Here is a 576,716-nt window from a genome sequence, read left to right as displayed (position 1 = left end):
AGGATATAACTACTAGAATACTGCCCCCACATGTACAAGAATATAACTACTATAAAACTGCCCCTATGTACAAGAATATAACTACTATAATACTGCTCCCTATGTACAAGAATATAACTACTATAATATTTCCCCTATGTACAAGAATATAACTACTATAATACTGCTCCTATGTACAAGAATATAACTACTATAAAACTGCCCCTATGTACAAGAATATAACTACTATAATACTGCTCCCTATGTACAAGAATATAACTACTATAATACTGCCCCCTATGTACAAGAATATAACTACTATAATACTGCTCCCTATGTACAAGAATATAGCTACTATAATACTGCCCACTATGTACAAGAATATAACTACTATAATACTGCCCCCTATGTACAAGAATATAACTACTATAATACTGCCCCCTATGTACAAGAATATAACTACTATAATACTGCTACCATGTACAAGAATATAACTACTATAATACTGTTCCTATGAACTGTAAAAGAATATAACTACTATAATACTGCCCCCTATGTACGAGAATATATATATATATATATATATAATCGTCTTATCCCGTCTGTCTGTCTGTCTGTCTTTCTGTCTGTCCTGGAAATCCCACGTCGCCCATTGGTCCGGCAGCGCTCAATCAGCGCCGCGGGATTTCTGAAAAAAGATGGCGGCCGTCAGCGGCTCATCTGGCGGACGGAGTTCAGCGGCGATGCAGCGGGGAGATTAGCGGCGCTAGCAGCACAACTACCCCGACCGGCGCCGCTGGCCTCCATGCGGCTAACGTCGGAAGATCAGATACTGCTACCATGTACAAGAATATAACTACTATAATACTGCCCCCTATGTCCAGGAATATAACTACTATAATACTGCCCCCTATGTACAAGAATATAACTACTATAATACTGCTGCTATGTACAAGAATATAACTATTATAATACTGCCCCCTATGTAAAAGAATATCATTACTATAATACTTTCCCCCATATACAAGAATATAAATACTATAATTCTGCTCCTATGTACAAGACTATAACTACTATAATACTGCACCCTATGTACAAGAATATAACTACTATAATACTGCCCCCTATGTACAAGAATATAACTACTATAATACTGCTCTCTATGTACAAGAATATAACTACTATAATACTGATCCTATGTACAAGAATATAACTACAATAATACTGCCCCCTATGTACAAGAATATAACTACTATAATACTGCTCTCTATGTACAAGAATATAACTACTATAATACTGATCCTATGTACAAGAATATAACTACTATAATACTGCCACTATGTACAAGAATATAACTACTATAATACTGCTCTTATGTACAAGAATATAACTACTATAATACTGCTCCTATGTACAAGAATATAACTACTATAATACTGCCCCCTATGTACAAGAATATAACTACTATAATACTGCCCCCTATGTAAAAGAATATGACTACTATAATACTGCCTCCTATGTACAAGAATATAACTATTACAATACTGCTCCTATGTTCAAGAATAAAATTACTATAATACTGCCCCTATGTACAAGAATATAACTACTATAATACTGCCCCTATGTACAAGAATATAGCTGCTATAATAGTGCCCTCTATGTCCAAGAATATAACTATTATAATACTGCCCCCTATGTACAAGAATATCAGTACTATAATACTGCCCCCTATGTACAAGAATATAACTACTATAATACGGATCCTATGTACAAGAATATAACTGCTATAATACTGCCCCCTATGTGCTGTACAAGAATATAACTACTATAATACTGCCCCCTATGTAAAAGAATATCAGTACTATAATACTGCCCCCTATGTACAAGAATATAACTACTATAATATGGCTCCTATTTACAAGAATATAACTACTATAATACTGCTCCTATGTACTGTACAAGAATATAACTACTATAATACTGCCCCCTATGTACAAGAATATAACTACTATAATACTGCTCCTATGTACTGTACAAGAATATAACTACTATAATACTGCCCCCTATGTACAAGAATATAACTACAATAATACTGCTACCATGTACAAGAATATAACTACTAGAATACTGCCCCCACTTTTCAAGAATAAAACTACTATAATACTGCCCCCTCTGTACAAGAATATAAATACTATAATACTGCCCCCTATGTACAAGAATATAACTACTAGAATACTGCCCCCACATGTACAAGAATATAACTATTATAATACTGCCCCCTATGTATAAGAATATCAGTAGTATAATACTGCCCCCTATGTACAAGAATATAACTACTATAATACAGCTCAAATGTACAAGAATATAACTGTTATAATACTGCTCCCTATGCACAATAATATAAATACTATAATATTGCCCCTATGTACAATAATATAAATACTATAATACTACCCCTATGAACAAGAATACAACTACTATAATACTGCCCCCTATGTACAAGAATATAACTACTATAATACTGCCCACTATGTACAAGAATATAACTACTATAATACTGCTCCTATGTACAAGAATATAACTACTATAATACTGCCCCTATGTACTGTACAAGAATATAACTACTATAATACTGCCCCCTTTGTACAAGAATATCAGTAGTATAATACTGCCCCCATACACAAGAATATAAATACTATAATACTGCTCCTATGTACAAGAATATAACTACTATAATACTGCCCCTATGTACAAGAACATAACGACTGTAATACTGTTCCTGTGTACAAGAATATAACTACTATAATACTGCTCCCTATGTACACGAATATAACTACTATAATACTGCTCCTATGTACTGTACAAGAATATAACTACTATAATACTGCCCCCTATGTACAAGAATATAACTACTATAATACTGCTCCTATGTACTGTACAAGAATATAACTACTATAATACTGCCCCCTATGTACAAGAATATAACTACAATAATACTGCTACCATGTACAAGAATATAACTACTATAATGCTGCCCTATATACAAGAATATAACTACTATAATACTGCCCCCACATGTACAAGAATATAACTACTAGAATACTGCCTCCACTTTTCAAGAATAAAACTACTATAATACTGCCCCCTATGTACAAGAATATAAATAATATAATACTGCCCCCTATGAACAAGAATATAACTACTAGAATACTGCCCCCACATGTACAAGAATATAACTATTATAATACTGCCCCCTATGTATAAGAATATCAGTACTATAATACTGCCCCCCTATGTACAAGAATATAACTACTATAATACAGCTCAAATGTACAAGAATATAACTGTTATAATACTGCCCCCTATGCACAATAATATAAATACCATAATATTCCCCTACGTACAATAATATAAATACTATAATACTACCCCTATGTACAAGAATACAACCACTATAATACTGCCCCCTATGTACAAGAATATAACTACTATAATACTGCCCACTATGTACAACAATATAACTACTATAATACTGCTACGATGTACAAGAATATAACTACTATAATACTGCCCCTATGTACTGTACAAGAATATAACTACTATAATACTGCCCCCTTTGTACAAGAATATCAGTAGTATAATACTGCCCCCATACACAAGAATATAAATACTATAATACTGCTCCTATGTACAATAATATAACTACTATAATACTACCCCTATGTACAAGAATATAACTACTATAATACTGCTCCTGTGTACAAGAATATAACTACTATAATACTGTTCCTGTGTACAAGAATATAACTACTATAATACTGCCCCCTATGTACAAGAACATAACTACTATAATACTGTTCCTGTGTACAAAAATATAACTACTATAATACTGCTCCCTATGTACACGAATATAACTACTATAATACTGCCCCCTATGTACAAGAATATAACTACTATAATTCTGCTCCTATGTACTAGAATATAACTACTATAATACTACCCCCACATGTACAAGACTATAACTACTAGAATACTGCCCCCACATGTACAAGAATATAACTACTATAAAACTGCCCCTATGTACAAGAATATAACTACTATAATACTGCCCCCTATGTACAAGAATATAACTACTATAATACTGCCCCCTATGTACAAGAATATAACTACTATAATACTGCCCCCTATGTACAAGAATATAACTACTATAATACTGCTACCATGTACAAGAATATAACTACTATAATACTGTTCCTATGAACTGTACAAGAATATAACTACTATAATACTGCCCCCTATGTACAAGAATATATATATATATAATCGTCTTATCCCGTCTGTCTGTCTGTCTTTCTGTCTGTCCTGGAAATCCCACGTCGCCCATTGGTCCGGCAGCGGCCAATCAGCGCCGCGGGATTTTTGAAAAAAGATGGCGGCCGTTAGCGGCTCATCTGGCGGACGGAGGTCAGCGGCGATGCAGCGGGGAGATTAGCGGCGCTAGCAGCACAACTACCCCGACCGGCGCCGCTGACCTCCATGCGGCTAACGTCGGAAGATCAGATACTGCTACCATGTACAAGAATATAACTACTATAATACTGCCCCCTATGTCCAGGAATATAACTACTATAATACTGCCCCCTATGTACAAGAATATAACTATTATAATACTGCTGCTATGTACAAGAATATAACTATTATAATACTGCTCCTATGTACAAGAATATAACTACTATAATACTGCCCCCTATGTACAAGAATATAACTACTATAATACTGTCCCCATGTACAAGAATATAACTACTATAATACTGCCCCCTATGTACAAGAATATAACTACTATAATACTGCTCCCTATGTACAAGAATATAACTACTATAATACTGCTCCCTATGTACAAGAATATAACTACTATAATACTGCTCCCATGTACAAGAATATAACTACTATAATACTGCTCCCTATGTACAAGAATATAACTACTATAATAATGCCCCCTATGTACAAGAATATAACTACTATAATACTGATCCTATGTACAAGAATATAACTACTATAATACTGCCCCTATGTACAAGAATATAACTACTATAATACTGCTCCTATGTACAAGAATATAACTACTATAATACTGCTCCTATGTACAAGAATATAACTACTATAATACTGCCCCCTATGTACAAGAATATAACTACTATAATACTGCCCCCTATGTAAAAGAATATGACTACTATAATACTGCCTCCTTTGTACAAGAATATAACTATTATAATACTGCTCCTATGTTCAAGAATATAATTACTATAATACTGCCCCCTATGTACAAGAATATAACTACTATAATACTGCTCCTATGTACAAGAATATAACTACTATAATACTGCTCCTACGTACAAGAATATAACTATTATAATACTGCTCCTATGTACAAGAATATAACTACTATAATACTGCTCCTATGTACAAGAATATAACTATTATAAAACTGCCCCCTATGTACATGGATATAACTACTATAATACTGCCCCCTATGTACAAGAATATAACTACTATAATACTGCCCCCTATGTAAAAGAATATGACTACTATAATACTGCCTCCTTTGTACAAGAATATAACTATTATAATACTGCTCCTATGTTCAAGAATATAATTACTATAATACTGCCCCCTATGTACAAGAATATAACTACTATAATACTGCTCCTATGTACAAGAATATAACTACTATAATACTGCTCCTACGTAGAAGAATATAACTATTATAATACTGCTCCTATGTACAAGAATATAACTACTATAATACTGCCCCCTATAATCAAGAATATAACTACAATAATACTGCCCCTATGTACAATAATATAACTACAATAATACTGCTCCTATGTACAAGAATATAACTACTATAATACTGCCCCCTATGTCCAAGAATATAACTATTATAATACTGCCCCCTTTGTACAGGAATATCAGTAGTATAATACTGCCCCCATACACAAGAATATAAATACTATAATACTGCTCCTATGTACAAGAATATATATACTATAATACGGCTCCTATGTACAAAAATATAACTGCTATAATACTGCCCCCTATGTACAAGAATATAACTACTATAATACTGCCCCCTATGTCCAAGAATATAACTATTATAATACTGCCCCCTTTGTACAGGAATATCAGTAGTATAATACTGCCCCCATACACAAGAATATAAATACTATAATACTGCTCCTATGTACAAGAATATATATACTATAATACGGCTCCTATGTACAAAAATATAACTTCTATAATACTGCCCCCTATGTACAGGAATATAACTACTATAATACTGCCCCCTATGTACAAGAATATAACTACTTTAATACTGCCCCTATGTACAAGAATATAACTACTATAATACTGCTCCTATGTACAAGAATATTACTACTATACTACTGCCCCCAATGCAATAGAATATAAATACTATAATACTGCACCTATGTACAATAATATAGCTACTGTAATACTGCCCCTTTGTAAAAGAATATAACTACTATAATACTGCCCCCACATGTGCAAGAATAAAACTACTATAATACTGCTCCCATGAACAAGAATATAACTACTATAAAACTGCCCCTATCTACAAGAATATAACTAGTATAATACTGACCCCTATGTACAAGAATATAACTACTATAATACTGCCCCCTATGTCCAAGAATATAACTACTTTAATATTGCCCCCTATGTACAAGAATATAACTACTATAATACTGCTCCTATGTACAAGAATATAACTGCTATAATACTGCTCCTATGTACAAAAATATAACTGCTATAATATTGTTCCTATGTACAACAATAAAACTACTATAATACTGCCCCTATGTACAAGAATAAAACTGCTATAATACTGCCCCTATGTACAAGTATATAACTATTAAAATACTGCCCCCTATGTTCAAGAATATAACTACTATAATACTGCCCTATGTACAAGAATATAACTACTATAATACTGCCCCCACATGTCCAAGAATAAAACTAGTATAATACTGCCCCTATGTAATAGAATATAAATACTATAATACTGCCCCTATGTACAATAATATAACTACTATAATACTGGCCCCTAAATACAAGAATATAACTACTATAATACTGCGCCTATGTACAAGAATATAACTACTATAATACTGCTCCTATGTACAAGAATAAAACAACTATAATGCTGCCCCTATGTACAAGAATATAACTACTATAATACTGCCCCTATCTACAAGAATATAACTCCTATAATACTGTACCCTATGTCCAAGAATATAACTACTATAATACTGCCCCCTATGTATAAGAATATAACTACTATACTACTGCTCCCTATGTACAAGAATATCACTACTATAATATTGCCCCTATGTACAAGCATATAACTATTATATTACTGCCCCTATGTACAAGAATATAACTACTATAATACTGCTCCTATGTACAAGAATATAACTACTATAATACTGCTCCTATGTACAAGAATATCACTATTATAATACTGCCCCCTATGTACAAGAATATAACTACTATAATACTGCCCCTATGTACAAAAATATAACTACTATAATACTGCTCCTATGTATAAGAATGAAACTACTATAATACTGCCCCTATGTACAAGTATATAACTACTATAATACTGCTCCTATGTACTGTACAAGAATATAACTACTATAATACTGACCCTATGTAAAAGAATATTACTACTATATTACTACACGCTATGTACAAGAATATACCTACTATAATACTGCTCCTATGTACAAGAATATAACTATTATAATACTGCCCCCTATGTACAAGAATATCACTACTATAAAAGTGCCCCCATATACAAGTATATAAATACTATAATACGGCTCCTATGTAGAAGAATATAACTGCTATAATACTGCTCCTATGTTCAAGAATATAACTGCTATAATACTGCTCCTATGTACAAGAATAAAACTACTATAACACTGCCCCTATGTCTAAGAATATAATTACTATAATACTGCCCTCTATGTACCAGAATATAAATACTATAATACTGCCCCTATGTACAATAATATTACTGCTATAATACTGCTCCTATGTACAAGAATAAAACTACTATAACACTGCCCCTATGTATAACAATATAATTACTATAATACTGCCCTCTATATACAAGAATATAACTACTATAATACTGCCCCTATGTATAAGAATATAATTACTATAATACTGCCCCTATGTACAAGAATATAACTACTATAATACTGTCCCCTATGTACAAGAATATAACTACTATAATACTGCCCCCTATGTACACGAATATAACTACTATAATACTGCCCCTATGTACAAGAATATAACTACTATAATACTGCCCCTATGTACAAGAATATAACTACTATAATACTGCTCCTATGTACAATAATATAACTACTATAATACTGCTACCATGTACAAGAATATAACTACTATAATACTGCTCCTATGTACAAGAATATAACTACTATAATACTGCTCCTATGTACAAGAATATAACTACTATAATACTGCCCCCTATGTACAAGAATATAACTACTATAATACTGCTCCTATGTACAAGAATATAACTACTATAATACTGCTCCTATGTACAAGAATATAACTACTATAATACTGCCCCTATGTACAAGAATATAACTACTATAATACTATCCCCTATGTACAAGAATATAACTACTATAATGCTGTTCCTATGTACAAGAATATAACTGCTATAATACTGTTCCTATGTACAAGAATCTAACTTTTATAATACTGCCCCCTCTGTACAAGAATATCACTACTATAACACTGCCCACATATACAAGAATATAAACACTATAATTCTGCTACTATGTACAAGAATATAACTGCTATAATATTGTTCCTATGTACAACAATAAAACTACTATAATACTGCCCCTATGTACAAGAATAAAACTGCTATAATACTGCCCCTATGTACAAGAATATAACTATTAAAATACTGCCCCCTATGTTCAAGAATATAACTACTATAATACTGCCCTATGTACAAGAATATAACTACTATAATACTGCCCCCACATGTACAAGAATAAAACTAGTATAATACTGCCCCTATGTAATAGAATATAAATACTATAATACTGCCCCTATGTACAATAATATAACTGCTATAATACTGGCCCCTAAATACAAGAATATAACTACTATAATACTGCTCCTATGTACAAGAATATAACTACTATAATACTGCTCCTATGTACAAGAATAAAACAACTATAATGCTGCCCCTATGTACAAGAATATAACTACTATAATACTGCCCCTATCTACAAGAATATAACTACTATAAAACTGTACCCTATGTCCAAGAATATAACTACTATACTACTGCCCCTATGTACAAGAATATAACTACTATAATACTGCCCCTATCTACAAGAATATAACTACTATAAAACTGTACCCTATGTACAAGAATATCACTACTATAATATTGCCCCTATGTACAAGCATATAACTATTATATTACTGCCCCCTATGTACAAGAATATAACTACTATAATACTGCTCCTATGTACAAGAATATAACTACTATAATACTGCTCCTATGTACAAGAATATCACTATTATAATACTGCCCCCTATGTACAAGAATATCACTACTATAATACTGCCCCCATATACAAGAGTATAAATAATATATTACTGCTCCTCTGTAAAGGAATAAAACTGCGATAATACTGCTCCTATGAACAAGAATATAACTCCTGTAATACTGCTCCTATGTAGTGTACAAGAATATAACTATTATAATACTGCCCCCTATGTACAAGAATATAACTACTATAATACTGCCCCTATGTACAAAAATATAACTACTATAATACTGCTCCTTTGTATAAGAATGAAACTACTATAATACTGCCCCTATGTACAAGTATATAACTACTATAATACTGCTCCTATGTACTGTACAAGAATATAACTACTATAATACTGTACCCTATGTACAAGAATATTACTACTATAATACTGACCCTATGTAAAAGAATATTACTACTATATTACTACCCGCTATGTACAAGAATATACCTACTATAATACTGCCCCCTATGTACAAGAATATCACTACTATAAAAGTGCCCCCATATACAAGTATATAAATACTATAATACGGCTCCTATGTAGAAGAATATAACTGCTATTATACTGCTCCTATGTACAAGAATATAACTGCTATAATACTGCTCCTATGTACAAGAATAAAACTACTATAACACTGCCCCTATGTATAACAATTTAATTACTATAATACTGCCCTGTATATACAAGAATATAACTACTATAATACTGCCCCTATGTATAAGAATATAATTACTATAATACTGCCCCTATGTACAAGAATATAACTACTATAATACTGTCCCCTATGTACAAGAATATAACTACTATAATACTGTCCCCTATGTACAAGAATATAACTACTATAATACTTCCCCCTATGTACAAGAATATAACTACTATAATACTGCCCCCTATGTACAAGAATATATCTACTATAATACTGCCCCTATGTACAATAATATAACTACTATAATACTGCTCCTATGTACAAGAAAATAACTACTATAATACTGCTCCTATGTACAAGAATAAAACTACTATAATACTGCCCCTATGTACAAGAATATAACTATTAAAATACTGTCCCTATGTACAATAATATAACTACTATAATACTGCCCCTATGTACAATAATATAACTACTATAATACTGCCCATATGTACAAGAATATAACTACTATAATACTGCCCCTATGTACAAGAATATAACTACTATAATACTGCCCCCTATGTACAAGAATATAACTACTATAATACTGCCCATATGTACAAGAATATAACTACTATAATACTGCCCCCTATGTACAAGAATATAACTACTATAATACTGCCCCCTATGTACAAGAATATAACTACTATAATACTGCCCATATGTACAAGAATATAACTACTATAATACTGCCCCCTATGTACAAGAATATAACTACTATAATACTGCCCCCTATGTACAAAAATATAACTACTATAATACTGCCCCTATATACAAGAATATAACTACTATAATACTGCCCCTATGTATAAGAATATAACTACTATAATACTGCCCCTATGTACAAGAATATAACTACTATAATACTGCCCCTATGTACAAGAATATAACTACTATAATACTGCCCCTATGTACAAGAATATAACTACTATAATACTGCCCCCTATATACAAGAATATAACTACTATAATACTGCCCCCTATATACAAGAATATAACTACTATAATACTGCCCCCTATGTACAAGAATATAACTACTATAATACTGCCCCCTATGTATAAGAATATAACTACTATAATACTGCCCCCTATGTACAAGAATATAACTACTATAATACTGCCCCCTATATACAAGAATATAACTACTATAATACTGCCCCCTATATACAAGAATATAACTACTATAATACTGCCCCCTATGTACAAGAATATAACTACTATAATACTGCCCATATGTGTATGCTGTGAGGGCCTCTTGTGGAGGAACCCGTCCATGCACCCCTCTAGGATCTGTGGCACCAATGCGCAGCAGGGGCCCCATTAGCACCTGCCCGTTACCTGCCGTGCCTGCCAGCCAGCCTACCTGGAGGCTCCTGCCTGTTATTATTATTATTGTTATTATTTTTTATTATTATAGTTCCATTTATTCCATGGCGCTTTACATGTGATAGGGATATACATAGCTGTTACCTGCCGTGCCTGCCAGTCCGTCTGCCCGGATCACCCGTCAGCCTGCCAGCCATGCTCATCTGCTGTACCGGTCAGTTCCTGCTTTCTGACCCGTGGGAGTCACCTGCTCTCATACAACGTCGGTCCCCAGAGTAGCACCTGGTCCTTCTGCTCGGTCCCTCCCTGGTCACGGAGTCGATTGAGCCGCCGTACGACCTTGGTCGGTCCGAGTTGATACCTAGTTACGCCCCTATGGTCCTTCCTTGCACCGCAGCACAGAGGTTTCACCACCTCGATCTATAACAATAACTACTATAATACTGCCCCCTATGTACAAGAATATACCTACTATAATACTGCTCCTATATACAAGAATATATCAACTATAATACTGCCCCTATGTATAAGAATGTAGCTAATATAATAATGCTCCTGTGTACAAGAATATAACTACTATAATACTGCTCCTATATGCAAGAATATAACTACTATAATACTGCTACTGTGTACAAGAATATAACTACTATAATACTGCCTCTATGTACAAGAATATAACTATTATAATGCTCCTGTGTACAAGAATATAACTACTATAATACTGATCCTATATGCAAGAATATAACTATTATAATACTGCTACTGTGTACAAGAATATAACTACTATAATACTGCCTCTATGTACAAGAATATAACTATTATAATGCTCCTGTGTACAAGAATATAACTACTATAATACTGCCCACTATGTACAAGAATATAACTACTATAATACTGCTCCTATGTACAAGAATATAACTACTATAATACTGCCCCCTATGTACAAGAATATAACTACTATAATACTGCCCCCTATGTACAAGAATATAACTACTATAATACTGCCCCTATGTAGAAGAATATAACTACTATAATACTGCCCCTATATACAAGAATATAACTGTTATAATGCTCCTGTGTACAAGAATATAACTATTATAATAATGCTCCTATGTACAAGAATATAACTACTATAAAACTGCCCCCTATGTACAAGAATATAAGTACTATAACACTGTCTCCTATTTAGAATAAAATAACTACTATAATACTGCCCCCTATGTACAAGAATATAACTGCTATAATACTGCCCCCTATGTACAAGAATATAACTACTATAATACTGCTCCCTATGTACAAGAATATAACTACTATCATACTGCCCCTATGTATAAGAATATAACTACTATAATACTACCCCTATGTACAAGAATATAGCTACTATAATACTGCTCCGATGTACAGGAATAGAACTACTATAATACTACCCTTATGTACAGGAATATAACTACTATAATACTACCCCTATGTACAAGAATATAGCTACTATAATACTGCCCCATATGTACAAGAATATAACTACTATAATACTGCCCCTATGTACAAGAATATAACTACTATAATACTGCCCCCTATGTAAAAGAATATAACTACTATAATACTGCTCCTATGTACAAGAATATAACTATTATAATACTGCTCCTATGTTCAAGAATATAATTACTATAATACTGTCCCTATGTACAAAAATATAACTACTATAATACTGCTCCTACGTACAAGAATATAGCTATTATAATACTGCTCCTATGTACAAGAATATAACTACTATAATACTGCTCCTATGTACAAGAATATAACTATTATAAAACTGCCCCCTATGTACAAGAATATAACTACTATAATACTGCCCCCTATGTAAAAGAATATGACTACTATAATACTGCTCCTATGTTCAAGAATATATCTACTATAATACTGCCTCTATGTACAAGAATATAACTACTATAATACTGCCCCTATGTACAAGAATATAACTGCTATAATACTGCCCCCTATGTACAAGAATATAACTACTATAATACTGCCCCCTATTTATAAGAATATGACTACTATAATACTGCTTCTAAGTACAACAATATAACTACTATAATACTGCCCCCTATGTACAAGAATATAACTACTATAATACTGCTCCCTATGTACAAGAATATAAATACTATCATACTGCCCCTATGTATAAGAATATAACTACTATAATACTACCCCTATGTACAAGAATATAACTACTATAATACTGCTCCTATGTACAGCAATAGAACTACTATAATACTACCCCTATGTACAGGAATATAACTACTATAATACTACCCCTATGTACAAGAATATAGCTACTATAATACTGCCCCATATGTACAAGAATATAACTACTATAATACTGCTCCTATGTACAAGAATATAACTGCTATAATAGTGCCCCCTATGTACAAGAATATAACTACTATAATACTGCCCCCTATGTACAAGAATATAACTACTATAATACTGCTCCTATGTACAAGAATATAACTACTATAATACTGCCCCCTATGTACAAGAATATAACTACTATAATACTGCTCCCTATGTACAAGAATATAAATACTATCATACTGCCCCTATGTATAAGAATATAACTACTATAATACTACCCCTATGTACAAGAATATAACTACTATAATACTGCTCCTATGTACAGCAGTAAAACTACTATAATACTACCCCTATGTACAGGAATATAACTACTATAATACTACCCCTATGTACAAGAATATAGCTACTATAATACTGCCCCATATGTACAAGAATATAACTACGATAATACTGCTCCTATGTACAAGAATATAACTGCTATAATAGTGCCCCCTATGTACAAGAATATAACTACTATAATACTGCCCCCTATGTACAAGAATATAACTACTATAATACTGCTCCTATGTACAAGAATATAACTACTATAATACTGCCCCCTATGTACAAGAATATAACTACTATAATACTGCTCCTATGTACAAGAATATAACTACTATAATACTGCCCCCTATGTTCAAGAATATAATTACTATAATACTGACCCTATGTACAAGAATATAACTACTCTAATACTGCCCCTATGTACAAGAATATAACTACTATAATACTGCTCCCCTATGTACCACAATATAACTACTATAATACTGCTCCTATGTACAAGAATATAACTACTATAATACTGCTCCTATGTACAAGAATATAACTACTATAATACTGCTCCAATGTACAAGAATATAACTACTATAATACTGCCCCCTATGTACAAGAATATAACTACTGTAATACTGCTCCCTGTGTGCAAGAATATAATACTATAATACTGCTCCTATGTACAAGAATATAACTACTATTATACTGCTCCTATGTACAAGAATATAACTACCATAATACTGCCTCCTATGTACAAGAATATAATTACTATAATACTGACCCTATGTACAAGAATATAACTGCTATAATACTGCTCCTATGTACAAGAATATAACTACTATAATACTGCTACTATGTACAAGAATATAACTGCTATAATACTGCTCCTATGTACAAGAATATAACTACTATAATACTGCTACTATGTACAAGAATATAACTACTATAATACTGCCCCCTATATACAAGAATATAACTACTATAATACTGCCTCCTGTGTACAGGAATATAACTACTATAATACTGCCCCCTATGTACAAGAATATAACTACTATAATACTGCCCCCTATGTACAAGAATATAACTACTATAATACTGCTCCTATGTACAAGAATATAACTACTATAATACTGCCCCTATGTACAAGAATATAACTACTATAATACTGCTCCTATGTACAAGAATATATCTACTATAATACCGCTCCTATGTACAAGAATATAAGTACCATAATACTGCCCCCTATGTACATGAATATAACTACTATTATACTGCTCCTATGTACAAGAATATAACTACTATAATACTGCCTCCTATGTACAAGAATATAATTACTATAATACTGACCCTATGTACAAGAATATAACTACTATAATACTGCCCCTATGTACAAGAATATAACTGCTATAATACTGCCCCTATGTACAAGAATATAACTACTATAATACTGCTCCTATGTACAGGAATATAACTACTATAATACTGCCCGTATGTACAAGAATATAACTACTATAACACTGCCTCCTATGTACAAGAATATAATTACTATAATACTGCCCCTATGTACCACAATATAACTACTATAATACTGCTCCTATGTATAAGAATTTAACTACTATAATACTGCCCCCTATGTACAAGAATATAACTACTATAATACTGCTCCCTATATACAAGAATATAACTACTATCATACTGCCCCTATGTATAAGAATATAACTACTATAATACTACCCCTATGTACAAGAATATAGCTACTATAATACTGCTCCTATGTACAGGAATAGAACTACTATAATACTACCCCTATGTACAGGAATATAACTACTATAATACTACCCCTATGTACAAGAATATAGCTACTATAATACTGCCCCATATGTACAAGAATATAACTACTATAATACTGCCCCCTATGTACAAGAATATAACTACTAAAATACTGCCCCCTATGTAAAAGAATATAACTACTATAATACTGCCCCTATGTACAAGAATATAACTACTATAATACTGCCCCCTATGTAAAAGAATATAACTACTATAATACTGCTCCTACGTACAAGAATATAACTATTATAATACTGCTCCTATGTACAAGAATAAAACTACTATAATACTGCTCCTATGTACAAGAATATAACTATTATAAAACTGCCCCCTATGTACAAGAATATAACTACTATAACACTGCTCCCTATGTAAAAGAATATGACTACTATAATACTGCTCCTATGTTCAAGAATATAACTACTATAATACTGCCTCTATGTACAAGAATATAACTGCTATAATACTGCACCTATGTATAAGAATATAACTACTATGATACTGCCCCTATGTACAAGAATATAACTACTATAATACTGCCCCTATGTACAAGAATATAACTACTATAAAACTGCCCCTATATACAGGAATATAACTACTATAATACTGCTCCTATGTACAAGAACATAACAACTATAATACTACCGCTATGTACAAGAATATAACTACTATAATACTGCCCCTATGTACAAGAATATAACTGCTATAATACTGCCCCCTATGTACAAGAATATAACTACTATAATAATGCCCCCTATTTATAAGAATATGACTACTATAATACTGCTTCTAAGTACAACAATATAACTACTATAATACTGCCCCCTATGTACAAGAATATAACTACTATAATACTGCTCCCTATGTACAAGAATATAACTACTATCATACTGCCCCTATGTATAAGAATATAACTACTATAATACTACCCCTATGTACAAGAATATAACTACTATAATACTGCTCCTATGTACAGGAATAGAACTACTATAATACTACCCCTATGTACAGGAATATAACTACTATAATACTACCCCTATGTACAAGAATATAGCTACTATAATACTGCCCCATATGTACAAGAATATAACTACTATAATACTGCTCCTATGTACAAGAATATAACTGCTATAATAGTGCCCCCTATGTACAAGAATATAACTACTATAATACTGCCCCCTATGTACAAGAATATAACTACTATAATACTGCTCCTATGTACAAGAATATAACTACTATAATACTGCCCCCTATGTACAAGAATATAATTACTATAATACTGACCCTATGTAGAAGAATATAACTACTATAATACTGCCCCTATAAACAAGAATATAACTATTATAATGCTCCTGTGTACAAGAATATAACTATTATAATAATGCTCCTATATACAAGAATATAACTACTATAAAACTGCCCCCTATGTACAAGAATATAAGTACTATAATACTGCTCCTATTTAGAATAATATAACTACTATAATACTGCCCCCTATGTACAAGAATATAACTGCTATAATACTGCCCCCTATGTACAAGAATATAACTACTATAATACTGCCCCCTATTTATAAGAATATGACTACTATAATACTGCTCCTAAGTACAACAATATAACTACTATAATACTGCCCCCTATGTACAAGAATATAACTACTATAATACTGCTCCCTATGTACAAGAATATAACTACTATCATACTGCCCCTATGTATAAGAATATAACTACTATAATACTACCCCTATGTACAAGAATATAGCTACTATAATACTGCTCCTATGTACAGGAATAGAACTACTATAATACTACCCCTATGTACAGGAATATAACTACTATAATACTACCCCTATGTACAAGAATATAGCTACTATAATACTGCCCCATATGTACAAGAATATAACTACTATAATACTGCCCCCTATGTACAAGAATATAACTACTAAAATACTGCCCCCTATGTAAAAGAATATAGCTACTATAATACTGCCCCTATGTACAAGAATATAACTACTATAATACTGCCCCCTATGTACAAGAATATAACTACTATAATACTGCCCCCTATGTACAAGAATATAACTACTATAATACTGCTCCCTAAGTACAAGAATATAACTACTATCATACTGCCCCTATGTATAAGAATATAACTACTATAATACTACCCCTATGTACAAGAATATAGCTACTATAATACTGCTCCTATGTACAGGAATAGAACTACTATAATACTACCCCTATGTACAGGAATATAACTACTATAATACTACCCCTATGTACAAGAATATAGCTACTATAATACTGCCCCATATGTACAAGAATATAACTACTATAATACTGCCCCCTATGTACAAGAATATAACTACTAAAATACTGCCCCCTATGTAAAAGAATATAGCTACTATAATACTGCCCCTATGTAAAAGAATATAACTACTATAATACTGCTCCTATGTACAAGAATATAACTATTATAATACTGCTCCTATGTTCAAGAATATAATTACTATAATACTGCCCCTATGTACAAGAATATAACTACTATAATACTGCTCCTACGTACAAGAATATAACTATTATAATACTGCTCCTATGTACAAGAATATAACTACTATAATACTGCTCCTATGTACAAGAATATAACTATTATAAAACTGCCCCCTATGTACAAGAATATAACTACTATAATACTGCCCCCTATGTAAAAGAATATGACTACTATAATACTGCTCCTATGTTCAAGAATATAACTTCTATAATACTGCCTCTATGTACAAGAATATAACTGCTATAATACTGCACCTATGTATAAGAATATAACTACTATGATACTGCCCCTATGTACAAGAATATAACTACTATAATACTGCCCCTATGTACAAGAATATAACTACTATAAAACTGCCTCTATGTATAAGAATATAACTACTATAATACTGTCCCCTATGTACAAGAACATAACAACTATAATACTACCACTATGTACAAGAATATAACTACTATAATACTGCCCCTATGTACAAGAATATAACTGCTATAATACTGCCCCCTATGTACAAGAATATAACTACTATAATACTGCCCCCTATTTATAAGAATATGACTACTATAATACTGCTTCTAAGTACAACAATATAACTACTATAATACTGCCCCCTATGTACAAGAATATAACTACTATAATACTGCTCCCTATGTACAAGAATATAACTACTATCATACTGCCCCTATGTATAAGAATATAACTACTATAATACTACCCCTATGTACAAGAATATAACTACTATAATACTGCTCCTATGTACAGGAATAGAACTACTTTAATACTACCCCTATGTACAAGAATATAGCTACTATAATACTGCCCCATATGTACAAGAATATAACTACTATAATACTGCTCCTATGTACAAGAATATAACTGCTATAATAGTGCCCCCTATGTACAAGAATATAACTACTATAATACTGCCCCCTATGTACAAGAATATAACTACTATAATACTGCTCCTATGTACAAGAATATAACTACTATAATACTGCCCCCTATGTATAAGAATATAATTACTATAATACTGACCCTATGTACAAGAATATAACTACTCTAATACTGCCCCTATGTACAAGAATATAACTACTATAATACTGCTCCCCTATGTACCACAATATAACTACTATAATACTGCTCCTATGTATAAGAATATAACTACTATAATACTGCTCCCCTATGTACCAGAATATAACTACTATAATACTGCTCCTATGTACAAGAATATAACTACTATAATACTGCTCCTATGTACAAGAATATAACTACTATAATACTGCTCCAATGTACAAGAATATAACTACTATAATACTGCCCCCTATGTACAAGAATATAACTACTGTAATACTGCTCCCTGTGCGCAAGAATATAATACTATAATACTGCTCCTATGTACAAGAATATAACTACTATTATACTGCTCCTATGTACAAGAATATAACTACCATAATACTGCCTCCTATGTACAAGAATATAATTACTATAATACTGACCCTATGTACAAGAATATAACTGCTATAATACTGCTCCTATGTACAAGAATATAACTACTATAATACTGCTCCTATGTACAAGAATATAACTACTATAATACTGCCCCCTATATACAAGAATATAACTACTATAATACTGCCTCCTGTGTACAGGAATATAACTACTATAATACTGCCCCCTATGTACAAGAATATAACTACTATAATACTGCCCCCTATGTACAAGAATATAACTACTATAATACTGCTCCTATGTACAAGAATATAACTACTATAATACTGCCCCTATGTACAAGAATATAACTACTATAATACTGCTCCTATGTACAAGAATATATCTACTATAATACCGCTCCTATGTACAAGAATATAAGTACCATAATACTGCCCCCTATGTACATGAATATAACTACTATTATACTGCTCCTATGTACAAGAATATAACTACTATAATACTGCCTCCTATGTACAAGAATATAATTACTATAATACTGACCCTATGTACAAGAATATAACTACTATAATACTGCCCCTATGTACAAGAATATAACTGCTATAATACTGCCCCTATGTACAAGAATATAACTACTATAATACTGCTCCTATGTACAAGAATATAACTACTATAATACCGCTCCTATGTACAAGAATATAAGTACCATAATACTGCTCCTATGTACAAGAATATAACTACTATTATACTGATCCTATGTACAAGAATATAACTACTATAATACTGCCTCCTATGTACAAGAATATAATTACTATAATTCTGCCCCTATGTACAAGAATATAGCTACTATAATACTGCTCCCCTATGTACCACAATATAACTACTATAATACTGCTCCTATGTACAGGAATGTAACTACTATAATACTGCCCCGTATGTACAAGAATCTAACTACTATAATACTGCTCCTATGTACAAGAATATAACTACTATAATACTGCTCCTATGTACAAGAATATAACTACTATAATACTGCCTCCTATGTACAGGAATATAACTACTATAATACTGCTCCTATGTACAAGAATATAAGTACCATAATACTGCCCATATGTACAAGAATATAACTCCTATAATACTGCTCCTATGTACAAGAATATAACTGCTATAATACTGCTTCTATGTACAAGAATATAACTATTATAATACTGCTGCTATGTACAAGAATATAACTACTATAATACTGCCCCCTATATACAAGAATATAACTACTATAATACTGCCTCCTATGTACAGGAATATAACTACTATAATAGTGCCCCCTATGTACAAGAATATAACTACTATAATACTGCCCCCTATGTACAAGAATATAACTACTATAATACTGTCCGTATGTACAAGAATATAACTCCTATAATACTGCTCCTATGTAGAAGAATATAACTACTATAATACTGCTCCAATGTACAAGAATATAACTACTATAATACTGCCCGTATGTACAAGAATATAACTCCTATAATACTGCTCCTATGTACAAGAATATAACTACTATAATACTGCCCCCTATGTACAAGAATATAACTACTATAATACTGCTCCCTATGTACAAGAATATAACTACTATAATACTGCTCCTATGTACAAGAATATAACTACTATAATACTGCTCCCTATGTACAAGAATATAACTACTATAATACTGCCCCCTATGTACAAGAATATAACTCCTATAATACTGCTCCTATGTACAAGAATATAACTACTATAATACTGCCTCCTATGTACAAGAATATAATTACTATAATACTGCCCCTATGTACCACAATATAACTACTATAATACTGCTCCTATGTATAAGAATTTAACTACTATAATACTGCCCCCTATGTACAAGAATATAACTACTATAATACTGCTCCTATGTTGAAGAATATAGCTACTATAATACCGCTCCTATGTACAAGAATATAACTACTATAATACTGCTCCTATGTACAGGAATGCAACTACTATAATACTGCCCCGTATGTACAACAATATAACTACTATAATACTGCTCCTATGTACAAGAATATAACTACTATAATACTGCTCCTATGTACAAGAATATAACTACTATAATACTGCCTCCTATGTACAGGAATATAACTACTATAATACTGCTCCTATGTACAAGAATATAAGTACCATAATACTGCCCATATGTACAAGAATATAACTCCTATAATACTGCTCCTATGTACAAGAATATAACTGCTATAATACTGCTCCTATGTACAAGAATATAACTACTATAATACTGCTCCTATGTACAAGAATATAACTACTATAATACTGCCCCCTATATACAAGAATATAACTACTATAATACTGCCTCCTATGTACAGGAATATAACTACTATAATAGTGCCCCCTATGTACAACAATATAACTACTATAATACTGCCCCCTATGTACAAGAATATAACTACTATAATACTGCTCCTATGTACAAGAATATAACTACTATAATACTGCCCGTATGTACAAGAATATAACTCCTATAATACTGCTCCTATGTACAAGAATATAACTACTATAATACTGCCCCCTATGTACAAGAATATAACTACTATAATACTGCTCCCTATGTACAAGAATATAACTACTATAATACTGCTCCTATGTACAAGAATATAACTACTATAATACTGCTCCCTATGTACAAGAATATAACTACTATAATACTGCCCCCTATGTACAAGAATATAACTACTATAATACTGCCCGTATGTACAAGAATATAACTCCTATAATACTGCTCCTATGTACAAGAATATAACTACTATAATACTGCTCCTATGTACAAGAATATAACTACTATAATACTGCCCGTATGTACAAGAATATAACTACTATAATACTGCTCCTATGTACAAGAATATAACTACTATAATACTGCTCCTATGTACAAGAATATAACTACTATAATACTGCTCCTATGTACAAGAATATAACTACTATAATACTGCTCCCTATGTACAAGAATATAACTACTATAATACTGCCCCTATGTATAAGAATATAACTACTATAATACTGCTCCTATGTACAAGAATATAACTACTATAATACTGCTCCTATGTACAAGAATATAACTACTATAATACTGCCCCCTATGTACAAGAATATAACTACTATAATACTGCTCCTATGTACAAGAATATAACTACTATAATACTATCCCCTATGTACAAGAATATAACTACTATAATACTGCTCCTATGTACAAGAATATAACTAACATAATACTGCCCCCTATGTACAAGAATATAACTACTATAATACTGCTCCTATGTACAAGAATATAACTACTATAATACTATCCCCTATGTACAAGAATATAACTACTATAATACTGCTCCTATGTATAAGAATATAGCTACTATAATACTGCTCCTATGTACAAGAATATAACTACTATAATACTGCCCCCTATGTACAGGAATATAACTACTATAATACTGCCCCCTATGTACAAGAATATAACTACTATAATACTGCTCCTATGTACAAGAATATAACTACTATAATACTATCCCCTATGTACAAGAATTCTACTATGATAACATACAGTCGAGAAAATAAGTATTTGATACACTGCCTACAAAGAATGGAGAGGTCTGTATTTTTTGTTATGGGTCACTTCACCTGTGAGAGACAGAATCTAAAAATAAAAAAAACAGAAAGTCACATTGTATGATATTTGCATAATTAAATTGCATTTTATTGCATGAAATAAGTATTTGATCACCGGCCAACCAGCAAGAATTCACAGACCTGTTAGTTTTTCTTTAAGAAGCCCTCCTACTCTGCACTCATTACCTGTATTAATCGCACCTGTGTGAACTCGTTACCTGTATAATAGACACCTGTCCACACACTCAATCAATCACACTCCAACCTCTCCACCATGGCTAAGACCAAACAGCTGTCTAAGGACACTAGGGACAGAACTGTAGACCTGCACAAGGCTAGGATGGGCTACAGGACAACAGGCAGCAGCTTGGTGAGAAGACAACAACTGTTGGCACAATTATTAGAAAATGGAAGAAACACAAGATGACTGTCAGTCTTCCTCGGTCTGGGGCTCCATGCAAGATCTCGCATCGTTGGGTAAGGAATAATGATGATTCTGAGAAAGGTCAGGAATCAGCCCAGAACTACACGGGAGGACCTGGTCAATGACCTGAAGAGAGCTGGGACCACAGTCTCAATCATTACCATTAGTAACACACTACGCCATCATGGATTAAAATCCTGCAGGGCACACAAGGTCCCCCTGCTCAGACCAGCACATATCCAGGCCCGTTTGAAGTTTATCAGTGACCATCTAGATGATCCAGAGGAGGCGTGGGAGAAGATCATGTGGTTAGATGAGACCAAAATAGAACTTTTTGGTATCAACTCCAATCACCGTGTTTGGAGAAAGAAGAAGGATGAGTATAATCCCAAGGACACCGTCCCAACCATGAAGCATGGTGGAGGAAACATCATACTTTGGTGATGCTTTTCTGTAAAGGGGACAGGCCGACTGCACCGTATTGAAGGGAGGATGGATGGGGTCATGTATCGAGAGATTTTGACCAACAACCTCTTTCCCTCAGTAACAGCATTGAAGATGGGTTGTGGCTGAGTCTTGCAGCATGACAATGACCCGAAACATACAGCCAGGACAACTAAGGAGCTGCTCCGTAAGAAGCATTTCGAGGTCCTGGAGTGGCCTAGCCAGTCTCCAGATCTGAACCCAATAGAAAATCTTTGGAGGGAGCTGAAACTCAATGTTTCCCAGTGACAGCCCCAAAACCTAAAAGATCTGGAGAAGATCTGTATGGAGGAGGGGGCCAAAATCCCTGCTGCAGTGCGTGCAAACCTGGTCAAGAACTGCAGGAAACGTCCGACCTCTGTGATTGTAACAAAGGTTTCTGGACCAAATATTAAGTTCTGATCCTGTATTGTATCAAATACTTATTTCATGCAGTAAAATGCAAATTAATTAATTAATGCAAAATCCTACAATGTGATTTTCTGGATTATTTTTAGATTCTGTCTCTCACAGGTGAAGTGACCTACGATAAAAAATACAGATCTCTCCATTTTTTGTAGGTGGGAAAACTTGGAAAGTCGGCAGAGAATCAAATACTTATTGTCCCCACTGTATGTGCATATGTGAGTACTGCAGCTATTCTCTGACCCTTTGTGACCTTTGCTCTCTCCGGTGTTTGGTCGTCTCTTCGGTCGTTGTTTGTTCGTTTGAGATTTTAATTTGAAGTTTTATTAAAGCGACATTAATGTTAAACAATAAAATCTGCTCGGATCCTTTTGGCTCCTTTGTTGATAGTCTCTGGGCGCGGTAATCCTCAGCTCTATTACGTGTTGGGACTGAATTGCTAATTTCTTGAGCTGAGATTTGCTGTAATTATTCCCAGGATGCAGCGAAGCAATAATTGCATTAACTTATGCTGCAGAGCTGCGATCGTTCTGTACAGGGACCCAACATCCCCAGCCAGTAATATGCAGGTGATGGTGACGCTTCATAATGAAATAGTAATTTGGTAATTCTGGATTTTGCTCAACTCAGCAGAGAATTATTTAGGGTTCATTCAGAGGTAAATGGAACTTGTTTTCATGTTCTTCTTCAGTACAATAATCTATGATTCCTCTATCATTAGGACATTGCATTGCCCACGTTCAGCCTGTTACAAGTTCCATTCTCAGGACAGTGTTGCAAACCTGGACTGTTGGGAAATATAGAATGGTCGAAGAAATGAACAAGATAGAAGTGCAGGCAGTGAATCGGTGGCAACCAATCTAGGACTAGGTCATTTCCAATGTATCTATTATTGCTGGTCCCACAGGGGTTACGACCCAACTTTCCGGACCCACGAATTGTATATCCCCTGAATACAGATGTATAACTGGAAAGGTTTGTGGCGCCCTCTGTGATGGGGGTCATTTTACTGCCATTACATCCTTTGAACAATCCTCAAAGTAAAACTAAAAGGAAATGTTACTTTGGTCAAACTTTTATCATGTTGTTAAGAGCCTCTTTAAAGATGATCCCACTGCCGAGAAATCCATGGATCAAGGAGGTTTAAGAGAGACATATAGTGTAATGCCCCAAGGAACCAAAAAGGGATCAATGATGTTTAAGAGAGACATATAGTGTAATGCCCCGAGGAACCTAAAAGGGATCATTTGCCCCAAGAAGATAGGATGGCAAAGGGTAGGTGTAGTTCGCATATAGTCAGAGGCAATGATCCTTGTGAAAAATGGTGCTGGCTACATAGACATGAATAGTGGACGTAAGAAATTATTAAATCATGTTTGAAGCATTTTCCTGTGCCGTTTGGTCAGCCCATTAAGCACTAGCACCCACCAGATCCCACACAACAATTTACGAGAAGTGCTGCTTACCCTGATTTTTTTTTGATGCACGTTATTTGTGTGACTAGTGACAACTGTGAATATTTCCAGCCCTGGGGGGTCTTCTTGTGCTCCTTTAATCTTCTCATCTCATAGCAACCCATTAATGGGGGAGATAAGTTCAGGGAGAAGAAAGTAGCATTTCTCTCTTGATTATATGGGTGAAACTTGCCCTTCTCATCTTTAATCCATTGTCAATTCATGATCTCTAAACTTATCCAAAGATCCTTCGTTCATACAAAGTGGTGCACGGCTGACAGTAGGGAATTTCAGTAGGCTGAGGCTGGATGGGTGGCAGTTGTTGGATGGTTGGGGTCTTTAGGAAAACTCTGGAGGTCTAAATAGACCATTTGGTTGATTGGGGTTCATCGGCATCAGCTGTGGAAAAAAAAAGCTTGGTCCGGACTTGACAAAGTTGTTTAGAGTTCTCTTTGTCTGTGAAAGGTTTAAAACAAGAATATGGATCACTCGGTTCCATCACATTGGCCGTGCTCCACAATGATTTGTCATGCTTGTCTTCTGGGTGTTTGACTATGAATCCAAAATGTTTCCTACACACTTTTCTTTTGGGTCTTCTCTGGGACATTTCAGGTGCCATTAAACTGAATTCTGTAGTATAAAGGTACAAGAAAGTGTTCTGAGAGTTCAAACAACTCCTCGAATGGCTAAGATTTCTAATCGGATCAGTGGTCTCGGTGGAATCATCCAAAACCAGAAAGTCAGCCGATTGCGCAGTAGTAACTTACATTTTTACTTTGGACTGATGAGGTCCAATGTTTCTTCTTAGTGGTGGGTCTCCCCCCACCATTCGTTTAAGGTCCAGCATTTATAAGAATTATTATATAGGTGGGCGCAGTGTGAGCTCTTAAGTCTAGTAAATTGTAGAAAGAATTGTGGCAGAATGTGTAAGGTTTCTCTTCTGTCTCTTGTCCATTTCATTCCACCCACCCCCCCTCCAAGAGGTGGCTTGGATCATACGCTACTTACATCATTTGTACACATTATTGCATAGTCTTAGTGAGGAGGGATTTCGATTACTTTGGCTACTCCAAAGAAGAAATATATATACCTTCTCCTAGGCTGCCATTACTGAAATCCTCAGAAATCCTTCTTCTAGGACTTAAATAGTAACTAAACTTTCTCTATTTTTTTTTAGAATTCTGTCCAGCATGTAAAGTTATAAAACTTTGCAAATCACTTTATTAAAGTATTTGTCTTCATGTCTATAAACAAAATTGCATGTAAGCGGATTCCAAACCTCTGCTGTTCTCCAGTCTATTTGCCTGAATTCTGCTGCATTGATATCAGAACATTCTCATTTGGAGTACAGATGCTGGCAGTGATGGGTCAGCACCGGTCTCCTCCTCATCAGAACAATCTCCTGCAGAAGCTTATCCTCAGAGTTAGACACAAGTGCTGAGCTGTCACTGCCATCATGTGTACTCCAAGTGAGGATGCTCTCATATCAATGCAGCTAAACAAAGAGAAGAATTCATCGCACACTCTTGTTTCAGTAATACAAAGAATTTAAAGATGCAGGCAAAGGCAGACATTAAAGGTGCAGGGACATGTGCAATATACAGTACAGACCAAAAGTTTGGACACACCTTCTCATTTAAAGATTTTTCTGTATTTTCATGACTATGAAAATTGTACATTCACACTGAAGGCATCAAAACTATGAATTACCACATGTGGAATTATATACTTAACAAAAAAGTGTGAAACTACTGAAAATATGTCTTATATTCTAGGTTCTTCACAGTAGCCACCTTTTGCTTTGATGACTGCTTTGCACACTCTTGGCATTCTCTTGATGAGCTTCAAGAGGTAGTCACCGGAAATGGTCTTCACTTCACAGGTGTGCCCTGTCAGGTTTAATAAGTGGGATTTCTTGCCTTATAAATGGGGTTGGGACCATCAGTTGTGTTGTGCAGAAGTCTGGTGGATACACAGCTGATAGTCCTACTGAATAGACTGTTAGAATTTGTATTATGGCAAGAAAAAAGCAGCTAAGTAAAGAAAAACGAGCGGCCATCATTACTTTAAGAAATGAAGGTCAGTCAGTCCGAAAGATTGGGAAAACTTTGAAAGTGTCCCCAAGTGCAGTTGCAAAAACCATCAAGTGCTGCAAAGAAACTGGCTCACATGAGGACCGCCCCAGGAAAGAAAGACCAAGAGTCACCTCTGCTTCTGAGGATAAGTTTATCCGAGTCACCAGCCTCAGAAATCGCAGGTTAACAGCAGCTCAGATTAGAGACCAGGTCAATGCCACACAGAGTTCTAGCAGCAGACACATCTCTACAACAACTGTTAAGAGGAGACTTTGTGCAGCAGGCCTTCATGGTAAAATAGCTGCTAGGAAACCACTGCTAAGGACAGGCAACAAGCAGAAGAGACTTGTTTGGGCTCAAGAACACAAGGAATGGACATTAGACCAGTGGAAATCTGTGCTTTGGTCTGATGAGTCCAAATTTGAGATCTTTGGTTCCAACCACCGTGTCTTTGTGCGACGCAGAAAAGGTGAACGGATGGACTCTACATGCCTGGTTCCCACCGTAAAGCATGGAGGAGGAGGTGTGATGGTGTGGGGGGGCTTTGCTGGTGACACTGTTGGGGATTTATTCAAAATTGAAGGTATACTGAACCAGCATGGCTACCACAGCATCTTGCAGCGGCATGCTATTCCATCCGGTTTGCATTTAGTTGGACCATCATTTATTTTTCAACAGGACAATGACCCCAAACACCTCCAGGCTGTGTAAGGGCTATTTGACCAAGAAGGAGAGTGATGGGGGGCTACGCCAGATGACCTGGCCTCCACAGTCACCAGACCTGAACCCAATCGAGATGGTTTGGGGTGAGCTGGACCGCAGAGTGAAGGCAAAAGGCCAACAAGTGCTAAGCATCTCTGGGAACTCCTTCAAGATTGTTGGAAGACCATTTCCGGTGACTACCTCTTGAAGCTCATCAAGAGAATGCCGAAAGTGTGCAAAGCAGTCATCAAAGCAAAAGGTGGCTACTTTGAAGAACCTAGAATATAAGACATATTTTCAGCTGTTTCACACTTTTTTGTTAAGTATATAATTCCACATGTGTTAATTTATAGTTTTGATGCTTTCAGTGTGAATGTACAATTTTCATAGTCAAGAAAATACAGAAAAATCTTTAAATGAGAAGGTGTGTCCAAACTTTTGGTCTGTACTGTAGATGAGAACTCAATCAACATTTTGTCTCTTCCCGGGTCTTTGCTATTAAGTCACTGAGTCCAGTATAAGGGAAGAGAGATACCCCGACATAGAGGGGCCAGAAGATTGCAGCGTCTGGTCACACAAATTCCTGCACTGATTAGAACTAATTCACCATCATACTAAACAGTATCGGTTTCCTTGCTGTCATGTCAACTGTTCAGTTGATCTGTTGGAGCTCTCCACCTTGAATTATCTCAGCTGTTCAGTGTTGGCCACTCCCCTCTGGTATATATGCTAGCCTCTGGCACTTGGGATCTGCCAGTGATAGTTCTTACTGTATGGTTAGGTGTTAGAGGAGAAATTCAGTGTTCGGAGTAGGCGGTTGGAGATTTGTTCAGGAGATTTATGCGTGGAGTTGGTTTGCATGCTTACCCTCATCCTCTCCTATTTGGTTTCTCCTACCTATCCCTCCTCTGTTTTCCACTCTGTAGTTTTGTGAGTATATTTGTATGATTGTATTTTTCATTTATCCCTGTCTGTCTTCTCTTGTCTGTCTGGTTAGTATAATCCTATACACTTCATTTTCCAATGATTTTATTAATTTTTAGGCAGAAATAAGGAAAGGAAGGAATAGGGAATATTGTTGGGAACAGGGGAAGGAAAGGAAAGGAATGAGGGGAAGGAGAATAGAGGTACTCAATAATATCATATGATACAATCAAATGTAACATATGAACAAAAAAATTACATAACGAAGTAACCAATACAATTTATTGCAATAACATTTCATTGAAAAAAATATTATATTAAATCAATTAGAACTTGAATTGAACAAATAACCAGATATATGTTTCACCTATGACGTGGTTAAGTGATGAACTAGTTTATCAGGGAAACAATTCAGACCATCTTAGCCATTTTTTGGAAAATTTATGAAATTGATTATTTGTAATGGCAAATTTATGTTCATAGATTTTATGGAGTTTGATTCTTTCTAGTATGTCTGGAAAGATAGGAGGATCTGTTTTCTTCCAATGAAAAGCAATGGCGTTTTTTATAACAAGGAATATGTGTATAATAATAGGTCTAATTGAGCCATTGAAATTTTCCATGCTAATAGACAATAATGCCATTTGAGGGGTTATAATTATTTTACTTTTAGAGATCTTATAAATGAGTTCAAAAGTTTGTGACCATAAAGATTTAATTTTTGGACAATTCCAAAAAATATATGAAACAAATCCCCTTTGGAACCACAATTCCTCCAACATAGCGGTTGATTATTAGGATTTATATATGATAATCTTGTAGGAGTATAATACCACCTAGTAAGTAATTTATAATGTGCCTCATGGAGGGGCATTGAAATATTCGACGTATAAGAGTAGCTTAAAGCATTTTCCCAATTTTCTGGAGGAAGAGAGAAATTTTGAATTGATTCCCATTTAGACATATAGGAATTCTTAACCAATTCCGTGTCCTTGTATAAATGTTTTTAAGGTTCCAAAAAATTTTATGATTAAAATTGCTAAACAAGGTTGAAGTGGCTTCAGAACATAAAGGTTTGTTACTAATAAATTTTTGGATAAGATCCTTTGCTATTAAGTAATGTAAGAAATCTGTTGAGGGTAAATTAAATTTATTTTTGAGATCTATAAATGAAAGAAAATTTTCTCCCTCATAAAAATCTTTTAATTTCTTTATTCCACAGGGGGTATATAAGAGTTTTCTAAAGAAGCAATGAATGTTAGTGGAAGGAATTTTACATAGTGAAATTTATCTGAACCTCTTATTGGTTTAGATCATTTTTCCCAAGCGTATATAATGGCTTGAAAAATAGGATGGGAGGGAGGACTAGAAGGTTTTGGAAATATGTGTTTAAAAAGTAGAACACGAGGATGTGTGTTATTATTTAGTGTAATCTCTAAGTCCAGCCAGGCCGGGGCATCTAAATTTTGTAGCCAACATGAGCTTTGCTTGACTAGGCATGCTAGTGTTTTGGAGACCCTTTTTGGTTTAAGGAGAACTTTAGTTTAGACAGCAAAGAGTCTTCACATTGCCAATGAGATTCAAATTAAGATACTTCATCGATGAAGGGAGAGAGACAGAATACATGTGACATTCATTGTCAGCAAGTAGAGTCTTCTGGTGTGGCAACATAGACTCACCAATTTATTAGCTAGACAAAAAAGCGGAACTTCATTGTTACATACAACTGAACAGACAGCTGAAATAGCTTATCAGTAACAAAGACATTTCCCTTTGCCCAACGTAAAAACTTTCTCAGACTTCACAGGAAACCAGTATCTTAGGTCAGACATTTCACAATGTATGTCTTAAAACACTCAAGCAGACTTCAGACGTAGTAAAAATATAAATTGATTTTCTAATTAATAATGATATTTAGGTATTAAAAATTAACCATACCACTAGATAATATGCCATAACATTTGGAAGACCAAGTCCCCCATGTAGTTTTTTTTGTCTTATAAAGGATATCTTTAGCAATTCTAGCTTTTTTGTTTCCCCAAATAAATGAATTAAGAAGGGATTGGAGGATAGTTAAATAAGTTGTTGATATTTTCAATGGAAGTGATCTAAAAATATAAAACATTTTTGGGAGAATAAAAGTCTTTATTGTTAAATTTTTATCCTGGTTACGATATATTACTAAGTCTTTTGATATTGTATTAATTAGTTGATCGAGATTAGAAGATATTGTAGATTTAACATCTTTTGTTATTATAATACCTAAATAAATAAGTTTCTTTTCCGCCCAACCAAAAGAAGAGAGCTTTTTAATGTTATTAATTAAATCATTTTTTTAAATTGAAGGAGAGTATTTTTGATTTGTCATTATTTATTTTAAATGAGATGAGCGTTGTTCTACTCGAACTGTTCGCCAATCTCAAATTCGAGCTGTTTTGGGCGGTGTTCGAGCCGTTCGGCGAACACGAACAATTTGAGAAAAATTTGGCTGTTCGAGGTTATGTTCGATAACTGTTCGTGCACCAAAATCATAACTGGATTTTTTCTCAGTAATGATGAAAATTAATGTTAATCCGCAGTTTGAGTGTACAGCGGGGCGGGGGGAGGGGCAGGGGATGGATCTCTGCAGGAACAATGAAGATCTCCATTTTTTTTTCTCTTTCCCGCATTTGCAGTGGGGAGGTGCAATCTGTCAGCCTATCAGCAGCGCACACACGGAGCGAAGTGCTTTTTTTCACACAAGCAAGGGCATGTGTGATTGGCAGTGTATGTCACATGTCCTTGCCCTATAAGACCAAGCCATTTTCCCCGTCGCCACCATTTTCTCACTGCTGCAGCTGCGTGTTAGACGGCACCGCTGTTGCTGTGTGCGCTATACCTTGTTAATTTCAAGCCAATTTTCGCACAAATATACAGATAGCTTGGGAGTAGGGAATAGTTGTGATTGCAGTCCTTTTAAGGACTAGGTTACAGCATTTCCTACGACTTTTATCAGGGAGGTCTGTGCTCTTAAATAGATAGGTTGTGGGAGTAAAGACTAATTGTAATTGGAGTCCTTTTCAGGACTAGGTTACATCAGTTCCTATCAGTTTTTGCCAGGCAGGTCTGTGCCAGTGCTGTGCAAGTTTTTTTCACAGCATTTGGCTGAATCTAGCAAAGCTAATCCTTTTTGGCCTATTGCAGAGTGTGTTAGTCAGTGGAGTAGCCTATCTGTGTTGCAAGATATACCACCTGTGTATAGAATACCAATTTTTTTACTGCACCTAGTGAAGTAAAATCTTTTGGGCATAGCATCATTCTATTAGTCCATCTATACTGACCTCCATCAGGTTGCAAATTAAAACTAATTTTTATCTGCATCTACAGTACCTCTGAAAAAATATTTGGGCTTCTAGCAGTGTGTGGGACTTGTTCTATTAGTCCATCTATACTGACCTCCATCAGGTTGCAAACTGAATATAATTTTTTTCTGCATCTAGCTCTGAAAAAATATTGGGCTTCTAGCTGTGTGTGGGTCTTGTTCTATTAATCCATCTATACTGACCTCCATCAGGTTGCAAACTGAATATAATTTTTTTCTGCATCTAGCTCTGAAAAAATATTTGGCCTTCTAGTAGTGTGTCGGACTTTCTCTATTAGTCCATCTATACTGACCTCCATCAGGTTGCAAATTAAAACTAATTTTTATCTGCATCTACAGTACCTCTGAAAAAATATTTGGGCTTCTAGCAGTGTGTGGGACTTGTTCTATTAGTCCATCTATACTGACCTCCATCAGGTTGCAAATTAAAACTAATTTTTATCTGCATCTACAGTACCTCTGAAAAAATATTTGGGCTTCTAGTAGTGTGTCGGACTTTCTCTATTAGTCCATCTATACTGACCTCCATCAGGTTGCAAACTGAATATAATTTTTTTCTGCATCTAGCTCTGAAAAAATATTTGGCCTTCTAGTAGTGTGTCGGACTTTCTCTATTAGTCCATCTATACTGACCTCCATCAGGTTGCAAATTAAAACTAATTTTTATCTGCATCTACAGTACCTCTGAAAAAATATTTGGGCTTCTAGCAGTGTGTGGGACTTGTTCTATTAGTCCATCTATACTGACCTCCATCAGGTTGCAAACTGAATATAGTTTTTTCTGCATCTACCTCTGAAAAAATATTTGGGCTTCTAGCTGTGTGCGGGACTTGTTGTATTAGTCCATCTATACTGACCTCCATCAGGTTGCAAACTGAATATATTTTTTTCTGCATCTACCTCTGAAAAAATATTTGGCCTTCTAGTAGTGTGTCGGACTTTCTCTATTAGTCCATCTATACTGACCTCCATCAGGTTGCAAATTCAAAATAATTTTTTTCTGCATCTAACCCAGCCAATAGTTTTGGCCTAATACCACAGTTTGGCCACTCAGCTCTGCTCGGTTACCATCCATTGTTTTTTTGTGCAAACAACTCCAGAGTTGTGAATTAGTTAACCACCAAAATGAGTGGAAAAAGGCCTGCTGCTGGTGGAAAGGGGAATAGGCGTGTTGGGAAGGGGAAAAAAGGTTGTGTCCGTGGGGTAGGTGTTAAAGCAACAGTAACATCTGCAGAAGAAAGACCATCTTCCAGCCAAACTAAAATGTCTACTTCTTTTAGCGGACAATGTGATAAGATCCCTTTCTTACGGCCACGCCAATCGCTACAAATTCCAGATGAGGCACAAAAACAGCAGGTGCTTCAACGGATATCAAGTGCTCCTTTAAGTGGGCTCTCCTCCACATCAACTTCAACATCACAAATACTCCAGTCCTCAAAGGTGTCACCCAAATCGCACTTGCTTCCTCACAGCTCCCAAATCTCCAGCTGCCCGTCTGAGTATGAGGTAGAACAGATGGTTGAGTCTGCAGAGCTGTTTACTCATACTATAGCCTGGGAATCAGAGGTCGACTCCAGCGCTTCTGTGAATCCAGACGAGGAAATGATCTGCACTGATGCCCAGAATCTTTATGAGTCGGATCCAGGACCAGACGCAGAAGGTTCTGACCATAATGTAGACCCTCATTCCCAAACTGTAACTCCTGTTGGTGGAGACAATGAGGAAGACGATGATAAGACTCAAATACCTGATTGGAGCGACAACTTTAGTTTTTTGTCAGGGCAGGAACAGGTTGGCTCTGAGGACGACGGGTGTGATAACGCACAGGGTGATGATGATGAGGTCGGAGATCCCACTTACTGTCAACCCACAGTCAGCCAAGAGATGAGGTCAGCAGAGGAGGTGGAGGAAGATGCTAGTGACGACGAGGTCAGGTTGCGCCTTCCTGGACAGAGACGTAGTACTGGAAGCACGTCAACAACTGCATCCTCAAACACAACTCTGCCTCTCACCACAAGTCGTGGTGGCTCTTCAGGTCGCATGGGTGCTAAGCCTTGCATAGCCTGGGCATTTTTTCAGATCGATAAAGATGACCCAACTCGTGTTATCTGTAACATTTGTCAGCAAAAGCTAAGTAGAGGCCAAAAAATACATAGTTTGAGTACTTCATGCATGAACCGGCACATGGACATGAAGCATAAGTTGCAGTGGGAAGCTCAGTGTGCTACAATGCGGCCTAGCCGGCCGGGCCAACCACCGTCTGCCATATCTTGTGCATCCGCGGCCTCTTCATCCTCTGTGACTGGGGGGACAGCAGTCACACCTGTTTTGGGGCGCAGACCTGCCACCTCTTTACCCGCAACAGCCAGCGTGATTGGCAGGTCATCATTTTCTTTGGAGTTGGTAACACCAGCTGGTGTTGAGCGCTGTCCGACATCGATAGCACCACCTTTGGATGAAGGCAACCTAACATGTCCGCCTGCATCTTCCTCACAGACCGGCAGTTTGCCGGGGACACCCTTATCAACCCCGTCTAAGCACAATAGCCAGCCCTCGGTCCCTCAGATGTGGACAAGTAAAAGACCATTTCCTCCTAGCCATGAGAAAGCTAAGAGGTTGAATTTCACCATCTGCAAGCTCTTGGCTACAGAAATGCTGCCTTTCCGCCTGGTGGACACAGAGGATTTTCGAGACCTTATGTCCGTCGCAGTGCCCCAGTACCAGATGCCCAGTCGGCACTACTTCTCAAAGAAAGGTGTGCCTGCGCTCCACCAGCATGTCGCACACAACATCACCGCTTCTTTGAGAAACTCTGTGTGTGACAGGGTGCATTTCACCACAGACACTTGGACGAGTAGGCATGGACAGGGGCGTTACATGTCGCTGACTGGGCACTGGGTAACTATGGTGACAGCAGGACAAGGGGCTGCTGTCCAAGTCTTGCCGTCCCCACGAGTTGTGCGTCAATCCTCTTTATGTCAAAGTTCCTCCACTGCTTCTGCCTCCTCAACCTCCTCTCGGGCCTCCACCTGCACCCAAAGCCTGTCTGGTCATGCCACAAGCTTTCTAACTGCGCAGAAGGGATCCTGCACACCTCCTTACTATGCTGGCAGTAGGGCTCAACGTCATCAGGCGGTTTTTACATTGAAATGTCTGGGAAATGTGAGTCACACAGCTGAGGAGTTGTGGTCAGCTCTGGAGAACCAATTTCATGAATGGTTGTCTCCACTGGACCTGAAACCAGGGAAGGCCGTGTGCGACAATGCTGCAAACCTGGGTGCGGCCCTTCGCCGGGGCAATGTCACACACGTGCCTTGTATGGCTCACGTGTTGAACCTGGTTGTCCAGCAATTTTTAGCCCACTATCCCAGACTAGATGGCCTTCTGCAGAGGGCACGGTCACTGTGTGCTCACTTCCGCCGTTCGCATCCCGCAGCTCAGCGACTTACATCTCTACAGAAGTCGTTGGGCCTGCCACTTCACCGGCTAAAATGCGATGTGCCTACCCGGTGGAATTCAACTCTGCACATGTTGCAGCGACTGTGGCAGCACCGACAAGCCCTGGTGCAATACGTTCTGACGTATAGCCTGGGCCAACGAGATTCAGAGGTGGGGCAAATCACGCTGGAGGAGTGGTCTCAGATCAGGGACCTATGCACCCTTCTGCACAGTTTTGAAATGGCGACGAAGATGTTTAGTGCTGACGATGCCATTATCAGCATGACTATTCCGGTGATTTACATGCTGGAGCACATGTTAAACAGAATTCGGAGTCAGGTGGTGGCACAAGAGGAGGTGGAGGAAGTAGAGGAGGAGGAGTTGTATGCGGAAGGGCTAACATCTGCAAGGTCCAGAAGGTCGGCAGCACCAAGGCGGCAGGCATGTGAGGGTGGGGGAGATGGTTTTACCAGGGCGCATGGTAGCAGCCAAACTAGTGAGGAAGGTGCAGGAGCCCAGGAAGAAGTGGAGGACGAACTGATGGAAGACTCATCAGATGAGGGAGACCTTGATCACATTTCTGTTGTGCGAGGTTGGGGGGAGAGGGCAGAGGAAGGAAGCATGATTGTTACCTCGCCACCAACACAACAGGGACTTGGTGCTCCTGGATGCGCAACACACATGAGTGCCTTCTTGCTGCACTACCTGCAACATGACCCTCGAATTGTGAGAATTAGAAATAATCCTGACTACTGGGTTGCCACACTGTTAGATCCCCGGTACAAAAGTAAATTTGCAGAAATTATTCCTGCCATAGAAAGGGATGCACGCATGCAGGAGTATCAGCAGAGACTGTTGCAGAATCTTACATGTGCTTTTCCACAAAATACCAGTGGTGCACGTAGTGAATCTCACAGTTCCAACTTGCCAACCGTGGGACCGTCAAGTGTTCAGCACTCAAACCGTAACAGAACCACAGTATCTGCTGGTAACATCAATTTTGCGGAATCATTTCACCACTTTTTTAGCCCATCCTTTGCAAGGCCACAGAAGACAAGAAGTCTGACACATAGTCAACGCCTAGAGACGATGGTACAGGAGTATCTCCAAGTAAACATTGAAGCCACGACTGTGTCACTGGACCCTTGGTCTTTTTGGGCTTCCAATCTGGATAAATGGCCGGAGCTAGCCACTTACGCCTTGGAGATCTTGTCATGCCCCGCAGCCAGCGTTCTGTCTGAACGTGTGTTCAGCGCTGCTGGTGGTGTGCTGACAGATAAGCGCACGCGGCTCTCCACTGATAATGTAGACAGACTCACGTTCATAAAGATGAACAAATCATGGATCCGAAACGACTTTTCTACCCCTGTGTCATCCTGGGGAGAGTAAAAGCTTGATGATTGGTTAAAATCACCCTACCAAACGTTTTAAGCTTTCAAATTACTAATCATGTTTATCTGTATCTTGACTGGAAAATAATTTGGGCTTTGTAGCAGTGTGCAGCACTGATCCTATTAGGCCATCTATAATAAGCTCCACCAGATTTAAAATTAAAAATAATTTTTAGCTGCATCTAGCCCGGAAAATAATTTTGGGGCTCCGAGATGCGCAAGACACATAAGTGCCTTCTTGCTGCACTACCTGCAGCATGACCCTCATATTGTCAGAATTCGAAGTAATCATGACTACTGGGTTGCCACACTCTTAGATCCCCCAAACTTTTCGATCAACCTTTTCATTTTAATAAAGACCAAAAAAATGGTCATATTTGAAATTATAAGCATTAGCAGGTTGTTAGAAACTGAAATCAAACAGTTTTCAACTCAAAACTTTATTCTAGGTGATGTTACATTTTCACATAGGACCCCTTGTTCGAAAGGAGCTTCTGAACTCTCTCGTCCATTGAATTTGTCAGGTTTTGGATGGTTTCTGCTTCAATTGTTTTGCATGAGGACAGAATACCCTCCCAGAGCTGTTGCTTAGATGTGAACTGCCTCCCGCCATCATAGACACTCCTTTTAATGATGCTCCAAAGGTTCTGAATGGGGTAGAGGTCAGGGGAGCATGGGGGTCACACCATAAGTTTTTCCCCTTTTATGCCCATATCAGCCAGAGATGCAGATGTTTTATGTGCAGCATGAGATGGTGCATTATCATGCAGAAAAATGATCTTGCTGTGAAATACACGGTTCTTCTTCTTGAACCATGGCAGGAAGTGCTGTTTGAGAAAATCCACATACATTATGGAGTTCATCTTTAGCGCCTTCAGGGATCCTAAAGGGGCCGACAATCTCTCTCCCCATGATTCCAGCCCAAAACATTACTCCACCTCCTCCTTGTTGGCGCTGTAGCCGTGTTTGCGTGGGGTGTCCATCAACCAGCCATCCTCCACTCCATCCATCTGGACCATCGAGCGCTGCACGGCACTCATCCGTGAACAAAACAGTTTTGAAATCAGTCTTCATGTAATGTTTGGCCCACTGGAGCCGTTTCTGCTTGTGTGAAGTGGATAGAGGAGGTCGACAGGATGGCGTATGCACAGCTGCAAACCTCTGAAGGACCCTGCATCTTGTTGTTCGGGGGACGTTGGAGGCACAAGCAGCTTCAAAAACTTGTCTGCTGCTATGACAAGGCTTTTTTGCCGCTGCTCTTTCAACCTGACGTAATTGCCTGTAGGAAAGAGTCCTCAATTTGCCCTTATCAGCACGCACACGTGTGTACTGTGAATCAGCTACATACTTCTTGATTGCCAAGACACTTCATCCTGATCATCGCACAATGTTGATTGTAGTCATGCCTTGACCTAAACACTCCACAATTTGTTGCTTCTCAGCAGCCGACACATCCTTTTTCTTTCCCATTTTGGCAGAAAATGTAGGCTGCTTAATAATGTGAGAGAGCCTTCTTAAGTAGTCTTGCCTTTCATTGGACACACCTGCCAAACTAATTAGCACAGGTGTCTGCAATTGCTTACAGTGATATAAAGAGCCCTGACACACATCACCATCAATGAGTTTAACTGACAAACAAACAAATTCTTCCCTTATCACTCCTAAACACTTTTTGCATAATAATTTGGAACGCGGTGTACATGTGCTTTTCCACAAAACACCAGCGGTTCACGTAGTGAATCTTACAGTTCTAACTTGCCAACCGTGGTCTGTATGGAATTGTTCAATAAAGGGCCCAAAATTAAGATAACATAGATGGGAGAGGTCTCTATGAATAGGAATTCCTAAGAATTTGATACCCTGTGAGGGCCAGGCAAAGGGAAAGTTGGACTGGATGGAATCCTATATGGATTTGGGGAGGGAGACATCGAGGGCCTCAGACTTCGCTGCATTGATTTTAAAATTTTACCATGTAACAAAGTGATCTATTTCAGCCATAACAGCAGGGATGGATATATGTGATTGAGTGATATATACTAGGACATCATCAGCAAATAGAGAGCACTTGTACTCGGTGCCTCCCACCTCAATCCACCTAATATTGGGGTTATGGCGAATTGATGAGAGCAGGTGCTCCGTCACTAGGATGTATAAGAGAGGGGACAGAGGACATCCCTGCCTTGTCCCATTGGTGATTGTGAAAGGTGATGAAAATGTTCTGACGCACCCCCTGGGCCTTGGGACACCCGGAGCCGGACCCTTTTTGGTGGATGCTGGTGGTTGTAGTCTTCGTGGCGGCGACCCGGTTCCGTGGCTCAGGGCGGTCAAACCAGTGGCGGAACTATTTATGTGGTTTTGATGTTTAAATGTCCGACTACGCCACCCGTGGATTGCGGTCAGAGTGAACCGCCGCTACAGGGCAGACCGCTGAGGCTGGTGTTGTGGGTGCAGCAGAGCGTAGCATAACTCCCCACGGGAGGAGTATAGCCTCAGGGCAGTGTATGCGGAGGATGGGGGTGATGGTGCAGGGCAGCAGCAGTAACGACACGGAGTCAGTGATGCAGTCCAGGGCCTTTACTCACAGTTCTTATTATCCAGACCACGTCTGCAGGTAACGGCTGCCCACGTCGTACTGTGCTCACCAGGTGAGGGGCTCAGACAACTCTCAGATAACTTTGGAGCACTTCACAGGACCCCCTTTGTGTGTCCTTTGTCTGGCCTTTCTTACCAACACTTCTGTCCGGCTGCCTCGGGCCTCCTCTTGGTAAACTTGGCGCCAGTTTCCCTGACCCTATGTGGTGCCTTCCTAGCGGGTGTAGCGAGGGGCTGCGCCACATAAAATGTCAGAGCCTCCGGTTTCTAGCTGAGGGTCGTTTCCTGCCTCCACTAGTTCGGGGACCGGTCTCCCCCTTTGGCCTGACCCCTCCACGCAGGTGGATTCGGGCGTGCGGTGGCGACTCGCCCGTCCGCACCCCTGGGATCCCTTCATTCCTCGTTCCTGGAGCCTTCTCCGCTCCTCTTCCTTCCTTCTCCCTCTTCCAGGCCTGGGCCTCTGTTACTAGGCCCGCCTCCGGAGCAGAGCTCATGCAGAGCCCCTGCTCCCTGCCACTTCTGCTCAGACTTCTCTGCACTGAACTAAGATGGTGCCCACCTTTTATACTCCCTTCTCAATGCACCCAGGAACTGCTTCCTCCCTGCTCCTGCACTACAGGGTTCCCCTTCCTCAGTGTTCCCTCCCCCCACTCCAGCCAGGGACAGGGACTGTCGTGCCCATCTCAGGGGCATATTGGTCGCCCTGCCCCACGGCAATGTGGTGTAATGCATGCAGGTGTCGGGTCCTGATCCACACTCCATCCTTACCTGAGAGTGAGATATCACACCTCTGGGTGAGGTGCAATACGTCTGTAGCAACCGAGCCCTCAGGGTGCTACAGTTCCATTTATCTTCAGCCTAGGTGACGTATTGCGATACAGGGCTGTGATTTTGGCTATAAAAGGGTCCCCTAGACCCCTACCCCAAGCTTTTTAAGAGAATCATATATGGCGTGCCAGGAGACTCTATGGAATGCTTTCTCAGCATCCAACGAGAGTATCTAATTACAAATTTTTAACTGCATCTAGCCCAGGAAATACTTTGTGCCTAGTAGCAGTGTCTGCTAGTCAGCGGATTATCCCGGCTGTTAAGCAAGCTACACCACCTGTAGTTTAGACACTTAATTTTTTTAAAGGAAATGCTTCGGGACCATGGGATACTCAGTGAAGAGCATCAGGAGGCACCCCAAGGCATAGGGGCTGGGACTGGCAGTAGGATGCCTTGCGGTGGACAGCCGAGCTCGATCCTTATAAAAGCTTTTTAACTGCAGCAGCTTTAGTGGACGCTACTGGAGCTGGAATTACGCGGCTGCTGGCATGAGACTTGCCCTCCAATAGATCCTTGTAAATGGATTTAAAGTGTATTCATTCAAATTAGAGAGACAATTTAAATTAAAAAGCTTAGAGCTGCCTCCACCACAGGGGGGCTCGCTCGACCCACCAACGGACAGGCACCAGTATCGGGAGAGGGGGGCTGGCCGTCAGGGTTCACCGCGGCTCTGGCACAAACCCGGCGACACGGAGGTGGCACGGGCAGGAGCGGACTGGCCGTGTCGGCTTCTCACTTTTTGGATTTTAGAAGGGCATGACATGCCTATATCTGTGTCTCCCCCTCCTTTTACTCCTCCACCTCTTTTATTTTCGCATGACTATATGTACTTGTCACTTTTCCATGTGTTAGTTGTGTCTTCTGAGCAGTTTGTCAGCTTTTGGACACCTTTGAAGGTGTTTTCTATGTGTTTCTATGTGTTTTTGTTTGCCTGCCATTGGTTTTAACGGTGTTCGAAGGTGTTCGACGAACAGTTCGACGAACAGTTCGGCGAACACACGGGTGTTCGACGAACCGAACCGAACTCGAACACTACGGGGGTGGCTCAACACTAGTAGGATATTTCTGAAAATTTTAAGGAGATCAATTAACTCCTTTATTGAGTTTAAAGGCTTCGAAAGGGTTAAAAAATATGTCGTCTGCATATAAACTAATCTTAAAGTGGCGCGAAGGAGTATGTATGCCGACTATATTTTGGTTTTCTCTAATCTCTTGAGCCAGCGGTTCCATGGCTATTGCGAACAACAAAGGGGAGAGGGAACATCCTTGCCTGGAGCCGTTAGAAATTAAAAAGGAATTAGAAAGGTGATTATTTACATAAATTTTTGCACTCGGATTTGAATATAATGCCATGACATTAGTCAAGAATTGGTTATTGAAGTCGAATTTCAGTAAGGCATGTTTTAAAAATTTCCAGTTCAGTCTGTCAAACGCTTTTTCAGCGTCCAAAGCAACTAAAACAGATGGAATTTTAGAGGAATTAATTAATTTAATGGTATTAATTAGCCTTCTTGTGCCATCTATAGATTGCCTACCTTTAATAAATCCGATTTGGTCATTATTGATTAAATTGGGCATTATCTTGTTCAATCTATTTGCTAAAATTTTTGAATATATTTTTATATCTACATTTATTAAAGAAATAGGCCTATAATTTTTGACTTCCTCTAAATCACTATTTGGTTTGGGATTAAAACGATCGTTGCTTCCAACATCTCAATCGGAAAGGAACCTTGAGAAGATACTACGTTAAATGTTTGGGTTAGGTGTGGTGTTAAAATTTCGCTAAAATTTTTTGAAATATTCACCACAAAAACCATCTGGACCGGGGGATTTTGCATTTTTAAGATTTTGAATTATTTCAGCTGTTTCTTTAAGTGTGAAAGGGGCATTTAATAGGGCTAACTCATTACTTAAGTTTAGGTAATTCAATAGAAGAAAGGAATGATTCAATGCTACTCTCCTTTGGTTGCAGGGTATGAGACTGGAGGTTGATATTATATCAATTTTGATAAAAGTTAGCAAATATTTCTGCAATATCTTTGGGATGTGATTTAAAGGAGCCATCGGCCGATTTAATTCTGTCGATCCTATTATGAATTATTTTTTTTTTTATGCGATTCATCATGAATCTAGTTGGCTTATTAAGAGACGAGTAAGATTTGAATTTTAATGTTTTAATCATGGAGTCATATGAAGAAAAATTTTTTTGCCTTTAACTCCTGTCTAAGTTTTCGCTTTGCAATACGGATGAGGGAGATGAAAGGTTAGTTTGTTGAGATTCTTTATCCCTGATTAGGAATTGGAGTTTCGAAATTTTGACTCTATTGATTTTTTTATGTCTCGAAGAAATTTGCATTAATATTCCTCTTACGAATGCTTTATGGGCATTCCATCGTACAATAGGATTTATAGAGTCTGAATTATTGTCTATGAAAATTTTTTTAAGGGCTGATTCTATTTCAGATTTATAGTTAGGATGTGAGATTAGATATGAATTACACTTCCATAAAAAAAATCATTTTTAATTGGAGTACCTAAATTAATTGTTCCAATAACAGGGGAATGGTCTGATATAGTCTTTGCATTAATAGTGACTTTTTTTAAACTTGGAAAGAGCAAAGATCTCAGTGACAATTAAATCTATACACGAGGCGGACTGATGGACATCTGAAAAAATGTGTAAATTCTTTGGAAGAAGTATTTATACATCTAAAAACGTCGAATAATTCGTTTTTGAATAACCAACTATTGAGAGAAGAGGAAAGGTGACGTGTTGATGATGAAGAATCCATAACACCATCTGGTACGATATTAAAATCACCCAACATGAGCAAAAATTCCTTTTTTTATTAGTGATATTTTTTCCAATAGCTTGTTGAGGAAATCAATATGACCTCTGTTGGGGGCATATAAGTTGACAATGGTGCAAGGTTGGTCGTTTAGGTAACATACTAGTATATGAAATCTACCTTTGCTATCTTCTATATTCTTCAATAAATTTGAAAGGGGTGGAATTTTTTATTATAGTAATTACGCCTGCTTTTTTCTTAATATTTAGAGATTCGAAAATATGTGGGAAATTTTTGTGGTAAAATCTAGGATGATTGTTTATTGAGAATTTTGCTTCTTGGATACAAATTATATCCGCTTGATGATTAGTAATTTCTTTCCAGAATAAAAACCTTTTATTAGGACTATTCAATCCCCTAACATTATATGTCAGGAGATTGAAACTCATCCTAGGGAATCACAAGATACAATTAAGGGTCGTTATGTATTTTACTGACCCAAAGACAAGACTCCAATGACACTCAGGTGAAAAATGTATGTAACAATTCGAGTTCAAATTATAACAATCTGCACAAGATAATAATATAACCAAAGTAATATAAAATAATAGAGTAAATAAAAAAGAAGAAAAAAAAACCAAAAAACTTGAAACTTCAAAACAGAGTCCTCTTGAAGGAATCCAACTATCTGATGGATTTTGCTTCTTCTTTCGGGGACTGTTCGTGAAGAGCCCGTAGAGACTATTCCAATTTGATAAAGGATATTATAAAAATTCAATAGATCATCTGAGGATACTTGAAAGGGTAAAATCAGCTTAAGAGTAAAAAAAAACTTTTGAAATGTAAAATTCACCACTATACCCATCAACGGGCATCTTTGAGCGGAGACCTAGACTTAGCGGGAGAGTTATTTTTAATTTTGTCTATAAAGTTTCTACCTTCTAGCGGGGAATAGATAGGTACAGATTTCCCTTTGTAAAAAACGATTAGTTTCAAAGGAAAACCCCATTTATAGGGAATTCCTTTGTCCCGAAGAGAAGTTGTTATTTCATTGAAACTTTTCCTGCCATCCATTGTGGCTTTTGATAGATCTGAAAATATTTTAAGTTGATTAAATGGGGCTGGAAAATACTTTTTTTCTTTGATAAAACCAAAAAATTCTCTCTTTTGTATTATAATAATGAATAAGAAGCAATACATCTCTGGGTATGTCTGATGAGATGAAACTAGGACGAGGAAGCCTATGGATTCTGTCAATGGTCAAGTCTATATTGGACAATGAAGGAATAGCCTTTTTGAAAATTGGTTTAACAAATTCAGGTAACTCTCCTGAAGGAACATTTTCCGAGATCCCCCTTATTTTAATATTATTCCTTCTATTTCTTTCCTCTATATCGGCAACTTTTATTTTAAGTTTTTCGATTTCTTGAACTAGATTTTGATTGGTTTTAGTAAGTTGAATGTTTTTTCGCTCAACATTTGTTATTCTTTTTTCTTGTTCTTCCATCTTTTTATTGAAAAGATCAAATGTCGATTGGAAAATCCCTGCTTGCTCTTCAAAGGAAATCTTCATATTAAGATTAATTTTTTTTCGGCCAGGTCCGTCATAAATAATTCTAATTCATTCCTCATAGGTAAAGATAGATCATCTTTATTAACAGGAATTTTACCCATAATGTTTGAGGAAGGAGAATCCGGATGTTTCCTAAAACCTGTTTCTTTCTGGGCTTAAGCTAGGGGAAGTATTGTCAAAATCATTTTCTAGATCCTCATGTGAGGATCTATAACCCCAGCTACCGGGACCCTTCCTTTTTGATGATATCGAAAGATCCTTATTGTCTATTTGTGTAGAGTCAGAATTCAGAAGTATAGGATCGTCTTTTCCCAATATTTTTTCTGACGGATCTTTGGATTTTGACAGATTTTTATTATTCCCCTCATGTCTAACGGCTTTAATGTATGATAAAGATGTGTTAGATTTGTTTGATTCAAATTTATCCGTAACCCTTTTTAATGGGGATCTGGATTTAGTGGGGCTTAGGAGGTTAGTAGTAGCAACTGCAGGATCAATACAAGAATGGAGCTGTTTGGGTATACCCTTTTGTAATTTGGGGGGACTTCTTGGAAGTCGGGACATTAGATTTGGGGATAGCCCCTAATTTACACATTTTATATAAAAGAGATCGGATTAATTAATTTATTTTATAAGAAATCCAATAAGTCACTACTTATAATTTTAGATAAGTGTACTATTTTAAATATCTTAAAAACTACATAGAATAATCCTATATTGGAGTAAGAGAGAAATAATAGGATTTCAATGAAATCAGTGGGGTTTAAAAATAAAAAAACAATATTTTACAAGACTATATTTATCTGTGTAAACTATCTTCTTTTGTCATCAGTATTTCAATGGGTTAAATAACAAATCCTTACAGATATAAGCTACAGTATATCATATCTGGAATTAGAGCATAAAACGAAATCTTACTTAATAGGGTTCTAATATATAGGAATAAATTAATTTCCTTATCACTATAAATTCAATCAAAAACTGAACCCAGAGTTGTATATACTCACTATACAATAAAATTATAACAATTAAAACATTTAGATAAATAGATTTCAGAGAGGGGAGAGGTAAAGCATAGAATAATCACCACTCTTCACCTCTTCACCTCTTACAAATACTCAAGGACAGTAAATTAGATGTAAAATCAGAGAAATGTATGTTCTTGGTCCAGGAGATCTCTTTCCTGGGTTATTAATTATCATATACTGGTTTTCGCATAAATCCAGCAAAAGTCTGGGCGGTACTGGATTGGGATCGTCCTGAAGACTTAAAAGCTTTACAAAGATTTTTGGGATTTGCCAATTACTACTGTAAGTTCACCAAGAACTTTTCAGCAGTGGCCAAACCTCTGACGGATATGACCAGGAAAGGGACGGACTTTTCCAAATGGTCCAGTCCGGCCAGTAAGGGAGATGCTTTGCTTCTGCGTCGATTCTTATACAGCCTGACGTCACTCAACCATTCATTGTAGATGTTGACTCGTCTGAAGTGGGGGCTGTGTAGTCACAGGGTTCATCTCCAAATAAATGTCATCTGTGTGCATACTTTTCCAAGAAACTGTTGTCCACTGAGAGAAACTATGACTTTGGTAATAAGGAACTCTTGGCAATAAAGTGGGCCTTTGAGGAGTGCGTCATTTTCTGGAGGGGGCAGTTCATCCGGTCATGGTAATCATAAAAATCTTTTGTGTTTGGAATCTGCTAAGAGTCTGATGCCTAGACAGGCAAGATGGTCAATGTTCTTCACCAACTTCAACTTTTTTTGTGACATAGGCCGGGGAATAATAAAATTAAGTTGGATGCCTTATCTCGTTGTTTTCCGGGGGAAAGAAGTAATTGTGAGTCGGTTCCCATATTACAGAAGTTATTGCTACTATATGTTCTGATCTGGAGAAGGAGGTTATAGAGGCTCAGGGGGACGCCCCTGCTGCCTGTCCTTTAAGTAAACTGTTCGTACCTGTGAATCTCCTTCTTAAAATTTTGAGTGGTGAACATCATGGTTCGGTCTTGGCCATCCTGGTAGTAAAGCCACCACAGCTCTTCTCACTCGTTGTTTTTGGTGATCTGGGGCGCATCAGGATGTTCAGTATCATGTAGCTGCCTGCTGTGTGTGTGCACTTTCTAAGATCTCTCATACTCGTCCGTCCGGGGCTTTTCAATCATTGGTGATTCCCTGTAGACCATGGACTCACATGGACTCATTTGTCTGTAGATTTCATCACTGATCTACCCGTGTCAGCAGGTAATACTGTAATATTGGCAAATTTTTATTAAAGAAATCGTCAGATTACATGGGATTCCATCTGATATTGTTTCTGACCGGGGGGTGTAATTTATTTACAAATTGTGGAAAGCATTTTGTGCTCGCTTGGGGGTTCATCTTTCATTTTCATCCCCTTTCATCCACAGTCCAATGGGCAAACTAAACGTGTGAACCAGAATCTTGAGACATACAGTATCTTAGGTGTTTTGTTTCTGAGAATCAGGAGGATTGGGTTTCTTATTTACCTCTAGCTGAGTTTGCTGTGAATAACCATTGTCATGAGTCTACTGGTAAGTCCCCGCTCTTCGGGGCATATGGTTTTCATCCTCAATTCTGCTCCTTCAATCTTAATTGTTCTTCAGGAGTACCTGAGGAGGAACATTTTTTTTCGTATATTACATCAGTGTGGCAAGAGGTTCTTAATAATTTGAAGAAAATGGGGTCAAAATATGAGTGTGGCTGATCTGAGACGCTTGGTGGGTCCGGACCTGTGCGTTGGTGATTTGGTGTGGTTGTCCTCGAAGAACATTAAGTTGAAGGTTCCTTCTTGGAAACTGTGTCCCAGGTTCATTGGCCCCTATAAGATAGTTGCTGTCGTTAATCCTGTAGCGTTTCGCCTTGCTTTGCCGCCCACCATTAGGATTCATAATGTGTTTCACCGGTCCCTACTCAAAAAATATATTCCTTCCTTTGAACCATCTTCACCACGTACACCCCGGCCATTGTTAATGGGAATCTGGCATTCCAGATAGCCAAGATCATCAATTCTCACTTGGTACGCCGGTCTCTTCAATATTTGGTACATTGGAAGGGTAGAGAATATGTGTACCAGCGTCTAATGTTCATGCGATTAGGTTGATCCGGTCTTTTCAGGCTTCACATCCAGATGAACCTGGTTCTGAGATTCCGGAGGTCCCTCTTAGGAGGGGGTTACTGTCATGGGGATACTTTGATGGAGAGGAACCAAAAGATCGCAACGTCTGGTCCCACAGACTCCTGCACTAATTATAACTTCGTCACCATCCTATTAAACAGTGCAGGTTTTCCTTACTCTGTCATGGCTTTCCAACCTAGATTATCTCATCTGTTTAGTGTTAGACACTCCTCTCTGGTATATATGCTCGTCACTGGCACTTGGGAGTTGCCAGTGATAGTTCTACCTGCCTGGTTAGGTGTTGGAGGAGTAGTTTGTGTTCGGAGTAGGCGGTTGGAGAGTTGTTCAGGAGATTTCTGCTTGGAGTAGGTTTCCATGTTTATCCTCATCCTCTCCTATGTTACGGATCCGGATGGTGGAACCTCTGTGCTGCGATGCAAGGAGGGACCAGAGGGGCGTAACTAAGTGCCAACCCGGACCGACCCTGGCCACACGGCGGCTTAGTCGACTCCGTGAACCAAGGAGGACCGGGCAGGTGAACCAGGTGCCACTCTGGGACCGACCTTGTGTGAGAGCAGGTGACTCCCATGGGTCAGGTGGCTGAGGCTGACAGGTACAGCGGATAAGCACGACAGGTATCCTGACGGGTGATCTGGGTAGGCAAGCAGGCGGGCATGACAGGTAGCCAGACAGGTGATCCGGGTAGGCAAGCCGGCGGGCACGGCAGGTAGACAGGCTGGTGGGCACGGCAGGTAGACTGGCAGGCGGGCACGGCTGATAGACAGGCTGGCGGGCATGGCTGATAGACAGGCTGGCGGGCACGGCTGATAGACAGGCAGGCGGGCACGGCTGATAGACAGACTGGCGGGCGTAGCTGATAGACAGGCAGGCAGGCATGGCTGATAGACAGACTTGCGGGCACTGGAACCTGAGGGCTGAGGAGAGTGTTAGCACACAAACAACAACCTTGCACAGGCACCTCCATTTTGTAGGAGGTGCTTTAAATAGGCAGGAGGCAGAGACGCCGACGCTACATCCTATTTGGTTTCCCCTACCTTACCCTCCCCTGTGTTCCACTCTGTTGTTTTGTGAGTATGTAGCGCCCCGAGGGTTCGGTCGCTACAGAGGTATTGCATCTCACCCAAAGGTGTGATATCTCACTCTCAGGTAAGGATGGAGTGTGGCTCAGGACCCTAACACCCACATGCACTACACCACATTTCCAGGGGACAGGGCGACAATGCTCACAAGAGTGAGCACAACTGTCCCTGTCCCTGGCTGGAGTGGGGGGAGGGAACACCTAGAAAGGGGGAACCCGGTAGTGTGTGGGTGGAGAGAGTAAATCCAGGGTGCACTGAAAAGTAGGAGTATATAAGGTGGGCACCATCTTAGAGTCAGGGAGAAGTAGAGGGAGCAGAGTGAGAGAAGGAGAGTGGGAGCAGGGGCTCTGTGCGAGCTCTGCTCCGCGGGCAGGCCGAGTCACAAGGCCTGGGCCTGGAAGAGAAGAAAGGAGAGGAGCAGAGGAGGCTCCAGGAGTGGAGTGAAGGGACCCCAGGGGTGCGGACCGGCCAGTCGCCACCGTACGCCCGCCGCTACCAGAGTAGGGGGGTCAGGCCAAGAAAAGGAACCGGATCCCTCATCTAGTAGAGGAGAGCAACTACCCTCAGCTAGTAACCGGAGGCCGTGGCATTGCGCGTGTTATGGCCCCTCACTACACCCGTTAGGAAGGCACCATATAGAGCCCAGGGAAACGGAACATACGTTTGCCCGCCAAGGCCCGAGGCAGCTAGACAGAAACGTGGTCAATTGTGGGGTACGACAGGCCAGAGAAATGACACACGAAGGGGGTCCTGAAAAGCATTCCAAAGGTACCTGGAAGTTGGCCGAGCCCCTCACCTGGTGAGCACAGTATGATGTGGGCAGCCAGTACCTGCAGAAGTGGCTTGGAGTGTAAAACTGTGGGTAAAGACCCTGGACTGCATCACTGGACTCTGAGTCATTACTGTTGCTCCCGCGCACCATCACCCCCACCATCTGCACTCACTGCCCTGAGGCTATACTCCTCCCGTGGGGAGTTATACTACCCTCTGCTGCGCACACAACATCAGCCTCAGCGGTCTGCCCCGCAGCGGTGGTTGTCAGTGACCGCAATCCACGGGTGGCGTAGTCGGACATTTAAACATTAAAAAGGAAATAAACAGATCCGCCACTGGTTTGACCACCCTGAGCCACGGGACCGGGTCGCCGCCACGGAGACTACAACCCCCAGCATTACACAGAGACCTGGCCCCGGGTATTCCCCACACACGGCCCAGGGGGCGCGTCAACTTTGGCGTAGTCGGCAGGATCGGAACCAACCCGTTATCATCGGGTATTGTGTGCCTAGAGACTGTTTTACTGTATTGAATGTGGCGCCCGCCCCAGAAGAACGGACGCCATTATGTGCGCGCCAAAAGACAACAAGAAGCCACCTCCCATCGTGGGCCAGGTCCCAGAATGGCGCCAAAGACGCCCACCCCCAACGGCCATGAGTGCGGCTGTAGAGATGTCCATCAACGTGGGGGGGTTGCCCCGGGACCACCCCCAACAGGGGCGGAAGGGAAAGAAAACCGAAGGGCAGGGTGTGGTTTGGATCAGTCTTGGCGGACCACACCCAGAGATGGTGAGGAGCGCCAGCCCCGGTACCCTCACGAGTGGCCTGCTGCAGGAAGAAGCGGCTCCGTCCAGCCTCGTGGAGCTGATGGCCCAGCTCCCCGGAGAGGACCCTGAATTCCTCCAGGCTGGACTGGAGGATTTAGACCAGAGGATGGTCCAGGTGCAGCGGGAGGCCATCGCGAGTGTCGTTGCCAGCACTCGACAGCGTGCCTGCCCCTGAGGACAGAGAAGGACCACCGGAGGCAGAGAGCAGCGCTGCAGCGGGAGCAGGTAAGGGGGACACCCCTGCTACAAGCCCAGACGCCACTAGCCTGCCCCTGGACCCCGTCGCGGAGTCGATCGCACCGGGAGTCGCTGCACCTCCTCCGCTCCCGCTGCCTACACCTAGGCCCCAAGCCCCGAGCGCAGCCACCGGACCATGCCCCACGCCGTGCCCCTTGATCCAGGGTGCGGCCGGAAGCGGCCCGCTCCAAGCCTGGTCGCAAGGTCTGATGCCCCCGGGCGCCTTCCACCAACTAGCGCCCCCTGTCCCAACATTACCACCCCTGGGCACGGACTTATATAGTCAGCTCACCGGTCCTGATGGGGAGCCGGTTCTCCTGCTACGCGGATGGGTTCGCCGTTGCCACCGGAGGGACCCGTCCGCGGAGGCCAAAGCCCCGCTTTCTCCGCTCCTGCCCGCTCCACAGCCAGTCACCATTCCCCAGCTCCAGGAAAAAGAGGTCCAAATCGAGTGGGACCAGACCAGGGAGGACCTGATGGGGTTCTCGCAAGAGACGCCGGCGGACGCAGCACGCAGGCGAGAATTCTGCCGCCGGGAGATAGCGCAGCTGGAGAGGGAGAAGCAGGCGCGGTGCCAAAAGCAGGAGCAGCTACAGGCCCGGAGCGTGGAGGAAAAGACCCGAACCCGCCGAGACCCCAAGGCTGCACGCGGTCCCAAAGTCACCGGGATCGTGGTCAGGTTCCACCAGGAGAAGGGGTGAGGGTTCATTCGGGACCTGACGACAAACACAGACCTCTTTGTTAATCGGAGAGATGTGGAGAGTCGCCTGCCCGCTGGTCACCCGAAACGGGATCTGTTCCCGGGAGATCAGGTGTCGTATACCCGACATCGAGGCCTGCGAGGGTGGTACGCTCTCAACGTCCAGCGGGAGGAAGAGGAGTGCTACCCTGGATCCTGCTACATGGAGGACCCGGACGGGTCTGAAGAGTACGAGGAGCAGGAACGCTACTAGATGGCGGCAGCATGCACTGTAAATAGTTACCCGTCGGGGTAGAAGAAAAAGAGTTTCAAGTTATGCCCATTTGGGGATTATAAAAAAGTTCACCCGCTTCGGGATTGTTGTCCGTTTATTTGTTAAAGTTACCCGAAAAGGGTCCGTGAACTATCCGGCTGAGGACTGGGAGCAGCCAACCCTTTCTATCCGGCTGAGGACTGGGAGCAGCCAACCCTTGTAAATAGTTGTACTTATTAAAGTGCCCCCCATTGGTTTTATATTAATACAACCTATGACCTCAGAACAAAAACCCGTTGGAGGTGGCCGAAGACGTGGCCCGACACCTGGATCATCGATGCCCTGCAGCCACCCCAGGGCCTACGTTGAGGGTTTGGGACGGGTCCCTCAAGTTCGCAAATCTGCTCTTTATGGAAAGATGAACACCTGGTTGAAAAGTGCACTGTGACTGGTTGATAAAAGTGTTATATGAAGAATGCTTATGAAGGAAAATGTTTTATATGTGACAAATGTGTTTATGTAAGTGAAAAGAGTTTTATAATGTCTTGTGTATGTGAAGAAAGTATTATAATATTTTTGAAAAGAGAAAAGTTTTATGACAAGTAACGTTAAAAAAACAAACAAAAAAAAAACAACCTTTCATTCTGCATGTCTTGAAATCAATTGTCTTTTGCTCTGTTCCAGCCCGCGGATGTGCTGTGATTTACCAGGGGGGAATGTAGCGCCCCGAGGGTTCGGTCGCTACAGAGGTATTGCATCTCACCCTGCCCGCAGCGGCGGTTCTCAGTGACCGCAATCCACGGTTGGCGTAGTCGGACATTTAAACATTAAAAACCAAAAAAACAGATCCGCCACTGGTTTGACCACCCTGAGCCACGGGACCGGGTCGCCGCCATGGAGACTACAAACCCCCAGCATTACACAGAGACCCGGCCCCAGGTATTCCCCCACACACGGCCCAGGGGGCACGTCAAGTATATTTACATGATTGTAGTTTTCTTTAATCCCTGTCTGTCTTCTCTTGTCTGTCTGTTTAGTATAATCCAATACATTTCATCCCCTCACCTCCCTGGGTGGGGGAGGGAACAGATAAGATAGAAGCATATGAAGGTATGTGACCCTAGTGTCTCCACCTTCCGGGGTAATCTGGGGGACAGGGATAGACTAGGGCGTCCCCTAGTTCGAGGGATCAGGTAGGCACCCATAGTCCCTAGTCACTACGTGAAATCAGTCATGTTTGTCTGATGACTTTGGCTACACATGACATAGGCACAGGAGCGCTCTTCCCTCATACTGGACTCAGCGACTTAATGACAAAGATCCAGGAAGGATCGAAACGTCAATCTAATTCTGATCTAAGTCGCACATGTTCTTGCACCTTAATGTCTGCCACATTGAATGAATTCTTTGCATCATTGAAGCAAGAGTGTACGATTGTGATATGCCGAATTAGTGCTGTTGCAGAGTGTGACATGCAGAAGTAGTGCTGTTGCTTTAAAAGCATTCAGCAACTATTATAAGTTACAGAAGCACAGGAAGTGTTGTGCTCCAGAAGCATCCAGCAACTAGAGGGGTTAACACAGTCACAGGAGAAGGGGAGTGTTTTAGCAGAGTATCAGGGGGATTTGTGGGGAAGTTGTTTACTGTCTGGCTGGAGCCGAAGAGAAAGGTGGTGTGTGTGTTCTGTATCTCACAGAAGCGCCCCTGCAAGTGAAAAGGATTCAAGTCAGGAGTGAAGCTAAGCATAGGTCAGGTAGAGTTCCTGAACAAGCAGTGCAGAGTATTGTCAGGCAGAAAGATAAGGACTGGAGGAAATGGTGTCACAGGGATCATCTCCCTCAGCAAGCCCTCCTCCCCCCACCTCACTGTGCTGTAAAGAATGCTGTGTTCATTAATGTGCCTTTGCATTAGAACTGTGCTGTCCTGTACTACTGGGAAGACTGTGAACTGCTGTGCTGCTAAGGAAACTGTACTGTTTGTCACTGGAGCCTGTTGCTCATAAGACTTAACTTGCACTGGCTGTGTGACTTTTTATTAAATGCTACTGTTCTACCATTTATGAGGACTCTTGTCAAGTGTGTCTGGTCAGCAATTGAAACAACCTACGTGTCTGTGCCTGAGGGTCAATACCCCTGTGTGCCTGAGAGAAGCTGAAGCCCAGGGTCTATGGTCACCCTGAGTAACAGTTCCCCCTGGATTCCAAAGAATTCATGTAACCTGTCTCGCCCCTATCTGATCCTAGTGGCGTGCGTGTAACACGGTGAATTACGTTCTTCGCTTAGCATCCCATTCTGCCAGCACCTCAAAAAGTCCTACTGTGTGAAAGAAAGAAAAAAAAAGAAGCCTACTGTGTGAACACCAATTTTCTCTATGTATCAATGCAGATAAAGGCAGCAAATAGATGGGGGAAAAGTCAGTGTTTGAAAGCTACTTACAAGCAATGTATTTCCAGGAGTGAAAATAAATCACTTACTAAAGTGGTTTACAAAGTCTCATAACTTTCCATGCTGGGCAAAATTCTAACAAAAAAAATAAAAGTTTAGTTACTCTTTAAGTAGAGATGGATGGATTGGTTCATGGATCTCTGGTCCTTCTCAAATTTCTATCCAAAAATTACTTCTGTTGTTCTTGATGGCAGCCAGGATTTATAATTGCCTTGAGTTTTAGACCAGACAAACAAAAATCATCATCTACAAGAAAATAGAAGCAATTAGAAATGTTAGGAGAAGTTTATGGACTCCTTAGATGGACCTTACTGGAATCTCCACCGTATCGTACTATATTATGTGCTTTGTGTTACATGTGTATATTCAATATATATATATATAATCGTCTTATCCCGTCTGTCTGTCTGTCTGTGTGTCTGTCTGTCCAGGAAATCCCACGTCGCTCATTGGTCCGGCAGCGGCCAATCAGCGCCGTGGGATTTCTGAAAAAAGATGGCGGCCGTTAGTGGCTCATCTGCGGGACGGAGCTGAGCGGCGATGCAGCCGGGAGATGAGCGCCGCGAGGCCAATCACTGATCTTAGCGCAAAAGTTAAACACCGCTGTGCTGATTGGTCGCCGACGCTGCCCGCGACCAATCACCGATTTGGGCGCCACATTTAAATATCGGCCGCGACCAATCAGCACAGCGTTGTTTAAATCTGGAGCCAAGATTGGTGATTGGTCGCGGCCGATATTTAAATTTGGCGCCCAAATCGGTGATTGGTCGCGGGCACCGTCCGCGACCAATCAGCACAGTAGTGGTTAACTTTAGCCGCAAGATCAGTGATTGGTCGCAGGCCAAGACCGCGACCAATCACCGATTTGTGCGGCACATTTAAATAGCGGCCGCGACCAATTGGATGTCAGCGCCGCTCCCCGGTCCTCCCTTCACGCCCTAGCCGCATGGATGTCAGCGGCGCTGCCTGTGCGGATACTTCCGCTGCGAGAACCCGGGACATGAGCGGGCGCTCGCAGCAGAAGTATCCCGACCCGCAGCGCTGCTCCCCGGTCCTCCCTTCACACCCTAGCCGCTGATGTCCCCACAGTATCCGCATGGTGTTACAAAGATCCGGACATTTGTGTTAAAAATCGCTGATTGGTCGCTGGCGGTGCCCGCAACCAATCACCGATCTTGGCTCCACATTTAAACACCGCTGTACTGATTGGTCGCGGCCGATATTTAAATTTGGCGCCCAAATCGGTGATTGGTCGCGGGCAGCGGCCGCGACCAATCAGCAGAGCGGTGTTTAACTTTAGCGCCAAGATCACTGATTGGTCGCGTGTGGAGAGCGCGACCAATCAGCGAATCGTATTGGTGAGGAGCGGGGAGCGGCGCTGCCTGTGCGGCTACTTCCGCTGCGAGAACCCGGGAGATGAGCGACTGCTCGCAGCAGAAGTATCCCGACCCGCAGAGCCGCTCCCCGGTCCTCCCTTCACACCCTAGCCGCTGATGTCCCCACAGTATCCGCATGGTGTTACAAAGATCCGGACATTTGTGTTAAAAATCGCTGATTGGTCGCTGGCGCTGCCCGTGACCAATCACCAATTTGGGCGCCAAATTTAAATATCGGCCGCGACCAATCACCGATCTTGGCTCCACATTTAAACACCGCTGTACTGATTGGTCGCGGACGCTATTTAAATGTGACGCCAAAATCGGTGATTGGTCGCGCCCAGCGTCGGCGACCAATCAGCACAGCGGTGTTTAAATGTGGAGCCAAGATCGGTGATTGGTCGCGGCCGATATTTAAATTTGACGCCCAAATCGGTGATTGGTCGCGGGCTGCGCCAGCGACCAATCAGCGATTTTTAACACAAATGTCCGGACCTTTGTAACACCATGCGGATACTGTGGGGACATCAGCGGCTAGGGTGTGAAGGGAGGACCGGGGAGCGGCACTGCGGGTCGGGATACTTCTGCTCCGAGCAGTCGCTCATCTCCCGGGTTCTCGCAGTGGAAGTAGCCGCACAGGCAGCGGCGCTCCCCGGTCCTCACTAATACGATTCCGCTCCCCGCTCCTCACCAATACGATTCGCTGATTGGTCGCGCTCTCCGCACGCGACCAATCAGTGATCTTGGCGCTAAAGTTAAACACCGCTCTGCTTATTGGTCGCGGCCGCTGCCCGCGACCAATCACCGATTTGGGCGCCACATTTAAATAGCGGCCGAGACCAATCACCGATCTTGCCGGCACATTTAAACACTGTTGTGCTAATTGGTCGCGGACGCCAGCCGCGACCAATCAGCGAGCTTGGCGCCGAATTTAAACAACGCTCTGCTGATTGGTCGCGGACGCCAGACGCGTCCAATCAGCGACATTGGCGCCAAATTTAAACAACGCTCTGCTGATTGATCGTGGTCGCTGGCCGAGATCAATCAGTGATTTTGGCGCCAAATTTAAACACCGCTCTGCTGATTGGTCGTGGCCGGCGACCAATCAGCGATTTTGGCGCCAAATTTAAACCCCGTTCTGCATCGCTCTGCTGATTGGTCGGGGTCGCCGGCCGCGACCAATCATCAGTATTGTCGCCAAATTGAAACACCTCTTTGCTGATTGGTCGTGGTCGCGACTAATCAGCGATTTTGGTGCCAAATTTAAACACCGCTCTGCTGATTGGTCGTGGCCACCATCCGCGACCAATCAGCGAGATTGGCGCCAAATTTAAACAATGCTCTGCTGATTGGTCGAGGCCGGCGACCGCGACCAATCAGCAGAGCGATGCAGAGCGGGCTTTAAATTTGGCCCCAAAGTCGCTGATTAGTCACGTCTGACGGCCGCGATCAATCAACAGAGCGTTGTTTAAATTTTGCGCCAAAATCGCTGATTGGTCGCGGCCGTCAGACGCAACTAATCAGCGACTTTGGGGCCAAATTTAAACCCCGCTCTGCATCGCTCTGCTGATTGGTCGCGGTCGGCGGCCGCAACCAATCAGCAGTATTGGCGCCAAATTTAAACACCGCTCTGCTGATTGGTCGCGGCCGTCGACCAATCAGCGATTTTGGTGCCAAATTTAAACCCTGCTCTGTATCGCTCTGCTGATTGGTCACGGCCGCCGACCGCGACCAATCAGCAGAGCGATGCAGAGCGGGGTTTAAATTTGGCCCCAAAGTCGCTGATTAGTCGCGTCTGACGGCCGCGATCAATCAACAGAGCGTTGTTTAAATTTTGCACCAAAATCGCTGATTGGTCGCGGCCGTCAGACGCGACTAATCAGCGACTTTGGGGCCAAATTTAAACCCCGCTCTGCATCGCTCTGCTGATTGGTCGCGGTCGGCGGCCGCGACCAATCAGCAGTATTGGCGCCAAATTTAAACACCGCTCTGCTGATTGGTCGCTACTAATCAGCGATTTTGGTGCCAAATTTAAACACGCTCTCCAGTCCTCACTAACACGGTTCGCAGATTGGTCGCGGCCGCCGCCCGCGACCAGTCACCGATATTGCCGCCAAATTTAAACACCGCTTTGCTGATTGGTCGCGGTTGCCGAACGCGACCAATCAGTGATTTGGGCGCCAAATTTAAACGCCGCTCTGCTAATTGCGCCCCGTCGGCCGCATACATATTCTAGAATACCCGATGCGTTCGAATCGGGCCACCATCTAGTATATATATATATATATATATATATATATATATATATATATACAAGACAATGATCCCAAACATAAAGCAAAATCTACAATGGAATGGTTCAGAAATAAACGTATCCAGGTGTTAGAATGGCCAAGTCAAAGTCCAGACCTGAATCCAATCGAGAATCTGTGGAAAGAGCTGAAAACTGCTGTTCACAAACGCCTCCATCCAACCTCACTGAGCTCGAGCTGCAAGGAAGAATGGGCAAGAATTTCAGCCTCTCGATGTGCACAACTGATAGTATGCATACTCCCGGCCACATTTCGACTAGACTGTTTCTGGACTCGCTCAACACTCTTGCACTGAGCGAGGTCGCATCCATCTAGTCGTAATGTGGCCAAGAGTATGCATATCGTATACTTGCAGTCACATGACCACCGCTCCTGCCGCTAACACCGGAGAATCCTCACAACGCGCAGTGCGTGCGATGAGAGGATTCACAAGTCTGCAGTCACAGAGAGTGACTGGAGACATGTAGTTTAAGACCGGACCACCCTTTTAACCTCCATAAGTTAGCAACAACTTCTTGCAGTATACAACAACTTCAGGCTTATGCTGTAAAAGGACTATCTTTATAAGATATTACTGTGTTCTACACTATATAGTATGACTTGTTTTGTCTTTTTCTTCCTGTGATCCTTCAAGGTATGATGATGCAGCTATTATTTGCATGTGTATCCCAACTAAAACAGTTAATTCTCATGTGATGCTTGATTCTGCTGAAATTTCTGCAACATAAATGCCACTTACTAGTGCAAGAAACACTAAGGCTCCGATTCATCATTGCTGTTTCTCAAGTTTTCCGGAGTAAATTGTTCCTTTTTAGTGGCTTCTGAGGATAAGTTTATCCGAGTCATCAGCCTCAGAAATCGCAGGTTAACAGCAGCTCAGATTAGAGACCAGGTCAATGCCACACAGAGTTCTAGCAGCAGACATATCTCTACAACAACTATTAAGAGGAGACTTTGTGCAGCAGGCCTTCATGGTAAAATAGCTGCTAGGAAACCACTGCTAAGGACAGGCAACAAGCAGAAGAGACTTGTTTGGGCTAAAGAACCCAAGGAATGGACATTAGACCAGTGGAAATCTGTGCTTTGGTCTGATGAGTCCAAATTTGAGATCTTTGGTTCCAACCACCGTGTCTTTGTGCGTCGCAGAAAAGGTGAACGGATGGACTCTACATGCCTGGTTCCCACCGTGAAGCATGGAGGAGGAGGTGTGATGGTGTGGGGGTGCTCTGCTGGTGACACTGTTGGGGATTTATTCAAAATTGAAGGCATACTGAACCAGCATGGCTACCACAGCATCTTGCAGCGGCATGCTATTCCATCCGGTTTGCGTTTAGTTGGACCATCATTTATTTTTCAACAGGACAATGACCCCAAACACCTCCAGGCTGTGTAAGGGCTATTTGACCAAGAAGGAGAGTGATGGGGGGCTACGCCAGATGACCTGGCCTCCACAGTCACCAGACCTGAACCCAATCGAGATGGTTTGGGGTGAGCTGGACCGCAGAGTGAAGGCAAAAGGGCCAACAAGTGCTAAGCTTCTCTGGGAACTCCTTCAAGATTGTTGGAAGACCATTTCCGGTGACTACCTCTTGCAGCTCATCAAGAGAATGCCAAGAGTGTGCAAAGCAGTCATCAAAGCAAAAGGTGGCTACTGTGAAGAACCTAGAATATAAGACATATTTTCAGTTGTTTCACACTTTTTTGTTAAGTATATAATTCCACATGTGGTAATTCATAGTTTTGATGCCTTCAGTGTGAATGTACAATTTTCATAGTCATGAAAATACAGAAAAATCTTTAAATGAGAAGGTGTGTCCAAACTTTTGGTCTGTACTGTATATATATATATATATGTGTGTGTATATATATATATATATATATATATATATATATATATATATTCATTCATAGTATATTGATATATACACTTTATATTTCCGGATTCTGGTGCTGCACTCAGGACTGTATGTTTTTAGGTTTTTTCCATTTCCTATCTGTGATATTCCGTTATTCCCTGCTGGGATTCTTTTGTTAGTTTCGCTCCTTTCTATTCTCTGTTGCACATGAAACTATCCGCCTGTTGTACAAGATGTAATTTGGAAATTTAAATTACACTGCAAAATTCTGTCCTATAAACAAGCGCGACAATGAGCGTCCTGAGACCCTATTACATTATTTATGGATGTGCAGAGCTGAGGTTTGGGGTTCTGGGACTTCTTCTCCTGGGAGAACGGATGAGCTTTAAAATGAAGAAGTCCGTTAGCTGTTACTATCAGCAATTATATATATTCGCCAAGATGTTCACCTTCTAGGTTCATACATTCCATAAAATTGTGCCATCATTTCATTTTGCCATTCGTTTTACTAATTTGGAAATCTTTTTGAGGAATCACACCAGAGAGATGAGGAACCAAACCTCGATCACCAACGTTCTTCTCGTGAGTCTGTCAGATAATCAGAGGACCATCCATGTCCTCTTCACCGTCTTTCTTCTCGTCTACCTGATGACCGTCTTCACCAATGTTCTCATCATCCTCCTAGTAGTTACTTGCTCTTCTCTTCACACACCCATGTATTTCTTTCTTGGAAACTTGGCATTCTTGGACATGTCCTACTCATCGGTGACTGCTCCGAGGATGCTCCTTGGCCTCACCACCCGTCATTGGTCCATCTCCCTCCCAGACTGCATAGCACAAGTGTTCTTTGTCATCTATTTTGGGACATCTGAGATTTTCTTGTTGTCCTCCATGTCTTACGACCGATATGTTGCCATCTGCCACCCCCTCCATTACTCTCAGGTCATGTCCTGGAGCAAGTGCTCTCAGATAGTGTCTTTGGTTTGGTCTTCATCTCTCCTAGCCCCCATTATTTGTACCTTATGTTTAATAAGGTTGACGTTCTGTGGTCCCAACTTCATCCAGAATTTCTTTTGTGATTTGCCCCATTTGTTCCAGATCTCTTGTACTGATTTTTCCATGAATGTCCTAGTCCTAATAATTGTTGGCTTTTTTCATGGCGCCATAGCTTTTGTTACCACATTTTACCCCTACGTTAGAATTTTTAGCACAGTGTTCAGAATTCGCACCAGTGATGGAAAACGTAAAGCTTTCTCCACCTGTACGTCTCATCTGACTGTGGTTTTTATTTATTACACGTCAGTAACTTTTATCTATCTTGTTCCTAACACGAGTAATCTTCTTACACTAAACCGAGTTTTCACTGTGATATATATGACGCGCCCCTGGGCCTGAGTCGCGCAGCGTTGCGCACGCGGGAGCCTACCCGGAGCCGGATCAGATGGGGGTAGTAGTCGCGTGGCGGTGACCCGGTCCGTGCCCAGGGAGTCAGACTAAGTGGCAGTCTATTAGCAGTAGATGGTGGATGACTACGCCACCCGTTGAATGCAGCTATGGAGCTGCCGCTGCAGGGCAGACCGCTGAGGCCGGTGGAAGGATGGTGCAGCGTGGATGGTATAACCCCCAACGGGAGGGGTATGGCCTCAGGGCAGCCGACGTGGATGATGGGGGTAGCAGGAACCACTCAGAGACGATGCGGTGTAGTTCAGGGTCTTTACTGGTGACAAAGATAGACCCTCCCGGAGTACTTGCTAGCAATCGGGGCCTGGTCAGTCCTTGAGCAGATGGGATCTCCCCTGGCCAGGCGGAGTTGTAGGCCTTCCCAACTAACTGTACTCTTCTGGCTACCTTGCTAGAGGCGGGTAAAAGTAGCCCACGTCCCTGAGTGTACCGTGTGGTGCTCACCCGTATGGCCGGTGACTCGGGGCCTTCTAATGGCTTCTGCTCCACGATGGCGGTGCTGGTCCCACGCGTGTGACCGTGCCTTCGGGTTTCTGGGCCAGAGGACCTGCAATCCCCTGCCGGTCGGTTTCTGCTGCTGGGTAGAGATTAGTCCCCACAGCCTCGGACTCCGGGTCCGGTGATACTTCTCAGTCAGGGCGAGCTCTGCAGCTGCCAGCCCCTGACTCCTTGTAGCACTGTTCCCACAGAGTTCCTGATGTTCTTTTCCTATATCTGCTTCTCTGTCTCTACTTCTTCTCTACTCACTCACCCTGCCTCAGCCCTAGGTTTATATAGGGGAAGTTCTTCCCCTCCCAGGACTGGGCAGGAGGTGTGGCATGCATAGGATCCCTGACCAAGAGACCTCCCACCTGCTCTCAGACGTAATATCTCTATCACTGTGGCAACCAGACCCCTGGGGTGTCACATATACACTAATCACCCCCTTACTGAACCCCCTAATCTACAGCCTACGTTGCAGAGACCTGAAGGCGGCACTGCAGAGAGCGATCCATGTGCACTGATTCCAGGCAGCGGCACGGGGCCATCTAACATCATATCCAGTTGCCAATCAAAATCTGCAGCACAATTCGGCTTATCCACCTCTTCCCTTAACCTTTGCTCTGCTGACACTTTGTGGCTTCAGGTGAAGTGATATCATTACATGGCGACTTGTTGTTCTGCTGACATGTGCCTGCTGGGAGCATTTTCATGTTGATTTCCTCAAGCTTTTCATAATCTTCTTCCGGATGACTGCAGCAATGTCGGGTGTCCTAACACGTAGTGTCTATTTTTTGGTCTCCAGCCACGGATTCTATGTTCCACACTAAACCATGTAAACTGTTTGGAATGCAAGCTCGGACTGGCCCACCGGGAAGCTGGGGAGTCTCCTGGTGGGCTCCTAAACCGAGAAGATTTCCGTGTGCTCTGTCAGTAAACTCCATCCCCGAGGGGCACAGAAACAATTGCCATGCTGACTCTGTCCTAGAATCAGCACTGAGGGGCCACTCTTCCTCCTTCCATGGGCCCAACACCTTTTATTAAAGGGAAAATGAATGCCTCAATGCTCTAACATGCAGTAGCTGCCCTTGCTGCTTGGGGTCATTAACAATTAGAAGAGCTGATTCATTGGAGGATGACCTTTCAGTACTTTTGACTGAGAAGTGTTTCTCAAATCCACACTTCTGGTCAGTAAGGCTGTGGCTACATGTTCTAATTTTTCAAAGAATCGCTGCAAAAACACCGCATTTTGCTGCAGTTTTTGAGAAAATTAGAACATGTAGACTTATATTCACAGTGGAGCTCTGCAAGCAACGGGTGGAGGAGTCTGTCTCATTATCTGGGCACCACCAACATGAAGACTATGTAGCCCGCACAGCTTACCATAAACCTGTCGGAGGGTCAGAATATAAAGCAGGTAGGGCAAAAAGATATATTTGTGTGTGTTGTAATGAGCAGAAAACAATAAAAACTTAAATTATTAGTGGAATGTTAATAAATAGTAAAATACAAAAGTGTTCACTGTTGCAAGCACTTTCCAGCAAAACTTATCAGTGAAGATGGGACTAACCATTTAATGCAAGGTATAAATGCTTTCTTTTGAAGTTGTTTTTTTTTGCATCTATACTGCCACAATTTATATTAGCACATCTTACTACTGAGCTTAACTCGACTAGCACATCTTAGTCTTCAGATTGCTTCTGTTACCATATCTTAGTCCTCAGATTGGTAATGTTACCATACCTTAGTACTGAGCTTGGTTATGTTACTGTATCTTAGTACTGAGCTTGGTTATGTTACTGTATCCTAGTCCTGAGCTTGTTTTTGTATCTTAGTAGCAAAACAGAAGAAGGATCCAGCATCCGCAGGAAAAAGTAAGTTAAAACATGACTTTATTTATGACCATAAAAAAGGGGAAGAGGAAAACACAAATAAAATCACAAGGGAAATATAACAGACAACATGGGTCTATGCTTTTCGAGCTGCAAAGAGCCCTTAGTCCTGACAAAGTGAGTGTCTCAAGTCCAAGAGTTTATAGGGGAACAATTAAGGAAAAAACAATAAGGAAAGACGCAATATTGGGAACAACCCACAGAGACTAACGTCACTGGTGAAGGTGTAGAAAAACATAAACAATAAAAGACAAAGTGTCACATACACATAAATTATTCAAATGAAAAAGAAACGGCCCAATACATAATAACACTCGAAGGTGCCAGATGCCCAGTCCTAAGTAGGCCGGGCGCCTACACATAGAAACGCAAACTCAAAAAATATGAGAAAAAGGGAGAACAAGAGTATAACTGGTGTATGAATACAATTTTATTAATAATTAGAATAACATTCACAAATCTTTAAATAACATCATAAATACAGACAAAGGAAATGAAAAGACCAGGGTCTGCGGGGCCACAGGACACATGGGCCAGAAATTTTGTACGCCAGAAATTTTGTACGTCATAATGGCAATCAGCGCATATGGAATATAAACACAGGGGTCACATGCTAGACACCAAAGTATAAGAATGCATCCAAGTGGAATAAAAAATATTAAGATTTGCGAGTCCTCAGTGGTTGATACCTTTTAATGGCTAACTGAAAAGATGGTAACAAGTTGCAAGCTTTTGAGACTACTGTAGCGTCAGCATCTCTGCCTCCTGCCGGGCAGAGACGCCGTTCCCCTCACCGTGGCGGTCCAGGTCCGGGGTCCTCCAGCTCCCCTTTCCATATGGATCAAGGATGAACTAGCCGGCCACCTCCCTCCCTGGACGACCAGGTGTCATTAGCTACGCGGATTGAAATCCGTTTTCTGGAACACGCTAAGGAGATGATCCGTGAGAGGAAACCTCTGCATCTTGCTCCCATCCTCCAAAGTCCAGTCTCGCAACTTGCACTCCCCCGGGTGTTTTCTCCAGAGCCTATGCATATTGATCAAGTTAAGATGGTCAAGTCTCGCCAGGAGACCCGTCGTGCCGAGGGGAGTTGCTTCTATTGTGGCAATATAGAGCATCAGATCTGCCCGGTGTGACCGGGAAACTCCAGTGTCTAGGATCGCTCGGAGAGGACGTCCTAGGCAAGAGTTCTTCCTCTTCGCCCTTGACTCTGTCCGTTTCCGTTACCAGTGGTGAGACCCGCTTCTTTGAGACTGCCCATCTGGATTCCGGAGCCGCTGGGAATCTCATCAAACAGGCCGTTGTGGAGCGTTTTCAGATTCCTGCCATACGTCTGGAGGATCATTTAGCGGTTTCCTCTGTGGATGGAAAGCTTCTCCCTAAGACCATCTTGTTGGTCACTGAACCGGTAACTCTTCAGATGGGAATGCTGCACTCGGAGAAGATCTCCTTTTACGTAGCGTCCGGTCTCTCTCATCCCCTCTTGCTTGGCCTGCCTTGGTTACAGAGACATGAGCCCGTCCTGAATTGGAGCTCGGGTGAGGTGCTCCGTTGTGGTCAGGAATACCATAAGACCTGTCTGGTTCCAGTTCGTCCTATTCGACCCCCGTCTACTACGGCTAACCTACCTGGCCTGACAGCACCCTACTGGTCCTATGCGGACGTCTTCGATAAAAAGGAGACAGAGACACTACCACCTCATAGGCCTTATGATTGCCCCATCGACCTAATACCTGGTGCTTCACCTCCTCGCGGGCGAATCTACCCCTTGTCGCTGGCCGAGACCCGTGCCATGTCTGAATACATTGAAGAAAATCTTGCTAGACGATTTAACCAGAAATCCACCTCTCCGGTCGGAGCAGGATTCTTCTTCGTCAAAAAGAAAGACGGCTCTCTTCGTCCTTGTATCGACTATAGGGGCCTAAACCAGATTACCATCAAGAATAAGTACCCCCCCTGCCTCTCATATCGGAGCTGTTTGACTACCTAAAAGGCGCAAAGATCTTCACTTAGCTCGACCTGCATAGGGCGTACAATCTGGTCCGGATTCGCAAGGGAGACGAGTGGAAGATGGCATTCAACACTCGGGATGGTCACTACGAGTAAAGCGTGATGCCCGTCGGTCTCTGTAATGCTCCAGCCGTCTTCCAGGAGTTAGTAAACTATATCTTTCGAGATCTCCTGTATTCCTGCGTGGTGGTGTACCTGGACGATATCTTGGGGTTCTCCCCTGATCTGCCTTCTCACCAGAGGGATGTTCGTCAGGTACTGCTGAGGCTCCGGAAGAATCGCCTGTATGCTAAGTTCGAGAAATGCCTCTTTGAGCAGACCTCCCTGCCATTTTGGGGGTATATCATCTCTGAGACCGGACTGCGGATGGATCCCGAGAAGGTGTCTGCCCTCTTAAAGTGGCCCTGACAGGAGGGCTTGAAGGCTATTCAGCGGTTTCTGGGATTCGCAAACTATTACGGCCTCTTCATTCCTCATTTCTCCTCCCGGACAGCTCCCATCTCTGCTCTTACCCGTAAGGGAGCAAATCCCAGGGAGTGGTCTTCCGAGGCAGAGAATGCCTTTATCTCTCTTAAACAAGCCATCTCCTCCGCTCTTGTGCTACACCGTCCAGATTGCAATAGACAGTTCTTCCTGGAGGTTGATGCCACTTCCTCCGGAGCCGGAGCAGTGCTTATCCAGAAATCCTCGTCCGGGCGAATGGTGTGTTCTTTTCCAAACTCTTCTCACCGTCCGAGTGCAATTACTCCATAGGAGATCAAGAACTGCTGGCCATCAAATTAGCGCTGGAGGAGTGGCGCTACTTGCTTGAGGGGGCTCTGCACCCGGTGGTCATCTACACTGACCATAAAAACCTTGCTTATTTGCAGACCGCCCAAAGACTAAACCTGCGTCAGGCCAGATGGTCTTTGTTCTTTGCTCGATTCTGCTTCACTCTCCATTACCGCCCGGCAGACAAGAACATTAAAGCCGACGCTCTATCCCGCTCTTTTCTGTCTTACGACCTAGAGGAGGAGCCTCTACACATCATTGACCCCTTCAGAATTATGACTGTTGCTCCATTTGACCTGTTTCATCTACCTCCTTGTAAGACATTTGTAGCGGCTCAGGATCGGAAGAGAGTCTTACTCTGGGGCCATTCGTCCAAACTGGCTGGCCATGCCGGCCAAAGGAAGACGCTTCTGCTCATTGCCCAGCATTATTGGTGGCCCACCCTGCGCAAGGATGTTGCGGATTTTGTCGCGGCTTGTTCCTCTTGTGCCCATAACAAGATACCTAGACGCCTTCCAGCAGGTCTTCTCCTTCCTCTTCCCGTGCCTTCCGCTCCATGGCAACATATTGCAATGGATTTTATCACGGATCTTCCTGTATCGGCTGGTTGTACTGTCATTTGGGTGGTCGCCGATTGCTTCTCCAAGATGGCTCACTTCATCCCTCTGCCTGGTCTTCCGTCTGCACCTGTGCTGGCTAAGGACTTCATCCGTCACATCTTCCATCTCCACGGCTTACCCCTCCACATTGTCTCGGACCGAGGAGTTCAGTTCACTTCTCGCTTTTGGAGAGCCACGTGCAAGCTGCTGGATGTCTCTTTGGATTTTTCTTCGGCCTATCATCCTCAGTCCAATGGTCAAGTGAAACGCATCAATCAGATCCTTACCAGTTTTCTTCGGCACTTTGTCAAAGCTCACCATAGCGATTGGGTTGAGCTCCTGCCCTGGGCCGAGTTTTCCTATAACAACCATGTGACTGAGTCTTCTGCTAAGTCTCCGTTTTTTGTGGTCTACGGTCGACACCCCTGGATTCCGTTTCCTGTCTCCTCTTCAGTGGACAATCCTGCCGCGGAGTCTCTCGTCAGTGAATTTTCTGCGATTTGGGAAGACACTAGATCTGCGCTTCTTTAGTCCTCCGAGCCAATGAAGAAGCATGCTGATAAGAGACTTCTGGATCCGCCTCAATTCCGTCTGGGAGACCAGGTCTGGCTTTCCTCCAAATATGTCCGTTTCAAGATACCATCATACGAGTTGGGTCCGCAGTTCATCGGTCCATTCGAGATTCTGAACCAAATAAATCCAGTGGCTTACAAGCTGAAACTCCCGGCCTCCTTACGGATCCCTAACTCCTTTCACGTGTCTCTCCTCAAACCAGTTGTCCTTAATTCTTTCTCTGATGATCCAGGTGGCAGGTACCACTCCAGCTCCCGTCTCCACTGAGGATGTCTTTGAGGCAGAAAACATTTTGGCCATCAAGAGGGTAAGAGGAAAGACTTTCTTTCTTGTGGATTGGAAGGGGTTTGGCCCGGAGGAGAGGTCTTGGGAGCCCAGGGAGAACATTCATGCCCCTCGTCTTCTAGAAAAATTTCTTGCGGGCCTAAAGAAGAGGGGGCGTAAAGGGGGGGTACTGTAGCGTCGGCATCTCTGCCTCCTGCCGGGCAGAGATGCTGTTCTCCTCACCGCCGCGGTCCCGGTCCGGCGTCCTCCTGTTCCCCTGCCGCTGTTGCGCACACTGCGCGCAGATTCCCGGGCACTGTGCTTAGGGTGCGCACACGCTCCCTCCATCTTAAAGGGGCCGCGCGCGCCGTCGTAAAGAGTACCCGACCACTCCTATTTAAAGCACCTCCTCCGGTGCCTGTGCAAGGTTGTTGTTTGTGTGCTAACACTCTCCTCAGCCCTCAGGTTCCAGTGCCTGCCAGTCTGTCTGTCAGTGGTGCCCGCCTGCCTGCCTTTCATCCATGCCCGCCTGCCTGTCTATCAGCCGTGCCCGCCAGCCTGTCTGTCAGCCGTGCCCACCAGCCTGTCTACCTGCCATGCCCGCCGGCTTGCCTTCCCTTTTATTCACTCCTGCCCTAGCAGGTGGTGCGAACCTATAATGGGTACTGCTGTCTTGGGTGCAGCTCCAGGCTCTAGTTATACCGCTGTGCTGCCGGGCTTCTGCTTGTGGCCAGAAAACTTGCAGTCTCCTGTCCCCCAGATTCGATTGCCGGGACGTGCAATGCCCGTACAACCCAGGACTCTGGCGTCCTCTGCTCCGCTGACTGGGGTGATCTCCTCACTTGCTCTACACCGCAGAACTTTCTCCTTCTCTCTCTGCTACTTTCTCCCCCTCTCCCTTCTCTCTCACTCACTGACTAACTCCTCCCCCAGCCAGAAAAATCAGCTCCCCAAAATAGGGTGTAGAGCTCCCCCTTCAGGTCAGGGATCAAAACCTGTGTGTGCATGTGGCGTTTACCTGACGTGGGGAGCTCTTCCTGCTTCCAAGTGTAATATCACCTCTGGTGAAGCAGGCAACACTACTGTGGCAACCGGCCCACGGGGCGCCACTTTCCCCACTAATGAAGCACAGTACGTCCTGGACTGTAAAGACATAAGGGTACAAGTTAACAATGTACAATTTCTTCCCTTATGGGGAGGCGCATTTCCTAAACGATACATTATTATCAAAAATGCAAAAAGTACAAAAACATGAGTACTGATGCAAAATATAAACCATTCAACAAGGTGCCCGTGATAACGCCTATCCGTGGTGTCACCTCACAGGTTTGTAGTGCAGCTCGGTGGGAACTGCCGCAAACCACCTCAAACTTCGTCCCTGGGCGTGGCTACAGGGCACAAAGACCATGGTTTGACCTGGTTCTTCGGCTACGCTGAGGCTGCGTGCACACGATGCATTTTTCATGCGTTTATGCTGCGGAATTTCCGCAGCAGAAACACATAAAAAACCGCATGGTAATCCGCACCCCATGGTCCCCAATGGCATTCCGCAATGTCAATGCACATGCTGCGGATTTTTCCGCAGCGTTTCTGCAGCGCTCATAAATCCGCAGCATGTTCATTCATTTTGTGGAAGCGCAGCGGAACTCCCGCCATTGACTTGCATTGAGACTCATAGAATGCGCGACTGTACATTTTTACAAGCGGCTTCTATGCGTCTCTATGTGCTGATGGTACCCAGTTCTGGAGGAGAGAAGACTCTCATCCAGACCTGGGTACCATTGTACCTGTAAGAAAAAGAATAAAAGAATAAATAAAGTTTATATTCACCTGTCCGGCGGCTTCTCTCTGCATGCCGGCAGCGCTGAAGGACCTTCGGTGACGTCACAGTCATGTGACCGCAGGCCCTTCACCGCTCTGTCTCGCGATATGCCGGCAGCCGGGAACCAGACAGGAACGAGCGCTGCAGCACACGCCGGGGCATCGGCGGTGAGTATAGCTTTATTTGAAGCATTGTTTTACGGTCACACTATATAAATCCATGCTGTTTGCTGTTTGCATGGATTTATATAGTGTGACCTAGTTGTCAAGCACTTTCCAAGTGATGCTATCGCCTGGAAAGCGCTTGCCAATCTGCATACGGAAACGCATGTGGATCCGCATGTATTCTGCAGGAAAAACGCATGTGCAATCCGCATGTACAATCCGCATGTACAATCTGCATGTACAATCTGCATGCGTTTTTCCTACCAGGGAGATGCAGAAATGCTGCAGAAATTTTCTGCTTCATATCTGCAGCGTGGGCACAGAGCCTGACGGTTTTTGAGGTCAGGGTTGGATGCGAACCACCCTTTTGTTTTTTCATTGTCCTGGCCACACCTAGTCCTTTGCCCCAATTGTCCATTAACAGTTTAGTATGTACACTTATTCAATTTAGCTTAGAAGTTTATACAGTAGTCTCTGTAGGTAGTTTACGAGTAGTGATTACTGGGCACAAGCTTTTTCAACATTTTAACCTGGTCATATGTACATTTGCTAACTCTTATAATACTCTATAAACCATGCTTGTAATGAACTGGGGACTGACCTAGTGTACTACGCTGCGATCTACGTAACACTGGTGTTTCTGTTGACCTTTCTTACTCTGAGGTGTCTACTGCAGGGGTGGTAGGCTCACTGTGGACTACACTACGGTTAGCATGACGTAGCACAGGTAGGCTTGGTAGTCTTCTACGACCTCTTTGACTCACCATGGGCACGACAGATTCACCGCTAGCAGGGGGTAGATTCTCCTGGTTCGCTGTTGATGAGGCATCTGTTTCTGGGGCCAACTGGTCTTCACGAGGACCCAAGGTCTCTGCTGTTTCTCGTGTAGTCATCGGTGGAAATGTCAAAACTGGTACCACCACTGCCTGGTTTACCTGAGTCCAAGACTGAGGAAATTCTCCTAATATGGTGCGGATTCTATCTGTTGAGGATTGTCTTGACCTCTACCTCTTTCACGCAGTTGATCTGGGCACACCTTCAGGTGGTTTCTAGATACAGTCGCAGAAGTTCTCCGTCCATCTTTAGTAATGAGGCAAACCTTACTGTTGTCAAAGTGAGAGGGCAAGATGGTATACTGCTCAGCCTCCCACTGGTCTTCCAGCTTATGAGTTCTCCGCTTTCTTTTCAGCACCTGTTCTCCTGGTGACAAGGGAGCAGCAGGGGCTTGCTGATTGTAATCTTTCTCTTGTTTCTGTCTGGCTCGCAATAGACTCTATTCCATGCACTGTTGTACTTTACGGTACTGTAGCTGTCTTTCAGTGTCCCAGTCTGTGTCTGGCTGTACTGCTGCTGGTGTTAGGACACCCATGTCCAGATCGATGGGAAGTTTACTTGGTCTTGCCCGCATCAGGTAGGCTGGGGTACAGTTGGTCGAATTCACCAGAATGTGATTGTACAGGTCCACCAAGTCTGGTAACTTCTCGGGCCACCGGTTGCACTCTTCCAGAGGTACAGTTTTAACAAGTCAATCACCACCTCGTTCATCTTTTCGCACAGACCGTTGGTTTGCGGGTGATAGGGTGTTGTCCGAATTTTCTTACTGCCGTACAGGTTGCAGAATTCTCTAAATATCTCCGCTTCAAAAGCTAAACCTTGGTCTGTTAGGACTTGCTCAGGATAGCCATGAGGTCGACAGTAGTGCTCTTGAAAGGCTTTAGCAGCTGTCCTCGCCGTCTGGTCCTTGACTGGTACAACCACTAGGAAACGGGAGTAGAGGTCCACAATCGTTAAGGCGTAGGTGTATCCCGACCGACTCAGGGACGCCTTCACATGGTCCAGGGCCACGATTTCAAGTGATTGTCTTGTGATGATGGGTTGTAAGGGGGCTCTCTGGCTACCACGATCTCTTCGTCTTAGATTGCATGGGCCACACTCTCGACACCACCTCTCGATGGAACTTCTCATGTTCATCTAGAAGAAACGCTCACAGATCAGGACCTCAAACTTCTTCCACCTGAAGTGTCCTGCCCCGTCGTGGTAAGCTTCCAGGACCATTAGCGCATCCTTCATTGGAGCCACTATCTGCCATACCAGCTCGTGCGTGCGGGAGTTGATGGTTCTTCTGCACAATTTACCTTCATAAAACAACAACTTGGCTCTCTCCTTCCACAGCTGCAAGGCTTCTGGGGGTGCATCCGGGCCTTGGGACGAATTGGCTTGGCTCAGCGGTTCTTTCACCATGTGGACGGCCGGGTCACTGTCCTGCGCTTCTGCCCATCCATGGTGGGGCAATGGGTTGAAAGTGACTTCTTGAACAGCCGACTGCTTGTTTTTCACACAATGGGAGCATTGGGAAGCACCCTGGCGGTGGAAGGCCGGCATCTCAATTTCTTCGAGGTCTTCCAAATCTTCTCCTGAGTCTGGTAAGTTCGGCATGCGGGACAAAGCATTGTCATTGGCGTTCTTGTTTCCTGCTTGATATTTGATCACAAACTTGTAGTTAGACAGCCGAGCCATCCATCGTTGTTCTAGGGCACCAAGCTTCGCAGTCTCCAGGTGTGTCAGCGGGTTGTTATCGGTGAAGACTGTAAATCTGGAGGATGTGAGGTAGTGTTTGAACCTCTCAGTCACTGCCTAGACTATGGCCAGGAACTCCAGCTTGAAGGAGCTGTAGTCGGTGGGGTTCCTTTCGGTAGGGCAAAGCTTCCTACTGGCATAGGCGAAGACCCTCTCTTTGCCTTTCTGCATTTGAGACAACTCGGCTACTAACCCAACGTTGCTGGCATCTGTGTACAGGATAAACGGCTGACCATAGTCGAGGTAAGCCAGGATTTTGTCTCCCGTGAGAGCTAGCTTCAAGCGGTTGAAGGATTCTTCCACCCTGGCATCCCACTCAATCGGAGAGCTCTTGGTCTTCGCCTTTTTGAAGTGGCCCACAAAGAGGTCCTGAAGGGGAGCTGCTATCTTGGTAAAGCCCTTGATGAATTGTCGGTAATAGCCAACCAATCCTAGAAATTGTCGTACCTCACGAATGGTAGTTGGCTTCTGCCAGTCCTTGATGACGGTGACCTTATCCGGGTCTGGTGACACGCCTTCTGCGCTCACAACATGGCCTAGGTATTGTACCTTGGGTTTCAGGAGATGACATTTGGACGGCTTCACCTTGAGACCAAAGTTGAATAAGGCTTCGAAAACCTCAGCTAGGTGTTTCAAATGGTCTTCGTAGGTTCTGGAATAGACAATGACATTGTCCAGGTATAACAGTAGCGTTTCGAAGTTATTATGCCCAAGGCAACACTCCATTAATCTCTGGAACATTCCAGGGGCGTTGCATAGCCCGAATGGCATACAGTTGAACTCACATAAGCCCATTGTGTTACGCTCGCGCCCGGACTAACTGGCGTGAGCGTGATTAGTGATCCCACTGTACCACGAACCAAGGAGTGCTTGGAGGGGCGTAAATAAGTATCAACCCGATCCGACCAAGGTCGCACGGCGGCTCAGTCGACTCCGTGAACCAGGGAGGAACCGAGCAGAGGGACCAGGTGCTACTCCAGGTCAGACCCCTCTCACAGCTGTTGACCCACACCGGGGAATGCAGGAACAGGCAGGTTAGGCTGGCATACAGACAGGTGGGTACTGGCAGGCATGGCTGGTATGCAGACAGGTGGGTACTGGCAGGCACGGCTGGTATGACCGCAGGTGGGTACATAGCAGGCACGGCTGGTATGAAGGCAGGTGGGTACTGGCAGGCACGGCTGGTATGCAGACAGGCGGGTGCTGACAGGCACGGCTGGAATGCAGACAGGCAGATACTGGCAGGTATGAATGCAGGCTGGATAGGGACCAGTACAGACTGGGATACAGGAACAGAGCCGCAGGTGCAGTGGACTAGCAGAGCAAAACCGCAAGAGCGGTGAACAAGCAGAGCGGAGCAAAACCGCAGGTGCGGTGAACAAGCAGAGCGGATCAAAACCGCAGGTGCGGTGAGCAAGCAGAGCGGAGCAAAACCGCAGGTGCGGTGAGCAAGCAGAGCGGAGCAAAACCGAAGGTGCAGTGAACAAGCAGAGCGGAGCAAAACCGCAGGTGCGGTGAACAAGCAGAGCGGAGCAAAACCGCAGGTGCGGTGAACAAGCAGAGCAGAGCAAAACCGCAGGAGCGGTGAACAAGCAGAGCGGAGCAAAACCACAGGTGCGGTGAACAAGCAGGGCGGAGCAAAACCGCAGGTGCGGTGAACAAGCAGAGCGGAGAAAAACCGCAGGTGCGGTGAACAAGCAGAGTGGAGCAAAACCGCAGGTGCGGTGAACAAGCAGAGCGGAGCAAAACCACAGGTGCGGTGAGCAAACAGAGCGGAGCAAAACCGCAGGTGCGGTAAACAAGCGGAGCAGAGCGGAACCGCAGGAGCGGTGAACAAGCAGAGCAGAACAGAACCGCAGGTGCGGTAAACAAGCGGAGCAGAGCGGAACCGCCGAAGCGGTGAACAAGCAGAGCAGAACAGATCAGAAGGTGAAGGCAGACAGGACAGGGCTCTGTTCACATGGAACAGATTGGAAAATACAGGAAGATGGTTAGAACACAGGAGGTACATACGGAGACAGGGAAAGGGGACAATCAGAACCAGATACACACAAGGTACTTACAATGAAGTAGCGAGTGGACACAAAACTCACAAACAGAAGTACAGAGACAACGAGTTGGAGTTAGGTGCAGGTTCAGACACTGCAGGAAAAGGGAAGGTACGGACATAGAGAGAAACAAGTTCAGACAGGAACTGAACCGGGAACAAGATACAGGAACGAGCCTGGGAACTCAGCCCCCAGGGTGGTGGAAACAGACTAGAAGTCAGAGATACAGGTAGCGGCCCTGGGTACTCAGCCCCCAGGGTGGCAGAACAGACTAGATACAGGACAGGACCTGGCAACTCAGTTCCAAAGGCAAACTGAGTGAAAGTGTTGCTCAGGCACCTTCTACTGGGTGGAGGGGGTTTAAGTATCCAGTGACTCACAGCAATAGGCTGGGGACGCATTAGGACTGTGCACACAGTAGCTATAAGAAACAAGCAGAAGGCCACGCCGACGCCCTAAGCAATCAGACAAGAGACATGGACAGAGCAGGTACTGGAGCAAAGAGTGCAGCATGGACTGACAGGTAAGATTGCGGTCTTGCATGGTGGGAGGTGGTGCACCATGCAAGCACGCCGCCAGGGATGTTACACATTGGTGTAGTGAATGCGGTCTTCTCTTTGTCTGCCTCTGCAATGGGAACCTGACAGTACCCACTGGTGAGATCCAGTATTGAGAAGCATTTAGCTGATTTCAGGGCAGCTAGCGACTCCTCGATACGCAGCAAGGGATAGGCGTCTTTATGGGTGATTGATTGATCTGCCTATAGTCGACGCATATACGCCTGATACCATCCTTCTTTTTGACTAGTACCAAGGGGGCTGCCCAGGGGCTACAACTATCCCTTATTATTCCTGCCTCTTTCATTTCTCGCAACATGCTCTTGGCACATTGATAGTGAGCCGGAGGGACAGGACGGTATCTCTCTTTAATAGGGGGGTGGTCTCCCGTAGGGATATGGTGCTGGATCCCTTTTACTTGCCCAGAATCCAGGGGGTTCTTACTGAATACCCTTTCGTATTCCTGGACTACCCGGTGGACCCCATCTTTCTGATGTGAAGGGGTGGAATCAGTACCAATGCGCAGTTTCTGACACCAGTCCTCCAACTGTCCCAAAGAGCCGTTGTCCTTCGTAGTTTCAGACGGGTCCAAGGGTTCTACTGCCTGGATTGCGTTATTACTAACAGTAAAGAGCTTGGCTACTGTAGCGTACCTGGGTAAGCTGGCCTCTTTTTCCCCACAATTTAAAACTCGTATGGGTACCCTCCCCTTTCTGACATCCACCACCTCTCGGGCTGTCAGGATAGTGGGTCTGCTGTCAGAGTAAACGGGCTCTACCAAGGCCTGGTAGTCTTGGCCTCTGATGCCCATGGCTGCACTACACCATATCATCATTTCATTCTTGGGGGGTAGCACAATGGGGTACGGGTCACTCACCCTTACTCTGCCAATCTCTCCACCTGACAACTCTACCTGTTGTCTTTGCATGAGTGCTCTAATCTCTTTGTGCTGGGCTCGTTGTTGTCCTGCTTTGGCAGTTTCAACTACCTGCTGTAGCAACACAATTATCTCTCCAGTTTTCAATAATGTTTGTACCTAGGGTGATCATGGGATGGCATTCACGTTTATCAATGTCCACAATTATCAAACCCTGCGATTTAAATTCCACTCTCCCCACCTCTTTATACCCCACCTTAGGCAAGGGCTGACCGTTTCTTGCTACTATAGTCAAGTCATCATCAGGGCGATGGGTAAGGTCAGTGTCAGCCCAATAGCGTTTGTAAAGGATATGAGACATCGTGGTCACTTGGGAACCAGTGTCCACGAGAGCGTTCAATGGAATGCCATCAATCACGACGGGAAGGATCGGCCGTCCCTCTATGTACTTGTCCCTCCAGTTGTGTGGACCAGGTTGCTTTACTCCTGGGGGTTCGTCCTTTGCCCCAGGGGTCGTTCGTTTAACGGACACCACCTTACGATGTGACCCACCTTGACGCAGCGTCAGCAGATGGGCCGCCCGGTCGGGTCGTAGCAGTCGGTGCCTCTTCCTTTGGTGCGGGTGGATGGGATCCTCTTCTGTCGTCATTCGGACTCGAGGCCAGCTGGATCTTCTCTGTAGGGGAAGACACTTTCAGAGACTGAACTGTTTTTGCCAATGCAGCCATACTTCTGGTTAGCTCTTGTACCTGTAGACGTAAGTCTGCAGAGGGTTCGTTACTCAGTGTCAGGGCATCAGCCTCAACAGGTTCCTGGGGCAAAGACACTGCCTCCTGGTGGTAGAGTATTGCTGGGCATTTAGTGGGCGCGGTGTCGCTAGGGGTCGTCTCTCGTAGCACACGGATTGCCCTGTCCTTAAATTGAGCAAATTTCATGTCAGGGTTTTGTAAGGACATTATACGCAATTGGGTCTTATGCATGGTAGACAGCAGTCCTTCTATAAATTGCTCTGTTAATAGCTTGTCCTCTTCCTGCACGCTGTCAGGATCAATCTGCTTAATAGCTCGCAGCGCCTCCTGGAGGTTGAGGGCATAGTCTCTCACACTGTCCTGCACCCTTTGTTTGCAGCTAAACAACCGCATTTTTATTTCTGCCGCGGTGCGGGTATCAAAAGTGTCTTGCAGCTTTGTTAAGATGTGCTTGACTGTCCGTTTATCAGTGTCCGGCCAGGACCTGACTTCCCTCTGCGCGGCACCAGTTACCTGACCGATTAGAATGCTGACCGATTAGAATGCTGACCGATTAGAATGCTGACCTTCTGCCCTACGGCCAAGGGGTAAACGTCAAACAGGCTGCGCAGTCTCTCTTTGAAATCTCTAAGGGTATGCGACTCCCCTGAGTATTGTGGTAACCAGGCCGCTCCTGGGATGTATGGCATAGACAGTGGCAACATGGGGGCTGCGGCAGCACCTGCTGTTGGAGCTTCGCCTAAGTTGGGCATCTCCCCCCCCCCCCCTAGTTCACCCTTGCCGGGGTAGGACTCACTGCTCCGGATGCTTATATCGTCGCTCCTTGCACAGCCGGTCACCGAGACTGCTCTGCTGGTCACTGTACAGCCACACTCTTGCTGCACAGCTTCTCACACTTGTATTGTATTCACAGAGCTGCAGCGATTTTTAGATGCCACCGTACTTCCTGCTGGGTTAAGCAAGTGACATTTAATGGAGAATTTTTGTCATCACTGATCATGTTTTCTGTCATGCGATTTTCTTGTGTAAATACTGTTGAAAAAAAATAATTTAGCATATTGGCTTTTTCCTCATCCTCATCCACCATTTCATCCAGACTATTTTTAAGGGGGCCTACACTATCATTTTTTAGTTTCTTACTATTTGTGGAGTTAAAGAATATTTTGGGGTTATTTTTACTTTCTCTGGCAATGATTCTCTCTGTCTCAATCTTTGCTGCCTTGATTTGGTTTTTACAGAATTTATTTCATTTTCTGTATTTATTTAATGCCTCATCACTACCTACTTGCTTTAGTTCTCTAAATGCTTTCTTTTTGTCACTTATTGCGCCCCTTACAGCTCTATTTAGCCATAGTGGTTTCCTCCTATTTCTAGCATGTTTATTCCCATAGGGTATATATTGTGCACAGGTCCTATTCAGGATATTAATAAATGTCTCCCATTTGCTTTGTGTAGTTTTATGTCTCAGAATATCATCCTAGTGGGGCGTGGCCTTAGACACTCGCCTTGTTACTCTCTCAAATTCCCGTCAGACTCCGTCTTGTGTATTTTCAGTTCCTGACACTTAGTAAAGTATCTACATTTTTGTCAATAAGATCACTTTTTGAATCTAAATTTACTATTGGTGTACAGGAAAACCACGGAAGGATTTGCCCTTGCACCAAAATCCATGTCAATATGAATGAGCCGTGAGTTTTTTTTAAAAATAATACTTTAAAACTGCTTGGAAAATAATTAATAATCTCAAGCGACAAACACAAAACTGCAAAATATAATTACTGCTCTGAGGATCTGTTGGAATAATCCAAGCCTGACATCTCTTGGGAAGGTAAATATTTCTCTATATCTTTCAGGCAACAATGACTCCACTTGAACAATATGAACCTTTCAGGTGACGTCTGTGCCGACCTCTTGTGTCCTCGAGTTTTTTCTAATTACCCAATGTCTCTTTGACCCACACCATTCAGGTTTCTAAATACCGCAAGGACTTTGATCAAAGCGATGAAGAATTTAACCAAGATCTCTGCGTTTCTCCTCATCGGCCTCTCAGATCATCCGCACAACTTACATCTTCTCTTCGTTGTCTTCTTCTTCATCTATATCTTGACTGTCATTACAAACTTTCTGATCATCATTTTTGTCTTCACCGACTCCCAGCTTCACACTCCAATGTACTTCTTTCTCGGAAATTTGGCCTTCATAGACGTCTCCTACTCTTCGGTCACGGCTCCTAAAATGCTCCTTGACATGGTCACAGAGAACCACTCAATATCTTTTCCAGCCTGCAGTACCCAAGTCTTCTTCTTCATCTACTTGGCCAGTGGGGGGGTCATCTTGCTCTCTGCTATGTCCTATGACAGATACATTGCCATCTGCCACCCCCTACACTACACGCAGATCATGTCCTGGACGGCTTGTACCTACATGGCCTCTGGAGTTTGGGTGCTTGGGTTCCTCTACTCCTTGGTCCACACTTTATTCACACTCAGGTTGACCTTCTGTGGTCCAAACACCATCCATAACTTCTTCTGTGACCTTCCTCATCTGTTCCAGATCTCTTGTACTGATATTTTCCTAAACATCTTGGTCTTATTATTGGTAGGAGGAAGCTTCGGAATTGGGGCTTTTTCCGTCACATTTGTCCCCTACTTTCGCATCTTACGCACCGTTCTCAGGATCCGGAGCAGTCACGGAAAGCTTAAAGCCTTCTCCACCTGCACCTCTCATCTGACGGTGGTGTTTATCTTCTATGGGTCCATTATCTTTATCTATTTTGTGCCGACCACCAGTAATCTCTTTACTCTTAACAAGGTGGTTTCTGTGACATATGCCCTCATTAACCCTTTACTTAATCCCCTGATCTACAGTATCAGAAACAAAGACTTGAAAGATGCCGTCAAGAGAGTCATCTATCCATGTAAGCAAAAAATTGACCATCTGTTATATTATCAGATTGGGGTTTAGTGGCGCTGAGGCGGCATCACGACCTTCTTACGGTAGAATCCCGGGTTGTAATCCAACCTATGGTTTTTTAGAGGTCAAGAAAAGGTCATTTTTTCCTTTTCTTGTCTTATCGTATTTCTTATTGTAATATTGGCCTGAGGAAGGTGCTGGTCCAGTGCCGAAATGAGTCGCTTATTTTATCCTGAATAAATCTGTTACTTCCATTTCTGCGTATCTTCTTAAATCAGTAGCACCGTTCGTCACCTTTTTTTATTTTTAACCTTTTTACCCCTGGTAGCGGCGGTCCATTGCCAAATTATCGGCATCATAGCTCCCATCGCTGAGTGCGTACAAACAATGACAGGTAGGACCATCGGAGCTTCCGTTATACTGTAAATGGTCACAGGAAAGAATTGTGATAGTTTATTATCTAATCCTGTTACATTTTTAACAGGTTATTTTGCTGCATAGGAAGTAGAGAAGACATTATTAGTATTAGTATAGTCACGATATGTCCATGCATTGTACCAGGGCACTTGTAGATAGACCACATAGGAGGGTCTGTGGAGACATTGTGAGCCCCGGCTTATAAAGGGCCTATAAGATGTGGGCAGTAGGATCCTGCTCAGGGCCCTGGACCTGCAAAAACAAAGGTGAGGAACAATTACCAAATCTTATGACGCGCCCCCTGGGCCTGTGCTGTGGTGCAGCGTTGCGCACGCGGGGAATACCCGGAGCCGGATCTGGTGGGGGTAGTAGTCCTCGTGGCGGTGACCCGGTCCGTGCCCAGGGTGTCAAACTAAATGGCAGTATTTAGCAGTAGATGTTAGAATGTTCGACTACGCCACCCGTGGATTGCGGTCACGGAACCGCCGCTGCACGGCAGTCCGCTGAGGCCGGTGTTGTTTGTGCAGCTGAGAATGAGATGACTCCCCACGGGAGGAGTATGGCCTCAGGGCAGATCTGTTAGAGATGATGATGGGAGTGATGGTGCGGGTGTCCCAGTGCTGAGGGTGCAGGTGTGACGGCAGGAACACAGAGGCGGGAAGTGCAGTTTCAAAAGCTTTACTCACACTTTACTCAGATCCTTGTGCACAGTAGGACCACCCGAGCCGTGCTGCGTCCACCAGGTCAGGGACTCGGCCAACTCCCAGGCGATTCCAGAGCGTGGTCCAGAGCTCCCCTCTCTTCCTTCCTACTGGCCGTCCTCACCAGGGACCCACCTATGTCCGGCTTCCTCGGGCCTTATGGGGCAAAACCTCTCTCCGGCTTTCCTGACCCTATGTGGCGTGCCTTCCTGGTGGATGTGGCGAGGGGTCACGCCAAAGCTTGACCACGACCTCCGGTTCCTGGCTAAGGATGATTGACCTCCACCAGTTTGGGATCCGGTACCCTTCTCTGCCAACCCTTCACCCGTTTTAGTTCACTCATGGGATCTCAGGGTTCCTTCTGCTTGCGTCTCTGGGCCTTTCCTAGTGTTCCTCTTCTTCCTTCCCTCTCTTTGCTTCAGGCCTGGCTCTGGAGCTGGGCCCAGACGGAGCCACAGCTCCCCCTCAGCCCTCTCTGGCTGAGCTCCCCTCTCCACTCCTCCAGGCTGAACAGACCTCTGTCTTAAGATGGTGCCCACCTTATATACTCCCTCTGACACCCGAGCCCAGGTGACTAGCACCCAATGGGCTCCTACCTATGCCCAGAGTCCCTCCCCTATCTGCTCCTACACTACTGGGATGTCCCCCCCCCCCCCCACTCCAGCCAGGGACAGACGCTGTCGTACCTGCACATCTATATGGTGGGAGTACCGTTGTTCTGTCCCCCGGAAATGGGGTGAGTGTAGTGCATGCAGCTATCTGAGCTCTGTCCCACACTCCATCCTTACCCGGGAGTGGAATACCACACCTCTGGTTTGAGGTGCAATACTCCTGTAGCAGCCGAGTCCTCGGGGTGCTACACTTACCTAGATGTGGGTGAGAAGACACAAGTGATGGGCAAAGGAGGAAGTCAACCACTGAGTCTTTGTTCTGCGCAAGAGAACCAGCAGACACCAACAAGAGATGAGAGAAATTCCCAAAATTTGTTTCATCTTCAAGTCGGCTGAAAAATTCAAATAGATCCGACGCGAAAAGTGTGCTGCAAAGAATCCAACTGTCCGGAAAAGGCGTGTGTAACACTCTGAGGTCTCCTAGGACTGATTCCAAACTCTTTCAAGCTTTTTATTAGAAATACAACCTTAGTGACCTCAGCATATACAGTGGGGGAAATACGGATTTAATCCCTTGCTGTTTTTGTAAGTTTGCCCACTGACAAAGACATGAACAGTCTAAAATTTTAAGGGTAGGTTAATTTTTAACATTGAGAGATAGAATATCCAATAAAAAAAGGAAGAAAATCACATTGTATGAATTAGATAATTTTTTTTGAATTTTGCAGTGAGAAATAAGTATTTGATCCCTCTGGCAAATAACACTTAATAGTTGGTGGCAAAACGCTTGTTGGCAAGCACAGCAGTCAGACACTGTTTGTAGTTGATGATGAGGGTTGCGCACATGTCAGGAGGAGTTTTGGTCCACTCCTCTTTACAGATCATCTCTAAATCATTCAGATTTTGAGGCTGTCACTTGGCAACTCGGAGCTTCAACTCCCTCCATAAGTTTTCTATGAGATTAAGGTCCGGAGACTGGCTAAGCCACTCGATGACCTTAATGTGCTTATTTTTGAGCCACTCCTTAGTTGTCCTGGCTGTGTGTTTTGGGTCATTGTCTTCCTGTAAGACACAGCCACGACCCATCTTCAATGCTCTTACTGAGGGAAGGAGGTTGTTGGCCAAAATCTCGCGATACATGACCCCATCCATCTTCCCTTCAGTACGGTGCAGTCGTCATGTCTTCTTTTCAGAAAAGCACCCCCAACATATAATATTTCCCCCACCATGCTTCATGGTTGGGATGATGTTCTTAGGGTTGTTCTCATCCTTCTTCTTCCTCTAAACACGGCGAGATGAGTTAATGCCAAAGAGTTCAATTTTTGTCTCATCTGATCACAGCACCTTGTTCCACTAACTCACAGAATCATCCAGGTGTTCATTGGCAAACTTCAGACGGGCCTGCACATGTGCCTTCTTGAGCAGGGGGACCTTGCGGGCACTGCAGGATTTTAAACCTTTAAGGCGTAATGTGTTACCAATGGTTTTCTTGGTGACTGTGGTCCCAGCTGCCTGGAGATCATTAACAAGTCCCCCCCGTGTAGTTTTAGGCTCACCTTCCTCATGATCAAGGATACCCCACGAGGTGAGATTTTGCATGGTGCCCCAGATCGATGTCGATTGACAGTCATTTTGTATTTCTCCTATTTTCTTACTATTGCACCAACAGTTGTCTCCTTCTCACCTCAGCGTCTTACTTATGGTTTTGTAGCCCATTCCAGCATTGTGCAGGTCTATGATCTTGTCCCTGACATCCTTAGAAAGCTCTTTGGTCTTGCCCATGTTGTAGAGGTCAGAGTCTGACTGATTAATTGAGTCTGTTGACAGGAGTCTTTTATACAGGTGACTATGTCAGACAGCTGTCTTTGATGCAGGTAACGAGTTGATTAGGAGCGTCTAACTGGTCTGTAGGAGCCAGAACTCATAATGGTTTGTAGGGGATCAAATACTTATTTCTCACTGCAAAATGCAAAAAAAATGATCTAATTTATATAATGTGATTTTTTTGATTTTTTTGGGATATTCTATCTCTCAATGTTAAAATTAACCTACCCTTAAAATTATAGACTGTTCATGTCTTTGTCAGTGGGCAAACTTACAAAAACAACAAGGGATCAAATACTTATTTCCCCCACTGTATGGCAATGGGTAGACGGATCGTAGCCAGAGGGAAAAGCCTGTTCAATAACACACAGCAGTGACAGAGTTTTATTGAGTTTCAAAATTAAAAATATAACATTTTTATTAATGACAACTGTCCGGACCGCCGGTGAGGATTGTGGCCGCTGCTGATGACCTGGCGCGGGGTCTTTCCTTTTACATCATCTTGTTCATTGTTTCTTTTACCAAACATTTTGAAATGAGGAACTTCTGAGCGCAGTGACGTGGAGTGACGTGGAGTGACGTGGAGTGACGTGGAGTGGCGTGGAGTGGCGTGGAGTGGCGTGGAGTGGCGTGGAGTGGCGTGGGTTGCCAGCGCCTGGGGCAAGTGTTTTGCGCCCCCTATCCCGTGCACCGTTAGCACCCACGAGTCCCCTCCACCCTTCCAGCATTGCAGCCCTTATCCCCCAGTTTGCTCTTTGACCCTCTATTTATTTTCTGCTGTTTGCTGAATTTTGACATCAAAATAAAAAGTTATACGTTCTTATGTCTTTTTTAACTTATTGTAACTATTTTATTACCCCAGTCCTGAGCTTTGTCCTAATCCATGTAAAGGTTCGAAAAATATCTAAAAGTTTAAATGTTTATCATAGGGCAGCACGGTGGCTCAGTGGTTAGCACTGCACGGTGGCTCAGTGGTTAGCACTGTACGATGGCTCAGTGGTTAGCACTGTACGATGGCTCAGTGGTTAGCACTGCAGTCTTGCAGCACTGGGGTCCTGGGTTCAAATCCCACCAAGGACAACATCTGCAAGGAGTTTGTGTGTTATCCCCGTGGTTGTGTGGGTTTCCTCCGGGTTCTCCAGTTTCCTCCCACACTCCATAGGGAATGTAGATTGTGAGCCCCAATGGGGACAGTGCCCATAATGTCAGTATATTGTCTGAATTGTAAAGCGCCGCAGAATATGTTGGCGCTATATAAATAAAAAGATTATAATGTTAGCGGGTTTGTTTTACACAATGCCCTATATTATATTTGTGACCAGTTCCTCAGCAGTGAGAGGAGGGGCGGAGCGCTGCGGGAGAGCACAATGCGGCCTTTGTCACCTCAGTTGCTGCCTATGCAGAGTGCAGCAGTGAAGATCAATTTGATTTCAGCTGCTGTGCTCTGTATAGGCATTGACAGAGACGACAAAGCTAATGGTATCATATTAAGAACTGCATCATCTCAGTCGCTGCCTATGAAGAGTGCAGCAGTCCATGGCAAACTCATCTTCAATGCTGCGCTCTGCATAGGAAGCTGCGTTACAACTGATAGTGGGGCCGTGGCATAATTGTACTCATCTAGCTGGCCAGCTGCTGGGTGAGAACTTACTGCACCCCAAAAAGAAGCAGCAGTAGGGGAAGGGTTAAGTTTTGTGCTTCATGCAATACCTCTGGGTGAGACTGCACTGATTATTGAGAATTATTCAGATTCGAAAACTTTGACAAATTTAGAATAATTTGTGCCAAACTCAATTTGTACAAAATCAACTCGATCATCTGTATCACCAAGACTTGTCTATTATTATTATTATAAGGCTCGGACTGGCCTGCCGGGAAATCGGGGAATCCCCTGATGGGCCTCACTGCTGGGCCAGCACTGATAAGAGATGCAAAGCTCCTCCCCCTCCTAGACTAGCACAGTGATGCATTGCTTGGCTAATCCCCATCCATAGCAGCACACTCCCTCCTTCTCCTGCTGTGCTGGCTCTAGGTGTTGGAGTCAGACTGACACCTGTGCAGGAGAGGTGCCACTGACAGTAACACCTCTCCAGCACAGGTGTCAGTCTGACTCCAACACCTAGTGCGAGTACAGCAGGCGAAGGAGGGAGTGTGTGTGACATGCAGAAGAAGTGCTGTTGCAGAGTGTGACAAGCACAAGTAGTGCTGTTTCTTTAAAACCATTCAGCAACTATTAGAAGTAACACAAGCACAGGAGACTGGGAGTGTTGCGCTCCAGAAGCATCCAGCAACTAGAGGGGTTAACACAGTCACAGGAGAAGGGAAGTGTTTTAGCAGAGCCCCAGGGGGATTGTGGGGAAGTCGTTTCCTGTCTAGATGGAGCCGAAGAGAAAGGTGGCTTATGATCTGTATCTCACAGAAGGCAAGGGAACAGAATTCAGGTCAGGAGGGAAGCTAAACACAGGTCAGATAGACTCCTTGACCTAACATTGTGGAGTATAGTCGGCCAGGAAGATCAGGACTGGAAGGAATCATCGCCCTCATCAAACCCTCCCCTCCCTCTATCTCCATGCAGGATAAAGAATGCTGTGTATGTAATGCAGGTGCCGGAATGCAACGCACAGAGACACAAGGCGAGAACAGTCAGAGATGATTATAAACAGTTTTATACAACAGGTATTCTGAAACAAGGGATTAGCAACAAGGGTAATGAACAGTGGTTTGAAATATCAGCAAAATACGAAATTTCTCAAAGTAAGGCGCAGTCTCTTAAAGTAAGGCGCAGTCTCTTAAAGTAAGATGATGCCCTCAATCATGGGAGACACCACGCAAGTTCTTTAACTGTGCATTTGGCCCTAGCGGGGGTCACCGGTTATTCCCGCTAGGCCGTGAGTCTCTTCTGGACAAATTCAATTAGATCACGTTGTGCTACTTTAGCCCCAACCGTTCCCCTCCCAACCTGAGTACATTAATCCAATTGTCCCCGGTACCGTGGGTGAACAGTGGAAGTTACGGCCCTGCTCACGTATGCAGCGTCTCTGATTCCGCTGGCGTGACTTTCCTGGGGCAACCGTCTCTCAACTCCTCTCTGCTTGGCCGTTGGAGGCAGTCTCTTGAGCCTTGGATAGGGGGGTCCAGGCCTCGTCTGTCGGCGGGCGACGTCGGGTTCCGCGAACTCACTCAGCACTGCGATCAGGTTCCTAGTCGCCTCAGCAGGCACAGCACTCGGGTCACAACTGTGAGGGATCCGGAGCTCTTTTACCGGTGCCCGGCTGGAGCACCTCTCAGGCCTCTGGATTTGGCCTGTCATGTGGGGTTTCTCAGGACGCAGGTAGCACGTCTGCTCCTTTCTGCTGCTTGGCGCCAAAGACCCCTCAGGTTTGGCGCGCTGGCCTCTTATCTCCTGGAACTCCTTCCTGGAAGTCACCTGATTGGGTCCAGCGTCTGAACCTGCCCTCCCTGCAACTTCCCTTGCATATTTTGGTTCCGCTTGACTGTATCTGGCCAGTAGATGGCAGTCTCGCTCCATCCTTGAAACGTCATGTTGAAGTCCTTTTACAAGCTTTCTTGCCTGTTCTACATTCCTCCCTCCTTTTTGCTCGCCAGTCCTCGCACGAGTGGACTTCTCGCAGAATTGATGTCTCCTTCCAGGCAGTGCAAGCTCAGACAGGAGTTGGGCACACTCCTGCGTTTTCTGTTGGATTCGAGACCAGATAAACTCTTCCTGAGCATACCGGTTAGGAGGAATTCCGGCATTAGCCCGCTCAGTTCTGCGGGGCTCTTCTTGCGGAGGAGACTCCGGGAGATCCGAGGAATCAACTACTGGGGATTGCAAATCATTTCCCGATTCATTCTGAGTTCCACTCGGGAGTGGCACCAGCGGTTCTGACGGGCCCAACTGCATTGTGGCCCATCCTTCTTCATCCCCCAAGGTTCCTGTATGTGGCACTTCAGCCAACACGTCTGAGGGCCCAACTCCGTTACAGACTTCTGCTTCAGAGGAGCAAGGTCGCAACATATTACGGTGCAACACCCTGGATGTCGCGGCGTCATCCCCTTCGGGCCTAACCTCGTAGACGGGGTTGTCTGGGTGAACCTTCCTCACCACCCGATATGGTATTGCCTCCCAACGATGGTCCAGCTTACTCCCAAATCGTTTAGCAGTCACCAGCACTCGTTCTCCTGGCTGAAGCGATCCACCTGTGGTCGGGGGCCGAACTGCATGCTCTTCTTCCTGAAACTTCTGAGCAACCAGTCTTCTCACGGTATGGAGTCGACGCTGGTATTCTCGAATCCAGGTACTTGGGCTACTGCCCGGGCCGGGGTCTTCTGAGTCTAGCTCCAGTTCGGTGATTTCTCGGCCACTTCTTCCAAACAGCAACATGTAGGGGGTGTAGCCGGTGGTTGCATGAACTCGATTATTATACACCCACACCAGCTCGGACACAAATTCGGGCCACTTCATCTTTTTGTCCGCTTCCAGTGTTCGCAACATATGCAACAGGGTTTGGTTAAAGCGCTCGCATGCACCGTTCCCTTGCGGGTGGTAGGGCGTTGTCCGGGAACGGTCGATCCCATAGATGCGGTATAGCTCATCCATCACTCGTCCTTGGAAGCAGGCTCCCTGGTCAGAATGTATTCGCTTCGGGCACCCATAAATCCGGATGAAATCTTGACAGATGGCCTTGGCTGCGGCTTCTGCTGTCTGGTCTTTAGTGGGCGTCACTACTGCGAACTTGGTGAAGTGATCAGTCATGACTAAACAGTGTCCATAACCGTTGTATGAAGTTCCTACCATCAGGTAGTCAATCATCAAGACTTCCAAGGGGGCAGAAGTTCGGATCGTCTGAATGGGAGCTCTTTGCTCAGGGGGCTTGTTCAACTCACACTGGCGACATGTTCGGCAGACCCCCTCGACTTCTTGTCGCAGTTGAGGCCAATACACCAGCCGTTGCAACCACCGGAAGGTCTTTTCTACTCCGAAGTGAGCACCTCTTCTATGAGCTTCTTGGGCTAGCTGTGTTGCTAGCGCTCCTGGAACTACCACTTGCCAGGTAGCATCAAACTCTCGAGGCAGCTGGATTCTTCGGCATAGCAAGCTGTCCTTCAGGAGGAGCCTCTCCCACTGGCCTAGGATTTGTAGGGTAGTTGGAAGTGAAGCGGCTCTGGTTTCCTGGTCGGGTCTCTGATTAAGGGCGACCCATTCTCACAACTTTGCTAGCTCCGGGTCAGATTGCTGCAGATGTATCCATTCGTCTCTTGAACGGCCCAGAATCTGAGTGGGCCTCGGGTCCTATCTGGTCTCTTGGGCGTCGACCACAGCAGCGGCGAACTGGCTGAAATCCGGGATCTCGTTGCCTTCGAGCTCCTCATCTCTGTCCTTCTTCGGCTCCGCCTGAGTGACCCGGGACAGGGCATCTGCATGTGTGTTCAGGGCCTTGGACTGATAGGCGATTTTATACTGGAATTTGGACATCCTTGCGCCCCACCGCTGTTTTAATGCGCCCAGTTTGGCATTCTCCAAGTGGGCCAAAGGGTTGTTATCTGTCAGCACTTGCACTTCTGACCCTGACAAGTACTCAGCAAATTTCTCGGTCATGGCCCACACCAGTGCCAGTAGCTTCAGCTTAAACGAATTGTAGTTGTCCGGATTCTTCTCCGTATCTCGGAGTGACCTGCTGGCATACGCGATCACTCGCTCTTTCCCTCCTTGTACTTGAGCCAGCACTGCTCCCAGTCCATACAAGCTTCCATCAGTGTACAACATGAAAGGCTGCGAAAAGTCAGCGTAGGCCAGAATTGGGGCATTTGTTAGCGCCATTTTCAATGCTCGGAATGCCTCTTCTTGTCGTGGGCCTCACTGAATGGGCTGCCGCTTGGCTGCCCCGGCCGTTCCTCTCAGCAATTCATTGAGCGGGATCGCAATCTTAGCGAAGTCTTTAATGAATCTGCGGTAGTATCCAGCAAGCCCCAGGAACGCCCTTAGTTCCCTTAGATTGGCGGGCGTGGGCCACTTCTGCACGGCAGCTACTTTCTGCGCAGTGGGGTGCACCCCTGCACAGGACACAGTGTGCCCCAGATATTAAATTTCTCGCTTGAAGAGACGACACTTACGAGGCTTAATTTTCAGGCCGTGCCTTTGTAGCCGTTCTAACACTTGTTCCAATCGGCGGAGATGATCCTCAAACGTAGCGGAATAGATAATTATATCGTCCAGATATATTAAAGTGGCTTCAAAGTTGAGGTCCCCCAAGCATCTCTCCATTAGCCGTTGGAAGGTTCCTGGCGCATTTGTTAGTCCGAACGGCATTCGATTGCACTCAAACAGGCCCATAGGGAGAACAAAAGCTGTCTTCGGACGATCCTTCTCAGCTACTGGGACCTGCCAATAGCCACTGGCCAGGTCGAGGGAGGAGAAGAATTTGGCGCTCCCTAGTGCAGATAGAGACTCTTCGATTCGGGGGAGTGGATAGGAGTCCCGTACTGTACAGGCATTCAGCTTTCGATAGTCTACGCAGAATCTCAGGGTACCATCCTTCTTTCGGACCAGCACGATCGGAGCCGCCCAGGGGCTCTGGCTTTCACGGATCACACCGTTCCGCAACATGTGGGCCAACAGCTCTTTCACCTCCTGGTACATTTGAGGTGGGATCTGCCAATATCTCTCTCGGATGGGAGCAGTATTTCCGGTGGGTATTTCATGCTGAATGTCCTGAGTGCACCCGAAATCATCTTCATGCTGTGCAAACACTCCCTGATATCGCTGTAGAAGTTGTTCGATCTGCCTTACTTGTCCAGCAGAAAACTCAGTCAGGTTAGCCTCCATTTCTTCCAGGAGGTGGCGTCCAGCCAACGGTTCTCTTCCATGCTCCTGGCTATTGAGGGACACCTCTAGGGTCCATGGCTTTCCTTCCACAGGTGCCAGCCCTATAGCGTCAGCTCTAGTAAGGGCTTCTGGCATTATGCACACTCGCGCCACCTCTTGTCGGGGCAACAACTGTAAACTGGTGCCACTTAAATTAATGCAGCGCACGGGTACTCGACCGTGCCGCACGGTGGCCAGAGTTCGAGCAATCAGGAGTCCTGAGGGCGCTTCCTCTCCCTCCACTTGTTCAATTTGAATGTCCACGCCCTCTAAGGACACATGTGCCAGCACCGGTAGAGTGAGTACAGTCTGTCCCACTGGCAGTGTCATTGTGGCTTTGGGTGGTATCGATACCTTACCAAGGTACTGAGAGGTAGTAGGCAACTTTTGAATCTGACTGACCCGCACGAGGTGCTGGAACACTCTCTTGCTAGCTGGGTCTCGAGTGGCGCGGGTCCAGTTGTTTCTGCTACAGCCCTCAGCCAGGAACTGTCCGACTTCTTTCAGCACATTCATGCCCAGGGTTACAATGGGCCCATCGCCTCCGGACCCTGTGGTCAGTACGATCCCTTTTCGACCTAGGTCCTTTCCACATGCCCGCACGGACATCCATACTACTCCCGCTACTGGGATAGGTAGTTGATTAGCCGCCACCTGTTTGACAGTGGATTCCCGGCAGGAACGAGCGACTTCAGGAAAGTGACTTTGGAAGTACGTCTCAGGCATAGTGGTCACTTGAGACCCGGTGTCCATCAAACAGCGGATCCGCTGTCCATTGAATTCAGCCCAGATGATGGGCCTCTCGGAGACAATGTCTTCAGAGCTCCCTCTTCTACTCTCTGAAGCTCGAGACCCCACGGTATGCTCCAGAACCGTGGGGCATTTTAGTTTAACGGCTGTCCCCTCCTCCTCCTTTCTCGGTTGGGACAGTCTTTGGAGATATGCCCCCTACCTCCGCAGGTCCAGCACTCCGGTCCTCGTTCTGCCGATAGATCGGGTACATGTCATGCTGGGGCCGGATAGGAACGTCTTTCTCGTTCTGGTCTCCGTCTGCGTTGAGCAGTACGGTCCGTCGGCAAGGGGGCAGTAGGAGTCTTCCTAATAGCATTCAGCTCACCCCGAATGTCTCGAATTTCCTGACGTATTTCCCGTACCCAATCAGGCTCTTGGTTGGTGAATCCAGGAGCAATTGCCTCATGACTTCTAACTGTGGCTTTGAGAACAGAAACCTCTCTCTCCAGGACTCTAGCTTCAGCCCCTACCTCCAGGAAGCCCATATCAGGGCTCAATCGCAGCCGATCCTTCAGGATCTGCCTCAGGGAAGGGTCTTTCAAGCCAGCAATCAGTTGGTCACGCAACACCTCATCCAATGGTCCCAGTCCTCGGTTCCCATCTCGAGTTTTCTTAGTGATATGGGCCGTCACTTCCTGTAATGCATTAACATACTGATTTACTGTCTCATTTTCCCCTTGGACCCGCTGAAACAACCGTAAGCGCAAGTGTCCCAAATCTGTAGTGTCACCGTGCATGTCCTCTAGCATTTTTATCACTTTATCCACGGTGTCACGGTCCCCAGGTGGGCGGTACATCACAGTCTGCCGGGCCTCTCCATCAAGGGTTAGGAGGGCCAGCTCCGCCTGGGCTAGAGGGTCAAGGGGATACATACGTAGCATACTTCTCAGTCTTTCTGCCCAGTCCCACAGTGACATGCCATCCCCGGTGAACTTGGGAAGATGGCTGAGCATAGCCCCTAGGGGTATATGGCTCCGGCCGGACCCAGCCACAGACTGATCCGCCATCTCTGCGTCTGAATGTTGCATCCTGCCGACTACGCCAAATGTAATGCAGGTGCCGGAATGCAACGCACAGAGACACAAGGCGAGAACAGTCAGAGATGATTGTAAACAGTTTTATACAACAGGTATCCTGAAACAAGGGATTAGCAACAAGGGTAATGAACAGTGGTTTGAAATATCAGAAAAATACGAAATTTCTCAAAGTAAGGCACAGTCTCTTAAAGTAAGGCACAGTCTCTTAAAATAAGGCGCAGTCTCTTAAAGTAAGGCACAGTCTCTTAAAGTAAGGCGCAGTCTCTTAAAGTAAGGTGATGCCCTCAATCATGGGAGACACCACGCAAGTTCTTTAACTGTGCATTTGGCCCTAGCGGGGGTCACCGGTTATTCCCGGTAGGCCGTGAGTCTCTTCCGGACAAATTCAATTAGATCACGTTGTGCTACTTTAGCCCCAACCGTTCCCCTCCCAACCTGAGTACATAAACCCAATTGTCCCCAGTACCGTGGGTGAACAGTGGAAGTGACGGCCCTGCTCACGTATGCAGCTCCTCTGCTTCCGCTGGCGTGATTTTCCTAGGGCAACCGTCTCTCAACTCCTCTCTGCTTGGCCGTTGGAGGCAATCTCTCGAGCCTTGGATAGGGGGGTCCAGGCCTCGTCTGTCGGCGGGCGAAGTCGGGTTCCGCGAACTCACTCAGCACTGCGATCAGGTTCCTAGTCTCCTCAGCAGGCACAGCACTCGGGTCACAACTGTGAGGGATCCGGAGCTCTTTTACCGGTGCCCGGCTGGAGCACCTCTCAGGCCTCTGGATTTGGCCTGTCATGCGGGGTTTCTCAGGACGCAGGGAGCACGTCTGCTCCTTTCTGCTGCTTGGCGCCAAAGACCCCTCAGGTTTAGCGCGCTGGCCTCTTATCTCCTGGAACTCCTTCCTGGAAGTCACCTGATCGGGTCCAGCGTCTGAACCTGCCCTCCCTGCAACTTCCCTTGCATATTTTGGTTCCGCTTGACTGTATCTGGCCAGTAGATGGCAGTCTCGCTCCATCCTTGAAACGTCATGTTGAAGTCCTTTTACAAGCTTTCTTGCCTGTTCTACATTTACAATTGAGTCCTTGTGAAGGAAAAGTCTGTGGTTGTGTATGCATTAAAACTATGCTGTACTGTGCTACAGGATAATAGACTGTGTACTGCTGTGCTACAAAGGAGATTGCACTGTTATTACTGGAGCCTGTTGCTCAAAGAGACATTTACATTGCACTGGCCGTGCCTCATTAAATGTTACTGTTCTACCATTTATGGGGATTCTTTCAAATGTGTCTGGTCAGCAATTGAATCTGTCCTGTGCCTGAGAGAAGCTGCAGCCTATGGTGGCCCGGAATAATGGTTCCCCCAGGATTCCAACGAATTCCTGTACCCGGTCTCACCCCTATCTGAACTTAGGCGGCATGTATGTAACATTGGTGGCCCGTACGGGGATCATCATGGAGACCCTCCAGTGCCACCTCTGAGAGGGAACCTTAAATCACCAACAAAAGAGAGGACCGTCAGAGCTGACTGGGAGGAAGTAATAGGATAACTGCGAGCCGAGTTGATTGAGGTGAAAAAGTTGATTCGTTCCAGGCCAGAACCGGTATCCCTCAGACCCAGGAGTGGGTTCCAAAACAGAAGATACCCGGCTTGTGAAGCGTGCCGTTCATCAAATCAGAGTACGGTGTGTGTCCACTGTCTAAGATGTGGTGAGGAGGGATATTATGCCAAGGAATGCCAATGGTCACGGTCGTTTGGGTTAAAAGACAGGAGGTTACCAGTGCGGGGCGACTGGTAACCGTGACACGGAGGAGGCCCCAGAAGAAAATCCAAATCTCACCAAACCCCAGAACGGCGCATGAGGTAAAACGGCTGCATCAGTACTATCCCCAAGTGTGTTCCCGTCTACAACAGCAGCAAGAGAGACAGGGGCATCAGTTACTTAATGCCCAGTGCGAAGGTCAAACGATGTACTCCTGGGAGGAGGATTCCTCGGTCAGTAAAGATCATCAGCCTAATCGGTGAAAGGTGCTTTATACAGTGCCAGCTAGATGGACTCCTAGTAAAAGCACTGTGGGACACAGGAGCCCAAGCGAGCCTATTAAATGAAGAATGGAGAAGGCGCTACCTGCCACATACTTGTCTTCGGTCATACTCGGCACTCGGTATAGCTCTTTTGAACTTCAAGATTTTAATATCATAATGTAAGTGCAGTCCAGGAAAACAACAAACGTTTTGGCCTACATGGCCTTCATCAGTGCAATCTGCACAAAACAAAACACATATCAAAATAAAACAAATAAAGTATATACAAAATAAAGTGTCAGAAGATGGTGGTAACCTGTAATGAATGCATCAGAGATCACAAATATACTAGTCGTCAACAAGTGAAAGAGACCTACCCGACCGCTTATGGAGACCAGTGAAACCGGACATGCCCCCTTCATTCCGGCCATTACGCCGGCGGTGATTCGCTCCACAGTGACTCCACACATGTCTCATAAGCCAGGATTGGCCAGTCAATTGTTTTACCACCTCTCCCACTCTAGCTAGTCGCGACCTACACTACCATTGGCCTCCTTAGTCCTTAGGTCCCACCCTACTTATATTTAAATCTATTTCTCTTACCACTTCACCCAGGGCAGACACTGGAACCAGCAGTGGACACTGTGTTCGAGCCCCACACGGTATTGGCAGGTGACACAGGTATAGTACTTCCCCTTTATCTCCACTGCTATGGGAATCAGGGTTTTTACTAAGGATTTACTCCATTATGCTTTCCTTAGGTCCTACTAAACTTCCACCTTTGAGACATAGAGTCCAGCCCATCCACCGGTTTCACTGATCTCCATAAGCGATCAGGTAAGTCTCTGTCACTTGTTGACGACTAGTATATTTGTGATCTCTGATGCATTCATTACAGGTTACCACCATCTTCTGACACTTTATTTTGTATATACTTTATTTATTTTATTATATTTATTTTGATATGTGTTTTGTTTTGTTTTGTGCAGATTACACTGATGAAGGCCATGTAGGCCGAAACATTTGTTGTTTTCCTGGACTGCACTTACATTATGATATTAAAATGTTGAAGTTCAAAAGAGCTATACCGAGTGCCGAGGTTTTTCTCAGACTGCATTTGGGTTTGGACCCTACTCAAGCACCTTTCCGATAGTGCTGCTGTTTTCTTTAATTACATACTTGTCTTAGGTCACTAAAAGAACTCTTGGGACCAGTGGAACTCCACGGCAAAGCCGTCAACCAGACCGACATCCCTTTCATAGGCTGGGTGGAAGTGACCACCTGAGGGCCATGAAGAACAGCAACACCATGGAGCTTTTGGTACCTTTTCTCATGACCAGTGATCAGAACGTGGCAGAGGATCGTATCCTGGGTTGTAATGTAATCAGTGAGGTCATCACAAAACACAAGCCAGGGACACTGGTGGTGGATGCAATTGCCACATCGCTCGCCATACCCAACGCCGTGACGGAAAATGTGATTCATAGAGTAAAGAAAGCACAGAATATAATGGACCTAAAAGAAATCAATCTAGGCTGGCGCCCAACCATCGTCCCTGCAAACCAAATGGTGGGGATGAGGTGTGGAGTCCGGGTAGAACCGGGAAGAAAAGTCCAGAAAGGAGTGTCATGCATTCTCCAAAGATGACTCTGATATAGGCTGTATACTGTTGTTGCAGTTGAAAATCAATTTGAAAGATACAACCCCAGTAACCAGAAGTTACATGTTTGTGCCAAAACCATTACACCGTGAAGTGAAAGAGTATTTACAAGACCTAATCAACAGAGGTTGAGTCCAAAAGTCGAAGTCATCTTATTCCCCTCCTATTGTCTGTGTTAGGAAAAAGGATGGTACGTTGAGACTCTGCTGTGATTACCAGGAACTAAACCAAAAGTCAGTGCCTGATCGACACCCGATACCAAAGATCCAAGATATGCTGTATAGCCTATCAGGAAGTACCTGGTTCTCTGTCCTTGATCAGGGTAAGGCATGCCATCAAGGGTTTGTCGAAGAGTCCAGTAGACCCTTGACAGCATTCATCACACCGTGGGGATTATATGAGTGGATCCGCATACCCTTTGGGCTCAGTTCAGCTCCAGCAGAATTCCAGAGGAGCGTGGAGACATATTTAGAAGGATTGAGGGATGATATCTGCCAGCCGTGCTTGGATGACAATGTGGTACACAGCAAAACCTTCCGGGAGCATGTTGAACACGGGAGGACCGTATTACAACGGTATTAACAACACGGAGTTAAGTTGACCCCAAAGAAGTGTGAACTGTTAAAAAGGCAAGTCCGATTTCTAGGGAAAATTGTGGCTGGAGAAGGATATACCATGGACCCAGCAGAAATCGCTCCGGTACTGGCCTTAAAAGACAAGCGGAACCTCTACCGCCTGGGAGTTGAGGCAGATATTAGGATTCCTCTCCTACTATCGTACTTAGGTTCGGTACTTCTCCAGGATTGCTGCCCCACTATACCTCCTCTTGGGGGGAACGACAGAGACGACAACACCCATGGAGAAAAAGAAGAACATGGGTAGGGCCGGGCTTAAAAGAAACAATGCCATTTCGTCCCAATAGCCCATTCTCTAGACAGCAGACCACCAGGAGGTATTGGAAGAACTAGTAGACTACCTGGTAAAACCACCCATCTTGGGATATCCTGATTTCAACTTACCATTTGTTCTTCATTGTGACGCTTCTCAAGTTGGCCTGTGAGCTGCTCTGTATCAGCGTCAAGATGGAAAATTGAGAGTCATCGGTTACGGTTCTAGAACTTTGACAGACACCGAGAAGAATTACCATCTACATTCCGGAAAATTGGAAATCCTGGCACTGAAATGGGCTATCTGTGAACGATTTAGAGATTAACTCTACTACAGCAAAGAGTTTGAGGTATACACTGACAACAACCCTTTGACCTATGTCCTTGCTACAGCCAAATTGAATACAATAGGTCAGAGATGGGTCGCTGAACTAGCTAACTTCAATTTCAGCACATACTGTAGAATTCAGAGATCCCACACAACACCCTATCACTCAGAGGGTAATGGACAAGTGGAACTTTTTAACCGGACATTATTGTCGAGGTTGCATACTTTAAACACCTGACGAGAAGAAAGACTGGAAAAGTTCTCTGTCAAATGTGGTAAATGCCTATAACTGTTCAAAGAGTGAGGCAACAGGTTACTCACCTTTCTTCCTATTGTATGGACAATCGCCAAGACTGCCAATTGACCTCATGTTCGATACTCCGGTGTCAGAGACTTACAGAACGAATCAGGAGTATGTTCGGAAAGGGAAGTGTGACACCCCAGGGGTCTGGTTGCCACAGTAATAGAGATATTATGTCTGAGAGCAAGTGGGAGGTTTCTCTGGTCAGGAGCCCTAAACATGCAACACGGCCCACCCAGACCTGGGAGGGGAGGAATCTGCCCTTATAAACTGGATCTGGGGCGGGATTAGTGAGTGAAGCTGCAGACAGAGTCAGAGTCTGGAGAGGGAAAGTGAGATCAGGAGCTCTGGAGGAGCAGTAGCTGAAGTCCAGGGGCTGGAGCTGAGCAGAGCTCGCCCTGGACGAAGACACTAAAACCGGACACAGGAGTCCGAGGCTGTGGGGACTGATATACACCCAGCAGCAGAAACCAGCCGGCAGGGGATTCCAGGTCCTCTGGCCATAGAAGCCCGGAGGCTCAGTCACAAAGAAGGGACCAGCGCCGCCATCCAGGAGCGGAGGCTAACAGAAGGCCCCAAGTCACCAGCTATACGGGTGAGCACCACACGGTATACTCAGGGACGTGGGCTACTTGTAACCGCTGACAGCAAGGTAGCCAGGAAGAGTGCAGATTAACGGGAAGGCCTACAACTCCACCTGGCCAGGGGAACTCCTGTTTGCTCGCAGACTGGCCAGGCCCCTTATACTAGCCAGTACTCCCGGGAGGGTCTGCCTTGTACCATCAGTAAAGACCCTGAACTGCACCACACGTCTCTGTGATTCCTTGCCGCACCAGCACCATTAGTACTGGGACGCTCACACCATCACTCCCATCATCTCTCACATTAGCTGCCCTGAGGCAATACTCCTCCCGTGGGGAGTTATCCCATACTCGGCTGCGCAACCAACATCAGCCTCAGCGGTCGGCAGCGCAGCGGCGGTCCCCACTGACCGCAATCCACGGGTGGCGTAGTCGGACACTTATTACAACATTTAGACTGCCACTGGTTTGACCACCCTGGGCACGGACCGGGTCACCGCCACGGAGAACTACAACCCCCAGCGATCTGGCTCCGGGTATTCCCCCTGCACAGCAGCAGCAGCACAGGCCCAGGGGGCGCGTCAACTTTGGCGTAGTCGGCAGGATTTCGTGCCCGCAACCACCGGGTACTGCGTGCCTGAAAAAGAGACTTTTATACTTACCTGTGGTGAAGTTTCCCGCCGTCCGGAGTCGTTTCCCGCCATCCGGAGCCGATTCCCGCCATCAGACGCCATCTTGGACCGTTTCCCGCCGTCTTCTGCCTTCTTCCCGCCATCCGCAGCTGTTTCCCGCCTTCGGACGCCATCTTCGGGAAGAAGAGGGGCGTGGACGCCGAAAGCGCGCGAGATCCGAAGCTCCGCCCCACGCTCCGCCCCACGCTCTGACGCTGCGCAAGGTCCTGGAAGGGAGGAAGAGCGACGCTGACGTCATCGGAGCGCGACGCCAGGTCCTCAACCCCGACGATCGACTGCGGAGCCGCGGCCTACGGAAGAAGAGCATCGCAAGGTAGGCCACGGTCCACTAGGGGTGAGGAGGATGCCGGACACCGAGGGGAGCTCCACTGCCACAGCCACCGCCAGCGCAACCGCTGCAACAGTCATGCCATTCACCATGCCCTATATCCCGGGGGCAGCCTGGCTACCCCAGTACTCAGGGGAGTCACATACCCTAAATGACTTTAGGGAAAGACTGGATAGCCTCTTCCAGGTGTACCCCCTCACAGAAGAGCAAAAAGTGAGCATCCTGGTGGCCCAATTAATCGGGGCAGCCCAAAGGGAGGTAAAGTCCTGGCCACCTGGGAGGAAGAGGACTGTCAGAGAAATACTAGCCCGGCTGAAAGACACATTTGATACCCGCACCTCAGCCGAAATAAAGCTCAGATTTTACGGGTGTAAACAGCGGGCACATGAGAGTATAAGAGACTATGCTCTAAACCTACAAGAGGCCCTGAGAGCCATTAAGCAGGCAGACCCTGACAGCGTGGGAAATGAAGATAAGCTGTTGACTGAACAATTTATTGAGGGTCTACTGTGCAATGCCCACCGAACCTAGTTGCGGGCAATGGCCTTACAGAACCCTGACCTGGACTTTGCACAGTTCAAGGACAGAGCCATCCGGGTGCTCCGAGAACCGGCACCAGGTGGCGCTGTGACCCACAGGCGCCCTGCTATCACTTACCACCAGGAGACGGCGCCCTTGTCTGCAGGACCTGTGGGAGCTGATGCGCAGGCTTTAAACAGTGACCCGGCTACAGCCTGCACCATCAGGTCCAAGAGCTGACTAAGAGCGTTGCCGCGCTAACCAGAACTGTGCAGTCTTTACAGGTCTCTTCTCCAGGAAAGATCCAGCTGGCATCCGGACCGGAGGACGTCCCGTGGCGCCAACTGAGGAGGACCCCACCGGCCAGAGGAAGACCCAGCGACAGATACAACGAGGACGGACGACCCATCTGCCACCGCTGCAATCAACCCGGACATGTGGCAAGGTACTGTCATTTAAACAGGCACAACCTGGGGTAGAGGGCCAACCCCCAGGCATAAGACCATCAGGCCCATCAAACTGGCGTGATAAATACGTAGGGGGACGTCCAATCTTGCCTGTGGTACTGGATGGCATTCCTATGAGTGCCCTACTAGACACTGGGTCACAGGTCACCACCATCCCGTACGTGCTCTTCAAGCAGTACTGGAATGACTCGGACATAACCCGCTACCCAGATGACGACCTGAGTATCATCGCCAGCAATGGTCAGCCCGTGCCGCAGGTGGGATTCAAAGAGGTGACCATTAAGATCAGTAAAGTCGAACTGGCGGCACAAGGACTGATTATAGTGGACATAGACCGTCATGATAGTCACCCTAGAATAACCTTGGGAACTAATGTGATTGAAAATTGTCTTGCAGAGGTGATTCTCATTTTACAGCAGGTTGCCAAGAACGCCAGTTCCAGCCAGCAGCGTGTGCTCCAAAAAGAGATCCGGGCACTGATGAAGCGGCAACAGGTGGAACTATCTGGTGGTGAGATAGGTAGCGTGAGAATGTGTGACCCGTTCCCTATTGCCATGCCCCCAAAAAGTGAGATGATGATTTGGTGCCGGGCAGCTATTGGTCTAAGAGGTAGAGACTACCAAGCAATGGTAGAACCCGTCTACTCAGACAGTAGGCCCACCATTTTGACAGCACGGGGGGTGGTCGATGTACGCCATGGGAGGGTGCCCGTTCGCATCATAAATATCGGGGAGAGAGAAGTACACCTGCCCCGGTATGCCACACTAGCCAAATTGTTCACCGTCAACCAGAACTCTGTACAGACCGTGGAACCCTTGCCTCTATCTCAACCAGAGGAAGGTAACGGCTCTAAGAAACCAATGGAGGACTGGTGTCAGCAACTGCATTTGGGTACTGACTCCACTCCCTCACACCAGAAACAGGGAGATTATCGGGTGGTTCGAGAGTACGAGAGAGTGTTTAGTAAACACCCGCTAGACTTTGGGCTAGTAAAGGGGGTAGAACACCACATCCCCACGGGAGACCATCCTCCCATAAAGGAGAGATACCGACCCGTACCCCCGGCACACTACCAACACGCCAAGGGGATGCTTAGAGACATGAAGGAGGCTGGGGTAATCAGGGACAGCTGTAGCCCCTGGGCAGCTCCACTAGTCTTAGTGAAAAAGAAAGACAACACCATGAGAATGTGTGTAGACTACAGGAAGGTCAACCGTATCACACACAAAGATGCGTACCCGTTACCAAGCCTAACCTACAAAAGACAAAAATATCTCATACCCTACCATCATTATATATAAATGTAAAGCAAAGTTGCATAATAAATATAGGGTACTTAGTGAACTATTTTTGATCAAAAAAAGTATACAAGCCGTCCCACCAGCGGCAAGGTGACCCTAAATTGGGACGGTACCTATACTGTCTATATTAAAAACCTTACTGTATATCAAAGTTGAAGCAATGCATATAAAAGGGTAGACAAATAGGACCGGGTCCCAACTCCAGACCACCTAGGCCCGTGGTAAGCTACATATATACTAATCAGCTCAACAAAGGGGATCCACACCCTTAAATTGCACAGAATGCAAACAAGACAAAAAACCAAGCAATGTGAACTGAGGTCTAAGATGGTAGACATGCAAGAAATAGGAGCATGTTCACACTAGCAAAAAGAAGCAAAACCTACAAAAGACAAAAATATCTCATACCCTACCATCATTATATATAAATGTAAAGCAAAGTTGCATAATAAATATAGGGTACTTAGTGAACTATTTTTGATCAAAAAAAGTATACAAGCCGTCCCACCAGCGGCAAGGTGACCCTAAATTGGGACGGTACCTATACTGTCTATATTAAAAACCTTACTGTATATCAAAGTTGAAGCAATGCATATAAAAGGGTAGACAAATAGGACCGGGTCCCAACTCCAGACCACCTAGGCCCGTGGTAAGCTACATATATACTAATCAGCTCAACAAAGGGGATGCCACACCCTTAAATTGCACAGAATGCAAACAAGACAAAAAACCAAGCAATGTGAACTGAGGTCTAAGATGGTAGACATGCAAGAAATAGGAGCATGTTCACACTAGCAAAAAGAAGCAAAACCTACAAAAGACAAAAATATCTCATACCCTACCATCATTATATATAAATGTAAAGCAAAGTTGCATAATAAATATAGGGTACTTAGTGAACTATTTTTGATCAAAAAAAGTATACAAGCCGTCCCACCAGCGGCAAGGTGACCCTAAATTGGGACGGTACCTATACTGTCTATATTAAAAACCTTACTGTATATCAAAGTTGAAGCAATGCATATAAAAGGGTAGACAAATAGGACCGGGTCCCAACTCCAGACCACCTAGGCCCGTGGTAAGCTACATATATACTAATCAGCTCAACAAAGGGGATGCCACACCCTTAAATTGCACAGAATGCAAACAAGACAAAAAACCAAGCAATGTGAACTGAGGTCTAAGATGGTAGACATGCAAGAAATAGGAGCATGTTCACACTAGCAAAAAGAAGCAAAACCTACAAAAGACAAAAATATCTCATACCCTACCATCATTATATATAAATGTAAAGCAAAGTTGCATAATAAATATAGGGTACTTAGTGAACTATTTTTGATCAAAAAAAGTATACAAGCCGTCCCACCAGCGGCAAGGTGACCCTAAATTGGGACGGTACCTATACTGTCTATATTAAAAACCTTACTGTATATCAAAGTTGAAGCAATGCATATAAAAGGGTAGACAAATAGGACCGGGTCCCAACTCCAGACCACCTAGGCCCGTGGTAAGCTACATATATACTAATCAGCTCAACAAAGGGGATGCCACACCCTTAAATTGCACAGAATGCAAACAAGACAAAAAACCAAGCAATGTGAACTGAGGTCTAAGATGGTAGACATGCAAGAAATAGGAGCATGTTCACACTAGCAAAAAGAAGCAAAACCTACAAAAGACAAAAATATCTCGTGGAACCCTTGCCTCCATCTCCTCAGGCGGAGGGTAATGGCTCCCAGAAACAAAAGGAGGACTGGTGCCAGAAACTCCACGTGGGTGCTGACTCCACTCCCCTGCACCAAAAACAAGGAGTCTACCGGGTGGTGCAGGAGTACGAGAGAGTCTTTAGTAAGCACCCGCTAGACTTCGGCAGAGTAAAAGGGATAGAACACCACATCCCCACAGGGAGCCACCCACCGATAAAAGAGAGGCACAGACCTGTACCCCCTGCACATTATCAGAACGCAAAGGGCATGCTAAGAGAGATGAAGGAAGCTGGGGTCATTAGAGATAGCTGTAGCCCCTGGGCAGCCCCCTTGGTTCTGGTGAAAAAGAAAGACGGCACCATGAGAATGTGCGTGGACTATAGACAACTCAACCGTATCACCCACAAAGACGCATATCCGCTGCCTAGAATAGAAGAGTCTTTAGCCGCACTAAAATCAGCTAACTTCTTTTCTACTTTGGACCTTACTAGCGGGTACTGGCAGGTTCCTGTGGCAGAGGCTGACAAGGAGAAGACCGCCTTCACCACCCCGAAGGGACTGAGTGAGTTCAACTGTATGCCTTTCGGGCTCTGCAACGCACCAGGGACCTTCCAGCGGCTGATGGAATGCTGTCTAGGGCACCGAAACTTCGAGACGGTCCTCCTTTACCTGGACGACGTGATCGTCTATTCGAAGACCTACGAGGACCACCTAAAGCACCTGGCGTTCGAAGCCCTGGCAGGCTATGGCCTGAAAGTGAAACCATCGAAGTGCCACCTGCTGAAACCAAAGGTCCAGTACCTAGGGCACGTGGTAAGCGCGGAAGGAGTGGCCCCCGACCCTGACAAGGTCACGGCAATCAAGAGCTGGCCAAGCCCCTTGAACATCAAAGAGGTGAGACAGTTTCTCGGGTTGGTAGGCTACTACCGAAGGTTCATCCCCGGGTTCACTAAGATGGCAGCTCCTATGCAGGACCTCCTGATCGGACAGTCTAAGTCCAGGAGTCAAAAGCCACCCTTCAAGTGGGATAAACCGGAAGAGGAGGAGTCCTTCCGCCAGCTAAAGATGGCCCTCACGGGGGATGAGATCCTGGCCTACCCTGATTATGGCCAGCCTTTTATTCTCCACACGGACGCCAGTAATGTGGGACTGGGAGCCGTACTGTCCCAAAACCAACTGGGCAGAGAACGGGTGATCGCGTACGCCAGCCTGAAGCTGAGGCCCACCGAGAGGAACCCGGAGAATTACAGCTCCTTCAAGCTAGAATTCTTGGCGGTGGTGTGGGCCGTGACGGAACGCTTCAAGCATTACCTGGCCTCCGCAAAGTTCACCGTGTACACGGACAACAACCCGTTGACACACCTGGACAATGCAAGACTGGGTGCCCTAGAACAGAGGTGGATGGCCCGTCTCTCCAACTATGACTTCGTGATCAAGTACCGGGCCGGCAAAACCAATGCTAACGCTGACGCCCTATCAAGAATGCCTCACTTACCTGAAGGTGACGAAGACCCAGAAGAGCTGGAGGAGGTAGAACTCCCCGCGTTTCACCGGTATGGAGCCGCTCAATACTCCCACCGCGTGAAGGAGGAGGATCTAACAACCGTGATGATCAATCCCCTACCTCACCACAGCTGGGCCGAGACCCAAGATAGTGACCCTGCCATCCGCCTGGTGAAAGATCTGCTGACCCAGGAAGATGCCCGCAGAGATCCAGATGCCCCAGAGGAAGCCAGGCAGCTATGGAAAGAGAAGAGCAAGCTGTTCCTCTACTAAGGCAAGTTGTGCAGAAGGATTGTCAACCACCGGACGCACGAGCTGACCTGGCAAGTCGTGGTCCCAAGGCGAGATGCAGCTATGGTCCTGGGGGCTTACCAAGACAGAGCGGGACACTTCGGTTGGAAGAAACTGGAGTTCCTACTAAGAGGAAGGTTCTTTTGGGTCGGCATGAGAGGAGCTGTAGAAAAGTGGTGCAGAGTAGTGTTGAGCCACCCCCGTAGTGTTCGGGTTCGGTTCGGTTCGTCGAACACCGTCGAACACCATTAAAACCAATGGCAGGCAAACAAAAACACATAGAAACACATAGAAAACACCTTCAAAGGTGTCCAAAAGCTGACAAACTGCTCAGAAGACGCTCTCTTTAAAAAAGCCGGCCGGCAATTCATCAGCGGCATACACCGGTACCCGACAATTTAGACAAGAAGGAATAGAGCATCACACATAGATTAGATAGATAGAAACATGTCAGTCACACATATAAGAAGCACAGTGACAGTGTTGCTTACTGTACTTGTCATTTAGTGTAAAGCATTTATTTAAAAAAATAATAGTGTTTTCATGCACCGTCTCTTTAAGAAAGCCGGCCGGCAATTCAGCAGCGATACCTGACAATTTATAACAGACAGAATAGAGCTTCACACATAGATTAGATAGATAGAAACATGTCAGTCACATATATATGAAGTACAGTGACAGTGTTGGTTACTGTACTTGTCATTTAGTGTTAAAATAAAGGATTTATTAAAAAAAAAATTGGCGTGGGGTTCCCCGTAATTTTAGTCTCTAGCGGAGGTTAAGCAGACAGCTGGGGCAGATGTTTGAAGCCTGGGAAGGGGGTAATACTCATGGAGCTTCCCAGGCTACTAATATCAGCCCCCAGCTGAATACCTAGCCTTTACTAGCTATATAAATGGGGGACCCCCCCAAAAAAATGACGTGGGGTCCCCCCTATTTTAATAGCTAGCAAAGGCTAGGCAGACAGCTGGGGGCTGATATTAATAGCCCAGGAAGGGTGCCATGAATATTGGCCCCCTCCCAGGCTAGAAACACCAGCCGTCAGCCGCCCCAGAAATGGCGCATCCATAGGATGCGCCAATTCTGGCACTTAGCCTCGCTCTTCCACGCTGCCCTGATGCGGTGGCAGGGGGTAATAGGGCTGGGGTTGATGTCAGCTTATAATGCCAGCTGACATCAAGTCCAGGTTAGTAATGGAGAGGCGTCTATAAGACACCCCCATTACTAACCCCATAGTCAAAGTTAAAAAAAAAACCACAAACACCCAGAATAAAGTCCTTTAATTGAAATAAAGACACAATTCTTTATTGTTCTAAATTAATCCATACTTACCATCACGCCCATTCCAGCTGAAGCCAACGATCTCCTGCAATAAAAGAAAAATAATAAAGCAACCTCATCCTTACCTTTCCATGGTTCCCACGATGGCTCCAGCTCTGCTACATAGAGATGACAGGCTGGACCGCAGCAGAAAGCTGCCATCCAGCCTGTCATCCCGCAGACACTGAGAAGCGCAGGCATGCTTGCGCTCCTCAGTGTCTCTCTGTGACGGCATAAAGATGAGCCGAGGTCATGTCCAATGAACTCAGCTCACCTCATGTACGTCACTGACAGCGTGGGAGAATTCTCACACTAAAGCGCTGAGTGCAGGAGAATTTTCCCACGCTGTCAGTGACGTGCATGAGGCTGATATTTAAATTTGGCGCACAAATCGGTGATTGGTCGCGGGCAGCGTCCGCGACCAATCAGCACGGTAGTGTTTAACTTTGGCGGCAAGATCAGTGATTGGTCGCGCGCCAAGACCGCGACCAATCACCGATTTGGGCGCCACATTTAAATATCGGCCGCGACCAATCAGCACAGCGTTGTTTAAATGTGGATCCAAGATCGGTGATTGGTCGCGGCCTATATTTAAATTTGGCGCACAAATCTGTGATTGGTCGCGGGCAGCGTCCGCGACCAATCAGCACAGTAGTGTTTAACTTTGGCGGCAAGATCAGTGATTGGTCGCGGTCAAGACGGCGACCAATCACCGATTTGTGCGGCACATTTAAATAGCGGCCGCGACCAATTGGATGTCAGCGCCGCTCCCCGGTCCTCCCTTCACATCCTAGCCGCTGATGTCCCCACAGTACCCGCATGGTGTTACAAAGGTCCGGACATTTGTGTTAAAAATCGCTGATTGGTCGCTGGCGCTGCCCGCGACCAATCACCGATTTGGGCGCCAAATTTAAATATCCTCCGCGACCAATCACCCATCTTGGCTCCACATTTAAACACCGCTGTACTGATTGGTCGCGGACGCTATTTAAATGTGGCACAGCACAGCGGTGTTTAAATGTGGAGCCAAGATTGGTGATTGGTTGCGGCCGATATTTAAATTTGGCGCCCAAATCGGTGATTGGTCGCGGGCAGCGCCCGTGACCAATCAGCGATTTTTAACACAAATGTCCAGATCTTTGTAACACCATGCGGATACTGTGGGGACATCAGCGGCTAGGGTGTCAAGGGAGGACCGGGGAGCGGCGCTGCAGGTCGAGATACTTCTGCTGCGAGCAGTCGCTCATCTCCCAGCTTCTCGCAACGGAAGTATCCGACCAGGCAGCGGCGCTCCCCGGTCCTCACCAATACGATTAGCTGATTGGTCGCGCTCTCCGCACGCGACCAATCACTGATCTTGGCGCTAAAGTTAAACACCGCCCTGCTGATTGGTCGCGGACGCTGCCTGCGACCAATCACCAATTTGGGCGCCACATTTAAATAGCGGCCGCGACCAATCAGCGAGCTTGGCGCCAAATTTAAACAACGCTCTGCTGATTGATCGCGGTCGCCGTCCGCGACCAATCAGTAGTATTGGCGCCAAATTTAAACCCTGCTCGGCTGATTGGTCACGGTTGCCGGCCGCGACCAATCAGCAGTATTGGCGCCAAATTTAAACCCCGCTCTGCTGATTGGTCGCGATGCCGGCCGCGACTAATCAACATTGTTGCCGCCAAATTTAAACACCGCTCTGCTGAATGGTCGAGGTCGTGACCAATCACCATTATTGGCGCCAAATTTAAACACTGCTTTGCTGATTGGTCGCGACCACAACCTATCAGCATTATTGGTGCAAAATTGAAACCCTGCTCTGCTGATTAGTCGCGACCGCCGGCCGTGACCAATCAGTGATATAGTTGCCAAATTTCAACACCGCTTTGCTGATTGGTCGCGGTTGCTGGCCGCGACCAGTCAGCGATTTTGGCGCCAAATTTAAACACCGCTCTGCTAATTGCGCCGGGTCTGCCGCATACATATTCTAGAATACCCGATGCGTTAGAATCGGGCCACCATCTAGGTTCATGAAATAATTAAAAAAAAAATTGACGTGGGGCTTCGCACTATATTTGTGTCCAGCCAGGTACAGCAGGCAGGAACGGGCTGCCCCCAACCACCAGCTGCCTATTTGTACCTGGCCGGACACAACAATATAGGGAAGCCCTTTTTTTCTTAATTATTTCATGAATTTCATGAAATAATTAAAAAAAAAAATACGTGGGGCTTCGCCCTATTTTTGTGTCCAGCCAGGTACAACTAGGCAGCTGGGGGCTGGAATCTGCAGCGCAGGGAGGCCCAAGCTTTCTGGGTCCCCCCAGCTGCAAAATTGCAGTCCGCAGCCACCCCGGAAAATGGCGCATTCATAGAAGCGCCATCTTCTGGTGCTGTACCCAACTCATCCAGGGCCCTGGTGTGGTGGCTCACTGGGTAATAAAGGGGTTAAGGCCAGCTTGGCATTATCAGCTGGCCCTAAGCCCGAAATTCATGGGGTCACGCTAATATTAGACATGACCACTATGAATTTCTAGTAAAGTATTTAAAAAAAACACAACACCCAAAAAAAGTCCTTTAATTGAAATAAACACACAATTCTTTATTGTTCTAAATTAAACCATACTTACCGCCACGCCCATTCCAGCTGAAGCCAACGATCTCCTGCAATAAAAGTAAAATAATAAAGCAACCTCATCCTTACCTTTCCAGGGTTCCCAGGACAGCTTCAGCTCTGCTACATCGAGATGACAGGCTGGACCGCAGCAGAACGCTGCCATCCAGCCTGTCATCCCGCAGACACTGAGAAGAGCAGGCATGCTTGCGCTCCTCAGTGTCTGGCTGTGACGGCATCCAGATGAGCCGAGGTCATGTCCAATGAACTCAGCTCACCTCATGCACGTCACTGACAGCGTGGAAGAATTCTCCTGCACTCAGCGCTTCAGCGTGAGAATTCTCCCACGCTGTCAGTGACGTACATGAGGTCAGCTGAGTTCAATGTATATGAATGAGCTCACCTCATGCACGTCACTGACAGCGTGGGAAAATTCTCCTGCACTCAGCGCTTCAGCATGAGAATTTTCCCACGCTGTCAGTGACGTGCATGAGGTGAGCTCATTCATGTTCAATGAACTCGGCTCACCTCATGCACGTCACTGACAGCGTGGGAAAATTCTCACGCTGAAGCGCTGAGTGCAGGAGAATTCTCCCACGCTGTCAGTGACGTACATGAGGTGAGCTGAGTTCATTGGACATGACCTCGGCTCATCTGGATGCCGTCACAGCGAGACACTGAGGAGCGCAAGCATGCCTGCGCTTCTCAGTGTCTGCGGGATGACAGGCTGGATGGCGGCGTTCTGCTGCGGTCCAGCCTGTCATCTCGATGTAGCAGAGCTGAAGCTGTCCTGGGAACCATGGAAAGGTAAGGATGAGGTTGCTTTATTATTTTACTTTTATTGCAGGAGATCGTTGGCTTCAGCTGGAATGGGCGTGATGGTAAGTATGGCTTAATTTAGAACAATAAAGAATTGTGTCTTTATTTCAATTAAAGGACTTTATTCTGGGTGTTTGTGTTTTTTTTAACTTTGACTATGGGGTTAGTAATGGGGGTGTCTGATAGACGCCTCTCCATTACTAACCTGGGCTTGATGTCAGGTGGCATTATAAGCTGACATCAACCCCAGCCCTATTACCCCACTGCCACCGCTACAGGGCAGTGGGAAGAGCGAGGCTAAGTGCCAGAATTGGCGCATCCTATGGATGCGCCATTTCTGGGGCGGCTGACGGCTGGTGTTTCTAGCCTGGGAGGGGGCCAATATTCATGGCACCCTTCCTGGGCTATTAATATCAGCCCCCAGCTGTCTGCCTAGCCTTTGCTAGCTATTAAAATAGGGGGGACCCCACGTCATTTTTTTTTGGGGGGGGGTCCCTCATTTTAATAGCTAGTAAAGGCTAAGTATTCCGCTGGGGGCTGATATTAGTAGCCTGGGAAGCTCCGTGGGTATTACCCCCTTCCCAGGCTTCAAACATCTGCCCCAGCCGTCTGCTTAACCTCCGCTAGAGACTAAAATTATAGGGGAACCCCACGCCAATTTTTTTTTAATAAATCCTTTATTTTAACACTAAATGACAAGTACAGTAATCAACACTGTCACTGTACTTCATATATATGTGACTGACATGTTTCTATCTATCTAATCTATGTGTGATTCTCTATTCTTTCTATTCCAAATTGTCGGGTACCGCTGCTGAATTCCCGGCCGGCTTTTTTAAAGAGACGGTGCATGAAAACACTATTATTTTTTTTGATAAATCCTTTACACTAAATGACAAGTACAGTAAGCAACACCGTCACTGTACTTCATATATATGTGGCTGACATGTTTCTATCTATCTAATCTATGTGTGAAGCTCTATTCTTTCGGTTCTAAATTGTGGGGTACCGGTGTATGCCGCTGCTGAATTGCCGGCTTTTCATGTTTCACTGTGAGCACTGTTCCCATCGATTTGGGCAATCACTCTAATGCCACAACCACCATGGCTGTGGCATTACAGTGAGTGGCAGACAATCCCTGCATGATTGGTGCTCTAAATAGCGCCAGACATGCAGGACACGCTTTTGGTGCACGAACAGTTATTGAACATAACCTCGAACAGCCGAATTTTTTGCAAATCGTTCGGGTTCGTCGAACAACTCGAACACCGCCCAAAACAGCTCGAATTTGAGATTGGCGAACAGTTCTAGTCGAACACCGCTCATCTCTAGTGCAGAGACTGTGGCCCTTGTCACCTGAGGAGGAAGGACCGCACCAGCCAGAAGACACCCTTGAGGCCCATCGTCACCACGCAGCCTCTTGAGCTGGTAGCTCTGGACCACGTCAAATTGGCTCCAAGCCGGTCTGGATACATCTATGCCCTGACAATCGTGGACCACTATTCCCGTTTTCTAGTGGTGGTCCCGGTAAAGGACTTGACAGCCCAAACAGCGGCCAGAGCCTTCCAGCAATACTTCTGCCGTCCACACGGGTATCCGGAACAGGTCCTGACAGACCAGGGTCCAGCGTTCGAGGCTGAAATCTTCCAGGAGTTCTGCAACCTCTATGGCTGTAAGAAGATTCGGACAACGCCTTACCGCCCCCAAACCAACGGGATGTGTGAGAAGATGAACAATATAGTCATTGATCTCCTGAAGACGTTGCCCCTGGAGGAACGCAGCCTGTGGCCAGAAAAACTGCCGGACCTAATAGACTTATACAACAATATCCCGGTGAATGCTACAAACTGCATCCCTGCTTACCTGATGCGAGCTAGACCAGGTAAGCTGCCCGTAGACCTGGAGATGGGAGTCCTAATACCTGAGGACACCTCCCCGGATGCGGACTGGGATAAGGAAAGGCAACTGCAGTACAAGAAGGTACAGGAGAGTGTGGAGAAGAGCCTGGCCCAGGTGAGAGAGAGGCAAGAAAAACTCTTCAATCAACACGCCCCTGCTGGTCCCCTAGAACCTGGTGAGCAAGTCCTAAAGCGAAAAAGAAGGCTACATAAGTTGGACGACCAGTGGGAAAGGGAACCCTACACCGTACTGCAGTCTGACCACGACAACCCAAAGGTGTGCGTGATCACCAAGGCCGGAGGAGAAACCACTAGCACCGTCTCCAGAGACCACCTCAAAAGATGCCCCGAGCAACTCCGTAGTTGATTGATGATCTGCAATTGATCAGAGCTCTGGCTCAAAACCTGTTTCTCTTCCTGTACGTCCTGGTGGCCATGGTCCTTGCAGAGTTCAGACTTGTTTTTTTGCTGCCGTTGCTTGCGTTTTCCCTGTCTCGTCCGCCGTCGGTGTCGCTCGTTTCTGAGCTTAAAAAATCATCACTACGCCCTACACTTGATGAGGATCCCCCTTCTATAAACTTTGTAGAGGAAAATCTGCGCAGGTTACCCCTGTGCTTCCATTTATAAGCTTGACCCCTGTCATAATCAGCCTTATCACGATTAAGTTTGGCTCTTTTTCTCTCCATGGTGTCCTTATCAAGACGATCAATGGTGTCCCTCAAATTAATTTGGAAAGGCATTACTAATTTATTAAGATCAAATTTAGACATCTGTGTTTCCAATGATTTTATTCGGATTTTCAGTGTCTGAAATAATTCCCTGTCATGCTGAATTAACATGTTGATGAGGATATTAGAGCACTGTGATAGACCCGACTCCCATGTGGACTTGAATTCCGGGGAAGGTTCCCAGGCCGGAAAAATCTGGACTCTCAGTCCACGAGGAAAAATGGAGAGTCTTGGGGCCAAAGGGGGGTAGCGTTGTCCTTTGGCCCCGGGACATGTATACTACTGAAGTACATAGGCAGTTGAATAATAGCAGATTTTATCTGAGGTTAACCCTCGGATCTGACTCAGATTTTCTTGGCTAAATTTGAACGATTGATCCTTAAGGCCTTTTCCATGGGGATTATCAATAAACAGGAGAAGGACTTCATGATGGTGAGGAAACCAACTATTCCTACTTTCTACATATTGCCTAAAGTGCATAAAGACCTGGTTTGTCCGCCCGGACGACCCATTGTGTCAGGCATAGGAAGTATCTGTGAAAAAGCATGCATTTATGTAGATTTTTTCTTGCAGCCACTTGCCACCAGCCTTCCTTCTTATCTCAGAGACTCTTCCCATCTAATACAGTCTCTCAACTCCCTAAGTTTACCTGACCAGTTCCTGCTCATTACTGTTGATGTTGAATCGCTGTATTCCAATATAGCTCACCAGGATGGCATAGCAGCGGTCTTGCACTTTCTTCAATTCCATTCCAGCAGCACTAATAAATTGCGAGTTACAGGCCTCCAAAAAATGAAGCCTAACCCACGCAATTCAGATCATACTAGGGACCTTTTGAGGACAGAATCCAGGTGGATCTTTACACTTGACACAGTGGCCCCAAAGGGCATAAATGAGGATCTCTCATTTACTGGTTACTTGGCTTAAATTTCCATGGTGTCCTTATAAGCAGTACTCTGTTTATTTTGGGGGTGCATGTGCACCTCCTTTAAATTCCATTCCAGCAGCTTTAATATCAATATTTTTTAGATTCTACCCAGTTCCCCAGGGTTAGTTTCTTATTGGACCCTAATGTTTGATGTAGTGGCTATGAGGGGCACGAATGAGTATTTTCCACTTCTGACTTTTCCAGACTCCCATGGTGTTCTTATATGTGGAATCTTGCCCACTATTGGGGTTTTGATTCACCTTTTTCTTTTTTCCCTCCCATGGGGCCAACTTGTGCAGTTCCATTAGTTTATTGCTTATTTCTTGTATTTGTGATTGTTTAGCTGTGTGCATCTTTTCACATACTTGCACACAGTCTCATATGCATTTATATGTCTTGTCTTTTATCTTAGTAAAGGAAGGGGAGGGAAGGAGAGGGGAGGATGGAAAGGGGAAGGAAAAGAAGGGGAAGGGGAAGGAGAAGGAAGGGAAGGGAGAAAGAAAGGAAGAGAAAAAAGGAAAAAGAGGGAAAGGAGAGAGTTTTATTTTAAATGGGATTTTTTTTTTTTGTTGTTGTTGTTTTATGTCTGTCTGGTCAGTGAGTCTTATATGTCCAGGTCTGTATTCTGTTATGTGATGCATCTTTGTATCTATCTTTGTATCTATGCATGTTTGGTGATTGTCCTCAGATCATATACTGACTTCTTAGTATTCCTGGTTTGGACTGCAATTCTTTCTTTCCTTTTTTTTTTGATTAATGCTAGCACTTTCTTGTGTGATCACTATTATTCTCTGCAGCGGACGCGCTGCTCCTGGGGTTTTTGCGTTCCATCGTGGAACGCAAGCCTCTTCTTTATTATGACTACGTGCATAGTTCATTGCTCTGCGTGTTTACCCTTCTGACTGGATATGACGTTTACTTTACTTCCACCCCCGTTCCACCGTATGGTACGGGTGGGACGCACCTTTGACAATAATAGCTTCAGGGCTGTATTTGGCGCCCTCTGCTTTGGACCGGATATGACGTTTAACCCATTTCCGTTTGCGTTCCACGTGGACTGGGTGGAACACATTCTGATGAGAACAGGCCTGTCTACACACCATAGGGAGACAAACACTCACCTGAAACTAGTCACACCATTTGGGATCAACTATATAACACACACATGTGCTCTTAGACAACATACCCCTGACGAAGCTGCGTCTGAGCAGCGTAACGCGTAGGGTCTCTGGTGCCAGCAGGTCATTATTCTTCCATAGATTTTTTATTTCCTTATTTTCTTGACTTGACCCCTCAGGAATGCCTGGCTTGTTATTTATATGTGGATCAACTGTGCCACGTCATATATGACTTTGGTGACACAATCTGGCCAATACCTCTAAAATCTGGGCCCCCATTGCCAATAGACCATCTCTCCTACTCATTCCTTGATTCGCTTATATTATTTAGGGGGGTTTGGTTTGTCATAAACACATGGTTTCCAGGACAGCTTCAGCTCTGCTACATCGAGATGACAGGCTGGATCGCAGCAGAACGCTGCCATCCAGCCTGTCATCCCGCAGACACTGAGAAGCGCAGGCATGCTTGCGCTCCAAGGTGTCAGGCTGTGACAGCATAAAGATGAGCCGAGTTCATGTCCAATGAACTCAGCTCACCTCATGCACGTCACTGACAGCGTGGGAAAATTCTCCTGCACTCAGCGCTTCAGCGTGAGAATTTTCCCACGCTGTCAGTGACGTGCATGAGGTGAGCTCATGTCCAATGAACTCAGCTCACCTCATGTACGTCATTGACAGCGTGGGAGAATTCTGACGCTGAAGCGCTGAGTGCAGGAGAATTTTCCCACGCTGTCAGTGACGTGCCTGAGGTGAGCCGAGTTCATTGGACATGAGCTCGGCTCATCTTTATGCCGTCACAGCGAGACACTGAGGAGTGCAAGCATGCCTGCGCTTCTCAGTGTGTGCGACATGGCAAGCTGGATGGCAGCGTTCTCCTGCTATCCAGCCTGTCATGTGAATGTAGCAGAGCTGAAGCTGTCCTGGGAACCATGGAAAGGTAAGGATGAGGTTGCTTTATTATTTTACTTTTATTGCAGGAGATCGTTGGCTTCAGCTGGAATGGGCGTGATGGTAAGTATGGTTTAATTTAGAACAATAAAGAATTGTGTCTTTATTTCAATTAAAGGACTTTATTCTGGGTGTTTGTGTTTTTTTTTAACTTTGACTATGGGGTTAGTAATGGGGGTGTCTTATAGACATCTCTCCATTACTCACCTGGGCTTGATGTCAGCTGGCATTATAAGCTGACATCAACCCCAACCCTATTACCCCCTGCCACCGCTACAGGGCAGTGGGAAGAGCGAGGCTAAGTATTTGATTTGGGCAATCACTGTAATGCCACAACCACCATGGCTGAAGCATTACAGTGAGTGGCAGACAATCCCTGCATGATTGGTGCTCTAAATAGCGCCAGACATGCAGGACACGCTTTTGGTGCACGAACAGTTATCGAACATAACCTCGAACAGCTGAATTTTTTGCAAATCGTTCGGGTTCGTCGAACAACTCGAACACCGCCCAAAACAGCTCGAATTTGAGATTGGCGAACAGTTCTAGTCGAACACCGCTCATCTCTAGAAGTGACTGCTGCACGCAATGTTGATGGAAAACAGATCAAGCAACTGACAGAATCTATGGATGGAGGCTGCTGAGTGTCATCATAAAGAAAGGTGACTATATTCATCACTCATTTTTTTGGTTTTTGTTTTTGCATGTCAAAAATGTTTGTTTCTAAATTTTGTGCACTGATATTGGTTTATCTGGTGAAAATAAACAAGTGAGATGGGATTATATTTGGTTTTTATTAAGTTGCCTAATAATTCTGCACAGTAATAGTTACCTGCACAAACAGATATCCTCCTAAGATAGCCAAATCTAAAAAAAAAACACTCCAACTTCCAAAAATATTAAGCTTGGATATTTATGAGTCTTTTGGGTTGATTGAGAACATAGTTGTTGATCAATAATAAAAATAATCCTCTAAAATGCAACTTGCCTAATAATTCTGTACACAGTGTATATGTATACTATGTATGGGATGGGTTATGTTACGCACACACCCGGACTGACTGACGTGAGCATGATTAGTGATCCCACTGGACCATGAACCGAGGAGTGCCTGGAGGGGTGTAACTAAGTATCAACTCAGTCCGACCAAGGTCACACGGCGGCTCAGTCGACTCCGTGAACCAGGGAGGAACTGAGCAGAGGGACCAGGTGCTACTCTAGGTCAGACCCCTGTCACAGCTGTTGACCCACACCGGGGAATGCAGGAACAGGCAGGTTAGGCTGGCATACAGACTGGTGGGTACTGGCAGGCACCGCTGGTATGCAGACAGGTGGGTATTGGCAGGCACGGCTAGTATGCAGACAGGTGGACACTGGCAGGCACGGCTGGCATGCAAACAGGTGGGAACTGGCAGGCACGGCTGGCATGCAGACAGGCGGGTACTGGCAGGTAGGAACACAGGCAGGACAGGGACCAGTACAGACTGGGACACAGGAACAGAGCCGCAGGTGCGGTAGACGAGCAGAGCAAAACCCGCAGATGCGGTAGACAAGCAGAGCAGAGCAAAACCCGCAGATGCAGTAAACAAGCAGAGCAGAGCAAAACCCGCAGGTGCGGTGAACAAGCTGAGCAGAGCGAATAAGCTGAGCAGAGCGAAACCGCAGGTGCGGTGAACAAGCAGAGCAGAGTGAAACCGCTGGTGCGGTGAACAAGCAGAGTGGAGCAGAACTAAACCGCCGGTGCGGTGGACAAGCAGAGCGGAGCGAAACCGCAGGTGCGGTGGACAAGCAGAACGGAGCAAAACCGCAGGTGCGGTGAGCAAGCAGAGCGAAACCGCCGGTGCGTTGAACAAGCAGAGCAGAGCGAAACCCAAGGTGCGGTGAACAAGCAGGTTAGAGAAAAAACGCAGGTGCGGTGAACATGACGCACCCCCTGGGCCATATTCTTTAGGGGAATACCCGGAGCCGGATCAGATGGGGGTTGTAGTCTCCGAGTGGCTGTGACCCGGTCCGTGCCCAGGGTGTCAAGCTCAGAGTATGTGGCAGTCCTACAGATGTTACAAAGTTCGTTATGTCGACTACGCCACCCGTTGGATTGCGGTCACTACGGCCGCCGCTGCAGCAGGGTCCGCTGAGGCTGATGGTGTTGGTGCAGCTTTAGATAGTATAACCCCCAACGGGAGGGGTATGGCCTCAGGGGGTCAGGTGCAGAGGATGGGGGTTGTGGTGGTGCAGCGTAGATGATAATTAAAGACAGAGTCGGGTTGTGCAGTTCAGGGTGTTTACTTACTGCAGATATTCCGGTCACTCCGGCCTTGAGTGACCACCCGAGCCGTGCTGCGTCCACCAGGTCCTGGATTCAGCCAACCCCCAAGCAAGTCCGGAGCGTGTCCCTGAGCCCTCCTTCTTGTCCTTTCTTCTGGCCGTCCCCACCAGGGATCCACCTAGGTCCAGCTCCCTCGGGCCTTCTGTTGGGAGACCCTTGGCCTTGGGTTCCCTGACCCTACACGTGGTTTGCCTTAAGGGTGGATGTGGTGGGTGGCCGTGGCAGATCCTGCCCACGGCCTCCGGTCTCTGGCTGAGGTATGCTTTAGCCCCCACCAGTTTGGGATCCGGTACCCTGTTGCCAACTCTTCACCCTAGGGTTGTACTTGGGTTCTCAGAGTTCCTTCTGTCTCCCCCTCTGGGTCTTTCTTGCTCTCCTCTCTCACTCTCTCTGGGCCTGGGGCTGCTCTTCTCCTCTGCTCTGCTCTTCAGGTTATACTCTGACAGACTGACCTCACTCTGCAAAAGACTGACTGACCCTGATCTTAGATGGTGCCCACCTTAAATACTCCCTCTATGTGTGAGCTCAGGTGACCAGCACCCAATGAGCTCCTATCTTTACCCAGGCTGCTCCCCCTATCTGCCCCTACACTACTGGGATGTACCACCCCCCTCCCACTCCAGCCAGGAACAGACTCGGTCGTACCTGCACATTTCTAAGTGGGAGTACCGTTGGTCTGTTCCTCGGAAATGGGATGTGTGTAGTGCATGCAGCTAACCGAGCTCAGTCCCACACTCCATCCTTACCCGGGAGTGGAATATCACACCTCTGGGTTGAGGTGCAATACCCCTGTAGCAGCCGAATCCTCAGGGTGCTACAAACAAGCAGAACAAGATACACACAAGGTACTTACAATGAAGTAGCGAGTGTACACAAAACTCACAAACAGAAGTTCAGAGACAACGAGTTGGAGTTAGGTGCTGGTTCAGACACTGCCGGAAAAGGGAAGGTTCGGACATAGAGAGAAACAGGTAACGGGCTAGGACACAGTTCAGACAGGAACTGAACCAGGAACAAGATACAGGAAGAAGCCTGGGAACTCAGCCCCCAGGGTGGCGAAAACAGACTAGAAGTCACAGATACAGGCAACAGGCCTGGGTATACAGCCCCCAGGGTGGCGGAACAGACGAGAAGTCACAGATACAGCTAACAGGCCTGGCTATACAGCCCCCAGGGTGGCGGAAACAGACAAGATACAGGACAGGACCTGGCAACTCAGTTGCACAGAACACACTGAATGAAAGTGTTGCTCAGGCACCCCCTACAGGGTGGAGGGGGTCTAAATATCCAGTGACTCACAGCAATAGGCTGGGGAGGCACCAGGAGTGCGCACACAGTAACTATAAGAATTAGGCAGTAGCTGCGCCGCCGCCCTAAGCAATCAGACAAGAGACACAGTATGTACTGGAGCAAAGTGGGCCACCTGGATTGATAGGTAAGATGGCAGTCTTGCATGGTGGGAGGTGGTAAGCCATGCCAGCACGCCGCCTGGGATGTTACAGGTTACTTAGCTATATACGCTATATGTGCTCCCAAGCAGCGGGTGCTGAAGGCATCTGTCATCATTGTTCCCTGCTGGATTATCACCTGCAGGGGAGAATGTTGACAGTTGTGTTCTGCCCCTCCTGTGTCCTGTATGTGTAAAAATAAGAATAAAATGAAAAACACTTATACTCACCTGTCCGATATACTGTCCCACGCTGTAATTAATTTAACCAACAATTCTGCATCAGTGAGTGGTGTCCTGTCACTCAGTGAGCTCAGCACAGGTCAGGGACCCGCTGGCTGCAGCGAGTCATTCTCCTCAGCGTATGACGTCGCTTCAAGCCACTGCAGACGCTGATGCAGAATTGTCGGACAGGTGAGTATAATGTGTTTTTTATTTTATTCTTATTTTTACACTTTCTGGACACAGCAGGGGCACAATATAACTGTCCACATTGTTCCCTGCTGGTGCTGAGCTCAGCACCTGCAGGGGACAATGATGAGAGTTGCCTTCAACACCCAGTGCCTAGGAGCAGCGCAAACTGTACCGCTGATTCCCAGGCACCGGTATGGGTGATTTGGTTGCAACTCGTATGCCACACAGGTAGACACAGATATCTCCGCTACTGTTTTTTTCCAGTACCGGAAATATCAGGACATGTGAAAGAGGCCTTATATTCATATTGTTGATAGACAGAATATGCACCCTTTTTCATCTATGGGGCAGTTCACATATCCATTTTTTTTTTTTGCATATAGTAACAAACATTGATAAAATTCTGATCCATCCCTTTGATAAAGTTTATTTTGTTTTTTAATGTTCCAGAAAAGTACAGATGTCTGAATGAGGCCTAAGGATCTGTTCAAACATTGCAGATTTTTTTGTGGAGGATTTCCATAGAAAATCGGAGCAGATTAGCAAAAATCCGCAAGAAAATCCTCAACAGCAAATTTGCATTGTGTGATTTTGGTGCTGATCTTTCTGGTAATTCACTGTGGAAAATAAAAAGAAATAAACTTGCTGACAGTTGTAGTCTCTCTGATATTGCACTCCTATTATGATGATTTAGTTACCCGACCGGTGTCTGCACTGTCACTTGCTGGTGCTTTGCCCTCAGATACCACAGTCAGTCTTGGCCGTGGCACCTTGATATAATAAAGATACGGTGAATGCACAGGCATCAAAAAATGGTTATGGATTCACTATTTTTTTTCCCATCATCCGGTTTCTCCCTATAAAAATGGAACAAGAGTAAATCTTTACATTCCATGAGACACAGAAGTGGTTCTAACACAGAATGACATCAATGTGATGGTGCAGATACTGCCATTATGTTCACAGCATCACCAGCAGGAGGAGGAGGATGGTGGTGATAACAGCTGCACTCCTGCAACTGCCGAGATTGGAGGAAAGTCGGATCCAGAGATGTCTTGTAGACATGATGGGACTCGCTTCACTATACAGGTAGCATGAGATCAAATAAAAGGATCTGGCCTGTCTCTGGAAAAAGTGTTTTCAACATTATTTGCAGTAGAGGCAAGAGAGCCTTTAAGAGAATTCTTACAGGATGCTTCAAAGATGGAGAGAGATTGCCATCTGCTGGTCTGGAACAGTCAAGAGGAACCAAGATGTGCAAGGGAAGTTGAAGGGGGAGCAGATTTAGATGCTGGACCCAATCAGGTGACTTCCAGGAAGGAGTTCCTGGGTATAAGAGGACAGCGCGCCAAGGCTGAGCTGGTTTTGGCGCCAAGCAACAGAGAGGTGCAGACGTGCTCCCTCCGTGCTGAGAAGCCCCGCGTGGCAGGCCTAAGCCAGAGGCCTTCGAGGTGCCACAGCCGGACACCGCTGGATGAGCTCCGGATCCCTCACAGATGTGCCCCGAGTGCTGTGCCTACTGAGGAGAGTCGGAACCTGCTTGTGGTGCTGAGTGAGTTTGCGAAACCTGACGTCGCCCACCGACAGAGAAGGTCTGGACCCCCTTATCCACGGCTTGAGAGACTGCCTCCAACGGCCAGGAAGAGAGGAGACGGCTGGCCAGGAAAGTCACGCCAGTGAAAGCAGAGGAGCTGCATACGTGAACAGGGCCGTCCCTTCTACTGTTCACTCACTGTGCCGGGGCCAGTTGGGTTTAGGTACTCAGGTTGGGAGGGGAACGGTTGGGGCGGAAGAAGCTAAACGTGATTTGATTGACTTTGTCCGGAAAAGACTTTCAGCCTAGCGGGAATAACCGGTGACCCCCGCTATGGCCATATGCAGAGTTAAAGTACTGACGTGGTGACTCCCATGATTGGGTGCACCACACGACCTTGAGAGACTTCGCATTTTATTAATATTTCAAATTACCGTTCATTACCCCTGTTGCCATTCCCTTGTTCAGCGTACCTGTTATATATATATATAAACGGTTTATATTCATCTCTGACTGTCCGCGCCTTGTGTCTCTGTGTGTTGCATCCCGGCACCTGCATTACATATTTACTCCACAAAATGTCAGTGAGTCCCTGACTGTAGCGCATTTCTTGTGGTGGCGCATACAAGCTGAAAAATATCCCAAATTCATTAGGAGGCACAGGCTGTATTGTGTGTTGTACATGTGCATGAGGCTGGAATTTGAACCTGTAAAATGTCTGGAATGGAATTGATTTCCCCTGTAGACCCTAGGCACTACAGTCTGACCCTGATCAGAACATTCGCATTTGGAGTACAGATGTTGGCAGTGATGGGTCAGCACCGGTCTCCTCCTCATCAGAACAATCTCCTGCAGAAGCTTATCCTCAGAGTTAGACACAAGTGCTGAGCTGTCACTGCCATCATGTGTACTCCAAGTGAGGATGCTCTCATATCAATGCAGCTAAACAAAGAGAAGAATTCATCGCACACTCTTGTTTCAGTAATACAAAGAATTTATTACTCCTGTTGTTATTCCCTTGTTTAGAATACCTGTTATATATACAGTACAGACCAAAAGTTTGGACACACCTTCTCATTTAAAGGACAGGCCGGAGTACAGCCACCCCCTCCCCCGCAGGCTTGGACGCAGGCCTGCATGACGATGGGTTGGAGGGACTGGCTAAGACTATTAGCATTGGGAGGGGTTTAACACCCCATTTTCCCCTCTCACAAGGGTGGTGAGTTGTCTCCCCCACATTGTGCTGCGTACCTCATGGCATCCACGGCGCAGCTGTTTGAATCCCTGAGGGCGGCTGCAGAGACCCACCCTGCGGGCTGGCTGGAAGAGCAGGTAGCGGCGATCGTCGGAAGGGGAGCGGGGATGGTGGCGGTGTCAGCACAGCTGGAGCGGCGTTCCCGTCGGGCGCGGCCTCCTGCCAGGCTGTCGCCTGATGTAGCTCCACAGACACAGCGCAGGCGCAGGAGCCCCTCCGGGACCCTCCAGGCCGTGTGCCGGTCAGGAAGCTCAGCAGCAGGCCCCAGTCTGGGAGGAATCCACTCGCCAGCACGTGTCACACGGCGGTTAGTAGGCCGCAGCCTGCGTTCGGGCAGGGGCCTACACGCGCCAGTCCTCTCAACACCAGTGACGTCACGGGGGGTCGCTTCGGCGATGCTCCAGTTGGGCGGCCCGCCTCCTCAGACACAGTGGACAGCAGGATTATCCACGATGGGCAGCAATCGGGCGGTGATAACAGGCAAGTGTTGTTACCGGCCCTTACAGATGGTCTCTGGGCAGCGTTAAATGCAGGATCGGATGCCGATACACAGACCTTGCGGGCAGGGAGCAGGGCGGGCAGGGGGTCGGGTGATATTAATATGTCCCCACATACACAACCCCTTGGTCCTTCTTCAACTCCAGTGCATGTCAGTAACTTTCGGCCTTACAGGGCTGCGTCGGCGGGATCCAGTGCATCGGCGGTGCTCGGGCCTCAAGAGATAGAGGGCCCAACGGGAGGAGTCGGAAGTCGGGATGAACGGCTGGAGTCGGGAATATCGGCTGGGGGGACCACAGCTCCTCCGCAGCCCGGTGAGTTGGGTTCTATGTCTTGTTCGTTATCCCAGAATTTTTTATCCCCAGGTTTAAGTGCTAATTGGGGGTCAGTGGCTGGGGGTACAAGTCAGGAACAGGTTGGGGAGACTGTGAGTGAGGTTTTAGCAAATGTGAGGGAGTTATTGTTGCGTTTGGAAAGGGGTAGTAGTGCTGTTTCGGGCCATTTAGCCGCATGGGTGAGCCCGCAATGGGGCGGGCTGAACAGTTTAGGTAATAGAATTGGGGGCTCGAGCCAATTGCCCGAGCCTGTTTCGGTGTCAGTGCAGACAGAAAAAGAAAAAGAGTGTAGAATTCATTTGGATGATAGGTCTCACGGCGAGGTGTACGTGTGTTTTGCGGGTCCGTTAGGTGCACACCTCAAGAAAGAGGTGAGGGAAAAGATTTGGAAAGATGAGTACGTCAAAAAATTTTCCCTTTTGCCTCTGGTGAAATTTAACTTGGAAAAAAGTAAGAAGGATGAGGAGGAAAAGAAAAGGTGGCGCTTAATCCCACAGACTTTTACGAATTGACTGCAGGCATTCACCATTTTGGCGAGTGTAATAGGTGAAAAAGCACCGGAGAATTGCTCTCCCTTGTTTTGCTATATGGATGCTATTGGGGAAGCTCACAGAACTTATGGGGGTCAAGCATGGCTTCGTTATGACGAACAGTTTCGTCAGAGGAAAGCTATTCGTCCTGCCATAAGATGGGATCAGAAGGGCATTCGCCTTTGGTTACGGGTGATGGCTCCTTCTAGATTAGGGCATTCCTTTCATGGTGGGGCCTGTTTTGCCGGCCATTCCGGGGGTCAATCAAGTGCGCAGGGGAGCGGAGGCACGTCAGGACAAGCGGGTACGCAGAAACCGGGCTTATGCTGGCAGTTCAACGACGGCCAGTGTAAATTTGGGGCCAGCTGCAGGTTCAAGCATCTTTGCTCGCACTGCAGTGGATCATCACACGGTGCTGCCAGATGTTTTAAAAAGAAGGCTAAGCCAGGGGCCAACAATTCTCAAGGGGGAGACACCGGTGAAACTAACCGCGATGCTCCCTTATCTAAGTAGGTTTCCCGATAGGGAAAAAGCTGCAGTGTTAGTTTCAGGTTTTGCTGACGGTTTTAAAATTCCTCCTCCTCCATTCGAGATTGCCCGGGTGTTGAAAAATCTTAGATCAGCAGATCAATATGCCGAGGTGGTTTCTGCTAAGTTACAAAAGGAGGTAGCTTTGGGGCGTATGGCCGGTCCGTTTGCCGATCCTCCTTTTTCGAATTTAGTAGTATCACCATTGGGGGTGGTGCCCAAAAAGGAGCCTAATAAGTTTAGGCTCATTCACCATCTTTCCTATCCGCGGGGTAAGTCAGTGAATGATGGGATTGATCCGGAACTATGTTCCGTGGTTTATATATCATTTGATGAGGCGGCTCGGTGGGTCAGACAGTGTGGTAAAGGGGCATTGCTGGCTAAGACGGATGTGGAATCAGCGTTTTGGTTATTGCCTGTTCATCCTGAAAGTGTTAGGTTGTTGGGTTGTTATTGGGAGGTCAAGTTTTTCGTAGATAGATATTTGCCCATGGGATGTTCTTTATCCTGCTCCTTGTTTGAGGCTTTCAGCACATTTTTGGAAAGGGTCGTACAGGATGTGACAGGGCTCGAATCCATTATACATTACCTGGATGATTTTCTGTGCATCGGTTCGGGCGACTCTTCATGTTTTGAAATTTTGCTGAGAGCGACTCAGTGGGTGGCAGAGCGTTTCGGAGTGCCTTTGGCTCCAGCGAAGACCGAAGGTCCAACTACCACCATTTGTTTTTCAGGAATTGTAATCGATTCAGTGAATTGGGAATTTAGACTGCCTGAGGAGAAAGTGAAGGCGTTGAAGGAAGAGGTCGCACGGGCTAGGAAGTTAAAGAAGATGACTTTGAGAGAAATGCAGTCTCTTCTTGGGAAACTCAATTTTGCATGTCGCATTATTCCTATGGGGAGAATTTTTTTTCGCCGTATAGCCAGCGCTACAGCGGGTCTAAAATTGCCGCATCATTACTTGCGTTTGTCAGCTGAACACAGAGACGATTTGGTAGTGTGGGAGAAATTTTTGGAGCAATATAACGGATGCTCATTGCTCATGGAGGAAGTACAGGACAATTGCGCTTTGGAGTTGTACACGGATGCGGCGGGAAGTTCAGGTTTTGGGGTGTACTTTAGAGGTCGATGGTGCGCATCCAGTTGGCCTAAGGAGTGGATAACATCAGGATTGGTAAAGAACATAGCCCTATTAGAGATTTTTCCCATTTTGGTGGCAATATATTTGTGGAAAGGGGGAACTGCAAAATAAGAGGGTGAGGTTTAATTGCGACAATATGGGGGTCGTGTGTGCAATTAATAACATTACAGTAGCCTCACCTCCAGTGATTAGGGTTCTACAACAGTTAGTGTTGACTTATCTTTCCATGAATGCTTATGTGACAGCGTCTCACGTACCGGGAGTCCAGAATGCCATTGCTGACTCACTTTCTCGTTTTCAGTGGGAGCGCTTCCGGCAGTTGGCACCAGAGGTGGCAGACAATGGGCTGGAATGCCCTCCGGAGCTTTGGAAGGTGGTATGCGGGCCGCTGAGTCGCTGATTAGGTCATCGTTGGCTGTGGGAACTTGGGAGGCTTATCATTCTATTTGGCATTTATGGGAAGATCGGTTGCTTAATACAGTCGGGCTTATGGCTCAGGATGACGGTCAGTTAGGTGCACTATTGTCATGGATTAGTCAAGGGGCTGAGGAGGGTTGGTCTGTAGCAAAAATCTCTCGGACTATGGCAGCATTGGCTTTTGGTTTTAAGTTTCATGGTCAGAGAGATTTGACAAAAAGTTTTTTGATCAAACAGGCTTTGAAGGGGTTTCGGAAGGGGAAGGGGCAAGAGGACTCCAGGAGGCCGGTTTCATTTGGCATTTTGGAAACTATTGGGGGGGTGTTACCTTCTGTGTGTTGCTCCGGGTTTGAAATCTGTCTTTTTAGATTAGCCTTCTCCCTGGCCTTCTTTGGAGCGTTGAGGTTGGGTGAGATCGTGTCACTCAGCAGGTCGGTGGGCGGGGGGCTTTTGTCAGCAGATGTAATTGGTACCTCAGGAGGTGTGGAATTTTGGATCAAGAAATCTAAAACAGACCAGTTGGGTAAAGGGAGGCGTGTAGTTTTGAGAGCAATTGGGCATTCCATTATGTGTCCGCTAAGATGCCTGCAACTGTTTAGGGAGTCCGAACCAAAGCAGTGTGGTCCATTATTGTGTCACGAGGATGGGTCCTTCCTGTCCAGATATCAGTTCATAGCGGTATTTAGGAAGTGTTTAAATTCATTAGCGTTAGATGCATCCCGTTTTGGGTCGCACTCGTTTCGGATTGGAGCAGCAACTGAAGCGGCTGTGGGTGGTCTTAGTGGGGAGACTATACAGCGCATTGGGCGTTGGGAATCGAGGCGTTATCTGACTTATATCAGGCCTCAGGCTCAGGGTAAAAAACAACTTTAATGTTTGATTTACGGCAGGTGTTGTTATTGCGAGAGTTGTTCAAGTTTGTTTGTATTTTCTGCAGGTTCCAACTCCGCGTTGGTATGGATTCTGGAACACTCCTACGTGCACTGGGGAGCACTGTGGGCGGATGTAAGGCCTGCAGGAAGGCAGCTCGGTTTTGAAAGAGAAACAGCTGTGATTAGGTGGTTGGGCTTTAGAGGCATGAGTTGGTGCAGAGTGCTGCAGGAGGTACATCACAGTGCGCGTTTAGATAGGTCACCTGACATTTTGGTGTTGCACGTGGGGGGGAACGATCTAGGTTCACGCCCTTTTAGAGAGTTGATAAGGGATGTTAAGCATGATTTGTTGCGTTTGTGGGTGGCATTTCCAGGCTTGTTTATTGTTTGGTCAGAGATTGTTCCTCGGAGATGTTGGCGCAGGGCTAGGTCAGTGGTGAAGATCAATAAGGCCAGGATTAAAGTTAATAGGGCAGTCTCTAGTTTTGTCACTAGGAATGGGGGGATCGCTGTACGGCACTTTGAGCTAGAGAGAGGAGAGGGTGAATTTTGGTTGGCGGATGGGGTGCATTTGAACGCAGTAGGTATTGACATGTGGGCTTTGGGCTTACAAGAGGGCATTGAGAGGGCCATAGCTTTTCGTTCAGGGGGGGTCTCAGGCATTTGAGATATTCAAAGTGCCCTCGTGGTGGCGGTTGGGGGTCCTTGAAGTTGGTTTTAAATTGGTATAAGAGGTCCATTTGGGTATGGATTCCTTAATTGGAAAATGTTGATTGCTGATCTGGTTTTGGGGGTCTCACGGCAGGCAATGTCGGAGACCGGGAAGTGGAAGTAATTATTGGAACCCATGTTGGGTTGTGGTGCTCTCGAGCCAGTGGGTATCGGCTGGGGGCAAGTTTGGTGTTAATTGTTGGTTATGTTAATCACCAGATCTTTGGAGCTTCAAGGACCCTCCTACCATTGGGTGTTAATTAATTACTTATCTATGTAATTTTGTTCAAATAAAGGCTGCTGTGGCCAGTTTTTCCCCAAATATATGGTGTTTTGGTCTTATTTTAGTTAAGTAAAGGAATTTCACGGGAGGATGGGCATTAATATTGGATGGTTTGGTTAAACGGACCATCGACAATACCAGTGTCAAGATTTTTCTGTATTTTCATGACTATGAAAATTGTACATTCACACTGAAGGCATCAAAACTATGAATTAACACATGTGGAATTCTGAAAATATGTCTTATATTCTAGGTTCTTCAAAGTAGCCACCTTTTGCTTTGATGACTGCTTTGCACACTCTTGGCATTCTCTTGATGAGCTTCAAGAGGTAGTCACCGGAAATGGTCTTCCAACAATCTTGAAGGAGTTCCCAGAGATGCTTAGCACTTGTTGGCCCTTTTGCCTTCACTCTACGGTCCAGCTCACCCCAAACCATCTCGATTGGGTTCAGGTCTGGTGACTGTGGAGGCCAGGTCATCTGGTGTAGCCCCCCATCACTCACCTTCTTGGTCAAAAAGCCCTTACACAGCCTGGAGGTGTGTTTGGGGTCATTGTCCTGTTGAAAAATAAATGATGGTCCAACTAAACGCAAACCGGATGGAATAGCATGCCGCTGCAAGATGCTGTGGTAGCCATGCTGGTTTAGTATGCCTTCAATTTGGAATAAATCCCCAACAGTGTCACCAGCAAAGCACCCCGACACCATCACACCTCCTCCTCCATGCTTCACGGTGGGAACCAGGCATGTAGAGTCCATCCGTTCACCTTTTCTGCGTCGCACAAAGATACAGTGGTTGGAACCAAAGATCTTAAATTTGGACTCTCAGACCAAAGCACAGATTTCCACTGGTCTAATGTCCATTCCTTGTGTTCTTAAGCCCAAAGAAGTCTCTTCTGCTTGTTGCCTGTCCTTAGCAGTGGTTTCCTAGCAGCTATTTTACCATGAAGGCCTGCTGCACAAAGTCTCCTCTTAATAGTTGTTGTAGAGATGTGTCTGCTGCTAGAACTCTGTGCGGCATTGACCTGGTCTCTAATCTGAGCTGCTGTTAACCTGCGATTTCTGAGGCTGGTGACTCGGATAAACTTATCCTCAGAAGCAGAGGTGACTCTTGGTCTTCCTTTCCTGGGGCGGTCCTCATGTGAGCCAGTTTCTTTGTAGCGCTTGATGGTTTTTGCAACTGCACTTGGGGACACTTTCAAAGTTTGCCCAATTTTTCGGACTGACTGACCTTCATTTCTTAAAGTAATGATGGCCACTCGTTTTTCTTTACTTAGCTGCTTTTTTCTTGCCATAATACAAATTCTAGCAGTCTATTCAGTAGGACTACCAGCGTGTATCCACCAGACTTCTGCACAACACAACTGATGGTCCCAACCCCATTTATAAGGCAAGAAATCCCACTTATTAAACCTGACAGGGCACACCTGTGAAGTGAAGACCATTTCCGGTGACTACCTCTTGAAGCTCATCAAGAGAATGCCAAGAGTGTGCAAAGCAGTCATCAAAGCAAAAGGTGGCTACGTTGAAGAACCTAGAATATAAGACATATGTTCAGTTGTTTCACACTTTTTTGTATATAATACTTTTTTTTTAAGTATATAATTCCACACATGTTAATTCATAGTTTTGATGCCTTCAGTGTGAATGTACAATTTTCATAGTCATGAAAATACAGAAAAATCTTTAAATGAGGTGTGTCCAAACTTTTGGTCTGTACTGTATATATATATATATATATATATATATATATATATATATATATATATATATATATATATATATAAACTGTTTAATTTCTTCTCTGACTGTCATCGCCTTGTGTCTCTGTGTGTTGCATTCTAACACTGGCATTACATTTGGCGTAGTCGGCAGGATGCAACATTCAGACCCAGAGATGGCGGATCAGTCTGTGGCTGGGTCCGGCCACAGCCATATACCCCTGGGGGCTATGCTCAGCCATCTTCCCAAGTTCACCGGGGATGGCATGTCACTGTGGGACTGGGTAGAAAGATTGAGAAGTATGCTACATATGTATCCCCTTGATCCCCTAGCCCGGGCGGAACTGGCCCTCCTAACCTTTGATGGAGAGGCCCGGCAGACTGTGATGTACCTGGTAAAAGGCTCGGATGCCGCACACAGCACGCAGACAGTATGGCAGAGGTTTAATTCAAGATTTGGTTTCTAAACGATTGTGGTTTAACTATAACACGGAAAGGATGAACAATACGGCGCAGTCCCAAAAGTTCAGGCTGAATAAGAGAAGGTAGATTACTGGAGGCTTGCACTTATCTGTCCTTTAGCGATAACTACGTCCGTCTTCAGACACTCACTCCGGAGGGTGTCCGTCTTCTGGCGGCAGTGGGCGGTCTCGGGTCTCACCCACTGGGCCCCCAGTTCTTTTGACAGCAGTCACGACTCCTTTAAGAGCCGTAGCAAGCTCCTCCGGCGTACAACAAACTGCATTAGGATCACTAATCCCAGGTGCGTCCTCACCCGTAGGTCACCGTCATATGTCTGGAAAACTGTGGTGATGCAGGTAACTGAACGATCACTTTCTGTAGGCCCGGTACAGACCGCACGTCCCTTGTTTTGCGGCAAGCTGTGTCACCCGTTCGTCCGTCGCCGCAGACAGGTCAGCACGTCTCTATTTCACCGAGGACAGGGCAGCACGTCTCTCTCTCGTTGTCGGCAGCTCAGACCTTTTCTCCCCAACTGCCGGTCTGCTCTCCACAACCAACTGTCACTTTCGCATGAGCCCAGACACCTGACTTCCTCTCATCCGTCCCTCTCCTCGGTCCCCCAGCACTGTCCAGGAAGTCCCCCGTGCACTCTTAATCCCATCCCCTGGCAACACTGGGCAGGACCCTGGCAGTTCTGGCGCCAGAGCTCCGCACCTGTCCCTAGGCAAGTCTTCCTTCTTACATACCGCCCACCTGGGGACCATGACACTGTGGACAAAGTGCTAAAAATTCTAGAGGACATGCACGGTGACACCACGGATCTGGGACACTTGCGCCTACTTTTTTTTCAGCGGGTCCAAAGGGAAAATGAGACCATAAATCAGTATGTTAATGCATTACAGGAAGTGACAGCCCATATCGTTAAGAAGGTTCGAGATGAGAACCGAGGACTGGGACCATTGGATGAAGTGTTGCGTGACCAACTGATTGTTGGCTTGAAATACCCTTCCCTGAGGCAGATCTTGAAGGAGCGGCTGTGTTTGAGCCCCGATCTGGGCTTCCTGGAGGTTGGGGCTGAAGCTAGAGTCCTGGAGAAAGAAGTTCCTGTTCTGAAGGCCACAGTTAGAAGTCATGAGACAATTGCCCCTGGATTCATGCACAAAGAGCCTGAATGGGTACGGGAGATACGTCAGGAAATTCGAGATATTCCGGGTGAGCTCAACACTATTAGAAAGACCCCTGCTGCCCCCTTGCCGATGGACCGTACTGTCCCACGTGGACAGAGACCAGAGCGAGAAAGACGTTCCTACCAGGCCCCCGCACGTCATGTACACGACCTATCGGTAGAACGAGTACCAGAGTGTTCAACCTGCGGCGGTAGGGGGCATATCTCCAAAGACTGTCCAAACCGAGAAAAGAGGAGGCGGGGGCAGCCGTTAAACTGAGATGCCCCACGGTTGTGGAGCATACCGTGGGGTCTTGAGCTTCAGAGAGTGGAAGAGGGTGCTCTGAAGACATTGTCTCCGAGAGGCCCATCATCTGGGCTGAATTTAATGGGCAGCGGATCCGCTGTCTAATGGACACTGGGTCTCAGGTGACCATTATGCCTGAGACGTATTTCCAAAGTCCCTTTCCTGAAGTTGCTCATTCCTGGTGGGAACCCACTGTTAAACTGGTGGCGGCTAATCAACTACCTATCCCAGTAGCGGGAGTAGTATGGATGTCTGTCTGGACATGCAAAAAGGACCTCGGTCAGAAAGGGATAGTACTGACCACAGGGCCCGGATGCGCTGGGCCCATTGTAACCCTGGGCATGAATGTGCTGAAGGAGGTTGGACAGTTCCTGGCTGAAGGCTCTAACAAAAAGGACTGGACCCGTGCCACCCGTGACCCAGCTAACAAAGGAGTATTCCAGCATCTCTTGCGAGTCAATCAAATTCAAAAATTGCCCGCTACCTCTCAGTACCTTGGTAAGGTATCGATACCAGCCGAAGCCACAATGACACTGCCAGTGGGACAGACTGTACTCACTTTACCGATGCTGGCACATGTGTCCTTAGAGGGCGTGGACATTCAGATTGAATCAATGGAGGGAGAGGAAGCGCCCCCTGGACTCCTGGTTGCTTGGACCCTGGCCACCGTGCGGCAGGGCCGAGTGCTCGTGCGTTGCATCAATCTAAGTGGCACAAGTTTACAGTTGTTGCCCCAACAAGAGGTGGCGCGAGTTTGCATAATGCCAGAGACCCTTACCAGAGCTGACGCTATAGGGCTGGCACCTGAGGTAGGAGAGCCATGGACGCTGGAGGTGTCCCTCAACAGCCAACAGAATGGAAGAGAACCGTTGGCTGGGGCCATCTCTTGGAGAAAATGGAGGCTAATCTTACTGAGTTTTCTGCTGGACAAGTCAGACAGATCGAACAACTTCCACAGCGGTATCATGGAGTGTTTGCACAACATGAAGACGATTTCAGGTGCACTCGGGACATTCAGCACAAAATACCCACCGGAAATACTGCTCCCATTCGAGAGAGATATCGGCAGATCCCACCTCAAATGTACGAGGAGGTGAAAGAACTGTTGGCCCACATGTTGCGGAACGGCATGATCCGTGAAAGTCAGAGTCCTTGGGCAGCTCCTCTCGTGCTGGTCCGGAAGAAGGATGGTACCCTGAAATTTTGTGTAGACTATCGGAAGCTGAATGCATGTACAGTGCGGGACTCGTATCCACTCCCCCGAATTGAAGAGTCTCTATCTGCACTACGAAGCGCCAAGTTCTTCTCTTCCCTCGACCTGGCCAGTGGCTATTGGCAGGTCCCAGTAGCTGAAAAGGATCGTCCGAAGACAGCTTTTGTCCTCCCTATGGGCTTGTTTGAGTTCAATCGGATGCCGTTCGGGCTAACAAATGCACCGGGGACCTTCCAAAGACTGATGGAGAGATGCTTGGGGGACCTCAACTTTGAAGCCACTTTAATATATCTAGACAATATAATTATCTATTCCGCTACGTTTGAAGATCATCTCCGCCGACTGGAATAAGTGTTAGAACGGCTTCAGAGGCACGGCCTGAAAATTAAGCCTCATACATTAAGTGTCATCTCTTCAAGCGAGAAATTGAATATTTGGGGCACATTGTGTCCAGTGCGGGAGTGCACCCCACTGCGGAGTAAGAAGCTGCCGTGCAGAAGTGGCCCACACCCGCCAATCTAAGAGAACTGATGGCATTCTTGGGGCTTGCTGGATACTACCGCAGATTCATTAAAGACTTCGCTAAGATTGTGATCCCGCTCAATGAATTGCTGAGAGGAACGGCTGGGGAAGCCAAGCGGCAGCCCATTCAGTGGGATCCATGACAAGAAGAGGCATTCCGAGCATTGAAAATGGTGCTAACGGATGCCCCAATTCTGGCTTACGCTGACTTTGCGCAGCCTTTCGTGTTGTACACTGACGGAAGCTTGCATGGACTGGGAGCAGTGCTGGCTCAAGTGCAAAGAGGAAAAGAACCGGTGATCGCGTATGCCAGCAGGTCGCTCCAAGATACGGAGAAGAATCCGGACAACTACAGTTCGTTCAAGCTGGAGCTACTGGCACTGGTGTGGGCAATGACTGAGAAATTTGCTGAGTACCTGTCGGGGCCAGAAGTGCAAGTGCGGACAGATAACAACCCTTTGTCCCACATAGAGAACGCCAAGCTGGGCGCGTTAGAGCAGTGGTGGGTTTCAAGGATGTCCAAATACCAATATAAAATTGCCTATCGGTCCAAGGCCCTGAACACCCATGCAGCTGCCCTGTCCCGGGTCACTCAGGCAGGGCCGAAGAGGGACAGAGATGAGGAGCTTGAAGGCGACGAGATTCCAGATTTCAGCCAGTTTGCCGCTGCCGTGATCGACGCCCAGTAGACTAGAGAGGAGCCGAGGCCCACTCAAATCCTTTTGGTGGTTTCAACGGCTGGTGTATTGGCCTCCACTACGGCAAGAAGTCGAAGGGGTCTACCGAACATGTCGCCAGTGTGAGTTGAATAAGCCCCCGGAACAAAGATCTCCCATTCAGACCATCCGAACTTCTGCTACCCTTGGAAGTCCTGATGATTGACTACCTGATGATCGGAACTTCATACAATGGTTACGGACAGTGTTTGGTGAAGACTAATCACTTTACCAAGTTCCCAGTGGTGACGCCTTCCCAAGACCAGACAGCAGAAGCCGCAGCTAAGGCCATCTGTCAGGATTTCATCTGGATTTATGGGTGCCCGAAGCGAATACATTCTGACCAGGGGGCCTGCTTCCAAGGACGAGTGATGGATGAACTATACCGTATCTATGGGATCAACGGATCCCGAACAACGTCCTACCACTCTCAAGGGAACAACGCATGCGAGCGCTTCAAACGAACCCTGTTGCAAATGTTGCAAACGCTGGAAATTTACAAAAAGATGAAGTGGCCCGAATTTGTGTCCGAGCTGGTGTGGGTGTATAATAATCGAGTTCATGCAACTACTGGCTACACCCCTTACATGTTGCTGTTTGGAAGGAGTGGGCGAGAAATTACTGAACTAGAGCTAAACTCAGAAGACTCCGGCCCGGGCAGTAGCCCAAGTACCTGGATTCGAGAACACAAGCACTGGCTTCATACAGTGAAAAGATTGGTTGTGCAGAAGTTTCAGGAAGTAAACCATGCAGATCGGACCCCAACCACGGGTGGATCACTCCAGCCAGGAGACCGTGGGCTGGTAAGGGTCAAACGATTTGGGAGTAAACTGGACCATCATTGGGAGGCGATACCATATCAGGTGGTGAAGAAGATTCACCCAGACAACCCAGTCTACGAAGTTAGGCCCGAAGGGGGTGACGCCGCAACACCCAGGGTTAATGCGGAATTCCTCCTAGCCGGTATGCTCAAGAAGAGTTTATCTGGTCTCAGATCCAACAGAAAATGGACGAGTGTGCCCAACTCCTGTCTGAACTTGCACTGCCTGGAAAGAGACATCAATCCCGCAAGAAATCCACTCGCCCGAGGACTGGCAAACAAAAAAGGAGGGAGGAATGTAGTAGAGGCAAGAGAGCCTTTAAGAGAATTCTTACAGAATGCTTCAAATATGGAGAGAGATTGCCATCTGCTGGTCTGGCACAGTCAAGCGGAACCAAGATGTGCAAGGGAAGTTGAAGAGGGAGCAGATTTAGACGCTGGACCCAGTCAGGTGACTTCCAGGAAGGAGTTCCTGGGTATAAGAGGCCATCACGCCAAGCCTGAGCTGGTTTTGGCGCCAAGCAGCAGAGAGGAGCAGACGTGCTCCCTCCGTGCTGAGAAGCCCCGCGTGGCAGGCCTAAACCAGAGGCCTGCAAGGTGCCACAGCCAGACACCGGTGGATGAGCTCTTGATCCCTCACAGATGTGACCCGAGTGCTGTGCCTACAGAGGAGAGTCGGAACCTGCTGGCAGTGCTGAGTGAGTTCACGGAACCTGACGTTGCCCACCGACAGACGAGGTCTCAACCCCCCTATCCAAGGATCTTAAATTTCTGAATAATATGTGCAACTGTAGTCACAGGAACATCAAGCTGCTTGGAGATGGTCTTATAACCTTTACCTTTAACATGCTTGGGTATAATTTTCTTTCTAATCTCCTGAGACAACTCTTTCCTTTGCTTCCTCTGGTCCATGTTGATTGTGGTACACACAATGTCACCATCATTTCTGTCCAGGCCTATTTCATGAGTTTAATTTTTTTTTTAATTCTGTGGAAGCAGAAAAGCAATGTCTGACCTTCATTTGTTCATTTTCATGGATTTTTAATTTATTATTACTTTTGTCACATTCAAGTTATTTCTGTGACCATTGTGGGTTTTTCTTTCATTAAACAAGGGGTACCAACAATTTTGACCACGTGTGTATATAATGTGCTTTGTGTTACATGTGCATATTCAGTATATATACATATTTCCGGATCCCGGTGCTGCACTCAGGACTGTATGTTTTTAGGTTTTTTCCATTTCCTATCTGTGATATTCCGTTATTCCCTGCTGGGATTCTTATGTTAGTTTCGCTCCTTTCTTTTCTCTGTTGTACATGAAACTATCCGCCTGTTGTACAAGATGTAAATTGGAAATTTAAATTACACTGCAAAATTCTGTCCTATAAACAAGCGCGACAATGAGCGTCCTGAGACCCTATTACATTATTTATGGATGTGCAGAGCTGAGGTTTGGGGTTCTGGGACTTCTTCTCCTGGGAGAACAGATGAGCTTTAAAATGAAGAACTCCGTTAGCTGTTACTATCAGCAATTATATATATTCGCCAAGATGTTCACCTTCTAGGTTCATACATTCCATAAAATTGTGCCATCATTTCATTTTGCCATTCGTTTTACTAATTTGGAAATCTTTTTGAGGAATCACACCAGAGAGATGAGGAACCAAACCTCGATCACCAACGTTCTTCTCGTGAGTCTGTCAGATAATCAGAGGACCATCCATGTCCTCTTCACCGTCTTTCTTCTCGTCTACCTGATGACCGTCTTCACCAATGTTCTCATCATCCTCCTAGTAGTTACTTGCTCTTCTCTTCACACACCCATGTATTTCTTTCTTGGAAACTTGGCATTCTTGGACATGTCCTACTCATCGGTGACTGCTCCGAGGATGCTCCTTGGCCTCACCACCCGACATTGGTCCATCTCCCTCCCAGACTGCATAGCACAAGTGTTCTTTGTCATCTATTTTGGGACCTCTGAGGTTTTCTTGTTGTCCTCCATGTCTTACGACCGATATGTTGCCATCTGCCACCCCCTCCATTACTCTCAGGTCATGTCCTGGAGCAAGTGCTCTCAGATAGTGTCTTTGGTTTGGTCTTCATCTCTCCTAGCCCCCATTATTTGTACCTTATGTTTAATAAGGTTGACGTTCTGTGGTCCCAACTTCATCCAGAATTTCTTTTGTGATTTGCCCCATTTGTTCCAGATCTCTTGTACTGATTTTTCCATGAATGTCCTAGTCCTAATAATTGTTGGCTTTTTTCATGGCGCCATAGCTTTTGTTACCACATTTTACCCCTACGTTAGAATTTTTAGCACAGTGTTCAGAATTCGCACCAGTGATGGAAAACGTAAAGCTTTCTCCACCTGTACGTCTCATCTGACTGTGGTTTTTATTTATTACACGTCAGTAACTTTTATCTATCTTGTTCCTAACACGAGTAATCTTCTTACACTAAACCAAGTTTTCACTGTGATATATACACTAATCACCCCCTTACTGAACCCCCTAATCTACAGCCTACGAAGCAGAGACCTGAAGGCGGCACTGCAGAGAGCGATCCATGTGCACTGATTCCAGGCAGCGGCACGGGGCCATCTAACATCATATCCAGTTGCCAATCAAAATCTGCAGCACAATTCGGCTTATCCACCTCTTCCCTTAACCTTTGCTCTGCTGACACTTTGTGGCTTCAGGTGAAGTGATATCATTACATGGCGACTTGTTGTTCTGCTGACATGTGCCTGCTGGGAGCATTTTCATGTTGATTTCCTCAAGCTTTTCATAATCTTCTTCCGGATGACTGCAGCAATGTCGGGTGTCCTAACACGTAGTGTCTATTTTTTGGTCTCCAGCCACGGATTCTATGTTCCACACTAAACCATGTAAACTATTTGGAATGCAAGCTCGGACTGGCCCACCGGGAAGCTGGGGAGTCTCCAGGTGGGCTCCTAAACCGAGAAGCTTTTCGTATGCTTTACCAGTAAACTCCACCCCTGAGGGGCACAGAAACAATTGCCATGCTGACTCTGTCCTAGAATCAGCACTGAGGAGCCACTCTCCCTCCTTCCATGGGCCCAACACCTTTTATTAAAGGGAAAATGAATGCCTCAATGCTCGTTAGAGGGACCCTAAGCTGCCCTTGCTGCTTGGGGTCATTAACGATTAGAAGAGCTGATTCATTGGACGATGGCCTTTTACTATTTTCGACTGAGAAGTGTTCCTTAGATCAGCACTTCTGGTCAGTAAGTCTGTGGCTACATGTTCTAATTTTTCAAAGAATCGCTGCAAAAACACAGCGTTTTGCTGCAGTTTTTGAGAAAATTAGAACATGTAGACTTATATTCACAGTGGAGCTCTGCAAGCAACGGGTGGAGGAGTCTGTCTCATTATCTGGGCACCACCAACATGAAGACTCTGCAGCCCCTACAGCTTACCATAAACCTGTCGGAGGGTCAGAATATAAAGCAGGTAGGGCAAAAACATATGTTTATTAGTGGAATGTTAAGAAATAGTAAATTACAAAAGTGTTCACTTTTGCAAGCACTTTCCAACAAAACTTATCAATGAAGATGGGACTAACCTTTTAATGCTAGGTATAAAGCATTTACTTTTGTTAGAATCTCTATGACTTTCTTGTCGCTGAACTTCTTTTTTATCTATTTATTCTGCCACAGATTATATTAGCACATGAGCTTAGTTCAGCTAGCACATCTTAGTCTGCAGATTGGTAATGTTAGCATACCTTAGTACTGAGCTTGGTTATGTTACTGTATCCTAGTCCTGAGCTTGGTTCTGTTACCGTATCTTAGTGCAGAGCTTAGTTTCGTTTTTGCATCTTAGTAGCAAAACTGTAGAAGGATCCAGCATCCGCAGGAAAAAAGTAAGTTAAAACATGACTTTATTTACGACCATAAAAAAGGGAAGAGGAAAACACAAATAAAATCACAAGGGAAACAAAAATGGTCTATGCGTTTCAACCTGCAAAGAGCCCTTAGTCCTGACAAAGTGAGTGTCTCAAGTCCAAGAGCTTATAGGGGAACAATTAAGGAAAAAACAATAAGGAAGGAAGCAATATTGGGAACAACCCACAGAGACTGGTGTAGGTGTAGAAAAACATATTCAACAAAAGACATGTTGGAGGGCACAAATTTGACTCTCCGCTAAATAAATAACGTGGGAGGTGTTGCAATTGATGAATGAATTTATGGTGCATGTAACAGGAGGACTATGAAAGGAAAATTGAGTTTGCATACAATGCATTTGGACAAAGCACATTTGTAATTTCTCGTTGTGGCAAGCCATGTACGCATAGTGTGTCTATGTTCAAGAAATAGACTGGGAGATAAAGTGTCTCCCAGGAATTTCCATTTCTGAGCCTAATGTCTAACACCATAGTGATTTACATCCTCATATACTAATGGAAGATTTTTGTTGAATATAGGAAGGACTAGATGGTGGCCCGATTCGAACGCATCGGGTATTCTAGAATATGTATGCGGCCGACGGGGCGCAATCAGCAGAGCGTTGTTTAAATTTTGCGCCAATACTGCTGATTGATCTCGGCCAGCGACCACGATCAATCAGCAGAGCGTTGTTTAAATTTGGCGCCAATCTCGCTGATTGGACGCGTCTGGCGTCCGCGACCAATCAGCAGAGCGTTGTTTAAACTTGGCGCCAAGCTCGCTGATTGGTCGCGGCTGGCGTCCGCGACCAATTAGCACAGCAGTGTTTAAATGTGGCGGCAAGATCGGTGATTGGTCGCGGCCGCTATTTAAATGTGGTGCCCAAATCGGTGATTGGTCGCGGGCAGCGGCCGCGACCAATCAGCAGAGCGGTGTTTAACTTTAGCGCCAAGATCACTGATTGGTCGCGTGCGGAGAGCGCGACCAATCAGCGAATCGTATTGGTGAGGAGCGGGGAGCGGAATCGTATTAGTGAGGACCGGGGAGCGCCGCTGCCTGTGCGGCTACTTCCGCTGCGAGAACCCGGTACATGAGCGACTGCTCGCAGCAGAAGTATCCCGACCCGCAGCGACCAGTGTTAATTGGCCGCGGCCGATATTTAAATTTGGCGCCCAAATCGGTGATTGGTCGCGGGCAGCGCCCGCGACCAATCAGCGATTTTTAACACAAATGTCCGGACCTTTGTAACACCATGCGGATACTGTGGGAACATCAGAGGCTAGGGTGTGAAGGGAGGACCGGGGAGCGGCGCTGCGGGTCGGGACACTTCTGCATCTCCGTCCCGCAGATGGGTCGGGCGGTCGGGTTCCTTCTGCTGTTGCCGGCCGGGAGATGAGCGCCTCGCGCCGGTCATCTCCCCGCTGCATCGCCGCTCAGCTCCGTCCCGCAGATGAGCCACTAACGGCCGCCATCTTTTTTCAGAAATCCAGCGGCGCTGATTGGCCGCTGGCGGACCAATGAGCGACGCGGGATTTCCTGGACAGACAGACATACAGACAGACAGAAAGACAGACTGACTGACAGACAGACAGACGGGATAAGACGATTATATATATAGATGGCCGCATAGTCTGAACTAAAAAAGGTAACAAAAGTGATTTTATCTGATGTATTGTTATGTTTAATCTGTGCAGATTTACCTAAAAGTTGTGTCCGTGATTTAGATGCGGCTATTGTCTGGGCTCGTGTCAGGGAAGCATTTTTATAACCCCTAGACTTTAGTCTATCGCTAATAATGCGACATTCCTTGTCAAAGGAGAGATCATCAGAGCGAGCATGGTGAGCTCTGATGGACTCACCTACTGGGAGAGTTTGTATCTTATGTAAGGTAGCGCTATTCATCATGTTGAGGGGCACTCACTTCACCGGGTCAATTATAGCACACAAGCAGCGTTTTCCGGTAATTCACAGTCCAGCAGTTTATTAAACATCATAAACGGCCTATAACATAGTCCATCTCAGCGGCTCGCAGGCATGTTACACATGTAATATCCTAGAGCCTTTTCAGTGGCAGATATGCTCACTTGGCTCCAGATACAGCCTTCAGCAAGGTAATAATATCAATGTCCATATCAAGCAGCGTTTTTACCTTTGCCGGGTCTAGCGGCTTCCATCAGCTCTGTTCTGCCAAAACTGTGGCTTAAGGCTCACCAGGTATGGCCCCCCCAGGCCACGTGCCTTCCAGGGCTAATGGTGTCCCAGACACAGGGACCAGGCCTCTTACCTTCCAGGGCTAACGGTGTCCCAGACACAGGGATCAGGCCTCTTGCCTTCCACCTGTTTCAAACCACCAGGATTTATAGATCCTTCTGTGCGCACAGGACCTGTGATGATGTCACAGTCATGTGATCACTCACCTGAAGGGGAGGTACGTGGTCAGCCAGAACACACCCCCTGGACATTTTATTAATGCAGCAAGCCGATGCATTACACTTAGTACTGATCCTGATTCTATTACTGTATCTTAGTGCTAAGCTTGGTTCTATTATCCTATCTTTGAGCTTGGTTCTGTTATCGTATCTTAAGAATGAGCTTCATTCTGTTACCGTATGTTAGTACTGAGCTTGGTTCTGTTACCATATCTTAGTGCCGAGCTTGCTTCTGCTATTGTATCTTAGTACTAAGCTTGGTTCTGTTATCGTATATTAGTACTGAGCTTGGTTCTGTTACTGTATCTTAGTCCTGAGCTTTGATCTGATACCGAATCTTAGTGTTGAGGTTGGTTCTCCTACCATATCTTTGTACTGAACTTGGTTCTGTTATCCTTTGTTAGTACTAAGCTCGATTCTGTTATAATATCTTAGCAGTGAGCTTGGTTCTGTTACCGTATCTTAGTGCTGAGCTTGTTTCTGTTACTGTATTTTAGTCCTGTTACCATATATTAGTGCTGGGGTTGGTTCTCTTACCATATCTTAGTGCTGATTATATTGCCTTATTTTAATCCTTAGATTGGTTCTGTTACTGTTTCTTAGTCCTCAGATTGGTACTGTTACCCCATTTTAGTGCTCAGCTTACCGCATCTTCGTATTGAGCTTTTTTCTGTTACCATATCTTAGTCTTAAGCTTGGATCTGTTACCATATCTTAGTGCTGAATTTGGTTCTTTTACCGAATTTTAGTACTGAACTTGGTTCTGTTACCGTGTCTTAGTCCTATGCAATGCATGACATTAAAAAGAATATTCTCATTCTTCTTGAAAACTTAAATTAAAATATACATTTTATATATTCCAAAATGGTGCTAATAAAACTACAAACCATCGTATAAGTATGTTAATAGGGCAAGCGTAGCTCTGAGAATTCTATGTCATGTAGACAATAGTTGCATATAACGATACGGTGGGCCCAGAAAATGCAGTTACCACTAATAATAATGATAATCAACGACCTAGTGCAGTAAACACAATGATATCTGACATCCTGTGCTTTGTCCTGTCATATAAGCCACAGGCCTGCCTGAGGACACAGTTATAAGGGTGCCCCTAAAGGTTGGGGGACCTGTGTAGTTATCCATTTTTTGTAATTACTAACAAAACAAAGCCATTTCAATGGGAGGAACTTATAATTTAAGAGTTGCATCCCCTTCCTAACAGAGTTTTTACACAAAAAACACATAATGCTTAAAAGAAACAAGATTATTCCTCTTACAGATTCCCCGATGCTTATCATCCCCTGGATCCTCTCTTTACTGATCCCCTGATGCTCTGCTTGCCTTGGATCCTCTACTTAGCGATCCCTCGATACTTATCTTCTCCCAGATCCTCTCCTTACTGATCCCCTGTTGCTCATCTTCCCCTGGATCCTCTCTTTACTGATCCCCCCATGTTCATCTTCCCCCAGATCCTCTCCTTACTGATCCCCCGATGTTCATCTTTCCCTGGATCTTTTCCTTATTGATCCCCCGATGCTTATCCTCTCCCAGATCCTCTCCTTACGGATCCCCTGATGCTCACCATCCCTCGGATACTCTCCTTACTGATCCCCTGATGCTCATTTTCTCCCGGATCTTCTCCTTACTGATCACCTGATGCTCATCTTCCCAGGATCCTCTCCTTATTGAGCCGCTGATGCTCATCTTCTCCCAGATCTTCTCCTTACTGATCACCTGATACTCATCTTCCCCGGATCTTCTCCTTACTGATCACCTGATGCTCACCTTCACATGGATCTTCTCCTTACTGATCCCCTGATGGTCATCTTCCTGGGATCCTCTCTCCTGATGCTCATCTTTGCCCATATCTTCTCCTTCCTAATCTTCTGATGCTCAACTTCCCTTGGATCCTCTCCTTATTGATCGCCTGATGCTCATCTTCCCCTGGGTCTTCACCTTACTGATCTCCTAATGGTCACCTTTGACCGGATCTTCTCCTTACAGATCCTATGATGCTCAACCTCCCCCGGATCCTCTTCTTGCTGATTCCCTGATGCTCATCTTTCCCCGAATCCTCTCCTTACTGATCACTTGATGCTCATCTTCTCCCGGATCCTCTCCTTTCTGATTCTCTGATGCTCATCTTCCCCCGATCTTCTCCTTACTGACTCCCTGATGCTCATCTTCCCCTGAATCCTCTCCTTATTGATCCTCCGATGCTCATCTTCCCCTGGATCTCCTCCTTCCTTACTGATCCTCCGATGATCAGCTTTCCCCGGATCTTCTCCTTATTGATCCTCCGATGCTCATCTTCTCCAGGATCCTCTCCTTACAGATCCTTTAATGCTCATCTTCCCCCGATCTTCTCCTTACTGATTCCCTGATGCTCATCTTCCCCTGAATCCTCTCCTTATTGATCCTCCGATGCTCATCTTCCCCCGATCTTCTCCTTACTGATTCCCTGATGCTCATCTTCCCCTGAATCCTCTCCTTATTGATCCTCCGATGCTCATCTTCTCCAGGATCCTCTCCTTACAGATCCTCTTATGCTCAACTGGGCCTTCTGGTGTACGGTGCTGATGGGGTAGTAGTGGCAACCCGATCCCGTGGCTCAGGGTGGTGAGACCAAATTGTCTATTTATCAGTGTTTTGAATGTCCGACTACGCCACCCGTGGATTGCGGTCAGAGATAACCGCCGCCGCAAGGCAGACCGCTGAGGCTGGTGTTGGTGTGCAGCACAGGGGTAGGATAACTCCCCACGGGAAGACTGTAGCCTCAGGGCAGTGTAGGTGGATGCTGGGGGTGATGGTGCAGGTGCAGCAAAGATCACACTGAGTTCAATGGTGCAGTCCAGGGTTTTTACTCACAGTTGTTATCCAAGTCACTTCTGTCAGCAATGACTGCCCAAGCCGTGCTGCGTCCACCAGGTGAGGAGCTCGGTCAACCCCCAGGCAATTCAGGAGTATGGCACAGGACCCCCTTCTGTCCTTTCTTTGGCCTCTCGTGCCCCACCAGTGACGAAACTTCTGTCCAGCTACCGCGGACCTTGTCGGGTAAGCGTTGGCTTCCGCTTCCCGCTATCCTATATGGTGACTTCCTAGCAGGTTTGGTGGGGGGTCGCACAAATAAATGATCACGACCTCCGGTTCTTGGTTGAGGGATGATTTACCTCCACCAACTTGGGAATCCGGTACCCTTCCACAGCCTGACCCTTCACCCGATATAACGTGGGTTTGCAACGGTTGCTGTCCGTTCTGCTCTCTTAGGGTCCCTTCTGCCTTCTTGTTTTTGGTGCCCTTCCACTCCTCTGTCTCTTCTCCTTCCTTCCTTCTCCTTCTCCTCTTCTCCTCTCTGGCCCCGGCCTTCTCTCTAGGCCTGCCTCGTGGAGCTGAGCTCAGGCTGAGCCTCGGCTCCCTGTCAGCTCTCTACTCCTTTACTCTGCTCTGCTTCTCAACTGAACTTCTAAGATGGCTCCCACCTTTTATTTGCTTCTCTGTCTCTGAGCTCAGGTGACCTGCACCCAATGAGCTCCTTCCTGTGCTCCAGAAACCGTCCCCTTTCTGCTCCTACACCACTGGGTTCTCTCCCTCCTCCCCACTCCAGCCAGGGACATGGTCAGTTGTGCCTGCATAAATGGGAGCACCGTCGAGCTGTCCCCCGTAAATGGGGTGAGTGTGTGCATGCAGCTAACTGAGCCCTGGTCCATACTCCATCCTTACCTGGGAGTGGAATATCGCACCTCTGGGCTGAGGTGCAATACCCCTGTAGCAACCGAACCCTCGGGGTGCTACATTCCCCCCTGGTAAACACAGCACGTCCTCGGGCTGGAAAATAACAAAAACATTTGATTTACAAGACATGATGAATTAAAGTTGTTTTTTTTTTGTTTGTTTTTTTTTTACGTTAGAAAACGGCTGACATTATTCAATTCCCTTTATGGGAAACACTTTCATCATGCAGAACATTTTCAATATCATGCAACTCTCCTAGCAGCATATATAACAATTCTATATATAAAACTTTTTCAGGTAAAACATTTTTTAAAGTAAATTCTCTTCTTCACATTTTTCAATAAAGTGCAAACTTGGCAAACTTTTAACAGGAGGGACCCATTCGTAAACCCTCAACGTAGGCCCTGGGGTGGCTGCAGGGCATAGCTGATCCAGCTCCTGGACCTCATCTTCGGCCACCTCTAACGGGTTTTTGTTCTGAGGTCAGTTGTAGTACTTTTATAAAACCAATAGGGGGCGCTTTAAGAAGCGCAACTATTTACAGGGGTTGGCCGCTCCCAGTCCTCGGCCGGATAAAACAGAGGGGAATGGCTGCTCTCAGTCCTCAGCCAGGTTTTAACTGACCCGATGCCGGGTAACTCTATGCAACAGTTTCTTTTACCCTGACGGGTAACTATATACACTGGTACGCTGCTGTTCCTTAGTAGCGGTGTCCTCCTTGCGCACCTTCTTCCTCCTCATAATATTCTTCAGACCCATCCGGGTCCTCTGGGCAGCAATGCTCTTGATACTGCTCTTCCTCCACCCTCTGGACATTGAGGGCATACCACCCTTTCAGGCCTCGGTGTCGGGTGTAGGACACCAAGTCTCCTGGGAACAGATCCCGTTCCGGGTGGCCTTCTGGCAGGTGGCTCTCCACATCTCTCCGGGTAACGAACACATCCGTGTCTGTGGTCGGGTCTCGGATGAAACCCCATCCCTGCTCCTGCTGGAACTTGACTACGGTCCCGATGATTCTGGGACCTCGCGCAGTGTGGGGGTCTCGCCGGACGCGCATCTTCTGCTCCGCGCTCCGGGCCTGCAGCTGTACCTGCCTGTGTCGCCGCGTCCGCCTCTCCCACTCGAACTGCGCCACCTGTCGGTGACAGAACTCCCGTCTGCGGGCTGTGGCCGCCCGCGTCTCCTGCGAGAACCCCATGAGGTCCTCTCCTGTCGGGTCCCACTCACATAGAACCTCCTCGACCGGGAGCTGGGGAACTTCAACAGGCCGTGTGTCAGGCGGGAGTGAAAGCAGAGGAGCTCTGGCCTCCGCGGGCAGGCTTTTTCGCAGACTGGGGTGAACCCATCCCTCTGGTACGGGGACTGGCTCTCCATCTGGACCGGACAGTTGGGCATACAGGTCCGCACCCAGAGGTGGTGGTTTCGAGACCGGGGGCGCACGCGGTTAGGGGGCGCCTGGGGTGGTCAGGCCTTGCGACCGGGCCTGGAGCGGGCTGCTTCCTACTGCGCCCGGGGTCAGGGGGCACAACGGGGGGCGTGGTTCAGCGGTGGTCCTCGCGGCTTGCGGCCACGGTGTTTGCGGAGGGAGCGTGGAAGCTGCAGCGGCTCCCAGGACTTCTGGCTCCGCGGCAGGATCTAGGGGTAAGGCTACGGCGTCAGGACCCGGGGCAGGGGCGTCCGCCTTACTTGCCTCCTCTGCAGCGTCGTCCTCGGCCTCCGGTCTCCTCTCTCCGTCATCGGGGGCAGGCGCACTGCCGGGTGCTGGCAGCGTCTCTTGCTGCCGGGTCGCGATCCGCCGGGCCATCTCCTCTCTCCACCCGGCGATGACGTCCCTCTGCGCTCGGACCATCCTCCGGTCCAGCTCCTCCAGCGCAGTCCGCAGGAACTCAGGGTCTTCTGCGGGGAGCTGAGCCATCAGCTCCGTGAGGCTGTACGGGGACGCCTCGGCCTGCAGCAGGCCGCTTGCCAGGGTGCTGGAGTTGACGCTCCTCTCCATCTCCGGCTGTGGTCTGGCGAGACTGATCCAAACCACACCCTGCCCCTCGGTTTTCTTCTCTTTCCGCCCCTGTTGGGGGTGGTCTTGGGTCAATCTGCTGACAATCACTCTCAGGGGCAACCCCCCACCTTGATGGACATCTCTACAGCCGCACTCATGGCTGTTGGGGGTGGGCTCCTTTCGCGCCATTCTGGGACCTGGCCCACGATGGGAGGTGGCTTCCTGTTGTCTTTTGGCGCGCACATTATGGCGTCCGTTCTGCCGGGGCGGGCGCCATTTTCAATACAGTGAAACAGTCTCTTTTCAGGCACGCAATACCCGTTTGTGGCGGGTTGGTCACAATCCTGCCGACTACGCCAAAGCTGACTCGCCCCCTGGGCCGTGGGGTACCCGGAACCGGGCCTTCTGGTGTACGGTGCTGATGGGGTAGTAGTGGCAACCCGATCCCGTGGCTCAGGGTGGTCAGACCAAATTGTGGCAGTCTATTTATCAGTGTTTTGAATGTCCGACTACGCCACCCGTGGATTGCGGTTAGAGATAACCGCCGCCGCAAGGCAGACCGCTGAGACTGGTGTTGGTGTGCAGCACAGGGGTAGGATAACTCCCCACGGGAAGAGTGTAGCCTCAGGGCAGTGTAGGTGGATGCTGGGGGTGATGGTGCAGGCGCAGCAAAGATCACACTGAGTCCAATGGTGCAGTCCAGGGTTTTTACTCACAGTTATTATCCAAGTCACTTCTGTCAGCAATGACTGCCCAAGCCGTGCTGCGTCCACCAGGTGAGGGGCTCGGTCATCCCCCAGGCAATTCAGGAGTATGGCACAGGACCCCCTTCTGTCCTTTCTCTGGCCTCTCGTGCCCCACCAGTGACCAAACTTCTGTCCAGCTACCACGGACCGTGTCGGGTAAGCGTTGCCCTCTGCTTCCCGCTATCCTATATGGAGCCTTCCTAGCAGGTTTGGTGGGGGGTCGCACCAATAAATGATCACGACCTCCAGTTCTTGGCTGAGGGATGATTTACCTCCACCAACTTGGGAATCCGGTACACTTCCGCGGCCTGACCCTTCACCCGATATAACGCGGGTTTGCAACGGTTGCTGTCTGTTCTGCTCTCTTAGGGTCCCTTCTGCCTTCTTGTTTCTGGAGCCTTTCTACTCCTCTGTCTCTCTTCTTTCCTTCCTTCTCATTCTCCTCTTCTCCTCTCTGGCCCCAGCCTTCTCTCTAGGCCTGCCTCGTGGAGCTGAGCTCAGGCTGAGCCTCGGCTCCCTGTCAGCTCTCTACTCCTTTACTCTGCTGTGCTTCTCAACTGAACTTCTAACATGGCTCCCACCTTTTATCTGCTTCTCTGTGTCTGAGCTCAGGTGACCTGCACCCAATGAGCTCCTTCCTGTGCTCCAGAAACCGTCCCCTTTCTGCTCCTACACCACTGGGTTCTTTTCCCCCCTCCCCACTCCAGCCAGGGACATGGTCAGTTGTGCCTGCATAAATGGGAGCACCGTCGAGCTGTCCCCCGGAAATGGGGTGTGTGTGCTGTATGCAGCTAACTGAGCCCTGGTCCACACTCCATCCTTACCTGGGAGTGGAATATCACACCTCTGGTTGAGGTGCAAAACCCCTGTAGCAACCGAACCCTCGGGGCGCTACACTCATCTTCCCCCGATCTTCTCCTTACTGATTCCCTGATGCTCATCTTCCCCTGAATCCTCTCCTTATTGATCCTCTGATGCTCATCTTCTCCAGGATCTTCTCCTTACAGATCCTCCGATGCTCATCTTCCCCAGGATCCTCTCCTTACTGATCCTCTGATGCTCATCTTCCCCCGATCCTCTCCTTACTGATTCCCTGATGCTCATACTCTCCTGGATCCTTTCCTTACAGATCAGGCCTACTACATTCAGTTCATGGTTACTATGAAGAATAATAATACAACACAAGACCACTTTTTCCTGGATCCTAACAGTCCAAACAGACCTCCACCCTCCTCATGTGTCGCGGCGGCCCTATTCTAGTTTCTGTCCCTTAGACACTCGCCTTGTTACTCTCTCAAATTCCCGTCAGACGCCGTCTCATGTATTTTCAGCTCCTGACGCTTAGTAAAGTATCTACATTTTTGTCAATAAGATCACTTTTTGGATCTAGATTTGCTGTTGGTGTACAGGAAAACCACAGAAGGATTTGCCCTTGTGCCAAAATCCATGTCAATATGAATGAGTCGTGAGTTATTAAAAAAATAATTCTTTAAAACTGTCTGGAAAATAATTAGTAATCTCAAGTGACAAACACAAAAACTGCAAAATATAATTACTGCTCTGAGGTTCTGTTGGAATAATCCAAGCCTGACATCTCTTGGGAAGGTAAATATTTCTCTATATCTTTCAGGCAACAATGACTCCACTTGAACAATATGAACCTTTCAGGTGACGTCTGTGCCGACCTCTTGTGTCCTCGAGTTCTTGCTAATTACCCAATGTCTCTTTGACCCACACCATTCAGGTTTCTAAATACTTTGACCTAAGTGATGAAGAATTTAACCAAGATCTCTGCGTTTCTCCTCATCGGCCTCTCAGATCATCCGCACAACTTACATCTTCTCTTCGTTGTCTTCTTCTTCATCTATATCTTGACTGTCATCACAAACTTTCTGATCATCGTTTTCGTCTTCTCCGACTCCCAGCTTCACACTCCAATGTATTTCTTTCTCGGAAATTTGGCTTTTATAGACGTCTCCTACTCTTCAGTGACGGCTCCTAAATTGCTCCTTGACTTGGCTACCGAAAACCACTCAATATCTTTTCCAGCCTGCACTACCCAAGTCTTCTTCTTCATCTACTTGGCCAGTGCAGAGCTCTTCTTGCTCTCTGCTATGTCCTATGACAGATACATTGCCATCTGCCACCCCCTACACTACACCCAGATCATGTCCTGGACGGCTTGTACCTACATGGCCTCTGGAGTTTGGGTGCTTGGGTTCCTCTACTCCTTGGTCCACACTTTATTCACACTCAGGTTGACCTTCTGTGGTCCAAACACCATCCATAACTTCTTCTGTGACCTTCCTCATCTGTTCCAGATCTCTTGTACTGATATTTTCCTAAACATCCTGGTCTCATTATTGGTAGGAGGAAGCTTCGGAATTGGGGCTTTTTCCGTCACATTTGTCCCCTACTTTCGCATCTTACGCACCGTTCTCAGGATCCGGACCAGTCACGGAAAGCTTAAAGCCTTCTCCACCTGCACCTCTCATCTGACGGTGGTGTTTATCTTCTACGGGTCCATTATCTTTATCTATTTTGTGCCCACCACCAGTAATCTCTTTACTCTTAACAAGGTGGTTTCTGTGACATATGCCCTCATTAACCCTTTACTTAATCCCCTGATCTACAGTATCAGAAACAAGGACCTGAAAGATGCTGTCAAGAGAGTCGTCTATCCATATAAGCGAAAAATTGACGATTTGTGATATCAGATTGGGGTTTAGTGACACTGGGGCGGCATCACGACCTTCTTACGGCAGAATCCTGGGTTGTAAACTAACCTATGGGTTTTAGAAATGTTTAATTTTCTGTAGTGTCGTGACCTTAGATACATCCCTAAGGCTGCGTCCCCACTATGCGTTTTTCAAGCGTTTTTGCCGCGGAATTTCCGCAGCGAAAACGCTTAAAAAACGCTTGGTAATACGTGCCCCATGTTCCCCAATGATAATCCGCATGTGCTGTGCACATGCTGCGGAAATTTCCGCTGCGGATTATCATTGCGGAAAAATCCGCAGCGTGTCCATTAATTTTGCGGACACGCAGCGTAATTGCCGCCATTGACTTGTATTGAAACGCATATTATCCGTGTCAGCACATTTGCAGATACGGATATTATGCGATTCTATGTGCGGATGGTACCTGGGTCTGGAGAAGAGAAGACTCTCCTCCAGACCCAGGTACCATAGAACCTGTAAAAAAAAATTATTTACAATAAAAAATAAAGATTATACTCACCTTCCGATGGCTCCCGGTGTTTTCTCCGCTCCGTCTGGTCTGTTGTATGGGTCGCGGTGGTGGGAAAGGACCTGCCATGGCGTCATTTAGTCATGTGACAGGTCACGCGACCGCTGATGTTGGCGGTCGCGTGACCTGTCACATGACTTGACTCAATGACGTCACCGCAGGTCCTTTGCCACCACTGCGACCCATACAACAGACCAGACGGAGCGGAGAAAACACCGGGAGCCATCGGAAGGTGAGTATAATCTTTATTTTTTACTTTTTACCATTCTTATTCTTTTTTTTTTAACTATTACTTGGTCACACTATATATGCCGGTTGCCGTTTGCATGGATTTATATAGTGTGACCAAGTTGTCAAGCACTTTCCAAGTGATGCTAAAATCGCTTGTCAACCCGCATGCGGAAATGCAAGTGAAGAACGCTTCTACCTGGCGGGAAAAACGCATGTAAAATCCGCATGTACAATCCGCATGTGCAATCCGCATGTACAATCCGCATGCATTTTTCCTGCCAGGGAGTAGCGGAAACAATCTGCAGCATTTCTGCATCGTGGGCACTTAGGTTTAGAGGTCATTTTTTCCTTTTCTTGTCTTATTGTATTTGTTATTGTAATATTGGCCTGAGGAAGGTGCTGGTCCAGTGCCGAAACGCGTCCCCTATTTTATCCTGAATAAATCTGTTACTTCCATTTCTGCGTATCTTCATGAATCAGCAGCACCGTTGGTTACCTTTTTTTACTTTTAACCCTTTTATCCCTGTAGCGGCGGTCCTGTGCCAAATTATCGGCATCATAGCTCCCATCGCTGAGTGCGTACAAACAATGACAGGTAGGACCATCGGAGCTTCCGTTATACTGTAAATGGTCACAGGAAAGAATTGTGATAGTTTATTTTCTAATCCTGTTACATTTTTAGCAGGTTCTTTGCTGCATAGGAAGTAGAGAAGACATTATTAGTATTAGTATAGTCACTATATGTCCATGCATTGTACCAGGGCACTTGTAGATAGACCACATAGGAGGGTCTGTGGAGACATTGTGAGCCCCAGCTTATAAAGGGCCCATAAGATGTGGGCAGTAGGATCCTGTTCAGGATCCTGGACCTGCAAAAACAAAGGCGAGGAACAATTACCAAATCTTACCTAGATGTGGGTGAGAAGACACAAGTGATGGGCAAAGGAGGAAGTCAACCACTGAGTCTTTGTTCTGCGCACGAAAACCAGCAGACACCAACAAGAGATGAGAGAAATTCCCAAAATTTGTTTCTTCTTGAAGTCGGCTGAAAAATTCAAATAGATCCGACACGAAAAGTGCTGCAAAGAATCCAACTGTCCGGAAAAGGTGTGTGTAACACTCTGAGGTCTCCTAGGACTGATTCCAAACTCTTTCAAGCTCTTTATTAGAAACGTGGAGTAACGTGGAGTAACGTGAAGTAACGTGGAGTAACGTGGAGTAACATGGAGTAACGTGAAGTAACGTGGAGTAACGTGGAGTAACATGGAGTAACATGGAGTAACGTGAAGTAACGTGAAGTAACGTGGAGTAACGTGGAGTAACATGGAGTAACGTGAAGTAACGTGGAGTAACGTGGAGTAACATGGAGTAACGTGAAGTAACGTGGAGTAACATGGAGTAACGTGGAGTAACATGGAGTAACATGGAGTAGGAGTAACGTGGAGTAGCGTGGAGTAACATGGAGTAACGTGAAGTAACATGGAGTAACGTGAAGTAACATGGAGTAACGTGGAGTAACATGGAGTAGCGTGGAGTAACATGGAGTAACGTGAAGTAACGTGGAGTAACGTGAAGTAACGTGGAGTAACGTGGAGTAGCGTGGAGTAACATGGAGTAACGTGAAGTAACATGGAGTAACGTGGAGTAACATGGAGTAGCGTGGAGTAACATGGAGTAGCGTGGAATAACATGGAGTAACGTGAAGTAACGTGAAGTAACATGGAGTAACGTGAAGTAACGTGGAGTAACATGGAGTAACGTGGAGTGACGTGGAGTGACGTGGAGTGACGTGGAGTAACGTGGAGTAACGTGGAGTAGCGTGGAGTAACGTGGAGTAGCGTGGAGTAACGTGGAGTAGCGTGCAGTAGCGTGCAGTAGCGTGGAGTAACGTGGAGTAGCGTGGAGTAACGTGGAGTAACGTGGAGTAGCGTGGAGTAACATGGAGTAACGTGGAGTAGCGTGGAGTAACATGGAGTAACGTGGAGTAGCGTGGAGTAACATGGAGTAACATGGAGTAACTTGGAGTAACGTGGAGTAGCGTGGAGTGACGTGGGTTGCCAGCGCCTGGGGCAAGTGTTTTGCGCCCCCTATCCCGTGCACCGTTAGCACCCACGAGTCCCCTCCACCCTTCCAGCATTGCAGCCCTTATCCCCCAGTTTGCTCTTTGACCCTCTATTTATTTTCTGCTGTTTGCTGAATTTTGACATCAAAATAAAAAGTTATAAGTTGTTATGTCTTTTTTAACTTATTGTAACTATTTTATTACCCCAGTCCTGAGCTTTGTCCTAATCCATGTAAAGGTTAGAAAAATATGTAAAAGTTTAAATGTTTGTCATAATGTTGGCGGAGTTACTTTGACACGGCGCCCTATATTATATTTGTGACCATTTCCTCAGCTGTGAGAGGAGAGGTGGAGCACTGCAGGAGAACACAGTGCGGCCTTTATCATCTCAGTTGCTGCCTATGCAGAGTGCAGCAGTGGAGATTAATTTGTTTTCATCTGCTGTGCTCTGTATAGGCATTGACAGAGACGACAAAGGTAACGGTATAATATTGAGAGCTGTATCATCCCAGTCACTGCCTATGAGGAGTGCAGCAGTCCATGGCAAACTCCTCTTCAATGCTGCGCTCTGCATAGGAAGCTGCGTCACAGAGGCATTGACCGAAATGTGATTTATTTTACTCATCTAGCTGGCCAGCTACAGGGTGAGAACTTACTGCACCCCAAAAAGAAGCAGCAGTAGGGGAAGGGTTAAGTTTTGTGCTTCCTGCAATACCTCTGGGTGAGACTGCACTGATTATTGAGAATTATTCAGATTCGCAAACTTGGACAAATTTAGAATAATTTGTGCCAAACTCAATTTGTACAAAATCAACTCGATCATCTGTATCACCAAGACGTGTGTATTATTATTATTATTATTATTATTATTATTATTATATGATGTTGGAGGTAGAAGTATCTTATATATCACCAGTCTGGGCTCTCTACTAAAGATGCCCAGTACAAAACTAAAGCAGAACCAGACTAGAAAATCATTGTGAATAGAGCAATATTTTACAATTTATTTCTTTATTTTCAGTGTATTGATACAATTATTAAAAACTTTAAAAGCTTCTTTATGTTTCTTGGTGCTCACTCCACTCACTCCTTTCTTCCTATGACACAACCCCCCATCCCTGCCTGTGAATGTGATCTCTAATGGTGGTAACGTCCCTTTATTTAATGTTCTAAACAAGGGGTTGTAGGGACACACACGCCAAGCTGACCATATATAATGCATCCATCACACCTGCCGCGAGGGCACACTGGGAGCTGAGAGATGTGATGTATATAGAGGGGCTTAAAGGAAAGGTATATTTCATGATGGGGATCTACAGTGTATAGAGGGGCTGAAATATGTAATGCAGGATGGGGCTGTATATAAGGGGTTGAGAAGAGATATACTGCAAGATGGGGCTGTACATAGAGGGGCTGAAATATGTACTGCAGGATGGGGCAGTATATAAGGCGTTGAGAAGAGATATATTGCAAGATGGGGCTATACATAGAGGGGCTGAAATATGTACTGCAGGATGGGGCAGTATATAGGGGGTTGAGAAAAGTAATGGGGCTATACATAGAGGGGCTGAAATGAGAGATCTACTGCAGGGTGGGTTTGTGTATACAAGAGACAGAAAGGAGAGATATACTGCAGCATGGGGCTGTATATGGGGGCTGAGATAAGTGATATACTCCAGGATGGGGCTGTATTAAGATGATCTGAAAGAAGTGATATACTGCAGGATGGGGCTGTATATTGGGGTTGAGAAGAGAGATATGCTGCAGGATGGGGCTGTACATAGAGGGGCTGAAATATGTACTGCAGGATGGGGCAGTATATAGGGGGTTGAGAAGAGTGATGGGGCTGTACATAGAGGGGCTGAAATGAGAGATCTACTGCAGGGTGGGTCTGTGTATACGAGAGACGGAAAGGAGAGATGTACTGTAGCATGGGGCTGTATATGGGGGCTGAGATAAGTGATATACTCCAGGATGGGGCTGTATAAAGATGGTCTGAAAGAAGTGATATACTGTAGGATGGGGCTGTATATAGGGGTTGAGAAGAGAGATATACTGCAGGATCGGGCTGAGATAAGTGACATACTCCAGGATGGGGCAGTATATAGATGATATAGATGAGTATAGGGAGCAGAAAAATGGGCTATACTGTAGGATGGTGCTTTATATAGAGGGGCTGAGAGAAGTGATATACAGTGGTGGCCAAAAGTATTGGCACCCCTGCAATTCTGTCAGATAATACTCTGTTTCTTCCTGAAAATGATTGCAATCACAAATTCTTTGGTCTTATTCGCTTCATTTAATTTGTCTTCAATGAAAAAACACAAAAAGAATTGTCCTAAAGCCAAATTGGATATAATTCCACACCAAACCTAAAAAAGGGGGTGGACAAAAGTATTGGCACCCTTTGAAAAATCATGTGATGCTTCTGTAATTGGTGTAATTAACAGCACCTGTAACTTACCTGTGGCACCTAACAGGTGTTGGCAATAACTAAATCACACTTGCAGCCAGTTAACATGGAGTAAAGTTGACTCAACCTCTGTCCTGTGTCCTTGTGTGACCACATTGAGCATGGAGAAAAGAAAGAAGACCAAAGAACTGTCTGAGGACTTGAGAAACCAAATTGTGAGGAAGCATGAGCAATCTCAAGGCTACAAGTCCATCTCCAAAGACCTGAATGTTCCTGTGTCTTCCGTGCGCAGTGTCATCAAGAAGTGTAAAGCCCATGGCACTGTGGCTAACCTCCCTAGATGTGGGCGGAAAAGAAAAACTGACGAGAGATTTCAACGCAAGATTGTGCGGATGGTGGATAAAGAACCTCGACTAACATCCAAACAAGTTCAAGCTGCCCTGCAGTCAGAGGGTACAACAGTGTCAACCCGTACTATCCGTCGACGTCTGAATGAAAAGGGACTGTATGGTAGGATACCCAGGAAGACCCCACTTCTTACCCCGAGACATAAAAAAGCCAGGCTGGAGTTTGCCAAAACTTACCTGAGAAAGCCTAAAACGTTTTGGAAGAATGTTCTCTGGTCAGATGAGACTAAAGTAGAGCTTTTTGGGAAAAAGCATCAACATAGAGTGTACAGGAAAAAATAAGAGGCATTCAAAGAAAAGAACACCATCCCTACAGTCAAACATGGCGGAGGTTCCCTGATGTTTTGGGGTTTCTTTGCTGCCTCTGGCACTGGACTGCTTGACCGTGTGCATGGCATTATGAAGTCTGAAGACTACCAACAAATTTTGCAGCATAATATAGGGTCCAGTGTGAGAAAGCTGGGTCTCCCTCAGAGGTCATGGGTCTTCCAGCAGGACAATGACCCAAAACACACTTCCAAAAGCACTATAAAATGGTTTGAGAGAAAGCACTGGAGACTTCTAAGGTGGCCAGCAATGAGTCCAGACCTGAATCCCATAGAACACCTGAGGAGAGATCTCAAAATGGCAGTTTGGAGAAGGCACCTTCAAATATCAGGGACCTGGAGCAGTTTGCCAAAGAAGAATGGTCTACAATTCCAGCAGAGCATTGTAAGAAACTCATTGATGGTTACCGGAAGCGGTTGTTCGCAGTTATTTTAGCTAAAGGTTGTGCAACCAAGTATTAGGCTGAGGGTGCCAATACTTTTGTCTGGCCCATTTTTGGAGTTTTGTGTGAAATGATCAATGATTTGATTTTTGCTTCATTCTCTTTTGTGTTTTTTCCTTGCAAGCAAATTAAATGAAGATAATAATACCAAAGAATCTGTGATTGCAATCATTTTCAGGAAGAAACTGGGTATTATCTGACAGAATTGCAGGGGTGCCAATACTTTTGGCCACCACTGTATATAGGGAGATGAGAGGAGATATACTGTAGGAGAGATATCGTGTAGGATGGGACTTTGTATACAGAGGACAAAAAGGAGAGACATACTGCACGATGGGACTGTACATGGAGGCTGAGCTTAGTGATATACTGCAGGATTGAGCTGTTTGTTGGCTGCTGAGAGATCTGTGATGTGAAAATGCAAATGCTGCTGTATTTATGAATATAGCATTATACGGTATAGAGCACTACAGACCAAAAGTTTGGACACACCTTCTCATTTAAAGATTTTTCTGTATTTTCATAACTATGAAAATTGTACATTCACACTGAAGGCATCAAAACTATGAATTACCACATGTGGAATTATATACTTAACAAAAAAGTGTGAAACAACTGAAAATATGTCTTATATTCTAGGTTCTTCACAGTAGCCACCTTTTGCTTTGATGACTGCTTTGCACACTCTTGGCATTCTCTTGATGAGCTTCAAGAGGTAGTCACCGGAAATGGTCTTCCAACAATCTTGAAGGAGTTCCCAGAGACGCTTAGCACTTGTTGGCCCTTTTGCCTTCACTCTGCGGTCCAGCTCACCCCAAACTTTTTTCTTAAGTATATAATTCCACATGTGGTAATTCATAGTTTTGATGCCTTCAGTGTGAATGTACAATGTTCATAGTCATGAAAATACAGAAAAATCTTTACATGAGCAGGTGTGTCCAAACTTTTGGTCTGTACAGTATGTGGGGCCATTATACTGTATGGAGAACTATGTGGGGCCATTATACTGTATGGAGGACTATGTGGGGCCATTATACTGTATGGAGGACTATGTGGGGCCATTATACTGTATGGAGGACTATGTGGGGTCCATTATACTGTATGGAGGACTATGTGGGGCCCATTATACTGTATGGAGGACAATGTGGGATCCATTATACTGTATGGAGGACTATGTGGGGCCCATTATACTGTATGGAGGACTATGTGGGGCCATTATACTGTATGGAGGACAATGTGGGATCCATTATACTGTATGGAGGACTATGTGGGGCCCATTATACTGTATGGAGGACTATGTGGGGCCATTATACTGTATGGAGGACTATGTGGGGCCATTATACTGTATGGAGGACTATGTGGGGTCCATTATACTGTATGGAGGACTATGTGGGGCCCATTATACTGTATGGAGGACTATGTGGGGCCATTATACTGTATGGAGGACTATGTGGGACCATTATACTGTATGGAGGACTATGTGGGGCCATTATACTGTATGGAGGACTATGTGGGGCCCATTATACTGCATGGAGGACTATGTGGGGCCATTATACTGTATGGAGGACTATGTGGGGCCGTTATACTGTATGGAGGACTATGTGGGGCCCATTATTCTGTATGGAGGACTATGTGGGGCCCATTATACTGTATGGAGGACTATGTGGGGCCATTATACTGTATGGAGGACTATGTGGAGCCATTATACTGTATGGAGGACTTTGTGGAGCCATTATACTGTATGAAGGACTATGTGGGGCCATTATACTGTATGGAGGACTATGTGGGGCCATTATACTGTATGGAGGACTATGTGGGACCCATTATACTGTATGGAGGACTATGTGGGGCCCATTATACCGTATGGAGGACTATGTGGGGCCATTATACTGTATGGAGGACTATGTGGGGCCCATTATACTGTATAGAGGACTATGTGGGGCCATTATACTGTATGGAGGACTATGTGGGGCCCATTATACTGTATAGAGGACTATGTGGGGCCATTATACTGTATGGAGGACTATGTTGGGCCCATTATACTGTATGAAGGACTATGTGGGGCCATTATACTGTATGGAGGACTATGTGGGGCCCATTATACTGTATGGAGGACTATGTGGGGCCATTATACTGTATGGAGGACTATGTTGGGCCGATTATACTGTATGAAGGACTATGTGGGGCCATTATACTGTATGGAGGACTATGTGGGGCCATTGTACTGTATGGAGGACTATGTGGGGCCCATTATACTGTATGGGGGAGTATGTGGGGCCTTTTATACTGTATGGAGGACTATGTGGGGAGCAGTATACTGTATGAAGGACTCTTTGTGGCCATTATACTGTATGGAGGACTATGTGGGACCATTATACTGTATGGAGGACTATGTGCGGATCACATTTGAAGAATCATACTGGGATGCGGTCACCATTCTTTGTTGGGGGGATTGAGGGTGGTACAGTAGGGTGATCATACCATTCATGTGGAGGGTACTGTGGAGGAATTCACTGTGGGGGTATCTCACTGTGTTTGGGGACATTTGTTTACATCATACTTTATTATCTGTATTATTCAAGGTTTTTTATCCTTTGTTTTTACATTTGCTTTTTACTGCTCTGACATAACATATATTATTCCAATATTTTATTCTAAAATCTGTTAATTAAAATATACTTTGTTCGTGGGACGACCCCTTTAAGATTGTTTCCATATGAAAAGGTTCATCGTTACATTTGATGATAAAGGAAAAACTTCCTCAATTGTACATTTTTTTAAATAAATATCAAGGTCGGCCCGTGACTTTGTCCAAGCTTTTTATCTTGGCCCTCTGTGTATTTGAGTTTGACATCCCTGACATGAGGTGAATTCTAACCAGGGGCGGACATACCGCCGGTGCAGCTGCACTGGGGTCTGGAGGTGGAGGGGGGCCCTTGCAGGGCGTCTAATACTGAAGGAAATCTGGCCTGTTTCTAGAGCCCGAGGCTCCAGGAGGCCCATGACCAGATTTCCCTTATCATACGCGGGGGGGTCAGGAAGCGGAGGACGGATCCTTCCAGCTCCGCTGCTGACAGGAGGAAAATGGCAGCGGAGCTGAGGGATCCGTCCTCTACTTCCTGCCCTTTCTCCCTGACACAGGCTCGCGCGGCTTGATGACGTCAGCATGCAGCGCAGGCCTGGGTCAGAGAGAAAGTTGCCGGCAAAGACAATGCTGCAAAGGGAACGGACGGAGAGGTGAATGCTGTTTTTTTTTGTTTGTTTTTTTACTGCTACACTGGGGAGAGGTCCAGGACAATGAGGTGTAGTGGGGTAGACAATGATGGAGGTGGGGGAGACAATGATGGAGGTGGGGGAAAACAATGATGGAGATAAGTGAAATAACAATGATGGGGATGAGGAAGAACAATGATGATGGAGGTGGGGGAGACAATGATGGAGGTGGGGAGACAGTGATGAGGATGGGTAGATGACAATGATGGAGGTGGGGGAGAACAATGATGATTGAGGTGGAGGAGATGACAATGATGGAGGTGGGGGAGAACAATGATGGAGGTGGAGGAGATGACAATGATGGAGGTGGGGGAGAGCAATGATGGAGGTGGGGAAGGTAACAATGATGGAGATGGGGAAACAATGATGGGGATGGGGAGAACCATGATGGGGAGGGGGGAGATGACAATGATGATGGAGGTGGGTGAGTGACAATGATGGAGGTGGGGGAGAACAATGATGATGGAGGTGGAGGAGATGACAATGATGGAGGTGGGAGAGAGCAATGATGGAGGTGGGGAAGATAACAATGATGGAGATGGGGAAACAATGATGAGGATGGGGAGAACAATGATGAGGATGGGGGAGATGACAATGATGATGGAGGTGGGTGAGGTGACAATGATGGAGGTGGGCGAGATGACAATGATGGAGGTGGGGGAGAATAATGATGATGGAGGTGGAGGAGATGACAATGATGGAGGTGGGAGGGAGCAATGATGGAGGAGGGTAAGATGACAATGATGGAGATGAGGGAGACAATGATGAAAATGGGGGAGACAATGATGAGAATGGGGGAGATGACAATGATGATGGCAGTGGAGGAGAACAATGATGGAGGTGAGGGAGATGACATTGATGGAGGTGGGGGAGACAATGATGGGGATTGGGAGAGCAATGATGGAGGTGGGGGAGACAATGATGAGGATGGGGGAGAGCAATGATGATGGAGGTGGGGAAGATGACAATGATGGAGATGGGGAAGAGTAATGATGGAGGTGGGGGATACAATGATGGGGATGGGGAGAGCAATGATGGAGATGGGGGAGAGAAATTATGGAGGTGGGGGAGACAATGATGGAGGTGGGAGAGAGCATTGATGGAGATGGGAGAGATGACAATGATGGGGATGGACGAGAGCAATGATGAAGGTGGTGATGACAATGATGGAGGTGGGGAGAGCAATGATGGAGGTGAGGGAGATGACAATGATGGGGATGGGGAAAGCAATGATGGAGCTGTGGAGACAATGATGGGGATGGGGGAGAGCAATGATGGAGGTGGGGGATATGACAATGATGGAGATGGGGGAGAGCAGTGATGGAGGTGATGGAGGTGGGGGAGATGACAATGATGGGGATGGGGAAAGCAATGATGGAGCTGGGGGAGACAATGATGGAGATGGGAGAGAGCAATGATGATGAAGGTGGGGAGATGACAATGATGGAGGTGGGTAGATGACAATGACAGAGATTGGGGAGTGCAATGATGGAGGTGGGGGTGATGACAATGATGGAAATGGTGGAGAGCAATGATGGAGGTGACGGAGACAATGATGGGGATGGCGAGAGCAATGATGATGGATGTGGGGAGATGACAATGATGGAGGTGGGGGTGAGAAATGATGGAGGTGGGGGAGATGACAATGATGGGGATGGGCGAGAGCAATGATGGAGGTGGGGGAGATGACAGTGATGGAGGAGATGACAATGATGTAGATGTGGTAGAGCAATGATGGAGATGACAATGATGAAGGTGAAAGAGATGACAATGATGGAGATGGGGAGAGCAATGATGGAGGTGGGGGAGATGACCCCCTTTACTTAAAAAGCCATCCCTGGACCAGAACTGCACTGCTAACTACAGACCAGTCTCTAATCTTCCCTTCATCTCTAAACTCCTGTAATGTTTGGTCCATTCCCGTCTGATCCGCTATCTCTCAGATAACTCTCTTCTCAACCCTTTACAATCTGGTTTCCGCTCCTCACACTACTGAAACTGCCCTCACTAAAGTCTGTAATGATCTACTAATGTAGCATCGGCATCTCTGCCCCATGCCAGGCAGAGACGCCGTCCCTCTCACTTCCCCGTTCCCCGCACGGAGTCCTCCTGCGCTCCTCTTCCTGCTGCGGCCGGCGCGCGCAGCTTCCCGGGCACTGTGCTTAGGGCGCGCGCGCTCCCTCTCTCTTAAAGAGGCCGCGCGCGCCGTCCTAAGGAGTCCCCGGCCAATTGCCGGAGGACCTCCCAAATATAAAACACCTCTTCCAAAATGGAGGTGCCCGAGCAATAGTTGTTGCACAGTATACTTACCTCTGCTTCAGGCCTCAGGTCCAGTTGCCAGCCTGACTACTGTTCCAGTCCGCCAGCCTGACTACTCTCCAGCCCGACAGTCTGTCTTCCGTTCTACCCGCCAGTCTGTCTATGGGCAAGCCCACCTGCTTACCAGGAGGAAGCACCTGCCAGTTACCTGCCTGCTACCTGCCGTGTCTGCTAGCCCGCTCACCTGGGAGCACTTTCCTGTTACCTGCTAGCCGACCCGGAGGCTCTGCCGTCACTTGCCGTGACCACCTGCCTGCTAACCCAGAGACTTCAGCCTGCTCTGCCGTCACTTGCCGTGACCACCCGCTAGCCTACCTGGAGGCTCTGCCGTCACTTGCCGTGACCACCTGATAGACTACCTGGAGGCTCCTGCTGTCACTTGCCGTGACCACCTGTCTGCTAACCTAGAGACTTCAGCCTGCTCTGCCGTCACGTGCCGTGACCACCTGTCAGCTAACCCAGAGACTTCTGCCTGCTTGCTGTGCCCATCCGCCATACCGGTCAGTCCCAGTCATCTGACCCGTGGGAGCCACCTGCTCTCTTACAAGGTCGTCCCCAGAGTGGCACCTGGTCCCTCTGCTCGGTCCCTCCCTGGTCACGGAGTCGTTAGCCGCCATACGACCAGGGTCGGTCTGAGTTGATACCTAGTTACGCCCCTCTGGGTCCCTCCTTGCACCTCGGCACAGAGGTTCCACCACCCGGATCCGTAACAACTAACAGCTAAATCTAATGGTCACTATTCCCTGCTGTTTCTCCTGGATCTCTCTGCCACTTTTGACACTGTGGATCACCAGCTCCTCCTCACTATGCTCCGCTCTACAGACCTCAAGGACACGGTTCTCTCCTGGTTCTCCTCCTATCTCTCTAACCGCTCTTTCACGGTATCTTTTCTTCTTCCTCTAATCTTCCCCTTACTATCGGGGTTCCACAACCATCAGTCCTAGGTCCCCTCCTCTTCTCTTTGTATATTGCCCCTATGGGTTTCCAGTATCATCTCTATGCTGATGACACCCAGCTATACACCTCTTCACCTGACATCACCCTCACGCTAATACAAAATACCAAGGATTGTCTGTCCGCTGTCTCTAACATCATGTCCTCCCTCTATCTGACACTGAATCTCTCCAAAACTGAACTCCTTGTATTCTCCTCCCTCTACTATACTTGACTTTTCAATTTCCTTGGGTGGTGCCACCATAACTCCCAAGCAGCAAGCTCACTGTCTTGGAGTCATATTTGACACACAACTTTCCTTTATTCCCCATATACAATCACTCACTCACTCACGTCACCTGCACCTTAAAAACCTTTCCAGAATCCGACCTTTTCTCACCTTTGATACTGCAAAAACTCTTACTGTCGCTCTTATTCCCTCTCGTCAGGACTACAACTCTTTTCTAATCAGTCTCCCTCTAAACAAACTCTCTCCTCTCCAATCCATTCTGAATACAGCAGCCAGGGTTGTATTTCTATCAGGCTGCTTCACCGACGCCTCTACCCTGTGCCAGCCATTGCACTGGTTACCCATTCACCACAGAATACAATACAAACTCATCTCTCTCACCCACAAAGCTCTCCACAGTTCTGCACCACCCTATATCTCATCCCTCATTTCTGTCTACCACCCCTCCCGTGCCCTCCGTTATGCAAATGACCTAAGACTAACATCCTCCTTAATCCGAACCTCACACCTCCGTCTCCAAGACTTCTCTTGTGCGGCACCAGTTTTCTGGAATGCACTACCCCAAACGATCCGACTAATATCTAGCCCCCATGTCTTCAAACGTGCTTTAAAAACACATCTGTTTAGACAAGCCGATCACCTCAACTCACCAACCTAACTCTCCCCTGTCTCCTCCTAAATATTAATCTTAATCTGCCCCTACATATTCATCTGTCTCCACATCCTCCATGCACAAAATATCACACGGTAACTGCCCTTAGACAGATACTGGCTGATGACCATCTTCTACCTATTGTGTCCCCCCATTTCCATATAGATTGTAAGCTTGAGAGCAGCCGGATGCTCACTCCTCATGTAACTGTTGAAATGTGATTCATTGTATTGTTTATATTGTCTGTACATGTCCCTACTTAATTGTAAAGCCCTGTGAAATAAGTTGTCGCTATATAAATAAAAATTATTATTATTTATAGATAATGTTGATGATGTGAGAGAGCAATAATGGGGACGGGGGAGATGACAATGATGGAGGTGGGGGAGATGACAATGATGAAGATGGAGGATATGACAATGATTCAGGTGGGGGAGATGACAATGATGGAGGTGGGGGACAGCAATGATGGAGGTAGGGAGATGACAATGATGGAGGTGGGGGAGAGCAATGATGGAGGTAGGGAGATGACAATGATAGAGGTGGGGGAGATGACAATGATGGAGATAGGGGAGATGACAATGATGGAGGTGGGGGAGATGACAATGATGGAGGTGGGGGAGAGCAATGATGGAGGTAGGGAGATGACAATGATGGAGGTGGGGGAGATGACAATGATGGAGATAGGGGAGATGACAATGATGGAGGTGGGGGAGATGACAATGATGGAGGTGGGGGAGAGCAATGATGGAGGTAGGGAGATGACAATGATGGAGGTGGGGGAGAGCAATGATGGAGGTAGGGAGATGACAATGATGGAGGTGGGGGAGATGACAATGATGGAGATGGGGGATATGACAATGATGCAGGTGGGGGAGATGACAATGATGGAGGTGGGGGAGAGCAATGATGGAGGTAGGGAGATGATAATGATGGAGGTGGGGGAGGACAATGATCGAGGTGGGGGAGATGACATTATTTGCAGTCCCATGTTCCCCTCCCCCTCTCACTCCATCATTTGTAGTTTCCCCCTACCTCACCCATTCAATCCATTTTATAAAGAAAAAAAAAAGTTTTTCATACTTACCTCACTTACGATCCCCTGCAGACGCAGCTCCGCTTCTGCTGTTCTGGCAACGGCCAGTGGCGCACTTACATGACGGCGCATATGCGATAATGTCATCGCGTACACGCCGTCACCTGACCAGAAGTCCGGAAAAGGCGGAAGGAGCTGGAGCTTCGAAGTCGTTCAGGTACTTTGACGGCCGCAAAGCTCCGGGAAAGCTCCCAGCGCCAAGGTGTGCACCGCCAAAAGTGGCGACCTGGCAAACACTGTACCTTGTTACTCCCTGTGGCCCCCTCTGCTCACCGGGCCCCATACAGCAGTAAGGTCAGTAATGCCCTGATGGCGGCCCTGCTCAGGAGAAGCAGGTGCTGCTGGGAAATGTAGTTTTAGCAGTTATGAAGAGGATCGCCCATTCAGCTATGTGAACTGAGGGGTAGACAGATGAAAAAAGACAGAAAGGTACAAGAAAGAAACTTTAATGTTGGGCTTAGTCTGTATATTAATAGTAACTATGCATTTATTCTGCTTTGTGAAAAATAATGGAATCAAAGGAATAACCATTTAATATTCTTTCAAGACTAACCTTTTAAATCTATTGTGTTCCTATCATTCTTGGTTCTGTGTTTCCTTGATTCCTCCAGGGGTGGAATTAATGATGTGTCTTCTGAGCTACAACGAATCTCAGGAGCATTTGTAGCAGTAAAATATATTGTGAGCTCAGCATTAGTATCAGCGAGACGACCACCATGAGGGGGAGCAGGACAGAAATCCACACGGAAATCCTCTACGTATATTGTGTTCCTCCAGGTTATATTCTCACTGTCAATAACTACATTTTGTCTTAGGAACCAGTGAATGGAAAGCCAGATTTCCATCATTAAAGTCAATGCAGAAGAATGCTACCAAAATACTTGAAATGTTGCAGTTTCAAGAACTTTTTGAGTCTTCTGTTTTCTTCAGTAGTCTCCTTTGACTTCTCGTTTCATGACGTCTTCGGGGATATCTTCTCCTGTACTTTTCCCTTTTAGGCTCCTTTTGCTGATACTGTGATGAGAAACCAAACCCTTTGGTCTGAATTGTACTTGTTGGGGATGTCTGATGTCCAGAACCTCCAGCTTCTTCTGTTCCTGCTCTTCTTCCATGTCTATCTCCTGACCCTCCTCACTAATCTTCTCATCATTCTCCTGGTGGTCGTGGACTCTCACCTCCATAGCCCCATGTACTTCTTTCTTGGGAACCTGGCCTGTCTGGATATGGGTTGCTCCTCCATCACGTCTCCACGTTTGCTCTACGACTTGAGCACCAACGATAAGACAATTTCTGTAGCAGCCTGTATGAGCCAAGTCTTTTTCTTCATATTTTTCGCCACTTGTGAGATTCTTCTATTGGCGGTGATGTCTTATGACCGGTACATTGCCATCTGTAGACCTCTGCATTACATCCAGGTCATGGGGTGGAAGACATGTGTCCACCTGGCGGTGGTAGTGTGGACACTTGGCATGCTCTATTCATTGATACATACAATCTTCACCTTGAGGTTGACCTTCTGCGCCTCGAACGTGGTCTGGAGTTTCTTCTGTGATGTGTCAAAGTTGTTGCAGATTTCCTGCACTGATACATTTGTCAACCTGCTGTCCATCTTCATCCTCGGGGGGCTTCTCGGACTCAGTTCTCTGCTTATGACATTCATTCCTTACATCACCGTGTTCTCCACCATCCTGAAGATCAGAGGCAAGGACAAGAGATTTAAAGCTTTCTCCACTTGCTCTTCCCACCTGACAGTTGTCTTCATCTTCTATGGGACCCTTGTCTTTAACTACTTTAGACCGACCACCAGTTACTACCACTCGGCTGACAGAGTTGTGTCAGTGTTTTATACTCTGGTCACTCCACTAGTGAACCCATTAGTGTATAGTCTGAGGAACCAAGAGCTGAAGGCAGCACTGCTAAGACTGTACAAGACCTACAGACAGGAGGGAGGGAGGCAAAGACTGCAAGAGCCGAGAGGGAAGAGACAAGGTCCAGCAAAAAACAATGAACCCATATGGGGGCTCCCTTCTACATAAGTCATTCTGGTATAACCTGGGAATCTCCTGTAAATCAATATATATGTATAGCTGGTATAACCTAGGCATCGCCTGTATGTAATAAAATATATGTACAGCTGGTATAACCTGGGCATCTCCTGTATATAATTATATATGTACAGCTGGTATAACCTGGGTATCTCCTGTAAATCAATATATATGTACAGCTGGTATAACCTAGGCATCGCCTGTATGTAATAAAATATATGTACAGCTGGTATAACCTGGGCGTCTCCTGTATATAATTATATATGTACAGCTGGTATAACCTGAACATCTCCTGTATATAATTATATATGTACAGCTGGTATAACCTGGGCATCTCCTGTATATAATTATATATGTACAGCTGGTATAACCTGGGCATCTCCTGTATATAATTATATATGTACAGCCGGTATAACCTGGGCATCTCCTGTATATAATTATATATGTACAGCTGGTATAACCTGGGTATCTCCTGTATATAATTATATATGTACAGCTGGTATAACCTGGGCATCTCCTGTATATAATTATATATGTACAGCCGGTATAACCTGGGCATCTCCTGTATATAATTATATATGTACAGCCGGTATAACCTGGGTATCTCCTGTATATAATTATATATGTACAGCTGGTATAACCTGAACATCTCCTGTATATAATTATATATGTACAGCTGGTATAACCTGGGCATCTCCTGTATATAATTATATATGTATAGCTGGTATAACCTGGGAATCTCCTGTATATAATTATATATGTATAGCTGGTATAACCTGGGCATCTCCTGTATATAATTATATATGTATAGCTGGTATAACCTGGGCATCTCCTGTATATAATTATATATGTACAGCTGGTATAATCTGGGCATCTCCTGTATATAATTATATATGTTTAGCTGGTATAACCTGGGCATCTCCTGTATATAATTATATATATACAGCTGGTATAACCTGGGAATCTCCTGTATATAATTATATATGTACAGCTGGTATAACCTGGGCATCTCCTGTATATAATTATATATGTACAGCTGGTATAACCTGGGAATCTCCTGTATATAATTATATATGTACAGCTGGTATAACCTGAACATCTCCTGTATATAATTATATATGTACAGCTGGTATAACCTGGGCATCTCCTGTATATAATTATATATGTATAGCTGGTATAACCTGGGAATCTCCTGTATATAATTATATATGTATAGCTGGTATAACCTGGACATCTCCTGTATATAATTATATATGTATAGCTGGTATAACCTGGGCATCTCCTGTATATAATTATATATGTACAGCTGGTATAACCTGGGAATCTCCTTTATATAATTATATATGTACAGCTGGTATAACCTGGGCATCTCCTGTATATAATTATATATGTACAGCTGGTATAACCTGGGCATCTCCTGTATATAATTATATATGTACAGCTGGTATAACCTGGGCATCTCCTGTATATAATTATATATGTATAGCCGGTATAACCTGGGCATCTCCTGTATATAATTATATATGTACAGCTGGTATAACCTGGGCATCTCCTGTATATAATTATATATGTACAGCTGGTATAACCTGGGCATCTCCTGTATATAATTATATATGTACAGCTGGTATAACCTGAGCATCTCCTTTATATAATTATATATGTACAGCTGGTGTAACCAGGGCATCTCCTGTATATAATTATATATGTACAGCTGGTATAACCTGGGCATCTCCTGTATATAATTATATATGTACAGCTGGTATAACCTGAGCATCTCCTGTATATAATTATATATGTACAGCTGGTATAACCTGGGCATATCCTGTATATAATTATATATGTACAGCTGGTATAACCTGGGCATCTCCGGTATATAATTATATATGTACAGCTGGTATAACCTGGGCATCTCCTGTATATAATTATATACTGTATGTACAGCTGGTATAACCTGGGCATCTCCTGTATATAATTATATATGTACAGCCGGTATAACCTGGGCATCTCCTGTATATAATTATATATGTACCGCTGGTATAATCTGGGCATCTCCTGTATATAATTATATATGTACAGATGGTATAACCTGGGTATCTCCTGTATATAATTATATATGTACAGCTGGTATAACCTGGGCATCTCCTGTATATAATTATATACTGTATGTACAGCTGGTGTAACCTGGGCATCTCCTGTATATAATTATATATGTACAGCTGGTATAACCTGAGCATCTCCTGTATATAGTTATATATGTACAGCTGGTATAACCTGGGCATCTCCTGTATATAATTATATATGTACAGCTGGTATAACCTGGGCATCTCCTGTATATAATTATATACTGTATGTACAGCTGGTGTAACCTGGGCATCTCCTGTATATAATTATATATGTACAGCTGGTATAACTTGGGCATCTCCTGTATATAATTATATATGTACAGCTGGTATAACCTGGGTATCTCCTGTATATAATTATATACTGTATGTACAGCTGGTGTAACCTGGGCATCTCCTGTATATAATTATATACTGTATGTACAGCTGGTATAACCTGGGCATCTCCTGTATATAATTATATATGTACAGCTGATATAACCTGGGCATCTCCGGTATATAATTATATATGTACAGCTGGTATAACCTGGGCATCTCCTGTATATAATTATATACTGTATATACAGCTGGTATAACCTGGGCATCTCCTGTATATAATTATATATGTACAGCTGGTACAACCTGGGCATCTCCTGTATATAATTATATATGTACCGCTGGTATAATCTGGGCATCTCCTGTATATAATTATATATGTACAGCTGGTGTAACCTGGGCATCTCCTGTATATAATTATATATGTACAGCTGGTATAACCTGGGCATCTCCTGTATAAAATTATATATGTACAGCTGGTATAACCTGGGCATCTCCTGTATATAATTATATATGTACCGCTGGTATAATCTGGGCATCTCCTGTATATAATTATATATGTACAGCAGGTATAACCTGGGTATCTCCTGTATATAATTATATATGTACAGCTGGTATAACCTGGGCATCTCCTGTATATAATTATATACTGTATATACAGCTGGTGTAACCTGGGCATCTCCTGTATATAATTATATATGTACAGCTGGTATAACCTGGGCATCTCCTGTATATAATTATATACTGTATGTACAGCTGGTGTAACCTGGGCATCTCCTGTATATAATTATATATGTACAGCTGGTATAACCTGGGCATCTCCTGTATATAATTATATATGTACAGCTGGTATAACCTGGGCATCTCCTGTATATAATTATATACTGTATGTACAGCTGGTGTAACCTGGGCATCTCCTGTATATAATTATATATGTACAGCTGGTATAACCTGGGCATGTCCTGTATATAATTATATATGTACAGCTGGTATAACCTGGGCATCTCCTGTATATAATTATATACTGTATGTACAGCTGGTGTAACCTGGGCATCTCCTGTATATAATTATATATGTACAGCTGGTATAACCTGGGCATATCCTGTATATAATTATATATGTACAGCTGGTATAACCTGGGCATGTCCTGTATATAATTATATATGTAAAGCTGGTATAACCTGGGCATCTCCTGTCTATAATTATATACTGTATGTACAGCTGGTATAACCTGGGCATATCCTGTATATAATTATATATGTACAGCTGGTATAACCTGGGCATCTCCTGTATATAATTATATATGTACAGCTGGTATAACCTGGGCATCTCCTGTATATAATGATATATGTACAGCTGGTATAACCTGGGCACCTCCTGTATATAATTATATATGTACAGCTCGTATAACCTGGGCACCTCCTGTATATAATTATATATGTACAGCTCGTATAACCTGGGCATCTCCTGTATATAATTATATATGTACAGCTGGTATAACCTGGGCATCTCCTGTATATAATTATATACTGTATGTACAGCTGGTGTAACCTGGGCATCTCCTGTATATAATTATATATGTACAGCTGGTATAACCTGGGCATCTCCTGTATATAATTATATACTGTATGTACAGCTGGTGTAACCTGGGCATCTCCTGTATATAATTATATATGTACAGCTGGTATAACCTGGGCATCTCCTGTATATAATTATATATGTACAGCTGGTATAACCTGGGCATCTCCTGTATATAATTATATATGTACAGCTGGTGTAACCTGGGCATCTCCTGTATATAATTATATATGTACAGCTGGTATAACCTGGGCATCTCCTGTATATAATTATATATGTACAGCTGGTATAACCTGGGCATCTCCTGTATATAATTATATATGTACAGCTGGTGTAACCTGGGCATCTCCTGTATATAATTATATATGTACAGCTGGTATAACCTGGGTATCTCCTGTATATAATTATATATGTACAGCTGGTGTAACCTGGGTATCTCCTGTATATAATTATATATGTACAGCTGGTGTAACCTGGGCATCTCCTGTATATAATTATATATGTACAGCTGGTATAACCTGGGTATCTCCTGTATATAATTATATATGTACAGCTGGTATAACCTGGGCATCTCCTGTATATAATTATATATGTACAGCTGGTATAACCCGGGCATCTCCTGTATATAATTATATATGTACAGCTGGTATAACCTGGGCATGTTCTGGAGCATTTACTGATATTACACAGGACACTACAATGTTACACTCCCAGTTCTTTATTTCTTGTGATTATTACACTGTTTCATGATACATTCGCCTTTGTCTGTATTACGCTGTTGCCGGAACGTTAAAGAGCTTTTGCACAATGTTGCTCGCTCCGGCTGTCAGGTCGTCGGCCGTCGCTGTGACGCTCACACAACAGCCGGGAGTTTTACCTCCAAATGAAGTTAAGTCACAAGGACAGAAGCTGAAACAGAGAAAGGAGAATCTGTGATGTTATCTGGACTGAGACTGCCTCCACATACTGCACAGGGGACTGCCTGCACATACTGAACAGGGGACTGCCTGCACATACTGCACAGGGGACTGCCTCCACATACTGCACAGGGGACTGCCTCCACATACTGCACAGGGGACTGCCTCCACATACTGCACAGGGGACTGCCTCCACATACTGCACAGGGGACTGCCTCCACATACTGCACAGGGGACTGCCTCCACATGCTGCACAGGGGACTGCCTCCACATGCTGCACAGGGGACTGCCTCCACATGCTGCACAGGGGACTGCCTCCACATACTGCACAGGGGACTGCCTCCACATACTGCACAGGGGACTGCCTCCACATACTGCACAGGGGACTGCCTCCACATACTGCACAGGGGACTGCCTCCACATGCTGCACAGGGGACTGCCTCCACATACTACACAGGGGACTGCCTCCACATACTGCACAGGGGACTGCCTCCACATACTGCACAGTGGACTGCCTCCACATACTGCACAGTGGACTGCCTCCACATACTGCACAGTGGACTGCCTCCACATACTGCACAGGGGACTGCCGCCACATACTGCACAGGGGACTGCCTCCACATACTGCACAGTGGACTGCCTCCACATGCTGCACAGGGGACTGCCTCCACATGCTGCACAGGGGACTGCCTCCACATACTGCACAGGGGACTGCCTCCACATACTGCACAGGGGACTGCCTCCACATGCTGCACAGGGGACTGCCTCCACATGCTGCACAGGGGACTGCCTCCACATGCTGCACAGGGGACTGCCTCCACATGCTGCACAGGGGACTGCCTCCACATGCTGCACAGGGGACTGCCTCCACATACTGCACAGTGGACTGCCTCCACATACTGCACAGGGGACTGCCTCCACATACTGCACAGGGGACTGCCTCCACATGCTGCACAGGGGACTGCCTCCACATGCTGCACAGGGGACTGCCTCCACATACTACACAGGGGACTGCCTCCACATACTGCACAGGGGACTGCCTCCACATACTGCACAGTGGACTGCCTCCACATACTGCACAGTGGACTGCCTCCACATACTGCACAGGGGACTGCCGCCACATACTGCACAGGGGACTGCCTCCATATACTGCACACAGGGGTGGATTAAGAGTAGCAAGGGCCCCGGGCAGTTTAGAAGGCGCGGGCCCCCCCCCACCTGATGTATCACATGTCACATGATCCCCTGTGATAGATCATGTGATAGTTCACGTGAAATTAATTTGACACAATATTAATTATAATATTTATTTTTAGGCTGTGTGCCCACTATGCGTTTTTTAAGAGTTTCCGCAGCGGCAATTCCGCTGCACAAACGCTTAAAAAACGCTTGGTAGAAGGTCTGCCATGTTCCCCAATGATAATCCGCATGCTGTGCACATGCTGAGGAAATTTCCGCTGCGGATTATCATTGCGGGAAAAATCCGCAGCATTACCAATTATTTTGCGGAAGCGCTGCGTTTTCGCTGCCATTGACTTGCATTAGAACGCATGGATTACGCATCACTGCATCTGTACATGCAGAATCCATGCGTTTCAATGTGCGGATGGTACCCGGGTGTGGACAGGAGACTCTCCCCCGGACCCGGGTACCATAGAACCTGTAAAAAAAAGAATAAAATAAAAGATAAATATCATACTTACCTTCTGATGGCCCCCGGTGTCTTTATCCGATGCGTCCTGGCTGCCGGCAGCTCGCGATGGTATGAAAAGGACCTGCCATGACGTCATTTAGTCATGTGACGGGTCACCCGACCGCTGACGTCGGCAGGCCATCAGAAGGTAAGAATATATTTTTTATTTTTTACCATTCTTTCGGTCACACTATATATGCCGGTTGCATGGATTTATATAGTGTGACCAAGTTGTCAAGCACTTTCCAAGTGATGCTAAAATCGCTTGTCAACCCGCATGCGGAAATGCAAGTGAAGAACGCGTCACATCCGCATGTCCCTGGCAGGAAAACGCATGTACAATCCGCATGCACAATCCGCATGTACAATCCGCATGCACAATCCGCATGCGTTTTTTCTGCCAGGGAGATGCAGAAACGCTCAAAAAAAATCCGGAGCATTTGTGCATCGTGGGCACATAGCCTTACATTAATTGTATGACTCAATATTGAGCACACGTAGCCATCTATACACAGCAGGAGGCCGCACGTAGCCATCTATACACAGCAGGAGGCCGCACGGTGCCATCTATACACAGCAGGAGGCCGCACGTAGCCATCTATACACAGCAGGAGGCCGCACGTAGCCATCTATACACAGCAGGAGGCCGCACGTAGCCATCTATACACAGCAGGAGGCCGCACGTAGCCATCTATACACAGCAGGAGGCCGCACGGTGCCATCTATACACAGCAGGAGGCCGCCCGTAGCCATCTATACACAGCAAGAGGCCGCACGTAGCCATCTATACACAGCAGGAGGCCGCACGGTGCCATCTATACACAGCGGGAGGCCGCACGTAGCCATCTATACAGAGCAAGAGACCGCACGTAGCCATCTATACACAGCAGGAGGCCGCACGTAGCCATCTATACACAGCAGGAGGCCGCACGTAGCCATCTATACACAGCAGGAGGCCGCACGTAGCCATCTATACACAGCAGGAGGCCGCACGGTGCCATCTATACACAGCAGGAGGCCGCCCGTAGCCATCTATACACAGCAAGAGGCCGCACGTAGCCATCTATACACAGCAGGAGGCCGCACGGTGCCATCTATACACAGCGGGAGGCCGCACGTAGCCATCTATACACAGCAAGAGACCGCACGTAGCCATCTATACACAGCAAGAGGCCGCACGTAGCCATCTATACACAGCAGGAGGCCGCACGTAGCCATCTATACACAGCAGGAGGCAGCACGTAGCCATCTATACACAGCAGGGGGCCGCACGGTGCCATCTATACACAGCGGGAGGCTGCACACAGTCACGCACACACACAAACATATACAGACATATACATACACGCATAAACACATTTGAAACACAAAAATACATATAAACAGACATCACACAATTATGTCTGCCTGCACACACGCACACTCACTCACTCTCACACACTCACCATCCCCCGGCTCGGCTCCAGTCCTCCTGGCTCCTGCTCCTCTCCGGTGCAGCACTGCAGGCCGGGCGCGCACTGCGTGACGTCACAGCTAGGAGACACGGCCGCACACAGGGCCGTGTCTCCTAGCTGTGACGCGGCCGGGTCAGCACAGGGAAGTTAACTGCTGCAGTGCTGGCCCGGCCGAAGAAGAAGTAGCGGCCGTGCGCCGCTGCTGGGGGAGCAGTCCGGGGGCCCCCCGCCACTGTCTGCCTGTATGCCGCGCCCCTGTTTATGCTGGGCCCTGCCTGATGTCATGTGGCAGGGCGGTCCCAGCATCATTCAAACTGCCCACCCCGGTGGATCTGCAGCTGGCCGGATGGGAGCGGCTGCGTGATGCAGCGTGTCTGTGAGTGGCTGCTTTGAACTCTGGGACCACCCTGCTTGACGTCATGTGGCAGGGCGGTCGCAAAGTTCAAAGCAGCCACTCACAGACACGCTAGCTGCATCACGCAGCCCTGTATATGCACTAGCGCCGGCGGGAAATTTAAATGATGTTGGGACCGCCCTGCCACATGACGTCAGGCAGGGCGGTACCAACAGCATTTAAACTGCACGCCCGTGCTAGTGAATATACAGGCGCGGCGGCCAGATGGGAGCGTCATGTGGCACTGGCAGGGCGGGGCGACACAGTATGATTCAAACCGCATACAGCTGCGGGCCCGCAGCGGTGATCATCTAAACCTTCGGCCAGCGTGGCGGTGACCGAAAAAAATGCGCATAATAATGGGAGTAATTCATGGGCCCCCTGGAGCCTCAGGGACCCAGGCGGTAGCCCATATTGCCCTCATTATAATCAGCCTATGACTGCACAGTGGACTGCCCCCATATACTGCACAGGGGACTGCCTCCACATACTGCACAGGGGACTGCCTCCACATACTGCACAGGGGACTGCCTCCACATACTGCACAGGGGACTGCCTCCACATACTGCACAGGGGACTGCCTCCACATACTACACAGGGGACTGCCTGCACATACTGAACAGGGGACTGCCTCCACCTACTGCACAGTGGACTGCCTCCACCTACTGCACAGGGGACTGCCTCCACCTACTGCACAGGGGAATTCCTCCACCTACTGCACAGGGGACTGCCTCCACATACTGCACAGGGGACTGCCTCCACGTACTACACAGGGGACTGCCTCCACGTACTGCACAGGGGACTGCCTCCACATACTGCACAGGGGACTGCCTCCACATACTGCACAGTGGACTGCCTCCACATGCTGCACAGGGGACTGCCTCCACATGCTGCACAGGGGACTGCCTCCACATGCTGCACAGGGGACTGCCTCCACATGCTGCACAGGGGACTGCCTCCACATACTGCACAGGGGACTGCCTCCACATACTGCACAGGGGACTGCCTCCACATGCTGCACAGGGGACTGCCTCCACATACTGCACAGGGGACTGCCTCCACATGCTGCACAGGGGACTGCCTCCACATGCTGCACAGGGGACTGCCTCCACATGCTGCACAGGGGACTGCCTCCACATGCTGCACAGGGGACTGCCTCCACATACTGCACAGTGGACTGCCTCCACATACTGCACAGGGGACTGCCTCCACATGCTGCACAGGGGACTGCCTCCACATGCTGCACAGGGGACTGCCTCCACATACTACACAGGTGACTGCCTCCACATACTGCACAGGGGACTGCCTCCACATACTGCACAGTGGACTGCCTCCACATACTGCACAGTGGACTGCCTCCACATACTGCACAGGGGACTGCCGCCACATACTGCACAGGGGACTGCCTCCATATACTGCACACAGGGGTGGATTAAGAGTAGCAAGGGCCCCGGGCAGTTTAGAAGGCGCGGGCCCCCCCCCCACCTGATGTATCACATGTCACATGATCCCCTGTGATAGATCATGTGATAGTTCACGTGAAATTAATTTGACACAATATTAATTATAATATTTATTTTTAGGCTGTGTGCCCACTATGCGTTTTTTAAGAGTTTCCGCAGCGGCAATTCCGCTGCACAAACGCTTAAAAACGCTTGGTAGAAGGTCTGCCATGTCCCCCAATGATAATCCGCATGCTGTGCACATGCTGAGGAAATTTCCGCTGCGGATTATCATTGCGGGAAAAATCCGCAGCATTACCAATTATTTTGCGGAAGCGCTGCGTTTTCGCTGCCATTGACTTGCATTAGAACGCATGAATTACGCATCACTGCAACTGTACATGCAGAATCCATGCGTTTCAATGTGCGGATGGTACCCGGGTGTGGACAGGAGACTCTCCTCCGGATCCGGGTACCATAGAACCTGTAAAAAAAGAATAAAATAAAAAATAAATATTATACTTACCTTCTGATGGCCCCCGGTGTCTTTATCCGATGCCTCCTGGCTGCCGGCAGCTCGCGATGGTCTGAAAAGGACCTGCCATGACGTCATTTAGTCATGTGACGGGTCACCCGACCGCTGACGTCGGCAGGCCATCAGAAGGTAAGAATATATTTTTTATTTTTTACCATTCTTTCGGTCACACTATATATGCCGGTTGCATGGATTTATATAGTGTGACCAAGTTGTCAAGCACTTTCCAAGTGATGCTAAAATCGCTTGTCAACCCGCATGCGGAAATGCAAGTGAAGAACGCGTCACATCCGCATGTCCCTGGCAGGAAAACGCATGTACAATCCGCATGCACAATCCGCATGCACAATCCGCATGCGTTTTTTCTGCCAGGGAGATGCAGAAACGCTCAAAAAAAATCCGGAGCATTTGTGCATCGTGGGCACATAGCCTTACATTAATTGTATGACTCAATATTGAGCACACGTAGCCATCTATACACAGCAGGAGGCCGCACGTAGCCATCTATACACAGCAGGAGGCCGCACGGTGCCATCTGTACACAGCAGGAGGCCGCACGTAGCCATCTATACACAGCAGGAGGCCGCACGTAGCCATCTATACACAGCAGGAGGCCGCACGTAGCCATCTATACACAGCAGGAGGCCGCACGTAGCCATCTATACACAGCAGGAGGCCGCACGGTGCCATCTATACACAGCAGGAGGCCGCCCGTAGCCATCTATACACAGCAAGAGGCCGCACGTAGCCATCTATACACAGCAGGAGGCCGCACGGTGCCATCTATACACAGCGGGAGGCCGCACGTAGCCATCTATACAGAGCAAGAGACCGCACGTAGCCATCTATACACAGCAGGAGGCCGCACGTAGCCATCTATACACAGCAGGAGGCCGCACGTAGCCATCTATACACAGCAGGAGGCCGCACGTAGCCATCTATACACAGCAGGAGGCCGCACGGTGCCATCTATACACAGCAGGAGGCCGCCCGTAGCCATCTATACACAGCAAGAGGCCGCACGTAGCCATCTATACACAGCAGGAGGCCGCACGGTGCCATCTATACACAGCGGGAGGCCGCACGTAGCCATCTATACACAGCAAGAGACCGCACGTAGCCATCTATACACAGCAAGAGGCCGCACGTAGCCATCTATACACAGCAGGAGGCCGCACGTAGCCATCTATACACAGCAGGAGGCAGCACGTAGCCATCTATACACAGCAGGGGGCCGCACGGTGCCATCTATACACAGCGGGAGGCTGCACACAGTCACGCACACACACAAACATATACAGACATATACATACACGCATAAACACATTTGAAACACAAAAATACATATAAACAGACATCACACAATTATGTCTGCCTGCACACACGCACACTCACTCACTCTCACACACTCACCATCCCCCGGCTCGGCTCCAGTCCTCCTGGCTCCTGCTCCTCTCCGGTGCAGCACTGCAGGCCGGGCGCGCACTGCGTGACGTCACAGCTAGGAGACACGGCCGCACACAGGGCCGTGTCTCCTAGCTGTGACACGGCCGGGTCAGCACAGGGAAGTTAACTGCTGCAGTGCTGGCCCGGCCGAAGAAGAAGTAGCGGCCGTGCGCCGCTGCTGGGGGAGCAGTCCGGGGGCCCCCCGCCACTGTCTGCCTGTATGCCGCGCCCCTGTTTATGCTGGGCCCTGCCTGATGTCATGTGGCAGGGCGGTCCCAGCATCATTCAAACTGCCCACCCCGGTGGTTCTGCAGCTGGCCGGATGGGAGCGGCTGCGTGATGCAGCGTGTCTGTGAGTGGCTGCTTTGAACTCTGGGACCACCCTGCTTGACGTCATGTGGCAGGGCGGTCGCAAAGTTCAAAGCAGCCACTCACAGACACGCTAGCTGCATCACGCAGCCCTGTATATGCACTAGCGCCGGCGGGAAATTTAAATGATGTTGGGACCGCCCTGCCACATGACGTCAGGCAGGGCGGTACCAACAGCATTTAAACTGCACGCCCGTGCTAGTGAATATACAGGCGCGGCGGCCAGATGGGAGCGTCATGTGGCACTGGCAGGGCGGGGCGACACAGTATGATTCAAACCGCATACAGCTGCGGGCCCGCAGCGGTGATCATCTAAACCTTCGGCCAGCGTGGCGGTGACCGAAAAAAATGCGCATAATAATGGGAGTAATTCATGGGCCCCCTGGAGCCTCAGGGACCCAGGCGGTAGCCCATATTGCCCTCATTATAATCAGCCTATGACTGCACAGTGGACTGCCCCCATATACTGCACAGGGGACTGCCTCCACATACTGCACAGGGGACAGCCTCCACATACTGCACAGGGGACTGCCTCCACATACTGCACAGGGGACTGCCTCCACATACTACACAGGGGACTGCCTGCACATACTGAACAGGGGACTGCCTGCACATACTGCACAGGGGACTGCCTCCACATACTGCACAGGGGACTGCCTCCACATACTGCACAGGGGACTGCCTGCACATACTGCACTGTGGAATAACTTTTTGTTTCTGTGTGAAGTTTGTGGGGATAATTCAGCAGCAAACAACATTTTCTCCAGCCTACTTAGAGCTGGTAACAGTCATTCTCCAGTTAGACGCTGTTGCTTCTTACCGGTTGGATGGGAGGGTTTTCCCGTGGATGCTGATATTATGTGATGACAGAACAATGTCACTATCACTCATCACATCACCTGAAACATCAGAAGATCATTCTGTAAGTTTCCTTCTTAGTTATCTGCCCCTATATACAGCTGCATCTCACTAAATTAGAATATCATCAGAAAGTGAATTTATTTCAGATCTTCAATACAAAAAGTGAAACTCCTATATTATATAGAGTCATTACACACAGAGGGATCTATTATATAGAGTCATTACACACAGAGGGATCTATTATATAGAGTCATTACACACAGAGGGATCTATTATATAGAGCCATTACACACAGAGGGATCTATTATATAGAGTCATTACACACCGAGGGATCTATTATATAGAGTCATTACACACAGAGGGATCTATTATATAGAGTCATTACACACAGAGGGATCTATTATATAGAGTCATTACACACAGAGGGATCTATTATAGAGAGTCATTACACACAGAGGGATCTATTATATAGAGCCATTACACACAGAGGGATCTATTATATAGTGTCATGAAAACAACACCCACTCTTGGGTCAGACCTTGCAGCTCTCTGGCGCCCCCTTATCCTGCTGGTCAAACACGGTATTGACAGAGGATAAGCACGGGTGCAACTGCTCTAATTTATGTCGACTATTGTGGCACGTGATGTGACAGGACGTATATATACCACCAGTTCCTTCCAGGAACGTATATATACCTCCGACCAGCCACCCTCAAACCACAATATCACATAAATACTGGTATACTGCCACCACCGATCGCTTAACAGGTGGATCGGGTACCTGGTAGGTAACGTGAATTAGCGGGTGAGGAACGTGTTTGCTCGACATAGGACAAGAAGAAAGAAACTGGTAAATAATTAATGATTTACTCCCAAAAGGTGGGCAGTGTTTACAAAATATATACAAGATATTATAAAGGAGACAATTTACATGTGTGCATCAACAGTTATTAAAATAAAAGGGATAAGTAATAGCAAAACCTGCTTCACAAGGTGATGGTCTCAGATTCTGTGGGGGGGACGGCTCCCCGGAAATTAGAGGTGATTCTTCTTACGCCGCGTGATGTGCGTGCGTTCGACGTCCCTGAGAAGAATGACCTGAAAATGGCCGATTTGCTTTTTAGTAAGCAGCCAAAACTCTGGGGAACACCCCTTATTTACCTTACAAGGGGGGCTCGGCTTTGCGAGCCCACCCAGCTGCAGAAGACCTAAAAGATCCTTCAGATTCCATATCTTGGTGTGGGGGGGTCCCACATCCAAGAGGGAGACATCATCTTGACCGTCACCAATATTCATGAAGATAGATATTAAATATGAAACCTCTATGACGCTCAGAAGCTCAGAATCCATTATCTCAGTTCCCGGTCATTCCTCAGTTATGCAAGTTATACTATTGTAATGGGAAAAAGGTGAGCATTCAAAAAACGTGGTTCCGATGTTTCTGTCAGACCTGTGCGTGATTAAAATTGGCATAAAACGTTTGTACAATTAAACAATGGGATTTTTTGGAGGGATTTTCCGGTTTGTACTAGCGCTTGCCCTGGACTGAGGTTTTATGGCGGGTCATAAAAATTCCTGGTTTGGGGAAAAGCAAAAGTGAGTTCTATGTCTTCACTTACAAACAGATAGGGGGTGGGTTTTTTTTTCCTTTTTTAAAACATCTCTCATTTTTAAAAACTCGGGCAAAAATACCTTTTGCCTGACACCTCCCCCTTTTTGACTGCGCTATGGAGGTAGGACCTTCTGGCACTCCTCCAAGCGTATGTCTGGAGGCTCCCCTCGCCGGGACAACCCATCGGCATTGCCATGCTCGCTGCCCTTGCGGTGTTGAACAGTAAAGTCGTACTGCTGGAGGGTGAGGCTCCAGCGTAACAACCTTCCGTTGGCACCTGACATGGTGTGCAGCCAACTCAGGGGGTTGTGGTCAGTCACGACAGTGAAGGGGCGCCCGTACAAGTAAGGCTGTAAGCGGTTGAGGGCCCATACAATGGCCAGGCACTCCTTCTCTATGGTGGAATAGGCCACTTCCCTCGGCAGCAGTTTCCGGCTTAGGTACAACACGGGGTGTTCTTGGTTCCCCGAGTCAACCTGGCTGAGTACAGCACCGAGGCCAAATTCACTGGCGTCGGTCTGTACTAAGAGTGGCCGTGTGCCGTCGACCGCCTTTAGTACAGGAGAGCTGCTCAGGGCAGTCTTCAAAGCCCTAAAGGCCACCTCGCATTCATCCGTCCATTTGACGGAATGGGGTAGGCTCTTCCTGGTGAGGTCTGTCAAGGGCTTCGCAAGGCTACTATAGTCCTGCACAAAGCGTCTATAGTACCCTGCGGTGCCCAAGAAGGACTGCACCTGCTTCTTGGTCCTGGGGGTGGGCCAGGACACGATAGCGTCCACCTTCCCAGGCTCTGGCTTCAGAGTACCCCCACCTACCCGGTGCCCCAGGTAGTGGACCTCGTTCATGCCCATCTGGCACTTTCCCGGCTTGATGGTCAAGCCCGCCTGGTGAATGCGCCCGAGCACCTGCTGCAGATGCTCGAGGTGATCCTCCCAGGTGGGACTGAAGATGGCAATGTCATCCAGGTACGCTACTGCGTACCTCTCCAGTCCCTGGAGCAGGTGGTTGACCATTCGCTGGAACGTGGCAGGGGCATTTTTCATGCCGAAGGGCATGACCGTGGATTCATACAATCCGAAGGGGGTGATAAAGGCGGACTTCTCCTGAGCCCCGGGGCTCAAGGGAATCTGCCAATATCCCCGACTCAAATCCATAATGGAGAGATAGCTCGCGCTGGCTAACCGCTCCAGCAGCTCCTCAATGCGTGGCATGGGTTGTGCGTCAGAGGCGGTGATAGCGTTGAGCCCCCTGTAGTCCACACAGAACCGGGTGGTCCGGTCCTTCTTAGGCACCAGGACTACAGGTGAGGCCCACGCGCTCTTGGACCGCTTAATCACCCCCAACTGCAGCATCTCCTCGACCTCCTGGCGCATGACATGCTGCACCTCGTCGGAGATTCGATAGGCTGTCCGCCGGAGTGGGGCATGATTCCCGGTGTCCACTTCATGGACCGCCACTTCAGTCCTGCCAGGCAGGTTGGTGAACACTGCTTGGAAGGGTTTCAGCACTGCTTGCATCTGAGACCTCTGGTCTGCGGATAGCAAGTCGCTTAGCTCTACATTCTCTAGGGACCTGCTGGCCTTCGCTTGGGCGAGCATGTCCAAGAGGGGGTCATCCTCCCCATCCTCGGGCAGGTTGCAGACCGGTAGGACGCAGGTTCCACGTTCTTGATGAGCCTTCATCATATTAACGTGAAACGCCTTCCGCCTACCCCGCTCGTGGTCAAGGGTGATCACGTAGGTGACCGGGTTGAGCTGTTGGTGAATGACGTACGGGCCTTCCCAGGCCGCCTGAAGCTTGTCATTTGGTACGGGGACCAGCACCCACACCTTCTGACCCACCTGGTAGGTCCGTTCTCGGGCGTTCTGGTCGTACCAATGCTTCTGGTCAGCCTGGGCTTGCGCCATGTTGTCATGCACAAACTGCGTCAAGGTCTGCATCTTGTCACGGAAGCGCATGACATACTCCACGATGGACACTCCTGGGGAGCTCGGCTCTTCTTCCCAGAATTCCCTTATCAACCCAAGGGGTCCTCGGACACGCCTGCCATACAGGAGCTCAAAGGGGGAGAACCCCGTCGAGGCCTGTGGAACCTCTCTGTAAGCAAATAGCAGGTGTGGGAGGTAACGCTCCCAGTCGCGACCCTGGGTCTCAACCAGCATTTTTACATCTGTTTGAGGGTACCGTTGAATCGCTCACACAAACCATTGGTCTGTGGGTGATACGCACTCGATACCAGATGCTGCACCTGCATTTTCTTACATAGGGCCTCCATTAAGCGTGACATGAACTGAGTCCCCTGGTCGGTAAGCATCTCCCTGGGAAATCCTACTCGCGAAAAGATGGCCAAGAGGGCGTCCGCCACCTTATCCGCCCTAATTGAGGACAGGGCTACTGCCTCCGGATAACGGGTAGCATAGTCTACCACGGTAAGGATGAATCGTTTTCCAGAGCTGCTGGGTATGGCCAGTGGTCCCACAATGTCCACAGCAATCCTCTGGAAAGGCTCCTCTATCACTGGCAAAGAGATCAGGGGGGCTTTGGGGGCCGGCCCTGACTTTCCCACTCTTTGACACGTGGTACAGGATCGACAGTAGTTCACCACATCTGTCCTCATTTTGGGCCAATAAAAGTGATGAGACAGCCGGGCCTTGGTTTTGCTGACCCCCCAGTGTCCAGCGAGTGGAATTTCATGGGCGATCCGCAACAACTCATCCCTGAATGGGTAGGGGACGACCAGCTGTCTTTCCCTCAGCCACTCCTGTTGGGGTGTACAGGGAACTGTCTCCCGGTACAACCTCCCTTGGTCCCAGAATACCCTCTCCTTATCCGACTCGGAGGTGGGTTTCTCCGCGAGGCTCCTTAACGTCTCCAGGCTAGCATCTGAGTGCAGAGCTGCCTGAAACTCCTGGCTGGAGGAAGCCAGAAGTGAGGTTAAGGCCACGTCCTCACTGGGACCCTCTGGGACCGGCTCTGGGTCCATACCTGATCCTGTTATTCCTCTGTCCGAGGGGGGTCCAGAAGGCAGGGCGTTACTTGCATTCTGGGCACTCTGACTGCGGGTAACAGCGGCTATATAGGCCGTCTCCCCGGGGAATAACACCGTCTCATTAGCCTGAGAGGCCATGAGAACTACTTCTCCATCATCCTCCATTACCTCAGGCACAGTGCTACGTATGCGGCAGCTACCATCAGCCAGGTCTCCATCTGTTGTGACACTGGTCACTGGCACAGCACCACCTGCTTCATGGTCCTCGTGCCTCTCCCCATTACCCTTGGCACTGACATTTGCTCCTGCTAGGGGATCCTCAGCAACATCACCCCGCAGAGTGACATGGCTGAGTTCTCCTGCCCCTTCCAATACAACAACATCATTATCATCATCATCATCATCATCGTCATCATCATCATCATCGTCATCATCATCATCATCATCATCATGTAAAGCCTTGACATTCACATTATCAGCATTAACCTTACCAACCGTATCAGATCGGGGAGGGGTGTCAGGGACATAATAAGCAAACATCCTCCCCAAATCAGTTCCCAACAAAACATTTGCAGGTAGGTTTTTGGATACTCCCACTTCCTTCACCCCACTCCCCGCACCCCAATCAATAAAAACCCGGGCCATGGGCAAGGGGCATCGGACGTCCCCAATCCCAGTGACAGTCAGGGTCTTTCCTGGAATAAGCGCTTCAGGGGACACCAGTTCGGGTCGGATGAGGGTTCGTTCGGCCCCAGTGTCCTTGAGGCCTACAGTGAGAGTGTCCCCCACCCTGACAGACTGAAAGTTTTCACAGGCCCTCCCAACCGGCCCACCCACCAAAAGAACTGAAGCATTAGGCCCTGGGGCCTTGGATGGGGGGTTCTTCCTCTGCTTCTCTGGGCAAGTGGCGCTGAGATGACCAGTCTGGTTGCAGGAATAACACCTGCGGGCATCGGAGGCAGGCAGGGCCTTGGCAACGGGAAAAAGGCCTCCGGAAGGTCAGCTGGCAGGGGCAGGGATGGTGGTTGATGGCTTACCCCCTTTCCAGCTGGCGACGACCGGCTTCCGCACCTCTGGTCTCCGGTTGGCCTCGTAGGTGTCTGCGATCTGCGCTGCTTTATTGGCATCAGGTGGCTCCCGATCCATCACGAACTGCCGTACCTCAGTCGGACACAGATGCAGGAACTGGTCTTTCACCATCAGGTCCTTTAGCTGCTCAAAGGTGGTCGCTGACAGTCCTTGGATCCACTGCTCAAAGTTGATTCTGAGCCCGTCTACCACATCACGGTAGGTGTCCTGTGGTCCACGTTGGAGGGTTCTGAATTTTTTCCGGTAAACCTCCGGAGTCAGCTGGTACTTTTTTATCAGGGCCTGCTTGACGGCCTCATAGTCTCCATCCTGCTCTCGAGGGAGGGAAGCAAACACCTCCAAAGCTTTTCCTCTGAGCCCTGGAGTCAAATATCTTGCCCATTGGTCCATGGGCAGCTGATACTGCCTGCAGGCCTTTTCAAAGCCTCGCAGAAATGTGTCCAAGTCCCCATCCTTTTCCATCACAGGGAAGTGCTCAGGACGAGGTTTAAAGCAGCTGGCACTGTTGGACTCACGGGTCTGCGTAGAGGGCGACTCCTTCTGAATCCGGGCTAGCTCCAGCTGGTGTTGTCGGTCAGCTTGTTGCTCAGCAGTCTCTCGGTCAGCTTGTCGCTCAGCAGCCTCTCGGTCAGCTTGTCGCTCAGCAGCCTCTCGGTCAGCTTGTCGCTCAGCAGCCTCTCGGTCAGCTTGTCGCTCAGCCCGCTCCTGGAATTTCAGGATCAGCTCCAGTCGTCCATCATGATTGTCTGTGGCGAGCTCCTCCAAGGCCATCTGCAGGTGGGGGTCCACACTACCCTGGTTGCGGGTATGGCTGGCAATCACCGGTTGGACCCCGGCAGCAACACCATCCGGGCCCTGGCTGGCCGCCCCCTCATCAGGGCTCTGCTGTCGGACGGGCTCTGCAGCATCTTGTAACAGTTCAGAAATCATTTGTTCTTTGCTTTTGCCGTGGGGGTCAATGCCTTTGGTTATACATATTCCAGTAAGAGTGTCCTTTTTCTGCTGGTGATACCAGGACTCCCCAACTACGACCATGATCACCAAAATAAAAATAGAAAAGAAAAAGCAAAGAAGGGTAGGGGTAACTGCTACACATACAGTATTGTCTCAGATCTAATAAACACTGAGTTCGATCTTCAAAACTTTTGTGCAAGTTTTTAGTGAGAGGAATGATTGCTCAAACCAGATCACTAATGTCCTATGATCCCACCGCTTGCCACCAATTTGTCATGAAAACAACACCCACTCTTGGGTCAGACCTTGCAGCTCTCTGGCGCCCCCTTATCCTGCTGGTCAAACACGGTATTGACAGAGGATAAGCACGGGTGCAGCTGCTCTAATTTATGTCGACTATTGTGGCACGTGATGTGACAGGACGTATATATACCACCAGTTCCTTCCAGGAACGTATATATACCTCCGACCAGCCACCCTCAAACCACAATATCACATAAATACTGGTATACTGCCACCACCGATCGCTTAACAGGTGGATCGGGTACCTGGTAGGTAACGTGAATTAGCGGGTGAGGAACGTGTTTGCTCGACATAGGACAAGAAGAAAGAAACTGGTAAATAATTAATGATTTACTCCCAAAAGGTGGGCAGTGTTTACAAAATATATACAAGATATTATAAAGGAGACAATTTACATGTATGCATCAACAGTTATTAAAATAAAAGGGATAAGTAATAGCAAAACCTGCTTCACAAGGTGATGGTCTCAGATTCTGTGGGGGGGACGGCTCCCCGGAAATTAGAGGTGATTCTTCTTACGCCGCGTGATGTGCGTGCGTTCGACGTCCCTGAGAAGAATGACCTGAAAATGGCCGATTTGCTTTTTAGTAAGCAGCCAAAACTCTGGGGAACACCCCTTATTTACCTTACAAGGGGGGCTCGGCTTTGCGAGCCCACCCAGCTGCAGAAGACCTAAAAGATCCTTCAGATTCCATATCTTGGTGTGGGGGGGTCCCACATCCAAGAGGGAGACATCATCTTGACCGTCACCAATATTCATGAAGATAGATATTAAATATGAAACCTCTATGACGCTCAGAAGCTCAGAATCCATTATCTCAGTTCCCGGTCATTCCTCAGTTATGCAAGTTATACTATTGTAATGGGAAAAAGGTGAGCATTCAAAAAACGTGGTTCCGATGTTTCTGTCAGACCTGTGCATGATTAAAATTGGCATAAAACGTTTGTACAATTAAACAATGGGATTTTTTGGAGGGATTTTCCGGTTTGTACCAGCGCTTGCCCTGGACTGAGGTTTTATGGCGGGTCATAAAAATTCCTGGTTTGGGGAAAAGCAAAAGTGAGTTCTATGTCTTCACTTACAAACAGATAGGGGGTGGTTTTTTTTTTCTTTTTTAAAACATCTCTCATTTTTTAAAACTCGGGCAAAAATACCTTTTGCCTGACATATAGAGTCATTACACACAGAGGGATCTATTATATAGAGTCATTACACACAGAGGGATCTATTATATAGAGTCATTACACACAGAGGGATCTATTATATAGAGTCATTACACACAGAGGGATCTATTATATAGAGTCATTACACACAGAGGGATCTATTATATAGAGCCATTACACACAGAGGGATCTATTATATAGAGTCTTTACACACAGAGGGATCTACTATATAGAGTCATTACACACAGAGGGATCTATTATATAGAGTCATTACACACAGAGGGATCTATTATATAGAGTCATTACACACAGAGGGATCTATTATATAGAGCCATTACACACAGAGGGATCTATTATATAGAGTCATTACACACAGAGGGATCTATTATATAGAGTCATTACACACAGAGGGATCTATTATATAGAGTCATTACACACAGAGGGATCTATTATATAGAGTCATTACACACAGAGGGATCTATTATATAGAGCCATTACACACAGAGGGATCTATTATATAGAGTCTTTACACACAGAGGGATCTACTATATAGAGTCATTACACACAGAGGGATCTATTATATAGAGTCATTACACACAGAGGGATCTATTATATAGAGTCATTACACACAGAGGGATCTACTATATAGAGCCATTACACACAGAGGGATCTATTATATAGAGTCATTACACGCAGAGGGATCTGTTATATAGAGTCATTACACACAGAGGGATCTATTATATAGAGTCATTACACACAGAGGGATCTATTATATAGAGTCATTACACACAGAGGGATCTATTATATAGAGTCATTACACGCAGATGGATCTGTTATATAGAGTCATTACACACAGAGGGATCTATTATAAAGAGTCATTACACACAGAGGGATCTATTATATAGAGTCATTACACACAGAGTGATCTATTATATAGAGTCATTACACGACACGCAGAGGGATCTGTTATATAGAGTCATTACACACAGAGGGATCTATTATATAGAGTCATTCCACACAGAGGGATCTATTATATAGAGTCATTACACACAGAGTGATCTATTATATAGAGTCATTACACACAGAGGGGTCTATTATATAGAGTCATTACACACAGAGGGATCTATTATATAGAGTCGTTACACACAGAGGGATCTATTATATAGAGTCATTACACACAGAGGGGTCTATTATATAGAGTCATTACACACAGAGGGATCTATTATATAGAGTCATTACACACAGAGGGATCTATTATATAGAGTCATTACACACAGAGCGATCTATTATATAGAGTCATTACACACAGAGGGGTCTATTATATAGAGTCATTACACACAGAGGGATCTATTATATAGAGTCATTACAGACAGAGGGATCTATTATATAGAGTCATTACACGCAGAGGGATCTATTATATAGAGTCATTACACACAGGGATCTATTATATAGAGTCATTACACGCAGAGGGATCTATTATATAGAGTCATTACACACAGAGGGATCTAGTATATAGAGTCATTACACACAGAGGGATCTATTATATAGAGTCATTACACACAGAGGGATCTATTATATAGAGTCATTACACACAGAGGGATCTACTATATAGAGTCATTACACACAGAGGGATCTATTATATAGAGTCATTACACACAGAGGGATCTATTATATAGAGTCATTACACACAGAGGGATCTATTATATAGAGCCATTACACACAGAGGGATCTATTATATAGAGTCATTACACGCAGAGGGATCTGTTATATAGAGTCATTACACACAGAGGGATCTATTATATAGAGTCATTACACACAGAGGATCTATTATATAGAGTCATTACACACAGAGGGATCTATTATATAGAGTCATTACACGCAGAGGGATCTGTTATATAGAGTCATTACACACAGAGGGATCTATTATAAAGAGTCATTACACACAGAGGGATCTATTATATAGAGTCATTACACACAGAGTGATCTATTATATAGAGTCATTACACGCAGAGGGATCTGTTATATAGAGTCATTACACACAGAGGGATCTATTATATAGAGTCATTCCACACAGAGGGATCTATTATATAGAGTCATTACACACAGAGTGATCTATTATATAGAGTCATTACACACAGAGGGGTCTATTATATAGAGTCATTACACACAGAGGGATCTATTATATAGAGTCGTTACACACAGAGGGATCTATTATATAGAGTCATTACACACAGAGGGGTCTATTATATAGAGTCATTACACACAGAGGGATCTATTATATAGAGTCATTACACACAGAGGGATCTATTATATAGAGTCATTACACGCAGAGCGATCTATTATATAGAGTCATTACACACAGAGGGGTCTATTATATAGAGTCATTACACACAGAGGGATCTATTATATAGAGTCATTACACACAGAGGGATCTATTATATAGAGTCATTACACGCAGAGGGATCTATTATATAGAGTCATTACACACAGGGATCTATTATATAGAGTCATTACACGCAGAGGGATCTATTATATAGAGTCATTACACACAGAGGGATCTAGTATATAGAGTCATTACACACAGAGGGATCTATTATATAGAGTCATTACACAGAGGGATCTATTATATAGAGTCATTACACACAGAGGGATCTATTATATAGAGTCATTACACACAGAGGGAACTATTATATAGAGTCATTACACACAGAGGGATCTATTATATAGAGTCATTACACACAGAGGGATCTATTATATAGAGTCATTACACGCAGAGGGATCTATTATATAGAGCCATTACACACAGAGGGATCTATTATATAGAGTCATTACACACAGAGGGATCTATTATATAGAGTCATTACACACAGAGGGATCTATTATATAGAGTCATTACACGCAGAGGGATCTATTATATAGAGTCATTACACGCAGAGTGATCTATTATATAGAGTCATTACACGCAGAGGGATCTGTTATATAGAGTCATTACACACAGAGGGATCTATTATATAGAGTCATTCCACACAGAGGGATCTATTATATAGAGTCATTACACACAGAGGGATCTATTATATAGAGTCATTACACACAGAGGGATCTATTATATAGAGTCGTTACACACAGAGGGATCTATTATATAGAGTCATTACACACAGAGGGGTCTATTATATAGAGTCATTACACACAGAGGGATCTATTATATAGAGTCATTACACACAGAGGGATCTATTATATAGAGTCATTACACGCAGAGCGATCTATTATATAGAGTCATTACACACAGAGGGGTCTATTATATAGAGTCATTACACACAGAGGGATCTATTATATAGAGTCATTACACACAGAGGGATCTATTATATAGAGTCATTACACGCAGAGGGATCTATTATATAGAGTCATTACACACAGGGATCTATTATATAGAGTCATTACACACAGAGGGATCTATTATATAGAGTCATTACACGCAGAGGGATCTATTATATAGAGTCATTACACGCAGAGTGATCTATTATATAGAGTCATTACACGCAGAGGGATCTGTTATATAGAGTCATTACACACAGAGGGATCTATTATATAGAGTCATTCCACACAGAGGGATCTATTATATAGAGTCATTACACACAGAGGGATCTATTATATAGAGTCATTACACACAGAGGGATCTATTATATAGAGTCGTTACACACAGAGGGATCTATTATATAGAGTCATTACACACAGAGGGGTCTATTATATAGAGTCATTACACACAGAGGGATCTATTATATAGAGTCATTACACACAGAGGGATCTATTATATAGAGTCATTACACGCAGAGCGATCTATTATATAGAGTCATTACACACAGAGGGGTCTATTATATAGAGTCATTACACACAGAGGGATCTATTATATAGAGTCATTACACACAGAGGGATCTATTATATAGAGTCATTACACGCAGAGGGATCTATTATATAGAGTCATTACACACAGGGATCTATTATATAGAGTCATTACACGCAGAGGGATCTATTATATAGAGTCATTACACACAGAGGGATCTAGTATATAGAGTCATTACACACAGAGGGATCTATTATATAGAGTCATTACACAGAGGGATCTATTATATAGAGTCATTACACACAGAGGGATCTATTATATAGAGTCATTACACACAGAGGGAACTATTATATAGAGCCATTACACAGAGAGGGATCTATTATATAGAGTCATTACACACAGAGGGATCTATTATATAGAGCCATTACACACAGAGGGATCTATTATATAGAGTCATTACACACAGAGGGATCTATTATATAGAGTCATTACACACAGAGGGATCTATTATATAGAGTCATTACACGCAGAGGGATCTATTATATAGAGTCATTACACGCAGAGTGATCTATTATATAGAGTCATTACACGCAGAGGGATCTGTTATATAGAGTCATTACACACAGAGGGATCTATTATATAGAGTCATTCCACACAGAGGGATCTATTATATAGAGTCATTACACACAGAGGGATCTATTATATAGAGTCATTACACACAGAGGGATCTATTATATAGAGTCGTTACACATAGAGGGATCTATTATATAGAGTCATTACACACAGAGGGGTCTATTATATAGAGTCATTACACACAGAGGGATCTATTATATAGAGTCATTACACACAGAGGGATCTATTATATAGAGTCATTACACGCAGAGCGATCTATTATATAGAGTCATTACACACAGAGGGGTCTATTATATAGAGTCATTACACGCAGAGGGATCTATTATATAGAGTCATTACACACAGGGATCTATTATATAGAGTCATTACACGCAGAGGGATCTATTATATAGAGTCATTACACACAGAGGGATCTATTATATAGAGTCATTACACACAGAGGGATCTATTATATAGAGCCATTACACGCAGAGGGATCTATTATATAGAGCCATTACACACAGAGGGATCTATTATATAGAGCCATTACACACAGAGGGATCTATTATATAGAGTCATTACACACAGAGGGATCTATTATATAGAGTCATTACACACAGAGGGATCTATTATATAGAGTCATTACACACAGAGGGATCTATTATATAGAGTCATTACACACAGAGGGATCTATTATATAGAGCCATTACACACAGAGGGATCTATTATATAGAGTCATTACACACAGAGGGATCTATTATATAGAGTCATTACACACAGAGGGATCTATTATATAGAGTCATTACACACAGAGGGATCTATTATATAGAGTCATTCCACACAGAGGGATCTATTATATAGAGTCATTACACACAGAGTGATCTATTATATAGAGTCATTACACACAGAGGGGTCTATTATATAGAGTCATTACACACAGAGGGATCTATTATATAGAGTCGTTACACACAGAGGGATCTATTATATAGAGTCATTACACACAGAGGGGTCTATTATATAGAGTCATTACACACAGAGGGATCTATTATATAGAGTCATTACACACAGAGGGATCTATTATATAGAGTCATTACACGCAGAGCGATCTATTATATAGAGTCATTACACACAGAGGGGTCTATTATATAGAGTTATTACACACAGAGGGATCTATTATATAGAGTCATTACACACAGAGGGATCTATTATATAGAGTCATTACACGCAGAGGGATCTATTATATAGAGTCATTACACGCAGAGGGATCTATTATATAGAGTCATTACACACAGAGGGATCTATTATATAGAGTCATTACACACAGAGGGATCTATTATATAGAGTCATTACACACAGAGGGATCTATTATATAGAGTCATGACACGCAGAGGGATCTGTTATATAGAGTCATTACACACAGAGGGATCTATTATAAAGAGTCATTACACACAGAGGGATCTATTATATAGAGTCATTACACACAGAGTGATCTACTATATAGAGTCATTACACGCAGAGGGATCTGTTATATAGAGTCATTACACACAGAGGGATCTATTATATAGAGTCATTCCACACAGAGGGATCTATTATATAGAGTCATTACACACAGAGTGATCTATTATATAGAGTCATTACACACAGAGGGGTCTATTATATAGAGTAATTACACACAGAGGGATCTATTATATAGAGTCGTTACACACAGAGGGATCTATTATATAGAGTCATTACACACAGAGGGGTCTATTATATAGAGTCATTACACACAGAGGGATCCATTATATAGAGTCATTACACACAGAGGGATCTATTATATAGAGTCATTACACGCAGAGCGATCTATTATATAGAGTCATTACACGCAGAGCGATCTATTATATAGAGTCATTACACACAGAGGGGTCTATTATATAGAGTCATTACACACAGAGGGATCTATTATATAGAGTCATTACACACAGAGGGATCTATTATATAGAGTCATTACACGCAGAGGGATCTATTATATAGAGTCATTACACACAGGGATCTATTATATAGAGTCATTACACGCAGAGGGATCTATTATATAGAGTCATTACACACAGAGGGATCTATTATATAGAGTCATTACACACAGAGGGATCTATTATATAGAGTCATTACACACAGAGGGATCTATTATATAGAGTCATTACACACAGAGGGATCTATTATATAGAGTCATTACACACAGAGGGATCTATTATATAGAGTCATTACACACAGAGGGATCTATTATATAGAGCCATTACACACAGAGGGATCTATTATATAGAGCCATTACACACAGAGGGATCTATTATATAGAGCCATTACACACAGAGGGATCTATTATATAGAGTCATTACACACAGAGGGATCTATTATATAGAGCCATTACACACAGAGGGATCTATTATATAGAGCCATTACACACAGAGGGATCTATTATATAGAGTCATTACACACAGGGATCTATTATATAGAGTCATTACACGCAGAGGGATCTATTATATAGAGTCATTACACACAGAGGGATCTATTATATAGAGTCATTACACACAGAGGGATCTATTATATAGAGTCATTACACACAGAGGGATCTATTATATAGAGTCATTACACACAGAGGGATCTATTATATAGAGTCATTACACACAGAGGGATCTATTATATAGAGTCATTACACACAGAGGGATCTATTATATAGAGCCATTACACACAGAGGGATCTATTATATAGAGCCATTACACACAGAGGGATCTATTATATAGAGCCATTACACACAGAGGGATCTATTATATAGAGTAATTACACACAGAGGGATCTATTATATAGAGGCATTACACACAGAGGGATCTATTATATAGAGTCATTACACACAGAGGGATCTATTATATAGAGTCATTACACACAGAGTGATCTATTATATAGTCATTACACACAGAGGGATCTGTTATATAGAGTCATTACACACAGAGGGATCTATTATATAGAGTCATTCCACACAGAGGGATCTATTATATAGAGTCATTACACACAGAGGGGTCTATTATATAGAGTCATTACACACAGAGGGATCTATTATATAGAGTCGTTACACACAGAGGGATCTATTATATAGAGTCATTACACACAGAGGGGTCTATTATATAGAGTCATTACACACAGAGGGATCTATTATATAGAGTCATTACACACAGAGGGATCTATTATATAGAGTCATTACACGCAGAGCGATCTATTATATAGAGTCATTACACACAGAGGGGTCTATTATATAGAGTCATTACACACAGAGGGATCTATTATATAGAGTCATTACACACAGAGGGATCTATTATATAGAGTCATTACACGCAGAGGGATCTATTATATAGAGTCATTACACGCAGAGGGATCTATTATATAGAGTCATTACACACAGAGGGATCTATTATATAGAGTCATTACACACAGAGGGATCTATTATATAGAGTCATTACACACAGAGGGATCTATTATATAGAGTCATTACACACAGAGGGATCTATTATATAGAGTCATTACACACAGAGGGATCTATTATATAGAGTCATTACACACAGAGTGATCTATTATATAGAGTCATTACACACAGAGGGATCTATTATATAGAGTCATTACACACAGAGGGATCTATTATATAGAGTCATTACACACAGAGGGATCTATTATATAGAGTCATTACACGCATAGGGATCTATTATATAGAGTCATTACACGCAGAGGGATCTATTATATAGAGTCATTACACACAGAGGGATCTATTATATAGAGTCATTACACGCAGAGGGATCTATTATATAGAGTGATTACACGCAGAGGGATCTATTATATAGAGTCATTACACGCAGAGGGATCTATTATATAGAGTCATTACACACAGAGGGATCTATTATATAGAGTCATTACACACAGAGGGATCTATTATATAGAGTCATTACACACAGAGGGATCTATTATATAGAGTCATTACACACAGAGGGATCTATTATATAGAGTCATTACACACAGAGGGATCTATTATATAGTCATTACACGCAGAGTGATCTATTATAGAGAGTCATTACACGCAGAGTGATCTATTATAGAGAGTCATTACACGCAGAGGGATCTATTATAGAGAGTCATTACACGCAGAGGGATCTATTATATAGAGTCATTACACGCAGAGGGATCTATTATATAGAGTCATTACACACAGAGGGATCTATTATATAGAGTCATTACACACAGAGGGATCTATTATATAGAGTCATTACACACAGAGGGATCTATTATATAGAGTCATTACACACAGAGGGATCTGTTATATAGAGTCATTACACAGAGGGATCTGTTATATAGAGTCATTACACACAGAGGGATCTATTATATAGAGTCATTACACACAGAGTGATCTATTATAGAGAGTCATTACACACAGAGTGATCTATTATAGAGAGTCATTACACGCAGAGGGATCTATTATATAGAGTCATTACACACAGAGCGATCTATTATATAGAGTCATTACACGCAGAGGGATCTATTATATAGAGTCATTACACGCAGAGTGATCTATTATATAGAGTCATTACACGCAGAGGGATCTATTATATAGAGCCATTACACACAGAGGGATCTATTATATAGAGTCATTACACACAGAGGGATCTATTATATAGAGGCATTACACACAGAGGGATCTATTATATGGAGTCATTACACACAGAGGGATCTATTATATAGAGTCATTACACACAGAGTGATCTATTATATAGAGTCATTACACACAGAGGGATCTGTTATATAGAGTCATTACACACAGAGTGATCTATTATATAGTCATTACACACAGAGGGATCTGTTATATAGAGTCATTACACACAGAGGGATCTATTATATAGAGTCATTCCACACAGAGGGATCTATTATATAGAGTCATTACACACAGAGGGGTCTATTATATAGAGTCATTACACACAGAGGGATCTATTATATAGAGTCGTTACACACAGAGGGATCTATTATATAGAGTCATTACACACAGAGGGGTCTATTATATAGAGTCATTACACACAGAGGGATCTATTATATAGAGTCATTACACACAGAGGGATCTATTATATAGAGTCATTACACGCAGAGCGATCTATTATATAGAGTCATTACACACAGAGGGGTCTATTATATAGAGTCATTACACACAGAGGGATCTATTATATAGAGTCATTACACACAGAGGGATCTATTATATAGAGTCATTACACGCAGAGGGATCTATTATATAGAGTCATTACACGCAGAGGGATCTATTATATAGAGTCATTACACACAGAGGGATCTATTATATAGAGTCATTACACACAGAGGGATCAATTATATAGAGTCATTACACACAGAGGGATCTATTATATAGAGTCATTACACACAGAGGGATCTATTATATAGAGTCATTACACACAGAGGGATCTATTATATAGAGTCATTACACACAGAGTGATCTATTATATAGAGTCATTACACACAGAGGGATCTATTATATAGAGTCATTACACACAGAGGGATCTATTATATAGAGTCATTACACACAGAGGGATCTATTATATAGAGTCATTACACGCATAGGGATCTATTATATAGAGTCATTACACGCAGAGGGATCTATTATATAGAGTCATTACACGCAGAGGGATCTATTATATAGAGTCATTACACGCAGAGGGATCTATTATATAGAGTGATTACACGCAGAGGGATCTATTATATAGAGTCATTACACGCAGAGGGATCTATTATATAGAGTCATTACACACAGAGGGATCTATTATATAGAGTCTTTACACACAGAGGGATCTATTATATAGAGTCATTACACACAGAGGGATCTATTATATAGAGTCATTACACACAGAGGGATCTATTATATAGAGTCATTACACACAGAGGGATCTATTATATAGTCATTACACGCAGAGTGATCTATTATAGAGAGTCATTACACGCAGAGTGATCTGTTATATAGAGTCATTACACAGAGGGATCTGTTATATAGAGTCATTACACACAGAGGGATCTATTATATAGAGTCATTACACACAGAGTGATCTATTATAGAGAGTCATTACACACAGAGTGATCTATTATAGAGAGTCATTACACGCAGAGGGATCTATTATATAGAGTCATTACACACAGAGCGATCTATTATATAGAGTCATTACACGCAGAGGGATCTATTATATAGAGTCATTACACGCAGAGTGATCTATTATATAGAGTCATTACACGCAGAGGGATCTATTATATAGAGCCATTACACACAGAGGGATCTATTATATAGAGTCATTACACACAGAGGGATCTATTATATAGAGGCATTACACACAGAGGGATCTATTATATGGAGTCATTACACACAGAGGGATCTATTATATAGAGTCATTACACACAGAGTGATCTATTATATAGAGTCATTACACACAGAGGGATCTGTTATATAGAGTCATTACACACAGAGTGATCTATTATATAGTCATTACACACAGAGGGATCTGTTATATAGAGTCATTACACACAGAGGGATCTATTATATAGAGTCATTCCACACAGAGGGATCTATTATATAGAGTCATTACACACAGAGGGGTCTATTATATAGAGTCATTACACACAGAGGGATCTATTATATAGAGTCGTTACACACAGAGGGATCTATTATATAGAGTCATTACACACAGAGGGGTCTATTATATAGAGTCATTACACACAGAGGGATCTATTATATAGAGTCATTACACACAGAGGGATCTATTATATAGAGTCATTACACGCAGAGCGATCTATTATATAGAGTCATTACACACAGAGGGGTCTATTATATAGAGTCATTACACACAGAGGGATCTATTATATAGAGTCATTACACAGAGGGATCTATTATATAGAGTCATTACACGCAGAGGGATCTATTATATAGAGTCATTACACGCAGAGGGATCTATTATATAGAGTCATTACACACAGAGGGATCTATTATATAGAGTCATTACACACAGAGGGATCTATTATATAGAGTCATTACACACAGAGGGATCTATTATATAGAGTCATTACACACAGAGGGATCTATTATATAGAGTCATTACACACAGAGGGATCTATTATATAGAGTCATTACACACAGAGTGATCTATTATATAGAGTCATTACACACAGAGGGATCTATTATATAGAGTCATTACACACAGAGGGATCTATTATATAGAGTCATTACACACAGAGGGATCTATTATATAGAGTCATTACACGCATAGGGATCTATTATATAGAGTCATTACACGCAGAGGGATCTATTATATAGAGTCATTACACGCAGAGGGATCTATTATATAGAGTCATTACACGCAGAGGGATCTATTATATAGAGTGATTACACGCAGAGGGATCTATTATATAGAGTCATTACACGCAGAGGGATCTATTATATAGAGTCATTACACACAGAGGGATCTATTATATAGAGTCTTTACACACAGAGGGATCTATTATATAGAGTCATTACACACAGAGGGATCTATTATATAGAGTCATTACACACAGAGGGATCTATTATATAGAGTCATTACACACAGAGGGATCTATTATATAGTCATTACACGCAGAGTGATCTATTATAGAGAGTCATTACACGCAGAGTGATCTATTATAGAGAGTCATTACACGCAGAGGGATCTATTATAGAGAGTCATTACACGCAGAGGGATCTATTATATAGAGTCATTACACGCAGAGGGATCTATTATATAGAGTCATTACACACAGAGGGATCTATTATATAGAGTCATTACACACAGAGGGATCTATTATATAGAGTCATTACACACAGAGGGATCTATTATATAGAGTCATTACACACAGAGGGATCTGTTATATAGAGTCATTACACAGAGGGATCTGTTATATAGAGTCATTACACACAGAGGGATCTATTATATAGAGTCATTACACACAGAGTGATCTATTATAGAGAGTCATTACACACAGAGTGATCTATTATAGAGAGTCATTACACGCAGAGGGATCTATTATATAGAGTCATTACACACAGAGCGATCTATTATATAGAGTCATTACACGCAGAGGGATCTATTATATAGAGTCATTACACGCAGAGTGATCTATTATATAGAGTCATTACACGCAGAGGGATCTATTATATAGAGCCATTACACACAGAGGGATCTATTATATAGAGTCATTACACACAGAGGGATCTATTATATAGAGGCATTACACACAGAGGGATCTATTATATAGAGTCATTACACACAGAGGGATCTATTATATAGAGTCATTACACACAGAGTGATCTATTATATAGAGTCATTACACACAGAGGGATCTGTTATATAGAGTCATTACACACAGAGGGATCTATTATATAGAGTCATTCCACACAGAGGGATCTATTATATAGAGTCATTACACACAGAGGGGTCTATTATATAGAGTCATTACACACAGAGGGATCTATTATATAGAGTCGTTACACACAGAGGGATCTATTATATAGAGTCATTACACACAGAGGGGTCTATTATATAGAGTCATTACACACAGAGGGATCTATTATATAGAGTCATTACACATAGAGGGATCTATTATATAGAGTCATTACACGCAGAGCGATCTATTATATAGAGTCATTACACACAGAGGGGTCTATTATATAGAGTCATTACACACAGAGGGATCTATTATATAGAGTCATTACACACAGAGGGATCTATTATATAGAGTCATTACACGCAGAGGGATCTATTATATAGAGTCATTACACACAGGGATCTATTATATAGAGTCATTACACGCAGAGGGATCTATTATATAGAGTCATTACACACAGAGGGATCTATTATATAGAGTCATTACACACAGAGGGATCTATTATATAGAGTCATTACACACAGAGGGATCTATTATATAGAGTCATTACACACAGAGGGATCTATTATATAGAGTCATTACACACAGAGTGATCTATTATATAGAGTCATTACACACAGAGGGGTCTATTATATAGAGTCATTACACACAGAGGGATCTATTATATAGAGTCATTACACACAGAGGGATCTATTATATAGAGTCATTACACGCATAGGGATCTATTATATAGAGTCATTACACGCAGAGGGATCTATTATATAGAGTCATTACACGCAGAGGGATCTATTATATAGAGTCATTACACGCAGAGGGATCTATTATATAGAGTGATTACACGCAGAGGGATCTATTATATAGAGTCATTACACGCAGAGGGATCTATTATATAGAGTCATTACACGCAGAGGGATCTATTATATAGAGTCATTACACACAGAGGGATCTATTATATAGAGTCATTACACACAGAGGGATCTATTATATAGAGTCATTACACACAGAGGGATCTATTATATAGAGTCATTACACACACAGCAATCTATTATATAGAGTCATTACACACAGAGGGATCTATTATATAGAGTCATTACACACAGATGCATCTATTATATAGAGTCATTACACGCAGAGGGATCTATTATATAGAGTCATTACACGCAGAAAGATCTATTATATAGAGTCATTACACACAGAGGGATCTATTATATAGAGTCATTACACACAGAGGGATCTATTATATAGAGTCATTACACACAGAGGGATCTATTATATAGAGTCATTACACACAGAGTGATCTATTATATAGATTCATTACACACAGAGGGATCTATTATATAGAGTCATTACACACAGAGGGATCTATTATATAGAGTCATTACACACAGAGGGATCTATTATATAGAGTCATTACACACAGAGTGATCTATTATATAGATTCATTACACACAGAGGGATCTATTATATAGATTCATTACACACAGAGGGATCTATTATATAGAGTCATTACAAGCAGAGGGATGTATTATATAGAGTCATTACACGCAGAGGGATCTATTATATAGAGTCATTACACGCAGACTGATCTATTATATAGAGTCATTACACGCAGAGGGATCTATTATATAGAGTCATTACACGCAGAGGGATCTATTATATAGAGTCATTACACGCAGAGGGATCTATTATATAGAGTCATTACACACAGAGGGATCTATTATATAGAGTCATTACACACAGAGGGATCTATTATATAGAGTCATTACACACAGAGGGATCTATTATATGGAGTCATTACACACAGAACGATCTATTATATAGAGTCATTACACACAGAGGGATCTATTATATAGATCATTACACACAGAGCGATCTATTATATAAAGTCATTACACGAGGAGGGATCTATTATATAGAGTCATTACACACAGAAGGATCTATTATATAGAGTCATTACACAGAGAGGGATCTATTATATATAGTCATTACACACAGAGGGATTTATTATATTAAGTCATTACACACAGAGCGATCTATTATATAGAGTCATTACACGAGGAGGGATCTATTATATAGAGTCATTACACACAGAAGGATCTATTATATAGAGTCATTACACAGAGAGGGATCTATTATATATAGTCATTACACACAGAGGGATTTATTATATTAAGTCATTACACACAGAGCGATCTATTATATAGAGTCATTACACGAGGAGGGATCTATTATATAGAGTCATTACACACAGAAGGATCTATTATATAGAGTCATTACACACAGAGGGATCTATTATATATAGTCATTACACACAGAGGGATCTATTATATTAAGTCATTACACACAGAGCGATCTATTATATAGAGTCATTACACACAGAGGGATCTATTATATAGAGTCATTACACGCAGAGGGATCTATTATATAGAGTCATTACACGCAGAGGGATCTATTATATAGAGTCATTACACGCAGAGGGATCTATTATATAGAGTCATTACACGCAGAGTGATCTATTATATAGAGTCATTACACACAGAGGGATCTATTATATAGAGTCATTACACACAGAGGGATCTATTATATAGAGTCATTACACACAGTGGGATCTATTATATAGAGTCATTACACACAGAGGGATCTATTATATAGAGTCATTGCACACAGAGGGATCTATTATATAGAGTCATTACACACAGAGGGATCTATTACATTGAGTCATTACACACAGAGCGATCTATTATATAGAGTCATTACACACAGAGGGATCTATTATATAGAGTCATTACACACAGATGGATCTATTATATACAGTCATTACACGCAGAGCGATCTATTATATAGAGTCATTACACGCAGAGCGATCTATTAGATAAAGTCATTACACGCAGAGGGATCTATTATATAGAGTCATTACACGCAGAGGGATCTATTATATAGAGTCATTACACACAGAGTGATCTATTATATAGAGTCATTACACACAGAGGGATCTATTATATAGAGTCATTACACACACAGCAATCTATTATATAGAGTCATTACACACAGAGGGATCTATTATATAGAGTCATTACACACAGATGCATCTATTATATAGAGTCATTACACGCAGAGGGATCTATTATATAGAGTCATTACACGCAGAAAGATCTATTATATAGAGTCATTACACACAGAGGGATCTATTATATAGAGTCATTACACACAGAGGGATCTATTATATAGAGTCATTACACACAGAGGGATCTATTATATAGAGTCATTACACACAGAGTGATCTATTATATAGATTCATTACACACAGAGGGATCTATTATATAGAGTCATTACACACAGAGGGATCTATTATATAGAGTCATTACACACAGAGGGATCTATTATATAGAGTCATTACACACAGAGTGATCTATTATATAGATTCATTACACACAGAGGGATCTATTATATAGATTCATTACACACAGAGGGATCTATTATATAGAGTCATTACAAGCAGAGGGATGTATTATATAGAGTCATTACACGCAGAGGGATCTATTATATAGAGTCATTACACGCAGACTGATCTATTATATAGAGTGATTACACGCAGAGGGATCTATTATATAGAGTCATTACACGCAGAGGGATCTATTATATAGAGTCATTACACGCAGAGGGATCTATTATATAGAGTCATTACACACAGAGGGATCTATTATATAGAGTCATTACACACAGAGGGATCTATTATAGAGAGTCATTACACACAGAGGGATCTATTATATGGAGTCATTACACACAGAACGATCTATTATATAGAGTCATTACACACAGAGGGATCTATTATATAGATCATTACACACAGAGCGATCTATTATATAGAGTCATTACACGAGGAGGGATCTATTATATAGAGTCATTACACACAGAAGGATCTATTATATAGAGTCATTACACACAGAGGGATCTATTATATATAGTCATTACACACAGAGGGATTTATTATATTAAGTCATTACACACAGAGCGATCTATTATATAGAGTCATTACACGAGGAGGGATCTATTATATAGAGTCATTACACACAGAAGGATCTATTATATAGAGTCATTACACACAGAGGGATCTATTATATATAGTCATTACACACAGAGGGATCTATTATATTAAGTCATTACACACAGAGCGATCTATTATATAGAGTCATTACACACAGAGGGATCTATTATATAGAGTCATTACACACAGAGGGATCTATTTCATGTGTTTATTTCTGTTAATGTTTATGATTATGGCTTACAGTCAATGAGAACACAAACGTCATTATCTCAGTAAATTAGAATACTTTATAACAGCTTGAAAAATGTTTATAAAATCCGTAATGTCTGTTCAGTAAATGCCTCAATACTTGGTCGGGCTCCTTGTGCATCAATTCCTGCATCAATGCGGCAATGTGGCATGGAGGCGATCAGCCTGTGGCATGGAGGGATCAGCCTGTGGCATGGAGGGATCAGCCTGTGGCATGGAGGGATCAGCCTGTGGCATGGAGGGATCATCCTGTGGCATGGAGGCGATCAGCCTGTGGCATGGAGGGATCAGCCTGTGGCATGGAGGGATCAGCCTGTGGCATGGAGGCGATCAGCCTGTGGCCTGGAGGGATCAGCCTGTGGCCTGGAGGGATCAGCCTGTGGCATGGAGGGATCAGCCTGTAGCATGGAGGGATCAGCCTGTGGCATGGAGGTGATCAGCCTGTGGCACTGCTGAGGGGTTATGGAAGCCCAGGTGGCTCTGATAGCAGCCTTCAGCTCGTCTGCATTGTTGGGTCTGGGGTCTCATCTTCCTCTTGACAATACCCCATAGATTCTCTATAATAGATTCTCTATGGGGTTAAGGTCAGGCGAGTTTGCTGCCAATCAAGCACAGTGATACTGTTGTGTGTAAACCAGGTATTGGTACTTTTGGCCGTGTGGACAGGGGCCAAGTCCTGCTGGAGAATGACATTTCCATCTCCATAAAGCTTGTGGGCACAGGGAAGCATGAAGTGCTGTACAATGTCCTGGTAGACGGCTGCGCTGACTTTGGCCTTGATAAAACACAGTGGACCTCCACCAGCAGATGACATGGCCCCCAAACCATCACTGATTGTGGAGACTTCACACTAGACCTCCAGCAGCTTGGATTGTGACCTCTCCACTCTTCCTCCAGACTCTGGGACCTTGTGGAGTGTGTCAGTGACTGCCTTCTGGACATCTGTCAAGTCAACAGTCTTCCCCATGATTGTGGAGCCTACTGAAACAGACTAAGGGACCTTTTTAAACGCTTAGGAAGCCTTTGCAGGTGTTTTATGTTAATTATTCTAATTTACTGAGATAATGACTTTTGTGTTTTCATTGGCTGTAAGCCATAATCATCAACATTAACAGAAATAAACACGTGAAATAGATCACTCTGTGTGTAATGACTCTATATAATAGATCCCTCTGTGTGTAATGACTCTATAATAGATCACTCTGTGTGTAATGACTCTATATAATAGATCCCTCTGTGTGTAATGACTCTATAATAGATCACTCTGTGTGTAATGACTCCATATAATAGATCCCTCTGTGTGTAATGACTCTATATAATAGATCACTCTGTGTGTAATGACTCTATATAATTGATCCCTCTGTGTGTAATGGCTCTATATAATAGATCCCTCTGTGTGTAATGACTCTGTATAATAGATCCCTCTGTGTGTAATGACTCTATATAATAGATCCCTCTGTGTGTAATGACTCTATATAATAGATCTCTCTGTGTGTAATGACTCTATATAATAGATCCCTCTGTGTGTAATGACTCCATATAATAGATCCCTCTGTGTGTAATGACTCTATTTAATAGATCCCTCTGTGTGTAATGACTCCATATAATAGATCCCTCTGTGTGTAATGACTCTATATAATAGATCCCTCTGTGTGTAATGACTCTATATAATAGATCCCTCTGTGTGTAATGACTCTATATAATAGATCCCTCTGTGTAATGACTCTATATAATAGATCCCTCTGCGTGTAATGACTCTATATAATAGATCCCTCTGTGTGTAATGACTCTATATAATAGATCCCTCTGTGTGTAATGACTCTATATAATAAATCCCTCTGTGTGTAATGACTCTTGTGTTTTCATTGGCTGTAAGCCATAATCATCAACATTAACAGAAATAAACACGTGAAATAGATCACTCTGTGTGTAATGACTCTATATAATAGATCCCTCTGTGTGTAATGACTCTATAATAGATCACTCTGTGTGTAATGACTCTATATAATAGATCCCTCTGTGTGTAATGACTCTATAATAGATCACTCTGTGTGTAATGACTCCATATAATAGATCCCTCTGTGTGTAATGACTCTATATAATAGATCACTCTGTGTGTAATGACTCTATATAATTGATCCCTCTGTGTGTAATGGCTCTATATAATAGATCCCTCTGTGTGTAATGACTCTGTATAATAGATCCCTCTGTGTGTAATGACTCTATATAATAGATCCCTCTGTGTGTAATGACTCTATATAATAGATCGCTCTGTGTGTAATGAATCTATATAATAGATCCCTCTGTGTGTAATGACTCTATATAATAGATCCCTCTGCGTGTAATGACTCTATATAATAGATCCCTCTGTGTGTAATGACTCTATATAATAGATCCCTCTGTGTGTAATGACTCTATATAATAGATCACTCTGTGTGTAATGACTCTATATAATAGATCCCTCTGCGTGTAATGACTATATAATAGATCCCTCTGCGTGTAATGACTCTATATAATAGACCCCTCTGTGTGTAATGACTCTATATAATAGATCCCTCTGCGTGTAATGACTCTATATAATAGATCCCTCTGTGTGTAATGACTCTATATAATAGATCCCTCTGCGTGTAATGACTCTATATAATAGATCGCTCTGTGTGTAATTACTCTATATAATAGATCGCTCTGTGTGTAATGACTCTATATAATAGATCCCTCTGTGTGTAATGACTCTATATAATAGATCCCTCTGCGTGTAATGACTCTATATAATAGATCGCTCTGTGTGTAATGACTCTATATAATAGATTCCTCGGTGTGTAATGACTCTATATAATAGATCCCTCTGTGTGTAATGACTCTATATAATAGATCCCTCTGCGTGTAATGACTCTATATAATAGATCGCTCTGTGTGTAATGACTCTATATAATAGATTGCTCTGTGTGTAATGACTCTATATAATAGATCCCTCTGTGTGTAATGACTCTACATAATAGATCCCTCTGTGTAATGACTCTATATAATAGATCCCTCTGTGTGTAATGACTCTATATAATAGATCCCTCTGCGTGTAATGACTCTATATAATAGATCACTCTGTGTGTAATGACTATATAATAGATCCCTCTGCGTGTAATGACTCTATATAATAGATCCCTCTGCGTGTAATGACTCTATATAATAGATCACTCTGTGTGTAATGACTATATAATAGATCCCTCTGTGTGTAATGACTCTATATAATAGATCCCTCTGTGTGTAATGACTCTATATAATAGATCCCTCTGTGTGTAATGTCTCTATATAATAGATCCCTCTGTGTGTAATGACTCTATATAATAGATCCCTCTGTGTGTAATGTCTCTATATAATAGATCCCTCTGTGTGTAATGACTCTATATAATAGATCCCTCTGCGTGTAATGACTCTATATAATAGATCCCTCTGTGTGTAATGACTCTATATAATAGATCCCTCTGCGTGTAATGACTCTATATAATATAGGAGCTTCACTTTTTTTATTGAAGAACTGAAATAAATTAACTTTTTGATGATATTGTAATTTTGTGAGACGCACCTGTATGTGGCCCCCGAGGGTGAGTGCACGGCAAAGCGGCTGACACATACTGACGAGGCCGATGGTGGAGTTGGAGTCTGCGCCCCGGCTCTGCACGTGAAGCTTCAGAAGATCCAAGGGTTTCACCAGAGAAATAAAGAGCTTCAACCCCGGCTCCAGAGATACAACTAATTTATCTCCTTCTTTCCTTGGAAACCTAAATAGAAATAAAATCGTCAGAAAATGATAAATGTGATCACGAGACATTACTGACCGCGCGATCTGTAGATGCACAGTATACTGTTATCTATAGGTCTCCTATCTGTATATATATATATATATATATATATATATATATATATATATATATATACTATCTGTCTATATATATATATATATACAGTACAGACCAAAAGTTTGGACACACCTTCTCATTTAAAGATTTTTCTGTATTATCATGACTATGAAAATTGTACATTCACACTGAAGGCATCAAAACTATGAATTACCACATGTGGAATTATATACTTAACAAAAAAGTGTGAAACAGCTGAAAATATGTCTTATATTCTAGGTTCTTCAAAGTAGCCACCTTTTGCTTTGATGACTGCTTTGCACACTCTTGGCATTCTCTTGATGAGCTTCAAGAGGTAGTCACCGGAAATGGTCTTCACTTCACAGGTGTGCCCTGTCAGGTTTAATAAGTGGGATTTCTTGCCTTATGAATGGGGTTGGGACTATCAGTTGTGTTGTGCGGAAGTCTGGTGGATACACAGCTGATAGTCCTACTGAATAGAGTGTTAGAATTTGTATTATGGCAAGAAAAAAGCAGCTAAGTAAAGAAAAACGAGTGTCCATCATTACTTTAAGAAATGAAGGTCAGTCAGTCTGAAAAATTGGGAAAACTTTGAAATTGTCCCCAAGTGCAGTTGCAAAAACCATCAAGCGCTACAAAGAAACTGGCTCACATGAGGACCGCCCCAGGAAAGGAAGACCAAGAGTCACCTCTGCTTCTGAGGATAAGCTTATCCGAGTCACCAGCCTCAGAAATCGCAGGTTAACAGCAGCTCAGATTAGAGACCAGGTCAATGCCACACAGAGTTCTAGCAGAAGACACATCTCTACAACAACTGCTAAGAGGAGACTTTGTGCAGCAGGCCTTCATGGTAAAATAGCTGCTAGGAAACCACTGCTAAGGACAGGCAACAAGCAGAAGAGACTTGTTTGGGCTAAAGAACACAAGGAATGGACATTAGACCAGTGGAAATCTGTGCTTTGGTCTGATGAGTCCAAATTTGAGATCTTTGGTTCCAACCACCGTGTCTTTGTGCGACGCAGAAAAGGTGAACGGATGGACTCTACATGCCTGGTTCCCACCGTGAAGCATGGGGGAGGAGGTGTGATGGTGTGGGGGGGCTTTGCTGGTGACACTGTTCGGGATTTATTCAAAATTGAAGGCATACTGAACCAGCATGGCGACCACAGCATCTTGCAGCGGCATGCTATTCCATCCGGTTTGCGTTTAGTTGGACCATCATTTATTTTTCAACAGGACAATGACCCCAAACACCTCCAGGCTGTGTAAGGGCTATTTGACCAAGGAGGAGAGTGATGGGGGGCTACGCCAGATGACCTGGCCTCCACAGTCACCAGACCTGAACCCAATCGAGATGGTTTGGGGTGAGCTGGACCGCAGAGTGAAGGCAAAAGGGCCAACAAGTGCTAAGCATCTCTGGGAACTCCTTCAAGATTGTTGGAAGACCATTTCCGGTGACTACCTCTTGAAGCTCATCAAGAGAATGCCAAGAGTGTGCAAAGCAGTCATCAAAGCAAAAGGTGGCTACTTTGAAGACGCTAGAATATAAGACATATTTTCAGTTGTTTCACACTTTTTTGTTCAGTATATAATTCCACATGTGGTAATTTATAGTTTTGATTAGTGTTGAGCCACCCCCGTAGTGTTCGAGTTCGGTTCGGTTCGTCGAACACCCGTGTGTTCGCCGAACTGTTCGTCGAACTGTTCGTCGAACACTTTCGAACACCGTTAAAACCAATGGCAGGCAAACAAAAACACATAGAAACACATAGAAAACACCTTCAAAGGTGTCCAAAAGCTGACAAACTGCTCAGAAGACATAACTAACACATGGAAAAGTGACAAGTACATATAGTCATGCGAAAATAAAAGAGGTGGAGGAGTAAAAGGAGGGGGAGACACAGATATAGGCATGTCATGCCCTTCTAAAATCCAAAAAGTGAGAAGCCGAGACGGCCAGTCCGCTCCTGCCCGTGCCACCTCCGTGTCGCCGGGTTTGTGCCAGAGCCGCGGTGAACCCTGACGGCCAGCCCCCCTCTCCCAATACTGGTGCCTGTCCGCTGGTGGGTCGAGCGAGCCCCCCTGTGGTGGAGGCAGCTCTAAGCTTTTTAATTTAAATTGTCCCTCTAATTTGAATGAATACACTTTAAATCCATTTACAAGGATCTATTGGAGGGCAAGTCTCATGCCAGCAGCCGCGGTAATTCCAGCTCCAGTAGCGTCCACTAAAGCTGCTGCAGTTAAAAAGCTTTTATAAGGATAGAGCTCGGCTGTCCACCGCAAGGCATCCTACTGCCAGTCCCAGCCCCTATGCCTTGGGGTGCCTCCTGATGCTCTTCACTAAGTATCCCATGGTCCCGAAGCATTTCCTTTGAAAAAATTAAGTGTCTAAACTACAGGTGGTGCAGCTTGCTTAACAGCCGGGATAATCCGCTTACTAGCAGACACTGCTACTAGGCACAAAGTATTTCCTGGGCTAGATGCAGTTAAAAATTTGTAAGTAGATACTCTCGTTGGATGCTGAGAAAGCATTCCATAGAGTCTCCTGGCACGCCATATATGATTCTCTTAAAAAGCTTGGGGTAGGGGTCTAGGGGACCCTTTTATAGCCAAAATCACGGCCCTGTATCGCAATACGTCACCTAGGCTGAAGATAAATGGAACTGTAGCACCCTGAGGGCTCGGTTGCTAAAGACGTATTGCACCTCACCCAGAGGTGTGATATCTCACTCTCAGATAAGGATGGAGTGTGGATCAGGACCCGACACCTGCATGCATTACACCACATTGCCGTGGGGCAGGGCGACCAATATGCCCCTGAGATGGGCACGACAGTCCCTGTCCCTGGCTGGAGTGGGGGGAGGGAACACTGAGGAAGGGGAACCCTGTAGTGCAGGAGCAGGGAGGAAGCAGTTCCTGGGTGCATTGAGAAGGGAGTATAAAAGGTGGGCACCATCTTAGTTCAGTGCAGAGAAGTCTGAGCAGAAGTGGCAGGGAGCAGGGGCTCTGCATGAGCTCTGCTCCGGAGGCGGGCCTAGTAACAGAGGCCCAGGCCTGGAAGAGGGAGAAGGAAGGAAGAGGAGCGGAGAAGGCTCCAGGAACGAGGAATGAAGGGATCCCAGGGGTGCGGACGGGCGAGTCGCCACCGCACGCCTGAATCCACCTGCGTGGAGGGGTCAGGCCAAAGGGGGAGACCGGTCCCCGAACTAGTGGAGGCAGGAAACGACCCTCAGCTAGAAACCGGAGGCTCTGACATTTTATGTGGCGCAGCCCCTCGCTACACCCGCTAGGAAGGCACCACATAGGGTCAGGGAAACTGGCGCCAAGTTTACCAAGAGGAGGCCCGAGGCAGCCGGACAGAAGTGTTGGTAAGAAAGGCCAGACAAAGGACACACAAAGGGGGTCCTGTGAAGTGCTCCAAAGTTATCTGGGAGTTGTCTGAGCCCCTCACCTGGTGAGCACAGTACGACGTGGGCAGCCGTTACCTGCAGACGTGGTCTGGATAATAAGAACTGTGAGTAAAGGCCCTGAACTGCATCACTGACTCCGTGTCGTTACTGCTGCTGCCCTGCACCATCACCCCCATCCTCCGCATACACTGCCCTGAGGCTATACTCCTCCCGTGGGGAGTTATGCTACGCTCTGCTGCACCCACAACACCAGCGTCAGTGGTCTGCCCTGTAGCGGCGGTTCACTCTGACCGCAATCCACGGGTGGCGTAGTCGGACATTTAAACATGAATACCACATAAATAGTTCCGCCACTGGTTTGACTGCCCTGAGCCACGGAACTGGGTCGCCGCCACGAAGACTACAACCACCAGCATCCACCAAAAAGGGTCCGGCTCCGGGTGTCCCAAGGCCCAGGGGGTGCGTCAGAACATTTTCATCACCTTTCACAATCACCAATGGGACAAGGCAGGGATGTCCTCTGTCCCCTCTCTTATACATCCTAGTGACGGAGCACCTGCTCTCATCAATTCGCCATAACCCCAATATTAGGTGGATTGAGGTGGGAGGCACCGAGTACAAGTGCTCTCTATTTGCTGATGATGTCCTAGTATATATCACTCAATCACATATATCCATCCCTGCTGTTATGGCTGAAATAGATCACTTTGTTACATGGTAAAATTTTAAAATCAATGCAGCGAAGTCTGAGGCCCTCGATGTCTCCCTCCCCAAATCCATATAGGATTCCATCCAGTCCAACTTTCCCTTTGCCTGGCCCTCACAGGGTATCAAATACTTAGGAATTCCTATTCATAGAGACCTCTCCCATCTATGTTATCTTAATTTTGGGCCCTTTATTGAACAACTCCATACAGACCACGGTTGGCAAGTTAGAACTGTAAGATTCACTACGTGAACCACTGGTGTTTTGTGGAAAAGCACATGTACACTGCGTTCCAAATTATTATACAAAAAGTGTTTAGGAGTGATAAGGGAAGAATTTGTTTGTTTGTCAGTTAAACTCATTGATGGTGATGTGTGTCAGGGCTCTTTATATCACTGTAAGCAATTGCAGACACCTGTGCTAATTAGTTTGGCAGGTGTGTCCAATGAAAGGCAAGACTACTTAAGAAGGCTGTCCCACATTATTAAGCAGCCTACATTTTCTGCCAAAATGGGAAAGAAAAAGGATGTGTCGGCTGCTGAGAAGCAACAAATTGTGGAGTGTTTAGGTCAAGGCATGACTACAATCAACATTGTGCGATGATCAGGATGAAGTGTCTTGGCAATCAAGAAGTATGTAGCTGATTCACAGTACACACGTGTGCGTGCTGATAAGGGCAAATTGAGGACTCTTTCCTACAGGCAATTACGTCAGGTTGAAAGAGCAGCGGCAAAAAAGCCTTGTCATAGCAGCAGACAAGTTTTTGAAGCTGCTTGTGCCTCCAACGTCCCCCGAACAACAAGATGCAGTGTCCTTCAGAGGTTTGCAGCTGTACATACGCCATCCTGTCGACCTCCTCTATCCACTTCACACAAGCAGAAACGGCTCCAGTGGGCCAAACATTACATGAAGACTGATTTCAAAACTGTTTTGTTCACGGATGAGTGCCGTGCAGCGCTCGATGGTCCAGATGGATGGAGTGGAGGATGGCTGGTTGATGGACACCCCACGCAAACACGGCTACAGCGCCAACAAGGAGGAGGTGGAGTAATGTTTTGGGCTGGAATCATGGGGAGAGAGATTGTCGGCCCCTTTAGGATCCCTGAAGGCGCTAAAGATGAACTCCATAATGTATGTGGATTTTCTCAAACAGCACTTCCTGCCATGGTTCAAGAAGAAGAACCGTGTATTTCACAGCAAGATCATTTTTCTGCATGATAATGCACCATCTCATGCTGCACATAACACATCTGCATCTCTGGCTGATATGGGCATAAAAGGGGACAAACTTATGGTGTGACCCCCATGCTCCCCTGACCTCTACCCCATTCAGAACCTCTGGAGCATCATTAAAAGGAGTGTCTATGATGGCGGGAGGCAGTTCACATCTAAGCAACAGCTCTGGGAGGGTATTCTGTCCTCATGCAAAACAATTGAAGCAGAAACCATCCAAAACCTGACAAATTCAATGGACGAGAGAGTTCAGAAGCTCCTTTCGAACAAGGGGTCCTATGTGAAAATGTAACATCACCTAGAATAAAGTTTTGAGTTGAAAACTGTTTGATTTCAGTTTCTAACAACCTGCTAATGCTTATAATTTCAAAAATGACCATTTTTTTGGTCTTTATTAAAATGAAAAGGTTGATCGAAAAGTTTGGGGGATCTAAGAGTGTGGCAACCCAGTAGTCATGATTACTTCGAATTCTGACAATATGAGGGTCATGCTGCAGGTAGTGCAGCAAGAAGGCACTTATGTGCCTTGCACATCTCGGAGCCCCAAAATTATTTTCCGGGCTAGATGCAGCTAAAAATTATTTTTAATTTTAAATCTGGTGAAGCTTATTATAGATGGCCTAATAGGATCAGTGCTGCACACTGCTACAAAGCCCAAATTATTTTCCAGTCAAGATACAGATAAACATGATTAGTAATTTGAAAGCTTAAAACGGTTGGTAGGGTGATTTTAACCAATCATCAAGCTTTTACTCTCCCCAGGATGACACAGGGGTAGAAAAGTCGTTTCGGATCCATGATTTGTTCATCTTTATGAACGTGAGTCTGTCTACATTATCAGTGGAGAGCCGCGTGCGCTTATCTGTCAGCACACCACCAGCAGCGCTGAACACACGTTCAGACAGAACGCTGGCTGCGGGGCATGACAAGATCTCCAAGGCGTAAGTGGCTAGCTCCGGCCATTTATCCAGATTGGAAGCCCAAAAAGAGCAAGGGTCCAGTGACACAGTCGTGGCTTCAATGTTTACTTGGAGATACTCCTGTACCATCGTCTCTAGGCGTTGACTATGTGTCAGACTTCTTGTCTCCTGTGGCCTTGCAAAGGATGGGCTAAAAAAGTGGTGAAATGATTCCGCAAAATTGATGTTACCAGCAGATACTGTGGTTCTGTTACGGTTTGAGTGCTGAACACTTGACGGTCCCACGGTTGGCAAGTTAGAACTGTGAGATTCACTACGTGCACCACTGGTATTTTGTGGAAAAGCACATGTAAGATTCTGCAACAGTCTCTGCTGATACTCCTGCATGCATGCATCCCTTTCTATGGCAGGAATAATTTCTGCAAATTTACTTTTGTACCGGGGATCTAACAGTGTGGCAACCCAGTAGTCAGGATTATTTCTAATTCTCACAATTCGAGGGTCATGTTGCAGGTAGTGCAGCAAGAAGGCACTCATGTGTGTTGCGCATCCAGGAGCACCAAGTCCCTGTTGTGTTGGTGGCGAGGTAGCAATCATGCTTCCTTCCTCTGTCCTCTCCCCCCAACCTCGCACAACAGAAATGTGATCAAGGTCTCCTTCATCTGATGAGTCTTCCATCAGTTCGTCCTCCACTTCTTCCTGGGCTCCTGCACCTTCCTCACTAGTTTGGCTGCTACCATGCGCCCTGGTAAAATCATCTCCCCCACCCTCACATGCCTGCCGCCTTGGTGCTGCCGACCGTCTGGACCTTGCAGATGTTAGCCCTTCCGCATACAACTCCTCCTCCTCTACTTCCTCCACCTCCTCTTGTGCCACCACCTGACTCCGAATTCTGTTTAACATGTGCTCCAGTATGTAAATCACCGGAATAGTCATGCTGATAATGGCATCGTCAGCACTAAACATCTTCGTCGCCATTTCAAAACTGTGCAGAAGGGTGCATAGGTCCCTGATCTGAGACCACTCCTCCAGCGTGATTTGCCCCACCTCTGAATCTCGTTGGCCCAGGCTATACGTCAGAACGTATTGCACCAGGGCTTGTCGGTGCTGCCACAGTCGCTGCAACATGTGCAGAGTTGAATTCCACCGGGTAGGCACATCGCATTTTAGCCGGTGAAGTGGCAGGCCCAACGACTTCTGTAGAGATGTAAGTCGCTGAGCTGCGAGATGCGAACGGCGGAAGTGAGCACACAGCGACCGTGCCCTCTGCAGAAGGCCATCTAGTCTGGGATAGTGGGCTAAAAATTGCTGGACAACCAGGTTCAACACGTGAGCCATACAAGGCACGTGTGTGACATTGCCCCGGCGAAGGGCCGCACCCAGGTTTGCAGCATTGTCGCACACGGCCTTCCCTGGTTTCAGGTCCAGTGGAGACAACCATTCATGAAATTGGTTCTCCAGAGCTGACCACAACTCCTCAGCTGTGTGACTCACATTTCCCAGACATTTCAATGTAAAAACCGCCTGATGACGTTGAGCCCTACTGCCAGCATAGTAAGGAGGTGTGCAGGATCCCTTCTGCGCAGTTAGAAAGCTTGTGGCATGACCAGACAGGCTTTGGGTGCAGGTGGAAGACCGAGAGGAGGTTGAGGAGGCAGAAGCAGTGGAGGAAAAATGACATAAAGAGGATTGACGCACAACTCGTGGGGACGGCAAGACTTGGACAGCAGCCCCTTGTCCTGCTGTCACCATAGTTACCCAGTGCCCAGTCAGCGACATGTAACGCCCCTGTCCATGCCTACTCGTCCAAGTGTCTGTGGTGAAATGCACCCTGTCACACACAGAGTTTCTCAAAGAAGCGGTGATGTTGTGTGCGACATGCTGGTGGAGCGCAGGCACACCTTTCTTTGAGAAGTAGTGCCGACTGGGCATCTGGTACTGGGGCACTGCGACGGACATAAGGTCTCGAAAATCCTCTGTGTCCACCAGGCGGAAAGGCAGCATTTCTGTAGCCAAGAGCTTGCAGATGGTGAAATTCAACCTCTTAGCTTTCTCATGGCTAGGAGGAAATGGTCTTTTACTTGTCCACATCTGAGGGACCGAGGGCTGGCTATTGTGCTTAGACGGGGTTGATAAGGGTGTCCCCGGCAAACTGACGGTCTGTGAGGAAGATGCAGGCGGACATGTTAGGTTGCCTTGATCCAAAGGTGGTGCTATCGATGTCGGACAGCGCTCAAGACCAGCTGGTGTTACTGACGCACCCCCTGGGCCATATTCTTTAGGGGAATACCCGGAGCCGGATCAGATGGGGGTTGTAGTCTCCGAGTGGCTGTGACCCGGTCCGTGCCCAGGGTGTCAAGCTCAGAGTATGTGGCAGTCCTACAGATGTTATAAAGTTCTTTATGTCGACTACGCCACCCGTTGTATTGCGGTCACTACGGCCGCCGCTGCAGCAGGGTCCGCTGAGGCTGATGGTGTTGGTGCAGCTTTTGATAGTATAACCCCCAACGGGTGGGGTATAGCCTCAGGGGGTCAGGTGCAGAGGATGGGGGTTGTGGTGGTGCAGCATAGATGGTAATTAAAGACAGAGTCGGGTTGTGCAGTTTAGGGTATTTACTTACTGCTGATGTTCCGGTCACTCCAGCTTCAAGTGACCACCCGAGCCGTGCTGCGTCCACCAGGTCCTGGATTCAGCCAACCCCCAAGCAAGTCCGGAGCGTGACCCTGAGCCCTCCTTCCTGTCCTGTCTTCTGGCCGTCCCCACCAGGGATCCACCTAGGTCCAGCTCCCTCGGGCCTTCTGTTGGGAGACCCTTGGCCTTGGGTTCCCTGACCCTTCACGTGGTTTGCCTTCAGGGTGGATGTGGTGGGTGGCCGTGGCAGATCCTGCCCACGGCCTCCGGTCTCTGGCTAGGGTGTGCTTTAGCCCCCACCAGTTTGGGATCCGGTACCCAGTTGCCAACTCTTCACCCGGTGATGGACTTTGGGTTCTCAGAGTCCTTTTCTTTCACCCCCTCTTTCTTCCTTTCTCCTCTCTCTCTCTCTGGGGCTGCTCTGCTCTTCTGCTCTCCTCCTCTGGCTTCTCACAGACTGACTGACTGTGGCAGACTGACCCTGATCTTAGATGGTGCCCACCTTAAATACTCCCTCTATGTGTGAGCTCAGGTGACCAGCACCCAATGAGCTCCTATCTTTACCCAGGCTGCTCCCCCTATCTGCCCCTACACTACTGGGATGTACCACCCCCCTCCCACTCCAGCCAGGAACAGACTCGGTCGTACCTGCACATTTCTAAGTGGGAGTACCGTTGGTCTGTTCCTCGGAAATGGGATGTGTGTAGTGCATGCAGCTCTCTGGGCTCAGTTTCACACTCCATCCTTACCCGGGAGTGGAATATCACACCTCTGGGTTGAGGTGCAATACCCCTGTAGCAGCCGAATCCTCAGGGTGCTACATTCCCCCCTGGTAAACCACAGCACGTCCTCGGGCTGTAAGAGATAAACATCCACAAACATACATTTTTTTTTTTTTCATATAAACAACATAATAAAAACATATAAAATATCATATATATATCAGCATCATCATAAAACTTTTCATATTAATAACATTCTCGTCGCCTCTGGCTCCTCCTCCGGTCACTGTGCAACGTGTGACCGGGTAAAGTGCGACAGTCTTTGGAACTCGTGGCTTTCCTATAAAACCAGTAGGGGGCGCTTTAGGACGCGCAACTATTTACAAGGGATATGGCCGCTCTCAGTCCTCGGCCAGGTATTAGGGAGGAATGACCGCTCTCAGTCCTCGGTCAGTGGGATTAAGGGAAATACGGGTAAACAGTTCACACTTGCTGGTCCCAACGGGGACTATATTATCAGCAACAGTTTCTTTGGTACCCCTACGGGTAACTATATACAGCTTCTACTCTGCCGTACTCAACGACGACGTCCTCCTGCTCTTTCTTTGTGGTTACCTTTAGCTTCAGACCCGTCCGGGTCCTCTTGTTCTTCCTCCTCACACCGCAGCTCTTCCTCCGTCAGGCGATGCACATGGAGGGCGTAGGGTCCTTTGGCACACTTGTGCCGGGTAAAGGTGACCTCGTCCCCGATGTAAAGGTCACGACCTCTGTGTCCCTCCGGTAGGTGGGACTCAACGTCTCTCCTGGTCACGAAGACGTCGCCTGGGGTGCGGTGATCTCGGATGAAGCCCCACCCGTGCTGCATGTTAAACTTGATCACAGTCCCGGTGGTGCGGGGACTATGCGCTGCACGGGGGTCTCTCCTGGCCCGGCTCTTCTGCTCCGCGCTCCTTATCTGGGCTTGTTGTTCCCGGACCCGCCTCTCTCTCCGCTCTCTCTCAAAGACCTCGAGCTGCTGGCGGCAGCACTCTGCACGCTCCGCTGCGGCTGCCCGAGTCTCTTGAGTGAACCCCATGAGATCTTCTCCGGTGGGGTCCCACTCAAACTGCGCTTCTGCTAGCGGGGGCGAGATCCTCTTAACGGGCTTTGGAGCCGGGATCAGGGGTTCACACATGGGCCTTGCCCTCTTTTGGAGCTCTTGTTCGTAGTACTCCCTGGGCCAGACAAAGGGCTGCCCGTCCGGCCATATGTGTTGGGCGAACAGATCTTCTCCCAGATGCGGCACTTTAGGTTTTATGGGCGCGGTGGTGGTGGCGGCGCCCGGGTTGCCCAGGCCTTGCGGCCAGGCCTGGGGCACCTGGAAAGTGAAGGGCACCGTAAGGACGGCGGCGCCCTGGGCTACTTGGCCCTGCGACCAGGCCGGTGGCTCCGCGGAGGTAGGGGGCGCTGTTGGTATTGCGGCGCCCGGGGGTACTAGGCCTTGCGACCAGGCTGGTGGTACTTCCTGCTTGGTCACGCTCGGGGTCGAGGCGTGTGACGTCACAGGGGTCGCGGCTGCGGCTTCCGGTTGAGGCCTAGTCTGTGGCGGTGACGTTGCGGTTACGGGCACGGCAGGGGGTACTTCGGGCTCTGCGACGGGGAGCTGGGGCAGGTACCCGGTTTCCCGGTTTGGGGTAGAGACGTCCCCTTTACCTGCCTCCTTTCGTTCGGCTCCCTTCTCGGCGCCGTCTCCGGCCCTGAGTCCTCCTGCGCCATCCTCAGAGGCGGTCTGTCTCCTCGTCTCGGGTGGCGTGCTCCGCTGACGGGTTCTTGTCTGCTGGGCCATCTCACGGCTCCACTCCGCCAACGTCTCTCGCTGTACCCGGGCCATCCTCCGTGCGAGGCCCTCCAGCGCAGTCTGTGCACACTCCCGATCTCGGGGGAGCTGTGCCAAGACCTCCACTAAGCCTAGTGGGGTCGTTGCTTCTAGCAGGCTCCTGACCAACGGGTCGGTGCTGCTCTGCTCTCCTCTTGTTGTCTCCAGCAGGCCTTCTGGAGTGGCGACCGGCAACAGGCTCCTGACCACTGGGTCGGTGCTGCCTGGAGTGGCGGCCCGCATCAGGCTCCTGACCACTGGGTCGGTGCTGCCTGGCTCTCCCTCCATCTCCGGGTAAGCTTCTTCTGGACTCAGCTCTAGGCTTCTTGTCTCCGGGTGCGCTCTCTCCAGACTGCTCCAGGCGACACCCATCTTTGTTCTCTTGTTCTCAGTCCTCCCACTTCGAGGGCGGTCCCGGGGCCACTTGGTGATTGTCAGCTCCAGGGGCAGTTCTTTCACGCTGACAGACACCTCTAGCATCACAGTCTCTGTTGGTGGGGGCGGTTTCCACTTTTGGCGCCATTTTCGGTCCTGGCCCACGATGGGAGGTGGCCTCTTGCCACCCTCTGGCACGCCCATAATGGCGTCCGCTCTTCCAAGGCGGGAAACCTTTGGAAATGGCGGGAATCGTCTCCCAGTGGCGGGAAACTCTGCAGATGGCGGGAAAAAGCTGTTAATGGCGGACAACCGGCGGGAATCGACCTGTGATGGAGTCCGATGGCGGGGACCCTCCGGAACCGGCAGGAGACTTCTTTTTGAGGTAAACTCGTTCTTTTCTTCAGGCACGCAGTACCCGGTTGTTGTGGGCACGTAATCCTGCCGACTACGCCAAAGTTGACGCACCCCCTGGGCCATATTCTTTAGGGGAATACCCGGAGCCGGATCAGATGGGGGTTGTAGTCTCCGAGTGGCTGTGACCCGGTCCGTGCCCAGGGTGTCAAGCTCAGAGTATGTGGCAGTCCTACAGATGTTATAAAGTTCTTTATGTCGACTACGCCACCCGTTGTATTGCGGTCACTACGGCCGCCGCTGCAGCAGGGTCCGCTGAGGCTGATGGTGTTGGTGCAGCTTTTGATAGTATAACCCCCAACGGGTGGGGTATAGCCTCAGGGGGTCAGGTGCAGAGGATGGGGGTTGTGGTGGTGCAGCATAGATGGTAATTAAAGACAGAGTCGGGTTGTGCAGTTTAGGGTATTTACTTACTGCTGATGTTCCGGTCACTCCAGCTTCAAGTGACCACCCGAGCCGTGCTGCGTCCACCAGGTCCTGGATTCAGCCAACCCCCAAGCAAGTCCGGAGCGTGACCCTGAGCCCTCCTTCCTGTCCTGTCTTCTGGCCGTCCCCACCAGGGATCCACCTAGGTCCAGCTCCCTCGGGCCTTCTGTTGGGAGACCCTTGGCCTTGGGTTCCCTGACCCTTCACGTGGTTTGCCTTCAGGGTGGATGTGGTGGGTGGCCGTGGCAGATCCTGCCCACGGCCTCCGGTCTCTGGCTAGGGTGTGCTTTAGCCCCCACCAGTTTGGGATCCGGTACCCAGTTGCCAACTCTTCACCCGGTGATGGACTTTGGGTTCTCAGAGTCCTTTTCTTTCACCCCCTCTGGGTCTTTCTTCCTTTCTCCTCTCTCTCTCTCTGGGGCTGCTCTGCTCTTCTGCTCTCCTCCTCTGGCTTCTCACAGACTGACTGACTGTGGCAGACTGACCCTGATCTTAGATGGTGCCCACCTTAAATACTCCCTCTATGTGTGAGCTCAGGTGACCAGCACCCAATGAGCTCCTATCTTTACCCAGGCTGCTCCCCCTATCTGCCCCTACACTACTGGGATGTACCACCCCCCTCCCACTCCAGCCAGGAACAGACTCGGTCGTACCTGCACATTTCTAAGTGGGAGTACCGTTGGTCTGTTCCTCGGAAATGGGATGTGTGTAGTGCATGCAGCTCTCTGGGCTCAGTTTCACACTCCATCCTTACCCGGGAGTGGAATATCACACCTCTGGGTTGAGGTGCAATACCCCTGTAGCAGCCGAATCCTCAGGGTGCTACATTACCACCTCCAAAGAAAATGATGACCTGCCAATCACGCTGGCTGTTGCGGGTAAAGAGGTGGCAGGTCTGCGCCCCAAAACAGGTGTGACTGCTGTCCCCCCAGTCACAGAGGATGAAGAGGCCGCGGATGCACAAGATATGGCAGACGGTGGTTGGCCCGGCCGGCTAGACCGCATTGTAGCACACTGAGCTTCCCACTGCAACTTATGCTTCATGTCCATGTGCCGGTTCATGCATGAAGTACTCAAACTATGTATTTTTTGGCCTCTACTTAGCTTTTGCTGACAAATGTTACAGATAACACGAGTTGGGTCATCTTTATCGATCTGAAAAAATGCCCAGGCTATGCAAGGCTTAGCACCCATGCGACCTGAAGAGCCACCACGACTTGTGGTGAGAGGCAGAGTTGTGTTTGAGGATGCAGTTGTTGACGTGCTTCCAGTACTACGTCTCTGTCCAGGAAGGCGCAACCTGACCTCGTCGTCACTAGCATCTTCCTCCACCTCCTCTGCTGACCTCATCTCTTGGCTGACTGTGGGTTGACAGTAAGTGGGATCTCCGACCTCATCATCATCACCCTGTGCGTTATCACACCCGTCGTCCTCAGAGCCAACCTGTTCCTGCCCTGACAAAAAACTAAAGTTGTCGCTCCAATCAGGTATTTGAGTCTTATCATCGTCTTCCTCATTGTCTCCACCAACAGGAGTTACAGTTTGGGAATGAGGGTCTACATTATGGTCAGAACCTTCTGCGTCTGGTCCTGGATCCGACTCATAAAGATTCTGGGCATCAGTGCAGATCATTTCCTCGTCTGGATTCACAGAAGCGCTGGAGTCGACCTCTGATTCCCAGGCTATAGTATGAGTAAACAGCTCTGCAGACTCAACCATCTGTTCTACCTCATACTCAGACGGGCAGCTGGAGATTTGGGAGCTGTGAGGAAGCAAGTGCGATTTGGGTGACACCTTTGAGGACTGGAGTATTTGTGATGTTGAAGTTGATGTGGAGGAGAGCCCACTTAAAGGAGCACTTGATATCCGTTGAAGCACCTGCTGTTTTTGTGCCTCATCTGGAATTTGTAGCGATTGGCGTGGCCGTAAGAAAGGGATCTTATCACATTGTCCGCTAAAAGAAGTAGACATTTTAGTTTGGCTGGAAGATGGTCTTTCTTCTGCACCTACCCCACGGACACAACCTTTTTTCCCCTTCCCAACACGCCTATTCCCCTTTCCACCAGCAGCAGGCCTTTTTCCACTCATTTTGGTGGTTAACTAATTCACAACTCTGGAGTTGTTTGCACAAAAAAACAATGGATGGTAACCGAGCAGAGCTGAGTGGCCAAACTGTGGTATTAGGCCAAAACTATTGGCTGGGTTAGATGCAGAAAAAAATTATTTTTAATTTGCAACCTGATGGAGGTCAGTATAGATGGACTAATAGACCAAGTCCCACACACTGCTAGGAGCCCAAATATTTTTTCAGAGCTAGATGCAGAAAAAAATTATATTCAGTTTGCAACCTGATGGAGGTCAGTATAGATGGACTAATAGAATGATGCTATGCCCAAAAGATTTTACTTCACTAGGTGCAGTAAAAAAATTGGTATTCTATACACAGGTGGTATATCTTGCAACACAGATAGGCTACTCCACTGACTAACACACTCTGCAATAGGCCAAAAAGGATTAGCTTTGCTAGATTCAGCCAAATGCTGTGAAAAAAACTTGCACAGCACTGGCACAGACCTGCCTGGCAAAAACTGATAGGAACTGATGTAACCTAGTCCTGAAAAGGACTCCAATTACAATTAGTCTTTACTCCCACAACCTATCTATTTAAGAGCACAGACCTGCCTGATAAAAGTCGTAGGAAATGCTGTAACCTAGTCCTTAAAAGGACTGCAATCACAACTATTCCCTACTCCCAAGCTATCTGTATATTTGTGCGAAAATTGGCTTGAAATTAACAAGGTATAGCGCACACAGCAACAGCGGTGCCGTCTAACACGCAGCTGCAGCAGTGAGAAAATGGTGGCGACGGGGAAAATGGCTTGGTCTTATAGGGCAAGGACATGTGACATACACTGCCAATCACACATGCCCTTGCTTGTGTGAAAAAAAGCACTTCGCTCCGTGTGTGCGCTGCTGATAGGCTGACAGACTGCACCTCCCCACTGCAAATGCGGGAAAGAGAAAAAAAAATGGAGATCTTCATTGTTCCTGCAGAGATCCATCCCCTGCCCCTCCCCCCGCCCCGCTGTACACTCAAACTGCGTATTAACATTAATTTTCATCATTACTGAGAAAAAATCCAGTTATGATTTTGGTGCACGAACAGTTATCGAACATAACCTCGAACAGCCGAATTTTTCTCAAATTGTTCGTGTTCGCCGACCGGCTCGAACACCGCCCAAAACAGCTCGAATTTGAGATTGGCGAACAGTTCGAGTAGAACAACGCTCATCTCTAGTTTTGATGCCTTCAGTGTGAATATACAATTTTCATAGTCAAGAAAATACAGAAAAACCTTTAAATGAGAAGGTGTGTCCAAACTTTTGGTCTGTACTGTATATATATATATTGTCTCTATGTAATCCACAGAGGTGGGCTCCGCTCGTGGTGGTTTTACCTCAGTCCTGGTGGCACCGATGCCCATGGGTACACCTGCACGTCTTCCCCTTTGGTCACTGTGATGTTTTCAGCCGTCACCTCCATGGTCATCGTCTTCTTATGGACGAGTCCAATTCTATCAAAACCGCTCTTATTTGCTGCAAGTTTCCCATTAATTGTGATCCCTGGAGTGGAGATAATGGACAATATCCCATTAACATCAGCAGAAATGTTGCCAAAATCGGTTACAATATAATAATGTATCAAATATTAACCCCTGCGCCACCAGAGACCAAGATAGTAGATATTTCTCTCTAAATATCCCACACCACCAATCCTGGCACTATCTGTATGAATCATCTGCTTTACCTCTGACTGAATTGTGGAATAAATTTATAATCGTATCAGGAGGATCAGAAATTCTAAGACAAATCTTCTCCAAGACTGCGGAAACGCTAATAAGCAGGGAAGACGACAAGCAACCTGCAAAAAAGAGCAGTGAAACATGGAGAAGAGCTGACAATTAACACAATTCACTGCTGGTTCAGTGGGAAATGTAGACAGTATCTTATCATGTATCTCTGTATACAGGGAGCTCCCCCTAGTGGTGGATACAGACAGCATCTTATCATGTATCTCTGTATACAGGGAGCTCCCCCTAGTGGTGGATACAGACAGCATCTTATCATGTATCTCTGTATACAGGGAGCTCCCCCTAGTGGTGGATACAGACAGCATCTTATCATGTATCTCTGTATACAGGGAGCTCCCCCTAGTGGTGGATACAGACAGCATCTTATCATGTATCTCTGTATACAGGGAGCTCCCCCTAGTGGTGGCTGCAGACAGGATCTTATCATGTATCTCTGTATACAGAGAGCTCCCCCTAGTGGTGGCTGCAGACAGGATCTTATCATGTATCTCTGTATACAGGGAGCTCCCCCTAATGGTGGCTGCAGACAGGATCTTATCATGTATCTCTGTATACAGGGAGCTCCCCCTACTGGTGACTGCAGACAGGATCTCATCATGTATCTCTGTATACAAGGAGCTCCCCCTAGTGGTGGCTGCAGACAGGGTCTTATCATGCATCTCTGTATACAGGGAGCTCCCCCTAGTGGTGGCTGCAGACAGAATCTTATCATGTATCTCTGTATACAAGGAGCTCCCCCTAGTGGTGGCTGCAGACAGGGTCTTATCATGCATCTCTGTATACAGGGAGCTCCCCCTAGTGGTGGCTGCAGACAGAATCTTATATATCTCTGTATACAGGGAGATCCCCCTAGTGGTGGCTGCAGACAGAATCTTATCATGTATCTCTGTATACAGAGAGCTCCCCCTAGTGGTGGCTGCAGACAGAATCTTATCATGTATCTCTGTATACAGGTAGCTCCCCCTAGCGGTGACTGCAGACAGAATCTTATCATGTATTTCTGCATACAGGTAGTTCCCCCTAGTGGTGGCTGCAGACAGAATCTTATCATGTATCTCTGTATACAGGGAGCTTCCCCTAGTGGTGACTGCAGACAGTATTTTATCATGTATCTCTGTATACAGGGAGCTCCCCCTAGTGGTGGCTGTAGACAGAATCTTATCATGTATCTCTGTATACAGGGAGCTTCCCCTAGTGGTGACTGCAGACAGGATCTTATCATGTATCTCTGTATACAGGGAGCTCCCCCTAGTGGTGGCTGTAGACAGAATCTTATCATGTATCTCTGTATACAGGGAGCTCCCCCTAGTGGTGGCTGCAGACAGAATCTTATCATGTATCTCTGTATATTGGGAGATCCCCATAGTGGTGGCTGCAGACAGGATCTTATCATGTATCTCTGTATACAGGGAGCTCCCCCTAGTGGTGGCCACAGACAGGATCTTATCATTTATCTCTGTATACAGGGAGCTCCCCCTAGTGGTGGCTGCAGACAGAATTTTATCATGTATCTCCGTATACAGGGAGCTCCCCCTAGTGGTGGCTGCAGACAGAATTTTATCATGTATCTCCGTATACAGGGAGCTCCCCGTAGTGGTGACTGCAGACAGTATTTTATCATGTATCTCTGTATACAGGGAGCTTCCCCTAGTGGTGACTGCAGACAGGATCTTATCATGTATCTCTGTATACAGGGAGCTCCCCCTAGTGGTGGCTGTAGACAGAATCTTATCATGTATCTCTGTATACAGGGAGCTCCCCCTAGTGGTGGCTGCAGACAGAATTTTATCATGTATCTCCGTATACAGGGAGCTCCCCCTAGTGGTGGCTGCAGACAGAATTTCATCATGTATCTCTGTATACAGGGAGCTCCCCCTAGTGGTGGCTGCAGACAGAATCTTATCATGTATATCTGTATACAGGCAGCTCCCCCTAGTGGAGACTGCAGACAGGATATTATAATGTATCTCTGTATACAAGGAGCTCCCCCTACTGGTGGCTGCAGACAGGGTCTTATCATGTTTCTCTGTATACAGGGAGCTCCCCCTAGTGGTGGCTGTAGACAGTATCTTATTATGTATCTCTGTATACAGGGAGCTCCCCCTAGTGGTGGCTGCAGACAGAATCTTATCATGTATCTCTGTATACAGGGAGCTCCCCCTAGTGGTGGCTGCAGACAGGATCTTATCATGTATCTCTGTATACAGGGAGCTCCCCCTAGTGGTGGCTTCAGACAGAATCTTATCCTGTATCTCTGTATACAAGGAGCTCCCCCTAGTGATGGCTGCAGACAGAATCTTATGTATCTCTGTATACAGGGAGATCCCCCTAGTGGTGACTGCAGACAGGATCTTATCATGTATCTCTGTATAAAGAGAGCTCCCCCTAATGGTGGCTGCAGACAGAATCTTATCATGCATCTCTGTATACAGGTAGCTCCCCCTAGCGGTGACTGCAGACAGAATCTTATCATGTATTTCTGCATACAGGTAGCTCCCCCTAGTGGTGGCTGCAGACAGAATCTTATCATGTATCTCTGTATACAGGTAGCTCCCCTAGTGGTGGCTGCAGACAGTATTTTATCATGTATCTCTGTATACAGGGAGCTCCCCCTAGTGGTGGCTGCAGACAGAATCTTATGTATCTCTGTATACAGGGAGATCCCCCTAGTGGTGGCTGCAGACAGAATCTTATCATGTATCTCTGTATACAGAGAGCTCTCCCTAGTGGTGGCTGCAGACAGAATCTTATCATGTATCTCTGTATACAGGTAGCTCCCCCTAGCGGTGACTGCAGACAGAATCTTATCATGTATCTCTGTATACAGGGAGCTCCCCCTAGTGGTGGCTGCAGACAGTGTTTTATCATGTATCTCTGTATACAGGGAGCTTCCCCTAGTGGTGGCTGCAGACAGAATCTTATCATGTATCTCTGTATACAGGGAGCTCCCCCTAGTGGTGGCTGCAGACAGGATCTTATCATGTATCTCTGTATACAGGGAGCTCCCCCTAGTGGTGGCTTCAGACAGAATCTTATCCTGTATCTCTGTATACAGGGAGCTCCCCCTAGTGGTGGCTGCAGACAGAATCTTATATATCTCTGTATACAGGGAGATCCCCCTAGTGGTGGCTGCAGACAGAATCTTATCATGTATCTCTGTATACAGAGAGCTCCCCCTAGTGGTGGCTGCAGACAGAATCTTATCATGTATCTCTGTATACAGGTAGCTCCCCCTAGCGGTGACTGCAGACAGAATCTTATCATGTATTTCTGCATACAGGTAGTTCCCCCTAGTGGTGGCTGCAGACAGAATCTTATCATGTATCTCTGTATACAGGTAGCTCCCCTAGTGGTGGCTGCAGACAGTATTTTATCATGTATCTCTGTATACAGGGAGCCCCCCCTAGTGGTGGCTGCAGACAGAATCTTATGTATCTCTGTATACAGGGAGATCCCCCTAGTGGTGGCTGCAGACAGAATCTTATCATGTATCTCTGTATACAAGGAGCTCCCCCTAGTGATGGCTGCAGACAGAATCTTATGTATCTCTGTATACAGGGAGATCCCCCTAGTGGTGACTGCAGACAGAATCTCATCATGTATCTCTGTATACAGGTAGCTCCCCCTAGTGGTGGCTGCAGACAGAATCTTATCATGCATCTCTGTATACAGGTAGCTCTCCCTAGCGGTGACTGCAGACAGAATCTTATCATGTATTTCTGCATACAGGTAGCTCCCCCTAGTGGTGGCTGCAGACAGAATCTTATCATGTATCTCTGTATACAGGTAGCTCCCCTAGTGGTGGCTGCAGACAGTATTTTATCATGTATCTCTGTATACAGGGAGCTCCCCCTAGTGGTGGCTGCAGACAGAATCTTATGTATCTCTGTATACAGGGAGATCCCCCTAGTGGTGGCTGCAGACAGAATCTTATCATGTATCTCTGTATACAGAGAGCTCCCCCTAGTGGTGGCTGCAGACAGAATCTTATCATGTATCTCTGTATACAGGTAGCTCCCCCTAGTGGTGGCTGCAGACAGAATCTCATCATGTATCTCTGTATACAGGTAGCTCCCCCTAGTGGTGGCTGCAGACAGTGTTTTATCATGTATCTCTGTATACAGGTAGCTCCCCCTAGTGGTGGCTGCAGACAGTGTTTTATCATGTATCTCTGTATACAGGGAGCTTCCCCTAGTGGTGGCTGCAGACAGAATCTTATCATGTATCTCTGTATACAGGGAGCTCCCCCTAGTGGTGGCTGCAGACAGGATCTTATCATGTATCTCTGTATACAGGGAGCTCCCCCTAGTGGTGGCTTCAGACAGAATCTTATCCTGTATCTCTGTATACAAGGAGCTCCCCCTAGTGGTGGCTGCAGACAGAATCTTATCATGTATCTCTGTATACAGAGAGCTCCCCCTAGTGGTGGCTGCAGACAGAATCTTATCATGTATCTCTGTATACAGGTAGCTCCCCCTAGTGGTGGCTGCAGACAGAATCTTATCATGTATCTCTGTATACAAGTAGCTCCCCCTAGTGGTGGCTGCAGACAGTGCTTTATCATGTATCTCTGTACACAGGGAGCTTCCCCTAGTGGTGGTTGCAGACAGAATCTTATCATGTATCTCTGTATACAGGGAGCTCCCCCTAGTGGTGGCTGCAGACATCTTGTCATGTATCTCTGTATACAAGGAGCTCCCCCTAGTGGTGACTGCAGACAGAATCTTATGTATCTCTGTATACAGGGAGATCCCCCTAGTGGTGGCTGCAGACAGAATCTTATCAGGTATCTCTGTATACAGAGAGCTCCCCCTAATGGTGGCGGCAGACAGAATCTCATCATGTATCTCTGTATACAGGGAGCTCCCCCTAGTGGTGACAACAGACAGAATCTTATCATGCATCTCTGTATACAGGGAGCTCCCCCTAGTGGTGGCTGCAGACAGAATCTTATCATGTATCTCTGTATACAGGTAGCTCCCCCTAGTGGTGGCTGCAGACAGAATCTTATCCTGTATCTCTGTATACAAGGAGCTCCCCCTATTGGTGGCTGCAGACAGAATCTTATGTATCTCTGTATACAGGGAGCTCCCCCTAGCGGTGACTGCAGACAGAATCTTATCAGGTATCTCTGTATACAGAGAGCTCCCCCTAGTGGTGACAACAGACAGAATCTCATCATGTATCTCTGTATACAGGGAGCTCCCCCTAGTGGTGACAACAGACAGAATCTTATCATGTATCTCTGTATACAGGGAGCTCCCCCTAGTGGTGGCTGCAGACAGAATCTTATGTATCTCTGTATACAGGGAGATCCCCCTAGTGGTGGCTGCAGACAGAATCTTATCATGTATCTCTGTATACAGGTAGCTCCCCCTAGTGGTGGCTGCAGACAGAATCTCATCATGTATCTCTGTATACAGGTAGCTCCCCCTAGTGGTGGCTGCAGACAGAATCTTATCATGTATCTCTGTATACAGGTAGCTCCCCCTAGTGGTGGCTGCAGACAGTGTTTTATCATGTATCTCTGTATACAGGGAGCTTCCCCTAGTGGTGGCTGCAGACAGAATCTTATCATGTATCTCTGTATACAGGGAGCTCCCCGTAGTGGTGGCTGCAGACAGAATCTTATGTATCTCTGTATACAGGGAGATCCCCCTAGTGGTGGCTGCAGACAGAATCTTATCAGGTATCTCTGTATACAGAGAGCTCCCCCTAATGGTGGCGGCAGACAGAATCTCATCATGTATCTCTGTATACAGGGAGCTCCCCCTAGTGGTGACAACAGACAGAATCTCATCATGCATCTCTGTATACAGGGAGCTCCCCCTAGTGGTGGCTGCAGACAGAATCTTATCATGTATCTCTGTATACAGGTAGCTCCCCCTAGTGGTGGCTGCAGACAGAATCTTATCCTGTATCTCTGTATACAAGGAGCTCCCCCTATTGGTGGCTGCAGACAGAATCTTATGTATCTCTGTATACAGGGAGATCCCCCTAGTGGTGGCTGCAGACAGAATCTTATCCTGTATCTCTGTATACAGGGAGCTCCCCGTAGTGGTGGCTTCAGACAGAATCTTATCCTGTATCTCTGTATACAAAGAGCTCCCCCTAGTGGTGGCTGCAGACAGAATCTTATCATTTATCTCTGTATACAGGGAGCTCCCCGTAGTGGTGGCTTCAGACAGAATCTTATCCTGTATCTCTGTATACAAAGAGCTCCCCCTAGTGGTGGCTGCAGACAGGATCTTATGTATCTCTGTATACAGGGAGGTCCCCCTAGTGGTGGCTGCAGACAGAATCTTATCATGTATCTCTGTATACAGGGAGAACCCCTAGTGGTGGCTGCAGACAGAATCTTATCATGTATCTCTGTATACAGAGAGTTCCCCCTAGTGGTGGCTGCAGACAGAATCTTATCATGTATCTCTGTATACAGGTAGCTCCCCCTAGCGGTGACTGCAGACAGAATCTTATCAGGTATCTCTGTATACAGAGAGCTCCCCCTAGTGGTGACAACAGACAGAATCTCATCATGTATCTCTGTATACAGGGAGCTCCCCCTAGTGGTGACAACAGACAGAATCTTATCATGTATCTCTGTATACAGGGAGCTCCCCCTAGTGGTGGCTGCAGACAGAATCTTATGTATCTCTGTATACAGGGAGATCCCCCAAGTGGTGGCTGCAGACAGAATCTTATCATGTATCTCTGTATACAGAGAGCTCCCCCTAGTGGTGGCTGCAGACAGAATCTTATCATGTATCTCTGTATACAGGTAGCTCCCCCTAGTGGTGGCTGCAGACAGAATCTCATCATGTATCTCTGTATACAGGTAGCTCCCCCTAGTGGTGGCTGCAGACAGAATCTTATCATGTATCTCTGTATACAGGTAGCTCCCCCTAGTGGTGGCTGCAGACAGTGTTTTATCATGTATCTCTGTATACAGGGAGCTTCCCCTAGTGGTGGCTGCAGACAGAATCTTATCATGTATCTCTGTATACAGGGAGCTCCCCGTAGTGGTGGCTGCAGACAGGATCTTATCATGTATCTCTGTATACAGGGAGCTCCCCCTAGTGGTGGCTTCAGACAGAATCTTATCCTGTATCTCTGTATACAAGGAGCTCCCCCTAGTGGTGGCTGCAGACAGAATCTTATATATCTCTGTATACAGGGAGATCCCCCTAGTGGTGGCTGCAGACAGAATCTTATCATGTATCTCTGTATACAGAGAGCTCCCCCTAGTGGTGGCTGCAGACAGAATCTTATCATGTATCTCTGTATACAGGTAGCTCCCCCTAGTGGTGGCTGCAGACAGAATCTTATCATGTATCTCTGTATATAAGTAGCTCCCCCTAGTGGTGGCTGCAGACAGTGCTTTATCATGTATCTCTGTACACAGGGAGCTTCCCCTAGTGGTGGTTGCAGACAGAATCTTATCATGTATCTCTGTATACAGGGAGCTCCCCCTAGTGGTGGCTGCAGACATCTTGTCATGTATCTCTGTATACAAGGAGCTCCCCCTAGTGGTGACTGCAGACAGAATCTTATGTATCTCTGTATACAGGGAGATCCCCCTAGTGGTGGCTGCAGACAGAATCTTATCAGGTATCTCTGTATACAGAGAGCTCCCCCTAATGGTGGCGGCAGACAGAATCTCATCATGTATCTCTGTATACAGGGAGCTCCCCCTAGTGGTGACAACAGACAGAATCTTATCATGCATCTCTGTATACAGGGAACTCCCCCTAGTGGTGGCTGCAGACAGAATCTTATCCTGTATCTCTGTATACAAGGAGCTCCCCCTATTGGTGGCTGCAGACAGAATCTTATGTATCTCTGTATACAGGGAGATCCCCCTAGTGGTGGCTGCAGACAGGATCTTATCATGTATCTCTGTATACAGGGAGCTCCCCCTAGTGGTGGCTTCAGACAGAATCTTATCCTGTATCTCTGTATACAAAGAGCTCCCCCTAGTGGTGGCTGCAGACAGGATCTTATGTATCTCTGTATACAGGGAGGTCCCCCTAGTGGTGGCTGCAGACAGAATCTTATCATGTATCTCTGTATACAGGGAGAACCCCTAGTGGTGGCTGCAGACAGAATCTTATCATGTATCTCTGTATACAGAGAGTTCCCCCTAGTGGTGGCTGCAGACAGAATCTTATCATGTATCTCTGTATACAGGTAGCTCCCCCTAGCGGTGACTGCAGACAGAATCTTATCAGGTATCTCTGTATACAGAGAGCTCCCCCTAGTGGTGACAACAGACAGAATCTCATCATGTATCTCTGTATACAGGGAGCTCCCCCTAGTGGTGACAACAGACAGAATCTTATCATGTATCTCTGTATACAGGGAGCTCCCCCTAGTGGTGGCTGCAGACAGAATCTTATCCTGTATCTCTGTATACAAGGAGCTCCCCCTAGTGGTGGCTGCAGACAGAATCTTATGTATCTCTGTATACAGGGAGATCCCCCTAGTGGTGGCTGCAGACAGGATCTTATCATGTATCTCTGTATACAGGGAGCTCCCCCTAGTGGTGGCTTCAGACAGAATCTTATCCTGTATCTCTGTATACAAGGAGCTCCCCCTAGTGGTGGCTGCAGACAGGATCTTATGTATCTCTGTATATAGGGAGATCCCCCTAGTGGTGGCTGCAGACAGAATCTTATCATGTATCTCTGTACACAGAGAGCTTCCCCTAGTGGTGGCTGCAGACAGAATCTTATCATGTATCTCTGTATACAGGTAGCTCCCCCTAGCGGTGACTGCTGACAGAATCTTATCATGTATCTCTGTATACAGTTAGCTCCCCCTAGTGGTGGCTGCAGACAGAATCTTATCATGTATCTCTGTATACAGGTAGCTCCCCCTAGTGGTGACTGTAAACAGGATCTTATCATGTATCTCTGTATACAGGGAGCTCCCCCTAGTGGTGGCTGCAGATAGGATGTTATCATGTATCTCTGTATACAGGGAGCTCCCCCTAGTGGTGGCTGCAGACAGGATCTTATCATGTATCTCTGAGCACATGGAGCTCCCCCTAGTGGTGGCTGCAGACAGTATTTTATCATGTATCTCTGTATACAGGGAACTTCCCCTAGTGGTGGCTGCAGACAGAATCTTATCATGTATCTCTGTATACAGGGAGCTTCCCCTAGTGGTGGCTGCAGACAGGATGTTATCATGTATCTCTGTATACAGGGAGCTCCCCCTAGTGGTGGCTTCAGACAGAATGTTATCCTGTATCTCTGTATACAAGGAGCTCCCCCTAGTGATGGCTGCAGACAGAATCTTATGTATCTCCGTATACAGGGAGATCCCCCTAGTGGTGGCTGCAGACAGAATCTTATCATGTATCTCTGTATACAGAGAGCTCCCCCTAGTGGTGGCTGCAGACAGAATCTTATCATGTATCTCTGTATACAGGGAGCTCCCCCTAGTGGTGGCTGCAGACAGCATATTTTCATGTATCTCTGCATACAGGGAGCTCCCCCTAGTGGTGGCTGCAGACAGAATCTTATCATGTATCTCTGCATACAGGGAGCTCCCCCTAGTGGTGGCTGCAGACAGAATATTATCCTGTATCTCTGTATACAGGGAGCTCCTCCTAGTGGTGGCTGCAGACAGGATCTTATCCTGTATCTCTGAATACAGGGAGCTCCTCCTAGTGGTGGCTGCAGACAGAATCTTATCATGTATCTCTGTATACAGGGAGCTCCCCCTAGTGGTGGCTGCAGACAGGATCTTATCCTGTATCTCTGTATACAGGGAGCTCTCCCTAGTGGTGGCTGCAGACAGAATCTTATCATGTATCTCTGTATACAGAGAGTTCCCCCTAGTGGTGGCTGCAGACAGAATCTTATCATGTATCTCTGTATACAGGTAGCTCCCCCTAGCGGTGATTGCAGACAGAATCTTATCAGGTATCTCTGTATACAGAGAGCTCCCCCTACTGGTGGCTGCAGACAGAATCTCATCATGTATCTCTGTATACAGGGAGCTCCCCCTAGTGGTGACAACAGACAGAATCTTATCATGTATCTCTGTATACAGGGAGCTCCCCCTAGTGGTGGCTGCAGACAGAATCTTATCATGTATCTCTGTATACAGGGAGCTCCCCCTAGTGGTGGCTGCAGACAGAATCTTATCCTGTATCTCTGTATACAAGGAGCTCCCCCTAGTGGTGGCTGCAGACAGAATCTTATGTATCTCTGTATACAGGGAGATCCCCCTAGTGGTGGCTGCAGACAGGATCTTATCATGTATCTCTGTATACAGGGAGCTCCCCCTAGTGGTGGCTTCAGACAGAATCTTATCCTGTATCTCTGTATACAAGGAGCTCCCCCTAGTGGTGGCTGCAGACAGGATCTTATGTATCTCTGTATACAGGGAGATCCCCCTAGTGGTGGCTGCAGACAGAATCTTATCATGTATCTCTGTACACAGAGAGCTCCCCCTAGTGGTGGCTGCAGACAGAATCTTATCATGTATCTCTGTATACAGGTAGCTCCCCCTAGCGGTGACTGCAGACAGAATCTTATCATGTATCTCTGTATACAGTTAGCTCCTCCTAGTGGTGGCTGCAGACAGAATCTTATCATGTATCTCTGTATACAGGTAGCTCCCCCTAGTGGTGACTGTAAACAGGATCTTATCATGTATCTCTGTATACAGGGAGCTCCCCCTAGTGGTGGCTGCAGATAGGATGTTATCATGTATCTCTGTATACAGGGAGCTCCCCCTAGTGGTGGCTGCAGACAGGATCTTATCATGTATCTCTGAGCACATGGAGCTCCCCCTAGTGGTGGCTGCAGACAGTATTTTATCATGTATCTCTGTATACAGGGAACTTCCCCTAGTGGTGGCTGCAGACAGAATCTTATCATGTATCTCTGTATACAGGGAGCTCCCCCTAGTGGTGGCTGCAGACAGGATGTTATCATGTATCTCTGTATACAGGGAGCTCCCCCTAGTGGTGGCTTCAGACAGAATCTTATCCTGTATCTCTGTATACAAGGAGCTCCCCCTAGTGGTGGCTGCAGACAGAATCTTATGTATCTCTGTATACAGGGAGATCCCCCTAGTGGTGGCTGCAGACAGAATCTTATCATGTATCTCTGTATACAGAGAGCTCCCCCTAGTGGTGGCTGCAGACAGAATCTTATCATGTATCTCTGTATACAGGGAGCTCCCCCTAGTGGTGGCTGCAGACGGAATCTTATCTTGTTTCTCTGTATACAGGGAGCTCCCCCTAGTGGTGGCTGCAGACAGAATCTTATCATGTATCTCTGCCTAAGAAGGACATGAGAGAAGCTCTGTAAGCCGTCGCACACCGCAGACTCTCCTGAGATCTCACCTACATGTGTCGGCCTCACCCGTTTCTTTATGGAGGCCGTCCGGGCATAAGGCATCACTGCAAGGGAAGGGAAATGAGCTGAATACAATCTGTGATATTCCCTCGAGCGACCGCAGCACCTGCTGCACTGGAGAACCATAAATCTCCCTCAATGCACCGGTACTGTTAAATGAAATATCTGGCTTAAATAAAGTACAACTTTTTAAATCTTACACACTACAATTCCTTAAAGCAACGGTAACCCAAAAATGACCCATGATTTCCAGTATGAGAAGCTTACTTGGGGAAAATGAAGAATCACGAGAATCAGGCCCATCTGAAATTAAATGAAAATTGGAAATCTGAATATATACAGTATATATATATGTATAACAGGCAGGATCTCTGGGGGGGCACACCTCCGTCAGGCTACTGTGAGCGTTTTCTTAAAGGGGGACTCCATGTACAGCTAATATGGCCAATAAAAGGGCTCGTCACGCAGACAGTAGAGGACATGGTAGGAATGATTTACCTTGTATATGATTGAACCTTTATGATTGTTGTGCAATTCAGTTCCTGACCATTTCCCAGATCTCTGCTTGCTGCCAGAGAATATTAACATTTTTATCTACAGTCAGAGGCTGAGAATAAATATGTCCTAATCCTAACCTGTGTTACGATGTATCCAGTGTAGACAATCCTCTGTGAGCTGCAGCTCCTGGACTGTGAGCTGCAGCTCCTGGACTGTGAGCTGCAGCTGCTGGACTGTGAACTGCAGCTCCTGGACTGTGAGCCGCAGCTCCTGGACTGTGAGCCGCAGCTCCTGGACTGTGAGCCGCAGCTCCTGGACTGTGAGCCGCAGCTGCTGGACTGTGAGCCGCAGCTCCTGGACTGTGAGCCGCAGCTCCTGGACTGTGAGCCGCAGCTCCTGGACTGTGAGCCGCAGCTGCTGGACTGTGAGACGCAGCTCCTGGACTGTGAGACGCAGCTCCTGGACTGTGAGCGCTGCAGCTCCTGGACTGTGAGCTGCAGCTCCTGGACTGTGAGCGCTGCAGCTCCTGGACTGTGAGCTACAGCTCCTGGACTTTGAGCCGCAGCTCCTGGACTGTGAGCCGCAGATGCTGGACTGTGAGCCGCAGCTCCTGGACTGTGAGATGCATCTCCAGGACTGTGAGCCGCAGCTCCTGGACTGTGAGCCGCAGCTCCTGGACTGTGAGCCGCAGCTCCTGGACTGTGAGCCGCAGCTCCTGGACTGTGAGCCGCAGCTCCTGGACTGTGAGCCGCAGCTCCTGGACTGTGAGCGCTGCAGCTCCTGGACTGTGAGCCGCAGCTGCTGGACTGTGAGCCGCAGCTCCTGGACTGTGAGCCGCAGCTCCTGGACTGTGAGCCGCAGCTCCTGGACTGTGAGCCGCAGCTCCTGGACTGTGAGCCGCAGCTCCTGGACTGTGAGCGCTGCAGCTCCTGGACTGTGAGCCGCAGCTGCTGGACTGTGAGCCGCAGCTCCTGGACTGTGAGCCGCAGCTCCTGGACTGTGAGCCGCAGCTCCTGGACTGTGAGCCGCAGCTGCTGGACTGTGAGCCGCAGCTGCTGGACTGTGAGCTGCAGCTCCTGGACTCCAGACTGATACTTCTCTCTGTACTGACACATTGTAACGAGTCTATCACATCTGTGCAGTTCATGTGTTTGGCTCACAGAGCATTGTCTGGATTAGGTACAACTGTAACAAACCCCGATCCCTGCAGATTCCGAATCCTCCTGTCAGAACTCACTCTCCTCCTTCGGCTTTTTTGCCACTATTGTTTTGTAGCCGTCGCTGTCATCGGATGCCGCAATCACCATGGAGGTCAGAGGGGTCACAAAGTTGTACTTCAGGCTCAGGCGGAGGGCCTCCTCTGCAGAGTTCTCCTTTAATTCAACATCAGATGAGAATCTGAAGCCAGAAAAGTAAAAAGTAAATGACAGAAGCATCAGCTGCAGATCAGGAGTGAGAAACGCGTGGTCTGCCCGATTCCTGGAGCTGACGCGCCGTCGCCTGATCTCACCTCTTGCTCAGCAGCTGCTCTATGGTCAGATAAGCCCACAACCTCTCGGTGAAGTCTCCGAATATGTATCTCTGCTCTGTGCTCGCCTCCTTCTTTATATCGGTCTGCACTGTCATGGAGAAAGGATCCCTCACCTGGGCAAAGAATCACATACAGTGGGAAATAAGTATTTGATACACGGACGATTTTGCAAGTTTTTCCACCTACAGTACAAAGAATGGAGAGATCTGTAATTGATACACTTCACCTGTGAGAGACAGATATTAACTTCTGTTTTTCAATTGTATCAAATACTTATTTCATGCAATAAATGCAAATTAATTATGTAAAAATCATATAATGTGATTTTCTGGATTTTATTTTTAGATTCTGTCTCTCACAGGTGAAGTGACCTAGGATAAAAATTACAGACCTCTCCATTCTTTGTAGGTGGGAAATCTTGCAAAATCGGCAGAGTATCAAATACTTATTGTCCCCACTGTAGATCTGAAAGCGTCACATAAGGCTACGTTCACACTGAGTTCTTGAAGAGTTAAAACCATGTTTTTAGCAGTAACAGCTTCAGACATCGCGCCTTTTTTTCAGGAGTTTTGAGAGTTTTCCTTTTCCTGAAGCGTTTTCTGAGAAGTTTTTGTCCTAAAACCTTTTTGCAGCCTTTTGATTGGACGGCACATGGTTTGGTTTCCTCCAGGATCCTCTTCACAGAAGTGACGGCACTTTCTTTTTTCCACTACAAGTTGTTCAAAACTAGTGTTGATCGAGCACTAAAATGCTCGGGTGCTCGATGCTCGGGTTGAGCGCATTGGAATACTCGGGTGCTTGACCCGAGCAACGAGCCCAATGTAAGTCTATGGGAAACTCGAGCATTTTTCTGGCAGTGCCCCCCCGGCGGTCTGCAGAGGGCCTAAAAATTGACAACTCGATGGGAACAGTGCTCAAATGAAACATGTCAGGCAGGCAGGGAGAATATATAGGCAGACAGGCAGGCAGGGTATATAGGAGGGTGCATGAAAAACATAGCAGGGCTCTCGGAACACACTACTGCCCTCCGATTTTCATGCACTGTCTCTTTAAAAAAGCCGGCCGGCAATTCATCAGCGGCATACAGTTATAACATCAGTACCTGACAATTTAGAACAGAAAGAATAGAGCATCACACATAGATTAGATAGAAACATGTCAGTCACATATATAATAAGTACAGTGATAGTGTTGATTACTGTACTTGTCATTTAGTGTTAAAATAAAGGATTTATTAAAAAAAAATTGGCGTGGGGTTCCCCGTAATTTTAGTCTCTAGCGGAGGTTAAGCAGACGGCTGGGGCAGATGTTTGAAGCCTGGGAAGGGGGTAATACCCACGGAGCTTCCCAGGCTGCTAATATCAGCCCCCAGCTGACATCAAGCCCAGGTTAGTAATGGAGAGGCGTCTATAAGACACCCCCATTACTAACCCCATAGTCAAAGTTAAAAAAAACACAAACACCCAGAATAAAGTCCTTTAATTGAAATAAAGACACAATCCTTTATTGTTCTAAATTAAACCATACTTACCGTCACGCCCATTCCAGCTGAAGCCAACGATCTCCTGCAATAAAAGAAAAATAATAAAGCAACCTCATCCTTACCTTTCCATGGTTCCCACGACAGCTTCAGCTCTGCTACATCGAGATGACAGGCTGGACCGCAGCAGAACGCTGCCATCCATCCTGTCATCCCGCAGACACTGAGAAGATGTCAAATGAACTCGGCTCACCTCATGCACGTCACTGACAGCGTGGGAGAATTCTCCTGCGCATGCAGTGCCGGCAAATGACGTCACCGCGTGAGCAGGAGAATTTTCCCACGCTGTCAGTGACGTGCATGAGGTGAGCTGAGTTCATTGGACATGACCTCGGCTCATCTGGATGCCGTCACAGCCAGACACTGAGGAGCGCAAGCATGCCTGCGCTTCTCAGTGTCTGCGGGATGACAGGCTGGATGGCTGCGTTCTGCTGCGGTCCAGCCTGTCATCTCGATGTAGCAGAGCTGAAGCTGTCCTGGGAACCCTGGAAAGGTAAGGATGAGGTTGCTTTATTATTTTACTTTTATTGCAGGAGATCGTTGGCTTCAGCTGGAATGGGCGTGGTGGTAAGTATGGTTTAATTTAGAACAATAAAGAATTGTGTCTTTATTTCAATTAAAGGACTTTATTCTGGGTGTTTGTGTTTTCTTTTAACTTTGACTATGGGGTTAGTAATGGGGGTGTCTTATAGACGCCTCTCCATTACTAACCTGGGCTTGATGTCAGCTGGCATTATAAGCTGACATCAACCCCAGCCCTATTACCCACTGCCACCGCTACAGGGCAGTGGGAAGAGCGAGGCTAAGGGCCAGAATTGCCGCATCCTATGGATGCGCCATTTCTGGGGCGGCTGACGGCTGGTGTTTCTAGCCTGGGAGGGGGCCAATATTCATGGCACCCTTCCTGGGCTATTAATATCAGCCCCCAGCTGTCTGCCTAGCCTTTGCTAGCTATTAAAATAGGGGGGACCCCACGTCATTTTTTTTTGAGTCCCCCAATTTAATAGCTAGTAAAGGCTAGGCAGACAGCTGAGGGCTGATATTAATAGCCTGGGAAGCTCCGTGGGTATTACCCTCTTCCCAGGCTTCAAACATCTGCCCCAGCCGTCGGCTTAACCTCCGCTAGAGCCTAAAAGTACGGGGAACCCCACGCCAATTTTTTTTTAATAAATCCTTTATTTTAACACTAAATGACAAGTACAGTAATCAACACTATCACTGAACTTATTATATATGTGACTGACATGTTTCTATCTATCTAATCGATGTGTGATGCTCTATTCTTTCTGTTCTAAATTGTCGGGTACCGGTGTATGCCGCTGATGAATTGCCGGCATTTCATGTTTCACTGTGAGCACTGTTCCCATCGATTTGGGCAACCACTGTAATGCCACAACCACCATGGCTGTGGCATTACAGTGAGTTGCAGACAATCCCTGCATGATTGTTGCTCTAAATAGCGCCAGACATGCAGGACGGGGACCCGAGCTCCCGCCCGAGCATCACGCAAGTACTCAGCGACAGGGGTGGATTAAGAGTAGCAAGGGCCCCGGGCAGTTTAGAAGGCGCGGGCCCCCTCCCCACACCTGATGTATCACACTTCACATGATCCTCTATGATAGTTCACGCGAATTTAATTTAGCACAATATTAATATATTAATTATAAGAATTTTTTTTAGGCTGTGTGCCCACTATGCGTTTTTAAGTGTTTCCGCAGCGGCAATTCCGCTGCAGAAACGCTTAAAAAATGCTTGGTAGAAGGTCTGCCGTGTTCCCCAATGATAATCCGCATGCTGTGCACATGCTGCAGAAATTTCCGCTGCGGATTATCATTATGGAAAAATCCGCAGCACTACCAATTATTTTGTGAAAGCGCTGCGTTTTCGCTGCCATTGACTTGCATTGGAACGCATGGAATCCGCAACACTGCATCTGTACATGCAGAATCCATGCGTTTCAATGTGCGGATGGTACCCGGGTGTGGACAGGAGACTCTCCTCCGGATCCGGGTACCATAGAAACTGTAAAAAAAGAATAAAATAAAAGATAAATATCATACTTACCTTCTGATGGCCCCCGGTGTCTTTATCCGATGCGTCCTGGCTGCCGGCAGCTCGCGATGGTCTGAAAAGGACCTGCCGTGACGTCATTTAGTCATGTGACGGGTCACGCGACCGCTGACGTCGGCAGGCCATCAGAAGGTAAGTATATATTTATTTTTTATTTTTTACCATTCTTTTATGGTCACACTATATAAATCCATGCTGGTTGTCGGTTGCATGGATTTATATAGTGTGACCAAGTTGTCAAGCACTTTCCTAGTGATGCTAAAATCGCTTGTCAACCCGCATGCGGAAATGCCAGTGAAGAACGCTTCCCATCCGCATGTCTCTGGCAGGAAAAACGCATGTACAATCCGCATGTACAATCCGCATGTACAATCCGCATGTGCAACCCGCATGCATAATCCGCATGTGTTTATTCTGCCAGGGAGATGCAGAAACGCTCAAAAAAAATCCGGAGCATTTCTGCATCGTGGGCACATAGCCTTACATTAATTGTATGACTCAATATTGACCACACATAGCCATCTATACCCAGCAGGAGGCCGCACGTAGCCATCTATACACAGCAGGAGGCCGCACGTAGCCATCTATACACAGCAGGAGGCCGCACGTAGCCATCTATACACAGCGGGAGGCCGCACGTAGCCATCTATACACAGCGGGAGGCCGCACGTAGCCATCTATACACAGCGGGAGGCCGCACGTAGCCATCTATACACAGCGGGAGGCCGCACGGTGCCATCTATACACAGCAGGAGGCCGCACGGTGCCATCTATACACAGCAGGAGGCCGCACAGTGCCATCTATACACAGCAGGAGGCCGCATGTAGCCATCAATACACAGCAGGAGGCCGCATGTAGCCATCTATACACAGCAGGAGGCCGCACGTAGCCATCTATACACAGCAGGAGGCCGCACGTAGCCATCTATACACAGCGGGAGGCCGTACGGTGCCATCTATACACAGTAGCAGGCCACACATAGCCATCTATACACAGCAGGAGGCCGCACGTAGCTGTCTATACACAGCAGGAGGCCGCACGTAGCCGTCTATACACAGCGGGAGACTGCACGGCGCCCCCCCAGAGACAGCGGGAGGCCGCACGCAGTCATGCACACACACACACAAACATATACAGACATATACATACATACATACACACATAAACACATTTGAAACACAAAAATACATATAAACAGACATCACACAATGATATCTGCACACTCACTCACCATCCCCTGCGTGACGTCACACTAGCAGACACGGCCGCGCCGCTGCTGGGGGAGCGGTCCGGGGGCTCCTCGCCTCTGACTGCCGGTATGTGCCGCACATATCATAATGAGGGCAATTAGGCCATGGACCCCCCGGAGCCCCGGCCCCCCGGAGCCCCGGGCGGTAGCCCTGATTGCCCTCATTATAATCCGCCTATGCTTAGCGAGCTCCGAGCATCTCGAGTACTGAGATGCTCGGGCGAGTACCAAGCAGCGGCGAGCATGCTCGCTCATCAATATTCAAAACCTCTTCAGAAAGAAAAAAGCTAAAAAAAAAACCCTCATATGAGAAGCACAGGGGATTTCACAAAGAATCTGCTAAAAATAAAGTTCTAAAAAAAACTCAGTGTGAACATACCCTAAAAATGTGAGCCGTCTGTACTTACACCTTGTGCCGCGACTTCCGCGATCAGCATGTCTATGTCGTTACTGTCTATGCGTCCGGCCACGACTATTTCAGAGCCCTGGTAGTAATATTTGAAGCTGTTCTGGGTTAAGCCACTAACAGGTAAATTGGGGTACTGCAGGGTGACGTCCAGGAGGGTGGGGTTCGCCACTTCTTTGTAGAAGTCCTGTAGTAATAAAATTAAAACATATAATATAACAAAAAATCATCAGAAGATGTGATATATAGGGCATTTATAAAAAAGTGGTTGTGTAGAAATAAGAGAGCATTGTATCGCAATAAGGGGGCTCAATATAATACAAAGGGGCACAGTATGCAACAATGGGGAACGCACAACATCATGGGCCATGTACAGCACTATATGATGCTACTATTCTGATGACTGTATAACATCATTTATCTGATCACTTTGTGTCATCATTTATCTGATCACTGTGTGACATCATTTATCTGATCACTGTGTGACATCATTTATCTGATCACTTTGTGTCATCATTTATCTGATCACTGTGTGACATCATTTATCTGATCACTGTGTGTCATCATTTATCTGATCACTGTATGACATCATTTATCTGATCACTCTGTGTCATCATTTATCTGATCACTGTGTGTCATCATTTATCTGATCACTCTGTGTCATCATTTATCTGATCACTGTATGACATCATTTATCTGATCACTGTGTGTCATCATTTATCTGATCACTGTATGACATCATTTATCTGATCACTCTGTGTCATCATTTATCTGATCACTGTGTGACATCATTTATCTGATCACTGTGTGACATCATTTATCTGATCACTCTGTGTCATCATTTATCTGATCACTGTGTGTCATCATTTATCTGATCACTGTATGACATCATTTATCTGATCACTCTGTGTCATCATTTATCTGATCACTGTGTGTCATCATTTATCTGATCACTCTGTGTCATCATTTATCTGATCACTGTGTGACATCATTTATCTGATCACTGTGTGTCATCATTTATCTGATCACTCTGTGTCATCATTTATCTGATCACTGTGTGTCATCATTTATCTTATCACTGTGTGACATCATTTATCTGATCACTGTGTGTCATCATTTATCTGATCACTCTGTGTCATCATTTATCTGATCACTGTATGACATCATTTATCTGATCACTCTGTGTCATCATTTATCTGATCACTGTGTGACATCATTTATCTGATCACTGTGTGACATCATTTATTTGATCACTGCATGACATCATTTATCTGATCACTCTGCATCATCATTTATCTGATCACTCTGTGTCATCATTTATCTGATCACTGTGTGTCATCATTTATCTGATCACTGTATGACATCATTTATCTGATCACTCTGTGTCATCATTTATCTGATCACTCTGTGTCATCATTTATCTGATCACTGTGTGACATCATTTATTTGATCACTGCATGACATCATTTATCTGATCACTCTGTATCATCATTTATCTGATCACTGTGTGTCATCATTTATCTGATCACTGTGTGACATCATTTATCTGATCACTCTGTGTCATCATTTATCTGATCACTGTGTGTCATCATTTATCTGATGACTGTGTGTCATCATTTATCTGATCACTGTGTGACATCATTTATCTGATCACTCTGTGTCATCATTTATCTGATCACTGTGTGACATCATTTATCTGATCACTGTGTGTCATCATTTATCTGATCACTCTGTGTCATCATTTATCTGATCACTGTGTGACATCATTTATCTGATCACTGTGTGACATCATTTATCTGATCACTGTGTGACATCATTTATCTGATCACTGTGTGTCATCATTTATCTGATCACTCTGTGTCATCATTTATCTGATCACTGTGTGTCATCATTTATCTGATCACTGTGTGTCATCATTTATCTGATCACTCTGTGTCATCATTTATCTGATCACTGTGTGACATCATTTATCTGATCATTGTGTGTCATCATTTATCTGATCACTCTGTGTCATCATTTATCTGATCACTGTGTGTCATCATTTATCTGATCACTGTGTGTCAACATTTATCTGATCACTGTGTGACATCATTTATCTGATCACTGTATGACATCATTTATCTGATCACTTTGGGTCATTTATCTGATCACTGTGTGACATCATTTATCTGATCACTGTGTGTCATCATTTATCTGATCACTCTGTGTCATCATTTATCTGATCACTCTGTGTCATCATTTATCTGATCACTGTGTGACATCATTTATCTGATCACTCTGTGTCATCATTTATCTGATCACTGTGTGACATCATTTATCTGATCACTGTGTGTCATCATTTATCTGATCACTCTGTGTCATCATTTATCTGATCACTGTGTGACATCATTTATCTGATCACTGTGTGTCATCATTTATCTGATCACTGTGTGTCATCATTTATCTGATCACTGTGTGACATCATTTATCTGATCACTCTGTGTCATCATTTATCTGATCACTGTGTGACATCATTTATCTGATCACTGTGTGTCATCATTTATCTGATCACTCTGTGTCATCATTTATCTGATCACTGTGTGTCATCATTTATCTGATCACTGTGTGACATCATTTATCTGATCACTGTGTGTCATCATTTATCTGATCACTCTGTGTCATCATTTATCTGATCACTGTGTGACATCATTTATCTTATCACTGTGTGTCATCATTTATCTGATCACTGTGTGACATCATTTATCTGATCACTGTGTGTCATCATTTATCTGATCACTGTGTGTCGTCATTTATCTGATAACTCTGTGTCATCATTTATCTGATCACTGTGTGACATCATTTATCTGATCACTGTGTGTCATCATTTATCTGATCACTCTGTGTCATCATTTATCTGATCACTGTGTGACATCATTTATCTGATCACTGTGTGTCATCATTTATCTGATCACTCTGTGTCATCATTTATCTGATCACTGTGTGTCATCATTTATCTGATCACTGTGTGACATCATTTATCTGATCACTGTGTGTCATCATTTATCTGATCACTCTGTGTCATCATTTATCTGATCACTGTGTGACATCATTTATCTGATCACTGTGTGTCATCATTTATCTGATCACTGTGTGTCATCATTTATCTGATCACTGTGTGACATCATTTATCTGATCACTCTGTGTCATCATTTATCTGATCACTGTGTGACATCATTTATCTGATCACTGTGTGTCATCATTTATCTGATCACTGTGTGACATCATTTATCTGATCACTGTGTGTCATCATTTATCTGATCACTCTGTGTCATCATTTATCTGATCACTGTGTGTCATCATTTATCTGATCACTCTGTGACATCATTTATCTGATCACTGTGTGTCATCATTTATCTGATCACTGTGTGACATCATTTATCTGATCACTCTGTGTCATCATTTATCTGATCACTGTGTGACATCATTTATCTGATCACTCTGTGTCATCATTTATCTGATCACTGTGTGACATCATTTATCTGATCTGTGTCATCATTTATCTGATCACTGTGTGTCATCATTTATCTGATCACTCTGTGTCATCATTTATCTGATCACTGTGTGTCATCATTTATCTGATCACTGTGTGACATCATTTATCTGATCACTGTGTGTCATCATTTATCTGATCACTGTGTGTCATCATTTATCTGATCACTGTGTGACATCATTTATCTGATCACTCTGTGTCATCATTTATCTGATCACTGTGTGACATCATTTATCTGATCACTGTGTGTCATCATTTATCTGATCACTGTGTGACATCATTTATCTGATCACTCTGTGTCATTTATCTGATCACTGTGTGACATCATTTATCTGATCACTGTGTGTCATCATTTATCTGATCACTCTGTGTCATCATTTATCTGATCACTGTGTGTCATCATTTATCTGATCACTCTGTGACATCATTTATCTGATCACTGTGTGTCATCATTTATCTGATCACTGTGTGACATCATTTATCTGATCACTCTGTGTCATCATTTACATTTATCTGATCACTGTGTGACATCATTTATCTGATCACTGTGTCATCATTTATCTGATCACTGTGTGTCATCATTTATCTGATCACTCTGTGTCATCATTTATCTGATCACTGTGTGTCATCATTTATCTGATCACTGTGTGTCATCATTTATCTGATCACTGTGTGTCATCATTTATCTGATCACTGTGTGACATCATTTATCTGATCACTGTGTGTCATCATTTATCTGATCACTCTGTGTCATCATTTATCTGATCACTGTGTGTCATCATTTATCTGATCACTGTGTGTCATCATTTATCTGATCACTGTGTGTCATCATTTATCTGATCACTGTGTGACATCATTTATCTGATCACTCTGTGTCATCATTTATCTGATCACTGTGTGTCATCATTTATCTGATCACTGTGTGTCATCATTTATCTGATCACTGTGTGTCATCATTTATCTGATCACTGTGTGTCATCATTTATCTGATCACTGTGCAATGTATCTGGATGCTTTGTGGGACTGTCCTAGTGTCACAGCATATTACTCAATTAAAGTAGGTTGAGAATAATTATAAAGTATAAATCATTCACCAAGAAAGTCACCTGTAATTGTAAAGCGGAGTCAGAGTCCACATAAATTCTTCTTGCCAGACCGCCATTTTCTAGGGACATTTTCTCTAAAAAATCATAATCGACGTCTTCCCCAAATCCCAAACTGTACAATGTCGCCAGGCCATCAGCGGCGCGCTTCACATTCCTCATTATGATCTCGTTGTTCGTTTCACCTTATAATTGAAATGCAGAAAAAAAAGAGACAAATACAGGAAACAAGACGAAGACTCAGAACCACAAAAAGAATGCAACGATTCCGAGAAATAAGAAGAGACTGACAGACAAGGTGTACAACATGTGACATCACTACTATATAATGACATCACTACTCCCCTAATATAATGACATCACTACTCCCCTAATATAATGACATCACTCTTCCCCCAATATAAATAATGACATCACTCCTCCCCAATATAAATAATGACATCACTCCTCCCCCAAATATAAATAATGACATCACTCGTCCCCAAATATAAATAATGACATCACTACTCCCCCAATACAAATAATGACATCACTACTCCCCAATATAAATAATGACATCACTACTCCCCCAATATAAATAATGACATCACTCCTCCCCCAAATATAAATGACATCACTTCTCCCCCAATATAATGACATCACTCCTCCCCAATATAAATAATGACATCTCTCCTCCCCCAATATAAATAATGACATCACTAGTTCCCCAATATAAATAATGACATCACTACTCCCCCAATATAAATAATGACATCACTACTCCTCTAATATAAATAATGACATCACTCCTCCCCCAAATATAAATGACATCACTCCTCCCCCAATATAATGACATCACTCCTCCCCCAATATAAATAATGACATCACTCATTCCCCAATATAAATAATGACATCTCTCCTCCCCCAATATAAATAATGACATCACTCCTCCCCAATATAAATAATGACATCACTCCTCCCCAATATAAATAATGACATCACTACTCCTCTAATATAAATAATGACATCACTACTCCCCCAATATAAATAATGACCTCTATGATTTCTCAGTATAAGAGGTGACAATTCTACTCCCTAAACTCAAGCAATGACATCACAAGTCACAACCACTCAAAAAATATTCTATGACATCACAGCGTCAAATATAATCGATGACCTCACACAGCTAATGATGACACATCTTTTTTTTAACAAATAATGATTTTTTTTTTTAGATTTCCATTGTAAATATGAAGCACCTCCCCCACCACCTCCACGCCCCTCTGTCCTATATACAGCTATATGAAGAAGTTTGGGCACCCCTATTAATCTTAAGCTTAATGTTTTATAAAAATTGGTGTTTTTGCAGCAGCTATTTCAGTTTGATATATGTAATAACTGTTGGACACAGTAATGTTCCTGCCTTGAAATGAGGTTTATTGTACTAACAGAAAATGTGCAATCTGCATTCAAACAAAATTTGACAGGTGCATAAGTATGGGCACCCTTATCATTTTCTTGTTTTAAATACTCCTACCTACTTTTTACTGACTTACTAAAGCACTTTTTTTGGTTTTGTAACCTCATTGAGCTTTGAACTTCATAGCCAGGTGTATGCAATCATGAGAAAAGCTACTTAAAGTGGCCACTTGCAAGTTGTTCTCCTGTTTGAATCTCCTCTGAAGAGTGGCATCATGGGCTCCTCAAAACAACTGTCAAATGATCTGAAAACAAAGATTATTCAACATAGTTGTTCAGGGGAAGGATACAAAAAGCTGTCTCAGAGATTTAACCTGTCACTTTCCACTGTGAGGAACATAGTAATAAAATGGAAGAACACAGGGACAGTTCTTGTTAAGGCCAGAAGTGGCAGGCCAAGAAAAACATCAGAAAGGCAGAGAAGAAGAATGGTGAGATCAGTCAAGGACAATCCTCAGACCACCTCCAGAGAGCTGCAGCATCAACTTGCTGCAGATGGTGTCACTGTGCATCAGTCAACTATACAACGCACTTTGCACAAGGAGAAGCTGTATGGGAGAGTGATGCGAAAGAAGCCGTTTCTGCAAGCACGCCACACACAGAGTCGGCTGAGGTATGCAAAAGCACATTTGGAGAAGTCAATTTCTTTTTGGAAGAAGGTCCTGTGGACTGATGAAACCAAGATTGAGTTGTTTGGTCATACAAAAAGGCGTTATGCATGGCGGCAAAAAAACACAGCATTCCAAGAAAAACACTTGCTACCCACAGTAAAATTTGGTGGAGGTTCCATTATGCTTTGGGGCTGTGTGGCCAATACCGGCACCGGGAATCTTGTTAAAGTTGAGGGACGCATGGATTCCACTCAGTATCAGCAGATTCTTGACAATAATGTTCAAGAATCAGTGATAAAGTTGAAGTTACGCAGGGGACGGATCTTTCAGCAAGACAATGATCCAAAACACCGCTCCAAATCTACTCAGGCATTCATGCAGAGGAACAATTACAATGTTCTGGAATGGCCATCCCAGTCCCCAGACCTGAATATCATTGAACATCTGTGGGATCATTTGAAGAGGGCTGTCCATGCTCGGCGACCATCAAACTTACAGGAACTGGAATTGTTTTGTAAAGAGGAATGGTCAAAAATACCTTCATCCAGGATCCAGGAAACCATTAAAAGCTACAGGAAGCGACTAGAGACTGTTATTATCGCAAAAGGAGGATCTACTAAATATTAATGTCACTTTTCTGGTGAGGTGCCCATACTTATGCACCTGTCAAATTTTGTTTGAATACAGATTGCACATTTTCTGTTAGTACAATAACTTTTGCATACAACTGTACCTGCATGACCGTATTTATTAACTCTTTCATTCCCACACACAATCCCAGCTCTACATACCAAGTGTCGGGTCTCCATCAGAGAGGAATATTATCGATGAGGCACTGATTTCCGGTAATATTCCGGCTTCTCGCGCCTCTCTCAGCATTGTGGCGGCAGATAATAAAGCGGAATTTATATCAGTTCCTACAACACAAAAATGTACTGATTATATAATACAACCCCAATTCCAAAAAAAGTCGGCGACTATGTAAAAAGCAAAGAAGACAAGAATACAATGATCGGGAAATCTCTCATCACCACATCGTATTCACACAGAAGATAGAGCAGATCAGGATCACAGAAGATAGAGCCCATCAGGATCACAGAAGATAGAGCACATCAGGATCACAGAAGATAGAGCCCATCAGGATCACAGAAGATAGAGCGCATCAGGATCACAGAAGATAGAGCCCATCAGGATCACAGAAGATAAAGCACATCAGGATCACAGAAGATAGAGCACATCAGGATCACAGAAGATAGAGCCCATCAGGATCACAGAAGATAGAGCGCATCAGGATCACAGAAGATAGAGCCCATCAGGATCACAGAAGATAGAGCGCATCAGGATCACAGAAGATAGAGCCCATCAGGATCACAGAAGATAAAGCACATCAGGATCACAGAAGATAGAGCCCATCAGGATCACAGAAGATAGAGCCCATCAGGATCACAGAAGATAGAGCCCATCAGGATCACAGAAGATAGAGCCCATCAGGATCACAGAAGATAATGCACATCAGGATCACAGAAGATAGAGCCCATCAGGATCACAGAAGATAGAGCCCATCAGGATCACAGAAGATAAAGCACATCAGGATCACAGAAGATAGAGCACATCATGATCACAGAAGATAGAGCACATCAGGATCACAGAAGATAGAGCACATCAGGATCACAGAAGATAGAGCCCATCAGGATCACAGAAGATAAAGCACATCAGGATCACAGAAGATAGAGCACATCATGATCACAGAAGATAGAGCACATCAGGATCACAGAAGATAGAGCCCATCAGGATCACAGAAGATAGAGCCCATCAGGATCACAGAAGATAGAGCGGATCAGGATCACAGAAGATAGAGCACATCAGGATCACAGAAGATAGAGCACATCAAGATCACAGAAGATAGAGCACATCAGGATCACAGAAGATAGAGCCCATCAGGATCACAGAAGATAGAGCGCATCAGGATCACAGAAGATAGAGCCCATCAGGATCACAGAAGATAAAGCACATCAGGATCACAGAAGATAGAGCACATCAGGATCACAGAAGATAGAGCCCATCAGGATCACAGAAGATAGAGAGCATCAGGATCACAGAAGATAGAGCCCATCAGGATCACAGAATATAGAGCGCATCAGGATCACAGAAGATAGAGCCCATCAGGATCACAGAAGATAAAGCACATCAGGATCACAGAAGATAGAGCCCATCAGGATCACAGAAGATAGAGCCCATCAGGATCACAGAAGATAGAGCCCATCAGGATCACAGAAGATAGAGCCCATCAGGATCACAGAAGATAGAGCCCATCAGGATCACAGAAGATAAAGCACATCAGGATCACAGAAGATAGAGCACATCATGATCACAGAAGATAGAGCACATCAGGATCACAGAAGATAGAGCCCATCAGGATCACAGAAGATAGAGCCCATCAGGATCACAGAAGATAGAGCGGATCAGGATCACAGAAGATAGAGCACATCAGCATCACAGAAGATAGAGCACATCAAGATCACAGAAGATAGAGCACATCAGGATCACAGAAGATAGAGCACATCAGGATCACAGAAGATAGAGCCCATCAGGATCACAGAAGATAGAGCCCATCAGGATCACAGAAGATAGAGCCCATCAGGATCACAGAAGATAGAGCCCATCAGGATCACAGAAGATAGAGCCCATCAGGATCACAGAAGATAGAGCACATCAGGATCACAGAAGATAGAGCACATCAGGATCACAGAAGATAGAGCCCATCAGGATCACAGAAGATAGAGCACATCAGGATCACAGAAGATAGAGCGCATCAGGATCACAGAAGATAGAGCGCATCAGGATCACAGAAGACAGAGCGCATCAGGATCACAGAAGAGAGAGCGCATCAGGATCACAGAAGATAGAGCGCATCAGGATCACAGAAGATAGAGCACATCAGGATCACAGAAGATAGAGCGCATCAAGATCATAGAAGATAGAGCGCATCAGGATCACAGAAGATAGAGCGCATCAGGATCATAGAAGATAGAGCACATCAGGATCACAGAAGATAGAGCGCATCAGGATCACAGAAGATAGAGCACATCAGGATCACAGAAGATAGAGCACATCAAGATCATAGAAGATAGAGCGCATCAGGATCACAGAAGATAGAGCGCATCAGGATCACAGAAGATAGAGCAGATCTGGATCACAGAAGATAGAGCACATCAGGATCACAGAAGATAGAGCACATCAGGATCACAGAAGATAGAGCACATCAGGATCACAGAAGATAGAGCACATCAGGATCACAGAAGATAGAGCACATCAGGATCACAGAAGATAGAGCAGATCTGGATCACAGAAGATAGAGCACATCAGGATCACAGAAGATAGAGCGCATCAGGATCACAGAAGAGAGAGCGCATCAGGATCACAGAAGATAGAGCAGATCTGGATCACAGAAGATAGAGCACATCAGTATCACAGAAGATAGAGCACATCAGGATCACAGAAGATAGAGCACATCAGGATCACAGAAGATAGAGCACATCAGGATCACAGAAGATAGAGCGCATCAGGATCAGAGAAGATAGAGCACATCATTATCACAGAAGAGAGAGCACATCAGCATCACAGAAGATAGAGCCCATCAGGATCACAGAAGATAGAGCACATCAGGATCACAGAAGATAGAGCGCATCAGGATCACAGAAGAGAGAGCGCATCAGGATCACAGAAGATAGAGCAGATCTGGATCACAGAAGATAGAGCAGATCTGGATCACAGAAGATAGAGCACATCAGGATCACAGAAGATAGAGCGCATCAGGATCACAGAAGATAGAGCACATCAGGATCACAGAAGAGAGAGCACATCAGCATCACAGAAGATAGAGCTCATCAGGATCACAGAAGATAGAGCAGATCAGGATCACAGAAGATAGAGCAGATCAGGATCACAGAAGATAGAGCACATCAGGATCGCAGAAGATAGAGCGCATCAGGATCACAGAAGATAGAGCACATCAGGATCACAGAAGATAGAGCGCATCAGGATCACAGAAGATAGAGCGCATCAGGATCACAGAAGATAGAGCGCATCAGGATCACAGAAGATAGAGCGCATCAGGATCACAGAAGAAAGAGCGCATCAGGATCACAGAAGATAGAGCGCATCAGGATCACAGAAGATAGAGCTCATAAGGATCACAGAAGATAGAGCGCATCAGGATCACAGAAGATAGAGCGCATCAGGATCACAGAAGATATAGCGCATCAGGATCACAGAAGATAGAGCGCATCAGGATCACAGAAGGTAGAGCGCATCAGGATCACAGAAGATAGAGCGCATCAGGATCACAGAAGATAAAGCGCCTCAGGATCACAGAAGATAGAGCACATCAGGATCACAGAAGATAGAGCACATCAGGATCACAGAAGATAGAGCCCATCAGGAGTTGAACGTTGGACATTTCTCCATTTCATTTGAATCTTTTAATTAATTTTGAAACTGATGGTGGTGAATTGATACATCTCATAAAACTGGGAGGCTAGTAAACCAAAGCCTAGTAATGTAATTGTTACTAATGAAAAATAGCCAGAGGGTCAATGTTCAACTGTCACATGACTGTATAATAAGAGCAAGTGAGAGAGGCAGAGTCTCTCCAAAGAAAAGATGGTCGGAGGTCACCGATCTGTGAACAACTGCGGCTAAAAATTGTGGAACAACTTCAGAAAATTATTCTTCAATGTAAAATTACAAAGACTTTGAATATCCCAAAATCAACAGAGATTCAGGGATTATAGAGAAATCCATGTGCATCAGGGACAAGGCTGACGGTCAGTATTGGAGGATCATGATCTACTGGCCCTCAGGCGGCACTGTACTAAATACAGGCATGATTCACTGCATGGGCTCAGGAATATTCCATTGTCTGTGAACTGTTATCACAATTCTCTGGGCAATCCACAAATGCAAGTGACAGCTCCATCATGTAAAGAAGAAGCCGAATATCCACACAATCCAGAAACGCTGCCGTCTTCTCTGGGACAAACATCATTTATAATGGACAGAGGCAAATGAAAAACTGTTCTGTGGTCAGATTAATCAGAATGTGAAATTCTTTATGAAAACCCTGGATGCCATGTCCTGTTGTCAAGCTTGTTATGGCGGAGTGGGAACATCCAGCTTGTTATCAAGGAGAGGGATTATCCAGCTTGTTATTAAGGACAGGGACCATCCAGCTTGTTATCAAGGAGAGGAATTATCCAGCTTGTTATTGAGGACGGGGACCATCCAGATTTTCTTATCGAGGAGAGGAACAATTCAGCTTGTTATCGAGGAGAGGAACAATCCAGCTTGTTATCGCGGAGTGGGAACATCCAGCTTGTTATCAAGGAGAGGGATTATCCAGCTTGTTATTGAGGACAGGGACCATCCAGCTTGTTATTGAAGAGAGAAACAATCCAGCTTGTTATCGCGGAGTGTGAACATCCAGCTTGTTATCAAGGAGAGGGATTATCCAGCTTGTTATTGAGAACGGGAACCATCCAGCTTCTTATCGAGGACAGGAACAATCCAGCTTGTTATCGAGGAGAGGAACAATCCAGCTTGTTATCGCGGAGTGGGAACATCCAGCTTGTTATCAAGGAGAGGGATTATCCAGCTTGTTATTGAGGACAGGGACCATCCAGCTTGTTATTGAGGAGAGAAACAATCCAGCTTGTTATTGCGGAGTGGGAACATCCAGCTTGTTATCAAGGAGAGGGATTATCCAGCTTGCTATTGAGGACAGGGACAATCCAGCTTGTTATCCAGGAGAGGGACCATCCAGCTTGTTATCAAGGAGAGGAATCATCCTGCTTGTTATGGAGGAGAGGGACCATCCAGCTTGTTATGGAGGAGAAAGACGATCCAGCTTGTTATGGAGGAGAAAGACGATCCAGCTTGTTATGGAGGAGAGTGACCATCCAACTTGTTATGGAGAAATGAGACCATTCAGCTTGTTATTGAGGAGAAGGACCATCCAGCTTGTTATTGATGAGAGGGACGATCCAAGTTATCATAGAGGAGAGAGACCATCCAGCTTGTTATCTAGGAGAGGGACCATACATCTTGTTATGGAGGACAGATACCATCCAGCTTGTTATCAAGGAGAGGGACCATACATCTTGTTATGGAGGACAGAGAGCATCCAGCTTGTTATCAAGGAGCAGGACCATCTGCCTAGTTATCAAGGAGAGGGACCATCCAAGTTGTCATGGAGGAGAGAGACCATCCAGCTTATTATCAAGGAGATGGACCATTTAGCTTGTTAATGAGGAGAGGGACCATCCAGCTTGTTATCGAGAAGAAGGACCATCCAGCTTCTTATCAGCATCTCTGATGTGTAGCAGAGCAGCGGAGCAGTGAAAATTCAACATCAGAGAAGAAGAGGACAACGTTTCTCTCCCAAAACTCCAGCAACTGTGTCCTCATTTCCTCAATGTTTACATACTGTTGTAAGAAGGGACGCTGCACAATGGTGGACAGGACTCGGGCACAACGGTGGACAGGACTCGGACACAATAGTGGACATGACTAGGGCACAATAATGGACATGGCCCAGGTACAATGGTGGACACAGCTCTGGCACAATGGGGGACACGATTCGGGCACAATGGTGGACACGGCACTGGCACAATGGGGGACATGGCCTGGGCCCAACTGCTCTGAGATGTGTCACTGCCATCAATTTCTAAATGAGTAGTTTTATAAAAAAAAAAATGGAAAAGTGTCCAATGTCCAACTTCTGATCTTGGTTCCATGTTCTGCGTAATAAAATAAAACCCAACACGTAACCCAATCTTTACCCTCCCTATAGTGGTGGAGCAGTAACATAATCAAACGGAGGTCCTCAGATTCAGATCCTATCATTCAGAGCAGAGACCATTGATTCTGGCTGCCATCTCCATAATTAGGTTATTATCATAGAACACCATAATTGTTACATGCGCTTATAGTATCTGGCACCTAAGGGTGGGGTAGTTCTGCAGACGTATAGGGGCCATATTGCCCACCTCCATGAGCCTTTATCTTTTTCACAAATTCCTTCGCTCCTTGGATATTGTCAGGCGTTGCTTTCACGAGATCGTCGCTCCACTTCACGACGCTGCTGCTGAACTTCAGAATCCCAAAGTGATCAGTCACAGGTAAATCCGACAGAATTTTGATGAAAGCCTCGTACGTCTGCGGTCAGATCCACAAATGATTAGAGTGTTGTGTGCAAAGAACAAGTCACAAACGTAAGATTATAGGGACTGGAATAAATACTACTGCAAACAGCCTTATACTGTAGTCTAAAACTAATATACACAGTGAGTGCACCAGCAGAATAGTGAGCGCAGCTCAGGAGTATAATACAGGATGTAACTCAGGATCAGTACTGTAATGTATGTACACAGTGACTGCACCAGCAGAATAGTGAGCGCAGCTCAGGAGTATAATACAGGATGTAACTCAGGATCAGTAAAGTAATGTATGTACACAGTGACTGCACCAGCAGAATAGTGAGTGCAGCTCTGGAGTATAATACAGGAGGTAACTCAGGATCAGTAATGTAATGTATGTAAACAGTGACTGCACCAGCAGAATAGTGAACGCAGCTCAGGAGTATAATACAGGATGTAACTCAGGATCAGTAATGTAATGTATGTACACAGTGACTGCACCAGCAGAATAGTGAGTGCAGCTCTGGAGTATAATACAGGATGTAACTCAGGATCAGTAATGTAAAGTATGTACACAGTGACTGCACCAGCAGAATAGTGAGTGCAGCTCTGGAGTATAATACAGGAGGTAACTCAGGATCAGTAATGTAATGTATGTACACAGCGACTGCACCAGCAGAATAGTGAGTGCAGCTCTGAAGTATAATACAGGATGTAACTCAGGATCAGTAATGTAATGTATGTACACAGTGACTGCACCAGCAGAATAGTGAGTGCAGCTCTGGAGTATAATACAGGAGGTAACTCAGGATCAGTAATGTAATGTATGTACACAGTGACTGCACCAGCAGAATAGTGAGTGCAGCTCCGGGGTATAATACAGGAGGTAACTCAGGATCAGTAATGTAATGTATGTACACAGTGACTGCACCAGCAGAATAGTGAGTGCAGCTCTGGAGTATAATACAGGATGTAACTCAGGATCAGTAATGTAATGTATGTACACAGTGACTGCACCAGCACAATAGTGAGTGCAGCTCTGGAGTATAATACAGGAGGTAACTCAGGATCAGTAATGTAATGTATGTACACAGTGACTGCACCAGCAGAATAGTGAGTGCAGCTCTGGAGTATAATACAGGATGTAACTCAGGATCAGTAATGTAATGTATGTACACAGTGACTGCACCAGCAGAATAGTGAGTGCAGCTCTGGAGTATAATACAGGGTGTAACTCAGGATCAGTAATGTAATGTATGTACACAGTGACTGCACCAGCAGAATAGTGAGCACAGCTCTGGAGTATAATACAGGATGTAACTCAGGATCAGTAATGTAATGTATGTACATAGTGACTGCACCAGCAGAATAGTGAGTGCAGCTCTGGGGTATAATACAGGATGTAACTCAGGATCAGTAATGTAATGTATGTACACAGTGACTGCACCAGCAGAATAGTGAGTGCAGCTCTGGGGTATAATACAGGATGTAACTCAGGATCAGTAATGTAATGTATGTACACAGCGACTGCACCAGCAGAATAGTGAGTGCAGCTCTGGAGTATAATACAGGATGTAACTCAGGATCAGTAATGTAATGTATGTACACAGTGACTGCACCAGCAGAATAGTGAGCGCAGCTCTGGAGTATAATACAGGAGGTAACTCAGGATCAGTAATATAATGTATGTACACAGTGATTGCACCAGCAGAATAGTGAGTGCAGCTCTGGAGTATAATACAGGATGTAACTCAGGATCAGTAATGTAATGTATGTACACAGTGACTGCACCAGCAGAATAGTGAGTGCAGCTCTGGAGTATAATACAGGTGGTAACTCAGGATCAGTAATGTAATGTATGTACACAGTGACTGCACCAGCAGAATAGTGAGTGCAGCTCTGGAGTATAATACAGGATGTAACTCAGGATCAGTAATGTAATGTATGTACACAGTGACTGCACCAGCAGAATAGTAAGGGCAGCTCTGGAGGATAATACAGGATGTAACTCAGGATCAGTAATGTAATGTATGTACACAGTGACTGCACCAGCAGAATAGTGAGTGCAGCTCTGGAGTATAATACAGGATGTAACTCAGGATCAGTAATGCAATGTATGTACACAGTGACTGCACCAGCAGAATAGTGAGTGCAGCTCTGGAGTATAATACAGGATGTAACTCAGGATCAGTAATGTAATGTATGTACACAGTGACTGCACCAGCAGAATAGTGAGTGCAGCTCTGGAGTATAATACAGGATGTAACTCAGGATCACTAATGTAATGTATGTACACAGTGACTGCACCAGCAGAATAGTGAGTGCAGCTCTGGAGTATAATACAGGATGTAGCTCAGGATCAGTAATGCAATGTATGTACACAGTGACTGCACCAGCAGAATAGTGAGTGCAGCTCTGGAGTATAATACAGGATGTAATTCAGGATCAGTAATGTAATGTATGTACACAGTGACTGCACCAACAGAATAGTGAGTGCAGCTCTGGAGTATAATACAGGATGTAACTCAGGATCACTAATGTAATGTATGTACACAGTGACTGCACCAGCAGAATAGTGAGTGCAGCTCTGGAGTATAATACAGGATGTAACTCAGGATCAGTAAGGTAATGTATGTACACAGTGACTGCACCAGCAGAATAGTGAGTGCAGCTCTGGAGTATAATACAGGATGTAACTCAGGATCAGTAAGGTAATGTATGTACACAGTGACTGCACCAGCAGAATAGTGAGTGCAGCTCTGAAGTATAATACAGGATGTAACTCAGGATCAATAATGTAATGTATGTACACAGTGACTGCAACAGCAGAATAGTGAGTGCAGCTCTGGAGTATAATACAGGATGTAACTCAGGATCAGTAATGTAATGTATGTACACAGTGACTGCACCAGCAGAATAGTGAGTGCAGCTCTGGAGTATAATACAGGATGTAACTCAGGATCAGTAATGCAATGTATGTACACAGTGACTGCACCAGCAGAATAGTGAGTGCAGCTCTGGAGTATAATACAGGATGTAACTCAGGATCAGTAATGTAATGTATGTACACAGTGACTGCACCAGCAGAATAGCGAGTGCAGCTCTGGAGTATAATACAGGATGTAACTCAGGATCACTAATGTAATGTATGTACACAGTGACTGCACCAGCAGAATAGTGAGTGCAGCTCTGGAGTATAATACAGGATGTAGCTCAGGATCAGTAATGCAATGTATGTACACAGTGACTGCACCAGCAGAATAGTGAGTGCAGCTCTGGAGTATAATACAGGTTGTAATTCAGGATCAGTAATGTAATGTATGTACACAGTGACTGCACCAACAGAATAGTGAGTGCAGCTCTGGAGTATAATACAGGATGTAACTCAGGATCAGTAATGTAATGTATGTACACAGTGACTGCACCAGCAGAATAGTGAGTGCAGCTCTGGAGTATAATACAGGAGGTAACTCAGGATCAGTAATGTAATGTATGTACACAGTGACTGCACCAGCAGAATAGTGAGTGCAGCTCTGGAGTATAATACAGGATGTAACTCAGGATCAGTAAGGTAATGTATGTACACAGTGACTGCACCAGCAGAATAGTGAGTGCAGCTCTGGAGTATAATACAGGATGTAACTCAGGATCAGTAAGGTAATGTATGTACACAGTGACTGCACCAGCAGAATAGTGAGTGCAGCTCTGAAGTATAATACAGGATGTAACTCAGGATCAATAATGTAATGTATGTACACAGTGACTGCAACAGCAGAATAGTGAGTGCAGCTCTGGAGTATAATACAGGATGTAACTCAGGATCAGTAATGTAATGTATGTACACAGTGACTGCACCAGCAGAATAGTGAGTGCAGCTCTGGAGTATAATACAGGATGTAACTCAGGATCAGTAATGCAATGTATGTACACAGTGACTGCAACAGCAGAATAGTGAGTGCAGCTCTGGAGTATAATACAGGATGTAACTCAGGATCAGTAATGTAATGTATGTACACAGTGACTGCACCAGCAGAATAGTGAGTGCAGCTCTGGAGTATAATACAGGATGTAGCTCAGGATCAGTAATGCAATGTATGTACACAGTGACTGCACCAGCAGAATAGTGAGTGCAGCTCTGGAGTATAATACAGGTTGTAATTCAGGATCAGTAATGTAATGTATGTACACAGTGACTGCACCAACAGAATAGTGAGTGCAGCTCTGGAGTATAATACAGGATGTAACTCAGGATCAGTAATGTAATGTATGTACACAGTGACTGCACCAGCAGAATAGTGAGTGCAGCTCTGGAGTATAATACAGGAGGTAACTCAGGATCAGTAATGTAATGTATGTACACAGTGACTGCACCAGCAGAATAGTGAGCGCAGCTCTGGAGTATAATACAGGATGTAACTCAGGATCAGTAATGCAATGTATGTACACAGTGACTGCACCAGCAGAATAGTGAGTGCAGCTCTGGAGTATAATACAGGATGTAACTCAGGATCAGTAATGTAATGTATGTACACAGTGACTGCACCAGCAGAATAGCGAGTGCAGCTCTGGAGTATAATACAGGATGTAACTCAGGATCACTAATGTAATGTATGTACACAGTGACTGCACCAGCAGAATAGTGAGTGCAGCTCTGGAGTATAATACAGGATGTAGCTCAGGATCAGTAATGCAATGTATGTACACAGTGACTGCACCAGCAGAATAGTGAGTGCAGCTCTGGAGTATAATACAGGTTGTAATTCAGGATCAGTAATGTAATGTATGTACACAGTGACTGCACCAACAGAATAGTGAGTGCAGCTCTGGAGTATAATACAGGATGTAACTCAGGATCAGTAATGTAATGTATGTACACAGTGACTGCACCAGCAGAATAGTGAGTGCAGCTCTGGAGTATAATACAGGAGGTAACTCAGGATCAGTAATGTAATGTATGTACACAGTGACTGCACCAGCAGAATAGTGAGCGCAGCTCTGGAGTATAATACAGGATGTAACTCAGGATCAGTAATGCAATGTATGTACACAGTGACTGCACCAGCAGAATAGTGAGTGCAGCTCTGGAGTATAATACAGGATGTAACTCAGGATCAGTAATGTAATGTATGTACACAGTGACTGCACCAGCAGAATAGCGAGTGCAGCTCTGGAGTATAATACAGGATGTAACTCAGGATCACTAATGTAATGTATGTACACAGTGACTGCACCAGCAGAATAGTGAGTGCAGCTCTGGAGTATAATACAGGATGTAGCTCAGGATCAGTAATGCAATGTATGTACACAGTGACTGCACCAGCAGAATAGTGAGTGCAGCTCTGGAGTATAATACAGGTTGTAATTCAGGATCAGTAATGTAATGTATGTACACAGTGACTGCACCAACAGAATAGTGAGTGCAGCTCTGGAGTATAATACAGGATGTAACTCAGGATCAGTAATGTAATGTATGTACACAGTGACTGCACCAGCAGAATAGTGAGTGCAGCTCTGGAGTATAATACAGGAGGTAACTCAGGATCAGTAATGTAATGTATGTACACAGTGACTGCACCAGCAGAATAGTGAGTGCAGCTCTGGAGCATAGTACATGATATGCACTATGATTGTCAGATCAACCTTACATAGTATTTACCTGTTTCATCTTCCGGCCTATCATGGACAGGCTGGAGTCAATAACAAACACCATATTTTTCGGGACCCTTTCAAGGACGCTGGGAGCAAAGTAATGTACAAAATATCCATTGACGATCTGTGGATGAAAAATATTATCATTGTAAGTGAAGTAATTACAGAGGATCAGTTTCTATAGTCAATTAAAAGTTGTGCAAATTTCCAATCTATTTTGGCTTTAACTCCTTATACTTTTCAAAATCTTTGTTTTCAGTGAATGGAAAAATTCTTGTTTGATCCCAAAGGCTGAAAATCCGGAGCAGATCTCGCCCTTCTCACCGCTGCGCGTGCGTTACAACTGTATCCATTGTAGAGAATTGTTTGTGGCCTCCAGACTGATACTTTGTAACAAACCATCAGCAGAAGAGGGAGATAAAATATTTACTGATCTGCGGTGGAGCAATGAAAGAATCTTTGGGGTTTGTTCACACGTTAAGTATTTGGTGCAGGAATTTCTGTATCTATTGGCAGGAAAAAAGCTGCATAGATAGTCGCGTTTTCCGCACTTTTGATGCGTTTTTAGTGCAGATCTTTCCTCATTCATTTTGCTGGTATTAGGAAACCCTTCAGGCGAATCTGCGCAGGAATAAAAAGCAGCAGATGTGTAAGGTGTGAACAGGCCCTATGCTCGCGCTTTGTAGTCACCTGTACGTTCCCGGCAGACTTCTCCCTGTTCACATCGTACTTGATGATGAAGTCGCCGTCTAGAAGCGTTTCTGAACATGAAGGACATTTGCGCTGCTGCTCCAGTGTCGGCTTAAACGCGACACGAGCCTGTAAAATAGACGCCGTGAGCGCAATCGCCTCCAACACCTGCAGAACCAGACGACAAGCACCTCACCCTCGTCCCGCTGCGATCGATCAGCACCGCGTCCATCAGCTCATTCGTCATGAAGGCGCCAATTGTGTTCACAAACCTGATGCCTTGTGGCTCTACGATGTCTACGGTAATCTGCAAACCAAAGCGTGACTTAGTGGGGGGTAAGATCACTGCAGCACAGAGTATTTCAGGAGAGAAGAGTCTCAATATTATGGGAGGTCAGAGACTGAGACTTGCATAGTGGTCCCAGTAGGGTATCCCAGCAGCACAGAGTATCTCAGGAAAGGAGGAGTGATAAGCTCAGAAATATACTGTGGAAGGAGCAGGGTCCCCAGCAGCAGAGTTCTTGGAGTTACATAGAATAGGCAGCAGAGTTCACAGCAGCACAGAGGGTGTCAGGAGAGAGGTGGGCTGATCTCTTGGAGTTACATAGAATAGGCAGCAGAGTTCACAGCAGCACAGAGGGTGTCAGGAGGGAGGTGGGCTGATCTCTTGGAGTTACATAGAATAGGCAGCAGAGTTCACAGCAGCACAGAGAGTGTCAGGAGAGAGGTGAGCAGATCTCTTGGAGTTACATAGAATAGGCAGCAGGGTTCACAGCAGCACAGAGGGTGTCAGGAGAGAAGTAGGCTGATCTCTTGGAGTTACATAGAATAGGCAGCAGGGTTCACAGCAGCACAGAGGGTGTCAGGAGAGAGGTGGGCAGATCTCTTGGAGTTACATAGAAAAGGCAGCAGGGTTCACAGCAGCACAGAGGGTGTCAGGAGAGAAGTGGGCTGATCTCTTGGAGTTACATAGAATAGGCAGCAGGGTTCACAGCAGCACAGAGGGTGTCAGAAGGGAGGTGGGCTGATCTCTTGGATTTACATAGAATAGGCAGCAGAGTTCACAGCAGCACAGAGGGTGTCAGGAGAGAGGTGGGCTGATCTCTTGGATTTACATAGAATAGGCAGCAGGGTTCACAGCAGCACAGAGAGTGTCAGGAGGGAGGTGGGCTGATCTCTTGGAGTTACATAGAAGAGGCAGCAGAGTTCATAGCAGCACAGAGGGTGTCAGGAGAGAGGTGGGCTGATCTCTTGGAGTTACATAGAAGAGGCAGCAGAGTTCACAGCAGCACAGAGGGTGTCAGGAGAGAGGTGGGCTGATCTCTTGGAGTTACATAGAATAGGCAGCAGAGTTCACAGCAGCACAGAGGGTGTCAGGAGAGAAGTGGGCTGATCTCTTGGAGTTACATAGAAAAGGCAGCAGGGTTCACAGCAGCACAGAGGGTGTCAGGAGAGAAGTGGACTAATCTCTTGGAGTTACATAGAAAAGGCAGCAGAGTTCACAGCAGCACAGAGGGTGTCAGGAGAGAGGTGGGCTGATCTCTTGGAGTTACATAGAATAGGCAGCAGGGTTCACAGCAGCACAGAGGGTGTCAGGAGAGAAGTGGGCTGATCACTTGGAGTTACATAGAATAGGCAGCAGGGTTCACAGCAGCACAGAGGGTGTCAGGAGAGAGGTGGGCTGATCTCTTGGAGTTACATAGAATAGGCAGCAGAGTTCACAGCAGCACAGAGGGTGTCAGGAGAGAGGTGGGCTGATCTCTTGGAGTTACATAGAATAGGCAGCAGAGTTCACAGCAGCACAGAGGGTGTCAGGAGAGAAGTGGGCTGATCTCTTGGAGTTACATAGAAAAGGCAGCAGGGTTCACAGCAGCACAGAGGGTGTCAGGAGAGAAGTGGACTAATCTCTTGGAGTTACATAGAAAAGGCAGCAGAGTTCACAGCAGCACAGAGGGTGTCAGGAGAGGTGGGCTGATCTCTTGGAGTTACATAGAATAGGCAGCAGGGTTCACAGCAGCACAGAGGGTGTCAGGAGGGAGGTGGGCTGATCTCTTGGATTTACATAGAATAGGCAGCAGAGTTCACAGCAGCGCAGAGGGTGTCAGGAGAGAGGTGAGCAGATCTCTTGGATTTACATAGAATAGGCAGCAGAGTTCACAGCAGCACAGAGGGTGTCAGGAGAGAAGTGGACTGATCTCTTGGAGTTACATAGAAAAGGCAGCAGAGTACACAGCAGCACAGAGGGTGTCAGGAGAGAGGTGGGCTGATCACTTGGAGTTACAAAGAAGAGGCAGCAGAGTTCACAGCGGCACAGAGGGTGTCTGGAGAGAGGTGGGCTGATCTCTTGGAGTTACATAGAATAGGCAGCAGAGTTCACAGCAGCACAGAGGGTGTCAGGAGAGAAGTGGACTGATCACTTGGAGTTACAAAGAAGAGGCAGCAGAGTTCACAGCAGCACAGAGGGTGTCAGGAGAGTAGTGGACTGATCTCTTGGAGTTACATAGAAGAGGCAGCAGAGTTCACAGCAGCACAGAGGGTGTCAGGAGGGAGGTGGGCTGATCTCTTGGAGTTACATAGAATAGGCAGCAGGGTTCACAGAAGCACAGAGGGTGTCAGGAGAGAAGTGGACTGATCTCTTGGAGTTACATAGAATAGGCAGCAGGGTTCACAGCAGCACAGAGGGTGTCAGGAGGGAGGTGGGCTGATCTCTTGGAGTTACATAGAATAGGCAGCAGAGTTCACAGCAGCACAGAGGGTGTCAGGAGAGAGGTGGGCTGATCTCTTGGAGTTACATAGAATAGGCAGCAGAGTTCACAGCAGCACAGAGGGTGTCAGGAGAGAAGTGGACTGATCTCTTGGAGTTACATAGAATAGGCAGCAGGGTTCACAGCAGCACAGAGGGTGTCAGGAGGGAGGTGGGCTGATCTCTTGGAGTTACATAGAATAGGCAGCAGAGTTCACAGCAGCACAGAGGGTGTCAGGAGAGAGGTGGGCTGATCTCTTGGAGTTACATAGAATAGGCAGCAGAGTTCACAGCAGCACAGAGGGTGTCAGGAGAGAGGTGAGCAGATCTCTTGGAGTTACATAGAATAGGCAGCAGAGTTCACAGCAGCACAGAGGGTGTCAGGAGAGAGGTGGGCTGATCTCTTGGAGTTACATAGAATAGGCAGCAGAGTTCACAGCAGCACAGAGGGTGTCAGGAGAGAGGTGAGCAGATCTCTTGGAGCTACATAGAATAGGCAGCAGAGTTCACAGCAGCACAGAGGGTGTCAGGAGAGAGGTGGACTGATCTCTTGGAGTTACATAGAATAGGCAGCAGAGTTCACAGCAGCACAGAGGGTGTCAGGAGAGAGGTGGGCTGATCTCTTGGAGTTACATAGAATAGGCAGCAGAGTTCACAGCAGCACAGAGAGTGTCAGGAGAGAGGTGGGCTGATCTCTTGGAGTTACATAGAATCAGCAGCAGAGTTCACAGCAGCACAGAGGGTGTCAGGAGGGAGGTGGGCTGATCTCTTGGAGTTACATAGAATAGGCAGCAGGGTTCACATCAGCACAGAGGGTGTCAGGAGAGAGGTGGGCTGATCTCTTGGAGTTACATAGAATCAGCAGCAGAGTTCACAGCAGCACAGAGGGTGTCAGGAGGGAGGTGGGCTGATCTCTTGGAGTTACATAGAATAGGCAGCAGGGTTCACATCAGCACAGAGGGTGTCAGGAGAGAGGTGGGCTGATCTCATGGAGTTACATAGAATAGGCAGCAGGGTTCACAGCAGCACAGAGGGTGTCAGGAGAGAGGTGGGCTGATCTCTTGGAGTTACATAGAATAGGCAGCAGGGTTCACAGCAGCACAGAGGGTGTCAGGAGAGAGGTGGGCTGATCTCATGGAGTTACATAGAATAGGCAGCAGGGTTCACAGCAGCACAGAGGGTGTCAGGAGAGAGGTGGGCTGATCTCATGGAGTTACATAGAATAGGCAGCAGGGTTCACAGCAGCACAGAGGGTGTCAGGAGAGAGGTGGGCTGATCTCATGGAGTTACATAGAATAGGCAGCAGGGTTCACAGCAGCACAGAGGGTGTCAGGAGAGAGGTGGGCAGATCTCTTGGAGTTACATAGAATAGGCAGCAGGGTTCACAGCAGCACAGAGGGTGTCAGGAGAGAAGTGGGCTGATCTCTTGGATTTACATAGAATAGGCAGCAGGGTTCACAGCAGCACAGAGGGTGTCAGGAGAGAGGTGGGCTGATCTCTTGGATTTACATAGAATAGGCAGCAGGGTTCACAGCAGCACAGAGGGTGTCAGGAGAGAAGTGGGCTGATCTCTTGGATTTACATAGAATAGGCAGCAGGGTTCACAGCAGCACAGAGGGTGTCAGGAGGGAGGTGGGCTGATCTCTTGGATTTACATAGAATAGGCAGCAGGGTTCACAGCAGCACAGAGGGTGTCAGGAGGGAGGTGGGCTGATCTCTTGGAGTTACGTAGAATAGGCAGCAGGGTTCACAGCAGCACAGAGGGTGTCAGTAGAGAGGTGGGCTGATCTCTTGGATTTACATAGAATAGGCAGCAGGGTTCACAGCAGCACAGAGGGTGTCAGGAGAGAGGTGGGCTGATCTCTTGGAGTTACATAGAATCAGCAGCAGAGTTCACAGCAGCACAGAGGTTGTCAGGAGGGAGGTGGGCTGATCTCTTGGAGTTACATAGAATAGGCAGCAGGGTTCACAGCAGCACAGAGGGTGTCAGGAGGGAGGTGGGCTGATCTCTTGGATTTACATAGAATAGGCAGCAGGGTTCACAGCAGCACAGAGAGTGTCAGGAGAGAGGTGGGCTGATCTCTTGGAGTTACATAGAATCAGCAGCAGAGTTCACAGCAGCACAGAGGTTGTCAGGAGGGAGGTGGGCTGATCTCTTGGAGTTACATAGAATAGGCAGCAGGGTTCACAGCAGCACAGAGGGTGTCAGGAGAGAGGTGGGCAGATCTCTTGGAGTTACATAGAATAGGCAGCAGGGTTCACAGCAGCACAGAGGGTGTCAGGAGAGTGGTGGGCTGATCTCTTGGATTTACATAGAATAGGCAGCAGGGTTCACAGCAGCACAGAGGGTGTCAGGAGAGAGGTGGGCTGATCTCTTGGAGTTACATAGAATAGGCAGCAGAGTTCACAGCAGCACAGAGGTTGTCAGGAGAGAGGTGGGCTGATCTCTTGGAGTTACATAGAATAGGCAAAAGGGTTCACAGCAGCACAGAGGGTGTCAGGAGGGAGGTGGGCTGATCTCTTGGATTTACATAGAATAGGCAGCAGGGTTCACAGCAGCACAGAGGTTGTCAGGAGAGAGGTGGGCTGATCTCTTGGATTTACATAGAATAGGCAGCAGGGTTCACACCAGCACAGAGGGTGTCAGGAGAGAGGTGGGCTAATCTCTTGGAGTTACATAGAAAAGGCAGCAGGGTTCACAGCAGCACAGAGGGTGTCAGGAGAGAGGTGGGATGATCTCTTGGAGTTACATAGAATAGGCAGCAGGGTTCACGGCAGCACAGAGGGTGTCAGGAGAGAAGTGAACTGATCTCTTGGAGTTACATAGAAAAGACAGCAGAGTTCACAGCAGCACAGAGGGTGTCAGGAGAGAGGTGGGATGATCTCTTGGAGTTACATAGAATAGGCAGCAGGGTTCACAGCAGCACAGAGGGTGTCAGGAGAGAGGTGGACTGATCTCTTGGCGTTACATAGAATAGGCAGCAGAGTTCACAGCAGCACAGAGGGTGTCAGGAGAGAAGTGGGCTGATCTCTTGGAGTTACATAGAATAGGCAGCAGGGTTCACAGCAGCACAGAGGGTGTCAGGAGGGAGGTGGGCTGATCTCTTGGAGTTACGTAGAATAGGCAGCAGGGTTCACAGCAGCACAGAGTGTGTCAGGAGAGAGGTGGGCTGATCTCTTGGAGTTACATAGAATAGGCAGCAGGGTTCACAGCAGCACAGAGGGTGTCAGGAGAGAAGTGGGCTGATCTCTTGGAGTTACATAGAATAGGCAGCAGGGTTCACAGCAGCACAGAGGGTGTCAGGAGGGAGGTGGGCTGATCTCTTGGATTTACATAGAGTAGGCAGCAGGGTTCACACCAGCACAGAGGGTGTCAGGAGAGAGGTGGGCAGATCTCTTGGAGTTACATAGAATAGGCAGCAGGGTTCACAGCAGCACAGAGGTTGTCAGGAGAGAAGTGAACTGATCTCTTGGAGTTACATAGAAAAGGCAGCAGAGTTCACAGCAGCACAGAGGGTGTCAGGAGGGAGGTGGGATGATCTCTTGGAGTTACATAGAATAGGCAGCAGAGTTCACAGCAGCACAGAGGGTGTCAGAAGAGAGGTGGGATGATCTCTTGGAGTTACATAGAATTGGCAGCAGGGTTCACAGCAGCACAGAGGGTGTCAGGAGAGAGGTGGACTGATCTCTTGGCGTTACATAGAATAGGCAGCAGAGTTCACAGCAGCACAGAGGGTGTCAGGAGGGAGGTGGGCTGATCTCTTGGAGTTACATAGAATAGGCAGCAGAGTTCACAGCAGCACAGAGGGTGTCAGGAGAGAGGAGGGCTGATCTCTTGGAGTTACATAGAATAGGCAGCAGAGTTCACAGCAGCACAGAGGGTGTCAGGAGGGAGGTGGGCTGATCTCTTGAATTTACATAGAATAGGCAGCAGGGTTCACAGCAGCACAGAGGGTGTCAGGAGAGAGGTGGGCTGATCACTTGGAGTTACATAGAAAAGGCAGCAGGGTTCACAGCAGCACAGAGGGTGTCAGGAGAGAGGTGGCCTGATCTCTTGGAGTTACATAGAATAGGCAGCAGTGTTCACAGCAGCACAGAGGGTGTCAGGAGAGAGGTGGGCTCATCACTTGGAGTTACATAGAAAAGGCAGCAGGGTTCACAGCAGCACAGAGGGTGTCAGGAGAGAGGTGGGCAGATCTCTTGGAGTTACGTAGAATAGGCAGCAGAGTTCACAGCAGCACAGAGGGTGTCAGGAGAGAGGTGGGCTGATCTCTTGGAGTTACATAGAATAGGCAGCAGAGTTCACAGCAGCACAGAGGGTGTCAGGAGAGAGGTGAGTAGATCTCTTGGAGTTACATAGAATAGGCAGCAGGGTTCACAGCAGCACAGAGGGTGTCAGGAGAGAAGTGGGCTGATCTCTTGGAGTTACATAGAAGAGGCAGCAGAGTTCACAGCAGCACAGAGGGTGTCAGGAGAGAGGTGGGCTGATCTCTTGGAGTTACATAGAATAGGCAGCAGTGTTCACAGCAGCACAGAGGGTGTCAGGAGGGAGGTGTGCTGATCTCTTGAATTTACATAGAATAGGCAGCAGGGTTCACAGCAGCACAGAGGGTGTCAGGAGAGAGGTGGGCTGATCACTTGGAGTTACATAGAAAAGGCAGCAGGTTTCACAGCAGCACAGAGGGTGTCAGGAGAGAGGTGGGCAGATCTCTTGGAGTTACATAGAATAGGCAGCAGGGTTCACAGCAGCACAGAGGGTGTCAGGAGAGAGGTGGCCTGATCTCTTGGAGTTACATAGAATAGGCAGCAGGGTTCACAGCAGCACAGAGGGTGTCAGGAGAGAGGTGGGCTCATCACTTGGAGTTACATAGAAAAGGCAGCAGGGTTCACAGCAGCACAGAGGGTGTCAGGAGAGAGGTGGGCAGATCTCTTGGAGTTACGTAGAATAGGCAGCAGAGTTCACAGCAGCACAGAGGGTGTCAGGAGAGAGGTGGGCTGATCTCTTGGAGTTACATAGAATAGGCAGCAGAGTTCACAGCAGCACAGAGGGTGTCAGGAGAGAGGTGAGTAGATCGCTTGGAGTTACATAGAATAGGCAGCAGGGTTCACAGCAGCACAGAGAGTGTCAGGAGAGAGGTGGGCTGATCTCTTGGAGTTACATAGAAGAGGCAGCAGAGTTCACAGCAGCACAGAGGGTGTCAGGAGAGAGGTGGGCTGATCTCTTGGAGTTACATAGAAGAGGCAGCAGAGTTCACAGCAGCACAGAGGGTGTCAGGAGAGAGGTGGGCTGATCTCTTGGAGTTACATAGAAGAGGCAGCAGAGTTCACAGCAGCACAGAGGGTGTCAGGAGAGAGGTGGGCTGATCTCTTGGCGTTACATAGAATAGGCAGCAGGGTTCACAGCAGCACAGAGGGTGTCAGGAGAGAGGTGGGCAGATCTCTTGGAGTTACATAGAATAGGCAGCAGGGTTCACAGCAGCACAGAGGGTGTCAGGAGGGAGGTGGGCTGATCTCTTGGATTTACACAGAATAGGCAGCAGGGTTCACAGCAGCACAGAGGGTGTCAGGAGAGGTGGGCAGATCTCTTGGAGTTACATAGAATAGGCAGCAGGGTTCACAGCAGCACAGAGGGTGTCAGGAGGGAGGTGGGCTGATCTCTTGGATTTACATAGAATAGGCAGCAGAGTTCACAGCAGCACAGAGGGTGTCAGGAGGGTTGTGGGCTGATCTCTTGGAGTTACATAGAATAGGCAGCAGGGTTCACAGCAGCACAGAGGGTGTCAGGAGAGAGGTGGGCTGATCTCTTGGAGTTACATAGAATAGGCAGCAGAGTTCACAGCAGCACAGAGGGTGTCAGGAGGGAGGTGGGCTGATCTCTTGGAGTTACATAGAATAGGCAGCAGGGTTCACAGCAGCACAGAGGGTGTCAGGAGAGAGGTGGGCTGATCTCTTGGAGTTACATAGAATAGGCAGCAGGGTTCACAGCAGCACAGAGGGTGTCAGGAGGGTTGTGGGCTGATCTCTTGGAGTTACATAGAATAGGCAGCAGAGTTCACAGCAGCACAGAGGGTGTCAGGAGGGAGGTGGGCTGATCTCTTGGAGTTACATAGAATAGGCAGCAGGGTTCACAGCAGCACAGAGGGTGTCAGGAGAGAGGTGGGCTGATCTCTTGGAGTTACATAGAATAGGCAGCAGGGTTCACAGCAGCACAGAGGGTGTCAGGAGGGAGGTGGGCTGATCTCTTGGATTTACATAGAATAGGCAGCAGGGTTCACAGCAGCACAGAGGGTGTCAGGAGGAAGGTGGACTGATCTCTTGGAGTTACATAGAATAGGCAGCAGAGTTCACAGCAGCACAGAGGGTGTCAGGAGGGAGGTGGGCTGATCTCTTGGATTTACATAGAATAGGCAGCAGGGTTCACAGCAGCACAGAGGGTGTCAGGAGGAAGGTGGACTGATCTCTTGGAGTTACATAGAATAGGCAGCAGGGTTCACAGCAGCACAGAGGGTGTCAGGAGAGAGGTGGGCTGATCTCTTGGATTTATATAGAATAGGCAGCAGAGTTCACAGCAGCACAGAGGGTGTCAGGAGAGAAGTGGGCTGATCTCTTGGAGTTACGTAGAATAGGCAGCAGGGTTCACAGCAGCACAGAGGGTGTCAGGAGGGACGTGGGCTGATCTCTTGGAGTTACATAGAATAGGCAGCAGAGTTCACAGCAGCACAGAGGGTGTCAGGAGGGAGGTGGGCTGATCTCTTGGAGTTACGTAGAATAGGCAGCAGGGTTCACAGCAGCACAGAGGGTGTCAGGAGAGAAGTGGGCTGATCTCTTGGAGTTACGTAGAATAGGCAGCAGGGTTCACAGCAGCACAGAGGGTGTCAGGAGGGACGTGGGCTGATCTCTTGGAGTTACATACAATAGGCAGCAGGGTTCACAGCAGCACAGAGGGTGTCAGGAGGGAGGTGGGCTGATCTCTTGGATTTACATAGAATAGGCAGCAGGGTTCACAGCAGCACAGAGGGTGTCAGGAGAGAAGTGAACTGATCTCTTGGAGTTACATAGAAAAGGCAGCAGAGTTCACAGCAGCACAGAGGGTGTCAGGAGAGAGGTGGGCTGATCTCTTGGAGTTACATAGAATAGGCAGCAGAGTTCACAACAGCACAGAGGTTGTCAGGAGAGAAGTGAACTGATCTCTTGGAGTTACATAGAAAAGGCAGCAGAGTTCACAGCAGCACAGAGGGTGTCAGGAGAGAGGTGGACTGATCTCTTGGAGTTACATAGAATAGGCAGCAGGGTTCACAGCAGCACAGAGGGTGTCAGGAGGGAGGTGGGCTGATCTCTTGGATTTACATAGAATAGGCAGCAGGGTTCACAGCAGCACAGAGGGTGTCAGGAGAGAAGTGGGCTGATCTCTTGGAGTTACGTAGAATAGGCAGCAGGGTTCACAGCAGCACAGAGGGTGTCAGGAGAGAAGTGGGCTGATCTCTTGGAGTTACATAGAAAAGACAGCGGGGTTCACAGCAGCACAGAGGGTGTCAGGAGAGAGGTGGGCTGATCTCTTGGAGTTACATAGAATAGGCAGCAGGGTTCACAGCAGCACAGAGGGTGTCAGGAGAGAAGTGGGCTGATCTCTTGGAGTTACGTAGAATAGGCAGCAGGGTTCACAGCAGCACAGAGGGTGTCAGGAGAGAGGTGGGCTGATCTCTTGGAGTTACATAGAATAGGCAGCAGAGTTCACAGCAGCACAGAGGGTGTCAGGAGAGAAGTGGGCTGATCTCTTGGAGTTACATAGAATAGGTAGCAGGGTTCACAGCAGCACAGAGGGTGTCAGGAGAGAAGTGGGCTGATCTCTTGGAGTTACGTAGAATAGGCAGCAGGGTTCACAGCAGCACAGAGGGTGTCAGTAGAGAGGTGGGCTGATCTCTTGGAGTTACATAGAATAGGCAGCAGGGTTCACAGCAGCACAGAGGGTGTCAGGAGAGAAGTGGGCTGATCTCTTGGAGTTACATAGAATAGGTAGCAGGGTTCACAGCAGCACAGAGGGTGTCAGGAGGGAGGTGGGCTGATCTCTTGGATTTACATAGAATAGGCAGCAGGGTTCACACCAGCACAGAGGGTGTCAGGAGAGAGGTGGGCTAATCTCTTGGAGTTACATAGAAAAGACAGCAGAGTTCACAGCAGCACAGAGGGTGTCAGGAGAGAGGTGGGATGATCTCTTGGAGTTACATAGAATAGGCAGCAGGGTTCACAGCAGCACAGAGGGTGTCAGGAGAGAGGTGGACTGATCTCTTGGCGTTACATAGAATAGGCAGCAGAGTTCACAGCAGCACAGAGGGTGTCAGGAGAGAAGTGGGCTGATCTCTTGGAGTTACATAGAATAGGCAGCAGGGTTCACAGCAGCACAGAGGGTGTCAGGAGGGAGGTGGGCTGATCTCTTGGAGTTACGTAGAATAGGCAGCAGGGTTCACAGCAGCACAGAGTGTGTCAGGAGAGAGGTGGGCTGATCTCTTGGAGTTACATAGAATAGGCAGCAGGGTTCACAGCAGCACAGAGGGTGTCAGGAGAGAAGTGGGCTGATCTCTTGGAGTTACATAGAATAGGCAGCAGGGTTCACAGCAGCACAGAGGGTGTCAGGAGGGAGGTGGGCTGATCTCTTGGATTTACATAGAGTAGGCAGCAGGGTTCACACCAGCACAGAGGGTGTCAGGAGAGAGGTGGGCTGATCTCTTGGAGTTACATAGAATAGGCAGCAGAGTTCACAGCAGCACAGAGGTTGTCAGGAGAGAAGTGAACTGATCTCTTGGAGTTACATAGAAAAGGCAGCAGAGTTCACAGCAGCACAGAGGGTGTCAGGAGAGAGGTGGGATGATCTCTTGGAGTTACATAGAATTGGCAGCAGGGTTCACAGCAGCACAGAGGGTGTCAGGAGAGAGGTGGACTGATCTCTTGGCGTTACATAGAATAGGCAGCAGAGTTCACAGCAGCACAGAGGGTGTCAGGAGGGAGGTGGGCTGATCTCTTGGAGTTACATAGAATAGGCAGCAGAGTTCACAGCAGCACAGAGGGTGTCAGGAGAGAGGAGGGCTGATCTCTTGGAGTTACATAGAATAGGCAGCAGAGTTCACAGCAGCACAGAGGGTGTCAGGAGAGAGATGGGCTGATCTCTTGGAGTTACATAGAATAGGCAGCAGAGTTCACAGCAGCACAGAGGGTGTCAGGAGGGAGGTGGGCTGATCTCTTGAATTTACATAGAATAGGCAGCAGGGTTCACAGCAGCACAGAGGGTGTCAGGAGAGAGGTGGGCTGATCACTTGGAGTTACATAGAAAAGGCAGCAGGGTTCACAGCAGCACAGAGGGTGTCAGGAGAGAGGTGGGCAGATCTCTTGGAGTTACATAGAATAGGCAGCAGGGTTCACAGCAGCACAGAGGGTGTCAGGAGAGAGGTGGCCTGATCTCTTGGAGTTACATAGAATAGGCAGCAGTGTTCACAGCAGCACAGAGGGTGTCAGGAGAGAGGTGGGCTCATCACTTGGAGTTACATAGAAAAGGCAGCAGGGTTCACAGCAGCACAGAGGGTGTCAGGAGAGAGGTGGGCAGATCTCTTGGAGTTACGTAGAATAGGCAGCAGAGTTCACAGCAGCACAGAGGGTGTCAGGAGAGAGGTGGGCTGATCTCTTGGAGTTACATAGAATAGGCAGCAGAGTTCACAGCAGCACAGAGGGTGTCAGGAGAGAGGTGAGTAGATCTCTTGGAGTTACATAGAATAGGCAGCAGGGTTCACAGCAGCACAGAGGGTGTCAGGAGAGAAGTGGGCTGATCTCTTGGAGTTACATAGAAGAGGCAGCAGAGTTCACAGCAGCACAGAGGGTGTCAGGAGAGAGGTGGGCTGATCTCTTGGAGTTACATAGAATAGGCAGCAGTGTTCACAGCAGCACAGAGGGTGTCAGGAGGGAGGTGTGCTGATCTCTTGAATTTACATAGAATAGGCAGCAGGGTTCACAGCAGCACAGAGGGTGTCAGGAGAGAGGTGGGCTGATCACTTGGAGTTACATAGAAAAGGCAGCAGGTTTCACAGCAGCACAGAGGGTGTCAGGAGAGAGGTGGGCAGATCTCTTGGAGTTACATAGAATAGGCAGCAGGGTTCACAGCAGCACAGAGGGTGTCAGGAGAGAGGTGGCCTGATCTCTTGGAGTTACATAGAATAGGCAGCAGGGTTCACAGCAGCACAGAGGGTGTCAGGAGAGAGGTGGGCTCATCACTTGGAGTTACATAGAAAAGGCAGCAGGGTTCACAGCAGCACAGAGGGTGTCAGGAGAGAGGTGGGCAGATCTCTTGGAGTTACGTAGAATAGGCAGCAGAGTTCACAGCAGCACAGAGGGTGTCAGGAGAGAGGTGGGCTGATCTCTTGGAGTTACATAGAATAGGCAGCAGAGTTCACAGCAGCACAGAGGGTGTCAGGAGAGAGGTGAGTAGATCGCTTGGAGTTACATAGAATAGGCAGCAGGGTTCACAGCAGCACAGAGAGTGTCAGGAGAGAGGTGGGCTGATCTCTTGGAGTTACATAGAAGAGGCAGCAGAGTTCACAGCAGCACAGAGGGTGTCAGGAGAGAGGTGGGCTGATCTCTTGGAGTTACATAGAAGAGGCAGCAGAGTTCACAGCAGCACAGAGGGTGTCAGGAGAGAGGTGGGCTGATCTCTTGGAGTTACATAGAAGAGGCAGCAGAGTTCACAGCAGCACAGAGGGTGTCAGGAGAGAGGTGGGCTGATCTCTTGGCGTTACATAGAATAGGCAGCAGGGTTCACAGCAGCACAGAGGGTGTCAGGAGAGAGGTGGGCAGATCTCTTGGAGTTACATAGAATAGGCAGCAGGGTTCACAGCAGCACAGAGGGTGTCAGGAGGGAGGTGGGCTGATCTCTTGGATTTACACAGAATAGGCAGCAGGGTTCACAGCAGCACAGAGGGTGTCAGGAGAGGTGGGCAGATCTCTTGGAGTTACATAGAATAGGCAGCAGGGTTCACAGCAGCACAGAGGGTGTCAGGAGGGAGGTGGGCTGATCTCTTGGATTTACATAGAATAGGCAGCAGAGTTCACAGCAGCACAGAGGGTGTCAGGAGGGAGGTGGGCTGATCTCTTGGAGTTACATAGAATAGGCAGCAGGGTTCACAGCAGCACAGAGGGTGTCAGGAGAGAGGTGGGCTGATCTCTTGGAGTTACATAGAATAGGCAGCAGGGTTCACAGCAGCACAGAGGGTGTCAGGAGGGAGGTGGGCTGATCTCTTGGATTTACATAGAATAGGCAGCAGGGTTCACAGCAGCACAGAGGGTGTCAGGAGGAAGGTGGACTGATCTCTTGGAGTTACATAGAATAGGCAGCAGAGTTCACAGCAGCACAGAGGGTGTCAGGAGGGAGGTGGGCTGATCTCTTGGATTTACATAGAATAGGCAGCAGGGTTCACAGCAGCACAGAGGGTGTCAGGAGGAAGGTGGACTGATCTCTTGGAGTTACATAGAATAGGCAGCAGGGTTCACAGCAGCACAGAGGGTGTCAGGAGAGAGGTGGGCTGATCTCTTGGATTTATATAGAATAGGCAGCAGAGTTCACAGCAGCACAGAGGGTGTCAGGAGAGAAGTGGGCTGATCTCTTGGAGTTACATAGAATAGTCAGCAGAGTTCACAGCAGCACAGAGGGTGTCAGGAGAGAAGTGGGCTGATCTCTTGGAGTTACGTAGAATAGGCAGCAGGGTTCACAGCAGCACAGAGGGTGTCAGGAGGGAGGTGGGCTGATCTCTTGGAGTTACATAGAATAGGCAGCAGGGTTCACAGCAGCACAGAGGGTGTCAGGAGAGAAGTGGGCTGATCTCTTGGAGTTACGTAGAATAGGCAGCAGGGTTCACAGCAGCACAGAGGGTGTCAGGAGGGACGTGGGCTGATCTCTTGGAGTTACATAGAATAGGCAGCAGAGTTCACAGCAGCACAGAGGGTGTCAGGAGAGAAGTGGGCTGATCTATTGGAGTTACATAGAATAGGCAGCAGAGTTCACAGCAGCACAGAGGGTGTCAGGAGAGAGGTGGGCTGATCTCTTGGAGGTACATACAATAGGCAGCAGGGTTCACAGCAGCACAGAGGGTGTCAGGAGAGAGGTGGGCTGATCTCTTGGAGGTACATACAATAGGCAGCAGGGTTCACAGCAGCACAGAGGGTGTCAGGAGGGAGGTGGGCTGATCTCTTGGATTTACATAGAATAGGCAGCAGGGTTCACAGCAGCACAGAGGGTGTCAGGAGAGAAGTGAACTGATCTCTTGGAGTTACATAGAAAAGGCAGCAGAGTTCACAGCAGCACAGAGGGTGTCAGGAGAGAGGTGGGCTGATCTCTTGGAGTTACATAGAATAGGCAGCAGAGTTCACAGCAGCACAGAGGGTGTCAGGAGAGAAGTGAACTGATCTCTTGGAGTTACATAGAAAAGGCAGCAGAGTTCACAGCAGCACAGAGGGTGTCAGGAGAGAAGTGAACTGATCTCTTGGAGTTACATAGAAAAGGCAGCAGAGTTCACAGCAGCACAGAGGGTGTCAGGAGAGAGGTGGACTGATCTCTTGGAGTTACATAGAATAGGCAGCAGGGTTCACAGCAGCACAGAGGGTGTCAGGAGGGAGGTGGGCTGATCTCTTGGATTTACATAGAATAGGCAGCAGGGTTCACAGCAGCACAGAGGGTGTCAGGAGAGAAGTGGGCTGATCTCTTGGAGTTACGTAGAAAAGACAGCGGGGTTCACAGCAGCACAGAGGGTGTCAGGAGAGAGGTGGGCTGATCTCTTGGAGTTACATAGAATAGGCAGCAGGGTTCACAGCAGCACAGAGGGTGTCAGGAGAGAAGTGGGCTGATCTCTTGGAGTTACATAGAATAGGCAGCAGGGTTCACAGCAGCACAGAGGGTGTCAGGAGGGAGGTGGGCTGATCTCTTGGATTTACATAGAATAGGCAGCAGGGTTCACACCAGCACAGAGGGTGTCAGGAGAGAGGTGGGCTGATCTCTTGGAGTTACATAGAAGAGGCAGCAGAGTTCACAGCAGCACAGAGGTTGTCAGGAGAGAAGTGAACTGATCTCTTGGAGTTACATAGAAAAGGCAGCAGAGTTCACAGCAGCACAGAGGGTGTCAGGAGAGAGGTGGGATGATCTCTTGGAGTTACATAGAATAGGCAGCAGGGTTCACAGCAGCACAGAGGGTGTCAGGAGAGAAGTGAACTGATCTCTTGGAGTTACATAGAAAAGGCAGCAGAGTTCACAGCAGCACAGAGGTTGTCAGGAGAGAAGTGAACTGATCTCTTGGAGTTACATAGAATAGGCAGCAGAGTTCACAGCAGCACAGAGAGTGTCAGGAGAGAGGTGGGATGATCTCTTGGAGTTACATAGAATAGGCAGCAGGGTTCACAGCAGCACAGAGGGTGTCAGGAGGGAGGTGGGCTGATCTCTTGGAGTTACATAGAATAGGCAGCAGAGTTCACAGCAGCACAGAGGGTGTCAGGAGAGAGGAGGGCTGATCTCTTGGAGTTACATAGAATAGGCAGCAGAGTTCACAGCAGCACAGAGGGTGTCAGGAGAGAGGTGGGCAGATCTCTTGGAGTTACATAGAATAGGCAGCAGAGTTCACAGCAGCACAGAGGGTGTCAGGAGGGAGGTGGGCTGATCTCTTGGATTTACATAGAATGGGCAGCAGGGTTCACAGCAGCACAGAGGGTGTCAGGAGAGAGGTGGGCTCATCACTTGGAGTTACATAGAAAAGGCAGCAGGGTTCACAGCAGCACAGAGGGTGTCAGGAGAGAGGTGGGCTGATCTCTTGGAGTTACATAGAATAGGCAGCAGGGTTCACAGCAGCACAGAGGGTGTCAGGAGAGAGGTGGGCAGATCTCTTGGAGTTACATAGAATAGGCAGCAGGGTTCACAGCAGCACAGAGGGTGTCAGGAGAGAGGTGGGCTGATCTCTTGGAGTTACATAGAATAGGCAGCAGGGTTCACAGCAGCACAGAGGGTGTCAGGAGAGAGGTGGGCAGATCTCTTGGAGTTACATAGAATAGGCAGCAGGGTTCACAGCAGCACAGAGGGTGTCAGGAGGGAGGTGGGCTGATCTCTTGGATTTACACAGAATAGGCAGCAGGGTTCACAGCAGCACAGAGGGTGTCAGGAGAGGTGGGCAGATCTCTTGGAGTTACATAGAATAGGCAGCAGGGTTCACAGCAACACAGAGGGTGTCAGGAGAGGTGGGCTGATCTCTTGAAGGTACATAGAAAAGGCAGCAGAGTTCACAGCAGCACAGAGGGTTTCAGGAGAGAGGTGGGCTGATCTCTTGGAGTTACATAGAAGAGGCAGCAGAGTTCACAGCAGCACAGAGGGTGTCAGGAGAGAAGTGGGCTGATCTCTTGGAGTTACCTAGAAAAGGCAGCAGAGTTCACAGCAGCACAGAGGGTGTCAGGAGAGAGGTGGGCTGATCTCTTGGAGTTACATAGAATAGGCAGCAGGGTTCACAGCAGCACAGAGGGTGTCAGGAGAGAGGTGGGCTGTTCTCTTGGAGTTACATAGAATAGGCAGCAGAGTTCACAGCAGCACAGAGGGTGTCAGGAGGGAGGTGGGCTGATCTCTTGGAGTTACATAGAATAGGCAGGAGGGTTCACAGCAGCACAGAGGGTGTCAGGAGGGAGTTGGGCTGATCTCTTGGATTTACATAGAATAGGCAGCAGAGTTCACAGCAGCACAGAGGGTGTCAGGAGGGAGGTGGGCTGATCTCTTGGAGTTACATAGAATATACAGCAGGGTTCACAGCAGCACAGAGGGTGTCAGGAGAGAGGTGGGCTGATCTCTTGGAGTTACATAGAATAGGCAGCAGAGTTCACAGCAGCACAGAGGGTGTCAGGAGGGAGGTGGGCTGATCTCTTGGATTTACATAGAATAGGCAGCAGGGTTCACAGCAGCACAGAGGGTGTCAGGAGGGAGGTGGGCTGATCTCTTGGAGTTACATAGAATAGGCAGCAGAGTTCACAGCAGCACAGAGGGTGTCAGGAGGGAGGTGGGCTGATCTCTTGGATTTACATAGAATAGGCAGCAGGGTTCACAGCAGCACAGAGGGTGTCAGGAGGGAGTTGGGCTGATCTCTTGGATTTACATAGAATAGGCAGCAGAGTTCACAGCAGCACAGAGGGTGTCAGGAGGGAGGTGGGCTGATCTCTTGGAGTTACATAGAATATTCAACAGGGTTCACAGCAGCACAGAGGGTGTCAGGAGAGAGGTGGGCTGATCTCTTGGAGTTACATAGAATAGGCAGCAGAGTTCACAGCAGCACAGAGGGTGTCAGGAGGGAGGTGGGCTGATCTCTTGGAGTTACATAGAATAGGCAGCAGGGTTCACAGCAGCACAGAGGGTGTCAGGAGGGAGGTGGGCTGATCTCTTGGAGTTACATAGAATAGGCAGCAGAGTTCACAGCAGCACAGAGGGTGTCAGGAGGGAGGTGGGCTGATCTCTTGGATTTACATAGAATAGGCAGCAGGGTTCACAGCAGCACAGAGGGTGTCAGGAGAGAAGTGGGCTGATCTCTTGGAGTTACGTAGAATAGGCAGCAGGGTTCACAGCAGCACAGAGGGTGTCAGGAGAGAGGTGTGCTGATCTCTTGGAGTTACATATAATAGGCAGCAGTGTTCACAGCAGCACAGAGGGTGTCAGGAGGGAGGTGGGCTGATCTCTTGGAGTTACATAGAATAGGCAGCAGAGTTCACAGCAGCACAGAGGGTGTCAGGAGAGAAGTGGGCTGATCTCTTGGAGTTACATAGAATAGGCAGCAGAGTTCTCAGCAGCACAGAGGGTGTCAGGAGAGAGGTGGGCTGATCTCTTGGAGGTACATACAATAGGCAGCAGGGTTCACAGCAGCACAGAGGGTGTCAGGAGAGAGGTGGGCTGATCTCTTGGAGTTACATAGAAGAGGCAGCAGAGTTCATACCAGCACAGAGGGTGTCAGGAGAGAGGTGGGCTGATCTCTTGGAGTTACATAGAAGAGGCAGCAGAGCTCACAGCAGCACAGAGGGTGTCAGGAGAGAGGTGGGCTGATCTCTTGGAGTTACATAGAATAGGCAGCAGAGTTCACAGCAGCACAGAGGGTGTCAGGAGAGAGGTGGGCTGATCTCTTGGAGTTACATAGAAGAGGCAGCAGAGTTCACAGCAGCACAGAGGTTGTCAGGAGAGAGGTGGGCTGATCTCTTGGAGTTACATAGAATAGGCAGCAGAGTTCACAGCAGCACAGAGGGTGTCAGGAGAGAGGTGGGCTGATCTCTTGGAGTTACATAGAATAGGCAGCAGAGTTCACAGCAGCACAGAGGGTGTCAGGAGAGAAGTGGGCTGATCTCTTGGAGTTACATAGAATAGGCAGCAGGGTTCACAGCAGCACAGAGGGTGTCAGGAGAGAAGTGGACTAATCTCTTGGAGTTACATAGAAAAGGCAGCAGAGTTCACAGCAGCACAGAGGGTGTCAGGAGAGAGGTGAGCAGATCTCTTGGAGTTACATAGAATAGGCAGCAGGGTTCACAGCAGCACAGAGGGTGTCAGGAGAGAGGTGAGCAGATCTCTTGGATTTACATAGAATAGGCAGCAGAGTTCACAGCAGCACAGAGGGTGTCAGGAGAGAAGTGGACTGATCTCTTGGAGTTACATAGAAAAGGCAGCAGAGTACACAGCAGCACAGAGGGTGTCAGGAGAGAGGTGGGCTGATCACTTGGAGTTACAAAGAAGAGGCAGCAGAGTTCACAGCGGCACAGAGGGTGTCAGGAGAGAGGTGGGCTGATCTCTTGGAGTTACATAGAATAGGCAGCAGAGTTCACAGCAGCACAGAGGGTGTCAGGAGAGAAGTGGACTAATCTCTTGGAGTTACATAGAAAAGGCAGCAGAGTTCACAGCAGCACAGAGGGTGTCAGGAGAGTAGTGGACTGATCTCTTGGAGTTACATAGAAGAGGCAGCAGAGTTCACAGCAGCACAGAGGGTGTCAGGAGAGAGGTGGGCTGATCTCTTGGAGTTACATAGAATAGGCAGCAGAGTTCACAGCAGCACAGAGGGTGTCAGGAGAGAGGTGGGCTGATCTCTTGGATTTACATAGAATAGGCAGCAGGTTTCACAGCAGCACAGAGGGTGTCAGGAGGGAGGTGGGCTGATCTCTTGGATTTACATAGAATAGGCAGCAGGGTTCACAGCAGCACAGAGGGTGTCAGGAGAGAGGTGGGCTGATCTCTTGGAGTTACATAGAATAGGCAGCAGAGTTCACAGCAGCACAGAGGGTGTCAGGAGAGAGGTGGGCTGATCTCTTGGATTTACATAGAATAGGCAGCAGAGTTCACAGCAGCACAGAGGGTGTCAGGAGAGAGGTGAGCAGATCTCTTGGAGTTACATAGAATAGGCAGCAGAGTTCACAGCAGCACAGAGGTTGTCAGGAGGGAGGTGGGCTGATCTCTTAGAGTTACATAGAATAGGCAGCAGGGTTCACAGCAGCACAGAGGGTGTCAGGAGGGAGGTGGGCTAATCTCTTGGATTTACATAGAATAGGCAGCAGAGTTCACAGCAGCACAGAGGGTGTCAGGAGGGAGGTGGGCTGATCTCTTGAATTTACATAGAATAGGCAGCAGGGTTCACAGCAGCACAGAGGGTGTCAGGAGAGAGGTGGGCTGATCACTTGGATTTACATAGAATAGGCAGCAGGGTTCACAGCAGCACAGAGGGTGTCAGGAGGAAGGTGGACTGATCTCTTGGAGTTACATAGAATAGGCAGCAGGGTTCACAGCAGCACAGAGGGTGTCAGGAGAGAGGTGGGCTGATCTCTTGGATTTATATAGAATAGGCAGCAGAGTTCACAGCAGCACAGAGGGTGTCAGGAGAGAAGTGGGCTGATCTCTTGGAGTTACATAGAAGAGGCAGCAGAGTTCACAGCAGCACAGAGGGTGTCAGGAGAGAGGTGGGCTGATCTCTTGAATTTACATAGAATAGGCAGCAGGGTTCACAGCAGCACAGAGGGTGTCAGGAGAGAGGTGGGCTGATCACTTGGATTTACATAGAATAGGCAGCAGGGTTCACAGCAGCACAGAGGGTGTCAGGAAGAAGGTGGACTGATCTCTTGGAGTTACATAGAATAGGCAGCAGGGTTCACAGCAGCACAGAGGGTGTCAGGAGAGAGGTGGGCTGATCTCTTGGATTTATATAGAATAGGCAGCAGAGTTCACAGCAGCACAGAGGGTGTCAGGAGAGAAGTGGGCTGATCTCTTGGAGTTACATAGAATAGGCAGCAGGGTTCACAGCAGCACAGAGGGTGTCAGGAGAGAAGTGGGCTGATCTCTTGGAGTTACGTAGAATAGGCAGCAGGGTTCACAGCAGCACAGAGGGTGTCAGGAGAGAGGTGGGCTGATCTCTTGGAGTTACATAGAATAGGCAGCAGGGTTCACAGCAGCACAGAGGGTGTCAGGAGGGACGTGGGCTGATCTCTTGGAGTTACATAGAATAGGCAGCAGAGTTCACAGCAGCACAGAGGGTGTCAGGGAGAAGTGGGCTGATCTCTTGGAGTTACATAGAATAGGCAGCAGAGTTCACAGCAGCACAGAGGGTTTCAGGAGAGAGGTGGGCTGATCTCTTGGAGGTACATACAATAGGCAGCAGGGTTCACAGCAGCACAGAGGGTGTCAGGAGAGAGGTGGGCTGATCTCTTGGAGGTACATACAATAGGCAGCAGGGTTCACAGCAGCACAGAGGGTGTCAGGAGGGAGGTGGGCTGATCTCTTGGATTTACATAGAATAGGCAGCAGGGTTCACAGCAGCACAGAGGGTGTCAGGAGAGAAGTGAACTGATCTCTTGAAGTTACATAGAAAAGGCAGCAGAGTTCACAGCAGCACAGAGGGTGTCAGGAGAGAGGTGGGCTGATCTCTTGGAGTTACATAGAATAGGCAGCAGAGTTCACAGCAGCACAGAGGTTGTCAGGAGAGAAGTGAACTGATCTCTTGGAGTTACATAGAAAAGGCAGCAGAGTTCACAGCAGCACAGAGGGTGTCAGGAGAGAGGTGGACTGATCTCTTGGAGTTACATAGAATAGGCAGCAGGGTTCACAGCAGCACAGAGGGTGTCAGGAGGGAGGTGGGCTGATCTCTTGGAGTTACATAGAATAGGCAGCAGGGTTCACAGCAGCACAGAGGGTGTCAGGAGGGAGGTGGGCTGATCTCTTGGAGTTACATAGAATAGGCAGGAGGGTTCACAGCAGCACAGAGGGTGTCAGGAGAGAAGTGGGCTGATCTCTTGGATTTACATAGAATAGGCAGCAGGGTTCACAGCAGCACAGAGGGTGTCAGGAGAGAAGTGGGCTGATCTCTTGGAGTTACGTAGAATAGGCAGCAGGGTTCACAGCAGCACAGAGGGTGTCAGGAGAGAAGTGGGCTGATCTCTTGGAGTTACATAGAAAAGACAGCAGGGTTCACAGCAGCACAGAGGGTGTCAGTAAAGAGGTGGGCTGATCTCTTGGAGTTACATAGAATAGGCAGCAGGGTTCACAGCAGCACAGAGGGTGTCAGGAGAGAAGTGGGCTGATCTCTTGGAGTTACATAGAATAGGCAGCAGGGTTCACAGCAGCACAGAGGGTGTCAGGAGGGAGGTGGGCTGATCTCTTGGATTTACATAGAATAGGCAGCAGGGTTCACACCAGCACAGAGGGTGTCAGGAGAGAGGTGGGCTGATCTCTTGGAGTTACATAGAATAGGCAGCAGAGTTCACAGCAGCACAGAGGGTGTCAGGAGAGAGCTGGGCTGATCTCTTGGAGTTACATAGAATAGGCAGCAGAGTTCACAGCAGCACAGAGGTTGTCAGGAGAGAAGTGAACTGATCTCTTGGAGTTACATAGAAAAGGCAGCAGAGTTCACAGCAGCACAGAGGGTGTCAGGAGAGAGGTGGGATGATCTCTTGGAGTTACATAGAATAGGCAGCAGAGTTCACAGCAGCACAGAGGGTGTCAGGAGAGAGGTGGGCAGATCTCTTGGAGTTACATAGAATAGGCAGCAGGGTTCACAGCAGCACAGAGGGTGTCAGGAGAGAAGTGAACTGATCTCTTGGAGTTACATAGAAAAGGCAGCAGAGTTCACAGCAGCACAGAGGTTGTCAGGAGAGAAGTGAACTGATCTCTTGGAGTTACATAGAAAAGGCAGCAGGGTTCACAGCAGCACAGAGGGTGTCAGGAGGGAGGTGAACTGATCTCTTGGAGTTACATAGAAAAGGCAGCAGGGTTCACAGCAGCACAGAGGTTGTCAGGAGAGAGGTGGACTGATCTCTTGGCATTACATAGAATAGGCAGCAGAGTTCACAGCAGCACAGAGGGTGTCAGGAGGGAGGTGGGCTGATCTCTTGGAGTTACATAGAATAGGCAGCAGAGTTCACAGCAGCACAGAGGGTGTCAGGAGAGAGGTGGGCTGATCTCTTGGAGTTACATAGAATAGGCAGCAGAGTTCACAGCAGCACAGAGGGTGTCAGGAGGGAGGTGGGCTGATCTCTTGGATTTACATAGAATAGGCAGCAGGGTTCACAGCAGCACAGAGGGTGTCAGGAGAGAGTTGGGCTGATCACTTGGAGTTACATAGAAAAGGCAGCAGGGTTCACAGCAGCACAGAGGGTGTCAGGAGAGATGTGGGCAGATCTCTTGGAGTTACATAGAATAGGCAGCAGGGTTCACAGCAGCACAGAGGGTGTCAGGAGAGAGGTGGGCAGATCTCTTGGAGTTACATAGAATAGGCAGCAGGGTTCACAGCAGCACAGAGGGTGTCAGGAGGGAGGTGGGCAGATCTCTTGGAGTTACATAGAATAGGCAGCAGGGTTCACAGCAGCACAGAGGGTGTCAGGAGGGAGGTGGGCTGATCTCTTGGAGTTACATAGAATAGGCAGCAGAGTTCACAGCAGCACAGAGGGTGTCAGGAGAGAGGTGGGCAGATCTCTTGGAGTTACATAGAATAGCAAGCAGGGTTCAAAGCAGCACAGAGGGTGTCAGGAGAGAGGTGGGCAGATCTCTTGGAGTTACATAGAATAGGCAGCAGGGTTCACAGCAGCACAGAGGGTGTCAGGAGAGAGGTGGGCTGATCTCTTGGATTTACACAGAATAGGCAGCAGGGCTCACAGCAGCACAGAGGGTGTCAGGAGAGGTGGGCAGATCTCTTGGAGTTACATAGAATAGGAAGCAGGGTTCAAAGCAACACAGAGGGTGTCAGGAGAGGTGGGCTGATTTCTTGAAGGTACATAGAAAAGGCAGCAGAGTTCACAGCAGCACAGAGGGTTTCAGGAGAGAGGTGGGCTGATCTCTTGGAGTTACATAGAAGAGGCAGCAGAGTTCACAGCAGCACAGAGGGTGTCAGGAGAGAAGTGGGCTGATCTCTTGGAGTTACCTAGAAAAGGCAGCAGAGTTCACAGCAGCACAGAGGGTGTCAGGAGAGAGGTGGGCAGATCTCTGGGAGTTACATAGAATAGGCAGCAGGGTTCACAGCAGCACAGAGGGTGTCAGGAGAGAGGTGGGCTGATCTCTTGGAGTTACATAGAATAGGCAGCAGGGTTCACAGCAGCACAGAGGGTGTCAGGAGAGAGGTGGGCTGATCTCTTGGAGTTACATAGAATAGGCAGCAGAGTTCACAGCAGCACAGAGGTTGTCAGGAGGGAGGTGGGCTGATCTCTTGGAGTTACATAGAATAGGCAGCAGGGTTCACAGCAGCACAGAGGGTGTCAGGAGAGAGGTGGGCTGATCTCTTGGAGTTACATAGAATAGGCAGCAGAGTTCACAGCAGCACAGAGGGTGTCAGGAGGGAGGTGGGCTGATCTCTTGGAGTTACATAGAATAGGCAGCAGGGTACACAGCAGCACAGAGGGTGTCAGGAGGGAGGTGGGCTGATCTCTTGGATTTACATAGAATAGGCAGCAGAGTTCACAGCAGCACAGAGGGTGTCAGGAGAGAGGTGGGCTGATCTCTTGGAGTTACATAGAATAGGCAGCAGAGTTCACAGCGGCACAGAGGGTGTCAGGAGGGAGGTGGGCTGATCTCTTGGAGTTACATAGAATAGGCAGCAGGGTTCACAGCAGCACAGAGGGTGTCAGGAGGGAGGTGGGCTGATCTCTTGGAGTTACATAGAATAGGCAGCAGAGTTCACAGCAGCACAGAGGGTGTCAGGAGGGAGGTGGGCTGATCTCTTGGATTTACATAGAATAGGCAGCAGGGTTCACAGCAGCACAGAGGGTGTCAGGAGGAAGGTGGGCTGATCTCTTGGAGTTACATAGAATAGGCAGCAGGGTTCACAGCAGCACAGAGGGTGTCAGGAGAGAGGTGGGCTGATCTCTTGGATTTATATAGAATAGGCAGCAGGGTTCACAGCAGCACAGAGGGTGTCAGGAGGAAGGTGGGCTGATCTCTTGGAGTTACATAGAATAGGCAGCAGGGTTCACAGCAGCACAGAGGGTGTCAGGAGAGAGGTGGGCTGATCTCTTGGAGTTACATAGAATAGGCAGCAGAGTTCACAGCAGCACAGAGGGTGTCAGGAGAGAAGTGGGCTGATCTCTTGGATTTACATAGAATAGGCAGCAGGGTTCACAGCAGCACAGAGGGTGTCAGGAGAGAAGTGGGCTGATCTCTTGGAGTTACGTAGAATAGGCAGCAGGGTTCACAGCAGCACAGAGGGTGTCAGGAGAGAGGTGTGCTGATCTCTTGGAGTTACATAGAATAGGCAGCAGGGTTCACAGCAGCACAGAGGGTGTCAGGATGGAGGTGGGCTGATCTCTTGGAGTTACATAGAATAGGCAGCAGAGTTCACAGCAGCACAGAGGGTGTCAGGAGAGAAGTGGGCTGATCTCTTGGAATTACATAGAATAGGCAGCAGAGTTCACAGCAGCACAGAGGGTGTCAGGAGAGAGGTGGGCTGATCTCTTGGAGGTACATACAATAGGCAGCAGGGTTCACAGCAGCACAGAGGGTGTCAGGAGAGAGGTGGGCTGATCTCTTGGAGGTACATACAATAGGCAGCAGGGTTCACAGCAGCACAGAGGGTGTCAGGAGGGAGGTGGGCTGATCTCTTGGATTTACATAGAATAGGCAGCAGGGTTCACAGCAGCACAGAGGGTGTCAGGAGGGAAGTGAACTGATCTCTTGGAGTTACATAGAAAAGGCAGCAGAGTTCACAGCAGCACAGAGGGTGTCAGGAGAGAGGTGGGCTGATCTCTTGGAGTTACATAGAATAGGCAGCAGAGTTCACAGCAGCACAGAGGTTGTCAGGAGAGAAGTGAACTGATCTCTTGGAGTTACATAGAAAAGGCAGTAGAGTTCACAGCAGCACAGAGGGTGTCAGGAGAGAGGTGGGCTGATCTCTTGGAGTTACATAGAATAGGCAGCAGGGTTCACAGCAGCACAGAGGGTGTCAGGAGAGAAGTGTACTGATCTCTTGGAGTTACATAGAAAAGGCAGCAGAGTTCACAGCAGCACAGAGGGTGTCAGGAGAGAAGTGGGCTGATCTCTTGGAGTTACATAGAATAGGCAGCAGGGTTCACAGCAGCACAGAGGGTGTCAGGAGAGAGGTGGACTGATCTCTTGGAGTTACATAGAATAGGGAGCAGGGTTCACAGCAGCACAGAGGGTGTCAGGAGAGAGGTGGGCTGATCTCTTGGAGTTACATAGAATAGGCAGCAGGGTTCACAGCAGCACAGAGGGTGTCAGGAGAGAGGTGGACTGATCTTTTGGCGTTACATAGAATAGGCAGCAGAGTTCATAGCAGCACAGAGGGTGTCAGGAGAGAGGTGGGCAGATCTCTTGAAGTTAAATAGAATAGGCAGCAGGGTTCACAGCAGCACAGAGGGTGTCAGGAGGGAGGTGGGCTGATCTCTTGGAGTTACATAGAAAAGGCAGCAGAGTTCACAGCAGCACAGAGGGTGTCAGGAGAGAGGTGGGCAGATCTCTTGGAGTTAAATAGAATAGGCAGCAGGGTTCACAGCAGCACAGAGGGTGTCAGGAGGGAGGTGGGCTGATCTCTTGGAGTTACATAGAAAAGGCAGCAGAGTTCACAGCAGCACAGAGGGTGTCAGGAGGGAGGTGGGCTGATCTCTTGGATTTACATAGAATAGGTAGCAGGGTTCACAGCAGCACAGAGGGTGTCAGGAGAGAGGTGGGCTGATCTCTTGGATTTACATAGAATAGGTAGCAGGGTTCACAACAGCACAGAGGGTGTCAGGAGAGAGGTGGACTGATCTCTTGGATTTACATAGAATAGGTAGCAGGGTTCACAGCAGCACAGAGGGTGTCAGGAGAGAGGTGGGCTGATCTCTTGGAGTTACATAGAATAGGCAGCAGGGTTCACAACAGCACAGAGGGTGTCAGGAGAGAGGTGGACTGATCTCTTGGATTTACATAGAATAGGTAGCAGGGTTCACCGCAGCACAGAGGGTGTCAGGAGAGAGGTGGGCTGATCTCTTGGAGTTACATAGAATAGGCAGCAGGGTTCACAACAGCACAGAGAGTGTCAGGAGAGAGGTGGGCTGATCTCTTGGAGTTACATAGAAGAGGCAGCAGAGTTCACAGCAGCACAGAGGGTGTCAGGAGGGAGGTGGGCTGATCTCTTGGAGTTACATAGAATAGGCAGCAGGGTTCACAGCAGCACAGAGGGTGTCAGGAGGGAGGTGGGCTGATCTCTTGGAGTTACATAGAATAGGCAGCAGAGTTCACAGCAGCACAGAGGGTGTCAGGAGGAAGTTGGGCTGATCTCTTGGAGTTACATAGAATAGGTATGCGGGTTCACAGCAGCACAGAGGGTGTCAGGAGAGAGGTGGGCTGATCTCTTGGATTTATATAGAATAGGCAGCAGAGTTCACAGCAGCACAGAGGGTGTCAGGAGAGAAGTGGGCTGATCTCTTGGATTTACATAGAATAGGCAGCAGGGTTCACAGCAGCACAGAGGGTGTCAGGAGAGAGGTGGGCTGATCTCTTGGAGGTACATACAATAGGCAGCAGGGTTCACAGCAGCACAGAGGGTGTCAGGAGAGAGGTGGGCTGATCTCTTGGAGGTACATACAATAGGCAGCAGGGTTCACAGCAGCACAGAGGGTGTCAGGAGGGAGGTGGGCTGATCTCTTGGATTTACATAGAATAGGCAGCAGGGTTCACAGCAGCACAGAGGGTGTCAGGAGAGAAGTGAACTGATCTCTTGGAGTTACATAGAAAAGGCAGCAGAGTTCACAGCAGCACAGAGGGTGTCAGGAGAGAGGTGGGCTGATCTCTTGGAGTTACATAGAATAGGCAGCAGAGTTCACAGCAGCACAGAGGTTGTCAGGAGAGAAGTGATCTGATCTCTTGGAGTTACATAGAAAAGGCAGTAGAGTTCACAGCAGCACAGAGGGTGTCAGGAGAGAGGTGGGCTGATCTCTTGGAGTTACATAGAAGAGGCAGCAGGGTTCACAGCAGCACAGAGGGTGTCAGGAGAGAGGTGGACTGATCTCTTGGAGTTACATAGAATAGGGAGCAGGGTTCACAGCAGCACAGAGGGTGTCAGGAGAGAGGTGGGCTGATCTCTTGGAGTTACATAGAATAGGCAGCAGGGTTCACAGCAGCACAGAGGGTGTCAGGAGAGAGGTGGGCTGATCTCTTGGATTTACATAGAATAGGTAGCAGGGTTCACAGCAGCACAGAGGGTGTCAGGAGAGAGGTGGGCTGATCTCATGGAGTTACATAGAATAGGCAGCAGAGTTCACAGCAGCACAGAGGGTGTCAGGAGGGAGGTGGGCTGATCTCTTGGAGTTACATAGAATAGGCAGCAGAGTTCACAGCAGCACAGAGGGTGTCAGGAGGGAGGTGGGCTGATCTCTTGGAGTTACATAGAATAGGCAGCAGGGTTCACAACAGCACAGAGGGTGTCAGGAGAGAGGTGGGCTGATTTCTTGGAGTTACATAGAAGAGGCAGCAGAGTTCACAGCAGCACAGAGGGTGTCAGGAGAGAAGTGAACTGATCTCTTGGCGTTACATAGAAGAGGCAGCAGGGCTCACAGCAGCACAGAGGGTTTCAGGAGAGAGGTGGGCTGATCTCTTGGAGTTACATAGAATAGGCAGCAGAGTTCACAGCAGCACAGAGGGTGTCAGGAGGGAGGTGGGCTGATCTCTTGGAGTTACATAGAATAGGCAGCAGGGCTCACAGCAGCACAGAGGGTTTCAGGAGAGAGGTGGGCTGATCTCTTGGAGTTACATAGAAAAGACAGCAGAGTTCACAGCAGCACAGAGGGTGTCAGGAGGGAGGTGGGCTGATCTCTTGGAGTTACATAGAAAAGACAGCAGAGTTCACAGCAGCACAGAGGGTGTCAGGAGAGAAGTAGGCTGATCTCTTGGAGTTACATAGAATAGGCAGCAGAGTTCACAGCAGCACAGAGGGTGTCAGGAGAGAGGTGGGCTGATCTCTTGGAGTTACATAGAATAGGCAGCAGGGTTCACAGCAGCACAGAGGGTGTCAGGAGAGAGGTGGGCTGATCTCTTGGAGTTACATAGAGTAGGCAGCAGAGTTCACAGCAGCACAGAGGGTGTCAGGAGAGAGGTGGCCTGATCTCTTGGAGTTACATAGAATAGGCAGCAGAGTTCACAGCAGCACAGAGGGTGTCAGGAGAGAAGTGGACTGATCTCTTGGAGTTACATAGAAGAGGCAGCAGAGTTCACAGCAGCACAGAGGGTGTCAGGAGAGAGGTGGACTGATCTCTTGGAGTTACATAGAATAGGCAGCGGGGCTCACAGCAGCACAGAGTGTGTCAGGAGAGAGGTGGGCTGATCTCTTGGAGTTACATAGAATAGGCAGCAGAGTTCACAGCAGCACAGATGGTGTCAGGAGAGAGGTGGGCTGATCTCTTGGAGTTACATAGAATAGGCAGCAGAGTTCACAGCAGCACAGACGGTGTCAGGAGAGAAGTGGACTGATCTCTTGGAGTTACATAGAAGAGGCAGCAGAGTTCACAGCAGCACAGAGGGTGTCAGGAGAGAGGTGGACTGATCTCTTGGAGTTACATAGAAGAGGCAGCAGAGTTCACAGCAGCACAGAGGGTGTCAGGAGAGAGGTGGACTGATCTCTTGGAGTTACATAGAATAGGCGGCAGGGTTCACAGCAGCACAGAGGGTGTCAGGAGAGAAGTGGACTGATCTCTTGGAGTTACGTAGAAGAGGCAGCAGGGTTCACAGCAGCACAGAGGGTGTCAGGAGAGAGGTGGACTGATCTCTTGGAGTTACATAGAATAGGCAGCAGGGTTCACAGCAGCACAGAGGGTGTCAGGACAGAGGTGCACTGATCTCTTGGAGTTACATAGAATAGGCAGCAGGACTCACAGCAGCACAGAGGGTGTCAGGAGAGAGGTGGACTGATCTCTTGGAGTTACATAGAATAGGCAGCAGAGTTCACAGCAGCACAGAGGGTGTCAGGAGGGAGGTGGACTGATCTCTTGGATTTACATAGAATAGGCAGCAGAGTTCACAGCAGCACAGAGGGTGTCAGGAGAGAGGTGGGCTGATCTCTTGGATTTACATAGAATAGGCAGCAGAGTTCACAGCAGCACAGAGGGTGTCAGGAGGGAGGTGGGCTGATCTCTTGGATTTACATAGAATAGGCAGCAGAGTTCACAGCAGCACAGAGGGTGTCAGGAGGGAGGTGGGCTGATCTCTTGGAGTTACATAGAATAGGCAGCAGAGTTCACAGCAGCACAGAGGGTGTCAGGAGGGAGGTGGGCTGATCTCTTGGATTTACATAGAATAGGCAGCAGAGTTCACAGCAGCACAGAGGGTGTCAGGAGAGAGGTGGGCTGATCTCTTGGAGTTACATAGAATAGGCAGCAGAGTTCACAGCTGCACAGAGGGTGTCAGGAGGGAGGTGGGCTGATCTCTTGGATTTACATAGAATAGGCAGCAGGGTTCACAGCAGCACAGAGGGTGTCAGGAGAGAGGTGGGCTGATCTCTTGGATTTACATAGAATAGGCAGCAGGGCTCACAGCAGCACAGAGGGTGTCAGGAGAGAGGTGGGCTGATCTCTTGGAGTTACATAGAATAGGCAGCAGAGTTCACAGCAGCACAGAGGTTGTCAGGAGAGAGGTTGGCTGATCTCTTGGAGTTACATAGAATAGGCAGCAGAGTTCACAGCAGCACAGAGGTTGTCAGGAGGGAGGTGGGCTGATCTCTTGAATTTACATAGAATAGGCAGCAGGGTTCACAGCAGCACAGAGGGTGTCAAGAGACAGGTGGGCTGATCTCTTGGAGTTACATAGAAGAGGCAGCAGGTTTCACAGCAGCACAGAGGGTGTCAGGAGAGAGGTGGGCTGATCTCTTGGAGTTACATAGAAGAGACAGCAGGGTTCACAGCAGCACAGAGGGTGTCAGGAGAGAGGTGGACTGATCTCTTGGATTTACATAGAATAGGCAGCAGGGTTCACACCAGCACAGAGGGTGTCAGGAGAAAGGTGGGCTGATCTCTTGGAGTTACATAGAATAGGCAGCAGAGTTCACAGCAGCACAGAGGTTGTCAGGAGAGAAGTGAACTGATCTCTTGGAGTTACATAGAAAAGGCAGCAGGGTTCACAGCAGCACAGAGGGTGTCAGGAGAGAGGTGGGATGATCTCTTGGAGTTACATAGAATAGGCAGCAGAGTTCACAGCAGCACAGAGGTTGTCAGGAGAGAAGTGAACTGATCTCTTGGAGTTACATAGAAAAGGCAGCAGAGTTCACAGCAGCACAGAGGGTGTCAGGAGAGAGGTGGGATGATCTCTTGGAGTTACATAGAATAGGCAGCAGGGTTCACAGCAGCACAGAGGGTGTCAGGAGAGAAGTGGGCTGATCTCTTGGAGTTACGTAGAATAGGCAGCAGGGTTCACAGCAGCACAGAGGGTGTCAGGAGGGAGGTGGGCTGATCTCTTGGAGTTACATAGAATAGGCAGCAGGGTTCACAGCAGCACCGAGGGTGTCAGGACAGAAGTGGGCTGATCTCTTGGAGTTACATAGAATAGGCAGCAGGGTTCACAGCAGCACAGAGGGTGTCAGGAGGGAGGTGGGCTGATCTCTTGGATTTACATAGAATAGGCAGCAGGGTTCACACCAGCACAGAGGTTGTCAGGAGAGAAGTGAACTGATCTCTTGGAGTTACATAGAAAAGGCAGCAGAGTTCACAGCAGCACAGAGGGTGTCAGGAGAGAGGTGGGATGATCTCTTGGAGTTACATAGAATTGGCAGCAGGGTTCACAGCAGCACAGAGGGTGTCAGGAGGGAGGTGGGCTGATCTCTTGGAGTTACATAGAATAGGCAGCAGAGTTCACAGCAGCACAGACGGTGTCAGGAGGGAGGTGGGCTGATCTCTTGGAGTTACATAGAATAGGCAGCAGAGTTCACAGCAGCACAGACGGTGTCAGGAGAGAGGTGGGCTGATCTCTTGGAGTTACATAGAATAGGCAGCAGAGTTCACAGCAGCACAGAGGGTGTCAGGAGGGAGGTGGGCTGATCTCTTGAATTTACATAGAATAGGCAGCAGGGTTCACAGCAGCACAGAGGGTGTCAGGAGAGAGGTGGGCTGATCACTTGGAGTTACATAGAAAAGGCAGCAGGGTTCACAGCAGCACAGAGGGTGTCAGGAGAGAGGTGGGCAGATCTCTTTTAGTTACATAGAATAGGCAGCAGGGTTCACAGCAGCACAGAGGGTGTCAGGAGAGAGGTGGCCTGATCTCTTGGAGTTACATAGAATAGGCAGCAGGGTTCACAGCAGCACAGAGGGTGTCAGGAGAGAGGTGGGCTCATCACTTGGAGTTACATAGAAAAGGAAGCAGGGTTCACAGCAGCACAGAGGGTGTCAGGAGAGAGGTGGGCAGATCTCTTGGAGTTACGTAGAATAGGCTGCAGAGTTCACAGCAGCACAGAGGGTGTCAGGAGAGAGGTGGGCTGATCTCTTGGAGTTACATAGAATAGGCAGCAGAGTTCACAGCAGCACAGAGGGTGTCAGGAGAGAGGTGAGTAGATCTCTTGGAGTTACATAGAATAGGCAGCAGGGTTCACAGCAGCACAGAGGGTGTCAGGAGAGAAGTGGGCTGATCTCTTGGAGTTACATAGAAGAGGCAGCAGAGTTCACAGCAGCACAGAGGGTGTCAGGAGAGAGGTGGGCTGATCTCTTGGAGTTACATAGAATAGGCAGCAGAGTTCACAGCAGCACAGAGGGTGTCAGGAGGGAGGTGGGCTGATCTCTTGGAGTTACATAGAATAGGCAGCAGAGTTCACAGCAGCACAGAGGGTGTCAGGAGGAAGTTGGGCTGATCTCTTGGAGTTACATAGAATAGGTATGCGGGTTCACAGCAGCACAGAGGGTGTCAGGAGAGAGGTGGGCTGATCTCTTGGATTTATATAGAATAGGCAGCAGAGTTCACAGCAGCACAGAGGGTGTCAGGAGAGAAGTGGGCTGATCTCTTGGATTTACATAGAATAGGCAGCAGGGTTCACAGCAGCACAGAGGGTGTCAGGAGAGAGGTGGGCTGATCTCTTGGAGGTACATACAATAGGCAGCAGGGTTCACAGCAGCACAGAGGGTGTCAGGAGAGAGGTGGGCTGATCTCTTGGAGGTACATACAATAGGCAGCAGGGTTCACAGCAGCACAGAGGGTGTCAGGAGGGAGGTGGGCTGATCTCTTGGATTTACATAGAATAGGCAGCAGGGTTCACAGCAGCACAGAGGGTGTCAGGAGAGAAGTGAACTGATCTCTTGGAGTTACATAGAAAAGGCAGCAGAGTTCACAGCAGCACAGAGGGTGTCAGGAGAGAGGTGGGCTGATCTCTTGGAGTTACATAGAATAGGCAGCAGAGTTCACAGCAGCACAGAGGTTGTCAGGAGAGAAGTGATCTGATCTCTTGGAGTTACATAGAAAAGGCAGTAGAGTTCACAGCAGCACAGAGGGTGTCAGGAGAGAGGTGGGCTGATCTCTTGGAGTTACATAGAAGAGGCAGCAGGGTTCACAGCAGCACAGAGGGTGTCAGGAGAGAGGTGGACTGATCTCTTGGAGTTACATAGAATAGGGAGCAGGGTTCACAGCAGCACAGAGGGTGTCAGGAGAGAGGTGGGCTGATCTCTTGGAGTTACATAGAATAGGCAGCAGGGTTCACAGCAGCACAGAGGGTGTCAGGAGAGAGGTGGGCTGATCTCTTGGATTTACATAGAATAGGTAGCAGGGTTCACAGCAGCACAGAGGGTGTCAGGAGAGAGGTGGGCTGATCTCATGGAGTTACATAGAATAGGCAGCAGAGTTCACAGCAGCACAGAGGGTGTCAGGAGGGAGGTGGGCTGATCTCTTGGAGTTACATAGAATAGGCAGCAGAGTTCACAGCAGCACAGAGGGTGTCAGGAGGGAGGTGGGCTGATCTCTTGGAGTTACATAGAATAGGCAGCAGGGTTCACAACAGCACAGAGGGTGTCAGGAGAGAGGTGGGCTGATTTCTTGGAGTTACATAGAAGAGGCAGCAGAGTTCACAGCAGCACAGAGGGTGTCAGGAGAGAAGTGAACTGATCTCTTGGCGTTACATAGAAGAGGCAGCAGGGCTCACAGCAGCACAGAGGGTTTCAGGAGAGAGGTGGGCTGATCTCTTGGAGTTACATAGAATAGGCAGCAGAGTTCACAGCAGCACAGAGGGTGTCAGGAGGGAGGTGGGCTGATCTCTTGGAGTTACATAGAATAGGCAGCAGGGCTCACAGCAGCACAGAGGGTTTCAGGAGAGAGGTGGGCTGATCTCTTGGAGTTACATAGAAAAGACAGCAGAGTTCACAGCAGCACAGAGGGTGTCAGGAGGGAGGTGGGCTGATCTCTTGGAGTTACATAGAAAAGACAGCAGAGTTCACAGCAGCACAGAGGGTGTCAGGAGAGAAGTAGGCTGATCTCTTGGAGTTACATAGAATAGGCAGCAGAGTTCACAGCAGCACAGAGGGTGTCAGGAGAGAGGTGGGCTGATCTCTTGGAGTTACATAGAATAGGCAGCAGGGTTCACAGCAGCACAGAGGGTGTCAGGAGAGAGGTGGGCTGATCTCTTGGAGTTACATAGAGTAGGCAGCAGAGTTCACAGCAGCACAGAGGGTGTCAGGAGAGAGGTGGCCTGATCTCTTGGAGTTACATAGAATAGGCAGCAGAGTTCACAGCAGCACAGAGGGTGTCAGGAGAGAAGTGGACTGATCTCTTGGAGTTACATAGAAGAGGCAGCAGAGTTCACAGCAGCACAGAGGGTGTCAGGAGAGAGGTGGACTGATCTCTTGGAGTTACATAGAATAGGCAGCGGGGCTCACAGCAGCACAGAGTGTGTCAGGAGAGAGGTGGGCTGATCTCTTGGAGTTACATAGAATAGGCAGCAGAGTTCACAGCAGCACAGATGGTGTCAGGAGAGAGGTGGGCTGATCTCTTGGAGTTACATAGAATAGGCAGCAGAGTTCACAGCAGCACAGAGGGTGTCAGGAGAGAAGTGGACTGATCTCTTGGAGTTACATAGAAGAGGCAGCAGAGTTCACAGCAGCACAGAGGGTGTCAGGAGAGAGGTGGACTGATCTCTTGGAGTTACATAGAATAGGCGGCAGGGTTCACAGCAGCACAGAGGGTGTCAGGAGAGAAGTGGACTGATCTCTTGGAGTTACGTAGAAGAGGCAGCAGGGTTCACAGCAGCACAGAGGGTGTCAGGAGAGAGGTGGACTGATCTCTTGGAGTTACATAGAATAGGCAGCAGGGTTCACAGCAGCACAGAGGGTGTCAGGACAGAGGTGCACTGATCTCTTGGAGTTACATAGAATAGGCAGCAGGACTCACAGCAGCACAGAGTGTGTCAGGAGGGAGGTGGGCTGATCTCTTGGATTTACATAGAATAGGCAGCAGAGTTCACAGCAGCACAGAGGGTGTCAGGAGAGAGGTGGGCTGATCTCTTGGATTTACATAGAATAGGCAGCAGAGTTCACAGCAGCACAGAGTGTGTCAGGAGGGAGGTGGGCTGATCTCTTGGATTTACATAGAATAGGCAGCAGAGTTCACAGCAGCACAGAGGGTGTCAGGAGAGAGGTGGGCTGATCTCTTGGAGTTACATAGAATAGGCAGCAGAGTTCACAGCTGCACAGAGGGTGTCAGGAGGGAGGTGGGCTGATCTCTTGGATTTACATAGAATAGGCAGCAGGGTTCACAGCAGCACAGAGGGTGTCAGGAGAGAGGTGGGCTGATCTCTTGGATTTACATAGAATAGGCAGCAGGGCTCACAGCAGCACAGAGGGTGTCAGGAGAGAGGTGGGCTGATCTCTTGGAGTTACATAGAATAGGCAGCAGAGTTCACAGCAGCACAGAGGTTGTCAGGAGAGAGGTTGGCTGATCTCTTGGAGTTACATAGAATAGGCAGCAGAGTTCACAGCAGCACAGAGGTTGTCAGGAGGGAGGTGGGCTGATCTCTTGAATTTACATAGAATAGGCAGCAGGGTTCACAGCAGCACAGAGGGTGTCAAGAGACAGGTGGGCTGATCTCTTGGAGTTACATAGAAGAGGCAGCAGGTTTCACAGCAGCACAGAGGGTGTCAGGAGAGAGGTGGACTGATCTCTTGGATTTACATAGAATAGGCAGCAGGGTTCACACCAGCACAGAGGGTGTCAGGAGAAAGGTGGGCTGATCTCTTGGAGTTACATAGAATAGGCAGCAGAGTTCACAGCAGCACAGAGGTTGTCAGGAGAGAAGTGAACTGATCTCTTGGAGTTACATAGAAAAGGCAGCAGGGTTCACAGCAGCACAGAGGGTGTCAGGAGAGAGGTGGGATGATCTCTTGGAGTTACATAGAATAGGCAGCAGAGTTCACAGCAGCACAGAGGTTGTCAGGAGAGAAGTGAACTGATCTCTTGGAGTTACATAGAAAAGGCAGCAGAGTTCACAGCAGCACAGAGGGTGTCAGGAGAGAGGTGGGATGATCTCTTGGAGTTACATAGAATAGGCAGCAGGGTTCACAGCAGCACAGAGGGTGTCAGGAGAGAAGTGGGCTGATCTCTTGGAGTTACGTAGAATAGGCAGCAGGGTTCACAGCAGCACAGAGGGTGTCAGGAGGGAGGTGGGCTGATCTCTTGGATTTACATAGAATAGGCAGCAGGGTTCACACCAGCACAGAGGTTGTCAGGAGAGAAGTGAACTGATCTCTTGGAGTTACATAGAAAAGGCAGCAGAGTTCACAGCAGCACAGAGGGTGTCAGGAGAGAGGTGGGATGATCTCTTGGAGTTACATAGAATTGGCAGCAGGGTTCACAGCAGCACAGAGGGTGTCAGGAGAGAGGTATACTGATCTCTTGGCGTTACATAGAATAGGCAGCAGAGTTCACAGCAGCACAGAGGGTGTCAGGAGGGAGGTGGGCTGATCTCTTGGAGTTACATAGAATAGGCAGCAGAGTTCACAGCAGCACAGACGGTGTCAGGAGAGAGGTGGGCTGATCTCTTGGAGTTACATAGAATAGGCAGCAGAGTTCACAGCAGCACAGAGGGTGTCAGGAGGGAGGTGGGCTGATCTCTTGAATTTACATAGAATAGGCAGCAGGGTTCACAGCAGCACAGAGGGTGTCAGGAGAGAGGTGGGCTGATCACTTGGAGTTACATAGAAAAGGCAGCAGGGTTCACAGCAGCACAGAGGGTGTCAGGAGAGAGGTGGGCAGATCTCTTTTAGTTACATAGAATAGGCAGCAGGGTTCACAGCAGCACAGAGGGTGTCAGGAGAGAGGTGGCCTGATCTCTTGGAGTTACATAGAATAGGCAGCAGGGTTCACAGCAGCACAGAGGGTGTCAGGAGAGAGGTGGGCAGATCTCTTGGAGTTACGTAGAATAGGCTGCAGAGTTCACAGCAGCACAGAGGGTGTCAGGAGAGAGGTGGGCTGATCTCTTGGAGTTACATAGAATAGGCAGCAGAGTTCACAGCAGCACAGAGGGTGTCAGGAGAGAGGTGAGTAGATCTCTTGGAGTTACATAGAATAGGCAGCAGGGTTCACAGCAGCACAGAGGGTGTCAGGAGAGAAGTGGGCTGATCTCTTGGAGTTACATAGAAGAGGCAGCAGAGTTCACAGCAGCACAGAGGGTGTCAGGAGAGAGGTGGTCTGATCTCTTGGAGTTACATAGAATAGGCAGCAGAGTTCACAGCAGCACAGAGGGTGTCAGGAGAGAGGTGGACTGATCTCTTGGAGTTACATAGAATAGGCAGCAGGGTTCACAGCAGCACAGAGGGTGTCAGGAGGTAGGTGGGCTGATCTCTTGGATTTACACAGAATAGGCAGCAGGGTTCACAGCAGCACAGAGGGTGTCAGGAGAGGTGGGCAGATCTCTTGGAGTTACATAGAATAGGCAGCAGGGTTCACAGCAAAACAGAGGGTGTCAGGAGAGGTGGGCTGATCTCTTGAAGGTACATAGAAAAGGCAGCAGAGTTCACAGCAGCACAGAGGGTTTCAGGAGAGAGGTGGACTGATCTCTTGGAGTTACATAGAAGAGGCAGCAGAGCTCACAGCAGCACAGAGGGTGTCAGGAGAGAAGTGGGCTGATCTCTTGGAGTTACCTAGAAAAGGCAGCAGAGTTCACAGCAGCACAGAGGGTGTCAGGAGAGAGGTGGGCAGATCTCTGGGAGTTACATAGAATAGGCAGCAGGGTTCACAGCAGCACACAGGGTGTCAGGAGAGAAGTAGGCTGATCTTTTGGAGTTACATAGAATAGGCAGCAGAGTTCACAGCAGCACAGAGGGTGTCAGGAGGGAGGTGCGCTGATCTCTTGGAGTTACATAGAATACGCAGCAGGGTTCACAGCAGCACAGAGGGTGTCAGGAGGGACGTGGGCTGATCTCTTGGATTTACATAGAATAGGCAGCAGAGTTCACAGCAGCACAGAGGATGTCAGGAGGGAGGTGGGATGATCTCTTGGAGTTACATAGAATAGGCAGCAGGGTTCACAGCAGCACAGAGGGTGTCAGGAGAGAGGTGGGCTGATCTCTTGGAGTTACATAGAATAGGCAGCAGGGTTCACAGCAGCACAGAGGGTGTCAGGAGGGAGGTGGGCAGATCTCTTGGAGTTACATAGAATAGGCAGCAGGGTTCACAGCAGCACAGAGGGTGTCAGGAGAGAGGTGGGCTGATCTCTTGGAGTTACATAGAATAGGCAGCAGGGTTCACAGCAGCACAGAGGGTGTCAGGAGAGAGGTGGGCTGATCTCTTGGAGTTACATAGAATAGGCAGCAGGGTTCACAGCAGCACAGAGGGTGTCAGGAGGAAGGTGGACTGATCTCTTGGAGTTACATAGAATAGGCAGCAGGGTTCACAGCAGCACAGAGGGTGTCAGGAGAGAGGTGGGCTGATCTCTTGGATTTATATAGAATATGCAGCAGAGTTCACAGCAGCACAGAGGGTGTCAGGAGAGAAGTGGGCTGATCTCTTGGAGTTACATAGAATAGGCAGCAGAGTTCACAGCAGCACAGAGGGTGTCAGGAGAGAAGTGGGCTGATCTCTTGGAGTTACGTAGAATAGGCAGCAGGGTTCACAGCAGCACAGAGGGTGTCAGGAGAGAGGTGGGCTGATCTCTTGGAGTTACATAGAATAGGCAGCAGGGTTCACAGCAGCACAGAGGGTGTCAGGAGGGAGGTGGGCTGATCTCTTGGAGTTACATAGAATAGGCAGCAGAGTTCACAGTAGCACAGAGGGTGTCAGGAGAGAGGTGGGCTGATCTCTTGGAGGTACATACAATAGGCAGCAGGGTTCACAGCAGCACAGAGGGTGTCAGGAGAGAGGTGGGCTGATCTCTTGGAGGTACATACAATAGGCAGCAGGGTTCACAGCAGCACAGAGGGTGTCAGAAGGGAGGTGGGCTGATCTCTTGGATTTACATAGAATAGGCAGCAGGGTTCACAGCAGCACAGAGGGTGTCAGGAGAGAAGTGAACTGATCTCTTGGAGTTACATAGAAAAGGCAGCAGGGTTCACAGCAGCACAGAGGGTGTCAGGAGAGAGGTGGGATGATCTCTTGGAGTTACATAGAATAGGCAGCAGGGTTCACAGCAAAACAGAGGGTGTCAGGAGAGGTGGGCTGATCTCTTGAAGGTACATAGAAAAGGCAGCAGAGTTCACAGCAGCACAGAGGGTTTCAGGAGAGAGGTGGACTGATCTCTTGGAGTTACATAGAAGAGGCAGCAGAGCTCACAGCAGCACAGAGGGTGTCAGGAGAGAAGTGGGCTGATCTCTTGGAGTTACCTAGAAAAGGCAGCAGAGTTCACAGCAGCACAGAGGGTGTCAGGAGAGAAGTAGGCTGATCTTTTGGAGTTACATAGAATAGGCAGCAGAGTTCACAGCAGCACACAGGGTGTCAGGAGAGAAGTAGGCTGATCTTTTGGAGTTACATAGAATAGGCAGCAGAGTTCACAGCAGCACAGAGGGTGTCAGGAGGGAGGTGGGCTGATCTCTTGGAGTTACATAGAATAGGCAGCAGGGTTCACAGCAGCACAGAGGGTGTCAGGAGGGAGGTGCGCTGATCTCTTGGAGTTACATAGAATACGCAGCAGGGTTCACAGCAGCACAGAGGGTGTCAGGAGGGACGTGGGCTGATCTCTTGGATTTACATAGAATAGGCAGCAGAGTTCACAGCAGCACAGAGGGTGTCAGGAGGGAGGTGGGATGATCTCTTGGAGTTACATAGAATAGGCAGCAGGGTTCACAGCAGCACAGAGGGTGTCAGGAGAGAGGTGGGCTGATCTCTTGGAGTTACATAGAATAGGCAGCAGGGTTCACAGCAGCACAGAGGGTGTCAGGAGGGAGGTGGGCTGATCTCTTGGAGTTACATAGAATAGGCAGCAGGGTTCACAGCAGCACAGAGGGTGTCAGGAGGGAGGTGGGCTGATCTCTTGGAGTTACATAGAATAGGCAGCAGAGTTCACAGCAGCACATAGGGTGTCAGGAGGGAGGTGGGCTGATCACTTGGATTTACATAGAATAGGCAGCAGGGTTCACAGCAGCACAGAGGGTGTCAGGAGGAAGGTGGACTGATCTCTTGGAGTTACATAGAATAGGCAGCAGGGTTCACAGCAGCACAGAGGGTGTCAGGAGAGAGGTGGGCTGATCTCTTGGATTTATATAGAATAGGCAGCAGAGTTCACAGCAGCACAGAGGGTGTCAGGAGAGAAGTGGGCTGATCTCTTGGAGTTACATAGAAAAGGCAGCAGGGTTCACAGCAGCACAGAGGGTGTCAGGAGAGAGGTGGGCTGATCTCTTGGAGTTACATAGAATAGGCAGCAGAGTTCACAGCAGCACAGAGGGTGTCAGGAGAGAAGTGGGCTGATCTCTTGGAGTTACATAGAATAGGCAGCAGAGTTCACAGCAGCACAGAGGGTGTCAGGAGAGAAGTGGGCTGATCTCTTGGAGTTACGTAGAATAGGCAGCAGGGTTCACAGCAGCACAGAGGGTGTCAGGAGAGAGGTGGGCTGATCTCTTGGAGTTACATAGAATAGGCAGCAGGGTTCACAGCAGCACAGAGGGTGTCAGGAGGGCGGTGGGCTGATCTCTTGGAGTTACATAGAATAGGCAGCAGAGTTCACAGCAGCACAGAGGGTGTCAGGAGAGAGGTGGGCTGATCTCTTGGAGGTACATACAATAGGCAGCAGGGTTCACAGCAGCACAGAGGGTGTCAGGAGAGAGGTGGGCTGATCTCTTGGAGGTACATACAATAGGCAGCAGGGTTCACAGCAGCACAGAGGGTGTCAGAAGGGAGGTGGGCTGATCTCTTGGATTTACATAGAATAGGCAGCAGGGTTCACAGCAGCACAGAGGGTGTCAGGAGAGAAGTGAACTGATCTCTTGGAGTTACATAGAAAAGGCAGCAGGGTTCACAGCAGCACAGAGGGTGTCAGGAGAGAGGTGGGATGATCTCTTGGAGTTACATAGAATAGGCAGCAGAGTTCACAGCAGCACAGAGGGTGTCAGGAGAGAGGTGGGATGATCTCTTGGAGTTACATAGAATAGGCAGCAGGGTTCACAGCAGCACAGAGGGTGTCAGGAGAGAAGTGGGCTGATCTCTTGGAGTTACATAGAATAGGCAGCAGAGTTCACAGCAGCACAGAGGGTGTCAGGAGAGAAGTGGGCTGATCTCTTGGAGTTACGTAGAATAGGCAGCAGGGTTCACAGCAGCACAGAGGGTGTCAGGAGAGAGGTGGGCTGATCTCTTGGAGTTACATAGAATAGGCAGCAGGGTTCACATCAGCACAGAGGGTGTCAGGAGAGAGGTGGACTGATCTCTTGGAGTTACATAGAATAGGCAGCAGAGTTCACAGCAGCACAGAGGGTGTCAGGAGGGAGGTGGGCTGATCTCTTGGAGTTACATAGAATAGGCAGCAGGGTTCACAGCAGCACAGAGGGTGTCAGGAGAGAAGTGGGCTGATCTCTTGGAGTTACGTAGAATTGGCAGCAGGGTTCACAGCAGCACAGAGGGTGTCAGGAGAGAGGTGGGCTGATCTCTTGGAGTTACATAGAATAGGCAGCAGGGTTCACAGCAGCACCGAGGGTGTCAGGACAGAAGTTGGCTGATCTCTTGGAGTTACATAGAATAGGCAGCAGGGTTCACACCAGCACAGAGGGTGTCAGGAGAGAGGTGGGCTGATCTCTTGGAGTTACATAGAATAGGCAGCAGAGTTCACAGCAGCACAGAGGTTGTCAGGAGAGAAGTGAACTGATCTCTTGGAGTTACATAGAAAAGGCAGCAGAGTTCACAGCAGCACAGAGGTTGTCAGGAGAGAAGTGAACTGATCTCTTGGAGTTACATAGAATAGGCAGCAGAGTTCACAGCAGCACAGAGGGTGTCAGGAGAGAGGTGGGATGATCTCTTGGAGTTACATAGAATTGGCAGCAGGGTTCACAGCAGCACAGAGGGTGTCAGGAGAGAGGTATACTGATCTCTTGGCGTTACATAGAATAGGCAGCAGAGTTCACAGCAGCACAGAGGGTGTCAGGAGGGAGGTGGGCTGATCTCTTGGAGTTACATAGAATAGGCAGCAGAGTTCACAGCAGCACAGACGGTGTCAGGAGAGAGGTGGGCTGATCTCTTGGAGTTACATAGAATAGGCAGCAGAGTTCACAGCAGCACAGAGGGTGTCAGGAGGGAGGTGGGCTGATCTCTTGAATTTACATAGAATAGGCAGCAGGGTTCACAGCAGCACAGAGGGTGTCAGGAGAGAGGTGGGCTGATCACTTGGAGTTACATAGAAAAGGCAGCAGGGTTCACAGCAGCACAGAGGGTGTCAGGAGAGAGGTGGGCAGATCTCTTTTAGTTACATAGAATAGGCAGCAGGGTTCACAGCAGCACAGAGGGTGTCAGGAGAGAGGTGGCCTGATCTCTTGGAGTTACATAGAATAGGCAGCAGGGTTCACAGCAGCACAGAGGGTGTCAGGAGAGAGGTGGGCAGATCTCTTGGAGTTACGTAGAATAGGCTGCAGAGTTCACAGCAGCACAGAGGGTGTCAGGAGAGAGGTGGGCTGATCTCTTGGAGTTACATAGAATAGGCAGCAGAGTTCACAGCAGCACAGAGGGTGTCAGGAGAGAGGTGAGTAGATCTCTTGGAGTTACATAGAATAGGCAGCAGGGTTCACAGCAGCACAGAGGGTGTCAGGAGAGAAGTGGGCTGATCTCTTGGAGTTACATAGAAGAGGCAGCAGAGTTCACAGCAGCACAGAGGTTGTCAGGAGAGAGGTGGGCTGATCTCTTGGAGTTACATAGAATAGGCAGCAGAGTTCACAGCAGCACAGAGGGTGTCAGGAGAGAGGTGGGCTGATCTCTTGGAGTTACATAGAATAGGCAGCAGGGTTCACAGCAGCACAGAGGGTGTCAGGAGAGAAGTGGGCTGATCTCTTGGAGTTACATAGAAGAGGCAGCAGAGTTCACAGCAGCACAGAGGGTGTCAGGAGAGAGGTGGGCTGATCTCTTGGAGTTACATAGAATAGGCAGCAGGGTTCACAGCAGCACAGAGGGTGTCAGGAGGGAGGTGGGCTGATCTCTTGGATTTACACAGAATAGGCAGCAGGGTTCACAGCAGCACAGAGGGTGTCAGGAGAGGTGGGCAGATCTCTTGGAGTTACATAGAATAGGCAGCAGGGTTCACAGCAAAACAGAGGGTGTCAGGAGAGGTGGGCTGATCTCTTGAAGGTACATAGAAAAGGCAGCAGAGTTCACAGCAGCACAGAGGGTTTCAGGAGAGAGGTGGACTGATCTCTTGGAGTTACATAGAAGAGGCAGCAGAGTTCACAGCAGCACAGAGGGTGTCAGGAGAGAGGTGGGCAGATCTCTGGGAGTTACATAGAATAGGCAGCAGGGTTCACAGCAGCACAGAGGGTGTCAGGAGAGAAGTAGGCTGATCTTTTGGAGTTACATAGAATAGGCAGCAGAGTTCACAGCAGCACAGAGGTTGTCAGGAGGGAGGTGGGCTGATCTCTTGGAGTTACATAGAATAGGCAGCAGGGTTCACAGCAGCACAGAGGGTGTCAGGAGGGAGGTGGGCTGATCTCTTGGAGTTACATAGAATACGCAGCAGGGTTCACAGCAGCACAGAGGGTGTCAGGAGGGACGTGGGCTGATCTCTTGGATTTACATAGAATAGGCAGCAGAGTTCACAGCAGCACAGAGGGTGTCAGGAGGGAGGTGGGCTGATCTCTGGGAGTTACATAGAATAGGCAGCAGGGTTCACAGCAGCACAGAGGGTGTCAGGAGAGAGGTGGGCTGATCTCTTGGAGTTACATAGAATAGGCAGCAGGGTTCACAGCAGCACAGAGGGTGTCAGGAGAGAAGTAGGCTGATCTTTTGGAGTTACATAGAATAGGCAGCAGAGTTCACAGCAGCACAGAGGTTGTCAGGAGGGAGGTGGGCTGATCTCTTGGAGTTACATAGAATAGGCAGCAGGGTTCACAGCAGCACAGAGGGTGTCAGGAGGGAGGTGGGCTGATCTCTTGGAGTTACATAGAATACGCAGCAGGGTTCACAGCAGCACAGAGGGTGTCAGGAGGGACGTGGGCTGATCTCTTGGATTTACATAGAATAGGCAGCAGAGTTCACAGCAGCACAGAGGGTGTCAGGAGGGAGGTGGGATGATCTCTTGGAGTTACATAGAATAGGCAGCAGGGTTCACAGCAGCACAGAGGGTGTCAGGAGAGAGGTGGGCTGATCTCTTGGAGTTACATAGAATAGGCAGCAGGGTTCACAGCAGCACAGAGGGTGTCAGGAGGGAGGTGGGCTGATCTCTTGGAGTTACATAGAATAGGCAGCAGGGTTCACAGCAGCACAGAGGGTGTCAGGAGGGAGGTGGGCTGATCTCTTGGAGTTACATAGAATAGGCAGCAGAGTTCACAGCAGCACAGAGGGTGTCAGGAGGGAGGTGGGCTGATCTCTTGGATTTACATAGAATAGGCAGCAGGGTTCACAGCAGCACAGAGGGTGTCAGGAGGAAGGTGGACTGATCTCTTGGAGTTACATAGAATAGGCAGCAGGGTTCACAGCAGCACAGAGGGTGTCAGGAGAGAGGTGGGCTGATCTCTTGGATTTATATAGAATAGGCAGCAGAGTTCACAGCAGCACAGAGGGTGTCAGGAGAGAAGTGGGCTGATCTCTTGGAGTTACATAGAATAGGCAGCAGAGTTCACAGCAGCACAGAGGGTGTCAGGAGAGAGGTGGGCAGATCTATTGGAGTTACGTAGAATAGGCAGCAGGGTTCACAGCAGCACAGAGGGTGTCAGGAGAGAGGTGGGCTGATCTCTTGGAGTTACATAGAATAGGCAGCAGGGTTCACAGCAGCACAGAGGGTGTCAGGAGGGAGGTGGGCTGATCTCTTGGATTTACATAGAATAGGCAGCAGAGTTCACAGCAGCACAGAGGGTGTCAGGAGAGAGGTGGGCTGATCTCTTGGAGGTACATACAATAGGCAGCAGGGTTCACAGCAGCACAGAGGGTGTCAGGAGAGAGGTGGGCTGATCTCTTGGAGGTACATACAATAGGCAGCAGGGTTCACAGCAGCACAGAGGGTGTCAGAAGGGAGGTGGGCTGATCTCTTGGATTTACATAGAATAGGCAGCAGGGTTCACAGCAGCACAGAGGGTGTCAGGAGAGAAGTGGACTGATCTCTTGGCGTTACATAGAATAGGCAGCAGAGTTCACAGCAGCACAGAGGGTGTCAGGAGGGAGGTGGGCTGATCTCTTGGAGTTACATAGAATAGGCAGCAGAGTTCACAGCAGCACAGAGGGTGTCAGGAGAGAGGAGGGCTGATCTCTTGGAGTTACATAGAATAGGCAGCAGGGTACACGGCAGCACAGAGGGTGTCAGGAGAGAAGTGAACTGATCTCTTGGAGTTACATAGAAAAGGCAGCAGAGTTCACAGCAGCACAGAGGGTGTCAGGAGAGAGGTGGGATGATCTCTTGGAGTTACATAGAATAGGCAGCAGGGTTCACAGCAGCACAGAGGGTGTCAGGAGAGAGGTGGGCTGATCTCTTGGATTTATATAGAATAGGCAGCAGAGTTCACAGCAGCACAGAGGGTGTCAGGAGAGAAGTGGGCTGATCTCTTGGAGTTACATAGAATAGGCAGCAGAGTTCACAGCAGCACAGAGGGTGTCAGGAGAGAAGTGGGCTGATCTCTTGGAGTTACGTAGAATAGGCAGCAGGGTTCACAGCAGCACAGAGGGTGTCAGGAGAGAGGTGGGCTGATCTCTTGGAGTTACATAGAATAGGCAGCAGGGTTCACAGCAGCACAGAGGGTGTCAGGAGAGAGGTGGGCTGATCTCTTGGAGGTACATACAATAGGCAGCAGGGTTCACAGCAGCACAGAGGGTGTCAGGAGAGAGGTGGGCTGATCTCTTGGAGGTACATACAATAGGCAGCAGGGTTCACAGCAGCACAGAGGGTGTCAGAAGGGAGGTGGGCTGATCTCTTGGATTTACATAGAATAGGCAGCAGGGTTCACAGCAGCACAGAGGGTGTCAGGAGAGAAGTGAACTGATCTCTTGGAGTTACATAGAAAAGGCAGCAGGGTTCACAGCAGCACAGAGGGTGTCAGGTGAGAGGTGGGATGATCTCTTGGAGTTACATAGAATAGGCAGCAGGGTTCACAGCAAAACAGAGGGTGTCAGGAGAGGTGGGCTGATCTCTTGAAGGTACATAGAAAAGGCAGCAGAGTTCACAGCAGCACAGAGGGTTTCAGGAGAGAGGTGGACTGATCTCTTGGAGTTACATAGAAGAGGCAGCAGAGCTCACAGCATCACAGAGGGTGTCAGGAGAGAGGTGGGCAGATCTCTGGGAGTTACATAGAATAGGCAGCAGGGTTCACAGCAGCACACAGGGTGTCAGGAGAGAAGTAGGCTGATCTTTTGGAGTTACATAGAATAGGCAGCAGAGTTCACAGCAGCACAGAGGGTGTCAGGAGGGAGGTGGGCTGATCTCTTGGAGTTACATAGAATAGGCAGCAGGGTTCACAGCAGCACAGAGGGTGTCAGGAGGGAGGTGCGCTGATCTCTTGGAGTTACATAGAATACGCAGCAGGGTTCACAGCAGCACAGAGGGTGTCAGGAGGGACGTGGGCTGATCTCTTGGATTTACATAGAATAGGCAGCAGAGTTCACAGCAGCACAGAGGGTGTCAGGAGGGAGGTGGGATGATCTCTTGGAGTTACATAGAATAGGCAGCAGGGTTCACAGCAGCACAGAGGGTGTCAGGAGAGAGGTGGGCTGATCTCTTGGAGTTACATAGAATAGGCAGCAGGGTTCACAGCAGCACAGAGGGTGTCAGGAGGGAGGTGGGCTGATCTCTTGGAGTTACATAGAATAGGCAGCAGGGTTCACAGCAGCACAGAGGGTGTCAGGAGGGAGGTGGGCTGATCTCTTGGAGTTACATAGAATAGGCAGCAGAGTTCACAGCAGCACATAGGGTGTCAGGAGGGAGGTGGGCTGATCTCTTGGATTTACATAGAATAGGCAGCAGGGTTCACAGCAGCACAGAGGGTGTCAGGAGGAAGGTGGACTGATCTCTTGGAGTTACATAGAATAGGCAGCAGGGTTCACAGCAGCACAGAGGGTGTCAGGAGAGAGGTGGGCTGATCTCTTGGATTTATATAGAATAGGCAGCAGAGTTCACAGCAGCACAGAGGGTGTCAGGAGAGAAGTGGGCTGATCTCTTGGAGTTACATAGAATAGGCAGCAGAGTTCACAGCAGCACAGAGGGTGTCAGGAGAGAAGTGGGCTGATCTCTTGGAGTTACGTAGAATAGGCAGCAGGGTTCACAGCAGCACAGAGGGTGTCAGGAGAGAGGTGGGCTGATCTCTTGGAGTTACATAGAATAGGCAGCAGGGTTCACAGCAGCACAGAGGGTGTCAGGAGGGCGGTGGGCTGATCTCTTGGAGTTACATAGAATAGGCAGCAGAGTTCACAGCAGCACAGAGGGTGTCAGGAGAGAGGTGGGCTGATCTCTTGGAGGTACATACAATAGGCAGCAGGGTTCACAGCAACACAGAGGGTGTCAGGAGAGAGGTGGGCTGATCTCTTGGAGGTACATACAATAGGCAGCAGGGTTCACAGCAGCACAGAGGGTGTCAGAAGGGAGGTGGGCTGATCTCTTGGATTTACATAGAATAGGCAGCAGGGTTCACAGCAGCACAGAGGGTGTCAGGAGAGAAGTGAACTGATCTCTTGGAGTTACATAGAAAAGGCAGCAGGGTTCACAGCAGCACAGAGGGTGTCAGGAGAGAGGTGGGATGATCTCTTGGAGTTACATAGAATAGGCAGCAGGGTACACGGCAGCACAGAGGGTGTCAGGAGAGAAGTGAACTGATCTCTTGGAGTTACATAGAAAAGGCAGCAGAGTTCACAGCAGCACAGAGGGTGTCAGGAGAGAGGTGGGATGATCTCTTGGAGTTACATAGAATAGGCAGCAGGGTTCACAGCAGCACAGAGGGTGTCAGGAGAGAAGTGGGCTGATCTCTTGGAGTTACATAGAATAGGCAGCAGAGTTCACAGCAGCACAGAGGGTGTCAGGAGAGAAGTGGGCTGATCTCTTGGAGTTACGTAGAATAGGCAGCAGGGTTCACAGCAGCACAGAGGGTGTCAGGAGAGAGGTGGGCTGATCTCTTGGAGTTACATAGAATAGGCAGCAGGGTTCACAGCAGCACAGAGGGTGTCAGGAGAGAGGTGGACTGATCTCTTGGAGTTACATAGAATAGGCAGCAGAGTTCACAGCAGCACAGAGGGTGTCAGGAGGGAGGTGGGCTGATCTCTTGGAGTTACATAGAATAGGCAGCAGGGTTCACAGCAGCACAGAGGGTGTCAGGAGAGAAGTGGGCTGATCTCTTGGAGTTACGTAGAATTGGCAGCAGGGTTCACAGCAGCACAGAGGGTGTCAGGAGAGAGGTGGGCTGATCTCTTGGAGTTACATAGAATAGGCAGCAGGGTTCACAGCAGCACCGAGGGTGTCAGGACAGAAGTTGGCTGATCTCTTGGAGTTACATAGAATAGGCAGCAGGGTTCACACCAGCACAGAGGGTGTCAGGAGAGAGGTGGGCTGATCTCTTGGAGTTACATAGAATAGGCAGCAGAGTTCACAGCAGCACAGAGGTTGTCAGGAGAGAAGTGAACTGATCTCTTGGAGTTACATAGAAAAGGCAGCAGAGTTCACAGCAGCACAGAGGTTGTCAGGAGAGAAGTGAACTGATCTCTTGGAGTTACATAGAAAAGGCAGCAGAGTTCACAGCAGCACAGAGGGTGTCAGGAGAGAGGTGGGATGATCTCTTGGAGTTACATAGAATTGGCAGCAGGGTTCACAGCAGCACAGAGGGTGTCAGGAGAGAGGTATACTGATCTCTTTGCGTTACATAGAATAGGCAGCAGAGTTCACAGCAGCACAGAGGGTGTCAGGAGGGAGGTGGGCTGATCTCTTGGAGTTACATAGAATAGGCAGCAGAGTTCACAGCAGCACAGACGGTGTCAGGAGAGAGGTGGGCTGATCTCTTGGAGTTACATAGAATAGGCAGCAGAGTTCACAGCAGCACAGAGGGTGTCAGGAGGGAGGTGGGCTGATCTCTTGAATTTACATAGAATAGGCAGCAGGGTTCACAGCAGCACAGAGGGTGTCAGGAGAGAGGTGGGCTGATCACTTGGAGTTACATAGAAAAGGCAGCAGGGTTCACAGCAGCACAGAGGGTGTCAGGAGAGAGGTGGGCAGATCTCTTTTAGTTACATAGAATAGGCAGCAGGGTTCACAGCAGCACAGAGGGTGTCAGGAGAGAGGTGGCCTGATCTCTTGGAGTTACATAGAATAGGCAGCAGGGTTCACAGCAGCACAGAGGGTGTCAGGAGAGAGGTGGGCTGATCTCTTGGAGTTACATAGAATAGGCTGCAGAGTTCACAGCAGCACAGAGGGTGTCAGGAGAGAGGTGGGCTGATCTCTTGGAGTTACATAGAATAGGCAGCAGAGTTCACAGCAGCACAGAGGGTGTCAGGAGAGAGGTGAGTAGATCTCTTGAAGTTACATAGAATAGGCAGCAGGGTTCACAGCAGCACAGAGGGTGTCAGGAGAGAAGTGGGCTGATCTCTTGGAGTTACATAGAAGAGGCAGCAGAGTTCACAGCAGCACAGAGGGTGTCAGGAGAGAGGTGGGCTGATCTCTTGGAGTTACATAGAATAGGCAGCAGAGTTCACAGCAGCACAGAGGGTGTCAGGAGAGAGGTGGACTGATCTCTTGGAGTTACATAGAATAGGCAGCAGGGTTCACAGCAGCACAGAGGATGTCAGGAGAGAAGTGGGCTGATCTCTTGGAGTTACATAGAAGAGGCAGCAGAGTTCACAGCAGCACAGAGGGTGTCAGGAGAGAGGTGGGCTGATCTCTTGGAGTTACATAGAATAGGCAGCAGGGTTCACAGCAGCACAGAGGGTGTCAGGAGGGAGGTGGGCTGATCTCTTGGATTTACACAGAATAGGCAGCAGGGTTCACAGCAGCACAGAGGGTGTCAGGAGAGGTGGGCAGATCTCTTGGAGTTACATAGAATAGGCAGCAGGGTTCACAGCAAAACAGAGGGTGTCAGGAGAGGTGGGCTGATCTCTTGAAGGTACATAGAAAAGGCAGCAGAGTTCACAGCAGCGCAGAGGGTTTCAGGAGAGAGGTGGACTGATCTCTTGGAGTTACATAGAAGAGGCAGCAGAGTTCACAGCAGCACAGAGGGTGTCAGGAGAGAGGTGGGCAGATCTCTGGGAGTTACATAGAATAGGCAGCAGGGTTCACAGCAGCACAGAGGGTGTCAGGAGAGAAGTAGGCTGATCTTTTGGAGTTACATAGAATAGGCAGCAGAGTTCACAGCAGCACAGAGGTTGTCAGGAGGGAGGTGGGCTGATCTCTTGGAGTTACATAGAATAGGCAGCAGGGTTCACAGCAGCACAGAGGGTGTCAGGAGAGAGGTGGGCTGATCTCTTGGAGTTACATAGAATAGGCAGCAGGGTTCACAGCAGCACAGAGGGTGTCAGGAGGGACGTGGGCTGATCTCTTGGATTTACATAGAATAGGCAGCAGAGTTCATAGCAGCACAGAGGGTGTCAGGAGGGAGGTGGGATGATCTCTTGGAGTTACATAGAATAGGCAGCAGGGTTCACAGCAGCACAGAGGGTGTCAGGAGAGAGGTGGGCTGATCTCTTGGAGTTACATAGAATAGGCAGCAGGGTTCACAGCAGCACAGAGGGTGTCAGGAGGGAGGTGGGCTGATCTCTTGGAGTTACATAGAATAGGCAGCAGGGTTCACAGCAGCACAGAGGGTGTCAGGAGGGAGGTGGGCTGATCTCTTGGAGTTACATAGAAGAGGCAGCAGAGTTCACAGCAGCACATAGGGTGTCAGGAGGGAGGTGGGCTGATCTCTTGGATTTACATAGAATAGGCAGCAGGGTTCACAGCAGCACAGAGGGTGTCAGGAGGAAGGTGGACTGATCTCTTGGAGTTACATAGAATAGGCAGCAGGGTTCACAGCAGCACAGAGGGTGTCAGGAGAGAGGTGGGCTGATCTCTTGGATTTATATAGAATAGGCAGCAGAGTTCACAGCAGCACAGAGGGTGTCAGGAGAGAAGTGGGCTGATCTCTTGGAGTTACATAGAATAGGCAGCAGAGTTCACAGCAGCACAGAGGGTGTCAGGAGAGAGGTGGGCAGATCTCTTGGAGTTACGTAGAATAGGCAGCAGGGTTCACAGCAGCACAGAGGGTGTCAGGAGAGAGGTGGGCAGATCTCTTGGAGTTACGTAGAATAGGCAGCAGGGTTCACAGCAGCACAGAGGGTGTCAGGAGAGAGGTGGGCTGATCTCTTGGAGTTACATAGAATAGGCAGCAGGGTTCACAGCAGCACAGAGGGTGTCAGGAGGGAGGTGGGCTGATCTCTTGGAGTTACATAGAATAGGCAGCAGAGTTCACAGCAGCACAGAGGGTGTCAGGAGAGAGGTGGGCTGATCTCTTGGAGGTACATACAATAGGCAGCAGGGTTCACAGCAGCACAGAGGGTGTCAGGAGAGAGGTGGGCTGATCTCTTGGAGGTACATACAATAGGCAGCAGGGTTCACAGCAGCACAGAGGGTGTCAGAAGGGAGGTGGGCTGATCTCTTGGATTTACATAGAATAGGCAGCAGGGTTCACAGCAGCACAGAGGGTGTCAGGAGAGAAGTGGACTGATCTCTTGGCGTTACATAGAATAGGCAGCAGAGTTCACAGCAGCACAGAGGGTGTCAGGAGGGAGGTGGGCTGATCTCTTGGAGTTACATAGAATAGGCAGCAGAGTTCACAGCAGCACAGAGGGTGTCAGGAGAGAGGAGGGCTGATCTCTTGGAGTTACATAGAATAGGCAGCAGAGTTCACAGCAGCACAGAGGGTGTCAGGAGAGAGGTGGGCAGATCTCTTGGAGTTACATAGAATAGGCAGCAGGGTTCACAGCAGCACAGAGGGTGTCAGGAGAGAGGTGGGCTGATCTCTTGGAGTTACATAGAATAGGCAGCAGAGTTCACAGCAGCACAGAGGGTGTCAGGAGGGAGGTGGGCTGATCTCTTGGATTTACATAGAATAGGCAGCAGGGTTCACAGCAGCACAGAGGGTGTCAGGAGAGAGGTGGGCTGATCACTTGGAGTTACATAGAAAAGGCAGCAGGGTTCACAGCAGCACAGAGGGTGTCAGGAGAGAGGTGGGCTCATCACTTGGAGTTACATAGAAAAGGCAGCAGGGTTCACAGCAGCACAGAGGGTGTCAGGAGAGAGGTGGGCAGATCTCTTGGAGTTACGTAGAATAGGCAGCAGAGTTCACAGCAGCACAGAGGGTGTCAGGAGAGAGGTGGGCTGATCTCTTGGAGTTACATAGAATAGGCAGCAGAGTTCACAGCAGCACAGAGGGTGTCAGGAGAGAGGTGGACTGATCTCTTGGAGTTACATAGAATAGGCAGCAGGGTTCACAGCAGCACAGAGGGTGTCAGGAGAGCAGTAGGCTGATCTCTTGGAGTTACATAGAATAGGCAGCAGAGTTCACAGCAGCACAGAGGGTGTCAGGAGAGAGGTGGACTGATCTCTTAGAGTTACATAGAATAGGCAGCAGGGTTCACAGCAGCACAGAGGGTGTCAGGAGAGAGGTGGGCAGATCTCTTGGAGTTACATAGAATAGGCAGCAGGGTTCACAGCAGCACAGAGGGTGTCAGGAGGGAGGTGGGCTGATCTCTTGGATTTACACAGAATAGGCAGCAGGGTTCACAGCAGCACAGAGGGTGTCAGGAGAGGTGGGCAGATCTCTTGGAGTTACATAGAATAGGCAGCAGGGTTCACAGCAGCACAGAGGGTGTCAGGAGAGGTGGGCTGATCTCTTGAAGGTACATAGAAAAGGCAGCAGAGTTCACAGCAGCACAGAGGGTTTCAGGAGAGAGGTGGGCTGATCTCTTGGAGTTACATAGAAGAGGCAGCAGAGTTCACAGCAGCACAGAGGGTGTCAGGAGAGAGGTGGGCAGATCTCTGGGAGTTACATAGAATAGGCAGCAGGGTTCACAGCAGCACAGAGGGTGTCAGGAGAGAAGTGGGCTGATCTCTTGGAGTTACCTAGAAAAGGCAGCAGAGTTCACAGCAGCACAGAGGGTGTCAGGAGAGAGGTGGGCAGATCTCTGGGAGTTACATAGAATAGTCAGCAGGGTTCACAGCAGCACAGAGGGTGTCAGGAGGGAGGTGGGCTGATCTCTTGGAGTTACATAGAATAGGCAGCAGGGTTCACAGCAGCACAGAGGGTGTCAGGAGAGAGGTGGGCTGATCTCTTGGAGTTACATAGAATAGGCAGCAGAGTTCACAGCAGCACAGAGGGTGTCAGGAGGGAGGTGGGCTGATCTCTTGGAGTTACATAGAATAGGCAGCAGGGTTCACAGCAGCACAGAGGGTGTCAGGAGGGAGGTGGGCTGATCTGTTGGATTTACATAGAATAGGCAGCAGAGTTCACAGCAGCACAGAGGGTGTCAGGAGGGAGGTGGGCTGATCTCTTGGAGTTACATAGAATAGGCAGCAGGGTTCACAGCAGCACAGAGGGTGTCAGGAGAGAGGTGGGCTGATCTCTTGGAGTTACATAGAATAGGCAGCAGGGTTCACAGCAGCACAGAGGGTGTCAGGAGGGAGGTGGGCTGATCTCTTGGAGTTACATAGAATAGGCAGCAGAGTTCACAGCAGCACAGAGGGTGTCAGGAGGGAGGTGGGCTGATCTCTTGGATTTATATAGAATAGGCAGCAGAGTTCACAGCAGCACAGAGGGTGTCAGGAGAGAAGTGGGCTGATCTCTTGGAGTTACGTAGAATAGGCAGCAGGGTTCACAGCAGCACAGAGGGTGTCAGGAGAGAGGTGTGCTGATCTCTTGGAGTTACATAGAATAGGCAGCAGGGTTCACAGCAGCACAGAGGGTGTCAGGAGGAAGGTGGGCTGATCTCTTGGAGTTACATAGAATAGGCAGCAGGGTTCACAGCAGCACAGAGGGTGTCAGGAGAGAGGTGGGCTGATCTCTTGGATTTATATAGAATAGGCAGCAGAGTTCACAGCAGCACAGAGGGTGTCAGGAGAGAAGTGGGCTGATCTCTTGGAGTTACGTAGAATAGGCAGCAGGGTTCACAGCAGCACAGAGGGTGTCAGGAGAGAGGTGTGCTGATCTCTTGGAGTTACATAGAATAGGCAGCAGGGTTCACAGCAGCACAGAGGGTGTCAGGAGGGAGGTGGGCTGATCTCTAGGAGTTACATAGAATAGGCAGCAGAGTTCACAGCAGCACAGAGGGTGTCAGGAGAGAAGTGGGCTGATCTCTTGGAGTTACGTAGAATAGGCAGCAGAGTTCACAGCAGCACAGAGGGTGTCAGGAGAGAGGTGGGCTGATCTCTTGGAGGTACATACAATAGGCAGCAGGGTTCACAGCAGCACAGAGGGTGTCAGGAGAGAGGTGGGCTGATGTCTTGGAGGTACATACAATAGGCAGCAGGGTTCACAGCAGCACAGAGGGTGTCAGGAGGGAGGTGGGCTGATCTCTTGGAGTTACATAGAATAGGCAGCAGGGTTCACAGCAGCACAGAGGTTGTCAGGAGGGAGGTGGGCTGATCTCTGGGAGTTACATAGAAGAGGCAGCAGAGTTCACAGCAGCACAGAGGGTGTCAGGAGGGAGGTGGGCTGATCTCTTGGAGTTACATAGAATAGGCAGCAGGGCTCACACCAGCACAGAGGGTGACAGGAGAGAGTTGGGCAGATCTCTTGGATTTACATAGAATAGTCAGCAGGGTTCACAGCAGCACAGAGGGTGTCAGGAGAGAGGTGGGCTGATCTCTTGGAGTTACATAGAATAGGCAGCAGGGTTCACAGCAGCACAGAGGGTGTCAGGAGAGAGGTGGGCTGATCTCTTGGAGTTACATAGAATAGGCAGCAGGGTTCACAGCAGCACAGAGGGTGTCAGGAGATAGGTGGGCTGATCTCTTGGAGTTACATAGAATAGGCAGCAGGGTTCACAGCAGCACAGAGGGTGTCAGGAGAGAGGTGGGCTGATCTCTTGGAGTTACATAGAATAGGCAGCAGAGTTCACAGCAGCACAGAGGGTGTCAGGAGAGGGGTGGGCTGATCTCTTGGAGTTACATAGAATAGGCAGCAGAGTTCACAGCAGCACAGAGGGTGTCAGGAGAGGGGTGGGCTGATGTCCTGGAGTTACATAGAAAAGCAGCAGAGTTCACAGCAGCACAGAGGGTGTCAGGAGGGAGGTGGGCTGATCTCCAGGAGTTACATAGAAGAGGCAGCAGAGTTCACAGCAGCACAGAGGGTGTCAGGAGGGAGGTGGGCTGATGTCCTGGAGTTACATAGAAAAGCAGCAGAGTTCACAGCAGCACAGAGGGTGTCAGGAGGGAGGTGCGCTGATCTCCAGGAGTTACATAGAAGAGGCAGCAGAGTTCACAGCAGCACAGAGGGTGTCAGGAGAGAAGTAGGCTGATCTCTTGCAGTTACATAGAATAGGCAGCAGAGTTCACAGCAGCACAGAGGGTGTCAGGAGAGAGGTGGGCTGATCTCTTGGAGTTACATAGAATAGGCAGCAGAGTTCACACCAGCACAGAGGGTGTCAGGAGAGAGGTGGGCTGATCTCTTGGAGTTACATAGAATAGGCAGCAGGGTTCACAGCAGCACAGAGGGTGTCAGGAGAGAGGTGGGCTGATCTCTTGGAGTTACATAGAATAGGCAGCAGAGTTCACAGCAGCACAGAGGGTGTCAGGAGAGGGGTGGGCTGATCTCTTGGAGTTACATAGAATAGGCAGCAGAGTTCACAGCAGCACAGAGGGTGTCAGGAGAGGGGTGGGCTGATCTCTTGGAGTTACATAGAATAGGCAGCAGAGTTCACAGCAGCACAGAGGTTGTCAGGAGGGAGGTGGGCTGATCTCTTGGAGTTACATAGAAGAGGCAGCAGGGTTCACAGCAGCACAGAGGGTGTCAGGAGGGAGGTGGGCTGATCTCTTGGAGTTACATAGAATAGGCAGCAGGGTTCACAGCAGCACAGAGGGTGTCAGGAGGGAGGTGGGCTGATCTCTTGGAGTTACATAGAAGAGGCAGCAGAGTTCACAGCAGCACAGAGGGTGTCAGGAGAGAAGTGGGCTGATCTCTTGGAGTTACATAGAAGAGGCAGCAGGGTTCACAGCAGCACAGAGGGTGTCAGGAGGGAGGTGGGCTGATCTCTTGGAGTTACATAGAATAGGCAGCAGGGTTCACAGCAGCACAGAGGTTGTCAGGAGGGAAGTGGGCTGATCTCTTGGAGTTACATAGAATAGGCAGCAGGGTTCACAGCAGCACAGAGGGTGTCAGGAGGGAGGTGGGCTGATCTCTTGGAGTTACATAGAATAGGCAGCAGGGTTCACAGCAGCACAGAGGGTGTCAGGAGGGAGGTGGGCTAATCTCTTGTATTTACATAGAATAGGCAGCAGAGTTCACAGCAGCACAGAGGGTGTCAGGAGGGAGGTGGGCTGATCTCTTGGAGTTACATAGAATAGGCAGCATGGTTCACAGCAGCACAGAGGGTGTCAGGAGAGAGGTGGGCTGATCTCTTGGAGTTACATAGAATAGGCAGCAGGGTTCACAGCAGCACAGAGGGTGTCAGGAGAGAAGTGGGCTGATCTCTTGGAGTTACGTAGAATAGGCAGCAGGGTTCACAGCAGCACAGAGGGTGTCAGGAGTGAGGTGGGCTGATCTCTTGGATTTACATAGAATAGGCAGCAGGGTTCACAGCAGCACAGAGGGTGTCAGGAGAGAGGTGGGCAGATCTCTTGGAGTTACATAGAATAGGCAGCAGAGTTCACAGCAGCACAGAGGTTGTCAGGAGAGAGGTGGGCTGATCTCTTGGAGTTACATAGAATAGGCAGCAGGGTTCACAGCAGCACAGAGGGTGTCAGGAGGGAGGTGGGCTGATCTCTTGGATTTACATAGAATAGGCAGCAGGGTTCACAGCAGCACAGAGGGTGTCAGGAGGGAGGTGGGCTGATCTCTTGGAGTTACATAGAATGGGCAGCAGGGTTCACAGCAGCACAGAGGGTGTCAGGAGAGAGGTGGGCTGATCTCTTGGATTTACATAGAATAGGCAGCAGGGTTCACAGCAGCACAGAGGGTGTCAGCAGAGAGGTGGGCTGATCTCTTGGAGTTACATAGAATAGGCAGCAGGGTTCACAGCAGCACAGAGAGTGTCAGGAGAGAGGTGGGCTGATCTCTTGGAGTTACATAGAATCAGCAGCAGAGTTCACAGCAGCACAGAGGTTGTCAGGAGGGAGGTGGGCTAATCTCTTGGAGTTACATAGAATAGGCAGCAGGGTTCACAGCAGCACAGAGGGTGTCAGGAGGGAGGTGGGCTGATCTCTTGGAGTTACATAGAATAGGCAGCAGGGTTCACAGCAGCACAGAGGGTGTCAGGAGAGAGGTGGGCTGATCTCTTGGATTTACATAGAATAGGCAGCAGGGTTCACAGCAGCACAGAGGGTGTCAGGAGAGAAGTGGGCTGATCTCTTGGAGTTACGTAGAATAAGCAGCAGGGCTCACAGCAGCACAGAGGGTGTCAGGAGGGAGGTGGGCTGATCTCTTGGAGTTACATAGACTAAGCAGCAGTGTTCACAGCAGCACAGAGGGTGTCAGGAGGGAGGTGGGCTGATCTCTTGGAGTTACATAGAATAAGCAGCAGGGTTCACAGCAGCACAGAGGGTGTCAGGAGAGAGGTGGGCTGATCTCTTGGAGTTACATAGAATAAGCAGCAGGGTTCACAGCAGCACAGAGGGTGTCAGGAGGGAGGTGGGCTTAACCCCTGGATTTACATAGAATAGGCAGCAGGGTTCACAGCAGCACAGAGGGTGTCAGGAGAGAAGTGGGCTGATCTCTTGGAGTTACATAGAATATGCAGCAGGGTTCACAGCAGCACAGAGGGTGTCAGGAGAAAGGTGAGCAGATCTCTTGGAGTTACATAGAATAGGCAGCAGAGTTCACAGCAGCACAGAGGGTGTCAGGAGAGAGGTGGGCTGATCTCTTGGATTTACATAGAAAAGGCAGCAGGGTTCACAGCAGCACAGAGGGTGTCAGGAGAGAGGTGGGCTGATCTCTTGGAGTTACATAGAAAAGGCAGCAGAGTTCACAGCAGCACAGAGGGTGTCAGGAGAGAGGTGAGCAGATCTCTTGGAGTTACATAGAATAGGCAGCAGAGTTCACAGCAGCACAGAGAGTGTCAGGAGAGCGGTGGGCTGATCTCTTGGAGTTACATAGAATCAGCAGCAGAGTTCACAGCAGCACAGAGGTTGTCAGGAGGGAGGTGGGCTGATCTCTTGGAGTTACATAGAATCAGCAGCAGAGTTCACAGCAGCACAGAGGTTGTCAGGAGGGAGGTGGGCTGATCTCTTGGAGTTACATAGAATAGGCAGCAGAGTTCACAGCAGCACAGAGAGTGTCAGGAGAGAGGTGGGCTGATCTCTTGGAGTTACATAGAATCAGCAGCAGAGTTCACAGCAGCACAGAGGTTGTCAGGAGGGAGGTGGGCTGATCTCTTGGAGTTACATAGAATAGGCAGCAGGGTTCACAGCAGCACAGAGGGTGTCAGGAGAGAGGTGGGCTGATCTCTTGGATTTACATAGAATAGGCAGCAGGCTTCACAGCAGCACAGAGGGTGTCAGGAGGGAGGTGGGCTAATCTCTTGGATTTACATAGAATAGGCAGCAGAGTTCACAGCAGCACAGAGGGTGTCAGGAGGGAGGTGGGCTGATCTCTTGGAGTTACATAGAATAGGCAACAGGGTTCACAGCAGCACAGAGGGTGTCAGGAGGGAGGTGGGCTAATCTCTTGGATTTACATAGAATAGGCAACAGGGTTCACAGCAGCACAGAGGGTGTCAGGAGGGAGGTGGCCTGATCTCTTGGAGTTACATAGAATAGGCAGCAGGGTTCACAGCAGCACAGAGGGTGTCAGGAGGGAGGTGGGCTAATCTCTTGGATTTACATAGAATAGGCAGCAGAGTTCACAGCAGCACAGAGGGTGTCAGGAGGGAGGTGGGCTGATCTCTTGGAGTTACATAGAATAGGCAACAGCGTTCACAGCAGCACAGAGGGTGTCAGGAGGGAGGTGGCCTGATCTCTTGGAGTTACATAGAATAGGCAGCAGGGTTCACAGCAGCACAGAGGGTGTCAGGAGGGAGGTGGGCTAATCTCTTGGATTTACATAGAATAGGCAGCAGAGTTCACAGCAGCACAGAGGGTGTCAGGAGGGAGGTGGGCTGATCTCTTGGAGTTACATAGAATAGGCAGCAGGGTTCACAGCAGCACAGAGGGTGTCAGGAGGGAGGTGGCCTGATCTCTTGGAGTTACATAGAATAGGCAGCAGGGTTCACAGCAGCACAGAGGGTGTCAGGAGGGAGGTGGGCTAATCTCTTGGAGTTACATAGAATAGGCAGCAGAGTTCACAGCAGCACAGAGGGTGTCAGGAGGGAGGTGGGCTGATCTCTTGGAGTTACATAGAATAGGCAACAGGGTTCACAGCAGCACAGAGGGTGTCAGGAGGGAGGTGGGCTGATCTCTTGGAGTTACATAGAATAGGCAACAGGGTTCACAGCAGCACAGAGGGTGTCAGGAGGGAGGTGGGCTGATCTCTTGGAGTTACATAGAATAGGCAGCAGGGTTCACAGCAGCACAGAGGGTGTCAGGAGGGAGGTGGGCTGATCTCTTGGAGTTACATAGAATAGGCAGCAGGGTTCACAGCAGCACAGAGGGTGTCAGGAGAGAGGTGGGCTGATCTCTTGGATTTACATAGAATAGGCAGCAGGGTTCACAGCAGCACAGAGGGTGTCAGGAGAGAAGTGGGCTGATCTCTTGGAGTTACGTAGAATAGGCAGCAGGGTTCACAGCAGAACAGAGGGTGTCAGGAAGGAGGTGGGCTGATCTCTTGGATTTACATAGAATAGGCAGCAGGGTTCACAGCAGCACAGAGGGTGTCAGGAGAGAGGTGGACTGATCTCTTGGCGTTACATAGAATAGGCAGCAGAGTTCACAGCAGCACAGAGGTTGTCAGGAGAGAGGTGGGCTGATCTCTTGGAGTTACATAGAATAGGCAGCAGGGTTCACAACAGCACAGAGGGTGTCAGGAGAGAGGTGGACTGATCTCTTGGCGTTACATAGAATAGGCAGCAGAGTTCACAGCAGCACAGAGGGTGTCAGGAGAGAGGTGGGCTGATCTCTTGGAGTTACATAGAATAGGCAGCAGGGTTCACAGCAGCACAGAGGGTGTCAGGAGAGAGGTGGGCTGATCCCTTGGAGTTACATAGAATAGGCAGCAGGGTTCACAGCAGCACAGAGGGTGTCAAGAGAGAGGTGGGCTCATCACTTGGAGTTACATAGAAAAGGCAGCAGGGTTCACAGCAGCACAGAGGGTGTCAGGAGAGAGGTGGGCAGATCTCTTGGAGTTACGTAGAATAGGCAGCAGAGTTCACAGCAGCACAGAGGGTGTCAGGAGGGAGGTGGGCTGATCTCTTGCAGTTACATAGAATAGGCAGCAGAGTTCACAGCAGCACAGAGGGCGTCAGGAGAGAGGTGAGTAGATCTCTTGGAGTTACATAGAATAGGCAGCAGGGTTCACAGCAGCACAGAGGGTGTCAGGAGAGAAGTGCGCTGATCTCTTGGAGTTACATAGAAGAGGCAGCAGAGTTCACAGCAGCACAGAGGGTGTCAGGAGAGAGGTGGGCTGATCTCTTGGAGTTACATAGAATAGGCAGCAGAGTTCACAGCAGCACAGAGGGTGTCAGGAGAGAGGTGGACTGATCTCTTGGAGTTACATAGAATAGGCAGCAGGGTTCACAGCAGCACAGAGGGTGTCAGGAGAGAGGTGGACTGATCTCTTGGAGTTACATAGAATAGGCAGCAGAGTTCACAGCAGCACAGAGGGTGTCAGGAGAGAGGTGGGCTGATCTCTTGGATTTACACAGAATAGGCAGCAGGGTTCACAGCAGCACAGAGGGTGTCAGGAGAGGTGGGCAGATCTCTTGGAGTTACATAGAATAGGCAGCAGGGTTCACAGCAGCACAGAGGGTGTCAGGAGAGGTGGGCTGATCTCTTGAAGGTACATAGAAAAGGCAGCAGAGTTCACAGCAGCACAGAGGGTTTCAGGAGAGAGGTGGGCTGATCTCTTGGAGTTACATAGAAGAGGCAGCAGAGTTCATAGCAGCACAGAGGGTGTCAGGAGAGAGGTGGGCAGATCTCTGGGAGTTACATAGAATAGGCAGCAGAGTTCACAGCAGCACAGAGGTTGTCAGGAGGGAGGTGGGTCTGATCTCTTGGAGTTACATAGAATAGGCAGCAGGGTTCACAGCAGCACAGAGGGTGTCAGGAGGGAGGTGGGCTGATCTCTTGGATTTACATAGAATAGGCAGCAGAGTTCACAGCAGCACAGAGGGTGTCAGGAGGGAGGTGGGCTGATCTCTTGGAGTTACATAGAATAGGCAGCAGGGTTCACAGCAGCACAGAGGGTGTCAGGAGAGAGGTGGGCTGATCTCTTGGAGTTACATAGAATAGGCAGCAGAGTTCACAGCAGCACAGAGGGTGTGAGGAGGGATGTGGGCTGATCTCTTGGAGTTACATAGAAGAGGCAGCAGAGTTCACAGCAGCACAGAGGGTGTCAGGAGAGAGGTGGACTGATCTCTTGGAGTTACATAGAATAGGCAGCAGGGTTCACAGCAGCACAGAGGGTGTCAGGAGAGAGGTGGGCAGATCTCTTGGAGTTACATAGAATAGGCAGCAGGGTTCACAGCAGCACAGAGGGTGTCAGGAGAGGTGGGCTGATCTCTTGAAGGTACATAGAAAAGGCAGCAGAGTTCACAGCAGCACAGAGGGTTTCAGGAGAGAGGTGGGCTGATCTCTTGGAGTTACATAGAAGAGGCAGCAGAGTTCACAGCAGCACAGAGGGTGTCAGGAGAGAGGTGGGCAGATCTCTGGGAGTTACATAGAATAGGCAGCAGAGTTCACAGCAGCACAGAGGTTGTCAGGAGGGAGGTGGGTCTGATCTCTTGGAGTTACATAGAATAGGCAGCAGTGTTCACAGCAGCACAGAGGGTGTCAGGAGGGAGGTGGGCTGATCTCTTGGATTTACATAGAATAGGCAGCAGAGTTCACAGCAGCACAGAGGGTGTCAGGAGGGAGGTGGACTGATCTCTTGGAGTTACATAGAATAGGCAGCAGGGTTCACAGCAGCACAGAGGGTGTCAGGAGAGAGGTGGGCTGATCTCTTGGAGTTACATAGAATAGGCAGCAGGGTTCACAGCAGCACAGAGGGTGTCAGGAGAGAGGTGGGCTGATCTCTTGGAGTTACATAGAATAGGCAGCAGAGTTCACAGCAGCACAGAGGGTGTCAGGAGGGAGGTGGACTGATCTCTTGGAGTTACATAGAATAGGCAGCAGGGTTCACAGCAGCACAGAGGGTGTCAGGAGAGAGGTGGGCAGATCTCTTGGAGTTACATAGAATAGGCAGCAGGGTTCACAGCAGCACAGAGGGTGTCAGGAGAGAGGTGGGCAGATCTCTTGGAGTTACATAGAATAGGCAGCAGGGTTCACAGCAGCACAGAGGGTGTCAGGAGAGAGGTGGGCAGATCTCTTGGAGTTACATAGAATAGGCAGCAGGGTTCACAGCAGCACAGAGGGTGTCAGGAGAGAGGTGGACTGATCTCTTGGAGTTACATAGAATAGGCAGCAGGGTTCACAGCAGCACAGAGGGTGTCAGGAGAGAGGTGGGCTGATCTCTTGGAGTTACATAGAATAGGCAGCAGAGTTCACAGCAGCACAGAGGGTGTCAGGAGGGAGGTGGGCTGATCTCTTGGAGTTACATAGAATAGGCAGCAGAGTTCACAGCAGCACAGAGGGTGTCAGGAGGGAGGTGGGCTGATCTCTTGGAGTTACATAGAATAGGCAGCAGGGTTCACAGCAGCACAGAGGGTGTCAGGAGAGAGGTGGGCTTATCTCTTGGAGTTACATAGAATAGGCAGCAGGGTTCACAGCAGCACAGAGGGTGTCAGGAGGGAGGTGGGCTGATCTCTTGGAGTTACATAGAATAGGCAGCAGGGTTCACAGCAGCACAGAGGGTGTCAGGAGAGAAGTGGGCTGATCTCTTGGAGTTACATAGAAGAGGCAGCAGAGTTCACAGCAGCACAGAGGGTGTCAGGAGAGAGGTGGGCTGATCTCTTGGAGTTACATAGAATAGGCATCAGAGTTCACAGCAGCACAGAGGGTGTCAGGAGAGAGGTGGACTGATCTCTTGGAGTTACATAGAATAGGCAGCAGGGTTCACAGCAGCACAGAGGGTGTCAGGAGGGAGGTGGGCTGATCTCTTGGATTTACACAGAATAGGCAGCAGGGTTCACAGCAGCACAGAGGGTGTCAGGAGAGGTGGGCAGATCTCTTGGAGTTACATAGAATAGGCAGCAGGGTTCACAGCAGCACAGAGGGTGTCAGGAGAGAGGTGGGCAGATCTCTTGGAGTTACATAGAATAGGCAGCAGGGTTCACAGCAGCACAGAGGGTGTCAGGAGGGAGGTGGGCTGATCTCTTGGATTTACACAGAATAGGCAGCAGGGTTCACAGCAGCACAGAGGGTGTCAGGAGAGGTGGGCAGATCTCTTGGAGTTACATAGAATAGGCAGCAGGGTTCACAGCAACACAGAGGGTGTCAGGAGAGGTGGGCTGATCTCTTGAAGGTACATAGAAAAGGCAGCAGTGTTCACAGCAGCACAGAGGGTTTCAGGAGAGAGGTGGGCTGATCTCTTGGAGTTACATAGAAGAGGCAGCAGAGTTCACAGCAGCACAGAGGGTGTCAGGAGAGAGGTGGGCAGATCTCTGGGAGTTACATAGAATAGGCAGCAGGGTTCACAGCAGCACAGAGGGTGTCAGGAGAGAAGTAGGCTGATCTCTTGGAGTTACATAGAATAGGCAGCAGAGTTCACAGCAGCACAGAGGTTGTCAGGAGGGAGGTGGGCTGATCTCTTGGAGTTACATAGAATAGGCAGCAGGGTTCACAGCAGCACAGAGGCTGTCAGGAGGGAGGTGGGCTGATCTCTTGGAGTTACATAGAATAGGCAGCAGGGTTCACAGCAGCACAGAGGGTGTCAGGAGGGAGGTGGGCTGATCTCTTGGATTTACATAGAATAGGCAGCAGAGTTCACAGCAGCACAGAGGGTGTCAGGAGGGAGGTGGGCTGATCTCTTGGAGTTACATAGAATAGGCAGCAGGGTTCACAGCAGCACAGAGGGTGTCAGGAGAGAGGTGGGCTGATCTCTTGGAGTTACATAGAATAGGCAGCAGGGTTCACAGCAGCACAGAGGGTGTCAGGAGAGAAGTGGGCTGATCTCTTGGAGTTACGTAGATTAGGCAGCAGGGTTCACAGCAGCACAGAGGGTGTCAGGAGAGAGGTGGGCTGATCTCTTGGAGTTACATAGAATAGGCAGCAGGGTTCACAGCAGCACAGAGGGTGTCAGGAGGGAGGTGGGCTGATCTCTTGGAGTTACATAGAATAGGCAGCAGAGTTCACAGCAGCACAGAGGGTGTCAGGAGAGAATTGGGCTGATCCCTTGGAGTTACATAGAATAGGCAGCAGAGTTCACAGCAGCACAGAGGGTGTCAGGAGAGAGGTGGGCTGTTCTCTTGGAGGTACATACAATAGGCAGCAGGGTTCACAGCAGCACAGAGGGTGTCAGGAGAGAGGTGGGCTGATCTCTTGGAGGTACATACAATAGGCAGCAGGATTCACAGCAGCACAGAGGGTGTCAGGAGGGAGGTGGGCTGATCTCTTGGATTTACATAGAATAGGCAGCAGGGTTCACAGCAGCACAGAGGGTGTCAGGAGAGAAGTGAACTGATCTCTTGGAGTTACATAGAATAGGCAGCAGGGTTCACAGCAGCACAGAGGGTGTCAGGAGAGAAGTTGACTGATCTCTTGGAGTTACATAGAAGAGGCAGCAGAGTTCACAGCAGCACAGAGGGTGTCAGGAGAGAGGTGGGCTGATCTCTTGGAGTTACATAGAATAGGCAGCAGAGTTCACAGCAGCACAGAGGGTGTCAGGAGAGAGGTGGACTGATCTCTTGGAGTTACATAGAATAGGCAGCAGAGTTCACAGCAGCACAGAGGTTGTCAGGAGAGAAGTGAACTGATCTCTTGGAGTTACATAGAAAAGGCAGCAGAGTTCACAGCAGCACAGAGGGTGTCAGGAGAGAGGTGGGCTGATCTCTTGGAGTTACATAGAATAGGCAGCAGGGTTCACAGCAGCACAGAGGGTGTCAGGAGAGAGGTGGACTGATCTCCTGGAGTTACATAGAATAGGCAGCAGGGTTCACAGCAGCACAGAGGGTGTCAGGAGAGAGGTGGGCTGATCTCTTGGAGTTACATAGAATAGGCAACAGAGTTCACAGCAGCACAGAGGGTGTCAAGAGAGAGGTGGGCTGATCTCTTGGAGTTACATAGAATAGGCAACAGAGTTCACAGCAGCACAGAGGGTGTCAAGAGAGAGGTGGGCAGATCTCTTGGAGTTACATAGAATAGGCAGCAGGGTTCACAGCAGCACAGAGGGTGTCAGGAGAGAGGTGGACTGATCTCCTGGAGTTACATAGAATAGGCAGCAGGGTTCACAGCAGCACAGAGGGTGTCAGGAGAGAGGTGGGCTGATCTCTTGGAGTTACATAGAATAGGCAACAGAGTTCACAGCAGCACAGAGGGTGTCAAGAGAGAGGTGGGCAGATCTCTTGGAGTTACATAGAATAGGCAGCAGAGTTCACAGCAGCACAGAGGGTGTCAGGAGAGAAGTGGGCAGATCTCTTCGAGTTAAATAGAATAGGCAGCAGGGTTCACAGCAGCACAGAGGGTGTCAGGAGAGAGGTGGGCTGATCTCTTGGAGTTACATAGAATAGGCAACAGAGTTCACAGCAGCACAGAGGGTGTCAGGAGGGAGGTGGGCTGATCTCTTGGAGTTACATAGAATAGGCAGCAGGGTTCACAGCAGCACAGAGGGTGTCAGGAGAGAGGTGGACTGATCTCTTGGATTTACATAGAATAGGCAGCAGGGTTCACAGCAGCACAGAGGGTGTCAGGAGAGAGGTGGGCAGATCTCTTGGAGTTACATAGAATAGGCAGCAGGGTTCACAGCAGCACAGAGGGTGTCAGGAGAGAGGTGGACTGATCTCTTGGATTTACATAGAATAGGCAGCAGGGTTCACAGCAGCACAGAGGGTGTCAGGAGAGAGGTGGGCAGATCTCTTGGAGTTACATAGAATAGGCAGCAGGGTTCACAGCAGCACAGAGGGTGTCAGGAGAGAGGTGGGCTGATCTCTTGGAGTTACATAGAATAGGCAGCAGAGTTCACAGCAGCACAGAGGGTGTCAGGAGAGGGGTGGGCTGATCTCTTGGAGTTACATAGAAGAGGCAGCAGAGTTCACAGCAGCACAGAGGGTGTCAGGAGAGAAGTGGACTGATCTCTTGGAGTTACATAGAAGAGGCAGCAGAGTTCACAGCAGCACAGAGGGTGTCAGGAGAGAGGTGGACTGATCTCTTGGAGTTACATAGAATAGGCAGCAGGGCTCACAGCAGCACAGAGGGTGTCAGGAGAGAGGTGGGCAGATCTCTTGGAGTTACATAGCATAGGCAGCATGGTTCACAGCAGCACAGAGGGTGTCAGGAGGGAGGTGGGCTGATCTCTTGGAGTTACATAGAATAGGCAGCAGGGTTCACAGCAGCACAGAGGGTGTCAGGAGGGAGGTGGGCTGATCTCTTGGATTTACATAGAATAGGCAGCAGGGTTCACAGCAGCACAGAGGGTGTCAGGAGGGAGGTGGGCTGATCTCTTGGAGTTACATAGAATAGGCAGCAGGGTTCACAGCAGCACAGAGGGTGTCAGGAGAGAGGTGGGCTGATCTCTTGGATTTACATAGAATAGGCAGCAGGGTTCACAGCAGCACAGAGGGTGTCAGCAGAGAGGTGGGCTGATCTCTTGGAGTTACATAGAATAGGCAGCAGGGTTCACAGCAGCACAGAGGGTGTCAGGAGAGAAGTGGGCTGATCTCTTGGAGTTACATAGAATAGGCAGCAGAGTTCACAGCAGCACAGAGGGTGTCAGGAGAGAGGTGGGCAGATCTCTTGGCGTTACATAGAATAGGCAGCAGAGTTCACAGCAGCACAGAGGGTGTCAGGAGAGAGGTGGACTGATCTCTTGGAGTTACATAGAATAGGCAGCAGAGTTCACAGCAGCACAGAGGGTGTCAGGAGAGAGGTGGGCTGATCTCTTGGAGTTACATAGAATAGGCAGCAGGGTTCACAGCAGCACAGAGGGTGTCAGGAGAGAGGTGGACTGATCTCCTGGAGTTACATAGAATAGGCAGCAGGGTTCACAGCAGCACAGAGGGTGTCAGGAGAGAGGTGGGCTGATCTCTTGGAGTTACATAGAATAGGCAACAGAGTTCACAGCAGCACAGAGGGTGTCAAGAGAGAGGTGGGCAGATCTCTTGGAGTTACATAGAATAGGCAGCAGAGTTCACAGCAGCACAGAGGGTGTCAGGAGAGAAGTGGGCAGATCTCTTCGAGTTAAATAGAATAGGCAGCAGGGTTCACAGCAGCACAGAGGGTGTCAGGAGAGAGGTGGGCTGATCTCTTGGAGTTACATAGAATAGGCAACAGAGTTCACAGCAGCACAGAGGGTGTCAGGAGGGAGGTGGGCTGATCTCTTGGAGTTACATAGAATAGGCAGCAGGGTTCACAGCAGCACAGAGGGTGTCAGGAGAGAGGTGGACTGATCTCTTGGATTTACATAGAATAGGCAGCAGGGTTCACAGCAGCACAGAGGGTGTCAGGAGAGAGGTGGGCAGATCTCTTGGAGTTACATAGAATAGGCAGCAGGGTTCACAGCAGCACAGAGGGTGTCAGGAGAGAGGTGGACTGATCTCTTGGATTTACATAGAATAGGCAGCAGGGTTCACAGCAGCACAGAGGGTGTCAGGAGAGAGGTGGGCAGATCTCTTGGAGTTACATAGAATAGGCAGCAGGGTTCACAGCAGCACAGAGGGTGTCAGGAGAGAGGTGGGCTGATCTCTTGGAGTTACATAGAATAGGCAGCAGAGTTCACAGCAGCACAGAGGGTGTCAGGAGAGGGGTGGGCTGATCTCTTGGAGTTACATAGAATAGGCAACAGAGTTCACAGCAGCACAGAGGGTGTCAGGAGAGAAGTGGACTGATCTCTTGGAGTTACATAGAAGAGGCAGCAGAGTTCACAGCAGCACAGAGGGTGTCAGGAGAGAAGTGGACTGATCTCTTGGAGTTACATAGAAGAGGCAGCAGAGTTCACAGCAGCACAGAGGGTGTCAGGAGAGAGGTGGACTGATCTCTTGGAGTTACATAGAATAGGCAGCAGGGCTCACAGCAGCACAGAGGGTGTCAGGAGAGAGGTGGGCAGATCTCTTGGAGTTACATAGCATAGGCAGCATGGTTCACAGCAGCACAGAGGGTGTCAGGAGGGAGGTGGGCTGATCTCTTGGAGTTACATAGAATAGGCAGCAGGGTTCACAGCAGCACAGAGGGTGTCAGGAGGGAGGTGGGCTGATCTCTTGGATTTACATAGAATAGGCAGCAGGGTTCACAGCAGCACAGAGGGTGTCAGGAGGGAGGTGGGCTGATCTCTTGGAGTTACATAGAATAGGCAGCAGGGTTCACAGCAGCACAGAGGGTGTCAGGAGAGAGGTGGGCTGATCTCTTGGATTTACATAGAATAGGCAGCAGGGTTCACAGCAGCACAGAGGGTGTCAGCAGAGAGGTGGGCTGATCTCTTGGAGTTACATAGAATAGGCAGCAGGGTTCACAGCAGCACAGAGGGTGTCAGGAGAGAAGTGGGCTGATCTCTTGGAGTTACATAGAATAGGCAGCAGAGTTCACAGCAGCACAGAGGGTGTCAGGAGAGAGGTGGGCAGATCTCTTGGCGTTACATAGAATAGGCAGCAGAGTTCACAGCAGCACAGAGGGTGTCAGGAGAGAGGTGGACTGATCTCTTGGAGTTACATAGAATAGGCAGCAGAGTTCACAGCAGCACAGAGGGTGTCAGGAGAGAGGTGGGCTGATCTCTTGGAGTTACATAGAATAGGCAGCAGGGTTCACAGCAGCACAGAGGGTGTCAGGAGGGAGGTGGGCTGATCTCTTGGATTTACATAGAATAGGCAGCAGAGTTCACAGCAGCACAGAGGGTGTCAGGAGGGAGGTGGGCTGATCTCTTGGAATTACATAGAATAGGCAGCAGGGTTCACAGCAGCACAGAGGGTGTCAGGAGAGAGGTGGGCTGATCTCTTGGAATTACATAGAATAGGCAGCAGGGTTCACAGCAGCACAGAGGGTGTCAGGAGAGAGGTGGGCTGATCTCTTGGATTTACATAGAATAGGCAGCAGGGTTCACAGCAGCACAGAGGGTGTCAGGAGAGAAGTGGGCTGATCTCTTGGAGTTACGTAGAATAGGCAGCAGGGTTCACAGCAGCACAGAGGGTGTCAGGAGAGAGGTGGGCTGATCTCTTGGAGTTACATAGAATAAGCAGCAGGGTTCACAGCAGCACAGAGGGTGTCAGGAGGGAGGTGGGCTTAACCCCTGGATTTACATAGAATAGGCAGCAGGGTTCACAGCAGCACAGAGGGTGTCAGGAGAGAAGTGGGCTGATCTCTTGGAGTTACATAGAATAGGCAGCAGGGTTCACAGCAGCACAGAGGGTGTCAGGAGAGAGGTGAGCAGATCTCTTGGAGTTACATAGAATAGGCAGCAGAGTTCACAGCAGCACAGAGGGTGTCAGGAGAGAGGTGGGCTGATCTCTTGGATTTACATAGAAAAGGCAGCAGGGTTCACAGCAGCACAGAGGGTGTCAGGAGAGAGGTGAGCAGATCTCTTGGAGTTACATAGAAAAGGCAGCAGAGTTCACAGCAGCACAGAGGGTGTCAGGAGAGAGGTGAGCAGATCTCTTGGAGTTACATAGAATAGGCAGCAGAGTTCACAGCAGCACAGAGGGTGTCAGGAGAGAGGTGGGCTGATCTCTTGGATTTACATAGAAAAGGCAGCAGGGTTCACAGCAGCACAGAGGGTGTCAGGAGAGAGGTGAGCAGATCTCTTGGAGTTACATAGAATCAGCAGCAGAGTTCACAGCAGCACAGAGGTTGTCAGGAGGGAGGTGGGCTAATCTCTTGGAGTTACATAGAATAGGCAGCAGAGTTCACAGCAGCACAGAGAGTGTCAGGAGAGAGGTGGGATGATCTCTTGGAGTTACATAGAATAGGCAGCAGAGTTCACAGCAGCACAGAGGGTGTCAGGAGAGAGGTGGGCTGATCTCTTGGAGTTACATAGAATCAGCAGCAGAGTTCACAGCAGCACAGAGGTTGTCAGGAGGGAGGTCGGCTAATCTCTTGGAGTTACATAGAATAGGCAGCAGGGTTCACAGCAGCACAGAGGGTGTCAGGAGGGAGGTGGGCTGATCTCTTGGAGTTACATAGAATAGGCAGCAGGGTTCACAGCAGCACAGAGGGTGTCAGGAGAGAGGTGGGCTGATCTCTTGGATTTACATAGAATAGGCAGCAGGGTTCACAGCAGCACAGAGGGTGTCAGGAGAGAAGTGGGCTGATCTCTGGGAGTTACGTAGAATAAGCAGCAGGGCTCACAGCAGCACAGAGGGTGTCAGGAGGGAGGTGGGCTGATCTCTTGGAGTTACATAGACTAAGCAGCAGGGTTCACAGCAGCACAGAGGGTGTCAGGAGGGAGGTGGGCTGATCTCTTGGAGTTACATAGAATAAGCAGCAGGGCTCACAGCAGCACAGAGGGTGTCAGGAGGGAGGTGGGCTTAACCCCTGGATTTACATAGAATAGGCAGCAGGGTTCACAGCAGCACAGAGGGTGTCAGGAGAGAAGTGGGCTGATCTCTTGGAGTTACATAGAATATGCAGCAGGGTTCACAGCAGCACAGAGGGTGTCAGGAGAGAGGTGAGCAGATCTCTTGGAGTTACATAGAATAGGCAGCAGAGTTCACAGCAGCACAGAGGGTGTCAGGAGAGAGGTGGGCTGATCTCTTGGATTTACATAGAAAAGGCAGCAGGGTTCACAGCAGCACAGAGGGTGTCAGGAGAGAGGTGGGCTGATCTCTTGGAGTTACATAGAAAAGGCAGCAGAGTTCACAGCAGCACAGAGGGTGTCAGGAGAGAGGTGAGCAGATCTCTTGGAGTTACATAGAATAGGCAGCAGAGTTCACAGCAGCACAGAGAGTGTCAGGAGAGCGGTGGGCTGATCTCTTGGAGTTACATAGAATCAGCAGCAGAGTTCACAGCAGCACAGAGGTTGTCAGGAGGGAGGTGGGCTGATCTCTTGGAGTTACATAGAATAGGCAGCAGGGTTCACAGCAGCACAGAGGGTGTCAGGAGAGAGGTGGGCTGATCTCTTGGATTTACATAGAATAGGCAGCAGGCTTCACAGCAGCACAGAGGGTGTCAGGAGGGAGGTGGGCTGATCTCTTGGATTTACATAGAATAGGCAACAGGGTTGACAGCAGCACAGAGGGTGTCAGGAGGGAGGTGGCCTGATCTCTTGGAGTTACATAGAATAGGCAGCAGGGTTCACAGCAGCACAGAGGGTGTCAGGAGGGAGGTGGGCTAATCTCTTGGATTTACATACAATAGGCAGCAGAGTTCACAGCAGCACAGAGGGTGTCAGGAGGGAGGTGGGCTGATCTCTTGGAGTTACATAGAATAGGCAACAGGGTTCACAGCAGCTCAGAGGGTGTCAGGAGAGAGGTGGGCTGATCTCTTGGAGTTACATAGAATAGGCAGCAGGGTTCACAGCAGCACAGAGGGTGTCAGGAGGGAGGTGGGCTGATCTCTTGGAGTTACATAGAATAGGCAGCAGGGTTCACAGCAGCACAGAGGGTGTCAGGAGAGAGGTGGGCTGATCTCTTGGATTTACATAGAATAGGCAGCAGGGTTCACAGCAGCACAGAGGGTGTCAGGAGAGAAGTGGGCTGATCTCTTGGAGTTACGTAGAATAGGCAGCAGGGTTCACAGCAGAACAGAGGGTGTCAGGAAGGAGGTGGGCTGATCTCTTGGATTTACATAGAATAGGCAGCAGGGTTCACAGCAGCACAGAGGGTGTCAGGAGAGAGGTGGACTGATCTCTTGGCGTTACATAGAATAGGCAGCAGAGTTCACAGCAGCACAGAGGGTGTCAGGAGGGAGGTGGGCTGATCTCTTGGAGTTACATAGAATAGGCAGCAGGGTTCACAACAGCACAGAGGGTGTCAGGAGGGAGGTGGGCTGATCTCTTGGAGTTACATAGAATAGGCAGCAGGGTTCACAGCAGCACAGAGGGTGTCAGGAGGTAGGTGGGCTGATCTCTTGGAGTTACATAGAATAGGCAGCAGGGTTCACAGCAGCACAGAGGGTGTCAGGAGAGAGGTGGGCTGATCTCTTGGATTTACATAGAATAGGCAGCAGGGTTCACAGCAGCACAGAGGGTGTCAGGAGAGAAGTGGGCTGATCTCTTGGAGTTACGTAGAATAGGCAGCAGGGTTCACAGCAGCACAGAGGGTGTCAGGAGAGAGGTGGGCTGATCTCTTGGAGTTACATAGAATAGGCAGCAGGGTTCACAGCAGCACAGAGGGTGTCAGGAGAGAGGTGGGCTGATCTCTTGGAGTTACATAGAATAGGCAGCAGGGTTCACAGCAGCACAGAGGGTGTCAGGAGAGAAGTGGGCTGATCTCTTGGAGTTACATAAAATAGGCAGCAGGGTTCACAGCAGCACAGAGGGTGTCAGGAGGGAGGTGGGCTGATCTCTTGGAGTTACATAGAATAGGCAGCAGGGTTCACAGCAGCACAGAGGGTGTCAGGAGAGAGGTGGGCTGATCTCTTGGAGTTACATAGAATAGGCAGCAGGGTTCACAGCAGCACAGAGGGTGTCAGGAGAGAAGTGGGCTGATCTCTTGGAGTTACATAAAATAGGCAGCAGGGTTCACAGCAGCACAGAGGGTGTCAGGAGAGAGGTGGACTGATCTCTAGGCGTTACATAGAATAGGCAGCAGAGTTCACAGCAGCACAGAGGGTGTCAGGAGGGAGGTGGGCTGATCTCTTGGAGTTACATAGAATAGGCAGCAGAGTTCACAGCAGCACAGAGGGTGTCAGGAGAGAGGTGGGCAGATCTCTTGGAGTTACATAGAATAGGCAGCAGGGTTCACAGCAGCACAGAGGGTGTCAGGAGAGAGGTGGGCTGATCTCTTGGAGTTACAAAGAATAGGCAGCAGAGTTCACAGCAGCACAGAGGGTGTCAGGAGGGAGGTGGGCTGATCTCTTGGATTTACATAGAATAGGCAGCAGGGTTCACAGCAGCACAGAGGGTGTCAGGAGAGAGGTGGGCTGATCCCTTGGAGTTACATAGAATAGGCAGCAGGGTTCACAGCAGCACAGAGGGTGTCAAGAGAGAGGTGGGCTCATCACTTGGAGTTACATAGAAAAGGCAGCAGGGTTCACAGCAGCACAGAGGGTGTCAGGAGAGAGGTGGGCTGATCTCTTGGAGTTACATAGAATAGGCAGCAGAGTTCACAGCAGCACAGAGGGTGTCAGGAGGGAGGTGGGCTGATCTCCTGGAGTTACATAGAATAGGCAGCAGAGTTCACAGCAGCACAGAGGGTGTCAGGAGAGAGGTGAGTAGATCTCTTGGAGTTACATAGAATAGGCAGCAGGGTTCACAGCAGCACAGAGGGTGTCAGAAGAGAAGTGCGCTGATCTCTTGGAGTTACATAGAAGAGGCAGCAGAGTTCACAGCAGCACAGAGGGTGTCAGGAGAGAGGTGGGCTGATCTCTTGGAGTTACATAGAATAGGCAGCAGAGTTCACAGCAGCACAGAGGGTGTCAGGAGAGAGGTGGACTGATCTCTTGGAGTTACATAGAATAGGCAGCAGGGTTCACAGCAGCACAGAGGGTGTCAGGAGAGAGGTGGGCAGATCTCTTGGAGTTACATAGAATAGGCAGCAGGGTTCACAGCAGCACAGAGGGTGTCAGGAGGGAGGTGGGCTGATCTCTTGGATTTACACAGAATAGGCAGCAGGGTTCACAGCAGCACAGAGGGTGTCAGGAGAGGTGGGCAGATCTCTTGGAGTTACATAGAATAGGCAGCAGGGTTCACAGCAACACAGAGGGTGTCAGGAGAGGTGGGCTGATCTCTTGAAGGTACATAGAAAAGGCAGCAGAGTTCACAGCAGCACAGAGGGTTTCAGGAGAGAGGTGGGCTGATCTCTGGGAGTTACATAGAATAGGCAGCAGAGTTCACAGCAGCACAGAGGGTGTCAGGAGAGAGGTGGGCTTATCTCTTGAAGTTACATAGAATAGGCAGCAGAGTTCACAGCAGCACAGAGGGTGTCAGGAGGGAGGTGGGCTGATCTCTTGGAGTTACATAGAAGAGGCAGCAGAGTTCACAGCAGCACAGAGGGTGTCAGGAGAGAGGTGGACTGATCTCTTGGAGTTACATAGAATAGGCAGCAGGGTTCACAGCAGCACAGAGGGTGTAAGGAGAGAGGTGGGCAGATCTCTTGGAGTTACATAGAATAGGCAGCAGGGTTCACAGCAGCACAGAGGGTGTCAGGAGGGAGGTGGGCTGATCTCTTGGAGTTACATAGAATAGGCAGCAGAGTTCACAGCAGCACAGAGGGTGTCAGGAGGGAGGTGGGCTGATCTCTTGGAGTTACATAGAATAGGCAGCAGAGTTCACAGCAGCACAGAGGGTGTCAGGAGGGAGGTGGGCTGATCTCTTGGAGTTACATAGAATAGGCAGCAGGGTTCACAGCAGCACAGAGGGTGTCAGGAGAGAGGTGGGCTGATCTCTTGGAGTTACATAGAATAGGCAGCAGGGTTCACAGCAGCACAGAGCTTGTCAGGAGGGAGGTGGGCTGATCTCTTGGAGTTACATAGAATAGGCAGCAGGGTTCACAGCAGCACAGAGGGTGTCAGGAGAGAAGTGGGCTGATCTCTTGGAGTTACATAGAAGAGGCAGCAGAGTTCACAGCAGCACAGAGGGTGTCAGGAGAGAGGTGGGCTGATCTCTTGGAGTTACATAGAATAGGCATCAGAGTTCACAGCAGCACAGAGGGTGTCAGGAGAGAGGTGGACTGATCTCTTGGAGTTACATAGAATAGGCAGCAGGGTTCACAGCAGCACAGAGGGTGTCAGGAGGGAGGTGGGCTGATCTCTTGGATTTACACAGAATAGGCAGCAGGGTTCACAGCAGCACAGAGGGTGTCAGGAGAGGTGGGCAGATCTCTTGGAGTTACATAGAATAGGCAGCAGGGTTCACAGCAACACAGAGGGTGTCAGGAGAGGTGGGCTGATCTCTTGAAGGTACATAGAAAAGGCAGCAGAGTTCACAGCAGCACAGAGGGTTTCAGGAGAGAGGTGGGCTGATCTCTTGGAGTTACATAGAAGAGGCAGCAGAGTTCACAGCAGCACAGAGGGTGTCAGGAGAGAGGTGGGCAGATCTCTGGGAGTTACATAGAATAGGCAGCAGGGTTCACAGCAGCACAGAGGGTGTCAGGAGAGAAGTAGGCTGATCTCTTGGAGTTACATAGAATAGGCAGCAGAGTTCACAGCAGCACAGAGGTTGTCAGGAGGGAGGTGGGCTGATCTCTTGGAGTTACATAGAATAGGCAGCAGGGTTCACAGCAGCACAGAGGCTGTCAGGAGGGAGGTGGGCTGATCTCTTGGAGTTACATAGAATAGGCAGCAGGGTTCACAGCAGCACAGAGGGTGTCAGGAGGGAGGTGGGCTGATCTCTTGGATTTACATAGAATAGGCAGCAGAGTTCACAGCAGCACAGAGGGTGTCAGGAGAGAGGTGGGCTGATCTCTTGGAGTTACATAGAATAGGCAGCAGGGTTCACAGCAGCACAGAGGGTGTCAGGAGAGAAGTGGGCTGATCTCTTGGAGTTACGTAGAATAGGCAGCAGGGTTCACAGCAGCACAGAGGGTGTCAGGAGAGAGGTGGGCTGATCTCTTGGAGTTACATAGAATAGGCAGCAGGGTTCACAGCAGCACAGAGGGTGTCAGGAGGGAGGTGGGCTGATCCCTTGGAGTTACATAGAATAGGCAGCAGAGTTCACAGCAGCACAGAGGGTGTCAGGAGAGAGGTGGGCTGTTCTCTTGGAGGTACATACAATAGGCAGCAGGGTTCACAGCAGCACAGAGGGTGTCAGGAGAGAGGTGGGCTGATCTCTTGGAGGTATATACAATAGGCAGCAGGATTCACAGCAGCACAGAGGGTGTCAGGAGGGAGGTGGGCTGATCTCTTGGATTTACATAGAATAGGCAGCAGGGTTCACAGCAGCACAGAGGGTGTCAGGAGAGAAGTGAACTGATCTCTTGGAGTTACATAGAATAGGCAGCAGGGTTCACAGCAGCACAGAGGGTGTCAGGAGAGAAGTTGACTGATCTCTTGGAGTTACATAGAAGAGGCAGCAGAGTTCACAGCAGCACAGAGGGTGTCAGGAGAGAGGTGGGCTGATCTCTTGGAGTTACATAGAAGAGGCAGCAGGGTTCACAGCAGCACAGAGGGTGTCAGGAGACAAGTGGACTGATCTCTTGGAGTTACATAGAAAAGGCAGCAGAGTTCACAGCAGCACAGAGGGTGTCAGGAGAGAGGTGGGCTGATCTCTTGGAGTTACATAGAAGAGGCAGCAGGGTTCACAGCAGCACAGAGGGTGTCAGGAGACAAGTGGACTGATCTCTTGGAGTTACATAGAAAAGGCAGCAGAGTTCACAGCAGCACAGAGGGTGTCAGGAGGGAGGTGGGCTGATCTCTTGGAGTTACATAGAATAGGCAGCAGAGTTCACAGCAGCACAGAGGTTGTCAGGAGAGAAGTGAACTGATCTCTTGGAGTTACATAGAAAAGGCAGCAGAGTTCACAGCAGCACAGAGGGTGTCAGGAGAGAGGTGGGCTGATCTCTTGGAGTTACATAGAATAGGCAGCAGGGTTCACAGCAGCACAGAGGGTGTCAGGAGAGAAGTGGGCTGATCTCTTGGAGTTACATAGAATAGGCAGCAGGGTTCACAGCAGCACAGAGGGTGTCAGGAGAGAGGTGGACTGATCTCTTGGAGTTACATAGAATAGGCAACAGAGTTCACAGCAGCACAGAGGGTGTCAAGAGAGAGGTGGGCAGATCTCTTGGAGTTACATAGAATAGGCAGCAGAGTTCACAGCAGCACAGAGGGTGTCAGGAGAGAGGTGGGCTGATCTCTTGGAGTTACATAGAATAGGCAGCAGGGTTCACAGCAGCACAGAGGGTGTCAGGAGGGAGGTGGGCTGATCCCTTGGAGTTACATAGAATAGGCAGCAGGGTTCACAGCAGCACAGAGGGTGTCAGGAGAGAAGTGGGCAGATCTCTTGGAGTTAAATAGAATAGGCAGCAGGGTTCACAGCAGCACAGAGGGTGTCAGGAGAGAGGTGGGCTGATCTCTTGGAGTTACATAGAATAGGCAACAGAGTTCACAGCAGCACAGAGGGTGTCAGGAGGGAGGTGGGCTGATCCCTTGGAGTTACATAGAATAGGCAGCAGGGTTCACAGCAGCACAGAGGGTGTCAGGAGAGAGGTGGACTGATCTCTTGGATTTACATAGAATAGGCAGCAGGGTTCACAGCAGCACAGAGGGTGTCAGGAGAGAGGTGGGCAGATCTCTTGGAGTTACATAGAATAGGCAGCAGGGTTCACAGCAGCACAGAGGGTGTCAGGAGAGAGGTGGGCAGATCTCTTGGAGTTACATAGAATAGGCAGCAGGGTTCACAGCAGCACAGAGGGTGTCAGGAGAGAGGTGGGCAGATCTCTTGGAGTTACATAGAATAGGCAGCAGGGTTCACAGCAGCACAGAGGGTGTCAGGAGAGAGGTGGGCAGATCTCTTGGAGTTACATAGAATAGGCAGCAGGGTTCACAGCAGCACAGAGGGTGTCAGGAGAGAGGTGGGCAGATCTCTTGGAGTTACATAGAATAGGCAGCAGGGTTCACAGCAGCACAGAGGGTGTCAGGAGAGAGGTGGGCTGATCTCTTGGAGTTACATAGAATAGGCAGCAGAGTTCACAGCAGCACAGAGGGTGTCAGGAGAGGGGTGGGCTGATCTCTTGGAGTTACATAGAATAGGCAACAGAGTTCACAGCAGCACAGAGGGTGTCAGGAGAGAAGTGGACTGATCTCTTGGAGTTACATAGAAGAGGCAGCAGAGTTCACAGCAGCACAGAGGGTGTCAGGAGAGAAGTGGACTGATCTCTTGGAGTTACATAGAAGAGGCAGCAGAGTTCACAGCAGCACAGAGAGTGTCAGGAGAGAGGTGGGCTGATCTCTTGGAGTTACATAGAAGAGGCAGCAGGGTTCACAGCAGCACAGAGGGTGTCAGGAGAGAGGTGGGCAGATCTCTTGGAGTTACATAGAATAGACAGCATGGTTCAGAGCAGCACAGAGGGTGTCAGGAGAGAGGTGGGCTGATCTCTTGGAGTTACATAGAATAGGCAGCAGAGTTCACAGCAGCACAGAGAGTGTCAGGAGAGAGGTGGGCTGATCTCTTGGAGTTACATAGAAGAGGCAGCAGGGTTCACAGCAGCACAGAGGGTGTCAGGAGAGAGGTGGGCAGATCTCTTGGAGTTACATAGAATAGACAGCATGGCTCACAGCAGCACAGAGGGTGTCAGGAGAGAGGTGGGCAGATCTCTTGGAGTTACATAGCATAGGCAGCATGGTTCACAGCAGCACAGAGGGTGTCAGGAGGGAGGTGGGCTGATCTCTTTGATTTACATATAATAGGCAGCAGGGTTCACAGCAGCACAGAGGGTGTCAGGAGAGAGGTGGGCTGATCTCTTGGAGTTACATAGAATAGGCAGCAGGGTTCACAGCAGCACAGAGGGTGTCAGGAGAGAAGTTGACTGATCTCTTGGAGTTACATAGAAGAGGCAGCAGAGTTCACAGCAGCACAGAGGGTGTCAGGAGAGAGGTGGGCTGATCTCTTGGAGTTACATAGAATAGGCAGCAGGGTTCACAGCAGCACAGAGGGTGTCAGGAGAGAGGTGGGCTGATCTCTTGGATTTACATAGAATAGGCAGCAGGGTTCACAGCAGCACAGAGGGTGTCAGGAGGGAGGTGGGCTGATCTCTTGGAGTTACATAGAATAGGCAGCAGGGTTCACAGCAGCACAGAGGGTGTCAGGAGAGAAGTGGGCTGATCTCTTGGAGTTACATAGAAGAGGCAGCAGAGTTCACAGCAGCACAGAGGGTGTCAGGAGAGAGGTGGGCTGATCTCTTGGAGTTACATAGAATAGGCATCAGAGTTCACAGCAGCACAGAGGGTGTCAGGAGAGAGGTGGACTGATCTCTTGGAGTTACATAGAATAGGCAGCAGGGTTCACAGCAGCACAGAGGGTGTCAGGAGAGAGGTGGGCAGATCTCTTGGAGTTACATAGAATAGGCAGCAGGGTTCACAGCAGCACAGAGGGTGTCAGGAGGGAGGTGGGCTGATCTCTTGAATTTACATAGAATAGGCAGCAGTGTTCACAGCAGCACAGAGGGTTTCAGGAGAGAGGTGGGCTGATCTCTTGGAGTTACATAGAAGAGGCAGCAGAGTTCACAGCAGCACAGAGGGTGTCAGGAGAGAGGTGGGCAGATCTCTGGGAGTTACATAGAATAGGCAGCAGGGTTCACAGCAGCACAGAGGGTGTCAGGAGGGAGGTGGGCTGATCTCTTGGAGTTACATAGAATAGGCAGCAGGGTTCACAGCAGCACAGAGGCTGTCAGGAGGGAGGTGGGCTGATCTCTTGGAGTTACATAGAATAGGCAGCAGGGTTCACAGCAGCACAGAGGGTGTCAGGAGGGAGGTGGGCTGATCTCTTGGATTTACATAGAATAGGCAGCAGAGTTCACAGCAGCACAGAGGGTGTCAGGAGGGAGGTGGGCTGATCTCTTGGAGTTACATAGAATAGGCAGCAGGGTTCACAGCAGCACAGAGGGTGTCAGGAGAGAGGTGGGCTGATCTCTTGGAGTTACATAGAATAGGCAGCAGGGTTCACAGCAGCACAGAGGGTGTCAGGAGAGAAGTGGGCTGATCTCTTGGAGTTACGTAGAATAGGCAGCAGGGTTCACAGCAGCACAGAGGGTGTCAGGAGAGAGGTGGGCTGATCTCTTGGAGTTACATAGAATAGGCAGCAGGGTTCACAGCAGCACAGAGGGTGTCAGGAGGGAGGTGGGCTGATCTCTTGGAGTTACATAGAATAGGCAGCAGAGTTCACAGCAGCACAGAGGGTGTCAGGAGAGAAGTGGGCTGATCCCTTGGAGTTACATAGACTAGGCAGCAGAGTTCACAGCAGCACAGAGGGAGTCAGGAGAGAGGTGGGCTGTTCTCTTGGAGGTACATACAATAGGCAGCAGGGTTCACAGCAGCACAGAGGGTGTCAGGAGAGAGGTGGGCTGATCTCTTGGAGGTACATACAATAGGCAGCAGGATTCACAGCAGCACAGAGGGTGTCAGGAGGGAGGTGGGCTGATCTCTTGGATTTACATAGAATAGGCAGCAGGGTTCACAGCAGCACAGAGGGTGTCAGGAGAGAAGTGAACTGATCTCTTGGAGTTACATAGAATAGGCAGCAGGGTTCACAGCAGCACAGAGGGTGTCAGGAGAGAAGTTGACTGATCTCTTGGAGTTACATAGAAGAGGCAGCAGAGTTCACAGCAGCACAGAGGGTGTCAGGAGAGAGGTGGGCTGATCTCTTGGAGTTACATAGAAGAGGCAGCAGGGTTCACAGCAGCACAGAGGGTGTCAGGAGACAAGTGGACTGATCTCTTGGAGTTACATAGAAAAGGCAGCAGAGTTCACAGCAGCACAGAGGGTGTCAGGAGAGAGGTGGGCTGATCTCTTGGAGTTACATAGAATAGGCAGCAGAGTTCACAGCAGCACAGAGGTTGTCAGGAGAGAAGTGAACTGATCTCTTGGAGTTACATAGAATAGGCAGCAGGGTTCACAGCAGCACAGAGGGTGTCAGGAGAGAGGTTGGCTGATCTCTTGGAGTTACATAGAATAGGCAGCAGGGTTCACAGCAGCACAGAGGGTGTCAGGAGAGAAATGGGCTGATCTCTTGGACTTACATAGAATAGGCAGCAGGGTTCACAGCAGCACAGAGGGTGTCAGAAGAGAGGTGGACTGATCTCCTGGAGTTACATAGAATAGGCAGCAGGGTTCACAGCAGCACAGAGGGTGTCAGGAGAGAGGTGGGCTGATCTCTTGGAGTTACATAGAATAGGCAGCAGGGTTCACAGCAGCACAGAGGGTGTCAGGAGAGAGGTGGCCTGATCTCTTGGAGTTACATAGAAGAGGCAGCAGGGTTCACAGCAGCACAGAGGGTGTCAGGACAGAGGTGGACTGATCTCTTGGAGTTACATAGAATAGGCAGCAGGGCTCACAGCAGCACAGAGGGTGTCAGGAGAGAGGTGGGCAGATCTCTTGGAGTTACATAGCATAGGCAGCATGGTTCACAGCAGCACAGAGGGTGTCAGGAGGGAGGTGGGCTGATCTCTTTGATTTACATATAATAGGCAGCAGGGTTCACAGCAGCACAGAGGGTGTCAGGAGAGAGGTGGGCTGATCTCTTGGAGTTACATAGAATAGGCAGCAGGGTTCACAGCAGCACAGAGGGTGTCAGGAGAGAAGTTGACTGATCTCTTGGAGTTACATAGAAGAGGCAGCAGAGTTCACAGCAGCACAGAGGGTGTCAGGAGAGAGGTGGGCTGATCTCTTGGAGTTACATAGAAGAGGCAGCAGGGTTCACAGCAGCACAGAGGGTGTCAGGAGAGAAGTGGACTGATCTCTTGGAGTTACATAGAAGAGGCAGCAGAGTTCACAGCAGCACAGAGGGTGTCATGAGAGAGGTGGGCAGATCTCTTGGACTTACATAGAATAGGCACGAGGGTTCACAGCAGCACAGATGGTGTCAGGAGAGAGGTGGGCTGATCTCTTGGATTTACATAGAATAGGCAGCAGAGTTCACAGCAGCACAGAGGATGTCAGGAGAGAGGTGGGCTGATCTCTTGAAGTTACATAGAATAGGCAGCAGGGTTCACAGCAGCACAGAGGGTGTCAGGAGAAAGGTGGGCAGATTTCTTGGAGTTACATAGAATAGGCAGCAGGGTTCACAGCAGCACAGAGGGTGTCAGGAGAGAGGTGGGCTGATCTCTTGGAGTTACATAGAATAGGCAGCAGAGTTCACAGCAGCACAGAGGGTGTCTGGAGAGGTGGGCTGATCTCTTGGAGTTACATAGAATAGGCAGCAGGGTTCACAGCAGCACAGAGGGTGTCAGGAGAGAGGTGGGCTGATCTCTTGGAGTTACATAGAATAGGCAGCAGGGTTCACAGCAGCACAGAGGGTGTCAGGAGAGAGGCGGGCTGAGCTCTTGGAGTTACATAGAATAGACAGAAGGGTTCACAGCAGCACAGAGGGTGTCAGGAGAGAAGTAGGCTGATCTCTTGGAGTTACATAGAATAGGCAGCAGAGTTCACAGCAGCACAGAGGGTGTCAGGAGAGAGGTGGGCTGATCTCTTGGAGTTACATAGAATAGGCAGCAGGGTTCACAGCAGCACAGAGGGTGTCAGGAGAGAGGTGGGCTGATCTCTTGGAGTTACATAGAATAGGCAGCAGGGTTCACAGCAGCACAGAGGGTGTCAGGAGAGAAGTGGGCTGATCTCTTGGAGTTACATAGAATAGGCAGCAGGGTTCACAGCAGCACAGAGGGTGTCAGGAGGGAGGTGGGCTGATCTCCTGGAGTTACATAGAAAAGCAGCAGAGTTCACAGCAGCACAGAGGGTGTCAGGAGAGAGGTGGGCTGATCTCTTGCAGTTACATAGAATAGGCAGCAGAGTTCACAGCAGCACAGAGGGTGTCAGGAGAGAGGTGGGCTGCTCTCTTGGAGTTACATAGAATAGGCAGTAGGGTTCACAGCAGCACAGAGGGTGTCAGGAGAGAGGAGGGCTGATCTCTTGGAGTTACATAGAATAGGCAGCAGGGTTCACAGCAGCACAGAGGGTGTCAGGAGAGAGGTGGGCAGATCTCTTGGAGTTACATAGAATAGGCAGCAGGGTTCACAGCAGCACAGAGGGTGTCAGGAGAGAGGTGGGCAGATCTCTTGGAGTTACATAGAATAGGCAGCAGGGTTCACAGCAGCACAGAGGGTGTCAGGAGAGAGGTGGGCAGATCTCTTGGAGTTACATAGAATAGGCAGCAGGGTTCACAGCAGCACAGAGGGTGTCAGGAGAGAGGTGGACTGATCTCTTGGATTTACTAGAATAGGCAGCAGGGTTCACAGCAGCACAGAGGGTGTCAGGAGAGAGGTGGGCAGATCTCTTGGAGTTACATAGAATAGGCAGCAGGGTTCACAGCAGCACAGAGGGTGTCAGGAGAGAGGTGGGCTGATCTCTTGGAGTTACATAGAATAGGCAGCAGAGTTCACAGCAGCACAGAGGGTGTCAGGAGAGAAGTGGACTGATCTCTTGGAGTTACATAGAAGAGGCAGCAGAGTTCACAGCAGCACAGAGGGTGTCAGGAGAGAAGTGGACTGATCTCTTGGAGTTACATAGAAGAGGCAGCAGAGTTCACAGCAGCACAGAGGGTGTCAGGAGAGAGGTGGACTGATCTCTTGGAGTTACATAGAAGAGGCAGCAGAGTTCACAGCAGCACAGAGGGTGTCAGGAGAGAAGTGGACTGATCTCTTGGAGTTACATAGAAGAGGCAGCAGGGCTCACAGCAGCACAGAGGGTGTCAGGAGAGAGGTGGGCAGATCTCTTGGAGTTACATAGCATAGGCAGCATGGTTCACAGCAGCACAGAGGGTGTCAGGAGGGAGGTGGGCTGATCTCTTTGATTTACATAGAATAGGCAGCAGGGTTCACAGCAGCACAGAGGGTGTCAGGAGAGAGGTGGGCTGATCTCTTGGAGTTACATAGAATAGGCAGCAGGGTTCACAGCAGCACAGAGGGTGTCAGGAGAGAAGTTGACTGATCTCTTGGAGTTACATAGAAGAGGCAGCAGAGTTCACAGCAGCACAGAGGGTGTCAGGAGAGAGGTGGGCTGATCTCTTGGAGTTACATAGAAGAGGCAGCAGGGTTCACAGCAGCACAGAGGGTGTCAGGAGAGAAGTGGACTGATCTCTTGGAGTTACATAGAATAGGCAGCAGAGTTCACAGCAGCACAGAGGGTGTCAGGAGAGAGGTGGGCAGATCTCTTGGACTTACATAGAATAGGCACGAGGGTTCACAGCAGCACAGATGGTGTCAGGAGGGAGGAGTGCTGATCTCTTGGATTTACATAGAATAGGCAGCAGGGTTCACAGCAGCACAGAGGGTGTCAGGAGGGAGGAGTGCTGATCTCTTGGATTTACATAGAATAGGCAGCAGGGTTCATAGCAGCACAGAGGGTGTCAGGAAGGAGGAGGGCTGATCTCTTGGATTTACATAGAATAGGCAGCAGAGTTCACAGCAGCACAGAGGGTGTCAGGAGAGAGGTGGGCTGATCTCTTGAAGTTACATAGAATAGGCAGCAGGGTTCACAGCAGCACAGAGGGTGTCAGGAGAAAGGTGGGCAGATTTCTTGGAGTTACATAGAATAGGCAGCAGGGTTCACAGCAGCACAGAGGGTGTCAGGAGAGAGGTGGGCTGATCTCTTGGATTTACATAGAATAGGCAGCAGGGTTCACAGCAGCACAGAGGGTGTCAGGAGAGAGGTGGGCTGATCTCTTGGAGTTACATAGAATAGGCAGCAGGGTTCACAGCAGCACAGAGGGTGTCAGGAGAGAGGTGGGCTGATCTCTTGGAGTTACATAGAATAGGCAGCAGGGTTCACAGCAGCACAGAGGGTGTCAGGAGAGAGGCGGGCTGAGCTCTTGGAGTTACATAGAATAGACAGAAGGGTTCACAGCAGCACAGAGGGTGTCAGGAGAGAAGTAGGCTGATCTCTTGGAGTTACATAGAATAGGCAGCAGAGTTCACAGCAGCACAGAGGGTGTCAGGAGAGAGGTGGGCTGATCTCTTGGAGTTACATAGAATAGGCAGCAGGGTTCACAGCAGCACAGAGGGTGTCAGGAGAGAGGTGGGCTGATCTCTTGGAGTTACATAGAATAGGCAGCAGGGTTCACAGCAGCACAGAGGGTGTCAGGAGAGAAGTGGGCTGATCTCTTGGAGTTACATAGAATAGGCAGCAGGGTTCACAGCAGCACAGAGGGTGTCAGGAGGGAGGTGGGCTGATCTCCTGGAGTTACATAGAAAAGCAGCAGAGTTCACAGCAGCACAGAGGGTGTCAGGAGAGAGGTGGGCTGATCTCTTGGAGTTACATAGAATAGGCAGTAGGGTTCACAGCAGCACAGAGGGTGTCAGGAGAGAGGAGGGCTGATCTCTTGGAGTTACATAGAATAGGCAGCAGGGTTCACAGCAGCACAGAGGGTGTCAGGAGAGAGGTGGGCAGATCTCTTGGAGTTACATAGAATAGGCAGCAGGGTTCACAGCAGCACAGAGGGTGTCAGGAGAGAGGTGGGCAGATCTCTTGGAGTTACATAGAATAGGCAGCAGGGTTCACAGCAGCACAGAGGGTGTCAGGAGAGAGGTGGGCAGATCTCTTGGAGTTACATAGAATAGGCAGCAGGGTTCACAGCAGCACAGAGGGTGTCAGGAGAGAGGTGGGCAGATCTCTTGGAGTTACATAGAATAGGCAGCAGCGTTCACAGCAGCACAGAGGGTGTCAGGAGAGAGGTGGACTGATCTCTTGGATTTACTAGAATAGGCAGCAGGGTTCACAGCAGCACAGAGGGTGTCAGGAGAGAGGTGGGCAGATCTCTTGGAGTTACATAGAATAGGCAGCAGGGTTCACAGCAGCACAGAGGGTGTCAGGAGAGAGGTGGGCTGATCTCTTGGAGTTACATAGAATAGGCAGCAGAGTTCACAGCAGCACAGAGGGTGTCAGGAGAGGGGTGGGCTGATCTCTTGGAGTTACATAGAATAGGCAACAGAGTTCACAGCAGCACAGAGGGTGTCAGGAGAGAAGTGGACTGATCTCTTGGAGTTACATAGAAGAGGCAGCAGAGTTCACAGCAGCACAGAGGGTGTCAGGAGAGAAGTGGACTGATCTCTTGGAGTTACATAGAAGAGGCAGCAGAGTTCACAGCAGCACAGAGGGTGTCAGGAGAGAGGTGGACTGATCTCTTGGAGTTACATAGAAGAGGCAGCAGAGTTCACAGCAGCACAGAGGGTGTCAGGAGAGAAGTGGACTGATCTCTTGGAGTTACATAGAAGAGGCAGCAGGGCTCACAGCAGCACAGAGGGTGTCAGGAGAGAGGTGGGCAGATCTCTTGGAGTTACATAGCATAGGCAGCATGGTTCACAGCAGCACAGAGGGTGTCAGGAGGGAGGTGGGCTGATCTCTTTGATTTACATAGAATAGGCAGCAGGGTTCACAGCAGCACAGAGGGTGTCAGGAGAGAGGTGGGCTGATCTCTTGGAGTTACATAGAATAGGCAGCAGGGTTCACAGCAGCACAGAGGGTGTCAGGAGAGAAGTTGACTGATCTCTTGGAGTTACATAGAAGAGGCAGCAGAGTTCACAGCAGCACAGAGGGTGTCAGGAGAGAGGTGGGCTGATCTCTTGGAGTTACATAGAAGAGGCAGCAGGGTTCACAGCAGCACAGAGGGTGTCAGGAGAGAAGTGGACTGATCTCTTGGAGTTACATAGAATAGGCAGCAGAGTTCACAGCAGCACAGAGGGTTTCAGGAGAGAGGTGGGCAGATCTCTTGGACTTACATAGAATAGGCACGAGGGTTCACAGCAGCACAGATGGTGTCAGGAGGGAGGAGTGCTGATCTCTTGGATTTACATAGAATAGGCAGCAGGGTTCACAGCAGCACAGAGGGTGTCAGGAGGGAGGAGTGCTGATCTCTTGGATTTACATAGAATAGGCAGCAGAGTTCACAGCAGCACAGAGGGTGTCAGGAGAGAGGTGGGCTGATCTCTTGAAGTTACATAGAATAGGCAGCAGAGTTCACAGCAGCACAGAGGGTGTCAGGAAGGAGGAGGGCTGATCTCTTGGATTTACATAGAATAGGCAGCAGAGTTCACAGCAGCACAGAGGGTGTCAGGAGAGAGGTGGGCTGATCTCTTGAAGTTACATAGAATAGGCAGCAGGGTTCACAGCAGCACAGAGGGTGTCAGGAGAAAGGTGGGCAGATTTCTTGGAGTTACATAGAATAGGCAGCAGGGTTCACAGCAGCACAGAGGGTGTCAGGAGAGAGGTGGGCTGATCTCTTGGAGTTACATAGAATAGGCAGCAGAGTTCACAGCAGCACAGAGGGTGTCAGGAGAGGTGGGCTGATCTCTTGGAGTTACATAGAATAGGCAGCAGGGTTCACAGCAGCACAGAGGGTGTCAGGAGAGAGGTGGGCTGATCTCTTGGAGTTACATAGAATAGGCAGCAGGGTTCACAGCAGCACAGAGGGTGTCAGGAGAGAAGTAGGCTGATCTCTTGGAGTTACATAGAATAGGCAGCAGAGTTCACAGCAGCACAGAGGGTGTCAGGAGAGAGGTGGGCTGATCTCTTGGAGTTACATAGAATAGGCAGCAGGGTTCACAGCAGCACAGAGGGTGTCAGGAGAGAAGTGGGCTGATCTCTTGGAGTTACATAGAATAGGCAGCAGGGTTCACAGCAGCACAGAGGGTGTCAGGAGGGAGGTGGGCTGATCTCCTGGAGTTACATAGAAAAGCAGCAGAGTTCACAGCAGCACAGAGGGTGTCAGGAGAGAGGTGGACTGATCTCTTGCAGTTACATAGAATAGGCAGCAGAGTTCACAGCAGCACAGAGGGTGTCAGGAGAGAGGTGGGCTGATCTCCTGGAGTTACATAGAAAAGCAGCAGAGTTCACAGCAGCACAGAGGGTGTCAGGAGAGAGGTGGGCTGATCTCTTGCAGTTACATAGAATAGGCAGCAGAGTTCACAGCAGCACAGAGGGTGTCAGGAGAGAGGTGGGCTGCTCTCTTGGAGTTACATACAATAGGCAGCAGGGTTCACAGCAGCACAGAGGGTGTCAGGAGAGAGGAGGGCTGATCTCTTGGAGTTACATAGAATAGGCAGCAGGGTTCACAGCAGCACAGAGGGTGTCAGGAGAGAGGAGGGCTGATCTCTTGGAGTTACATAGAATAGGCAGCAGGCTTCACAGCAGCACAGAGGGTGTCAGGAGAGAGGTGGGCAGATCTCTTGGAGTTACATAGAATAGGCAGCAGGGTTCACAGCAGCACAGAGGGTGTCAGGAGAGAGGTGGACTGATCTCTTGGATTTACATAGAATAGGCAGCAGGGTTCACAGCAGCACAGAGGGTGTCAGGAGAGAGGTGGGCAGATCTCTTGGAGTTACATAGAATAGGCAGCAGGGTTCACAGCAGCACAGAGGGTGTCAGGAGAGAGGTGGGCTGATCTCTTGGAGTTACATAGAATAGGCAGCAGAGTTCACAGCAGCACAGAGGGTGTCAGGAGTGGGGTGGGCTGATCTCTTGGAGTTACATAGAATAGGCAACAGAGTTCACAGCAGCACAGAGGGTGTCAGGAGAGAAGTGGACTGATCTCTTGGAGTTACATAGAAGAGGCAGCAGAGTTCACAGCAGCACAGAAGGTGTCAGGAGAGATGTGGTCTGATCTCTTGGAGTTACATAGAAGAGGCAGCAGGGCTCACAGCAGCACAGAGGGTGTCAGGAGAGAGGTGGGCAGATCTCTTGGAGTTACATAGCATAGGCAGCATGGTTCACAGCAGCACAGAGGGTGTCAGGAGGGAGGTGGGCTGATCTCTTTGATTTACATAGAATAGACAGCAGGGTTCACAGCAGCACAGAGGGTGTCAGGAGAGAGGTGGGCTGATCTCTTGGAGTTACATAGAATAGGCAGCAGGGTTCACAGCAGCACAGAGGGTGTCAGGAGAGAAGTTGACTGATCTCTTGGAGTTACATAGAAGAGGCAGCAGAGTTCACAGCAGCACAGAGGGTGTCAGGAGAGAGGTGGGCTGATCTCTTGGAGTTACATAGAAGAGGCAGCAGAGTTCACAGCAGCACAGAGGGTGTCAGGAGAGAGGTGGGCAGATCTCTTGGACTTACATAGAATAGGCAGCAGAGTTCACAGCAGCACAGAGGGTGTCAGGAGAGAGGTGGGCTGATCTCTTGGAGTTACATAGAATAGGCAGCAGGGTTCACAGCAGCACAGAGGGTGTCAGGAGAAAGGTGGGCAGATTTCTTGGAGTTACATAGAATAGGCAGCAGGGTTCACAGCAGCACAGAGGGTGTCAGGAGAGAGGTGGGCTGATCTCTTGGAGTTACATAGAATAGGCAGCAGAGTTCACAGCAGCACAGAGGGTGTCAGGAGGGAGGAGTGCTGATCTCTTGGATTTACATAGAATAGGCAGCAGGGTTCACAGCAGCACAGAGGGTGTCAGGAGGGAGGAGTGCTGATCTCTTGGATTTACATAGAATAGGCAGCAGGGTTCACAGCAGCACAGAGGGTGTCAGGAGGGAGGAGAGCTGATCTCTTGGATTTACATAGAATAGGCAGCAGGGTTCACAGCAGCACAGAGGGTGTCAGGAGGGAGGAGTGCTGATCTCTTGGATTTACATAGAATAGGCAGCAGGGTTCATAGCAGCACAGAGGGTGTCAGGAGAGAGGTGGGCTGATCTCTTGAAGTTACATAGAATAGGCAGCAGGGTTCACAGCAGCACAGAGGGTGTCAGGAGAAAGGTGGGCTGATCTCTTGGATTTACATAGAATAGGCAGCAGAGTTCACAGCAGCACAGAGGGTGTCAGGAGAGAGGTGGGCTGATCTCTTGAAGTTACATAGAATAGGCAGCAGGGTTCACAGCAGCACAGAGGGTGTCAGGAGAGAGGTGAGTAGATCTCTTGGAGTTACATAGAATAGGCAGCAGGGTTCACAGCAGCACAGAGGGTGTCAGGAGAGAAGTAGGCTGATCTCTTGGAGTTACATAGAATAGGCAGCAGAGTTCACAGCAGCACAGAGGGTGTCAGGAGAGAGGTGGGCTGATCTCTTGGAGTTACATAGAATAGGCAGCAGGGTTCACAGCAGCACAGAGGGTGTCAGGAGAGAGGTGGGCTGATCTCTTGGAGTTACATAGAATAGGCAGCAGGGTTCACAGCAGCACAGAGGGTGTCAGGAGAGAAGTGGGCTGATCTCTTGGAGTTACATAGAATAGGCAGCAGGGTTCACAGCAGCACAGAGGGTGTCAGGAGGGAGGTGGGCTGATCTCCTGGAGTTACATAGAAAAGCAGCAGAGTTCACAGCAGCACAGAGGGTGTCAGGAGAGAGGTGGACTGATCTCTTGCAGTTACATAGAATAGGCAGCAGAGTTCACAGCAGCACAGAGGGTGTCAGGAGAGAGGTGGGCTGATCTCCTGGAGTTACATAGAAAAGCAGCAGAGTTCACAGCAGCACAGAGGGTGTCAGGAGAGAGTTGGGCTGATCTCTTGCAGTTACATAGAATAGGCAGCAGAGTTCACAGCAGCACAGAGGGTGTCAGGAGAGAGGTGGGCTGCTCTCTTGGAGTTACATAGAATAGGCAGTAGGGTTCACAGCAGCACAGAGGGTGTCAGGAGAGAGGAGGGCTGATCTCTTGGAGTTACATAGAATAGGCAGCAGGGTTCACAGCAGCACAGAGGGTGTCAGGAGAGAGGTGGGCAGATCTCTTGGAGTTACGTAGAATAGGCAGCAGGGTTCACAGCAGCACAGAGGGTGTCAGGAGAGAGGTGGGCTGATCTCCAGGAGTTACATAGAAGAGGCAGCAGAGTTCATAGCAGCACAGAGGGTGTCAGGAGAGAAGTAGGCTGATCTCTTGCAGTTACATAGAATAGGCAGCAGAGTTCACAGCAGCACAGAGGGTGTCAGGAGAGAGGTGGGCTGATCTCTTGGAGTTACATAGAATAGGCAGCAGGGTTCACAGCAGCACAGAGGGTGTCAGGAGAGAGGTGGGCAGATCTCTTGGAGTTACGTAGAATAGACAGCAGGGTTCACAGCAGCACAGAGGGTGTCAGGAGAGAGGTGGGCTGATCTCTTGGAGTTACATAGAATAGGCAGCAGGGTTCACAGCAGCACAGAGGGTGTCAGGAGAGAGGTGGGCTGATCTCTTGGAGTTACATAGAATAGGCAGCAGGGTTCACAGCAGCACAGAGGGTGTCAGGAGAGAGGTGGGCTGATCTCTTGGAGTTACATAGAATAGGCAGCAGGGTTCACAGCAGCACAGAGGGTGTCAGGAGAGAGGTGGGCAGATCTCTTGGAGTTACATAGAATAGGCAGCAGAGTTCACAGCAGCACAGAGGGTGTCAGTAGAGAAGTGGACTGATCTCTTGGAGTTACATATAAGAGGCTGCAGGGTTCACAGCAGCACAGAGGGTGTCAGGAGAGAGGTGGGCTGATCTCTTGGAGTTACATAGAATAGGCAGCAGGGTTCACAGCAGCACAGAGGGTGTCAGTAGAGAAGTGGACTGATCTCTTGGAGTTACATATAAGAGGCTGCAGGGTTCACAGCAGCACAGAGGGTGTCAGGAGAGAGGTGGGCTGATCTCTTGGAGTTACATAGAATAGGCAGCAGAGTTCACAGCAGCACAGAGGGTGTCAGGAGAGAGGTGGGCTGATCTCTTGGAGTTACATATAAGAGGCTGCAGGGTCCTCCCAGCAGCACAAAGTATTTCAGGGGATCATTCTATGTTCCCACCTGGAAATTCTCCACCAGCTGTTTCGGTTTCACCTTCAGCTGCAATTGGTATGTTCCTTGGCTTCTCTTCAGCAATTCCTCGTACGTCAGTGTGAATACCGCTGTAGCCCGAGCGCCGACATTTACAGAAATCTTAAAATTCTCCATTTTCCGTCCAATGGATCTAAATAAATATTAATTCCAAGCAGCAAAACATGTAACCTGTGCCGACTACCCGTCTGATGGTCTCTAACTTCATCAGAGAAAATAACACCCCCGTCCCCCGTCCTCTGCCATCAAATCTCAGCACTGGCTGTAATGTTATCTTTTCTGATGAAGCTCGGTAGACTGTTCAGGACATCTGGAAGAAGAAAAGGTGACACGGCCATGAATAAAGAAAGGGCTCTAAACCTCCTGCAAGAACAACTACCCCCATCATCCAGGACAAAGTGGGGATGATGCTTTCTCCCCCATGATGGAGACAAGGTCACAAGGCAAAAGTGAGAACTAAGTGTCTTGGGGAACAAAACATTGACATTTTGGGTCCTTGGCCAAAAACTCCCCAGATCTCCCATTGAGAACCTGCGGTTAATCATCAACAAAGACAAAACCCACAAATTGTGATAACTCCGAGCTCTGAGACAATAACGGGCGACCATCAGTCAGGATCTGTCCAGAAGCCAATATCCAGCTGCCGGGGGAAGGGCAGAAGCCTGGAGAATAAGGGGGAGAAGTGTGGAGAATAAGGGGCAGGAGTGTGGAGAATAAGGGACAGGAGTGTGGAGAATAAGGGGCAGGAGTGTGGAGAATAAGGGGCAGGAGTGTGGAGAATAAGGGGTCAGGAGTGTGGAGAATAAGGGGCAGAAGTGTGGAGAATAAGGGCCAGGAGTGTGGAGAATAAGGGGCAGAAGTGTGGAGAATAAGGGGCAGGAGTGTGGAGAATAAGGGGCAGGAGTGTGGAGAATAAGGGGCAGGAGTGTGGAGAATAAGGGGCAGAAGTGTGGAGAATAAGGGGCAAGAGTGTGGAGAATAAGGGGCAGGAGTGTGGAGAATAAGGGGCAGGAGTGTGGAGAATAAGGGGCAGGAGTGTGGAGAATAAGGGGCAGGAGTGTGGAGAATAAGGGGCAGGAGTGTGGAGAATAAGGGGTCAGGAGTGTGGAGAATAAGGGGCAGGAGTGTGGAGAATAAGGGGCAGGAGTGTGGAGAATAAGGGGCAGGAGTGTGGAGAATAAGGGGCAGGAGTGTGGAGAATAAGGGGTCAGGAGTGTGGAGAATAAGGGGCAGGAGTGTGGAGAATAAGGGGCAGGAGTGTGGAGAATAAGGGGTCAGGAGTGTGGAGAATAAGGGAGAGGAGTGTGGAGAATAAGGGGCAGGAGTGTGGAGAATAAGGGGCAGAAGTGTGGAGAATAAGGGGGCAGGAGTGTGGAGAATAAGGGGCAGGAGTGTGGAGAATAAGGGGCAGGAGTGTGGAGAATAAGGGGCAGGAGTGTGGAGAATAAGGGGCAGGAGTGTGGAGAATAAGGGGCAGAAGCGTGGAGAATAAGGGGCAAGAGTGTGGAGAATAAGGGGCAGGGGTGTGGAGAATAAGGGACAGAAGTGTGGAGAATAAGGGACAGGAGTGTGGAGAATAAGAGGTCAGGAGTGTGGAGAATAAGGGACAGGAGTGTGGAGAATAAGGGGCAGAAGTGTGGAGAATAAGGGGCAGAAGTGTGGAGAAAAAGGGACAGGAGTGTGGAGAATAAGGGACAGGAGTGTGGAGAAAAAGGGACAGGAGTGTGGAGAATAAGGGGTCAGGAGTGTGGAGAATAAGGGGCAAGAGTGTGGAGAATAAGGGGCAGTAGTGTGGAGAATAAGGGGCAGGGGTGTGGAGAATAAGGGACAGAAGTGTGGAGAATAAGGGACAGGAGTGTGGAGAATAAGGGGTCAGGAGTGTGGAGAATAAGGGTCAGGAGTGTGGAGAATAAGGGGCAGGAGTGTGGAGAATAAGGGGCAGGAGTGTGGAGAATAAGGGGTCAGGAGTGTGGAGAATAAGGGGTCAGGAGTGTGGAGAATAAGGGGCAGGAGTGTGGAGAATAAGGGGTCAGGAGTGTGGAGAATAAGGGGCAGGAGTGTGGAGAATAAGGGGCAGGAGTGTGGAGAATAAGGGGTCAGGAGTGTGGAGAATAAGGGGCAGGAGTGTGGAGAATAAGGGGCAGGAGTGTGGAGAATAAGGGGCAGGAGTGTGGAGAATAAGGGGCAGGAGTGTGGAGAATAAGGGGCAGGAGTGTGGAGAATAAGGGGCAGGAGTGTGGAGAATGAGGGGCAGGAGTGTGGAGAATAAGGGGCAGGAGTGTGGAGAATAAGGGGCAGGAGTGTGGAGAATAAGGGGCAGGAGTGTGGAGAATAAGGGGCAGGAGTGTGGAGAATGAGGGGCATAAGTGTGGAGAATAAGGGGCAGGAGTGTGTAGAATAAGGGGCAGGAGTGTGGAGAATAAGGGGCAGAAGTGTGGAGAATAAGGGGCAGGAGTGTGGAGAATAAGGGGCAGGAGTGTGGAGAATAAGGGGCAGGAGTGTGGAGAATAAGGGGCAGTAGTGTGGAGAATAAGGGGCAGGAGTGTGGAGAATAAGGGGCAGGAGTGTGGAGAATAAGGGGCAGCGCTGGGAATATTGAGGCGTCACAGAAACTTCATGGATTTGTCAATAAAATGTAAGAACTTCTGGAATGTTTATAATTGTCAGTAACCATAGAAACAGCGACTAAAAGAGCAAGAACACTGAAGAGGCAAAATGTGAAAAGCAAAACTTGTGTCAGTCTCAGAACTTTTAGCCATGACAGTACAGTAAATGTCTCCATAGGTTATATCAGTACTGGAGCGTTATAAGAGGCTGATATCAGTCACATATGGTGTAATGTCTGGAGGTTATATCAGTACTGGAGCGTTATAAGAGGCTGATATCAGTCACATATGGTGTAATGTCTGGAGGTTATATCAGTACTGGAGCGTTATAAGAGGCTGATATCAGTCACATATGGTGTAATGTCTGGAGGTTATATCAGTACTGGAGCGTTATAAGAGGCTGATATCAGTCACATATGATGTAATGTCTGGAGGTTATATCAGTACTGCAGCGTTATAAGAGGGGCTGATATCAGTCACATATGGTGTAATGTCTGGAGGTTATATCAGTACTGGAGCGTTATAAGAGGGGCTGATATCGGTCACATATCATGTAATGTCTGGAGGTAATATTAGTACTGGAGCGTTATAAGAGGGGCTGATATCAGTCACATATGGTGTAAAGTCTGGAGGTTATATCAGTACTGGAGCGTTATAAGAGGGGCTGATATCAGTCACATATGATGTAATGTCTGGAGGTTATATCACTACTGGAGCGTTATAAGAGGCTGATATCAGTCACATATGATGTAATGTCTGGAGGTTATATCAATACTGGAGCGTTATAAGAGGCTGATATCAGTCACATATGGTGTAATGTCTGGAGGTTATATCAGTCCTGGAGCGTTATAAGAGGCTGATATCAGTCACATATGGTGTAATGTCTGGACGTTATATCAGTACTGGAGCGTTATAAGAGGGGCTGATATCAGTCACATATGGTGTAATGTCTGGAGATTATATCAGTACTGGAGAGTTATAAGAGGCTAATATCAGTCACATATGGTGTAATGTCTGGAGGTTATATCAGTACTGGAGCGTTATAAGAGGCTGATATCAGTCACATATGGTGTAATTTCTGGAGGTTATATCAGTACTGGAGCGTTATAAGAGGCTGATATCAGTCACATATGGTGTAATATCTGGAGGTTATATCAGTACTGGAGCGTTATAAGAGGGGCTGATATCAGTTACATATGATGTAATGTCTGGAGGTTATATCAGTACTGGAGCGTTATAAGAGGCTGATATCAGTCACATATGGTGTAATGTCTGGAGGTTATATCAGTACTGGAGCGTTATAAGAGGCTGATATCAGTCACATATGGTGTAATATCTGGAGGTTATATCTGTACTGGAGCGTTATAAGAGGGGCTGATATCAGTCACATATGATGTAATGTCTGGAGGTTATATCAGTACTGGAGCGTTATAAGAGGCTGATATCAGTCACATATGATGTAATGTCTGGAGGTTATATCAGTACTGGAGCGTTATAAGAGGCTGATATCAGTCACATATGGTGTAATATCTGGAGGTTATATCAGTACTGGAGCGTTATAAGAGGGGCTGATATCAGTTACATATGATGTAATGTCTGGAGGTTATATCAGTACTGGAGCGTTATAAGAGGCTGATATCAGTCACATATGATGTAATTTCTGGAGGTTATATCAGTACTGGAGCGATATAAGAGGGGCTGATATCAGTCACATATGATGTAATGTCTGGAGGTTATATCAGTACTGGAGCGTTATAAGAGGGGCTGATATCAGTCACATATGATGTAATGTCTGGAGGTTATATCAGTACTGGAGCGTTATAAGAGGGGCTGATATCAGTCACATATGATGTACTGTCTGGAGGTTATATCAGTACTGGAGCGTTATAAGAGGCTGATATCAGTCACATATGGTGTAATGTCTGGAGGTTATATCAGTATTGGAGCGTTATAAGAGGCTGATATCAGTCACATATGGTGTAATGTCTGGAAGTTATATCAGTATTGGAGCGTTATAAGAGGGGCTGATATCAGTCACATATGATGTAATGTCTGGAGGTTATATCAGTGTTGGAGTGTTATAAGAGGGGCTGACATCAGTCGCATATCATGTAATGTCTGGAGGTTTTATCAGTACTGGAGCGTTATAAGAGGTGCTGATATCAGTCACATATGATGTAATGTCTGGAGGTTATATCAGTACTGGAGCGTTATAAGAGGGGCTGATATCAGTCACATATGATGTAATGTCAGGAGGTTATATCAGTACTGGAGCGTTATAAGAGGGGCTGATATCAGTCACATATGATGTACTGTCTGGAGGTTATATCAGTACTGGAGCGTTATAAGAGGCTGATATCAGTCACATATGGTGTAATGTCTGGAGGTTATATCAGTACTGGAGCGTTATAAGAGGCTGATATCAGTCACATATGGTGTAATGTCTGGAAGTTATATCAGTATTGGAGCGTTATAAGAGAGGCTGATATCAGTCACATATGATGTAATGTCTGGAGGTTATATCAGTGTTGGAGTGTTATAAGAGGGGCTGACATCAGTCGCATATCATGTAATGTCTGGAGGTTTTATCAGTACTGGAGCGTTATAAGAGGGGCTGATATCAGTCACATATGATGTAATGTCTGGAGGTTTTATCAGTACTGGAGCGTTATAAGAGGGGCTGATATCAGTCACATATGATGTAATGTCTGGAGGTTATATCAGTACTGGAGCGTTATAAGAGGGGCTGATATCAGTCACATATGGTATAATGTCTGGAGGTTATATCAGTACTGGAGCGTTATAAGAGGCTGATATCAGTCACATATGGTGTAATGTCTGGAGGTTATATCAGTACTGGAGCGTTATAAGAGGCTGATATCAGTCACATATGGTGTAATATCTGGAGGTTATATCTGTATTGGAGCGTTATAAGAGGGGCTGATATCAGTCACATATGTAATGTCTGGAGGTTATATCAGTACTGGAGCGTTAAAAGAGGGGCTGATATCAGTTACTTATGATGTAATGTCTGGAGGTTATATCAGTACTGGAGCGTTATAAGAGGCTGATATCAGTCACATATGATGTAATGTCTGGAGGTTATATCAGTACTGGAGCGTTATAAGAGGCTGATATCAGTCACATATGATGTAATGTCTGGAGGATATATCAGTACTGGAGCGTTATAAGAGGGGCTGATATCAGTCACATATGATGTAATGTCTGGAGGTTATATCAGTACTGGAGCGTTATAAGAGGGGCTGATATCAGTCACATATGATGTACTGTCTGGAGGTTATATCAGTACTGGAGCGTTATAAGAGGCTGATATCAGTCACATATGGTGTAATGTCTGGAGGTTATATCAGTACTGGAGCGTTATAAGAGACTGATATCAGTCACATATGGTGTAATGTCTGGAGGTTATATCAGTATTGGAGCGTTATAAGAGGGGCTGATATCAGTCACATATGATGTAATGTCTGGAGGTTATATCAGTGTTGGAGTGTTATAAGAGGGGCTGATATCAGTCGCATATCATGTAATGTCTGGAGGTTTTATCAGTACTGGAGCGTTATAAGAGGGGCTGATATCAGTCACATATGATGTAATGTCTGGAGGTTTTATCAGTACTGGAGCGTTATAAGAGGCTGATATCAGTCACATATGATGTAATGTCTGGAGGTTATATCAGTACTGGAACGTTATAAGAGGGGCTGATATCAGTCACATATGGTGTAATGTCTGGAGGTTATATCAGTACTGGAGCGTTAAAAGAGGCTGATAGCAGTCACATATGATGTAATGTCTGGAGGTAATATCAGTACTGCAGCGTTATAAGAGGGGCTGATATCAGTCACATATCATGTAATGTCTAGAGGTTAAATCAGTACTGGAGCGTTATAAGAGGGGCTGATATCAGTCACATATGGTGTAATGTCTGGAGGTTATATCAGTACTGGAGCGTTATAAGAGGGTCTGATATCCGTCACATATGGTGTAATGTCTGGAGGTAATATCAGTACTGGAGCGTTATAAGAGGGGCTGATATCCGTCACATATGGTGTAATGTCTGGAGGTTATATCACTACTTGAGCGTTATAAGAGGGGCTGATATCAGTCACATATGGTGTAATGTCTAGAGGTTATATCAGTACTGGAGCGTTATAAGAGGGGCTGATATCAGTCACATATGGTGTAATGTCTGGAGGTTAAATCAGTACTGGAACGTTAAAAGAGGGGCTGATATCAGTCACATATGGTGTAATGTCTGGAGGTTATATCAGTACTGGAGCGTTAAAAGAGGCTGATAGCAGTCACATATGGTGTAATGTCTGGAGGTAATATCAGTACTGGAGCGTTATAAGAGGGGCTGATATCAGTCACATATCATGTAATGTCTGGAGGTTATATCAGTACTGGAGCGTTATAAGAGGGGCTGATATCAGTCACATATGGTGTAATGTCTGGAGGTTATATCAGTACTGGAGCGTTATAAGAGGCTGATATCAGTCACATATGGTGTAATGTCTGGAGGTTATATCAGTACTGGAGCGTTATAAGAGGGGCTGATATCAGTCACATATGATGTAATGTCTGGAGGTTATATCAGTACTGGAGCGTTATAAGAGGCTGATATCAGTCACATATGGTGTAATGTCTGGAGGTTATATCAGTATTGGAGCGTTATAAGAGGGGCTGATATCAGTCACATATGATGTAATGTCTGGAGGTTATATCAGTACTGGAGCGTTATAAGAGGCTGATATCAGTCACATATGGTGTAATGTCTGGAGGTTATATCAGTATTGGAGCGTTATAAGAGGGGCTGATATCAGTCACATATGATGTAATGTCTGGAGGTTATATCAGTACTGGAGCGTTATAAGAGGCTGATATCAGTCACATATGATGTAATGTCTGGAGGTTATATCAGTGTTGGAGCGTTATAAGAGGAGCTGATATCAGTCACATATGGTGTAATGTCTGGAGGTTATATCAGTATTGGAGCGTTATAAGAGGGGCTGATATCAGTCACATATGATGTAATGTCTGGAGGTTATATCAGTACTGGAGCGTTATAAGAGTCTGATATCAGTCACATATGATGTAATGTCTGGAGGTTATATCAGTATTGGAGCGTTATAAGAGGGGCTGATATCAGTCACATATGATGTAATGTCTGGAGGTTATATCAGTACTGGAGCGTTATAAGAGGCTGATATCAGTCACATATGATGTAATGTCTGGAGGTTATATCAGTACTGGAGCGTTATAAGAGGGGCTGACATCAGTCGCATATCATGTAATGTCTGGAGGTTTTATCAGTACTGGAGAGTGATAAGAGGCTGATATCAGTCACATATGGTGTAATATCTGGAGGTTTTATCAGTACTGGAGCGTTATAAGAGAGGCTGATATCAGTCACATATGATGTAATGTCTGGAGGTTATATCAGTACTGGAGCGTTATAAGAGGCTGATATCAGTCACATATGATGTAATGTCTGGAGGTTATATCAGTACTGGAGCGTTATAAGAGAGGCTGATATCAGTCACATATGATGTAATGTCTGGAGGTTATATCAGTACTGGAGCGTTATAAGAGGCTGATATCAGTCACATATGGTGTAATGTCTGGAGGTTATATCAGTACTGGAGCGTTATAAGAGGCTGATATCAGTCACATATGGTGTAATGTCTGGAGGTTATATCAGTACTGGAGCGTTATAAGAGGCTGATATCAGTCACATATGGTGTAATTTCTGGAGGTTATATCAGTACTGGAGCGTTATAAGAGGCTGATATCAGTCACATATGGTGTAATATCTGGAGGTTATATCAGTACTGGAGCGTTATAAGAGGGGCTGATATCAGTTACATATGATGTAATGTCTGGAGGTTATATCAGTACTGGAGCGTTATAAGAGGCTGATATCAGTCACATATGGTGTAATGTCTGGAGGTTATATCAGTACTGGAGCGTTATAAGAGGCTGATATCAGTCACATATGGTGTAATATCTGGAGGTTATATCTGTACTGGAGCGTTATAAGAGGGGCTGATATCAGTCACATATGATGTAATGTCTGGAGGTTATATCAGTACTGGAGCGTTATAAGAGGCTGATATCAGTCACATATGATGTAATGTCGGGAGGTTATATCAGTACTGGAGCGTTATAAGAGGCTGATATCAGTCACATATGGTGTAATATCTGGAGGTTATATCAGTACTGGAGCGTTATAAGAGGGGCTGATATCAGTTACATATGATGTAATGTCTGGAGGTTATATCAGTACTGGAGCGTTATAAGAGGCTGATATCAGTCACATATGATGTAATTTCTGGAGGTTATATCAGTACTGGAGCGATATAAGAGGGGCTGATATCAGTCACATATGATGTAATGTCTGGAGGTTATATCAGTACTGGAGCGTTATAAGAGGGGCTGATATCAGTCACATATGATGTAATGTCTGGAGGTTATATCAGTACTGGAGCGTTATAAGAGGGGCTGATATCAGTCACATATGATGTACTGTCTGGAGGTTATATCAGTACTGGAGCGTTATAAGAGGCTGATATCAGTCACATATGGTGTAATGTCTGGAGGTTATATCAGTACTGGAGCGTTATAAGAGGCTGATATCAGTCACATATGGTGTAATGTCTGGAAGTTATATCAGTATTGGAGCGTTATAAGAGGGGCTGATATCAGTCACATATGATGTAATGTCTGGAGGTTATATCAGTGTTGGAGTGTTATAAGAGGGGCTGACATCAGTCGCATATCATGTAATGTCTGGAGGTTTTATCAGTACTGGAGCGTTATAAGAGGGGCTGATATCAGTCACATATGATGTAATGTCTGGAGGTTTTATCAGTACTGGAGCGTTATAAGAGGGGCTGATATCAGTCACATATGATGTAATGTCTGGAGGTTATATCAGTACTGGAGCGTTATAAGAGGCTGATATCAGTCACATATGATGTAATGTCTGGAGGTTATATCAGTACTGGAGCGTTATAAGAGGCTGATATCAGTCACATATGGTGTAATATCTGGAGGTTATATCAGTACTGGAGCGTTATAAGAGGGGCTGATATCAGTTACATATGATGTAATGTCTGGAGGTTATATCAGTACTGGAGCGTTATAAGAGGCTGATATCAGTCACATATGATGTAATTTCTGGAGGTTATATCAGTACTGGAGCGATATAAGAGGGGCTGATATCAGTCACATATGATGTAATGTCTGGAGGTTATATCAGTACTGGAGCGTTATAAGAGGGGCTGATATCAGTCACATATGATGTAATGTCTGGAGGTTATATCAGTACTGGAGCGTTATAAGAGGGGCTGATATCAGTCACATATGATGTACTGTCTGGAGGTTATATCAGTACTGGAGCGTTATAAGAGGCTGATATCAGTCACATATGGTGTAATGTCTGGAGGTTATATCAGTACTGGAGCGTTATAAGAGGCTGATATCAGTCACATATGGTGTAATGTCTGGAAGTTATATCAGTATTGGAGCGTTATAAGAGGGGCTGATATCAGTCACATATGATGTAATGTCTGGAGGTTATATCAGTGTTGGAGTGTTATAAGAGGGGCTGACATCAGTCGCATATCATGTAATGTCTGGAGGTTTTATCAGTACTGGAGCGTTATAAGAGGGGCTGATATCAGTCACATATGATGTAATGTCTGGAGGTTTTATCAGTACTGGAGCGTTATAAGAGGGGCTGATATCAGTCACATATGATGTAATGTCTGGAGGTTATATCAGTACTGGAGCGTTATAAGAGGGGCTGATATCAGTCACATATGGTATAATGTCTGGAGGTTATATCAGTACTGGAGCGTTATAAGAGGCTGATATCAGTCACATATGGTGTAATGTCTGGAGGTTATATCAGTACTGGAGCGTTATAAGAGGCTGATATCAGTCACATATGGTGTAATATCTGGAGGTTATATCTGTACTGGAGCGTTATAAGAGGGGCTGATATCAGTCACATATGATGTAATGTCTGGAGGTTATATCAGTACTGGAGCGTTATAAGAGGCTGATATCAGTCACATATGATGTAATGTCTGGAGGTTATATCAGTACTGGAGCGTTATAAGAGGGGCTGATATCAGTCACATATGATGTAGTGTCTGGAGGTTATATCAGTACTGGAGCGTTATAAGAGGGGCTGATATCAGTCACATATGATGTACTGTCTGGAGGTTATATCAGTACTGGAGCGTTATAAGAGGCTGATATCAGTCACATATGGTGTAATGTCTGGAGGTTATATCAGTACTGGAGCGTTATAAGAGGCTGATATCAGTCACATATGGTGTAATGTCTGGAAGTTATATCAGTATTGGAGCGTTATAAGAGGGGCTGATATCAGTCACATGTGATGTAATGTCTGGAGGTTATATCAGTGTTGGAGTGTTATAAGAGGGGCTGACATCAGTCGCATATCATGTAATGTCTGGAGGTTTTATCAGTACTGGAGCGTTATAAGAGGGGCTGATATCAGTCACATATGATGTAATGTCTGGAGGTTTTATCAGTACTGGAGCGTTATAAGAGGGGCTGATATCAGTCACATATGATGTAATGTCTGGAGGTTATATCAGTACTGGAGCGTTATAAGAGGGGCTGATATCAGTCACATATGGTATAATGTCTGGAGGTTATATCAGTACTGGAGCGTTATAAGAGGCTGATATCAGTCACATATGGTGTAATGTCTGGAGGTTATATCAGTACTGGAGCGTTATAAGAGGCTGATATCAGTCACATATGGTGTAATATCTGGAGGTTATATCTGTACTGGAGCGTTATAAGAGGGGCTGATATCAGTCACATATGATGTAATGTCTGGAGGTTATATCAGTACTTGAGCGTTATAAGAGGCTGATATCAGTCACATATGATGTAATGTCTGGAGGTTATATCAGTACTGGAGCGTTATAAGAGGGGCTGATATCAGTCACATATGATGTAGTGTCTGGAGGTTATATCAGTACTGGAGCGTTATAAGAGGGGCTGATATCAGTCACATATGATGTACTGTCTGGAGGTTATATCAGTACTGGAGCGTTATAAGAGGCTGATATCAGTCACATATAGTGTAATGTCTGGAGGTTATATCAGTACTGGAGCGTTATAAGAGGCTGATATCAGTCACATATGGTGTAATGTCTGGAGGTTATATCAGTATTGGAGCGTTATAAGAGGGGCTGATATCAGTCACATATGATGTAATGTCTGGAGGTTATATCAGTGTTGGAGTGTTATAAGAGGGGCTGATATCAGTCGCATATCATGTAATGTCTGGAGGTTTTATCAGTACTGGAGCGTTATAAGAGGGGCTGATATCAGTCACATATGATGTAATGTCTGGAGGTTTTATCAGTACTGGAGCGTTATAAGAGGGGCTGATATCAGTCACATATGATGTAATGTCTGGAGGTTATATCAGTACTGGAACGTTATAAGAGGGGCTGATATCAGTCACATATGGTGTAATGTCTGGAGGTTATATCAGTACTGGAGCGTTAAAAGAGGCTGATAGCAGTCACATATGATGTAATGTCTGGAGGTAATATCAGTACTGCAGCGTTATAAGAGGGGCTGATATCAGTCACATATGATGTACTGTCTGGAGGTTATATCAGTACTGGAGCGTTATAAGAGGCTGATATCAGTCACATATGGTGTAATGTCTGGAGGTTATATCAGTACTGGAGCGTTATAAGAGGCTGATATCAGTCACATATGGTGTAATGTCTGGAAGTTATATCAGTATTGGAGCGTTATAAGAGGGGCTGATATCAGTCACATATGATGTAATGTCTGGAGGTTATATCAGTGTTGGAGTGTTATAAGAGGGGCTGATATCAGTCACATATGATGTAATGTCTGGAGGTTTTATCAGTACTGGAGCGTTATAAGAGGGGCTGATATCAGTCACATATGATGTAATGTCTGGAGGTTATATCAGTACTGGAGCGTTATAAGAGGGGCTGATATCAGTCACATATGGTATAATGTCTGGAGGTTATATCAGTACTGGAGCGTTATAAGAGGCTGATATCAGTCACATATGGTGTAATGTCTGGAGGTTATATCAGTACTGGAGCGTTATAAGAGGCTGATATCAGTCACATATGGTGTAATATCTGGAGGTTATATCTGTACTGGAGCGTTATAAGAGGGGCTGATATCAGTCACATATGATGTAATGTCTGGAGGTTATATCAGTACTGGAGCGTTATAAGAGGCTGATATCAGTCACATATGATGTAATGTCTGGAGGTTATATCAGTACTGGAGCGTTATAAGAGGGGCTGATATCAGTCACATATGATGTAGTGTCTGGAGGTTATATAAGTACTGGAGCGTTATAAGAGGGGCTGATATCAGTCACATATGATGTACTGTCTGGAGGTTATATCAGTACTGGAGCGTTATAAGAGGCTGATATCAGTCACATATGGTGTAATGTCTGGAGGTTATATCAGTACTGGAGCGTTATAAGAGGCTGATATCAGTCACATATGGTGTAATGTCTGGAGGTTATATCAGTATTGGAGCGTTATAAGAGGGGCTGATATCAGTCACATATGATGTAATGTCTGGAGGTTATATCAGTGTTGGAGTGTTATAAGAGGGGCTGATATCAGTCGCATATCATGTAATGTCTGGAGGTTTTATCAGTACTGGAGCGTTATAAGAGGGGCTGATATCAGTCACATATGATGTAATGTCTGGAGGTTTTATCAGTACTGGAGCGTTATAAGAGGGGCTGATATCAGTCACATATGATGTAATGTCTGGAGGTTATATCAGTACTGGAACGTTATAAGAGGGGCTGATATCAGTCACATATGGTGTAATGTCTGGAGGTTATATCAGTACTGGAGCGTTAAAAGAGGCTGATAGCAGTCACATATGATGTAATGTCTGGAGGTAATATCAGTACTGCAGCGTTATAAGAGGGGCTGATATCAGTCACATATCATGTAATGTCTAGAGGTTAAATCAGCACTGGAGCGTTATAAGAGGGGCTGATATCAGTCACATATGGTGTAATGTCTGGAGGTTATATCAGTACTGGAGCGTTATAAGAGGCTGATATCAGTCACATATGGTGTAATGTCTGGAGGTTATATCAGTATTGGAGCGTTATAAGAGGGGCTGATATCAGTCACATATGTAATGTCTGGAGGTTATATCAGTACTGGAGCGTTATAAGAGCCTGATATCAGTCACATATGGTGTAATGTCTGGAGGTTATATCAGTATTGGAGCGTTATAAGAGGGGCTGATATCAGTCACATATGATGTAATGTCTGGAGGTTATATCAGTACTGGAGCGTTATAAGTGGCTGATATCAGTCACATATGATGTAATGTCTGGAGGTTATATCAGTGTTGGAGCGTTATAAGAGGAGCTGATATCAGTCACATATGGTGTAATGTCTGGAGGTTATATCAGTATTGGAGCGTTATAAGAGGGGCTGATATCAGTCACATATGATGTAATGTCTGGAGGTTATATCAGTACTGGAGCGTTGTAAGAGGCTGATATCAGTCACATATGATGTAATGTCTGGAGGTTATATCAGTATTGGAGCGTTATAAGAGGGGCTGATATCAGTCACATATGATGTAATGTCTGGAGGTTATATCAGTACTGGAGCGTTATAAGAGGCTGATATCAGTCACATATGATGTAATGTCTGGAGGTTATATCAGTACTGGAGCGTTATAAGAGGGGCTGACATCAGTCGCATATCATGTAATGTCTGGAGGTTTTATCAGTACTGGAGAGTTATAAGAGGCTGATATCAGTCACATATGGTGTAATATCTGGAGGTTTTATCAGTACTGAAGCGTTATAAGAGAGGCTGATATCAGTCACATATGATGTAATGTCTGGAGGTTATATCAGTACTGGAGCGTTATAAGAGGGGCTGATATCAGTCACATATGATGTAATGTCTGGAGGTTTTATCAGTACTGGAGTGTTATAAGAGGGGCTGATATCAGTCGCATATCATGTAATGTCTGGAGGTTTTATCAGTACTGGAGCGTTATAAGAGGGGCTGATATCAGTCACATATGATGTAATGTCTGGAGGTTTTATCAGTACTGGAGCGTTATAAGAGGGGCTGATATCAGTCACATATGGTGTAATGTCTGGAGGTTATATCAGTACTGGAGCGTTATAAGAGGGGCTGATATCAGTCACATATGATGTAATGTCTGGATGTTATATCAGTACTGGAACGTTATAAGAGGGGCTGATATCAGTCACATATGGTGTAATGTCTGGAGGTAATATCAGTACTGGAGCGTTATAAGAGGGGCTGATATCAGTCACATATCATGTAATGTCTGGAGGTTAAATCAGTACTGGAGCGTTATAAGAGGGGCTGATATCAGTCACATATGGTGTAATGTCTGGAGTTTATATCAGTACTGGAGCGTTATAAGAGGCTGATATCAGTCACATATGGTGTAATGTCGAGGTTATATCAGTACTGGAGCGTTATAAGAGGGGCTGATATCAGTCATATATGATGTAATGTCTGGAGGTTATATCAGTACTGGAGCGTTATAAGAGGCTGATATCAGTCACATATGGTGTAATGTCTGGAGGTTATATCAGTATTGGAGCGTTATAAGAGGGGCTGATATCAGTCACATATGTAATGTCTGGAGGTTATATCAGTACTGGAGCGTTATAAGAGCCTGATATCAGTCACATATGGTGTAATGTCTGGAGGTTATATCAGTATTGGAGCGTTATAAGAGGGGCTGATATCAGTCACATATGATGTAATGTCTGGAGGTTATATCAGTACTGGAGCGTTATAAGAGGCTGATATCAGTCACATATGATGCAATGTCTGGAGGTTATATCAGTGTTGGAGCGTTATAAGAGGAGCTGATATCAGTCACATATGGTGTAATGTCTGGAGGTTTTATCAGTACTGGAGAGTTATAAGAGGCTGATATCAGTCACATATGGTGTAATATCTGGAGGTTTTATCAGTACTGGAGCGTTATAAGAGAGGCTGATATCAGTCACATATGATGTAATGTCTGGAGGTTATATCAGTACTGGAGCGTTATAAGAGGCTGATATCAGTCACATATGATGTAATGTCTGGAGGTTATATCAGTACTGGAGCGTTATAAGAGAGGCTGAAATCAGTCACATATGATGTAATGTCTGGAGGTTATATCAGTACTGGAGCGTTATAAGAGGCTGATATCAGTCACATATGGTGTAATGTGTGGAGGTTATATCAGTACTGGAGCGTTATAAGAGGATGATATCAGTCACATATGATGTAATGTCTGGAGGTTATATCAGTACTGGAGCGTTATAAGAGGCTGATATCAGTCACATATGGTGTAATGTCTGGAGGTTATATCAGTACTGGAGCGTTATAAGAGGCTGATATCAGTCACATATGGTGTAATTTCTGGAGGTTATATCAGTACTGGAGCGTTATAAGAGGCTGATATCAGTCACATATGGTGTAATATCTGGAGGTTATATCTGTACTGGAGCGTTATAAGAGGGGCTGATATCAGTCACATATGATGTAATGTCTGGAGGTTATATCAGTACTGGAGCGTTATGAGAGGGGCTGATATCAATTACATATGATGTAATGTCTGGAGGTTATATCAGTACTGGAGCGTTATAAGAGGCTGATATCAGTCACATATGATGTAATGTCTGGAGGTAATATCAGTACTGGAGCGTTATAAGAGGGGCTGATATCAGTCACATATGATGTAATGTCTGGAGGTTATATCAGTACTGGAGCGTTATAAGAGGGGCTGATATCAGTCACATATGATGTAATGTCTGGAGGTTATATCAGTACTGGAGCGTTATAAGAGGGGCTGATATCAGTCACATATGATATACTGTCTGGAGGTTATATCAGTACTGGAGCGTTATAAGAGGCTGATATCAGTCACATATGGTGTAATGTCTGGAGGTTATATCAGTACTGGAGCGTTATAAGAGGCTGATATCAGTCACATATGATGTAATGTCTGGAGGTTTTATCAGTACTGGAGCGTTATAAGAGGGGCTGATATCAGTCACATATAATGTAATGTCTGGAGGTTATATCAGTACTGGAGCGTTATAAGAGGGGCTGATATCTGTCACATATCGCGTAATGTCTGGAGGTTTTATCAGTACTGGAGCGTTATAAGAGGGGCTGATATCAGTCACATATCATGTAATGTCTGGAGGTTATATCAGTACTGGAGCGTTATAAGAGGCTGATATCAGTCACATATGATGTAATGTCTGGAGGTTATATCAGTACTGGAGCGTTATAAGAGAGGCTGATATCAGTCACATATGATGTAATGTCTGGAGGTTATATCAGTACTGGAGCATTATAAGAGGCTGATATCAGTCACATATGGTGTAATGTCTGGAGGTTATATCAGTACTGGAGCGTTATAAGAGGCTGATATCAGTCACATATGATGTAATATCTGGAGGTTATATCAGTACTGGAGCGATATGTAAGAGGGGCTGATATCAGTCACATATGGTATAATGTCTGGAGGTTATATCAGTACTGGAGCGTTATAAGAGGCTGATATCAGTCACATATGGTGTAATGTCTGGAGGTTATATCAGTACTGGAGCGTTATAAGAGGCTGATATCAGTCACATATAGTGTAATATCTGGAGGTTATATCTGTACTGGAGCGTTATAAGAGGGGCTGATATCAGTCACATATGATGTAATGTCTGGAGGTTATATCAGTACTGGAGCGTTATAAGAGGGGCTGATATCAGTTACATATGATGTAATGTCTGGAGGTTATATCAGTACTGGAGCGTTATAAGAGGCTGATATCAGTCACATATGATGTAATGTCTGGAGGTTTTATCAGTACTGGAGCGTTATTAGAGGGGCTGATATCAGTTACATATGATGTAATGTCTGGAGGTTATATCAGTGCTGGAGCGTTATAAGAGGCTGATATCAGTCACATATGATGTAATGTCTGGAGGTTATATCAGTACTGGAGCGTTATAAGAGGGGCTGATATCAGTCACATATGATGTAATGTCTGTAGGTTATATCAGTACTCCAGCGTTATAAGAGGGGCTGATATCAGTCACATATGATGTACTGTCTGGAGGTTATATCAGTACTGGAGCGTTATAAGAGGCTGATATCAGTCACATATGATGTAATGTCTGGAGGTTATATCAGTACTGGAGCGTTATAAGAGTGGCTGATATCAGTCACATATGATGTAATGTCTGGAGGTTATATCAGTACTGGAGCGTTATAAGAGGCTGATATCAGTCACATATGGTGTAATGTCTGGAGGATATATCAGTACTGGAGCGTTATAAGAGGCTGATATCAGTCACATATGATGTAATGTCTGGAGGTTATATCAGTACTGGAGCGTTATAAGAGGCTGATATCAGTCACATATGGTGTAATGTCTGGAGGTTATATCAGTACTGGAGCGTTATAAGAGGCTGATATCAGTCACATATGGTGTAATTTCTGGAGGTTATATCAGTACTGGAGCGTTATAAGAGGCTGATATCAGTCACATATGGTGTAATATCTGGAGGTTATATCTGTACTGGAGCGTTATAAGAGGGGCTGATATCAGTCACATATGATGTAATGTCTGGAGGTTATATCAGTACTGGAGCGTTATAAGAGGGGCTGATATCAGTTACATATGATGTAATGTCAGGAGGTTATATCAGTACTGGAGCGTTATAAGAGGCTGACATCAGTCACATATGATGTAATGTCTGGAGGTTATATCAGTACTGGAGCGTTATAAGAGGGGCTGATATCAGTCACATATGATGTAATGTCTGGAGGTTATATCAGTACTGGAGCGTTATAAGAGGGGCTGATATCAGTCACATATGATGTAATGTCTGGAGGTTATATCAGTACTGGAGCGTTATAAGAGGGGCTGATATCAGTCACATATGATGTACTGTCTGGAGGTTATATCAGTACTGGAGCGTTATAAGAGGCTGATATCAGTCACATATGGTGTAATGTCTGGAGGTTATATCAGTACTGGAGCGTTGTAAGAGGCTGATATCAGTCACATATGGTGTAATGTCTGGAGGTTATATCAGTATTGGAGCGTTATAAGAGGGGCTGATATCAGTCACATATGATGTAATGTCTGTGGGTTATATCAGTACTGGAGCGTTATAAGAGGGGCTGATATCAGTCACATATGATGTACTGTCTGGAGGTTATATCAGTACTGGAGCGTTAAAAGAGGCTGATAGCAGTCACATATGATGTAATGTCTGGAGGTAATATCAGTACTGCAGCGTTATAAGAGGGGCTGATATCAGTCACATATCATGTAATGTCTAGAGGTTAAATCAGTACTGGAGCGTTATAAGAGGGGCTGATATCAGTCACATATGGTGTAATGTCTGGAGGTTATATCAGTACTGGAGCGTTATAAGAGGCTGATATCAGTCACATATGGTGTAATGTCTGGAGGTTATATCAGTACTGGAGCGTTATAAGAGGGGCTGATATCAGTCACATATGTAATGTCTGGAGGTTATATCAGTACTGGAGCGTTATAAGAGCCTGATATCAGTCACATATGGTGTAATGTCTGGAGGTTATATCAGTATTGGAGCGTTATAAGAGGGGCTGATATCAGTCACATATGATGTAATGTCTGGAGGTTATATCAGTACTGGAGCGTTATAAGTGGCTGATATCAGTCACATATGATGTAATGTCTGGAGGTTATATCAGTGTTGGAGCGTTATAAGAGGAGCTGATATCAGTCACATATGGTGTAATGTCTGGAGGTTATATCAGTATTGGAGCGTTATAAGAGGGGCTGATATCAGTCACATATGATGTAATGTCTGGAGGTTATATCAGTACTGGAGCGTTATAAGAGGCTGATATCAGTCACATATGATGTAATGTCTGGAGGTTATATCAGTATTGGAGCGTTATAAGAGGGGCTGATATCAGTCACATATGATGTGTTGTCTGGAGGTTATATCAGTACTGGAGCGTTATAAGAGGCTGATATCAGTCACATATGATGTAATGTCTGGAGGTTATATCAGTACTGGAGCGTTATAAGAGGGGCTGACATCAGTCGCATATCATGTAATGTCTGGAGGTTTTATCAGTACTGGAGAGTTATAAGAGGCTGATATCAGTCACATATGGTGTAATATCTGGAGGTTTTATCAGTACTGGAGCGTTATAAGAGAGGCTGATATCAGTCACATATGATGTAATGTCTGGAGGTTATATCAGTACTGGAGCGTTATAAGAGGGGCTGATATCAGTCACATATGATGTAATGTCTGGAGGTTTTATCAGTACTGGAGTGTTATAAGAGGGGCTGATATCAGTCGCATATCATGTAATGTCTGGAGGTTTTATCAGTACTGGAGCGTTATAAGAGGGGCTGATATCAGTCACATATGATGTAATGTCTGGAGGTTTTATCAGTACTGGAGCGTTATAAGAGGGGCTGATATCAGTCACATATGGTGTAATGTCTGGAGGTTATATCAGTACTGGAGCGTTATAAGAGGGGCTGATATCAGTCACATATGATGTAATGTCTGGAGGTTATATCAGTACTGGAGCGTTATAAGAGGGGCTGATATCAGTCACATATGGTGTAATGTCTGGAGGTAATATCAGTACTGGAGCGTTATAAGAGGGGCTGATATCAGTCACATATCATGTAATGTCTGGAGGTTAAATCAGTACTGGAGCGTTATAAGAGGGGCTGATATCAGTCACATATGGTGTAATGTCTGGAGTTTATATCAGTACTGGAGCGTTATAAGAGGCTGATATCAGTCACATATGGTGTAATGTCGAGGTTATATCAGTACTGGAGCGTTATAAGAGGGGCTGATATCAGTCATATATGATGTAATGTCTGGAGGTTATATCAGTACTGGAGCGTTATAAGAGGCTGATATCAGTCACATATGGTGTAATGTCTGGAGGTTATATCAGTATTGGAGCGTTATAAGAGGGGCTGATATCAGTCACATATGTAATGTCTGGAGGTTATATCAGTACTGGAGCGTTATAAGAGCCTGATATCAGTCACATATGGTGTAATGTCTGGAGGTTATATCAGTATTGGAGCGTTATAAGAGGGGCTGATATCAGTCACATATGATGTAATGTCTGGAGGTTATATCAGTACTGGAGCGTTATAAGAGGCTGATATCAGTCACATATGATGCAATGTCTGGAGGTTATATCAGTGTTGGAGCGTTATAAGAGGAGCTGATATCAGTCACATATGGTGTAATGTCTGGAGGTTTTATCAGTACTGGAGAGTTATAAGAGGCTGATATCAGTCACATATGGTGTAATATCTGGAGGTTTTATCAGTACTGGAGCGTTATAAGAGAGGCTGATATCAGTCACATATGATGTAATGTCTGGAGGTTATATCAGTACTGGAGCGTTATAAGAGGCTGATATCAGTCACATATGATGTAATGTCTGGAGGTTATATCAGTACTGGAGCGTTATAAGAGAGGCTGAAATCAGTCACATATGATGTAATGTCTGGAGGTTATATCAGTACTGGAGCGTTATAAGAGGCTGATATCAGTCACATATGGTGTAATGTCTGGAGGTTATATCAGTACTGGAGCGTTATAAGAGGATGATATCAGTCACATATGATGTAATGTCTGGAGGTTATATCAGTACTGGAGCGTTATAAGAGGCTGATATCAGTCACATATGGTGTAATGTCTGGAGGTTATATCAGTACTGGAGCGTTATAAGAGGCTGATATCAGTCACATATGGTGTAATTTCTGGAGGTTATATCAGTACTGGAGCGTTATAAGAGGCTGATATCAGTCACATATGGTGTAATATCTGGAGGTTATATCTGTACTGGAGCGTTACAAGAGGGGCTGATATCAGTCACATATGATGTAATGTCTGGAGGTTATATCAGTACTGGAGCGTTATGAGAGGGGCTGATATCAGTTACATATGATGTAATGTCTGGAGGTTATATCAGTACTGGAGCGTTATAAGAGGCTGATATCAGTCACATATGATGTAATGTCTGGAGGTAATATCAGTACTGGAGCGTTATAAGAGGTGCTGATATCAGTCACATATGATGTAATGTCTGGAGGTTATATCAGTACTGGAGCGTTATAAGAGGGGCTGATATCAGTCACATATGATGTAATGTCTGGAGGTTATATCAGTACTGGAGCGTTATAAGAGGGGCTGATATCAGTCACATATGATATACTGTCTGGAGGTTATATCAGTACTGGAGCGTTATAAGAGGCTGATATCAGTCACATATGGTGTAATGTCTGGAGGTTATATCAGTACTGGAGCGTTATAAGAGGCTGATATCAGTCACATATGATGTAATGTCTGGAGGTTTTATCAGTACTGGAGCGTTATAAGAGGGGCTGATATCAGTCACATATAATGTAATGTCTGGAGGTTATATCAGTACTGGAGCGTTATAAGAGGGGCTGATATCTGTCACATATCACGTAATGTCTGGAGGTTTTATCAGTACTGGAGCGTTATAAGAGGGGCTGATATCAGTCACATATCATGTAATGTCTGGAGGTTATATCAGTACTGGAGCGTTATAAGAGGCTGATATCAGTCACATATGATGTAATGTCTGGAGGTTATATCAGTACTGGAGCGTTATAAGAGAGGCTGATATCAGTCACATATGATGTAATGTCTGGAGGTTATATCAGTACTGGAGCATTATAAGAGGGGCTGATATCAGTCACATATGGTGTAATGTCTGGAGGTTATATCAGTACTGGAGCATTATAAGAGGCTGATATCAGTCACATATGATGTAATATCTGGAGGTTATATCAGTACTGGAGCGATATAAGAGGGGCTGATATCAGTCACATATGGTATAATGTCTGGAGGTTATATCAGTACTGGAGCGTTATAAGAGGCTGATATCAGTCACATATGGTGTAATGTCTGGAGGTTATATCAGTACTGGAGCGTTATAAGAGGCTGATATCAGTCACATATAGTGTAATATCTGGAGGTTATATCTGTACTGGAGCGTTATAAGAGGGGCTGATATCAGTCACATATGATGTAATGTCTGGAGGTTATATCAGTACTGGAGCGTTATAAGAGGGGCTGATATCAGTTACATATGATGTAATGTCTGGAGGTTATATCAGTACTGGAGCGTTATAAGAGGCTGATATCAGTCACATATGATGTAATGTCTGGAGGTTTTATCAGTACTGGAGCGTTATTAGAGGGGCTGATATCAGTTACATATGATGTAATGTCTGGAGGTTATATCAGTGCTGGAGCGTTATAAGAGGCTGATATCAGTCACATATGATGTAATGTCTGGAGGTTATATCAGTACTGGAGCGTTATAAGAGGGGCTGATATCAGTCACATATGATGTAATGTCTGTAGGTTATATCAGTACTCCAGCGTTATAAGAGGGGCTGATATCAGTCACATATGATGTACTGTCTGGAGGTTATATCAGTACTGGAGCGTTATAAGAGGCTGATATCAGTCACATATGATGTAATGTCTGGAGGTTATATCAGTACTGGAGCGTTATAAGAGAGGCTGATATCAGTCACATATGATGTAATGTCTGGAGGTTATATCAGTACTGGAGCGTTATAAGAGGCTGATATCAGTCACATATGGTGTAATGTCTGGAGGATATATCAGTACTGGAGCGTTATAAGAGGCTGATATCAGTCACATATGATGTAATGTCTGGAGGTTATATCAGTACTGGAGCGTTATAAGAGGCTGATATCAGTCACATATGGTGTAATGTCTGGAGGTTATATCAGTACTGGAGCGTTATAAGAGGCTGATATCAGTCACATATGGTGTAATTTCTGGAGGTTATATCAGTACTGGAGCGTTATAAGAGGCTGATATCAGTCACATATGGTGTAATATCTGGAGGTTATATCTGTACTGGAGCGTTATAAGAGGGGCTGATATCAGTCACATATGATGTAATGTCTGGAGGTTATATCAGTACTGGAGCGTTATAAGAGGGGCTGATATCAGTTACATATGATGTAATGTCAGGAGGTTATATCAGTACTGGAGCGTTATAAGAGGCTGACATCAGTCACATATGATGTAATGTCTGGAGGTTATATCAGTACTGGAGCGTTATAAGAGGGGCTGATATCAGTCACATATGATGTAATGTCTGGAGGTTATATCAGTACTGGAGCGTTATAAGAGGGGCTGATATCAGTCACATATGATGTAATGTCTGGAGGTTATATCAGTACTGGAGCGTTATAAGAGGGGCTGATATCAGTCACATATGATGTACTGTCTGGAGGTTATATCAGTACTCGAGCGTTATAAGAGGCTGATATCAGTCACATATGGTGTAATGTCTGGAGGTTATATCAGTACTGGAGCGTTGTAAGAGGCTGATATCAGTCACATATGGTGTAATGTCTGGAGGTTATATCAGTATTGGAGCGTTATAAGAGGGGCTGATATCAGTCACATATGATGTAATGTCTGTGGGTTATATCAGTACTGGAGCGTTATAAGAGGGGCTGATATCAGTCACATATGATGTACTGTCTGGAGGTTATATCAGTACTGGAGCGTTATAAGAGGCTGATATCAGTCACATATGGTGTAATGTCTGGAGGTTATATCAGTACTGGAGCGTTATAAGAGGGGCTGATATCAGTCACATATGGTGGAATGTCTGGAGGTTATATCAGTATTGGAGCGTTATAAGAGGGGCTGATATCAGTCACATATGATGTAATGTCTGGAGGTTATATCAGTGTTGGAGTGTTATAAGAGGGGCTGACATCAGTCGCATATCATGTAATGTCTGGAGGTTTTATCAGTACTGGAGCGTTATAAGAGGGGCTGATATCAGTCACATATGATGTAATGTCTGGAGGTTTTATCAGTACTGGAGCGTTATAAGAGGGGCTGATATCAGTCACATATCATGTAATGTCTGGAGGTTATATCAGTACTGGAGTGTTATAAGAGGCTGATATCAGTCACATATGATGTAATGTCTGGAGGTTATATCAGTACTGGAGCGTTATAAGAGAGGCTGATATCAGTCACATATGATGTAATATCTGGAGGTTATATCAGTACTGGAGCGTTATAAGAGGCTGATATCAGTCACATATGGTGTAATGTCTGGAGGTTATATCAGTACTGGAGCGTTATAAGAGGCTGATATCAGTCACATATGGTGTAATATCTGGAGGTTATATCTGTACTGGAGCGTTATAAGAGGGGCTGATATCAGTCACATATGATGTAATGTCTGGAGGTTATATCAGTACTGGAGCGTTATAAGAGGGGCTGATATCAGTCACATATGATGTAATGTCTGGAGGTTATATCAGTACTGGAGCGTTATAAGAGGCTGATATCAGTCACATATGATGTAATGTCTGGAGGTTATATCAGTACTGGAGCGTTATAAGAGGGGCTGACATCAGTCGCATATCATGTAATGTCTGGAGGTTTTATCAGTACTGGAGAGTTATAAGAGGCTGATATCAGTCACATATGGTGTAATATCTGGAGGTTTTATCAGTACTGGAGCGTTATAAGAGAGGCTGATATCAGTCACATATGATGTAATGTCTGGAGGTTATATCAGTACTGGAGCATTATAAGAGGCTGATATCAGTCACATATGATGTAATGTCTGGAGGTTATATCAGTACTGGAGCGTTATAAGAGAGGCTGATATCAGTCACATATGATGTAATGTCTGGAGGTTATATCAGTACTGGAGCGTTATAAGAGGCTGATATCAGTCACATATGGTGTAATGTCTGGAGGATATATCAGTACTGGAGCGTTATAAGAGGCTGATATCAGTCACATATGATGTAATGTCTGGAGGTTATATCAGTACTGGAGCGTTATAAGAGGCTGATATCAGTCACATATGGTGTAATGTCTGGAGGTTATATCAGTACTGGAGCGTTATAAGAGGCTGATATCAGTCACATATGGTGTAATTTCTGGAGGTTATATCAGTACTGGAGCGTTATAAGAGGCTGATATCAGTCACATATGGTGTAATATCTGGAGGTTATATCTGTACTGGAGCGTTATAAGAGGGGCTGATATCAGTCACATATGATGTAATGTCTGGAGGTTATATCAGTACTGGAGCGTTATAAGAGGGGCTGATATCAGTTACATATGATGTAATGTCTGGAGGTTATATCAGTACTGGAGCGTTATAAGAGGCTGACATCAGTCACATATGATGTAATGTCTGGAGGTTATATCAGTACTGGAGCGTTATAAGAGGGGCTGATATCAGTCACATATGATGTAATGTCTGGAGGTTATATCAGTACTGGAGCGTTATAAGAGGGGCTGATATCAGTCACATATGATGTAATGTCTGGAGGTTATATCAGTACTGGAGCGTTATAAGAGGGGCTGATATCAGTCACATATGATGTACTGTCTGGAGGTTATATCAGTACTGGAGCGTTATAAGAGGCTGATATCAGTCACATATGGTGTAATGTCTGGAGGTTATATCAGTACTGGAGCGTTGTAAGAGGCTGATATCAGTCACATATGGTGTAATGTCTGGAGGTTATATCAGTATTGGAGCGTTATAAGAGGGGCTGATATCAGTCACATATGATGTAATGTCTGGAGGTTATATCAGTGTTGGAGTGTTATAAGAGGGGCTGACATCAGTCGCATATCATGTAATGTCTGGAGGTTTTATCAGTACTGGAGCGTTATAAGAGGGGCTGATATCAGTCACATATGATGTAATGTCTGGAGGTTTTATCAGTACTGGAGCGTTATAAGAGGGGCTGATATCAGTCACATATGATGTAATGTCTGGAGGTTATATCAGTACTGGAGCGTTATAAGAGGGGCTGATATCTGTCACATATCATGTAATGTCTGGGGGTTTTATCAGTACTGGAGCGTTATAAGAGGGGCTGATATCAGTCACATATGATGTAATGTCTGGAGGTTATATCAGTACTGGAGCGTTATAAGAGGGGCTGATATCAGTCACATATCATGTAATGTCTGGAGGTTTTATCAGTACTGGAGCGTTATAAGAGGCTGATATTAGTCACATATGGTGTAATGTGTGGAGGTTATATCAGTACTGGAGCGTTATAAGAGGGCTGATATCAGTCACATATGATGTAATGTCTGTGGGTTATATCAGTACTGGAGCGTTATAAGAGGGGCTGATATCAGTCACATATGATGTACTGTCTGGAGGTTATATCAGTACTGGAGCGTTAAAAGAGGCTGATAGCAGTCACATATGATGTAATGTCTGGAGGTAATATCAGTACTGCAGCGTTATAAGAGGGGCTGATATCAGTCACATATCATGTAATGTCTAGAGGTTAAATCAGTACTGGAGCGTTATAAGAGGGGCTGATATCAGTCACATATGGTGTAATGTCTGGAGGTTATATCAGTACTGGAGCGTTATAAGAGGCTGATATCAGTCACATATGGTGTAATGTCTGGAGGTTATATCAGTATTGGAGCGTTATAAGAGGGGCTGATATCAGTCACATATGTAATGTCTGGAGGTTATATCAGTACTGGAGCGTTATAAGAGCCTGATATCAGTCACATATGGTGTAATGTCTGGAGGTTATATCAGTATTGGAGCGTTATAAGAGGGGCTGATATCAGTCACATATGATGTAATGTCTGGAGGTTATATCAGTACTGGAGCGTTATAAGTGGCTGATATCAGTCACATATGATGTAATGTCTGGAGGTTATATCAGTGTTGGAGCGTTATAAGAGGAGCTGATATCAGTCACATATGGTGTAATGTCTGGAGGTTATATCAGTATTGGAGCGTTATAAGAGGGGCTGATATCAGTCACATATGATGTAATGTCTGGAGGTTATATCAGTACTGGAGCGTTATAAGAGGCTGATATCAGTCACATATGATGTAATGTCTGGAGGTTATATCAGTATTGGAGCGTTATAAGAGGGGCTGATATCAGTCACATATGATGTAATGTCTGGAGGTTATATCAGTACTGGAGCGTTATAAGAGGCTGATATCAGTCACATATGATGTAATGTCTGGAGGTTATATCAGTACTGGAGCGTTATAAGAGGGGCTGACATCAGTCGCATATCATGTAATGTCTGGAGGTTTTATCAGTACTGGAGAGTTATAAGAGGCTGATATCAGTCACATATGGTGTAATATCTGGAGGTTTTATCAGTACTGGAGCGTTATAAGAGAGGCTGATATCAGTCACATATGATGTAATGTCTGGAGGTTATATCAGTACTGGAGCGTTATAAGAGGGGCTGATATCAGTCACATATGATGTAATGTCTGGAGGTTTTATCAGTACTGGAGTGTTATAAGAGGGGCTGATATCAGTCGCATATCATGTAATGTCTGGAGGTTTTATCAGTACTGGAGCGTTATAAGAGGGGCTGATATCAGTCACATATGATGTAATGTCTGGAGGTTTTATCAGTACTGGAGCGTTATAAGAGGGGCTGATATCAGTCACATATGGTGTAATGTCTGGAGGTTATATCAGTACTGGAGCGTTATAAGAGGGGCTGATATCAGTCACATATGATGTAATGTCTGGAGGTTATATCAGTACTGGAACGTTATAAGAGGGGCTGATATCAGTCACATATGGTGTAATGTCTGGAGGTAATATCAGTACTGGAGCGTTATAAGAGGGGCTGATATCAGTCACATATCATGTAATGTCTGGAGGTTAAATCAGTACTGGAGCGTTATAAGAGGGGCTGATATCAGTCACATATGGTGTAATGTCTGGAGTTTATATCAGTACTGGAGCGTTATAAGAGGCTGATATCAGTCACATATGGTGTAATGTCGAGGTTATATCAGTACTGGAGCGTTATAAGAGGGGCTGATATCAGTCATATATGATGTAATGTCTGGAGGTTATATCAGTACTGGAGCGTTATAAGAGGCTGATATCAGTCACATATGGTGTAATGTCTGGAGGTTATATCAGTATTGGAGCGTTATAAGAGGGGCTGATATCAGTCACATATGTAATGTCTGGAGGTTATATCAGTACTGGAGCGTTATAAGAGCCTGATATCAGTCACATATGGTGTAATGTCTGGAGGTTATATCAGTATTGGAGCGTTATAAGAGGGGCTGATATCAGTCACATATGATGTAATGTCTGGAGGTTATATCAGTACTGGAGCGTTATAAGAGGCTGATATCAGTCACATATGATGCAATGTCTGGAGGTTATATCAGTGTTGGAGCGTTATAAGAGGAGCTGATATCAGTCACATATGGTGTAATGTCTGGAGGTTTTATCAGTACTGGAGAGTTATAAGAGGCTGATATCAGTCACATATGGTGTAATATCTGGAGGTTTTATCAGTACTGGAGCGTTATAAGAGAGGCTGATATCAGTCACATATGATGTAATGTCTGGAGGTTATATCAGTACTGGAGCGTTATAAGAGGCTGATATCAGTCACATATGATGTAATGTCTGGAGGTTATATCAGTACTGGAGCGTTATAAGAGAGGCTGAAATCAGTCACATATGATGTAATGTCTGGAGGTTATATCAGTACTGGAGCGTTATAAGAGGCTGATATCAGTCACATATGGTGTAATGTCTGGAGGTTATATCAGTACTGGAGCGTTATAAGAGGATGATATCAGTCACATATGATGTAATGTCTGGAGGTTATATCAGTACTGGAGCGTTATAAGAGGCTGATATCAGTCACATATGGTGTAATGTCTGGAGGTTATATCAGTACTGGAGCGTTATAAGAGGCTGATATCAGTCACATATGGTGTAATTTCTGGAGGTTATATCAGTACTGGAGCGTTATAAGAGGCTGATATCAGTCACATATGGTGTAATATCTGGAGGTTATATCTGTACTGGAGCGTTATAAGAGGGGCTGATATCAGTCACATATGATGTAATGTCTGGAGGTTTTATCAGTACTGGAGCGTTATAAGAGGGGCTGATATCAGTCACATATGATGTAATGTCTGGAGGTTATATCAGTACTGGAGCGTTATAAGAGGGGCTGATATCAGTCACATATCATGTAATGTCTGGAGGTTTTATCAGTACTGGAGCGTTATAAGAGGCTGATATCAGTCACATATGGTGTAATGTGTGGAGGTTATATCAGTACTGGAGCGTTATAAGAGGGCTGATATCAGTCACATATGATGTAATGTCTGTGGGTTATATCAGTACTGGAGCGTTATAAGAGGGGCTGATATCAGTCACATATGATGTACTGTCTGGAGGTTATATCAGTACTGGAGCGTTAAAAGAGGCTGATAGCAGTCACATATGATGTAATGTCTGGAGGTAATATCAGTACTGCAGCGTTATAAGAGGGGCTGATATCAGTCACATATCATGTAATGTCTAGAGGTTAAATCAGTACTGGAGCGTTATAAGAGGGGCTGATATCAGTCACATATGGTGTAATGTCTGGAGGTTATATCAGTACTGGAGCGTTATAAGAGGCTGATATCAGTCACATATGGTGTAATGTCTGGAGGTTATATCAGTATTGGAGCGTTATAAGAGGGGCTGATATCAGTCACATATGTAATGTCTGGAGGTTATATCAGTACTGGAGCGTTATAAGAGCCTGATATCAGTCACATATGGTGTAATGTCTGGAGGTTATATCAGTATTGGAGCGTTATAAGAGGGGCTGATATCAGTCACATATGATGTAATGTCTGGAGGTTATATCAGTACTGGAGCGTTATAAGTGGCTGATATCAGTCACATATGATGTAATGTCTGGAGGTTATATCAGTGTTGGAGCGTTATAAGAGGAGCTGATATCAGTCACATATGGTGTAATGTCTGGAGGTTATATCAGTATTGGAGCGTTATAAGAGGGGCTGATATCAGTCACATATGATGTAATGTCTGGAGGTTATATCAGTACTGGAGCGTTATAAGAGGCTGATATCAGTCACATATGATGTAATGTCTGGAGGTTATATCAGTATTGGAGCGTTATAAGAGGGGCTGATATCAGTCACATATGATGTAATGTCTGGAGGTTATATCAGTACTGGAGCGTTATAAGAGGCTGATATCAGTCACATATGATGTAATGTCTGGAGGTTATATCAGTACTGGAGCGTTATAAGAGGGGCTGACATCAGTCGCATATCATGTAATGTCTGGAGGTTTTATCAGTACTGGAGAGTTATAAGAGGCTGATATCAGTCACATATGGTGTAATATCTGGAGGTTTTATCAGTACTGGAGCGTTATAAGAGAGGCTGATATCAGTCACATATGATGTAATGTCTGGAGGTTATATCAGTACTGGAGCGTTATAAGAGGGGCTGATATCAGTCACATATGATGTAATGTCTGGAGGTTTTATCAGTACTGGAGTGTTATAAGAGGGGCTGATATCAGTCGCATATCATGTAATGTCTGGAGGTTTTATCAGTACTGGAGCGTTATAAGAGGGGCTGATATCAGTCACATATGATGTAATGTCTGGAGGTTTTATCAGTACTGGAGCGTTATAAGAGGGGCTGATATCAGTCACATATGGTGTAATGTCTGGAGGTTATATCAGTACTGGAGCGTTATAAGAGGGGCTGATATCAGTCACATATGATGTAATGTCTGGAGGTTATATCAGTACTGGAACGTTATAAGAGGGGCTGATATCAGTCACATATGGTGTAATGTCTGGAGGTAATATCAGTACTGGAGCGTTATAAGAGGGGCTGATATCAGTCACATATCATGTAATGTCTGGAGGTTAAATCAGTACTGGAGCGTTATAAGAGGGGCTGATATCAGTCACATATGGTGTAATGTCTGGAGTTTATATCAGTACTGGAGCGTTATAAGAGGCTGATATCAGTCACATATGGTGTAATGTCGAGGTTATATCAGTACTGGAGCGTTATAAGAGGGGCTGATATCAGTCATATATGATGTAATGTCTGGAGGTTATATCAGTACTGGAGCGTTATAAGAGGCTGATATCAGTCACATATGGTGTAATGTCTGGAGGTTATATCAGTATTGGAGCGTTATAAGAGGGGCTGATATCAGTCACATATGTAATGTCTGGAGGTTATATCAGTACTGGAGCGTTATAAGAGCCTGATATCAGTCACATATGGTGTAATGTCTGGAGGTTATATCAGTATTGGAGCGTTATAAGAGGGGCTGATATCAGTCACATATGATGTAATGTCTGGAGGTTATATCAGTACTGGAGCGTTATAAGAGGCTGATATCAGTCACATATGATGCAATGTCTGGAGGTTATATCAGTGTTGGAGCGTTATAAGAGGAGCTGATATCAGTCACATATGGTGTAATGTCTGGAGGTTTTATCAGTACTGGAGAGTTATAAGAGGCTGATATCAGTCACATATGGTGTAATATCTGGAGGTTTTATCAGTACTGGAGCGTTATAAGAGAGGCTGATATCAGTCACATATGATGTAATGTCTGGAGGTTATATCAGTACTGGAGCGTTATAAGAGGCTGATATCAGTCACATATGATGTAATGTCTGGAGGTTATATCAGTACTGGAGCGTTATAAGAGAGGCTGAAATCAGTCACATATGATGTAATGTCTGGAGGTTATATCAGTACTGGAGCGTTATAAGAGGCTGATATCAGTCACATATGGTGTAATGTCTGGAGGTTATATCAGTACTGGAGCGTTATAAGAGGATGATATCAGTCACATATGATGTAATGTCTGGAGGTTATATCAGTACTGGAGCGTTATAAGAGGCTGATATCAGTCACATATGGTGTAATGTCTGGAGGTTATATCAGTACTGGAGCGTTATAAGAGGCTGATATCAGTCACATATGGTGTAATTTCTGGAGGTTATATCAGTACTGGAGCGTTATAAGAGGCTGATATCAGTCACATATGGTGTAATATCTGGAGGTTATATCTGTACTGGAGCGTTATAAGAGGGGCTGATATCAGTCACATATGATGTAATGTCTGGAGGTTATATCAGTACTGGAGCGTTATGAGAGGGGCTGATATCAGTTACATATGATGTAATGTCTGGAGGTTATATCAGTACTGGAGCGTTATAAGAGGGGCTGATATCAGTCACATATGATATACTGTCTGGAGGTTATATCAGTACTGGAGCGTTATAAGAGGCTGATATCAGTCACATATGGTGTAATGTCTGGAGGTTATATCAGTACTGGAGCGTTATAAGAGGCTGATATCAGTCACATATGATGTAATGTCTGGAGGTTTTATCAGTACTGGAGCGTTATAAGAGGGGCTGATATCAGTCACATATAATGTAATGTCTGGAGGTTATATCAGTACTGGAGCGTTATAAGAGGGGCTGATATCTGTCACATATCACGTAATGTCTGGAGGTTTTATCAGTACTGGAGCGTTATAAGAGGGGCTGATATCAGTCACATATCATGTAATGTCTGGAGGTTATATCAGTACTGGAGCGTTATAAGAGGCTGATATCAGTCACATATGATGTAATGTCTGGAGGTTATATCAGTACTGGAGCGTTATAAGAGAGGCTGATATCAGTCACATATGATGTAATGTCTGGAGGTTATATCAGTACTGGAGCATTATAAGAGGCTGATATCAGTCACATATGGTGTAATGTCTGGAGGTTATATCAGTACTGGAGCGTTATAAGAGGCTGATATCAGTCACATATGATGTAATATCTGGAGGTTATATCAGTACTGGAGCGATATAAGAGGGGCTGATATCAGTCACATATGGTATAATGTCTGGAGGTTATATCAGTACTGGAGCGTTATAAGAGGCTGATATCAGTCACATATGGTGTAATGTCTGGAGGTTATATCAGTACTGGAGCGTTATAAGAGGCTGATATCAGTCACATATAGTGTAATATCTGGAGGTTATATCTGTACTGGAGCGTTATAAGAGGGGCTGATATCAGTCACATATGATGTAATGTCTGGAGGTTATATCAGTACTGGAGCGTTATAAGAGGGGCTGATATCAGTTACATATGATGTAATGTCTGGAGGTTATATCAGTACTGGAGCGTTATAAGAGAGGCTGATATCAGTCACATATGATGTAATGTCTGGAGGTTATATCAGTACTGGAGCGTTATAAGAGAGGCTGATATCAGTCACATATGATGTAATGTCTGGAGGTTATATCAGTACTGGAGCGTTATAAGAGGCTGATATCAGTCACATATGGTGTAATGTCTGGAGGATATATCAGTACTGGAGCGTTATAAGAGGCTGATATCAGTCACATATGATGTAATGTCTGGAGGTTATATCAGTACTGGAGCGTTATAAGAGGCTGATATCAGTCACATATGGTGTAATGTCTGGAGGTTATATCAGTACTGGAGCGTTATAAGAGGCTGATATCAGTCACATATGGTGTAATTTCTGGAGGTTATATCAGTACTGGAGCGTTATAAGAGGCTGATATCAGTCACATATGGTGTAATATCTGGAGGTTATATCTGTACTGGAGCGTTATAAGAGGGGCTGATATCAGTCACATATGATGTAATGTCTGGAGGTTATATCAGTACTGGAGCGTTATAAGAGGGGCTGATATCAGTTACATATGATGTAATGTCAGGAGGTTATATCAGTACTGGAGCGTTATAAGAGGCTGACATCAGTCACATATGATGTAATGTCTGGAGGTTATATCAGTACTGGAGCGTTATAAGAGGGGCTGATATCAGTCACATATGATGTAATGTCTGGAGGTTATATCAGTACTGGAGCGTTATAAGAGGGGCTGATATCAGTCACATATGATGTAATGTCTGGAGGTTATATCAGTACTGGAGCGTTATAAGAGGGGCTGATATCAGTCACATATGATGTACTGTCTGGAGGTTATATCAGTACTGGAGCGTTATAAGAGGCTGATATCAGTCACATATGGTGTAATGTCTGGAGGTTATATCAGTACTGGAGCGTTGTAAGAGGCTGATATCAGTCACATATGGTGTAATGTCTGGAGGTTATATCAGTATTGGAGCGTTATAAGAGGGGCTGATATCAGTCACATATGATGTAATGTCTGTGGGTTATATCAGTACTGGAGCGTTATAAGAGGGGCTGATATCAGTCACATATGATGTACTGTCTGGAGGTTATATCAGTACTGGAGCGTTATAAGAGGCTGATATCAGTCACATATGGTGTAATGTCTGGAGGTTATATCAGTACTGGAGCGTTATAAGAGGGGCTGATATCAGTCACATATGGTGGAATGTCTGGAGGTTATATCAGTATTGGAGCGTTATAAGAGGGGCTGATATCAGTCACATATGATGTAATGTCTGGAGGTTATATCAGTGTTGGAGTGTTATAAGAGGGGCTGACATCAGTCGCATATCATGTAATGTCTGGAGGTTTTATCAGTACTGGAGCGTTATAAGAGGGGCTGATATCAGTCACATATGATGTAATGTCTGGAGGTTTTATCAGTACTGGAGCGTTATAAGAGGGGCTGATATCAGTCACATATCATGTAATGTCTGGAGGTTATATCAGTACTGGAGTGTTATAAGAGGCTGATATCAGTCACATATGATGTAATGTCTGGAGGTTATATCAGTACTGGAGCGTTATAAGAGAGGCTGATATCAGTCACATATGATGTAATATCTGGAGGTTATATCAGTACTGGAGCGTTATAAGAGGCTGATATCAGTCACATATGGTGTAATGTCTAGAGGTTATATCAGTACTGGAGCGTTATAAGAGGCTGATATCAGTCACATATGGTGTAATATCTGGAGGTTATATCTGTACTGGAGCGTTATAAGAGGGGCTGATATCAGTCACATATGATGTAATGTCTGGAGGTTATATCAGTACTGGAGCGTTATAAGAGGCTGATATCAGTCACATATGATGTAATGTCTGGAGGTTATATCAGTACTGGAGCGTTATAAGAGGGGCTGACATCAGTCGCATATCATGTAATGTCTGGAGGTTTTATCAGTACTGGAGAGTTATAAGAGGCTGATATCAGTCACATATGGTGTAATATCTGGAGGTTTTATCAGTACTGGAGCGTTATAAGAGAGGCTGATATCAGTCACATATGATGTAATGTCTGGAGGTTATATCAGTACTGGAGCATTATAAGAGGCTGATATCAGTCACATATGATGTAATGTCTGGAGGTTATATCAGTACTGGAGCGTTATAAGAGAGGCTGATATCAGTCACATATGATGTAATGTCTGGAGGTTATATCAGTACTGGAGCGTTATAAGAGGCTGATATCAGTCACATATGGTGTAATGTCTGGAGGATATATCAGTACTGGAGCGTTATAAGAGGCTGATATCAGTCACATATGATGTAATGTCTGGAGGTTATATCAGTACTGGAGCGTTATAAGAGGCTGATATCAGTCACATATGGTGTAATGTCTGGAGGTTATATCAGTACTGGAGCGTTATAAGAGGGGCTGATATCAGTCACATATGGTGTAATTTCTGGAGGTTATATCAGTACTGGAGCGTTATAAGAGGCTGATATCAGTCACATATGGTGTAATATCTGGAGGTTATATCTGTACTGGAGCGTTATAAGAGGGGCTGATATCAGTCACATATGATGTAATGTCTGGAGGTTATATCAGTACTGGAGCGTTATAAGAGGGGCTGATATCAGTTACATATGATGTAATGTCTGGAGGTTATATCAGTACTGGAGCGTTATAAGAGGCTGACATCAGTCACATATGATGTAATGTCTGGAGGTTATATCAGTACTGGAGCGTTATAAGAGGGGCTGATATCAGTCACATATGATGTAATGTCTGGAGGTTATATCAGTACTGGAGCGTTATAAGAGGGGCTGATATCAGTCACATATGATGTAATGTCTGGAGGTTATATCAGTACTGGAGCGTTATAAGAGGGGCTGATATCAGTCACATATGATGTACTGTCTGGAGGTTATATCAGTACTGGAGCGTTATAAGAGGCTGATATCAGTCACATATGGTGTAATGTCTGGAGGTTATATCAGTACTGGAGCGTTGTAAGAGGCTGATATCAGTCACATATGGTGTAATGTCTGGAGGTTATATCAGTATTGGAGCGTTATAAGAGGGGCTGATATCAGTCACATATGATGTAATGTCTGGAGGTTATATCAGTGTTGGAGTGTTATAAGAGGGGCTGACATCAGTCGCATATCATGTAATGTCTGGAGGTTTTATCAGTACTGGAGCGTTATAAGAGGGGCTGATATCAGTCACATATGATGTAATGTCTGGAGGTTTTATCAGTACTGGAGCGTTATAAGAGGGGCTGATATCAGTCACATATGATGTAATGTCTGGAGGTTATATCAGTACTGGAGCGTTATAAGAGGGGCTGATATCTGTCACATATCATGTAATGTCTGGAGGTTTTATCAGTACTGGAGCGTTATAAGAGGGGCTGATATCAGTCACATATGATGTAATGTCTGGAGGTTATATCAGTACTGGAGCGTTATAAGAGGGGCTGATATCAGTCACATATCATGTAATGTCTGGAGGTTTTATCAGTACTGGAGCGTTATAAGAGGCTGATATCAGTCACATATGATGTAATGTCTGGAGGTTATATCAGTACTGGAGCGTTATAAGAGAGGCTGATATCAGTCACATATGATGTAATGTCTGGAGGTTATATCAGTACTGGAGCGTTATAAGAGGCTGATATCAGTCACATATGGTGTAATGTCTGGAGGTTATATCAGTACTGGAGCGTTATAAGAGGCTGATATCAGTCACATATGATGTAATGTCTGGAGGTTATATCAGTACTGGAGCGTTATAAGAGGGGCTGATATCAGTCACATATGGTATAATGTCTGGAGGTTATATCAGTACTGGAGCGTTATAAGAGGCTGATATCAGTCACATATGGTGTAATGTCTGGAGGTTATATCAGTACTGGAGCGTTATAAGAGGCTGATATCAGTCACATATAGTGTAATATCTGGAGGTTATATCTGTACTGGAGCGTTATAAGAGGGGCTGATATCAGTCACATATGATGTAATGTCTGGAGGTTATATCAGTACTGGAGCGTTATAAGAGGGGCTGATATCAGTCACATATGATGTAATGTCTGTAGGTTATATCAGTACTGGAGCGTTATAAGAGGGGCTGATATCAGTCACATATGATGTACTGTCTGGAGGTTATATCAGTACTGGAGCGTTATAAGAGGCTGATATCAGTCACATATGGTGTAATGTCTGGAGGTTATATCTGTACTGGAGCGTTATAAGAGGCTGATATCAGTCACATATGGTGTAATGTCTGGAGGTTATATCAGTATTGGAGCGTTATAAGAGGGGCTGATATCAGTCACATATGATGTAATGTCTGGAGGTTATATCAGTGTTGGAGTGTTATAAGAGGGGCTGACATCAGTCGCATATCATGTAATGTCTGGAGGTTTTATCAGTACTGGAGCGTTATAAGAGGGGCTGATATCAGTCACATATGATGTAATGTCTGGAGGTTTTATCAGTACTGGAGCGTTATAAGAGGGGCTGATATCAGTCACATATCATGTAATGTCTGGAGGTTATATCAGTACTGGAGTGTTATAAGAGGCTGATATCAGTCACATATGATGTAATGTCTGGAGGTTATATCAGTACTGGAGCGTTATAAGAGAGGCTGATATCAGTCACATATGATGTAATATCTGGAGGTTATATCAGTACTGGAGCGTTATAAGAGGCTGATATCAGTCACATATGGTGTAATGTCTGGAGGTTATATCAGTACTGGAGCGTTATAAGAGGCTGATATCAGTCACATATGATATAATTTCTGGAGGTTATATCAGTACTGGAGCGTTATAAGAGGCTGATATCAGTCACATATGGTATAATGTCTGGAGGTTATATCAGTACTGTAGCGTTATAAGAGGCTGATATCAGTCACATATGGTGTAATGTCTGGAGGTTATATCAGTACTGGAGCGTTATAAGAGGCTGATATCAGTCACATATGATGTAATATCTGGAGGTTATATCTGTACTGGAGCGTTATAAGAGGGGCTGATATCAGTCACATATGATGTAATGTCTGGAGGTTATATCAGTACTGGAGCGTTATAAGAGGCTGATATCAGTCACATATGATGTAATGTCTAGAGGTTATATCAGTACTGGAGCGTTATAAGAGGGGCTGACATCATTCGCATATCATGTAATGTCTGGAGGTTATATCAGTACTGGAGCGTTATAAGAGGCTGATATCAGTCACATATGGTGTAATGTCTGGAGGTTTTATCAGTACTGGAGAGTTATAAGAGGCTGATATCAGTCACATATGATGTAATGTCTGGAGGTTATATCAGTACTGGAGCGTTATAAGAGGCTGATATCAGTCACATATGATGTAATGTCTGGAGGTTATATCAGTACTGGAGCGTTATAAGAGAGGCTGATATCAGTCACATATGATGTAATGTCTGGAGGTTATATCAGTACTGGAGCGTTATAAGAGGCTGATATCAGTCACATATGGTGTAATGTCTGGAGGTTATATCAGTACTGGAGCGTTATAAGAGGCTGATATCAGTCACATATGATGTAATGTCTGGAGGTTATATCAGTACTGGAGCGTTATAAGAGGCTGATATCAGTCACATATGGTGTAATGTCTGGAGGTTATATCAGTACTGGAGCGTTATAAGAGGCTGATATCAGTCACATATGGTGTAATTTCTGGAGGTTATATCAGTACTGGAGCGTTATAAGAGGCTGATATCAGTCACATATGGTGTAATGTCTGGAGGTTATATCAGTACTGGAGCGTTATAAGAGGCTGATATCAGTCACATATGATGTAATATCTGGAGGTTATATCTGTACTGGAGCGTTATAAGAGGGGCTGATATCAGTCACATATGATGTAATGTCTGGAGGTTATATCAGTACTGGAGCGTTATAAGAGGGGCTGATATCAGTCACATATGATGTAATGTCTGTAGGTTATATCAGTACTGGAGCGTTATAAGTGGGGCTGATATCAGTCACATATGATGTACTGTCTGGAGGTTATATCAGTACTGGAGCGTTATAAGAGGCTGATATCAGTCACATATGGTGTAATGTCTGGAGGTTATATCTGTACTGGAGCGTTATAAGAGGCTGATATCAGTCACATATGGTGTAATGTCTGGAGGTTATATCAGTATTGGAGCGTTATAAGAGGGGCTGATATCAGTCACATATGATGTAATGTCTGGAGGTTATATCAGTGTTGGAGTGTTATAAGAGGGGCTGACATCAGTCGCATATCATGTAATGTCTGGAGGTTTTATCAGTACTGGAGCGTTATAAGAGGGGCTGATATCAGTCACATATGATGTAATGTCTGGAGGTTTTATCAGTACTGGAGCGTTATAAGAGGGGCTGATATCAGTCACATATCATGTAATGTCTGGAGGTTATATCAGTACTGGAGTGTTATAAGAGGCTGATATCAGTCACATATGATGTAATGTCTGGAGGTTATATCAGTACTGGAGCGTTATAAGAGAGGCTGATATCAGTCACATATGATGTAATATCTGGAGGTTATATCAGTACTGGAGCGTTATAAGAGGCTGATATCAGTCACATATGGTGTAATGTCTGGAGGTTATATCAGTACTGGAGCGTTATAAGAGGCTGATATCAGTCACATATGATATAATTTCTGGAGGTTATATCAGTACTGGAGCGTTATAAGAGGCTGATATCAGTCACATATGGTATAATGTCTGGAGGTTATATCAGTACTGTAGCGTTATAAGAGGCTGATATCAGTCACATATGGTGTAATGTCTGGAGGTTATATCAGTACTGGAGCGTTATAAGAGGCTGATATCAGTCACATATGATGTAATATCTGGAGGTTATATCTGTACTGGAGCGTTATAAGAGGGGCTGATATCAGTCACATATGATGTAATGTCTGGAGGTTATATCAGTACTGGAGCGTTATAAGAGGCTGATATCAGTCACATATGATGTAATGTCTAGAGGTTATATCAGTACTGGAGCGTTATAAGAGGGGCTGACATCATTCGCATATCATGTAATGTCTGGAGGTTTTATCAGTACTGGAGAGTTATAAGAGGCTGATATCAGTCACATATGGTGTAATGTCTGGAGGTTATATCAGTACTGGAGCGTTATAAGAGGCTGATATCAGTCACATATGATGTAATGTCTGGAGGTTATATCAGTACTGGAGCGTTATAAGAGGCTGATATCAGTCACATATGGTGTAATGTCTGGAGGTTATATCAGTACTGGAGCGTTATAAGAGGCTGATATCAGTCACATATGATGTAATGTCTGGAGGTTATATCAGTACTGGAGCGTTATAAGAGGCTGATATCAGTCACATATGGTGTAATGTCTGGAGGTTATATCAGTACTGGAGCGTTATAAGAGGCTGATATCAGTCACATATGGTGTAATTTCTGGAGGTTATATCAGTACTGGAGCGTTATAAGAGGCTGATATCAGTCACATATGGTGTAATGTCTGGAGGTTATATCAGTACTGGAGCGTTATAAGAGGCTGATATCAGTCACATATGATGTAATATCTGGAGGTTATATCTGTACTGGAGCGTTATAAGAGGGGCTGATATCAGTCACATATGATGTAATGTCTGGAGGTTATATCAGTACTGGAGCGTTATAAGAGGCTGATATCAGTCACATATGATGTAATGTCTAGAGGTTATATCAGTACTGGAGCGTTATAAGAGGGGCTGACATCATTCGCATATCATGTAATGTCTGGAGGTTTTATCAGTACTGGAGCGTTATAAGAGGCTGATATCAGTCACATATGGTGTAATTTCTGGAGGTTATATCAGTACTGGAGCGTTATAAGAGGCTGATATCAGTCACATATGGTGTAATATCTGGAGGTTATATCTGTACTGGAGCGTTATAAGAGGGGCTGATATCAGTCACATATGATGTAATGTCTTTAGGTTATATCAGTACTGGAGCGTTATAAGAGGGGCTGATACCAGTTACATATGATGTAGTGTCTGGAGGTTATATCAGTACTGGAGCGTTATAAGAGGCTGATATCAGTCACATATGATGTAATGTCTGGAGGTTATATCAGTACTGGAGCGTTATAAGAGGGGCTGATATCAGTCACATATGATGTAATGTCTGGAGGTTATATCAGTACTGGAGCGTTATAAGAGGGGCTGATATCAGTGACATATGATGTAATGTCTGGAGGTTATATCAGTACTGGAGCGTTATAAGAGGGGCTGATATCAGTCACATATGATGTACTGTCTGGAGGTTATATCAGTACTGGAGCGTTATAAGAGGCTGATATCAGTCACATATGGTGTAATGTCTGGAGGTTATATCAGTACTGGAGCGTTATAAGAGGCTGATATCAGTCACATATGATGTAATGTCTGGAGGTTATATCAGTACTGGAGCGTTATAAGAGGGGCTGATATCAGTCACATATGGTGTAATGTCTGGAGGTTATATCAGTACTGGAGCGTTATAAGAGGGGCTGATATCAGTCACATATTGTGTAATGTCTGGAGGTTATATCAGTACTGGAGCGTTATAAGAGGCTGATATCAGTCACATATGATGTAATATCTGGAGGTTATATCAGTACTGGAGTGTTATAAGAGGGGCTGATATCAGTCACATATGGTGTAATATCTGGAGGTTATATCAGTACTGGAGCGTTATAAGAGGCTGATGTCAGTCACATATGGTGTAATGTATGGAGGTTATACCAGTACTGGAGCGTTATAAGAGGGGCTGATATCAGTCACATATGATGTAATGTCTGGAGGTTATATCAGTACTGGAGCGTTATAAGAGGGGCTGATATCAGTCACATATGGTGTAATATCAGGAGGTTATATCAGTACTGGAGCGTTATAAGAGGGGCTGATATCAGTCACATATGATGTAATGTCTGGAGGTTATATCAGTACTGGAGCGTTATAAGAGGAGCTGATATCAGTCACATATGGTGTAATGTCTGGAGGTTATATCAGTACTGGAGCGTTATAAGAGGGGCTGATATCAGTCACATATGATGTAATGTCTGGAGGTTATATCAGTACTAGAGCGTTATAAGAGGGGCTGATATCAGTCACATATGGTGTAATATCAGGAGGTTATATCAGTACTGGAGCTTTATAAGAGGCTGATATCAGTCACATATGGTGTAATGTCTGGAGGTTATATCAGTACTGGAGTGTTATAAGAGTCTGATATCAGTCACATATGATGTAATGTCTGGAGGTTATATCAGTACTGGTGCGTTATAAGAGGGGCTGATATCAGTCACATATGGTGTAATGTCTGGAGGTTATATCAGTACTGGAGCATTATAAGAGGGGCTGATATCAGTCACATATGGTGTAATGTCTGGAGGTTATATCAGTACTGGAGCGTTATAAGAGACTGATATCAGTCACATATGGTGTAATGTCTGGAGGTTATATCAGTACTGGAGCGTTATAAGAGGGGCTGATATCCGTCACATATGGTGTAATGTCTGGAGGTAATATCAGTACTGGAGCATTATAAGAGGGGCTGATATCCGTCACATATGGTGTAATGTCTGGAGGTTATATCAGTACTGGAGCGTTATAAAAGGGGCTGATATCAGTCACATATGGTGTAATGTCTAGAGGTTATATCAGTACTGGAGCGTTATAAGAGGGGCTGATATCAGTCACATATGGTGTAATGTCTGGAGGTTATATCAGTATTGGAGCGTTATAAGAGGGGCTGATATCAGTCACATATGGTGTAATGTCTGGAGGTTATATCAGTAATGGAGCGTTATAAGAGGCTGATAGCAGTCACATATGGTGTAATGTCTGGAGGTTATATCAGTACTGGAGCGTTATAAGAGGGGCTGATATCAGTCACATATCATGTAATGTCTGGAGGTTATATCAGTACTGGAGCGTTACAAGAGGGGCTGATATCAGTCACATATGGTGTAATGTCTGGAGGTTATATCAGTACTGGAGCGTTACAAGAGGGGCTGATATCAGTCACATATGGTGTAATGTCTGGAGGTTATATCAGTACTGGAGCGTTATAAGAGGCTGATATCAGTCACATATGGTGTAATGTCTGGAGGTTATATCAGTACTGGAGCGTTATAAGAGGGGCTGATATCAGTCACATATGATGTAATATCTGGAGGTTATATTAGTACTGGAGCGTTATAAGAGGGGCTGATATCAGTCACATATGGTGTAATATCAGGAGGTTATATCAGTACTGGAGCGTTATAAGAGGGGCTGATATCAGTCACATATGGTGTAATGTCTGGAGGTTATATCTGTTAGAACCTTGCTGTTAGGTTTTTTTTCTTTGCTGGTCACATGACCTTGTTGGCCTATTTAATCCTGCTCCGCCCTTCTGGCTTTGCTGGACTTCATTGTATATCTACTTTCTAGCTAGCCTGTGCTCTGTATCTAACTCTGTTAGTTTGCTTGGTCTACTGACCTCTATGTTCTATATATTTTGTTTGTTCGTCTGTCTGCTGCTATTTCTGTTAGGAGGTGTCCCATATTCCTCCCAGTCCTTAGTACTTGTAGGGATTCCCTCCCCAAATCTATAGGTCTTCGTACAGACTAGATTAGGACTTTAGCAGGTCTGATCGCAGGATCAGGTTCCCTGTTACATCGTAGGGATTCAGCTGAGTCTTATAGTAGGGACAGATCTCCTCTCTTTCCTTAGCTTTGGTAGCAGAACATAACAGTAAGTCCAGCCTGTAAATTCTCTAAGGAAAGATTTTTTTTTGTTCCATCATGGTGTCGGTTCAGGATTTGGCTAAACACCTGCAGGGACTCTCTCTGGAAGTGGCCGAGCTCCGTCAGCACGTGAGTAACTGTCCTGGAGCACATTTCTTGGAGCCTAAGGTATGTTTGCCGGATTTATTTTTTGGTGAACATCGAGAATTTTTTTCATTTAAAAATGCTTGCTTATTGTATTTTCGTTTGAGACCCAAGTCCTCTGGGGATGAATCCCAGCGCGTAGGGTTCATAATGTCACTTTTGCGCAAAGAGCCTCAGGAGTGGGCCTTTTCTTTGCAACCTAGTGATACATGCTTCAGATCAGTGGATAGTTTTTTTTTCTGCTTTAGGACTATTATATGATGATCCTGACCGTGTGGCATCAGCTGAGACTGAGTTGAGACGTTTAAAACAAGGATCAGGTAATATGGAAAAATATTGTACACATTTTCGTCGTTGGTCCACTCAAACAGGGTGGAACGATTCTGCTCTGAAAAGTCTATTTCTTGCTGGGCTCAGTGAAAAGGTTAAAGACCTGCTAATTGCTTATCCTACACCTGAGGATTTGCAACAGGCTATGCAATTAGCTATACGGGTGGACAGAAGACTGCGTGCTAGGGTTAATGAGAGCAAATCCTCTGCTATGTCAGTTTCTGGTTATGAGAATGTGTGTACTAACAGTGGTGAACCGATGGAGATTGGATCGGTGGCACCTCGCTCTCAAGAAAAACACCGTCGTTTTTCAGAAGGCTTGTGTTTCTATTGTGGAAAATCTGGTCATTTGATTAAAGGCTGTGAGCTTCGTATGAAGAAAGAAAAAAAAATGGTCAGTCATGCCCGTATTGCCTGTTTAAATTCCAAGGGTATATTTTTAGCTGCTTCCACGATTGCTCAGGAAAAATTAATGGAATTTCGGGTGTTTGTTGATTGCGGGTCTACACTGAATGTTATTGATGGGGGATTCGTGGAAAGACTCAATTTAAAACCTGAACCTTTATCATCCCCCATTGCTGTGGTTTCTGTGGATGGTTCCCCTTTGAAGAATATTACTCTCAAGGTCAGTGAATTTCCTCTCACTATTAATGGTGTTCACCATGAGAAATTGGATTTGGTAGTGTTGAATAACTTGCCTTCTCCAGTAATATTGGGTTTGCCCTGGTTAAAATTTCACAATCCTGTACTGGATTGGTCTACCAGTGAAATTAAATCCTGGAGCCATAAATGTTATGACAAGTGTTGTAACGGGCGTATTGCAGCTTTGGATAGGGGAGAATTGCCTGTTCCTATTCAGGATTTTTGGAGAGTTTTTTCTGAGAAAGAATCGCAGGTTTTGCCTCCCCATAGAGACTATGATTGTTCTATTGAATTTGTCCCTGGAGCGACTCTTCCTAAAAGTCGTTTATTTAACCTTACTATTCCTGAGAGGAAGGCTTTGGAGGAATACATACAGACAAGTTTGGCCGCCGGTCACATTAGGCCTTCTAAGTCTCCTGTGGCGGTTGGATTTTTTTTTGTAAAAAAAAAGGACGGCGGTTTACGTCCTTGTCTGGATTTTCGTGAGATTAACAAAATTACGGTACGCAATCCTTACCCACTGCCATTGATTCCTGATCTGTTTAACCAGTTAATGGGGGCCAAGTGGTTCTCTAAAATTGACCTTAAGGGGGCATACAATCTGTTGCGCATGAAGGAGGGTGATGAATGGAAGACTGCTTTTAACACTCCTGTGGGTCATTTTGAGAATCTGGTTATGCCTTTTGGTCTTACTAATGCTCCTGCATTTTTTCAGAATCTTATTAATGACATCCTTAGACCTTTGATCGGTAAAAATGTGGTTGTGTATTTGGATGACATTTTGATTTATTCGCCAGATCTGGAGTCTCATTGGCGGAGCGTGCGTGAGGTATTACAGTTATTAATGGACAATTCGCTTTTTGCTAAGCTGGAGAAATGTGAGTTCGCTGTACAGAGAATTAGTTTTTTGGGCTACATTATCTCCAGCGAAGGTTTTGAGATGGATCCGGTTAAGGTTCAGGCTGTGCAGGAATGGCCTAGGCCTATTGGTTTGAAATCAATACAGAGGTTTTTGGGTTTCGCCAATTACTATAGAAAATTCATAAAAAATTTTTCTAGTATTGTCAAACCTCTGACTGATCTCACCAGGAAAGGTGCTGATGCGGTTCAGTGGTCTTCTGAGGCCATTGAAGCTTTTGTGTATCTCAAGGAGAGGTTCACCTCTGCTCCCATCCTTATGCAGCCTGATGTTACTAGGCCGTTTTTGGTTGAGGTTGATGCTTCCTCTGTGGGGGTTGGCGCAGTATTGTCGCAGGATAACGGGGATGGATTACATCCCTGTGCATTTTTTTCAAAAAAATTTTCGGAGACTGAATTGAATTACGATATTGGTAATCGGGAATTATTGGCTATTAAACTCGCATTTGAACACTGGCGCCACTTCTTGGAAGGTGCGGAATTTCCCGTTCAGGTTCTTACGGATCATAAAAATCTGATATATCTTGACGCTGCCAAGCGCCTGAATGCCCGTCAGGCTAGGTGGGCACTGTTTTTCTCGCGGTTTAATTTCTCCGTTACTTACATCCCTGGTACTAAGAATGTTAAGGCGGATGCCTTGTCTCGCAGTTTTTCTCCCATAGTCGGTGCTGAGAAGAGGAGAACATTTTACAAGAAGGTGTTGTGATAGCTGCTTTAGACTCCGTTTTGGAAGATGAGATTCTTAAAGCTCAGGAGAATGCCCCATCTAACACTCCTCATGGGAGGTTGTTTGTGCCTGGGACCTTTAGGAGAGATTTGTTTGTTGAGTGTCACGAATCTCGGTTGGCAGGTCATCCCGGAATCTCTGAGACCAAGAGACTGGTGGGTCGCAGTTTTTGGTGGCCTGGATGGCAGAAGGAAGTCATTAAGTGGGTGCGCCAATGTACTATATGTGCTAGATCTAAGTCCTCACATACTCCTGCTGCGGGGTTGCTTTGTCCTTTGGAGGTCCCCAGTGCTCCTTGGACACATTTGGCTATGGACTTTATAACTGACCTTCCCCCCTCTGAGGGTTTTACTGTCATCTGGGTGGTCGTGGACCGTTTTAGCAAGATGTGTCACTTGGTTCCCTTCGTCAAACTGCCCTGCGCTAAAACTCTCGCTAAGGCCTTTGTCAAGGAAATTGTCAGACTTCATGGCGTTCCTACTGACATTGTTTCTGATAGGGGTCCTCAGTTCGTGGCTCGTTTTTGGCGTGCCTTTTGTGACAGGTTGGGAATTCATTTGTCGTTTTCGTCCGGATATCATCCTGAATCTAATGGCCAGACAGAAAGGAAAAACCAGGATGTTGAGCAGTTCTTGCGTTGTTTTGTGGCAGACAATCAAGAGGGGTGGTCTGAGTTTCTGCCACTTGCTGAATTTGCTCTGAACAATCATACATCTTCTTCTGCTGGTTGTTCGCCTTTTTTTTGTTGTTCTGGGAGACATCCGTCGTTTGGGTCGTTCTCCAAGTTGGGATCTGCCGTGCCTGAGGAGGAGAATTTTTCCGGTGATTTGGAAAGAGTTTGGACGGATGTGCGTGGTAATCTTCAGGAGGCCAACAGAAAATCTAAAGACTACTTTGATAGGAAACGACAGGAGGTTTTGTTCGCTGTTGGTGACATGGTTTGGTTGTCCTCTAGGAATCTGCGGTTGAGGATTCCTTCTAAGAAATTGGGTCCCAAGTTTGTAGGGCCCTTTAAGGTGCTTCAGGTTGTCAACCAATCTGCTGTTAGGTTGGAGGTTCCTACCTCCTGGAGAATTAATCCGGTCTTTCATGTCTCTCTGTTAAAAAAAGCTGTTGTGTCGGATGGTGACGCCTCTGCCTCTGTTCCTCCGGTGGTGGAGGACGGGGAATATGAAATTTCTCGCATCCTTAACTCTAGACTGTATAGAGGTAGTTTGCAGTATCTTGTGGCCTGGAAAGGTTTCGGACCCGAGGATAACTCTTGGGTGAGGTCAGATGATGTTTCCGCGTCCAGACTTATCAGAGCGTTTCACAGGAGATTTCCTGATAAGCCTGGTCCTAGGGGATCCGGAGGATCCTCTTAGAAGGGGGGGTACTGTTAGAACCTTGCTGTTAGGTTTTTTTTCCTTTGCTGGTCACATGACCTTGTTGGCCTATTTAATCCTGCTCCGCCCTTCTGGCTTTGCTGGACTTCATTGTATATCTACTTTCTAGCTAGCCTGTGCTCTGTATCTAACTCTGTTAGTTTGCTTGGTCTACTGACCTCTATGTTCTATATATTTTGTTTGTTCGTCTGTCTGCTGCTATTTCTGTTAGGAGGTGTCCCATATTCCTCCCAGTCCTTAGTACTTGTAGGGATTCCCTCCCCAAATCTATAGGTCTCCGTACAGACTAGATTAGGACTTTAGCAGGTCTGATCGCAGGATCAGGTTCCCTGTTACATCGTAGGGATTCAGCTGAGTCTTATAGTAGGGACAGATCTCCTCTCTTTCCTTAGCTTTGGTAGCAGAACATAACAATATCAGTACTGGAGTGTTATAAGAGGCTGATATCAGTCACATATGATGTAATGTCTGGAGGTTATATCAGTACTGGAGCGTTATAAGAGGAGCTGATATCAGTCACATATGGTGTAATGTCTGGAGGTTATATCAGTACTGGAGCGTTATAAGAGGGGCTGATATCAGTCACATATGATGTAATGTCTGGAGGTTATATCAGTACTAGAGCGTTATAAGAGGGGCTGATATCAGTCACATATGGTGTAATATCAGGAGGTTATATCAGTACTGGAGCTTTATAAGAGGCTGATATCAGTCACATATGGTGTAATGTCTGGAGGTTATATCAGTACTGGAGTGTTATAAGAGTCTGATATCAGTCACATATGATGTAATGTCTGGAGGTTATATCAGTACTGGTGCGTTATAAGAGGGGCTGATATCAGTCACATATGGTGTAATGTCTGGAGGTTATATCAGTACTGGAGCGTTATAAGCGGGGCTGATATCAGTCACATATGATGTAATGTCTGGAGGTTATATCAGTACTGGAGCGTTATAAGAGGAGCTGATATCAGTCACATATGATGTAATGTCTGGAGGTTATATCAGTACTGGAGTGTTATAAGAGGCTGATATCAGTCACATATGATGTAATGTCTGGAGGTTATATCAGTACTGGAGCGTTATAAGAGGAGCTGATATCAGTCACATATGGTGTAATGTCTGGAGGTTATATCAGTACTGGAGCGTTATAAGAGGGGCTGATATCAGTCACATATGATGTAATGTCTGGAGGTTATATCAGTACTAGAGCGTTATAAGAGGGGCTGATATCAGTCACATATGGTGTAATATCAGGAGGTTATATCAGTACTGGAGCTTTATAAGAGGCTGATATCAGTCACATATGGTGTAATGTCTGGAGGTTATATCAGTACTGGAGTGTTATAAGAGTCTGATATCAGTCACATATGATGTAATGTCTGGAGGTTATATCAGTACTGGTGCGTTATAAGAGGGGCTGATATCAGTCACATATGGTGTAATGTCTGGAGGTTATATCAGTACTGGAGCGTTATAAGCGGGGCTGATATCAGTCACATATGATGTAATGTCTGGAGGTTATATCAGTACTGGAGCGTTATAAGAGGAGCTGATATCAGTCACATATGATGTAATGTCTGGAGGTTATATCAGTACTGGAGCGTTATAAGAGGCTGATATCAGTCACATATGATGTAATGTCTGGAGGTTATATCAGTACTGGAGCGTTATAAGAGGGGCTGATATCAGTCACATATGGTGTAATGTCTGGATGTTATATCAGTACTGGAGCGTTATAAGAGGAGCTGATATCGGTCACATATGGTGTAATGTCTGGAGGTTATATCAGTACTGGAGCGTTATAAGAGGGGCTGATATCAGTCACATATGGAGTAATATCTGGAGGTTATATCAGTACTGGAGCGTTATAAGAGGCTGATATCAGTCACATATGATGTAATGTCTGGAGGTTATATCAGTACTGGAGAGTTATAAGAGGCTGATATCAGTCACATATGGTGTAATGTCTGGGGGTTATATCAATACTGAAGCGTTATAAGAGGCTGATATCAGTCACATACGGTGTAATGTCTGGAGGTTATATCAGTACTGGAGCGTTATAAGAGGCTGATATCAGTCACATACGGTGTAATGTCTGGAGGTTATATCAGTACTGGAGCGTTATAAGAGGGGCTGATATCAGTCACATATGGTGTAATGTCTGGAGGTTATATCAGTACTGGAGCGTTATAAGAGGCTGATATCAGTCACATATGGTGTAATGTCTGGAGGTTATATCAGTACTGGAGCGTTATAGGAGGCTGAGATCAGTCACATATGGTGTAATGTTTGGAGGTGATATCAGTCCTGGAGCATTATAAGAGGGGCTGATATCAGTTACATATGATGTAATGTCTGGAGGTTATATCAGTACTGGATCGTTATAAGAGGCTGATATCAGTCACATATGGTGTAATGTCTGGAGGTTATATCAGTACTGGAGCGTTATAAGAGGCTGATATCAGTCACATATGGTGTAATGTCTGGAGGTTATATCAGTACTGGAGCGTTATAAGAGGGGCTGATATCAGTCACATATGATGTAATGTTTGGAGGTTATATCAGTACTGGAGCGTTATAAGAGGGGCTGATATCAGTCACATATGATGTAATGTCTGGAGGTTATATCAGTACTGGAGCGTTATAAGAGGCTGATATCGGTCACATATGATGTAATGTCTGGAGGTTATATCAGTACTGGAGCGTTATAAAAAGCTGATATCAGTCACATATGATGTAATGTCTGGAGGTTATACCATTACTGGAGCGTTATAAGCGGGGCTGATATCAGTCACATATGATGTAATGTCTGGAGGTTATATCAGTACTGGAGCGTTATAAGCGGGGCTGATATCAGTCACATATGATGTAATGTCTGGAGGTTATATCAGTACTGGAGCGTTATAAGAGTAGCTGATATCAGTCACATATGATGTAATGTCTGGGGGTTATATCAGTACTGAAGCGTTATAAGAGGCTGATATCAGTCACATACGGTGTAATGTCTGGAGGTTATATCAGTACTGGAGCGTTATGAGAGGCTGATATCAGTCACATACGGTGTAATGTCTGGAGGTTATATCAGTACTGGAGCGTTATAAGAGGTTCTGATATCAGTCACATATGGTGTAATGTCTGGAGGTTATATCAGTACTGGAGCGTTATAAGAGGCTGATATCAGTCACATATGGTGTAATGTCTGTAGGTTATATCAGTACTGGAGCGTTATAGGAGGCTGACATCAGTCACATATGGTGTAATGTCTGGAGGTGATATCAGTCCTGGAGCATTATAAGAGGGGCTGATATCAGTCACATATGGTGTAATGTCTGGATGTTATATCAGTACTGGAGCGTTATAAGAGGAGCTGATATCAGTCACATATGATGTAATGTCTGGAGGTTATATCAGTACTGGAGCGTTATAAGAGGGGCTGATATCAGTCACATATGGTGTAATGTATGGAGGTTATATCAGTACTGGAGCTTTATAAGAGGCTGATATCAGTCACATATGGTGTAATGTATGGAGGTTATATCAGTACTGGAGCGTTATAAGAGGGGCTGATATCAGTCACATATGGTGTAATGTATGGAGGTTATATCAGTACTGGAGCGTTATAAGAGGCTGATATCAGTCACATATGATGTAATGTCTGGAGGTTATATCAGTACTGGAGCGTTATAAGCGGGGCTGATATCAGTCACATATGATGTAATGTCTGGAGGTTATATCAGTACTGGAGCGTTATAAGAGGAGCTGATATCAGTCACATATGATGTAATGTCTGGAGGTTATATCAGTACTGGAGCGTTATAAGAGGCTGATATCAGTCACATATGATGTAATGTCTGGAGGTTATATCAGTACTGGAGCGTTATAAGAGGCTGATATCAGTCACATATGATATAATGTCTGGAGGTTATATCAGTACTGGAGCGTTATAAAAAGCTGATATCAGTCACATATGATGTAATGTCTGGAGGTTATATCAGTACTGGAGCGTTATAAGCGGGGCTGATATCAGTCACATATGATGTAATGTCTGGAGGTTATATCAGTACTGGAGCGTTATAAGAGGAGCTGATATCAGTCACATATGATGTAATGTCTGGAGGTTATATCAGTACTGGAGCGTTATAAGAGGCTGATATCAGTCACATATGATGTAATGTCTGGAGGTTATATCAGTACTGGAGCGTTATAAGAGGGGCTGATATCAGTCACATATGGAGTAATATCTGGAGGTTATATCAGTACTGGAGCGTTATAAGAGGCTCATATCAGTCACATATGATGTAATGTCTGGAGGTTATATCAGTACTGGATCGTTATAAGAGGCTGATATCAGTCACATATGGTGTAATGTATGGAGGTTATATCAGTACTGGAGCGTTATAAGAGGGGCTGATATCAGTCACATATGATATAATGTCTGGAGGTTATATCAGTACTGAAGCGTTATAAGAGGGGCTGATATCAGTCAGATATGGTGTAATATCTGGAGGTTATATCAGTACTGGAGCGTTATAAGAGGCTGATATCAGTCACATATTATGTAATGTCTGGAGTTTATATCAGTACTGGAGCGTTATAAGAGGCTGATATCAGTCACATATGATGTAATATCTGGAGGTTATATCAGTACTGGAGCGTTATAAGAGGCTGATATCAGTCACATATGGTGTAATGTCTGGAGGTTATATCAGTACTGGAGCGTTATAAGAGGCTGATATCAGTCACATATGATGTAATGTCTGGAGGTTATATCAGTACTGGAGAGTTATAAGATGGGCTGATATCAGTCACATATGATGTAATGTCTGGAGGTTATATCAGTACTGGAGAGTTATAAGAGGCTGATATCAGTCACATATGATGTAATATCTGGAGGTTATATCAGTACTGGAGCGTTATAAGAGGCTGATATCAGTCACATATGGTGTAATGTCTGGAGGTTATATCAGTACTGGAGCGTTATAAGAGGCTGATATCAGTCACATATGGTGTAATGTCTGGAGGTTATTTCAGTACTGGAGCGTTATAAGAGGGACTGATATCAGTCACATATGGTGTAATGTCTGGAGGTTATATCAGTACTGGAGCGTTATAAAAGGGGCTGATATCAGTCACATATGATATAATGTCTGGAGGTTATATCAGTACTGGAGCGTTATAAGAGGGGCTGATATCAGTCACTTATGGTGTAATGTCTGGAGGTTATATCAGTACTGGAGCGTTATAAGAGGGGCTGATATCAGTCACATATGCTGTAATGTCTGGAGGTTATATCAGTACTGGAGCGTTATAAGAGGGGCGGATATCAGTCACATATGGTGTAATGTCTGAAGGTTATATCAGTACTGGAGCGTTATAAGAGGGGCTGATATCAGTCACATATGGTGTAATGTCTGGAGGTTATATTAGTACTGGAGCGTTATAAGAGGGGCTGATATCAGTCACATATGGTGTAATGTCCGGAGGTTATATCAGTACTGGAACGTTATAAAAGGGGGCTGATATCAGTCACATATGATGTAATGTCTGGAGGTTATATCAGTACTGGAGCGTTATAAGAGGCTGATATCAGTCACATATGGTGTAATGTCTGGAGGTTATATCAGTACTGGAGCGTTATAAGAGGGGCTGATATCAGTCACATATGGTGTAATGTCTGGAGGTTATATCAGTACTGGAGCGTTATAAGAGGGGCTGATATCAGTCACATATGGTGTAATGTCTTTAGGTTATATTAGTACTGGAGCGTTATAAGAGGGACTGATATCGGTCACATATGGTGTAATGTCTGGAGGTTATATCAGTACTGGAGCGTTATAAGAGGGGGCTGATATCAGTCACATATGATGTAATGTCTGGAGGTTATATCAGTACTGGAGCGTTATAAGAGGCTGATATCAGTCACATATGGTGTAATGTCTGGAGGTTATATCAGTACTGGAGCATTATAAGAGGGGCTGATATCAGTCACATATGATGTAATGTCTGGAGGTTATATCAGTACTGGAGCGTTATAAGAGGCTGATATCAGTCACATATGGAGTAATGTCTGGAGGTTATATCAGTACTGGAGCGTTATAAGAGGAGCTGATATCAGTCACATATGGTGTAATGTCTGGAGGTTATATCAGTACTGGAACATTATAAGAGGGGCTGATATCAGTCACATATGATATAATGTCTGGAGTTTATATCAGTACTGGAGCGTTATAAGAGGCTGATATCAGTCACATATGGTGTAATGTCTGGAGGTTATATCAGTACTGGAGCATTATAAGAGGGGCTGATATCAATCACATATGGTGTAATGTCTGGAGGTCATATCAGTACTGGAGCATTATAAGAGGCTGATATCAGTCACAAATCGTGTAATGTCTGGGGGTTATATCACTACTGGAGCGTTATAAGTGGGGGCTGATATCAGTCACATATGATGTAATGTCTGGAGGTTATATCAGTACTGGAGCGTTATAAGAGGCTGATATCAGTCACATATGGTGTAATGCCTGGAGGTTATATCAGTACTGGAGCGTTATAAGAGGCTGATATCAGGCACATATGATGTACTGTCTGGAGGTTATATCAGTACTGAAGCGTTATAAGAGGAGCTGATATCAGTCACATATGGTGTAATGTCTGGAGGTTATATCAGTACTGGAGCATTATAAGAGGGGCTGATATCAGTCACATATGATGTAATGTCTGGAGGTTATATCAGTACTGGAGCGTTATAAGAGGCTGATATCAGTCACATATGATGTAATGTCTGGAGGTTATATCAGTACTGAAGCGTTATAAGAGGAGCTGATATCAGTCACATATAGTGTAATGTCTGGAGGTTATATCAGTACTGGAGCATTATAAGAGGGGCTGATATCAGTCACATATGATGTAATGTCTGGAGGTTATATCAGTACTGGAGCGTTATAAGAGGCTGATATCAGTCACATATGGTGTAATGTCTGGAGGTTATATCAGTACTGGAGCGTTATAATAGGGGCTGATATCAGTCACATATGATGTAATATCTGGAGGTTATATCAGTACTGGAGCGTTATAAGAGGCTGATATCAGTCACATATGGTGTAATGTCTGGAGGTTATATCAGTACTGGAGCGTTATAAGAGGGGCTGATATCAGTCACATATGATGTAATATCTGGAGGTTATATCAATACTGGAGCATTATAAGAGGCTGATATCAGTCACATATGGTGTAATGTCTGGAGGTTATATCAGTACAGGAGCTTTATAAGAGGCGCTGATATCAGTCACATATGGTGTAATGTCTGGAGGTTATATCAGTACTGGAGCGTTATAAGAGGCTGATATCAGTCACATATGGTGTAATGTCTGGAGGTTATATCAGTACTGGAGCGTTATAAGAGGGGCTTATATCAGTCACATATGATGTAATGTCTGGAGGTTATATCAGTACTGGAGCGTTATAAGAGGCTGATATCAGTCATATATGATGTAATGTCTGGAGGTTATATCAGTACTGGAGCGTTATAAGAGGCTGATATCAGTCACATATGGTGTAATGTCTGGAGGTTATATCAGTACTGGAGCATTATAAGAGGGGCTGATATCAGTCACATATGGTGTAATGTCTGGAGGTTAAATCAGTACTGGAGCGTTATAATAGGGGCTGATATCAGTCACATATGATGTAATGTCTGGAGGTTATATCAGTACTGGAGCGTTATAAGAGGCTGATATCAGTCACATATGTTGTAATGTCTGGAGGTTATATCAGTACAGGAGCGTTATAAGAGGGGCTGATATCAGTCACATATGATGTAATGTCTGGAGGTTATATCAGTACTGGAGCGTTATAAGAGGCTGATATCAGTCATATATGATGTAATGTCTGGAGGTTATATCAGTACTGGAGCGTTATAAGAGGCTGATATCAGTCACATATGATGTAATGTCTGGAGGTTATATCAGTACTGGAGCGTTATAAGAGGAGCTGATATCAGTCACATATGGTGTAATGTCTGGAGGTTATATCAGTACTGGAGCGTTATAAGAGGCTGATATCAGTCACATATGATGTAATGTCTGGAGGTTATATCAGTACTGGAGCGTTATAAGAGGCTGATATCAGTCACATATGATGTAATGTCTGGAGGTTATATCAGTACTGGAGCGTTATAAGAGGCTGATATCAGTCACATAAGGTGTAATGTCTGGAGGTTATATCAGTACTGGAGCGTTATAAGAGGCTGATATCAGTCACATATGGTGTAATGTCTGGAGGTTATATCAGTACTGGAGCGTTATAAGAGTAGCTGATATCAGTCACATATGATGTAATGTCTGGAGGTTATATCAGTACTGGAGCGTTATAAGAGGCTGATATCAGTCACATATGGTGTAATGTCTGGAGGTTATATCAGTACTGGAGCGTTATAAGAGGGGCTGATATCAGTCACATATGATGTAATGTCTGCAGGTTATATCAGTACTGGAGCGTTATAAGAGGCTGATATCAGTCACATTTGGTGTAATGTCTGGAGGTTATATCAGTACTGGAGCGTTATAAGAGGGGATGATATCAGTCACATATGATGTAATGTCTGGAGGTTATATCAGTACTGGAGCGTTATAAGAGGCTGATATCAGTCACATATGTTGTAATGTCTGGAGGTTATATCAGTACTGGAGCGTTATAAGAGGCTGATATCAGTCACATATGGTGTAATGTCTGGAGGTTATATCAGTACTGGAGCGTTATAAGAGGCTGATATCAGTCACATATGGTGTAATGTCTGGAGGTTATATCAGTACTGGAGCGTTATAAGAGGGGCTGATATCAGTCACATATGATGTAATGTCTGGAGGTTATATCAGTACTGGAGCGTTATAAGAGGGACTGATATCAGTCACATATGATGTAATGTCTGGAGGTTATATCAGTACTGGAACGTTATAAGAGGCTGATATCACTCACATATGTTGTAATGTCCGGAGGTTATATCAGTACTGGAGCGTTATAAGAGGCTGATATCAGTCACATATGGTGTAATGTCTGGAGGATATATCTGTATTGGAGCATTATAAGAGGCTGATATCAGTCACATATGGTGTAATGTCTGGAGGTTATATCAGTACTGGAGCGTTATAAGAGGAGCTGATATCAGTCACATATGGTGTAATGTCTGGAGGTTATATCAGTACTGGAGCGTTATAAGAGGCTGATATCAGTCACATATGGTGTAATGTCTGGAGGTTATATCAGTACTGGAGCGTTATAAGAGGAGCTGATATCAGTCACATATGATGTAATGTCTGGAGGTTATATCAGTACTAGAGCGTTATAAGAGGGGCTGATATCAGTCACATATGATGTAATGTCTGGAGGTTATATCAGTACTGGAGCGTTATAAGAGGCTGATATCAGTCACATATGGTGTAATGTCTGGAGGTTATATCAGTACTGGAGCGTTATAAGAGGAGCTGATATCAGTCACATATGATGTAATGTCTGGAGGTTATATCAGTACTAGAGCGTTATAAGAGGGGCTGATATCAGTCACATATGATGTAATGTCTGGAGGTTATATCAGTACTAGAGCGTTATAAGAGGGGCTGATATCAGTCACATATGATGTAATGTCTGGAGGTTATATCAGTACTGGAGCGTTATTAGAAGCTGATATCAGTCACATATGATGTAATGTCTGGAGGTTATATCAGTACTGGAGAGTTATAAGAGGCTGATATCAGTCACATATGGTGTAATGTCTGGGGGTTATATCAGTACTGAAGCGTTATAAGAGGCTGATATCAGTCACATACGGTGTAATGTCTGGAGGTTATATCAGTACTGGAGCGTTATAAGAGGCTGATATCAGTCACATACGGTGTAATGTCTGGAGGTTATATCAGTACTGGAGCGTTATAAGAGGGGCTGATATCAGTCACATATGGTGTAATGTCTGGAGGTTATATCAGTACTGGAGCGTTATAAGAGGCTGATATCAGTCACATATGGTGTAATGTCTGGAGGTTATATCAGTACTGGAGCGTTATAGGAGGCTGAGATCAGTCACATATGGTGTAATGTTTGGAGGTGATATCAGTCCTGGAGCATTATAAGAGGGGCTGATATCAGTCACATATGGTGTAATGTCTGGATGTTATATCAGTACTGGAGCGTTATAAGAGGAGCTGATATCAGTCACTCATGATGTAATGTCTGGAGGTTATATCAGTACTGGAGCGTTATAAGAGGGGCTGATATCAGTCACATATGGTGTAATGTATGGAGGTTATATCAGTACTGGAGCTTTATAAGAGGCTGATATCAGTCACATATGGTGTAATGTATGGAGGTTATATCAGTACTGGAGCGTTATAAGAGGGGCTGATATCAGTTACATATGATGTAATGTCTGGAGGTTATATCAGTACTGGATCGTTATAAGAGGCTGATATCAGTCACATATGGTGTAATGTCTGGAGGTTATATCAGTACTGGAGCGTTATAAGAGGGGCTGATATCAGTCACATATGGTGTAATGTCTGGAGGTTATATCAGTACTGGAGCGTTATAAGAGGCTGATATCAGTCACATATGGTGTAATGTCTGGAGGTTATATCAGTACTGGAGCGTTATAAGAGGGGCTGATATCAGTCACATATGATGTAATGTTTGGAGGTTATATCAGTACTGGAGCGTTATAAGAGGGGCTGATATCAGTCACATATGATGTAATGTCTGGAGGTTATATCAGTACTGGAGCGTTATAGGAGGCTGATATCAGTCACATATGGTGTAATGTCTGGAGGTTATATCAGTACTGGAGCGTTATAAGAGGAGCTGATATCGGTCACATATGATGTAATGTCTGGAGGTTATATCAGTACTGGAGCGTTATAAAAAGCTGATATCAGTCACATATGATGTAATGTCTGGAGGTTATACCATTACTGGAGCGTTATAAGCGGGGCTGATATCAGTCACATATGATGTAATGTCTGGAGGTTATATCAGTACTGGAGCGTTATAAGCGGGGCTGATATCAGTCACATATGATGTAATGTCTGGAGGTTATATCAGTACTGGAGCGTTATAAGAGTAGCTGATATCAGTCACATATGATGTAATGTCTGGGGGTTATATCAGTACTGAAGCGTTATAAGAGGCTGATATCAGTCACATACGGTGTAATGTCTGGAGGTTATATCAGTACTGGAGCGTTATGAGAGGCTGATATCAGTCACATACGGTGTAATGTCTGGAGGTTATATCAGTACTGGAGCGTTATAAGAGGTTCTGATATCAGTCACATATGGTGTAATGTCTGGAGGTTATATCAGTACTGGAGCGTTATAAGAGGCTGATATCAGTCACATATGGTGTAATGTCTGTAGGTTATATCAGTACTGGAGCGTTATAGGAGGCTGACATCAGTCACATATGGTGTAATGTCTGGAGGTGATATCAGTCCTGGAGCATTATAAGAGGGGCTGATATCAGTCACATATGGTGTAATGTCTGGATGTTATATCAGTACTGGAGCGTTATAAGAGGAGCTGATATCAGTCACATATGATGTAATGTCTGGAGGTTATATCAGTACTGGAGCGTTATAAGAGGGGCTGATATCAGTCACATATGGTGTAATGTATGGAGGTTATATCAGTACTGGAGCTTTATAAGAGGCTGATATCAGTCACATATGGTGTAATGTATGGAGGTTATATCAGTACTGGAGCGTTATAAGAGGGGCTGATATCTGTCACATATGGTGTAATGTATGGAGGTTATATCAGTACTGGAGCGTTATAAGAGGCTGATATCAGTCACATATGATGTAATGTCTGGAGGTTATATCAGTACTGGAGCGTTCTAAGCGGGGCTGATATCAGTCACATATGATGTAATGTCTGGAGGTTATATCAGTACTGGTGCGTTATAAGAGGAGCTGATATCAGTCACATATGATGTAATGTCTGGAGGTTATATCAGTACTGGAGCGTTATAAGAGGCTGATATCAGTCACATATGATGTAATGTCTGGAGGTTATATCAGTACTGGAGCGTTATAAGAGGCTGATATCAGTCACATATGATATAATGTCTGGAGGTTATATCAGTACTGGAGCGTTATAAAAAGCTGATATCAGTCACATATGATGTAATGTCTGGAGGTTATATCAGTACTGGAGCGTTATAAGCGGGGCTGATATCAGTCACATATGATGTAATGTCTGGAGGTTATATCAGTACTGGAGCGTTATAAGAGGAGCTGATATCAGTCACATATGATGTAATGTCTGGAGGTTATATCAGTACTGGAGCGTTATAAGAGGCTGATATCAGTCACATATGATGTAATGTCTGGAGGTTATATCAGTACTGGAGCGTTATAAGAGGGGCTGATATCAGTCACATATGGTGTAATGTCTGGATGTTATATCAGTACTGGAGCGTTATAAGAGGAGCTGATATCGGTCACATATGGTGTAATGTCTGGAGGTTATATCAGTACTGGAGCGTTATAAGAGGGGCTGATATCAGTCACATATGGAGTAATATCTGGAGGTTATATCAGTACTGGAGCGTTATAAGAGGCTCATATCAGTCACATAATATGTAATGTCTGGAGGTTATATCAGTACTGGATCGTTATAAGAGGCTGATATCAGTCACATATGGTGTAATGTATGGAGGTTATATCAGTACTGGAGCGTTATAAGAGGGGCTGATATCAGTCACATATGATATAATGTCTGGAGGTTATATCAGTACTAGAGCGTTATAAGAGGGGCTGATATCAGTCAGATATGGTGTAATATCTGGAGGTTATATCAGTACTGGAGCGTTATAAGAGGCTGATATCAGTCACATATTATGTAATGTCTGGAGTTTATATCAGTACTGGAGCGTTATAAGAGGCTGATATCAGTCACATATGATGTAATATCTGGAGGTTATATCAGTACTGGAGCGTTATAAGAGGCTGATATCAGTCACATATGGTGTAATGTCTGGAGGTTATATCAGTACTGGAGCGTTATAAGAGGCTGATATCAGTCACATATGATGTAATGTCTGGAGGTTATATCAGTACTGGAGAGTTATAAGATGGGCTGATATCAGTCACATATGATGTAATGTCTGGAGGTTATATCAGTACTGGAGCGTTATAAGAGGCTGATATCAGTCACATATGGTGTAATGTCTGGAGGTTATATCAGTACTGGAGCGTTATAAGAGGCTGATATCAGTCACATATGGTGTAATGTCTGGAGGTTATATCAGTACTGTAGCGTTATAAGAGGCTGATATCAGTCACATATGGTGTAATGTCTGGAGGTTATTTCAGTACTGGAGCGTTATAAGAGGGACTGATATCAGTCACATATGGTGTAATGTCTGGAGGTTATATCAGTACTGGAGCGTTATAAAAGGGGCTGATATCAGTCACATATGATATAATGTCTGGAGGTTATATCAGTACTGGAGCGTTATAAGAGGGGCTGATATCAGTCACATATGGTGTAATGTCTGGAGGTTATATCAGTACTGGAGCGTTATAAGAGGGGCTGATATCAGTCACATATGCTGTAATGTCTGGAGGTTATATCAGTACTGGAGCGTTATAAGAGGGGCGGATATCAGTCACATATGGTGTAATGTCTGAAGGTTATATCAGTACTGGAGCGTTATAAGAGGGGCTGATATCAGTCACATATGGTGTAATGTCTGGAGGTTATATTAGTACTGGAGCGTTATAAGAGGGGCTGATATCAGTCACATATGGTGTAATGTCCGGAGGTTATATCAGTACTGGAGCGTTATAAAAGGGGGCTGATATCAGTCACATATGATGTAATGTCTGGAGGTTATATCAGTACTGGAGCGTTATAAGAGGCTGATATCAGTCACATATGGTGTAATGTCTGGAGGTTATATCAGTACTGGAGCGTTATAAGAGGGGCTGATATCAGTCACATATGGTGTAATGTCTGGAGGTTATATCAGTACTGGAGCGTTATAAGAGGGGCTGATATCAGTCACATATGGTGTAATGTCTGGAGGTTATATTAGTACTGGAGCGTTGTAAGAGGGACTGATATCGGTCACATATGGTGTAATGTCTGGAGGTTATATCAGTACTGGAGCGTTATAAGAGGGGGCTGATATCAGTCACATATGATGTAATGTCTGGAGGTTATATCAGTACTGGAGCGTTATAAGAGGCTGATATCAGTCACATATGGTGTAATGTCTGGAGGTTATATCAGTACTGGAGCATTATAAGAGGGGCTGATATCAGTCACATATGATGTAATGTCTGGAGGTTATATCAGTACTGGAGCGTTATAAGAGGCTGATATCAGTCACATATGGAGTAATGTCTGGAGGTTATATCAGTACTGGAGCGTTATAAGAGGAGCTGATATCAGTCACATATGGTGTAATGTCTGGAGGTTATATCAGTACTGGAACATTATAAGAGGGGCTGATATCAGTCACATATGATGTAATGTCTGGAGTTTATATCAGTACTGGAGCGTTATAAGAGGCTGATATCAGTCACATATGGTGTAATGTCTGGAGGTTATATCAGTACTTGAGCATTATAAGAGGGGCTGATATCAATCACATATGGTGTAATGTCTGGAGGTCATATCAGTACTGAAGCATTATAAGAGGCTGATATCAGTCACAAATCGTGTAATGTCTGGGGGTTATATCACTACTGGAGCGTTATAAGAGGGGGCTGATATCAGTCACATATGATGTAATGTCTGGAGGTTATATCAGTACTGGAGCGTTATAAGAGGCTGATATCAGTCACATATGGTGTAATGCCTGGAGGTTATATCAGTACTGGAGCGTTATAAGAGGCTGATATCAGGCACATATGATGTACTGTCTGGAGGTTATATCAGTACTGAAGCGTTATAAGAGGAGCTGATATCAGTCACATATGGTGTAATGTCTGGAGGTTATATCAGTACTGGAGCATTATAAGAGGGGCTGATATCAGTCACATATGATGTAATGTCTGGAGGTTATATCAGTACTGGAGCGTTATAAGAGGCTGATATCAGTCACATATGATGTAATGTCTGGAGGTTATATCAGTACTGAAGCGTTATAAGAGGAGCTGATATCAGTCACGGAGCGTTATAAGAGGGGGCTGATATCAGTCACATATGATGTAATGTCTGGAGGTTATATCAGTACTGGAGCGTTATAAGAGGCTGATATCAGTCACATATGGTGTAATGCCTGGAGGTTATATCAGTACTGGAGCGTTATAAGAGGCTGATATCAGGCACATATGATGTACTGTCTGGAGGTTATATCAGTACTGAAGCGTTATAAGAGGAGCTGATATCAGTCACATATGGTGTAATGTCTGGAGGTTATATCAGTACTGGAGCATTATAAGAGGGGCTGATATCAGTCACATATGATGTAATGTCTGGAGGTTATATCAGTACTGGAGCGTTATAAGAGGCTGATATCAGTCACATATGATGTAATGTCTGGAGGTTATATCAGTACTGAAGCGTTATAAGAGGAGCTGATATCAGTCACATATAGTGTAATGTCTGGAGGTTATATCAGTACTGGAGCATTATAAGAGGGGCTGATATCAGTCACATATGATGTAATGTCTGGAGGTTATATCAGTACTGGAGCGTTATAAGAGGCTGATATCAGTCACATATGGTGTAATGTCTGGAGGTTATATCAGTACTGGAGCGTTATAATAGGGGCTGATATCAGTCACATATGATGTAATATCTGGAGGTTATATCAGTACTGGAGCGTTATAAGAGGCTGATATCAGTCACATATGGTGTAATGTCTGGAGGTTATATCAGTACTGGAGCGTTATAAGAGGGGCTGATATCAGTCACATATGATGTAATATCTGGAGGTTATATCAATACTGGAGCATTATAAGAGGCTGATATCAGTCACGTATGGTGTAATGTCTGGAGGTTATATCAGTACAGGAGCTTTATAAGAGGCGCTGATATCAGTCACATATGGTGTAATGTCTGGAGGTTATATCAGTACTGGAGCGTTATAAGAGGCTGATATCAGTCACATATGGTGTAATGTCTGGAGGTTATATCAGTACTGGAGCGTTATAAGAGGGGCTTATATCAGTCACATATGATGTAATGTCTGGAGGTTATATCAGTACTGGAGCGTTATAAGAGGCTGATATCAGTCATATATGATGTAATGTCTGGAGGTTATATCAGTACTGGAGCGTTATAAGAGGCTGATATCAGTCACATATGGTGTAATGTCTGGAGGTTATATCAGTACTGGAGCATTATAAGAGGGGCTGATATCAGTCACATATGGTGTAATGTCTGGAGGTTAAATCAGTACTGGAGCGTTATAATAGGGGCTGATATCAGTCACATATGATGTAATGTCTGGAGGTTATATCAGTACTGGAGCGTTATAAGAGGCTGATATCAGTCACATATGGTGTAATGTCTGGAGGTTAAATCAGTACTGGAGCGTTACAAGAGGGGCTGATATCAGTCACATATGATGTAATATCTGGAGGTTATATCAATACTGGAGCGTTATAAGAGGCTGATATCAGTCACATATGTTGTAATGTCTGGAGGTTATATCAGTACAGGAGCGTTATAAGAGGGGCTGATATCAGTCACATATGGTGTAATGTCTGGAGGTTATATCAGTACTGGAGCGTTATAAGAGGCTGATATCAGTCATATATGATGTAATGTCTGGAGGTTATATCAGTACTGGAGCGTTATAAGAGGCTGATATCAGTCACATATGATGTAATGTCTGGAGGTTATATCAGTACTGGAGCGTTATAAGAGGAGCTGATATCAGTCACATATGGTGTAATGTCTGGAGGTTATATCAGTACTGGAGCGTTATAAGAGGCTGATATCAGTCACATATGATGTAATGTCTGGAGGTTATATCAGTACTGGAGCGTTATAAGAGGCTGATATCAGTCACATAAGGTGTAATGTCTGGAGGTTATATCAGTACTGGAGCGTTATAAGAGGCTGATATCAGTCACATATGGTGTAATGTCTGGAGGTTATATCAGTACTGGAGCGTTATAAGAGTAGCTGATATCAGTCACATATGATGTAATGTCTGGAGGTTATATCAGTACTGGAGCGTTATAAGAGGCTGATATCAGTCACATATGGTGTAATGTCTGGAGGTTATATCAGTACTGGAGCGTTATAAGAGGGGCTGATATCAGTCACATATGATGTAATGTCTGCAGGTTATATCAGTACTGGAGCGTTATAAGAGGCTGATATCAGTCACATTTGGTGTAATGTCTGGAGGTTATATCAGTACTGGAGCGTTATAAGAGGGGATGATATCAGTCACATATGATGTAATGTCTGGAGGTTATATCAGTACTGGAGCGTTATAAGAGGCTGATATCAGTCACATATGTTGTAATGTCTGGAGGTTATATCAGTACTGGAGCGTTATAAGAGGCTGATATCAGTCACATATGGTGTAATGTCTGGAGGTTATATCAGTACTGGAGCGTTATAAGAGGCTGATATCAGTCACATATGGTGTAATGTCTGGAGGTTATATCAGTACTGGAGCGTTATAAGAGGGGCTGATATCAGTCACATATGATGTAATGTCTGGAGGTTATATCAGTACTGGAGCGTTATAAGAGGGACTGATATCAGTCACATATGATGTAATGTCTGGAGGTTATATCAGTACTGGAACGTTATAAGAGGCTGATATCACTCACATATGTTGTAATGTCCGGAGGTTATATCAGTACTGGAGCGTTATAAGAGGCTGATATCAGTCACATATGGTGTAATGTCTGGAGGATATATCTGTATTGGAGCATTATAAGAGGCTGATATCAGTCACATATGGTGTAATGTCTGGAGGTTATATCAGTACTGGAGCGTTATAAGAAGAGCTGATATCAGTCACATATGGTGTAATGTCTGGAGGTTATATCAGTACTGGAGCGTTATAAGAGGCTGATATCAGTCACATATGGTGTAATGTCTGGAGGTTATATCAGTACTGGAGCGTTATAAGAGGAGCTGATATCAGTCACATATGATGTAATGTCTGGAGGTTATATCAGTACTAGAGCGTTATAAGAGGGGCTGATATCAGTCACATATGATGTAATGTCTGGAGGTTATATCAGTACTGGAGCGTTATAAGAGGCTGATATCAGTCACATATGGTGTAATGTCTGGAGGTTATATCAGTACTGGAGCGTTATAAGAGGGGCTGATATCAGTCACATATGATGTAATGTCTGGAGGTTATATCAGTACTGGAGCGTTATAAGAGGGGCTGATATCAGTCACATATGATGTAATGTCTGGGGGTTATATCAGTACTGGAGCGTTATAAGAGGGGCTGATATCAGTCACATATGATATATTGTCTGGAGGTTATATCAGTACTGTAGCGTTATAAGAGGCTGATATCAGTCACATATGGTGTAATGTCTGGAGGTTATATCAGTACTGGAGCGTTATAAGAGGCTGATATCAGTCACATATGGTGTAATGTCTGGAGGTTATATAAGTACTGGAGCGTTATAAGAGGCTGATATCAGTCACATATGGTGTAATGTCTGGAGGTTATATCAGTACTGGAGCGTTATAAGAGGGGCTGATATCAGTCACATATGGTGTAATGTCTGGAGGTTATATAAGTACTGGAGCGTTATAAGAGGGGCTGATATCAGTCACATATGATGTAATGTCTGGAGGTTATATCAGTACTGGAGCGTTATAAGAGGATCTGATATCAGTCACATATGGTGTAATGTCTGGAGGTTATATCAGTACTGGAGCGTTATAAGAGTAGCTGATATCAGTCACATATGATGTAATGTCTGGAGGTTATATCAGTACTAGAGCGTTATAAGAGGCTGATATCAGTCACATATGGTTTAATGTCTGGAGGTTATATCAGTACTGGAGCGTTATAAGAGGGGCTGATATCAGTCACATATGATGTAATGTCTGGAGGTTATATCAGTACTGGAGCGTTATAAGAGGCTGATATCAGTCACATATGGTGTAATGTCTGGAGGTTATATCAGTACTGGAGCGTTATAAGAGGGGCTGATATCAGTCACATATGATTTAATGTCTGGAGGTTATATCAGTGCTGGAGCGTTATAAGAGGCTGATATCAGTCACATATGGTGTAATGTCTGGAGGTTATATCAGTACTGGAGCGTTATAAGAGGCTGATATCAGTCACATATGGTGTTATGTCTGGAGGTTATATCAGTACTGGAGCGTTATAAGAGGGGCTGATATCAGTCACACATGATGTAATGTCTGGAGGTTATATCAGTACTGGAGCGTTATAAGAGGGGCTGATATCAGTCACACATGATGTAATGTCTGGAGGTTATATCAGTACTGGAACGTTATAAGAGGCTGATATCACTCACATATGTTCTAATGTCTGGAGGTTATATCAGTACTGGAGCATTATAAGAGGCTGATATCAGTCACATATGGTGTAATGTCTGGAGGATATATCTGTATTGGAGCATTATAAGAGGCTGATATCAGTCACATATGGTATAATGTCTGGAGGTTATATCAGTACTGGAGCGTTATAAGAGGAGCTGATATCAGTCACATATGGTGTAATGTCTGGAGGTTATATCAGTACTGGAGCATTATAAGAGGCTGATAGCAGTCACATATTGTGTAATGTCTGGAGGTTATATCAGTACTGGAGCGTTATAAGAGGAGCTGATATCAGTCACATATGATGTAATGTCTGGAGGTTATATCAGTACTAGAGCGTTATAAGAGGGGCTGATATCAGTCACATATGATGTAATGTCTGGAGGTTATATCAGTACTGGAGTGTTATAAGAGACTGATATCACTCACATATGATGTAATGTCTGGAAGTTATATCAGTACTGGAGCGTTATAAGAGGCTGATATCAGTCACACATGGTGTAATGTCTGGAGGTTATATCAGTACTGGAGAGTTATAATAGGGGCTGATATCAGTCACATATGATGTAATGTCTGGGGGTTATATCAGTGCTGGAGCGTTATTAGAAGCTGATATCAGTCACATATGATGTAATGTCTGGAGGTTATATCAGTACTGGAGCAATATAAGAGGCTGATATCAGTCACATATGATGTAATGTCTGGAGGTTATGTCAGTACTGGAGCGTTATAAGAGGGGCTGATATCAGTCACATATGATGTAATGTCTGGGGGTTATATCAGTACTGGAGCGTTATAAGAGGGGCTGATATCAGTCACATATGATGTAATGTCTGGAGGTTATATCAGTACTGGAGCGTTATAAGAGGGGCTGATATCAGTCACATATGATGTAATGTCTGGAGGTTATATCAGTACTGGAGCGTTATAAGAGGCTGATATCAGTCACATATGGTGTAATGTCTGGAGGTTATATCAGTACTGGAGCGTTATAAGAGGTTCTGATATCAGTCACATATGGTGTAATGTCTGGAGGTTATATCAGTACTGGAACGTTATAAGAGGCTGATATCAGTCACATATGGTGTAATGTCTGGAGGTTATATCAGTACTGGAGCGTTATAAGAGGGGCTGATATCAGTCACATATGGTGTAATGTCTGGAGGTTATATCAGTGCTGGAGCGTTATAAGAGGGGCTAATATCAGTCACATATGGTGTAATGTCTGGAGGTTATATAAGTACTGGAGCGTTATAAGAGGGGCTGATATCAGTCACATATGATGTAATGTCTGGAGGTTATATCAGTACTATAGCGTTATAAGAGGGGCTGATATCAGTCACATATGATGTAATGTCTGGAGGTTATATCAGTACTGGAGAGTTATAAGAGGCTGATATCAGTCACATATGATGTAATATCTGGAGGTTATATCAGTACTGGAGCGTTATAAGAGGCTGATATCAGTCACATATGGTGTAATGTCTGGAGGTTATATCAGTACTGGAGCGTTATAAGAGGGGCTGATATCAGTCACATATGGTGTAATGTCTGGAGGTTATATCAGTATTGGAGCGTTATAAAAGGGGTTGATATCAGTCACATATGATGTAATGTCTGGAGGTTATATCAGTACTGGAGCGTTATAAGAGGGGCTGATATCAGTCACATATGGTGTAATGTCTGGAGGTTATATCAGTACTGGAGCATTATAAGAGGGGCTGATATCTGTCACATATGCTGTAATGTCTGGAGTTTATATCAGTACTGGAGCGTTATAAGAGGCTGATATCAGTCACATGATGTAATGTCTGGAGGTTATATCAGTACTGGAACGTTATAAGAGGCTGATATCACTCACATATGTTGTAATGTCCGGAGGTTATATCAGTACTGGAGCGTTATAAGAGGCTGATATCAGTCACATATGGTGTAATGTCTGGAGGATATATCTGTATTGGAGCATTATAAGAGGCTGATATCAGTCACATATGGTGTAATGTCTGGAGGTTATATCAGTACTGGAGCGTTATAAGAGGAGCTGATATCAGTCACATATGGTGTAATGTCTGGAGGTTATATCAGTACTGGAGCGTTATAAGAGGCTGATATCAGTCACATATGGTGTAATGTCTGGAGGTTATATCAGTACTGGAGCGTTATAAGAGGAGCTGATATCAGTCACATATGATGTAATGTCTGGAGGTTATATCAGTACTAGAGCGTTATAAGAGGGGCTGATATCAGTCACATATGATGTAATGTCTGGAGGTTATATCAGTACTGGAGCATTATAAGAGGCTGATATCAGTCACATATGGTGTAATGTCTGGAGGTTATATCAGTACTGGAGCGTTATAAGAGGAGCTGATATCAGTCACATATGATGTAATGTCTGGAGGTTATATCAGTACTAGAGCGTTATAAGAGGGGCTGATATCAGTCACATATGATGTAATGTCTGGAGGTTATATCAGTACTAGAGCGTTATAAGAGGGGCTGATATCAGTCACATATGATGTAATGTCTGGAGGTTATATCAGTACTGGAGCGTTATTAGAAGCTGATATCAGTCACATATGATGTAATGTCTGGAGGTTATATCAGTACTGGAGCGTTATAAAAGGCTGATGTCAGTCACATATGGTGTAATGTCTGGAGGTTATATCAGTACTGGAGCTTTATAAGAGGCTGATATCAGTCACATATGATGTAATGTCTGGAGGTTATATCAGTACTGGAGCGTTATAAGAGGGGCTGATATCAGTCATATATGATATATTGTCTGGAGGTTATATCAGTACTGGAGCGTTATAAGAGGCTGATATCAGTCACATATGGTGAAATGTCTGGAGGTTATATCAGTACTGGAGCGTTATAAGAGGCTGATATCAGTCACATATGGTGTAATGTCTGGAGGTTATATAAGTACTGGAGCGTTATAAGAGGCTGATATCAGTCACATATGGTGTAATGTCTGGAGGTTATATCAGTACTGGAGCGTTATAAGAGGGGCTGATATCAGTCACATATGGTGTAATGTCTGGAGGTTATATAAGTACTGGAGCGTTATAAGAGGGGCTGATATCAATCACATATGATGTAATGTCTGGAGGTTATATCAGTACTGGAGCGTTATAAGAGGATCTGATATCAGTCACATATGGTGTAATGTCTGGAGGTTATATCAGTACTGGAGCGTTATAAGAGTAGCTGATATCAGTCACATATGATGTAATGTCTGGAGGTTATATCAGTACTGGAGCGTTATAAGAGGCTGATATCAGTCACATATGGTGTAATGTCTGGAGGTTATATCAGTACTGGAGCGTTATAAGAGGGGCTGATATCAGTCACATATGATTTAATGTCTGGAGGTTATATCAGTGCTGGAGCGTTATAAGAGGCTGATATCAGTCACATATGGTGTAATGTCTGGAGGTTATATCAGTACTGGAGCGTTATAAGAGGCTGATATCAGTCACATATGGTGTTATGTCTGGAGGTTATATCAGTACTGGAGCGTTATAAGAGGGGCTGATATCAGTCACATATGATGTAATGTCTGGAGGTTATATCAGTACTGGAGCGTTATAAGAGGGGCTGATATCAGTCACACATGATGTAATGTCTGGAGGTTATATCAGTACTGGAACGTTATAAGAGGCTGATATCACTCACATATGTTCTAATGTCTGGAGGTTATATCAGTACTGGAGCATTATAAGAGGCTGATATCAGTCACATATGGTGTAATGTCTGGAGGATATATCTGTATTGGAGCATTATAAGAGGCTGATATCAGTCACATATGGTATAATGTCTGGAGGTTATATCAGTACTGGAGCGTTATAAGAGGAGCTGATATCAGTCACATATGGTGTAATGTCTGGAGGTTATATCAGTACTGGAGCGTTATAAGAGGCTGATAGCAGTCACATATTGTGTAATGTCTGGAGGTTATATCAGTACTGGAGCGTTATAAGAGGAGCTGATATCAGTCACATATGATGTAATGTCTGGAGGTTGTATCAGTACTAGAGCGTTATAAGAGGGGCTGATATCAGTCACATATGATGTAATGTCTGGAGGTTATATCAGTACTGGAGCGTTATAAGAGGGGCTGATATCAGTCACATACGGGGTAATGTCTGGAGGTTATATCAGTACTGGAGCATTATAAGAGGAGCTGATATCAGTCACATATGATGTAATGTCTGGAGGTTATATCAGTACTGGAGAGTTATAAGAGGCTGATATCAGTCACATATGATGTAATATCTGGAGGTTATATCAGTACTGGAGCGTTAAAAGAGGCTGATATCAGTCACATATGGTGTAATGTCTGGAGGTTATATCAGTACTGGAGCGTTATAAGAGGCTGATATCAGTCACACATGATGTAATGTCTGGAGGTTATATCAGTACTGGAGCGTTATAAGAGGCTGATATCAGTCACATATGGTGTAATGTCTGGAGGTTATATCAGTACTGGAGCGTTATAAGGGGGGCTGATATCAGTCACATATGGTGTAATGTCTGGAGGTTATATCAGTACTGGAGCGTTATAAAAGGGGTTGATATCAGTCACATATGATGTAATGTCTGGAGGTTATATCAGTACTGGAGCGTTATAAGAGGGGATGATATCAGTCACATATGGTGTAATGTCTGGAGGTTATATCAGTACTGGAGCATTATAAGAGGGGCTGATATCAGTCACATATGATGTAATGTCTGGAGGTTATATCAGTACTGGAGCGTTATAAGAGGGGCTGATATCAGTCACATATGGTGTAATGTCTGGAGGTTATATCAGTACTGGAGCATTATAAGAGGGGCTATCAGTCACATATGCTGTAATGTCTGGAGGTTATATCAGTACTGGAGCGTTATAAGAGGGTCTGATATCAGTCACATATGGTGTAATGTCTGGAGGTTATATCAGTACTGGAGCGTTATAAGAGGAGCTGATATCAGTCACATATGGTGTAATGTCTGGAGGTTATATCAGTACTGGAGCGTTATAAGAGGCTGATGTCAGTCACATATGGTATAATGTCTGGAGGTTATATCAGTACTGGAGCGTTATAAGAGGAGCTGATATCAGTCACATATGTTGTAATGTCCGGAGGTTATATCAGTACTAGAGCGTTATAAGAGGGGCTGATATCAGTCACATATGATGTAATGTCTGGAGGTTATATCAGTATTGGAACGTTATAAGAGGCTGATATCAGTCACATATGATGTAATGTCTGGAGGCTATATCAGTACTGGAGCGTTATAAGAGGCTGATATCACTCACATATGATGTAATGTCTGGAGGTTATATCAGTACTGGAGTGTTATAAGAGGCTGATATCACTCACATATGATGTAATGTCTGGAGGTTATATCAGTACTGGAGTGTTATAAGAGGCTGATATCACTCATATATGGTGTAATGTCTGGAGGTTATATCAGTACTGGAGCGTTATAAGAGGCTGATATCAGTCACACATGGTGTAATGTCTGGAGGTTATATCAGTACTGGAGAGTTATAAGAGGGGCTGATATCAGTCACATATGATGTGATGTCTGGAGGTTATATCAGTACTGGAGCGTTATTAGAAGCTGATATCAGTCACATAAGATGTAATGTCTGGAGGTTATATCAGTACTGGAGCGTTATAAAAGGCTGATATCAGTCACATATGGTGTAATGTCTGGAGGTTATATCAGTACTGGAGCGTTATAAGAGGCTGATATCAGTCACATATGATGTAATGTCTGGAGGTTATATCAGTACTGGAGCGTTATAAGAGGGGCTGATATCAGTCACATATGATGTAATGTCTGGGGGTTATATCAGTACTGGAGCGTTATAAGAGGGTCTGATATCAGTCACATATGGTGTAATGTCTGGAGGTTATATCAGTACTGGAACGTTATAAGAGGCTGATATCAGTCACATATGGTGTAATGTCTGGAGGTTATATCAGTACTGAAGCGTTATAAGAGAGGCTGATATCAGTCACATATGGTGTAATGTCTGGAGGTTATATCATTGCTGGAGCGTTATAAGAGGGGCTAATATCAGTCACATGTGGTTTAATGTCTGGAGGTTATATAAGTACTGGAGCGTTATAAGAGGGGCTGATATCAGTCACATATGATGTAATGTCTGGAGGTTATATCAGTACTATAGCGTTATAAGAGGGGCTGATATCAGTTACAAATGATGTAACGTCTGGAGGTTATATCAGTACTGGAGCGTTATAAGAGGGGCTGATATCAGTCACATACGGTGTAATGTCTGGAGGTTATATAAGTACTGGAGCATTATAAGAGGAGCTGAAATCAGTCACATATGATGTAATGTCTGGAGGTTATATCAGTACTGGAGAGTTATAAGAGGCTGATATCAGTCACATATGATGTAATATCTGGAGGTTATATCAGTACTGGAGCGTTATAAGAGGCTGATATCAGTCACATATGGTGTAATGTCTGGAGGTTATATCAGTACTGGAGCGTTATAAGAGGGGCTGATATCAGTCACATATGGTGTAATGTCTGGAGGTTATATCAGTACTGGAGCGTTATAAAAGGGGCTAATATCAGTCACATATGATGTAATGTCTGGAGGTTATATCAGTACTGGAGCGTTATAAGAGGGGCTGATATCAGTCACATATGGTGTAATGTCTGGAGGTTATATCAGTACTGGAGCGTTATAAGAGGGGCTGATATCAGTCACATATGATGTAATGTCTGGAGATTATATCAGTACTGGAGCGTTATAAGAGGGGCTCATATCAGTCACATATGGTGAAATGTCTGGAGGTTATATCAGTACTGGAGCGTTATAAGAGGGGCTGATATCAGTCACATATGGTGTAATGTCTGGAGGTTATATCAGTACTGGAGCGTTATAAGAGGCTGATATCAGTCACATATGGTGTAATGTCTGGAGGTTATATCAGTACTGAAGCGTTATAAGAGAGGCTGATATCAGTCACATATGGTGTAATGTCTGGAGGTTATATCATTGCTGGAGCGTTATAAGAGGGGCTACTATCAGTCACATATGGTGTAATGTCTGGAGGTTATATAAGTACTGGAGCGTTATAAGAGGGGCTGATATCAGTCACATATGATGTAATGTCTGGAGGTTATATCAGTACTGAAGCGTTATAAGAGAGGCTGATATCAGTCACATATGGTGTAATGTCTGGAGGTTATATCATTGCTGGAGCGTTATAAGAGGGGCTAATATCAGTCACATATGGTGTAATGTCTGGAGGTTATATAAGTACTGGAGCGTTATAAGAGGGGCTGATATCAGTCACATATGATGTAATGTCTGGAGGTTATATCAGTACTATAGCGTTATAAGATGGGCTGATATCAGTCACAAATGATGTAACGTCTGGAGGTTATATCAGTACTGGAGCGTTATAAGAGGGGCTGATATCAGTCACATACGGTGTAATGTCTGGAGGTTATATAAGTACTGGAGCATTATAAGAGGAGCTGATATCAGTCACATATGATGTAATGTCTGGAGGTTATATCAGTACTGGAGAGTTATAAGAGGCTGATATCAGTCACATATGATGTAATATCTGGAGGTTATATCAGTACTGGAGCGTTATAAGAGGCTGATATCAGTCACATATGGTGTAATGTCTGGAGGTTATATCAGTACTGGAGCGTTATAAGAGGGGCTGATATCAGTCACATATGGTGTAATGTCTGGAGGTTATATCAGTACTGGAGCGTTATAAAAGGGGCTGATATCAGTCACATATGATGTAATGTCTGGAGGTTATATCAGTACTGGAGCGTTATAAGAGGGGCTGATATCAGTCACATATGGTGTAATGTCTGGAGGTTATATCAGTACTGGAGCGTTATAAGAGGGGCTGATATCAGTCACATATGATGTAATGTCTGGAGATTATATCAGTACTGGAGTGTTATAAGAGGGGCTCATATCAGTCACATATGGTGAAATGTCTGGAGGTTATATCAGTACTGGAGCGTTATAAGAGGGGCTGATATCAGTCACATATGCTGTAATGTCTGGAGGTTATATCATTGCTGGAGCGTTATAAGAGGGGCTAATATCAGTCACATATGGTGTAATGTCTGGAGGTTATATAAGTACTGGAGCGTTATAAGAGGGGCTGATATCAGTCACATATGATGTAATGTCTGGAGGTTATATCAGTACTATAGCGTTATAAGAGGGGCTGATATCAGTCACAAATGATGTAACGTCTGGAGGTTATATCAGTACTGGAGCGTTATAAGAGGGGCTGATATCAGTCACATACGGTGTAATGTCTGGAGGTTATATAAGTACTGGAGCATTATAAGAGGAGCTAATATCAGTCACATATGATGTAATGTCTGGAGGTTATATCAGTACTGGAGAGTTATAAGAGGCTGATATCAGTCACATATAATGTAATATCTGGAGGTTATATCAGTACTGGAGCGTTATAAGAGGCTGATATCAGTCACATATGGTGTAATGTCTGGAGGTTATATCAGTACTGGAGCGTTATAAGAGGGGCTGATATCAGTCACATATGGTGTAATGTCTGGAGGTTATATCAGTACTGGAGCGTTATAAAAGTGGCTGATATCAGTCACATATGATGTAATGTCTGGAGGTTATATCAGTACTGGAGCGTTATAAGAGGGGCTGAAATCAGTCACATATGGTGTAATGTCTGGAGGTTATATCAGTACTGGAGCGTTATAAGAGGGGCTGATATCAGTCACATATGATGTAATGTCTGGAGATTATATCAGTACTGGAGCGTTATAAGAGGGGCTCATATCAGTCACATATGGTGAAATGTCTGGAGGTTATATAAGTACTGGAGCGTTATAAGAGGGGCTGATATCAGTCACATATGCTGTAATGTCTGGAGGTTATATCAGTACTGGAGCGTTATAAGAGGGGCTGATATCAGTCACATATGGTGTAATGTCTGGAGGTTATATCAGTACTGGAGCGTTATAAGAGGCTGATATCAGTCACATATGGTGTAATGTCTGGAGGTTATATCAGTACTGAAGCGTTATAAGAGAGGCTGATATCAGTCACATATGGTGTAATGTCTGCTGGTTATATCATTGCTGGAGCGTTATAAGAGGGGCTAATATCAGTCACATATGGTGTAATGTCTGGAGGTTATATAAGTACTGGAGCGTTATAAGAGGGGCTGATATCAGTCACATATGATGTAATGTCTGGAGGTTATATCAGTACTGAAGCATTATAAGAGAGGCTGATATCAGTCACATATGGTGTAATGTCTGGAGGTTATATCATTGCTGGAGCGTTATAAGAGGGGCTAATATCAGTCACATATGGTGTAATGTCTGGAGGTTATATAAGTACTGGAGCGTTATAAGAGGGGCTGATATCAGTCACATATGATGTAATGTCTGGAGGTTATATCAGTACTATAGCGTTATAAGAGGGGCTGATATCAGTCACAAATGATGTAACGTCTGGAGGTTATATCAGTACTGGAGCGTTATAAGAGGGGCTGATATCAGTCACATGCGGTGTAATGTCTGGAGGTTATATAAGTACTGGAGCATTATAAGAGGAGCTGATATCAGTCACATATGATGTAATGTCTGGAGGTTATATCAGTACTGGAGAGTTATAAGAGGCTGATATCAGTCACATATGATGTAATATATGGAGGTTATATCAGTACTGGAGCGTTATAAGAGGCTGATATCAGTCACATATGGTGTAATGTCTGGAGGTTATATCAGTACTGGAGCGTTATAAGAGGGGCTGATATCAGTCACATATGGTGTAATGTCTGGAGGTTATATCAGTACTGGAGCGTTATAAAAGGGGCTGATATCAGTCACATATGATGTAATGTCTGGAGGTTATATCAGTACTGGAGCGTTATAAGAGGGGCTGATATCAGTCACATATGGTGTAATGTCTGGAGGTTATATCAGTACTGGAGCGTTATAAGAGGGGCTGATATCAGTCACATATGATGTAATGTCTGGAGATTATATCAGTACTGGAGCGTTATAAGAGGGGCTCATATCAGTCACATATGGTGAAATGTCTGGAGGTTATATCAGTACTGGAGCGTTATAAGAGGGACTGATATCAGTCACATATGCTGTAATGTCTGGAGGTTATATCAGTACTGGAGCGTTATAAGAGGGGCTGATATCAGTCACATATGGTGTAATGTCTGGAGGTTATATCAGTACTGGAGCGTTATAAGAGGCTGATATCAGTCACATATGGTGTAATGTCTGGAGGTTATATCAGTACTGAAGCGTTATAAGAGAGGCTGATATCAGTCACATATGGTGTAATGTCTGGAGGTTATATCATTGCTGGAGCGTTATAAGAGGGGCTAATATCATTCACATATGGTGTAATGTCTGGAGGTTATATAAGTACTGGAGCGTTATAAGAGGGGCTGATATCAGTCACATATGATGTAATGTCTTGAGGTTATATCAGTACTATAGCGTTATAAGAGGGGCTGATATCAGTCACAAATGATGTAACGTCTGGAGGTTATATCAGTACTGGAGCGTTATAAGAGGGGCTGATATCAGTCACATACGGTGTAATGTCTGGAGGTTATATAAGTACTGGAGCATTATAAGAGGAGCTGATATCAGTCACATATGATGTAATGTCTGGAGGTTATATCAGTACTGGAGAGTTATAAGAGGCTGATATCAGTCACATATGATGTAATATCTGGAGGTTATATCAGTACTGGAGCGTTATAAGAGGCTGATATCAGTCACATATGGTGTAATGTCTGAAGGTTATATCAGTACTGGAGCGTTATAAGAGGGGCTGATATCAGTCACATATGGTGTAATGTCTGGAGGTTATATCAGTACTGGAGCGTTATAAAAGGGGCTGATATCAGTCACATATGATGTAATGTCTGGAGGTTATATCAGTACTGGAGCGTTATAAGAGGGGCTGATATCAGTCACATATGGTGTAATGTCTGGAGGTTATATCAGTACTGGAGCGTTATAAGATGGGCTGATATCAGTCACATATGATGTAATGTCTGGAGATTATATCAGTACTGGAGCGTTATAAGAGGGGCTCATATCAGTCACATATGGTGAAATGTCTGGAGGTTATATCAGTACTGGAGCGTTATAAGAGGGGCTGATATCAGTCACATATGCTGTAATGTCTGGAGGTTATATCAGTACTGGAGCGTTATAAGAGGGGCTGATATCAGTCACATATGGTGTAATGTCTGGAGGTTATATCAGTACTGGAGCGTTATAAGAGGCTGATATCAGTCACATATGGTGTAATGTCTGGAGGTTATATCAGTACTGAAGCGTTATAAGAGAGGCTGATATCAGTCACATATGGTGTAATGTCTGGAGGTTATATCATTGCTGGAGCGTTATAAGAGGGGCTAATATCAGTCACATATGGTGTAATGTCTGGAGGTTATATAAGTACTGGAGCGTTATAAGAGGGGCTGATATCAGTCACATATGATGTAATGTCTTGAGGTTATATCAGTACTATAGCGTTATAAGAGGGGCTGATATCAGTCACAAATGATGTAACGTCTGGAGGTTATATCAGTACTGGAGCGTTATAAGAGGGGCTGATATCAGTCACATACGGTGTAATGTCTGGAGGTTATATAAGTACTGGAGCATTATAAGAGGAGCTGATATCAGTCACATATGATGTAATGTCTGGAGGTTATATCAGTACTGGAGAGTTATAAGAGGCTGATATCAGTCACATATGATGTAATATCTGGAGGTTATATCAGTACTGGAGCGTTATAAGAGGCTGATATCAGTCACATATGGTGTAATGTCTGGAGGTTATATCAGTACTGGAGCGTTATAAGAGGGGCTGATATCAGTCACATATGGTGTAATGTCTGGAGGTTATATCAGTACTGGAGCGTTATAAAAGGGGCTGATATCAGTCACATATGATGTAATGTCTTGAGGTTATATCAGTACTGGAGCGTTATAAGAGGGGCTGATATCAGTCACATATGGTGTAATGTCTGGAGGTTATATCAGTACTGGAGCGTTATAAGAGGGGCTGATATCAGTCACATATGATGTAATGTCTGGAGATTATATCAGTACTGGAGCGTTATAAGAGGGGCTCATATCAGTCACATATGGTGAAATGTCTGGAGGTTATATCAGTACTGGAGCGTTATAAGAGGAGCTGATATCAGTCACATATGCTGTAATGTCTGGAGGTTATATCAGTACTGGAGCGTTATAAGAGGGGCTGATATCAGTCACATATGGTGTAATGTCTGGAGGTTATATCAGTACTGGAGCGTTATAAGAGGCTGATATCAGTCACATATGGTGTAATGTCTGGAGGTTATATCAGTACTGGAGCGTTTTAAGAGGCTGATATCAGTCACATATGATGTAATGTCTGGAGGTTATATCAGTACTGGAGCGTTATAAGAGGCTGATATCAGTCACATATGATGTAATGTCTGGAGGTTATATAAGTACTGGAGCGTTATAAGAGGGGCTGATATCAGTCACATATGAAGTAATGTCTGGAGGTTATATCAGTACTGAAGCATTATAAGAGAGGCTGATATCAGTCACATATGGTGTAATGTCTGGAGGTTATATCATTGCTGGAGCGTTATAAGAGGGGCTAATATCAGTCACATATGGTGTAATGTCTGGAGGTTATATAAGTACTGGAGCGTTATAAGAGGGGCTGATATCAGTCACATATGATGTAATGTCTGGAGGTTATATCAGTACTATAGCGTTATAAGAGGGGCTGATATCAGTCACAAATGATGTAACGTCTGGAGGTTATATCAGTACTGGAGCGTTATAAGAGGGGCTGATATCAGTCACATACGGTGTAATGTCTGGAGGTTATATAAGTACTGGAGCATTATAAGAGGAGCTGATATCAGTCACATATGATGTAATGTCTGGAGGTTATATCAGTACTGGAGAGTTATAAGAGGCTGATATCAGTCACATATGATGTAATATATGGAGGTTATATCAGTACTGGAGCGTTATAAGAGGCTGATATCAGTCACATATGGTGTAATGTCTGGAGGTTATATCAGTACTGGAGCGTTATAAGAGGGGCTGATATCAGTCACATATGGTGTAATGTCTGGAGGTTATATCAGTACTGGAGCGTTATAAAAGGGGCTGATATCAGTCACATATGATGTAATGTCTGGAGGTTATATCAGTACTGGAGCGTTATAAGAGGGGCTGATATCAGTCACATATGGTGTAATGTCTGGAGGTTATATCAGTACTGGAGCGTTATAAGAGGGGCTGATATCAGTCACATATGATGTAATGTCTGGAGATTATATCAGTACTGGAGCGTTATAAGAGGGGCTCATATCAGTCACATATGGTGAAATGTCTGGAGGTTATATCAGTACTGGAGCGTTATAAGAGGGGCTGATATCAGTCACATATGCTGTAATGTCTGGAGGTTATATCAGTACTGGAGCGTTATAAGAGGGGCTGATATCAGTCACATATGGTGTAATGTCTGGAGGTTATATCAGTACTGGAGCGTTATAAGAGGCTGATATCAGTCACATATGGTGTAATGTCTGGAGGTTATATCAGTACTGAAGCGTTATAAGAGAGGCTGATATCAGTCACATATGGTGTAATGTCTGGAGGTTATATCATTGCTGGAGCGTTATAAGAGGGGCTAATATCAGTCACATATGGTGTAATGTCTGGAGGTTATATAAGTACTGGAGCGTTATAAGAGGGGCTGATATCAGTCACATATGATGTAATGTCTTGAGGTTATATCAGTACTATAGCGTTATAAGAGGGGCTGATATCAGTCACAAATGATGTAACGTCTGGAGGTTGTATCAGTACTGGAGCGTTATAAGAGGGGCTGATATCAGTCACATACGGTGTAATGTCTGGAGGTTATATAAGTACTGGAGCATTATAAGAGGAGCTGATATCAGTCACATATGATGTAATGTCTGGAGGTTATATCAGTACTGGAGAGTTATAAGAGGCTGATATCAGTCACATATGATGTAATATCTGGAGGTTATATCAGTACTGGAGCGTTATAAGAGGCTGATATCAGTCACATATGGTGTAATGTCTGGAGGTTATATCAGTACTGGAGCGTTATAAGAGGGGCTGATATCAGTCACATATGGTGTAATGTCTGGAGGTTATATCAGTACTGGAGCGTTATAAAAGGGGCTGATATCAGTCACATATGATGTAATGTCTGGAGGTTATATCAGTACTGGAGCGTTATAAGAGGGGCTGATATCAGTCACATATGGTGTAATGTCTGGAGGTTATATCAGTACTGGAGCGTTATAAGAGGGGCTGATATCAGTCACATATGATGTAATGTCTGGAGATTATATCAGTACTGGAGCGTTATAAGAGGGGCTCATATCAGTCACATATGGTGAAATGTCTGGAGGTTATATCAGTACTGGAGCGTTATAAGAGGGGCTGATATCAGTCACATATGCTGTAATGTCTGGAGGTTATATCAGTACTGGAGCGTTATAAGAGGGGCTGATATCAGTCACATATGGTGTAATGTCTGGAGGTTATATCAGTACTGGAGCGTTATAAGAGGCTGATATCAGTCACATATGGTGTAATGTCTGGAGGTTATATCAGTACTGGAGCGTTTTAAGAGGCTGATATCAGTCACATATGATGTAATGTCTGGAGGTTATATCAGTACTGGAGCGTTATAAGAGGCTGATATCAGTCACATATGATGTAATGTCGAGGTTATATCAGTACTGGAGCGTTATAAGAGGCTGATATCAGTCACATATGGTGTAATGTCTGGAGGTTATATCAGTACTGGAGAGTTATAAGAGGAGTTGATATCAGTCACATATGGTGTAATGTCTGGAGGTTATATCAGTGCTGGAGCGTTATAAGAGGGGCTAATATCAGTCACATATGGTGTAATGTCTGGAGGTTATATAAGTACTGGAGCGTTATAAGAGGGGCTGATATCAGTCACATATGATGTAATGTCTTGAGGTTATATCAGTACTATAGCGTTATAAGAGGGGCTGATATCAGTCACAAATGATGTAACGTCTGGAGGTTATATCAGTACTGGAGCGTTATAAGAGGGGCTGATATCAGTCACATACGGTGTAATGTCTGGAGGTTATATAAGTACTGGAGCATTATATGAGGAGCTGATATCAGTCACATATGATGTAATGTCTGGAGGTTATATCAGTACTGGAGAGTTATAAGAGGCTGATATCAGTCACATATGATGTAATATCTGGAGGTTATATCAGTACTGGAGCGTTATAAGAGGCTGATATCAGTCACATATGGTGTAATGTCTGGAGGTTATATCAGTACTGGAGCGTTATAAGAGGGGCTGATATCAGTCACATATGGTGTAATGTCTGGAGGTTATATCAGTACTGGAGCGTTATAAAAGGGGCTGATATCAGTCACATATGATGTAATGTCTGGAGGTTATATCAGTACTGGAGCGTTATAAGAGGGGCTGATATCAGTCACATATGTTGTAATGTCTGGAGGTTATATCAGTACTGGAGCGTCATAAGAGGGGCTGATATCAGTCACATATGATGTAATGTCTGGAGATTATATCAGTACTGGAGCGTTATAAGAGGGGCTCATATCAGTCACATATGGTGAAATGTCTGGAGGTTATATCAGTACTGGAGCGTTATAAGAGGGGCTGATATCAGTCACATATGCTGTAATGTCTGGAGGTTATATCAGTACTGGAGCGTTATAAGAGGGGCTGATATCAGTCACATATGGTGTAATGTCTGGAGGTTATATCAGTACTGGAGCGTTATAAGAGGCTGATATCAGTCACATATGGTGTAATGTCTGGAGGTTATATCAGTACTGGAGCGTTTTAAGAGGCTGATATCAGTCACATATGATGTAATGTCTGGAGGTTATATCAGTACTGGAGCGTTATAAGAGGCTGATATCAGTCACATATGATGTAATGTCGAGGTTATATCAGTACTGGAGCGTTATAAGAGGCTGATATCAGTCACATATGGTGTAATGTCTGGAGGTTATATCAGTACTGGAGAGTTATAAGAGGAGTTGATATCAGTCACATATGGTGTAATGTCTGGAGGTTATATCAGTGCTGGAGCGTTATAAGAGGGGCTAATATTAGTCACATATGGTGTAATGTCTGGAGGTTATATAAGTACTGGAGCGTTATAAGAGGGGCTGATATCAGTCACATATGATGTAATGTCTGGAGGTTATATCAGTACTGAAGCGTTATAAGAGAGGCTGATATCAGTCACATATGGTGTAATGTCTGGAGGTTATATCATTGCTGGAGCGTTATAAGAGGGGCTAATATCAGTCACATATGGTGTAATGTCTGGAGGTTATATAAGTACTGGAGCGTTATAAGAGGGGCTGATATCAGTCACATATGATGTAATGTCTGGAGGTTATATCAGTACTATAGCGTTATAAGAGGGGCTGATATCAGTCACAAATGATGTAACGTCTGGAGGTTATATCAGTACTGGAGCGTTATAAGAGGGGCTGATATCAGTCACATACGGTGTAATGTCTGGAGGTTATATAAGTACTGGAGCATTATAAGAGGAGCTGATATCAGTCACATATGATGTAATGTCTGGAGGTTATATCAGTACTGGAGAGTTATAAGAGGCTGATATCAGTCACATATGATGTAATATCTGGAGGTTATATCAGTACTGGAGCGTTATAAGAGGCTGATATCAGTCACATATGGTGTAATGTCTGGAGGTTATATCAGTACTGGAGCGTTATAAGAGGGGCTGATATCAGTCACATATGGTGTAATGTCTGGAGGTTATATCAGTACTGGAGCGTTATAAGAGGGGCTGATATCAGTCACATATGGTGTAATGTCTGGAGGTTATATCAGTACTGGAGCGTTATAAAAGGGGCTGATATCAGTCACATATGATGTAATGTCTGGAGGTTATATCAGTACTGGAGCGTTATAAGAGGGGCTGATATCAGTCACATATGGTGTAATGTCTGGAGGTTATATCAGTACTGGAGCGTTATAAGAGGGGCTGATATCAGTCACATATGATGTAATGTCTGGAGATTATATCAGTACTGGAGCGTTATAAGAGGGGCTCATATCAGTCACATATGGTGAAATGTCTGGAGGTTATATCAGTACTGGAGCGTTATAAGAGGGGCTGATATCAGTCACATATGCTGTAATGTCTGGAGGTTATATCAGTACTGGAGCGTTATAAGAGGGGCTGATATCAGTCACATATGGTGTAATGTCTGGAGGTTATATCAGTACTGGAGCGTTATAAGAGGCTGATATCAGTCACATATGGTGTAATGTCTGGAGGTTATATCAGTACTGGAGCGTTTTAAGAGGCTGATATCAGTCACATATGATGTAATGTCTGGAGGTTATATCAGTACTGGAGCGTTATAAGAGGCTGATATCAGTCACATATGATGTAATGTCGAGGTTATATCAGTACTGGAGCGTTATAAGAGGCTGATATCAGTCACATATGGTGTAATGTCTGGAGGTTATATCAGTACTGGAGCGTTATAAGAGGGGCTGATATCAGTCACATATGATGTAATATCTGGAGGTTATATCAATACTGGAGCGTTTTAAGAGGCTGATATCAGTCACATATGGTGTAATGTCTGGAGGTTATATCAGTACTGGAGAGTTATAAGAGGAGCTGATATCAGTCACGTATGGTGTAATGTCTGGAGGTTATATCAGTACTGGAGCGTTATAAGAGGCTGATATCAGTCACATATGGTGTAATGTCTGGAGGTTATATCAGTACTGGAGCGTTTTAAGAGGCTGATATCAGTCACATATGATGTAATGTCTGGAGGTTATATCAGTACTGGAGCATTATAAGAGGCTGATATCAGTCACATATGATGTAATGTCTGGAGGTTATATCAGTACTGGAGCGTTATAAGAGGCTGATATCAGTCACATATGGTGTAATGTCTGGAGGTTATATCAGTACTGGAGAGTTATAAGAGGAGTTGATATCAGTCACATATGGTGTAATGTCTGGAGGTTATATCAATACTGGAGCGTTTTAAGAGGCTGATATCAGTCACATATGGTGTAATGTCTGGAGGTTATATCAATACTGGAGCGTTTTAAGAGGCTGATATCAGTCACATATGGTGTAATGTCTGGAGGTTATATCCGTACTGGAATGTTATAATAGGCTGATATCAATCACATATGTTGTAATGTCTGGAGGTTATATCAGTACTGGAGCATTATAAGAGGCTGATATCAGTCACATATGGTGTAATGTCTGGAGGATATATCTGTATTGGAGCACTATAAGAGGCTGATATCAGTCACATATGGTGTAATGTCTGGAGGTTATATCAGTACTGGAGTGTTATAAGAGGAGCTGATATCAGTCACATATGATGTAATGTCTGGAGGTTATATCAGTACTGGAGCGTTATAAGAGGGGCTGATATCAGTCACATATGATGTAATGTCTGGAGGTTATATCAGTACTGGAACGTTATAAGAGGCTGATATCAGTCACATATGATGTAATGTCTGGAGGTTATATCAGTACTGGAGCGTTATAAGAGGGGCTGATATCAGTCACATATGGTGTAATATCTGGAGGTTATATCAGTACTGTAGCGTTATAAGAGGCTGATATCAGTCACGTATGGTGTAATGTCTGTAGGTTATATCAGTACTGGAGCGTTATAAGAGGCTGATATCACTCACATATGATGTAATGTCTGGAGGTTATTTCAGTACTGGAGCGTTATAAGAGGGGCTGATATCAGTCACATATGATATAATGTCTGGAGGTTATATCAGTACTGGAGCGTTATAAGAGGGGCTGATATCAGTCACATATGATGTAATGTCTGGAGGTTATATCAGTACTGGAGCGTTATAAGAGGGGCTGATATCAGTCACATATGGTGCAATGTCTGGAGGTTATATAAGTACTGGAGCGTTATAAGAGGCTGATATCAGTCACATATGATGTAATGTCTGGAGGTTATATCAGTACTGGAGCGTTATAAGAGGCTGATATTAGTCACATATGGTGTAATGTCTGGAGGTTATATCAGTACTGGAGCGTTATAAGAGGCTGATATCAGTCACATATGGTGTAATGTCCAGGAGGTTATATCAGTACTGGAGCGTTATAAGAGTCTGATATCAGTCACATATGATGTAATGTCTGGAGGTTATATCAGTACTGGAGTGTTATAAGAGGCTGATATCAGTCACATATGGTGTAATGTCTGGAGGTTATATCAGTACTGGAGCGTTATAAGAGGGGCTGATATCAGTCACATATGGTGTAATGTCTGGAGGTTATATCAGTACTGGAGCGTTATAAGAGGCTGATATCAGTCACATATGGTGTAATGTCCAGGAGGTTATATCAGTTCTGGAGCAATATAAGAGGGGCTGATATCAGTCACGTATGATGTAATGTCTGGAGGTTATATCAGTACTGGAGCGTTGTAAGAGGGGCTGATATCAGTCACATATGATGTAATGTCTGGAGGTTATATCAGTACTGGAGCGTTATAAGAGGCTGATGTCAGTCACATATGGTGTAATGTCTGGAGGTTATATCAGTACTGGAGCGTTATAGGAGGCTGATATCAGTCACATATGGTGTAATGTCTGGAGGTTATATCAGTACTGGAGTGTTATAAGAGGGGCTGATATCAGTCACATATGATGCAATGTCTGGAGGTTATATCAGTACTGGAGCGTTATAAGAGGGGCTGATATCAGTCACATATGGTGTAATTTTTGGAGGTTATATCAGTACTGGATCGTTATAAGAGGCTGATATCAGTCACATATGGTGTAATGTCTGGAGATTATATCAGTACTGGAGCGTTATAAGAGGGGCTGATATCAGTCACATATGATGTAATGTCTGGAGATTATATCAGTACTGGAGCGTTATAAGAGGGGCTCATATCAGTCACATATGGTGAAATGTCTGGAGGTTATATCAGTACTGGAGCGTTATAAGAGGGGCTGATATCAGTCACATATGCTGTAATGTCTGGAGGTTATATCAGTACTGGAGCGTTATAAGAGGGGCTGATATCAGTCACATATGGTGTAATGTCTGGAGGTTATATCAGTACTGGAGCGTTATAAGAGGCTGATATCAGTCACATATGGTGTAATGTCTGGAGGTTATATCAGTACTGAAGCGTTATAAGAGAGGCTGATATCAGTCACATATGGTGTAATGTCTGGAGGTTATATCATTGCTGGAGCGTTATAAGAGGGGCTAATATCAGTCACATATGGTGTAATGTCTGGAGGTTATATAAGTACTGGAGCGTTATAAGAGGGGCTGATATCAGTCACATATGATGTAATGTCTTGAGGTTATATCAGTACTATAGCGTTATAAGAGGGGCTGATATCAGTCACAAATGATGTAACGTCTGGAGGTTGTATCAGTACTGGAGCGTTATAAGAGGGGCTGATATCAGTCACATACGGTGTAATGTCTGGAGGTTATATAAGTATTGGAGCATTATAAGAGGAGCTGATATCAGTCACATATGATGTAATGTCTGGAGGTTATATCAGTACTGGAGAGTTATAAGAGGCTGATATCAGTCACATATGATGTAATATCTGGAGGTTATATCAGTACTGGAGCGTTATAAGAGGCTGATATCAGTCACATATGGTGTAATGTCTGGAGGTTATATCAGTACTGGAGCGTTATAAGAGGGGCTGATATCAGTCACATATGGTGTAATGTCTGGAGGTTATATCAGTACTGGAGCGTTATAAAAGGGGCTGATATCAGTCACATATGATGTAATGTCTGGAGGTTATATCAGTACTGGAGCGTTATAAGAGGGGCTGATATCAGTCACATATGGTGTAATGTCTGGAGGTTATATCAGTACTGGAGCGTTATAAGAGGGGCTGATATCAGTCACATATGATGTAATGTCTGGAGATTATATCAGTACTGGAGCGTTATAAGAGGGGCTCATATCAGTCACATATGGTGAAATGTCTGGAGGTTATATCAGTACTGGAGCGTTATAAGAGGGGCTGATATCAGTCACATATGCTGTAATGTCTGGAGGTTATATCAGTACTGGAGCGTTATAAGAGGGGCTGATATCAGTCACATATGGTGTAATGTCTGGAGGTTATATCAGTACTGGAGCGTTATAAGAGGCTGATATCAGTCACATATGGTGTAATGTCTGGAGGTTATATCAGTACTGGAGCGTTTTAAGAGGCTGATATCAGTCACATATGATGTAATGTCTGGAGGTTATATCAGTACTGGAGCGTTATAAGAGGCTGATATCAGTCACATATGATGTAATGTCGAGGTTATATCAGTACTGGAGCGTTATAAGAGGCTGATATCAGTCACATATGGTGTAATGTCTGGAGGTTATATCAGTACTGGAGAGTTATAAGAGGAGTTGATATCAGTCACATATGGTGTAATGTCTGGAGGTTATATCAGTGCTGGAGCGTTATAAGAGGGGCTAATATCAGTCACATATGGTGTAATGTCTGGAGGTTATATAAGTACTGGAGCGTTATAAGAGGGGCTGATATCAGTCACATATGATGTAATGTCTTGAGGTTATATCAGTACTATAGCGTTATAAGAGGGGCTGATATCAGTCACAAATGATGTAACGTCTGGAGGTTATATCAGTACTGGAGCGTTATAAGAGGGGCTGATATCAGTCACATACGGTGTAATGTCTGGAGGTTATATAAGTACTGGAGCATTATATGAGGAGCTGATATCAGTCACATATGATGTAATGTCTGGAGGTTATATCAGTACTGGAGAGTTATAAGAGGCTGATATCAGTCACATATGATGTAATATCTGGAGGTTATATCAGTACTGGAGCGTTATAAGAGGCTGATATCAGTCACATATGGTGTAATGTCTGGAGGTTATATCAGTACTGGAGCGTTATAAGAGGGGCTGATATCAGTCACATATGGTGTAATGTCTGGAGGTTATATCAGTACTGGAGCGTTATAAAAGGGGCTGATATCAGTCACATATGATGTAATGTCTGGAGGTTATATCAGTACTGGAGCGTTATAAGAGGGGCTGATATCAGTCACATATGGTGTAATGTCTGGAGGTTATATCAGTACTGGAGCGTTATAAGAGGGGCTGATATCAGTCACATATGATGTAATGTCTGGAGATTATATCAGTACTGGAGCGTTATAAGAGGGGCTCATATCAGTCACATATGGTGAAATGTCTGGAGGTTATATCAGTACTGGAGCGTTATAAGAGGGGCTGATATCAGTCACATATGCTGTAATGTCTGGAGGTTATATCAGTACTGGAGCGTTATAAGAGGGGCTGATATCAGTCACATATGGTGTAATGTCTGGAGGTTATATCAGTACTGGAGCGTTATAAGAGGCTGATATCAGTCACATATGGTGTAATGTCTGGAGGTTATATCAGTACTGGAGCGTTTTAAGAGGCTGATATCAGTCACATATGATGTAATGTCTGGAGGTTATATCAGTACTGGAGCGTTATAAGAGGCTGATATCAGTCACATATGATGTAATGTCGAGGTTATATCAGTACTGGAGCGTTATAAGAGGCTGATATCAGTCACATATGGTGTAATGTCTGGAGGTTATATCAGTACTGGAGAGTTATAAGAGGAGTTGATATCAGTCACATATGGTGTAATGTCTGGAGGTTATATCAGTGCTGGAGCGTTATAAGAGGGGCTAATATTAGTCACATATGGTGTAATGTCTGGAGGTTATATAAGTACTGGAGCGTTATAAGAGGGGCTGATATCAGTCACATATGATGTAATGTCTGGAGGTTATATCAGTACTGAAGCGTTATAAGAGAGGCTGATATCAGTCACATATGGTGTAATGTCTGGAGGTTATATCATTGCTGGAGCGTTATAAGAGGGGCTAATATCAGTCACATATGGTGTAATGTCTGGAGGTTATATCAGTACTGGAGCGTTATAAGAGGCTGATATCAGTCACATATGATGTAATGTCTGGAGGTTATATCAGTACTGGAGCGTTATAAGAGGCTGATATCAGTCATATATGATGTAATGTCTGGAGGCTATATCAGTACTGGAGCGTTATAAGAGGCTGATATCAGTCACATATGATGTAATGTCTGGAGGTTATATCAGTACTGGAGCGTTATAAGAGGCTGATATCAGTCATATATGATGTAATGTCTGGAGGTTATATCAGTACTGGAGCGCTATAAGAGGCTGATATCAGTCACATATGATGTAATATCTGGAGGTTATATCAGTACTGGAGCGTTATAAGAGGAGCTGATATCAGTCAAATATGATGTAATGTCTGGAGGTTATATCAGTACTGGAGCGTTATAAGAGGCTGATATCGGTCACATATGATGTAATGTCTGGAGGTTATATCAGTACTGGAGCGTTATAAGAGGCTGATATCAGTCACATATGATGTAATGTCTGGAGGTTATATCAGTACTGGAGCGTTATAAGAGGCTGATATCAGTCACATATGGTGTAATGTCCGGAGGTTATATCAGTACTGGAGCATTATAAGAGGCTGACATCAGTCACATATGGTGTAATGTCTGGAGGTTAAATCAGTACTGGAGCGTTATAAGAGGGGCTGATATCAGTCACATATGGTGTAATGTCTGGAGGTTATATCAGTACTGGAGCGTTATAAGAGGGGCTGATATCAGTCACATATGATGTAATGTCTGGAGGTTATATCAGTACTGGAGCGTTATAAGAGAAGCTGATATCAGTCACATATAGTGTAATGTCTGGAGGTTATATCAGTACTGGAGCGTTATAAGAGGAGCTGATATCAGTCACATATGATGTAATGTCTGGAGGTTATATCAGTACTGGAGAGTTATAAGAGGCTGATATCAGTCACATATGGTGTAATGTCTGGAGGTTATATCAGTACTAGAGCGTTATAAGAGGGGCTGATATCAGTCACATATGGTGTAATGTCTGGAGGTTATATCAGTACTGGAGCGTTATAAGAGGGGCTGATATCAGTCACATATAAAGTAATGTCTGGAGGTTATATCAGTACTGGAGCGTTATAAGAGGCTGATATCAGTCACATATGTTGTAATGTCTGGAGGTTATATCAGTACTGGAGCGTTATAAGAGGCTGATATCAGTCACATATGGTGTAATGTCTGGAGGTTATATCAGTCCAGGAGCGTTATAAGAGGAGCTGATATCAGTCACATATGGTGTAATGTCTGGAGGTTATATCAGTCCTGGAACGTTATAAGAGGAGCTGATATCAGTCACATATGGTGTATTGTCTGGAGGTTATATCAGTACAGGAGCGTTATAAGAGGGGCTGATATCAATCACATGTGATGTAATGTCTGGAGGCTATATCAGTACTGGAACGTTATAAGAGGCTGATATCACTCACATATGATGTAATGTCTGGAGGATATATCTGTATTGGAGCGTTATAAGAGGCTGATATCAGTCACATATGGTGTAATATCTGGAGGTTATATCAGTACTGGAGCGTTATAAGAGGCTGATATCAGTCACATATGGTGTAATGTCTGGAGGTTATATCAGTACTGGAGCGTTATAAGAGGCTGATATCACTCACATATCATGTAATGTCTGGAGGTTATATCAGTACTGGAGCGTTATAAGAGGCTGATATCAGTCACATATGGTGTAATGTCTGGAGGTTATATCAGTACTGGAGAGTTATAAGAGGCTGATATCACTCACATATGATGTAATGTCTGGAGGTTATATCAGTACTGGAGCGTTATAAGAGGCTGATATCAGTCACATATGGTGTAATGTCTGGAGGTTATATCAGTACTGGAGCGTTAAAAGAGGCTGATATCAGTCACATATGGTGTAATGTCTGGAGGTTATATCAGTACTGGAACGTTATAAGAGGCTGAAATCACTCACATATGATGTAATGTCTGGAGGTTATATCAGTACTGGAGTGTTATAAGAGGCTGATATCACTCACATATCATGTAATGTCTGGAGGTTATATCAGTTCTGGAGCGTTATAAGAGGCTGATATCAGTCACATATGGTGTAATGTCTGGAGGTTATATCAGTACTGGAGCGTTATAAGAGGCTGATATCACTCACATATGATGTAATGTCTGGAGGTTATATCAGCACTGGAGCGTTATAAGAGGCTGATATCAGTCACATATGATGTAATGTCTGGAGGTTATATCAGTCCTGGAGCGTTATAAGAGGAGCTGATATCAGTCACATATGGTGTAATGTCTGGAGGTTATATCAGTACTGGAGCGTTATAAGAGGCTAATATCAGTCACATATGATGTAATGTCTGGAGGTTATATCAGTACTGGAGCGTTATAAGAGGAGCTGATATCAGTCACATATGGTGTAATGTCTGGAGGCTATATCAGTACTGGAGCATTATAAGAGGCTGATATCAGTCACATATGATGTAATGTCTGGAGGTTATATCAGTACTGGAGCGTTATAAGAGGCTGATATCAGTCATATATGATGTAATGTCTGGAGGTTATATCAGTACTGGAGCGCTATAAGAGGCTGATATCAGTCACATATGATGTAATATCTGGAGGTTATATCAGTACTGGAGCGTTATAAGAGGAGCTGATATCAGTCACATATGGTGTAATGTCTGGAGGTTATATCAGTACTGGAGCGTTATAAGAGGCTGATATCGGTCACATATGATGTAATGTCTGGAGGTTATATCAGTACTGGAGCGTTATAAGAGGCTGATATCGGTCACATATGATGTAATGTCTGGAGGTTATATCAGTACTGGAGCGTTATAAGAGGCTGATATCAGTCACATATGATGTAATTTCTGGAGGTTATATCAGTACTGGAGCGTTATAAGAGGCTGATATCAGTCACATATGGTGTAATGTCTGGAGGTTATATCAGTACTGGAGCGTTATAAGAGGCTGACATCAGTCACATATGGTGTAATGTCTGGAGGTTATATCAGTACTGGAGCGTTATAAGAGGGGCTGATATCAGTCACATATGGTGTAATGTCTGGAGGTTATATCAGTACTGGAGCATTATAAGAGGGGCTGATATCAGTCACATATGGTGTAATGTCTGGAGGTTATATCAGTATTGGAGCGTTATAAGAGGGGCTGATATCAGTCACATATGATGTAATGTCTGGAGGTTATATCAGTACTGGAGCGTTATAAGAGAAGCTGATATCAGTCACATATAGCGTAATGTCTGGAGGTTATATCAGTACTGGAGCGTTATAAGAGGAGCTGATATCAGTCACATATGATGTAATGTCTGGAGGTTATATCAGTACTGGAGAGTTATAAGAGGCTGATATCAGGCACATATGGTGTAATGTCTGGAGGTTATATCAGTACTGGAGCGTTATAAGAGGGGCTGATATCAGTCACATAGGGTGTAATGTCTGGAGGTTATATCAGTACTGGAGCGTTATAAGAGGGGCTGATATCAGTCACATATAATGTAATGTCTGGAGGTTATATCAGTACTGGAGCGTTATAAGAGGCTGATATCAGTCACATATGTTGTAATGTCTGGAGGTTATATCAGTACTGGAGCGTTATAAGAGGAGCTGATATCAGTCACATATGGTGTAATGTCTGGAGGTTATATCAGTCCAGGAGCGTTATAAGAGGAGCTGATATCAGTCACATATGGTGTAATGTCTGGAGGATATATCTGTATTGGAGCGTTATAAGAGGCTGATATCACTCACATATGATGTAATGTCTGGAGGATATATCTGTATTGGAGCGTTATAAGAGGCTGATATCAGTCACATATGATGTAATGTCTGGAGGTTATATCAGTACTGGAGCGTTATAAGAGGCTGATATCAGTCACATATGATGTAATGTCTGGAGGTTATATCAGTACTGGAGCGTTATAAGAGGCTGATATCAGTCACATATGGTGTAATGTCTGGAGGTTATATCAGTACTGGAGCGTTATAAGAGGGGCTGATATCAGTCACATATGATGTAATGTCTGGAGGTTATATCAGTACTGGAGCGTTATAAGAGAAGCTGATATCAGTCACATATAGTGTAATGTCTGGAGGTTATATCAGTACTGGAGCGTTATAAGAGGAGCTGATATCAGTCACATATGATGTAATGTCTGGAGGTTATATCAGTACTGGAGAGTTATAAGAGGCTGATATCAGTCACATATGGTGTAATGTCTGGAGGTTATATCAGTACTGGAGCGTTATAAGAGGGGCTGATATCAGTCACATATAATGTAATGTCTGGAGGTTATATCAGTACTGGAGCGTTATAAGAGGCTGATATCAGTCACATATGTTGTAATGTCTGGAGGTTATATCAGTACTGGAGCGTTATAAGAGGCTGATATCAGTCACATATGGTGTAATGTCTGGAGTTATATCAGTCCAGGAGCGTTATAAGAGGAGCTGATATCAGTCACATATGGTGTAATGTCTGGAGGTTATATCAGTACTGGAGCGTTATAAGAGGGGCTGATATCAGTCACATGTGATGTAATGTCTGGAGGTTATATCAGTACTGGAACGTTATAAGAGGATGATATCACTCACATATGATGTAATGTCTGGAGGATATATCTGTATTGGAGCGTTATAAGAGGCTGATATCAGTCACATATGGTGTAATGTCTGGAGGTTATATCAGTACTGGAGCGTTATAAGAGGAGCTGATATCAGTCACATATGATGTAATGTCTGGAGGTTATATCAGTACTGGAGCGTTATAAGAGGGGCTGATATCAGTCATATATGATGTAATGTCTGGAGGTTATATCAGTACTGGAACGTTATGAGAGGCTGATATCACTCACATATGATGTAATGTCTGGAGGTTATATCAGTACTGGAGCGTTATAAGAGGCTGATATCAGTCATATATGATGTAATGTCTGGAGGTTATATCAGTACTGGAGCGCTATAAGAGGCTGATATCAGTCACATATGATGTAATATCTGGATGTTATATCAGTACTGGAGCGTTATAAGAGGAGCTGATATCAGTCACATATGGTGTAATGTCTGGAGGTTATATCAGTACTGGAGCGTTATAAGAGGCTGATATCGGTCACATATGATGTAATGTCTGGAGGTTATATCAGTACTGGAGCGTTATAAGAGGCTGATATCAGTCACATATGATGTAATGTCTGGAGGTTATATCAGTACTGGAGCGTTATAAGAGACTGATATCAGTCACATATGGTGTAATGTCTGGAGGTTATATCAGTACTGGAACGTTATAAGAGGATGATATCACTCACATATGATGTAATGTCTGGAGGATATATCTGTATTGGAGCGTTATAAGAGGCTGATATCAGTCACATATGGTGTAATGTCTGGAGGTTATATCAGTACTGGAGCGTTATAAGAGGAGCTGATATCAGTCACATATGATGTAATGTCTGGAGGTTATATCAGTACTGGAGCGTTATAAGAGGGGCTGATATCAGTCATATATGATGTAATGTCTGGAGGTTATATCAGTACTGGAGCGTTATAAGAGAAGCTGATATCAGTAACATATGATGTAATGTCTGGAGGTTATATCAGTACTGGAGCGTTATAAGAGGCTGATATCAGTCACATATGGTGTAATGTCTGGAGGTTATATCAGTACTGGAGCGTTATAAGAGGCTGACATCAGTCACATATGGTGTAATGTCTGGAGGTTATATCAGTACTGGAGCATTATAAGAGGGGCTGATATCAGTCACATATGGTGTAATGTCTGGAGGTTATATCAGTACTGGAGCGTTATAAGAGGGGCTGATATCAGTCACATATGATGTAATGTCTGGAGGTTATATCAGTACTGGAGCGTTATAAGAGAAGCTGATATCAGTCACATATAGTGTAATGTCTGGAGGTTATATCAGTACTGGAGAGTTATAAGAGGAGCTGATATCAGTCACATATGATGTAATGTCTGGAGGTTATATCAGTACTGGAGAGTTATAAGAGGCTGATATCAGTCACATATGGTGTAATGTCTGGAGGTTATATCAGTACTGGAGCGTTATAAGAGGGGCTGATATCAGTCACATATGGTGTAATGTCTGGAGGTTATATCAGTACTGGAGCGTTATAAGAGGGGCTGATATCAGTCACATATAATGTAATGTCTGGAGGTTATATCAGTACTGGAGCGTTATAAGAGGCTGATATCAGTCACATATGTTGTAATGTCTGGAGGTTATATCAGTACTGGAGCGTTATAAGAGGCTGATATCAGTCACATATGGTGTAATGTCTGGAGGTTATATCAGTCCAGGAGCGTTATAAGAGGAGCTGATATCAGTCACATATGGTGTAATGTCTGGAGGTTATATCAGTCCTGGAGCGTTATAAGAGGAGCTGATATCAGTCACATATGGTGTAATGTCTGGAGGATATATCTGTATTGGAGCGTTATAAGAGGCTGATATCACTCACATATGATGTAATGTCTGGAGGATATATCTGTATTGGAGCGTTATAAGAGGCTGATATCAGTCACATATGATGTAATGTCTGGAGGTTATATCAGTACTGGAGCGTTATAAGAGGCTGATATCAGTCACATATGATGTAATGTCTGGAGGTTATATCAGTACTGGAGCGTTATAAGAGGCTGATATCAGTCACATATGGTGTAATGTCTGGAGGTTATATCAGTACTGGAGCGTTATAAGAGGGGCTGATATCAGTCACATATGATGTAATGTCTGGAGGTTATATCAGTACTGGAGCGTTATAAGAGAAGCTGATATCAGTCACATATAGTGTAATGTCTGGAGGTTATATCAGTACTGGAGCGTTATAAGAGGAGCTGATATCAGTCACATATGATGTAACGTCTGGAGGTTATATCAGTACTGGAGAGTTATAAGAGGCTGATATCAGTCACATATGGTGTAATGTCTGGAGGTTATATCAGTACTGGAGCGTTATAAGAGGGGCTGATATCAGTCACATATGGTGTAATGTCTGGAGGTTATATCAGTACTGGAGCGTTATAAGAGGGGCTGATATCAGTCACATATAATGTAATGTCTGGAGGTTATATCAGTACTGGAGCGTTATAAGAGGCTGATATCAGTCACATATGTTGTAATGTCTGGAGGTTATATCAGTACTGGAGCGTTATAAGAGGCTGATATCAGTCACATATGGTGTAATGTCTGGAGGTTATATCAGTCCAGGAGCGTTATAAGAGGAGCTGATATCAGTCACATATGGTGTAATGTCTGGAGGTTATATCAGTACTGGAGCGTTATAAGAGGGGCTGATATCAGTCACATGTGATGTAATTTCTGGAGGTTATATCAGTACTGGAACGTTATAAGAGGATGATATCACTCACATATGATGTAATGTCTGGAGGATATATCTGTATTGGAGCGTTATAAGAGGCTGATATCAGTCACATATGGTGTAATGTCTGGAGGTTATATCAGTACTGGAGCGTTATAAGAGGAGCTGATATCAGTCACATATGATGTAATGTCTGGAGGTTATATCAGTACTGGAGCGTTATAAGAGGGGCTGATATCAGTCACATATGATGTAATGTCTGGAGGTTATATCAGTACTGGAACGTTATAAGAGGCTGATATCACTCACATATGATGTAATGTCTGGAGGTTATATCAGTACTGGAGCGTTATAAGAGGCTGATATCAGTCACATATGGTGTAATGTCTGGAGGTTATATCAGTACTGGAGCGTTATAAGAGGCTGACATCAGTCACATATGGTGTAATGTCTGGAGGTTATATCAGTACTGGAGCGTTATAAGAGGGGCTGATATCAGTCACATATGGTGTAATGTTTGGAGGTTATATCAGTACTGGAGCGTTATAAGAGGGGCTGATATCAGTCACATATGATGTAATGTCTGGAGGTTATATCAGTACTGGAGCGTTATAAGAGAAGCTGATATCAGTCACATATAGTGTAATGTCTGGAGGTTATATCAGTACTGGAGCGTTATAAGAGGAGCTGATATCAGTCACATATCATGTAATGTCTGGAGGTTATATCAGTACTGGAGAGTTATAAGAGGCTGATATCAGTCACATATGGTGTAATGTCTGGAGGTTATATCAGTACTGGAGCGTTATAAGAGGGGCTGATATCAGTCACATATGCTGTAATGTCTGGAGGTTATATCAGTACTGGAGCGTTATAAGAGGGGCTGATATCAGTCACATATAATGTAATGTCTGGAGGTTATATCAGTACTGGAGAGTTATAAGAGGCTGATATCAGTCACATATGTTGTAATGTCTGGAGGTTATATCAGTACTGGAGCGTTATAAGAGGCTGATATCAGTCACATATGGCGTAATGTCTGGAGGTTATATCAGTCCAGGAGCGTTATAAGAGGAGCTGATATCAGTCACATATGGTGTAATGTCTGGAGGTTATATCAGTCCTGGAGCGTTATAACAGGAGCTGATATCAGTCACATATGGTGTAATGTCTGGAGGTTATATCAGTACTGGAGCGTTATAAGAGGGGCTGATATCAGTCACATGTGATGTAATGTCTGGAGGTTATATCAGTACTGGAACGTTATAAGAGGCTGATATCACTCACATATGATGTAATGTCTGGAGGATATATCTGTATTGGAGCGTTATAAGAGGCTGATATCAGTCACATATGGTGTAATGTCTGGAGGTTATATCAGTACTGGAGCGTTATAAGAGGCTGATATCAGTCACATATGGTGTAATGTCTGGAGGTTATATCAGTACTGGAGCGTTATAAGAGGAGCTGATATCAGTCACATATGATGTAATGTCTGGAGGTTATATCAGTACTGGAGCGTTATAAGAGGGGCTGATATCAGTCACATATAATGTAATGTCTGGAGGTTATATCAGTACTGGAACGTTATAAGAGGCTGATATCACTCACATATGATGTAACGTCTGGAGGTTATATCAGTACTGGAGTGTTATAAGAGGCTGATATCACTCACATATGATGTAATGTCTGGAGGTTATATCAGTACTGGAGCGTTATAAGAGGCTGATATCAGTCACATATGGTGTAATGTCTGGAGGTTATATCAGTACTGGAGCGTTATAAGAGGCTGATATCACTCACATATGATGTAATGTCTGGAGGTTATATCAGTACTGGAGCGTTATAAGAGGCTGATATCAGTCACATATGGTGTAATGTCTGGAGGTTATATCAGTACTGGAGCGTTAAAAGAGGCTGATATCAGTCACATATGGTGTAATGTCTGGAGGTTATATCAGTACTGGAGCGTTATAAGAGGCTGATATCAGTCACATATGATGTAATGCCTGGAGGTTATATCAGTACTGGAGCGTTATAAGAGGCTGATATCAGTCACATATGGTGTAATGTCTGGAGGTTATATCAGGACTGGAGCGTTATAAGAGGCTGATATCAGTCACATATGATGTAATGTCTGGAGGTTATATCAGTACTGGAGCGTTATAAGAGGGGCTGATATCAGTCACATATGATGTAATGTCTGGGGGTTATATCAGTACTGGAGCGTTATAAGAGGGGCTGATATCAGTCACATATGACATAATGTCTGGAGGTTATATCAGTACTGGAACGTTATAAGAGGCTGATATCATTCACATATGGTGTAATGTCTGGAGGTTATATCAGTACTGGAACGTTATAAGAGGCTGATATCAGTCACATATGGTGTAATGTCTGGAGGTTATATCAGTACTGGAACGTTATAAGAGGCTGATATCAGTCACATATGGTGTAATGTCTGGAGGTTATATCAGTACTGGAACGTTATAAGAGGCTGATATCAGTCACATATGGTGTAATGCCTGGAGGTTATATCAGTACTGGAACGTTATAAGAGGCTGATATCAGTCACATATGGTGTAATGTCTGGAGGTTATTTCAGTACTGGAACGTTATAAGAGGCTGATATTAGTCACATATGGTGTAATGTCTGGATGTTATATCAGTACTGGAACGTTATAAGAGCCTGATATCAGTCACATATGGTGTAATGTCTGGAGGTTATATCAGTACTGGAGCGTTATCAGAGGGGCTGATATCAGTCACATATGGTGTCATGTCTGGAGGTTATATCAGTACTGGAGTGTTATAATAGGCTGATATCAGTCTCATATGGTGTAATGACTGGAGGTTATATCAGTACTGGAGCGTTATAAGAGGCTGATATCAGTCACATATGATGTAATGTCTGGAGGTTATATCAGTACTGGAACGTTATAAGAGGCTGATGTCAGTCACATATGATGTAATGTCTGGAGGTTATATCAGTACTGGAGCGTTATCAGAGGAGCTGATATCAGTCACATATAGTGTAATGTCTGGAGGTTATATCAGTACTGGAGTGTTATAAGAGGAGCTGATATCTGTCATATATGATGTAATGTCTGGAGGTTATATCAGTACTGGAGCGTTATAAGAGGCTGATATCAGTCACATATGATGTAATGTCTGGAGGTTATATCAGTACTGGAGCGTTATAAGAGGCTGATATCAGTCACATATGATGTAATGTCTGGAGGTTATATCAGTACTGGAGCGTTATAAGAGGCTGATATCAGTCATATATGATGTAATGTCTGGAGGTTATATCAGTACTGGAGCGCTATAAGAGGCTGATATCAGTCACATATGATGTAATATCTGGAGGTTATATCAGTACTGGAGCGTTATAAGAGGAGCTGATATCAGTCACATATGGTGTAATGTCTGGAGGTTATATCAGTACTGGAGCGTTATAAGAGGCTGATATCAGTCACATACGATGTAATGTCTGGAGGTTATATCAGTACTGGAGCGTTATAAGAGGCTGATATCGGTCACATATGATGTAATGTCTGGAGGTTATATCAGTACTGGAGCGTTATAAGAGGCTGATATCGGTCACATATGATGTAATGTCTGGAGGTTATATCAGTACTGGAGCGTTATAAGAGGCTGATATCAGTCACATATGGTGTAATGTCTGGAGGTTATATCAGTACTGGAGCGTTATAAGAGGCTGACATCAGTCACATATGGTGTAATGTCTGGAGGTTATATCAGTACTGGAGCGTTATAAGAGGGGCTGATATCAGTCACATATGGTGTAATGTCTGGAGGTTATATCAGTACTGGAGCGTTATAAGAGGGGCTGATATCAGTCACATATGATGTAATGTCTGGAGGTTATATCAGTACTGGAGCGTTATAAGAGAAGCTGATATCAGTCACATATAGTGTAATGTCTGGAGGTTATATTAGTACTGGAGCGTTATAAGAGGAGCTGATATCAGTCACATATGATGTAATGTCTGGAGGTTATATCAGTACTGGAGAGTTATAAGAGGCTGATATCAGTCACATATGGTGTAATGTCTGGAGGTTATATCAGTACTGGAGCGTTATAAGAGGGGCTGATATCAGTCACATATGGTGTAATGTCTGGAGGTTATATCAGTACTGGAGCGTTATAAGAGGGGCTAATATCAGTCACATATAATGTAATGTCTGGAGGTTATATCAGTACTGGAGCGTTATAAGAGGCTGATATCAGTCACATATGGTGTAATGTCTGGAGGTTATATCAGGACTGGAGCGTTATAAGAGGCTGATATCAGTCACATATGATGTAATGTCTGGAGGTTATATCAGTACTGGAGCGTTATAAGAGGGGCTGATATCAGTCACATATGATGTAATGTCTGGGGGTTATATCAGTACTGGAGCGTTATAAGAGGGGCTGATATCAGTCACATATGACATAATGTCTGGAGGTTATATCAGTACTGGAACGTTATAAGAGGCTGATATCATTCACATATGGTGTAATGTCTGGAGGTTATATCAGTACTGGAACGTTATAAGAGGCTGATATCAGTCACATATGGTGTAATGTCTGGAGGTTATATCAGTACTGGAACGTTATAAGAGGCTGATATCAGTCACATATGGTGTAATGTCTGGAGGTTATATCAGTACTGGAACGTTATAAGAGGCTGATATCAGTCACATATGGTGTAATGCCTGGAGGTTATATCAGTACTGGAACGTTATAAGAGGCTGATATCAGTCACATATGGTGTAATGTCTGGAGGTTATTTCAGTACTGGAACGTTATAAGAGGCTGATATTAGTCACATATGGTGTAATGTCTGGATGTTATATCAGTACTGGAACGTTATAAGAGCCTGATATCAGTCACATATGGTGTAATGTCTGGAGGTTATATCAGTACTGGAGCGTTATCAGAGGGGCTGATATCAGTCACATATGGTGTCATGTCTGGAGGTTATATCAGTACTGGAGTGTTATAAGAGGCTGATATCAGTCTCATATGGTGTAATGACTGGAGGTTATATCAGTACTGGAGCGTTATAAGAGGCTGATATCAGTCACATATGATGTAATGTCTGGAGGTTATATCAGTACTGGAACGTTATAAGAGGCTGATGTCAGTCACATATGATGTAATGTCTGGAGGTTATATCAGTACTGGAGCGTTATCAGAGGAGCTGATATCAGTCACATATAGTGTAATGTCTGGAGGTTATATCAGTACTGGAGTGTTATAAGAGGAGCTGATATCTGTCATATATGATGTAATGTCTGGAGGTTATATCAGTACTGGAGCGTTATAAGAGGCTGATATCAGTCACATATGATGTAATGTCTGGAGGTTATATCAGTACTGGAGCGTTATAAGAGGCTGATATCAGTCACATATGATGTAATGTCTGGAGGTTATATCAGTACTGGAGCGTTATAAGAGGCTGATATCAGTCATATATGATGTAATGTCTGGAGGTTATATCAGTACTGGAGCGCTATAAGAGGCTGATATCAGTCACATATGATGTAATATCTGGAGGTTATATCAGTACTGGAGCGTTATAAGAGGAGCTGATATCAGTCACATATGGTGTAATGTCTGGAGGTTATATCAGTACTGGAGCGTTATAAGAGGCTGATATCAGTCACATATGATGTAATGTCTGGAGGTTATATCAGTACTGGAGCGTTATAAGAGGCTGATATCGGTCACATATGATGTAATGTCTGGAGGTTATATCAGTACTGGAGCGTTATAAGAGGCTGATATCGGTCACATATGATGTAATGTCTGGAGGTTATATCAGTACTGGAGCGTTATAAGAGGCTGATATCAGTCACATATGGTGTAATGTCTGGAGGTTATATCAGTACTGGAGCGTTATAAGAGGCTGACATCAGTCACATATGGTGTAATGTCTGGAGGTTATATCAGTACTGGAGCGTTATAAGAGGGGCTGATATCAGTCACATATGGTGTAATGTCTGGAGGTTATATCAGTACTGGAGCGTTATAAGAGGGGCTGATATCAGTCACATATGATGTAATGTCTGGAGGTTATATCAGTACTGGAGCGTTATAAGAGAAGCTGATATCAGTCACATATAGTGTAATGTCTGGAGGTTATATTAGTACTGGAGCGTTATAAGAGGAGCTGATATCAGTCACATATGATGTAATGTCTGGAGGTTATATCAGTACTGGAGAGTTATAAGAGGCTGATATCAGTCACATATGGTGTAATGTCTGGAGGTTATATCAGTACTGGAGCGTTATAAGAGGGGCTGATATCAGTCACATATGGTGTAATGTCTGGAGGTTATATCAGTACTGGAGCGTTATAAGAGGGGCTAATATCAGTCACATATAATGTAATGTCTGGAGGTTATATCAGTACTGGAGCGTTATAAGAGGCTGATATCAGTCACATATGTTGTAATGTCTGGAGGTTATATCAGTACTGGAGCGTTATAAGAGGCTGATATCAGTCACATATGGTGTAATGTCTGGAGGTTATATCAGTACTGGAGCGTTATAAGAGGAGCTGATATCAGTCACATATGGTGTAATGTCTGGAGGTTATATCAGTCCTGGAGCGTTATAAGAGGAGCTGATATCAGTCACATATGGTGTAATGTCTGGAGGTTATATCAGTACTGGAGCATTATAAGAGGCTGATATCAGTCATATATGATGTAATGTCTGGAGGTTATATCAGTACTGGAACGTTATAAGAGGCTGATATCACTCACATATGATGTAATGTCTGGAGGATATATCTGTATTGGAGCGTTATAAGAGGCTGATATCAGTCACATATGGTGTAATGTCTGGAGGTTATATCAGTACTGGAGCGTTATAAGAGGCTGATATCAGTCACATATGGTGTAATGTCTGGAGGTTATATCAGTACTGGAGCATTATAAGAGGAGCTGGTATCAGTCACATATGATGTAATGTCTGGAGGTTATATCAGTACTGGAGCGTTATAAGAGGGGCTGATATCAGTCACATATGGTGTAATGTCTGGAGGTTATATAAGTACTGGAGCGTTATAAGAGGGGCTGATATCAGTCACATATGATGTAATGTCTAGTGGTTATATCAGTACTGGAGCGTTATAAGAGGGGCTGATATCAGTCACATATGGTGTCATGTCTGGAGGTTATATCAGTACTGGAGTGTTATAAGAGGCTGATATCAGTCTCATATGGTGTAATGTCTGGAGGTTATATCAGTACTGGAGCGTTATAAGAGGCTGATATCAGTCACATATGATGTAATGTCTGGAGGTTATATCAGTACTGGAACGTTATCAGAGGATGATGTCAGTCACATATGATGTAATGTCTGGAGGTTATATCAGTACTGGAGCGTTATCAGAGGAGCTGATATCAGTCACATATAGTGTAATGTCTGGAGGTTATATCAGTACTGGAGCGTTATAAGAGGAGCTGATATCTGTCATATATGATGTAATGTCTGGAGGTTATATCAGTACTGGAGCGTTATAAGAGGCTGATATCAGTCACATATGATGTAATGTCTGGAGGTTATATCAGTACTGGAGCGTTATAAGAGGCTGATATCAGTCACATATGATGTAATGTCTGGAGGTTATATCAGTACTGGAGCATTATAAGAGGCTGATATCAGTCATATATGATGTAATGTCTGGAGGTTATATCAGTACTGGTGCGTTATAAGAGGCTAATACCAGTCACATATGATGTAATGTCTGGAGGTTATATCAGTACTGGAGCGTTATAAGAGGAGCTGATATCAGTCACATATGGTGTAATGTCTGGAGGCTATATCAGTACTGGAGCGTTATAAGAGGCTGATATCAGTAACATATGATGTAATGTCTGGAGGTTATATCAGTACTGGAGCGTTATAAGAGGAGCTGATATCAGTCACATATGATGTAATGTCTGGAGGTTATATCAGTACTGGAGCGTTATAAGAGGCTGATATCGATCACATATGATGTAATGTCTGGAGGTTATATCAGTACTGGAGCGTTATAAGAGGGGCTGATATCAGTCACATATGATGTAATGTCTGGAGGTTATATCAGTACTGGAGCGTTATAAGGGAAGCTGATATCAGTCACATATAGTGTAATGTCTGGAGGTTATATCAGTACTGGAGAGTTATAAGAGGCTGATATCAGTCACATATGGTATAATGTCTGGAGGTTATATCAGTACTGGAGCGTTATAAGAGGGGCTGATATCAGTCACATATGGTGTAATGTCTGGAGGTTATATCAGTACTGGAGCGTTATAAGAGGGGCTGATATCAGTCACATATAAAGTAATGTCTGGAGGTTATATCAGTACTGGAGCGTTATAAGAGGCTGATATCAGTCACATATGTTGTAATGTCTGGAGGTTATATCAGTACTGGAGCGTTATAAGAGGCTGATATCAGTCACATATGGTGTAATGTCTGGAGGTTATATCAGTCCAGGAGCGTTATAAGAGGAGCTGATATCAGTCACATATGGTGTAATGTCTGGAGGTTATATCAGTCCTGGAGCGTTATAAGAGGAGCTGATATCAGTCACATATGGTGTAATGTCTGGAGGTTATATCAGTACTGGAGCGTTATAAGAGGGGCTGATATCAGTCACATGTGATGTAATGTCTGGAGGTTATATCAGTACTGGAACGTTATAAGAGGCTGATATCACTCACATATGATGTAATGTCTGGAGGATATATCTGTATTGGAGCGTTATAAGAGGCTGATATCACTCACATATGGTGTAATATCTGGAGGTTATATCAGTACTGGAGCGTTATAAGAGGCTGATATCAGTCACATATGGTGTAATGTCTGGAGGTTATATCAGTACTGGAGCGTTATAAGAGGAGCTGATATCAGTCACATATGATGTAATGTCTGGAGGTTATATCAGTACTGGAGCGTTATAAGAGGGGCTGATATCAGTCACATATGATGTAATGTCTGGAGGTTATATCAGTACTGGAACGTTATAAGAGGCTGATATCACTCACATATGATGTAATGTCTGGAGGTTATATCAGTACTGGAGTGTTATAAGAGGCTGATATCACTCACATATCATGTAATGTCTGGAGGTTATATCAGTACTGGAGCATTATAAGAGGCTGATATCAGTCACATATGGTGTAATGTCTGGAGGTTATATCAGTACTGGAGCGTTATAAGAGGCTGATATCACTCACATATGATGTAATGTCTGGAGGTTATATCAGTACTGGAGCGTTATAAGAGGCTGATATCAGTCACATATGGTGTAATGTCTGGAGGTTATATCAGTACTGGAGCGTTAAAAGAGGCTGATATCAGTCACATATGGTGTAATGTCTGGAGGTTATATCAGTACTGGAACGTTATAAGAGGCTGATATCACTCACATATGATGTAATGTCTGGAGGTTATATCAGTACTGGAGCGTTAAAAGAGGCTGATATCAGTCACATATGGTGTAATGTCTGGAGGTTATATCAGTACTGGAGTGTTATAAGAGGCTGATATCACTCACATATCATGTAATGTCTGGAGGTTATATCAGTTCTGGAGCGTTATAAGAGGCTGATATCAGTCACATATGGTGTAATGTCTGGAGGTTATATCATTACTGGAGCGTTATAAGAGGGGCTGATATCAGTCACATATGGTGTAATGTCTGGAGGTTATATCAGTGCTGGAGCGTTATAAGAGGGGCTGATATCAGTCACATATGGTGTAATGTCTGGAGGTTATATAAGTACTGGAGCGTTATAAGAGGCTGATATCAGTCACATATGATGTAATGTCTGGAGGTTATATCAGTACTGGAGCGTTATAAGAGGGGCTGATATCAGTCACATATGGTGTAATGTCTGGAGGTTATATCAGTACTGGAGCATTATAAGAGGGGCTGATATCAGTCACATATGATGTAATGTCTGGAGGTTATATCAGTACTGGAGCGTTATAAGAGGCTGATATCAGTCACATATGGTGTAATGTCTGGAGGTTATATCAGTACTGGAGCGTTATAAGAGGGGCTGATATCAGTCACATATGATGTAATGTCTGGAGGTTATATCAGTACTGGAATGTTATAAGAGGCTGATATCAGTCACATATAGTGTAATGTCTGGAGGTTATATCAGTACTGGAGCGTTATAAGAGGGGCTGATATCATTCACATGTGATGTAATGTCTGGAGGTTATATCAGTACTGGAACGTTATAAGAGGCTGATATCACTCACATATGATGTAATGTCTGGAGGATATATCTGTATTGGAGCGTTATAAGAGGCTGATATCAGTCACATATGGTGTAATATCTGGAGGTTATATCAGTACTGGAGCGTTATAAGAGGCTGATATCAGTCACATATGGTGTAATGTCTGGAGGTTATATCAGTACTGGAGCGTTATAAGAGGAGCTGATATCAGTCACATATGATATAATGTCTGGAGGTTATATCCGTACTGGAGCGTTATAAGAGGGGCTGATATCAGTCACATATGATGTAATGTCTGGAGGTTATATCAGTACTGGAACGTTATAAGAGGCTGATATCACTCACATATGATGTAATGTCTGGAGGTTATATCAGTACTGGAGTGTTATAAGAGGCTGATATCAATGACATATCATGTAATGTCTGGAGGTTATATCAGTACTGGAGCGTTATAAGAGGCTGATATCATTCACATATGATGTAATGTCTGGAGGTTATATCAGTACTGGAGCGTTATAAGAGGCTGATATCAGTCACATATGGTGTAATGTCTGGAGGTTATATCAGTACTGGAGCGTTAAAAGAGGCTGATATCAGTCACATATGGTGTAATGTCTGGAGGTTATATCAGTACTGGAACGTTATAAGAGGCTGATATCACTCACATATGATGTAATGTCTGGAGGTTATATCAGTACTGGAGTGTTATAAGAGGCTGATATCACTCACATATCATGTAATGTCTGGAGGTTATATCAGTTCTGGAGCGTTATAAGAGGCTGATATCAGTCACATATGGTGTAATGTCTGGAGGTTATATCAGTACTGGAGCGTTATAAGAGGGGCTGATATCAGTCACATATGGTGTAATGTCTGGAGTTTATATCAGTGCTGGAGCGTTATAGGAGGGGCTGATATCAGTCACATATGGTGTAATGTCTGGAGGTTATATCAGTACTGGAGCGTTATAAGAGGCTGATATCAGTCACATATGATGTAATGTCTGGAGGTTATATCAGTACTGGAGCATTATAAGAGGCTGATATCAGTCATATATGATGTAATGTCTGGAGGTTATATCAGTACTGGAGCGTTATAAGAGGCTAATACCAGTCACATATGATGTAATGTCTGGAGGTTATATCAGTACTGGAGCGTTACAAGAGGAGCTGATATCAGTCACATATGGTGTAATGTCTGGAGGCTATATCAGTACTGGAGCGTTATAAGAGGCTGATATCAGTAACATATGATGTAATGTCTGGAGGTTATATCAGTACTGGAGCGTTATAAGAGGCTGATATCAGTCATATATGATGTAATGTCTGGAGGTTATATCAGTACTGGAGCGCTATAAGAGGCTGATATCAGTCACATATGATGTAATATCTGGAGGTTATATCAGTACTGGAGCGTTATAAGAGGAGCTGATATCAGTCACATATGATGTAATGTCTGGAGGTTATATCAGTACTGGAGCGTTATAAGAGGCTGATATCGGTCACATATGATGTAATGTCTGGAGGTTATATCAGTACTGGAGCGTTATAAGAGGGGCTGATATCAGTCACATATGATGTAATGTCTGGAGGTTATATCAGTACTGGAGCGTTATAAGGGAAGCTGATATCAGTCACATATAGTGTAATGTCTGGAGGTTATATCAGTACTGGAGCGTTATAAGAGGAGCTGATATCAGTTACATATGATGTAATGTCTGGAGGTTATATCAGTACTGGAGAGTTATAAGAGGCTGATATCAGTCACATATGGTATAATGTCTGGAGGTTATATCAGTACTGGAGCGTTATAAGAGGGGCTGATATCAGTCACATATGGTGTAATGTCTGGAGGTTATATCAGTACTGGAGCGTTATAAGAGGGGCTGATATCAGTCACATATAAAGTAATGTCTGGAGGTTATATCAGTACTGGAGCGTTATAAGAGGCTGATATCAGTCACATATGTTGTAATGTCTGGAGGTTATATCAGTACTGGAGCGTTATAAGAGGCTGATATCAGTCACATATGGTGTAATGTCTGGAGGTTATATCAGTCCAGGAGCGTTATAAGAGGAGCTGATATCAGTCACATATGGTGTAATGTCTGGAGGTTATATCAGTCCTGGAGCGTTATAAGAGGAGCTGATATCAGTCACATATGGTGTAATGTCTGGAGGTTATATCAGTACTGGAGCGTTATAAGAGGGGCTGATATCAGTCACATGTGATGTAATGTCTGGAGGTTATATCAGTACTGGAACGTTATAAGAGGCTGATATCACTCACATATGATGTAATGTCTGGAGGATATATCTGTATTGGAGCGTTATAAGAGGCTGATATCACTCACATATGGTGTAATATCTGGAGGTTATATCAGTACTGGAGCGTTATAAGAGGCTGATATCAGTCACATATGGTGTAATGTCTGGAGGTTATATCAGTACTGGAGCGATATAAGAGGAGCTGATATCAGTCACATATGATGTAATGTCTGGAGGTTATATCAGTACTGGAGCGTTATAAGAGGGGCTGATATCAGTCACATATGATGTAATGTCTGGAGGTTATATCAGTACTGGAACGTTATAAGAGGCTGATATCACTCACATATGATGTAATGTCTGGAGGTTATATCAGTACTGGAGTGTTATAAGAGGCTGATATCACTCACATATCATGTAATGTCTGGAGGTTATATCAGTACTGGAGCGTTATAAGAGGCTGATATCAGTCACATATGGTGTAATGTCTGGAGGTTATATCAGTACTGGAGCGTTATAAGAGGCTGATATCACTCACATATGATGTAATGTCTGGAGGTTATATCAGTACTGGAGCGTTATAAGAGGCTGATATCAGTCACATATGGTGTAATGTCTGGAGGTTATATCAGTACTGGAGCGTTAAAAGAGGCTGATATCAGTCACATATGGTGTAATGTCTGGAGGTTATATCAGTACTGGAACGTTATAAGAGGCTGATATCACTCACATATGATGTAATGTCTGGAGGTTATATCAGTACTGGAGCGTTAAAAGAGGCTGATATCAGTCACATATGGTGTAATGTCTGGAGGTTATATCAGTACTGGAGTGTTATAAGAGGCTGATATCACTCACATATCATGTAATGTCTGGAGGTTATATCAGTTCTGGAGCGTTATAAGAGGCTGATATCAGTCACATATGGTGTAATGTCTGGAGGTTATATCATTACTGGAGCGTTATAAGAGGGGCTGATATCAGTCACATATGGTGTAATGTCTGGAGGTTATATCAGTGCTGGAGCGTTATAAGAGGGGCTGATATCAGTCACATATGGTGTAATGTCTGGAGGTTATATAAGTACTGGAGCGTTATAAGAGGCTGATATCAGTCACATATGATGTAATGTCTGGAGGTTATATCAGTACTGGAGCGTTATAAGAGGGGCTGATATCAGTCACATATGGTGTAATGTCTGGAGGTTATATCAGTACTGGAGCATTATAAGAGGGGCTGATATCAGTCACATATGATGTAATGTCTGGAGGTTATATCAGTACTGGAGCGTTATAAGAGGCTGATATCAGTCACATATGGTGTAATGTCTGGAGGTTATATCAGTACTGGAGCGTTATAAGAGGGGCTGATATCAGTCACATATGATGTAATGTCTGGAGGTTATATCAGTACTGGAATGTTATAAGAGGCTGATATCAGTCACATATGGTGTAATGTCTGGAGGTTATATCAGTACTGGAGCGTTATAAGAGGGGCTGATATCAGTCACATGTGATGTAATGTCTGGAGGTTATATCAGTACTGGAACGTTATAAGAGGCTGATATCACTCACATATGATGTAATGTCTGGAGGATATATCTGTATTGGAGCGTTATAAGAGGCTGATATCAGTCACATATGGTGTAATATCTGGAGGTTATATCAGTACTGGAGCGTTATAAGAGGCTGATATCAGTCACATATGGTGTAATGTCTGGAGGTTATATCAGTACTGGAGCGTTATAAGAGGAGCTGATATCAGTCACATATGATATAATGTCTGGAGGTTATATCAGTACTGGAGCGTTATAAGAGGGGCTGATATCAGTCACATATGATGTAATGTCTGGAGGTTATATCAGTACTGGAACGTTATAAGAGGCTGATATCACTCACATATGATGTAATGTCTGGAGGTTATATCAGTACTGGAGTGTTATAAGAGGCTGATATCACTGACATATCATGTAATGTCTGGAGGTTATATCAGTACTGGAGCGTTATAAGAGGCTGATATCAGTCACATATGGTGTAATGTCTGGAGGTTATATCAGTACTGGAGCGTCATAAGAGGCTGATATCACTCACATATGATGTAATGTCTGGAGGTTATATCAGTACTGGAGCGTTATAAGAGGCTGATATCAGTCACATATGGTGTAATGTCTGGAGGTTATATCAGTACTGGAGCGTTAAAAGAGGCTGATATCAGTCACATATGGTGCAATGTCTGGAGGTTATATCAGTACTGGAACGTTATAAGAGGCTGATATCACTCACATATGATGTAATGTCTGGAGGTTATATCAGTACTGGAGTGTTATAAGAGGCTGATATCACTCACATATCATGTAATGTCTGGAGGTTATATCAGTTCTGGAGCGTTTTAAGAGGCTGATATCAGTCACATATGGTGTAATGTCTGGAGGTTATATCAGTACTGGAGCGTTATAAGAGGGGCTGATATCAGTCACATATGGTGTAATGTCTGGAGGTTATATCAGTGCTGGAGCGTTATAAGAGGGGCTGATATCAGTCACATATGGTGTAATGTCTGGAGGTTATATAAGTACTGGAGCGTTATAAGAGGCTGATATCAGTCACATATGATGTAATGTCTGGAGGTTATATCAGTACTGGAGCGTTATAAGAGGGGCTGATATCAGTCACATATGGTGTAATGTCTGGAGGTTATATCAGTACTGGAGCGTTATAAGAGGGGCTGATATCAGTCACATATGATGTAATGTCTGGAGGTTATATCAGTACTGGAGCGTTATAAGAGGCTGATATCAGTCACATATGGTGTAATGTCTGGAGGTTATATCAGTACTGGAGCGTTATAAGAGGGGCTGATATCAGTCACATATGATGTAATGTCTGGAGGTTATATCAGTACTGGAACGTTATAAGAGGCTGATATCAGTCACATATGGTGTAATGTCTGGAGGTTATATCAGTACTGGAGCGTTATAAGAGGGGCTGATATCAATCACATATGGTGTAATGTCTGGAGGTTATATCAGTACTGGAACGTTATAAGAGGCTGATATCACTCACATATGATGTAATGTCTGGAGGTTATATCAGTACTGGAGTGTTATAAGAGGCTGATATCACTCACATATCATGTAATGTCTGGAGGTTATATCAGTTCTGGAGCGTTATAAGAGCCTGATATCAGTCACATATGGTGTAATGTCTGGAGGTTATATCAGTTCTGGAGCGTTATAAGAGGAGCTGATATCAGTCACATATGGTGTAATGTCTGGAGGTTATATCAGTACTGGAGCGTTATAAGAGGCTGATATCAGTCACATATGGTGTAATGTCTGGAGGTTATATCAGTACTGGAGCGTTAAAAGAGGCTGATATCAGTCACATATGGTGTAATGTCTGGAGGTTATATCAGTACTGGAACGTTATAAGAGGCTGATATCACTCACATATGATGTAATGTCTGGAGGTTATATCAGTACTGGAGTGTTATAAGAGGCAGATATCACTCACATATCATGTAATGTCTGGAGGTTATATCAGTTCTGGAGCGTTATAAGAGGCTGATATCAGTCACATATGGTGCAATGTCTGGAGGTTATATCAGTACTGGAGCGTTATAAGAGGGGCTGATATCAGTCACATATGGTGTAATGTCTGGAGGTTATATCAGTGCTGGAGCGTTATAAGAGGGGCTGATATCAGTCACATATGGTGTAATGTCTGGAGGTTATATAAGTACTGGAGCGTTATAAGAGGCTGATATCAGTCACATATGATGTAATGTCTGGAGGTTATATCAGTACTGGAGCGTTATAAGAGGGGCTGATATCAGTCACATATGGTGTAATGTCTGGAGGTTATATCAGTACTGGAGCGTTATAAGAGGGGCTGATATCAGTCACATATGATGTAATGTCTGGAGGTTATATCAGTACTGGAGCGTTATAAGAGGCTGATATCAGTCACATATGGTGTAATGTCTGGAGGTTATATCAGTACTGGAGCGTTATAAGAGGGGCTGATATCAGTCACATATGATGTAATGTCTGGAGGTTATATCAGTACTGGAACGTTATAAGAGGCTGATATCAGTCACATATGGTGTAATGTCTGGAGGTTATATCAGTACTGGAACGTTATAAGAGGCTGATATCACTCACATATGATGTAATGTCTGGAGGTTATATCAGTACTGGAGTGTTATAAGAGGCTGATATCACTCACATATCATGTAATGTCTGGAGGTTATATCAGTTCTGGAGCGTTATAAGAGGCTGATATCAGTCACATATGGTGTAATGTCTGGAGGTTATATCAGTCCTGGAGCGTTATAAGAGGAGCTGATATCAGTCACATATGGTGTAATGTCTGGAGGTTATATCAGTACTGGAGCGTTATAAGAGGCTGATATCAGTCACATATGGTGTAATGTCTGGAGGTTATATCAGTACTGGAGCGTTATAAGAGGGGCTTATATCAGTCACATATGGTGTAATGTCTGGAGGTTATATCAGTGCTGGAGCGTTATAAGAGGGGCTGATATCAGTCACATATGGTGTAATGTCTGGAGGTTATATAAGTACTGGAGCATTATAAGAGGCTGATATCAGTCACATATGATGTAATGTCTGGAGGTTATATCAGTACTGGAGCGTTATAAGAGGGGCTGATATCAGTCACATATGGTGTAATGTCTGGAGGTTATATCAGTACTGGAGCGTTATAAGAGGGGCTGATATCAGTCACATATGATGTAATGTCTGGAGGTTATATCAGTACTGGAGCGTTATAAGAGGCTGATATCAGTCACATATGGTGTAATGTCTGGAGGTTATATCAGTACTGGAGCGTTATAAGAGGGGCTGATATCAGTCACATATGATGTAATGTCTGGAGGTTATATCAGTACTGGAACGTTATAAGAGGCTGATATCAGTCACATATGGTGTAATGTCTGGAGGTTATATCAGTACTGGAGCGTTATAAGAGGGGCTGATATCAGTCACATGTGATGTAATGTCTGGAGGTTATATCAGTACTGGAACGTTATAAGAGGCTGATATCACTCACATATGATGTAATGTCTGGAGGATATATCTGTATTGGAGCGTTATAAGAGGCTGATATCAGTCACATATGGTGTAATATCTGGAGGTTATATCAGTACTGGAGCGTTATAAGAGGCTGATATCAGTCACATATGGTGTAATGTCTGGAGGTTATATCAGTACTGGAGCGTTATAAGAGGAGCTGATATCAGTCACATATGATATAATGTCTGGAGGTTATATCAGTACTGGAGCGTTATAAGAGGGGCTGATATCAGTTACATATGATGTAATGTCTGGAGGTTATATCAGTACTGGAACGTTATAAGAGGCTGATATCACTCACATATGATGTAATGTCTGGAGGTTATATCAGTACTGGAGTGTTATAAGAGGCTGATATCACTGACATATCATGTAATGTCTGGAGGTTATATCAGTACTGGAGCGTTATAAGAGGCTGATATCAGTCACATATGGTGTAATGTCTGGAGGTTATATCAGTACTGGAACGTTATAAGAGGCTGATATCACTCACATATGATGTAATGTCTGGAGGTTATATCAGTACTGGAGCGTTATAAGAGGCTGATATCAGTCACATATGGTGTAATGTCTGGAGGTTATATCAGTACTGGAGCGTTAAAAGAGGCTGATATCAGTCACATATGGTGTAATGTCTGGAGGTTATATCAGTACTGGAACGTTATAAGAGGCTGATATCACTCACATATGATGTAATGTCTGGAGGTTATATCAGTACTGGAGTGTTATAAGAGGCTGATATCACTCACATATCATGTAATGTCTGGAGGTTATATCAGTACTGGAGTGTTATAAGAGGCTGATATCACTCACATATCATGTAATGTCTGGAGGTTATATCAGTTCTGGAGCGTTATAAGAGGCTGATATCAGTCACATATGGTGTAATGGCCGGAGGTTATATCAGTACTGGAGCGTTATAAGAGGGGCTGATATCAGTCACATATGGTGTAATGTCTGGAGGTTATATCAGTGCTGGAGCGTTATAAGAGGGGCTGATATCAGTCACATATGGTGTAATGTCTGGAGGTTATATAAGTACTGGAGCGTTATAAGAGGCTGATATCAGTCACATATGATGTAATGTCTGGAGGTTATATCAGTACTGGAGCGTTATAAGAGGGGCTGATATCAGTCACATATGGTGTAATGTCTGGAGGTTATATCAGTACTGGAGCGTTATAAGAGGGGCTGATATCAGTCACATATGATGTAATGTCTGGAGGTTATATCAGTACTGGAGCGTTATAAGAGGCTGATATCAGTCACATATGGTGTAATGTCTGGAGGTTATATCAGTACTGGAGCGTTATAAGAGGGGCTGATATCAGTCACATATGATGTAATGTCTGGAGGTTATATCAGTACTGGAACGTTATAAGAGGCTGATATCAGTCACATATGGTGTAATGTCTGGAGGTTATATCAGTACTGGAGCGTTATAAGAGGGGCTGATATCAATCACATATGGTGTAATGTCTGGAGGTTATATCAGTACTGGAACGTTATAAGAGGCTGATATCACTCACATATGATGTAATGTCTGGAGGTTATATCAGTACTGGAGTGTTATAAGAGGCTGATATCACTCACATATCATGTAATGTCTGGAGGTTATATCAGTTCTGGAGCGTTATAAGAGGCTGATATCAGTCACATATGGTGTAATGTCTGGAGGTTATATCAGTTCTGGAGCGTTATAAGAGGAGCTGATATCAGTCACATATGGTGTAATGTCTGGAGGTTATATCAGTACTGGAGCGTTAAAAGAGGCTGATATCAGTCACATATGGTGTAATGTCTGGAGGTTATATCAGTACTGGAACGTTATAAGAGGCTGATATCACTCACATATGATGTAATGTCTGGAGGTTATATCAGTACTGGAGTGTTATAAGAGGCTGATATCACTCACATATCATGTAATGTCTGGAGGTTATATCAGTTCTGGAGCGTTATAAGAGGCTGATATCAGTCACATATGGTGTAATGTCTGGAGGTTATATCAGTGCTGGAGCGTTATAAGAGGGGCTGATATCAGTCACATATGGTGTAATGTCTGGAGGTTATATAAGTACTGGAGCGTTATAAGAGGCTGATATCAGTCACATATGATGTAATGTCTGGAGGTTATATCAGTACTGGAGCGTTATAAGAGGGTCTGATATCAGTCACATATGGTGTAATGTCTGGAGGTTATATCAGTACTGGAGCGTTATAAGAGGGGCTGATATCAGTCACATATGATGTAATGTCTGGAGGTTATATCAGTACTGGAGCGTTATAAGAGGCTGATATCAGTCACATATGGTGTAATGTCTGGAGGTTATATCAGTACTGGAGCTTTATAAGAGGGGCTGATATCAGTCACATATGATGTAATGTCTGGAGGTTATATCAGTACTGGAACGTTATAAGAGGCTGATATCAGTCACATATGATGTAATGTCTGGAGGTTATATCAGTACTGGAGCGTTATAAGAGGGGCTGATATCAATCACATATGGTGTAATGTCTGGAGGTTATATCAGTACTGGAACGTTATAAGAGGCTGATATCACTCACATATGATGTAATGTCTGGAGGTTATATCAGTACTGGAGTGTTATAAGAGGCTGATATCACTCACATATCATGTAATGTGTAACATACCTGGCGGCGTCCTTGCATGGTGGTCCATCTCCCACTGTGCAAGAGGGCGCACTTGATCTCCTGTCCAGAATGTCTCTCTGGCTTCCCTCCATGCTGTCTGTTTGTGTCTGTTTCTGCTGCTTAAGGGCGGCGCCCGATCACTTCCTGCCTTTTGTACCTGCTGTGGGTCACACCCCTTGTGCGTCCTCAGCCTATTGCTGTCTGTCACTTGGTATATAGCTCAGCAGCTCCCTTCTATCCCTGCCTGAGCATAAGTGTTTCCTTCAGTGTGTGCTTGCATTCTGAAGGTGCCAGGTCCCGTCTTTGTTTCCTTGTCTGCCTTTCCTGGAGGCTTTATTTCCAGGCCTGTCTGAACTTAGTCCTGTATGTCTCCTGCTTTGCGGTATCAGCTCCCGTGTCTGAACTGTGTCCTGTATGTCTCCTGCTTTGCGGTATTAGTTCCCGTGTCTGAACTAAGTCCTGTATGTCTCCTGCTTTGCGGTATCAGCTCCCGTGTCTGAACTGTGTCCTGTATGTCTCCTGCTTTGTGGTGTTAGTTCCCGTGTCTGAACTAGTCCTGTATGTCTCCTGCTTTTCGGTATTAGTTCCCGTGTCTGAACTGAGTCCTTTCTGTGTATTTTGTCTGTCCTGTCTGAACACGCTCCTAGCCTGTTCCTCCCGCCTTCTAGGGGCCGATTACCTAGACCCGCTCCTGTATTTTGTCTGTCCTGTCTGAACACGCTCCTTGCCTGTTCGTCCTGCCTCTCTGGGGGCAGTATTCCCAGACCCGCTCCTGTATCCCGCTGCAGTGTCGGTCTCCTCAGTACACTAAGTTCCAGTCTGAACTCTCTCCTATCCTTTACCTGTTTTGCCTCTATGTCCGTTCCCTTCCTTTTTCTGCAGAGTCTGAACTTGTACCTAACTCCTGCCTGTTGTCTCTGTACTCCCGTTTGTGAGTTTGTGGTCCACTCGCTACTTCACTGCAAGTACCCTGTGGGTGTCTGGCTCTGTCTTTCCCTTCCTGTCTGTTCCGTGTGTACAGAGTCCTGTCCTGCCCTGCTTCTGCCCGCTGCTCCGGCAGTCCTGTCCTGCCCTGCTTCTGCCCGCTGCTCTGGCAGTCCTGTCCTGCCCTGCTTCTGCCCGCTGCTCCGGCAGTCCTGTCCTGCCCTGCTTCTGCCCGCTGCTCCGGCAGTCCTGTCCTGCCCTGCTTCTGCCCGCTGCTCCGGCAGTCCTGTCCTGCCCTGCTTCTGCCCGCTGCTCCGGCAGTCCTGTCCTGCCCTGCTTCTGCCCGCTGCTCCGGCAGTCCTGTCCTGCCCTGCCTGTACCCCTCTGCCTGTAATGTTCCTGAGTCCCAGTGTGTACTGGGCCCTATCCCGCCTGTGTTCCTACCTGCTAGTGCCTCCCTGTCTGCACTCTAGCTGTGCTTGCCTGTACCCCCCTGCCTGCTTACCCGCCTGCCTGCATACCAGTCGTGCCTGCCTATACCCACCAGTCTGTGTGCCAGCCTACCAGTCTGTTCCTGTATTCCCCTGTGTGGGTCAACAGCCGTGTCCGGGGTCTGTCCTGGAGTAGCACCTGGTCCCTCTGCTCGGTTCCTCCTTGGTGCACTGGCGTCGTATGCCGTCGTGCGACCCTGGTCGGATCGGGTGAATACCTAGTTACGCCCCTCCAGGCATTCACTCTCCGGCACGGTCCAGTGGAATCACTACCAATCACACGCACACGCCGCTTAGCCCGGGCGTGTGCATAACATAATGTCTGGAGGTTATATCAGTTCTGGAGCGTTATAAGAGGCTGATATCAGTCACATATGGTGTAATGTCTGGAGGTTATATCAGTCCTGGAGCGTTATAAGAGGAGCTGATATCAGTCACATATGGTGTAATGTCTGGAGGTTATATCAGTACTGGAGCGTTATAAGAGGCTGATATCAGTCACATATGGTGTAATGTCTGGAGGTTATATCAGTACTGGAGCGTTATAAGAGGGGCTGATATCAGTCACATATGGTGTAATGTCTGGAGGTTATATCAGTGCTGGAGCGTTATAAGAGGGGCTGATATCAGTCACATATGGTGTAATGTCTGGAGGTTATATAAGTACTGGAGCGTTATAAGAGGCTGATATCAGTCACATATGATGTAATGTCTGGAGGTTTTATCAGTACTGGAGCGTTATAAGAGGGGCTGATATCAGTCACATATGGTGTAATGTCTGGAGGTTATATCAGTACTGGAGCGTTATAAGAGGGGCTGATATCAGTCACATATGATGTAATGTCTGGAGGTTATATCAGTACTGGAGCGTTATAAGAGGCTGATATCAGTCACATATGATGTAATGTCTGGAGGTTTTATCAGTACTGGAGCGTTATAAGAGGGGCTGATATCAGTCACATATGGTGTAATGTCTGGAGGTTATATCAGTACTGGAGCGTTATAAGAGGGGCTGATATCAGTCACATATGATGTAATGTCTGGAGGTTATATCAGTACTGGAGCGTTATAAGAGGCTGATATCAGTCACATATGGTGTAATGTCTGGAGGTTATATCCGTACTGGAGCGTTATAAGAGGGGCTGATATCAGTCACATATGATGTAATGTCTGGAGGTTATATCAGTACTGGAACGTTATAAGAGGCTGATATCAGTCACATATGGTGTAATGTCTGGAGGTTATATCAGTACTGGAGCGTTATAAGAGGGGCTGATATCAGTCACATATGGTGTAATGTCTGGAGGTTATATCAGTGCTGGAGCGTTATAAGAGGGGCTGATATCAGTCACATATGGTGTAATGTCTGGAGGTTATATAAGTACTGGAGCGTTATAAGAGGCTGATATCAGTCACATATGATGTAATGTCTGGAGGTTTTATCAGTACTGGAGCGTTATAAGAGGGGCTGATATCAGTCACATATGGTGTAATGTCTGGAGGTTATATCAGTACTGGAGCGTTATAAGAGGGGCTGATATCAGTCACATATGATGTAATGTCTGGAGGTTATATCAGTACTGGAGCGTTATAAGAGGCTGATATCAGTCACATATGGTGTAATGTCTGGAGGTTATATCCGTACTGGAGCGTTATAAGAGGGGCTGATATCAGTCACATATGATGTAATGTCTGGAGGTTATATCAGTACTGGAACGTTATAAGAGGCTGATATCAGTCACATATGGTGTAATGTCTGGAGGTTATATCAGTACTGGAGCGTTATAAGAGGGACTGATATCAGTCACATATGGTGTAATGTCTGGAGGTTATATAAGTACTGGAGCGTTATAAGAGGCGCTGATATCAGTCACATTTGGTGTAATGTCTGGAGGTTATATCAGTGCTGGAGCGTTATAAGAGGGGCTGATATCAGTCACATATAATGTAATGTCTGGAGGTTATATCAGTACTGGAGAGTTATAAGAGGCTGATATCAGTCACATATGTTGTAATGTCTGGAGGTTATATCAGTACTGGAGCGTTATAAGAGGCTGATATCAGTCACATATGGTGTAATGTCTGGAGGTTATATCAGTCCAGGAGCGTTATAAGAGGAGCTGATATCAGTCACATATGGTGTAATGTCTGGGTGTTATATCAGTCCTGGAGCGTTATAAGAGGAGCTGATATCAGTCACATATGGTGTAATGTCTGGAGGTTATATCAGTACTGGAGCGTTATAAGAGGGGCTGATATCAGTCACATGTGATGTAATGTCTGGAGGTTATATCAGTACTGGAATGTTATAAGAGGCTGATATCACTCACATATGATGTAATGTCTGGAGGATATATCTGTATTGGAGCGTTATAAGAGGCTGATATCAGTCACATATGGTGTAATGTCTGGAGGTTATATCAGTACTGGAGCGTGATAAGAGGCTGATATCACTCACATATGATGTAATGTCTGGAGGTTATATCAGTACTGGAGTGTTATAAGAGGCTGATATCACTCACATATCATGTAATGTCTGGAGGTTATATCAGTTCTGGAGCGTTATAAGAGGCTGATATCAGTCACATATGGTGTAATGTCTGGAGGTTATATCAGTACTGGAGCGTTATAAGAGGGGCTGATATCAGTCACATATGGTGTAATGTCTGGAGGTTATATCAGTGCTGGAGCGTTATAAGAGGGGCTGATATCAGTCACATATGGTGTAATGTCTGGAGGTTATATAAGTACTGGAGCGTTATAAGAGGCTGATATCAGTCACATATGATGTAATGTCTGGAGGTTATATCAGTACTGGAGCGTTATAAGAGGGGCTGATATCAGTCACATATGGTGTAATGTCTGGAGGTTATATCAGTACTGGAGCGTTATAAGAGGGGCTGATATCATTCACATATGATGTAATGTCTGGAGGTTATATCAGTACTGGAGCGTTATAAGAGGCTGATATCAGTCACATATGGTGTAATGTCTGGAGGTTATATCAGTACTGGAGCGTTATAAGAGGGGCTGATATCAGTCACATATGATGTAATGTCTTGAGGTTATATCAGTACTGGAACGTTATAAGAGGCTGATATCAGTCACATATGGTGTAATGTCTGGAGGTTATATCAGTACTGGAGCGTTATAAGAGGGGCTGATATCAATCACATATGGTGTAATGTCTGGAGGTTATATCAGTACTGGAACGTTATAAGAGGCTGATATCACTCACATATGATGTAATGTCTGGAGGTTATATCAGTACTGGAGTGTTATAAGAGGCTGATATCACTCACATATCATGTAATGTCTGGAGGTTATATCAGTTCTGGAGCGTTATAAGAGGCTGATATCAGTCACATATGGTGTAATGTCTGGAGGTTATATCAGTTCTGGAGCGTTATAAGAGGAGCTGATATCAGTCACATATGGTGTAATGTCTGGAGGTTATATCAGTACTGGAGCGTTAAAAGAGGCTGATATCAGTCACATATGGTGTAATGTCTGGAGGTTATGTCAGTACTGGAACGTTATAAGAGGCTGATATCAGTCACATATGGTGTAATGTCTGGAGGTTATATCAGTTCTGGAGCGTTATAAGAGGCTGATATCAGTCACATATGGTGTAATGTCTGGAGGTTATATCAGTACTGGAGCGTTATAAGAGGGGCTGATATCAGTCACATATGGTGTAATGTCTGGAGGTTATATCAGTGCTGGAGCGTTATAAGAGGGGCTGATATCAGTCACATATGGTGTAATGTCTGGAGGTTATATAAGTACTGGAGCGTTATAAGAGGCTGATATCAGTCACATATGATGTAATGTCTGGAGGTTATATCAGTACTGGAGCGTTATAAGAGGGGCTGATATCAGTCACATATGGTGTAATGTCTGGAGGTTATATCAGTACTGGAGCGTTATAAGAGGGGCTGATATCAGTCACATATGATGTAATGTCTGGAGGTTATATCAGTACTGGAGCGTTATAAGAGGCTGATATCAGTCACATATGGTGTAATGTCTGGAGGTTATATCAGTACTGGAGCGTTATAAGAGGGGCTGATATCAGTCACATATGATGTAATGTCTGGAGGTTATATCAGTACTGGAACGTTATAAGAGGCTGATATCACTCACATATGATGTAATGTCTGGAGGTTATATCAGTACTGGAGTGTTATAAGAGGCTGATATCACTCACATATCATGTAATGTCTGGAGGTTATATCAGTTCTGGAGCGTTATAAGAGGCTGATATCAGTCACATATGGTGTAATGTCTGGAGGTTATATCAGTCCTGGAGCGTTATAAGAGGAGCTGATATCAGTCACATATGGTGTAATGTCTGGAGGTTATATCAGTACTGGAGCGTTATAAGAGGCTGATATCAGTCACATATGGTGTAATGTCTGGAGGTTATATCAGTACTGGAGCGTTATAAGAGGGGCTGATATCAGTCACATATGGTGTAATGTCTGGAGGTTATATCAGTGCTGGAGCGTTATAAGAGGGGCTGATATCAGTCACATATGGTGTAATGTCTGGAGGTTATATAAGTACTGGAGCGTTATAAGAGGCTGATATCAGTCACATATGATGTAATGTCTGGAGGTTATATCAGTACTGGAACGTTATAAGAGGCTGATATCAGTCACATATGGTGTAATGTCTGGAGGTTATATCAGTACTGGAGCGTTATAAGAGGGGCTGATATCAATCACATATGGTGTAATGTCTGGAGGTTATATCAGTGCTGGAGCGTTATAAGAGGGGCTGATATCAGTCACATATGGTGTAATGTCTGGAGGTTATATAAGTACTGGAGCGTTATAAGAGGCGCTGATATCAGTCACATTTGGTGTAATGTCTGGAGGTTATATCAGTGCTGGAGCGTTATAAGAGGGGCTGATATCAGTCACATATGGTGTAATGTCTGAAGGTTATATAAGTACTGGAGCGTTATAAGAGGGGCTGATATCAGTCACATATGGTGTAATGTCTGGCGGTTATATCAGTACTGGAGCGTTATAAGAGGGGCTGATATCAGTCACATATAATGTAATGTCTGGAGGTTATATCAGTACTGGAGCGTTATAAGAGGCTGATATCAGTCACATATGTTGTAATGTCTGGAGGTTATATCAGTACTGGAGCGTTATAAGAGGCTGATATCAGTCACATATGGTGTAATGTCTGGAGGTTATATCAGTCCAGGAGCGTTATAAGAGGAGCTGATATCAGTCACATATGGTGTAATGTCTGGGGGTTATATCAGTCCTGGAGCGTTATAAGAGGAGCTGATATCAGTCACATATGGTGTAATGTCTGGAGGTTATATCAGTACTGGAGCGTTATAAGAGGGGCTGATATCAGTCACATGTGATGTAATGTCTGGAGGTTATATCAGTACTGGAATGTTATAAGAGGCTGATATCACTCACATATGATGTAATGTCTGGAGGATATATCTGTATTGGAGCGTTATAAGAGGCTGATATCAGTCACATATGGTGTAATGTCTGGAGGTTATATCAGTACTGGAGCGTGATAAGAGGCTGATATCAGTCACATATGGTGTAATGTCTGGAGGTTATATCAGTACTGGAGCGTTATAAGAGGAGCTGATATCAGTCACATATGATGTAATGTCTGGAGGTTATATCAGTACTGGAGCGTTATAAGAGGGGCTGATATCAGTCACATATGATGTAATGTCTGGAGGTTATATCAGTATTGGAACGTTATAAGAGGCTGATATCACTCACATATGATGTAATGTCTGGAGGTTATATCAGTACTGGAGTGTTATAAGAGGCTGATATCACTCACATATCATGTAATGTCTGGAGGTTATATCAGTACTGGAGCGTTATAAGAGGCTGATATCAGTCACATTTGGTGTAATGTCTGGAGGTTATATCAGTACTGGAGCGTTATAAGAGGCTGATATCACTCACATATGATGTAATGTCTGGAGGTTATATCAGTACTGGAGCGTTATAAGAGGCTGATATCAGTCACATATGGTGTAATGTCTGGAGGTTATATCAGTACTGGAGCGTTAAAAGAGGCTGATATCAGTCACATATGGTGTAATGTCTGGAGGTTATATCAGTACTGGAACGTTATAAGAGGCTGATATCAGTCACATATGGTGTAATGTCTGGAGGTTATATCAGTACTGGAGCGTTATAAGAGGCTGACATCACTCACATATGATGTAATGTCTGGAGGTTATATCAGTACTGGAGTGTTATAAGAGGCTGATATCAGTCACATATCATGTAATGTCTGGAGGTTATATCAGTACTCGAGCGTTATAAGAGGCTGATATCACTCACATATGATGTAATGTCTGGAGGTTATATCAGTACTGGAGTGTTATAAGAGGCTGATATCACTCACATATCATGTAATGTCTGGAGGTTATATCAGTACTGGAGCGTTATAAGAGGCTGATATCACTCACATATGGTGTAATGTCTGGAGGTTATATCAGTACTCGAGCATTATAAGAGGCTGATATCACTCACATATGATGTAATGTCTGGAGGTTATATCAGTACTGGAGCGTTATAAGAGGCTGATATCAGTCACATATGGTGTAATGTCTGGAGGTTATATCAGTCCTGGAGCGTTATAAGAGGAGCTGATATCAGTCACATATGGTGTAATGTCTGGAGGTTATATCAGTACTGGAGCGTTATAAGAGGCTGATATCAGTCACATATGGTGTAATGTCTGGAGGTTATATCAGTACTGGAGCGTTATAAGAGGGGCTGATATCAGTCACATATGGTGTAATGTCTGGAGGTTATATAAGTACTGGAGCGTTATAAGAGGCTGATATCAGTCACATATGATGTAATGTCTGGAGGTTATATCAGTACTGGAGCGTTATAAGAGGGGCTGATATCAGTCACATATGGTATAATGTCTGGAGGTTATATCAGTACTGGAGCGTTATAAGAGGGGCTGATATCAGTCACATATGATGTAATGTCTGGAGGTTATATCAGTACTGGAACGTTATAAGAGGCTGATATCAGTCACATATGGTGTAATGTCTGGAGGTTATATCAGTACTGGAGCGTTATAAGAGGGGCTGATATCAGTCACATATGGTGTAATGTCTGGAGGTTATATCAGTGCTGGAGCGTTATAAGAGGGGCTGATATTAGTCACATATGGTGTAATGTCTGAAGGTTATATAAGTACTGGAGCGTTATAAGAGGGGCTGATATTAGTCACATATGGTGTAATGTCTGGAGGTTATATAAGTACTGGAGCGTTATAAGAGGGTCTGATATCAGTCACATATGATGTAATGTCTGGAGGTTATATCAGTACTGGAACGTTATAAGAGGCTGATATCAGTCACATATGGTGTAATGTCTGGAGGTTATATCAGTACTGGAGCGTTATAAGAGGGGCTGATATCAGTCACATATGGTGTAATGTCTGGAGGTTATATCAGTGCTGGAGCGTTATAAGAGGGGCTGATATCAGTCACATATGGTGTAATGTCTGGAGGTTATATAAGTACTGGAGCGTTATAAGAGGGGCTGATATCAGTCACATTTGGTGTAATGTCTGGAGGTTATATCAGTGCTGGAGCGTTATAAGAGGGGCTGATATCAGTCACATATGGTGTAATGTCTGAAGGTTATATCAGTACTGGAGCGTTATAAGAGGGGCTGATATCAGTCACATATGGTGTAATGTCTGGAGGTTATATCAGTACTGGTGCGTTATAAGAGGCTGATATCAGTCACATATGGTGTAATGTCTGGAGGTTATATCAGTACTGGAGCGTTATAAGAGGCTGATATCAGTCACATATGGTGTAATGTCCAGGAGGTTATATCAGTTCTGGAGCGATATAAGAGGGGCTGATATCAGTCACGTATGATGTAATGTCTGGAGGTTATATCAGTACTGGAGCGTTATAAGAGGCTGATATCAGTCACATATGATGTAATGTCTGGAGGTTATATCAGTACTGGAACGTTGTAAGAGGGGCTGATATCAGTCACATATGATGTAATGTCTGGAGGTTATATCAGTACTGGAGCGTTATAAGAGGCTGATATTCGTCACATATGATGTAATGTCTGGAGGTTATATCAGTACTGGAGCGTTATAAGAGGCTGATATCAGTCACATATGGTGTAATGTCTGGAGGTTATGTCAGTACTGGAGCGTTATAAGAGGGGCTGATATCAGTCACATATGATATAATGTCTGGAGGTTATATCAGTACTGGAGCGTTATAAGAGGCTGATATCAGTCACATATGATGTAATGTCTGGAGGTTATATCAGTACTGGAGCGTTATAAGAGGGGCTGATATCAGTCACATATGATGTAACGTCGGGAGGTTATATCAGTACTGGAGCATTATAGGAGGAGCTGATATCAGTCACATATGGTGTAATGTCTGGAGGTTATATCAGTACTGGAGCGTTATAAGAGGGGTTGATATCAGTCACATATGATGTAATGTCTGGAGGTTATATCAGTACTGGAGCGTTATAAGAGGGGCTGATATCAGTCACATATGGTGTAATGTCTGGAGGTTATATCAGTACTGGAACGTTATAAGAGGCTGATATCAGTCACATATGTTGTAATGTCTGGAGGTTATATCAGTACTGGAGTGTTATAAGAGGCTGATATCAGTCACATATGGTGTAATGTCTGGAGGTTATATCAGTACTGGAGCGTTAAAAGAGGCTGATATCAGTCACATATGGTGTAATGTCTGGAGGTTATATCAGTACTGGAACGTTATAAGAGGCTGATATCACTCACATATGATGTAATGTCTGGAGGTTATATCAGTACTGGAGTGTTATAAGAGGCTGATATCACTCACATATCATGTAATGTCTGGAGGTTATATCAGTTCTGGAGCGTTATAAGAGGCTGATATCAGTCACATATGGTGTAATGTCTGGAGGTTATATCAGTACTGGAGCGTTATAAGAGGGGCTGATATCAGTCACATATGGTGTAATGTCTGGAGGTTATATCAGTGCTGGAGCGTTATAAGAGGGGCTGATATCAGTCACATATGGAGTAATGTCTGGAGGTTATATAAGTACTGGAGCGTTATAAGAGGCTGATATCAGTCACATATGATGTAATGTCTGGAGGTTATATCAGTACTGGAGCGTTATAAGAGGGGCTGATATCAGTCACATATGGTGTAATGTCTGGAGGTTATATCAGTACTGGAGCGTTATAAGAGGGGCTGATATCAGTCACATATGATGTAATGTCTGGAGGTTATATCAGTACTGGAGCGTTATAAGAGGCTGATATCAGTCACATATGGTGTAATGTCTGGAGGTTATATCAGTACTGGAGCTTTATAAGAGGGGCTGATATCAGTCACATATGATGTAATGTCTGGAGGTTATATCAGTACTGGAACGTTATAAGAGGCTGATATCAGTCACATATGATGTAATGTCTGGAGGTTATATCAGTACTGGAGCGTTATAAGAGGGGCTGATATCAATCACATATGGTGTAATGTCTGGAGGTTATATCAGTACTGGAACGTTATAAGAGGCTGATATCACTCACATATGATGTAATGTCTGGAGGTTATATCAGTACTGGAGTGTTATAAGAGGCTGATATCACTCACATATCATGTAATGTCTGGAGGTTATATCAGTTCTGGAGCGTTATAAGAGGCTGATATCAGTCACATATGGTGTAATGTCTGGAGGTTATATCAGTCCTGGAGCGTTATAAGAGGAGCTGATATCAGTCACATATGGTGTAATGTCTGGAGGTTATATCAGTACTGGAGCGTTATAAGAGGGGCTGATATCAGTCACATATGGTGTAATGTCTGGAGGTTATATCAGTGCTGGAGCGTTATAAGAGGGGCTGATATCAGTCACATATGGTGTAATGTCTGGAGGTTATATAAGTACTGGAGCGTTATAAGAGGCTGATATCAGTCACATATGATGTAATGTCTGGAGGTTATATCAGTACTGGAGCGTTATAAGAGGGGCTGATATCAGTCACATATGGTGTAATGTCTGGAGGTTATATCAGTACTGGAGCGTTATAAGAGGGGCTGATATCAGTCACATATGATGTAATGTCTGGAGGTTATATCAGTACTGGAACGTTATAAGAGGCTGATATCAGTCACATATGGTGTAATGTCTGGAGGTTATATCAGTACTGGAGCGTTATAAGAGGGGCTGATATCAGTCACATATGGTGTAATGTCTGGAGGTTATATCAGTGCTGGAGCGTTATAAGAGGGGCTGATATCAGTCACATATGGTGTAATGTCTGGAGGTTATATAAGTACTGGAGCGTTATAAGAGGGGCTGATATCAGTCACATTTGGTGTAATGTCTGGAGGTTATATCAGTGCTGGAGCGTTATAAGAGGGGCTGATATCAGTCACATATGGTGTAATGTCTGAAGGTTATATCAGTACTGGAGCGTTATAAGAGGGGCTGATATCAGTCACATATGGTGTAATGTCTGGAGGTTATATCAGTACTGGTGCGTTATAAGAGGCTGATATCAGTCACATATGGTGTAATGTCTGGAGGTTATATCAGTACTGGAGCGTTATAAGAGGCTGATATCAGTCACATATGGTGTAATGTCCAGGAGGTTATATCAGTTCTGGAGCGATATAAGAGGGGCTGATATCAGTCACGTATGATGTAATGTCTGGAGGTTATATCAGTACTGGAGCGTTATAAGAGGCTGATATCAGTCACATATGATGTAATGTCTGGAGGTTATATCAGTACTGGAGCGTTGTAAGAGGGGCTGATATCAGTCACATATGATGTAATGTCTGGAGGTTATATCAGTACTGGAGCGTTATAAGAGGCTGATATTCGTCACATATGATGTAATGTCTGGAGGTTATATCAGTACTAGAGCGTTATAAGAGGCTGATATCAGTCACATATGGTGTAATGTCTGGAGGTTATGTCAGTACTGGAGCGTTATAAGAGGGGCTGATATCAGTCACATATGATATAATGTCTGGAGGTTATATCAGTACTGGAGCGTTATAAGAGGCTGATATCAGTCACATATGATGTAATGTCTGGAGGTTATATCAGTACTGGAGCGTTATAAGAGGGGCTGATATCAGTCACATATGATGTAACGTCGGGAGGTTATATCAGTACTGGAGCGTTATAGGAGGAGCTGATATCAGTCACATATGGTGTAATGTCTGGAGGTTATATCAGTACTGGAGCGTTATAAGAGGGGTTGATATCAGTCACATATGATGTAATGTCTGGAGGTTATATCAGTACTGGAGCGTTATAAGAGGGGCTGATATCAGTCACATATGGTGTAATGTCTGGAGGTTATATCAGTACTGGAACGTTATAAGAGGCTGATATCAGTCACATATGTTGTAATGTCTGGAGGTTATATCAGTACTGGAGCGTTATAAGAGGCTGATATCAGTCACATATGGTGTAATGTCTGGAGGTTATATCAGTACTGGAGCGTTAAAAGAGGCTGATATCAGTCACATATGGTGTAATGTCTGGAGGTTATATCAGTACTGGAACGTTATAAGAGGCTGATATCACTCACATATGATGTAATGTCTGGAGGTTATATCAGTACTGGAGTGTTATAAGAGGCTGATATCACTCACATATCATGTAATGTCTGGAGGTTATATCAGTTCTGGAGCGTTATAAGAGGCTGATATCAGTCACATATGGTGTAATGTCTGGAGGTTATATCAGTACTGGAGCGTTATAAGAGGGGCTGATATCAGTCACATATGGTGTAATGTCTGGAGGTTATATCAGTGCTGGAGCGTTATAAGAGGGGCTGATATCAGTCACATATGGTGTAATGTCTGGAGGTTATATAAGTACTGGAGCGTTATAAGAGGCTGATATCAGTCACATATGATGTAATGTCTGGAGGTTATATCAGTACTGGAGCGTTATAAGAGGGGCTGATATCAGTCACATATGGTGTAATGTCTGGAGGTTATATCAGTACTGGAGCGTTATAAGAGGGGCTGATATCAGTCACATATGATGTAATGTCTGGAGGTTATATCAGTACTGGAGCGTTATAAGAGGCTGATATCAGTCACATATGGTGTAATGTCTGGAGGTTATATCAGTACTGGAGCTTTATAAGAGGGGCTGATATCAGTCACATATGATGTAATGTCTGGAGGTTATATCAGTACTGGAACGTTATAAGAGGCTGATATCAGTCACATATGATGTAATGTCTGGAGGTTATATCAGTACTGGAGCGTTATAAGAGGGGCTGATATCAATCACATATGGTGTAATGTCTGGAGGTTATATCAGTACTGGAACGTTATAAGAGGCTGATATCACTCACATATGATGTAATGTCTGGAGGTTATATCAGTACTGGAGTGTTATAAGAGGCTGATATCACTCACATATCATGTAATGTCTGGAGGTTATATCAGTTCTGGAGCGTTATAAGAGGCTGATATCAGTCACATATGGTGTAATGTCTGGAGGTTATATCAGTCCTGGAGCGTTATAAGAGGAGCTGATATCAGTCACATATGGTGTAATGTCTGGAGGTTATATCAGTACTGGAGCGTTATAAGAGGGGCTGATATCAGTCACATATGGTGTAATGTCTGGAGGTTATATCAGTGCTGGAGCGTTATAAGAGGGGCTGATATCAGTCACATATGGTGTAATGTCTGGAGGTTATATAAGTACTGGAGCGTTATAAGAGGCTGATATCAGTCACATATGATGTAATGTCTGGAGGTTATATCAGTACTGGAGCGTTATAAGAGGGGCTGATATCAGTCACATATGGTGTAATGTCTGGAGGTTATATCAGTACTGGAGCGTTATAAGAGGGGCTGATATCAGTCACATATGATGTAATGTCTGGAGGTTATATCAGTACTGGAGCGTTATAAGAGGCTGATATCAGTCACATATGGTGTAATGTCTGGAGGTTATATCAGTACTGGAGCGTTATAAGAGGGGCTGATATCAGTCACATATGATGTAATGTCTGGAGGTTATATCAGTACTGGAACGTTATAAGAGGCTGATATCAGTCACATATGGTGTAATGTCTGGAGGTTATATCAGTTCTGGAGCGTTATAAGAGGGGCTGATATCAATCACATATGGTGTAATGTCTGGAGGTTATATCAGTGCTGGAGCGTTATAAGAGGGGCTGATATCAGTCACATATGGTGTAATGTCTGGAGGTTATATAAGTACTGGAGCGTTATAAGAGGCGCTGATATCAGTCACATTTGGTGTAATGTCTGGAGGTTATATCAGTGCTGGAGCGTTATAAGAGGGGCTGATATCAGTCACATATGGTGTAATGTCTGAAGGTTATATAAGTACTGGAGCGTTATAAGAGGGGCTGATATCAGTCACATATGGTGTAATGTCTGGCGGTTATATCAGTACTGGAGCGTTATAAGAGGGGCTGATATCAGTCACATATAATGTAATGTCTGGAGGTTATATCAGTACTGGAGCGTTATAAGAGGCTGATATCAGTCACATATGTTGTAATGTCTGGAGGTTATATCAGTACTGGAGCGTTATAAGAGGCTGATATCAGTCACATATGGTGTAATGTCTGGAGGTTATATCAGTCCAGGAGCGTTATAAGAGGAGCTGATATCAGTCACATATGGTGTAATGTCTGGGGGTTATATCAGTCCTGGAGCGTTATAAGAGGAGCTGATATCAGTCACATATGGTGTAATGTCTGGAGGTTATATCAGTACTGGAGCGTTATAAGAGGGGCTGATATCAGTCACATATGGTGTAATGTCTGGAGGTTATATCAGTACTGGAGTGTTATAAGAGGCTGATATCACTCACATATCATGTAATGTCTGGAGGTTATATCAGTTCTGGAGCGTTATAAGAGGCTGATATCACTCACATATCATGTAATGTCTGGAGGTTATATCAGTACTGGAATGTTATAAGAGGCTGATATCACTCACATATGATGTAATGTCTGGAGGATATATCTGTATTGGAGCGTTATAAGAGGCTGATATCAGTCACATATGGTGTAATGTCTGGAGGTTATATCAGTACTGGAGCGTGATAAGAGGCTGATATCAGTCACATATGGTGTAATGTCTGGAGGTTATATCAGTACTGGAGCGTTATAAGAGGAGCTGATATCAGTCACATATGATGTAATGTCTGGAGGTTATATCAGTACTGGAGCGTTATAAGAGGGGCTGATATCAGTCACATATGATGTAATGTCTGGAGGTTATATCAGTACTGGAACGTTATAAGAGGCTGATATCACTCACATATGATGTAATGTCTGGAGGTTATATCAGTACTGGAGTGTTATAAGAGGCTGATATCACTCACATATCATGTAATGTCTGGAGGTTATATCAGTTCTGGAGCGTTATAAGAGGCTGATATCAGTCACATATGGTGTAATGTCTGGAGGTTATATCAGTACTGGAGCGTTATAAGAGGGGCTGATATCAGTCACATATGGTGTAATGTCTGGAGGTTATATCAGTGCTGGAGCGTTATAAGAGGGGCTGATATCAGTCACATATGGTGTAATGTCTGGAGGTTATATAAGTACTGGAGCGTTATAAGAGGCTGATATCAGTCACATATGATGTAATGTCTGGAGGTTATATCAGTACTGGAGCGTTATAAGAGGGGCTGATATCAGTCACATATGGTGTAATGTCTGGAGGTTATATCAGTACTGGAGCGTTATAAGAGGGGCTGATATCAGTCACATATGATGTAATGTCTGGAGGTTATATCAGTACTGGAGCGTTATAAGAGGCTGATATCAGTCACATATGGTGTAATGTCTGGAGGTTATATCAGTACTGGAGCGTTATAAGAGGGGCTGATATCAGTCACATATGATGTAATGTCTGGAGGTTATATCAGTACTGGAACGTTATAAGAGGGGCTGATATCAATCACATATGGTGTAATGTCTGGAGGTTATATCAGTACTGGAACGTTATAAGAGGCTGATATCACTCACATATGATGTAATGTCTGGAGGTTATATCAGTACTGGAGTGTTATAAGAGGCTGATATCACTCACATATCATGTAATGTCTGGAGGTTATATCAGTTCTGGAGCGTTATAAGAGGCTGATATCAGTCACATATGGTGTAATGTCTGGAGGTTATATCAGTTCTGGAGCGTTATAAGAGGAGCTGATATCAGTCACATATGGTGTAATGTCTGGAGGTTATATCAGTACTGGAGCGTTATAAGAGGCTGATATCAGTCACATATGGTGTAATGTCTGGAGGTTATATCAGTACTGGAGCGTTAAAAGAGGCTGATATCAGTCACATATGGTGTAATGTCTGGAGGTTATATCAGTACTGGAACGTTATAAGAGGCTAATATCACTCACATATGATGTAATGTCTGGAGGTTATATCAGTACTGGAGTGTTATAAGAGGCTGATATCACTCACATATCATGTAATGTCTGGAGGTTATATCAGTTCTGGAGCGTTATAAGAGGCTGATATCAGTCACATATGGTGTAATGTCTGGAGGTTATATCAGTACTGGAGCGTTATAAGAGGGGCTGATATCAGTCACATATGGTGTAATGTCTGGAGGTTATATCAGTGCTGGAGCGTTATAAGAGGGGCTGATATCAGTCACATATGGTGTAATGTCTGGAGGTTATATAAGTACTGGAGCGTTATAAGAGGCTGATATCAGTCACATATGATGTAATGTCTGGAGGTTATATCAGTACTGGAGCGTTATAAGAGGGGCTGATATCAGTCACATATGGTGTAATGTCTGGAGGTTATATCAGTACTGGAGCGTTATAAGAGGGGCTGATATCAGTCACATATGATGTAATGTCTGGAGGTTATATCAGTACTGGAGCGTTATAAGAGGCTGATATCAGTCACATATGGTGTAATGTCTGGAGGTTATATCAGTACTGGAGCTTTATAAGAGGGGCTGATATCAGTCACATATGATGTAATGTCTGGAGGTTATATCAGTACTGGAACGTTATAAGAGGCTGATATCAGTCACATATGATGTAATGTCTGGAGGTTATATCAGTACTGGAGCGTTATAAGAGGGGCTGATATCAATCACATATGGTGTAATGTCTGGAGGTTATATCAGTACTGGAACGTTATAAGAGGCTGATATCACTCACATATGATGTAATGTCTGGAGGTTATATCAGTACTGGAGTGTTATAAGAGGCTGATATCAGTCACATATGATGTAATGTCTGGAGGTTATATCAGTGCTGGAGCGTTATAAGAGGGGCTGATATCAGTCACATATGGTGTAATGTCTGGAGGTTATATAAGTACTGGAGCGTTATAAGAGGCGCTGATATCAGTCACATTTGGTGTAATGTCTGGAGGTTATATCAGTGCTGGAGCGTTATAAGAGGGGCTGATATCAGTCACATATGGTGTAATGTCTGAAGGTTATATAAGTACTGGAGCGTTATAAGAGGGGCTGATATCAGTCACATATGGTGTAATGTCTGGCGGTTATATCAGTACTGGAGCGTTATAAGAGGGGCTGATATCAGTCACATATAATGTAATGTCTGGAGGTTATATCAGTACTGGAGCGTTATAAGAGGCTGATATCAGTCACATATGTTGTAATGTCTGGAGGTTATATCAGTACTGGAGCGTTATAAGAGGCTGATATCAGTCACATATGGTGTAATGTCTGGAGGTTATATCAGTCCAGGAGCGTTATAAGAGGAGCTGATATCAGTCACATATGGTGTAATGTCTGGGGGTTATATCAGTCCTGGAGCGTTATAAGAGGAGCTGATATCAGTCACATATGGTGTAATGTCTGGAGGTTATATCAGTACTGGAGCGTTATAAGAGGGGCTGATATCAGTCACATGTGATGTAATGTCTGGAGGTTATATCAGTACTGGAATGTTATAAGAGGCTGATATCACTCACATATGATGTAATGTCTGGAGGATATATCTGTATTGGAGCGTTATAAGAGGCTGATATCAGTCACATATGGTGTAATGTCTGGAGGTTATATCAGTACTGGAGCGTGATAAGAGGCTGATATCAGTCACATATGGTGTAATGTCTGGAGGTTATATCAGTACTGGAGCGTTATAAGAGGAGCTGATATCAGTCACATATGATGTAATGTCTGGAGGTTATATCAGTACTGGAGCGTTATAAGAGGGGCTGATATCAGTCACATATGATGTAATGTCTGGAGGTTATATCAGTACTGGAACGTTATAAGAGGCTGATATCACTCACATATGATGTAATGTCTGGAGGTTATATCAGTACTGGAGTGTTATAAGAGGCTGATATCACTCACATATCATGTAATGTCTGGAGGTTATATCAGTACTGGAGCGTTATAAGAGGCTGATATCAGTCACATATGGTGTAATGTCTGGAGGTTATATCAGTACTGGAGCGTTATAAGAGGCTGATATCACTCACATATGATGTAATGTCTGGAGGTTATATCAGTACTGGAGCGTTATAAGAGGCTGATATCAGTCACATATGGTGTAATGTCTGGAGGTTATATCAGTACTGGAGCGTTAAAAGAGGCTGATAGCAGTCACATATGGTGTAATGTCTGGAGGTTATATCAGTACTGGAACGTTATAAGAGGCTGATATCAGTCACATATGGTGTAATGTCTGGAGGTTATATCAGTACTGGAGCGTTATAAGAGGCTGACATCACTCACATATGATGTAATGTCTGGAGGTTATATCAGTACTGGAGTGTTATAAGAGGCTGATATCAGTCACATATCATGTAATGTCTGGAGGTTATATCAGTACTCGAGCGTTATAAGAGGCTGATATCACTCACATATGATGTAATGTCTGGAGGTTATATCAGTACTGGAGCGTTATAAGAGGCTGATATCAGTCACATATGGTGTAATGTCTGGAGGTTATATCAGTACTGGAGCGTTATAAGAGGCTGATATCACTCACATATGATGTAATGTCTGGAGGTTATATCAGTACTGGAGTGTTATAAGAGGCTGATATCACTCACATATCATGTAATGTCTGGAGGTTATATCAGTACTGGAGCGTTATAAGAGGCTGATATCACTCACATATGATGTAATGTCTGGAGGTTATATCAGTATTGGAGCGTTATAAGAGGCTGATATCAGTCACATATGGTGTAATGTCTGGAGGTTATATCAGTCCTGGAGCGTTATAAGAGGAGCTGATATCAGTCACATATGGTGTAATGTCTGGAGGTTATATCAGTACTGGAGCGTTATAAGAGGCTGATATCAGTCACATATGGTGTAATGTCTGGAGGTTATATCAGTACTGGAGCGTTATAAGAGGGGCTGATATCAGTCACATATGGTGTAATGTCTGGAGGTTATATCAGTGCTGGAGCGTTATAAGAGGGGCTGATATCAGTCACATATGGTGTAATGTCTGGAGGTTATATAAGTACTGGAGCGTTATAAGAGGCTGATATCAGTCACATATGATGTAATGTCTGGAGGTTATATCAGTACTGGAGCGTTATAAGAGGGGCTGATATCAGTCACATATGGTATAATGTCTGGAGGTTATATCAGTACTGGAGCGTTATAAGAGGGGCTGATATCAGTCACATATGATGTAATGTCTGGAGGTTATATCAGTACTGGAACGTTATAAGAGGCTGATATCAGTCACATATGGTGTAATGTCTGGAGGTTATATCAGTACTGGAGCGTTATAAGAGGGGCTGATATCAGTCACATATGGTGTAATGTCTGGAGGTTATATCAGTGCTGGAGCGTTATAAGAGGGGCTGATATTAGTCACATATGGTGTAATGTCTGAAGGTTATATAAGTACTGGAGCGTTATAAGAGGGGCTGATATTAGTCACATATGGTGTAATGTCTGGAGGTTATATAAGTACTGGAGCGTTATAAGACGGTCTGATATCAGTCACATATGATGTAATGTCTGGAGGTTATATCAGTACTGGAACGTTATAAGAGGCTGATATCAGTCACATATGGTGTAATGTCTGGAGGTTATATCAGTACTGGAGCGTTATAAGAGGGGATGATATCAGTCACATATGGTGTAATGTCTGGAGGTTATATCAGTGCTGGAGCGTTATAAGAGGGGCTGATATCAGTCACATATGGTGTAATGTCTGGAGGTTATATAAGTACTGGAGCGTTATAAGAGGGGCTGATATCAGTCACATTTGGTGTAATGTCTGGAGGTTATATCAGTGCTGGAGCGTTATAAGAGGGGCTGATATCAGTCACATATGGTGTAATGTCTGAAGGTTATATAAGTACTGGAGCGTTATAAGAGGGGCTGATATTAGTCACATATGGAGTAATGTCTGGAGGTTATATAAGTACTGGAGCATTATAAGAGGCTGATATCAGTCACATATAGTGTAATGTCCAGGAGGTTATATCAGTACTGGAGCGTTATAAGAGTCTGATATCAGTCACATATGATGTAATGTCTGGAGGTTATATCAGTACTGGAGCGTTATAAGAGGGGCTGATATCAGTCACATATGGTGTAATGTCTGGAGGTTATATCAGTACTGGTGCGTTATAAGAGGCTGATATCAGTCACATATGGTGTAATGTCTGGAGGTTATATCAGTACTGGAGCGTTATAAGAGGCTGATATCAGTCACATATGGTGTAATGTCCAGGAGGTTATATCAGTTCTGGAGCGATATAAGAGGGGCTGATATCAGTCACGTATGATGTAATGTCTGGAGGTTATATCAGTACTGGAGCGTTATAAGAGGCTGATATCAGTCACATATGATGTAATGTCTGGAGGTTATATCAGTACTGGAGCGTTGTAAGAGGGGCTGATATCAGTCACATATGATGTAATGTCTGGAGGTTATATCAGTACTGGAGCGTTATAAGAGGCTGATATTCGTCACATATGATGTAATGTCTGGAGGTTATATCAGTACTGGAGCGTTATAAGAGGCTGATATCAGTCACATATGGTGTAATGTCTGGAGGTTATGTCAGTACTGGAGCGTTATAAGAGGGGCTGATATCAGTCACATATGATATAATGTCTGGAGGTTATATCAGTACTGGAGCGTTATAAGAGGCTGATATCAGTCACATATGATGTAATGTCTGGAGGTTATATCAGTACTGGAGCGTTATAAGAGGGGCTGATATCAGTCACATATGATGTAACGTCGGGAGGTTATATCAGTACTGGAGCGTTATAGGAGGAGCTGATATCAGTCACATATGGTGTAATGTCTGGAGGTTATATCAGTACTGGAGCGTTATAAGAGGGGTTGATATCAGTCACATATGATGTAATGTCTGGAGGTTATATCAGTACTGGAGCGTTATAAGAGGGGCTGATATCAGTCACATATGGTGTAATGTCTGGAGGTTATATCAGTACTGGAACGTTATAAGAGGCTGATATCAGTCACATATGTTGTAATGTCTGGAGGTTATATCAGTACTGGAGCGTTATAAGAGGCTGATATCAGTCACATATGATGTAATGTCGGGGGTTATATCAGTATTGGAGCGTTATAAGAGGCTGATATCAGTCACATATGGTGTAATGTCTGGAGGTTATATCAGTACTGGAGCGTTATAAGAGGCTGATATCAGTCACATATGTTGTAATGTCTGGAGGTTATATCAGTACTGGAGCGTTATAAGAGGCTGATATCAGTCACATATGGTGTAATGTCTGGAGGTTATATCAGTCCAGGAGCGTTATAAGAGGAGCTGATATCAGTCACATATGGTGTAATGTCTGGGGGTTATATCAGTCCTGGAGCGTTATAAGAGGAGCTGATATCAGTCACATATGGTGTAATGTCTGGAGGTTATATCAGTACTGGAGCGTTATAAGAGGGGCTGATATCAGTCACATGTGATGTAATGTCTGGAGGTTATATCAGTACTGGAATGTTATAAGAGGCTGATATCACTCACATATGATGTAATGTCTGGAGGATATATCTGTATTGGAGCGTTATAAGAGGCTGATATCAGTCACATATGGTGTAATGTCTGGAGGTTATATCAGTACTGGAGCGTGATAAGAGGCTGATATCAGTCACATATGGTGTAATGTCTGGAGGTTATATCAGTACTGGAGCGTTATAAGAGGAGCTGATATCAGTCACATATGATGTAATGTCTGGAGGTTATATCAGTACTGGAGCGTTATAAGAGGGGCTGATATCAGTCACATATGATGTAATGTCTGGAGGTTATATCAGTACTGGAACGTTATAAGAGGCTGATATCACTCACATATGATGTAATGTCTGGAGGTTATATCAGTACTGGAGTGTTATAAGAGGCTGATATCACTCACATATCATGTAATGTCTGGAGGTTATATCAGTACTGGAGCGTTATAAGAGGCTGATATCAGTCACATATGGTGTAATGTCTGGAGGTTATATCAGTACTGGAGCGTTATAAGAGGCTGATATCACTCACATATGATGTAATGTCTGGAGGTTATATCAGTACTGGAGCGTTATAAGAGGCTGATATCAGTCACATATGGTGTAATGTCTGGAGGTTATATCAGTACTGGAGCGTTAAAAGAGGCTGATAGCAGTCACATATGGTGTAATGTCTGGAGGTTATATCAGTACTGGAACGTTATAAGAGGCTGATATCAGTCACATATGGTGTAATGTCTGGAGGTTATATCAGTACTGGAGCGTTATAAGAGGCTGACATCACTCACATATGATGTAATGTCTGGAGGTTATATCAGTACTGGAGTGTTATAAGAGGCTGATATCAGTCACATATCATGTAATGTCTGGAGGTTATATCAGTACTCGAGCGTTATAAGAGGCTGATATCACTCACATATGATGTAATGTCTGGAGGTTATATCAGTACTGGAGCGTTATAAGAGGCTGATATCAGTCACATATGGTGTAATGTCTGGAGGTTATATCAGTACTGGAGCGTTATAAGAGGCTGATATCACTCACATATGATGTAATGTCTGGAGGTTATATCAGTACTGGAGTGTTATAAGAGGCTGATATCACTCACATATCATGTAATGTCTGGAGGTTATATCAGTACTGGAGCGTTATAAGAGGCTGATATCACTCACATATGATGTAATGTCTGGAGGTTATATCAGTACTGGAGCGTTATAAGAGGCTGATATCAGTCACATATGGTGTAATGTCTGGAGGTTATATCAGTCCTGGAGCGTTATAAGAGGAGCTGATATCAGTCACATATGGTGTAATGTCTGGAGGTTATATCAGTACTGGAGCGTTATAAGAGGCTGATATCAGTCACATATGGTGTAATGTCTGGAGGTTATATCAGTACTGGAGCGTTATAAGAGGGGCTGATATCAGTCACATATGGTGTAATGTCTGGAGGTTATATCAGTGCTGGAGCGTTATAAGAGGGGCTGATATCAGTCACATATGGTGTAATGTCTGGAGGTTATATAAGTACTGGAGCGTTATAAGAGGCTGATATCAGTCACATATGATGTAATGTCTGGAGGTTATATCAGTACTGGAGCGTTATAAGAGGGGCTGATATCAGTCACATATGGTATAATGTCTGGAGGTTATATCAGTACTGGAGCGTTATAAGAGGGGCTGATATCAGTCACATATGATGTAATGTCTGGAGGTTATATCAGTACTGGAACGTTATAAGAGGCTGATATCAGTCACATATGGTGTAATGTCTGGAGGTTATATCAGTACTGGAGCGTTATAAGAGGGGCTGATATCAGTCACATATGGTGTAATGTCTGGAGGTTATATCAGTGCTGGAGCGTTATAAGAGGGGCTGATATTAGTCACATATGGTGTAATGTCTGAAGGTTATATAAGTACTGGAGCGTTATAAGAGGGGCTGATATTAGTCACATATGGTGTAATGTCTGGAGGTTATATAAGTACTGGAGCGTTATAAGACGGTCTGATATCAGTCACATATGATGTAATGTCTGGAGGTTATATCAGTACTGGAACGTTATAAGAGGCTGATATCAGTCACATATGGTGTAATGTCTGGAGGTTATATCAGTACTGGAGCGTTATAAGAGGGGCTGATATCAGTCACATATGGTGTAATGTCTGGAGGTTATATCAGTGCTGGAGCGTTATAAGAGGGGCTGATATCAGTCACATATGGTGTAATGTCTGGAGGTTATATAAGTACTGGAGCGTTATAAGAGGGGCTGATATCAGTCACATTTGGTGTAATGTCTGGAGGTTATATCAGTGCTGGAGCGTTATAAGAGGGGCTGATATCAGTCACATATGGTGTAATGTCTGAAGGTTATATAAGTACTGGAGCGTTATAAGAGGGGCTGATATTAGTCACATATGGAGTAATGTCTGGAGGTTATATAAGTACTGGAGCATTATAAGAGGCTGATATCAGTCACATATAGTGTAATGTCCAGGAGGTTATATCAGTACTGGAGCGTTATAAGAGTCTGATATCAGTCACATATGATGTAATGTCTGGAGGTTATATCAGTACTGGAGCGTTATAAGAGGGGCTGATATCAGTCACATATGGTGTAATGTCTGGAGGTTATATCAGTACTGGTGCGTTATAAGAGGCTGATATCAGTCACATATGGTGTAATGTCTGGAGGTTATATCAGTACTGGAGCGTTATAAGAGGCTGATATCAGTCACATATGGTGTAATGTCCAGGAGGTTATATCAGTTCTGGAGCGATATAAGAGGGGCTGATATCAGTCACGTATGATGTAATGTCTGGAGGTTATATCAGTACTGGAGCGTTATAAGAGGCTGATATCAGTCACATATGATGTAATGTCTGGAGGTTATATCAGTACTGGAGCGTTGTAAGAGGGGCTGATATCAGTCACATATGATGTAATGTCTGGAGGTTATATCAGTACTGGAGCGTTATAAGAGGCTGATATTCGTCACATATGATGTAATGTCTGGAGGTTATATCAGTACTGGAGCGTTATAAGAGGCTGATATCAGTCACATATGGTGTAATGTCTGGAGGTTATGTCAGTACTGGAGCGTTATAAGAGGGGCTGATATCAGTCACATATGATATAATGTCTGGAGGTTATATCAGTACTGGAGCGTTATAAGAGGCTGATATCAGTCACATATGATGTAATGTCTGGAGGTTATATCAGTACTGGAGCGTTATAAGAGGGGCTGATATCAGTCACATATGATGTAACGTCGGGAGGTTATATCAGTACTGGAGCGTTATAGGAGGAGCTGATATCAGTCACATATGGTGTAATGTCTGGAGGTTATATCAGTACTGGGGCGTTATAAGAGGGGTTGATATCAGTCACATATGATGTAATGTCTGGAGGTTATATCAGTACTGGAGCGTTATAAGAGGGGCTGATATCAGTCACATATGGTGTAATGTCTGGAGGTTATATCAGTACTGGAACGTTATAAGAGGCTGATATCAGTCACATATGTTGTAATGTCTGGAGGTTATATCAGTACTGGAGCGTTATAAGAGGCTGATATCAGTCACATATGATGTAATGTCGGGGGTTATATCAGTATTGGAGCGTTATAAGAGGCTGATATCAGTCACATATGGTGTAATGTCTGGAGGTTATATCAGTACTGGAGCGTTATAAGAGGCTGATATCAGTCACATATGTTGTAATGTCTGGAGGTTATATCAGTACTGGAGCGTTATAAGAGGCTGATATCAGTCACATATGGTGTAATGTCTGGAGGTTATATCAGTCCAGGAGCGTTATAAGAGGAGCTGATATCAGTCACATATGGTGTAATGTCTGGGGGTTATATCAGTCCTGGAGCGTTATAAGAGGAGCTGATATCAGTCACATATGGTGTAATGTCTGGAGGTTATATCAGTACTGGAGCGTTATAAGAGGGGCTGATATCAGTCACATGTGATGTAATGTCTGGAGGTTATATCAGTACTGGAATGTTATAAGAGGCTGATATCACTCACATATGATGTAATGTCTGGAGGATATATCTGTATTGGAGCGTTATAAGAGGCTGATATCAGTCACATATGGTGTAATGTCTGGAGGTTATATCAGTACTGGAGCGTGATAAGAGGCTGATATCAGTCACATATGGTGTAATGTCTGGAGGTTATATCAGTACTGGAGCGTTATAAGAGGAGCTGATATCAGTCACATATGATGTAATGTCTGGAGGTTATATCAGTACTGGAGCGTTATAAGAGGGGCTGATATCAGTCACATATGATGTAATGTCTGGAGGTTATATCAGTACTGGAACGTTATAAGAGGCTGATATCACTCACATATGATGTAATGTCTGGAGGTTATATCAGTACTGGAGTGTTATAAGAGGCTGATATCACTCACATATCATGTAATGTCTGGAGGTTATATCAGTACTGGAGCGTTATAAGAGGCTGATATCAGTCACATATGGTGTAATGTCTGGAGGTTATATCAGTACTGGAGCGTTAAAAGAGGCTGATAGCAGTCACATATGGTGTAATGTCTGGAGGTTATATCAGTACTGGAACGTTATAAGAGGCTGATATCAGTCACATATGGTGTAATGTCTGGAGGTTATATCAGTACTGGAGCGTTATAAGAGGCTGACATCACTCACATATGATGTAATGTCTGGAGGTTATATCAGTACTGGAGTGTTATAAGAGGCTGATATCAGTCACATATCATGTAATGTCTGGAGGTTATATCAGTACTCGAGCGTTATAAGAGGCTGATATCACTCACATATGATGTAATGTCTGGAGGTTATATCAGTACTGGAGCGTTATAAGAGGCTGATATCAGTCACATATGGTGTAATGTCTGGAGGTTATATCAGTACTGGAGCGTTATAAGAGGCTGATATCACTCACATATGATGTAATGTCTGGAGGTTATATCAGTACTGGAGTGTTATAAGAGGCTGATATCACTCACATATCATGTAATGTCTGGAGGTTATATCAGTACTGGAGCGTTATAAGAGGCTGATATCACTCACATATGATGTAATGTCTGGAGGTTATATCAGTACTGGAGCGTTATAAGAGGCTGATATCAGTCACATATGGTGTAATGTCTGGAGGTTATATCAGTCCTGGAGCGTTATAAGAGGAGCTGATATCAGTCACATATGGTGTAATGTCTGGAGGTTATATCAGTACTGGAGCGTTATAAGAGGCTGATATCAGTCACATATGGTGTAATGTCTGGAGGTTATATCAGTACTGGAGCGTTATAAGAGGGGCTGATATCAGTCACATATGGTGTAATGTCTGGAGGTTATATCAGTGCTGGAGCGTTATAAGAGGGGCTGATATCAGTCACATATGGTGTAATGTCTGGGGGTTATATCAGTCCTGGAGCGTTATAAGAGGAGCTGATATCAGTCACATATGGTGTAATGTCTGGAGGTTATATCAGTACTGGAGCGTTATAAGAGGGGCTGATATCAGTCACATGTGATGTAATGTCTGGAGGTTATATCAGTACTGGAATGTTATAAGAGGCTGATATCACTCACATATGATGTAATGTCTGGAGGATATATCTGTATTGGAGCGTTATAAGAGGCTGATATCAGTCACATATGGTGTAATGTCTGGAGGTTATATCAGTACTGGAGCGTGATAAGAGGCTGATATCAGTCACATATGGTGTAATGTCTGGAGGTTATATCAGTACTGGAGCGTTATAAGAGGAGCTGATATCAGTCACATATGATGTAATGTCTGGAGGTTATATCAGTACTGGAGCGTTATAAGAGGGGCTGATATCAGTCACATATGATGTAATGTCTGGAGGTTATATCAGTACTGGAACGTTATAAGAGGCTGATATCACTCACATATGATGTAATGTCTGGAGGTTATATCAGTACTGGAGTGTTATAAGAGGCTGATATCACTCACATATGATGTAATGTCTGGAGGTTATATCAGTACTGGAGCGTTATAAGAGGCTGATATCAGTCACATATGGTGTAATGTCTGGAGGTTATATCAGTACTGGAGCGTTAAAAGAGGCTGATAGCAGTCACATATGGTGTAATGTCTGGAGGTTATATCAGTACTGGAACGTTATAAGAGGCTGATATCAGTCACATATGGTGTAATGTCTGGAGGTTATATCAGTACTGGAGCGTTATAAGAGGCTGACATCACTCACATATGATGTAATGTCTGGAGGTTATATCAGTACTGGAGTGTTATAAGAGGCTGATATCAGTCACATATCATGTAATGTCTGGAGGTTATATCAGTACTCGAGCGTTATAAGAGGCTGATATCACTCACATATGATGTAATGTCTGGAGGTTATATCAGTACTGGAGCGTTATAAGAGGCTGATATCAGTCACATATGGTGTAATGTCTGGAGGTTATATCAGTACTGGAGCGTTATAAGAGGCTGATATCACTCACATATGATGTAATGTCTGGAGGTTATATCAGTACTGGAGTGTTATAAGAGGCTGATATCACTCACATATCATGTAATGTCTGGAGGTTATATCAGTACTGGAGCGTTATAAGAGGCTGATATCACTCACATATGATGTAATGTCTGGAGGTTATATCAGTACTGGAGCGTTATAAGAGGCTGATATCAGTCACATATGGTGTAATGTCTGGAGGTTATATCAGTCCTGGAGCGTTATAAGAGGAGCTGATATCAGTCACATATGGTGTAATGTCTGGAGGTTATATCAGTACTGGAGCGTTATAAGAGGCTGATATCAGTCACATATGGTGTAATGTCTGGAGGTTATATCAGTACTGGAGCGTTATAAGAGGGGCTGATATCAGTCACATATGGTGTAATGTCTGGAGGTTATATCAGTGCTGGAGCGTTATAAGAGGGGCTGATATCAGTCACATATGGTGTAATGTCTGGAGGTTATATAAGTACTGGAGCGTTATAAGAGGCTGATATCAGTCACATATGATGTAATGTCTGGAGGTTATATCAGTACTGGAGCGTTATAAGAGGGGCTGATATCAGTCACATATGGTATAATGTCTGGAGGTTATATCAGTACTGGAGCGTTATAAGAGGGGCTGATATCAGTCACATATGATGTAATGTCTGGAGGTTATATCAGTACTGGAACGTTATAAGAGGCTGATATCAGTCACATATGGTGTAATGTCTGGAGGTTATATCAGTACTGTAGCGTTATAAGAGGGGCTGATATCAGTCACATATGGTGTAATGTCTGGAGGTTATATCAGTGCTGGAGCGTTATAAGAGGGGCTGATATTAGTCACATATGGTGTAATGTCTGAAGGTTATATAAGTACTGGAGCGTTATAAGAGGGGCTGATATTAGTCACATATGGTGTAATGTCTGGAGGTTATATAAGTACTGGAGCGTTATAAGACGGTCTGATATCAGTCACATATGATGTAATGTCTGGAGGTTATATCAGTACTGGAACGTTATAAGAGGCTGATATCAGTCACATATGGTGTAATGTCTGGAGGTTATATCAGTACTGGAGCGTTATAAGAGGGGCTGATATCAGTCACATATGGTGTAATGTCTGGAGGTTATATCAGTGCTGGAGCGTTATAAGAGGGGCTGATATCAGTCACATATGGTGTAATGTCTGGAGGTTATATAAGTACTGGAGCGTTATAAGAGGGGCTGATATCAGTCACATTTGGTGTAATGTCTGGAGGTTATATCAGTGCTGGAGCGTTATAAGAGGGGCTGATATCAGTCACATATGGTGTAATGTCTGAAGGTTATATAAGTACTGGAGCGTTATAAGAGGGGCTGATATTAGTCACATATGGAGTAATGTCTGGAGGTTATATAAGTACTGGAGCATTATAAGAGGCTGATATCAGTCACATATAGTGTAATGTCCAGGAGGTTATATCAGTACTGGAGCGTTATAAGAGTCTGATATCAGTCACATATGATGTAATGTCTGGAGGTTATATCAGTACTGGAGCGTTATAAGAGGGGCTGATATCAGTCACATATGGTGTAATGTCTGGAGGTTATATCAGTACTGGTGCGTTATAAGAGGCTGATATCAGTCACATATGGTGTAATGTCTGGAGGTTATATCAGTACTGGAGCGTTATAAGAGGCTGATATCAGTCACATATGGTGTAATGTCCAGGAGGTTATATCAGTTCTGGAGCGATATAAGAGGGGCTGATATCAGTCACGTATGATGTAATGTCTGGAGGTTATATCAGTACTGGAGCGTTATAAGAGGCTGATATCAGTCACATATGATGTAATGTCTGGAGGTTATATCAGTACTGGAGCGTTGTAAGAGGGGCTGATATCAGTCACATATGATGTAATGTCTGGAGGTTATATCAGTACTGGAGCGTTATAAGAGGCTGATATTCGTCACATATGATGTAATGTCTGGAGGTTATATCAGTACTGGAGCGTTATAAGAGGCTGATATCAGTCACATATGGTGTAATGTCTGGAGGTTATGTCAGTACTGGAGCGTTATAAGAGGGGCTGATATCAGTCACATATGATATAATGTCTGGAGGTTATATCAGTACTGGAGCGTTATAAGAGGCTGATATCAGTCACATATGATGTAATGTCTGGAGGTTATATCAGTACTGGAGCGTTATAAGAGGGGCTGATATCAGTCACATATGATGTAACGTCGGGAGGTTATATCAGTACTGGAGCGTTATAGGAGGAGCTGATATCAGTCACATATGGTGTAATGTCTGGAGGTTATATCAGTACTGGAGCGTTATAAGAGGGGTTGATATCAGTCACATATGATGTAATGTCTGGAGGTTATATCAGTACTGGAGCGTTATAAGAGGGGCTGATATCAGTCACATATGGTGTAATGTCTGGAGGTTATATCAGTACTGGAACGTTATAAGAGGCTGATATCAGTCACATATGTTGTAATGTCTGGAGGTTATATCAGTACTGGAGCGTTATAAGAGGCTGATATCAGTCACATATGATGTAATGTCGGGGGTTATATCAGTATTGGAGCGTTATAAGAGGCTGATATCAGTCACATATGGTGTAATGTCTGGAGGTTATATCAGTACTGGAGCGTTATAAGAGGCTGATATCAGTCACATATGTTGTAATGTCTGGAGGTTATATCAGTACTGGAGCGTTATAAGAGGCTGATATCAGTCACATATGGTGTAATGTCTGGAGGTTATATCAGTCCAGGAGCGTTATAAGAGGAGCTGATATCAGTCACATATGGTGTAATGTCTGGGGGTTATATCAGTCCTGGAGCGTTATAAGAGGAGCTGATATCAGTCACATATGGTGTAATGTCTGGAGGTTATATCAGTACTGGAGCGTTATAAGAGGGGCTGATATCAGTCACATGTGATGTAATGTCTGGAGGTTATATCAGTACTGGAATGTTATAAGAGGCTGATATCACTCACATATGATGTAATGTCTGGAGGATATATCTGTATTGGAGCGTTATAAGAGGCTGATATCAGTCACATATGGTGTAATGTCTGGAGGTTATATCAGTACTGGAGCGTGATAAGAGGCTGATATCAGTCACATATGGTGTAATGTCTGGAGGTTATATCAGTACTGGAGCGTTATAAGAGGAGCTGATATCAGTCACATATGATGTAATGTCTGGAGGTTATATCAGTACTGGAGCGTTATAAGAGGGGCTGATATCAGTCACATATGATGTAATGTCTGGAGGTTATATCAGTACTGGAACGTTATAAGAGGCTGATATCACTCACATATGATGTAATGTCTGGAGGTTATATCAGTACTGGAGTGTTATAAGAGGCTGATATCACTCACATATCATGTAATGTCTGGAGGTTATATCAGTACTGGAGCGTTATAAGAGGCTGATATCAGTCACATATGGTGTAATGTCTGGAGGTTATATCAGTACTGGAGCGTTATAAGAGGCTGATATCACTCACATATGATGTAATGTCTGGAGGTTATATCAGTACTGGAGCGTTATAAGAGGCTGATATCAGTCACATATGGTGTAATGTCTGGAGGTTATATCAGTACTGGAGCGTTAAAAGAGGCTGATAGCAGTCACATATGGTGTAATGTCTGGAGGTTATATCAGTACTGGAACGTTATAAGAGGCTGATATCAGTCACATATGGTGTAATGTCTGGAGGTTATATCAGTACTGGAGCGTTATAAGAGGCTGACATCACTCACATATGATGTAATGTCTGGAGGTTATATCAGTACTGGAGTGTTATAAGAGGCTGATATCAGTCACATATCATGTAATGTCTGGAGGTTATATCAGTACTCGAGCGTTATAAGAGGCTGATATCACTCACATATGATGTAATGTCTGGAGGTTATATCAGTACTGGAGCGTTATAAGAGGCTGATATCAGTCACATATGGTGTAATGTCTGGAGGTTATATCAGTACTGGAGCGTTATAAGAGGCTGATATCACTCACATATGATGTAATGTCTGGAGGTTATATCAGTACTGGAGTGTTATAAGAGGCTGATATCACTCACATATCATGTAATGTCTGGAGGTTATATCAGTACTGGAGCGTTATAAGAGGCTGATATCACTCACATATGATGCAATGTCTGGAGGTTATATCAGTACTGGAGCGTTATAAGAGGCTGATATCAGTCACATATGGTGTAATGTCTGGAGGTTATATCAGTCCTGGAGCGTTATAAGAGGAGCTGATATCAGTCACATATGGTGTAATGTCTGGAGGTTATATCAGTACTGGAGCGTTATAAGAGGCTGATATCAGTCACATATGGTGTAATGTCTGGAGGTTATATCAGTACTGGAGCGTTATAAGAGGGGCTGATATCAGTCACATATGGTGTAATGTCTGGAGGTTATATCAGTGCTGGAGCGTTATAAGAGGGGCTGATATCAGTCACATATGGTGTAATGTCTGGAGGTTATATAAGTACTGGAGCGTTATAAGAGGCTGATATCAGTCACATATGATGTAATGTCTGGAGGTTATATCAGTACTGGAGCGTTATAAGAGGGGCTGATATCAGTCACATATGGTATAATGTCTGGAGGTTATATCAGTACTGGAGCGTTATAAGAGGGGCTGATATCAGTCACATATGATGTAATGTCTGGAGGTTATATCAGTACTGGAACGTTATAAGAGGCTGATATCAGTCACATATGGTGTAATGTCTGGAGGTTATATCAGTACTGGAGCGTTATAAGAGGGGCTGATATCAGTCACATATGGTGTAATGTCTGGAGGTTATATCAGTGCTGGAGCGTTATAAGAGGGGCTGATATTAGTCACATATGGCGTAATGTCTGAAGGTTATATAAGTACTGGAGCGTTATAAGAGGGGCTGATATTAGTCACATATGGTGTAATGTCTGGAGGTTATATAAGTACTGGAGCGTTATAAGACGGTCTGATATCAGTCACATATGATGTAATGTCTGGAGGTTATATCAGTACTGGAACGTTATAAGAGGCTGATATCAGTCACATATGGTGTAATGTCTGGAGGTTATATCAGTACTGGAGCGTTATAAGAGGGGCTGATATCAGTCACATATGGTGTAATGTCTGGAGGTTATATCAGTGCTGGAGCGTTATAAGAGGGGCTGATATCAGTCACATATGGTGTAATGTCTGGAGGTTATATAAGTACTGGAGCGTTATAAGAGGGGCTGATATCAGTCACATTTGGTGTAATGTCTGGAGGTTATATCAGTGCTGGAGCGTTATAAGAGGGGCTGATATCAGTCACATATGGTGTAATGTCTGAAGGTTATATAAGTACTGGAGCGTTATAAGAGGGGCTGATATTAGTCACATATGGAGTAATGTCTGGAGGTTATATAAGTACTGGAGCATTATAAGAGGCTGATATCAGTCACATATAGTGTAATGTCCAGGAGGTTATATCAGTACTGGAGCGTTATAAGAGTCTGATATCAGTCACATATGATGTAATGTCTGGAGGTTATATCAGTACTGGAGCGTTATAAGAGGGGCTGATATCAGTCACATATGGTGTAATGTCTGGAGGTTATATCAGTACTGGTGCGTTATAAGAGGCTGATATCAGTCACATATGGTGTAATGTCTGGAGGTTATATCAGTACTGGAGCGTTATAAGAGGCTGATATCAGTCACATATGGTGTAATGTCCAGGAGGTTATATCAGTTCTGGAGCGATATAAGAGGGGCTGATATCAGTCACGTATGATGTAATGTCTGGAGGTTATATCAGTACTGGAGCGTTATAAGAGGCTGATATCAGTCACATATGATGTAATGTCTGGAGGTTATATCAGTACTGGAGCGTTGTAAGAGGGGCTGATATCAGTCACATATGATGTAATGTCTGGAGGTTATATCAGTACTGGAGCGTTATAAGAGGCTGATATTCGTCACATATGATGTAATGTCTGGAGGTTATATCAGTACTGGAGCGTTATAAGAGGCTGATATCAGTCACATATGGTGTAATGTCTGGAGGTTATGTCAGTACTGGAGCGTTATAAGAGGGGCTGATATCAGTCACATATGATATAATGTCTGGAGGTTATATCAGTACTGGAGCGTTATAAGAGGCTGATATCAGTCACATATGATGTAACGTCGGGAGGTTATATCAGTACTGGAGCGTTATAGGAGGAGCTGATATCAGTCACATATGGTGTAATGTCTGGAGGTTATATCAGTACTGGAGCGTTATAAGAGGGGTTGATATCAGTCACATATGATGTAATGTCTGGAGGTTATATCAGTACTGGAGCGTTATAAGAGGGGCTGATATCAGTCACATATGGTGTAATGTCTGGAGGTTATATCAGTACTGGAACGTTATAAGAGGCTGATATCAGTCACATATGTTGTAATGTCTGGAGGTTATATCAGTACTGGAGCGTTATAAGAGGCTGATATCAGTCACATATGATGTAATGTCGGGGGTTATATCAGTATTGGAGCGTTATAAGAGGCTGATATCAGTCACATATGGTGTAATGTCTGGAGGTTATATCAGTACTGGAGCGTTATAAGAGGCTGATATCAGTCACATATGATGTAATGTCTGGAGGTTATATCAGTGCTGGAGAGTTATAAGAGGCTGATATCAGTCACATATGATGTAATGTCTGGAGGTTATATCAGTACTGGAGCGTTATAAGAGGCTGATATCAGTCACATATGGTGTAATGTCTGGAGGTTATATCAGTACTGGAACGTTATAAGAGGCTGATATCAGTCACATATGCTGTAATGTCTGGAGGTTATATCAGTACTGGAGCGTTATAAGAGGCTGATATCAGTCACATATGGTGTAATGTCTGGAGGTTATATCAGTACACGAGCGTTATAAGAGGCTGATATCAGTCACATATGGTGTAATGTCTGGAATTTATATCAGTACTGGAGTGTTATAAGAGGCTGATATCAGTCACATATGATGTAATATCTGTAGGTTATATCAGTACTGGAGTGTTATAAGAGCAGCTGATATCAGTCACATATGGTGTAATGTCTGGAGGTTATATCAGTACTGGAGCGTTATAAGAGGCTGATATCAGTCCCATATGGTGTAATGTCTGGAGGTTATATCAGTACTGGAGCGTTATAAGAGGCTGATATCAGTCACATATGGTGTAATGTCTGGAGGTTATATCAGTACACGAGCGTTATAAGAGGCTGATATCAGTCACATATGGTGTAATGTCTGGAATTTATATCAGTACTGGAGTGTTATAAGAGGCTGATATCAGTCACATATGATGTAATATCTGTAGGTTATATCAGTACTGGAGTGTTATAAGAGGAGCTGATATCAGTCACATATCATGTAATGTCTGGAGGTTATATCAGTACTGGAGCGTTATAAGAGGGGCTGATATCAGTCACATATGGTGTAATGTCTGGAGGTTAAATCAGTACTGGAGCGTTATAAGAGAGGCTGATATCAGTCACATATGGTGTAATGTCTGGCGGTTATATCAGTACTGGAGCGTTATAAGAGAGGCTGATATCAGTCACATATGGTGTAATGTCTGGAGGTTATATCAATACAGGAGCATTATAAGAGGGGCTGATATCAGTCACATATGGTGTAATGTCTGGAGGTTATATCAGTACTGGAGCGTTATAAGAGGCTGATATCAGTCACATATGGTGTAATGTCTGGAATTTATATCAGTACTGGAGTGTTATAAGAGGCTGATATCAGTCACATATGATGTAATATCTGTAGGTTATATCAGTACTGGAGTGTTATAAGAGAAGCTGATATCAGTCACATATGATGTAATATCTGGAGGTTATATCAATACTGGAGCATTATAAAAGGGGCTGATATCAGTCACATATGGTGTAATGTCTGGAGGTTATATCAGTACTGGAGCGTTATAAGAGGAGCTGATATCTGTCACATATGATGTAATGTCTGGAGTTTATATCAGTACTGGAGCGTTATAAGAGGCTGATATCAGTCACATATGATGTAATGTCTGGAGGTTATATCAGTACTGGAGCATTATAAGAGGCTGATATCAGTCACATATGATGTAATGTCTGGAGGTTATATCAGTACTGGAGCGTTATAAGATGCTGATATCAGTCATATATGATGTAATGTCTGGAGTTTATATCAGTACTGGAGCATTATAAGAGGCTAATATCAGTCACATATGATGTAATGTCTGGAGGTTATATCAGTACTGGAGCGTTATAAGAGGAGCTGATATCAGTCACATATGGTGTAATGTCTGGAGGTTATATCAGTACTGGAGCGTTATAAGAGGCTGATATCAGTCACATATGATGTAATATCTGGAGGTTATATCAGTACTGGAGAGTTATAAGAGGCTGATATCAGTCACATATGATGTAATGTCTGGAGGTTATATCAGTACTGGAGCGTTATAAGAGGCTGATATCAGTCACATATGATGTAACGTCTGGAGGTTATATAAGTACTGGAGAGTTATAAGAGGCTGACATCAGTCACATATGATGTAATGTCTGGAGGTTATATCAGTACTGGAGCGTTATAAGAGGGGCTGATATCAGTCACATATGGTGTAATGTCTGGAGGTTATATCAGTACTGGAGCGTTATAAGAGGATGATATCAGTCACATATGGTGTAATGTCTAGAGGTTATATCAGTACTGGAGCGTTATAAGAGGGGCTGATATCAGTCACATATGATGTAATGTCTGGAGGTTATATCAGTACTGGAGCGTTATAAGAGGCTGATATCAGTCACATATGTTGTAATGTCTGAAGGTTATATCAGTACTGGAGCGTTATAAGAGGCTGATATCAGTCGCATATGATGTAATGTCTGGAGGTTATATCAGTACTGGAACGTTATAAGAGGTTGATATCACTCACATATGATGTAATGTCTGGAGGATATATCTGTATTGGAGCATTATAAGAGGCTGATATCAGTCACATATGGTGTAATGTCTGGAGGTTATATCAGTACTGGAGCGTTATAAGAGGCTGATATCAGTCACATATGGTGTAATGTCTGGAGGTTATATCAGTACTGGAGCGTTATAAGAGGAGCTGATATCAGTCACATATGGTGTAATGTCTGGAGGTTATATCAGTACTGGAACGTTATAAGAGGCTGATATCAGTCACATATGGTGTAATGTCTGGAGGTTATATCAGTACTGGAACATTATAAGAGGCTGATATCAGTCACATATGATGTAATGTCTGGAGGTTATATCAGTACTGAAGCGTTATAAGAGGCTGATATCAGTCACATATGGTGTAATGTCTGGAGGTTATATCAGTACTGGAGCGTTATAAGAGGCTGATATCCGTCACATATGGTGTAATGTCTGGAGGTTATATCAGTACTGGAACGTTATAAGAGGCTGATATCAGTCACATATGGTGTTATGTCTGGAGGTTATATCAGTACTGGAGCGTTATAAGAGGGGCTGATATCAGTCACATATGATGTAATGTCTGGAGGTTATATCAGTACTGGAGCGTTATAAGAGGCTGATATCAGTCACATATGTTGTAATGTCTGGAGGTTATATCAGTACTGGAGCGTTATAAGAGGCTGATATCAGTCACATATGATGTAATGTCTGGAGGTTATATCAGTACTGGAACGTTTTAAGAGGCTGATAACACTCACATATGATGTAATGTCTGGAGGATATATCTATATTGGAGCGTTATAAGAGGCTGATATCAGTCACATATGGTGTAATGTCTGGAGGTTATATCAGTACTGGAGCGTTATAAGAGGCTGATATCAGTCACATATGGTGTAATGTCTGGAGGTTATATCAGTACTGGAGCGTTATAAGAGGAGCTGATATCAGTCACATATGGTGTAATGTCTGGAGGTTATATCAGTACTGGAACGTTATAAGAGGCTGATATCAGTCACATATGATGTAATGTCTGGAGGTTATATCAGTACTGGAGCGTTATAAGAAGCTGATATCAGTCACATATGATGTAATGTCTGGAGGTTATATCAGTACAGGAGTGTTATAAGAGGCTGATATCACTCACATATGATGTAATGTCTGGAGGTTATATCAGTACTGAAGTGTTATAAGAGGCTGATATCACTCACATATGATGTAATGTCTGGAGGTTATATCAGTACTGGAGCGTTATAAGAGGCTGATATCAGTCACATATGATGTAATGTCTGGATGTTATATCAGTACTGGAGCGTTATATGAAGCTGATATCAGTCACATATGGTGTAATGTCTGGAGGTTATATCAGTACTGGAGCGTTATAAGAGGCTGATATCAGTCACATATGGTGTAATGTCTGGAGGTTATATCAGTACTGGAACGTTATAAGAGGCTGATATCAGTCACATATGGTGTAATGTCTGGAGGTTATATCAGTACTGGAACGTTATAAGAGGCTGATATCAGTCACATATGATGTAATGTCTGGAGGTTATATCAGTACTGGAACGTTATAAGAGGCTGATATCAGTCACATATGGTGTAATGTCTGGAGGTTAGATCAGTACTGGAGCGTTATAAGAGGCTGATATCAGTCACATATGGTGTCATGTCTGGAGGTTATATCAGTACTGGAGCGTTATAAGAGGCTGATATCAGTCACATATGGTGTAATGTCTGGAGGTTATATCAGTACTGGAACGTTATAAGAGGCTGATATCAGTCACATATGGTGTAATGTCTGGAGGTTATATCAGTACTGGAGCGTTATAAGAGGCTGATATCAGTCACATATGATGTAATGTCTGGAGGTTATATCAGTACTGGAACGTTATAAGAGGCTGATATCAGTCACATATGGTGTAATGTCTGGAGGTTATTTCAGTATTGGAACGTTATAAGAGGCTGATATCAGTCACATATGGTGTAATGTCTGGAGGTTATATCAGTACTGGAGCGTTATAAGAGGGGCTGATATCAGTCACATATGGTGTAATGTCTGGAGGTTATATCAGTACTGGAGCCTTATAAGAGGCTGATATCAGTCACATATGATATAATGTCTGGAGGTTATATCAGTACTGGAACGTTATAAGAGGCTGATATCAGTCACATATGGTGTAATGTCTGGAGGTTATATCAGTACTGGAGCGTTATAAGAGGCTGATATCAGTCACATATGATATAATGTCTGGAGGTTATATCAGTACTGGAGCGTTATAAGAGGCTGATATCAGTCACATATGATATAATGTCTGGAGGTTATATCAGTACTGGAACGTTATAAGAGGCTGATATCAGTCACATATGGTGTAATGTCTGGAGGTTATATCAGTACTGGAACGTTATAAGAGGCTGATATCAGTCACATATGGTGTAATGCCTGGAGGTTATATCAGTCCTGGAACGTTATAAGAGGCTGATATCAGTCATATATGGTGTAATGTCCGGAGGTTATATCAGTACTGGAACGTTATAAGAGGCTGATATCAGTCACATATGGTGTAATGTCTGGAGGTTATATCAGTACTGGAACGTTATAAGAGGCTGATATCAGTCACATATGGTGTAATGTCTGGTGGTTATATCAGTACTGGAACGTTATAAGAGGCTGATATCAGTCACATATGGTGTAATGTCTGGAGGTTATATCAGTACTGGAGCGTTATAAGAGGGGCTGATATCAGTCACATATGGTGTAATGTCTGGAGGTTATATAAGTACTGGAGTGTTATAAGAGGCTGATATCTGTCACATATGGTGTAATGTCTGGAGGTTATATCAGTACTGGAGCATTATAAGAGGCTGATATCAGTCACATATGGTGTAATGTCTGGAGGTTATATCAGTACTGGAGCGTTAGAAGAGGCTCATATCAGTCACATATGGTGTAATGTCTGGAGGTTATATCAGTACTGGAACGTTATAAGAGGCTGATATCAGTCACATATGGTGTAATGTCTGGAGGTTATATCAGTACTGGAGCGTTATAAGAGGGGCTGATATCAGTCACATATGGTGTAATGTCTGGAGGTTATATCAGTGTTGGAGCGTTATAAGAGGGGCTGATATCAGTCACATATGGTGTAATGTCTGGAGGTTATATAAGTACTGGAGCGTTATAAGAGGGGCTGATATCAGTCACATATGATGTAATGTCTGGAGGTTATATCAGTACAATAGCGTTATAAGAGGGGCTGATATCAGTCACATATGATGTAATGTCTGGAGGTTATATCAGTACTGGAGCGTTATAAGAGGGGCTGATATCAGTCACATATGGTGTAATGTCTGGAGGTTATATCAGTACTGGAGCGTTATAAGAGGCTGATATCAGTCACATATGGTGTAATGTCTAGAGGTTATATCAGTACTGGAGCGTTATAAGAGGGGCTGATATCAGTCACATATGATGTAATGTCTGGAGGTTATATCAGTACTGGAGCGTTATAAGAGGGGCTGATATCAGTCACATATGGTGTAATGTCTGGAGGTTATATCAGTACTGGAGCGTTATAAGAGGCTGATATCAGTCACATATGGTGTAATGTCGAGGAGGTTATATCAGTACTGGAGCGTTATAAGAGAGGTTGATATCAGTCACATATGGTGTAATGTCTGGAGGTTATATCAGTACTGGAGTGTTATAAGAGGCTGATATCAGTCACATATGGTGTAATGTCGAGGAGGTTATATCAGTACTGGAGCGTTATAAGAGAGGTTGATATCAGTCACATATGGTGTAATGTCTGGAGGTTATATCATTACTGGAGCGTTATAAGAGGGGCTGATATCAGTCACATATGATGTAATGTCCAGGAGGTTATATCAGTACTGGAGCGTTATAAGAGTCTGATATCAGTCACATATGATGTAATGTCTGGAGGTTATATCAGTACTGGAGCATTATAAGAGAGGCTGATATCAGTCACATATGGTGTAATGTCCAGGAGGTTATATCAGTACTGGAGCGTTATAAGAGTCTGATATCAGTCACATATGGTTTAATGTCTGGAGGTTATATCAGTACTGGAGCGTTATAAGAGAGGCTGATATCAGTCACATATGGTGTAATGTCCAGGAGGTTATATCAGTACTGGAGCGTTATAAGAGTCTGATATCAGTCACATATGATGTAATGTCTGGAGGTTATATCAGTACTGGAGTGTTATAAGAGGCTGATATCAGTCACATATGATATAATGTCTGGAGGTTATATCAGTACTGGAGCGTTATAAGAGGCTGATATCAGTCACATATGATATAATGTCTGGAGGTTATATCAGTACTGGAACGTTATAAGAGGCTGATATCAGTCACATATGGTGTAATGCCTGGAGGTTATATCAGTCCTGGAACGTTATAAGAGGCTGATATCAGTCATATATGGTGTAATGTCCGGAGGTTATATCAGTACTGGAACGTTATAAGAGGCTGATATCAGTCACATATGGTGTAATGTCTGGAGGTTATATCAGTACTGGAACGTTATAAGAGGCTGATATCAGTCACATATGGTGTAATGTCTGGAGGTTATATCAGTACTGGAACGTTATAAGAGGCTGATATGAGTCACATATGGTGTAATGTCTGGAGGTTATATCAGTACTGGAGCGTTATAAGAGGGGCTGATATCAGTCACATATGGTGTAATGTCTGGAGGTTATATAAGTACTGGAGTGTTATAAGAGGCTGATATCTGTCACATATGGTGTAATGTCTGGAGGTTATATCAGTACTGGAGCATTATAAGAGGCTGATATCAGTCACATATGGTGTAATGTCTGGAGGTTATATCAGTACTGGAGCGTTAGAAGAGGCTCATATCAGTCACATATGGTGTAATGTCTGGAGGTTATATCAGTACTGGAACGTTATAAGAGGCTGATATCAGTCACATATGGTGTAATGTCTGGAGGTTATATCAGTACTGGAGCGTTATAAGAGGGGCTGATATCAGTCACATATGGTGTAATGTCTGGAGGTTATATCAGTGTTGGAGCGTTATAAGAGGGGCTGATATCAGTCACATATGGTGTAATGTCTGGAGGTTATATAAGTACTGGAGCGTTATAAGAGGGGCTGATATCAGTCACATATGATGTAATGTCTGGAGGTTATATCAGTACAATAGCGTTATAAGAGGGGCTGATATCAGTCACATATGATGTAATGTCTGGAGGTTATATCAGTACTGGAGCATTATAAGAGGGGCTGATATCAGTCACATATGGTGTAATGTCTGGAGGTTATATCAGTACTGGAGCGTTATAAGAGGCTGATATCAGTCACATATGGTGTAATGTCTAGAGGTTATATCAGTACTGGAGCGTTATAAGAGGGGCTGATATCAGTCACATATGATGTAATGTCTGGAGGTTATATCAGTACAGGAGCGTTATAAGAGGCTGATATCAGTCACATATGATGTAATGTCTGGAGGTTATATCAGTACTGGAGCGTTATAAGAGGCTGATATCAGTCACATATGGTGTAATGTCTGGAGGTTATATCAGTACTGGAGCGTTATAAGAGGGGCTGATATCAGTCACATATGGTGTAATGTCTGGAGGTTATATCAGTGTTGGAGCGTTATAAGAGGGGCTGATATCAGTCACATATGGTGTAATGTCTGGAGGTTATATAAGTACTGGAGCGTTATAAGAGGGGCTGATATCAGTCACATATGATGTAATGTCTGGAGGTTATATCAGTACAATAGCGTTATAAGAGGGGCTGATATCAGTCACATATGATGTAATGTCTGGAGGTTATATCAGTACTGGAGCGTTATAAGAGGGGCTGATATCCGTCACATATGGTGTAATGTCTGGAGGTTATATCAGTACTGGAGCGTTATAAGAGGCTGATATCAGTCACATATGGTGTAATGTCTAGAGGTTATATCAGTACTGGAGCGTTATAAGAGGGGCTGATATCAGTCACATATGATGTAATGTCTGGAGGTTATATCAGTACTGGAGCGTTATAAGAGGGGCTGATATCAGTCACATATGGTGTAATGTCTGGAGGTTATATCAGTACTGGAGCGTTATAAGAGGCTGATATCAGTCACATATGGTGTAATGTCGAGGAGGTTATATCAGTACTGGAGCGTTATAAGAGAGGTTGATATCAGTCACATATGGTGTAATGTCTGGAGGTTATATCAGTACTGGAGTGTTATAAGAGGCTGATATCAGTCACATATGGTGTAATGTCGAGGAGGTTATATCAGTACTGGAGCGTTATAAGAGAGGTTGATATCAGTCACATATGGTGTAATGTCTGGAGGTTATATCATTACTGGAGCGTTATAAGAGGGGCTGATATCAGTCACATATGATGTAATGTCCAGGAGGTTATATCAGTACTGGAGCGTTATAAGAGTCTGATATCAGTCACATATGATGTAATGTCTGGAGGTTATATCAGTACTGGAGCATTATAAGAGAGGCTGATATCAGTCACATATGGTGTAATGTCCAGGAGGTTATATCAGTACTGGAGCGTTATAAGAGTCTGATATCAGTCACATATGGTTTAATGTCTGGAGGTTATATCAGTACTGGAGCGTTATAAGAGAGGCTGATATCAGTCACATATGGTGTAATGTCCAGGAGGTTATATCAGTACTGGAGCGTTATAAGAGTCTGATATCAGTCACATATGATGTAATGTCTGGAGGTTATATCAGTACTGGAGTGTTATAAGAGGCTGATATCAGTCACATATGATATAATGTCTGGAGGTTATATCAGTACTGGAACGTTATGAGAGGCTGATATCAGTCACATATGGTGTAATGTCTGGAGGTTATATCAGTACTGGAGCGTTATAAGAGGCTGATATCAGTCACATATGATATAATGTCTGGAGGTTATATCAGTACTGGAACGTTATAAGAGGCTGATATCAGTCACATATGGTGTAATGCCTGGAGGTTATATCAGTCCTGGAACGTTATAACAGGCTGATATCAGTCATATATGGTGTAATGTCCGGAGGTTATATCAGTACTGGAACGTTATAAGAGGCTGATATCAGTCACATATGGTGTAATGTCTGGAGGTTATATCAGTACTGGAACGTTATAAGAGGCTGATATCAGTCACATATGGTGTAATGTCTGGAGGTTATATCAGTACTGGAACGTTATAAGAGGCTGATATGAGTCACATATGGTGTAATGTCTGGAGGTTATATCAGTACTGGAGCGTTATAAGAGGGGCTGATATCAGTCACATATGGTGTAATGTCTGGAGGTTATATAAGTACTGGAGTGTTATAAGAGGCTTGTATCTGTCACATATGGTGTCATGTCTGGAGGTTATATCAGTACTGTAGCATTATAAGAGGCTGATATCAGTCACATATGGTGTAATGTCTGGAGGTTATATCAGTACTGGAGCGTTAGAAGAGGCTCATATCAGTCACATATGGTGTAATGTCTGGAGGTTATATCAGTACTGGAACGTTATAAGAGGCTGATATCAGTCACATATGGTGTAATGTCTGGAGGTTATATCAGTACTGGAGCGTTATAAGAGGGGCTGATATCAGTCACATATGGTGTAATGTCTGGAGGTTATATCAGTGTTGGAGCGTTATAAGAGGGGCTGATATCAGTCACATATGGTGTAATGTCTGGAGGTTATATAAGTACTGGAGCGTTATAAGAGGGGCTGATATCAGTCACATATGATGTAATGTCTGGAGGTTATATCAGTACAATAGCGTTATAAGAGGGGCTGATATCAGTCACATATGATGTAATGTCTGGAGGTTATATCAGTACTGGAGCATTATAAGAGGGGCTGATATCAGTCACATATGGTGTAATGTCTGGAGGTTATATCAGTACTGGAGCGTTATAAGAGGCTGATATCAGTCACATATGGTGTAATGTCTAGAGGTTATATCAGTACTGGAGCGTTATAAGAGGGGCTGATATCAGTCACATATGATGTAATGTCTGGAGGTTATATCAGTACTGGAGCGTTTTAAGAGGCTGATATCAGTCACATATGATGTAATGTCTGGAGGTTATATCAGTACTGGAGCGTTATAAGAGGCTGATATCAGTCACATATGGTGTAATGTCTAGAGGTTATATCAGTACTGGAGCGTTATAAGAGGGGCTGATATCAGTCACATATGGTGTAATGTCTGGAGGTTATATCAGTACTGGAGCGGTATAAGAGGCTGATATCAGTCACATATGATGTAATGTCTGGAGGTTATATCAGTACTGGAGTGTTATAAGAGGCTGATATCAGTCACATATGGTGTAATGTCGAGGAGGTTATATCAGTACTGGAGCGTTATAAGAGAGGTTGATATCAGTCACATATGGTGTAATGTCCAGGAGGTTATATCAGTACTGGAGCGTTATAAGAGTCTGATATCAGTCACATATGATGTAATGTCTGGAGGTTATATCAGTACTGGAGCGTTATAAGAGAGGCTGATGTCAGTCACATATGGTGTAATGTCCAGGAGGTTATATCAGTACTGGAGCGTTATAAGAGAGGCTGATATCAGTCACATATGGTGTAATGTCTGGAGGTTATATCAGTGTTGGAGCGTTATAAGAGGGGCTGATATCAGTCACATATGGTGTAATGTCTGGAGGTTATATAAGTACTGGAGCGTTATAAGAGGGGCTGATATCAGTCACATATGATGTAATGTCTGGAGGTTATATCAGTACAATAGCGTTATAAGAGGGGCTGATATCAGTCACATATGATGTAATGTCTGGAGGTTATATCAGTACTGGAGCATTATAAGAGGGGCTGATATCAGTCACATATGGTGTAATGTCTGGAGGTTATATCAGTACTGGAGCGTTATAAGAGGCTGATATCAGTCACATATGGTGTAATGTCTAGAGGTTATATCAGTACTGGAGCGTTATAAGAGGGGCTGATATCAGTCACATATGATGTAATGTCTGGAGGTTATATCAGTACTGGAGCGTTTTAAGAGGCTGATATCAGTCACATATGATGTAATGTCTGGAGGTTATATCAGTACTGGAGCGTTATAAGAGGCTGATATCAGTCACATATGGTGTAATGTCTAGAGGTTATATCAGTACTGGAGCGTTATAAGAGGGGCTGATATCAGTCACATATGGTGTAATGTCTGGAGGTTATATCAGTACTGGAGCGTTATAAGAGGGGCTGATATCAGTCACATATGATGTAATGTCTGGAGGTTATATCAGTACTGGAGCGTTATAAGAGGCTGATATCAGTCACATATGATGTAATGTCTGGAGGTTATATCAGTACTGGAGCGTTATAAGAGGGGCTGATATCAGTCACATATGGTGTAATGTCTGGAGGTTATATCAGTACTGGAGCGTTATAAGAGGGGCTGATATCAGTCACATATGGTGTAATGTCTGGAGGTTATATCAGTACTGGAGCGTTATAAGAGGCTGATATCAGTCACATATGGTGTAATGTCTGGAGGTTATATCAGTACTGGAGCGTTATAAGAGGAGCTGATATCAGTCACATATGGTGTAATGTCTGGAGGTTATATCAGTACTGGAGCGTTATAAGAGGCTGATATCAGTCACATATGGTGTAATGTCTGGAGGTTATATCAGTACTGGAGCGTTATAAGAGGCTGATATCAGTCACATATGGTGTAATGTCCAGGAGGTTATATGAGTTCTGGAACGTTATAAGAGGGGCTGATATCAGTCACGTATGATGTAGTGTTTGGAGGTTATATCAGTACTGGAGCGTTATAAGAGGCTGATATCAGTCACATATGATGTAATGTCTGGAGGTTATATCAGTACTGGAGCGTTATAAGAGGCTGATATCAGTCACATATGATGTAATGTCTGGAGGTTATATCAGTACTGGAGCGTTATAAGAGGGGCTGATATCAGTCACATATGATGTAATGTCTGGAGGTTATATCAGTACTGGAGCGTTATAAGAGGCTGATATCAGTCACATATGGTATAATGTCTGGAGGTTATATCAGTACTGGAGCGTTATAAGAGGGGCTGATATCAGTCACATATGATGTAATGTCTGGAGGTTATATCAGTACTGGAGCGTTATAAGAGGCTGATATCAGTCACATATGGTGTAATGTCTGGAGGTTATATCAGTACTGAAGTGTTATAAGAGGCTGATATCACTCACATATGATGTAATGTCTGGAGGTTATATCAGTACTGGAGCGTTATAAGAGGCTGATATCAGTCACATATTATGTAATGTCTGGAGGTTATATCAGTACTGGAGCGTTATAAGAAGCTGATATCAGTCACATATGGTGTAATGTCTGGAGGTTATATCAGTACTGGAGCGTTATAAGAGGCTGATATCAGTCACATATGGTGTAATGTCTGGAGGTTATATCAGTACTGGAACGTTATAAGAGGCTGATATCAGTCACATATGGTGTAATGTCTGGAGGTTATATCAGTACTGGAACGTTATAAGAGGCTGATATCAGTCACATATGATGTAATGTCTGTAGGTTATATCAGTACTGAAGCGTTATAAGAGGCTGATATCAGTCACATATGGTGTAATGTCTGGAGGTTATATCAGTACTGGAGCGTTATAAGAGGCTCATATCAGTCACATATGGTGTAATGTCTGGAGGTTATATCAGTACTGGAGCGTTATAAGAGGCTGATATCAGTCACATATGGTGTAATGTCTGGAGGTTATATCAGTACTGGAACGTTATAAGAGGCTGATATCAGTCACATATGGTGTAATGTCTGGAGGTTATATCAGTACTGGAGCGTTATAAGAGGCTGATATCAGTCACATATGATGTAATGTCTGGAGGTTATATCAGTACTGGAACGTTATAAGAGGCTGATATCAGTCACATATGGTGTAATGTCTGGAGGTTATTTCAGTACTGGAACATTATAAGAGGCTGATATCAGTCACATATGGTGTAATGTCTGGAGGTTATATCAGTACTGGAGCGTTATAAGAGGGGCTGATATCAGTCACATATGGTGTAATGTCTGGAGGTTATATCAGTACTGGAGCGTTATAAGAGGCTGATATCAGTCACATATGATATAATGTCTGAAGGTTATATCAGTACTGGAACGTTATAAGAGGCTGATATCAGTCACATATGGTGTAATGTCTGGAGGTTATATCAGTACTGGAGCGTTATAAGAGGCTGATATCAGTCACATATGATATAATGTCTGGAGGTTGTATCAGTACTGGAGCGTTATAAGAGGCTGATATCAGTCACATATGGTGTAATGTCTGGAGGTTATATCAGTACTGGAACGTTATAAGAGGCTGATATCAGTCACATATGGTGTAATGTCTGGAGGTTATATCAGTACTGGAACGTTATAAGAGGCTGATATCAGTCACATATGATGTAATGTCTGGAGGTTATATCAGTACTGAAGCGTTATAAGAGGCTGATATCAGTCACATATGGTGTAATGTCTGGAGGTTATATCAGTACTGGAGCGTTATAAGAGGCTGATATCGGTCACATATGGTGTAATGTCTGGAGGTTATATCAGTACTGGAGCGTTATAAGAGGCTGATATCAGTCACATATGGTGTAATGTCTGGAGGTTATATCAGTACTGGAACGTTATAAGAGGCTGATATCAGTCACATATGGTGTAATGTCTGGAGGTTATATCAGTACTGGAGCGTTATAAGAGGCTGATATCAGTCACATATGATGTAATGTCTGGAGGTTATATCAGTACTGGAACGTTATAAGAGGCTGATATCAGTCACATATGGTGTAATGTCTGGAGGTTATTTCAGTACTGGAACATTATAAGAGGCTGATATCAGTCACATATGGTGTAATGTCTGGAGGTTATATCAGTACTGGAGCGTTATAAGAGGGGCTGATATCAGTCACATATGGTGTAATGTCTGGAGGTTATATCAGTACTGGAGCGTTATAAGAGGCTGATATCAGTCACATATGATATAATGTCTGGAGGTTATATCAGTACTGGAACGTTATAAGAGGCTGATATCAGTCACATATGGTGTAATGTCTGGAGGTTATATCAGTACTGGAGCGTTATAAGAGGCTGATATCAGTCACATATGATATAATGTCTGGAGGTTGTATCAGTACTGGAACGTTATAAGAGGCTGATATCAGTCACATATGGTGTAATGTCTGGAGGTTATATCAGTCCTGAAACGTTATAAGAGGCTGATATCAGTCACATATGGTGTAATGTCCGGAGGTTATATCAGTACTGGAACGTTATAAGAGGCTGATATCAGTCACATATGGTGTAATGTCTGGAGGTTATATCAGTACTGGAACGTTATAAGAGGCTGATATCAGTCATATATGGTGTAATGTCGGGAGGTTATATCAGTACTGGAACGTTATAAGAGGCTGATATCAGTCACATATGGTGTAATGTCTGGAGGTTATATCAGTACTGGAGCGTTATAAGAGGGGCTGATATCAGTCACATATGGTGTAATGTCTGGAGGCTATATAAGTATTGGAGTGTTATAAGAGAATGATATCTGTCACATATGGTGTAATGTCTGGAGGTTATATCAGTGCTGGAGCGTTATAAGAGGCTGATATCAGTCACATATGGTGTAATGTCTGGAGGTTATATCAGTACTGGAGCGTTAGAAGAGGCTTATATCAGTCACATATGGTGTAATGTCTGGAGGTTATATCAGTACTGGAACGTTATAAGAGGCTGATATCAGTCACATATGGTGTAATGTCTGGAGGTTATATCAGTACTGGAGCGTTAGAAGAGGCTTATATCAGTCACATATGGTGTAATGTCTGGAGGTTATATCAGTACTGGAACGTTATAAGAGGCTGATATCAGTCACATATGGTGTAATGTCTGGAGGTTATATAAGTACTGGAGCGTTATAAGAGGGGCTGATATCAGTCACATATTATGTAATGTCTGGAGGTTATATCAGTACAATAGCGTTATAAGAGGGGCTGATATCAGTCACATATGATGTAATGTCTGGAGGTTATATCAGTACTGGAGCGTTATAAGAGGGGCTGATATCAGTCACATATGGTGCAATGTCTGGAGGTTATATCAGTACTGGAGCGTTATAAGAGGCTGATATCAGTCACATATGGTGTAATGTCCAGGAGGTTATATCAGTACTGGAGCGTTATAAGAGAGGCTGATATCAGTCACATATGGTGTAATGTCCAGGAGGTTATATCAGTACTGGAGCGTTATAAGAGTCTGATATCAGTCACATATGGTTTAATGTCTGGAGGTTATATCAGTACTGGAGCGTTATAAGAGAGGCTGATATCAGTCACATATGGTGTAATGTCCAGGAGGTTATATCAGTACTGGAGCGTTATAAGAGTCTGATATCAGTCACATATGATGTAATGTCTGGAGGTTATATCAGTACTGGAGTGTTATAAGAGGCTGATATCAGTCACATATGGTGTAATGTCTGGAGGTTATATCAGTACTGGAGCGTTATAAGAGGGGCTGATATCAGTCACATATGGTGTAATGTCTGGAGGTTATATCAGTACTGGAGCGTTATAAGAGGCTGATATCAGTCACATATGGTGTAATGTCTGGAGGTTATATCAGTACTGGAGCGTTATAAGAGGAGCTGATATCAGTCACATATGGTGTAATGTCTGGAGGTTATATCAGTACTGGAGCGTTATAAGAGGCTGATATCAGTCACATATGGTGTAATGTCTGGAGGTTATATCAGTACTGGAGCGTTATAAGAGGCTGATATCAGTCACATATGGTGTAATGTCCAGGAGGTTATATCAGTTCTGGAACGTTATAAGAGGGGCTGATATCAGTCACGTATGATGTAGTGTTTGGAGGTTATATCAGTACTGGAGCGTTATAAGAGGCTGATATCAGTCACATATGATGTAATGTCTGGAGGTTATATCAGTACTGGAGCGTTATAAGAGGCTGATATCAGTCACATATGATGTAATGTCTGGAGGTTATATCAGTACTGGAGCGTTATAAGAGGGGCTGATATCAGTCACATATGATGTAATGTCTGGAGGTTATATCAGTACTGGAGCGTTATAAGAGGCTGATATCAGTCACATATGGTATAATGTCTGGAGGTTATATCAGTACTGGAGCGTTATAAGAGGGGCTGATATCAGTCACATATGATGTAATGTCTGGAGGTTATATCAGTACTGGAGCGTTATAAGAGGCTGATATCAGTCACATATGGTGTAATGTCTGGAGGTTATATCAGTACTGAAGTGTTATAAGAGGCTGATATCACTCACATATGATGTAATGTCTGGAGGTTATATCAGTACTGGAGCGTTATAAGAGGCTGATATCAGTCACATATTATGTAATGTCTGGAGGCTATATCAGTACTGGAGCGTTATAAGAAGCTGATATCAGTCACATATGGTGTAATGTCTGGAGGTTATATCAGTACTGGAGCGTTATAAGAGGCTGATATCAGTCACATATGGTGTAATGTCTGGAGGTTATATCAGTACTGGAACGTTATAAGAGGCTGATATCAGTCACATATGGTGTAATGTCTGGAGGTTATATCAGTACTGGAACGTTATAAGAGGCTGATATCAGTCACATATGATGTAATGTCTGTAGGTTATATCAGTACTGAAGCGTTATAAGAGGCTGATATCAGTCACATATGGTGTAATGTCTGGAGGTTATATCAGTACTGGAGCGTTATAAGAGGCTCATATCAGTCACATATGGTGTAATGTCTGGAGGTTATATCAGTACTGGAGCGTTATAAGAGGCTGATATCAGTCACATATGGTGTAATGTCTGGAGGTTATATCAGTACTGGAACGTTATAAGAGGCTGATATCAGTCACATATGGTGTAATGTCTGGAGGTTATATCAGTACTGGAGCGTTATAAGAGGCTGATATCAGTCACATATGATGTAATGTCTGGAGGTTATATCAGTACTGGAACGTTATAAGAGGCTGATATCAGTCACATATGGTGTAATGTCTGGAGGTTATTTCAGTACTGGAACATTATAAGAGGCTGATATCAGTCACATATGGTGTAATGTCTGGAGGTTATATCAGTACTGGAGCGTTATAAGAGGGGCTGATATCAGTCACATATGGTGTAATGTCTGGAGGTTATATCAGTACTGGAGCGTTATAAGAGGCTGATATCAGTCACATATGATATAATGTCTGAAGGTTATATCAGTACTGGAACGTTATAAGAGGCTGATATCAGTCACATATGGTGTAATGTCTGGAGGTTATATCAGTACTGGAGCGTTATAAGAGGCTGATATCAGTCACATATGATATAATGTCTGGAGGTTGTATCAGTACTGGAGCGTTATAAGAGGCTGATATCAGTCACATATGGTGTAATGTCTGGAGGTTATATCAGTACTGGAACGTTATAAGAGGCTGATATCAGTCACATATGGTGTAATGTCTGGAGGTTATATCAGTACTGGAACGTTATAAGAGGCTGATATCAGTCACATATGATGTAATGTCTGGAGGTTATATCAGTACTGAAGCGTTATAAGAGGCTGATATCAGTCACATATGGTGTAATGTCTGGAGGTTATATCAGTACTGGAGCGTTATAAGAGGCTGATATCAGTCACATATGGTGTAATGTCTGGAGGTTATATCAGTACTGGAGCGTTATAAGAGGCTGATATCAGTCATATATGGTGTAATGTCTGGAGGTTATATCAGTACTGGAACGTTATAAGAGGCTGATATCAGTCACATATGGTGTAATGTCTGGAGGTTATATCAGTACTGGAGCGTTATAAGAGGCTGATATCAGTCACATATGATGTAATGTCTGGAGGTTATATCAGTACTGGAACGTTATAAGAGGCTGATATCAGTCACATATGGTGTAATGTCTGGAGGTTATTTCAGTACTGGAGCGTTATAAGAGGGGCTGATATCAGTCACATATGGTGTAAAGTCTGGAGGTTATATCAGTACTGGAGCGTTATAAGAGGCTGATATCAGTCACATATGATATAATGTCTGGAGGTTATATCAGTACTGGAACGTTATAAGAGGCTGATATCAGTCACATATGGTGTAATGTCTGGAGGTTATATCAGTACTGGAGCGTTATAAGAGGCTGATATCAGTCACATATGATATAATGTCTGGAGGTTGTATCAGTACTGGAACGTTATAAGAGGCTGATATCAGTCACATATGGTGTAATGTCTGGAGGTTATATCAGTCCTGAAACGTTATAAGAGGCTGATATCAGTCACATATGGTGTAATGTCCGGAGGTTATATCAGTACTGGAACGTTATAAGAGGCTGATATCAGTCACATATGGTGTAATGTCTGGAGGTTATATCAGTACTGGAACGTTATAAGAGGCTGATATCAGTCACATATGGTGTAATGTCTGGAGGTTATATCAGTACTGGAGCGTTATAAGAGGGGCTGATATCAGTCACATATGGTGTAATGTCTGGAGGCTATATAAGTATTGGAGTGTTATAAGAGAATGATATCTGTCACATATGGTGTAATGTCTGGAGGTTATATCAGTGCTGGAGCGTTATAAGAGGCTGATATCAGTCACATATGGTGTAATGTCTGGAGGTTATATCAGTACTGGAGCGTTAGAAGAGGCTTATATCAGTCACATATGGTGTAATGTCTGGAGGTTATATCAGTACTGGAACGTTATAAGAGGCTGATATCAGTCACATATGGTGTAATGTCTGGAGGTTATATCAGTACTGGAGCGTTATAAGAGGGGCTGATATCAGTCACATACGGTGTAATGTCTGAAGGTTATATCAGTACTGGAGCGTTATAAGAGGCTGATATCAGTCACATATGGTGTAATGTCTGGAGGTTATATCAGTACTGGAACGTTGTAAGAGGAGATGATATCAGTCACATATGGTGTAATGTCTGGAGGTTATATCAGTACTGGAGCGTTATAAGAGGCTGATATCAGTCACATATGGTGTAATGTCTGGAGGTTATATCAGTACTGGAGCGTTATAAGAGGCTGATATCGGTCACATATGATGTAATGTCTGGAGGTTATATCAGTACTGGAGCGTTATAAGAGGCTGATATCAGTCACATATGATGTAATGTCTGGAGGTTATATCAGTACTGGAGCGTTATAAGCGGGGCTGATATCAGTCACATATGATGTAATGTCTGGAGGTTATATCAGTACTGGAGCGTTATAAGAGGAGCTGATATCAGTCACATATGATGTAATGTCTGGAGGTTATATCAGTACTGGAGCGTTATAAGAGGCTGATATCAGTCACATATGATGTAATGTCTGGAGGTTATATCAGTACTGGAGCGTTATAAGAGGAGCTGATATCAGTCACATATGATGTAATGTCTGGATGTTATATCAGTACTGGAGCGTTATAAGAGGAGCTGATATCAGTCACATATGATGTAATGTCTGGATGTTATATCAGTACTGGAGCGTTATAAGAGGAGCTGATATCAGTCACATATGATGTAATGTCTGGAGGTTATATCAGTACTGGAGCGTTATAAGAGGGGCTGATATCAGTCACATATGGAGTAATATCTGGAGGTTATATCAGTACTGGAGCGTTATAAGAGGCTGACATCAGTCACATATGATGTAATGTCTGGAGGTTATATCAGTACTGGAGATTTATAAGAGGCTGATATCAGTCACATATGGTGTAATGTCTGGGGGTTATATCAGTACTGGAGCGTTATAAGAGGGGATGATATCAGTCACATATGATGTAATGTCTGGAGGTTATATCAGTACTGGGGCGTTATAAGAGGCTGATATCAGTCACATAAGATGTAATGTCTGGAGGTTATATCAGTACTGGAGCGTAATAAGAGGGGCTGATATCAGTCACATATGGTGTAATGTCTGGAGGTTATATCAGTACTGGAGCGTTATAAGAGGGGCTGATATCAGTCACATATGGTGTAATGTCTGGAGGTTATATCAGTACTGGAGCGTTATAAGAGGGGCTGATATCAGTCACATATGGTGTAATGTCTGGAGGGTATATCACTACTGGAGCGTTATAAGAGGGGCTGATATCAGTCACATATGATGTAATGTCTGGAGGTTATATCAGTACTGGAGCGTTATAAGAGGCTGATATCAGTCACATATGATGTAATGTCTGGAGCTTATATCAGTACTGGAGCGTTATAAGAGGGGCTGATATCAGTCACATATGATGTAATGTCTGGAGGTTATATCAGTGCTGGAGCGTTATAAGAGGCTGATATCAGTCACATATGGTGTAATGTATGGAGGTTATATCAGTACTGGAGCGTTATAAGAGGGGCTGATATCAGTCACATATGGTGTAATGTCTGGAGGTTATATCAGTACTGGAGCGTTATAAGAGGGGCTGATATCAGTCACATATGGTGTAATGTCTGGAGGTTATATCAGTACTGGAGCGTTATAAGAGGGGCTGATATCAGTCACATATGGTGTAATGTCTGGAGGTTATATCAGTACTGGAGCGTTATAAGAGGGGCTGATATCAGTCACATATGGTGTAATGTCTGGAGGTTATATCAGTACTGGAGCGTTATAAGAGGGGCTGATATCAGTCACATATGGTGTAATGTCTGGAGGTTATATCAGTACTGGAGCTTTATAAGAGGGGCTGATATCAGTCACATACGGTGTAATGTCTGGAGGTTATATCAGTACTGGAGCGTTATAAGAGGGGGCTGATATCAGTCACGTATGATGTAATGTCTGGAGGTTATATCAGTACTGGAGCGTTATCAGAGGGGCTGATATCAGTCACATATGGTGTAATGTCTGGAGGTTATATCAGTACTGGAGCGTTATAAGAGGGGCTGATATCAGTCACATACGGTGTAATGTCTGGAGGTTATATCAGTACTGGAGTGTTATAAGAGGGGCTGATATCAGTCACATATGGTGTAATGTCTGGATGTTATATCAGTACTGGAGCGTTATAAGAGGAGCTGATATCAGTCACATATGATGTAATGTCTGGATGTTATATCAGTACTGGAGTGTTATAAGAGGGGCTGATATCAGTCACATATGGTGTAATGTCTGGATGTTATATCAGTACTGGAGCGTTATAAGAGGAGCTGATATCAGTCACATATGATGTAATGTCTGGAGGTTATATCAGTACTGGAGCGTTATAAGAGGGGCTGATATCAGTCACATATGGAGTAATATCTGGAGGTTATATCAGTACTGGAGCGTTATAAGAGGCTGACATCAGTCACATATGATGTAATGTCTGGAGGTTATATCAGTACTGGAGATTTATAAGAGGCTGATATCAGTCACATATGGTGTAATGTCTGGGGGTTATATCAGTACTGGAGCGTTATAAGAGGGGATGATATCAGTCACATATGATGTAATGTCTGGAGGTTATATCAGTACTGGAGCGTTATAAGAGGCTGATATCAGTCACATACGGTGTAATGTCTGGAGGTTATATCAGTACTGGAGCGTTACAAGAGAGGCTGATATCAGTAACATATGGTGTAATGTCTGGAGGTTATATCAGTACTGGAGCGTTATAAGAGGGGCTGATATCAGTCACATATGGTGTAATGTCTGGAGGTTATATCAGTACTGGAGCGTTATAAGAGGCTGATATCAGTCACATATGATGTAATGTCTGGATGTTATATCAGTACTGGAGCGTTATAAGAGGGGCTGATATCAGTCATATATCATGTAATGTCTGGAGGTTATATCAGTACTGGAGCGTTATAAGAGGCTGACATCAGTCACATATGGTGTAATGTCTGGAGGTTATATCAGTACTGGAGCGTTATAAGAGGCTGATATCAGTCACATATGATGTAATGTTTGGAGGTTATATCAGTACTGGAGCGTTATAAGAGGGGCTGATATCAGTCACATATCATGCAATGTCTGGAGGTTATATCAGTACTGGAGCGTTATAAGAGGCTGATATCAGTCACATATGATGTAATGTTTGGAGGTTATATCAGTACTGGAGCGTTATAAGAGGGGCTGATATCAGTCACATATCATGCAATGTCTGGAGGTTATATCAGTACTGGGGCGTTATAAGAGGCTGATATCAGCCACATATGGTGTAATGTCTGGAGGATATATCAGTACTGGAGCGTTATAAGAGGTGCTGATATCAGTCACATATGTTGTAATGTCTGTAGGTTATATCAGTACTGGACCGTTATAAGAGGCTGATATCAGTCACATATGGTGTAATGTCTGGAGGTTATATCAGTACTGGAGCGTTATAAGAGGGGCTGATATCAGTCACATATGATGTAATGTCTGGAGGTTATATCAGTACTGGAGCGTTATAAGAGGCTGATATCAGTCACATATGGTGTAATGTCTGGAGGTTATATCAGTACTGGAGCGTTATAAGAGGCTGATATCAGTCACATATGGTGTAATGTCTGGAGGTTATATCAGTACTGGAGCGTTATAAGAGGAGCTGATATCAGTCACATATAGTGTAATGTCTGGAGGTTATATCAATACTGGAGCGTTATAAGAGGCTGATATCAGTCACATATGATGTAATGTCTGGAGGTTATATCAGTACTGGAGCGTTATAAGAGGGGCTGATATCAGTCACATATGATGTAATGTCTGGAGGTTATATGAGTGCTGGAGCTTTATAAGAGGCTGATATCAGTCACATATGATGTAATGTCTGGAGGTTATATCAGTACTGGAGCGTTATAAGAGGAGCTGATATCAGTCACATATGATGTAATGTCTGGAGGTTATATCAGTACTGGAGCGTTATAAGAGGCTGATATCAATCACATATGATGTAATGTCTGGAGGTTATATCAGTACTGGAGCGTTATAAGAGGGGCTGATATCAGTCACATATGATGTAATGTCTGGATGTTATATGAGTGCTGGAGCTTTATAAGAGGCTGATATCAGTCACATATGATGTAATGTCTGGAGGTTATATCAGTACTGGAGCGTTATAAGAGGAGCTGATATCAGTCACATATGATGTAATGTCTGGAGGTTATATCAGTACTGGAGCGTTATAAGAGGAGCTGATATCAGTCACATATGATGTAATGTCTGGATGTTATATCAGTACTGGAGCGTTATAAGAGGAGCTGATATCAGTCACATATGATGCAATGTCTGGATGTTATATCAGTACTAGAGCGTTATAAGAGGAGCTGATATCAGTCACATATAGTGTAATGTCTGGAGGTTATATCAGTACTGGAGCGTTATAAGAGGAGCTGATATCAGTCACATATGATGTAATGTCTGGAGGTTATATCAGTGCTGGAGCGTTATTAGAGGCTGATATCAGTCACATATGGTGTAATGTCTGGAGGTTATATCAGTACTGGAGCGTTATAAGAGGGGCTGATATCAGTCACATATGATATAATGTCTGGAAGTTATATCAGTACTGGAGCGTTATAAGAGGGGCTGATATCAGTCACATATGGTGTAATATCTGGAGGTTATATCAGTACAGGAGCGTTATAAGAGGCTGATATCAGTCACATATGATGTAATGTCTGGAGGTTGTATCAGTACTGGAGCGTTATAAGAGGCTGATATCAGTCACATATGATGTAATATCTGGAGGTTATATCAGTACTGGAGCGTTATAAGAGGCTGATATCAGTCACATATGGTGTAATGTCTGGAGGTTATATCAGTACTGGAGCGTTATAAGAGGCTGATATCAGTCACATATGATGTAATGTCTGGAGGTTATATCAGTACTGGAGCGTTATAAGAGGGGCTGATATCAGTCACATATGGTGTAATGTCTGGAGGTTATATCAGTACTGGAGCGTTATAAGAGGGGCTGATATCAGTCACATATGGTGTAATGTCTGGAGGTTATATCAGTACTGGAGCGTTATAAGAGGCTGATATCCGTCACATATGATGTACTGACTGGAGGTTATATCAGTACTGGAGCGTTATAAGAGGAGCTGATATCAGTCACATATAGTGTAATGTCTGGGGGTTATATCAGTACTGGAGCGTTATAAGAGGCTGATATCAGTCACATATCATGTAATGTCTGGAGGTAATATCAGTACTGGAGCGTTATAAGAGGCTGATATCAGTCACATATGGTGTAATGTCTGGAGGTTATATCAGTACTGGAGCGTTATAAGAGGGGCTGATATCAGTCACATATGATATAATGTCTGGAGGTTATATCAGTACTGGAGCATTATAAGAGGGGCTGATATCAGTCACATATGGTGTAATATCTGGAGGTTATATCAGTACAGGAGCGTTATAAGAGGCTGATATCAGTCACATATGATGTAATGTCTGGAGGTTATATCAGTACTGGAGCGTTATAAGAGGCTGATATCAGTCACATATGATGTACTGACTGGAGGTTATATCAGTACTGGAGCGTTATAAGAGGAGCTGATATCAGTCACATATAGTGTAATGTCTGGGGGTTATATCAGTACTGGAGCGTTATAAGAGGCTGATATCAGTCACATATCATGTAATGTCTGGAGGTAATATCAGTACTGGAGCGTTATAAGAGGCTGATATCAGTCACATATGGTGTAATGTCTGGAGGTTATATCAGTACTGGAGCGTTATAAGAGGGGCTGATATCAGTCACATATGATATAATGTCTGGAGGTTATATCAGTACTGGAGCATTATAAGAGGGGCTGATATCAGTCACATATGGTGTAATATCTGGAGGTTATATCAGTACAGGAGCGTTATAAGAGGCTATCAGTCACATATGATGTAATGTCTGGAGGTTATATCAGTACTGGAGCGTTATAAGAGGCTGATATCAGTCACATATGATGTAATATCTGGAGGTTATATCAGTACTGGAGCGTTATAAGAGGCTGATATCAGTCACATATGGTGTAATGTCTGGAGGTTATATCAGTACTGGAGCGTTATAAGAGGGGCTGATATCAGTCACATATGATGTAATGTTTGGAGGTTAAGTCAGTACTGGAGCGTTATAAGAGGGGCTGATATCAGTCACATATGGTGTAATGTCTCCATAGGTTATATCAGTACTGGAGCGTTATAAGAGGCTGATATCAGTCACATATGATGTACTGACTGGAGGTTATATCAGTACTGGAGCCTTATAAGAGGAGCTGATATCAGTCACATATAGTGTAATGTCTGGGGGTTATATCAGTACTGGAGCGTTATAAGAGGCTGATATCAGTCACATATCATGTAATGTCTGGAGGTAATATCAGTACTGGAGCGTTATAAGAGGCTGATATCAGTCACATATGGTGTAATGTCTGGAGGTTATATCAGTACTGGAGCGTTATAAGAGGCTGATATCAGTCACATATGGTGTAATGTCTGGAGGTTATATCAGTACTGGAGCGTTATAAGAGGGGCTGATATCAGTCACATATGATGTAATGTCTGGAGGTTATATCAGTACTGGAGCGTTATAAGAGGAGCTGATATCAGTCACATATGATGTAATGTCTGGAGGTTATATCAGTACTGGAGCGTTATAAGAGGCTGATATCAGTCACATATGATGTAATGTTTGGAGGTTATATCAGTACTGGAGCGTTATAAGAGGGGCTGATATCAGTCACATATGGTGTAATGTCTGGAAGTTATATCAGTACTGAAGCGTTATAAGAGGGGCTGATATCAGTCACATATGGTGTAATGTCTGGAGGTTATATCAGTACTGGAGCGTTATAAGAGGAGCTGATATCAGTCACATATGATGTAATGTCTGGAGGTTATATCAGTACTGGAGCGTTATAAGAGGGGCTGATATCAGTCACATATGATGTAATGTTTGGAGGTTATATCAGTACTGGAGCGTTATAAGAGGAGCTGATATCAGTCACATATGATGTAATGTTTGGAGGTTATATCAGTACTGGAGCGTTATAAGAGGGGCTGATATCAGTCACATATGATGTAATGTCTGGAGGCTATATCAGTACTGGAGCGTTATAAGAGGAGCTGATATCAGTCACATATGATGTAATCTTTGGAGGTTATATCAGTACTGGAGCGTCATAAGAGGGGCTGATATCAGTCACATATGGTGTAATGTCTGGAGGTTATATCAGCACTGGAGCGTTATAAGAGGCTGATATCAGTCACATATGGTGTAATGTCTGGAGGTTATATCAGTACTGGAGCGTTATAAGAGGGGCTGATATCAGTCACATATGGTGTAATGTCTGGGGGTTATATCAGTACTGGAGCGTTATAAGAGGGGCTGATATCAGTCACATATGGTGTAATGTCTGGGGGTTATATCAGTACTGGAGCGTTATAAGAGGGGCTGATATCAGTCACATATGGTGTAATGTCTGGGGGTTATATCAGTACTGGAGCGTTATAAGAGGGGCTGATATCAGTCACATATGGTGTAATGTCTGGAGGTTATATCAGTACTGGAGCGTTATAAGAGGGGCTGATATCAGTCACATATGGTGTAATGTCTGGGGGTTATATCAGTACTGGAGCGTTATAAGAGGGGCTGATATCAGTCACATATGGTGTAATGTCTGGAGGTTATATCAGTACTGGAACGTTATAAGAGGCTGATATCAGTCACATATGGTGTAATGTCTGGAGGTTATATCAGTACTGGAGCGTTATAAGAGGAGCAGATATCAGTCACATATGATGTAATGTCTGGAGGTTATATCAGTACTGGAGCGTTATAAGAGGCTGATATCAGTCACATATGGTGTAATGTCTGGAGGTTATATCAGTACTGGAGCATTATAAGAGGGGCTGATATCAGTCACATATGGAGTAATGTCTGGATGTTATATCAGTACTGGAGCGTTATAAGAGGCTGATATCAGTCACATATGATGTAATGTCTGGAGGTTATATCAGTACTGGAGCGTTATAAGAGGCTGATATCAGTCAAATATGGTGTAATGTCTGGAGGTTATATCAGTACTGGAGCGTTATAAGAGAGGCTGATATCAGTCACATATGATGTAATGTTTGGAGGTTATATCAGTACTGGAGTGTTATAAGAGGCTGATATCAGTCACATATGGTGTAATATCTGGAGGTTATATCAGTACTGGAGCGTTATAAGAGGGGCTGATATCAGTCACATATGATGTAATGTCTGGAGGTTATATCAGTACTTGAGCGTTATAAGAGGCTGATATCAGTCACATATGATGTAATTTCTGGAGGTTATATCAGTACTGGAGAGTTATAAGAGGCGCTGATATCAGTCACATATGATGTAATATCTGGAGGTTATATCAGTGCTGGAGTGTTATAAGAGGGGCTGATATCAGTCACATATGGTGTAATGTCTGGAGGTTATATCAGTACTGGAGCGTTATAAGAGAGGCTGATATCAGTCACATATGGTGTAATGTCTGGAGGTTATATCAGTACTGGAGCGTTATAAGAGGGGCTGATATCAGTCACATATGGTGTAATGTCTGGAGGTTATATCAGTACTGGAGCGTTATAAGAGGAGCTGATATCAGTCACATATGGTGTAATGTCTGGAGGTTATATCAGTACTGGAGCATTATAAGCTGGGCTGATATCAGTCACATATGGTGTAATATCTGGAGGTTATATCAGTACTGGAGCGTTATAAGAGGGGCTGATATCAGTCACATATGGTGTAATGTCTGGAGGTTATATCAGTACTGGAGCGTTATAAGAGAGGCTGATATCAGTCACATATGGTGTAATGTCTGGAGGTTTTATCAGTACTGGAGCGTTATAAGAGGGGGCTGATATCAGTCACATATGGTGTAATGTCTGGAGGTTATATCAGTACTGGAGCGTTATAAGAGGAGCTGATATCAGTCACATATGGTGTAATGTCTGGAGGTTATATCAGTACTGGAGCATTATAAGCTGGGCTGATATCAGTCACATATGGTGTAATATCTGGAGCTTATATCAGTACTTGAGCGTTATAAGAGGCTGATATCAGTCACATATGATGTCATTTCTGGAGGTTATATCAGTACTGGAACGTTATAAGAGGCGCTGATATCAGTCACATATGGTGTAATGTCTGGAGGTTATATCAGTACTGGAACGTTATAAGAGGCTGATATCAGTCACATATGATGTAATGTCTGGAGGTTATATCAGTACTGGAGCGTTATAAGAGGGGCTGATATCAGTCACATATGGTGTAATATCTGGAGCTTATATCAGTACTGGAGTGTTATAAGAGGAGCTGATATCAGTCACATATGATGTAATTTCTGGAGGTTATATCAGTACTGGAACGTTATAAGAGGCTGATATCAGTCACATATGGTGTAATGTCTGGAGGTTATATCAGTACTGGAGCGTTATAAGAGGCTGATATCAGTCACATATGGTGTAATGTCTGGAGGTTATATCAGTACTGGAGCGTTATAAGAGTAGCTGATATCAGTCACATATGGTGTAATATCTGGAGCTTATATCAGTACTGGAGCGTTATAAGAGGCTGATATCAGTCACATATGGTGTAATGTCTGGAGGTTATATCAGTACTGGAGCGTTATAAGAGTAGCTGTTATCAGTCACATATGGGCTGGACATTTATTTCCCAGTGTCTTTATCTTTGTCCCTTTATATAACTTTCCTCCTGTTTTTGCCCTTTGATGACACAGTATACGGGGGTCACGTACTGGACCAGTCCGGCGTTTTGGCCCCTGGACACGGCTCTCTCGTACTGCTCATCGGCCTCCGCCTTCTTCTCCACGGCGCCGATCGTGGTGACTCCATCGATGATCCTGAATGACGGGAGAAGACGACATTTTATATCCATCAGTGAGATCTTAGCGTTTGCGTCTGCGGCTGAGATCCGTGTGAGGAGCGATCAGACGCCGCGGCAGGAAATCAGCCGCAGCAAAAAGGACTCGAATACGGGAAGTTTGTGACTATTAGTTTGGTTTAATCTTTATTTTTTACGATCTGAAGGGACGGCACCAGGAACGTGCGGCGCCATCGCATGATCACGGGTCTGACAGCATCAGCTCCACTATTACTGTGGAAATGTGCAGCAAAACCGTCCACTGTGGGGCGCTGCCCACCACAACCGCCCATCGCTCTGCCGCATTGTGCCAAGCGCGGTTCTTAGAATCCCATCCACTATTGTGCAACGTCTATAGAGTGTCGCCACCCCGGAACGTCGCAGACGAGGACTCACATGGTGAAGTTGGTGATAAAAGCCGTTTTCGGAAGTTCCACATCAAACGTGGCTTCATGGGACAAGTTCAACTGGTTCTCAATCTCCGCAATGATGGAGGTGTGAGCGAAACGCGACGTCACTCTGCAGTCGATGTCCATATTGTGTATGAGCAGCGATGGCGCCTCCTGAAACATTATAATGTTATAAACCTCCTGTCAGTGTTACAGTCATCCCATCAGTATCTCTGCCACCTCCACCCGCCGCGGCCAACAATCACATGTGCCGACTAGTGATGAGCGAGCATGTTCTCTACTGCTCGGTGCTCGGCGAGTATTTCCGGGGTTGCTTGGTGGGATCTCGGGTCTCCGCCCTGCACGTTTGGCGCTCTTTACAGAGCCAATGAACATGCAGGGATTGCCTGTCACTCACTGTAATGCCGTAGCCATGTTGGTTGTGGCATTACAGTGACTGGTTGGCCGCACAGCGTCATCAGGTGTATATCAGACCTGGCGCCGCCATGCTCGTCACAGTCATTCCGGATCAGACAGTGTAGGGAGAGGTGCTGCTGTGTTAGAGACACATATCCATCTCAGCAAACAGTCCTTCTGAGGACTAATCCATCTGCAGAGATATCAGGCAGGCAGTGTATACAGGCAGGCAGGGTATATAGGCAGGCAGGCAGGGTATATAGCAGACTGCAGTGCACATAGCACAAGAGGCTCCATTCCAGTTCTGCCTTCTGCTGCTGTTAGATATTTCTAGACAAAGGCCCAGGTCTCAGGGGCCATGAATAATTTTTTTGCATCTTAATCCTCATTATTGCTTAAAACGCAATCCAGAGAACACCGTTTTTCTGCGCCATTTGCCTGGTGGCTCTGCAGAATACAGCCAGGTCCTTTCCATATTACAGCGCTAGAAATCCAGCTATTTAAAACTGTGTTTTCTCCGTCACACGGATCACATATACGTTGTCAGAAAATACTGCCATTTCTGGCCTCCATTAAAAATTTCTTTCAGTGTGTCAGTGAAGCAATTCACCGCAGTTTGCTGTTCAAACTCCTTACCTACAGGCCAGGTATTTAAAACTCTGTTTTCTCCGTCACATGGATCACATATAAGTTCGCTCCAAGCTCAGTCATTTGTAGTGAGCGTGGAAGATACTGTCCTCCATTTAAAATGGGCAAGGCACATGGCAAGGGACGGGGAACTGGACGTGATGGTAATGGTGCATGCAGAGAGCGAGGCCGGGGGCAAGCCGAAATTGTGCCACAACAAACACCCACATCTTCTCGCTCGACCTTCCTGTCCCAATTAATAGGGGACCGCAGCACACCACTATTGAACCCAAAGCAGTGTCAAAAGGTTGTTGGTTGGATAGCAGATAATGCTTCCAGTCACTTAGCCACCACCAGCACCACCCTGTCTTCCACACGGTCAAGTCTCAGTAGCTGTGAGTTTGGACCGCATATTCCCTGAACCTCCTTCTCCCACCATGCCGAGTGCCCAGAGACAACTAATCCCACACTTGGACACTCCGAAGAGCTGTTCCCTTTTCCATTAATAGATTCGGCCCCTCGCCCGGTCCACTTGAAGCGGGGCAAGAGGAGATCGCGTGTAGCGATGCCCAAATATTTGAGCAGCCATGGTCACACAAAGGCGATGGTGGGAGAGTGTCACAAGAGGTGAACGATGATGAGACACAATTGCCAGAAAGTCAGGAGGAGGACCAGGGTGCGGAAGTGGAAGACGAGGTGGTGGATGATATAGTGACTGACCCAACCTGGCAGGAGGATATGCAGAGCGAGGACAGCAGCACACAGGGGGAGGAAGGCAGAGCACCCCAACAGGCAGGAAGAAGCAGTGTGGTGGCCACAGACAGAAGGCAGGCAACCGTTCCCCGTAACACCAACACGAAGGAAGTTGCCAGTACATCTGTTAGGTCTTCCCGAGTCTGGTTGTTTTTCAAAGACTCTGCCAATAACCCCAAAAAGGCCTTTTGCACCACCTGCCAGGCCAGCATCAGCAGGGGTGGCAAAACGACCAGTCTGACCACCACCAGCATGATCAGGCACATGGCAGCAAAGCACCCGACTTTGTGGGCCGAACCCCAGGGTCCAGGAACAGTGTCTGCGGGTGGCACCACTGCTTCTTCCACTGTTGTGCATGCAAGCCAATCCCCTGTCCATGGTGCATGCAAAGATGCCTCCTGCCCTGCACCTAAGTAGAACCATCAGGAAGCACGTCCACATCCTTGTCCCATCACAGTGTTCAGTTGTCCCTACCCCAGTCCTTGGAACGCAAGCACAAATATGCAGCTAACGTACCCTAGGCCACACTACTAAATTCCCACATTTCGAGACTGCTTGCGCTCGAAATGTTGCCTTTTAGGCTCGTGGAGATGGAAGCTTTCGGTACTCAGTCCCCAACCGCCACTATTTCTCCCGGTGTGCCGTCTCCGCATTACACAAGCACGTGTCCCAAAACATTAGCCATGCCCTCAACAACGCAGTTACCGGGAAAGTCCGCCTAACTACAGACACGTGGACAAGTGCTTGTGGGGAGGGACAGTTCATCTCGCTGACGGCACACTGGGTTAACATAGTTGAAGCTGGGACCCAGTCGGACCTTGGGTCGGAACACGTCCTCCCAACGCCAAGGATTGCGGGCCCTAGGTCTATCAGGGTTGTACCCGCATTCTACAGCTCCTGCACCTCATCCTCCTCAGCCTCCTCCTCCTCTTCAGCCTCCATCTCCGAAATGACCACGTCAGTCACAAGCTGGAAGCACTGCAGCACTGCCTCGGCCAAGCGGCAACAGGCTGTGCTGAATCTAATATGCTTAGGCGAAAAACCACACAATGCTGAAGAGTTGTGGACAGCTCTGAAAGAGCAGGCAGATCTGTGGCTCACACCGCTGACCCTACAGCCAGGTATGGTCGTGTGTGACAATGGCCGGAACCTGGTGGCGGCTCTGAGGCGAGGCGAGCTCACACACGTACCACGCCTGGCCCATGTGCTTAACCTCGTTGTTCAGCGGTTTCTCAAATCCTACCCGGAGCTGCCGGATCTGTTTGTTAAAGTACGCCGCCTGTGTGCCCATTTTAGAAAGTCAGCTACAGCTTCTGCCACCCTTGCCGTGTTTCAGCAGCGTTTGCAGCTTCCAGCTCACAGACTGGTATGTGATGTCCCCACGCGTTGGAACTCTACACTGCAGATGTTGGGAAGGATTTGTGAGCAGAAGAGGGCAGTTGTTGAGTACCAGCATCAACAAGGCCATCGGTATTCAGTTCAGACTCCACACATAAGACCTCAGGAGTGGACATGGATGTCAGACATCTGTACCTTCCTCCAAAACTTTGAGGACTCCATCAAGATCGTGAGCGGCGATGACGCCATAATTAGCGCCACCATCCCGCTTCTCTGTCTTCTGAAACGCTCTCTGCTCACAATCAAAGAGGATGCATTGCAGGCGGAGCACGATGAGATGGAGCAAGGAACCATACAGGGTGATTACACACAGCAAAGCCTCATCTCATCCCAACGTGGATTGGGTGACAATGAGGAGGAGGAGGAAGGACAGGAGCTAGTTTCATGAGCTATAGACGGTACTACCTGCACAACTATCATACCGTCTGTTCAGCGTAGATGACCTGAGGACAGAGAGGAGGAAGAGGAGGAGAGCATGGTCAGTCATCCTCTTGCCTGTTAGTAGTCTCGCACGCATGGCTGAGTTTGTTACGCTGCCTTTCCCATGACCCTCGCATTCTCAAAATTTTGGGTGACAGTCATTACTGGTTGGTGACACTTCTAGACCCACGCTACAAGGAGAACGTTATATCTCTTATTCCTGAGGCGGACAGGTCTACAAAAATGGGTCTGTACCAGAAGGCCCTTGTTGCGGAACTATTAAAAAAATTCCCATCTGAAAAGCTGGCGGCAGAGGGCACACTTTGTTGGACAACCAAGGAGTACAGACGAGAGAGACACAACTTCAATCCAGCAGAGGCAGGGGAACACTGTCAAAGTTCTGGGAGAGTTTTCTCAGCCCCTCAGCGTGGGGTACTCTCACAAGGCGGGAAAAGTTTGGGAAGATGCTGAGGGAGTACCTTGCTGACCATACCAACGTCCTCCGTGATTCCTCTGTGCCTTATAATTAATGGGTATCCAAGCTGGATACGTGGAATGAACTGGCTCTCTATGCCTTGGAGGTCCTGGCCTCCCCTGCCTCCAGCGTTTTATCAGAGCGGGTTTTTAGTGCCGCCGGTGGAATTATAACTGATAAGCGCATCCGCCTGTCAACTGAAAATGCTGACAGGCTGACTCTTATAAAAATGAACAAGGGCCGGATTGGGCCAGACTTCTCAACACCACCGAATGATAGCAGCGTAACATAAACTCAAATCCAGTGTCTTTTCTTGGGAGGTGTATTCCCATGCACCTCTTCACACCCAAACATGGGTATACGCTTCCTGATTTTGGCTATTTGCTCTTGTCCTCCTCCTTCTCCTCATCTTCCACCACCATATCACCAGGGTGACCGTGGTCCGTGATGCAATACCCGCATCATTTTTTTAAAGGGTGTTTATGATGCCCGTAAAAAAAAAAAGTATACAGTATGTTCATGTATATCCCCCAGGGGTAAATGTTTGTCAGCCCATACACTTAGTGCATGGGCATTACAAGTATAGGAGACCCGCTCCTTTCTAATGGGAACATTTTTTTATGAGGCTCTCCTCCACGTCTCTTCCAAGGGGCATTGAAGTGCCTCCAAATTTTTGGCAACCCTAGCATTCACTGCATAGGCAAACACAATGGGAGACCCACTTTCTAATAATGGGAACAAATTTTCAAAGAAGTATTGGGTTGCGTCCAAATTTTGGGCAGCCTTGTTACTCACTGCATACACAATAACAGTATAGGAGACCCACTCTTTAGTAATGGGAACAACAAAGCAACCGGCTGATGACTCTCTAAGAATAGTGAGGGTCGACTGCTGGCCCTTTAAGAATAGTAAAGGCCATCTGATGACCCTATAAAAATAGTCTTTGTGACTTTCAGAGTCCCTCCTTCATAAATTAAACAGGATGTGTCTGATGATGTGTCACGCACCACATGGCCAGATAAGGTGGTAAAATGTTACATTTCCTGGTCAATGCATTTGTCTTGGTTGAAAGCAATGCAAAAGTGCAAAAACTCTTCAAAAACGCTACGTGTGAACATAGCCCAAGGTGTGGAGGAGAATTTTTGGTTTTGGTTATTAATTTTGCTTTATATACAAGTCATTACCCTGGAAAGGATGTTCCTTAATGTTTTTTTCCAGGAAAATCCATTTTTGTTTTGTTTTGGTATGTTTTATTGTGAGTCCGTAAAAGTGGCGTAATACTCTGACAACGTTGTTGACAGCAGTGACCTGGGAGTCAGAGATGCTTCCAGGGGTCTTCCTTATGCTGTTCCCATGTCATTTCAGCACTGTTCCCATCGATTTGGGCAATTTTTAGACCCCCTGCAGACCGCCGGGGGGAGCCGCCGGAAAAATGCTCGAGTTTCCCATAGACTTACATTGGGCTCGTTGCTCGGGTCGAGCACCTGAGTATTCCAATGTGCTCGACCCGAACAACGAGCACCCGAGTATTTTAGTGCTCGTCCATCACTAGTGCTGACGTCTCAGGTACAATTGCTGCACTGTACATCCGGGATATTTGCTGTGCTGCCACCAGGTACACAGCAATGTGCAAACGTTTTACGCAGGTGTCCAACAAACAGATATATAAAAATAAAGATAGAAAAAGATAATACAGATACATTAATAGATAAATAGAACATATAGATATTAGATGGATAAAGAAATTAGATGGTAGACAGGTAGATACTTATTAGAGAAACATGAGATATAGATAATAGATAGAGATTACAAGGTGTAAAGTCTGAACACGGGCGATTAAAGTTGAGTTTTTTTCACCTTCAATATGGTGCAGTGCTGTCTACTTATCTGAGATTTATTCCTTGAAGCTGTGTGCTGTCTCCCTGAATCAGTTAGGACCTGCGCTGCTTTCTTTTTTTTTTTCTAATTAATACATTAGATGGATTTGTCATTTCAAAGGAATCCATCACCGGGTTTTTGTTCCCCCCATGTGAGAGCAGCATGATGTAGGGGCAGAGACCCTGATTGCAGTGATGTGTCACTTACTGGGCTGCTTGCTGCCATTTTGATGCAATCCCCAAGATCTAGCAGCTCTCTAATGCTGAGCTCTGTATAACCCCACCACCCACCATTGATTGTGCATAGGCAGAAAGCTGCCAATCAGTGGTGTGGGTGAGGTTATAATAAAATTCTAGAATGTTAGAGTTGGAAGGGACCTCCGGGGTCCTCGTGTCCAACCCCCTACTCAACGCAGGAGTCACTAAACCATCTCAGACAGATGTCTGTCCAGCCTCTGTGTGAAGACTTCCATTGAAGGGGAACTCACCACCTCTCGTGGCCGCCTGTTCCACTCATTGATCACCTCACTCTCAAAAAGTGTCTCCTAATATCTAATCTGTATCTTCTCCCTTTGTTTCATCCCATTGCTTCTAGTCTTTCTTTGTGCAAATAAGAATAAGCTGATCCCTCTACAATGTGACAGCCCTTGACATATTTGTAGACAGCTATTAAGTCTCCTCTCAGTCTTCTTTTTTGCAGCTAAACATTCCCAGATCCTTTTTAGCCATTCCTCATAGGACATAGTTTTCAGTCTGCTCACCAGTCTGGTCGCTCTTCTCTGAACTTGCTTCAGTTTTTCGATGTCTTTCTTAAAATGTGGTGCCGAGAATTGGACACAGTATTCCAGATGAGGTCTGACCAACGAAGAGTAAAGGGGGATAATTACTTCACTTGATCTAGACTGTATGCTTCTCTTTATACCTCCCAGAACTGTTTTTCTTTTTTGCTGCTGCATCACACTGTTGACTCCTGTGCAGTCTGTGATCTATTAGTATGCACAAGTCTTTTTCACACGTGCTGTTGCTTAGTTCTGTTCCTCCCATTCTTTAGATGTCATTTTTGTTTTTCTTGCCCAGATGTGGAATTTTGCATTTCTCCCTGTTAAATACCATTCTGTTAGTCGCTGCCCATTGTTCAAACTTATCTAGATCCTTCTGAATCCTTTCTCTGTCTTCTCTAGTGTTAGCTATCTCTCCTAGCTTTGCATCGTCTGCAGATATGATTAGTTTACCTTAAGTTCCGTTATGTAGATCATTTATAAAAATGTTGAACAGCACAGGGCCCAGGACAGAGCCTTGTGGTCCTCACTGGAAACACTCTTCTAATTGGATGTGCCGCCACTTTTTACTACTCTGTATTCCGATCACCGAGTCAGTTATGAATCCACCTAACAGTTGCCTTGTAAATCCCATACTTGGTCATTTTTCAATAAGGATGGTATGAGATACTTTATCAAATGCTTTTCTGAAATCGAGATATACTATATCTACCACAATTCTCTGATGCACCCAGACAGTGATTCCAGCATAGAAGGAAATTAGATTAGTCTGGCATGACTTGTTTGCTACAAACCCATGCTGGCTCTGGTTAATTACTGTATTTTTATCCAAGTACTTACATACATGTTGTTTAATAATTTGTTCAAAGATCTTTCCTGGTATAGCAGTAAGGCTCACTGGCCTGTAATTTCCTGGTATAGAAGTAAGACTCACTGGCTTGTAATTTCCTGGTATAGAAGTAAGACTCACTGGCTTGTAATTTCCTGGTATAGAAGTAAGACTCACTGGCTTGTAATTTCCTGGTATAGAAGTAAGACTCACTGGCCTGAAATTTCCTGGTATAGAAGTAGGGCTCACTGGCCTGTAATTTCCTGGTATAGAAGTAAGACTCACTGGCCTGTAATTTCCTGGTATAGAAGTAAGGCTCACTGGCTTGTAATTTCCTGGTATAGAAGTAAGCCTCACTGGCCTGTAATTTCCTGGTATAGAAGTAGGGCTCACTGGCCTGTAATTTCCTGGTATAGAAGTAAGGCTCACTGGCCTGTAATTTCCTGGTATAGAAGTAAGGCTCACTGGCCTGTAATTTCCTGGAATAAAAGAAGTAGGGCTCACTGGCCTGTAATTTCCTGGTATAGAAGGCTCACTGGCCTGTAATTTCCTGGTATAGAAGTAGGGCTCACTGGCCTGTAATTTCCTGGTATAGAAGTAATACTCACTGGCTTGTAATTTCCTGGTATAGAAGTAGGGCTCACTGGCCTGTAATTTCCTGGTATAGAAGTAAGGCTCACTGGCCTGCAATTTCCTGGTATAGAAGTAGGGCTCACTGGCCTGTAATTTCCTGGTATAGAAGTAAGGCTCACTGGCCTGTAATTTCCTGGTATAGAAGTAAGGCTCACTGGCCTGTAATTTCCTGGTATAGAAGTAAGGCTCACTGGCCTGTAATTTCCTGGTATAGCAGTAAGACTCACTGGCCTGTAATTTCCTGGTATAGAAGTAAGGCTCACTGGCCTGTAATTTCCTGGTATAGAAGTAAGGCTCACTGGCCTGTAATTTCCTGGCTCCATCTTCTTTCTTTTTTTGAAGATAGGGACTACATTTGCCCTTCTCCAATCTTCTGGGACTTCTCCTGTTCTCCAGGATTTTTCTAAGATTCTGACTGGCGGTTCTGCAATTTTCTCTGCTATCTCTTTCAGTACCCTAGGATGTAATTCATCTGGAGCAGGAAATTTATATTCATGTAAATTAGCTAAGTGTTCCCTAACCATCTCTCTGTCTAGAGATAGTGTGGATTCTTTTATTCCTTCGATAGCACCATGAAGATCAGTTGATGTTACATTTGCTTTCTTAGAGAACACAGATGCAAAATAGGAAGTTAAAAGTTCGGCCTCTCAACATCATTTTTGACTACTTCACCCTTTTCATCCTATAAAAATCCTATATCATATTTGACTTTTCTTTTGCTTTTGACACATTCCCAAAATAATTTTTATTTGCTTTTGGTCTCCCTTACAAGCCTTACTTCATTACTGGCTTTAGCTCTTCTAACACATTCCCTGCACACAGCAGTATATTCTTCTTTAGCTATGCCCCCCTCTTTCCATTTGATATACATTTCTTTTTTTCCATTTTAGCGAGTGTTTAAGTTCTGTGTTCATCCATCCTGCCTCTTTAAATGCTTCCCATTCTTTCTTTTCGGCATTGTTACTAATTGTGCAGTGAGACTTTTATTTAGCAAAATCTCACATCCTTCTTTTACATTTCTGTCCTTTAGAACATCCGGCTATTGGACCTTTCCTACCCTCTTTCTAAGAACATTAAAATCTGCCTTTCTGGAGTTCAACCTTAAAGCCTGAGTCCTCGCAGGTCTTCCTCCTCTTGGAATCCAAAATGCAAGGATAACATGATCACTTCCTCCTAAATTCCCAGCCACCTATACTTCCTCAACCATTTCCTCCATGCTGATACAAATTACAGGTGCTTCTCACTAAATTAGAATATCATCAATACAAAAAGTGAAGCTCCTATATTATATAGAGTCATTACACACAGAGGGATCTATTATATAGAGTCATTACACACAGAGGGATCTATTATATAGAGTCATTACACGCAGAGGGATCTATTATATAGAGTCATTACACACAGAGGGATCTATTATATAGAGTCATTACACACAGAGGGATCTATTATATAGAGTCATTACACGCAGAGGGATCTATTATATAGAGTCATTACACACAGAGGGATCTATTATATAGTCATTACACACAGAGGGATCTATTATATAGAGTCATTACACACAGAGGGATCTACTATATAGAGTCATTACACACAGAGGGATCGAGTATATATAGTCATTACACACAGAGGGATCTATTATATAGTCATTACACACAGAGGGATCTATTATATAGTCATTACACACAGAGGGATCTGTTATATAGAGTCATTACACACAGAGGGATCTACTATATAGAGTCATTACACACAGAGGGATCTATTATATAGAGTCATTACACACAGAGGGATCTATTATATAGAGTCATTACACACAGAGGGATCTATTATATAGAGTCATTACACACAGAGTGATCTATTATATAGAGTCATTACACACAGAGGGATCTATTATATAGTCATTACATGCAGAGGGATCTATTATATAGAGTCATTACACACAGAGGGATCTATTATATAGAGTCATTACACACAGAGGGATCTATTATATAGAGTCATTACACACAGAAGGATCGAGTATATAGAGTCATTACACACAGAGGGATCTATTATATAGAGTCATTACACACAGAGGGATCTATTATATAGAGTGATTACACACAGAGGGATCTATTATATAGAGTCATTACAAACAGTGATCTATTATATAGAGTCATTACACGCAGAGGGATCTATTATATAGAGTCATTACACGCAGAGGGATCTATTATATAGAGTCATTACACACAGAGCGATCTATTATATAGAGTCATTACACACAGAGGGATCTATTATATAGAGTCATTACACGCAGAGGGATCTATTATATAGAGTCATTACACGCAGAGTGATCTATTATATAGAGTCATTACACGCAGAAGGATCTATTATATAGAGTTATTACACGCAGAGGGATCTATTATATAGAATCATTACACGCAGAGGGATCTATTATATAGAATCATTACACGCAGAGGGATCTATTATATAGAGTCATTACACGCAGAGGGATCTATTATATAGAGTCATTACACACAGAGGGATCTATTATATAGAGTCATTACACGCAGAGCGATCTATTATATAGAGTCATTACACGCAGAGCGATCTATTGTATAGAGTCATTACACGCAGAGCGATCTATTATATAGAGTCATTACACGCAGAGGGATCTATTATATAGAGTCATTACACACAGAGGGATTTATTATATAGAGTCATTACACACAGGGATCTATTATATAGAGTCATTACACACAGAGGGATCTATTATATAGAGTCATTACACGCAGAGGGATCTATTATATAGTCATTACACACAGAGGGATCTATTATATAGAGTCATTACACACAGGGATCTATTATATAGAGTCATTACACACAGAGGGATCTATTATATAGAGTCATTACACACAGAGGGATCTATTATATAGAGTCATTACACACAGTGATCTATTATATAGAGTCATTACACACAGAGGGATCTATTATATAGAGTCATTACACGCAGAGGGATCCATTATATAGAGTCATTACACGCAGAGGGATCTATTATATAGTCATTACACACAGAGGGATCTATTATATAGAGTCATTACACGCAGAGTGATCTATTATATAGAGTCATTACACGCAGAGGGATCTATTATATAGAGTCATTACACACAGAGTGATCTATTATATAGAGTCATTACACACAGAGGGATCTATTATATAGAATCATTACACACAGAGTGATCTATTATATGGAGTCATTACACACAGAGGGATCTATTATATAGAGTCATTACACACAGAGGGATCTATTATATAGAGTCATTACACACAGAGGGATCTATTATATGGAGTCATTACACACAGAGGGATCTATTATATGGAGTCATTACACACAGAGGGATCTATTATATAGAGTCATTACACACCGAGGGATCTATTATATGGAGTAATTACACACAGAGGAATCTATTATATAGAGTCATTACACGCCGAGGGATCTATTATATAGAGTCATTACACACAGAGGGATCTATTATATAGAGTCATTACACACAGAGGGATCTATTATATAGAGTCATTACACACAGAGGGATCTATTATATCGTGTCATTACACACAGAGGGATCTATTATATAGAGTCATTAAACACAGAGGGATCTATTATATAGAGTCATTACACACAGAGAGATCTATTATATAGAGTCATTACACACAGAGGGATCTATTATATAGAGTCATTACACACAGAGGGATCTATTATATAGAGTCATTACACACAGAGGGATCTATTATATAGAGTCATTACAAACAGAGTGATCTATTATATAGAGTCATTACATGCAGAGGGATCTATTATATAGAGTCATTAAACACAGAGGGATCTATTATATAGAGTCATTACACACAGAAGGATCTATTATATAGACTCATTACACGCAGAGGGATCTATTATATAGAGTCATTACACGCAGAGGGATCTATTATATAGAGTCATTACACACAGAGGGATTTATTATATAGAGTCATTACACACAGGGATCTATTATATAGAGTCATTACACACAGAGGGATCTATTATATAGAGTCATTACACGCAGAGGGATCTATTATATAGTCATTACACACAGAGGGATCTATTATATAGAGTCATTACACACAGGGATCTATTATATAGAGTCATTACACACAGAGGGATCTATTATATAGAGTCATTACACACCGAGGGATCTATTATATAGAGTCATTACAAACAGTGATCTATTATATAGAGTCATTACACGCAGAGGGATCTATTATATAGAGTCATTACACGCAGAGGGATCTATTATATAGAGTCATTACACACAGAGCGATCTATTATATAGAGTCATTACACACAGAGGGATCTATTATATAGAGTCATTACACGCAGAGTGATCTATTATATAGAGTCATTACACGCAGAGGGATCTATTATATAGAGTCATTACACACAGAGGGATCTATTATATAGAGTCATTACACGCAGAGGGATCTATTATATAGAGTCATTACACGCAGAGGGATCTATTATATAGTCATTACACACAGAGGGATCTATTATATAGAGTCATTACACACAGGGATCTATTATATAGAGTCATTACACACAGAGGGATCTATTATATAGAGTCATTACACACAGAGGGATCTATTATATAGAGTCATTACACACAGTGATCTATTATATAGAGTCATTACACACAGAGGGATCTATTATATAGAGTCATTACACGCAGAGGGATCCATTATATAGAGTCATTACACGCAGAGGGATCTATTATATAGTCATTACACACAGAGGGATCTATTATATAGAGTCATTACACGCAGAGTGATCTATTATATAGAGTCATTACACGCAGAGGGATCTATTATATAGAGTCATTACACACAGAGTGATCTATTATATAGAGTCATTACACACAGAGGGATCTATTATATAGAATCATTACACACAGAGTGATCTATTATATGGAGTCATTACACACAGAGGGATCTATTATATAGAGTCATTACACACAGAGGGATCTATTATATAGAGTCATTACACACAGAGGGATCTATTATATGGAGTCATTACACACAGAGGGATCTATTATATGGAGTCATTACACACAGAGGGATCTATTATATAGAGTCATTACACACCGAGGGATCTATTATATGGAGTAATTACACACAGAGGAATCTATTATATAGAGTCATTACACGCCGAGGGATCTATTATATAGAGTCATTACACACAGAGGGATCTATTATATAGAGTCATTACACACAGAGGGATCTATTATATAGAGTCATTACACACAGAGGGATCTATTATATCGTGTCATTACACACAGAGGGATCTATTATATAGAGTCATTACACACAGAGGGATCTATTATATAGAGTCATTACACACAGAGAGATCTATTATATAGAGTCATTACACACAGAGGGATCTATTATATAGAGTCATTACACACAGAGGGATCTATTATATAGAGTCATTACACACAGAGGGATCTATTATATAGAGTCATTACAAACAGAGTGATCTATTATATAGAGTCATTACATGCAGAGGGATCTATTATATAGAGTCATTAAACACAGAGGGATCTATTATATAGAGTCATTACACACAGAAGGATCTATTATATAGACTCATTACACGCAGAGGGATCTATTATATAGAGTCATTACACGCAGAGGGATCTATTATATAGAGTCATTACACACAGAGGGATTTATTATATAGAGTCATTACACACAGGGATCTATTATATAGAGTCATTACACACAGAGGGATCTATTATATAGAGTCATTACACGCAGAGGGATCTATTATATAGTCATTACACACAGAGGGATCTATTATATAGAGTCATTACACACAGGGATCTATTATATAGAGTCATTACACACAGAGGGATCTATTATATAGAGTCATTACACACCGAGGGATCTATTATATAGAGTCATTACAAACAGTGATCTATTATATAGAGTCATTACACGCAGAGGGATCTATTATATAGAGTCATTACACGCAGAGGGATCTATTATATAGAGTCATTACACACAGAGCGATCTATTATATAGAGTCATTACACACAGAGGGATCTATTATATAGAGTCATTACACGCAGAGTGATCTATTATATAGAGTCATTACACGCAGAGGGATCTATTATATAGAGTCATTACACACAGAGGGATCTATTATATAGAGTCATTACACGCAGAGGGATCTATTATATAGTCATTACACACAGAGGGATCTATTATATAGAGTCATTACACACAGGGATCTATTATATAGAGTCATTACACACAGAGGGATCTATTATATAGAGTCATTACACACAGAGGGATCTATTATATAGAGTCATTACACACAGTGATCTATTATATAGAGTCATTACACACAGAGGGATCTATTATATAGAGTCATTACACGCAGAGGGATCCATTATATAGAGTCATTACACGCAGAGGGATCTATTATATAGTCATTACACACAGAGGGATCTATTATATAGAGTCATTACACGCAGAGTGATCTATTATATAGAGTCATTACACGCAGAGGGATCTATTATATAGAGTCATTACACACAGAGTGATCTATTATATAGAGTCATTACACACAGAGGGATCTATTATATAGAATCATTACACACAGAGTGATCTATTATATGGAGTCATTACACACAGAGGGATCTATTATATAGAGTCATTACACACAGAGGGATCTATTATATAGAGTCATTACACACAGAGGGATCTATTATATGGAGTCATTACACACAGAGGGATCTATTATATGGAGTCATTACACACAGAGGGATCTATTATATAGAGTCATTACACACCGAGGGATCTATTATATGGAGTAATTACACACAGAGGAATCTATTATATAGAGTCATTACAAGCCGAGGGATCTATTATATAGAGTCATTACACACAGAGGGATCTATTATATAGAGTCATTACACACAGAGGGATCTATTATATAGAGTCATTACACACAGAGGGATCTATTATATCGTGTCATTACACACAGAGGGATCTATTATATAGAGTCATTACACACAGAGGGATCTATTATATAGAGTCATTACACACAGAGAGATCTATTATATAGAGTCATTACACACAGAGGGATCTATTATATAGAGTCATTACACACAGAGGGATCTATTATATAGAGTCATTACACACAGAGGGATCTATTATATAGAGTCATTACAAACAGAGTGATCTATTATATAGAGTCATTACATGCAGAGGGATCTATTATATAGAGTCATTAAACACAGAGGGATCTATTATATAGAGTCATTACACACAGAAGGATCTATTATATAGACTCATTACACGCAGAGGGATCTATTATATAGAGTCATTACACGCAGAGGGATCTATTATATAGAGTCATTACACGCAGAGTGATCTATTATATAGAGTCATTACACGCAGAGGGATCTATTATATAGAGTCATTACACGCAGAGGGATCTATTATATAGAGTCATTACACGCAGAGGGATCTATTATATAGAATCATTACACACAGAGGGATCTATTATATAGAATCATTACACGCAGAGGGATCTATTATATAGAGTCATTACACACAGAGGGATCTATTATATAGAGTCATTACACACAGAGCGATCTATTATATAGAGTCATTACACACAGAGGGATCTATTATATAGAGTCATTACACACAGAGGGATCTATTATATGGAGTCATTACACACAGAGGGATCTATTATATAGAGTCATTACACACCGAGGGATCTATTATATAGAGTCATTACAAACAGTGATCTATTATATAGAGTCATTACACGCAGAGGGATCTATTATATAGAGTCATTACACGCAGAGGGATCTATTATATAGAGTCATTACACACAGAGCGATCTATTATATAGAGTCATTACACACAGAGGGATCTATTATATAGAGTCATTACACGCAGAGGGATCTATTATATAGAGTCATTACACGCAGAGTGATCTATTATATAGAGTCATTACACGCAGAGGGATCTATTATATAGAGTCATTACACGCAGAGGGATCTATTATATAGAATCATTACACGCAGAGGGTCTATTATATAGAATCATTACACGCAGAGGGATCTATTATATAGAGTCATTACACGCAGAGGGATCTATTATATAGAGTCATTACACACCGAGGGATCTATTATATAGAGTCATTACACGCAGAGCGATCTATTATATAGAGTCATTACACGCAGAGCGATCTATTGTATAGAGTCATTACAAGCAGAGCGATCTATTATATAGAGTCATTACACGCAGAGGGATCTATTATATAGAGTCATTACACACAGAGGGATTTATTATATAGAGTCATTACACACAGGGATCTATTATATAGAGTCATTACACACAGAGGGATCTATTATATAGAGTCATTACACGCAGAGGGATCCATTATATAGAGTCATTACACGCAGAGGGATCTATTATATAGTCATTACACACAGAGGGATCTATTATATAGAGTCATTACACACAGGGATCTATTATATAGAGTCATTAAACACAGAGGGATCTATTATATAGAGTCATTACACACAGAGGGATCTATTATATAGAGTCATTACACACAGTGATCTATTATATAGAGTCATTACACGCAGAGGGATCTATTATATAGAGTCATTACACGCAGAGGGATCCATTATATAGAGTCATTACACGCAGAGGGATCTATTATATAGTTATTACACACAGAGGGATCTATTATATAGAGTCATTACACGCAGAGTGATCTATTATATAGAGTCATTACACGCAGAGGGATCTATTATATAGAGTCATTACACACAGAGTGATCTATTATATAGAGTCATTACACACAGAGGGATCTATTATATAGAATCATTACACACAGAGTGATCTATTATATGGAGTCATTACACACAGAGGGATCTATTATATAGAGTCATTACACACAGAGGGATCTATTATATAGAGTCATTACACACAGAGGGATCTATTATATGGAGTCATTACACACAGAGGGATCTATTATATGGAGTCATTACACACAGAGGGATCTATTATATAGAGTCATTACACACAGAGGGATCTATTATATAGAGTCATTCCACACAGAGGAATCTATTATATAGAGTCATTACACGCCGAGGGATCTATTATATAGAGTCATTACACACAGAGGGATCTATTATATAGAGTCATTACACACAGAGGGATCTATTATATAGAGTCATTACACACAGAGGGATCTATTATATAGAGTCATTACAAACAGAGTGATCTATTATATAGAGTCATTACACGCAGAGGGATCTATTATATAGAGTCATTAAACACAGAGGGATCTATTATATAGAGTCATTACACACAGAAGGATCTATTATATAGACTCATTACACGCAGAGGGATCTATTATATAGAGTCATTACACGCAGAGGGATCTATTATATAGAGTCATTACACGCAGAGTGATCTATTATAGAGAGTCATTACACGCAGAGGGATCTATTATATAGAGTCATTACACGCAGAGGGATCTATTATATAGAGTCATTACACGCAGAGGGATCTATTATATAGAATCATTACACACAGAGGGATCTATTATATAGAATCATTACACACAGAGGGATCTATTATATAGAATCATTACACGCAGAGGGATCTATTATATAGAGTCATTACACACAGAGGGATCTATTATATAGAGTCATTACACACAGAGCGATCTATTATATAGAGTCATTACACACAGAGCGATCTATTATATAGAGTCATTACACACAGAGGGATCTATTATATAGAGTCATTACACACAGAGGTATCTATTATATGGAGTCATTACACACAGAGGGATCTATTATATAGAGTCATTACACACCGAGGAATCTATTATATAGAGTCATTACACACAGAGGGATCTATTATATAGAGTCATTACACACAGAGGGATCTATTATATAGAGTCATTACACACAGAGGGATCTATTATATGGAGTCATTACACACAGAGGGATCTATTATATAGAGTCATTACACACCGAGGAATCTATTATATAGAGTCATTACACGCAGAGGGATCTATTTCACGTGTTTATTTCTATTAATGTTGATGATTATGGCTTACAGCCAATGAAAACACAAAAGTCATTATCTCAGTAAATTAGAATACTTTATAACAACAGCTTGAAAAAGGTTTTTAAAATCTGAAATGTCTGTTCAGTAAATGCCTCGATACTTGGTCGGCTCCTTGTGCATCAATTACTGCATCAATGCGGCAATGTGGCATGGAGGGATCAGTCTGTGGCATGGAGGGATCAGCCTGTGGCATGGAGGGATCAGCCTCTGGCATGGAGGCGATCAGCCTGTGGCATGGAGGGATCAGCCTGTGGCATGGAGGCGATCAGCCTGTGGCATGGAGGGATCAGCCTGTGGCATGGAGGCGATCAGCCTGTGGCATGGAGGCGATCAGCCTGTGGCATGGAGGGATCAGCCTGTGGCATGGAGGCGATCAGCCTGTGGCATGGAGGGATCAGCCTGTGGCATGGAGGTGATCAGCCTGTGGCATGGAGGGATCAGCCTGTGGCATGGAGGCGATCAGCCTGTGGCATGGAGGGATCAGCCTCTGGCCCTGCTGAGGGGTTATGGAAGCCCAGGTGGCTTTGATAGAAGCCTTCAGCTCGTCTGCATTGTGGGGTCTGGGGTCTCTCGTCTTCCTCTTGACAATACCCCATAGATTCTCTATAATAGATCCTCTATGGGGTTAAGGTCAGGCGAGTTTGCTGCCAATCAAGCACAGTGATCCTGTTGTGTGTAAACCAGGTATTGGTACTTTTGGCCGTGTGAACAGGGGCCAAGTCCTGCTGGAGAATGACATTTCCATCTCCATAAAGCTTGTCGGCAGAGGGAAGCATGAAGAGCTGTACAATGTCCTGGTAGACGGCTGCGCTGACTTTGGTCTTGATAAAACCCAGTGGACCTCCGCCAGCAGATGACATGGCTCCCAACAGGGCCGGCTCCAGGTTTTTCTGGGCCCTGGGCAAAATACTCTCAGTGGCCTCTTTAACACATACCACGATTCATGATGCACAGATACCGCAGAGAAATATACAGGGTTGTCCAAAAGTAGGTGGACAGAAAGTGTAATAAGGTTATGAAGGGGGAGATTTATCAAACATGGTGTAAAGTGAAACTGGCTGAGTTGCCCTTAGCAACCAATCAGATTCCACTTTTTATTCCTCACAGACTCTTTGGAAAATGAAAGGTGGAATCTGATTGGTTGCTAAGGGCAACTGAGCCAGTTTCACAGATAGATCTCCCCCAAATCTGTTTTCTTTTCAGATAATTCAGATAACACATAATGGCAAATAATTTAAATACGGATCAAAGAAAATGGATTTTAATAGAGTACTGAAAAGCTCAAAATGCTGAAACCGTTAGAGCAAATTGGGTGTAAACATTTGGTACTCGAGCCCCAAAGAGACAAACCATTTACCGCATTCGTGACAAATTCAATGCCACCGGCTCAATCCTTAATGTTCCAAAAACTGCTCGACCCAAAACAGTCTGTACAGAAGATAATAGACAACTTGTTGCTGAAACATTTGTTCAGAGTCCAAAAAACTCCACAGAAGAGCTTGGAGTTTTCGGTCCACCTACTTTTGGACCACCCTGTATATATAGTACAATGCTGAAGACTTCACTTCTTACATTACATGAGCGATATCTATAGTAAATTCCACAATAGCTCAGAAACCGGCGAATCCTCACAGCGCACAGTGCAGACCGGACAGTATAGTCCTCCATACAGTATAATGGCCCCACATAGTCCTCCATACAGTATAATGGCTCCACATAGTCCTCCATACATAATAATGGGCCCCACATAGTCCTCCATACAGTATAATGGCCCCACATAGTCGTCCATACAGTATAATGGGCACCACATAGTCCTTCATACAGTATAATGGGCACCACATAGTCCTCCATACAGTATAATGGGCCCCACATACTGCTCCATACAGTATAATGGGCACCACATAGTCCTCCATATAGTATAATGGGCACCACATAGTCCTCCATACAGTATAATGGCCCCACATAGTCCTCCATATAGTACAATGGGCCCCACATAGTCCTCCATACAGTATAATGGCACCACATAGTCCTCCATACAGTATAATGGCCCCACATAGTCCTCCATACAGTATAATGGCCCCACATAGTCCTCCATACAGTATAATGGCCCCACATAGTCCTCCATACATTATAATGAACCCCACATAGTCCTCCATACAGAATAATGGGCCCCACATAGTCCTCCATACAGAATAATGGGACCCACATAGTCCTCCATACAGAATAATGGGCCCCACATAGTCCTCCATACAGAATAATGGGCCCCACATAGTCCTCCATACAGAATAATGAAGCCCACATAGTCCTCCATACAGTATAATGGGCCCCACATAGTCCTCCATACAGTATAATGAACCCCACATAGTCCTCCATACAGTATAATGGGCCATACAGTCCTCCATACAGTATAATGAACCCCACATGGTCCTCCATACAGTATAATGAACCCCACATGGTCCTCCATACAGTATAATGGGCCCCACATGGTCCTCCATACAGAATAATGGGCCCCACATGGTCCTCCATACAGAATAATGGGCCCCACATGGTCCTCCATACAGAATAATGGGCCCCACATGGTCCTCCATACAGAATAATGGGCCCCACATGGTCCTCCATACAGAATAATGGGCCCCACATGGTCCTCCATACAGAATAATGGGCCCCACATGGTCCTCCATACAGAATAATGGGCCCCACATGGTCCTCCATACAGAATAATGGGCCCCACATGGTCCTCCATACAGAATAATGGGCCCCACATGGTCCTCCATACAGAATAATTGGCCCCACATGGTCCTCCATACAGAATAATGGGCCCCACATGGTCCTCCATACAGAATAATGGGCCCCACATGGTCCTCCATACAGAATAATGGGCCCCACATGGTCCTCCATACAGAATAATGGGCCCCACATGGTCCTCCATACAGAATAATGGGCCCCACATGGTCCTCCATACAGAATAATGGGCCCCACATGGTCCTCCATACAGAATAATGGGCCCCACATAGTCCTCCATACAGTATTATGGGCCCCACATAGTCCTCCATACAGTATTATGGGCCCCACATAGTCCTCCATACAGTATAATGGCCCCACATAGTCCTCCATACAGTATAATGGCCCCACATAGTCCTCCATACAGTATAATGGGCCCCACATAGTCCTCCATACAGTATAATGGGCCCCACATAGTCCTCCATACAGAATAATGGGCCCCACATGGTCCTCCATACAGAATAATGGGCCCCACATGGTCCTCCATACAGAATAATGGGCCCCACATGGTCCTCCATACAGAATAATGGGCCCCACATGGTCCTCCATACAGAATAATGGGCCCCACATGGTCCTCCATACAGAATAATGGGCCCCACATGGTCCTCCATACAGAATAATGGGCCCCACATGGTCCTCCATACAGAATAATGGGCCCCACATGGTCCTCCATACAGAATAATGGGCCCCACATGGTCCTCCATACAGAATAATGGGCCCCACATGGTCCTCCATACAGAATAATGGGCCCCACATGGTCCTCCATACAGAATAATGGGCCCCACATGGTCCTCCATACAGAATAATGGGCCCCACATGGTCCTCCATACAGAATAATGGGCCCCACATGGTCCTCCATACAGAATAATGGGCCCCACATAGTCCTCCATACAGAATAATGGGCCCCACATAGTCCTCCATACAGAATAATGGGCCCCACATAGTCCTCCATACAGAATAATGGGCCCCACATAGTCCTCCATACAGAATAATGGGCCCCACATAGTCCTCCATACAGAATAATGGGCCCCACATAGTCCTCCATACAGAATAATGGGCCCCACATAGTCCTCCATACAGAATAATGGGCCCCACATAGTCCTCCATACAGAATAATGGGCCCCACATAGTCCTCCATACAGAATAATGGGCCCCACATAGTCCTCCATACAGTATAATGGCATCACATAGTGCTCCATAGAGTATAATGGCCTCACATAGTCCTCCATACAGTATAATGGACCACACATAGTCCTCCATACAGTATAATGGACCACACATAGTCCTCCATACAGTATAATGGCCCCACATAGTCCTCCATACAGTATAATGGCCCCACATAGTCCTCCATACAGTATAATGGCCCCACATAGTCCTCCATACATTATAATGAACCCCACATAGTCCTCCATACAGTATAATGGGCCCCACAGTCCTCCATACAGAATAATGGGCCCCACATAGTCCTCCATACAGTATAATGAAGCCCACATAGTCCTCCATACAGTATAATGGGCCCCACAGTCCTCCATACAGAATAATGCGCCCCACATAGTCCTCCATACAGTATAATGAACCCCACATAGTCCTCCATACAGTATAATGGGCCCCACACAGTCCTCCATACAGAATAATGGGCCCCACAGTCCTCCATACAGAATAATGGGCCCCACATAGTACTCCATACATTATAATGAACCCCACATAGTCCTCCATACAGTATAATGGGCCCCACAGTCCTCCATACAGAATAATGGGCCCCACATAGTCCTCCATACAGTATAATGAAGCCCACATAGTCCTTCATACAGTATAATGGGCCCCACATAGTCCTCCATACAGAATAATGCGCCCCACATAGTCCTCCATACAGTATAATGAACCCCACATAGTCCTCCATACAGTATAATGGGCCCCACACAGTCCTCCATACAGAATAATGGGCCCCACACAGTCCTCCATACAGAATAATGGGCCCCACAGTCCTCCATACAGAATAATGGGCCCCACATAGTACTCCATACAGAATAATGGGCCCCACATAGTCCTCCATACAGTATAATGTGCCCCACATAGTCCTCCATACAGTATAATGGCCCCACATAGTCCTCCATACAGAATAATGGACCCCACATAGTCCTCCATACAGTATTATGGGCCCCACATAGTCCTCCATACAGAATAATGGGCCCACATAGTCCTCCATACAGTATAATGGGCTCCACATAGTCCTCCATACAGTATTATGGGCCCCACATAGTCCTCCATACAGAATAATGGGTCCACATAGTCCTCCATACAGTATAATGGGCTCCACATAGTCCTCCATACAGTATAATGGGCCCCACATAGTCCTCCATACAGTATAATGGGCCCCATATAATGTTCCATACAGGATGTCACCCCCCCCCATATACAGTGGGTATGGAAAGTATTCAGACCCCTTTAAATTTTTCACTCTTTGTTTCATTGCTGTCATTTGGTAAATTCTAAGAAGTTCATTTTTTTTCTCATTAAAGTCCACTCTGCTCCCCATCTTCACTGAAAAAAAAAAACAGAAATGTAGACCTCAGACAACAAGACAATGACCCTGAGCACACAGCTAAAATAACAAAGGAGCGGCTTCAGAACAACTCTGTGACCATTCTAGACTGGCCCAGCCAGAGCCCTGACCTAAACCCAATTGAGCATCTCTGGAGAGACCTGAAAATGGCTGTCCACCAACGTTCACCATCCAACCTGACGGAACTGGAGAGGATCTGCCAGGAAGAATGGCAGAGGATCCCCAAATCCAGGGGTGAAAAACGTGTTGCATCATTCCCAAGAAGACTCATGGCTGTACTCGCTCAAAAGGGGGCTTCTACTCAATACTGAGCAAAGGGTCTGAATACTTATGACCATGTGATTTTTAAGTTTTTCTTTAATAAATTTGCAAAAATTTCTACATTTCTGTTTTTTTCAGTCAAGATGGGGTGCAGAGTGGACTTTAATGAGAAAAAAATGAACTTTTTAGAATTTACCAAATGGCTGCAATGAAACAAAGAGTGAAAATGTAAGGGGGTCTGAATACTTTCCGTACCACTGTAATGCCCCATGCAGGATGTCACCTCCTCCCCCCCCCATATAATGCCCCATTCCTCCATACATAAAGAAAAAAAATCAAATACTCCTCACTTTTCCTCACTCGCGTCTTCCTGCTCTGCGCGGCCTGTGACGGCTCAGCAGATGGCGCCATGTAAAGACGTCACCGCACCCTCTGACCTGAGACGTCACAGTCAGAGGATGCGGAAGAAATCGGAGCTGTTGCTCTGATAGGAGTTTCACTTTTTGTGTTGAAGAACTGAAATAAATTAACTTTTTGATGATATTCTAATTTAGTGAGATGCAGCTGTACAATAGTGTCCTTTCTGTTCTTCCCTCCTTGTATTCTCACACAGTTTCTGCAGAGCTACCATTCTCTGAAGCTTGGATCTTTGTCTATTAGGAAAGCGTATATCTCTACAATGCAACACTTCTTCCCCTCTTGTTAATCCTGTCTTTAATAAATAAGTTGTATACTTCCCATCCCATATTGCTCTAGTTTAAAGCTCTCCTGCTGGGTGCAGCAAGGCGTCCACCAAATATGTTTTCTTAAAGGTGCAGCCCATCTCTAGTAAGGAGTCCATCATACAAGTAATTCACTCCATGGTCAAGAAACCCAAAACGTTGCTGATGGCACCAGCGATGCAGCCAGTTGTTCACCTATAGGATCCTGTTCAATACAGAGCTCATGAATATGGAGGATACACGGCATCAGGATTATTAGTCCTGTAGTGATAATCTCCTGCTGATAAAACTATAGCAAGTTACACGTCCCTGGAATCAGGGTCTCCGTCTTAGATTGAATAGGAAATATCTAGCAGTGTTTCCCTTCACTATGGAGAACTTTGTGGCATCACTTTTTTTTATTGATTTTCCTCTGCCGCCCCTCATAATGCCGCTGATGAGACATTGAACTCCGCGCTCTTTGTTCTGGATTCTATTCTATTTAACTGTTGATACTTTGTTGCGAAACTTATCAAGAGTTCTGAACGTTCAGCCGGAAAAGTTGCAAATGGTGGGAAAAAAAAATACTAAAATAAAAGGGAGCGAATTGTGGGAATCTCATTCTGGTGGATGTGATCAGAATCCTGGACGTCTTTATTTAGAGGGAAACGGTTTATTTTCGGATTTTTTTTTTTTTGCACCTCGTGTTTTTTGAGGTTGCAGATGTTTCCGGAGCTTCTGATGTCACAAGTAGAGGTTTTCCTCTACAGCAGCCACGAGACATAGACAAGTCAGATGCCATTGACTTCTATGGGAGTGTAAAAAAAATAAAAAAAAAGTATTTAAAAAATAAATCACTTTTCAGGTCGTTGTCTGATGACACAAAGATAAAGCTACGCTGAGGATTCCTACATCCAACACGCAATGTCATTTATCTACGTGCACAGATGTAGCCATGACAGCCAGATTCTAAAGTACCCTCCATGCTTTACACTGCAGGCTTGTTATTTAGGAGGTAGATCAGTCAGTGGCATCACAGTATGGTAAGTGTGTATATGTCTAAATCACACCGGGCACAAGTCTGGCCGGCCGGCCGCCCGCTGCAGCCATTACATCACCCTGCGCTGACAGCAGGAGCTCGGACTCTGTACTCACCCGGGCGCCATCGCCTTCGTTACAGATTATCAGGAGCAGAGCAGCGAATAACGGACAGCACCGGAGCAGCGCCATGGCGATTCTGCCTCCTGCGCGGGGGGCCGCTGGCTAGTCACACGTGTTAATGGATAACTGGACTCAAACCCTCAGTCTCCGCGGCTGCCTGCGACGTGACGGGATGGGTACTACTCCCCCCGGAATACCAACAAACTGCAATCACAGGCGGTAAACAGAGACCAAATGTTTACTGGAAACAAAGATTGCACATCTGTCCCAGGGCGTTATGTCACCGAGCTACACACGACGACAATTACCACCATCATCCTAGGAAATCCCCCCTCCCATGTCCACAGTGTATGAAAGCATTTACACAGCAGCTAATCTGAACAAGCACAGCTGCAGTATAAAGTATGATGGACTGCTGTGGATTTTCAGGGAGGCTGGTCCATAAAGGACTGAAGATTTGTTACAATGTATCAGGATCAATTAAGAAAGGAACCCCACCCCTGATTGAGAACCCAATACCCAGGGATTAAGGTCCTTTGAGCCAAGTGTGAATTACGGACGTCCATGCTGGGGCTCTGCACGTTGCGCGGAGGGCAGAGTCGTCACTCGCTGTGAACGTGAATTTTGGATTCTAGAAACTGAGGCAAAACTACAGATTGTACAAGGTTTTCTTTTAATCAAACGGGGCGGTACAGAACAACTATTTTGCGTTCTTGGCGTTGTTCGCCAGCATCTTCTTCATTCCTTTTTTGTTGTGTTTCTTGGCGAAGCGCATGTTCCTCAGAAACTTGGGGTCGACCTGAAAAATTCAAGAAAATAAAATGTGAGGGGAAAATAGACAAGGTGAGAAACGAGCGACGAAGGCGGCAACAGGCACCGAGGAGCGACGCCGGCGGCCACAGGCACCAAGGAGCAACGCCAGCGGTCGCAGCGACGCCGGCGGCCACAGGCACCTAGGAGCAACGCTGGCAGTAGCAGTGACGCCGGCGGCCACAGGCACCGAGGAGCAACGCCGGAAGTCGCAGCGACGCAGGCGGCCACAGGCACCGAGGAGCAACGCCAGCGGTCGCAGCGACGCCGGTGGCCACAGGCACCTAGGAGCAACGCCGGCAGTCGCAGTGACGCCGGCGGCCACAGGTACCGAGGAGCAACGCCGGCGGCCGCAGACACCGAGGGGATGACGGACCCCTCCCTGGACCCACAGAAAACTGAAAAAGTACAAAGGAAACGTGACAGAACACGAATCAGTCGTTGGACGTGAAGTGAAGACTGTGGGCAGAGGCGGCCTCCAACGTACGATCGTCATGTCACACAGAAGGACGGACTCCAAGGACGACATCACTGAACATGTGACTAATAGCGAACGGTCCCTCTTCACCACCAGGACAGTACGGCTGCATTCACATGTGGCAACTGATCTCATTGCACTTGTCACACTGCAGTCAATCTTATTCTTTGATCTGTCCCGTGGACCAGTCTGAGACCAGAGGTGAACGCACAGAAGACTATGGGCTCAGTTCTGACATCAGATTCCCTCCAGCATCTCATCATTGTGCCAGGGACTACATCGGGTTGCTCAATTGCGGGCAGCTCCATCTTAAATGTGCCAGTACCCCAAGTTAAAGAGTCCAGTCGCCTACCGGGCGGCCGCCGGCCCAGCGATGTAGGTGCTCAATCTCCCAGCGGTCAGATTATATTATGTCACACAACGTCTGCAGCCAATCACCGTCCTTTAATCGGCAGCAACGCTAAGCTGACGTCATGTGACAGCCGGGAAACAAAGCAGCAACATCGCTGGTCCTGGAGGAAATGTTTGTTTTTTTATTATAATTGGGCACTAACATTTAAGAAACGTCTGCCCAGAAGTTACACAACCCCATTTACCACCAAGACACGTTCATGCACTGGGTGACCCTAATATACTGGTCGCACATCGCTCATCCAGCATCTGATAATACAGCACAGAACTGCAGGACATCAGCAGAGCGGAAAATCCAGCAATGCAGAGACAAGAAAAGGCTTTAGGCTGTGTGCCCACTATGCGTTTTTTTTAAGAGTTTCCGCATCGACAATTCTGCCACAGAAACTCTTAAAAAATACTTGTTAGTAGGTCTGCCATGTCCCCCAATAATAATCCGCATGTGCTGTGCACATGCTGTGGAAATTTCCGCCGTGGATTATCGGTGCGGAAAAATCCGCAGCACTACCAATTAATTTTGCGGAATTGCGGCGTTTTTGCAGCCATTGACTTGCATTAAATCGCTTAATATCCGCATGACTTCATGTGCACATGCGGTTATTAAGCGATTCAATGTGCGGATGGTACCCGGGTGTGGAGAAGAGGAGACTCTCCTCCAGACCCGGGTACCATAGTACCTGTTATAAAAAAAAAAAAAGAATTTAAAATAAAAAACATACATTATACTAATCTTCTGATGGCCCCCGGTCTTCCATCCGGTACGTCTTGGCTCCCTGGTGGCTCTCGATGGATTAAAAGGACCATCCATGACGTCATTCAGTCATGTGAAAGGTCACGCGACAGCTGACATTGGTGGTCGCGTGACCAGTCACATGACTAAATGACGTCAAGGAAGGTCCTTTTACACCACCGCGAGACACCTGGGGCAGCGAACGCACCGGAGAAGGAGACCGGGGGCCATCGGAAGGTGAGTAGAATGTGTTTGTTTTTACCATTATTATTCTTTTTTTTTTTTTAAACTAACTTGGTCACACTATATATGCCGGTTGCATGGATTTATATAGTGTGACCAAGTTGTCAAGCACTTTCCAAGTGATGTTAAAATCGCTTGTCAACCCGCATGTGGAAATGCATGTGAAGAACGCTTCTACCTGGCAGGAAAAACGCATGTACAATAAGCATGCGTTTTTTCTGCCAGGGAAATGCAGAAACGCTCAGTAAAAGATCCAAAGCATTTCTGCATCGTGGGCACATAGCCTTACTGGATTTTATAAAAGTTGCCTCATTGCAGGCGGCGATACCAGAATTATATATTCAGAAATCATCGACCATCAGTGTCAATCACTGGATAGAGATGAGCAGATCGTTTAGCAGGACCCTGGTCCAGTGACCTCGTCTGTAGTCTGTGGCCGCCGTACAGGAGCCCTGCAAACCTCCCCCCCACATGCCGGAGTCCCCAGCACATTTTCTGATTCAAGTCTTGTTCAGAGTCATCAGACATTGCAGTGTGAATAATCAGGGGAGACGCGGGGGGTCAGGGAGCTGGAAACCGATCCGTTCGTCTAAAACTACATTTTCTACTCCAGAAAACCACAGTTCTTTCTTACCCCTTTAAGAGACTCGTATCTCTGAGATCGCGGCTTCTTGATGCCGTTCCTGTGCCATTTGCGAGCTGTAAAAAACACAAACACATTTAGCTTCCAAGACTGAGATATCGGGGGGCGATGAGTGAATAGTGGGGTCCAGGGAGACATCACTTACACTGGTTGTGAGTTGTGTGATTCTTGGATTTGGCCATGATAAATTCTGCAAGAAAAATAAAACAATTAATATAACTCGTTCCTGCAGGTGACAGATCCCAAAAGGCAAAACCAGAAACAGCAGCAACAACAATCCCCCCTGCAGCTGAAAACCCTCTGGACCCCAACACAAGAACAGGGGGGGATGCACAGCCCTCCGCCCCCAACGCCAGGGCAAGAGAGCGGGCTGCTGGACGCACAGCCCTCCGCGCCCAACGCCAGGGGGACGCACAGCCCTCCGCGCCCAACGCCAGGGGGACGCACAGCCCTCCGCGCCCAACGCCAGGGTGAGAGAGCGCGGGGGGGGGGGGGGGCCTGCTGGACGCACAGCCCTCCGCGCCCAACGTCAGGGCGAGAGAGCGATGTGGGGAGGGGGGGGGCTGCTGGACGCACAGCCCTCCGCGCCCAACGTCAGGGCGAGAGAGCGATGTGGGGAGGGGGGGGGGCTGCTGGACGCACAGCCCTCCGCGCCCAACGTCAGGGCGAGAGAGCGATGTGGGGAGGGGGGGGGCTGCTGGACGCACAGCCCTCCGCGCCCAACGGCAGGACGAGAGAGTGGGGGAGGGGGGGGGACACACAGCTTCCGCGCCCAACGGCAGGACGAGAGAGTGGGGGAGGGGGGGGGGGGGGACACACAGCCCTCCGCGCCCAACGGCAGGACGAGAGAGTGGGGGATGGGGGGGGGGACACACAGCCTCCGCGCCCAACGGCAGGACGAGAGAGCGATGTGGGGAGGGGGGCTGCTGGACGCACAGCCCTCCGCGCCCAACGCCAGGGGGACGCACAGCCCTCCGCGCCCAACGCCAGGGCGAGAGAGCGGGGGTGGGGGGGGGGGGCTGCTGGACGCACAGCCCTCCGCGCCCAACGGCGGGGGGACGCACAGCCCTCCGCGCCCAACGGCGGGGGGACGCACAGCCCTCCGCGCCCAACGGCGGGGGGACGCACAGCCCTCCGCGCCCAACGGCAGGACGAGAGAGTGGGGGAGGGGGGGGCACACAGCCTCCGCGCCCAACGGCGGGGGGAAGCACAGCCCTCCGCGCCCAACGGCGGGGGGACGCACAGCCCTCCGCGCCCAACGGCGGGGGGACGCACAGCCCTCCGCGCCCAACACAAGGGCGGTGATGGATTATGGGTAACATTCATATAGAGACCCCACATCCTGGGCTGTCCCCCATATGGGCAGAGAGGACCTTGGCCCCACACGCAGACCCCAGATCTCCCGCACAGGAGGCGCTCAGGTCCCCGGGACACCACACATCCCACCTATCCCGGTCCTCAGCCGCCTGCCCCGGGGAATACCCGGCGGCCCCGCTCCCTCATCACCTCCTGCGATGTCCCCGGTGTAATTCCCCCAGGTCCCGGGGACCACAGCAGAGGATGCCCCCGGATTCCAGCTCCCCGGCGCCGCACTCACCGCTACACAACTCTGGTCACAAACCGGAAGAGGAAGGCTGCGCGCAGAGCACGACGGGAAGTAACTCAGCCGGGGTGCAGCAGTAAATGTGTCCCAAGAGCAACAGAGCCGCGAACACGAAGGTTCCGACCGCGACTCTGACGTCATCACCTGATGATAATAATATAAAGGAGCTGGTCTGTAATAACGGAGTCAGTGACATAATAACCTGCAGCCACGGAGGAGTGTGACGTCATCCGTATAACGTACAGCAATGATAAATGAAACGTGTGGCCCGGATTCTGTCAGCGCCACAGCGGACATTGTATATAATCGGGAGCACACTGGAAACGTTCCCCTCACGTCGCTCTGGCCGCCATTGTTTTAGCAATATTTTATGCGTCGCTGATAAGACAGAGGAGCCTCCTTATCATTGTCTGAGGCAGAAATATCTAAGGGGTTAATGGCCAAGATCAGAGTAATCTCCGCAGTGTCCGGCTGTAGTCACATCACTATGGGCAGAATATACGGAGGAGACACGGAGCCAATCCGCACTGTGCAGAGACGACAGCCAGGACCCCGCCTAATAGCTGAGACTCAAAGGAGCAGAGATGCAGTGTAAATCATGGCACAACACTAACCGGGGGCGCAAATAAGTTTCAATCAAAAATATCCACAGATGTAGCTGGTATTATACTCCAGAGCTCCACTCACTATTCTGCTGGTGCAGTCACTGTGTACATACATTACATTACTGATCCTGAGTTACATCCTGTATTATACTCCAGAGCTGCACTCACTATTCTGCTGGTGAAGTCACTGTGTACATACATTACATTACTGATCCTGAGTAACATCCTGTATTATACTCCAGAGCTGCACTCACTATTCTGCTGGTGCAGTCACTGTGTACATACATTACATTAGTGATCCTGAGTTACATCCTGTATTATACTCCAGAGCTGCACTCACTATTCTGCTGGTGCAGTCACTGTGTACATACATTACATTACTGATCCTGAGTTACATCCTGTATTATACTCCAGAGCTGCGCTCACTATTCTGCTGGTGCAGTCACTGTGTACATACATTACATTACTGATCCTGAGTTACATCCTGTATTATACTCCAGAGCTGCACTCACTATTCTGCTGGTGCAGTCACTGTGTACATACATTACATTACTGAGGCTGAGTTACATCCTGTATTATCCTCCAGAGCTGCACTCACTATTCTGCTGGTGCAGTCACTGTTTACATACATTACATTACTGATCCTGAGTTACCTCCTGTATTATACTCCAGAGCTGCACTCACTATTCTGCTGGTGCAGTCACTGTGTACATACATTACATTACTGATCCTGAGTTACCTCCTGTATTATACTCCAGAGCCGCACTCACTATTCTGCTGGTGCAGTCACTGTGTACATACATTACATTACTGATCCTGAGTTACATCCTGTATTATACTCCAGAGCTGCACTCACTATTCTGCTGGTGCAGTCACTGTGTACATACATAACATTACTGATCCTGAGTTACATCCTGTATTATACTCCAGAGCTGCACTCACTATTCTGCTGGTGCAGTCACTGTGTACATATATTACATTACTGATCCTGAGTTACATCCTGTATTATACTCCAGAGCTGCACTCACTATTCTGCTGGTGCAGTCACTGTGTACATACATTACATTACTGATCCTGAGTTACATCCTGTATTATCCTCCAGAGCTGCACTCACTATTCTGCTGGTGCAGTCACTGTTTACATACATTACATTACTGATCCTGAGTTACCTCCTGTATTATACTCCAGAGCTGCACTCACTATTCTGCTGGTGCAGTCACTGTGTACATAAATTACATTACTGATTCTGATTTACATCCTGTATCATACTCCAGAGCTGCACTCACTATTCTGCTGGTGCAGTCACTGTGTACATACATTACTTTACTGATCCTGAGTTACCTCCTGTATTATACTCCAGAGCTGCACTCACTATTCTGCTGGTGCAGTCACTGTGTACATACATTACATTACTGATCCTGAGTTACCTCCTGTATTATACTCCAGAGCCGCACTCACTATTCTGCTGGTGCAGTCACTGTGTACATACATTACATTACTGATCCTGAGTTACATCCTGTATTATACTCCAGAGCTGCACTCACTATTCTGCTGGTGCAGTCACTGTGTACATACATAACATTACTGATCCTGAGTTACATCCTGTATTATACTCCAGAGCTGCACTCACTATTCTGCTGGTGCAGTCACTGTGTACATATATTACATTACTGATCCTGAGTTACATCCTGTATTATACTCCAGAGCTGCACTCACTATTCTGCTGGTGCAGTCACTGTGTACATACATTACATTACTGATCCTGAGTTACATCCTGTATTATCCTCCAGAGCTGCACTCACTATTCTGCTGGTGCAGTCACTGTTTACATACATTACATTACTGATCCTGAGTTACCTCCTGTATTATACTCCAGAGCTGCACTCACTATTCTGCTGGTGCAGTCACTGTGTACATAAATTACATTACTGATTCTGATTTACATCCTGTATCATACTCCAGAGCTGCACTCACTATTCTGCTGGTGCAGTCACTGTGTACATACATTACTTTACTGATCCTGAGTTACCTCCTGTATTATACTCCAGAGCTGCACTCACTATTCTGCTGGTGCAGTCACTGTGTACATACATTACATTACTGATCCTGAGTTACATCCTGTATTATTCTCCAGAGCTGCACTCACTATTCTGCTGGTGCAGTCACTGTGTACATACATTACATTACTGATCCTGAGTTACATCCTGTATTATACTCCAGAGCTGCACTCACTCTTCTGCTGGTGCAGTCACTGTGTACATACATTACATTACTGATCCTGAGTTACATCCTGTATTATACTCCAGAGCTGCACTCACTATTCTGCTGGTGCAGTCACTGTGTACATACATTACATTACTGATCCTGAGTTACATCCTGTATTATACTCCAGAGCCGCACTCACTATTCTGCTGGTGCAGTCACTGTGTACATACATTACATTACTGATCCTGAGTTACATCCTGTATTATACTCCAGAGCTGCACTCACTCTTCTGCTGGTGCAGTCACTGTGTACATACATTACATTACTGATCCTGAGTTACATCCTGTATTATACTCCAGAGCTGCACTCACTATTCTGCTGGTGCAGTCACTGTGTACATACATTACATTACTGATCCTGAGTTACATCCTGTATTATACTCCAGAGCCGCACTCACTATTCTGCTGGTGCAGTCACTGTGTACATACATTACATTACTGATCCTGAGTTACCTCCTGTATTATACTCCAGAGCTGCACTCACTATTCTGCTGGTGCAGTCACTGTGTACAAACATTACATTACTGATCCTGAGTTA

The 576,716-nt window shown here is 44.9% G+C and overlaps 5 protein-coding genes and 1 pseudogene across 12 annotated transcripts; 4 read left to right on the top strand and 2 right to left on the bottom strand.

The window, feature by feature from the left end:
* Positions 1-61,840: 61,840 nt before the first annotated feature.
* On the top strand, positions 61,841-63,759 carry LOC141206889 (olfactory receptor 5V1-like). Its single transcript, XM_073664258.1, has 2 exons — positions 61,841-62,664; positions 63,663-63,759. The coding sequence occupies exons 1-2, from the start codon at positions 61,841-61,843 to the stop codon at positions 63,757-63,759; spliced, it is 921 nt and encodes a 306-aa protein (XP_073520359.1).
* Positions 63,760-72,291: 8,532 nt separating this feature from the next.
* LOC141206888 (uncharacterized) lies at positions 72,292-91,430 on the bottom strand (annotated as a pseudogene).
* A 45,678-nt stretch (positions 91,431-137,108) lies between these two features.
* Positions 137,109-138,029, top strand: LOC141206887 (olfactory receptor 5V1-like). Its single transcript, XM_073664256.1, has one exon. The coding sequence runs from the start codon at positions 137,109-137,111 to the stop codon at positions 138,027-138,029; it is 921 nt and encodes a 306-aa protein (XP_073520357.1).
* Positions 138,030-150,032: 12,003 nt separating this feature from the next.
* Positions 150,033-150,974, top strand: LOC141206886 (olfactory receptor 5J3-like). The gene has a single exon (XM_073664255.1). The coding sequence runs from the start codon at positions 150,033-150,035 to the stop codon at positions 150,972-150,974; it is 942 nt and encodes a 313-aa protein (XP_073520356.1).
* A 15,962-nt stretch (positions 150,975-166,936) lies between these two features.
* On the top strand, positions 166,937-167,953 carry LOC141206885 (olfactory receptor 5B12-like). Its single transcript, XM_073664254.1, has one exon. The coding sequence runs from the start codon at positions 166,937-166,939 to the stop codon at positions 167,951-167,953; it is 1,017 nt and encodes a 338-aa protein (XP_073520355.1).
* Positions 167,954-172,677: 4,724 nt separating this feature from the next.
* LOC141206900 (inter-alpha-trypsin inhibitor heavy chain H3-like) lies at positions 172,678-568,582 on the bottom strand. 8 transcript variants are annotated; one of them, XM_073664270.1, is made up of 20 exons: positions 568,386-568,580; positions 542,554-542,720; positions 542,033-542,137; positions 358,324-358,486; positions 265,937-266,047; positions 265,741-265,869; positions 265,058-265,174; positions 259,252-259,420; positions 252,997-253,122; positions 250,140-250,321; positions 245,506-245,691; positions 240,218-240,351; positions 239,945-240,105; positions 238,477-238,512; positions 238,197-238,253; positions 226,771-226,884; positions 226,421-226,586; positions 210,026-210,171; positions 181,046-181,124; positions 172,678-172,884 (listed from the first exon to the last, which is right to left on the bottom strand). In XM_073664270.1, exons 1-20 carry the CDS (start codon positions 568,458-568,460, stop codon positions 172,746-172,748), a joined length of 2,562 nt encoding a protein of 853 aa, XP_073520371.1. In that variant the 5' UTR covers positions 568,461-568,580; the 3' UTR covers positions 172,678-172,745. The 8 variants fall into 8 exon arrangements, with proteins under 8 accessions (XP_073520371.1, XP_073520376.1, XP_073520374.1 ...); XM_073664275.1 differs by lacking the exon at positions 226,771-226,884 and having other exon boundaries at positions 568,386-568,582; XM_073664273.1 differs by lacking the exon at positions 238,197-238,253.
* Positions 568,583-576,716: the final 8,134 nt, after the last annotated feature.

Source organism: Phyllobates terribilis, unplaced genomic scaffold (assembly GCF_046119375.1).
Source record: "Phyllobates terribilis strain yellow unplaced genomic scaffold, ASM4611937v1 Scaffold_143__1_contigs__length_4665640, whole genome shotgun sequence".
Classification (NCBI taxonomy): Eukaryota; Metazoa; Chordata; class Amphibia; order Anura; family Dendrobatidae; genus Phyllobates; species Phyllobates terribilis.
Note: the sequence above shows the minus strand (reverse complement) of the source record. Positions and strands in the feature narration are given on the sequence as shown.

Bases quoted from the DNA above. Each gene is read 5' to 3' on its own strand.
- LOC141206885 (XM_073664254.1), top strand. From the start codon at position 166,937: ATGAGAAACCAAACCCTTTGGTCTGAATTGTACTTGTTGGGGATGTCT.
- LOC141206887 (XM_073664256.1), top strand. From the start codon at position 137,109: ATGAGGAACCAAACCTCGATCACCAACGTTCTTCTCGTGAGTCTGTCA.
- LOC141206900 (XM_073664270.1), bottom strand. From the start codon at position 568,460: ATGGCGCTGCTCCGGTGCTGTCCGTTATTCGCTGCTCTGCTCCTGATA. The intron at 238,254-238,476 runs GTAAGCTTCTCA...CTTCCCTTGCAG, and splicing joins TGATTCTTCATTTTCCCCAA to TGATGCCTTATGCCCGGACG. The intron at 181,125-210,025 runs GTATGTGTCAGC...CTGATGTTTCAG, and splicing joins CTCCACCATCGGCCTCGTCA to GTGATGTGATGAGTGATAGT.
- LOC141206889 (XM_073664258.1), top strand. From the start codon at position 61,841: ATGAGGAACCAAACCTCGATCACCAACGTTCTTCTCGTGAGTCTGTCA. The intron at 62,665-63,662 runs ATATATGACGCG...CTGGGGTGTCAC, and splicing joins AACCGAGTTTTCACTGTGAT to ATATACACTAATCACCCCCT.
- LOC141206886 (XM_073664255.1), top strand. From the start codon at position 150,033: ATGAAGAATTTAACCAAGATCTCTGCGTTTCTCCTCATCGGCCTCTCA.